The sequence below is a fragment of the Ambystoma mexicanum genome, chromosome 7p (assembly GCF_040938575.1).
Source record: "Ambystoma mexicanum isolate Mex_15411 chromosome 7p, UKY_AmexF1_1, whole genome shotgun sequence".
Classification (NCBI taxonomy): domain Eukaryota; kingdom Metazoa; phylum Chordata; class Amphibia; order Caudata; family Ambystomatidae; genus Ambystoma; species Ambystoma mexicanum.
The window spans coordinates 776,033,199-776,609,914 of NC_090939.1; the positions used below are offsets into that span (position 1 = coordinate 776,033,199).

The following is a 576,716-nucleotide window of genomic DNA, read 5'->3' on the forward strand; positions in this document are numbered from 1 at the left end:
GTAATACTGCACCTGTAATATCAGCAAAGTCCCCGTTCATGGAATGGGGACTAATGCTGCATACTGGAACTCATAATCTGGAAGACATTCCACCAGACTCAGTGCTGGTATCATTATTTCAGTTTGCCAGTATCCTGGCAGATTTCCCACCAGGATACCAGCAGACTTATAATGAGCCCCTATAACTCATTTTCTCCTCTTAAGTATTGTGGCACTCCTAGGAATGTTATCACGAGACTGGCAAGTGAGTGGTGTAAAGTCTTGTTAGACTTACTCAGTTCACATGAGGTGATACCCCATGGGTAAGTCCTTGTCCCAAATAGGATATACCCAATAGAAACCCCTATTGAGGCTCTTTAGTGCTCATAAGTTACATGGGCAGGTATGACAGTGATTACTTTACAATTCTATAAAGTCATGCCCTAACCTATGGGCTATCCAATAGCAATTTGAGTTGTTAATACATTTCGTAATCATTATTCATATATTTTGCAGGAAAACGTCCAATTTGTTGCCCATGTTCAGTTCATGAATAGTCGACCTGAGTTTGTGGATACATCTAGCTTCCAATTTCCTTAAGTTGCTTTCTCTGTTGTCGACCCTCAATGTGGGTTTCACTTGATCAATGGGCAGGAATCTCACGTTCTTCTTGTCATCCAATTGATGTGTCCTAATCCAGTGTTGGGCATGTGGAGCTATCGGATCGTTGCTGCTGATTGTAGCATGTTGCAGTGTACTCACTGCTCGTTGGGTTATGAATTGTTCTCTGTCCAAGTGAACAAAAAAGCCACATCCTTAACAGTTTTCTAAATGTTACTTGGTCTTCTTTTATCTGGATCTCTTTAGGGACAGAGTTCCACAATTTAGGTATGAGAGTGGAGATAGCTTCACATCCGAATGTTCTTTTCTCATAGTACCTGGATTCATAAAGTATGCATTGTATATTGCAGTTTTTAGTTTCCTTTACCATCCAGCAGTGACGGGTTCCCTGGCAACTTTCCAGAAACAGAATTCTGAGACAAAGGAATTCTGGCTGGTTGCAGGAGTGATTCCAAGAAAGACAAATGAAGATAGAGGAAGCAGTAGAATACTTCTGGGCGTCGTAACGTTGTAACCTATTTCTTGAAATAAATACTGTTGGAAATACAAAAAATCAGTAATCATGTTTTTTTGTCTTGAGCCTCAATAGTGGCGACGAGATGCCAGGACCCCCAGGCAGAGAGTGAAGTTGTGGAGATCATATTCGCGATCAATTTATGTTGAGTCAAAGGTCAAATCATTACAGAATAGATTTGGAGAAAGGGTAATGGAGGCAATACATACAGAACACATGATTATTTCGAAATGCCTTCAGCAACTGAGTTTAGAAAGGTCCAAAAGGTCCAGTTTCCTAGTGTGGGCTACATTGACCCACTGAACAAAATTTTGTCAAAACCAAGCTGCATTTGCGCAGAAACAGCAAAATGGTTGTGCTGGTTCCTGTGAGCACCATGGCCTTAAAACTGCATTTTGCATAAACAAAAAGATGCCTGCTCCATCTTGCAAGCATACATGGGGCAGGATGGAACAAGGGGACACACTGATGGAGTGTGCCAGAGTGTTCTGTCATATACCTATGGAATAAAGTGAAAAAGCAGCGTTGCTTTGCTGCAAGCCCAAAATCTTCATTATAAAGGAAACGTTTCACCTTTAAAAATACTGCTCTGATGCTATTTCCATCTTTTTTTCCTTAAACCACTGTGATTAATAAGGCTCTGCCATGCCCAGTATCTCTCATTGTGCTTCAGCAAAACCAGGCATGATTTCTGAATGGCAGGCCCGGTCAAATAAACTCTGAGAAAAATCAACAAAGAGCTTCACTTTTCCCGCACAGGAAAACGTGTTCATTTTCTTTACAATGTATCAACGCTCAATAGTTTAAAGAAACTTCAGCTCTCTGAACCATGTAAATTTCAATACAACTGTGATTCAAACAAAACTCTTGCATACAAGGAAACAACTAAAGCCGCAAGAGAGTTCGGGAATCCAGAGGAAGATGCAAAACTGAATTTATAAAAAAGAAATGCCAGCTTTTCACCACACATGAAAAATGGGCTTTGCAGACTCTAGGAGAGAAAGGCCTGTTTTAAAAGTAAATTGTTGAATGAAAGCCTGTCATTATCTAGCAATGTGAAGGGGTTTGTTGGTGGGGAAAATACACACATGGGTTATTTTATTCAACTGTCTTGTTTAATTCAGGACCAAATATAAGAAAGTAAAACTGTTAAACCATACTGGCTGGATTTTGCAAGTTCCAAAAGAAAAATAGGTTTCTGCGTGAGGGGGATGCTACCAAACAGGAGGGCCTCTCTCTGCAGATTTTAACACCCCAGTGATAATTATTGGGTTTGACAGAATCTAGCCTAGGCTGAACCCACTGACAATAGGATTTCTAGGACAAGGAAGTGTGAAGTGGGGGGGGGCAATAAACCTTCAATCCAGATGGGAAACCCCCACCTTACTCCGGAGGAAATTACAGTTGGTGGCAGCTGAAGAAAGAAAAAAATGGTCCAGTGGCAGACAAAGGACTGCCATTTGCTTGGAAAGAGTATTTATAAATACAAATATAAGTAAAGAATGTTATCTCTGCAGCAAGACTTTGTAACAATGTAAAAATCTTGTAGTTTAAAGGTGATTTTTTTGGGGCTTTCATTTAAGGCATGGTAGAATTCACTGACCCTTTGGGAATGGAAATGGCAAAGAATCAGGGATTACAAGGAAAGTATCCATGATGCCAATGCACATTTTTATACTTACATCCCTTATGTTAATCCACACGTGTGTATAAAGATTTGGAATTTTAGGCCAAAAGGTTCATACTCAAAATTATCAAAAAGTCTTAGAAGGGTGAAACAATGTCTCACGGATTGCAGAGTTGGAGTGCTATGCTCTACACAACATATGTAACCTATGTATACAATTTGCTAAGAGATTACAACTGCATAAATGTACCGTTTGTGGCAAAATTGGATTTTGGCTAAAATAATTGTGGGAGGTTTTTGAACATTGTAAACTCACACCATAAATCTGCCCTCCTGCTTTGAAATCCAACCAGTTGAGAGCGAGGCAGAGATTAGCACCCATGACCAATCCCGTCAGCTAGAGGTGTGCTTAGCTAAGCCTGCCCAGCCATATACTTGGATGATGTCACTGTGTATTATAAATAAGAGTCCCTGACAAGACAGACACACACACTCTTCCTGATTTTCATGCGCCGGCGTTCCGTTCCTGTTCTATCCATCCTGTTGAGTCCAGATTCCAACTACAAGGCCAAAGCATTGCTGACCCTACTCCAGGGCCCACTGCAAAACCCAAGCAGTGCTGATCCTATTCCAGGCAAGGCCATTGATCCAGAATCAACCAACTAATCTCCCATTAAAAAGGGGAAAGCTGTGGGATTCTTTGGGAAGCATCCTGAACCAGCATGGCTTGCTGCCCATTTACTGCTTGCCCAATAACTGCATCCAGAGGTACCTGTGCTATCCAGTGACCAGAATTACCACTCGGTGACCCGACCTGCCCAGCTGTCTTTTGCCCAGCTATCCTTTGCCAGTGGTGCAGCCGTGTGGTTACCAGAACCTGTTGATGGTCCAAAAATCCCAAAACTAAAAGTGGACTGTGAGTATAATCCCTACCCCATAGAAACCCATAACTCTTGTCTTGCCTGTGTCCTTATCCCACTCTCTAAGCCATCATATCCTTATCCTGATAACTTGTTAAAACTGTTAGAATTATCTGTGCACACTGCCCGTGACTTTCTAAAGTGCTAGTGCCATCTCTTTTCAATTTTGTCTTGTGTAATCCTAAACCATTAGCCTTATTTCGAGTGATCGGACTGGTTTCAGCCAGGGTTGGGTGCTGGGGTGACAGGGTTGAATTTGCAATTCAACCTTGGATCTTACTGTGTCCATCTTTGGTGGTCTAGTCTGAATGCTCTAGTTTAGAGTAGAACTGTTCTTGTCACAACTGATTTCCTTTCCTATTTCATGGCTTCATTTTGCTCAAAGCGCACCTTATTATATCTTGCATAACTCATCCAGTTTCATAGCAAGAGACCTATTTTCAACTCTAGAATGTCCCTGTGATATATATATATATCCCCCAGACAAATACAATATTTCAACTGTTTTTTTAAAGAAACCGTTTGTGTAAATTTACACGAAAATTGAAAGGAAATGCAACTTTTACACGTGTCATTTGGCTGCAACATGTTTTAAACTTTCCATTCATTTTCGAATTATATGCTCTTGGTAATACATTGCTTGTGATTATTAGTGTCTATGCATTGTTGCTTTAGTGAGAAATTGTATTTACTTTAGAGTTTTAACCGCACATTAATTAATTATTTGTCCATTTTAGAGTGTCATTTCCTAACATTGCAAAGGGTTTAAAATCCGTTTTCCACTCTTATTTGATGAGGGAAGGTCGGATTCGGATTCTGTTTTCTGCATCTTATTCCCGATTACCTTCAGTGTCTTTCTGTCCATTCAGAATTCAATTATTTGTGGGTTGAGGGAACATTTCAGGGGGAAATTCTAACTTGGGTGCTATCTTTCCTAAATCAAAAAGTGCTCCTATTCCCTGGTGTTTTGTATATGTTCCACTAGAAGGTTAAACCAAGTGCTGTCACACTCACCCGTGTCTCTGCGGGAGCAATGGAGTCTTGGCCTCTTTCCCCATATGTTCACTGCCCAACCTGGTACGGGAAGTCAGCCTGGTAATGAAAGGGTAAGAACAGTAAGATATAGGACTGATTCCACCACTAGACCCCCTTCCCACCTTTCCCTTTGAGTAGAGGAGGTTTGACTAAAGTTTTCCCTGGCTCACCTTGAGGATTAGTTGGGCGAGCTCTCCATCCTGCTATTGGCAGGGGCACAATTCTTCATAGACAGGTGGTCCGGTGGCCTTGTCTGTGGGTCTTTCTCTTGTGTTTGTTAATGAGTTTAGTTCTCGCGTTCCGTGTTGAGTTGCTGTTCCGTATTCTCAGCAGATTCCCCCGGAATGCTGCTGAGGTAATGCGTGGTGAACCAGTTACCTCACTGGTACTCCAGAACTGACTGGTTTAGCAGGTAAGTGTCTTTTGTTCCAGCTGGGTACGTTTTTAGAGTTCGGCAAATGCTGCTATTCCGGTAAGTGTCATTCAGGCTTTCGCTCAACGTTCAAGGATGCGGGGCGCTGCGCGGAGCGTGTTTAATTGTTGTTTGTATTTTACAGGAGAACTCAAGTTTGTGAAACAAAAAGAGCAGCGTGCGCGATTTGGCGGATTAGAGTTCAGGTGAGTATGCGCGGCGTTGGGCTGGCACAGGGATCTGCAAATACACGAGCGCTACCTGATTTTCTTGTCTTCTCTCTTCACAGGGGCTGCTGAGTGTCATGCGGTGATCCGGAGAGACGATCAAAAGACTGGAGATGATCCGATGACTGAAGCTGGATCGATGACTGGAGATGATCTGATGACTGAAGCTGGTTCGATGACTGGAGATGAGGACGCGCGTGTGAGTTGGAAATACTTCTAAAAGACAGGAGCGGAGTGAGCGTGTTGCTTGCTAAGCATACAGGAAACAACACGAAGCACTGAATAGTGTTGGGGCGTGGCTTATACAGCCAGCCATGCCCAACAACTAGAGCGCACAGATAGCTCAGTATATTTCCTCAATGGCCACAGGAAATGAACAGGAAGTGGGCAGGAAATAAGCAGGAAGTGGTTATACCCCAACAGACATGAAACAAGGAGGCATGATTACAAGGATGCTAGAGAAGAATGTCCTGGGCTTACGAGTGTATGTGCCTAACCTGCCAGGCCCTGATCCATCTTGCCCCAGCCAGGTAACCAGTATTCATGACAAGTGCATTGCTTACATTCTCATTGTAATGATCACCCCATTGGTGATTGCTCCCCCATATTAAAGATTGTATGATTTATTTTGAATTAAAAAAAAAAAGATTGCATTTTACCAACCAGCCTGGTTTATGGTCCATTGTGACCCGGAGTATATTTGCATACCCACAATACTTTGAAAACAAAGCATATTTAAAGCCTCACCATTCAATTATGGGGAGTGTAAGAACATTTCATGAATCCGCATATACACAAGTATTTTTCACTGCATAGGAGATGGTTTGTAACATCCCCCACCCTAATACTGTTGGGTAGGATCATACAAATGCTTAGTGAAACCATTTTTGTATAGCACAAAGTTAGCATATCATTTGTTAATGTCTATACCCAATGTAACACTGAAAACCTGGAAGGGATGCAAATTGTGTGAAAAGCATTGGAGCTGGCTGAACATATTTTGCCTTAATGCTATATACTAGTAATGCCAGGCATAGCGCATTCCCTTTATCCCTTGCAGGCCAAATAAATCATATTGCAATGTTGTTCTCTGCTTAGGGAAATGGTAGCAATGCTAAAGTAGGAGAGGTTCAGCATGGCATTTTCCGACTCAAAATTCTTAGAGGGCAAATTAATATTTGAGTTTAATAATGTGCTAACTTGCAAGGGTACTGCTTCAAAGTGGTTCTTGTGTAACAAATGTACAAAGAATAGGAAGCATGGGATGGGATTAGTCATCCAAGCAGCCACCTTACTAAAAGTTAGTATCCAGTATTTGCGATGACAGTTGGGTTACATAATGTGGGTAACGCTTTTGCTAAGGCACCATGAGGAACAGAAATTCTGGTGCTTGAATGGTTTTTCATATTACAACAAACATAAAATAAGTGGATGTAGGTGCAAGTCTGGTAACCTTTTGAGAGTCAAGTTTGTTAGGTGGAAGTTAGTGCATGAGAAATAAGTGTTGTAGAGTCAAGTATAGAAGTCATGGTTGGGGAGGAAATGGTATTTGGTTAATGTATGCAGGCCTATCTTAGATCTTCTGTTCACTCTGCCAATTTTTCATATTTGTTTTGAACCTTTTGAGGGTATATTCTGTTTTTAGTTTTTTTGTTTTTTAAGAGCACTCTTGAATAGTAGGGTACTGTAAATAGCCTAGCCCAGAATATCAAGGCTAGTTAGTATAATTTAGCATTCTTAAGAGAGAAAGCAAATGTCAGGTAACTGCTGTTGCTTGTGACTTATTCATTTGTGAGAAGGTGGGAATTGTCTGTGCGGGCTGCTAAAACTCCTCTTGCACCCAGAAGGAAGCTGGGCAAGTGCACATGTGCACAGCTTAGAGGGGACATTGATCTTAAGTGTGCCAGAAACAAGTAGCATTGGGGCAAGGTGAGCATGTGAGGATGCCTGGTGCGGTTCCCAAAGGAGCCAGAAGATGTTGGTGCCCGCAGAAAGTGATACTGGTCCTACGAGATTATGTAGTTATGATAAAAAATTGTAGTTATGGAGGTTGGTAGCGTCTAGAATAAGAGCAAAGTGGCCATAGCACGAAGGCTGATTGTGTCGTCGATTCTTCACAATAAAAGTGAAATTATGTTGATGGTCCCGTAAGGAAAGCTGAGATATTGCATGATGCATCTGATTGACCGTAAGTGGTAGAAGCATTTTCATACTATGGCATTGACTTGTGTTGAGGAGCGGGGGCGGTCTTCCCAGGCTCCCAAAGAGGTTTTGAATGATGCAGAGACCTTAGAGTATGTCATAGGTGCTTGGGTGGTTATACGGAGGAGTGGGCATCGACAGCAGCTGCATTATGGGCAGGTTATTATACGTTTGGGTGTAAATTGTGCACGGAGTGAACGCCATCTTAGAAAACAGCAACCATTTTTAAATTGAGGCCTAGCGTTGTGCTGCAGCCCAGGCAGTAGGCCCTGGACCAGAACCTACAGATACGTGTGTGCATGCAGGGTCGGGCTGCAGCCAGGGCAGCAGTGGGAAAGACCAAGCCTGCAGAGATTGATAAACCTCTCAATGTCTCATACTTTTAGCACTTGTATGCCAGAAGGAATACACCCTGCCAGGCCATGAGGGGGCCGATAGCTCCATAAGGAAAAGTTAATCCTACAAGGAGTTATCCCACGAGAAGGAGGGCACAAGCCTCCGATCTTCACCAATCCAAATCATAAATTATAGTGCCCAGATGGCTCCATCCCAAGACCCCAAAATTCCAGTGTACCAGCCATCCCTTGACCATCAACCATAAACTGTTAGATCACCAATTCATCAGGAAGATCACAGCAGAATATTCTGGGCCCCTGTGATTTGTGCTGAAAGGTGCCAGGGAGGGAACGTACAAAATTTAAGCCCGGGGTGGGAAGAATTGGAACGGCGCTGACGCGTCTGGGATCGAGCAGGGGTTTAGAGTTATCGTGACCTTGAAAGTAGCCTCTGCACCCATGTCTGCAGCACCAGGTGCACATTAGGCCACAGATAGGAGATGCACTGAATTGTGTTAATAATTGCCAATTAGGAGCTTTGTGCATCATGAGGAACAACAAAGACCCCAAGTGGAAGAAGACGGACAGGAGAAGCTGGGACCAATGACCTGGCATCCCATATGGTGCAGGCCGCCTATGTTTATGGTCAAACCAACCAGCTTCTTGGATTTGTAACCTATGTAATGTACGTCAGATGTGAAGCTTTTTATCTTAAAAACTATTGATCATGCTGATTTTGTCAGAGCACTCCATGGCAGCAGCGTACTTTGTTGGCATGCATTTGCATTTTTCTAAGATTAAATCTTGTTCTGTTTGCAAAAGGTGTGCTGGGCCTTTTTCCCTAGTGGGTTTTATTTTTTCTGGTGTGAGTGTTGAGGGGTCTCTCTGCACTTGTGGTTCTAGTGTGAGCCCACTATCGATGAGAATACCAATATTCTTTGTATGAATTTTAAGATTTCCATGTTTAATTCTTTTTTTAGCGACAAGGAACGCGTTATGCCTGGTCCTTTGTCGCTGTGTGGGGCAACCAGCATTTCTTTTTTTGTTCTGGTTTAGTTTTAAATTGTTCTTGGCCATCAAGACTTTAATCTTGCTAAGGCAGCTACTGATGGAGTTGGTTGAGTTTATATCAGTTTTCATCTTGAAAATAATTTGAGTGTCATCTGCATAGTTGTATATGCTGGTAGCAATCCTATTGCTGCTGGTAAAAGTACTACTACTACTAGTCATAACGCTACTACTTTTTGTACTCCTAGAATGTTTAGGACAGGATTAGCAGGTAAGTGTACCTATTGGTGTAAAGTAAAAGAAAATGCAACCTTTTTCATTTCATTCCATTGCTGCTACAGTGGATCTACAAATTGCACTTCCTCCCCTCCTCTGATTTAACTTTCTCTTTAAGGGCTCAAATGTCGCTCACAAAAGGGAGGACAACTATAGCAAGACATTTTTTTACAATAATCTTGAAAGTAAGTTAATTGAAATGTTTTCTCCATTAAAAAATAAGCAGAAGATAAAACATTAACAATTATTGTATTTTGGTAGGTGCTCGCACTGAAAACAGCCGCTGACTTCTGATCTCTGCGAGGAGGCTCTGGGAGTAGGAGACTGTATGCTGCATACACTCGATGTGCTAAAGATCTGACAACGGATCCTGGTGTTGTGAGATCCAGACTGACTCCCGTTGGTTTTTTGATTGGATCTGATGTCTGGCGGCCTGTTTAGCTGAAGTGCCAATGGGAGAGCGCAGCAGGCTTAGGCACGCTGCAGTAACCGTGGTGCACGGACCGCTGCTGGCAGCTTGCAGTCCCAGTGCAGCGGGAGTGCCGGTGAGGAAAGGAGGTGCTGGTTGTGGCAAGGGAGCACCGGCTGCTTGGAGCACTGTGATGAGGCCGGGTCACAGGAAGGTGTCGGTCCCTGGGGCCAGTTGTGCTGTACGACCATGACGGCAGCTGTGGCTCATGCGGCTGGGGTTGGGCCTTTGGATCTCAACCCAGTGCGATCTTGAGGTGCTTGCCTGGCCAGGAGCACAACGCTGAAGCTGATGTGCTCCCCTCTCTTCTGGCGCAGGTAAGGACTGGGTTGTCACCACCCGGGAGTAGGCAGGATAGGCTTGAAGTGTCCTGTGAAGGCCTATGTCTGGCCTGAGGCCTAAAAGTACTGAAGGTGGAGGCACCTGCTGAGCTTGTGGTGTGGCAGATCTGGCACTTTTGGTGTTGGCCCGCAGCAAATTGAAGGACACAGAACAATTCTAATCCTGCCAATCTTTTGAAAACAACTTGTGCAGTGGCTAAATATAAGCCATGAATAGGAATGTTGGCTTAGGTTCAGGTCACCACTCAGCATTGGCAGCCTTTTGTCCGTTTTCTTTCAGTGTTCTCTTTTGTTTATTCTGTTTAAAACTTCAAAGAAAAACCTATATTTGTATTCCTGTGTTTTCAACTATTAACCTTCTAACTAATAGACAAATGCATTTATATGTTTATCACATTGTTTTCTCTTTAGTTGTTCATGTATTATTCATATCTTTTTGTTAAATAAATATTTTCACTGTTTTTCAAATATGAGACTACCCTGATTGTTTTCTGAGTCTGTAACAGCCTACAATCTATTGGAGTGATACCATTGCGGTACACTCATTATAAATAACATTTTACTTGAACAAATTTCTAAATTGAATTTACAGCAGTACGGACCCTATTGGTTTAGTATGGCCAGCAGCAGAGAGCTGAGGGTTCATGATATATAGGGGCCTCGCCTCCATTGTGGAAAGCATCTGTGGTTCACTCAACATCCCTGCTTTAGTAAAGGTGCTGTATCTTCCCTGTGGTGCCAGAATAAGAGCAAGTAGACCTTCTACAGCTCTGCAAGCAGTATTGGGCAATAGGCTGTGCCCCCTTTATTAAGCCACAGTTACAGAGGGGGGCCTGGGACTTTCAAAGTAGTGGCCTGTTCCCATGATCCTTGGCCACAGCTCACTGGACCGCCTCGATTACTTCTAATTGATACCAGTGTATCGGGGCTTTTGAATTTACATGAGGTAGACCTGAGGTGTGAGGGAGCGAGTTACAAGACATTTTGTGGAAAGTCTGAGCCCAGCCTTGAATGCCAGTAGGCAGTGGGGGAGTTGAGGATAAAGTTTGCTGATCTATGCCAGTGGGAAGTTGCAGTGCTTGTGGAACTCCACACAGGTTCTGAAGCAAGAGGCATGCTTAACCTGGTACAGTCTTGGGGTGGTGATTACTAACTATTTGACTGGGTTGCACATACCCCGGTCCGAAGGGGCAGTGCAGCTGCTTCATGGCATGGACAAAAAAAGTATGGTCGCCTGCGATACACCCAGAGGGCGGGCGTGGCACTGAGTAAGGGCACTATGTTGTAGCCCTGACCTACGGTGACAGAGAAGGGGGCGCTGTCTGCGGTTGCCCTGAGCACGTTGACAGCTGCTATTGGCCTGGACCTGAAATTGAGCATAGTGCTGGCAGAGATGAAAAATGGCTTTGCCTCCATCAACACCAAGCTGCTGCTGCTTGGAAGAAGACGTGCCCCTCATCCGCAGAGCTTTGTGTAGCCTGGAAGCATGACCCGGTGTAGTGGAGCCGAGCGGCTCAAGAGAAGGGGAGAAGAAAAACACTGCAGGTCACACCACAGACACGCCAGGAGGCAGTGGAGAGCTCCTGGGCATGTGGCAACCATGAAAAGCAATGTTTAACCTACCGGGTCCTGAATCAAGACAGGCGTGCTGAGGCGAGGCTGAAGGAGACACCAGAGTGAGAGCAGTCAGAGGCAAAATCAGGCAGTATACATTTGCTGCTTCAGCACGAACGAGGTCAGGAACCATGGGCGTAATTATAAATGGGTAAGGGGGGGACAAGTCCCCCCAACTTTTGTGGCATGCCAAATTGTCCCTTCCATCTTTTGACTGGGGCAGAGGAGGGCCAGGGGACTACATTGCAGCCGTTACATCAATTAAATAATTGGACAGCACAAGCCTGGCTGTCCATTACATAAAGCGGGTCGGCAGGGATACCCAGCGCGGCTCAGTTCCTCACCCTGGTTGGTGGCCTGACTCAAAGTCAACAGCCACTGCCAGGGTGCTGGACTGGGTGGAATTCATGGTATTCATCGATAGCATTCATATGTTTGCACTTAGTGTGTTAAATACATTTCTTTTTTGGCGGGGGGAGAATTCCTTCGTCAAAAGATGCAAAAAGTTACCATTTCACATTATCTTTTGTTATGATTAAGTCTTAAAAGACAGCCTACAAGCCATTCTTTATAATTTTGTGGAATTGCATTCTGGTATTTGTAGTCTTCAAGATGGGATGAAAATAACGCAGTTGTACTCTTATTGTTTGACATATTTCAATAAGGATTCTTATATTGCTGGAGTACTTTAATTATGATGTGTGTACTTTTCAGGGCTGATTTAAAAACAGAGTATTGCTGAAAGCCAAACGTCATGGTGAGGAGGGGAAAGGATCAGAGGGCACATTTGTTGTGATGATTTACCAGGTCCATGGATGTTGGAAGAGAGGTTGCTGGACTGAAGATGTTCTCCCTGGTCCTGTGTTGATTTTCAGGGTACAAGTTGAGATTACATGTGGGTCGAATGCATCCGCTCACTTTTTTCCCAGTGCCTACTCCATCCCCCTTGGGTGTTTTTTGAGGCCAGAATGCAAAAAAGGTTGTTTTCCCAGGTTTTGGCCGACCAGGATTTGAACCCACAAAGCCACATGAAAGTGTCCCCAAAGCACGCATCTTGTGTTGGTATGTTGCTTTCCATAGAATATTTCAATATAGATTTTTGGGTTAAAAGGTGCAGACCTTTTACACTTTTCCAGCAGTGTACTAGGAAAATCTCCTCAATCTGTTTTTTTCTCGGGGTATTAATGATTCATTTTGTAAAAGACAATGTTCATTTCTATTTTGAATTTTCTTCCATTAGAAAAGGCCAGTTGAATTAAATTTGCATATTTCACTGTAGTATATGTTCAGTCCCTGTGCGTATGTTAATGAACCCCCACACTTTTTTCTGGACTTGACACTTATTGATGACATTTGAAGACCTGTGGAATTGCTTACTCCGACTGCCTTAGTACCTTTCGGGTAAATAGACTTTGTTGAGATTGCACTATCCTGCAGCAAAAGCACTTTGCCCTGTCTGGCCCAGGACCAATCCCTGCCCTTACATTCTTGGTACGTGCAGTCACCTTAGGTGTGTTTGGATTACTTACCGGTGATCTTCATTACCCTTTGCCCTGCTCTTCATCATCACAATATTTTCTTTTGAGGTCCCCATTTCTACAAATGATTCAACTCACTCGGTCGGCTACTCCAAATAAGCCTCACTCCTGATATTGCTAAAACTGTAATATTAACAGTTAAAACTCAGATATTGAGCATTAGTTTACCTGATCCCTACGGATATTAATGATCATTTTTTTACATCATTTCCTACAAGGGGACCCACACATCATTTGCCACCCAGGGCCTCGCAGATCCTAGGACTGGCCCTGACTGCGGGCTAACCCTGTAGTGAGGGGCTAACTTTTAGAGATTGTGGGAGTCACCGGGAGAGGGGCAAACTTTGTGGGTGCATTTGCATATTCTAATGAGAATATTCTAGTCAGCTTAACTGTTAAAAACTGTTGACTCTCTGTGTCAGAAACAAACACTTACTTTGAGAATGAGCTGCCTGCTGTCTCCCATGTCCTGCTCACTCCCCTGCCTGACATGCAAGCACCAAGTCACTCATCATGATTTCAATTGCCAAATAATGTATGCATACAAATTCAGGGGCTAACAATGAAATGCGCTAAATTATTACTTCTCCAGCATGGGGTCTGGCATGGATTCACATGCTCATGAATATTCCCCGTCGTCAGGCTGGAAATCCTCGGTACAGAAAAAATTCAGTATCAGTTTCGTTTCTGATCTGTCTTTCCTAGTATTAACCAATCACTGATCTCTGGGTCATACTGCCCACAGCCAATGACTGCCCTCTCCCTAAGCCCCGCCTCCGGCAGCCATCCTCAGATTTTTACCACACGTTCAAGTGTTGGGAGTCCTCGTGCTATAGCTCTCGAGCTTTTGCTGCATTTTTGCGGTTTTTCAAAGAGAATTTCTCATTTTCCGGTTAAATTGAGCCTCAAACTCCACCGTCTTTACATCCGATCAACGGGGACCCGTTTCGGAAGTCTCTACGCCCCTCAAGGGTGAATATTTTGTCGAACAACGCTTTTGGAGGATTCCATAAGTTTCTGAGGCCTACCCCGGACATGGCCCAGGAGAAAGGGAGCTCGACGCCCAGGAAGCTGTTCAGGGCGTGCCCTAGATGCCAGCTGCAGAACGTGTTCAAGGAAGACGAGCATTCCTTATGCCTCTACTGTCTTCACAAGGACAAAACGCACGTGGAGGAGGACTGTGCGTTTTGCAGGAACATGTCGCAGCGGACCATGAGGGACCGCCATCTTCGTCTCGCCAACTGGCTGGAGGGAAAGAACCCGTCAGGTGAGAAGAAAAAGAAGAAATCAGAGCGGTCTTCTAAGTCCTGTGAGGGCGCCCTGGTGACGGGGACCCAACAGAAAGCTAAGCACCGCGAGTCCGCGGGCACCGGGAGCACCGAACGGTCAGGCTCCTCGGCTGCCAGGCAGGGCGCATCCTCCCCGGCGCCATCGACCACGAGCCAACGCTCTGGCTCGGGTAAGAGGAAATCCGAGAACCCGGCCAAGCTTCTGGAGAGGCCCCGGTCGATCCCGAAGATTTCCGGCTGATGGGGAGCGAGGCGGGGAGCCCTCCCCCAAGGTGAAGGCCACAAGCATGCAGTCTGTGACTAAGGCCTTGATTCATCCAGCCAAGGCCTCTATCGAGGAGGTTGCGGCAACCCTGGCGCAGCCTGCAGAGGTTACACCTGTGGTAGCGGCCTCGGGGCCCTGAGTCTCCCTGCTATCTCGGAGGGAGGCATCTTTAAAGCCCATCGAAAGAACTCCTACGAAGCCCCCGGCGGAGAAAGAGGGGGGGGCCAGTGCCCGTCACGGATTCAGACACAACCTCCGAGGAGGAACTTGTCGAAGTCCCTGAGAGCCACGACGCGGGCATGGAGGAGGACCGGCCCGTCGAGAGGCATCCCAACGAGGGGGACGACGAAAGTGACAGCGGTGCCGATGGGACCCCAGACCAACCGTCGCGCCCGTCGCAGCCAGTGCCGCAGGACAACTCGGCGGCCATTTTGATGGCAATTCAATCCTTATGCTCTGAAATAAGGACTAGATTGCCTTTAGCCCCGACGGAGGAGCCGGAGCCAGGCCCGACGGAGGAGCCAGGGGCAGGCCCGTCGGGAAGTCCACCACCCAAGAGGAGAAGAACACATCCTCCTACACCCTTCCAGCCCTCGAGGCCTGCTCAACCCTCCTCCCCGTCCATGGTCCGCAGGGATGACACGGGCACGGACACGGCCACGATGGGCACAGACGGTGAGGGCGGCGATGGCGGGGTGGACCTCCCGTCGCACTCCCCTCCCCGGGCTTCCCCGCCCGATGAGATTGGATCCTTCCATGCGATGATCTCCAGGGCATCCGAGCTTTTCCAGCTATGCCCCGAAGAAAAGAATAAGGAGGGGTTCCTCTATCAACGTCGAGAGGCCAAGAGGAAGACGGTCCTCGCGGTACCTCTACTGGATGACATCTGGGACGAGGGGCTCTCCCTCCTCAAGAACCCGTCCACGACACCCGCAAAAAGGGACCGATACGAAAAGAAGTACCGGTCCCCGACGTGGCCCCTCTATGCCTTAGAGCACAGCCGACCCCGGATTCAGTCGTCTCAGCGGCGGCCAGGAAGAAGGCGGGGGGGCCTCGGTATCGACTTCACCGCCGGACGGCGAGGGAAAGAAGATCGACGTGATGGGACGACGAGTCACCACGTCGCCGCCGACGATGATTAAGGCGGCCAATGCCCTGGCTATCGTTGCCCGTTACGACAGGGAACTTTGGTATAAAATCACTCCCTTGTTGGACTTCCTGCCGGACGACAAGAGGGCAGAAGCCCTGGAAATCTTGCAAGAAGGCGAGGTGGCGTCGGACCACGCCATAAGGGTGGCGACGGACATTGTGGACACTGGTTTCCGCCAGTTGGGCAACAGTGTTTGCCTCAGACGGCGCGGATGGCTTAAGGTGACGGATTTCTGCCAGGACGTAAAAGCCAAAGTGTTGGACATGCCCTTCGACGCGAACAACCTGTTTGGGAAGATAGTCGATGAGTCCCTGCAAGCCATCAAAATGGACACGGAGACAGCCTGGGCCCTGGGAGTTCTCCAGCAACGACGGCTGTCCTTTCGGAACACCGGAGGCAAGCAAGGGGCCTCCAAAGGTTCCGGCAGCGGCTCCTCTACCTACCGTCAAGCGGCCCGTTCCTCGTCGCAGGAGGCCTATAGAGGACGGGGCAAGTCTGGAGGTTCCTGCCGTCGTCGCCAGGGAGATGAAGGCGGCAAGGCGGCCTCGAAACAGGACTGACCGACTATGGTGTCGGGCCCCCACCGAGGCGCCCCGGTGGGAGGTCGGCTGGCGAAGTTCGTCAGCGTGTGGGAGTCCATCTCCACCGACCGTTGGGTGCTGGAAACCCTGGCCCAGGGGCAGGCCCTCGAGTTTCTAAAGAAGTGCCCTCGCGTGCCACCCGTGGCCAGGAAGGAAAACCACGTACCCCAGCTGCTGCTGGAGGTAAGGGCCATGCTCAAGAAAGGTGCCATCAAGCTCGTCCCAAAGAGACTTCGGGGCTCCGGGGTCTACTCAAGATACTTTCTCGTAAAGAAGAAGACAGGAGGTTGGCGTCCCATCCTGGACCTGCGGCGACTGAACAAGTACATCAAGGCTCAGAAGTTCCGGATGGTCACCCTCCAGCACATGCTGGGACAGCTGGAGGAGGACGATTTCCTGTTGTCGTTGGACTTGGAGGATGCCTACTTCCACATCCCCATTCTGAAAGGACACCGGAAGTTCCTCAGGTTCGTGGTCCAAGGACGGCACTACCAGTTCAAGGACCTCCCGTTCGGATTAAAGTCGGCACCCAGGGTATTCACCAAGTGCCTAGCACGGTGGCGGCGTGGCTATGCCTGCAAGGGATCCACGTCTATCCCTACCTGGATGACTGGCTCATCCGAGCAAGGACAAGGGAGCTCGCCGTAGAACACACAGCGAAGACCGTCCAGCTACTCACGGATCTGGGGTTCTCCATCAACTTCCCCAAATCCCACCTGGTCCCTTCGCAGGTCACACTGTTTCTGGGAGCCAAGCTCGACACAGTGGCACGGCTGGCCTTGCCGTCCGATGAAAGGACGAAAGCCATCCTGGGCAAGGTGCAACGCCTGCTAGCCACAGACATAGCCAGGGTAAGATCCATCAAATCCCTTCTCGGGATGATGTCCTCCTGCATCTATCTGGTATGCCTGTGCAGACTTCGAATGCGTCCACTGCAAGAGTTCCTCAACGCACGCTGGATCCAGGCGAGGGGCAGCTTCGAGGACAGGATACCGCTCAATGAGACCTTCCGATGAGCGATCCGGTGGTAGGGCACCAGCACTCATCTGACGGTGGGCGCAGACTTTCAGACCCCAGCTCACCAGGTAACGGTGACGACGGATGCCTCCCTGGAAGGATGGGGAGCACCTACCGGAGTTCTCCACGCGAGAGGCCTTTGGCTTCCGGAGGAAAAACAGCTTCATATCAACATTCTGGAGCTCCGCGAAGTGTTTTGGGCCCTCAGGTCTTTTCTTCCATCTCTCAAGGGCAAGGTGGTGAGGATCTTCACGGACAACACCACCACGATGTTCTACATCAGGAAGCAGGGTGGAACCAGATCCCCAGCCCTGTCCAAGGAAGCCCAGGATCTGTGGCACTGGGCTGTCGACCAGGGGATGTTTCTGGTACCCTTTCATCTAGCAGGGATAAGGAACACAATCGCCGACTCACTCAGCAGGGAGCTGCGCTCGTGCCACGAGTGGGAGCTATGCCAGGATCAGGTGGATCGAGTCTTCATGCTGTGGGGCAGACCCCAGGTCGATCTCTTCGCGACGGTGACAAACTCCAAGTGCCAGAGATTCGCCAGCAGGTTCCCCCAACCGAGGAGCATGGGCGATGCTTTCTCGCTCCCCTGGGACAACCTGTTCCTTTATGCTTTCCCGCCGTTGCCACTGCTACTCCGGCTCGTCAACCAGCTCAAGAGGTCCCGGTGCAGGAAGATCCTCGTCACACCGGCGTGGCCGAGACAGATCTGGTTCCCAGACCTTCTGGACTTATCGGCGTCCCCACCAGTCAGACTGCCCATGGACGTGGATCTTCTCTCCAGAGAAGGAGGCGCCATTCTTCATCACGACCCGAAGTCGCTGAACTTGCAGGCCTGGCACCTGCAGCACTAGAGTTTCGGGGATACGATGTACCGGCCGACTGCAGAGAGGTTCTTGCAAAGGCCAGGGCGTCCTCAACTCTCAAGTGTTACGGACACAAATGGAAGAGGTTCTCTGTCTGGTGCCGGGCACAGAAGATTAACCCTCTACGGATTATGGCCCCTCAAGTACTGCCGTACCTACTGTCATTGGCCAAGGCTGGACTAGCTCACGCCTCCATCAAGATACATCTGGCTGCCATCTCCAGATACACCAGGACAACAGGACGGGTGTCCTTGTGGTCTCATCGCCTGGTGAAGGAATTTATGAAGGGACTATTCCGCTCGTTCCCGCCGGTGAAGGCCCCAGCCCCGGCATGGGAGCTCAACGTGGTGCTGACTAGGCTCATGGGGGCTCCTTTCGAGCCTATGCATACAGCACCATTGAAGTTCCTATCGTGGAAAACAGCTTTTCTTGTGGCCATCACCTCCGCACGGCACGTGGGAGAGATTCAGACCCTATCTTGCAAGCCCCCATACTTTTCACGACACGAGGGTGGGGCTCAGGACGCATCCCTCCTTCATGCCCCAGGTACCGTTGGACTTCCACCTCAACGAGCCCTTGGTGTTACCAGTTTTCTTCCCGTCGCCTTCGTCGCCGGCCGAGAGGACTTTGCACTCGCTGGATGTAGCTAGAGCGCTGAAGTTCTACGTGGACCGCACGAAGAGTTTTCTGAAGACGTCACAGCTTTTTGTGAACTTTGGGCCTGTGAATCAAGGGAAGGCTCTCTCAAAGGCTTCCATTTCCAGATGGCTCTCCGGCTGTATCATGCACTGTCACCGGTTGGCAAACCGACCGCTGCCCGGCCGTCCGAGAGCCCATTCGACCAGAGCGATTGCTGCTACCACGGCATTCTTGTCTGGTGTGCCCCTGCTGGACATCTGCAGGGCTGCTACGTGGAGGTCGACGCACACCTTCACGAAATTCTACTGTGTCGATCGGGATTCCAGGGAGAAGTCCAGGGTCGGCCAAGCAGTGCTGCGCAAAATGTTCGCCTCAAGGGCCTGGTGAGGAGATCAGAGTTGCTTAATGTTGAGTTTATGTATTGCTTAATGTTGAGCCTTTTGCCACCTCCCGTGGTTGTGCATGTATGCACTGCTATGTAATCTTATATTCATGAGCATGTGAATCCATGCCAGACCCCATGCTGGAGAAGGAACAAGTTACTTACCTGTAACTGTTGTTCTCCAGCATGGGTCTGGCATGGATTCACATGCGAACCCTCCCGCCTGCCCCTCTGCGGCTCTTCACTTGGTCATACTGCCACTTTACGTGCTACCAAATCTGAGGATGGCTGCCAGAGGCGGGGCTTAGGGAGAGGGCAGTCATTGGCTGTGGGCAGTATGAACCAGAGATCAGTGATTGGTTAATACTAGGAAAGACAGATCAGAAACGAAACTGATACTGAATTTTTTCAGTACCAAGGATTCCCAGCCGGACGACGGGGAATATTCATGAGCATGTGAATCCATGCCAGACACATGCTGGAGAACAACAGTTACAGGTAAGTAACTTGTTCCTAATTCCCTGGCCATTGTTAAAAGTGCACCCCTACCCCCAAGCACTGTTTGTCAGGTCCTGTCCTGTCCTGCTATGGCATTGTAATTCAGCCAGGCCAAGTCAACGTAGCCCAACCTTTCGGTTGTCAGGGCCACGGGGGGTGAAACAGGGTCTGCTCAATGGCTGTGCCCCATTGTTTGTATGTGTTATTGTGTATGTAATGTACATCTGAATGTTGTGGGCACACACTGCATTGCAATGCAATGCATTGCAATGGAGATGCTGGGTGAATGTGTGTGAGTAGGTGAGTGTGTACAAGCATAAGTGTGTTGACTTTTGTGTCTGAATGAAGGATAAATAATGCATGGTTTGTTTGATCTGGTGGAAAGACATTTTGTGAATGTTATGTTGTTGTGTCACTAGGTGGGTGGTAGGCAGGAATGAAGATTTTCAACAGGATGGTTGGGGGCCCCCTGCTTAGAGCAAAAACAGTCTGAGGCACCCGTGGGGTGCATACATTACAATTGTGACAAAGATAAGGTTAATAGCCGCCAATTATCCCGATGCGGCCAGCCAGCTAAATGCCCACTGAAGAGCTCTAAACCCTTCTTTGACAGGAAGTGGCTGATGTGGAGGAACCAGTGTTAAAAGGGAAACAGGTGATAACGTTTTGGTGTATCCTGTGTGGGAAGAGAAAACGCAGTTAGTAATGTGAGTACTGCAAAGTGCACATTTTAAGCCCCAGAACTAAAATAGAGAGAAATGAATATAATGCTGTGTTACAAGACCGCTGAGTGCTGACTGGCAACACGGGGGTAGGTGCTGTGGGTCACCCCTAAGGCTTGTGGCCTCTTTTATTTGAAAAGGTTGAAATGCCCTGATGCGTCCATGGTGAATGGGTATGAATTTTTGGTGTGTGTACATGTATATGTGTACGCGAGAGGTGCTTGGCAGCTGCAGCTCTTGTTTATGGGCATCGAGAAGGCAAATATGAAATATTACATGGCTAGACTGGGATTTTGGGGCAGCCCGTCTAACCCTTTTTTACTGTGACATGACTTTATTCTGGGAATCTTGATAAAGCAAGCATGGTATGTGTTATCAATTGGCTAGACTGGCATTTTTTACTGTTGTCAGTGCAGTGAATTGTAAAGACACACTGTGGTGTTATAACTTTCAGAAGACTGGCTTGTCTTTAGAATTTAATTTTAAAGGTTCAGCACCAGTATTTTGCAAGTTATAACAGAGCATTGGCAAGGTGTTGTGGTTTAGCGTAATACCTCAGAGCCACCATCCATCCACCCTTCTTCCACCTCGCCCCTTTCCTTCAGTTGTCATGTCCCCCGCCCAACATTTTCAGTAAAGTTACTCCACTGTCAGGAGTAAGAGCCAGTGAGTCAGCCCAAACAATGTGGGGACACCAGGGAGTTTCAGCAAATGTGCCAAATATGAAATGTAATAATTAAAGCTATAGAAGGACAGAAAGTAAACAGACTGAATAAGAAACAAGAAAGCATATTACAAGTAAGACCCCTAACCAGATATGATTGTATGGAATACAAATATGTGGGGAAGTCAAATCGGAATGAGAAACAAGAAAGAATATTGCAAATAAGGCCCATAACAAGTTATGATTGTATAAAATACAAACATGTGGGGAAGCCGAATCAAATGATGTATCGAAGAGATTTAATGTACCAAAGAGGGTATGCACATCTGTGGAAGTAAAAGAGGAACAACATGTGATGGTAAGAAGTCCTGTCAGCAGAGTAAACCAGGGAATTCGGTTGTGCCAAAACCTTAACTCTCGCCCTCACACTAATCAATTAGATATAAGCTGCAAACGGGTTGTCTTCTCAGCCAGTTCTTGACAAGCTTCTGTAAAGTTCCAAAACACAAAGTTCCAAAATGGTGCAAATATAAATGTCTCCCTTCTCTTGAGTCTCGCAGTGTTCACAAAGTTGCAAGAGAAACTGCTTACTTACCTTTGGTTCCTCTTTCACTCACTTAAGGCAATAAGAGATTATCCCCCTTCTCTCAGCTTTGTCACAATGTTCACAATCCCAGGGGTTGTCTCCCTTACCCAGGTTCTCTTCCTTTTACACAGCCAACCGGGTTCACTCTTCTCCCGGTACTGTGACTAAGAAGAGGAGCTACACCTGTTGTTCTTATATGGGTACGAGTCACAGACTCACCTGACAAACACAATTCTCATCCTAGGCAGACTTGGTGTATTCTCCTGCCAAGTACTACCCATTGCACAGTCAAACTGGTTCACCTTTCTCCCAGGTACTGTGACTATGAAGATGAGTAACTGATGTGTTTCTCCTTAGGGGTAGGCTTGATTTACTTTCCTGCCAAGCACTACGATATCCAGAATCCCAGACCCTTGGTTTGGGTATTCCTCCTCCTTCTTCACTGGCCACCACACCTCATCTATTTATCATGGTCCCAGACCCTAGGTTTGGGGTATTCATTTCGCCTTTCTGCTTGCCACCACTTCTGCTTATCAGGGTCCCAGACCCTAGGTTGGGGGTATTATTCCCTCTTTCTGCTTGCCACCACATCTTCTGCTTATCAGGGCCCAGACCCTATGTTTGGGGTATTCTTTCCCCTTTTCTGCTTGCCACCACTTCCTCAAGCTCCCACCCGTTGGCCGACCCTTTGCATAACATTTTGCTTGGTTTGCGAGGGTGTCCGCCTTCTATCAGCTACCTCTGTCAGCCATGAGACTTGTGGTGCTTGGAAAGGCTTCATCTGGTCTGTGGCAGTCCCGCAGCACCAAGCGTCCTTTAGGAAGCTGTTACGCTTCCAAAGCTTTGGGAGAGCCTATTGACTGCTTCTGCCAGCCTGCCCTCCCTTCCTGTGTCTCAGGACCGGCTCCAGGGCTCTCAGCTTCTTCCTAGGCATCCCAGCTTTCCTCCCACATCTGGCTGACAAACTGCCTTTCCTCGCGGCTCCTCCAGGGAGGGCTGGTCCTCGTCAAAAGTCTTTCTTTCCTCTTTATTTGTTCATCAGGTTTTTTTAATTTGAATAGGCTGGTCTGCTCACTGCAGTTCCAGGTGTGCTCTTCTGCACTCTGCGCATCTTCTTCATTGCAGTACTATTTGTCAGTTTGTCATGACTGCTCTTCTTCATCTCATTATGTTTGAAGGGAGGACAGACATCAATTTTGCTTGCATTCATAGAAGTATGGAGGATTCTAGAACCATGGAGAGGGTAAGAGGCTGAGGGATTTGGGATTGTGGTAGAAGTATACTGCGTTTCTCCTAGGGTGCCATACCTCAATTCATGAGAGTGTCCCCTCCCAATGAGATCCTCCCATGGTGCACCACCCTGAGGGGGATTATTGGACTATGGCTGCACTGCCCTGCCACATGAGAAGGGTTCTCCCCATCAAAGAAGGAACAGCATCCAATGATTTGTCACACTTCCTTCCCCTATTGTCAATGGTTTCTACTTCCTCCACAGGGAAATGAGATAGGAAGTCTACGTTTCCCTGTACCTTACCCCTTCTCTGTACAACACAGAAAAAATAAGGGCTGGAGATCCAGAAACCAGCACATTATCCTGTGATCTGTGTCCTTCCAGAGGCTCAACCATGTAAGGGGTGAATGGTCAGTAATAAGTTTAAACTTTCTACTAAGTAAATAATATTTAAGGTGTCATATGGCCCACTTAATGGCTAACATCTCTAATTTTACAGTTGCCTAATTGCTTTCTCAAGGGAAAAGTGTGCAGCTGATAAAAAGTAAGGGATGCTCCACTTCTTCATTTCTTGGGACAGGACGGCTCCCAAGCCTACCTTTAAGGTGTCCGTCTGGAGTAGGAACTCCTTATTAAAGTTTGGAGCCTTCAGCGCTGGTTGACTACAAAGGATTGTATTTAGTGTGTCGAAACAGGCCTGATCTTTCTTCTCCTACTGTTCTTCCTGTGGAGCCGCATTCTTTAGCTTGTCGGTTAATCCCACTGCCATGGTGGAATATTGGGGAATAAATCTCTGATAGCATCCAACCAATCCAAGAAAAGCTCTCAAGTCTCTTTTAGTTTTTGTCATGAATCACCGAATTCGCTCATTCTGGACTTCATGCTCCCTGATGCACCGCGGTGTAAACTCTGCGGTCCTACCAACATGGGTGGCGCTTCCGAAGCGCGGTGCACCAGCCTTTCCATGCAACGTTCGGCTTCCTAGAAAAAGGCCATGCCTCCGCGGCACCACGCGTCTCAACGCTACTGCTTGGTATAGTTGGACGTGCGTTTCCGAAGTTTGCTTTGTGCTCTCCTTGATATCTTATTTCCTTCCTGGTACTCATTCGTTCCCTTCCCCTTACTTTTCTTTCGTGGATACATTCCTGGAATTTCCTCGTACTCGTAGTCCGAGCCCGACTCCTTTCGAGCCGACTCGTCTCCTTCCTGGTTCCTCATCCGGATACTGAACACTTCCTAGTGGAAGGCTACAAACCTCACGCTGGACTCCGAAGACCCACGTCCAGGCTTATACAAGTCCAGGACAATAAGAAAGAAGGAAGCTATGTCCAAGAAAGTCACAAGAAAGGAGAAACAGGTGAGAAGGGGAGAAACTTGTGACAGTTTTTGGGACTGGAGTCTCATGCACAGCCCTAACCTTCTCCGACTGTGGTCTTATTAGTCCATACCCTACAAAAGAACCCAGGTAACTTATGGCTGATTGGACTAGGTGGCACTTCTAGGAATTTGCCATAAAACCGGACTGCTGTAAGGCTTTTGTGACTTTATAAAGATGTATCATGTGATCTTCCCAGGTCTCACTGTGAATATATCATCTATATAAGTTCAACAAAAGCTTGAGAATGGGCACAATACTATATCCATTAGTCTTTGGAATCTTGCAGGGGCTCCATGCAACCCCAATGGATAGGTAACTGGCGGAACCCAGTCTATCAATGAGGTCATCAATGCACAGCATTGGATAGTTGTCAAACTGTGAGATCTCATTGAGTTTTTTCGGAAGTCAATACAGAACCTCTACGATCGATCTGGCTTGGCCACCAACACTATGGGTGAAGACCAGAAACTTTAAGATGGTTCAATTATATCACTTTCCAACATCTTTTCTATTTCTTCTGCAATTATATTTTTTGCAGGATTCTGGAATCCTGTAAGGTCGTAGGTTCACTACCTTTCCGGGAGCACTGTGGATTTAGTGGACTACTCCCTTCGCTCTTCCTGGTTTTTCAGTAAATACATTTGAAAATTGATTCAATAAATCTTGTATGTCTTCTTTCTGGTTGAGGGGTAAGTCAGATAGAACTAAATGTATCACATATATTTCCTCAGTTAATAAACTAGCCATTACTACCAAAGAAGATTTGGCCAGATCTTTCCTCCATTCTTTTAATAAATTCACATGATATATCTGGGTCTTTACCCGCCTATTGGGTAGGGATAGCTGATAATTTGAGGGCCCATTTTGTTACAATATGTCATATGGACCGTACCAACAGGACAATAAAAAAATAGTCATAGGCGCCCCTCTGCAAGAACGAACACGGCTAAATGACCAGTTTTTTGGGAAGGTACCCACTCTAGAGTCCGCAGACACACTTAAGCTCACTGTACCTTTCACAGAAGGGAAATATCTATTTGCATATCAGTCTTTTTCTCGCCCATATGGGCAGTCCAGCACCAAAATGCTATGGCAATTCTCTTCTGAATAAGAGTAACAACAGTAACCCCAGACACGTGTTTCAGGCTTTTTGGACATCATCAGTGAGGTGGAGCTGTGCCTCTCTGAGCACAGTGAGCAAGGGGCCCAGGTCTGGATGACCCAAGGAAACTTAGGGTGACTAGACCTAAGTCCCTTAAACAATCAAAAAATAGTCATGCAAGAACGAACATGGCTAAATTACCTGTTCTTTGGGAAGGTACCCACTTCAGAGTCCGCAGCCACACTTTAGCTCACTGTATCTTTCACAAAAGGGAAAAATGAATTTGCATATCAGCCTTTGGCCCGTCCACATGGGTAGTCCAGTACCAAAATGCTATGGCAATTCTCTTCTGAACTAGAGTTCCAACAGTAACCCCAGACACGTGTTTGAGCAATGTTGGGCCTCATCACGAGGTGGAGCTGTGCCTCTCTGAGCACAGTAAGCAAGGGATCCACATTTGGGTGACCTTGGGAAACTTAGGGTGACTAGACCTAAGTCCTTTAAACAATCAAAAAATAGTCGTAGTAGCAGCATAGCATCTTATGCTCATATATTGGCAGTAACACTAGGACTTTTTGACCAATCGAGACCAGCCAACCAGCCTTCTTGTTGTGGTGTTCCTTTTGATAATCCTGTGTTTTCTCTACATGTTCTGAGACTATGGGCCTCATTATGAGTTTGGCATTCTGGAAATAAGGGTGCCAGTAGCAACGTACCGGCACCCTTTCCGTACTGCCAATCTAAGAGTTTGCCGGTAGGGGCATGGAGCTCCCAGCAGGCCTGACCTACCTGGAGATCAGTCCCCTACCGGCAGTGTTTACACTCATGTTTCAAAAAAGGTAGCAGGCGCTCCTCTCCAGGAAGAACATGGCATGATAACCTGTCCTAAGATGGTACTCTTGTTCAGATAGGAATTGCCATAGCATTTTGGTGCTGGACTGCCCATGTGGGCGGGACAAAGACTGATATGCAAATGGGTATTTCCCATCTGTGAAAGGTACAGTGAGCAAAAAGTGTGTGCTGCAAACTCTCAAAGTGGTTAATAACCACTGAACAGGTTATCATGCCATGTTCTTTTGAGAGAGGGGCACCTGCTACCTTTTTTGTATTTTTGCAAGGAACTTGGGGTTGGTCACCCTAAATTACCTGGGGGCAACCAGACGTGGATTCCCTGCTCACTGTGCTCAGAGAGGCACAGCTTCACCTCACTGATGAGGCCCAACAAGGCTGAAACACGTGTATGGGGCTCCTCTTGGTACTCTTGTTCAGACAGGAATTGCCATGGCATTTTGGTGCTGGACAGCCCATGTAGGCAGGACTAAGACTGATATGCAAATGGATATTTCCCATCTGTGAAAGGTACAGTGAGCAAAAAGCAGATGGCTGCGAACTCTCAAAGTGGTTAATAACGACTGAACAGGTTATCATGCCATGTTCTTTCGAGAGAGGGGCGCCTGCTACCTTTTTTTTTGTTTTCACTGATGCACCAGCACCGTTAGCAACAGTGCCAGTACTTCAGGGACCCCATTTATGTGGAGTCCTATGGAACTCCACGGGAATGGGTATTTACCGTTTCCGCCGCCTGCCTTAATATCCCAGTGGCACTGGGGAGTCAGGCAGTGGAAATGGTGTTATGGGGTAATGAGGCCCTTTATCTCTTATAATAGTGTTACGGGGTAATGAGGCCCTATATCTCTTAAAATACTCATGTGTTCTTTAATTCTCTGGGTCTTCTGGGAGAGGTGTAATGCTGCTGCATCCGTTTCCTCCCACATTTCGCATAGCATGTCTAGTACATTGTGTGGGTCTCTCCCATACAGGAGTTCAAAAGGGGAGAACTCGAGGGAAGATTGGTGCACCTTTCTCATGGCAAATAATGCCCAGGGAACCGTAAAATCCAAATGTTTGCCATCCACTGTGACTAGCTTCTTCAAGATGCTTTTTAGGGTGTTGATGAAGCGTTCAACTAGTCTGTTCATTTAGGGGTGGTAAACTGAGGTTCTCAGTATTTTAATTAGCAAAATTTGTTTCACCTCCCCACTCAGGAAATTCCTTCCCTGATCCATTAGGATCCCTTTTGTGAATCCTACCCTGGATTAAAATGGTGTGAGGTATTTGGGAATTTGTTGGGAAGAATTATTCTGCATGGCGAAGAGCTCTGGGTAGCGTGTGGCATAGTCTATAATTACAAGTATGTATCTGTTCCCGATTTTTGATGTATCCAAAGGTCCCACAATGTCCATCGCAAAGAGCGAGAAGGGGACGTCTTTCTATTATTGGGATGGGCTGTGAAGGGGCAAGTGGAATATTAGGAGTGGCTGTCTTCTGACACAATGCACATGTTGATATAAAGTTTCAGACATTTGCATGTACACCTGGCCAGTAAAAGCAACGTATTACTTGGCCCTAGGTTTTGGCTGTACCTAGATGACCTGAAGTGTGCATGTGCGATCTCTAATACCATTCTCCTATGGCTTCTAGGGATGACTATTTGTGATCTTAATTGTCCCCCATTCATAATGTCCTCTCGATACAGCAAGCCATTCTTAATGAAAAAGAAAGGTCCTCCTCCCGCTCTACCTTCTTGCTCAGGCACAATCTTTAAGAATGCTTTGACAAGGATAGGGTTGTTCCTTTGCACAAAGGCAAGGTTAGGGAATGTCTAAGGAATGTCATCTTCCTTATCTTTAGTGCAAACCTCACTAGTAGCCTCAACTTCTTCCTCAGCTTCACCAAACTCTCCGTGGTCTCACTTTCTTTTATTCCTTGGAGTCTGGGAAAGAGGGCGGTTTTAAATTTACCATGGACTACTTTTTTGCCTGCTTTTACTCGTTATGGTAGTTGGCCATTATTTTGTATTAGTATCTTCATGTCCCCTCTGTAGTCAGGGTCAATTACCCCAGCAAGACATCCATCTCATATTTCCAGGCTAATCCAGACTTAGATGCAAGTCTAATATAAGTCCCTTTTGGGGCTATTAAGTCGATGGTATTAGTTCCTCTTTCCTGGGTCTACGAGCATGTCTAGGCTACTGGATAGATCAAACCCTATTGACTTGTTTGTGGCTACTGAAGGGTTTGTGGCCCTTGCACGCAATCAAATAGATTCTAGGGTCCCCCAGTTTGTGTCAACTTGACCAAACACCACTTGTGAGGGTGCTGTAGTGAGCGATAGACACCGGTGGAATTCCTGTTGCTTCAAACATTTATTCAAAGGATGAATGGTGTTGGGGGAAGGCCACACTAGCCCTAACACTAAAAGTGATTTCCCTGCCTCTAATAGCTGTGCACGTATTATGGGTAGAGCAGCACTGCAGCAATGACTAGAGATATGATGTGGCAAGAACCACTCATAATGTGTTTGGCGGATAGAAGTTAAAAAGCCCATGAGGCTGTGACATTAGTCTCTGTCCGTGGCACATGCCACTTCACACACGAAGACATGGTATACTTGCCTGAAAACCATATCAGGGGTCACGTGGGGGCTAGTCATCTGACCGGGATCAGTTAAGTATGATGGAGATATCTGCTGCAGGCAGAGACTGTGTCAATCGGGTAGGTCAAGATGAATTGTACAGACCTAACATAGTGATGTTAAGTTATGTCTCTCAAGGTCAGAGGATGCTCTGTTAGGAAGTTCATTGTTAATGTGACCGACTAAATGTATAATACAGACTTTCTGTATGAACCTCATTGCGTAAAACCACATAAAACCGAGAATTCTGTGTTTGGAGGGCCTCTTTTCTAAGGCTGAAATCATCTGTTTGTTTCTCTATTCATTTCTGGCAATTTGGAAATAAATCTGACTCTGCTGTTTGGTTTCCCTAATTGAATTGATTGCCAGGTTTCTACACAACTTAGCCAATGTGAGGCAGACGTTGGGTCTGCTGGGCAAAGCTACCTTGGCTTAGTCATCGTCAGTGGTCGAAGTGTATGAAAAGAATCAATGGAACTATGTTCCATGCTGGCCTGCCCCGCTCCCCACAAACCCAATTGCCACACCCCACCCATGCACAATACAAACTCACAAACACATGCGCCTGCTGTTTAAGGGAAGGTTCAGTCTAGTGCACTGAAGCGCAGGTTTTAATTCTTCCTACACTTTTATTTGAAAACAAAACCATTCCGAAACGGTTTCTTTTTCAAATAAAAGTATAGGAACAGTAATACTAAATAAAAAAAAAGTAGAGGAGCATCGCTCCCACCCACTTCTACCATTGGTCATCGTTCTGGAGCAAAGTTCTCTTAAGCTATAGCTCGGCGTAGAGTATGTTAGCAGGTTTTGACATCGTCCAATCATAACAGTGGATTTTCCCAAGCACGAGTGCATTGAAATTGCTTCTGGTGATATCTGGAGCAGATTAAATCTGAAGAAGAATCCATGTTGTTGGATAGGCTTAATGATTCTTACTGTTCATCACTTTTGAGTTTGCAAAGGGTATCGCTGCAGATGCTGCTCCAAGGCATTGGTTTCAGAATATGTGTGTGTGTAACCTTTAGCAATAACTACTTTTGAGACTGGACAGTTAGCATGCAGAAGTTCATTGGCAATAACCAGGATAAGGTCATTGTATTAACCTACCCATGGATTCTCTTTACTGGGTATTGGATCGCCGCTCAGTCAGCCACCGGAGGTATGATTTTATTGGCTGAAATGTCAAACCTGTGAACCAGAAGCAGCTAACACCAATTGCAGTTGCTATTCTCTTCTGCTCCGCCCAGTAGTTCCTCCCTCCCCCAGTGCCCCAACTGCTAGTATTGGGATACCAGGAGCTTGCAGAAAGGTTTTCTGGCGGTGCTTCATATGTTTGGTTGAGTCAGCTTAGATAACCTCTGAAGCAAAGGAGCAGGTCAAGCAATGTAATAATAGAGACTTCTCCCTAGGGGATAATTTTGCGTGAGTAAGAAAATAAACTATACCCTTGGGCTTAGTGAGCCTGCACGTTGGTTGGAATATCACAGTTGGCCAGCTCTGGACATATAAAAGTAAAGCTCCTACCATAGCAACCTTTTGGTCTGTGATTTAGGGAACATGCTAACTCTTGGCCACTACAAGCAGTGTAAATTAAATTCCCAGGATGCCTTCTCGCCTCTCTGGAGGAGCTCTATCGTTTGTTTAAATGAAGAGGTCACTTTGGCTTATGTTACGGATATTTATTCAAATACCATGATTTAATGGTTTAGAAATTGGTGAAATTATACCCCTTTCTTAATGCTTTGTATGGCACGTGATCTATTACACAGAGACATTGGGCCTCATTACAAGTGTGCTGGTCCGGTTACAACAGTGCCGATAAACCTATCGGCACTGTTGTTACCGGACATGCACACTACAAATCTGCAGGCGGGTGTCGTCCTGCCCACCAGGGTCAGACCTGGTGGCAGAACAGCACTCGCCCGCCAACTTTCACAGAAGCACCGGCACCGTGTTAACGATGCCGGTGCTTCCGTTGTCCCCATTCCGATTGAGATCTTTGGGATCCAAATGGGAATGGTGATTTACAGGCGCCTGACTGACCGGAACGCCAGGGTCATAATCCCCTGGTGATTCTGGCAAGCCAGGCTCCGGTAAATATTGCAAGTCTGGCGGCAACCCGCCGGCAGCACCTGCAGGGTTACAGCTGGACTTGCAATGAGGCCCATTGTCTCCTAGATCTGCTTTGTTAAAATAGAATTCTCTATTATTCACTGTTAGTGTTGGTTTAACTTACGTCCTCAAACGTGAAATTGGTGAGAACATGAAAAGTGTATGATCTCACAAAGAACAAGCGACAGTCTGTAGACATGAAGACATCAAGCTTTAAAGCATACCTTATTCTGGCCCCTTGGTTAGGCCCAGCAAAGTAACCTAAGTAAGATTTGACCTTCTAGCAATTACAACAATGACACTGAAATGGACGGGCACAGATTTGATTAATTGCCATTGTCCATTTTGCCCGGATCCCATCAAAACTCTTGCACATTTCTTAACCCTTTGAAATACGATTGTGAAACCAAGATTGTGCCAAACTGTTACAAAATATAAAATCAAGAAATCTTTATCAATATCTTCCCACCTTGCTCCATCTTTTACTTTTACAAGATAGAGTGGTAGGATGGGCATTATATTTCCTCGAAAAGAAAAGCATGAGCTATGTGAAAATAATAAGAAAACGAAATAAGAGTTCCCAAACATAAGGGAACTCCCGTCCCCTGCACACTATCATAGGCCAAGGAAATGCAGCCAAACATTCAATGCATTACTTGTGTGTATATTCTTCAACAATTGTTCAATATGTTAATATATCAAGTCACAGTGTGGTATGACACATTTCAAATAAAGTATTAATCTCAACTGTAGAACATTGGTGATTAAGTATAAAAACTTTTTTTTATTAATATGACCCAACACGTTTTGAAAAAAAGGGCTAACCTCTCTAAAAAATAATCGTACAAAAAATTCCATAAGTATAAACTCATTACTTTCATAAGAATAATTTCACCACTTGATGATCATGCAAGAACATTTATCTTTTGACTCATACAAATTTAGAGATTGATGTCAAAATAAAAGAGTTTTACAGAATAGTAGGTATTCTACCAAATGAATATTTAAATAAGGTACTAATGTTGCTAAACCTTTCAAGCTGAACTCAAATGACAATGATCTAATGTTATGTTGGTAAATTATTGTAACATACTGCATACCTTAAATCCCAACAAATCTACAGCGAAAAATGTGCACCTTAACATTCCATAATACGACTTATGGGAATGTATAAATGTGGTCCATGCTAGCTGCTTCCTAGCTTTCTGGAAGATAAAGAATTCCTTATGTAACATATTGTGTTGTAAAGATATGGATGTTAAAAATCCAAAGAAAAAGCCATTCACCCTTTCAAAATAATATGAGCTCGTTGACGGCACTTTTTATAATGAAATATTAGTTATATACAATTTTACTTTCTGCTTTCCATTGGGAGATTTGAAGGCTGTTGCATGGTATTTATGTCACTGGTTATTTTTGAGATTTTATGAGGGAATTGTAGGCAATAATTAATTTTAAAAGGAATGTACCAATTTTTTTATTATTAATCTTCATTTTAACCGGTAGCACTTTTTTGCTTATTTGTTCAGTCATGCCTTATAACTGGGTCTACACGAATGTTACTTTTAGATATGTTTAGTTATTCAATAAGGATGCTGTGGAATACTGTTTTTTTATGGAATTGGTTTTGATTGGTTGTCATAATCAATTTGTTAATATCAGAAGGAACATTATTTGTATGTTGTGAGAAACCTAGGGGTATTCTCCCATGCAGAGCCAAAGAATCCTCTATTCAGGTGGCCAGCAGAAGGCCATCGCTTTTGGATCCCAGCCCTGGGGGTGGACAAGCGAGGGAGGATCACCTGGGTAGGGGAGGCCGGGGTTGCCCTCAGGAGAATACCCTAGAAGAGACGCAGTATTCTAATGGGACAATAGGTGAAGAGATCCCAGAAGCCTTTATGGGTTATGCAGGTCCCATTACCCGTAACCCCAGAGAGAGTACAAAGCGATTATCCTAGAACAACCCTTAGAAAGGGGGAAAACAAGGTAAGACAAAGACAAAATTTCAATTCCAATGCTTCTTTGTTTTTTCCCAGTTTAGATCATGGGAATGGTTATACTGGGCCAGGATCTCATGACCGGGTGGGTGGCAAAGGGAGTAAGTTAATACAAAGAGAATTACCTTTTGTCCACCAAACTAGGGACAGGGGGGTCTCCCCCTATACTTTACCAATCAAGTTATAACAAGACCACCTATCCTATAAATGTCAATTCCCATCTCACCACATCTCCCCTTCCCCATGTCCAACATATACCGACACGAGGAAGAGGCAACTAGGATCAGTAAAGATTACCCATAGGAATAACATGAGGGAAAGTAAGGGCAACCTACTATAGAAATAACTTGAGTTGCCCCACTAATAGAGTCAGGCAGGTAATAGTGACCAGTTACACCTGACTCCACTTAACTTTTTTTTTCACTATAAAAGGTGTGGTTTTACACAGGTGGATGAGCAAGCTGGGGAAACATTTTGGACCAGAGAAGCCACGAAGCTGGGAGCTGCAGGAAAGAGGATACAGAGGAGAGCGACATGCTGCAATGCTGGGCCGGTATGTGAGGAAGGCTGCAGCGTGGCTGGGGAGCAGTGTCTCCTGAGAGCCGGAGCGAGGCAGCTGGGACTCTGCTGGCAGAGTTTGTGCAATTGTTTGTTCCCTTGGACCTTGTGCCGGACTCAAGGGTGTCTGAGGGCCAAGTGGTGAGACCCTGACCTCAACCCAAAGCATCCCAGGAGAACGTTTGCCAGCACTACGCCACCTGGTGAGTTTCACATTACAGAGACAGAAAGTCAGGAGTGTGCAGGTGGCTGGAGTGGGAAAAGGAGGAAAAGCAAGAAGCAGAAAGTAGAAGGAGAGGAAGCAAGTAAAAGAAAGTAACAGAAGAGAAACGGTGCACGTGAGCAGCGCAGAAATAAGAGGACAGCAAGTAAATAGATTTGAAAGAAGGGGAAAACGGCCTGGATATAAAGTGAAAAGTGGACAGAGGCAAAGTAAGAGGAAAGTGCAAGGGCGCACAAGAAAGTTAATAAAGGGCAAGCGCTCCGAAAGGAAAGTAAGGAAAAGGTGCAAGTGAGCACAGAGAATGACAGTCGTAAAGGTGCCATAATGCACGGCAAAGGAAAAGAAGTGCAAGTGTGCCTGGCCGAATACAGAAGTGAGTGAAACAGAAGGGTGCAAGAAGCACAATAAAGCAGGAAGGTGCAAGAGGTACAAAAGAATTATAGAGTGAAAAAAATAGTGCAAGTGTGCACAGCAAAGTGAAAGGAATAAAAGACAATGCCAGTGTGCACAATAAACGCATGAGATTAATACTTTATTTAAAAGGTACCAAGGAAAGTGCAAGTAAGAAATACAGAGAAGGGCAGTGGATCAGAGTGGTTGCGCTAAGGAAAAGCAAAGAGCATGACATTTTTCGAAAGGTTTTGGATTCTACCCCATGGAAAGATTATATGTAAAAGAACTATAAATAAGGAAAAGGCATATCCTGACCAGCTGAATTTGTATTTGGAATTAGCAGGGCCTAAGCTTGGGGAAGGGCACCCTGAGAAACCTAACATGTGTGATTTATTTTGTTTTATGTTGAAAGTTGGAAGAGGCCTGAGCTTGGGGAAAGGAACCCTAAGAGGCCTATTTAAAGAAATCAAAGTGCATCCTGATAAAACTGTCTTTGTGTTTCAAAGCTGAAAGGGGCCTGTGCTTAGGAAAGGGAACCCTAAGCAGTCCGGCTAAGTTGGAGACTTACCTGTTGGCTTTAAAGTGTTGAAAGGACTAAAGTATGTGGAAGGGAACCCCGAGAAACTTAAAAAGAGAACTGTGATACATTTCTTTTGTGCTGCTTGAACCTTGAATAAGTTGAAGCTTGGGGGTGGTAACCTGAAGGAACTCAAAAGACACTGAAGGTAGTTCAACTCGATGCAAGGACCCTCTGGCAAAGGTCTTGCAAGCAGAGCGGTTTCTATTGAACTCATTTTGGTCAACTTAAAACCATGCCTGGCAAAAAAGCCACCGGAAACCAACCCTGGTTTTCTCTATTTTTCTGTTAAACCACTACTTTTCATTTTTGAAAAAAGGCCCCCTAACACATTTGTGTATAGAGTGAGGACAAGCAGAGGTTTGGACACAAACTTTTCATGTGGACTTTCAGAAATCCACAGCCCTTAAAAACATAATTTCAAAGAAACATCCCTTTTGAGTTAGGGCCAGTTAGGAAATACGCCAACCCAGAAACTTTAGATAAAGGTTCTGAAATCTTACTTTCTGAGTCTGTGTCTCTCTTGTCACCATGCCTGTCTCACAATGTGTATTATTTGTTTCTATGAGAAAAATTTCCAGAAGCGTCTTCTTCCTCTGATACTTATATTTAAGGATATTCAATTCTGGGTAAATCGCCTATGAAACATTGCCAATAGTTATGGTGTTTACTGAGGTTACTTGCATTATGCATTTATAGGCACCAGGGTGCAAAGAGGAGAGTGCAAAGTTTGAAAGGAGGATGTGATAAGGGGTACCGGTGTGCAATAGAATGAGATGGGAATAAAGCAACTGAGGAAGCCATCTTTAAGTGATTTATTAGATGGTCTGTCAGGTGAAATTGTGCACGAAGCCTAATATACTGAATCCTACCCTTCAGTCAAAGGAAGGCAGTATATAACAAAGTGGCTCAGGTTTGCCATTATTACCCAAGGGATTTCGTGGTTGGCCGTATGATAATGTAATCTTTTTATGGATATCGATACAGGGCACAGATTCTGTGCCTAGCACTGCCAGTTTACTCCTTCATCCTTCGAAGGTCAATTAATTGCAATATAGTTCACTCTGCCACTCGAATTACAACTCAGATTTACTGTGCCCTATGTGGGGAATCTGCCCGCAGAACAGATGCACTAGGTTACCGAGGGCACTCTACCTTCCACCCTGGGGTTACATCTGGCAACCCAATTAATCCCTCCGATTGTGTGAGGCTAAAAAGCAGCCACCAGCTGCACAATGATTAGGGGACTGCTCCACTTTTGTGTAGTGCGTGCACTCGCGTAAAATTACCCGAGAGTCGCATGCGCTGCAGCGAACTTTTAGAGCACTTCCTCTCGGCGCTATTCTGTAGCCCTCCCCGGGACTGTGATAAAGTGGTGGCGGGGCAGGAAAGGAGCTGGGCTATTGGATGACGTGCTGAAGATAACAGGGCTGCAGCTAGACACAAGGTCACATGATCATTTCAAAGGCAATGGGCCTCATTACGACCCTGGCGCTAAGGGATTACCGGTACCGGTAATGGTACCCGTACCGGTAATCCCTTAGCGCCTGATTACGAGGTCCCTTTGCGGGTTGGAGAATTTAACTCCTGCTTTTTACAGCCGTTAAAATCCAACCCGCAAAGGAACCTTGGTGCTAAGTACGGTGCCGCAATTTGCGGCACCGTACTTAGCGCCTTCCCCATTTCCATTGAGCCCTATGGGGCAAAAATGGGAATGGGGACGGGCCATGGCGGCATGGGGAATTACCGCCCCGCCAACCTCGGAATGGGATGGTAATTCCCCATTCCGCCATGGTGGAGTCGGTATGTTACCGGCATGGACCATGGTGCTGTTAGCACCATGGTCCAACGCCAGGGTCGTAATGAGGGCCAATGTGTAGGTGAAAGCAATGGAGCCTGATTCATGGAACGTTTTCCTATGGGATTGCGCCGTTATAAAACACTTCCATGAATCAGGCCCAATGTTCTATTTTTTTACAGTAAAGTTGCAACGTGTCAATGTCCCGCGCTGGAGTGTGAATCTAAACACACTGTACCAAACTGCATACTTTCTATGTAGAAGACGTTATTCTAACACGTGCATCAGTTCTATCTTGAGACAAGCATGCCTTCAGCACAGTGATGCAAACTTCTTAAGCACTGCGCTATGCATGTTTTGTATACGTGCTTCTCATTCATACAATGACGGCATTGCTCTAGGTAAGAATTCAGTTCGCAGCTCCCATGGAGAATATTTGTTATTCGCCCAGTCATGGAAAATTCCTCCATTCGTGCAAAAAAAAATATTTCACATGCAGCTGCTGTGATTGGCCAATACATCGGGATGCGTCTGCAGTGGTCGGCCATTGTGGAGCTGCCAACTTCCTATATCATCTGCCCAATCGCCAGCCACTCAGGGGCACCTGGGTGGAGTAAGGAAGGAAATCTAAACAGTAACAAGTGTATAAATACTAGGGTTGAGGCCCAGGTGGTGCAAATGTTTCAGCTGGAGGCTGGCTGCATTTAGAACATGAGGTCATTTGAACCTCAGACCAGGGGTGTTCTGGGAACCAAAAGCAGCCCTGGAAATAATTTTGAAAGTGGCCCCATATTATACATTTTCAGCAAGAGCAAACCTTTTCCTAGCGCAAAATCTCCAGAGTTCCCCATAGGCCAGTCCCCTGCCTCAGACGCATTCCCCGACTCTCTGCAGCCACAGTTTCTAAATATTGCCCAGGAGCCTTCGGAGATGAACATATCCTGTAAGAACTTTTTCCACCCGCAGAATATGCCGAGCCCCCAGAGGCCCTCGAACTTTGACCCCAGGGTCTATGGCGCAGCGCCCAACCCATACCTCTGGCTCAATGGGTCCTCCATCACACCGCAAAATGAATCATGCAGACTGAAACCTGAAAAAGGAAGGTATTCTGTGTAACATAATGTTTGTATACACCAGAATGACATGGTGCACAGAGTAAATCTTAAACTCATCAATGTACATGATGACAAACACATTGGGATATTCACCAAGTACCGCTAGGGCCTGCAAAGCTTATCTGGGGGGCCGTTAAACGCCATGTCCGCCTCTAGCTGGGGCATTTTAATTTTTTTTCCTTAATGGCAGATGAGCTCAGCGCAAGAGCATCTCCAGTCGGAATGAAAACATTTTTTTTTAAATGGCTGCTGCCATTAAAATAGAAAAGGGACTAGGTCCCTTTTCCGATGATGTCAGCCATGGAAAATAGGTTAAAAAACGACTGCCATCATTTGAAAAGGGACATTGTCCTTTTCCTATTTTTATGGTTGCAGCCATTTTTGTTGGCTTTTTTTTCACCGCAAGCGGTGAAAGCAGAATCGCACCCAGGAAAGGTGGATTGTGAATGGTCAATCTGCCTTTCCCGGGTGCAAAGTACTATATATGCCACATGTGCCTGTAAAGGCAGAATACCACTTTTTTTTTTAGATATTTTGCCCAGCTGGTCCGCCAATCTACTTTTATGCAGTCTTCCTTGATTTTTGACTCCCTTTTCCTTGCAACCAGGCTTAACCCAAAGCCTGGTTAAGAGTGTAGTTCTGTTCTTATGTGCTCTGGTTTAATAGTCCTTCTGACTTCTAGGGCAGGGGTACAGCTAAGGTACCCAGAGAAAGTGGTCCTCTCATGTAGCTTGGCTGGTGGTGACTTTTTCACATGTTTAATATGGTTCCACATGTGGAATCCATTTGACCTGGCTTGACCCCCTCCTCCATTTCACAAAATGGAAGTTGTCCGTCTTTACCGCAATCAATGGAGGAGTAACATGGGAATCCCTTGCCCCTCTGTGTGTGTCTGTAAGTAGGAGCCACATTAAGCCACTGGGTGCATATATTTAAAGAATGGGGTTGGTAGTCCGCCTGAAACATAGGCTGATGCCTGTCTGGATTACTGTGGATTCACATCTTTGTGTGAGAGCCTTTCCTAAGCAGAGGGTGTGTTTGGAGGAGTGGTCTGCCATTGGCTGAGCACCCTTCGGTTGTAATGATACTTGGTTTGATTGAGTGGTGTGTTCACTCACTTCCACCTGAGGGAGATAAAAACAGTTCCACTTACACACACTATGCTATGCCCAATGTTTGCACTAAGAACAAATCCTGGTGCACAGACATCCAACATGCCCTAGCTAATAAAATGAACACACTCCAGAATAAAATACAACAAAAAAAAAAGAAGGACTGAACCTACAGCACTCGACCAACACCCTCTTGCCTAATGTTTCACCACCGGCATACAATACTACCTTCCATTTTTCTAAAATGTCTATCTTTGAGGTAGAAAAAATTATCCTGTCACTGAAGCCTCCGAATTGCAAAGGCGATATTTGCCCAGCACAACTAATAAAAGATGCTGCAAGAGAACTATCCCCATTCATCACTAAACTGATAAATGCCTCATTTGCCACTGGCACCATATCTGCTAACCTCAAACAATCCTGGGTGCTCCCCCTCCTCAAGAAACAGACATTAGATCCTCTTATCCCCACTAATTACCGGCCCGTAACTGCGGTCCCATTTCTACTAAAAATATTGGATAAAGCCGCCTATATCCAAATTCAAAAACACCTTGAACTGCACAAACTCCTAGGTAACAGACAATCTGGTTTCCGTCCACTACACAGAACAGAGACAGCCTTAATTGACCTAAAGTCCCAAATAGACGAGCAAAGAGACAAAGGTAGGACAGTACTCCTGCTCCTACTTTATCTCTCTGCCGCATTTGACCTGGTCAATCACAAGGTCCTATGTGACACCTTGATTCTGTGACCCACTTCTCTACAGAAGCCATCAAATGGATTGAGTCCTTCCTGAGTGAGAGAACTATAATAGTCTTCTCCCCCTCTGCAGCCGCTGACCCAATACCCATCCTATGCTGTGTTCCCCAAGGGTCTTGCATCTCGCCAACCCTCTACAATATCTTCACTAAGCCACTGTTTGATGATCTGGACCATCTGGGTATCATCTACACCAATTACGCAGATGATACCCAGATTCTCTTCCCGCTTTCTGGGGATTACAGTACAGACACAGGTTTAGGGAACAAAGTTTACCTTATCATCCAATACAAATGGCTATCCACATCCAACAAAATACAACTAAAAACGCTTTCCTTGACCTACAAAGCCCTCAACAACGCAGCCCACAGCTACCTTATAGATAAACTCCAGAGAAGAACTTCTCTCAGACTGACCAGAACTGGGAATGTTAACTGTCTGACCATACCTAAATATAAGCTCACCACTATAGGGGGTAATAGCTTCACTGTAAATGCAACTAAATTCTGGAACTCACTGCCTCATGATCTGAGAGCCGACCAACCCTACCTACATTTCAGAAACAATGTAATAAAACACAATATTGCTAATGACCCCTAGTCTCCCAGTACCCGCTGTGGACTTGCCCACAACTGAAGAGACCCTCTTACCCTGCATTAATAGTGTACTACTGTGATAACATTTGAAGACCATGCGTAACCTAGTCTCCCTGGGAGCATAGTGATATACAAAGGGCTTTACTTTTGTCATACATATTTCTTGTACAGTGCTTATTGTTTATTTCTGTACTACATATGCCATTCTTAGTCTTTGCCCCCATTGTGTACACTGTGTATATCCTGTTATCATGTAAATACTGTATCCTGTTAACTTTTGAAGACTATGTGTAATCTAGTCTACCTGGGAGCCTAGTGATATATGAAGGGCTTCACTTTTGTCATACATATTTCTTGTACAGTGCTTATTGCTTATTTCTGTAACTACATAGGCCATTCTTAGTCTTTGCCCCCATTTTGTACATTGTGTATATTCTGTTATCATGTAAATACTGTATCCTGTGCATATTTCTCAACCTCTGTAAGCTTTGCATCTCCATACTGCTGCGCCCTTTTACATACGAGTCTGGTGTGCATAACAAATGAATAAACAAACAAACACACACCAGGTGTACTGCCGGAACTCTGTGCCTACACTCTGGAAGTCCTGATGCTCGAGGAAGCACAAAAGCACCGTGCCAGTATCTCTTAACTCTCCACCAAATCCTATGGTGAAGCTCTGCCTTTCCAGAAGGAAGCGACTGTGGCGTTCCTTCGTTCTGATCTGATCGGAACACCTGGATTACAACTCCTCCATGAAGTCCTCATCTATCTAAAGCTCCTGACTGTGCCTGCATCACCAGATCGAAATATGGGTACCACGCTTCTATGCCAGGACTCTGAAGACAATCTGTGCTGAACCATCCCAGGACATCAAGCAGGAAACCTGGTTCCATCTCCCGCCTTGGAAAGCTACAGGGACCAGTGATGCTCCTTGTTCTGCAACCACACAGCAGAACTCAGCTCATGGTCCTTCTCCCATGGCTGTCTCCTCTGTGACTTAACTTGCCATGCTTTTCTTCAATATTTGATCTTCCCCAAGGGCATCTCAAGCCAGATGGATGTGTTTACTTCTGCACTCACTATGATACATTGACTTTCTCACATTTACAGCTTCCTACCTCTACAAAATTCACTTAGTCATTACAGGGAAAGATGTCCTGTAACTTCCCTTCTAACCAATAGTCTTCCCCCTACCCACCCTTAACCCCAACCGTAACCATATCTCTTCCTTTAAGCTTTAAGCTTACCCTAACCCTATTTTTCCCCTAACCCTATGTTTCCCCTGCCCCTCTCTTAACCCCTCCCCTTAAATCTAACCCAAACTAAACACTTTTGCTACCTTTGCTTCTAACTCTATCCCTAATCTTAAATCTAATTTTAGATTAAACCTGTACTCTAACGCTGACCCTAAATCTAACCCTGATCCTAACACCCCTCTTTGTCTAAAATTACCTTAAAAAAATATAGGAGGAGACTCCCTGTACAATCCTTCCTTTCATACCCATATTTTCCCTCTACCCTTCACTCTTACCCTACCCAACCTTAAAATCGAACACTAAATGAAACCCTTACCTTAACCCTGATACTAATTCTAACCCTGATTCTACCCCTAAACCTTAGCTTGATGATGTGAAGATGCAGAAGAAAGAAGGGCATTCAAGACAAGTGCAGAAGTTGTTATATATTTATTTATTCAATAAATAAATAAACAAAGAAAATATCATTTACTAGGGGGGTCCCTCCCAACCCCCCTCACCAAACACCCCCCCTGCCACCCCACCCACCACCCTCTCACCCCCCATACTCAACACATTTTAATTATATATTTATTTATTTATTCAATAAATAAATAAACAAGGAAAATATAATTTACTAGGGGGGGTCCCCCCAGCCCCACTCACCAAACACCCCCCTGCCATCCCCCCACCACCCTCTCATCCCTCATATTCAACACATTTTAATTATTTATTTATTTTTTCTAAAAATTCGGAAAAATGTAGAAAAAATTCGACATTATTGCTTTTCTAATTTTTTTCGACATTTATTTTTCAACATTTTGACTGTCGACATTATTGGATTTGACATTATCACTGACCACCTTACAGGCATTAATGTACAGATGACATCATCACATTTCCCTTGGCTAATCTAGCCTTCTCGCTTTGTTTGGGGCTGATCATTTTACACATACACATTTGAGAAAGGGGGGTCAGTGGGAGTTCCAGCAGTCTGCAGCAGCGACCTATTTGAGCACTCGAACTTCCAATGTCCCACCTGCTTACAATAATGGCACTGAGTGTTACTGATCATGTATTCATTTTGTAATCCCTTTACACCTTGAGTATTGAGAGCACCACCAATCCATCCTTTACCCTTTCCTCTGCCGTGTCTGGCTTCTTGGAAATTCTCTGGTCCCCTCTGCCCCGCCATTCAAGATTATACATTTGAAGAGACATTAGTTTACATTCTGTAATTTCCTTTGTTTGTTCTTGACAAAACATATGATGCTCCACATGTTACAGGAGGGGCTTAGTTTGCCATCCCATGGAAAAAATGTCTGCTATTGCTGAAGTTTCAGCATTAAACCTTGGACAAAAGTTGCCCAACAACCACTTGAGCAGTTTGGGCTGGTTTATTTATGCCAGGATGTTGAGTGAACACAATGTTCAAATGACCTAGATAATCTTAAGGAGATTCAGCTTTCTTTTGTTTGCAATCATTCATATGTGCCCAAACAGTCTTTCTAGGCCACACTACTGCAGTTTTCTATACTAAATTATCCCTTGTTTGTACCAATTCCGTGCCAATTCCTAAATCTTCATTGGGGCAGCATTCTACTGGTATATCTCAGTAGGAATTATTACCCTCATGAGCTGATTCATATCAACCGAAAAAGGGTTGTAATACTGAATGACAGTCCCAATCTTGTCAATAAATACGTAACAGGACACACTGAGGTGACTAGCATCCTGTAACCCCTGGTCTGTGTTTCAGGCAAGTAAACCCTGCATCATGTTTGAAATGGCATGTGTCACTGGCATAGCTGAATCCAGGGCATAGACTAATGTAACAGCCAGACAACCTGAGGGGCTTGTTAACTTCTGTCAGCCAGTGCTTAATTTGTGGGGGTGGTTGCCAGTGCCCAACACCAGCACTCTTTTTTGGGCACCGGACCTAATCATAGGGGGGCCAGCGCACGTGCAATTGCTTTATTTGTTCTTCCACTTCATTTTGCTTCATTATAAATCATTGGGTTTGTTTGTCATTGTGATCTCTCGTGCTTGCAGGTGCAGGCCATGTCTGGCTGGGCCTGGGAGGGGCCAGCAATAGCAATGAACAACAAGTTACAAACAACAGCCAATGAAAACTGCCATTTTGTTGTTACTATGCAGTATTTGATACATTCTGTATAGTAACACAGAATGTGCAGTTTTCATTGGCTGTTCTTCTTACATGGTGATGCGTTGTTGTTACAGGAGGCAGCGCGGCCCCACCTTCATTTCACGAGTTACTGTGAAGTGAAGGTGTCTAGGCGTGGCGTTTGAGAGACTTCCTGCCCTGCTGCACTGGGTGGTGCAGGCTAGTTGCTTCCTGGGGCCCCCCTCTGCCTGCTTTTTCATTTGTGCCAGTGTGCGCCCCCCCAGCCTGAGGCCCCGAAAGGAGAGAAGACCAAGTCCCAGTCGGCAAAGCAGGTAAGTCTGGACCGTAAAACAACAGCCTGCCATGAGCCTGTCACAGTGATCAGGCAAGGAAGGCCCAGGTCGGAGCCCGGGGGGCAGCATGGCCCCCTGGTGGTGTCCTGACTGCCCAGGAGTCAGGACCCCACCAGGGGCCCGTCCGCACCCAGGCTTCTGTCTCTGTGACCTGTGTGCTGCTGACTGCAGAGCCAGGCCCAGGCCAATTTCTGTGACCACCGGGTAGGGCTGCCGCGAATGACTCTGCTGCGGCGCGGGCCTGTGGATTGTGCCCAAATTAGTACGTTTTTTACTTTTTTCTTTTAAAACCTGACCTTCCGTGTGGCCGGTGGCCGTAATCCTTGGACCAAGTGACGTGCGTTTAGCCCCCCTTCACAACGCGGTACACCACGAGCCCATGTGCAGGTTTTTACACTTGCATATTTCCTTTTCCATAATTTCGATCCTTCGGGGTCCCGTCCGCCCGTTTGACAACATTTTGATTGCAAGCAGGAGCAGCCATGGTCTTGTCACCTATGCCTCTCTCCACTGGAGTAACATACTGCACTGCTTCCTTCACCCCAAAACGCACACCTGGCAGAGTACCGGAAAGGATTCGGGCGATGCAGGGGCTGAGTGTTTCATTTTCATTGAAAAGATAGCACCGGCTCGGACTGGCCTATAGGGCAAAGATAGCATCCGGCTCGGACTGGTCTATAGGGCAATGCACAAACCAAAAACACAAAATGCTACTGTGGGCCAGCTTTTTTGGTCCATGTGGGCCACTTTTTTGTCCCATGTGGGCCAGTTTGATGAGTTACTTCACCATTCGGCTAGTAGTTTGGGCCAGTGTCACTGACAAAATACTCTTTAAAATGCACAATTTGCCTCACATTTTATCAAAAAGCCTCCCCCGTCTGTCACAGTCTGTCACAAAAGGAATGAATTGTCGCTGGCAACTTTGGCCACTTTTTCATTGGTGCCCGACTCGAGCGAATTGTATGCCCCAACAACACCATGTCATGTTTGAAGGAAGGGTGAGGGGGGGATGCATTTATGAGATGTGATGACTGATAAGGGCTTGAGAGTAAATTGATTACACAAAACACCTGAATGAGGTGACTGAAGAACAGGCCGAGTGGAGGGTGCACTTCCTGGAGGTAACCGATTAACAATACTTGGTGTACTTTAACAGACTGTCAGATGGGGCAGAAGGGGTAGAGACAAATATAGCAGTGAAAAGGGACCTTTTCTTGATGGGAGTACACAATGGATACCTACCTCAAACCCTGGAAAAGATGGCAAGAACAAGATCTGAAAAAAGAACGCTCTTGTATGCGCCAGTGAGGACTTTGCCTTCTTTGGCACACATAGCCAGAGAGCTAGAGCAATCAGTATAGAGCAAACCTAAGTGAGTTTATGACACAACTTATTTGATTGTGCATCTTAAAGCGATGAAATTAAAGTGGGAAACAATATTTTGCCTTTTGCATCTTATAGTTTTCCATCCAGGATGTGTATAATAAAGGTACACTGATATTATTTTGGCCCAACATGCTGCTATAAGGATTTACATGTTGTCATGAAGCTTTTATGCAATTTGTGTATTTTGCAAGTAAACTATAGGACAGTATTGTAGGTCTTGTTGACAACCAAAACTGAAATATTTGTTCCATGTAAAGCATGGAAGAAGGTGGCTGTTCTGTTCCCAAATTGGGTTAAAATCCAGCATAAGTGTGTGATCCCGGGCAAATAATGTAATCTCACCCTGACTTCAACTGCAAAGGGTGTCCCTCTACCCCCTTCTTCCCCTCTGCATTTTTGAAGGCAATTGAAAGTCAAACATATGTCTGCGGGTGCTGTGATGGAGGTCAGTAAAATATTGTGTAGTGTGTAACATCCTGTCATGTTAAGTCCACCTTGCATACATAGAAACTTTGCCCTGTTAGTAAAATGTCTCACTTGCAATGCCTACAGATTTGGCCCACTGTGTCCTAGGCTTTCTTTTTCCTACCCTCAAGTTTGAGTTTATACAAACCACTGAGTGGGGAGTGTAAGGGTGTGCAGCTCAGAGCAGAATAACCTGATGCTGTATTAGCAAGTAACAAGTAAGGAAGCACCTGTAAAATACCTCCTGATAATAAAGCAACTGCGGCCTGTACATCCACAACCGAGTCAGTGTATTATTTCTGGGGGGCTGTTGAAGGAGGTTATGGGAAAATGGAAATGTGTGGAGGGCCGCAGGTTAAACCAAGGTGAATTGTTAACCAGGTAAATCAAATGCAGGGCCCGTGGAAGGCCGGTGTGGGGTGTTGCGGCTAAGCAGGGGGATGCACCGAGTGCAAGGAGGAATGTAGCAGACACCATCATAGCCGCTACATGCAGCCGGACACACTCGGGCCCATGTTCCCCATCCCCCTCCAACACCAGGATGGGATGATCAGGGGTGGGGGGACCTCTTCAGACTGGATGGCACAAGGAAACAGGAGAAGGGAGGGAGCAAGGAGATGCAAAAGGGGCATTGGGGGAGCGGCTTAGACCATCCCCTATCTCAGGCTTAACGGCACAGGGAGGTGAGGGAAACAGCATCATTCTTCGACAACCAAGAAGTGTTTTCCAACTTTAAAGCATTATACTTTCTCAACCCATGTGTGCACTTCCCCATCCATCCCACTACTAGCCTGTGCCAGCAGTTGCTGCAGCACCAAACATGTGACATTGAGCAGAAGCAGTGTGATGGGCTGGTGGTGGGCCGATCTAGGTCTAGCACTGAACTGGCCCGGGCCGGGCAGCGCCCCGCGCAGCATTATGGAGCCAATATTTATTGGGCACTGGCACTCATTTTTTTACAAATTAAGCACTGCTGTCAGCCCATTACATCACAGAAACCACACTGATCTTTATCTGGGATGACCTCAAAGTCGCAGCAGACTGTAGTATCTGGGTTCATAGGTGGGTCAAGAAGGAGGCTGGAGCCATATGTATATCAAAAGGAAAGCTTCTTTATTGTTACAGGGTGAGGATATGAAAGGGAGGTAAGGAGCTAATCTGGTAACGTCCTTTCTTGTTCTCCCATACTGCCACAACTGGAACCTTGAGTGAACATAAGGTTCCAGCCCAAGCAACATTCCGTGGCTTGCATTGCTATGCCAATGCAAGCCCAATACTACACAGACTCAGAAGGATGTGCAGCACTTGTTCTTCTTGACCTCTCTGCAGAGTTTGACACCCTTAACCACATGATCCTCCTTGACAGACTGCACTCCCTACGAATACGAGATTCAGTGCTCACCTGGATCACCTCATTCCTCAATAATAGACAGCAAATCACACTTCTGCCACACTCCTCTCCACTGCATGCCCAGTTAACACTGTCTTACCCCAAGGCACCTGCCTCTCACACCTTCTCTTCAACCTTTACATGATCTCTCTGCCCAGGACCATCCGCTCAAACAACCTCACCTGTTATAACTATGTGATGACACACAAATGATCTTGAGAATTTCTAAATCGACCTCCAACACTCGCCCTGACCTAGCAGCATCTCTCACTTACATTGACCGCGGGATGATGAATAACTTTCTCCTTCTGAACCCAAGTAAAATGGAGATCATGGAATGCAACAAAACTGCTCTATTCCCCCAACCGACTCCCTGGCCACCCTCACTCGGCTCTCCCCCTACCACCACCACTGTCAAGAATCTCGGCTGCACAATGAGCTCGGACCTAACTCTGTCTCACCACATCAACAATGCATCCAATACCAGTAATTTCCACCTTAAGCTTCTGAAGTGCATCTTCACTTACCTCACCTATCTTAATAGACTGGCTACAATTACATCCATTGTCATGTCCAGACTTGATTATGTGAACTCCCTCTACCTGGGTGCCCCGGCCTACCAACTAAACAAACTCCAAAGAGTCCAAAACCTGGCTGCCAGACTGCTTCTAGCACTGGAATGAAAGGAGCACATCGCACCTGCTCTCCGCACCCTACAATGGCTCCCAATTGGACATAGGGCCACCTTCAAAATCATGTGTATTACTCAGCAAGCAGTGCACAAAACAGGCCCCAAATACTTACAAGAAAAGATTACACCTTACCACCCAATCCGCATCCTAAGGTCAAGCACAGCCCTCCACCTAGTGGTCCCAGCTTCCAATGCAGCCAGGATCAGAGGGTCCACCTACTCACCCTGCATTAGACATGGCCAAGATTCATGGCTTTCCGGAAGGCACTCAACACCTTGGCTCTTCCCCTAAAAGCACATAAGGGGACCACCCGGACCACTCGATGTACCACCACGTCTAAGAAATGGCTTGGTAACCCCTTTGATACGTGCCTGTCAATAGGCCCTCAGTACAGGAGATATCTACCTCCAACTATCCAGAGCCATTGTCCTAGTCTTGAAACCCAAATTGTGGTAGCACTTATGTACCTACGCCATGATGGAGTTGAATGATATCCTTCCCCCACCACGTATATACCACGCTCTGAGGCCATGAGATATATATCTCCAATTATCTGGATCTTTTGTGCTAAAATCGTAACCTAAGTACTAATAGCACTTATGTACCAACGCCATGACTGAGCCGGATCTTATCCCCCTCCAGATATGCACTGCGCTATCAGTCCAGGAGCTGACTATCCTGCTTTTCTTACCATCTGGAAATCTTTGAGCAGAACTACAAGCTGAGGGCCTACTAGCACTTATATCTTTCCTAATCCTACCTATCCGGGAATGTCTTTAGCAGAACTACCGAACGAGAGCCTTTTTAGCACCTACATTGAAACAATGTGATTTGGACCTGATCTGGTTTTCATTGTCCAATAGACAACACCAATAAACAATTGCAGACCCAATAAGACACAGGGAGGACCTTAGCCTAATAGAGCCCGGACCCCAAAGGGAGATACCATACCCTCGACAGGCACTGTAAGCACATCAGGGCCCCCCTCGAATCCAAACAGACACTCAAACACACCAATATGCTAAATCTCTCATCTGCACCAACAAAGAATAGAATGCAGATATACCCCTCGATTAATTCTGCCTAGCTATACTTCTGCCACATACGTATACACTTTCATGATCACCCAACAGTCTTTTAAGAATGCAACTATATCCCACGAAAATCGGCCTAGCTACACACATACTCCCATTCACATAGTCCACCGCCCCCAGAATGCAGCTAGCCAAGTCCAAATGGCCTCGCTGCACACACTCTACTGATCTAACAACCACTGCACCATGCCTAGCACTAGAGTGCAGCTACACACCACTTAATCTGCACTGGCTGCACACACGCTAAGTACACCCAAGAACTATTTTCTACACTACTCACTCCACTGACCTGGACTTCGCTTCCCAGAGGGCATTCAACCCACAGCGTTTTGGAATCAAACCAATGGTAAAAGGCGCTATACAAATGCCCAATAACATAACATGTGGGGTTCTTGCCATGTCATATCACCAATCATGGCTACAGCGCTGCCCTGCCATGATACATGCATGGCCATTGCTTATGGAAACCAGAAAATACTATCACTTCCAACAGTTCCATCACACCTTGTTTCATCCCAAAGTCAATTCCTCCTTTCATCTTTAAATGTTGAAACCCCCCAGTTAAGGGGTAACAGAGTAATGCACAGAATAAAAAAATGTTTAAAATACTCAAGCTAAAAGCAGAATCAATATTAACATTACACAAGGAAAGCCAAATGGAACAAAATGGATCTTGCATCTTGTTCAGAACAGAGACAGCAGGGGATGCAGCACTGTTGGTACAATGGGGCTCTCTTCCAATGACTTCCTGTTGCACGCAGCAACTCTCCAATACAACACTTGTGATTTTGATTCATTTGACCCACTCCCTGCATATCTTTAAAATGCCTTAATCGCCATCGTATAACGCACACAGAAGATTATGGGAAGCCACAGGAAATTATGCAGAATAGAGGTGACATATTCAAACCACAAAACATCTTACATTCCCATAGACCCAATCCCTCAAAACGAAGGTATAAACAAGAGATTCCTGGTCAGACAATAGGAAATTCCCCAAACCCCCGTCCATGCATGAGATGAGGATACCCTGCCCTAAGCTTTGTGGTCCCTTCTGCTTGCATGATAAGGATTTTTACGTTGCCTACCTGAGTGACAGCTATAGTGCAAACGCCATTAACAAATGGCCACTCACACTCAAACTACCCCAATTTCAGTCGCGTTTATGAACCAGCAATCATCATTTCCATGTTGTCTTCTGGCAAATGGCCTCCTTTCATGTGGCAGGTGACTTCCTTCAGGCAGCATTTGAGGGTTTGGAGCACCATCTCAGGGCATTCTTCAAGTTTGAAGAAAACTACGTCCACTAAAAATATTCCCCATCATTCTAAGATTGCTCCTAGGCGGCAGAAAAAAGATTATTAATGCAAAGCCATGCTTATTAAGAAGTGGCCGAACCAGAGCCTTTGTCAAAGGGGGCAGAACCACCTTTAAGAGATCGTTGTTGACTCCCTATCAGCCAATCAGTGTGTTTACAGTGCAATCAATAACTACTGGTCTTGACTGCATTTTGAACATTCTAGAGGCAGACAGGGATACAACAATGCAAATTCCAGGCAAGATTTAGTTTCGAAAATACACTTCTTTTCAGGGAGGACCATTTTTTCTGCAACATGCTATTTAACAGACGAAAGTGAAAATATTGGAAAATGCTGTCACTTTTTTTTTTATAGAGAAACCGTTTACATTTGCATGACATTGAATGCATGCTTAAGTTATTCCTGTTCCAGTTCAACCAAGTTTCAATTATGAAGACAATCATGTTATTCAAATAGTACAAAATAAAACCACAATTTCTGTATTTTCTTTACTCACTTTTAAAGCATCATTTTTAACTCCATCACGAAAACTCCAAGACGTGCATTGCTGCTGCCACCACAGTGCTAATAGCCTTATAGACCTCGAGAGGGTGTACGGGGGTGGGGGGAGGGGGTTTATCGCTTGGGATAATAGCCCTTCCCCAACTTGTGGCCCTCGGCTCTGCCTCAGGCCATAATTTGGTGACCGGTCATTATCCTACGTTTACGACCCCTCCATCAGTCTGTATGCTATGTTATGTGTACTCAATTGTTTGGTTCTATATTTAACACCTTTATAAGAAAGAAGGACTAAGTCGCCACCTGGATTCAGAACGTGTCATTTTATTGATGGTGGTGGTACCACCCCAATGTTCTTCTAAAGGGATATGTTCTTGAATGTAAAACGGATCAAAGTTACCTAGCTAATCTCTAGGTTCGAGAATGGACCAGGAGGACAGTTACCAGTTTAGGGGCCTCATTACGACCTGTGCGGTAACCATGGCGCTATTTGCGCCATGGTTGCCGCCGGTATTTTACCGATTCCGCCATTGTGAATGGCGGAATTACCGCCCCATTCCAAGGTGTGCGGGGGCGGTAATTTCCCATTCACCATGGCACTTCCCCATTCCCATTTTTGCACCCATAGGGCTCAATGGGAATGGGGAAGGCAGTAATTACGGTACCGCAAATTGCGGTACCGTAATAACCTTCAAAGTCCCTTTGCGGGTCCTGTACTTAACGGCTGGTAAAACCAGCCGTTATGGTAGGGACCCACAAAGGGACCTCGTAATAGGGCGATAAGGGATTACCGGTACCCTTACCGGTACCGGTAATCCCTTACCGCCTGGGTCGTAATGAGGCCCAAGGAAACCTTTGCTGTACTTAGCGGTTTGACAACAGTGAACCAGTCTCCTTGGTTCTGTATGGACAGTTCCATTCCCTACTGGGAGGCCCGCTCACTGGAGAGAGAGAGGTTACCCGACTTCACACAAGGAGATACAAAGCCGTCCAGGTTCCTGCCTCGTCACTTGGCAGGGCCAGGCTATCTGACCAGAATACACATAACCCTTCCACAACTGATCTGGGCTCATAGTGTACTGCTGACACATGTTTATCAAACTGATGTGGCTTGGAGAATTAGGAGAGATACTAGACACCATATCCTTAAACTCTGGTATGGCTTATAGTTAAACTTTACAACTGCCACCTGGATAATAACTGTCATAGTTATGTGGTTTGGAAACAGAGGTGCAAGCCTTATGTTATGTTATGTTATGTTATGTTATGTTATGTTAAGGGAACTTAGTAAAAGCGCATGTACACCCCAGGGCATCTTGGCGCTGCCGAGTGGTAGGAGGAACAAGTAACATAACCGCGTCAGAGAGCCATGCTAAAAGAGAGTAGTTTTCAGAAGTCTGCGGAAGGTGAAATGATCCTCAGTAGCACGAAGAGTGAAAGGAAGATCATTCCAAGATCTTGCAGCCACCACAGAAAATGCTCTTCCTCCATTACGCGACAGACGGTAGCGAGGGACTGCTCCAAGAAGTGCAGATTGAGATCTGAACAGCCGGGTCGGAACGTAGTGAACAAATTTGACCTGGAGATACTCAGCTCCCATGCCATAAAAGGCACGGTGCACCAGACACATAGATTGAAATAGGATCCAGCTGGCAACAGGGAGCCAGTGCAGTTTCCTCAACAGAGGAGACAGGTGGGATCCAAAAGGGGGGCTGAGTATAGAGTGAGCAGCTGCATTCTGTAATAGTTGAAGCCTGTTAATCAGATAGCGTGGTTGTGCCAAATAGAGGAAGTTGCAATAATCAAGGAAACTTAAGACCAGAGCTGCCACCACTGGTGCCTGACATTTGGCGGGAATAAAGGGCAGGACTTTCTGCAAAATGCAGAATTTAAAATGCCCGGCCCTGCATACGCTAGCCACCTGGTCATCAAGAGCAAGTGAGGCAGAGATTTTTACGCCCAGGTTTCTGGACCGATTAAATGGGAAGGGCGAGAGGGCCCAAACTTGACGGCCAGAATTCCGAGGTCCAAAATAGTTGGGGAGATGTAGTACCCACAACCAGGACCTCGATCTTAGTGCTGTTGAGCATCAGCCAGTTTCATATTATCCATCGCCCTCAGATCCTCCAGACAGTTCCTCAGCCGAGCCGCAGTGTCGGCTTGTGTGAGGTCGAGGCGAACAAGGATCTGTGTATCATCCACATAGGAGCGATAGCGGAACCCATGCGCCTGAATAAGAAACAAAAGGGGTCTGATATAGACATTGAATAAAATAGGGGAGAGTGTAGAGCCCTGGGGAACAGCACAAAGGAGTGTGATCAGAGCAGAATGAAAAGGAGGAAGAGGAATAGACTCGGACCTGCCAGACAAAAAAGAAGTGAACCAGTCGAGAACCCGGCCACAGAGGCCAGCATCCAGAGACGTGAGAGCAAGATGGAGTGATCGACTGTGTCGAAAGCAGCCGACAGATCTAAAAGAAGGACTGCTCCGACACCACCCTTGTCAACCAAACGCACCAAGTCATCCAGAACCGAGTTTAGGACGGATTCAGTGCCCCTGCCCAGCCTGAACCCAGTCTGGAATGAGTCAAAGAAGTGAGAAGACGCAAGAAAAGTGGACAAAAGGGGGGACACCAGTGCTTCCATCAACTTCATAAGGAAGGGAAGAAGTGAGATAGGACGGTAGTTGGACAATACATCGGGATCAAGAGAGGGCTCTTAAGAAGTGGAACTACCAGAGCATGCTTAAGAGAAGGGGGAATTACTCCACTACAGAAGGAGATATTGACAGCGGTGGTAATAGGTTCTATCAGATCTACAGAAGCTTCCTTTAAGAGGGTTAAGGGTATAGCATCATCAGGGGAGGCAGATTTCAATTTAGAAATAACCAGCAATACATCAGAATTTGAAAAGCGAGGAAAGGAGGACCAGGATGCGTTCCCCAGAGGGCAATGAGTGGCAACTGTCGCGGCAGTTAGCAGGGGCAGGTGTCACGGCTCGCTCCCTTCGCTCCCGTTCCCGCCACTTGGGGGCATGTTTTGGGGTTTCTTCCCTACTGGACATTTCCTCCGAACCTTATGCTACAGTGTCCTGATGAATTGGGAGCGCTAAAACCTTATTTCCCAAATTACTTCCCTTCCGGATCCATTCCAGGTTTTTGGCAGCCAGCATGCTACTGCTACTATAATCAAATGACTATGCTTCCCAGAATGCCTGGCTCACTGCCTCACCTCCTCCCTTGCAGGACAAGGCTGGGTGGAGGATAGGCAACACCTGTGGCTGCAGGTGCAGCAGGCAACACGCCTGAGGGGTGTGCTCGTTAAGCAGCTTTAAAAGCCTCAGTCTGCTTCAGTCCAGCGCTGGTCATTGTTGCAGCGTTCCTGTCGTGACTGGTCCCTTGTTCCTGGTTCCTAGTTTTTGTGCCCAGTTCTAGTTAGTGTTTCTTGTTCCTTGTCCTGGAATTCGTATTTGTATGCCTAATTGATTTCTGCCTTTTGGAAATCCCTTTCTCCCTTTCTCTGTCTGCAGGCAGCCTTCCTCTGAGCTTTCCTTTTGCTGTAGCCCAATTGCCTGTGTTCACTGTTTCCTAGAAATTGCCCTTTGCTACTGAAAGACTTGTTGCATTACTCTTTCCTTTACAGGTTTAGTTTCCTGCCTTTTCACCTTGGATGGGTGGGAAAGTTTCCCTTTTGAAATCGTTTTCACTGCTCCTGATCCTTGCCTTCTATTGGGATCCATGCCATGTTTTCCTTTACACTTTTACATTTATTTCCTATTTTATTATTAGGTATGGGAAGCTGTTGTAACTAGCCCCTGTGTGATTATCTTTTGTTTTCCACACTGTACTATTCCTTCTTGCCTCTTGACTTGGGTTTAGGTATTTAGTCATCCTCACTCTTTGCCTTTACTGCCTTCTGGGTTCTTGTTTGATTTACAGGGTTGTGGGTTAGTACTGACTTCTGAGTGGTCTTTCCGGTCCTCGTGAATACGGACATCCAAGTGGTCTTTCCGGTCTTCGTGAGTACTGGCATTCATGTGGTCATTCCGGTCCTTGTGAGTACTGTTTCCAAATTCCTTATCAAGTACCGTCTAGAGTGTCAGCTTACAGATTCTGTCCCTGCTTGCCCTCTACGTGGGCTTAGCGCTGTCAGTATCTGTAATAGCATAGTGGGTAAGGAGTTTGCCGACTTTCCTTTCAGTCATAAGGAGGTTCTAAGTGCTTACCCTACATTCCTTTTCTTATAGTGGTATACACGAGTCTTGGGTATTGAATGCACGTTGTTATATTCAAGGTGGTTTATTGTGTATTTTGTGCACATTTCCCCTGCCATATCCATCGCCTTCTTCCTTTCCTGACAGAATGACCAGCCGTTGTTCCCGTTCGAACATGGCCAGATTACGAAGGAAAGGCAGCAAGGCCTCTAACAAGTCTATACAGAAAGCTTCCCTTACAATTACCCGTGAAAATCGAATCTCTGCTCCTGACTTAAATGAACTCCTTGACACGAATGGGTATTTACGTGCAAAATATTTTTCCCACTGGGTGGCCCATCGTACATTGCCTGATCCTAGCTCTGTCTTTAATTCTGATCCAGAGTCTATGTCCGCACAAGCCTTAGCAGTGGAAAACAACACACTGCAAGAATTTATACACACAAGTACCTCTGTTATTGAACCCCATGACTTCGGTTGTGCTTTACCTCAGATTGAACAGTTTCATGATTCAAGCATGAAGAATGGAGGGGTTCCTTGCATATCTTCTGTTTTCTGCCCTCAGTCTACAACTTACTCCTCTGCACAGATTCTTACTGTGGTCACTAATGCCAAGGGGTCTGATGCCAATAGTCTGCTTAAAAGAAACACAGACCACGTCGGTAAGAGAGAGTATAGATCACAAGACCTGCAAGCAGTAGATGACAATATACAATCAATGCACTTCCAGATGGCTAGTGCTGGATCCAGCCCTGATGCCACCATGCCTTCCCCTGTGCCTACTGATAGGGATGTACAGTTAATGCGGGACATGCTAAAAACAGAATTTGAGGTGTTAAAACAAGAATACATTTCCTTAAAAGAGGAGAATAAGATGTTACAGTCTTTTCTGAATACACCTCCAACTTTATCCGTTGATGAAGTGAATACTGTTCAGTCCCTGAGTGCGGAGACTTTTGTAAATCATGATACTTGTCAATATGTAAGATCTATTGGGAGTGAAAGTCTTTTTTCAAGCACAGCGCTTATTCAGGGCACAGGTTCTGACAACTGTCCTACCGTTTGTCAGGAATTGCTGTTAGTTGAAGATTCACAAGCCACTCCTTTACCTGAAGCTTCCTGTGTAGCAGTTTGTCATAACTCTGAGCTTGAACACATACATGCTTCTGATTTCCAAACACAATCCACAATGGTGGCATACACAGAATCTGTCACAACTGTAGGCTTAGGTTCTGCCCTTGATCTAGCTGCTGAGACTGAAGTAGACATTCAAGCTGATGTGGAAAACGATGCTGGCTCTGTGTTCGCTCTTCCTTCTGCCAATTTCGGTCACTACGAGCAGTCAAAGACAGTGCAGAATTCATGTTTTGATGGACTCATTCCACAGATTACTGAACCAAAAACCCGGCAGGCGATCCCTGAACTGTTGATTGTTAATCAGCCACTTTCAGAAGCTAAGACAGAGGAATGGTCAATTGACGAAATCCTGATTAACAGAGACTTTACTATGGTGATTCCTCTGGTTGATTTTGACTTCTACAAAGGAAGAGACTCTGTGTCATCCACTAAGGAGAGGGACGGCAGGGGTACAGCTCAGACTTTGGTTACTGGTGCCAAGGGGTCAACTGCCTTAAAGGGGCTTTCCATTTCTGAACCACAAGTGTGTCTGCCGACTTCTGGGACTTCAGACTGTCCTCCTACTACCATTGACTCTTCAATAATCCTGTCCACAGCTCTGCAGTCATCGTTGGCACACGTATCTTCGATCAATAAAGGAGTGCTATGTCTGCCAGTCACCCAAGAGCCTTCACCATGTACGCAGTCAGAGCCAAAGACCTTGACAAGTTTGTCTTCAGCTAACAAGACGGCTCCAGCTTGCATGCCCTCAGCCTCGGAATTTCCTTTGGCATGTTTGTCTTCGGTTACAGTGACTCATCCAGCAGATTATCCTTCAGCCATGGAACCTCCGGTAGTACATTCTAGGTGCATGTCTTCGGTCCCAGAGCCTACTGCTAGTTTGGCTTCAGTTCATGAGAGACCTGTGTCCTGCTCAGCCTCGCTGCCAATATCGGAGGTGTACCTGTCTACACTGTCAGATCCTGCTGCATATTCCTCTGCTCCAGAGATTCCTCCTGAATCCCAACCATTTACTGATGAACGTTCATCTTGCCCTTCTTATGCTACAGGGGGATCACCAGAATGTCTGCCTTGTACACAAAACAATTCTCCCAACTACTTGACTGTAGCATCAGCGCCTCCCGAATATGCAACATCTGAGCCTGAGACTTCTGCCAGCTCTCTCTTCAGAAACATCAAGCCGGCTCACGACTCGGGAGGGCCTTACATGCGAGGCCGCTGGACTTGCCTGGAGTATTACGAGAGAGAAACGGATGCCATCCACCACGGCCCAGTCACCGAACGAGTAGCCGACCAGGATAGCGGGCTGGACGGTCCGCGTTTGGAGTCCGGTTTGGATCAACCGCTTGACAACCCTTTTGTTGCCGGATCCCACATGAGTCTGAGGGAAGGGACGGGCACGGCCCTCCAGCTGCAGCGCCAGTTGGGTACTAGTAGCCAAAGGAGGGGAATGTCTGCTGCAGTTCAAGATGTGCCTGTTTTTGCTCCCGCTGCTAGTATGCCTGATGTTCCGAGTACTGTGTCTAACACTCCTATCAGTATGCCAAACGTTCCTGCGGTTGTATCCCACGTGCAACAAGGTGGCTACTTGACTGGCTACATGACTGTCAATGGGAGTGCCAGCCTCGTACAACCCATTGGATCTCCAGACCTCCAAGGCAAGGAACTTATGCAGGCGAATCTTTGTCACTTTCAACCACAAACCTTTACCCAGATGGATGACAGAGTATCCGAACCTTTACCTCAGCCGCCACCTTCCTCTTCCGAACATAAACATTTCCTGAAACCTACTGTTTCCTCACCTCCTGTGTGTCCACTCTCGGCAGTGAGGCTAACAGAACTTCTACCATTGTCTAAGGCATGTAGCACCAGCCTGCCTCTCTCCTCAAGGATGTATGCATATCCTCTTCCAGTGACTAAGCTTCCTGGACCTTCCAACTCTGCTTCGGGTCCTGCAAGTCCTTCATGCCTTTCTTCGACCCATGAGTCTCTTCCTCACCGAAAACCCACCTATGGCTCTTATAGACTGCGGCCTGCTTCTATTCATTCCAGCCCTTCTGCTTCTGCCCGTGGGTCATCGTTTCCGTCAGTGCCACTTCTGAAGACAAAGCGCTCCTGTCATGGAAAGAAGATGTTTTGTGCGAGTAACGGCCGCCTGGAGTCGGCTGTGGAAGGGGGTATAGTGTCACGGCTCGCTCCCTTCGCTCCCGTTCCCGCCACTTGGGGGCATGTTTTGGGATTTCTTCCCTACTGGACATTTCCTCCGAACCTTATGCTACAGTGTCCTGATGAATTGGGAGCGCTAAAACCTTATTTCCCAAATTACTTCCCTTCCGGATCCATTCCAGGTTTTTGGCAGCCAGCATGCTACTGCTACTATAATCAAATGACTATGCTTCCCAGAATGCCTGGCTCACTGCCTCACCTCCTCCCTTGCAGGACAAGGCTGGGTGGAGGATAGGCAACACCTGTGGCTGCAGGTGCAGCAGGCGACACGCCTGAGGGGTGTGCTCGTTAAGCAGCTTTAAAAGCCTCAGTCTGCTTCAGTCCAGCGCTGGTCATTGTTGCAGCGTTCCTGTCGTGACTGGTCCCTTGTTCCTGGTTCCTAGTTTTTGTGCCCAGTTCTAGTTAGTGTTTCTTGTTCCTTGTCCTGGAATTCGTATTTGTATGCCTAATTGATTTCTGCCTTTTGGAAATCCCTTTCTCCCTTTCTCTGTCTGCAGGCAGCCTTCCTCTGAGCTTTCCTTTTGCTGTAGCCCAATTGCCTGTGTTCACTGTTTCCTAGAAATTGCCCTTTGCTACTGAAAGACTTGTTGCATTAATCTTTCCTTTACAGGTTTAGTTTCCTGCCTTTTCACCTTGGATGGGTGGGAAAGTTTCCCTTTTGAAATCGTTTTCACTGCTCCTGATCCTTGCCTTCTATTGGGATCCATGCCATGTTTTCCTTTACACTTTTACATTTATTTCCTATTTTATTATTAGGTATGGGAAGCTGTTGTAACTAGCCCCTGTGTGATTATCTTTTGTTTTCCACACTGTACTATTCCTTCTTGCCTCTTGACTTGGGTTTTAGTATTTAGTCATCCTCACTCTTTGCCTTTACTGCCTTCTGGGTTCTTGTTTGATTTACAGGGTTGTGGGTTAGTACTGACTTCTGAGTGGTCTTTCCGGTCCTCGTGAATACGGACATCCAAGTGGTCTTTCCGGTCTTCGTGAGTACTGGCATTCATGTGGTCATTCCGGTCCTTGTGAGTACTGTTTCCAAATTCCTTATCCAGTACCGTCTAGAGTGTCAGCTTACAGATTCTGTCCCTGCTTGCCCTCTACGTGGGCTTAGCGCTGTCAGTATCTGTAATAGCATAGTGGGTGAGTTTGCCGACTTTCCTTTCAGTCATAAGGAGGTTCTAAGTGCTTACCCTACATTCCTTTTCTTATAGTGGTATACACGAGTCTTGGGTATTGAATGCACGTTGTTATATTCAAGGTTGTTTACTGTGTATTTTGTGCACATTTCCCCTGCCATATCCATCGCCTTCTTCCTTTCCTGACAGCAGGCCGTCCTTTATGTAGTCGCAAATAAGCTAACTTCTTTCCACAAAGAATACTGAAGGAGAGTCACATAGACCCTGCGACAGAGGGACCAAAGCCCCACTGTTCTCAGGAGAAGAAAGTGATTGAACAAGATCGAAGAGGGCCTTAGGTTTGCTATGGGCTAACTGTACTTTAAGACTGTAATAAGATTTCTTAGCAGTAGTAAGAGCCTTATGATAGGCCATGAGAGAGCAGCAGAAGAGAGGTTTAGCTATGGTGCAGTAAACAAGGCGCCACTTTCTCTCCGCCTGCCTGCAGCAAATTTTAAGTGCTCTAAGCTCTTCCGAATATCAGGGTTCAGGGGTACGGTTTTTCTGCTTACAGAGTTTGACTGGTGCCAGCAGAACAGCAGTATCCAGGAAAGCGGCCTCCTGTACAGTAAAGAGCAGTCCCCAGAAGAACCACATGCCTTAGATACAGCCCCTGTGCAGCAGAGACTTGACTATCACTGCATCTGTCAAGAGGGCACCAGTGATGCCTGAACCTTCTCTGTGCCACTTGAGAACAGGTGCTGCAGATCAGGGTACTGATCCAGCAGTGCACAGGTGTACACTATGCTTTTAGCATTGTGCTTACAAAAGAGGGACCTGGTTGACCTGCATCATTTTATTAATTAACAAACATTTAGAACCGTCATGGCTTCCAAACCCTTGCCAGATGGCAATTCCTCACAGCAATTGCCATGCATGATGCAAAGAACATTTGCTCGCTGATAGCCATTCCCTATCCTCCGTAACACTTAGGTCCACACACCCACCACTACCCCACCCAACCTGAGGCTGGGTGATCTGCTGCCAGTTTCCACCCCTCGTTGCTTGTAGATCCCTTTCTGCCAAATGTTCTGCCGTCCCACTCCCCCATTGTTGGAGTCCTGCACTCTTGTATCTCTGCTTTCCTCACAGCGTCCTTCCCCCTCTGATTTGTTAGGCAGGCTGTGGCTTCTCAAAGCTAGGTCCACGCTCAATAAATGCCACCAATACCAATAGTCTGTGGAACCAGGGACTATCGCCCCCAAGTTCAATTTCTCAATTCTTGCAGTAACCTGGGAAACCCCCTTTCGTCAGCTCCATCTTCCAGATCCTAACCTAGAGGGTGGTTGTTCAGATCTCAATCTGCACTTCTTGGAGCAGTCCCTCGCTACCGTCTGTAGCGTAATGGAGGAAGAGCCTTTTCTGTGTCCACAAAGCTACAGGACAAACTAATCACCCTTATTGCCATGATGGCCCAACAAACCAAAAAAATCAGGAAAAGTGGTGGGCGGATGGATCTCCCTGTGTTACTGTGCACTACGCACAGCATCCCATAGTTAGATTTTAGTGTATGTGCTTTACTGCTTTATACACATTTTTTTTCTAGTTCTTCTTTTGTTCTTGACTTGATTATTGAAATGAAACCTTGTTTGGTTGTTTTTTGGATTTAATATTGTTTGGACTGCGTTATTGATAAATATCTTATTGTTTACATATTTAGTCTGGTCAGAGCGACTAAGGGCCCCCCACTTGAGTGATTCCCTTCATTCGCTTGGGGCACCACTCACGGCATGCCCAGATTAACTCTTAGGTTTCATGCGATTCATTGGTTTGCGACTTCTCGCAGCATTCACTATTTGAAACTAGCACTTTAAACAGTATGCACTTTTTTAGACTATTGCAAGATATATTTCTGTACATTGTACTTGAGCTCTAGACAATTTAATACTTTTTTAAGACTCTATTTGTAATAAATAAATACAATCTTGTAAACCAACTTTTTGTGTCACATATGATGATCTTTGGGGCAGCTACGGGGGTCCTTTTCCCCTGTCTTCATGGTTGAATGATGTCCCTTGAGTGAACTTCTTTTTTCTCTTCCGCTGGCTTGACTTCTATGTATTATTATTACTGTGCACTACATGCACAAGTATTTTTGCCTGATTTTAATTCTGACATTGCCTGGAGAAAGATCTCTGCCTCCCACTAGGCAACAGATTGTGCCATTTACCAAAAATAGAGGAGGAGGCTATCACGCCAAATTGTCAACTGAGCACCCATACTCATGATTCTATAAAGATCATGGGTAAGATCCTACTTTACTATATTCAATCCTGGAAAGAAAACAAGGACTTCTTGTTGGTAGTAGAAGAGGTGTGGGTACTGTGGAGCGATGCCTAAGATTTTATTAGTTGGCTAACAAACATGCAATACTTAAAAAGGGCTGCCTATTTCTAGCCTTCCTGGATTGCTATTGACCCTGTGCATATGGACATACTCTGAGCAGCACTGACAAAGGAGGGCATGGCTGCAAAAGGATCACACTTTTGAAACCCTTACATAAAGACTGTGTAAGAGTCTGTGAATGGCCCTGGGATTAGCTACCAATCACATTGCAGTTGAAGTGGAGTACGCCAGGGATGCATTATGGCTGGACCAGTCAATCTTCAGTTTGCTCATAAATGATATTGGCAAATATTTGGAGTGAGGTTGCGCAGACATGGCAAGGATGTGGAGCTACTCCATGTCTGTCCTCTGGTCTTCAGGGAAACAGAGGTGTTTTTCAGGTAATCTTTGCAGGCACTTGGAAGCATAGATCTCCTATTGCAGCACAAAACTGATCATTCATTCAGATAAAAAAAGGTCATGACTTCTTTGCCTACATGGGCATACGTTTGTGAACACATTAACGTGGAATCCACAGCTTGAGGTCAGGAGTAAGAAGCTTCAGCAAACCTATGATAGAGGTTTAGGGATTAGCTGCTGATTTGATATTTTATTGCTGCCCTTCTTGGATCCTATAACATTAAGTTAGTGTTGGCTTCAGGATTTAAAGAAGAGTTGGGGTGTATGCTTACTGGCAAACGTTGGATATCACCGAAAACTGCTTTCTTAGGTTGATTTTGCAGTTTGGTCAAGGGACTCCTATGGTCCCAATGACAAAGAAAACTAGGCTTGCAATCTAAATGCATTTGTTACACTAAGCTCTCTTACTGTTCTGAGCATTTATGTGGTCTAACTCCCACAGAGAGATGTTCCACACATATGTTAAACAAGATAGAGCCCTGAATAATGCGCAGAGCTTGTACTGGTTCAGTTATTTTGAAACCAAAAAAGTGATGGGTGGAAGGTTTTGAATGAATCTGAACCACTGGCATCACTCTGGGCAACCTTCGACACCACCGTTTTTTAGCCCGTCTGCGTCATTGCAAAAGCGATCCAGCCATATGCAAATCAGTCAGGTACTGCCACTAATGGCAGCAGGCCTGCCCAAACTGCTAGGCCAGGTCCCCTCTGCACGGAAACACAAGCAACCCCAGACATGTTTCGGATGTGAACTCCTTGCTCACTATTCGTAGAGAGGCACAGCTCCACCCTACTGCTGAGGTCCAACCAGACTGAAACACGTGTCTGGGGTTGCTTGTTGGTACTCTTGTTCAGAGGAGAATTTCCTTACATTTCGGTGCTGGGCTGCTCCAGGGCAGGACAAAGACTGTTATGTTTTGGATATTTCTCCTCTGTGAAAAATAGTGAGCTAAAGACTCTGAGTAAGTCTCTCGTAAACAGCACTAATGTCTGGCAGAGGGACTCCAGGATCCCCTTATTATTTGAATTAAGTTATTTTGAGACACAGTTAAGAGATCTTGATCTAGTTTATATGTAGAATGAACACCCAAAAATTGTTAAGAGAAAACATTTATTTTTAATTAATGCAATAATTGGCCCTATTGCACAAGCTAGGAGCCAAAACCCAGGGGACATTGGAAAGGCCAAGACAATGTAGCAGCTGAAAGCTTCCTTACGGGTTATGACCACTCACAGTTTGAGGGCAATAGACCTACAGTTTTGACAGGTGTCTTCCAACATAGAGCAGTGTCAGCCAATTGCGCTAAACACTCTGCACTATGGGTTCTCCTCACTGCGTGTGTGAGACCAACAGTTTCAGCAGACCCCAATCCATTCACTTTACTGCCCAGTTTACAGAGTTGTGTCTACCCTCGAACTGGAATCCAAGAAGAAATTGCCTACAGAAAGTATGGGGTGAAGCCCAAGTTGCTGGCTTTCAAATTTCTTGTAGGTGAAAAGTGACCAAAGCAGTCTTATCCTGAATAAGGTGGGCATTAGTCTTTTAAAAGAAGACACCTTGCTAATCGTATAGCCTTGTAGAATGCAAAACAAAATCCACCCTGCAATTGCTCTACACCACAAAAAGGTGCTTAGAAAAATGAAAATCCTTTGTGTACTGAAAGAAGAATTTCAGTGCTCTGCTTATGTCCAGATTGTGGAGAGACCTTTTAGCTTCAAATCAGGATTTGAAAAGAAGACCAGAATAGAAATTCCCTGGTTAATATGTAAATCGAATATAACCTTCTGAGTACCGCTTTGCCATTGAAGAACATTTTTTAATAAGGTACTGTTAACAGAGCACATGCTCACTGGTCCAACTGGTCTATTTAAAAGCAATTTTTCCCTGTCACCAATCCAAAGTCCACTGAGAGCATATTCTTAAAGGGTTTGTGTGTCAAAGCCGAAAATACTAAGTTGAAGCACCAAGAAGGCAGAGGCCTGTGCACGGGCAGAAAGAGGTGAAGGCCATCAAAATACCTATTGATGACGGGGTTTCACAGTTAAAACACTAGTGTGGGGTTGGGAGCTACAGAGGTACATCTGGCGAGAGATGAAATAAAAGACAAGACATCATCAAGGGAAGCCTTTAATGGGTAAACCTGCCTGTCCACATACCACTAGCAGGACCAAACCCACTTACTGGTATACTGAAACCTTGTGAACGGTTTCCTGGGCTCTCGAAAACATATCAATGATTCCAGATCCCCACAAATCAGAACCTAAGGGACCAGACTGCCAGGAACAGAAGCTGAGGGGAGGGGTGAAGCAGCTTGCCCCCTGTTGAGACAAGAGGTCCCTCTTCACCAGCTAGTTTTTCTACAGGGGTAACCCCCACGCTCTGGTGATATTCCCTCCTACTAAGTGAGGATAAATAATATGTATTTACACAAAAGGAAGGAACATATAACAAACTACATCAAACAGTATATACCCTCAGACAGCAATTTCTTGTAGCAACCACTAAACAAATATGGGTTGCATTATGTGTTCTCAATAATCATCAAAGGAAGTATTACCAAAAAAATATCATTTTTAATATATTAATCTCTCTTCAGCACAAGTAATACACTCATTTGTTTAAAATATGCACTACATATACACATAACATAGTCATATACATCTTAAAATCATGCCACCTCACAGTGTCAAAAATTAGATGCCAAACATTTCATTAGCACAACACAACAATGGCAACTCAATTTTTCTCATTTCCCACTGTGTGAACCAGCCCAACTTATATAAGTTTCTGTCCTTTGTGTTTCAAATAACCGGACATTCATCAGGGGCAGAAGTAATCCTGTGCTCCAGGTCGATTCTTCCTATATATTGCGATCTCTACGGGTAAAAAAGACAAAGACGTATCACTAACACGGGCATAATCAGTGTAATCAATCACCATAGCCAAACCCTAATCACCAATAGGGTATCTAGTAAACACTACATCATGTACTAGATCCAGGGTCAGAAGAAATATATGTCTTCAACCGTATAAGCCAAGTCAGTACTGGCTCTTCACTATTACAGCAGCAAGTGAAATTCGTAAGTGAGTACCTAGAGGAATTCTACCAATGGTAGTATTTTTATTCACATCCTAACCCAGAACACAAGGAGTTTAGGGAATATCCACCCACATTAGAGCCTAACAGAACAACAAAATCCGGCTCACCCTCGGGTGTTCAGGCTGTTCTTCAGTTGGATACAGTCAGATCTCAATAGCATTGTCATCCATTATATTCCTTTCTGACTTCCTAAACGGCCTACCAGTGCCTAAAATACAAAAAGTTAAGGGTGAGATGCCTAGCCCCAGACGTCAAGTAAGCATCCGCTCCTCTAGTTAGAAAGAGCCAAAAGGGTCTTACCTATCTAGGCGGTTCTAAATACTCCAATATGCACTACAGTAGATACCTGTAAAGATAGAGCCTCTTCCTTCTAAAGGGTCCACTCCTCTTGCTCTGAAAGAGTAAATCGCTAAGTGAATGCACAGCAGAGAGTAGGGGCATATTCTACAGAGTGATCAAATTTAAGTTACTTCAAAAGGCATGCACCCAGTTCTTACCTTATCTGTGCCAGCTATTATCCTGCAATGGGGCAGAGTACTGCATCTCAAGCCTGGGAAAATAGCGGATCAACACACTGCAACCACGGCCAACAGCCGTACTGAAATCCTTGTTCCGCGTCACTGCCGTGACGCAGTGATGTCATCACGCTACGCGTAACGTGGTGACACGATGACATCATCACGCTCCGTGCAACGCGCGTTAGGACGTCCAATCGTGTCAGGCAGGAATGCCCAGGTTGCCAAGCAACCATGGCCACTGGACCTCCGGTGGAAAAAAGAAAAGAAAGAAAGGGTGTAGCTCCCACAGCACCAAGCCAAAGGGCAACCACCTGACAAACCCCAGACGACCCCAAATGATCGAAAAAATGGCAAAGAATGCAAAACGGGGAAAAAAAACGTGTAAAACGTGTAAGGTAAAGGCGTGGGCCCTCTCCACCAGTACTAAAAAAGGCATTAACTGACCCAGGACCAAGGAAAAACCTGCTAACCCAGATCATGTCCAAAGTCTAAAAGAAAACACTGGCAGGATATCACTCACGGTGGAAATTCTCAAAATACAGAAACAACCACAGAGGCAACATCCCCCTGAGACAAATTGTTTATGGCCTGTATAACAACAAATTGCATAACTATCCATTTCCTAACATAGAAATAGATATTCTTCCTCAATGGGTACCAACACATAGTGCAACACTCCAGCCACCTCCAGAGTCCCATGGAGGAAACAAATAACTTTCTTATCTGATGTTATGCCACGCAATGTTCTCGTTCAATCCTGTGACATGACTGTTGGTAAGAAAGATAAGCTTTTGTTCCAGATTAATCAGTTTCCTATTAATTTCGTTTTGGGATCTGCCCTTGATCTTTTTTAAGATACACCATTCAAAATCAGAGAAAGTATGTCCTTTATCTTCGAAGTGTTTAACTAGAGGAGCTTTATCAATATGATTTTTTAAACAGCTCCTGTGCTCGATCATACGAGTCTTGCACTTTCTGTTGGTTTTGCCTATATAAATTAGGTCACACAGACATTTAATCATATAAATTACATTTTCCGTTTTGCAATTTGTGTGTTCATTCAACACCCATTCAGAAGTAAGACCCAGATTGACAGTGGTCGTTTTCTTGGAAAATGGACACATGACACATTCTCCACATGGATGGTGACCCTTCACTCGAGGCAGGCCCACAATGTACTTTGGACACCCTCTTGACTAACCACCTGGTGTATGTCATTCTTCATAACGAGATTGCGGATGTTGGTGCTCTTTTTGAAGGCTATCATAGGTAATGGGCTATTCATTGTCTTTTTCCAATTTTTACATATGATGTTCATGACTTTATAGGATAGATTACTAAAAGTGTTGACAAACACCAATGGAGTCTCATGGTTAGCAGTGTTTTTCTTATTCTTTACCAGCAGAGCTTTCCGGTTGTTATTAAAAGCTCGTTTGGCAGACTGTCTAACAACTTTGGTGGGATAGCCCCTAACGATCAATTTGTCCATAAGTAAATTGGCCCCTGCTTCGTAATCATGATTGGTACTGCTGTTACGTTTCAAACGTAAAAATTGCCCAAGGGGCAAATTATCCCAGACATGTTTCGCATGGTGGCTTCTATAGTGCAGTAATGCATTTCTGTCGGTGCTCTTGACAAACGGTTTCACCCATAGATGGTTATCCTGATTGTAAATAGTGAGATCTAAATAATTCACTTCTGAGGAACTCATTGTCGCTGTGAATTTCAGGTATCTATTCTGATTATTTAGCCATGCCAAAAAACTATTGGCTTCATCCATCGAGCCATGCCATAGCATAAATACATCATTGATGTATCTTAGCCATAGTGCATATTCAGAAATGTATGTATTTATGCTATGGCATGGCTCGATGGATGAAGCCAATAGTTTTTTGGCATGGCTAAATAATCAGAATAGATACCTAAAATTCACAGCGACAATGAGTTCCTCAGAAGTGAACTATTTAGATCTCACTATTTACCATCAGGATAACCATCTATGGGTGAAACCGTTTGTCAAGAGCACCGACAGAAATGCATTACTGCACTATAGAAGCCACCATGCGAAACATGTCCGGGATAATTTGCCCTTTGGGCAATTTTTACGTTTGAAACGTAACAGCAGTACCAACCATGATTACGAAGCAGGGGCCAATTTACTTATGGACAAATTGATCGATAGGGGCTATCCCACCAAAGTTGTTAGACAGTCTGCCAAACAAGCTTTTAATAACAACCGGGAAGCTCTACTGGTAAAGAATAAGAAACACACTGTTAACCATGAGACTCCATTGGTGTTTGTCAACACTTTTAGTAATCTATCCTATAAAGTCAAGAACATCATGTGTAAAAATTGTAAAAAGACAATGAATAGCCCATTACCTATGATAGCCTTCAAAAAGAGCACCAACATCCGCAATCTCGTTATGAAGAATGACATACACCAGGTGGTTAGTCAAGAGGGTGTCCAAAGTACATTGTGGGGCCTGCCTCGAGTGAAGGGTCACCATCCATGTGGAGAATGTGTCATGTGTCCATTTCCCAAGAAAACGACCACTGTCAATCTGGGTCTTACTTCTGAATGGGTGTTGAATGAACACACAAATTGCAAAACGGAAAATGTAATTTATATGATTAAATATCCGTGTGACCTAATTTATATAGGCAAAACCAACAGAAAGTGCAAGACTCGTATGATCGAGCACAGGAGCTGTTTAAAAAATCATATTGATAAAGCTCCTCTAGTTAAACACTTCGAAGATAAAGGACATACTTTCTCTGATTTTGAATGGTGTATCTTAAAAAAGATCAAGGGCAGATCCCAAGACAAAATTAATAGGAAACTGATTAATCTGGAACAAAAGCTTATCTTTCTTACCGACAGTCATGTCACAGGATTGAACGAGAACATTGAGTGGCATAACATCAGATAAGCAAGTTATTTGTTTCCTCCATGGGACTCTGGAGGTGGTTGGAGTGTTGCACTATTTGTTGGTACCCATTGAGGGAGAATATTTATTTCTATGTTAGGAAATGGATAGTTATGCAATTTGTTGTTATACAGGCCATAAACAATTTGTCTCAGGGGGATGTTGCCTCTGTGGTTGTTTCTGTATTTTGAGAATTTCCACCGTAAGTGATGTCCTGCAGTGTTTTTTTTTACTTTGGACATGATCTGGGTTAGCAGGTTTTTCCTTGGTCCTGGGTCAGTTAATGCCTTTTTTAGTACTGGTGGAGAGGGCCCACGCCTTTACCTTACACGTTTTACACGTTTTTTCCCCCGTTTTGCATTCTTTGCCATTTTTTCAATCATTTGGGGTTGTCTGGGGTTTGTCAGGTGGTTGCCCTTTGGCTTGGTACTGTGGGAGCTACACCCTTTCTTTCTTTTCTTTTTTCCACCGCAGGTCCAGTGGCCATGGTTGCTTGGCAACCCAGGCATTCCTGCCTGACCCGAGTGGACTTCCTAACGCGCGCTGCGCGGAGCATGATGACGTCTTCGCGTCACCGCGTTACGCATAGCGTGATGACGTCACCGCGTCACGGCAGTGACGCGGAACAAGGATTTCAGTACGGCTGTTGGCCGTGGTTGCAGTGTGTTGATCCGCTATTTTCCCAGGCTTGAGATGCAGTACTCTGCCCCATTGCAGGATAATAGCTGGCACAGATGAGGTAAGAACTGGGTGGATGCCTTTTGAAGTAACTTAAATTTGATCATTCTGTAGAATATGCCCCTACTCTCTGCTGTGCATTCACTTAGTGATTTACTCTTTCAGAGCAAGAGGAGTGGACCCTTTAGAAGGAAGAGGCTCTATCTTTACAGGTATCTACTGTAGTGCATATTGGAGTATTTAGAACCGCCTAGATAGGTAAGATCCTTTTGGCTCTTTCTAAGTAGAGGAGCGGATGCTTACTTGACGTCTGGGGCTAGGCATCCCACTCTTAACTTTTTGTATTTTAGGCACTGGTAGGCCGTTTAGGAAGTCAGAAAGGAACATAATGGATGACAATGCTATTGAGATCTGACTGTATCCAACTGAAGAACAGCCTGAACACCCGAGGGTGAGCCGGACTTTGTTGTTCTGTTAGGCTCTAATGTTGGTGGACATTCCCTAAACTCCTTGTGTTCTGGGTTAGGATGTGAATAACAATACTACCATTGGTAGAATTCCTCTAGGTACTCATTTACGAATTTCACTTGCTGCTGTAATAGTGAAAAGCCAGTACTGACTTTGCTTATACGGTCAAAGACATATATTTCTTCTGACCCTGGATCTAGTACATGATGTAGTGTTTACTAGATACCCTATTGGTGATTAGGGTTTGGCTATGGTGATTGATTACACTGATTATGCCCGTGTTAGTGATACGTGTTTGTCTTTTTTACCCATAGAGATAGCAACCTGGTGTATATATAGGAAGAATCGACCTGGAGCACAGGATTACTTCTGCCCCTGATGAATGTCCTGTTATTTGAAACACAAAGGACAGAAACTTATATAAATTGGGCTGGTTCACACAATGGGAAATGAGAAAAATTGAGTTGCCATTGTTGTGTTGTGCTAATGAAATTTTTGGCATATAATTTTTGACATTGTGAGGTGGCATGATTTTAAGATGTATATGACTGTTATGTGTATATGTTTTTTAAACAAATGAGTGTATTACTTGTGCTGAAGAGAGATTAATATATTAAAAATGATATTTTTTTGGTAATACTGCCTTTGATGATTATTGAGAACACATAATGCAGCCCATATTTGTTTAGTGGTTGCTACAAGAAATTACTGTCTGAGGGTATATACTGTTTGATGTAGTTTGTTATATGTTCCTTCCTTTTGTGTAAATACATACACCCTCTTCACCAGCAGCATCATGGGAGGAAGATTCAAACATTCCAACAGTTCCGAAAAGCATGTGCTCGTCATCCTATGAGGAGTTATCAGAAAAAGATGCTATCCCTCGATACCCTGAATTTGTGAAGGGCCTTCGCCTTCAAGGAAATAGGAAGAAAGGCATTCAGAGTCTGACCATCCCAAGGAAGGAGAAAGCCATCCTCTAGTGAATCAGGACTCTGCCCACTCCAGGAGGTGCACAACAAGCATTTCTTTTATCAAGTAGGCGATAAATAGTTTGATCAGAGTGCAGCACCACTGCTGGAATATCGGGGTCACACCAAAGGGAAAACATTTTCCCTCATTAGAAGCTTGGCTCAATCTGCTTAGAATGTCTACCTGTATATTAAGCTCCAAGCTGGGTGAACTGACAGGGGCAAAATGCACCAATTCCAGAAGTTTACTGCCAAACTTATCGTATTTCAGTGGACCGCCTGATCACCAAGGGCCTGCCACGCTTTCTCTTGCATACACAAACAAGCAGAGACTGTAGATGGGGTACAACACGTCTTTATTGCACGCCATACAAACTTGAACTAAACTACGTACTTCCCGCTGTTCACCCCTCCTCTCCCCACTGCCCCTTGTCCTTCTCCACGTGACATGAGTCAATGAAGACACCACCCATCTACCCCCGATACTAAACATGAAGTCCCGCTTTAGTTAATTTCTTCGATGAGCCGGTGCAGCTTTTCCCGGTTTCTTCGAGATCGCTGGTCTGCCTGTTCAGAGTGCTCTGGTGATCTCCAGGGTGGTGCCTCAGTGCTGGAATCTTCTCTGTCTCCTTCATAGGGTACATCCCATTCATGGAACAGGCCTGGCGAGATGGGGTCGGCAATTGGCACGATCCCGAGCATCCGCCTGAAATGTGAGGAGTTTCTTGTGATCTTTCTGTTACCCTCAGCGGTGATGAGGGATCCCTTCACCTCGACGACAGTGAGGGGTGCTTCGTTGAACGCAGCCATGTTCTTGCGGCCTTGGGGTTGTTTCACGATGACCACATCCCCTGGTTCCAGATCGTTTTCTTTGGCTTGCCTTTTCTCGTCTGCTGCTCTCTTCATGTCGGCTTTCTTTCGAGTATCTTGATCTCACATTTATTGATCACCCTTGTATCTGTCCTCTTCTGACGTTATGTGGGGGAGGCGGGTTGTTATGTTCCTTCCAAAGATTACTTCAGAAGGTGTCTTTCCTGTGGTGCAGTGCAGTTTGTTTCGGTAGTCTCGCATCAGTTGACACAGCAGCTTTTCCACAGGTTCCCCGGTGAGCGGGGCGATTTGAGTTGTGCGCTTGATGTTGCACATGAATCGTTCTACCGTGCCATTTACCTGGGGCCACAAGGGTGTTCTTTTTCGATAGTGAAATCTCATGTATTCTGAGAATGTTTTGAAGTCCTACCCCGTGAATGGGGGCCTGTTGTCAGTTTTCACAACTTTGGGGATACCATAAGTGGCAAACATTCTGTCTAGCGCATGAATGGCGTGATATGCCGATGTGGATGGTATGATCTGAATGTCCGGGAATCAAGAGTATTCATCAACCACTATCAATATGTGTTCACCTCCCTCGAGTGGTCCAAAATAGTCCACAGCGATTTCCTCCCACGCACCCTCTGGTAGCGTGGTCATGCATAGGGGCTCTGGTCTGGTGTCCGGGTTTATAAATGCACAGGTGGGGCTGTTTTCGAGCATTTCCTCCACATGAGTTATGCCCCTGTGCCCCTCGTGTGTGAGTTCTCAGACCTTTTGTCTTAGGCTGCAAGGAATCTCCAGGTTTGTGCCTTTTAGAAGTAGTCCTTCCTCTGACTTGCCGAGTTCTTCCTTGACAGCCAGCAGACACGTGATGTCTTCTTTGGCGTCTTCCCCCACGTTTCTTTGAGTTGCCTCTCTTGCCTCCAGTGCCCGGTCTCCAGGCATCTCAAGATGATCTGCAGTCCTTGATCTGCTTTTGACTCTCGAGCTATCTGGTGCGTGTCGAGGCCTTGTGGTGTGCTTCCCTGAATCACGTACCAAATGTACTGACCTGCTATTGATGTGTTTGCCTCACACTCATTGGTTGTGTCATGATGCCTATCCCTGGGCATCCAGACCAAGTCCATCAACCCCGGAAGCAGGCATCATGTTACCTGGAGCAAACCCAGCAACCCCTGTTAGGGGCCATCTGGGTACAGTCCTGGCGCCTATGGAGCCAGGCTCATATGGGACATCAGTCCTGGCGCCACAGGTGCCAGGCTCATATGTTAAAACGTACCTGATGCAGACCATGCTGCAAGAGATCCAAGCATCCAAGCCCATGTGAGGCTTGAAGGGACTATTTTATCTTAGGGACTATTTTGTTACTAGGCCGTGGCTGTGGAGGAATACTTACCTGGGACTAATTTGAAGGCTATTTAAACCACGCCCAAAGAGCAGCACATGCTTCGTGTTATTCTGCATCCAGCAGCCTAATGCTCACTGTGTCTGCAGTCAGCATCCAGCATCCTGCCACGCCCGCCTCGAGACCAGAGCGCCTAGAAAGAAGGCAAAGAAGAAGAAATGTTATAACAAGAACTTTACTGGGTTTCTTACCTGATTTCGGATTCAGCGCATCTTTGAACCAGAAACAGACTTCATTTTAAACGCGTCGCATCGCCAGCAGCAACGCCGCGCCATACTCACTGTTCCTCGCAGCATCTCTACGATCCGGTGCTGTCTCCATCACCTGGTTGCCGCATTCCAGCGCCTAAGGAGGACAAGAAAACAACAACGTGAGCCAAGGGAACAAACAAGGACAATCTCTTGCCACCATATTCTTACCTGATTTTACCGCAGGAGGTATTATCCACCAGCACGACAAATCTTCCTACGCTGCACCTGCAAGAAAAGAGAAAGCAGCGAGTTAAACCTTGGCATCATTTACCGGACAGTGTTACAAAACACAGACTCTTACCTGAATGCTTTCAGCTGCCACAAGACGATCATCTTTTGGGTTTAAGCTGCAAAAGAAACAAGGAATTGGACAAGAGTGATTAATCGGACATTTTGAACTCATTAGAACTATATACTTACAGCCTTTCGCCCGGAGGTTTGGAGCTAAGATTTGTCCAGAACTCTTCCAATATCCTCAAGCCACTGCAGTAACTGGCCATCAACATGCCCCTGCATTCTTCGCAGGATGGAGAGCACATTATACAAAACTATAAGGTGAGCTTTGTGAAAGGGAATGTCAGAAGTGATAAGTGGGGACGCAGTGAGGTGTTAATACTCAAATCCACGGGTGGCTAATTCCCTTTCCCCGTCTTTAGGAGACTACTTCTACGGGTCAAGCAGACGAAGCTAGGTGGGCCAGTCCAGTCAGTCATCTCTGCACTACGCATCACGTTGGTGGAGACCGTGGCTGTCCAGTTCCGCTCGACACTCCTGTGGGAGCCAGGTGAGCATAACAGAACGGGAAGCCTTCCTACAAATTCTCACCCGGGTGTCATGGAGACCTCAGAAACTGACCAACTGGCCCAATTATTAGGGGAATTTAGGGCTGAAGTACATGCCGCTAGCCAAGAAACTAATACACTCAGGAGAGAGTTGATTGTTTCTAAGGAACGCACTGATGATCTGACTCGACAATTACTGCAAAACCAAGCGGGGCAAACACCCCTACCGGGACTCGGGGGGATTCCAAACCCTGTTTCACCAAGCAACCCTATGCAAGTGATTTTACCAGGCAATATCCCTTTAGCCCCGCCAGAGCGCTTTGCGAGGGACCCGAAAAGATTTGCTGTGTTCATGAACCAATGCCGTTTGCACTTTATATGCAGACCTGGAGCCTTTCCAAACGATCAAGCCAAAGTAGCCTTTGTATTATCATATCTGAGCGGCAGTGCAGCGGATTGGTCAATCCCACTAGTCAATCAGGATGACCCTATTCTTCGGGATTTTCAGGGTTTTCAAATGAGCATGGAAGGACTATTTGCCCGGCACTCTCAAGGTCAGGCCCTGGATAACAAACTTTTGTCCCTGCAACAGGGTAACCAAGACCTTCTAACCTACATAGCAACCTTTAATAGGTTGGTGGTGGAAACTAGATGGCCTGAGGAAAAACGGATTACGTTGTTTCATCGGGGACTTCGAGGAGAACTCAAAGATGTTTTGGCTCAAGTTGTGAACCCACCTCAAGACTGTGCTGAATATATAGACTTAGTGGTCCAGTTAGATCACAGACTTCAGAATCGAAAGGCTGATCGAGCCAAGTTCGAGAACCGGGTGTTGGTGAAACCCAACGCTACCCCCAAAGGAACAGATGCCTCGGAACCCATGCAAATCGGAGGAGTTAAAGGACCTTTGACACAGAAGGAAAGAGAAAAAAGGTGGCAAATGCAATTATGTCTATACTGTGGAACTTCGGGACATGTTCTACGGGTTTGCCCTGTACAACCACCCAAGAAGGTGGTAGGAGCTGCTGATAAAAGCCATATGGAGCCTGACTCAGGAAACGACCACGCCCGACAAGCGTAGAGGTCCGCTTGCCGAGCTTGAAGAAGGATACTCAGACCTCGTATTTCATCATACCAATGGTCCTTATAGATCCAAGGCAGCCATCACGTTTGCACGCAGTTAGGGCATACATTGATAGCGGGGCCATAGGAAACTATGTGGACCACGAATTGGCTTCTAGGATGAATCTACCTCTATGCAGAAAGACCACTTCGGATGTCATCACCACAATCGATGGAACTGAAATTGCCTCTGGGCCTGTAACTCATTCCACCGCAGAGATGACATTATTGGGTCAGGATGGGCATCGAGAGACTATTGTGTTTGATTTAATCAAAGCCCCGCAGTTCCAAATAATACTGGGGATACCTTGGTTGGAAACACATAATCCTTGTATTGATTGGCGAGAGAAGAGAATAACCTTCCCGGATTGTGCACATACTTGTTACCCAATAAAAACCTTGAACAAGGACCTGGCCACAGTCGCTACTCCAGTTGTGCAGTTACCGCACGAATATCAAGAATTCCAGGATGTTTTCCAAAAAGAACAGGCAAACACATTACCACCTCACAGATCATACGATTGTCAAATTGATCTCATACCTGTAGTAGGATCTACGCACTTACGGAACCCGAGAACCTTCACCTACGACAATACTTGGACCAATACCTTGCCAATGGCTTCATTCGTCCATCCAAGTCCCCTGCATCTTCAGCTTTGTTCTTCGTGCCAAAAAAGGAAGGTGACCTCAGAACGTGCATAGACTACTGCGCCTTAAATCAGATCACGGTTAAGAACCGATACCCATTGCCTCTGATCCCAGAATTACTAGACCAAGTAAAGGACGCTTGCATCTACACTAAATTAGATCTCCGAGGGGCATACCATCTGGTACGTGTAAAGAAAGGCGACGACTGGAAGACTGCTTTTCGCACTAAGTACAGGTTATTCGAATACCAGGTGATGCCCTTTGGGTTGTGCAATGCACCAGCAGCCTTCCAGTATTTTATGAACGATGTCCTGCATGACCTCATTGACCTCATTGACGTCTGTGTTGTCGTATACATAGACGATATTCTAGTGTACTCCTCTTCAGAATCTGACCATGTGAAGCATGTTTGTGCAGCCCTTGAGAAACTACGCCAGCACAAGTTATATGCAAAATTGGAAATAGGCGTTTTCCATACTACAGAAGTTGAATTTCTTGGATTTATCCTGACTCCAAAAGGAGTTCGAATGGACTCTCGAAAGGTGGACGCAATTCTCAAATGGCCATCACCCAGTTCAGTTAAAGGAGTACAAAGCATGCTCGGATTTGCTCATTTCTATCGCAGATTCATTCCGGATTTCTTGCACATTGTACACCCTATCACAGCGCTCTTGCAAAAAACAAACGCTTCCTGTGGACTGAAGAAGCTGAGAATGCCTTCCAAGAACTGAAAGCGAAATTCACGTCTGCACCAGTATTAAAGCATCCTCATCCTGAACTCCCATACATAGTTGAAACCGACGCATCCAGTTTAGCCATGGGAGCTGTCCAGTCCCAGAAGGATCCTGAAACCGGTCAACTTCACCTAGTAGCATTTTGGTCCAGAAAGTTCTCGGCACCCGAGTTAAACTATGCGGTTACCGATAAGGAGCTATTAGCTATCAAATCCGCCTTCAAGGCTTGGCGGCATTATCTTCTCGGTGCCAGGCATACCATTACCGTAATCACTGATCACCAGAACTTGCAGTATTTAAAGACAGCCAAAGCCCAATCATCACGCCAACTTCGATGGGCATTGTTCTTTGCCGAGTTCGATTTCGTGATCACTTATCGACCAGGCTGTAAAAATGGCAAGGCAGATGCCTTATCCCGAATAGGAATGGAAGAAGCATATGCGAACCCGGAGACGGTGCCTATAATTTCAGAACAAAGAATTCTTGGCATAACTACTTTACAAACCCTAGAAGATATTCAGGTAAAAGTGCAACAACTCTTCGATTCAACAGCCCTGCAGGACTGGGTAAAGAAAGGCTCAGACTACTCTGTCATCAATGACCTACCTTATTATTAAGGGCATCTATTTCTACCACATAAGGAACTACAAGAACTAGTCATCTCCAATTATCATGACACCCTGATGGATGGGCACCCAGGTATCGCAAAAACTGAAGCTAAAATTAAGAGACAATTCTGGTGGCCCACCTGGCGAAAAGACGTAAAGTCATTTGTAATGTCCTGTGGCATTTGCGCCCAAAACAAAAGTCAGAAGAAAAAACCAGCTGGCCTTTTACAACCCTTGGATATTCCACCTACACCATGGCACACCTTATCGTTAGACTTTATTACAGACCTACCTCCATGTAATGGATTTAACACCATTCTCGTTATTGTGGATCTTTTTTCCAAAATGGCCCACTTTATTCCTTTAAAGGGATTACCTTCTGCTTCAATTCTGGCCAAGGAGTTTCTCGAAAACATTGTTCGAATACACGGATTTCCCTCCGTATTGGTCTCTGACAGAGGTAGTCAATTCATTTCACATTTTTGGAAGAGATGTTGTCAATGGGCGCAAATCGACGTGAGGATATCGACCAGTCACCATCCCCAGACCGATGGTCAAACGGAGAGGACCAACCAGACTCTTGAACAGTACCTGCGTTGTATGTTACACCAGACTGAAAGTAATTGGAAGGACATTCTATCGATCTCCGAATGTACATACAATAACTCTGTACATTCTGGAACTGGACAAAGCCCCTTTTATACCATATACGGGCACCACCCTCGAACCTCAGAACTTGACTCGACTCAACCCTTAGAAATGCCCGCAGTGAACCATCTGCACGCTACTATTACACAAGCCTTTAAGGAAGCAACTGAACATTTGAAACATGCGAAAGAAAAGTACAAGAAAAACACTGATCAGCATCGAAGTGATGCTCCACAATACCAAATTGGGGATCAAGTTTGGTTGGCCACAAAACACATACCTCTAAAAGGAAAGCTGACCTTTAACCCTAGATATTTGGGACCTTACCTTATTAAGGCCATTATCAACCCGGTGGCCGTCAAATTGGAATTACCTGCTAGTATGCGAACTCACCCCGTCTTCCATGTGTCACTTCTGAAGCCAGTACAACCTGGGACAAGACTAACCAAGCCACCTGACCCCGTCCTTATAGACGGGGAACCCGAATTTGAAGTGAAAAGTATCCTGGACTCCAAAATGGTTAAGTCAAGACCTTTTTATTTAATCGACTGGAAAGGTTACGGACCACAAGAACGGTCATGGGAACCTAGTGACCACGTTCATGCACCTAGGTTGGTGAGAAGATTCCACCAGAATTTCCAAGACAAACCAAGGGGAGGAACGACTTTAGGAGGGGCCTTGTGGGGGACTGCTGTCATGATGCCTACCCCCGGGCATCCAGACCAAGTCCATCAACCCTGGAAGCAGGCATCATGTTACCTGGAGCAAACCCAGCAACCCCTGTTAGGGGCTATCTGGGTACAGTCCTGGCACCTATGGCGCCAGGCTCATATGGGACATCAGTCCTGGTGCCATAGGCGCCAGGATCACATGTTAAAACTTACCTGATGCAGACCATGCTGCAAGGGATCCAAGCATCCAAGCCCATGTGAGGCTTGAAGGGACTATTTTATCTTAGGGACTATTTTGTTACTCGGGTGTGGCTGTGGAGGAATACTTACCTGGGACTACTTTGAAGGCTATTTAAACCACGCCAGAAGAGCAGCACATGCTTCGCGTTATTCTGCATCCAGCAGCGTAACGCTCATCGTGTCTGCAGTCAGCATCCAGCATCCTGCCACGCCTGCCTCGAGTCCAGAGCGCCTAGAAAGAAGGGAAAGACGAAGAAAGGTTAGAACAAGAACTTTACTGGATTTCTTACCTGATTTCGGATTCAGCGCATCTTCGAACCAGAAACAGACTTCATTTTAAACGCGCCGCATCGCCAGCAGCAGCGCCGCTCCATACTCACCGTTCCTCGCAGCATCTCTACGATCCGGTGCTGTCTCCATCACCTGGTTGCCGCATTCCAGTGCCTAAGGGGGACAAGAAAACAACAAGGTGAGCCAAGGGAACAAACAAGGACAATCTCTTGCCACCATATGCTTACCTGATTTTACCGCAGGAGGTATTATCCACCAGCACGCCAAATCTTCCTACGCTGCACCTGCAAGAAAAGAGAAAGCAGCGAGTTAAACCTTGGCATCATTTACCGGACAGTGTTACAAAACACAGACTCCTACATGAACGCTTTCAGCTGCCACAAGACGATCATCTTTTGGGTCTAAGCTGCAAAAGAAACAAGGAATTTAACAAGAGTGATTAATCAGACATTTTGAACTCATTAGAACTATATACTTACGGCCATTCGCCCGGAGGTTTGGAGCCAAGATTTGTCCAGAACTCTTCCAATATCCTCAAGCCAGTGAAGTAACTGGCCATCAACGCGCCCCTGCATTCTTCGCAGGATGGAGAGCTCATCATACAAGACTACAAGGTGAGCTTTGTGAAAGGGAATGTCAGAAGTGATAAGTGGGGACGCAGTGAGGTGTTAATACTCAAATCCACAGGTGGCTAATTCCCTTTCCCGTCTTTAGGAGATTACTTCTACGGGTCAAGCAGACGAAGCTAGGTGGGCCAGTCCAGTCAGTCATCTCTGCACTACGCATCACGTTGGTGGAGACCGTGGCTGTCCAGTTCCACTCGACACCCCTGTGGGAGCCAGGTGAGCGTAACAGGTTGGGTGTCGTGAAAGGAAATCCATGGGATTATGTTCCTTACCTGGCCTATGAATTATGTCAAATTGATAGTCCTGCAGCCTTAGCGCTCACCTTGCTATCCTCGGCGGCATCTTGGCCTGTGGGTTTCCATAAAGGAACAGTAACGCTTGCTGATCTGTAACGATTGTAAAAGGTTTTCCGTACAGGAATAATGAAAATGCTTGCAAGCCCAGACTACAGCAACAACCTCCTTCTCTGCATGCGAGTGTGCTTGCTCAGTCTTTACAAGCTTCTGCTTGCGTATGATACAATGTGTTTGGAGTGTCCATCTCTCTCGTCAAGTTGGGTTCAGATGGCTCCAAGGCCGACCGGACTTGCGTCAACAATGAGTTTTGTGGGTTTCCTGGGGTCAAAGTAAGCCATGTTCTTGGCATCAACTATGTCATCTTTTATGAGTTGAAACGCTTCTTGACATTTTCCGGACAATCTGAACTCCGAGTTGAGTTTGGTGAGTGCCCTGAGAGGTTCACTTACGGATGCAAAGTCCTTAATGTATCTGGTACAATAGCTCGCTAGTCCTAAGAAGGATCTGAGGTCGGATGTGGAGCTGGGTGGTTGTGCATCTGTGAGAGCACTGACTTTTTCAGGGTCTGGCATCATTCCTTTTTCAGAGAAAACGTGACCGAAGAATCAGTGTTTTTTTTCTAAATTCACATTTGTCTTTGTTTAAGGTGAGTTGAGCTTCCTCGAGAGCCATGCACACTCGCATGAGTGTGTTGTCGTGCTGTTCTTGCTATTTAATACTAAACTAGTATTTAGTGACAAATACTAAAATATCATCACTGTAGTTCAGACAGTTTGGCACATGCATGATCACATTGTGAATCTCTGATTGTAAAATTTCTGCCGCAGACCAGACTCCAAAACTAAGTTGTTTGTACCTTTATAAGCCCAGATGGGTGGCGAAAGTGGTGATGTATCTGGACTTTTTGCTGAGTTCTAGTTGATGGTACCCTTTGTTGAGATCCAGCTTTGAGAAGATTGTGGCCCCATTTAGGAGGTGTACCATGTCAGTTATGCGTGGGGCTTGGTGACGTTCTCTCATGATGGCTTCATTTGGCCGTCGCATGTCCACGCATATGCGAATGTCGGGCGAGTCTCTTTTGGGTATGGGCACTATGAGGGGCACCCATGGCGTGTGGCCTTCTGCAGGCTCAATGATGTCAGCTTCCAACAGTTTGATTCATTTGTTCTCCACCTGTTTCTGAATGTTTATGGGGATCTCTATGTACTGTTGTGCCACTGGAGTGATGCTGGTGTCGATATGTAGTTCAATTTGACAGCCTTTTAATTTGCCTAAACCCTTCAACAGGTCTGGAAATGCCTGTTCAATGTTCGCAGTGGGTTCTAGATATTTATGTACCATGAGTCTATAGAGGACATGGATGAGGCCGATTTCAATGGCCGCTTTGTAGCTCAAAATGCATCCGTTGTCTGTGGCAGCCTCCAAGACGTGCATGGGTATGTCCTTGGCTTGGCCTTTGTAGCTGCACGAAGAAACCTTTGCAGGCAAGAGGTGTTTTTGAGCTGTAGGGAAATAGGAGCGCTTTTGCATATTTCAGACGAGGAGCGTGGGGTGTGCTGGTGTATACCTCTTCACTGATTACATTGACGATGGCTCCTGTGTCCACCAGAAATTCTGCGGGCGTCTTGTTAATCTGGATGACTAGGGTCGGGATGTGCTCTTTCGCCGTCGGGTTGCCTAGCGCATACAGGTATCCCTTTTTCCGTGGTTCTGCCTTGGGTCTTTCACTTTTCTTGGTGTTGTCCTCCGATGATGCGCCTGATGCGCTGTCTGACTGTGATTGTTCGACTAGATACCTAACGGATCTTCGGGGTCTCCTCCTTGGTCTGGGTGTTACTGGTTTGTGCTCTCTCCAGTCAATCGAGGCTCTCTCCTTTCTTCTGTCTTGCTGGTCATCTCGGTATCTGCGGTGGGCAGTGTCGTGCGAGTAGCTTGTCATGCAGAGGTGTGCTTTGTTGCCTTTGATCTCTTTCCAATGTTGGTCGTCCACTTCCCCCAGCTCCACGCATTTTGCTGTAGAATATGAGACAGACTGCCTTGTAATGATTTTCTCCCCCACAAGCAGAACACTGTTGGCCCACGGCCGGGCACTGCCCTTCATGTGGGTATTTGTGACCGCACCTGTAGCAGAAGGGGTCAGTGTTGCTTTTTGAGGCTTCTTCAAGTTTGTTGAGACTTTCCTGTTTTCCATGTGTGATTTTGATGTTGTTGAGACCTTCTCCTTGCGATGCTAAAGCTGCGTCTGAGCAGGCCAGGCATAGGATTTCCTCCAGACTTCGTGGTTTTTGCAGTAGTCGTTTCCTAAAGTCTGCACTCTCGCACCCTACTAGTGCTTCCTCATTGGAATATTTGTTGAAGTCAAAGTGCTTCATTTTTAGTCTCAATCTCATTACAAACACGTCCATGTTCTCGCTGTAGGTCTGTTTGGTGGTGCAGAAAATGTGTCTCTCATAATCCACGTATGTGTGGGGCGTGAAATAGTCTGTGAGAGTTGTTTTCAAGTAAGTATACGTGTGTGTGTCACCTTCAGGGAGCTCATCCACGATGTCCCTTACATTTGATCCTATTGCACGAGTTAGTAAGCTATGTTTCTTCTCATCATCAATTGGGCCAACTGCTTTGAGGCAGACCTCGAAGTCTCTCATCCATCGCTTCCAATGTGATCCCAAACTACTGGTGTCACTGAGGTCAAAATGTGTGTGTAGTTGGGACAGCAGGCTGTCAGACATTCTTGATGGCAGTGCGCAGGCAGGTGTAATTTGTTCAGTCAGTGCAGTGATTCATCTTCTGACATTTTGTTGGGCTGATTGGCACGTGGTGTAAGTATTGCCTGTGGTTTGCTGGGTGGACCAGGCTATGCCATAAATGGGTAAGAGAGATTGGGCCTCATTACACGGTAGGCGGTAGGGGATTACCGGCACTGGTAAGGGCACCGGTGCCGGTAATCCCCTACCGTCTTACTACGAGGTCCCTCAGCGGGTCCTGTCCTTAAGGCCTGGTCTGACCAGGCGCTAAGGACGGGACCCGCTGAGGGACTTCAGAGCTAATAACGGTACCGCAAATTGCGGTAACGTTATTAGCTCCTTCCCCATTCCCATTGCGCCCTATGGGGGCTCAAATGGGAATGGGGAATGGTTTTTGGAATGGGGACTTACCGGGTCCTCCAGGGTCGGAATGACCCGGTAAGTCCCCATACCGTCAACCCGGACCCGGTACTCAGTAAGGGAGTAGCCATGCCGCTAATAGCGGCATGGTTACCACCTACCGTGTAATGAGGCCCATTGTCTCTGCACCACGGTTTGGTGCGTGCAGTGCAGGTCTTTGTGGGATCAACCTTAGCTCTGCACTCGAAGGGTGGGGCCTACTGTTTTGCCGTGATACGGCAAAGAGAACCTGTCCCTACCTTGAGGAACGTTGCAGTGAGGAGCTTCCCTGCTCCAGCCACTGATGAAGGCGTACTGCCGTTTGTGTGCAGCTTATTCTTTCTTTTTAACTTCTTTATTTGCCGCCAGACTGTGGCGGTGCAGCGGGGAGCTTTCGCGCTCTCACCCGTGGATGATGTGGGCATGGCCGTAGGTGGGAGAACACTCTCCGACCACCCGGACACTGATGTGGGATGACTGGGAGCATACGCACTCTTCACCTGTGGCTGCTGCCTTGAGCGGGAGACCTGTGCCTCCACCGCTTACAGTACGCTCCGGCAGGGCTCTGAGCTCGCCACACACTTGTTTGCTGGTGCCTGGAACGCGGTCACACACGCGGCTGAACCAGCATGAGGAAAGCTAGCATGTGGATTTGGAGACACGCCTCATCGCCAGTATCGTAGGTCAGTGGACCGCCTTATCACCAAAGGCCTGCCACACTTTCTCTTGCATACACAAACAAGCAGAGGCTGGAGATGGGGTACAACACGTCTTTATTGCACGCGATACAAACTGGAACTAACCTACGTACTTCCCGCTGTTCGCCCCTCCTCTTCCTGCTGCCCGTGTCCTTCCCAAATCTGTACAGAACAAGAAACTTAATGCTGCCCTGCTTCTTCAGACAGAATATGACAGTAGTGCTGTCCGTCCCCATCAACACCCTGCGCTCTCTACAGAAAGCAGAAACGCCTTCAAGTTCAAGAAAATCGCCTTCAGCACCAGAACCTTTTGTATAAAGGAATTATTTTTGTGAGAACTATTGTGAAGCTGGAAATGCCTCGGAGGGACAGGGCCTCCGAATCCTTTTCCTTTACTGCTTTTTATTGTGTGTTCTGTTGTGTTTTCCGGACAGGAGTTCATGTGAGACTCCTGGCGGTGCAGCTCTCACCTTTGGTTTTGGTGAACTGACCCCATGGGATACCCTTATGGCACCCATGGGTGGGGGGTGCAACCCTGTGCCCCTAGTGTATGTTTTTGGGCACCTGTGTGTGGCCCACAGAGCTGGGTAGGGGCTGGTGGCAGCTCTGTGCTGAATTGATTGGTGCCCTATACATCTTCCATTTTTGGATGCCCAGGCCCTGTCATTGGAATCGGTAGATTCCTGATGGAGACAAGAGGGCCCCCGTGGCCTCTTGCGTTCTATCGCCTGTTACCTTGATCTTCCCGAAGTCCCGGGAAGCCCTGACTCTGTCCCTTCCCCCTGACTGGCTGTTGGGTGGAAGTTCCATATATGGTAGTGTGGGGAAAAGCCTTACCAACGACCGTATGTTGTGGGTACGCCTGTGGGTGGGACCTGGGTAAAAGGAGTGTGTGAAGAATATGCATTCTGTGTTGTGGATGTCTAGTATCTGATGGTTGACACAATGACTGAGACAGCCCTGCCCGAAACTGGTGTGGATAGTGTTGAATGGCTGGGTACTTGTCCCAATACACATAACTTGTTGTGAGTGTCTGGAGAGAAGTGAATGGCCTGAATGCACTATGCCCCTGATTGGCTGCCAGCCTGCATGAATGCCCTTCACCGTGATTGGATGCTTGAGTATGACCCAGCGTAATGAATGGGAGATCAACAGTATATCTGGGGACCTCTCACTGCTAGGAATCGTGTTTAGAAGCTGAAGTCCACTACGACGAGTAACTGGAGTGAAACTGAAGCTTGACCTTGAAGCCCCGCTGGATGAGAAGAATTGCTGTTGCTCTCCTTCAACAATCTGAAAGCTGCTGTGTCTCCAAGGACTGACCCAGAGAGGACCTGGTAAGGCGCCCTCTTCCCGAGCTACGAGGGACCATCGTGGACGAGCTGATCTTTGCCAAAGCTCCCAGGTAGACAGACCTACGACAGGCTGCCCACCGGAGACGGAGACTGCCTCGGAATCCCAAAGAGAAGCGCCCGGACTGTTGTCCGCCACCGTCGACGACCGCCGTCGCCGACCAGAGCCGCCGTGCACCCGTTGCCTAAGAACTTCATTTGATCCATGGAGACTCTCGTCTGCATCATCGCCTGTCTTATCCCACTGGAGAAGGCCAGGCCGTCGACGCGCCGAGGATTATCCGCCGGTGGGTTTCCCGCCACTCAAGGACCACAGAGATGCCAAAGACTCGCCGCCCTTTTTGGGCCACAGTTCTTCAAACTCTTTGCGGTCCAGAACTATCGACATCGAGGTGCCCCGCATGCCTCTTCCTTGCAGGACGTTTACGCTTTCCCGTCAATGAGCACCGCGAGGAAAGAAGCTGCCACTTCACCGTCGTAGCTCACTCTGTTCTCTGTCGGACGTTCAACAACCCGTGACTCCTTCCTTAAAGGGAGGACACTCAAGAAGGACCGTCAATTCCCCGACAAGGAAAGCTACAACGCCAGGTACTTTGGGGTTGCAGAACTATTGGAAAGTCTCTTGTGAACTATATATGGACTGGGCTTGTGATATAGCTTTATTTTACAGGTTGCCCAGGTGGGGGGGGGGATCTCCACACAGAACTGTGTTTAACAGTAGTGACCAGTATTCTGCCAATTGTTCTAACCAAGTGCTTTCCTCTACAATATCTATTGTTGGTTTTCTTTACAAACTTATTTGTGTGACATTTAACCATACAGTTGATGCACTTTAAAGAGATCTGATAAAATTGTGGTACCACGTAGAACTGTATATTTGCCATTATAGATAACCGAGTATAAAGTGAGTTATCGTGATATTGTACATAACCTTAAATATTAATTATATAAAGACTGTGTTTTGACTAATACAGTGTGCAGACATTCCTTTGTGCGTGCTTGGGGACTACACTGTACTTAATAACCAGCCCGCATCACCTCCTGAGAGGCTAGGCCTTGATTGCTTGTCCATTGCTTCCTTATTGAGAATCTTGGCAGGGGTCCTCTGTGCCTCTCCTCTACCAAATAGAGAGCGGAAGTACAGACCCCCACTCCAGTCCCTCACACTGGCAGCAGCGGTGGAATGCTTAGGGTTTTAAGAATCAGTGTATAACCGTGCCACTTACAAGGATATTTGCACTTTGTTAAATTGAGGTTTAGTTGTGTACAAGATAACTGAATTACAAGCAATGGAATCTATTGCAAATGGTAAATTGACTCGGATGAGCTTAGAGGCTCTCCAGGATGCTTGTGAAGCCAGGGAGTTAGACTTTGTGGATAAGTCTAGGGCTGAGCTGATAGCTGCCCTGGTGGACCACCAGATTGATGGTGAAACTCTTGAAGGTGGGGGGATGCAACCAATGAGGACTCTGCCCCGAGGGTTGTCGCTGAATCTGTTTCTGGGAATGCCACCATTCCTGCTGCCTCTGTTCCAAACCCCAGCAATTCCTTGGAGCTTGCGTTATTAACGATGAAATTGGCCTTTGAATATCGCAAGTTGGAAATAGATGCTGAGCTTAAGAAAGAGGAGTTGGCACAGCAAGTGTAGCTCAAGAATAGGGATTTTGAATTCAAAGATAAAGACCTCAAACTCAAGAACCGGGAAACTGAATGTCAGCAAATCCAGTTAGAGAAAGCTAGAGTGGAGACTTCAGCTAAACCAGTTGAGAGTGTCAGGTCCCCAGCAACCAAGTTTATGAAAGATTTGGTTGGTTTGTAGGTGGAGGGTTCTGATATGCGCCAATGGATTGAAGCATTTGAGGTGGCTTGTGCAATTCATGATGTTGATAAAAGAGATTGGGCTAAGTGTTTGTTAGGCAGAGTGCCTCAGACTGGATATGACTGTATTCTGAAGCTGAGTGTGGAAGAAAGGGGTCAGTATGAGTGCATGAAGTCTGTTTTAATTGCCAAGTTTGGCAAGACACCTACCCAATACCTTAAAAGGTTAAGGGATTTTAAGAAACGAGAGAATGTGTCTTGGATTGACTGGTTGAGTGCTGCGCACATGAACATGATGGGGTGGATTGATGGTTACAAAGTGAAAACATTTGTTAAATTGTCCCTACTTTTGTTTTTGAGCATTTTTCGGAAGCCTGTTCACCAGAGCTGCGTCAGTATGTTGCTGACCAGACCATTTTGGACCCCTTAAGTGCCAAGGAGGAGATATCTCATCCTTGACATTGCATACGCAGTGCCAAGGACGAGATAGCTTGTCCTTATTGGCACTCTGTTTTCAGCGATCCCTGCAAAGCAGGGATCGCTCAAAACTGTAATCCAACCCCCGGGCTATGTGAGGAGGAGATCCCCCCTCACTGCCAGGGGGCTGGATTACCTTCAGTTTCACGTCGGCGTGCGTAAAGCACGTCGGCATGAAACTGAAAGTAAATTCACTGCAGCAGCCATTTCGGCCTGCTGCAGTGAAAATAGAAGGTGAGTGTTCACCTTTCTCCCCCTCGATCTCCGGCTGTATTTCAAGCTGGAGATCGAGGGAGGTGTCATTGGAAAGGGGAGATTCTCCCCTTTCCAACGACATCCTGTGTGACAGCATTGCTGCCTGCGGATCTGGCGCAGAGTGCTCTATGCGAGGGCAGCAATGCCCACTAGACACCCGGGAAACGTTCGTGATGTGGGGGCAAGGGGGCTGCTTACAGTAAGCAGCCCTCGCCCCCCCCAGTCCCCAAAGCATGGGGGCACATATATAATGACCCCTGGGGGCAGACAGGTGACCATCTGCCCCCAAGGGAGGGGGCATTAAAAAAAAACGTGATGGGAAGGGGGAGGGTGTTTGGGGGCCCTTGCCATCAGGGATTATTTTGGAAATTGTGTCATTGGAAAGGGGAGACTCTCCCCTTTCCAATGACGCCCTTTGTGACAGCATTGCTGCCTGTGGATTGGGCGCACGGCGCTCAATGCATGGGCAGCAATGCTCACTAGACACCAGGGATGTCTTTGAATGGGGGGGTGGAGATGGATGCTTACAGTAAGCAGCCCTCGCCCCCCCAGACCCCAAAGCATGGGGGCACATATGTGTACAAACCTGGGGGCAGATGGCAGATGGCTGATCATCTGCCCCCAGGGAAGGGCGCAAAAAATAATGAACGGGGTGAGGGGGGGAGAGGGCGCCCAAAAATGGTGGGACAGGCCCCCCAGTGGGTGGGGCAGTAAGGTTTGGGCACCTCGGGGCCAGATTGGCACATCAGTGTGCCTATCTGCACCAAGGGGAGTTGGGTTACCAAAGGAAAAAAAGTGAAAATGGTGAAACGCTTTTTAGGGGGGGCTGTGGGGTACCCCAAAGGGTCGGGGACATTTCTAATGGGATGGGGTGTTGACCCCCTCCCCCCCACCTGCAATGGAGTGGGTGCCATGTCATGCAGCCCTCCCTGGGACCAGATATCTGCTCATAGGGACGGACGCCTGAGCCCAGGGAGGAGTGCAGGACAGCCCCCCCTTATCTGCCCCTGGGGAGGGCTACATGAGATGGGCCGCCCCTCCAATTGGAGTGGGGGTGGAGAGGTGCACCCCCCTTCACATTAGAAAATTCCACAGTGGTGTAGGGGGCCCCTCAGCCTCCGCTAAAGGGCAGCCTGTCATTTTGAATAATTTTCTTTTTCTAGTAAACTTGCCTTGGCACAGAGGGCCACATTGGTGTGCCAATCCGACCCCGGGGTGCCCAAACCTTACTGCCCCACCCACTAGGGGGCCTGTCCCAACATTTATGGGGGCCCTCTCCCCGCCACCCCAAATGGAGGGGGGTGTACCTCACACAGCCGTTTGTAGGAGCCCCAGGGAGGCCTACATGAGGTGCCCCTGCCACCCATTTGGAGTGAGGGTGGAGAGGGCCCCCAAAAATTGTGGGACAGGCCCCCCAGTGGGTGGGGCGGTAAGGTTTGGGCACCCCAGGGCCAGATTGGCACACCAATGTGCCCCTCTGCGCCAAGGGGAGTTGAGTTACCAAAGGAAAAAAGGGAAAATGGTGGAACGCTTTTTCGGGGGGGCTGTGTGGCACCCCAAAGGGACAGGAACTTTTGTAATGGGATGGGGCGTTGACCCCCCTCACCCCCCACCCGCAATGGAGTGGGTGCCATGTCATGCAGCCCTCCCTGGGACCAGATATCTGCTTCTAGGAAGGGACGCCCCGAGGCCAGGGAGGAGTGCAGGACAGCCCCCCCCCTTATCTGCCCCCGGGGAGGGCTACATTTTGCTGTTGTGACCGTAACACATGTTTTTTGTTTTGGTTACAGCTTTTTCTATGTGAGAAGCTGCAACGTTATGTGAGTACTGTTTTTTATTATTCTATGGTTAGGGCCCACTGTCAGTGGGGTGGGTGAGACTGGGGCTGGATTGTTGGTGGTCTGGGTGGGAATGGGCCATCTGGGCAGATATGTTGGTGGGCTGGGACACAATTGCATGGGCAAGCCACAAATTGCCCCCAGAACATTGGTGTTTCCCTGGGAGCGGATCCTTCCCATGTGGGTTGTCCGTCTGCAAGCCCAGGCTCCAGCTCTGGCTGTGATACGTTACAGATGACACCTCCGGCGAGGAATGGGGATCCTGCTGGGGCTCCCTGGAGCTGCTGCTGTGCTTAGGGGATGGTACACCCACATGGTACAGGGATGTCCAAGGCCAGGGACATCACCTCCAACTGGCCTGGAGTTGCGGCTGGGCTGCATTACAGCTTTTCCCTTCCGGGAGGTATTGGCACACTGCCGAGACTCCTTGGTGGGGTGAAGCTGTAACACAGGGCAGCCAAGGCTCCAGCAAAGTTGGCGGTAATATCCCTGGCCTTGGGCACCCTTCTCCCTTGTGGGTCTTTGCCAGGGGTTCTGGGTAATAAATTATGGGCCAATTTGCGCAAGGCAGACCTCTGTGGATTCCCACGGGTGTCCTCCTTTGGGAAATGCATGGGGTTCCCTGTTTTCCTTGCTGGCTTCGACACCCTAGGCCCAAATCTGTAGGTTGCCCACATGAACAAAATGGGCAGTGGTGAAAGGCTTGGGGTTACCAGTGGGTTACCCTTTTCCTTTTGTGCCCCCGGTAGGTGCAGCCACACATGTGAGGTACCGTCTTCATCGGGACACGTGTGGGGACGCGGGAAGGTAGGCCATGTGTTGTTGGCAGTGTGGGAATCCTAGGTGGCGTCACGACCGCCTACATGTGGGGAAAAAAGGAGCCAAATTTGGCCAAGATATCGCATGTAACCAAAAAGTTACAAGCCATTGAATGGCCACATCACCAAAAATGGCCTTGGCACTGGGGGGAAATACCCATGGCACTTAAAGGGTTAAGCTGGCTAGGTTGGCTGACAAGTGGGTCTCCACCAGGTGTCCCTTAAGGACTCCAGTGGGAAGGACAAGGACAAAGAAAAGGGGACGTCTCAGAAAGTTGTGGAGTCACAGAAGCAATCACAGTCGGGTAAACCAAAACCTTCCTCTCCTAAAACCCAAAAACCTAGTGGGGATAAGTCTGTTGTGAGTGGGAGTAAGAGAAGTGGTCCGCTTGCTGCAAAGCAGGGTCCCAGTGACTCAGTACTGTACCCCACACTCCTGGCACTTGTTGGGATTGTGGGGCTCTGGATCACCGAAGGGGTGACCCCAAGTGTAAGGGTAAGGCACTTGGAGTCCAGGCTGTCAGCCTGACCTACCCCTACTCCGTATCTCAGGTGGAGGCCACTGTCCGCCTGTCCGCCCGTCCTCTACTGGGATCACCTTCAGTGCTCCCGTAGAGATTTCCTTAGTGTCCCTTGGACCCTGGGACCAGTACGCAGAGGTACTGGCGACTATCCCACAGAACACTCGTAGGTTTTTGAGAAGTGTCCTCTTGAATGGCCAGCTTTCTACTGGTTTCAGAGACACTGGGGAAAGCATGACAGTGGTGGACAGGAGTCTGCTCAAGCCAGAGGACTATGTACGTGCTCCTCTGAGAACCACCAGGTTAGCTGGTGGGCCTCCCAAATTATTGCCTGTAGCCTTAGTCAACATTACGATTGGAGACATTTTGTTAGGAAACGATTTGGTCGAGTTGGGGATGATCGCGGATGGTCTACCCATTGCTGCTGTGGCGGTCACACAGGATCCGGCTGCGAGCCCGGTATCCTTGCGGACGGGGAAACCCAAGGCACGAAGGAAATGGAAGAGTAAGAAGGCGACCTCCGTGGAGGGAGCCCCTGCTCTTCCTGCTGTTCCGACAGCACCCATTGGGATCCAGGCTCCGGACGGGCTGTGTCCAGTGGTGAATCCCGTCTCAACTCCTGTGGGAGAAGAGACAGAAGACTTTCCTGTGGGAGAGGTACTCAACGCAGAGGACCACCCCGACCTTCAATGCTTGTTAGCTGAAGGGGGACCCTCCCGGGCGGACTTTTGTAAGGGTCAGAGAGAGTGCCACTCTCTGGAGGGTCTGAGGAAAGAGGCCCTGTCCCAGGCACAAGGAGAAGTGCCTAGGACGTTCCGGATCTATTGGGAGGGTGAGCTCCTTGTTAGTGAGCCTACTAAGCCTGAACCTGGTGCCCTAAAGAGGTTGGTGGTACCCGAGGTTTACAGGCCCTTCCTGCTGCAGTTGGCACATGAGGTGCCCCTAGCTGGTCATCTTGGTACCAAGAAGACTAAGCAGAGGCTCTCTGCCCATTTCTACTGGCCTCGGATGGGAGTACAAGTGGAGTCCCACTGCAGGACCTGCCCAACTTGTCAGTTGTCTGGCAAGACTGGAGGCAGTGTTATTGCTCCACTGCAGCCGTTGCTAGTGGTTGGCACACCGTTTGAGAGGGTGGGCATCGACATTGTCGGTCCCCTTGACGTTCCCACTTCAGGTGGACATCGGTTCATCCTGGTCTTGTTGGTTGATCATGCCACCAGGTACCCTGAGGCTATACCCCTTCGGACTGTAACTGCCAAGGTGGTTGTCAGGGCTCTCCTGGGCATTTTCACCCGTGTTGGATTCCCTAAGGAGGTTGTCTCTGACAGAGGATCCAACTTCATGTCTAGTTACATGAAAACCATGTGGAAAGAGTGCAGGGTAACCTACAAGTTCTCCACCTCTTACCATCCCCGGACCAATTGTCTGGTTGAGAGATTTAATAAAACTCTCAAGGGCATGCTAGGCGCTTTAGAAGAGCCCCTAAGGAGGAAATGGGATCTTTTCCTGCCATGCCTGCTATTTGCTTACAGAGAGGTACCTCAAGAGGGTGTTGGTTTCAGCCCCTTTGTGTTAGTCTTTGGACATCCCGTGAGGGGGCCCCTTGCCTTGATCAGAGAAGGTTTAGAGGCCACCCCGCCAGGTCCCGCCAAGCAAGTGGGGGACTATGTATCAGGCCTCAGATGGAGGATGACACAGATCAGGCAACAGCAAATCTCAAGGCCAGCCAGGAACTGAGTAAGTACTGGCATGACCTTAAAGCATTGCAAGTGGATTGGACTCTGGGACAGGAGGTCCTCGTGATGGAGCCTACCAAGCCTCGAGCTTTGGCAGATAAATGGACTGGACCCTTCAGGATTATCGTCAAGATGGGCAAAATCAATTATCTGGTGAAGGCCAGGCTGTTGACGCGCCAAGGAGTATCCGCCAGTGGGTTTCCCGCCACTCGAAGACCACAGAGATGCCGACGACTCGACACCCTTGTTGGGCCACAGTTCATCAAACTCTTTGCGGTCCAGAACTATCGACATCGAGGTGCCCTGCACGCCTCTTCCTTGCAGGACGTTTACGGTTTCCCGTCAACTAGCACCGCTAGGAAAGAAGCTGCCACTTCACCGTCGTAGCTCACCCTGTTCTCTGCCGGACGTTTGACGACCAGTGACTCCTGCCTTAAAGGGAGGACACTCAAGAAGGGCCGTTTGTTCCCCAACGAGGAACGCTACAACGCCAGGTACTTTGGGGTTGCAGAACTACTGGAAAGTCTCTTGTGAACAATATATGGACTGGGCTTGTGATATAGCTTTATTTTACAGGTTGCCCAGGTGGGGGAGATCTCCACACAGAACTGTGTTTAACAGTAGTGACCAGTATTCTGCCAATTGTTCTAACCAACTGCTTTCCTCTTATAGCTATTGTTGGTTTCCTTTACAAACTGATTTGTGTGACATTTAACCGTACAGTTGATGTCTTTAAAGAGATCTAATAGTAATTGTGGTACCACATAGAACTGTATATTTGCCATTATAGATAACTGAGTACAAAGTGAGTTATCGTGATATTGCACATGACCTTGAATATTATTTATATGAAGACTGTGTTTTGACTAATACAGTGTGTTGACATTCCTTTGTGGCTGCTTGGGGACTGCACTGTACTTAAGAACCAGCCTGCATCACCTCCTGAGAAACTAGGCCTTGATTGCTCGTCCATTGCTACCTTATTGAGAATCTTGGAGGGGTCCTCTGTGCCTCTCCTCTACCAAATAGAGAGCGGAAGTACAGACCCCCCTCTGGTCCCTCACAACTACAGATTCCCAAATTCAGCCCTCACCTAGTGTGTGAGCATTTCAAAAAGATTTTAAGCTTCTCATTTATAGATCACATGCTCTAAGTATTTCGAGAAAGTACTTCCCTTCATCAGAAGCGAGTTCAGCATCTGTTAACAGCATAAAAGATAATACATTACTTACTAAACCAGGCATTGCATGCTCATTTCAGAACAACCTTTAAAGATGTTATTCTAATAACTCCTAATACACAAGCCTGGCAGAGGTATATACAGAAGTATAATTTCACAGCCAACATCATCAAAATAAATACTGTCATCTATTGGTAAACTGAATAGTATATAACATTGCATTATTTCAAAAAATAAAAGGTGCAAACTTGTGAAAACCATAGCGGTTCTTGCTATACATCTCTTAAAAATGTTCACCAAATATATTTATATATATATATATATATATATATATATATATATATATATATATATATATATATATATATATATATATATATTCAGTGAAAAAACTTTGTTAAAGGGACGTTATGGTTAAGTTGCGCTACTAAAAACCCATGAAATTCAGTGAAAAAACTTTGTTAAAGGGACGTTATGGTTCCAAGTAAAACCGAAAAACCCTTGAAATTCGCCAGTTATGGTAAGCTAAGCAACCATAACTCGCGCCACCACCGTGCACTGCTAAGACTAACACCCAGGACATCAAAGATGACATCACAAATGTCATTGATGACATCACTGATGGCATTACATATGTATGTACTTCTCATGAAATATGTGTAGAAGGGATTCTTATTATGTTGCGAAAAAAGTGTCAAGAATCATTGCAAGAAATATACCCTAATAAGTGCATTGAACGATGCATTGATATAAATAGCATCCTATTATGGGGTTCTATCTAGTATACTAAGCTATTCATAGAGAAACATAACATTGTGTGCAGCGTACAAGATGAAGGTATGATATTCGTAATGTTAATATGTTGAATAATGAAATGATAATTGTTTTCTTAATAGATTTTTGTGTACTGTGAAATATGTAATAAGTAGCTAATAAAACCCATGTGTTACATAATTGCATTACTATAGACAAAACACAAAGACACAAGAACACATACCAATATGGGTATATACAGGGAAAGTGAAGTTAGCAAAAAAGCACAAGTAGTAGCAGAAACAATTCATAACTTAACTGATTAGTTTCATGCAAATAAATGATTGCTCTGTTTCAAAGCTGCTATTTACCCTATGTATATGTATCACTTGATGTGATTGGACCCTAAGGAAAGTAGTGTGAGTACAATGTATACAAATATGACCATATACAGGGAAAGTACAGCCATAAAAAAAAACAACAGAACTATCAGAAAGTGCTCATAAGTCTAGTGATTATCTTTATGCACAAAAAGGATTGCTGTCTTTCAAGCTTGTGTTTTCCCATATGTATATGTTTCATATGATGTGACTGTACTCTAAGGGAATTACTGTAAGAACCTACTAGAAGGATACGTCTACAAATAAAATAAAATTCTTAGTTTCTGACTGTTACTGAAGAAAACCATGTGGCCTAGATATGTCAGCAAAAGAAAAAATAGTGAGCCAGACATGTGATGTCATCAGTGATGTCATCAATGACATTTGTGATGTCATCTTTGATGTCCTGGGTGTTAGTCTTAGCAGTGCACGGTGGTGGCGCGAATTATGGTTGCTTAGCTTACCATAACTGGCGAATTTCAAGGGTTTTTCGGTTTTACTTGGAACCATAACGTCCCTTTAACAAAGTTTTTTCACTGAATTTCATAGGTTTTTAGTAGCGCAACTTAACCATAACGTCCCTTTAACAAAGTTTTTTCACTGAATTTCATAGGTTTTTAGTAGCGCAACTTAACCATAACGTCCCTTTAACAAAGTTTTTTCACTGAATTTCATAGTTTTTTAGTAGCACAATTTAACAATAATGACTTTGACTTTATATACATGTCATATGGAACTGACTAGATCTCTTCTTATGAACTTGATGTCCGCGAACTTATTTAATGTTCGCGGACATGTTTGGAGAACAGTACCACTACCTAAAAACTGTGGGGGGGGTGGTGGGGGGGTATGTTTGATTGTTATATCATAATATAGGAACATTTAACAAATTCAAAAAGCAGCACACAAACACATTATATATAGTAATACATAAGAAATGTAACCCATATATGTAACACACTAACCATTCATTTAAATACAATATGTTCTGAAATGGAATATACCACACCAAGATAAATTGGCTTCCAACATAATTACCTCACAGACACAACAGAACTGAGAACAAGACCAGACCCACTGAATACATAGGGCTTATTTTACCAGAAATAGTAAGTGTACTTCATTTTACTCATATATTTTTTAAACTTTCTGTATTAGATTAAAAAATATATTATTTTTTTTTTCTCACAGAAATGTCTAGTACTCTGGAATGGCTAGAGGACAATTTCCCACATGAAGAAATGCCACAAGATAGTGAAACTAATGGTAAACACTTTATAATATAAACCATTTATTTATTATTTTTTTAATATACATTTAACATATATATTATTTTTTTTGTACAGAGCATACCAAAATAGAAAAAACTTCAGAAAACCCTGTTATGGATAACAGTCTTCACAATATAGAAGAAAAAATGGATGTATTGTTGGCTAATTTTAATAATTTAAAAACTTTTGTAGAAAATCATTTCAAACGAAAAACCTCGTACCATTGCCCGACATGTACTTGTCCCTCCTCACCATATCCCAATCAAATATCCCCAAACCCTCTCCATAATCCAAAACGTTTTGATGAGACTTCCATCCCTTCTTCACCTAATACCAATCATGTTGAAACCCCAAATTCTCCTGTTTTTGTTTCTGTTTCTGCCTCACCTTCTCTGTCATAAATTATTACTATATGTTAAATAAAGTTTAATTTTTATATTGTATTGTGAATAGTTTCCGTTTTTTTTTTTTAAAAAAACAATAAAAGTGTCCGCGGACAGTGCGAGTGTTCTGAAATGTTCGTACATAAACGAAAATGGAGGTGTCCTGAAGAACACCACACCTGTTCGTACTGTTCGCTATCAAGTTGAAACTGTTCTAAAAACACACGTGGTGTCCTGAAATGTTCGTAAAGAAACAAAAATTAAAGTGTTCTAAAGAACACTATATCTGTCCGTAATGTTCGCTATCAACTTAAAACTGTCCTAAGAACACAATTGGTGTCCTGAAATGTTCGTAAATAAATGAAAATGATCTGTCCTGAACAACAGTACAACTGTTCGTAGTGTTCGCTAGCAACATGAAACTGTACTAAGAACACACGCGGTGTCCTGAATTGTTCGTAAACAAACAAAAATTAAAGTGTCCTAAAGAACACTATACCTGTCCGGTACTGTTCGCTAGCAAGTTCAAACAGTTCTAAGAACGCTATTGGTGTCCTGAAATGTTCGTACGTAAACGAAAATGGAGGTGTCCTGAAGAACACTATACCTGTTCGTAGTGTTCGCTACCCAATTGAAACTGTTCTAAGAACACAATTGGTGTCCTGAAATGTTCGTACATAAACGAAATTACACGAGTCCTGGAGAACACTATATCTGTCCTTACTGTTCGCTAACAAGTTTAAACTGTTCTAAGAACACATGCAGTGTCCTGAAATGTTCGTTTCACGTGTGACGCACTTTTAATTACTTCAGAACCCGAACAGTGTCCGTAGGACATCAATGCGCATGCGCTAACCAATCTCCGTGCACTTGGTGTCCTGCGGACAGGCGCTTCCTTCGCGGACTAGTTCGCATACGGATCATATGACCGCGCCCACGCTCATCGTGTGACCTGAAATGCGGACACTGTTCGTGTCCCCGAACAATTTAAAAGTACATTTTCAGTTAATCCATAATATTCTTCAATAAAATCTCACCATGGCACAAGTCCCACATAGCAATCTTGAGTTTCTATATACCTTTTGAAACTTTCCGATCCTTTTTTGTGTTCGATCTGTCCGCGGACAGTGCGCATGTCCGCGAACCGCGCACAAGCAACCCTATAAAAGACCACGCCCAAGAGCTTATTCCCATTGTGTTTTTGGCTATTCTTCAGAACACAGTGATTTTTGCTGCCACCTGCAGACTACACCATCATTGAGATGGCATCCTTGGCTGCTGAACTGCCACTTGGTGCTGCACCTGCTTCAGCACCACCCCCACCCCCTCCACCACCACCACCTCCTCCCCAAGGGCCTGAAGAGGGGAACAGGAGTGAGGATGCGGAGGAGGAAGAAGAGGATGATGAGATTGAGGAAGAGGAAAACCCTACTACCCGCACTAGGCGTGAGTCTTGGGTGTGGCGGTTATTGACCATTCATGGTAATGTTCCTAAGGCTCGTGCGAACCGTGTTACCTGCAATGAGTGCAAAATGATACTCAGTCGCGGGAAGCAAGGTAAGTACAGCTTTGGGACCACTACTATGAAGCGACACCTGAGGTCATTTCACTCTGGGGCTATTCACAGGGTTGTACCTTGTGAAGAACGTAGCAGGTTGATTTCCTCTACTTCATCCTCTGTTTCTAATCCTGTCACCACAAGGACCACCTCTGTGGGACAGCGTCTTCCTCAAGCTGCCTCACAGGCCATACAGAATGCTGATGACCCTTACCTTTCGAGGGTCACAGTTGTATGTATGTACTGTGACACAGTACTCTGCAGGGGGGAGCGCATTCGGAGTGCTTTTGAGACTATCGTCTCAGAGCACGAGAAGACCTGCTCACTACCCAAATAAAACCCACTCTACATCTTCTTCTCTCAGCTCGCCCTTTCTTATCCCTTTGGTTGGTGTCCCCCCCTTTACCCTCCTTTCCTAGTGTGTCGTGTCTGAAAAACCAAAAAAAATACAAAATTACAAAAATCAAAAAAAATAAGGCTCTTTTCAGAGCCGCCTTTCCCAGTTAAAAAATAGAAGTGAAAATAAATGAAGCAGGGCTCTTTGTATTTTTTAGAAGTCCGCGGACAGTTTGCGAACATTAAAAAAATTGGGTTGCTATTCCATCACAAACATTGTAATTTTCTCTGGAAAGAAGTGGTGGCTCTGAAAAGAGCCTTTGGGTGGTGTTTGTAAGTCAAAAATTGTAAATGCTTAGCATCTACTTCAAAATCATTGTTGTAATTCCAAAAAAGGTTGCAATGCATTTTGTACATTTCTCAGAAAAATCTGATTGCCAGCATAAGTAAGATGGACTCCATCTCTGCGAAAAATGTATGTACTACAAAGCATAATATTTTCATTGTGAAAAGAAGACATGCCAAAATCTCTTAGAAAGGCACAAACAGCCTTATTAACATTGCGCCTTGCTTTTTCCATTTGTGGACCAAATGAAGAAGAACGAAGCCACATTTGTCTCTGCGCAATCCGTGAAAATATCACTTGAGAATTAGGAAACATGTCCATAACCTTCCTAAGTCCTTCTTTCATAGCAAATTGCAAAGAAATTCCAGTCACATGTCCTAAACTGTTCCCTCCACAATGAATTACAATTATGTCTGGATGTTGCTCTGTCTCCAAAGTAGCACAGAGAGGTAGCAAGTCCAACCACTTCATTCCACGTACTCCATGCCAGTGTACTTCCACATGTGGGAATCCAAGATCTACAGCTACTCCACAGCTTTCTGCATGCACCTTCAACCAATGTATCCACGAATCTCGTAAAATCCAAACAATCTGTTTTCTGAAACACACAGCCATAGCTATCTTTTGTTCTCTCAGCAAAAAGAGTATCTGAGAAAATCTCTCCTGGCACAACACACCCACCAAACTTTCCTGACCAATCCCTTTCAGTGCTTATTCTCATTTGCATGACTTCTGAACCCAAAAATCCCCGGATGTAACTCCCGATGTCCGCGAACTACCGCCATGTCCGCGGACATATCGTAACATGAACAGGCCTTCTACCATTTCCACTACACTCTCTCTGCCATTCCCTCATTGGATGTACCTCAAAAATCACATGACCATGCACCAATCACATTCAAGACCTCTACATCTAACTGCATCATCATAGATCAGCACTGCATGTACTCTGAATCTCTCTGAGTACAAGTGTCATATCATTGGCAAGCAGCATCTACCAGAAATACTGTACAAGTCTTCAAGATTTCTACTTGCAGCTCCATGCATATCCATATGCATGAACACAAACTTCAGGTATGCATATTTTCTGTATAGTAGATGAACACATTTTCAAACAGACTTTTACCTTGTAAAATCTGTAAAATGAATTTACTGTACTTTTTTCAATTTCCTAAAATCAACTATCCCTTATAAACCTTTATGCTATTTACTTTCTTTATACACACACACTCAAATCATGTTAAATTAACATTTTTTAAATGAAATATATAGACTACATATATTCAAACAAAATTGCATGCAAACACTATCTATGTTTAAACCTTTATAAAAATACTTATACAATTTCATATTTTTTGTTTTTATTTATTTATTTACTTAATTACCTTAAATTAGACATGACATTGAGGCGCTATTACCTAGAACAGTTTACTTACAGAAGTAGTGGTATTCACTAATATATTATAAATTTCACAAGACATAGTAAAGATATTTTTTTTTGCTACAGTTAGTCATTCAATACAATTTGTTCATTAAGAACATATCATATGTACTGAACTGATGCAATGTATCTTATGTAAATAAATTAGTTTAATGGTTTTACAGAAGGCACTGAGGATTTCAATTAAAAAAATCTATATCTAAATTAAAAACAGTGCTATATACAAACAAAGTTAGTAATTTGAAGCTTTTACAATTGCAGTGTAGACCAGTTTCCTGAAAAGAAGCAGCCGAATTCGAAGAAGAAAGAAAAACGAAGAAGTTACCTGTTAATTTTTAAAAAAAAGTAAGTAAAATATCACCATAATATTTGTATTATTAATCAAATATACTATAACATTAATACAAGCTATTTCGGTTTCTAAAAATAGAGATTTTGTACCATTTTGTCCAAAAATGTCCATGTCTTAAAGAGCGATTTACAGCCAGAATGGCCCAAAAATTTCTATTTCTGGACACACAAATTAGCCAACTGAACCACTACAATTTTCATATTATAGAACAAACAACTGTTTTAATTGTATACATTAGATTTACTATTTATACTTTTCCACACCACTAGCTTACTTTTTTTTTGTCATCTGAACCCCAGTTTAGTAACACATAAATTCAAGAATACCTATCCCTACTAGTTTTAGTTCCCAATGCACAATCACACACCATTACATACATCTTTATCATCTTACTCAAATACTCATGCACACAGCACACATACATTCCAGAACACCCCAACCCATATCTTCTTTATTTTTTTCAACAGACCCTAAAGAATGCCTACCAAAAGTCAAGTCCGTAGAAAGCAACGCAAAAGTAGAGCAAATGAAAATAAAGGTGTCCAACATAAGCATCCATCTCTAGCAGAATTTGTAAAAAAAGTTGAAACAAAACAGCTAATACAATCATTTAGTGAAACACAAGAAGTTTCAAGTACAACAACTTCGCTTCCTCTATCAAAATGTGAAACAAACCAAAAAACAATTAACAGAAAATCAGCTATCAGTACAGATAAAACTACTTCTTCAAATTTTAATATAGTGCATACCAAGAAAAGTATTTCAGCCAAAATATACCGTCACAAAGTCCTTCAAAATCTTATAAAAACAGGAGAGGAATCAGGTTCAAAGCTTAAAACCTATCGTAGGAAATTAATCTTAGAAGCATTGATGGACAGTGCAATTCTTCTCAAAAGAAATTTATTTATTTTACTGTTAAACAAAATGAAACCACTAACAAAACTAATAACTAAATTACAAAAAAGACTTCTCAATAAGCGAAATGTCAACAGAAAGAACTTCTTAAGTATCTGCGGAGGTGAATGGAATCACACTACGAGCACAGAACCATATTCTAATGAAGAAGCGTACAAACAAAAGCAAACAAATACAATTGCCATAAATAGCAGTGGTCGAGGTTATGAAAAAGTGAATAATACCATAATGGAACAAGAAGTACTCCTTACAAAAATATGCCCTGAAAACTTAGAATTACCCCTCCATTCAACTGAATCAGAACGTCTAGTGTACAAATGGCCATGCACGTCAATGTGTAACATTCCCAAACAATGTTTCAAATCTTTACGCCAATTCCTCAATAAATATGTAAAAAGCAAAGACAAAATCAAAATGAAATTACTGCAAAATATAGATACCTGTCCAGTGCGCAAGTACACAGGACTACAAGGACATTCATTGGCCTGCATTACAGGACCTACTTGTAAAACCACTTTCCATGATATCAAAAGGATATCAACACATCATTCAACTATAAAAAATCTAGTCTATAAACTGTACTATGCTAAAAGTCCTGCTTTAGCACTAGCAAAGTTAAATAACATCCTTATACATGGTATACAAAAGACCTACTTGAAGAAATTCACTATATCCAGAAAAAAATATTTTGGAAGTGAAAGCCATTTACAGAATGAAATAGTTTTAAACCAATTAAGCAACCATTCTACACATGGCAACCTTTTGCTAAACACATACAAAAAAGAAATACTAAAATTTAAAAGTACATCAGCTGAAGTACCAAACCATGTATGTGTATGTCGCCGTAGAATTTTTTATAAAAGTAACACAAAAACTGTGGACCTATCATACAAAATAGAAGACAATGAAGATTCTAAATGGTTTGAATTAGCTCTCTACCTTGTAGCAGAAAACAAATATGAAATATCTGAGCCCTTAATACTTTGCAGTTATTGCACTACAAAACTTGACAACAACCAAACTCCTTCACGTTCTATCACAAATAATTTGGAATTATACCCAGTACCAAAACCTCTACAACAACTTAATTTATATGAGAGCATCATAATTCAAACAGTACACCCATTTCAAGCAATAATACGCCTTCAACCAAAAACAGCAAAATTACCTCCCTCTGAATTGGTAAAAGGCATTTGTGGAGAAGTAGTTTATTTACCATTAAATCTAAAAGAAAATGTCCATACTCTAGGAGTGCAACGTCCAATGCAGCAATCTTTAATTATATTAGTAAATGGAGTACCTACAAAAGACAAAAAAATATGGCAAGAGCTGGTAGATTTATATAAAGTTAGACAAGCCTTCCAATATCTTAAAGAGAATAATGAATATTACAAAGAAATTAATATTGAAGAAAACTTGAAAGATACAACTGAAATAATTCAAGAAACACAAGAAGCTGGTCAATTTGAGCTACTAGATCCTGCTACAATATCAAATACTTTAGACCATTATACAGTTCATCCTTTGCACTGTAATGACACCGTACAAGATGTACTGGAAACTTACCAAATGCGTCAAACAAAAGGATCGCCAATCAGTATATGGGAAAAAAGTATAGAAGCACGTGCTTTTCCTCTACTCTTTCCTACTGGCAAAGGAGGAAGGTATGATGATAGACCTATTCAAATATCAGCTTCAGAATACCGCTCATTACGGATGTATTCTGAAGATCCCAGATTTAGACAAAATGTGGAATAAATATTCCACCTACTCTTTGAAAGTGAACTAGCAACTTTATGTTACAGAGTTGCACATATATTAAAATCAGGATCACACTTTCAAAATATGACAGCTACACAATTATTAGACAAAGTGCAACAAAAGGATGAGGTTTTACAATCAAATATTACAAATCTATTAGCAAATATGAGTGGTACTAAAGAGTACTGGTTTCGACGTCATGGAGATGTACGTTGTATGATCAGAAACCTTGGCCCACCCACTTGGTTTGTTACATTAAGTTGTGCAGAATATGCATGGGAAGATTTACATGATTTCCTACGCATATCAAATAAAAACAAAACAAACATAGATATTCTAACACCTGGAGAAATTTGTTCTTTGGATCCTGTTAATGTTTCAAGATATTTTCACCACCGCTTCATTGCTATGCTACATTTTATTTGTAATAAAACTGTTCCTCCCCTTGGAGAAGTGCAACACTTCTTTTGGAGAAAAGAATACCAAGCCAGAGGAGCACCACATATCCACATGCTTTTATGGATTAAAGATGCTCCTAAATTTGGTCAAGACAGTGATGCCACTGTTTTACAGTTTATTGAAAAATATGTCACTTGTGAAATTCCATCAGAAGCCACAAATAGTGATCTTCATGCACAAATTTTACAATTTCAAAGACACAAATGTGGAAAATATTGTCGTCGCAAATACAAAAACAAAGGCAAATACTACACCAAATGCCGATTTGGTTTCCCTAGACCAGTTACAAATACAGGTCAAGTAAACAACCTCATGTCTTCAGTTAGACATAGTGTTAAAGGTAAGTCACCTAAAATTACATATTACATAAAAAGAAAAGAAGAAGAAAAATATATCAATGATTATAATGCAATCATTGCCCACTTATGGAATGCAAACATAGATGTGCAGTACATTGCATACAATTCTACTGCAGTTGCACGATATGTCAAAGCATACTTAACTAAAGCAGAAAAGACAGAGCTCCAAGACCTCTGGAATGACCTGTCATCAGATAAAACAGTATCTCAGAAATTATACAGCTTGGGCATAAAAATGCTCACCCATAGAGAATGTGGATCTTATGAAGCAGCTGATCGTTTAACTGGTACTTCATTGTATGGTAAATCTGAAAATATAGTATGGCTAAGTCTTGGTCCAGCTAAATCTAGAAAAAGAGTTCTAAAATCATATGAAGATATAGAAACAATAGCCAAACATGATCCAAACAGCCAAGACATTTTAAAAAACAATTTATTGGACACATACTACCCAAACAGAAGTAATACTTTGGAAAACATGTGTCTATACCAAATAGCCCAAAACTACACATACAGAAATAATATGAAACCTGATGAAAAAAAAGGTAAATATAGAGTGACAGACTGTGAAGGCAGCTTAGTTAAACTCACTAAACCAAATTTAATTAATCATATCAAATTGTCATTGAAGACTCCTCAACATAAAGAAGTATATTACATGTCCCTGCTACAACTCTTCAAACCATGGAGAAAAGAAGAACAATTACTAGATAACAATGACTCATATGAGGATGCTTTCAAAGCAAATGAAAGCACTATAACTGATGTAAACTTTACAGAGTACAAAACAATGTTGCACAATGAACAGCAACATGAAGAAGAACTCCAAGCCCAACTAGATAAGGATACTCCTGACAGTAGTCAACCTTCTGTAACAGGAAGCCAAGAACCACTGGGAGAACCACTAATAACAAATGAGGCAGAATTAGCTATGATAGAAGTAGAAAACACCATGTGTCAGTATGAAGATAAGGAAGACTTAACTATACTACAATCAAAACTAAACAATGAGCAAAGTAGCATTTTTCAAGAAGTAACAAAACAAATTGCACATGGTGTAAAACATGAAAATAAAGAATGTTCCTGCCATAATTATAAACCTATACTACTGTACGTCAGTGGTGAAGCTGGTTCTGGCAAAACATTCCTAATCAAAATCATTAGTAAGTTCCTTCAACAATTGACAAACAACAAACTGTCAGCTGTTGTCACTGCCCCCACAGGTTTAGCTGCCTACAACATAGGTGGTGTTACATTACACAGATTACTACTATTACCAGTAGAACACCAGAACAAATTAGACTATTACAAACTTTCTGCAGAAGCTGCAATGGAATTACGCAGAGTATTGAAACAAGTGAAAATGCTACTAATAGATGAAGTGAGCATGGTCTCCAACCTGACGTTAGCTTTGATTCACCTCAGATTACAAGGAGTACTCAAAACAGACTATGAAGAGCTCTTTGCAGGAAAACACATTATTGTTTTTGGAGATCTGCTTCAATTAACACCAGTAAAAGGTGAACCTATTTTTAAAACATTAGGGCACAAACTGTGCCGTAAAACTGTTGGCATCATAGGAAATGTCAACCTTTGGCAACATTTCCAATACAGAGAATTAACAGAAAACATGCGCCAATCTGCAGATCTAACTTATGCCAACATTTTAAAAAGTTTGAGAGTTGGTATACTTTCTAAAGAAGCAGAAGCAACATTGAAAACCCGGCACATTAATGCACTTTATGGCGATAATGCATGTGCTACAGATGTTATGGAACAATTAGCCCACAAAAATGTCAATTGTATGGCCTTAATGCCAACTCTTGCAAGCTGTCTCAAATTCAATGAAATAATGTTAAGTAAAGAAATGCAACCAATAATGGAAATTAGCGCCACAGACAAACTAGATGTACATCGTATGACACTACCCATGTGTGACCAAGCCACAACAAGACTAAATAATTTAGAAAAATCAATCTCAAACACAGCAGGCTTAGAAAAGATGTTACAATTATCCTTACATTGCAGAGTAATGCTTAAACGTAACCTTGATGTGGACCAAGGACTAGTTAATGGAGCACTTGGTACAGTTGTTGGCTTTCAAACATACCCACGAGACAACAAAATTCAGTTTGTCAATATACTCTTTGACAAACTTTCAGAAGTAAAACGGATAGGACGCTCAACAGCTAGATTCCTTCTCTTCAAAGATATGTATGTACGCAGAGAACAATTTTCTCTAACTCTTGCATACGCAGTCACGATTCATAAATCACAAGGTCTTACCCTAGACAAAGCAATGATAGATATTGGTAGCACAGTCTTTAAAGAAGGCATGAGCTACGTAGCACTATCACGCTTACGTACACTTGACGGTCTATTTCTAATCAACTTTGATGCAAGTAAAGTAAACGCTGATATTCCTTGCATTTTAGAATATAATAGACTTCACTCACTATACACTCCCCATCTAAACACATATTCTGTTCCACAAAAACTAAAACGTTGTAAAAGAAAACTAAATCAAACAGAAATGCAACAGGACGTCACTGCAAATCCTCCAAAGAGAGTAAACGAAACTAATACTTCATCAAGTACCACAAACAAAAAAGAATCAATTAGAGAAAGTAAACCAGGTACTTTTTTAAAGAAGGAAGACCAACTCCAAAAAAAGCAGTTAGATACAGAACTACCTGGACCATTTCAATTCTCAAATATAGTTGGTGTAAGTTGCTATGCAAATGTAGCAATGAATATTCTATTTAAATTACCACCAATTGTTGACAACATTTACTTACACAGTACAGACCCATTGTGTTTGCAAATGTTAGTAGTTCACGGAAATGCAGCAAACAATCCTGACAACACATATATTGTTTTTGGAATAAGACGACAATTGGACTACTGTGCTGGAATGGTGAAATTCACTAAAAAACTCACAGGAAGATCCACAATAATTTCTAATGTACTTACTACAAGTACTGGAAAACAAAAACATACCTATAAATGAAATCTTTCAGATTTCATACATGTGGAAACATACATGCACTCTCTGCAACAATGTGACACAAGAAGAAATCCCCAATGAACGCTTTATATATATCAATACCAAATTGTGAATCCATTCCATTTCAGCAACTTGTACAAAATGCAAACCATGGTAGATTATGCTCTACCTGCAATTCAGATAATCGCTCCACGTTAGTAATACAAACACATAGTAAATACGTAATACTAATGCTTCTATGTTACAATGCAGATGGTACCAAAAACAACTGCAAGCTGACTGGATTCACACATGGTCAAATATCACTTGGTAAGAAAACCTTCACAACAATAGGTATAATCTACCACGCAGGAGCCACAACCAATTCAGGGCACTACACTGCATATATAAAAAAGAAATGTGGATGGTTTGAATGTAATGATAGTACCATTACTCTAAAGCAGAGATTACCAGCAAATCTTACAAACGCTTATTTGATGTTCTTAAAACCAAAATTTGATAAATAAACTGTATTTAAACCTTTAAGTAAATTTGGGTTAAAAAAATATAAACTGTTAGAATACTCCAAAAGCTGTCTAACTGCTCAAAGATTCTACAACAACTAATCAGATAAATGAATACCACTAAATTAGACCAAAAATACACAGTTAGAATACGCCAATTGGTATCTAACTGTCCCAAAATTTAACAATATCCAAATAGATAAATCAAAACCACTAAAATATATTAAAAAAAATAGACAGTTAGAATACGCCAATTGATATCTAACTGCTCCAAAATTTTATAATATCAAAACAAATGAAGAATCTGTTACTGCTCCAAAAAAAATACAACAAAGCAAAGTATAAAGCATTAGCCAGAAACAAAAAGTGAACATTGAAAACAAACAAACAAATAAACTGTAGCATAACAGAAAAAGGTTTTTTTTTTAATCCAACATGGATTTTTTGTTCTCCCACAGACCCAATGATTTTAGCAACAAATACAGAAACTGAGCAAATTGCACAGTACTCTGATTTGTACTCTACTAAATATGAGGGTCGAAAAAAAATAAAAGTATATTGCTTATACAATGTAATAAGTCATTACAAAATACTAATACTAACATGCTATTTTCTTTTATCACAGAAATGAAGAAGAAAAACATGGACTCCCATTACTAGACCAAACAGTAAGTATACAATAATAAGGACAACCATAGCAGCATATCACATCCATAGTATCTAATACCTTTCTTCCTTATACATTTGTTTTTCACCCAAAGTTATAAGCAAATATGAATGTGATATGCTGCGGTGGTTGTTGCCAGGGCATAGAGTCTTGGGTGCATGGCCAAATGGCCATGCACCCAAGACTCTATGCCCTGGCAACAACCACCGCAGCATATCACATCTATAGAGTCAAACATTTCAACTATGATCTATGGGAAACTTTTAATGTCCGCGAACAATGTGAGTGTTCTTAGAACACTTTGAACTTGCCAGCGAACAATACGGACACCGTTTTCAGGACACCCCCTACGAACATTTCAGAACAACGCGATAGTTCTTAGAACACTTTCAACTTAACAACGAACAATACGGACAGCGTCCTAAGGACACCCCCTACGAACATTCCAGGACACCGGGAGTGTTCTCAAAAACGTCTTCAGAACACCCCCATTTTGTTTATTTGCGAACATTTCAGGACACCGCGGGTGTTCTTAGAACACATTCAACTTGATAGAGAACAATACGGACAGCGTCCTCAGGACACCCCCTACGAACACTCCCCAGACACCGCGAGTGTTCTTAGAAGCGTCTTCAGAACACCACCATCTTGTTTATTTGCGAACATTTCAGGACACCGCGAGTGTTCTTAGGACACATTCAACTTGACAGAGAACAATACGGACAGTGTCCTCAGGACACCCCCTACGAACATTCCAGGACACCGGGAGTGTTCTTAGAAGCTTCTTCAGAACACCACTATCTTGTTTATTTGCAAACATTTCAGGACACCGTGAGTGTTCTTAGGACACATTCAACTTGACAGAGAACAATACGGACAGCGTCCTCAGGACACCCCCTACGAACACTCCCCGGACACCGCGAGTGTTCTTAGAAGCGTCTTCAGAACACCCCCATTTTGTTTATTTGCAAACATTTCAGGACACCGTGAGTGTTCTTAGGACACATTCAACTTGACAGAGAACAATACGGACAGCGTCCTCAGGACACCCCCTACGAACATTCCCCGGACACCGCGAGTGTTCTTAGAAGCTTCTTCAGAACACCACCATCTTGTTTATTTGCAAACATTTCAGGACACCGTGAGTGTTCTTAGGACACATTCAACTTGACAGAGAACAATACGGACAGCGTCCTCAGGACACCCCCTACGAACATTCCCCGGACACCGCGAGTGTTCTTAGAAGCGTCTTCAGAACACCACCATCTTGTTTATTTGCAAACATTTCAGGACACCGCGAGTGTTCTTAGGACACATTCAACTTGACAGAGAACAATACGGACAGCGTCCTCAGGACACCCCCTACGAACACTCCTCGGACACCGCGAGTGTTCTTAGAAGCGTCTTCAGAACACCCTCATTTTGTTTATTTGCGAACATTTCAGGACACCGCGGGTGTTCTTAGAACACATTCAACTTGACAGAGAACAATACGGACAGCGTCCTCAGGACACCCCCTACGAACATTCCAGGACACCGGGAGTGTTCTTAGAAGCGTCTTCAGAACACCACCATCTTGTTTATTTGCGAACATTTCAGGACACCGCGAGTGTTCTTAGGACACATTCAACTTGACAGAGAACAATACGGTCAGCGTCCTCAGGACAACCCCTACGAACACTCCCTGGACACCGCGAGTGTTCTTAGAAGCGTCTTCAGAACACCACCATCTTGTTTATTTGCAAACATTTCAGGACACCGCGAGTGTTCTTAGGACACATTCAACTTGACAGAGAACAATACGGACAGCGTCCTCAGGACACCCCCTACGAACACTCCTCGGACACCGCGAGTGTTCTTAGAAGCGTCTTCAGAACACCCCCATTTTGTTTATTTGCGAACATTTCAGGACACCGCGGGTGTTCTTAGAACACATTCAACTTGACAGAGAACAATACGGACAGCGTCCTCAGGACACCCCCTACGAACATTCCAGGACACCGGGAGTGTTCTTAGAAGCGTCTTCAGAACACCACCATCTTGTTTATTTGCGAACATTTCAGGACACCGCGAGTGTTCTTAGGACACATTCAACTTGACAGAGAACAATACGGTCAGCGTCCTCAGGACAACCCCTACGAACACTCCCTGGACACCGCAAGTGTTCTTAGAAGCGTCTTCCTTGAGTTATTGACTAGTGCGATACTATTGAGATAGCGAAATTACATCAAAATAAATAATATGATGCTCACTCAATTAGACTGAAAGGATAAACAAATGATCTTAACCATGTTTGCATGCAGTGAAATAACTTTGATAAAAATGAAAGGCTCCGGTCCCTTTTTGGTGTACATTGACACATATATCTCTGTTTTTATAGATACTGTGAGACAATCCACAACACGACTTGTGCTATTCTTGACTCTCCAATCAGAGGGTGGATGTGTCCTGAGGAAAGCCTTACATACACGACTAACCAGCATAAGAACAAGGAAAAGTCGGTTTGGCAAATAAACGTTGAGGCTGGAAACGGATTTACTCATGTTGACACAACTGCACTGGGGGCTTTAAATCAAAGCAAACATAAATGAGCTAGTCTAAAGTCACTCATGTGTTACTAACATCACCTATAATACAAATTATTATGTGAATGAATGCCAAGACAAAAACTGTTGACCAATTGTCTCTTTTTATTTGATCTTTTTATATGTTGTTCAGATTTGCAAATGTGACCAAATGGTCTGTTTTATGACCGAGTTGAACAAAATAAATATGAGATATTTATAATAAAATATTTCTTTAGAATAAATAGTGACTCAGCTAAGAATTCAAAATGAAATGTGGACAAAACAATCAAGAGCGAAATAAAGACCCAATATCAATGCCCAAGAAGTATAAAAGAGCTGGACAAGTCCAGTGAGAGAGAGAACCTAGAAGACCGAGATCTCCACCTCCATCTTCTTGCTACAAGGACGAGGAACCAGAAGGAAGGTATTAGTAACAGACGTCTGTCTAGAGGAAGGCAGAGAGAGCATGGAGAAAGCTAGAGGAAATCAGACTTGAAGCAGCATAAGGCTGGAGACCCTGCAAGAGAAGACAACCAGGATGTTAAACCAGCAGCTCCCCGTACTTGGAGGGGAATGGCCAAGCTCAGAAGGCATCCACCAGCAACCAAAGGTTAACAGGTGAGGACTATACCCATGGCAGGAGAGTACTAGAATATTGGAAGTGTGACAGAAACCCCCAATGTGTGGGAGTAGAAATAGGGATTGTCAAATATGTGAAACGTGAGAGAAGAAGAAATTACTTATCATTCAATAAAGTGTTTTGGGGGAGTAGTTCTTTCTCCCACAGATTCCTAATCTATGATATTCTCTTTCCAGCATTAGCTGTCTTTGGATATTTGTTCACCGCTGAGAGCACACCTTTGCTCCGCACAGATTCCTCCTAGCAACCACAAACACCTCTACAACAAAAAAGATTTTGGGAGCAGTTGCGCACCATGCACTTAGTTCTACCCTTTTTTTCCTTTCACTCAACAGCTGAGGAAACCACGGAACAGATAAGGTGTACAGACTATTTACCAAGAGGGGCATGTTGAGAGGGCAATCTGTGGAAGGGAAGACTAATCCATCATAAAAGACATTATTGAGAGGTAAATAATGTGTTCATCTAATGGATCCCTTCATCCAACAGATTCCTCATATTTGATTTACTCCCAAAGCAGTGCACAAATCTGGGGGAGGGAGTAGAGTGAGAAAATGCCACTTTCCTCAGAAAACTCTGGAGGACTGCTTAGAGAAAGGGAGCACCCTCGTTTGTTAGGGATTCCAGGCAGTAAGGTTAGGCAAACTTGTGCATTGAAGTCCATGTGGGCACTTGACAAATGTCTTCTGCAGAGCAGATGTGGCAGCTAGTCCCCTAGTGGAACAAGCCCCGAGACCTTTTAGGTACCTTCTTCCCAGCCAAATTCTATCATTGTGAGAAACAGAGGATGGTCCATCTGGAAAGGTTCTGCTTTGTCACAGACCTCCCTGCATAAGAATCAACCTAAAAGACAAAGAACTTGTCATATTTCCTGATGTCACTCACCCAAGAGACATAGAGGCTTACACGGTCCAGCCGCAGGAAACTCTCCACTGTCATGGATGGGTGGCGTAAAAATAAACAGAGGTAGTTGGATATTCTGAAAGATGAAAATTTGGTATGACCTTAAGCAGGTAGAATGGTATCACTCTCAAGGTCATCCGTGAACAACAAGTAGGGAGGCTTAACAGACAGAGTTTGGAGCTCACCCGTCTTGCGGAAGTGATGGCTAGCAGAAAACTCATCTTAAAAGTGAGCAGTCTTAGACCTCAACACAGTGGTTCAAACAGCTCCTACATAACTCAAGTCAAAATATAAATTCAAGCACACTGGAACAACAAACTGTCATGGAGGGAAACTGGTTATGCAAGCCAGGCAGACACTGCATAACTGGGGATTATGAAGAAAAAGCCTTGTTTAGGGGTTCTTCAAGAACTGAAATCACGGCTAAGTATTCCTCACAGTGGCAATCTGCATGCCCATTCGGGTAAGAAAAGAAGGAAATCCAGAACAGAGGAAATAGGACAGATGTAACGGTCGAGGCCTCTCTGCCAACACTAAGCTGGAAATTTGTTCCACCTGCCGGCATAAACTAACTTGGTGACCAGCTCCTGAGCAGAAAGGAGCACATCCAGGATGTTGTTTGTCAAATCTCACTCCTTATATCTCAGCATCTCAGCAGCAAACCATTCAAATGACAGACCACCCCCACCGAGAGGGAAAGCAGCTCCAGCCTCACTGAAAAGCCCTACAGTGGGCAGATGTGTTTTTCCAGAAGCTCCAGGTACCACGTTCTCCAAGAAGTTCACAGCGATCAAAATCAACATAAACCCATACTGCCATAGTCTGCTGAGAACTAGCAGGATGAAAGGTGTAACAGGAATGCAAAGGGGAGATCAAAGTGCCATTCGACAGTCAATGCACACCACATAGCTCCCACTGAGAAAATTCCCTGGAACAGAACAACTCGCATTTCCTGCTCCTACTGGAATTGAAGAGGTCAACTTGAACTGCACCCCAGAAGTCCAAGATCTCCTTTTGAACATCCTGGTGCAGATCCCACTCATGGGATGCCTAGGTCTGTCTGCTCTGCGGACGCATTGCAAAGTTCTCCATCCCAATGAGAACGAGCTGCCATCAGAGACATGTGATTCACTCAAGTCCCAAACTACAGTCTCATTGCTTTGCAGCACAGAGGTAACAAACCTACACCACCTGGTGTGTTTAGATTGTAAATGGCCACAGTGTTGTCTGTCAATGACTAGCAAACTCTTGCCTTTATAGAGGGAAGGCAATCTGGGCCAACCTGATCATCAACAGCTCCAGCAAATTGACGTATTCCCAAGCCTTTGTGAGAGACCAAAGTCCGCTCACCGTAAAATCTAAGAGTGAGCACCCCAGCCTATTAGTGATGCATCTATGACAACAGTCATTTAGGGCCAGGGTTGCCAAAGCAATGCCCCTATCAGCAAGTTGTTTTTCAGGGTCCACCACACAAGATCTTGATCCACATCAAAGATCTGCAACAGGTCTGACATGGTGCCCTGGAACTGAGACCACTAACTCCAAAGTAGCCACTGTTTACTGCATGTGCAACCTGGCCTCTAGCACCACAGGAGGCCATGAGCCCTAGGAGATGCAGAAAGTCAGAGTCTATTGCCAGCCTTCAGGAATGAAAAACATGCACTATCTGAATGATGCTTGCCAACCAATCCTCGAGAGAGAAAGCTTGGCCCAGGCTGGTGCCGAAGACCGCTCGGTTGAGTTGGAGGGACTAGGATGATGGAACATTCCACTTCTTGAAGTTCAGGGAGAAGCCCAAACAGCGCAAAAAGCTGTACGTGTGATACAAGTGTGTTGACCCATGGACTGGGGTGAGGATTCAGATGTGCCAATCGTTCAGGTAGGGAAAGACAGCACACTTTCCTGCCTGAAATGAGCCACAACCACCACCTGCAGTTTGGTGAAGACCCTAATAGCTGAGGAAAGACTGAACTGGTATAGCAGTTTCCAAACACAAACCATGGGTAAATCTGGGCTTGTTGTGGGTTGGCATATGGAAGTAGGCATCCTGGAGGTCCAGAAACACTAAGCAGATCTACAGTTCAAGGGCCTGGGCCAAGGTGACGATGTTGAACTTGCCCTTGTACATGTACAAGTTCAAGAGCATCGGATACATAATGGGACACAGGCCCCAGTCTTTCTTCAGGACCAGAATGTAAAGTGCATACCTGCCCTTCCCTCACTCTGACTGAGGCACCAACTCTATGTTGGCCGTTTTCAGAAGCTGATAGACTTCCTGCAACAGTAGGATCATCCGTAGGCAAAGGAGGCCTGGAAGGAGGGTAGTCTGGGGGTGCTGTAGGAATGGGGGGACAGTTACCCGAGTTAAGACCTGTAGGACCAAGGCATCTGTAGTGGTGAGATGCCATGTCCAGATGAACGGGAACAACCTACCACAAACTTTCATTAAATGGAAAAAGTCCAATTTACAGCAGTTAGCAAAACCTCCCCAGTGGGCTCCATGACCTCCATGCTGACGGGGTGGATGGCGCTGCTGCTTGCCAGAATGAGTGAACCTCTGCCCCAGTGGGCAAAAGAGAGAAGGGCAAAAAAATCACAAAATCTCAGAGCAGGCAGGGAAAACTGCTGAGCGGCTACACCTAAGGATTCAGCCATAGCTTTGGAGGCCTGAAACTTCTGCAAGGACTCATCAGCATTTGCCACCCTCCGACTCATCATCAGGAGCAAATCCAGAGGTCTTCATCCAAGAGTGCCTCCTCAGGACATGATACGTGACCATGGCACATGTCATACAATTGTCTGAGTCAATGCCCATTTGCAACATCTGGTGATCAGCGGCTCCCCAGCCTCCCATAATGGTGTTAAAACCCCTATCTTCTACATCCATAAGTTTGCACCAGAGACAAAACTCCATAGACCAAATGTGTACCAGGCCAGGGAGCAAGAAGCATTCACGGACCACAAAGCCATGCTGCTAGATGTGAAAACCTTGTGTTGCAACACATCCACATTCTTGCTCTCTCTGTCAGAGGGCATAGAAGGGTAAGACATGGTCTCCAAAGCCAATGATGCAGCCTTCACCACCAAGCTCTCAGATGACCAGTTAGAAAATCCTGATCCGGTGGAGCCAGGTGATGTTTCTTAGCAAGGTAATCAGCTACTGTAGGCCGGTTTCTCTGACTCCATCAACACAGGAGCAGCAACTGGATTAAAGAGCAGCCTTAGAGAACCCCCGTCCAAAATATCCCATGGCCATATTAGACCGTGGGCATAGTGGGGAGAAGGGAATCCAATGTATTCACCATCTTCACAATGACCTTCCGAAAGGAAGCACAGGGTCTGCTCTGTCAGCATATTCGGCACCAGAGATGTATGTGAGCAGCTGGCCCCATGCAAATTTGAAGTCAGATCTGCTATATTATGAATTCTTCAGGGTAGTTCTCAGCCACCCATGATTTCATGTTTGTTTGTTTGTTTATTTTGTTTGTTTGTTTATTTGGTAATGTGCACCAAACCCTTAGGTAGCTGGGCCAGCAGTTACAAGGATACTTAAGTTTAGTTACAGAATACAGATAAGTACATGAATCATAAACATTTATATTACATACTATTTTAGTAGGGTATACACAAAATCAGAGGGTTACATTGATGGAGAAAGGTGGAGGTAGACACATATAATCTTGCAGGTTTATACAAAAGGTCACAGGTCCAGGTGGTAAGCAATTTCTAGAAGTCGTTAGTTTGCAGCCAGCTCAACAAGTTCCATCTAAAGCTAGAGTATCGTTGTTCCACTCTGATGGAAGCGGGCAGGGCATTCCAGGAGAGAGCAGCTTATTTCATAGGGCCAAAACAAAGATGATGGCGTTCCCTTCCTCAGTGAAGACATTGGACATCTTCAACAGGTACTGGCCTCTGAGAAGAGGAGTATATTCCAGGAAAGTGCTGGTGTCGACTACCATCAAGGAGTGTGGAGCCAGCGTGGGGGCTCCAACGCTTGAAGGCAGAGTGGAGTCCACTGGAGGAGTCAGAACTGAGCCAGCAGATGTGTAGTTTGGGTCTACTGAGGCACCTGTCAGAGTCACTTAGTGAAGTGGGGCTACAGGGTACCACCAGCACCGAGACCTTTGCAAAGATATCCAACATCTGCTGCCTGGCTTTTCCCCCCATTCATCCAAAGTAGAGGATTGGATAGCAAACTATAAATGCCTATATGGGGAGTCCTCGCAGGTGTGTCCTGAGTGGGAGTGCAGTCTTCACTTTTTGGAGGAAGAAGGATGATGTTTAATTGTGAGAATGCTGAAATAGTTAATTGATGAGAAATACAATACTAAAGAAAGTGAATATTGTGTTCGCTTGCAGATGCTATGGGCATAATGATGCAGAGTATGTGAAATAATATGAGTACCCGGCAAGGGGGGTGTGGCGGCCTCCCAGCCAATTGGGAGGCACAGAACACGGGTGTTACCAGATGGGAATCCCGCCCCCCTGAACCTCCTCAGGGCTGTCGGCCGCCATCTTCCCTTGCCGGGGGTTAGCTAAGTCTTCTACCCCCCTCCCCCATTCCCCATATTTTTCTTCCTCCCCCCCCCCGCGCACTTACCTGCTTTTTGGGAGCGAACGAGCTGGAAACATTTCTGTCTCCAGCACATCCGCCCCAGATCTGTGACAGGCCGCCATGGAAAGGAAAAAGGGACTACATGTAGTCCCTTCTCTCCTTTCCATGGCTACCATTTTTCATGTCCTTTTTTTAATGGTCACCATGGAAAGGGAGAAGGAACTATGTGTAGTCCTTTCTCCCTTTCCATGGTGGCCATTTTGTTTGTTTACTTTTTTAAATTGTTTTCAATGGTCGCCACGGCAAGGGTAAATGGACTTGGTTTACCTTTCCCCAGCACCCATTTTTCTGTTCCAAGCGTTTCAGAACAGAAAAAAAAATGCTTTTAGTACCCCGGTCTTATGGGCCGTGGTACTAATAGCAATAAGCCCCGAGCAGGGGCGGGGAGCCATTACCTGAAGTGGTAATGCCCCCACTGCTCAGGGCTTATTGCTTAAATGTTGCCTACAACTTCCCACTGCATTAGATTAATGACAAGACACAGGGTTGTGCCCACTCGCCGGTAAACGCACAAACAAGTAAGCAGCATAATGAGGCTTGTAAACGAAATAACGCTGTAGTAGTGTAGTACCTAGAAATAGAACACGAAGAATGGGCTCGGGACTATAGCAAGCGTTAAATTGTATTTACGTGTAGATGCCACAGGCATAACAAAAGTGTATTAAAAGGAACGAAAACGCGTGCTAGCCGTGACAAATCCAGATGTTCTCAAATTATGAGAAATTACTTATCTAGAATGAGCAAGTACGAGTGCTCAAGTCATTGGGTGGCATTTAAAGCACTCCTGACTTAAGCCGAATTAATATGGGTAAAAATGTAACAAAAAACTGTATTTGTCTTTAGGTGGGAACATGCAAGGCATTTTTCCTCATGAATGCTGCTACGCAACCTTAATGATTGGTGTGGAGGTAAGCAGAGATATCACTCTTCCGATTCAAGAGTGAAGTGTTAATAAAAGTTTGGACAGCTTGTAATCAGGTGCTGTTAATCAGTCTACGGCTTTAGGAAATGCTGTAATGTAAATGAGACTCTTATGACTTTGTGATAATTGAGCTAAATAGCACAGTGGGAAGTGTAATTGTCCACAGAGCTGAAAAGTCAATCCACACAACTGAGATCAAATGCTCTTGAACAGAGATTGAGTTCATGTAAATCTCCTGAAGTCGTCTCCAATGAACAGTTGATTGTGAAGGATGGAACAAAACATGTTTGGTCTTTTTAGTTAACACACACACATTAACGTGGTTTTATTTAAGACAAGCTTTAGAAAGCTTAATCACAATTGAGTGCAGCTAAGAATCGAGCTGCTACTAGAAAAAAGATTGAAGTCATTATATGAACAATTGTAATGCTGATTGGTACTTGGATGTTACATTTGCACCAAGTCACTTTATGGGGTGCACTTTCAATGTTTTTAAATAAGATGAATGTATAAAGAAAATACAAAATTGTGTATATTTTATACCAATATGGAGGTATGGCAATGATTAATTCCGGTGGGTGCCTCCGCTCGTGTATATGTCAATAACTTTTCCTTCTTACATGGCGAGTTGAATAATCTGAACACGAGAGCTTTTCCGCCATAGACAGGATAGGAAGAGCTACTCTATAGTACGTGCATATTGGAAGAAGGATGATGCCTGAAAGTATCATTGGTGAGCAGGGCTGCTTCTTTTAATCTTTACATATTGGCTCCTTCACAGACTCCTCAGCCACGGGGAGCTGGGGAGTTCTTACTACTCTGTGGTAGAATCTGTGAGCCCAAAGAATCCATTAGCAAGTCAATTTTCAAGAAGGGCCTACTGTTAACGCTAAAACGATAAAGCCAAGTTCTCAGAGGGGCCTGTGATTTCTGAGAAACCCAAGTTGCAGAAGGGGCGGCTGTGAACTCCAAGAAAGCCAAGGTTCAAGCGGGACCTAACAAGGTGTTGGTAGTAAACCAAGGAGCATGTACAAATGCCCCATCTACAAATAAAAGTTGAGTAATACAAAGGCTGGAAGCCCAGCAGTAGCTGTGTTAAGGTACTGGGAAGCTGGAAAACAAGAGATCTGTGAAGCCCAGATCCTGGGAGAAGGCTGTGAGGCAAGGGTGAAAGCAGATGCCTGCAGGAGAGACCAGAGAGTGACTAATTGCCACAACGCCTTACAAGAGAAACCCTTCAATTTTGCTTGTATTAGAATAAGGTTGGGCCTCTGAAGAGTAGGTTTGGAACCCTTTGCTTTGGCCAATCCCAGGAACATATTGTTCTGTGGGTAGCCAGGAGGCCAAGGGCTTGTTAAAACTAGGTTATGAACTTTCTTTTTGACACATCACTTGGATATTCCTTTTTGGAATGGTGTGTCCCAAGTAAGGGTAAATACTTATAATAAAAGGTTTAGTACTTTATAAATTGTAATACTACATTTAACAAGATTTGGACCCTGAAAGAATCCCACCCTGTATTGATGCATTCCTATCACTGTTTATCTTAGCAATATCTATATTGGTTATAGATTCAACCCATGGGCACTGTAAGCATTTGGTCTAACTCCTTCCCTGAGTCACTATATAAATAAAAGCATTGCTGGAAACACCTTTATAAAGTTTCAAGCGTGTGGTTTCTCGACATTGTTGCAAAGGCTTTGCCAGCAATTAAGAGGTTATGGTCACTCAGAATTTATGTAGACCTCTGGGGCATCAATAGGGACTTCATTTGAAACAATGTTCCTATTTACAACATTTCCAAACTGTTCTGTCTCTTAACAGTGCCATGTGTTTTCAAAATTAGAGATGATTGAATATGACCAGGGAGCAGAGCAACTCCAAACGCCTGATGCCATTCATCCAATCCACTGGTTGGATTCTCAATATAAGGAACTCCCTTTTGGACGCCCTTTTTAGGCATCATTTTCCAAAAGAATAATGGCTATCGCGCTGAAGGCCATCGATTGAGGGTGTCAAATATAATCAAGATGACAGCCTAGTCCATGCCACATGGAGCGGGACCACAGCATTGTCTTAGGCAAAGTAAAAGTCAGTATGGGGAAATGTGGGCTATGACTTTGTAGAGAAAAGTTGAGTTTCAGACACAATCACCTGACTGAGTTAAGTTATACAATCTAGAAATGAGTAGAGCTTGTCAGAAGCATTTGTCAGAAGTATAGCAGAAGGCCCACAACCAGTTCACAGTAATAAGTTAAACTCACTCACAGGATTTCCTGAGCACTGTTGAACCACTGAGGATACTCTTACGAAAGGAAGCAAATTTCACATGTCGGAAGACAATAACAGAGCAGTCAACTATGTCAAAGACGGAATTGTGAACGCACTGTGCTTTTGTTTTTTTGACTCAAGATTGTAGGTGTAGGAGATTTGGGTGGCGCACATTGTCGAATGGCGCAAATTTCAACTAGGCCAGGAATCATAAGTCAGACTATGGAAGTAGGTCCATTGTTTGTGCAGGAAAATGGAAGGAAAACTTGTTCAACTAAGATTCTGGGCTTGCTGTGCTAAACTGCCATGTGTTAGTCTTCTGGAAATTTCTAGGAGGGCCTGGCAGCAGTGAGGAGGTGTCTGATTGACATGGGACATCACTGCAAGTGGCAGGAATATGGTATGCCTTCTGTAGGGTGATGTACTTTAGAAGGAGGAGTGCAGACAAAGTTTCAAAAGGTGCAATTAGAGAAAGGTCAGGGTGTTTGTTGCTGCCGAAAGGAGGGAGAAGAAAGTTGTCAGAAAGAGGAGACAAACCGCCAAGCTGCCCATGACAGAACCTCAAGGTCTGCTGCAATAGCAGAAGGAGGGTGTGCTCAGAGAGAGAGTGAATCAAGCATCCCAGAGCACAGAGGTATCTCTTGTTGGCGTTGCAAGTATAACGGCCCATTTCAAACATTAAGGTCCCAGATTAGGTTTGACACTGCCACAATGGGATGTGGCAATCAAGCGAGAGCAGGATATGCAGATAGGTTCATTGAAAATGAAATTCAACAAAGGAAACAATTCCAGCCACATGAAAGACAGAATGTGAACTACACACCTCGCCAATATAGTCAGTCCCCACCACAGGTTGACCATGGTCAAAGGATGGTCACCCCACGCTCCCCACCTCCTGTTTCACTGGAATTCAGGGGAAACACAAACAGAAATCAGTCTCCTGATCAGGGAGAATTGAACCACTACCGGCCTAGAGCACAGAGGGATGAATTTAGGGACATTGATAGGTTGCAGTAGTTGGCGATTCAGGTTAAAATGTTGTCTGAGCAAATAGGGATATTGTGTGCAGTACAGAAACATCAGTTAAATGAAGGTGCAGAATGTTACAGGAGTAATCTTGCACGTTGCGACAATAAGTGGCTAGTTAGTCATACCTGCCATGATAAGAACACAGATGACCATGATTTACCTTTGAAAGAACACACCGATTTGCTTAGATATTTGAAAGAAAGCAAATTAAAGTGAGGTAGGGAACAGTAACACACACACAATGGGAGTGTTGTTTAACTTAGATTTGAACCAGAACACTCAAGTGTGTGAAAACGAGGAACAGGAAAGGAAAATTTAACAAGAAAAACCAAAAGAGCAGAGGGTTAGAAGGCAATTTCAAAAGAACGGGCCACGTGAAAGTGATGAGATACATGCTGTTGAACAAATAATGGTCGTGAAAAAGTGGATAATTGCAGGGTTAATGGTGCACAGAATGTCTAAGCAATGGGAGATAAAAAGAAAGTAACAAGTGACTCTTTATCTGTACTTGATAGCCAAAATGCTGTTTCATGCCTCTACAGAAATGAAAATGCCCCATGAGACAGGTGCAGGTCAGTAACTTGAAGAATATTTTGAGCCCCAGTTTGTTCAAGAGACAGAAATGACAGGTACTGTACAAAATGTAGGTAAGTGCCACACACCAGAAACTGACATCTTGCCACATGACACTTGTGAAAATACAGAATCAATTGGTTCGAGAATGGAGGCAAGTGGAAAGGACTCAGGTAATGAGGGAAACGTAGTTAGGGAAAGGGTAATGAACACTGGTGGTCCCGGGACAGGGGGGCAGTCAGTGGCTGCACTGCAAACGGGTTCCAAGTCCAACAAAATATACAAAGAGATACAAAGAGAGATGAGCAAAAGGGGGGTTAAAATGACATTTTATATGCCCCTTTGCCTAGCAAGAAGCCAGGCCAGCCTAAGGAAAGTAAGCCCTGAAATCAGTAACAATTCACATTTCCTATGTGTACTTGAAGAATGCGAGGACATATGTTATGCCCCTGTTACTAGTGAAGAGAGGTGCAACACTTTTACAAGGATTGACACAGGTGCCCAGGCAACATTCATGTCCCAGAAAATAATGCAAAGCATAAATGAGAGAAAATCCCCACAGGACATGCTGATATTGAGGCAGAGTGAGGGCCTTGGGCATAATTATAATGGGGAAGAAATATCAGTGGAGGGTGTCACTGAAGTTGACATCGAGAAATTGAATGAGACAGAAGTGGTGGTCACACCTATCAATGAGATACCATTCCTTATAGGAACAAATTGCCTCAAGAGACGTTCACCTCTTATTGATGGGTTAAATGGAGGTATTGTGGTCCTTAGCCAAAGAAACCTGAAACCTAAAACGGTAATAAGCCAGTAACAGTGCAGAAGAATGTCACACCATTGCTAGATCAGAAAGTGCTGTGAAGCTTATCTTCACAATGGTGCTTGCGACTAATGTCACAGGGCCTCATTACACGGAAGGCGGTAATGGTTAACGGCCACCGTTAATGGTAACGGTGACCGTTAACCATTACCGCCTTACTACGAGGTCCCTTAGCGGGTTGGTGCTTTAACGCCTGCTTTTTGCAGGCGTTAAAAACCAACCCGCTAAGGGACCTCGGAGAGAATTACGGCACCGCAAAATTGCGGTGCCGTAATTAGCGCCTTCCCCATTCCCATAGAGCCCTACGGGACAGAAATGGGAATGGGGAAGGGCAAGGGCGGAAGGGGGATTTACCGCCCCACCAACCTTAGAATGGGGCGGTAAATCCCCTTTCCGCCCAGGCGGTGCCGGTATTTTACCGGCATGAGCCATGGCGCTATTAGCGCCATGGCTCACCGCCTTCCGTGTAATGAGGCCCACAGTCATCTTCATGTGCCAGGGTGAAATGCAAGGAGAAAAGGAAAGGCAATCTGTTGAGATTTTTCTGGAAGCCAAGAAAAATTGACAGATACAGATAGAGGAAAACACATTGCGTTTTTATTTAAATGCAGAGTCAGAACAGGAGAAATATATTTCAAGAATTGCAGAGATGCACATGGAAAAAGGGCAGGCCTGGATCCCGGTGCATGTGAATGGACATCCAGAAGTGATTGAGGCAATGCTGGCCCTAAAGCAGGAAGAAAAGAGTTTAATCAATGGAAATATGTTTAAAGAATGGCTTGGGAGAGAGGAGATACCACATTTTAAAATATAAAATCCAACACATTTTTGGGCTGGATGACCCTGAATTGGGGCAAAGAATTGTGGAAAGGTTTATGCTGAGAATCACGATTGGCTCCAAAAGTATTCACCACAATGTTTGGATTCTATTTGGAAAATGACATCATGCACAGAATGTGTATTGTTTTAGATTTATTGAATCAAAAGGTTTGGTCTTAGCTGGGAGGAGCGGCTCCTAAATTCAAAAATAAAAGGACAAGCTTACCATTGTGCCCAAATGATGCCATATGCAGTGGAGCTTCAGGTAAAGAAGGGTGTCACTATTCTTGCTTTCACCAGACAATTTGCAATAGCATTAAAGTATAGAAAGGGCCTGATGCATTTGGGTGCCTCAATGGTTCCATGAGACCACAAGGGTTAAAATGTTAATATACACCATTTGTAGAGATTGTGGATGGCCCCATTCAAATACTGGTTAATAATAAGGGAGGCCAAAACATTCAATTGCAGAAAATACAGCATTAGGAAAGGCAATACAGGAATCCCACTACATTGCTGATTTTAAACAACCCAGTGATCAGGCTCATCCCTGAAAGCTTTGTAACTTCCCAGGGTGAATTGCCCGAGTCATTGGAATCGGAGCCAAAGGGGATTTTCATGAACCAAAAGATGTAATTACATCCTGTTCAAAACAGATGAATCTGAAAGGGGATAAAAGCAAGGTAAAATGCACTAAGCTGAAATGGAAGCAAATGTGCCAAGATACTTGAGGGTGGTGGTGACTCTCCAAAGAGACACTGCCACACAGCTAGAGAAAAGTATAGATGTCCCTGCTATGGAAGACTTCCCGGGATTCTCTAAAATGTTAGAGGACACATTCAAGCTGCAGATGCTTGCACAAATGAAAGGGAAAAAGACCAATTGAGAAAAATCTTTACAGAGTTCAAGGAGGTTCTTGCGTGTGGCCACACTACGAGAAGGCTATGGTAGGGGGCCAGTATTTCTGCAACAATATAGGTTACACTTGGACTGTCTGGAATCCCTAGCAGAAATAATTAAACATTTGGAATCCAGAGGCATCATCAGGCCTATCCATAATACTTCAAACACTCCCACATTACGTGTGCTAAAGCCCAATGGCCAGTGGCGCTTGTGTGCAGACTTAAGGGAACTAAACAAGAGGGTACCTGTTTCAAGGTGGCCACTTCCATCAATTGATCAGTGCCTTGCACATGTTCAAAGGTCAAATATATTTAACACACTGGATCTTACAGTAGGGTACTGGTCTGTGCCACTTGCTGAAGGCATACGAAATATATTTGCCTTCTCCTTTAATCGATTACATGGGTTTGGAACTCCTTTGGCTATATCAATAGTGGGAGTGAGTTTGGGATATTCCTAAGTAAAGCGCTCCCAGATGCAGCAGAGAGAGGAACTGTGGTTTATGTGGATGATGTGCTAATCAAGAATGACGACTTACAAAGTCACTACAATGAATTAGACATGTGCTCGGTCAGTTACAAAAGGCTGGAGCAAATATATCCTTACAGAAAGCATAGTGGTGTAGAAAAAGGGTAAACTTTCTAGGGCATGAAAAAACATAGGTTAAATATACAAAAGAAAAAGGTGGAAGCTATTCAGAAATAAAAAGATCCCTGTGTTAGGGATGACTAGTTACAACAGGAAATTCATTGAAGATTATACAGAAAGCACAAAATCTTTAACTAAATTATTGAAGCAAGCAGTACCTTGGAACCTGGGAAACAAAACAGTGAAGCAGTGGCCAAATTAAAGGAATGCTAGACGAAAGCTCCATGTTTAGCTTATCCAATAAAGAATCAAGATTTCTTGATAGAGATAGGATTCACAGATCAGTGTATGTCAGCTGTCCTGTACCAAAAACATGATGCAAATAACAAAACCATTGCATTTGCCTGTAAAGCTTTATCACAGGAAGAAACTAAGTTCAGCGAATGTGAATAAGCACTTTGGACCACTTTCTGGACACTGCAACATTTCTACCCCATTATTCAAGGAGAGCGGGTGATTGTTGGAAGAAGTCATCAGCCTCTCCAATTTTTACAGAGCAAAAGGATCAGATCAGGGAATTTGGGCCAGTCAAGATTCACATCATAGACATTGACTTTGCAGTGATTCCCAGTGGAAGTGAGATATGGACAGAATAAAAAAAAGAGCCCAGTTGCTCAGGTATCGGCAGATTTACATGACTGTGCAGCTACCTGCGCATCTGATGACAGAGCACTAGAAACAAATTTAATCGAATTTGAACAATCTCCACATAAGGCATTCAATGAAGAAACATTCAGGGATCTTCCAACTGTCTACGTGGATGGATGTGCATACCAAGTGGGAGGTGATTCTGAATAATAATCGGTTGCAGGAATAGGAAATGCGTGGGTCAAGTGTAGTGGCACTCCAAGAGTAAGCATGAGTTTGGCCCCAAAAGAAGTCAAGTTGTAGAACTAGCTGCCATTTATAAAGCAATATCCACAGCGGTAGAAAGTACATTCAAGGAAATAGTTTCAGTCAATGATTCTGATTATGCCCGAAATAGTTAGTACTTACCTGGGTGGAATTTGAGAGGGATGGTCACTTATAACAAGAACCCACTTAAACATGGCAAAATGATACAAGCCATAGACATATTTGTTTCAGAAAATGACATGATCAGTCATTGGAGGAGAATTCAAGGCCATCTGAAAACACCAGGGGAAGATAAAGAAAGGAATGACAAGGCAGATCAGTTAGCCAAGATTTGGTCTGTGATGGGGGGGTTGTTTCCTATTAAACACCTACTTGGTGAAATCCAGGTGGATGCAATAACACACTCCACAACCCAGAGAATAGTTGACCAGCTGGTGATACAGTGGAGTTTTGATACCTGTGATCAGGACTTGGGTCAAGGCATAAAAGGAGGACGCCATTTTAGGCCTATCATACAACCATTTGCTAGGTGCAGAACAAAATCCTGCAAAGGAAAGGAAGAACTGACGGTGTTGCTAAAGAACAGAAATAGAATTTGATTACAGGATGGACTGATGATTCGAGAATCCATGTCAGGTCAAATTCAATGGGTGGTACCATTGTCATTTCAGGGACTGATGCTTCATCATGCCCATGATGCCATAACTTCAGTTCACAGAGGTTCCCAGAAAACATTAGAAATTATAAAAGAGTATGCTTATTGCCCACATGTCCCAAGATCTAGAATTATATACAAGAGGGTGTTCGGTGTGCACACAGTTTCAACCTACTTCCCAGACACACAGAGCCCCCTTAAAGAAAAGAGGTCTGACAAATTTACAAATCAATTTTGTACATCCCATGCAAAGGTCAGCATGGGGAAACAGGTATTTGTTGGTGGTCACTTGTTCAATGCCCAAGTGGCTGGAATGCATTCTGGCACCCGATTGCAGTGCGCAAACAGCAGCCACCTTGTTAGTCAATCATATCTTCTTGAGATTTGGTTTATCCCAAAGGATAGAATCGGACCGCAGGAGTCATTTCACCAGTGCAGTGATGTCAAGAATGGGGAAAATCTTGGGTGTAAAAAGGAAACTGCACATTTCACATTGGCCCTCTTCTTCTGGAGGTGTGGAACATTGCAACAGATCAATCATTGATATTTTAAAGAGGTTTACAACTGAGGCAGGACCCAGATGGGATTTGCGACTCCCTCTGGTTCTGATGGCTATTAGGTCAACACCGTCCAGATCCACAACCCTCAGTCCACACAAGATTCTGACAGGTAGGAAAATGGTTTTGCCACAACATTTGCTACAACAGACCAACAAGCAGGTTATGGTAAATGCAGCCACAATTCATGACTACGTGAGAAAGCACTTGCATCATGTATTTACATTTGCACAGCGAAATCTGGAAAAAGCTGCTGACAGCCTTGTTGGGCATCATCAGTGAGGTGAAGCTGCGCCTCTCTAAGAACAGTGAGCAAGGGGTCCACGTCTGGATCGCCCTGGTAACTTAGGGTTAGACCCAAAGTTAATGTATGCAAAAGAAGGGTGGTCTGGGAAACTCTCTACCAGCACAAACACAGCCCATTGACTTGTTCTTGGGTAGATGGCCCCTGGGAGAGTCTCAACCAAGTCTTTAGCTCACTGTTCTTTTCACAGAGAAGACATTTCCCCGCATATCAGTCTTTGTCCTGCTCAGGGGCAGTCCAGCACCGAAATGCTAGGCAATTCTCCTCTAAACAAGAGTACCACAGCAACCCCATACACATGTTTCAGCCTTGTTGGGCATCATCAGTGAGGTGAAGCTGTGCCTCTCTAAGAACAGTGAGCAAGGGGTCCACGTCTGGATCGCCCTGGTAACTTAGGGTTAGACCCAAAGTTAATGTATGCAAAAGAAGGGGGGTCTGGGAAACTCTCTACCAGCACAAACAAAGCCCATTGACTTGTTCTTGGGTGGATGGCCCCTGGGAGAGTCTCAACCAAGTCTTTAGCTTACTGTTCTTTTCACAGAGAAGAAATTTCCCCGCATATCAGTCTTTGTCCTGCCCAGGGGCAGTCCAGCAGCGAAATGTTAGGCAATTCTCCTCTGAACAAGAGTACCACAGCAACCCCATACACGTGTTTCAGCCTTGTTGGGCATCATCAGTGAGGTGAAGCTGCGCCTCTCTAAGAACATGAGATGTGAGAGTATGGATGTGAGGCCTGAAAATAAAGAAAAAAGAAAAAAGGAGAGGGGCATTAGTGAAAGCATCGGGAGATGGAGGAATGGCAGGAGATGGAGGAATGGCAATTTTAAAAAGTATGTTTACTTGGCATTTAATGTGCCTATTTCTCTTTTGATTTAGATATTGACAAATTAATTAATCAGCACCCCTGGAGCCGGGTGTCGATGGAGGAGACCCTTGGAGTCCGCTGAATGCACACGAGGCCCCGGGAGCAGAACCCTCTGGACCGAAAAGGGGGGAAAGGTGATGGTGTCCACAGGAGGCAGCCCATAGGAGAAACAAAAAAGAATGGGGAGGCTGCGGTCCACGCACTGCGGAAGAGGACAACATACTTTGTGGTTCATTTTAGTATCTGTGTTTATGACAAAAATATCATACAACATTTCAGTGGAAAGTCAAGTCTTGGTAGAACCGGGACCAGCCTATGGGATTGCAGTGGAGGAGGCTCTGGTCTTTATGCTAGGGAGCAGAAGACTTTTGTAGCAAAATATTTACACCAGTTTGAACCCAGAACTAATCATTGAAAAGTGCATTAATGTTTCAGCGATTAAATCTGTTCAAGTGAAAGAATGGGTGTGAACTGGCAAAGAAGGAGGTCAAAGAGCAGTAAAAGAGGTAATCTTACAGTTGGAAAAGACATTCATTAGTTCATCTAGCACAAAAAAAGGAGAAACAATGGCAGATTTCTTGGTTGCAACCATTGTAATTACCATAATTTGTGCAGTGGTGGGCACTACTATATCTAAATGTGCTATCTTTGAACACGCTAGATGGCAAGGCTCAGGAACTGGGGCAGGACTTGAGAATGATTCAACAGACCTTAGATGGACTTAAGGGTGAACAAAGCGAAGTGGTCCGGTATGTGAACCAGACTATTGGGACCCTTAAAGAAAAAGCTACGATATTGGAACCTAGCATCAGTGTTGTAGTAAAACACGACAAACTATTGGAGGATATTCTAAATGTGGTAAATCCAACAGAAGGCATCCTGACAAAGTGTCTACAGGAAGTTCAAAATGGGGTGTCAACTAATTCAGGGTTATATGCCTCTGCATTTTGTGTCTTCTGACATCATTCGGCAAATGATGGTACAGATCACAAAAAGAGAGGTGGAAATGATCCAAGAGAAAACTGCATTTGAAATGGGGAGTGTGATTCCCTTGTACATTGATGGTGATAGGTTTTTTGTTGTTGTGTATTCCATTTATTACTCCAGAATTGATTTATCAAACTAAATCAGTGCATAATGTAGGTTTTTGGCAGGGGGGCAAATATGTCAAAATTGTGACTCCTGAAATGGTGGCTTTTCAAGCCTGGGAACCCGACTTATATCTGATTCCGAAATTAGATGCCTGTGTGAGATTCAAAGAACAAAATGCATATGCCCTGGAAAGCCATTTGTTCCTGATGCAGCGAGTGCAATTTGCAGGTTGAGGGTAGATCATGGTGTCTCTGAAGGATGTGAAGTGTCTATAAGTAACCCAAAGCATGAAGAATTAGCCTATGTCAAATTAATCAAGCACAGGTGGTTAGTGAGTACTTCCATAACACATTACACAAACATTTCAATCATGGTTCATTTGTTATCAAACCATTACAGCATCACGTGTTTTACTTGTCTGTTCCTAAAGATACGGTGGTGATAGCTGGGGGGCTGACACTATTTCATGTGGATGGCAATCTATGGGAGGGAAAGGTGGAAAACATCGGTTTTCTTTTCCAGAAAAATAGGTTTCCCATTGACCCTGACAGAGTACCTACTAAAGAATAAAAGCGCCCATACAATCAAAATGAATTTAAATAAAATTACTATGAGTGACTTAAACTTGAAAGAGGGAGATACCTTTGCTTGGGGTGCCTGGACAGAAAGGGGTTTTGTGACTGTAGCGATTACCATAGTATCCATCTTGATCTGGCTAATAGTATTCACAGTCAGAATACACATGATGTTGTTCACATTATTGGCGGTTTAGAGAGGGAAGACTCAGATGAGTGGAGCACATGTATTTTAGACATACACTACTGGAGATTTTCCATGTGCACAAGATCAGAGGGTTGATGGAATGGTGTAGCCGGGATTTCTTTATTTTGTTTGTTCCTGCAGAGATCCTTAAGTCAGGGCTCTATAGAAACAAAAAAGGGGGATATGTAGAAGATTTGAGTGGGGCAAATCGTCAAATGGTGCAAATTACAACTAGGTCAGGAATCATAACTCGGACTCCTGCAGAAGAGATATGTTAATGGGGATGTGAGACACTGGTGTGAGATGCATACAAACCAGAGTGGAGGGGTATCTTGGGATTTTCCCCTCAATGGTTGTGCAAACTTTCAGAGAGTGTAGGGGCTAACACCTATGAGCTACTTATTACTAATTCTAACATGTAACATATTAATACAATTCGTTTTTAGAGCGGGACACCTGTGTCCATAGCACTTGGTGCAAATCAGTGGTGCAAATTCAGGGTGAACTGGTGTAAATGGGACTGCAAGCACGGGCTCTGAAATGTGGTTTAGCAGGAATTAAAGCTGCTTTTGTGAGTTAGTCTTCTGGAAGTTTCTAAGGGGGGGCCTGGCAGCTGAGTGGGGGTGTCTGAAATGTGACATCACTTCAAGAGGCAGGATTATGGTATGCCTTCTGTAGGGGGATATACCTTCGAAGGAGGAGTGCAGAAAGAGTTTAAAAAGGTGCAATTAGAGAAAGGTTGGGGTGTTCGTTACTGCCATAAGGGGGGAGGTGGAAGTTGGCAGAGAGAGGAGACAGACAGGCAAGCTGCCTGTGACAGAACCTCGAGGCCTGCTGCGATAGCAGAAGGAGGCTGTGCTTGGAGAGAGTGAGCCAAGCAGCCCAGAGCACAGAGAGGCATCTCTTGCTGGTGTTGCAAGCAAGTCCTTTTGGACATATTTTGGTAAACCTAACAGTACCAAGTGAGGACATTTCATCGTATTTGTATGCGATAGACTATAGCGGGGGTTGAGTTTTGCGTGTGGGAAAAGAAAAGCATATCAGGCATCAGAGAAAACTATTTGTTCACCATTTGCTGAAATGAAGTGCATTTTCTGTGCTAGATTGGTTGCCAAAAAAGAACAATTTAAAAAAAAAAAGTCACTGCTCTGAGAACTAAGAGCAATCAGTTATTCCTCAAGGTTGTTCGTACAGTGTCTCCTGCCATGTTTAGAGGAGCTGCACTAATTCTCTGGGCAGACAGAGGGACATTTCGCCTGGGGTGAGAGAAGCAGAAAGTTTTCTACAACTGTTACTGGTCTAAATGCACGGCATCATTTTGACAGCTTGTGAAACCAGCATGTGCCATAGATGACAGAATATTTCTTTGTGCTCCGTCAATTTCAATGTACAGTGATTGCATATAGTGTATTTCTGTGTGTGCTTCTATTCTGATCGGCAGAAAATCTAAAAAGAATCTAATGAAATAACGAAGGCTGTGCATGGTTGTTTACTGTGCGACACATTCTTTCTGTAAGGTGTAAAGAGCAGTACCTGGTAAGTCTATTCTGAGTAAATACACTAAAACCACCAATGCGATACAAATAAGATAGAGGAATTGTGCACTTAGTGCGACCACAAGTCCTTTTGGTTTCAGCAAAGTGTCACCAATGAGATTCTAGTCCTGTGTTTTGTGGTAAGTTAGATAACCGCACAAAATGGCCTACACATGCCATTGTGTCATTGAGGCAAGTGCATTTTGGTAATGCAGAGATGGGCAAACGACAAGGACACACGTATTCGCATCTAAGTCACTGAAATACTACTCAATCATAGAATTCAAAATGATAGCCTGCACATAGGCTGCAACCCATTTCCACATTTATTTTACCACTGGTTCAGGCACTTCTGCCATCAAATGGATCACACGTGACGCCACTAGTAAAGATTTTAGGACCAAACAATCTGGAAATCCAACACCCAGGCTTGCCCAGTGCTCAGTAAATTTCAAGATGGCAGAACAAACTGAGTGGTGGACACAGAGGCGTTGCTAGGGGGTCGCTAAGGGGGCTATAGCCCCTGGTCTTTTGGTTGTAGCCCCAGATAGAATCTCAGGGGCTGCAACCAAAAATGTAGCTAGCCCCCAGTCCCGACAGTTCTGACATTAGCGTAGCCCCTGGTCTTTTCCAGACCTAGCAACACCTTACCTCAAGCGAGAGAGCACTCTAGCCATTATATGTGAGGTGTACAAACAAAATGGAGGAATCCAAACACAAGATGCCTGAGAGGCATCTAAGAGAAGCAATAACATCTTAGCAGTTTTGGAACCATTGCGTAAAGGGTGGCCAGGTGAGAGTTAGAAATCGCTTATCTTGTGACAAAATGCCATAAGATCAGCGATTTCTAACTCAATGCGAGCGCAGCCAGGTGTGTGTTGGCACTAGGAAGCGGTAAACCCACAAGGTATTGCGACTAGAAAGCGACCGGGCCCATAAAGCACTGGGGGAAGATGAAGTACAGAGCGAATTCTAGCACGTGACCTGGTGGAGCAAGGATGTGTCCGCGGGAGAGGGTTCTTTCCAGTTAAGCAAAAAGTACAAGGTTGTGTGAATAGAAATCTTTCAGATGTAACAAACTGTGTTGCTTTAAAAAAAACAAAAAACAAGGAGACTTAAATGCCACAGCCACCCCTACTATAAGTCAGAACTCATTAACTAACATCACACCTTTTTGCTTCCTTACGTGGATGGAGGGCTGGAAAAATCACAAATGCAGACACGGGCTCGCAACAAAACAGACCCCTATTATCTAGGCTATGAGTAGATTAATGGTGAGGCACAAGAGCAATAGAGCGTGATGCTAAGTGAGAGACCAAGACAACAGGACAACAGACAAAGACACACTATCCAGGTAGGTCCCTCCGATTAGATTATGCTCACTAGGCCTCCATGACAACAAACCGAACATGTAAATGGAACGTGGATTAGTTTGTCTTGAAAACAAACGCCAATTGAATGAGGTAAACAAAGCAGAATACCCACTCAGGATCACTGGTTATAGAGACAATGAAGCAAAGCAGACACTTAAAGGTAATCTCACATCAACCTCTCCCCTTCTCATACCCTCACCCGCCGCCAGATCCACTAACTCATTACCCAAAATACTACTATGACTGGGGACCAACGCCAACTCCAAATCCATTCTCCCATGTACGCACCAATCAATCTTTTTCCTGATAGCCATAATCACATCCTTCCTATCACCATCCCCTGTGTGGATGAGGTGAAGGCGGTGGTGGTGAGATGGGTCATGGATGAGTGGCAGGAGAGGTGGGTGAGTGGAGCGAAGGGCAGGTGGATGTTTGGTCTTCGTGGGAAAGTGTCAGTGAAGGTGGATGTGGGGAGTTTGGAATGGAGGAGGGGGGAGGAGGTGATGCTGAATCGATTGAGGATAGGACATGTGGGGCTGAATGAATGTCTGTTTCGAGTGGGGAAACGAGAGTCGAGGGATTGTGCGGTGTGTGGGGTGCCTGAGACTGTGGGACATTTTCTACTTAGATGTGAGAAACATGTTGCAGAGAGAGAATTGATGAGGGTTCGGTTATCTGCGCTGGGCGTGGCTGAGTTGAGTGGGAAGGCTTTGTTGGGAGGTGATGGGGTGAGTGGCAGGAAGAAGAGCAGTGTGTTGTTGGATTTTGTGAGACAGACAGGGTGGTGGGAGGTACTGTGAGTTTATGTGAGCTAAATAATGATTGGTGGGTTAGGTGCACATAATCCTTTAGGATGGGGAAGCGCCTGCGTGGGTCCGCCCACGCTTTCGATAATTTAGAAGAAGAAGAAGCCAAGCAGAGAGCAAAAGATCCTCTTTAGTGAGGGCATAAACATAGACAGTCAGGCAGGAGAGCAAAGGCATAGCCAGGATGGTTTAACAAGTGGGGCCTGAAGCTAATGTAGTTGGGCCCACTGCAGTGACATTAACATCTGTAAATGCCCACACTGTGCTGCTGAGTGGGCATTTACAGATTTTAGGTGGGTGTTGCCTGCTCAGGGCCTGCCCTGTCTTCGCCTCTGCAGGAGAAGACGAAGTCCCACCAAAGAAAGGTGGATCAAGTGACAATGACAAGGAAGGAGAAAGGCCCAGGAGATCCAAGTGGGCAATGCTTCTCCCTGTGTGAGGCCTGAGCACAACGAGGACATCACCTCTTTCAGTACTTAAGAGAGCTTATATATGAGATAAACCTTCAGGTTTAAGAATGTCGCAATGACGCAGGATGAGATACAGAAAAATGGGGACGAGCAAGATGGGAGGGGATTTGGCATTCAAGAGGTAAGAGGAAGAGCATGTAACTCGCTGAGCTATCTTGTCAGCATTATCAGTCCAGCTACTGTGTTCTGCGCTGATTGAAATGTGATAGTGAACTATGGATATAATTATTCAGGTGACCCTAGCATCACCAGTGATGGAAGTATCTTAGTAGAATTAACTTCATTCCATACATCAAAATGAAAAATTAAACTTCTTTGGATGCGCATTATTATGCCCATAACATTCTATAATATTAATACAATTTCGGACAACAGTGTCCAAATGCAGAAAAGTGAAAATAAAATCGAGCTATCACTCAGTTTGGGAATCGGGCGCTGTGAGTGAAAGACAATTGCATCTTTCCATCGCTGAATAAAGGACAAGGCAACCGAATACAGAAGACAAAAAATTGAAATCAACAGAAAAAACTGAAAAAACCTGAAAAACACCCGTTTTTCGATTTCTAAAGAGACTAAAATACTCAGGACTCTCTCCTGATGAACCATGGGAACCACTGTGGGAAAGCACGTGTTGAGAGATGTACAATGAGAGTTGTATAATAAGGATATATCAAAACAATACAAAACAACTGTGAGATGTATAGCAGGAGTCTGTAAAGAAGAAAATTGTAAGACAATAATACAAACTTGTGGGGAAAAAAATTGTATGACAAAAAACACAATGCGGACAAATAAATTAAAAATTGTATGATTAAGAAATACAATACACACAAAGAAATCACCTGAAAAATACAAAATAAATAAGGTTCATATCAAACATAAGAAAATGTGTATGTGGTTATTGAAGACAAATCAAGTGTCAAAACAAACTAAGTGTCACAACAGTTAGCACACAGTCTAAAAGCACAACTCCAAGTTAAGCTACAGTTCTGGGTGGTATTGATGAGGCTATGTATTTGTACATTTTATAAAATGCCAAATTGCTTCGTACACAGGAACACTCTCTGTTGGTGAAGTCTCTGGAGTGGAGTAACGGGGAAGAGAATATTACAGTTGTTCACACCCTGATGGAAGAGCTTCACGGTTGTTCTATCCCATGACCGGCAGCTTCTCTGTTCTTAAGTGTTCTTCTGCCCAGTGTTGTTAAGCAGTGGCGAGGTAAAGAAAATCAGTACTTGGTAATAGGCTGTGTGAGACTACGACGTGCAGTATATTCTGCCACTTTCACCACATTGTGCAGTATCCATAGGTGTTTAACGTGGAGCAGCTGTTAAACTCTATCAAGCTGGGGGCATGTATTAGACTGTAAGGCCATAGGTTGGTAACAACTGCTTCAAGTACACATTGTTTTACTTTTTCTGCACTTACTCTTGCTAGCAACAAAAAATAATTTGCTACAACTTAGTGTTGCCATTTTACTTAACAGATGTGGGGAGGCTGCAGGATGGCATTGGCTATTTTTTGGTTTCTGCCATCTACCACCTAGATAACCAATCAGCTTGAAGTATAAAGCAGATAGTGATACCGAAGCCAAACTCTTCATTCTCCAATTAGAAGCAAAACAAGCAGATTGAATATGCTTTAGCCCAGTTATTGAATGGCAGAGTGGTGGGAAGAGAGTGGCAGAGATAAAGGATGGAGGCTTGCTACAGCCAACACCGCTGCTGTGGGACTATATCCTACTTACTCCTTTAACAGAGCACCACTCACAGGGAAATCAACAAACATTGGAAAAGCTAATGGTTTTGGATTTGCTAAATCAAACTCTTTCAGCGGTGCAAGCTGCATCCTAAGACTCAGGTGGAGAAACCACAGTGTGTGCATGCATGGCTACAGAAGCAATAGCACGAGAGAAGTGAAGCGTCCCAGCACTATCCCTTGTATCTATAACAATGTACCATGTTTCCCTCCTGTCTTGTCCCGAAATGCCACCCAGAAGCTAAAACGAGTGGTGGCGTTAATGCACCACCAACCGTAAGCCAAACCTATGCAGCCTCACTAGATGCTGCTAAAGCAGTACCATTTAGTCAGAAATAAAGTTTTTGCAAGCAAATCTCCAGGCATTAAAGTCAAAGAGAAAACATACTTGTTTCGGGTATTTCTCAGATATCCATGTACCGTTCTTGTTAATGAAGATCTAGAAATAACAAATAATAATTTGGCTATTAGTTACCCAGTAATTGTCTTACAATGGCTTGTATCTGCTTAGTATCACATGCTATGCATAGTCTGCCATCTAGTGGTTGGCTCAGAGACTTACAAGTCTTTTTCGACTTAGAAGAATAGGGGTTCACAGGGGCATTCCTGTTACACTATCCCTATCCTCTGTCTACAGGTACCCATGATCCACCATGCGTCCACGTTCACACATTGTTTCTTGCCATGCCGTCTGTATTGGTTGTGGAGGCAAGGATGTGACTGATTTTTAGTTTGGGATATTAGGTGCTGCATGTATAAAGCCCAAGCTATTGCATTAGAGTACAGATTCGTACAGATAGCGAGGATGGGCATAAAACGAGGGACACAGAGTATATAGGTGTTATTTGATTGAGCCGCCCCATTCCTTGTCCATGCTAATCCCTATGGGTATTCCCACCCATTCCTGCCTCACCCCGCCCACAACTCCTCCTCATTGGAAACCTTTGATCTCACTCGCTTTATTTTATATCTGTACTAGTCCATGCTGGCGGCCATGTTTTTTGTGTTGGTGGAGATGTATTGTGTATTCACGATCCAGCATAGTTATGATTTCAAAGGCTTTCTGTGCGATGTTTACTTGTGTCTATGTGATACTGTTCACCACAATGCTAGCACAAGTGCGTTGGGCTGCCAAGGCCAAGTTCACCCGTGATGCCTCCTGCTTTCATCCACAGTCCCAATGCATCACCCCCGCCCCAGGTCTGTATCACAGCTAAGAAATAGTGGAGAGCAATTCAGTCAGTCAGCAACACTGGCTTGCCAAATGTAACCCCTAATTATGTGGTTTTCTGCACAGGATCGGTTGCTTCTGTTTTGCCAGTAGCCCTGTGTGTGGAATGTCAACATCACTCTCAGGTGGCAGACTCTGGGTGTTACGCTGGGCCTGTCTCTTTAAGAGACACGGACTGTGTCACGTGGCCCTGACACGCGACGTGTGACGCCGGGGGGAGGGACGTTCAAGAGCAGTGTTGCCAACTTAGCGACTTTGTCGCTATATTTAGCGACAAAGTGCAGGTCCCTAGCGACTTTCTCCATAGAAAGCGACTAGCGACTAATCTAGCTACTTTCTCCCGAGTCCCATTGGTTTGAAGATGTACACTTTTTTCTATTGGTTTGGAGACTTGCACGTTTCCAAACCAATAGAAAAGGGTGTACGTCTCCAAAACAATAGGAGTACCTCCAATCAATGCCCCCGTCCTTGCAGCCAGGCTCCCACACAACAAGTGAAGTCGTGTCACTGAGGCCGCGTCCTGCGAGCGGCACGAGAATGCGGTGAGATTTGTCCCCAATGGAACGCTGTATTATCGGGCTAGGAAGTCAACACGATTTCAAAGATCATTCTGCAAAACTGTAGAGATAAACATTCATGTATGTAGTGTATGTGCTTCAAGCTGACGGTAGCAGCAGCAGCTATTTTATCATCAATTCATTTACGCATTTTGGGGTTTAAACAAATCATTATCAATGTCAGAAAAATGCATTTAGAATTGATACCTTCTATGTGAATTAATGATAGGTGCACGTAGGGTTGCCAGTGACTCCATACAGCAGCCAAGTTTCCCACTGCATGCTGGGAATTGTAGGCCCACATCATTGGTCCTCTCTCCTACGTCCATTGCACAGCTTGCAAAGGCAATTATGCAAATTAGGCAATGATGTCATTTAGCGACTTTTAGCTACTTTTAGGCCAGCCTCTAGCTACTTTCCGGACTGAGGAGTTGGCAACACTGTTCAAGAGTTAGTAAGAAGTTGTACAAGGGAAATAAAAGACGTGTTTCCCAACCCTTGGTGTGCCTGTCTTCATTGCGAGGGCCCATCCGGGCTTAACACTGGGGTTAAAAGGAAATGCCCTGGGGGTGTTCTGGGGGCATGACTGAGCTAGGTGTGTGAGATGATGCATTCATAGAAGTGGAGAACCATGCTCCTGTACATGAACATTATCCCCTCCGGGTCTGAGCAGATCGGCCACCCCATGGGGATAAGTACACGAACAGCCATGTGGCTGTGGCCCTATTCAACCAGGGGGAAGAAAACAAGATGGCGAGCCCGGTCTGCAGATGCAACGCAGGTGGTGCTACTCCTGACTGTTCAGAGCGCATCTCTTAACTGTCCATCACACGAAGAACTGAGCAATTCGTGTGTGTGGCCCAGTAGACTCAATTCCATTCAGGACCAAGCAGGCCTTTTAGAACGTTTACCAACGTTTAAATAGTTTGCAGAGAAGTCTAGGTTAGTATGTGTGTGTGATAGGGAGGGAGTGGGGTGTGTGTGTAAGTGAATACATGCGAAATGCGGGCTCTCTGTGGCGCGAAGTAACAAGCAGGGCTTTGTCTGAGAAGCTGCAACGCCACCTCTGAACCCGATATCCGTTCCCACCTTTCGCCACCTCTGCATAGGGCGCACAAGCGTCTAGCTGCACAGTGCCTGTGTTTCGGTCTTAAGGTGCTGTGCCTTTGGAGCAGCGAACAGAAGATTGTGTCAAAAATGTAAGCACAAATGTCACATTCTCTGCATATCTTTGAGCTGGTTTTGAACAGGAATAGTTCTATTGATTTGTTGTTCTGGAAACTGTGCTCTGTTTTATGCTGTAGGAAAGGGTTTATTTACGTGTGCATGCTGGTTCCTACCGCTGCAATGCTTTGTGATGGTGAGTGTGACAGGTTGGACCCGTGCCAGCGGCAGCACCTTTCCGCTCCCGGGCACCCTGAAAACATCTTTATCGGGTGCATTAGTCCAACTGCAGGTACACAGGACTACAACTCTCATAATGCACTGCCGTCTTGCATGAAGGATAAAACGCTAGTGGGAAACTGGTTACCCCTCCCTTTGCACTTAACACCTACGTGTGTACACACAAATACCCTCTAGTTTACCTAATTACTCAGTCACCATAAGCATGGAGTGACAATCATGTATGTAACAAATACTGTTGATTCCAAATACTCATATAAAAGACAACAATTACACAAAGACAGAAGACAAAAAAAAGGGAAACTTATACACTATACTTGTCAATGTGACTGGAGGTAGTAGGTGACTTGTACATCAATTATATGACATCACGCTGGTCTTATCTGTGCCCCGTATTTGTACTGGCCCTATTTCTCCCATTCTCCGGTCCCTGCACTGGCTTCCAGTTCTCCAGCGGGTTCGTTTTAAATCACTGGTGATACTTCACTGGGCTTTCTATGAATCTGCGTGGACTACCTCCAGGAAAAGTTCCATCCCTGTGTGCCTTCTCGCAAATTGCGATCTAAGGGCTCCTGTCTTCTTTCGATTCCTCGCTACAAGTTTGAGCGGGGTTTGGGGGCCGGTCTTTTTCTGTGGCGGCCGATAAATTGTGGAACTCCCTGCCTGTCTCATTAAGGGCTACTAAAAATCTCCTTCCCTTCCGTCGGTTGTTAAAAACTTATCTGTTCTTAATATTTTTTTCTGTGAGCTAGTTTTTAAAAATCCCTTTTTCATTTTAGCGCTAAGATGCTTCGGAGGGCGCTTTATTTGTATTTTGTATTTTATTTATTTATAATGCGCACCTAACCCAGGGGTAGCCAGGCGCAGAGGCAGCAAGAGGGTTGCAGAACTTTATAAAATCAATTAACATAACGTTTGGGTGTGGTGGTATTATAATCACCATTCAGGATCTATTCTGATACAGATGAAATAGTCACTCAACTTATAACAGTTCTTAATACTTGCAGATGGGGAAAGTCAAGACTTTCAATGCAGTCTTGTAAAAGTCGACACGTGTTTCGGCCCTTAGGGCACGATGCGCTATCTCCCTTGTGCTCGCGTCACTTGTTAATAGGGCCCCATCAGGAGGTAGACTTATTTTGCACAGGAAAACCCCAATATTGACTTCTAAGACACTAAAGACACAAACAGAAACCAAGAAAATTGTCATTTTTAATCACGGTCCACTATCATCATGTAAGCATGCAAACAGATAGGTGAAAGGTGTGCTGACCTGAATTATTAATCCTGGGCATGCAGGGACATAATTCCAACAGAAGATAGTTGCTACTCTAGAGGAGTCTTGGAACCACTTCACTCTACAAGGGCACCAGAACAGTTTGGATATTACTGTCTCTGTTCTTACTGGATAAATAATATTGGCTTCTTGGGCTTGTGTATCTTCTTATATACACTATGCATAGATTACCAAGAAGCAGGGAGAGTGGAAAAAAGATGTTTAAGTCCCACCTGCGAATCAGCCCTTGCTCGTGTATCAACATGATAGTGTTGTGTGAATGTATGCACTGAACTCCAAATTGCAGCCATACAAATCTTGTCTAAGGGCATATTAGCAATAAAAGCAAGAGTTGCTTTCTTTGCCAGTGAGTAACAAAGTAGTATACACTTGACTATCCACATAGGTAACCTTCTTTACCGGGACACCTTCTTGGCCCACTCCAAAAGAGACAAAGAACTGGCTTGTCTTCCTTAGTGACTTTGTTTTATCCATCTAAAGCATGACCGCTCTGCATAAATCTAGCGTGTATAGCACCCTCTTGATTTGTGGGTTTAGGAAAAAGAAAGTTCTATGGACTGGTTGATGTGTTCGTAGCATCACCCTGTGTTTGTGTATTGGAAGTAAAGGCTTGTTTACTAACAGGGTTTGTAACCCACTAACTCTTGTAATTGGTTTGACAGCCATTAGAAAAGCTACCTTGTATGAGAGATCCTTCATGGTGGCTTCTTTCATTTTACCATTAGTAGTATTATTGGGGTATTTATTGAGCACAACCCTATCTTCTGAAAGTAACGAGGAGCGTACAATCATGGGGAGAAGAACACAATGAAGGAAGTAGAGAAACAGGAAGTGGAAAGCTAACAACTGGGGAGGGCAGGCCATTTGGCAGCAAGGGATCTACAAGCACCCTGTCTCGGGTAGGGTGGGGAGCTGAGCATTATTTATTGTTCGCTTGTTAGACGCTTAAACAGGAAGTAAATACTGTTTCAAAGCGCCCACAGAGCAAGGGAGAAAACAAACGATGAGAAACAATTAAAATACATTAACAAATTAAATACAGTAGGGGGGGGATGAACCTACTATGCCTTGTGAGTATTCAGAACATGCAAGTGCAGAAGAGAGAGGGAATGAGATAGGTGCTGGGAGGCTCAAGGGTGAACAACAGGTGAAGTGCAATGTAAGGTAAGTGCAATCCTCCAGGCGTGGAGGGTGAGCCGAGGCAAGTGCTGAGCATAGACAGAAGCTGAGGAGATTTGGTGTGGGAGGTCAGGGCCCCGAGGTTGCATAAGGGCAATGGACACCAAACAAGCAACAGTGACATTAGCAGAGGAGAGAGGGAGGGAAGAATGTGGTAAAGTGGAAGGTCTTGAGAATCTTCCAGCATTTAAGAAAGTCCTGCTCAAGACGAAGGGGGGGCTGTTCCAAAGAGGGAGTCAGCTGAGGAAAGCGATCGACCTCCTGCCTTCTGTTTGGCGAAACGCTTTACACACAAACATTTGGTGCCAGAGGAGCGCAAAGGTCTAGAGGGGGAATATTTAGTAAGAGTGAGTTGCATATAGTGTGGTCCCCAGACAGCCTTGTGGATGATACAGAGGGATTTCAATTTAATCTGTGAAGCAAACGGGAGCCAGTGAAGACTTTCTAGGGCAAGAGAGATGCAGTCCCTGGGCTTGAGGCCAAGGAGAAGACTTGCTGGCCTATTCTGGATTAGCTGGAGAGGTCACAGAGTGGACGAAGGTAGATTGAGGAGGCTATTGCAATAGTCAAGCCTAGAGAGAACCGGGGCTCGGGTAACATTGAGCTTCTGGGTGAAGGTGAGAAAAGGTAGTATTCCTTTGAGAAGGAAGAGCTGAAAGTGGGATTTCTTGGCAATGCCCTGAGTGTGAAGGAGGAAGGAAAGAGTGCAGTCGAAGATGACTCAGAGGTTTTTGCCTTCAGAAGAGGGAACATGGGGAGAGCCCATGGAAGAAGGCCAGAGTGAAGGAAACAAGTCAGGTGCAGGGGGTCCCAATGGGAAGGATCTCCGTTTTGCTGACATTGAGGCGGAGATCATTGGAAGTGCACCAGGCCTGGATGGCAGAAAGGCAGTCGGGGATGATGGAAGGTGCAAGAGCGTCAGCCGGGAGTTTGAAAAAGAGTTGTGTGTCGTCAGCATAATACTGGAAGTTGGAGGAGGAGATGAGGAGTGCTAGCTGAGTAAGGTAGATGTAAAAGAGCAAAATCAAGAGAATAGAGCCCTGGGGACACCACAGGTGGAGAAGGAAGTAGGAGAAGAGAAGGAGCCTGGGATGACTTGGGAGAAGCAGTCCGTTTCCAAAGGAAGGAGGTGATAGATTTGGGGCGGTAGTTGGCTGGACAGGAAGAGTCTGCTGATGTTTTTTTAAGGAGGGGATGCACAAGGGAGTGCTTGAGGGAGGAGCGGAAAGAACCTGTAACAAAGAAGTTGTTACAGAGTTCAGCGAGTGCAGTGGTGAGAGAGACAACATTGTCCTTGATGGTTCTAGATGAACAAGGGGAAACCTCTTTGGAAGAGAACTTAATGGATCTGACAATTCTGGTGACTTAATCTGGTGAGACAAGGGCAAAGGAGGAGGAGGAGGGTGAGTGTCAAAGGTAGGCAAAGGGGTGAGGGATGGGAGAGCGAGTTACAAGGCTGTTCAGGATGTCCTGAGTTTTGGTGGTGAAGTGAGTGGCAATTGCAAAGGGCCTGAGAAGGAATAGACAATGAGGATACTGCAGAACGGATGGCAAGTTCCCTGCAAATTTTGAGAAGCTCAGCCGTGTTGTTGAAAGTGCCAGATACCCGTGCCTGAATATGGGCCTTTTCTTGGCACGGATAGAGAGTCTGTATTGCCTTTGGAACAGGCGGCAGTCCAGTTTGTGAGAGGATGAGCCTGAGGTTTGCCACTTCCGTTCTACAGCTGTGCACTTTCGTTTCAGATCTGCAAGTTCAGAGTCGTACCAAGTGTTGCACTTAGAGGCAGATTTCAAGCATATCCTCTCGACGAGGGAAACAATGTCAAGGGTGCTGTTGATGGACAGGTGGAAGTTGCTGAAAGCAGTGTCTGTGGTAAAGTCTGAGTTGGGAGGACAAGGGGGGGATACATGTGGAAGTGAAGGCAGCAGCTGACGCTCGTTTCATCGGGGCGGATGTTTCTTAACGCGGTTAGCAAGGTTTTTGGAGGAGTGGTCACAGAGCCATAGGGACCCAGGTGGGAGGAGAGAAGAGAGTGGTCAGACCAAGAGAGAGGGGTGACCAGGGGAGATGAGAGAGGGAGGTCAGAGTGGATGATGGCGTGCAGAGAGTGTAGTGTGCCCAGCAGAGTGGGTTGGACCAGAAGGGAGAATGGAGAGGTGTAACGGTCAATGAAAAGAGTAGATGTTGTGCCACGGCAGTCCAATTGGAAGTTAAAGTCACTGAGGAGCAGTCGATTGGGGGAGGTTGAGAGTAAGAGGAGCAGAAATCAGCCCATTCAGAGAGGAACATGGAGGCAGCGCCTGGAGTCCGGTAAATGGTAGCAATGGCCAGGGTGGAGGATAGAGAGATAACCAATTTGCATACCAGGCTACCACAGCAGGGGTAGTGTTGAGTGCATAAGATGGAAGAAGAAGCCCACTCAGGGAAGATTAAGGCAACCCCACCACCAGCACGATGAGGTTGAGTCTTGGAGATAATCTTAAAGCAGTCAGGTAGGAGGGAGTCAAAAGCAGCGACTGCGCTGACATTGAACCAGGTCTCATTGACTCAAAGGGTGCTCCCTTGAATCTTTGTGACACTGTATTCAGGTCCCACCCTAGGGGTAGGCGAACAATTGGTGGATGAATTATATTAACCCCTTCCATGAAGGTTTTAATGATAGAGACTTTTGAGGGAATTATAGTCTAATTCTGAGTCTAAAAGGCCAACTTGGCAACGATGTCTGGTGCTTAACAATCAATGGAGTGTGTGCCCCTTTGAATGCACTCTATTACACATCATTTCCATGTGTTGTAATAGTGTCTACTATTTGTTTTTCTGGCCTCCTTTAGTATTTCCATACATCTTGCTGACAGTTGCAAGTGTCTGAACTCCATCACTTCAGGAGCCGTGCTAAATTTGATTTCTGTGGACATGGATGGGTCAGCTCACCATGCTGCTGTGTTAGTATGTTGTACACTGGTTGTTGTTTTAAAAGAGGTTGAAAAACCATCCTTAAGAGGTGGGGATAACATGTTCTTGCCCACATTGGTGCAAACAGTATTAGTGTACGAAACTGTGTAGTAGGGGTGTTTGGCGGTTGGGGGGGCATAAGCAAATATCCCTGACCAACTCATCTATAGTGTGTTTCCTAGTGACCCTTACTATGGGTACCTGGATGCGCCATTTGGGCATGTAGTATTCTGGGCTTTTGCTAATAAATCCACTGTTGGCTGTCCCCATATCTTGAAAATCTGTTTCTGTGTAGATTTCCCACTCGTGATCTTGTTGGAGCACCTTGCTTAGGCTGTCTGCTAGAAGATTGCGATTGCCAGAGAGGTGTTGCGCTTGAATGTATTTACCATTTTGTATTCACCACTGTCATAGGACGTGAGCTAAGATTGACGTGTTATGCATGTGGTTCCTTTTTAAGTGCGCCATAGTTGTGGCATTGTCTGTATTGATCAGTATGCTGCTGTTGCATAGCCTTGTTTTGAACACTAGGAGCTCTAGCGTATTTATGTATTTCCATGCTTCTATTTGTGTCCATATACCCTTTGAGATGAGCCATTGGTAATGGGCCCCTGAACCTTGTCATTTGAAAGGTTTTCTCTTTTAAGATTTTTTTTGGACCATCAATGTAGACACATTACCACCTCTTCTGATACCACCACTATATCGTCCCTGACACTTGGGATTATTGACTTGAGAGCCACTGCTGGTTCCTTTTCATTTTCAGTCATGCGCGAGGGTCTAAAGCTAAGATCGCCTGAACTCTTTTCTGAGATGGGTATGCAATTGCCTGTGTCATGTACAGTTGGCAGAAGACTGGATTTTGTTTCGTTTATGGTAAACACTAGTCTGAAGAGAAGATTTACTATCTTTTAAATATTGACCAGGGAGCTTGCCTGTGTCTCCCGTTACAAGCCAGTCATCCAGGTAAGGGTAGATGGGAATGTATTTCTGGAGTAGCAGTGCCACTACAACAGCAAGCACTTTTGTGAACATACAAGATGCTGATGCTATTCCGAAAGGTAATAGCTTGAACTGGTAATGACATGTTCCCTATCTTGAATCGTAGGAACCTACGATGGGTTGGTAACATTGAAATATGAAAGTATGCATCTTTTATGTTCAAGGTGATCAAAAACACCCCCTTCGGGATGACCTCCTGTAGTGTGGTAATTCTGAACATTTGTAGTTTTGCATATTTGTTTACTGGTCTGAGGTCTAAAACTGGCCTCTTTGTTTTGTCTTTTTTGGGGACAAAGAAATAAAGGAAAGTAAATGCCCCTGTTTACCTGGTTTTGAGGCACTGCTTCCACAGTAATCTTTTGCTGAGTAGGGATGGATTGCGTAGCATTTGTGGCATCTCTAAGTAGTCCTGTACCCCTTTACTGCCTTGTTTAGCACCCACTGGGCGGATGTAATCCCCTTCTATGTCTGGGTGAATGAGGTCATGGGTCTCCATATGGGAATGACATGGGCAGGGACCTGAGCCTTTAAGTGGAGGAGGAAGATCTTCTGGAGCTCTGTCCTATTCCCCTGGGATTCTAGAGGGTGAAGAGTGGGACTGCTGATGTTGTGATCATGAGGACCAACGAGTGCTTGGTGCTTGTGAGCATTGGGCAGATGTCAGACGTGTTGCCCGAAAGGGCCGCCCATTAGCCAAAGTCCCTATTGTTTGAAAAGTTCTACCTAATATTTAACCCAGGGATTTAAGCGTGCCATGGTCTGTCTTAGCTCTTTCTAGAGTTTCATCTACGGCCTTCCCAAATAGAGAGGACGCCTCAATTGGTTTTCTCAGTAGGGTTGCCTGTGTTTCTGCCTTGAACCATGTTCCTCTGATCCAGGCATGGTGTTTGATGACAGCTGCCCCCGCCACCTGAAGCCCTTCTGTCTGAACTCTAGTGTGCTCTTGATCATGGTGTTTGCCGATTCTTTCCCCTCCTGATTGATCTTACAGAAGGTACTTTTGAACTCTGGCAAAGTGTTTTTCCAACTCCTCAAGGTGCTCTAATTATATCTGGACATTAGGGCAATAGTGTTCGCAAACCTGACACTGCATGCAGCCGAGGTTGCTGCCTTACGCCAAAGGAACAGACGCATCTACTTTCCTTGTCCAGTGACTATTTGGTTACTGACATTGGTGAATCTGCTCTTTTCCTGGCCATAGTGACTACTAAAGAATCAGGGCCCGGTTGACCCACGCTTTAGATGGGGGTGTGTATAGGATGGCGTGCAATTCTCTACCCTGGGGTTAACTACTTTGGGGCACACTGGTTTGTTTAATGAGGGTGTTATGCACCATTTAATAGATGTTAGGCAAAGGGATGCAATGGGAACTCTTTTATTCTCCTCCAGAATGTCCTGTATAAACTCTTTATCCTAATCAGTTCCTTCGGTGAGTATCCTAAAGCATTGTACTGCTCTTTTGAGTAAATTTGAAAATTGAAAGTTATCCTCAGTGGGAGATGAAGTAGTAACTGGAGGGTCGACCTCATCTGGGGAAAACATAATATAATCCTCAGGGATCAATGGAATCCGGACACACCTGATGGGAATCTGTGTCAAGTCTCTTCATATTCTTCATGGCCTGAAAATGGGCCAGAATGAAAATCCTCTTGGGTACCTGTTCTGGTCTTTTTAGGAGGCTCACTAAATGCTGTGTTCAACTTTCTCTTTGTTGGTGCTTCATGTTTTACCACGAAAGAACCCTTTTTTGTCATTGTTTCTCTGAAATCTTGCATAGACCATTTCTTTTGCCGTTGAGGTGTGACCTCTGACAGGGTTGAACTATGCTAAGGGGTTGCGTCCTGTGTTTTGGTCCAGACAAACAGTTTGAAGCGGTGTCACCCTGCTCCTCCCATTCATCCACAGAGTCTGAAATATCTACAAATGTTTTGTGTGGGGCTGAAGCAAGTGATATGCTACTTGTAGGATTGGCAATGAAGAGACAGATGTTGTGGAAGTACTGCTGTGTACCATAGGTCTTGATACCCACTCTCCAATCTGTTTTTGCTTTTGTGAAGCTTGAGCCCCAAGTTTTTCAGCCCGTTTGTCAGTAGATACTATGCTTGATGCCACTGGGGTTGTTTCTTTTCATCGGTGGTCATGCCTGACCCTTCGATGTTATGCTCACAACGCAACATAATGTTGTGTATTTTTGCAGCCTCACAAATGCCTGGGGACTTCTCCTGTAGAGGAGCAGTTACATGCCTCTGCAGGAAGTTCCGCCCCCCTTGCTCCTGTATGTGGGAAGCCTGAGATTGTGCCATGCTTGACACCAGCAGTTGTGACCATACCACGGCAAATATTTTAAAGAAGGTACCCATTGAGAAAACCCTACCAAATGTATCCCAGAACAAACAACAATCTGAGTGAGGAACTCCCCGACGGAATATGAAAAAGAGCAAAATAGGAGCTGGTGATGTCACGAAAGACGAGCATGACGCCCTGAGAATACTGGCTGAAGAAAATGCATGGACCTTATAGAAGCTGATGACGAAGTTAAGAATCAAGTAAACTTTCATATGCGAAAAGAAGATTGCATGTGCGTGACGAGCTGCAAAAAATGCAAGCCATTCAATAACTGTACAGATGCTGTAACGCAAGTAGACTAAGTGATCATAGAAGCTAGCTATCCCTAGTGAATAAACTGCAGGCGAAGCCGCCTTTTTATAGAAGCTGGACATCAGTGTCATGAATTTAGTAAGCCCGGACCCATGGAGACGAAAGGCCGAGAACTGTGTCGCAGCAAAGAATGAGCCGAGATCGTGGACACGAATGGTGGGACTGTCTGGCCTGGTATCATAATTGAAGCAGCAAAGCCCTGTTATCTATTCTTGAAGACGGTGAACGTGAGAAGCTGAATCATCCCTTGTTAAGGTGCAAAGAAAGAACACCAAGCGTGCCAAGTTTTATTCATTTAAGACATTTAAATGCTGCAAAATGGACCAAATTGTGGTCTCCTGTCACGTGAGCCAAGGATGGAAATAGAGTTCAGTGTGGAGTTCTAGAACGATAGTGCATGCTCGCACTCCCTTATATTTCCAGAGACGAGAATACTCTGCAAGGCCAAGTTCAAAGACAATCTTCATGGTAGAAGGCATAGGTGATGCCAGATGATGGGATAATTGGGTGAGTAGGTAAAGTTAAGTCCATCTCCTGGCACCTGGGCCTGAGCGTACGTGCTGCTAAGTGAACCGAATGTGACAGACATGGCACGAGCATGCCAACCATTTATAGAGGGCCATATAAAGAAGGAACATCTAATTTGAGAGCCAATGATTTACAGCGTGCTTAATAGTGTTGAAGATGACATGTTTTAGAGGTAGGAATACATTGTTCACCTGACAGTAGACATCCAATCACAATCCCACCCCTTATAGAAAGTATATTTAGATGTTCCCTTTGAACCTATCACAACCCCTCATAGGTTTTTCTTATTTGCCACATGGTACGATGTCACGTCTGATGTATTTTTATGAGACATGCACTGAGCACTCGAATGAACATCAGTTGATGTCCGTTGTAACTCCGTTTTAGTTTTTTATTACTAATTATTTTTAAACAGCAACCTTTGCCATCTTCCTGAATTGGTTAGATTATTTGGTGTCTGAGTTATTCTGCATCCCCATCCATTGCATGCTGTTAGGCAAAGTTTGTATGCAGTACCCTCTACGACCACTGCACACAACTAGGACTACAGGTGTAAGCAAAACCAACCTTTGGTATACGTCTGTACCGCATCGTTTTTGGTAGCGAGCTGAGCAGGCAGGCTTATCTCAAGAGGGAATGTGAGCTTGTAAGGGTGTTACACAAAGGTCTATAATTACAAGTATTCAGATAGACACTTACACTCAAGGTTTCTTGGTAAAACATGTATTACTTTATTACACAATCATCTATAAAGCATTCACTAGATGAGGCAACCAACATCAAACAAAACTTATACTACAGTACTGATTACTATGAAGTTGAGCTCCCTTGAAGTATGAGAAAAATAACATGGAAGTAGGAGCAAAAAGGCATAAATTAATAAAACAAATATTACAGTTAGTCTAAAAAAGTGCAAATAGTTTGAGTTCACCAGAGGATTTGATTCAATGCAATAGGCCAAAGTCAATGGGCTAGTGTCTTGTATAAGTAAAACGGTTCTGGTATTTAAAATGGAAATGTCTTTGCCACGGTTCTTAGAACTAGTTCACGGAAGAAAGGTTTCTATGTCGGGTCACAAGCTGACTAGGCCTGCAAGTTGCCAAAGTTGTACACACTTTTGCAGTGAGAGGCAAGTACTCTCGGTAGGGTTTTCACAGTACCTTATATTGAAGAAAAAGATGCAGCTGAAGACTTCTGTTCCTGGCAGTTCCTGCAGATCTCGCTGTTCCTGAACCTCAATCGTGGGGACAAGAGGGAGGACGTCGGGGGACTCCTGCACTGCATGGGGACTGGTCGCAAATCTGGAAAATAGGCAAATCTTCGATTGCAATTGCTGCTCTTCAAGCACGCAATCTGGTGTCCTTCCCACTGGTTTATCCTAACCGGCTCCAAAATAGTATCCAGGTGGCTTACAAGTTGTTTAGTCCTACCAACTCAAAGGAGAAGTCTTTGAAGGGCTTCTCTTTCGAGGTGAACTTGGCGATTCAGACCAGCAGCAGGGCTCCACTGGGCAAACGAACAGTCCAGTAGTTGCAGCAGCCGTCCTCTTCCAGCTCATCTTCAGTTCTTTCGTTCCAATGATAGACTCTGCTTTCCAGTCCAAGAGACTCGCCTTTTAAACAGTTTTCTCCCATTCATTCCAGCCTAACTGCCACTCACTCAGAAGGGTGACTGTCCTTGCCAGACAGTTAGCCAGCCAATCACGCCAGCGTGCATTTGGGTCTCCTAGGAGACTAAGCACAGGGAGTTTCGGGCACCTCACTCACTTCCTGCCCACCCCAGACACTCGGGTGCCAGAGCATGGGCGTAATTATAGGGGTGGGGGAGAGGGTTTTGTTCCCCCACCCCAACTTCTGTGGCATGCCGTTTTGTCCCCGCCCCAACTTTTGGAGGGAGGGCAGGGGAGTCCACAATCATCTATTATGTAATTGGACAGCGCAAGCCCGGCTGGGGTGCCCAGCAAGGCTTGCGCTGTCTCATTACATAATGCCGAGATGCCTGGCAGCCGCGCTGCAACACATTCAGGGCCAGGATGCCCTGCATGGCTCAGTCCCTCACCCTGGCTGGCCTGACTCAAAGTCAGCAGCCAGGGTGATGTACTGGGTGTTGCAGGGCCTGGCACCTGTGCTTCCACGCTAGCAGCAGCACTTCAAGGAACTGCGGCACAGAGAATCACTTTCCGGCTTTGTGTTCATGCAACACACAGACAGGAAGTAGGAAGTTCATTCAGCTTGCTGGTTTCTGTCTGGAGGTGCGTGAGTGCAAAGAGGTTAGGTCGATGTAACATGAGACCGGCATTTGAAAGCAGAGCAGAGGTACTTTTTTAAAATATAATTTTTAATTGTGTTTGTGTATGTTTGTTGGGGGGCTGGGATGCAGGCTGATGCTAGTGAGGGCGTGTGTCACATTTGAACACTGTGAGCAGAGCTCACAGTACACATAAAGACCCCAGGTATGAAGACACACTAACAAATTATGCTTTCTCTGTGGCAAGCCACAGCTCTGCCACGCCTCTAAAATTAGTCTTGCCACTTTTCAGATGCTACTAAAGCACCACCATCCTAATTTCAAAATGAAGTTCACGGAAAGTGCTCCCTCACAAGTAGAGTGGAAAGTGTTAAGCTGAGAAAACGTGTGACCCAAAACTGTTGTACTCTGCAAATTCTGTGAAATTCATTTGAGTGCGATATGCCTTCCAAATATGGTGAACTTTTGTTGAGCAGTTTTTGCTCTAGGTGAGCAGAAGGAACCGTATGGGATTTTGTGTTAAAAGCACACTTTTAGAAGTTCTGTTTAACTTTTCCCCCTGCCGCCTAAATCATTTTCACCAAACTGGCAATAAGTATTTCAGGTTTTGCAGACACTTTTTCAGGACGGTTTGGTGCAAATTAGTAAATGGGCGTCATGGTTCAGGTTACTTGCCACCAAAAACTGCTTCACTTACCAAACTAAGAAGGGGAGTATCCAGCATTGTAAAGGGGGGGGGGGCATTTGAAATGCACTGTGTGGAATTCCACAGTCTCATTGGTGCCCCCAAACCGCCCACCCGTGCCCCAATCTACTTTTTGAGTAACATTAGTGGAAGATGGCATTTTAACACACAACAAAAATAAAACTACAGGATCATTCCAGGTGCAGGAAACACATCTATTAGAGCTCTGACCAAGCCCTCTGAGGCAAAATACATGCAAACTTCCAAATTATTATATGGATTACACCAGCAGAAGTGACTTCACAGAAAAGCACATTGCAATGCGCATCATCAGTCCTTGATCCTTGTAATAGTAAACTAACCATACACTATATACATTGTCATAGAAATATTCTGAGCAATGGGAGTATGGCTTTAGTTTTACTCTCCCCATTCTGCATGCAAAGTCACAATAGCATTATTTAGCTTAATGTGAGCCTAACAAATCCCCCTTGGGTTTTAAAGCCATAGTCATTATTTCATAAAGCATTCACATTATGCACCCTTTTCACTTCTGCTCACTCCCTCCCATTCACATTTTTAAAGGGACAAAAATTCCTGCTAATAGTACCCCCCTCCCTCCCATCAGTGCCTAATCACTCACATTGTAATATTCTGTTGATACAGAGCTACGTGAGGACCCTCTGCCGTGTGGAGATCCTTGTGACATTGTCCTGGCAGCAGGACATCTCTACCATTCGAAACGGTTAAGGTGTCCTGCTGCCAGGACATTGAGCATGCTGATCAGGAATTGATAAGCACACATTGTCCTGCCAGCGGGACACCTCTGCCGTTGGGCGCCCTCTTTGATGTGCCGAACGGGAGAGGTGTCCCATTGACAAATGTCCCGGTCTGGCTCTTAAAAGAGCCACGGGGGGGCAGCTTGCCTAACCCCCTGCCTCTCCTGCTTGGTACACCACTGCTTGGAGCCATTTGAACTACTCAGGAAAACATACCTTAATTTTAGTATACCAGGAAATGAATCCAGGAATCAGCACCATCAATTACGGGTATATTTGGTTTTAATAATCAACCAGATATGTCATTTAAGCCCATGTACTGTAGATGACATGTGTTTCGGCTACCTTAAGCCTTTTTCAAATCTGGGCTGTTAAGCACCAATAGCATTTGTCACAGGTTTATGCAAATATATCATAGCACATTAAGCATATTGGCAAATGAGTTAATAAGAATAATGCAAATCAAAGATAATAAATAGAAAATGATATAAAGTGAATCAAAGAATGCGAAAACCACCAATTGTGCAGTTATTATATCAGCATACCGCAAAGGGCACAAACAACTTCGATTGAAAATCATTAATCATAGACAGACAAACAAGGATTGGTGAAGGGGAGGATTGACGTGGGTTAATAAAACAAAACATATGTCAACAGATATACACTGTGTATTGTAATTTGTGCTGCCAGCAGTGATTGATTTGCACAATTCATACTAATTTCTTTGTCTGTATTCTCTTTTTTCCCCCCTTTTTTCTTTACTGCATATCAATGTTGATATATGTTGTTTTCTTAACCCCAAGAGTAAAACACAAATCAAAATATATGAGAGAGTGGGAAAAAAGGCTCACACTCTCCCCAGGTTAAAAAAAAGTCCCCAAAATCCAGCAAAGTTGCTGGGGGGTCTCTAAGGTAAATGGAATCAGCACATTTATGAGAATTCTCCCTAAAACATGCAATTTATCTAAAGGGCCATATGCTCACGTGGTAGCAGTGTGGATGGTTTAAAGATCCACACTAATCTGTCCCCAGTTTTTCAGATGATCGAGTATCCTCCGTCATTAGCTGGAAGATCGCGGGGTTTCCTGTGGAGAGCAGCCGATAGAAATAAACTTGCAAGAAGAACTGAGATGTTGGGCAGGTCCCCCTTTGACGAAATCCCTGCCCGGTTTCCACAGGTGCTGTGCGGACGGAAGGTGAAGTGGTCGGTGTGGAGGTGTCGTACCGAAGGCCTCGAGTCGATTAACAAATGAATGGTGAGTAGACTAAAGCGAGTGGCAAATAAAGGGCATGGGATTCTAATCATTTTTGAGTAACGGGAAATAGTGTGTGAAGAGAAGATCGCGCCTAGAGTCCTAGCTCAAGGGAGCTCAGAAGGACACTTCTTAAACTCCAATGGGAGTAGTTGAAATATATAACATGGGAACAGGTTCACGTATGGTGACTTCTCAAACCCTGTGCAGGGTACAAAGAAAAGGCGAGAGAGAAAAATGTGATCCCAGTATTTATAAAGGTGTAAATTCAACTAGTCTGTATGTCGAGTAAAAATATCGAACATCAATAGAAGTTGTGAGGTAATTGGAAAAAGTTGAGGAACAATAGTGATTAAGCCTAATGAAGGGGTTGGTACCAATACAAAGGTAGAGATAGCTAATTGAGAAATTAGAGGGTTGAGTGGCGATTGATGGTGCATGCTCATATTTGTCGTTTTAAAGGCATTAAAAAAGTGGTGATTTAATTAAAAGTATAAAGGTTGTTTCATAAGTCTGGTAAGAATTGACAGTCAATTGAGACTTGTCATTATGGGAAATACTCCTCTGATGCACTTATGAAAGATACTACCAAAGCACATGTCCAAGCTCAAACAGTATAGTGTGGAATGGGTGAAAGGCACAGCAGATAAAATGTTCATGCCTTGGCCACAAGGGGGATCATTGTCAAAAGCGGTATTGGAACACATGACTACATACCTGACAAGCTGCGTACACAGGGAAGAAATTGAGAAAAGCTTAGTTATTTTAGAGCTCTGGAAAATGTACCCGGAAAAGAGGGAAGACCCTCCAACAGAGGTCTGGATGCTTAGTCAGCGTGAGGAGGAAGGTGTTGATCCCTCAGCTCCCCTTACATCGCCTGAAGTAAAAGGTGCTAGTACAGAAGAAATAGGGTTATATCCTTTAAAGGAAGTGAAAGCGGCGACGGGGTATAGTAAACCAATATACGAACCGCCCGCTTATAGTAGCGATGATAGTCCAGAGGAGAATAAGAGAAAAGAAGAGATTTGTAAGATCATACAAGACAAAGAAGAAAGAAGCAGTTGAATCAGTCAAAAAAAATAGAAGATAGATTATGAGATGGAAAGGAGAAAAGGATAAAGCTAACAAGATAGCGCTCGTGCAGAACGAGTGGATGGGAGGACAGACATTACTTAAAATTGATGGGAAAAGTATTGAGGAAGTTAGGCAAAGAGAAGATAAAGATGAACAGGAAAGAAGAGACAGAACAAGAGAAGAGATTGAAAAAAGACAAGCAGAAAAGGAAGAACAGGGAGCAATGAGAACAGATGTATCAGGAGGAGCAGGAGAAAAAAAGAAGAATGGGCAGAAGAACAAAGAAAGTATGACAATGGAGAGCGATAGAAGACAGGGATAGAAGAGAAAGGAAGGGAAGAGGAGGGAGCACAACTATTAATGGACAAAAGAATACAGAGACGAAGGGAGAAAGAGGGAAGGAGTAAGTAGAGAAGAATGAAGGCAAGAGGAAAAAAGAATTAAAAGGGATGAGAAAGCGAAGAGAGCTAGATGAAGAAATAGAACAAAGAAGACAACAGCGGGTTCTTGATACCAGTCATATTCTTAAGGAACTAGTACAGCCAAGGTCAGAAATACGATGGGACAGAATAGAAGAGTTCCTTCCGATAAAGGAAGCAGCGTCAGGGGCATCTAGAGTAGTATTGGAAGAAGAAAGCTTTGATGCAGAGAGCATCGGAGACAAGATTGATAAGGCCCATCAAGAAGTAAAGGAAGGTAGCAAATATGGAAGTCGAGGGAGGAGGGATCAATCCCAAGCATTTCAGTCACGAAGTGAAGAAGAAATTCCGTTCAGTTACGAACGTAGAGCATTGTCCATAAGCAGACTTAATTTAGACAAAGATGAGGCGATGATAGTCACACTAGTTGGGGACAAGACATGTCAGATGAGGAAAGAGAATCCAGTCTTGCAGTAGGAGGGAGTGCATGTGCCCCCGAAGGAAGCCTGCAAATAGATAAAGAAGTAAGATGGTCGGATCTGGAGCAACCGAAGGATAGGACACCAGATCCCATAGCATATCCAGAGCATCCCTGAGGACGATCGTATGGTGCAAAGGGAGAACCGCCGCCATATGTAAGCAGGTTAAGGTCGCTACCAACAAGATGGACAGGGACGATCATCCCTGCCATGGATAGACAAACGATGGGCGACAACTGTAGGTTGGGGTTTACATAGTTTCCCTTATTGGAAAAAGGAGGCGCAAGACCACAGTATATTACATGGCTGCAGATGGACAAGGATAATTTAAGGTGTAAGATACAGAGTTTGACTTTGGACATTCGAAAATGTATATAAGAATTAGAGAAAATGACAGGAGGAAACACACTGGCCATAGGGGACATAAAAGGTCTCCTGTCAGCTATTCCTGGGGAAAGAGCTGATGACAAATGGAGGAGAGCAGGATCTTCAAGTGTGACAGCACAAAACACAGTGTATGAAGGAGCACTGTCTAATAATTGTAGAGCAGACATTTGAAGGGCACTCAGGATACAGTATCCCGATACATCAGATATGGGTGCAATTATGACACGTAAGATGAAGGAAGATGAAGACCCTATTGTTTACACTCAGGATATTCAGGAGAAATGGCAACTTGAAACTTGCAAGCCATGGGAAAAAACAGTGGCATTATTTTACCACATTTTATGCCAAGGGTTGCCTGAGCCAGTGCAGAGGCAGATGAAGAAACAAGTGGGAATGGAAGCGAAACCGTGGGCTGAGATATAGCTGACGATAGTGCATCCCTGTCGGCTATTGCAAGAGAAAAAAAACGAGACTAGGAAAATTGAGGAAGCGAAGTAAGTTCAGAAAAATTGACAACATTTGCTATAGAAGGGGCGGTATTGACAAGAGAGAAGGATTGGGAATGCAGGAAGCAATGGGTGCATCGCAGGCGAGTAATCAGCGCCCGATGATCGTGGTGGATATGGGTTTGTGCCATGAGGCGTAGGTATGGGCTATAGAGGAAGAGGAGGAGGATTCCAAAATAATCAATGTGTGTTTCAGAATAAACAGAATGAGAATCCTAGTATCCAGGGTGTATATAACCCAGAGAAACTTGTCATGAATGTTCAAGGGTTCTCTGGAACAACAAGTCGAGTTTCATTTACTAATGAATTACCAGTCTCTATAGGAGAGTGTGACATGTCTGTTCCTTTGTTATACTCACGACAGACACAGGTTAACATTTTGGGAAGAGATTTGATGACAAAACTAAACATGACGATTTAATTTATTGATCAAGAGATAATGTGCTCCACTCCAGGAATACACTATTTAAACGTGGGCGAATGTATGCTGGTGTTTACAGGCCAAGTGGCTCTGTGAGGCGTTCCAGTAGATCCAGAGATTTTTCTGTATTGAGTGAGCATTCTATTGACATGGATACTTGGCTTAGTGGGAAAAATTGTGAGGAAACCCGACGAGTTTTTGTTCAGACTGCAAATACCTATGGACGAAGAGGGGGGACAGACAATTGTAAAGACTGGAGGGGGGTGTATGTACTTCTGCTCTTTATATAGCAGAGGAGAGGCACAGAGGACCCTAGCCAAGATTCTCTATAGGGTAGCGCTGGTCGAGTAATCAAGGCCTAGCTTCTCAGGAGGTGATGCAGGCTGGTTCTTAAGTACAGTGTAGTCCCCAAGCCCCCACAAAGGAATGTCCGCACACTGTATTAGTTAAAACACAGTCTTTATATAATTAAGTTCAAGGTTATGTATACTATCACAATAACTCACTTTGTGCTCAGAAAATCTACAATGGCAAATATGTACAGTTCTAAAGTGGTATGACAATTATTATCAGATCTCATTAAAGTGCATCAACTATACTCTGGTCAAATGTCACACAGATCACTTAATAAAGGAAACCAACAATAGACATAGGAGGGAAGCAGTTGGTTAGAACAATTGGCAGAATATTGGCCCCTATCAACTAGACAGTTCTGTGTGGAGATCCCGCCCCAAACTGGGCAACCTGTAAAGTAAAGATATATCACAAGCCCAGTCCATATATTGTTCTATAAGTCTTATTTCCTTCTATAATGTTTCTACCACCCCAATGTACCTGGAATAGCAGAGTTCGAGAAAGGGTCGTCGACGGATCCTTCTTGAGCGGCTCCCTTTAAAGCAGGAGCCACGGATCGTCGAGATCCCACGAAGAAAGTAAACACGGCGTCGAGGCAGCAGCTTCGGTCCCAGTGGTGCTCGTCGTCAATGAAGCAAAGGCGTCCTGCAAGGAAGAGGCGTGCGGGGCACCTCGATAATGATAGTTCAGGGTCGCAAAGAGTTTAAGAAGAACTGTGGCACAGCAAGGGTGTTGAGTCGTCCGGTGTCTCTACGGTCGTTGGGTGGCGGGAAACCCACCGGCGGATGCTCCTCGGCGTGTCGACGGCCTTGCCTTCTCCAGCGGGATAAGGCGGGCGGCGGTGCGGACGAGCATGTACGTGAATCAAAAGTCTTAGGCAAAGGAGCGTGCGGCTCCGGTCGTCGTCGGCACAGCATCAAGCAGTCCCCTCTTCTGGGCAACACGGCTTTGACGGGCCTCCGGTGCTTACAGCAGACTTGTGGACCCTGGTTGACGATGGTGGACGGAATGTCTGGTGCTGATCTTCGTTCTCCTTGGCGGTCCCAGTCTCCGGTTGGCAGCCTTTCGAGGGTCTGACTTCCAGGGTGCTTCGGCGAAGGTTGCCGGTGCTCGATGGTCCCTCGGAGCACGGGAAGAGGGCGCCTAACCAGGTCCTCTCTTGGATCAGTCTCAACGGCTTTCGGCAAAGGGAGACAGCAGTCAACCTTCTTCAGGCTCGGCTTCGAGATTACGCACCAGTTTCAACTTCAGCTTCTGAACAATTTCCATTGGTCAGAGGTCCCCAGATATACTATTCTGTCTCTCATCCACACTGCCGGGTCACACTCAGACATCCACAACAAGAGGTTCATATTGGCCACACACTTCATTCACCCAGGTCCCACCCACAGGGTGTAAGCCACAACATACAGTCACTGGGAAGGCTCCAGCCAGTCTGGCCTGGACTTCACAACAACACCATATATGGAACTTACACCCCACAGCCAGTCAGGGGGAAGGGACAGTCAGGACTTCCCATGACTTTGGGAAAACAAGGTAACAGGCAATAGAAAGCAAGAGGCCACAGGGGCCATCTTGTTTCCCATCGGGAATCAACTGATTCCAACGGCAGGGCCTGTGTATCCCAAAATGAAGGATACTCAGAGCACCTGTCAAATTCAGCATGGAGCTGCCACCAGCCCATACCCTGCTCTCTGGGCCACACACAGGTGCCCAAAAACATACACTAGGGGCACAGGGTTGTACTCCCACCCATGGGTGCCATAAGGTTATTACATGGGTCTGTACACCAAACCAAAAACAGGAAGAGCTGCACTGCCAGGAGTCCCACATGGACTCCTGGGCAGAAAACAATACAGAACACAAATGAAAAAGGACTACAGGACAAGGACAGGGAGGCTCTGACCCTCCAATGCATTTCCAGCATCACAGTCCCCTCCCTCCAGACTGAAATTAGGGTGCCTAATCTCCCAAGAGATAGACACCCTCATCCAGATGGTCAACATACCTTCTGGAAAGGCCATCTGCATTATCGTGACTCTTCCCTGGTCTATGCTTTATGGTGAAGTCTAGCCCTTGCAGGCTAATGGACCACCCAAGCAGTGTCGGGGTCTCACCCTTCATCTGCATAAGCCACTTTAGTGGCTTATGATCTGTTTGGACCTTGAAGGTAGACCCCGTAAGGTAGGGCCTAGAACGCCTAAGGCTCCAAACTATACTGAAACACTCCTTTTCAACAGTAGCCCACCTAAGTTCTCTACCCTTGGGTTGTCTACTGATGAATATGATCGGGTGTTCCCTCGCTTTGTCATCTAACTGGGAAAAGACAGCTCCAATTCCGGTGTCGCAGACATCCGTCTGGACGATAAAGAGTTTGCTGTAGTCAGGTGCACACAACACAGGCACCCTACTCAGACTTTCTTTCAAGCCATTAAAGGCCCTCTGACAGTCTTCAGTCCAATTAACCTTCCTAGGCTGTTAGGGTGAAGTCAGAGCTGTCAGTGCTGCAGCTATGGTTCCATAGTCCGCCATGAAATTGCGGTAATACCCAGTGAGGCCCAAAAAGGCTCATCTAGGTTTGAGTAGTGGGAGTCTCCCAGTCATGTACATCCTGTACTTTACTGGGGAGAGGTTGATTTGACCCCCTCCTACCTCATGACCAAGATTTGTGACTTTCCCCTGAGCTATCTGACACTTGGTGGCGTTGATAGTGAGGTTAGCCCTTTTCAAGGCCTGCAACACTTTATCCAGATGTGTCAAATGCTCTTCCCAGGTGGAACTTTAGACGGCAATGTCGTCTAAGTAGGCCACACAAAAGGCATCCAGCCCAGTGAGCGGATGATTGACCAATCTCTGGAAGGTGGCAGGGGCATTCTTCAACCCAAAAGGCATGACCTAAACTGGTAGAGTCCCTCGGTTGTTGAGAACGCAGTCTTTTCCTTCGGATGGTCCGTCAGAGCTATTTGCCAATAGCCTGAGGTAAAGGTCAAGGGTGCTCACAAATTTGGCAGCACCTATGGTGTCCATGAGCTCAACAGCCCTGGGCAGTGGGTGCGCGTCAGTTTTGGTGGCAGCATTGACTCCTCGGTAGTCCACACAGAACCTCCAATCCTTGGTACCTGCCTGGGAACTTGACTTGGGGACAAGGACCACTGGACTGGACCAGGGACTGGTTGAGGGTTCAATCACACCCAGATCCAACATCTTGGCAACCTCTGCCTGGATGTGGTTCTTAACGGTATCTGACAAACGGTAGCACCTGCTTTTGACAGGCACACTATCACCAGTGTCAATTTCGTGCCTACACCAAGGTATAAGGCCTAGTGTCAGTGAGAACAAAGAGGCATACTGCCAGAGCAAAGCCCTTCAAGGCCTTATATGCTGCTTTGTCGTCAGATCGGGAGAGAGGTGCACTCCCTCCACTGAGCCATCTTGAGGGTTGCTATGCAGCAAATCAGGAAGGGGCTCACTCTCATCCTCTTCATGCTCTAAAGCTAGCAAGAGACATGAGACTTCTGCTCGCCTGTGGAAAGGCTTAAGCCTGTTAACATGGAAAACCTGAGGGGCTACCCCAGGGACTCCCATGTCAACCAGATAATTGACTTTGCCCATCTTGGAGATGATCCTCAAGGGTCCAGTCCACTTGTCTGCCAAAGCTCTAGGCTTGGTAGGCTCCATCACAAGGATTTCCTGTCCCAGAGTCCAATCACCTTGCAGGGCTTTAAAGTCATGCCAGTATTTAATTCAGTTCCTGGCTGGCCTTGAGATTCGCTGTTGCTTGACCCATCATCCGTGTCATCGTCCATCTGTGGCCTAACACATAGTCCCCCACTTGCTGGGCCGGATCTGGAGGGGTTGCCTCCAAACCTTCTCAGATCAAGGCAAGGGGCCCCCTCACGGGATGTCCAAAGAGTAACTCAAAGGGGCTGAAACCAACACCCTCCTGAGGTACCTCTCTGTATGTAAACAGCAGGCATGGCAGGAGGGGATCCCATTTCCCCCTTAGGGGCTCTTCCAAAGCGCCTAGCATGCCTTTGAGAGTTTTATTAAACCTCTCAACCAGACCATTGGTCTGGGGATGTAAGAGGTGGAGAACTTGTAGTTTAACCCGCACTCTTTCCACATGGTTTTCATGTAGCTAGACATGAAGTTGGATCCTCTGTCGGAGACAACCTCCTTAGGGAATCCAACACGGGTAAAAATGCCCAGGAGAGCCCTGGCAACCACCTTGGCAGTAACAGTCCGAAGGGGTATAGCCTCAGGGTACCTGGTGGCATGATCAACGAAGACCAGGATGAACCGATGTCCACCTGAAGTGGGAGGGTCAAGGGGACCAACAATGTCGATGCCCACCCTCTCAAACGGAGTGCCAACCACTGGCAAGGGTTGCAGTGGGGCAATGACACTGCCTCCAGTCTTGCCAGACAACTGACAAGTTGGGCAGGTCCTGCAGTGGGACTCTACTTCTACTCCCATCCGAGGCCAGTAGAAATGGGCAGAGAGCCTCTGCTTAGTCTTCTTGGTACCAAGATGACCAGCTAAGGGCACCTCATTCGCCAACTGCAGCAGGAAGGCCCTGTAAACCTGGGATACCACCAACCTCTTGAGGGCACCAGGTTCAGGCTTAGTGGACTCACTAACAAGGAGCTCACCCTCCCAATAGATTCAGAATGTTCTAGGTACTTGTGCTTGTGCCTGGGACAGGGCCCGTTTCCTCAGATCCTTGAGAGAGTGGCACTCTCTCTGTCCCTTATAGAAGTCTGCCCGGGAGGGTCCCCCTTCAGCCAACAGGCATTGAAGGTTGGGGTGGTCCTCCGGGTTGAGAACCTCTCCCACAGGAGAGCCTTCTGCCTCTTCTCCCTCAGGAGTTGAGTTTGGGTTTTCCACTGGACCCAGCACGTCCGGAGCATGGATCCCAATGGGTGCTGTAGGAACAGCAGGAAGAGAAGGAGCCCCCTTCCCAGAGGTGGCCTTCTTGGTCTTCCGTCTTCTTGCCTTAGGCCTCACCTTTGGCTCGGGTACCCGACTCACAGCCAGACCCTGTGTCACCTGTGACCTAGTGACTGCAGCAGCCATGGGGAGACAATCCGAGATCAAGCCCAACTCCACTAGATCATTTCCTAAAAGAGTGTTAGCAGGGACATTGTCCTGAACCAGGACAGGAAGCTTTGCTGTCTTGTCTCCAATCAGGAGTGTGACTAAGGCTACAGGCGATAATTTAGGAGGCCCACCAGCTAACCTGGTGGTTCTCAGAGGAGCACCTACATAGTCCTCTGGCTTGAGCAGGGTCCTGACCACCACTGTCATGCTTGCCCCAATGTCTGTCAAGCCAGTAGAAGGCTGGGCATTCAAGAGGACACTTCTCAAAAACCTACGGGTGTTCTGTGGGATAGTTGCCAGTACTTCTGCGTACTTCCAGCCAAACTTTGGAACTCACTCCCCAATGACCTTAGAGCAGAACCTTCCTTCCTGAAATTCAAATACCTTACCAAAGCTTGGCTATCCGCCCAAGACTGCTAACACCAGCTTACTGCCCTACTTGCACTTTGACCTACTCTGCATCCCTTATTAACTATCCTGTAAATCACTGCCTTATCGATATTCGTTTGAATGTATATTTTGTAAATTTTGTAAATCTTCCTGTAATAATCCTGTAATACTCTGTCACATTGCCTTGTCATGCTTTCATCTTGTTGTAACTAAGTTAAGCGCCCGGTTGCCCCTGGGCCTGGTGCGCTATAGAAATAAATAAAATACTAAAAATACTAAATACTGGTCCCAGGCCCCAAGGGACACTAAGGAAATCTCTACAGGAGCACCAAAGGTGATCCCTGTAGAGGAGGGGAGGACAGTGGCCTCCACCTCAGACATGGGGTAAGGGTAGCTCAGGCTGGCAGCCTGTACTCCAAGTGCCTTATCTTTACACTTGGAGGCAACCTTCTTGTGATCTAGAGCCCCACATTCCCAACAGGTGCCAGGAATGCAGGGTACGGTACTGGAACCACTGGGAGCCTGCTTTTCAGCAGGTGGACCTCTACTTTTATCCCTACTCACAGATGACTTATCCCTACTAGATTTTTGGGTCTTAGGAGCAGAAGGTTTTTGTTTACTCGACTGTTATTGCTTCTGGGACTTCTCAACTTTCTGAGAGGTCCCCTTTTCTTTGTCCTTGTCCTTCCCACTGGAGTCAGCAGGAGACCCACTTGTCAGCTAGCCTTGCCAGCTTAAAGGGATCCAAAATGTTCTGGTCAGCAACATACTGACGCACCTCTGGTGAACAGGCTTCAGAAAAATGCTCAAAAAACAACAGGTGAGACAATTCAACAAACATTTTCACTCACTTTGTAACCATCAATCCACCCCATCATGTTCATGTGAACAGCACTCACCCAGTCAACCCAAGAACAATTCTCTTTTTTCTTAAAATCCCTGAACCTTTTCAGGTATGTGTCTTGCCAAACTTGGCAATCAAAGCAGACCTCATGCACTCATACCAACCCCTTTCTTCCACACTCAGTTTCAGAATACAGTCATATCGAGTCTGAGGCACTCTGCTTAACAAACACTTAGCCCAATCTCTCTTACCACATCATGAATTGCACAAGCCATTTCAAATGCTTCAATCCATTGGAGGATATCAGAACCCTCCACAAACACACAAACCAAATCTTTCATAAACTTGGTGGCTGGGGACCTGCGACTCTCAACTGGTTTAGCTGAAGTCTCCACTCTAGCTTTCTCTAGCTGAATTCTCTGGTGCTCAGTGTCCTATCTTCGAGTATCACTTGCTGTGCCAACTCCTCTTTCTTCAACTTGGCTTCTGTTGCCAACTTTTTGTATTGAAAGGCTAACTGTTCCCGGTGTAGCTCCAATTTTAAAAGTTCAATCTTCAGGGCTTCCCCCTGAAGAGCAGTGCTGGGGTTTGGAACAGAGGCAGCAGGAATGGTGGCATTCCCAGAATCAGATTCAGCAACAACCCCAGGGGCAGAGTCCTCATTGGTTGCACCCCCCCCCTTCAAGAGTTTCACCATCAGTCTGGTAGTCCATCAGGGAAGCTATCAGCTCAGCCTGTCATGATTCCTGCCCCTCATGTCCCCAGCCCTCCAAGATGTCAGGCTAGAGCCAGGCCACGATCACCTACATGCCCCTCTTCATCCCTCCAAAGACCCACTTGGAGTCAGACTTGGCACTTGTGGCACCAGACTCATTCACTCCCATAGGATAACATTGGGGATTGGACTTGTAGTGCATTGATGGGGACAAGATGGATGCCCCCACATATTTCGGTTCCCAGAACTGCATGGGCGGTCTAGTCTTTTGGGTGTGGTTCAGCCCAGAGACACCTGGGATACCCAGAGACTATTTAAGCCACACCCAGGCTGAGAAACATGCTTTGTGTTTTCTGCACCTGCAGCGTGACACTCGCCGTGTTCAGATGGGTCTCCAGTAGGCCTGCATCTTTCTTCTGCGCTCAGCTCCTGCAAGAACACTGTTAGGAACAGCCTTACCTTGCAGCACTTCTGCCCATCATTCATCGCTCCTTCTGTTCTGCGGGCATCTTCGGCGGTGTCATTCCCATCCCGGCACGCCGCTTCCTAAGGAAAAGGGAAAAGAACAGAAAAAAGGCATTAGTAAGCATTCTGCAAATCTTTGCTTATTTTTAAATACTGTACGAGCTTCAAACGCTTACCTGAATCTCAGCCTCTCTGGGGTAACTCTGTCTCCGGAACTTCTCATCCATCTGCAAGAGAGAAAAGACACTCCAGGTTAGCGTGGAAACATCTAGAGGCGCCGCATACCATGCTTACCCACCGCATTTGTTCTTCATAACCGGCATCCATGCTGAAAACGTTGCGGCACCTAAAAGACACAGAAAAAGAACTCAGTTCAATGCAAATACGAAAGGGGTGCATCGGGTTCTCACTCACCTTCAGCGCTACTCATCTCAGCAGCACGCCGCCATCCCCAGACGCTGGCCATCATCTAAGGAAGGAAAGGAATGAAGTTAGACAACTATTCAAAAGACTCATTATACTTACCTGTCGGACTCTTGCCAGTGAAGTAACTAGGCAGCAACGAGCCCGCATCAATCAACGTGCCCCTGCGCTGAAAGCAGGACGGAGAGCACACTATCCAAGAAAACAAGGTGAGCTGTGGATCAAAGGTAAGGGTTGGACCCCCGGAGAAGAAGGGGTTGAAGCACACAGAGACAAATGGGGGTTAAACTCTACCAATCCTGTGTTTCAGGCCCAGTCTCCAGTCGAATAGCCTCCAGGGAAGGGTTCAAGGTCGTAAGAGGTCAGAACAGGCTGAGTGACGTCCCCGTGGATACCAGGTGAGTGTTACACAGCCCTAGACTTACCCACAAATTCTAACTCACTGGCTTCACAAGCACTCTGGAGAACCTCTAAGCTCATCCTTGTGAATTTACCATTTGCAATAGACTCCATTGCTTGTAATGCAGTTATCTTGTACACAACTAAACCTCAATTTAACAAAGTGCAGATATTTTGTAAGTGGCATGGTTATACACTGATTCTTAAAACCATAAGCATCCCACCGTAAAGACTGGAGGGGGTGTCTGTACTTCTGCTCTCACAGATTGACTGACATAAGTGATGACGAAATGTTCAGGGAAGACCAAACAGACGAAGTGGTGTTATTTTTGAGCATCACATACTGGATAAGAATAGAGAAGAGGGAAGTCCCACAACGAATGGCGATAATGCAGCAGCATCCAGCATTTTTTCAGGAAGACTTGGAGAAGGTTCCAAGTGTCTTTTGGACCACAGGCCCTTATGACGTAGGTCTATTAAAGGGAATAGGGGAAGTTAAAATAAAGTTGAAACAAGGAGCAATTTTACCTCAAGTAAAACAGTACCCCATGTCTCAAGAGGCTGATGAAGGTATATTTCAGACTATCTCAGCACTGATGAAACAAGGTATTCTGGTGCCATCAGAATCTGGGTAATACTACAGTGTATCTGATCAAAAAATCTAAAGGAGGGTCGTGGAAATTTATACAAGACGTGAGACCGATTAACCAGATTGTAGATGTAGTTTTTCCTCAAGTTTCTATCCCGACGACGATACTATGCAGTATCCAGGTGGAAGCTCGATATTTCACAGTGATTAATTTGAAATATGCGTTTTTCTCGATCCCTTTTGCACAAAGACTCACAAGACTGGACTTCCTTTGCGTTCCGCCAAACTCGACTGAAACATACTCATTTGCCCCAGGGGTACTGTGAGTCCCCATCGATTATTAACCCTACAGATGGATTTAGGCAATATTGATCTTAAGAGTGTGGCGATACAGTATGTAAAGGACACTTTAATTGGTAGCACCACAGAAGATGATTGCAGACAAGATTCTATTAAGTTGATGACTATTCTAGCAGACAAGGGATATAAGGTAGACAAGGCAAAGTTACAATATTGTCAAGAAGAGGTGTTATACATAGGGCAACTGATTTCGCATGAAGGAAAGAAGGTGACACCTGAAAGAGCTGAGGTGATTATGAAAACCTCAAAGCCAAATACAGTGAAGCAGATGCAACAGTTTTTAGGGCTATGCAACTATGTTAGAGCCTTTGTGCTCAATTACAGTACATACACAAGACCCCTTTTTCAAGCTTTAAAGAAAGCACAAGTGGATAAAGTAAAAAATAGAATGGACTGAGGAAATGGAGGCAGGGTTTGATGAGCTGAAAAAAGCAATTTGTACAGCCTCTGTTTTAGGAATTCCCAATTATGCGGAGGAATTTTATATGTTTTCACACATGAATGGGACAGTCATGACAGCAGTGCTTACACAGAGAACTACCTTGGGGTACAAGCCTTTAGGGTATTAAAGTGGGGTTTTAGACCCACTTATGAGAGGACACTTTCCTTGCAAACAGTCATTGGCAGCTGCCGCATTCACAATTGAGAGGTCTACATGCATTGCCATGGGTTGCTCTATTACTCTGTTTGTGGAGTATACTGTTTGCCATTTTAGAGAAACCCAAAGGCACATTGACGTCCCAAAGAGCTTCAGCTTATGAGGTAATGATTTCGAATCCAACGATTAAGACCGTAAGATGTAAAATAGAGAATCCTGCCACGTTTATAGCTGAGCCAATAGCAGAAGGCGATCATGTGCATGAATGTGCACATTATGTTGAATTGAATGATATACCCCGTGTGAAGGACAATGCTTTAGCAGGAAGGGAAATTCTCTTTATTGACAGCCCTTCAAAAATCTATCAGACTAATGGAGAAAGTTATTCAGGCGCGGTGGTAGTGAGACACATATTAAATGGAGAATCTGAAGTTGTAGCAAGTGTGAGACTACGTCTCACTTTTCAGCGCAAGCAGCAGAATTAGTAGCACTTATTGTTGCACTCGAAAAACATGAAGGGCAGTAAATGACAGTGACTCCACCTATGTGACGTCAACCGTACACACAGGATTAGGACATTGGAAAGGAGGGGCTACCTCCATGCGGACGGCACTCAGTGTAGCACGCATCCTTATTGGACATAATTGTTAAGGCACTACAAAGACTCCCAGTGGCCATAGCTGTCGTTAAATGCACAGGGCACACTAAGCGAACCAATCTTATCTCTTGTGGGAAAGAACCTGCCGACATAAAAGCCAAAAGGGTTGCATATTCCCCTGATATTTCGAGTTTTTATACTGAGAGAATTAAAGAAAAAGCAGTTACAGCCATGTTAGTGCAAGAAGGGTTTAATAAATTATCGATAACCCAACTAATAGAGATTCGAGAGAGTGCACCACAGCAGGAGCAGTCATTATGGAAGCAAAGGGGGTGTTCTTTATCCCCCACAGAAGCATTATGGCGACAAGACAGCACTGGAAAGCCGGTGATGCCAGTAGCGTTATTAAAAGGAAGCACTTGAACAGCTGCATTACCGCTCACATGTAACTAGGGAAAGTCTTGCTACAACGATTGCGGATGATGGTTCATTCTGAATATGTGGGAACATGTTGCACTCTTTATGGTAAACTGCATTGTGTGTCAAAGGTTTACTGCTGGGCATACACTGAGATTAGTTAGAGGGGTAATACCTCGACAGAATGGTCCATTTCAGCATTTACATATTGACTATATCGATATGTTGCATGTGTGTGATGGATATAGTTATCTACCAGTGGTGGTGTGTCCCTTCTCTAGGTCAATCGAGGCAGGTCCATGTACACACCCTGATGCCACTTGCACAGCAACGTTCTTAGTGCGCAAAGTCTTTCCGAGATGGGGTATGTGTGTGAAGTGTGGAGATCTGAATATGGGCCACATTTTGTTAATGAGCTATTTCAACAAATAGGGCTTCTATTGAACATTAAACATTCTGCTTACTACCTGCAAGCAAACATGATATGTGAGAGACTCAACTGCCTCCTTAAAGAATGGGATTGCCAAGATTAAATTGGCTTTGGAGGAAGTGATGGCTATATTGCCTACCCTTAGCTTTATATGCCCTTCAGAATCAGCCAGGATCAGACCTTCACCTCACCCATCACAAACTAGTGACAGGGCGGCACATGAGAACACCTCTTACACCTCCATCCAGGAGTAGAAGTGATGCCCAGAGTGTAGCTAAACGGTAGGTGATGAATTGCATGACTATTTGAAATAAATGACCTCTAGCATCTCATTTCAGATCAAGTCAAGCGCAAGGGGGGCTGGTCTCAGAACACAGAGGACAATTCAACAACCAACCAAAATCAATTATCAGCACCTAAGTTATATGTTGGAGACCTAATGCTTATCAAAAACTTTACTAGAAAGTGGCATGAGCCACATTTTAATGGGCCATGTTGCATTGAAGCTATAACCCCTTCAGCTGTGAAGGTCCAAGGGAGATGAGCTTGGCTTCACTTAGGAGATGTAAAAGCTTATAAAGGCGAGACCCCGCCCTCCCACCGTTGGAGATTCAGAAGCAAGGCAAGGATAAGAATTTCAGCGTGTGCAGACTCGATTAATGATGGACGATAAGTCAACGACCAGTGGATGAGGCAGATTTAGCTTGGACTAAAATTCGGAGGACACTCCTTATAGATACTTTAGCAGGAGTGCAAAGACTTGCTGAGAATTTTAGTAGGCTAAAAATGAACTTTAGAAAGACATTGACGTATGCCTAAACGTCAGTTCTTGATCAGAAATTGGTATCGAGATCAGTATCCAGATTCATTTCGTGGTGCATACCTGTTCTAAGAAGTTAAACATATGGTACTTACTGACAGTGATGTTCATCGGTTTGTGCTTGCTGTTTTTAGATTTATACTTCAAGCTTATCCTGCTCTTGTCAGAAGAGACGTTGCTATTCACACTTTTTTACAGGATCCTAAAAATGGCCCTATGATTAGACTCATCATTGCAATAATTGAGGAAATGTTACAGTTGCAAGTATAAAGTCATTTGATGATTGTATTAAAAATGAGAAATGAAGAAGCTGGCATGGTTCTAGAGAATGAACCAGTGCAACAAGTGCCATGATGGCGTGAAAGGTGGATGCCGATGTATATGTGGATAATACATGCCTGTACGATTACTCTCTTTGTCTTTCTGTTCCTCATTTTCCAGAGTCTCTATCATGTTAGTACTAGTGCTTCCACTGAGGCAGAGGCCCCTTTGGTTCTCCCCACTATGAGAACTAATTTTGATTTGCTTCATGATCATTGCACAAACTTTGCACATGGGAGATAAGAGAAATACAGAGGAAGATAATAAGGGGATAAATAACTATGTAGACAATGCAGCACACATGGGTAATAACATGTGATATCAGCACATGAGCAAGGTCGGAGAGATAACATCTAAGGAGAGTTGCTACGTCTGCACTCTCATACCCTATGCCATGAATACAGTGCACATTTTCATCTCCAGAGAAGTACCAGGACATGATGGCAGGTGACTCGTTCATTTTGCAGCATGTAGGACCAGTGGACAATTCCATTGAGGTTGGGCTACTTTGCAATGGAGATCGAAATGGTTGTTTCCGTTCCAGGATGATATCAAGACTTAGATGGAAAAGGAATCTGGATGGGAGAGCAAGATGCTTGTGTATCCTGCAGAAGGACAGGAAAGGAAAAGGTGGTTATGAAAGATATGAAGAGAATGGAATGCCCTAATACAACAGAAATAGCTGTATTGCCTGGATGTTGGGAACAAACTCAAGTTTTAATCTATGGACGAGTGAAGTCCAAGAAGGGATGGGAAGTACCACTGATGTTCTGTGCAGCTCATCTACTGAAGTCAGACTATGTGCAAGAGGTACAGAGATTAAACAATGTGTGTTGGAAGTTATGCACTAAGCATGCCAAACTACTGACATGGGTAGAAGATGAATCGGGTCCAGTGGTTGTGATTCCATTGACAAATGCAACACTGTGCTTCAGAAGAGAAGGAAAGAAGCATGTGGGAGATAATATAGGCTGCAAAACTACAGTTGACTTTTCCAGAATTGGAGCCTAACAGCCGTCCCGATGGATCGATATTGGGCTTGTGGGCCTAGGGCCTACATGAAGCTGCCCAAGGATTGGGGAGGAACATTCTCCTTGGTACTCATTCATCTTACAGCATTAGTGATTCCTCAGAGTGACCTGAACGTTGGAGAATTTCCAAAAGTAGATGCTCATTTCAGATGGAGAAGATAGCTTGAATTTCTCAACCCGACCACGAGAAAGAATTACTTCTCAGCTAAATCAATAGAAGCATATGATGACATTCCTTATGAGCACAGGTTGTTCAGCAAGACTACTCAATATTTAAGACTAACTTCATGCCTGGGATCCAGATGATGGTCAATGCCAAATGATTGCAGATTACAAGATGGGAGCTCCTGCAGACAATGAATATCGCCATAAAGGGATTGAATGCTATAAAAGAAGAGCTGAGGGCCATACGACTAATGACCCTGCAGAACAGATATGTCCTTGACATGATCACAACGATGGAAGGAGTAGTTTGTGCCAAAATTGGGACATCATGTTGCACATTCATACCTTCTCACGACGAGAATGGGACCTTGACAGAGACCATAATGTTGCTGACGAACCTGCATAACAACATGGAAGACAAGGCAGAGGACATTATAGACGACAGTTGGTTTGCTTCCATATTCTCATGGATTCCGCAGTGGATGGCAAAAATCTTCAAGTTTCTTGGAGCAATGTTGGTGATGTTTGGATTCTGTCTGATCAGGATAATTCTCGCACAATGCAAGAAGACAGCAAAGAAGGCAGTAGGAATGAAGATCATGATCGATGTCAAATCAGGGTTTGGACCTAGGGAATTGATGTCGGAAAATACACAAAGACCAGCATCGTTGCAACTGAAGGAACGAAGTTCCTGTATCCAAAGAATCATAAGAAGTACATAAGACAGTGGGTTTATTGTAATCCGAATGGACAGTGCAACTACATGACCTGGAGTGTGAATGAACATGTTAAATAAGCGGACACCCTGAGGGGCGTGATGAAGATCTGGACTCCGAAGAAGCACTTCTTCAAACGAAATTATCAAGATGTGGAGACCATTGAAGAGGTGGTCGATGACTCGACCAGAGGGGGAATGTAGAGGAGCAGTTGCAGCCTCTGCAGGAAGTCCTGCCCCCTACCTCCTGTATGTTGGAAGCCTGAGATTGTGCCATGCTTGACACCAGCAGTTGTGACCATACCACAGCGAATATTTGAAATGTACCCATTGGGAAAACCCTACCGAAGGTATCTCAGAAGCGACGACAATCTGAGGGAGCAATTTACCGAAGGAATATGAAAAAGAGCGAAGGAGGAGCTGGTGATGCCACAAAAGACGAGCGTGACGCCCTGAGAATACTGGTGGAAGAAAATGCATTGATCTTATAGAAACTGATGTCGAAGATAAGAATAAAGTAAACTTTCATATGCGAAAAGATTGCACGTGTGTGACACACTGCAGATAATGCAAGTCGTTCAATAAATGTACAGATGCTGTAACGCAAGTAGACAAAGTGATCATAGAAGCTGGCTATATGTAGTGAATAGACTGCAGGCGAAGCCGCCATTGTATAGAAGCTGGACATCAGTGTCATGAATTTAGTAAGCCCGGATCCATGGAGGGGAAAGGCTGAGAACTGTGTTGCAGCAAAGAATGAGCTGAGATTGTGGACACGAATGGCGAGGCTGTCTGGCCTGGTACCAAAGCCAAGGCCGGTTATCTATTCTTGAAGGCGGTGAACGTGATAAGCTGAATCATCCTTTGTTACAGTACAAAGAAAGAACACCAAGTGTGCAAAGTTTTATTAATTTAAGACATTTAAATGCTGCAAAATGGACCAAATCGTGGTTTCCTGTCACGTGAGCCAAGGATGGAAATAGAGTTGAGTGTGGAGTTCTAAAACAACGATGAGTGCTTATATTCCCAGATACAAGAATACCCTGCCATACAAAGTTCAAAGACAATCTTCATGGCAGAAGGCATGAGTGATGAGAGATGATGGGCTAATTGGGTGGGGAGGTAAAGTCAAGTCCACCTCCTGGCACATGGGTCTGAGTTTAGGTGCTGCTAAGTGAACCGAATGTTCCAGACACGGCACAAGCATGCCAATTATAGAGGGGCGTATAACGAAGGGACTTATAGTTTGAGAGCCAATGAGATACCATGTACGTAATAGTGTTGAAGATTACATGTTTTAGAAGTAGGCATATGTTGTTCACCTGACAGTAGCCATCCAATCACAATCCCACCTCTTATAGAAAGTATATTTAGATGTTCCCCCTTGAACCTATCACAACCCTTCGTAGGTTTTTCTCATTTGCCACGTATTAGGACGTCACATCTGATGTATTTTTTGTATAAAAGGATGTTTATATGAGACATGCGCTGAGAGCTCGAGCCAACTTCTGTTGATGTCCGTTGCAACTCCATGTTTTAGATAATTGTTAATAAAACAGCAATATTTGCCATCTTCTTGAGTCGGTTTATTCTGCATCCCCATCCATTGCATGTACGTTATCCCCATCCATTGCATGTACGTTATCCCCATCCATTGCATGTACGTTATGCAAAGGGCCATATGCTCACTCCCTAACTTGCGGTTGAGTGTCTGAGCGGAGGATCGGCTTCAAGGCTTTGCAGGTAGGTCTCTCCTTTGTTGGCTATTAGGTGTCAGTTCCCACCGCACCATCTGAAACCCCGGCCTTGAGTTCCGACGTGCAAACATTGGACTCGGCTGCTGCCGAATCCGCCTGCATGCCGTATGCTGGCCTAAGCTAACAATGCCCCCGAAGAGCTCTAATGTAGGGCACATCTAGCAATGATCTGTGTGGTCCCAGGGAAGGCAACTATTACAAGCCTTGTAAGTGCCCCTCCAGGAAATGTACAATTGCATCAGTGACAAAATGTAAACAGTGTATTTTACATTTGGGCCTCAGGGCAGCAACGCTGCTGAAGAGTACCGTATGTGAAGGGGTAAAGAAATTCTCAAGGCCTGTAATGGTGAAAAATGACTGCATGGAACCTCTACTCTCACTACTGTGCACCTTGTAGCTGCTGTGGTCGACTTCCCTCCTTCATTAATGCTTCAGCCTAGATGTCAGGCGACCACACGTCCAAAGACATCAAAACCTCTATCTCCACTGTGGAATAGCTTCCAACAGATAGCAGGAAAATAAACAATCTGCCATGTGAGGGATCATGGGTAGCTGTACATGTAGGATAGGGATAGTGTGACGGGAACATCCCTGTCGACGCATGATTTTTTAGAATTTGAAAAAGACATGTAAAACTCCAAGCCAACCACTAAATGGCGAGCTATGCATAGCATGTGAGTCTAAAGAGATTCACAATCTGCAGAAACATGGTTTCAATACCAGTCATCCTTAAATAGATGAGCGCCAAGTTGAAACTATTATCAAGCAGGGTAAACTTTACAGGTGAATACACAATACTAGAGATTGATGTTAAGCTAAAAATACTTAGGGGGGCATGTTAGATAACTTAACGAAATGAAAAGGGGGTAGGGATGGACTGTGTTTTTCTCTCTGAACAATTTGGTCAATTTTAAAGATTCAAAACAGAAAAATGTCTGGTGCTGCAGACAAGGCTCTGGCTACAGAGACGTTTAAACTAAAAGCAAAAGGTTTCTTCGAGACTGGAAGAAATGTCTAGGCATGCCTATGGGGATACACACCCAGAAAGGATAAGCAGTCATAAAGTTCAATGATTCGTTACAATGTGTTTATTATCGCAGAATAAGGAACAAGTAATTTACCTGTAACTGTTTTTCTCCAGCATGGGTCTGGCATGGATTCACATGCTCCTGAATATTCCCCGTCGTCAGGCTGGGAATCCTCGGTAAAGAAAAAATCAGTTTCAGTTTCATTTCTGGACTGTCTTTCTCCTAATGACCAATCACTGGGCTCTGGGTCACACTGCCTCCAGCCAATGACTGCCCTCTACGTAAGCCCCTCCTCTGGCAGCCATCTTCAGATTTGGTAGCATGTAAAGTGGCAGTAGGATCAAGAGAAGAGCCACAGAGGGGTATGCGGGAGAGTTCGCATGTGAATCCATGACAGACCCATCCTGGATAACAACAGTTATGGGTAAGTAACTTGTTCCTTCTCCAGCATGGGGAATAAAGAATACATAGCAGTAAACACATGCACAGCCACAGGAAGTGGCAAGGCTCAACATAAGCATCTCTACCTCCTCACCATGCTCACCTTCAAGCGAACAGGTTGCGCAGCACTGCTTGGCTGACTCTGGACTCCTTCCTGGAATCCCTGTCGACGCAGTAGAATTTCGTGAAGGTGTGCGTCAACCTGCACGTAGCAGCCCTGCATATGTCCAGCAGGGGCACCCCAGACAGGAACGCCCTTATAGCAGCGATCACTCTGGTGAAATGGGCTCTCAGACGGCCAGGCAGCGGTCGGTTTGCCAACCAGTGACAGTGGGCGATAGAGCCGGAGAGCCCCCTGGAAATGGAAGCCTTGGAGAGGGCCTTCCCATGGTTCACAGGGCCAAAGTTCACAAAATGTTGAGAGGTTTTCTGGAAACTCTTCATGCAGGCCACATAAAACTTCAGCGCTCTAGCCACATCCAGAGAGATCTTTCAGCTGGCGACAAAGGTGTCGGGAAAAAACACTGGCAACACTATGGGCTTGATAGATGAAAGTCTGATGGCACCTTGGGCATGAAGGGGGGTGCATCCGCAGCACCACCCTTGTCTCGTGGATAGTCAAGTAAGGTGGTTTACAGGAGAGTGCTTGGATCTCTCCCACTCGTCGTGCAGAGGTGATGACCACGGGAAAAGCAGTTTTCTACGACAAAAACTTGAGTGGTGCAGAATTCATAGGCTGAAACAGAGGTCTCATGAGCCTAGTAAGCACCACACTGAGCTCCCACGCCGGGGCCGTAGCCTTCACTGGCAGGAACGAGCAGAATAGTCCCTTGACGAATTCCTTGAACAAGTGGTGCGACCACAAGGATGGTCGTCCTGGGGATCTGGGTGTAGCAGGAGATAGCCGCCAGATGAACCTTGATGTAAGCGTGGGCCAGCCCCGACTTGGCCAACAACAGCAAATATGGAAGCACATGAGGAGCCTTGATCCTCAGCAGGTCGATCTTCTGGGAACGACACCAAACAGTAAACCTCTTCCACTTAAGTCTGTAGCATTTCAAAGTAGACGATGCTCTAGCCTTGGCGAGAACTTCCTTGCAGTCCGCCAGGAGATCGTAGCCACCGAATTCTAACGCTGCAGGAGCCAGGCCTTCAGGTTCAGCGACCTTGGATCGTGGTGAAGAACGGTGCCACCTTCCCAGGCGAAAAGATCCGCAACCACTGGCAGCTTGACTGGAGGGGACGCTGACATGCTGAGAAGGTCCGGGTACCAGATCTGCCTCAGCCACGCTGTTGTGACGAGGATCATTCGGCACCGGCACCGCTTGAGTTGACTGATTGACTCGAGGCAACAACGGCAACAGAGGGAACGCATACAGAAAGAGGCCTTCCCAAGGGAATGAGAATGCGTTCCCCATGCTCCCCTGCTGGGGAAACCTGCTGGCAAACCTCAGGCACTTGGTGCTCATCGCCATCGCAAACAAGTCTATCTGGGGATTGCCCCATTTGAGGAACAGATTCTCCACTAGGTCCACTCGTGGCAAGAGCGAAGCTCCCTGCTTAGGGAGTCGCGACTGTGTTCTTTACTCCTGCCAGATGAAACGGGATAAGGAACATCCCCTGGGCGATGGCCCAGTGCCATAAATCCTGTGCCTCTTTGAGAGCGCCGGGGACCTGGTGCCCCCCTGTTTCCGGATCTAAAACATTGTGGTGGTATTGTCTGTGAAGACCCGCACCACCTTGCCCTAAAGGGAGGGCAGGAACGATTTGTGGGCCCAAAACACTGCCAGTAGCTCCAGAACGTTGATGTGCAACGTCTTCTCCTCTGGCAGCCACAGGCCTCTGGCGTGAAGACTTCCGGTGTGGGCTCCCCATCCTTCCAGGGAGGCCCTCCGTCGTTACCATCTCCCGATGTGGTGGAGCCTGGAAATCCGTGCCTCCGGTAAGATGAGAGTGCACGCCCCACCATCTTATCGCCCAACGGAACCCCTCGTCGAGCACGATCTTGTCCTGGAAGCTTCCGGACACTTGAATCCAACAGGTGTCGAGGAACTCTTGCAGGGGCCGCATCCGTAGCCTGCAGAGTCGGAGGCGATAAATGCATGACATCATGCCGAGCAGAGACTTGATGGTCCTCACTGTGGCAATCTTCAAAGAGAGTAGTCATTGCACCTTGTCCAGGATGGCCGCCACTCTCTCCTCTGACGGAGACACCAGGCATGACACTGCGTTGAGCCGGGATCCCAGGAACAGCGCGTCCTGCGATGGAGTCAAGCAGGACTTTGCATAGTTCACTGAGAACCACAGATGCGTCAGTAGGTGGACGGTCCTCGCCGTGTGGTCGACGGCAATGTTTTTTGAGCTGGCCCGGATGAGCCAGTAGTCCAAGTAAGGGTAGAAGTGGATCCCTTGTAGTCGTAGATGCAACGTCACCAGGCACTTGGTGAAAACCCTTGGCGCCAACTTCAATCCGAAGGGAAGGGCCTTGAATTGGTAATGCTGCCCTTTGCACAGAGAAGCGTAGAGACTTTGAGTGTCCCTTGTGAATTGGAATGTAGAAGTACACATCCTCAAGTCCAGCGACGACAGAAAGTCTCCCTCTTCGAGCTGTCCGAGCACGTGCTGAAGGGTGACCATCCAGAACTTTTGAGACTTGATGTATTTGATTAGTCGTCGGAGGTCGAGGATGGGCCTCCAGCCCCTGGTCTTCTTTTTCAGGAGGAAGTACCTTGAGTACACTCCAGTGCCGCCTTGGGACGAGCTCTATCACTTCTTTCTGTAACATGGCCCGCACCTCCACCAGCAGCTGGGGGGGACATGGTTTTCCTGCCGGGCCACTGGTGGTTTTCGGGGGCACTTCTGTTGAAATTCCATGGTGTATCCGTAGGCGAGAGCGTCCAACACCCAACGGTCGGTGGAGATGGTCTTCCACACGCTGATAAAGTTCGCCAGCCAGCCTCCCACCGGGGGGCACGGGTGAGGGCCCGACATCACAGCCGGTTCAATCCTGCTTGAACGTCTAAGAGCCGCCTTGGGGTCACTGGCAACAACGTCCTCCTCCGAAAGCCTTGGAATGGCCCATGTTGGTTTCCTGGGGCGAGGAGCGGGAGGGCTGGCGGTAAGAAGAGGAGCCCCCACTGAAACCTTTGGAAGATCCTTGGGACTTAGCTCACGAGGGCCGAAAGGACGGCCGCCGCTGTTGAAGGGTGCCCAAGGCACGTGCCATCTCAGTGTCTGTCTTGATGGCCTGCAGAGACTCATCTATAGCCTTCCCGAAGAGATTGTCTCTGTCAAAGGGCATGTCCAAGACCCTCATCTGAACGTCCTGATGAAAGTTGGTGGCCTTGAGCCAGCTACGACGATGAACACAAATACCGTTGCCCATCTGGTGGAACCCTGCGATGCCTAGTAGATAACCCGTCGCTCCATGGCATCTAATTTCTTCCCCTCACTGTCTGGAGGGGTGGACACTGCCGAGGAAGAAGAGCCTGACTACTCCTTCTTGGCCACTGCCGATACCACAGAGTCCGGTGACAGTTGGGCCGGCAAGCACTTGGGCGCAGAGTTGGGCACCCTGTACTTCTTCTCAAGGCGATCCCTCTTCGCCAGGGCTGAGGAGGCGACGGGAGGTCCCCTATCCCACCGTCAACATCTGTGCCTGTCGTCGCCGTGTCGGGGTCCGTCTCATCCTTCGGGGGGGAAGAGGGAGGCGAGGTGTGGTAAGGAGGCAGAGGGTCGGCCGTTGTCGGTGCCTCTGGCAGGACCGCAGGCACGATAGGCATCCTTGTCTGTATCTCAGAGACCAGAGTATGCAGTGCAGAGAGAATATCCACCAAGAGATCTCTAGGCAGCAGCCGAGGCAGTGGTGCAGCTGAGGCGGAATAGGCAGCTGGGGCGCAGGCAGGGCACCCAGACCCTCATCGCCTTGCTGCTCTTCCTATACGGTATCCTCGCCGCCGCCTTCATCGTCGACACGCTCGTCGTAGGGCCTGTTCCCGATGTTTTCCTCCTCCTGGATGGTTTGAAGGTAGATGAGCTCCTCCTCTGAGGAGATATCCGTGCCCTGGAGGACCTCCGTGCCACACCCTTCTTCCCATCCAGAGGGGACGGTCTCAGGGAGATGACCGCCATCTTCTTCTCCGGGGTCTTCTCTGTGGGCCAGAACGCAGCCTCCCTCCTGGGATGAAGGAACACCCTTGCCTTCAGGGTTGTGCCCTGCGGATCCACCTCTGCGCCCTTCGTGAGAGATGCCACTACCCCCTCGATGGAAGGCTGGGCCTTCGTCGGGTGTACCTGGGCCTTCACGGTCAGGACCGGTCCCTTGTCCTGTTTGGCCTTGGGCGTCTCGGACGCCTTGTCCCGTTTGGCCTTCTCCTTAGGGGGAAGGTCAGCGCCCCGATCCCCCTTGGCCTTCTCCGGCAGGTCGGTCTTGGGCTTCTCCTTGAGTTTGCCCGAATGGTCCGACTTCCTCTTGGACGATGATCCTGAGCGCTGACTGGTGACTTAAGTCGCTGGAGATGTCGGGCGCGCCCTGGCCGCTGGGGAGCCTTGCCGCAACGGCGCTCCCGGGGGGAGTGGACTTGCGGTGCTGATCCTTCTGTTGGATCCCCGTGGGAGGGCCACCCTCAAAGGTCTTAGAAGCCCACTCAGCTTTCTCGGAACCGGGAGAGGCATGCTCCTGGGACCCACCCAGAGCAGGGGCCTTGCCTGTAGGCACTCTTTCAGCCGCCTATGCCGATCCTTCAGCTTGCGAGCGGTCATCTCCTGGCAAAAAGCACAATCTTCCTCCTTGTGCGCCGGGTACAGGCAGTAAAGGCACTGGGAATGTTTGTCGTCCGAGGAGACATTCCGTAAGACGCAGAGCAAAGCTTGAAAAGAGGGGTTGAATCCTTCTTCTCCTCCGACATGGTCCACGTGGTTCAGGCTTGAAGACTCTTCTGGAAGCCTCCACGGAGAAACTTGACGAAATTCGTTCTTGAGGGGCGCTGAAGAATCCGAAATATCGGGTCCCCATTAATCAGAAGGTCGATCGATAGAGCACAAAACTCGATTAACCGAAAAATAGAGTACAACTCTTCCACAAAGTGAACAAAAGTGTAAAAGTTTGAGAGCTAAACACGAGAACTCCCAACACTTGAACGTGCGGTAAAAATCTGAAGATGGCTGCCAGAGGAGGGGCTTACGTAGAGGGCAGTCATTGGCTGGGGGCAGTATGACCCAGAACTCAGTGATCGGTTGTTAGGAGAAAGACAGTTCAGAAATGAAACAAACAGATTTTTTCTTTACCGAGGATTCCCAGCCTGACAGGGAATATTCATGAGCATGTGAGACCCCATGCTGGAGAAGTAATACATGATAAAACCCATATTGTATACACTTGAAATGCATCAGAATGAACCTCCGTTGTGAATTACACAGGGGAGATGTGTTCCCAGGGTTTTGGTCAGAGAACACATTTGGCAGATTTATTTTGGATAAGCTCAAGATTCTGTAATTTGAGATCTAGCTGCGGGAAGCTGTATTAGTCCAGGCACCACTGAACCATGACTATTGATTGTATTTTAGGTTATGAAACAATTGTCCTAAGCTTGTGTTATTGGTAAAGAGATTTTTGGTAGAGTATTAATTTGGAATAAATCACCCCACAGCTCTGGTCCTATTCGGAGGGACAGTGTGTTTGTTGCATTAGGGTTGGGCCCTTTGAAAGAGAGTCAGCCTCATCACGAGTTGGGCGGTAACCCTTAAATGCAGCGCTAATGCTATTGCCGCTGCATTTAAGGGTCCGTCCAATCACGAGTCTTGCAACATTTACCCCAGATCAGAGCTCGGGGTAAACGCGCCGGGTAAATTCCCATTTTCTGGTGCAATTAGTGTTGCGCTATTAGCGTCAAAATACCCCATTGGGTCCAATGGAGAATTACATTTACTGCCAAATCCTTGAACCAGCGCTAATAGCGCCGGACCGGTTGCCGATAACGCTATTAGCGCAAGCTGTATCCCGGCGGGAATACCGCCCAACTCGTGATAAGGCCAGTCTGGAGAGTAGCAGTTAAAAAAAATTATATATATGATTATATGGCCCAATGCTCAATGTTTTGGACGAAGACTGATGGTATGCTGGTTGTTCCCCACCATGCAGACCCAGGATCAGAGGGACCTGTGATTCATCTGTGTAGAGTTGCACTGCGTGCATTAAAGTCTATTGAATCAGCTAAAGTTTTCAAATGTACATTGAATAGCCATGAAAAAAGGATGGACCCTGGAGTTACCCCAGATGGAACGGGAGACCGGGGGGGATTTAAATCCCCAACATCAACCCATTTAACCCAAATGGTCTAATTTGTTGACCCCAGACTTCTATTTGTGTCTTTTGTCTGATCCCTCAAGCACTTTTAATTAGACTGCAATATAATGTTGCATCGTTTCAATGTTTAGTGACAATAGGCACCAACATAAAAACAAACTTATCAGTTAACAAAAACAAATACAAGTTTCAGATTCCTTCCACTCCCTCCCCCGGATGGAGCAGTAAATCCCTTTTTGAGAAAAATGTATGTTCGGTAAGGGATTTTATTTTTTTGCTGATGCCGATTGATGCAGTAATCAAATAGTTATATGGATCAGACCAAACCGCATCTGTTACAGGTTTACAAGACTTAAGCCTAGCCTTTGGTATGGGATCGGCTAACAAAGAATCAGAAGTCCAAGTGAAGAGAAATAGTGCCACATAAAAGAGGACATTGGCAAAGTGCATTGCCCATTGCATTACAATAGAGGACATTTTACAAGAGGATGCAGAAAGATAAGAATAATAATAATTGGAAATAATTTGGAAAAACAATTAAGAAGTCCCTGCTTGAAATAGTGATTACGTTTTCATGTCCAAATTGCCATCTATGTAGATTGAAAAGCGAAAACAAAATGTTTTATTGCAACATCCTTTATTTTCTTACCAGGAAGATATTTTCTGGGCGCAAAAATTGTTCATTCCAGCGTTGACAATATTAGAAATTAAAATGTGTACAATTATTTATTTTTCAAAGTAATGTGTCCGCTAGGAAACTTCCTTTGCAAGCTCACAGTTGTGGTTTCTTTATTCCAAATAAAAACTGTGCCCATCAGAATATCGATGTGAAATGGACAATCATTGGGACCACTAAGTATCATGAATGATAAAGAAATATAAATACTTTAAAGGGTTTCAATTTAGAGCAGTTTTAAACACCTGTAAAACTTTTCACTGACCTTAACATATATTCGAACAGAGTTTAAAGTGAAAACATAAAAGTGGGGTAGAAGGGTATCAAACGTCAACAGATGTGCTTTCACTTACTACGGTCATAAAATGTCAACATTAAACAGCGCTTATAAAATATCCCCGAGTTTAACCTGACCGAGGCTTGTGTAGCGTGATGCACTCGGAGTAGTTTTCTATAGAAACAAAACGCTCTTAATAAATGTTTTTTGAGAACTCAATAATATAGAACAGCGCCTGATCACTTGCCTTGCCACAAGAACATGGAAAAAGAAAAAACAGACTGTTGTGCTCACATTAGTGATGACTCTAGAATCGAAGTCAACATGTCAGACTGCGACTGAGCCCTTCTACATGCTGCATAGTAGGAGATGCTGCTTTATTTACCTTAGCCTTGAAAAAGAAATGGAAAAGAAAGCAAGATGGACACCTCTTGTGAGTGGGTAAGGTTACAAGACATCACTGTTATGCATGATCAAATGAGAAAATGTTGTACTCTGTTACGCATAAAGAAAGGCCAAGAAAAATGAAGAGAAACAACTGCTCCAATACTAGAAGTCTTAACATGTTCCTGGACATGTTTGACCCTCAACAGTACCATGAATAACATAAAATCTTCAAAAAGGATCCACCGGGGGACACTAAAATCTAGTATTCCTTTCAGTCTGCGTACATAGTTTCTAGAATAAACCTTATAAAACATTGTTATATCATATTTAAAAAAAAGTACTGACATGAGTTATGGACAAGTGCTTTTGCACAAAATTCCTGTACAAGGTTACCAGCAAATGAATGTATTGGCTTTTCTAGAAATGTACTTGTGCTCGTTTTCCAAAATCACATTAAATGTCAAGTAGCATTTTCTTCAATGTCATTTTCAGTGTTTTGCATCAGGCAGACGAGCCTGGCTTTAATTTTGAACTTGCTGGTTGCCAACGTCCTTGGACAGAAATGTCATTCATTCTTTCATTCTTGAACACTCAGTCACTTCATGACTGCAACTTATAATCTTTAAAAACTTAAATAGGGGCAGGGATACAAATCATTTTATAAATAAACATTATGCTGTGCAATACGCCAGACATTCACTTTTCTTCAGCAAATACTTTTTGATTGAAGCAAATACAAATATAGTGTGACTTTTGCCTTCCCAGTCTGTTGTGTTATTGTCAATTAAGTGTCAAATCAGAGACAGATACACATTAAATACATCTTTGTTTAAGTCCAAACCAGCACAGGTAAGAGTTCAAAGCACAAACTTAATGGCACATTTTATTTTCAATTACCAAAATGTGTATGTCTCAGAATCCAATATTTCCTCCTCTACAAAACGTACCAATAATCACGTCCCTAATTGGGGTCATATTAGAAGGATTCTACTCAAATCTAATTTTCTTTTGCTACAATCCTACTGAAAGAGTGTAAGAGGTCCTATTACAATATTTTAATGTGTGTATTCTTCACAAAGAGATAGAGACAAGGTCACAGCAGAGTACAATGCAAAGAGTGCCTCTAGATTCTAGTAACTTTGGTAAAATACAATGTACTCGGTAAGCAACAAAGCTACATGAATTCACGATTCATAGGACTATTAGATTTCACTTGAGAAGTCACAGCTTCAATACACTTGTGCACGTATCTAAACGAACAATCTGTCAGTGTGCTCTTGCTGAGAAAATTAACACTGTTTAGAATGTAAGCCTCTAGCTCTGTACTTCAGCTAACTAGTAGATGAGGTGTACGTAAACTTGCAGCGAAGCGTGGGCTTCATTCCAAGGCATTAAAGCAGCTCAAAGAACATTGCCGTAAGTGAGCTCTTACACCAGAGGGACATGGTTGAATGACAAACAAAAGGCAAAATACCTGAAAATAATGGACAAGAATAATGCACTGAAAAAGTGTTTTCTTAAAAAGAGCCGTCGTCTCCCAAGGCCTTTTTTCGTTCACACTGAATAAGGCTCTGCTAAATGAGGTTCTTTATCCGAGGCTTGTAGTTTTGAGAGACCTAGTCCATCTTCAATGTCACTGCAGCGGTTTAACAAGGTATAATTTTTCACCATGCTCGCTGGTGAAAATGGGAGCCTTTTTGTAGTGTTCCACCAATTCATCCATGCTGTTAAATCGCCGCTGCCCAATACAATAAACACTGTCCGCAAACTGCACCTTGAAGTGTTTGTTCTTCCCCATCGCCTTTAGAGAGACAGAGAAGTCGCTAGGCTGTAAACAAAAAATGATAGAACAAAGTCAATATTAGCACATAAGAAGTAGACTTCTTGCTGAATATATTATTTTTAATAAAGTGTTGGACTCTTGTACTAACGACTTTATATCAGCTAACAATGTTAAAAAAAAAGTTTTCAAATTAAAGATACAAATCAAGTAACTTGAATTTAGGCATCTCAACAGTGAAAAAACACAGTGGAAACAGTTCTACTAACAACTGGAGACATGCAGCAATGGCAGAAGGCACATATGACAGGTCTATGCGCCTGCTCAATGGATGGGTCCACTTGCATCATTAAAAACACACATTCCCTGAATTGTTTGTTTTTAGAGAGGAACTCATTCTTAGAGAAAGCATGGCATAGGATTTTATCAATAATTTACATGAAAAACTCATCTCCCTCAAAAATCAATACTCAATTTGCCGGATTTCAATAAAACAGATCCTTCTACCTTGTTATTCACCTTCGGTCATCCAGAGTTCACGCAGTAACAACAAAATAGATAGTTATCAGATCCAGCCCTATATATAGGGAGTCGTCATTCTTCCTGGGAGCAGGTGGTTGCTCAACAATGCCTGAAAAACAGGTTGCATGCTTGCCACAACCTGTTTATTCAAACAACTACGTTGCTATCAGCACCCCAGTATATCAACCCTTGGTGATAATAGCAATAATCAATCGTTTCGCTCATGCCGATGAATTGGGGCATGGGCCGTTACTGGCTGATTAAGACCACTTGGGGGTGGGGTGCGAGGACAGCAGGGAATTATTGCTATCATAAATGTACCTCCACTTGCAGCAGATATTCCATAATACGGCGACTATAGAAGATTGAAAAATAACTGAACTAAGCCAAAGTTAATGCCATTCACACCGATGACAAATAGAACTGGAGTAGATTTGGTGTTTAAATGGAGTCAAATTATTGTCTTAGTGCCCATTATGTGGTACTATCTTGTTCATTAATATAAAAACAGTCCTGACAGGAAACTACTTTAGATCTCTGGAAATACTGGAAAGAAAAGCCGAGAGCTGGATTAAACACCCCATCTTTATGAATTTGCGTATCTCACTCATTTAAAATATAATAGTAAATTGCTTTGAATACATTATGTCACCTGTATGTGATGGGAGCACTGGCAGTGCCCAACATGGTGCAATAAGATTATGTAGTTCAAGCAGCACAATATGTTTTTTGGCAGTGTAAAGAGTGACAGAAATACTTCAATGAACATATGGAAAAAGCAACTGGCTTTCGTCATGGCTAGCCTTATTTAAAATGATCAAGTAAAAAGCAGTCAGCAATATATTTATCGACTAATCCATAAAGGGTATTCCGATAACTTTTAATAAAATAAATTAGGGCACAATTCAAAAAGGTGGTCGTCGGAATGCAGATTTTGTTTGTGAAGGAGAGTGCACCATAAGCTACACAAGTGTGTGGAGGTAAATTGACTAATTATCCGCCTTTTCCATACTAGACTACCACTCGGACTACTTTACAGGATTCTGAAGCGAGCCACCCGAGTCCCGATTCTAAAATATATTGCAATCCTAAACACTACACACCTAGCTTCTATGTTATACAAGGTAGACATCTCCTAAAACTAACCAATTGGTGTGGGACACATAGAAGGAAAGTCTAGTAATACAGCAGCGCGATTATGAATGGTAAAAAGCATGCGTGCAGACTGGACTACTGTCTCTCAACTACTGTTACAAACTAATTCACTGTAAGTTTGTGCATCAGACATATCCCGATCCAAAACCTTGGCATTCTTATGTATCAGAAGCAGCCCTCTAGATAAGGTGCATATCGTGCCTTTTTACGCATCTAATTGTAGCCAACACAGATTATTTCATTTACTACTGCGTACCATGTACGCTGTATTTATTCATTTAAAAAACATACTTTCCACCATCAGATGGCACTGTAGCGTTTCTTTTGTCATAGCCTTTCTTATGCATGATAATTTCCAACTGAAAGACCACGAGTCCCCTTCCACGTCTGACAGTTAAAGAGCAACACAATAAAGCATGCACCCTTTTCAAATGTGTTCATACCATAACGTCAATTAGCTTCATATGCTAAAAAGTAAAGTTTAAATCGATGTCTTTAGTTGAATGTTTTTTAACCATACATAACACGGTGGAGGTTTGTGACGAATCGCCAAACCTAAGTGAGTTTATGGAAGAACTTATTTTTTTGTATGTTTTTAAAGCGCTGAAAATAAAGTGGGTAAATCATGATGTTTTGCCTTTTGCATCTTATCGTTTTCCATTCAGGATGTGGAAAATAAAGGTACAGTGATAATATTTCGGCCCAGCATGCTGCTATAAGGATTTACATGTTGTCATGATGCTTTACTATGCAGTTTATTTATAGGACAGTATTACTGTAGGTCTTGACACCCAAAACTCATTTTTGTTCCAAGTAAAATGCAGAAGAAGGTGGCTGTTCCAAATTGAAAGAGTGGGTTAAAATCAAAGCTTTGCTGTTTAGCGTAACTGTGTGATCCTGGGCAAATAATGTAATCTCAACCTGACTTCAATTACAAAAATTGGAGTGCTTATAAATGATAAAGTTTACACCCATACAATAGGACCGTTTTACTAAGTGTAGGGATACATTGGTGTATCCTGGTGCTCTTCTGCTAGTGGCTCCAATACTGCTGCATAGAATTGCATTATTGCTGCACTAGCCCTCCCCCCAGTCTTTTAACACTGTATTTGACAGGCCGACAGTCGCACCAGCCAGTCAGTGCACCAGAGATTCTACTATAGCGGACTGTGGTAGAACCAACATTACATTTTCTCCCCGGTTGCTCCCAGCCACTGAAGTTGCTTGGGCCGTACTGTCCCACACTCTGCAATGTCCTGTTTTGCTATGATATTGAGTCTTTCATTGCACACCATCTGCCATTTTCACACTTTCTAGGACCTTAAGGATCTGCAAGAAGTGGGTGTTTCAGACTCAAAGGAGAGAGCAGTTAACTGATTGTAACATTGAAGCTGCACTAGAATAGTCTTATTACAACGGTTAATTAAGGTAAATGCCCCTACACAAGTAAGTTTGCCACTCCTCCACAGTCTCTGAAGTTAGTGCCTCTCCCAACATTTGAAGGGTTAGTCCAACCCTACATTTCAGCTTAGGTGCACTCCTGGATGGGTGCACTTGCATTTTGTTAGGCAGAGAGGTGAGCCTTTCCCCGAAACTGGCAGCGTTAAAGTTTTACTGTGTTTGTTCATAAAAATGTACTTGAACAAACGCTGTAAAACTTTAAAGCTGTTACTTTCAAGAAAGTCCTCCATCACCTCTCTGCATATTGCTCTTTAAAATATACTAATCGATAGTTGGTCCCCACACCAGACCATGGGGGCAGGTGGGTAGAACAGTGGGGACAGAACCTCCAATTTTGCTCTGCCTATTTTAGTGGCCCCTCCCATCACAACTTAATTCCCCCCCCCAGAAATGTAGGTTTTGTTGCGCCCCTACATGGCAGGGAGGTCAGGTAGGTCGGTTCACTCTCACAAGCCACCAGCCACCCCCACCGCTCCCCTCACAGTGCTGAAATAAAGGGGCGGGAGCCAACACATCTGCAATAATTCCTTTACTTGCTGCACCATGGCCCGTTGCAAACCTGCTCTGTAATGTATAATTTATAAAGTTATGCTGGCTGTAGTAAGACGTGCGCTTACTGGTGGGCTATACCACGAGGGATGGGCCATTACCCCATGCAGGGATGAACGGTTCCATTACCCTGCACCAGAGTTGCGGGGCAGCCCGGGAACTGAATATATTTGCCATTAGCACATGCAGGGAGGCCATGTGCCACTGGCACATGCAGAAAGCAGATGCTCAGTTACCATGTGCAGAGAGGAGATGTGCTGCTGCATGTGTACAGAGGCTATGCCAATAACATGTGGAAAGGGAGTATGTGTTCTTACATAGCGCTTTTAGCAACATTCCTTCAGCTTTTAAGCACTGTGGCAACAGTTTTATTATCCCAGTTCGAATTTTATTACAGTAAAACCAAGCAGAATGCAAGGGGAGCACTGTTGGGCATTGTGGTGGGGGCTGGTGAGGACGTGTTAGAGTCGGGCTGAATAAGGAAAGGGGAGGGGGGAAATCGGGTACATTTGGGACCAGTACATTTTGTCCATTTCCAGCACCGATAGTAACTTATGTGAATGGTTATTCTTCATTATTGCATGTCTTGTAAGAAAGAAGCGACTCCTCTGCAGTCTTCCCTCTGTGCCACACCCATCAAGGCTGCGTCAGCCCTCCACGTAATTGGAACTTGGGAAGTGCAGGCCGCCCTCCTGCCCGGTAGCTTTCCAGCCTTTCTTTTGATGCAAACTTAGCATGTGCTTTGCCAACATTAGCCTGTGCAGAAGGGAGCCCTGCCATTAAGACTGGCAGAGAGGAGATGTGCCATTATATCATGGGCAGAGGAGATGCTACGTTAGCACTCGCAGAGAAGAAATGTCCCCTAGTACATACTTAGTAAAGATGTGTCATTTGTATGTGCCAAGAAGAGATGTGCCATTAGTATGGAACAGAAGTGCAATTGGCATGCAGAGCCAAGATGTGTCGTTAGCATGTGCAGAGACAGGATGTGGAGTTAGCACATGCTAAATGCACATCCCGGCGCTGCACAGGATGTGCAGTTAGTACTTGCAGGGATGGGATGTGCAGTTAGCATGTGCAGAGAGGGTATGTCCCATTAGCATATGCATAGAGAAGGCGTGTCGTTAGCATGCACATCTCCTCTGTGCACATGCACGCAATTAGCATGCATGTATAGAGAGCTGTCCCACTAGTATGTGCGGAGAGAAGATGCACCATTAGCAGATGAGAAGAGATGTGCCAATAGCATGCGCAGAGAAGACATTTCAGGTCACTGTGGGTAGAGATATGTCCTGTCAACGTGTGCAAATATCAGGCTTGCTAAACAGAACGTGTTCTATCAATACGTGAAAACAATGTCTGCCATTAGCATATGCATAGAGATGTGCTTGTTAGCATGCACATGGTGTAAAGGTGCAATTTACACATGCAAATGACACAAATTTGCTCTTCAAATGCTAACAGCACATCTCCGAAAATGCTGAAAGGAGATGTTCCTTTACCATGTGCACAGAGTACCTGTCATACTCGTTAGTATGTGTCAAGAGGAGAAGTGTAGCTAGCATGTTTAGGGAGGATGTATGCCATTATCAAGTGGAGTGATGTGCTGTTACTATGTGCTCAGATGGGATGTGCCATTTGCATGTGACGTGAAGGGCTCTGCACAAGCCAGACAACTTTGATCTACAACTCTTTTGGTCTATGGGTCTGATTTTATATATGCATTGGGTATATGTGTTGGATACGTTTACTCTCTTGCAGAGGAGAAAACTCCTTTTTACTCCCTTGTTTTTGCATTTACTCTCTAATTTGAAAAATCATGCATAAAATACTTCCACCTCAAAATCTTATCTGGAGCACTGATCAGAAGTGAATGTGATAAAACAAACTTTACACAGCTGTATTCGGTTTGTCCATGAATATAAACATTTTGGGCATGGGTGAAAGGATTAGTGGACGGTATTGCTCAAGTAGATATTCCACTATCCCCACAAACATGACTTCATTTTTTTTGTTTTTTTTTTACTGTTAGGTCTCGAGTGAAACTGACGTTTCTGACGAGTGTTTCCATACTAGCGAGATGCAGAACAGCTATGAACAATGGAAAAGGCCCTGGCTGAAGTAATGACAAACTGTTAACAGATCTGATACGTTCACAGATTTGATACGTTTTAATATGCAAGCTTGCATATGTGGAAGGATTTACAGATATACCATAGAAGTGCAGACTAGGAACATGATGCTGATCCCACAAATGAGAATATGTGGTAGATTACCAGATTATACAGTTATGATATTACTGAAAGGAAAGATTATATGATATGAATGTAAGGGTTAGGTTGACAAGGCTCTTATGATTCAAAATAATACAACTACAATTGCTGCAACACCTTCTCTGCAATTGCTGTATAATCGCTTTCTGCCCAATATGTACATTTGTATGTTTTTTTAATGCAATGTAATAGTTCATTGTTCTGATGAAACTTATAAATACAAGTTTTAAAAAGGGAAATTGATTGCATGTTTCAGTGTACTGTAGTCCTTTAGAAATATGCAGTAGGTTATTAAAGCAAATGCAATTTGTTAGGAACCATTATTGAGAAAACAGTAATGCTACTAAATCTGGGAATGATTTGGGGTGGCATGCAGCCTTTGCAGAAAGTGCTCATCTTGGACACATCAGCATGCACAATATTAGTAAGGTTTGTTTTTTCAATTAACAGTGACCAGTCTTTTCATTTGTTCCATCTCTGGTGTGGCTCCTCACTAGTGTCTTTATTTCAATTAATCTCAAAGCTGATGTAAAGCAAAACAAAGCTAGAGAACAGGGCGTAAGAAAAGGGGTAGGTGAAGTGGAAAAGGGGGCAAAAAAGAAAGACAATGCAAGAACATCTGAAGAAATGATGCAGAGCCAATGGTCAGTTAATCAAAAGCCACCAATCGATTATGAACAATTGCCTAATACCCTCAAGCCCACCTTGGCCCCTGTTGCAATGTAATTCTTAAGAGGGCAGTGTTGCCATTGTGATGCTGGAAATGCACTGGAGGGACAGGGCCTCTGTATCCTTGTCCTTTACTGCTTTTTATCGTGTGTTCTGTCGAGTTTTCCGCACAGGAGTTCATGTGGGACTCCTGGCGGTGCAGCTCTCTCTCTTGGTTTGGTGAACACACCCAGGGGATACCCTTATGGCACCCATGGGTAGGGGTGCAACCCTCTGCCCCTAGTGTATGTTTTTGGGCACCTATATGTGACCCACAGAGCAGGGTACGGGCTGGTGGCAGCTACATTCTGGATTGACTGGTGCCCTGAGCGTCCACCATTTTGGGATGCTCAGGCCGTGTCATTGGAATCGGTAGATTCCTGATGGAGACAAAATGACCCCCAGGGCCTCTTGCCCTCCATCACCTGTTACTTTGATCTTCCCAAAGTCCCAGGAGGCCCTGACTCGGTCCCTTCCCCCTGACTGGCTGTTGGGTGGAAGTTACATATATGGTAGTGTGGGGAAGTGCTGACCAGACTGGCTGGAGCCTTTCCAACGACCGTATATTGTGGGTACGCCTGTGGGTGGGACCTGGGTGAATGGAGTGTGCGACAAATACGCATTCTATGTTGTGGGTGTCTAGTATCTGGTGGTTGACACAATGACTGAGACAGCCCTGCCCGAAACCGGTATGAATGCAGTGTGGAGTGTTGAATGGCTGGGTACTTGTCCCAATACACAACTTGTTGTGAGTGTCTGGAGAGAAGTGAATGGCCTGAATGCATTGTGTGCCCGATTGGCTGGCTGCCTGCCGCATGAATGCCCTTAGTAGTGATTGGATACTTGAGTATGACCCCGCGGAATGAATGGGAGATCAACAGTATATCTGGGGACCTCTAACAGCTAGGAATTGTGTTCAGAAGCTCAAGTCCACTACGACGAGTAACTGGAGTAACTGAAGCTTGACCTTAAAGACCTGCTGGAAGAGAAGAATTGATGTTGCTCTCCTTCACAATCTGAAAGCTGCTGTATCTCCAAGGACTGACCCAGAGAGGACCTGGTAAGGCGCCCTCTTCCCGAGCTACGAGGGACCATCGTGCACCTGCTGATCTTTGCCAAAGCTCCCTGGTAGACAGACCTTCGAAAGGCTGCCGACCCGAGACGGGGACCGCCGCGGAATCACAAAGAGAAGAGCCTGGACTGTTGTCTGCCACTGTCGGCGACTGCCGTCGCTGTCTGGAGCCGCTGTGCTCCCGTTTGCCTAAGAACTTTCGAATCCAAGGACGCTCTTGTCTGCTTCGTCGCCGCTGTATCCTGCTGGAGAAGGCCTAACCGTCGACGCACCGAGGAGCATCTGCCGGTGGGTTTCCCGCCACCCAAAGACCACAGAGACTATTCGATGCCCTTGCTGGGCCGCAGTTCTTCAAACTCTTTGCAGTCCAGAACTATCGACACCGAGGTGCCCCGAACGCCTCTTCCTTGCAGGACGTTTACGCTTCCCTGTCAACGAGCACCACTAGGAACGAAGCTGCCACTTCATCGTCGAAGCTCACCCTGTTCTCCATCGGACGTTCAATGACCCGTGACTCCTGCCTTAAAGGGAGGGCACTCGAGAAGGGCTGTCGATTCCCCGACGAGGAACGCTACAACGCCAGGTACTTTGGGGTTGCAGAACTATTGGGAAGTCTTGTGTGAACAATATATGGACTGGGCTTGTATCTTTATTCCACAGGTTGCCCAGGTGGGGGGGGGGGGATCTCCACATAGAACTGTGTCTAGGTAGCGGGACCAGTATTTTGCCAATTGTTCCAACCAACTGCTTTCCTCCTATCTTCTATTGCTGGTTTCCTTATTAATTTGATCTGTGTGACATTTAACCTGAGTAAAGTTGATGCACTTTAATGAGATCTGCTAATAATTGTGGTACCACTTAGAACTGTATATATTTACCATTGTTGATTTTTGGAGCACAAAGTGAGTTATTGTGATAGTGTACATAACCTTGAATATTAATTATATAAAGACTGTTTTAACCAATACAGTGTGTGGACATTCTTTTGTGGGGGCTTGGTGACTACACTGTACTTAAGAACCAGCCTGCATCACCTCCTGAGAAGCTAGGCCTTGATTGCTCAACCACGTACCAATAATAGAGAATCTTGGCTGGGGTCCTCTGTGCCTCTTCTCTACCATATAGAGAGCGTAAGTACAGACACCCCCTCCAGTCTTTACAGCCATGTGCTGCTATTCCAAAATATCATAATCTCGGCCAGACAGTGTGTCTACTTCTCATTGGTAAAACATGTACAACCTAAACTGACTCTGCCTCCTTTTGGGCCATAAGCAGTTCCATGACTACCAACGAATTGGAAAGACTCCAAAAAAAATAAAGCACCCAGCACAACGCATTTAAACACAAGGCCAGATTGTTCTCAAAACTGCATTTTATTGACAAGAGTAACAAAGATGAACCATTGCATGAAACTAGCACTTACCACACTGAACAGGTACACATAACTCAAGCTGCTAGATCTCAAAATAAGCTCCTGGAACAACAAGCACAATTGTATTTTTCAGAGTTCCTGTTCTGTGTGCATAATCATGCGGAGGCAGATAATTTTTACACTTCTAATTTAATTTACACTCCAATTATAAAAACAGTGTGTAAAATGATGACTATGCACCATCTGGTTTACATCCATTCAACCTTGCAGTTAATGGGGTACATTACTATAAATGGTCAGTGGCAGCAGAGTCTTTGCTCAAGGGTGAGTGATTGTCAATACACCAATCACAGGTGTTCTAGCCTCTCAGATCTTCAAGACTACAATTAAAACATCCAAAGCCTGACTCTCCAGGAAGTGCAAGCGCTGTTCAAAAACTAACAAATGCGAGTTACATTTGTAATTGAAATAAACACTCAGCAAAACCTGTCCATGTGATAATCCAGATAGGTATTTAACTTTATGTAGAGCTTCATACATGGTTCGTCCAACATCTAGGCACTATGATTATTATACATCAGTCGATACTCAGTTAACCAATCTCTGAAGGATGTTAGCCAATAAGATAGCTCAGCCGGTTAAGCACTTGTTGCTGCAATCTGTGCATGATCTGTAGGTTGCAGGTACGAATCCCGGAAAGGCCAACTCAGCCTTTCATCTTTTCGAGGTCGATAAAGGAGTACCGACTTCGGTTTGGTGATAAGTGTGATAAATATGTTCTATGTACAGCGCTTTGCCAAAAGCGCTATATAAATAATCATTTGACCAGGAGATTAGACTTAGAATTTAGCATGGCGTATTTGCCTCCCTACACTGTTGTATCATAACTGTGGCATACCTTTAGCTAGTAATAGCTCCAGGAAATGAGGACTTTCATTAAACATCAAAAGACAATTCTGCTATCGAACCTCAAAACAATTAATGTTTGCTTTACCATGTAATTGACTAGGTTTTTGTGTTTTCAACATTATACAGGAGAGATCAAATGGCCAGACCGTACAGAAATAATTAAAGGTGTATTCTGTCACAATGCAGAAAGCTGCCGCCTAATAATGATTTCTATACAGTTCTTGCACACATTGGCTGGATGTCGCATACATTTTACTCTCTTGCAAAGCAGAAAAGTAATTTTTTACTCTCTTAAAATCACATTTACTCTCCAAGTTTAAAAATAGGGAGTAAAATACTACAGCCTCAAAATCTTATCTCGAACACTGACAGTAACATATCTATTTTTAGCAGTAGTCTATCAACCCTAAATGCTTTACTCCCTGCAAGGACTCTCTTACTCCTGTAGCAAACCCTACCGAGGGATACAACAGGACCAAGTCCAGGACCTGTCCTTATTAGGTGCAAAATTAACATTAACAACAGCCACAAGAACAGAGTCTGTACCGCTTGGCTTGGCGAAAGTCAGCCTGCTCTGAATCAAGATGTTTAGATTATTCAATAAATATGTGTAGCTCGTGAGGGACAAAACGTTCTTTCACGCGTGGAATGGTCACAGGTGATGACGTAAGGTCAGCAGTTATTTTGGGCCCAGATTGGGCTTTTTAAATGCGTGCAATCCTTTTTAGGTGCCGAGCGCTCAGACCCTGTGCCAGATAGGAAATTTGAGGGGGGCCCAGAATCAGACAACTTTCTTGACATTATAGAATGTCTGCCTTGGAGGGTAGTTGTGCCTGGTAGTTGATTCCTGAGGCAGACAGAGCATCTCTAGACCCAATAAGTGGAAAGTTCCGGGGTCATATGGGGGCTGTCAGGTACCACTCAAAAGAACAGTACACTATTTGGTCCTGCATTTGGAACTGCACTTTCCGCAGGACATTAAACACTTGACATAACACAGCCAAACTAGAATTAAACCCCTTGCAGCAAAACTGGGTACAGAGACTGGGGGTAGCCTAAAATAAGCTCAAACCAAATGGAAGCAGGCTCAGGCTTTCATTGCACCACCATCCTAAAGATAGGCATCAGTCCTTTATGGCATCTTAGTAGAGAGACTTGATTTTAGTAGCGAGGACACCTGTGAGCACTCCCCGTAGGATTGTTGGGAAACAAGTCTCCTGGCTAGTGGTACAGGGATACTCCCTTTCATTAAATCCTGAAACTGAAATGATGCCCAGATCCCTAAGATACCCACATACCTGTGAACCCATCCCAGCAAATCCCTGAAATGGAACAAGCAATTTACCTGCAACACCTGTTCTCCAGCATGGATCTTACATGGATTAAAATGCTCATGAATAGTTCCCGTCATCCTCAGTAACATTAAAGCAGTTTCACTTTAAAGTTAAAACGTCTTGTCGCTTCTATAGCCAACTGCTGTCACTTTGGGTCATACGGCCACAGCCAATGACATTCGTCCTCCTAAGCTCCACCCCTTGTAGTCATCTTCAGATTTGGTTGCGCACGTAAAGTGGCCATAGGAGCCAAGAAGAGCCAGAGAGGAGAAGGAGGGAGGGTTTGCATGTGAATCCATGTAAGACCCATGCTGGAGAAGAACAAGTTACTTACCAACTGGTAACATTCTTTCGACTGGATGTTCCTCCAACGTATTTCTCATCTTTAATATTCTCGTCCAGCTTCGGCTGCATCGGAAAAAAATATTCTCGCCAGAGGGCACCTTGCGTCGATGGCATCGAGTCGGTGTCCCTCGAAGGCCTCCAGCGAGGGTGACATCATCGGGTGTACAAGTAGCATGCGCGGCGCCTGTTGGCCTCAGTTCTGTTTTTCCCTCCTGTTTGTGTTGGATGTTAGTGTAGGCAGACGCTGGCCAGCCCTGCGAGAGCTGAAGTAGCAACAACATAGGAAATTCTACAGAGGGGTAGGATGGGAGGGCGATGAGGAATACGTTGGAGGAACATCCAGTCGAAAGAACGTTACCAGTTGGTAAGTAACTTGTTCTTCGAATGGATTGTGTACTCCAACATATTCCTCATCTTTGATAGACTCCCAAAGCAGTATAAGGAATTTGGTGGAGGGAGTAGAATCTTGAGATTGATGTTGTTATCTTACAAAGATGAATATAGTACCGACTTAACAAAGGCGACTTCCTGAGAGTGGGAAGCGACTAAACTATAATACTTTGTGAAAGTATGCATTGAAGACCAAGTTGCTGCATCACAAATTGATTTAATAGGGACGCTTCTTCGAAAGGCAGCCGAAGAGGCTATAACCCTAGTCGAGTGGGCTCTCAAGCCTTACGGCGGGCCCTTGACAAGGTCTGCTTTGAAAACGATTGACCCAATTTCCATCCGGTAAACCCAATAACGCTTGGAGAGCCTAGAAATATAAGCTTAAAGCCCTTCTAGGGTACAGCCTGTGGAGTCTTTCCTCCTCTTTACCGGGATGCGGCGGAGGATAGAACGCTGGCAGAATGATTTTCTGATTCAAATGGAAATCAAGACACGACTTTAGGTAAGAAGGAGGTTTTTCACCCTCAACACAACCCTATCTTTGTGGAACACAGTATAGGGTGGCCTGGACGATAGTGCCTGCAACTCGCTCATCTCAGATGTTAAATGTGACCAATAAAATGGTCTTGAAGGTTAGCAACCTCAATGGGCATGTGTGCAAAGGTTCAAATGGGGCACACATCAAAAACTTTAGAACCAGATTAAGGTCCCAAATTGGAACTTGAAAAGAAGAAGATGGGAACACATTAGTGAGCCCTTTTGAGAATTGAATCACCAAGGGAATTTTAAAGTAGGAACACTGTTTCAAAAAGCGCTTGAAGATGGAAAGCGCTGCTAGGTAACCTTTTATGGTCCCGACATTGAGACCTTTGTGTGCCAATGATAAGAGGAAAGATAACACCTCTGGAATTGAACATAGAAAAGGATCAACATTATTTTCCCTGCACCAGTCGCAAACCTTGTTCCAACGGCAACGGTACAGAGATTTTGTTGCTGGCCTTCATGAAGTCATCCGGGAGGTCCCAATCCTTGCATCTCAGCCTTTCAGAAACCAAGCATGAAGGTTGAGAGTGTTGACCTCTGGATGGAGAACCTGTACCTCCCTTTGTGAGAGAAGATTCTCTCTGCGGTAGACGAATTGGAGGACAGATGGACATGTCAGAAGGCTGTGGACCACGTTCTCCTGGCCCAATCCGGGGCAATTAGGATCATATGGTTTCCGAACCGTATCAACCTCCTGATTACTTGGGGAATGATAGGGATTGGAGGTAACGTGTATAGTAGTGGGAAATCCCAATGCACCACAAATGCGTCTCCTAGAGATACTCTCTTTTGAAATTCCCCCAAGCAATACCTTTCGCACTTCCAGTTGATCCCGGTCACAAACAGGTCTACTTGAGGGGTTCCCCAAAGGGCGAAGATCTCTTGAAGGACTTCCTGAGCTAGTTCCCACTTGTGGGACACTGCACTCTGCCTGCTCAGAGCGTCCACCGTCATGTTTTCCTCCCCGGCCAGGTGAACTGCTGATAAGGAGATTCCTTCTTGAATTGCCCAGTACCAGAGCTGCATTGCCTCTCTGCACAGTGGTAGTGACCCTACACCTCCTTTTGTTGACGTAATGCATGGCCACTGTGTTGTCCGTCATTATCAGGACATTCTTTCCCCGTATAGAGGGAAGGAAGGCTTTCAACGCTAGTCTGATTGCCCTCAGCTCCAAAAGGTTGATGTATAGTTTGGACTCCAATGGTGACCAACAACCACTGATTTCCAGACCATTGGCACAGGCTCCCCACCCCATGAGTGAGGCATCCGTTACTACTGTAATCTCCGGCCATGGCTGCCAAAAATGTTCTCCCTTCAGAATGTTGTCCTTGAAGGTCCACCACAGAAGATCCTGCGAGACCCTGCTTGGAACCTGAAGTAGGTCCATCATCTTTCCTGAGAACTGGGACCATTGCGTTTTTAGAGCCCAATGAAGGGATCTCATCCTCAGGCGGGCCTGTGGCACCAGAAAAATGCAGGATGCCGAGCAACCTCAAGAAATTGTAGGCCGAAAGATTCTGGGCATTCTAAAATTTGGAGACCATCTGAAGAATGTCTTGTGCCCTCATCTTGGGTGGCGAGCTCTTTCCCAAGGATGTGTCTAATACAGCTCTGATGTACTGGAGCTGCTGGGAAGGTGGCATCTGTGACTTCTTGAAATTGAGGGAGACGCCCAGTCCGAAGGGAGTGGCAGGTGACTTTCAGGTGATCCAGGGCTTGCTCGGGAGAATGCGCCCTGATCAGCCAATCGTCCAGGTAGGGGTAGACATGAATTCCCCCTCTCCTGGGATACGCTGCCACAACCACCATCAGTTTGGTGAAGACCCTCAGGGCGGAGGTCAACCTGAATGGCAGGACTCGAAACTGATAGTGCGAGCCGCCAACAGCGAACCTTCTGTGCTTTAGATGCATAGGTACATTAAAATAAACATCCTGAAGGTTCAATGACACCAACCAATCCTGAAGTTGAAGGTCCTGAAGGATCTGAGAAAGAGTGACCATCTTGAAATTGTCCTTCCTGAGGAACTTCTTCAATTATCTCAAGTGCAAGATGGGTCTTAATCCTCTGACCTTTTTTGGGATCAAAGGATATTGGGAATAGCAACTCTTGTTCCTCGCCGCTACAGGCACCGGTTCTATAGCGCCTTTCTCTAGCAGGGTTAAAATTTCCTGCACAGGGAGCAGATCTGGAATCAAAGAATGTTTCCCTGGTGGATTGTTGTGAGGCTGCGTTAAGAAAGGAAGGCAGTAACCTTGGGCTATTGTTTCCAGAGCCCAGGCATCTGAAGTAATATCTCGCCATTCTTGCAGATGCTGATACAGTCTGCCTCCAACTGATGTTACACGATGCAAGCTCTCAAAGCAGTTTTGTGGCAGATGTTGCAGCTGCTAATGGCAAGGAAGCTGCAGATGGAGCCGATTTAGCACTCTTACCTCGTCCACCCCAAGCGATTTTTCTTTGGCCTCTTTGACTGGCCATTCCTCTCGCCTTTCCAAATGAGGAGCAGCAACGATAGGATCGTCCCTTCCAAGACTGTCCAGATGAACGAAAAGGCTGAGGTTGCCTAACAGCAGCGCCTAAAGATTTGACAGCCGCTTTTGAGGTCTGCAACCTCTTAAGGCTCTCGTCAGCCTTGCTGCCAAAAAGGTGAGACCTGTCAAATGGCATGTTCAGGAGACGGGACTGCACATATGGTGCGAAACCAGACTTCCGCAACCACGCAACCCTGTGCATAACTGTGCTTGCAGCCATGGACCTGCTGACGATGTCTGCAGTATCCAAACCAGACTAAAGGGATTCACGCATGGCCTCCTTGCCATCTCTAATGATAGCTAGGAATCCCTCCCTTTCCTCCCCTTCTGGTATGTGCTCAGCTGCCATGGAGATGCACTCCCGCAGAGTGTACGAAAGTTTGGCTAAGGCACATGTGGAGTTCGCCGATTTGAGGGCCATACTCCCCGCAGAAAATACCTTGCGTGCCCATCCATCCAAACGCTTGTCATCCCTATCCGGGGGGATGGTAGGGTACGCCACTTTGTTAGCTGTGGCTGCTTGGAACACCAAACTCTCAGGAGTGGGGTGTTTGGACAGATAGCCGGGGTCGCTACTGGAAGGGCGGTATTTTTTAGTAAGGGACTTATCAACAGCTGGGATAGAATCCGGGGACTCCCAATTCTTGGCCACCCTATTTTGCATGGCCAAATGGAAGGGTAAAATTGGGTCAGTAGGCGGACCTTGACCTAGAATGTCTGTCAGATCATCCTGAATAAATTGAGCTGGTGGTCTAGCCCATCCCAAATAGTCTACTATCTTTGACATCAGCTGCCGGTAAGAGGAATCGGCATGTTCTCCCGGCTCTGGTTTGCCAAATGCAGTCTCTGGCGATGTATCTACACCACTAGCATTATGTAGTGTGTCAATGAGGTCCCTCATTTTACTCTCTTCAGAGATCCAACACTCTGGCACATTAGGAGTACCAAACTCCAGACCAAAAGGAACCTCCTCATCCTTAGATCTTTCCTCTTCTTCAAAAATTGAAGATAGATATTTAAAGAATTCCTTTCTGGGCAAAGGAGTGAAAGATCTTTCAGGAGGAGTTGGTTTTGTGGAAGGTTTTGTTTTAGCAGCTTTTTCTTTTGCTGCAACATGCTCAGAGGACTGAGTTGGAACCGTAGGAATCTTTGGCGCCAATGGCTTCGGTGTCGATGTTGACAAAGGCGTTGATGAAAATGGCGCTGAAGGTGGAAATGGCGTAGACGTTGAGGTTTCGATGACGACCTCCAAGGATGTTGCCTTAAGAGTGAGCAGAGCTTTGGACAGCGAAGATCTCGAGCGCGCGTCCCCACTCGAATGACTCTTTATCGGACTCCTCGAGGGCTCACCATCGGTTCTCCTTCAATCAACCGGGCTTGAGGGCGCATGAGTGTCGGTACAGGAACGCTCTCGGCCGGCTTCTGCGGAAGGCGCAGGGCAAGGCTTGGCCTTCCCATACACTTGCACCATTTTTATACAAAATGCTTCCCCCCTCTTCAAAAGAAGAATGTTTAGTGAGGCATCTAAACTTACTTGGGGATTCGTCCGACGACGAAGATGGTGAACGGTGGCGTTGTTTCTTCAATCTTTTTGTCGACGACGAGTGGCAGGAGCCACTTTGGGATCTCAACCTTTCTTCCTTCCGCGTGGAGGGGAATGAACTCGCGCCTCGATGGTCGAGGATCGGTCAGATTTAGATTTACGACCCACCTGCAATATCCCCTTCCTCTCCCGCAGGGCTTTACCCGTCATCGCCTGACACTTCGAGCAGGCCTCAGGGTCGAATTCTTCTCCCGGCACCACAGGCACGATCGATGCGGGTCTGTGATCGATGACTTAGAACTGCACTCCTTGAACTTCTTGAAACCCGAAAGAGGGGTAGTTGGGGTTGATAAAGAGGACATCACTGATGATTTTTCTGAAGAATGGAATGGCGTTAGAGAAAATAGCAACGAGGCACGTCGAGTCTCCGAAGCAACACATTCTGCGAAAAAACTGAACTGAGGCCAACGGGCCCTACGCATGCTACTTATACACCCGATGAAGTCACCCTCAACGGAGACCTTCAAGGGACGTTGACACAATGCCATCGACGCATGGCCCCCTCCGCCAAGAAAATCTTTTCTGATGCAGCCGAAGCTGGACGAGAATATCAAAGATGAGGAATAAGTTGGAGGACACAATCCATTTGAAAAGTAGTTACAGGTAAGTAATTTGTTCCTTCTGCAGCATGGGGTCTTGCATGGATTCACATGCCCATGAATAAGATTACACAACAGCACATATACACAACCACACGAGGTGCCAAGGCTCAGAGAACCAACATAGTTACCCCTGGAACAGACTCGCCTCATGCAAACAGGTTGCCAAGGACTGCTTGGCCGACTCAGGACTCTTCCCTGGAATCCCTGTCGACACAGTAGAATTTTGTGAAGATGTGGGTAGACCTGCACGTAGCAGCCCTGCAGAGGTCGAGCAGGGGAACACCAGAGAGAAACGCTGCAGTCGCTGCAATGGCTCAGGTGGAATGGGCTCTCGGCCGGCCTAGTAGCAGTCTATTGGTTACATGATGGCAATGTGTGATACAGCCGGAAAGCCACCTGGAGATGGAAACCTTAGACCGGGCTTTCCCATGTCACACAGGTCCCAAATTGAGTAAAAGCTGATAAGACTTTTGAAAGTCCTATGTGCGTGCAACATAGATCTTCAAGGCACGCACAACGTCCAGTGAATGCAATGATCTTTCAGCAGGTGAAGAAGGGTTTGCGAAGAAAACTGGTAGAACCAAAGGTTCGTTTAGATGAAAGTCCGACGGGACCTTTGCATGAAGGAAGGATGAGTTCACAGACCTAGCTTGGCCGAATTGACAACAGATATAGAGGCTTACAGGAGAGTGCCTGCATTTCCCTAACCTGTATGGCCCAGGTGATCGGGCGGTCATCTAGGACAGAAATTTCAAGCAGGCCCGATGCATACGTGCAAACAGACACCCCATCAGTTCCGACATTACCACATCCAGCTCCCACGCAGCGGCAGGAGCCTTCACTGAAAGTAATGTTCTGAAGAGGCCCTTTACGAAGTCCTTAACGAGCATGGGCAACCACAGGGAGAGCTCACCCGGAGCCCGGGTGTATCGGGATTTATCGGCCATGTGGACCTTGATAGATGCATGGATAAGGCCAGACTTGGCAAGCAAGAGCAGGTACGGAAGAAGCTGTGGCGCTGTCACGCAGAGCAGAGAAATCTTCGGTGGTGGTCATCAAACTGTAAAGTGTTCTACTCGAGTTTGTAGCAAGCAAGCGAAGAGCGGGCCCTGGCTTTGGCTAGAATGTTTCTGCATTCCAAAGGCAGTGAGTAGTGTCCAAATTCTAGGGCTGCAGGAGCCAGGTTGTGAGGCTCAGACACATGGGGTCATGGTGCAGGATTGACCCTCCTTCTCACCAGAGCAGGCCTGCAAGTGGAGGTAGTTTGAGTGGTGGAACCACTGACAGATGAAGGTCTGAGCCCCAGATCTGCCTGGGCCAAGCCGGTGCAATGTGGATCCTCTTGCAGTGGCAATGTCTGAGCGGTGTTGATCACTTGTAGAAATAGAGGAACCAGTGTAAATGCGTACAGAAAAAGGCACTCCCAAGGGAATAAGAAAGGCGCCCCCCCAGACTCCTTGGCTAAGGATACCAGCTGGCAAACTTCTGACACTTGGCGTTGGTAGCTGTTGCAAAGAGGTCAATTTGAGGGAGACCCCACTTTTTGAAGAGATGAGGCACTTACGCTCGTTGGAGCTCCCATTTGTGGCAAGACCGCAGCTCCCTTTGGAGAGAGTCCGATGGTGTTCTGAATGCCTGCCAGGTGAAATGGGCCGAGAAACATCCATCGAGCAATGGCCCAGTTCCACAGATTCTGCACCTCCAGAGAGAGCGGGGAAGCACGTTCCTACCTATTTACTGATATAAAACATGGTGGAGGTGTTGTCTGTGAAGACGCACACCAACTAGCCGTGGAGCTGAGGCTGAAAAGACTTGAGCCCAGAAAACTGTCTGCAGTTCCAGTATGTTGATATATAACTCCTTCTCTTCTGGGAACCAGAAGCCTCTGGTGTAAGTATGTCCTGTGTGGGCTCCCTAATCCTCCAAAGGCGCGTTGGTCGTGACTGTCGCCTGATACGCTGGGGTCTGAAAAGGAGCAGCCTGCAAGAGATGCAGGCAAATTGACCACCATTGAAGGGCCTACGGAAAACTCGATTGAGGGCAATCTTGTTGTTCCATGCGCCGGTGACTTGCTGCCATCTGGCATCCAGAAACACATGTAGGGCTCTCATGTGTAGTCTGTAAAAGGGAACCAGATGGATGCAGGAGGACATCATCCCCAGCAAGGACATGAAGGATCGGACCGTTGCAACGAAAGAGGTCAATAGCCGTTGGACCTTTCCCAGGATAGTCATCTCACTCTCTTCCGAAGGAGCCACTAAACACAAGGGTGTGTTGAGACGGGAACCCAGGAATGGCTCATTCTGAGATGGAGCTACGCCAGACTTCTGATCATTTATCGAGAGTCCCAGAAAAATAAGGGTCTGGATGGTCTCTGTGGTCTGCAAGATTGCAAGCACGTGAGAGCGGGATCGGATCAGCCCATCATTCAGGTAAAGAAAGAGATGGATGTTTTGCGACACAGGTGTGCTGCCACCAGTGCCAAGCATTTGGTGAACACCCTTGGGCTGAATTATGGCAGGGCCTTGAACTGGTAATTTCTTTCCTGAATGCCAACACGCAGGAACATCCGCGATGAATGGGGATGTGGAATTAAGAATCCTGCAAGTCGAGGGTCGCCACGATATCTCCTTCCTCCAGTTGGTTGAGCACGTGCTGCAACGCGACCATCCTGAACTTTTGGGATTTGAGGAATTTGTGGAGGCGTTGCAAGTCCAGAATGCGACTCCGGAGCCCCAGAGGGACTGAGGAACTGACTCGATTACTGCTTTGTTTAGTAAGGCTTCAATTGCCTTTAGCAGCGGTGCCACGTGCCGTTCTTGTCTTGGAACGGGAGGAATGTGTGGGCATTTGTCCTGGAATTCCTAAGAGTGACCCTGTTGAAGGAAATTGAGCACTCATTTGTCTGGGGAGATCTTGCGCCACTGGTCGACAAACTGTGACAACCGGCCTCCCACTGGGGTGCAGAAGCTGGGGTGCGGTCCCTGGGCCAGTTAGGCCTGCTCCGGCGTCTGCGCCATGGATGGAGATGGACGGCGACGCTGGTTGCCACTTCCGTAGGGCCTGGGAGTGGCCCCATCTGCCTCCTGGGTGGTTGAACTGTAAGGCTGGCGATAGGGCGAGGTGAAGCCTTTGGGGGACCTCAAGACTTTCCCTGTAAAGGAGCAAAAGGATGGCCTCCTCCGCTGGAGAGTACTGAAAGAACGTGCCCTCTCGGTGTCCGTCTTTATGGCCTGCAGAGTGTCGTCGACTGGCTTCCCAAAGAGGTTGTCACCATTGAATGGCATGTCCACTACCCTTGTTTGCACATCCGTGCAGAAGTTAGTGGCCTTGAGCTAACCCTGTCGGTGGAGGGCCAATCCATTGCCCATCTGCCAAAAACCCTAATGGGCGCTGTCTAGTCGACGGGAATCGCAAGGTCGGAGGCTAACTCCTCCTTGCGGAACACCACCAGGGCCTCAGTTGTATCCCAGCTTGTACCAAAGCTCTCTATTATACCTCGAGAGAATGGCTAGTGCATTGGCGGCCTTGATAGTAGATGCCGATACAATCATAACGATGTGCATCAAAGACGCATTTAGCTTCTTAGACTCCTGGTCAGGAGGAACCACAGAAGAGAAAGATAGATTGGAGGACCTCTTCCTAGCCGAGACCACCAAGTCGGCGTTGGTTGGGATCTAAGGCACTTTGGAGCACAGTCCAGACCAGGCACATCTCCAAACTGTCCCTTTTCGCCAGAGTTGTGCTAGGGGTCTCCATGATCAACAGGCCATCCTCCCAAATATCATCCAAAAGGGGAACTGAAACAATAGGCTTATCCAGCCCCAACGATAGCTGCGCCACAGAACTACAAAACATCGGAATATTCAATGTTTTGGGTGAACGGAGACGTGCAAGTAGGCATCTTCCAGATCGAGAGTTGTCATGAAATCACCTTTCTCCAGTTGGCCTAGCACTTGCTGCAACATGGCCATCCTGAACCTTTGGGATTTTAAGTATTTCTTTAGGCGTCGTTAAGTCAAGGATCAGGCGCTCTTCCCCCACCCCCCCCCATGACTTTTTTCTAACCAGAAAGTATTGCAGTGGGATGGGTTCTACTGCACCTTTTGCATCCCCTGGAACAGCTGGGCCTTATGTTTTCCCTTTCTTGTTACAGTTGTAATACGAGGGCCCCTGCGTTCCAACTCCAGCATGTGTCCTTGATGCAGAATGTCCAGCAAGGACATTGGCCCGTGGTGATGTTTTTCCAGGCATCAACATAATTTGATAGCACCCACTGCGGTGCGGAAGTGGGGGCCCGGGGCCAAGTCATGCCTGCTTAGTCATTTGTGTTTTCCCCTGCGGGTGCTGACTGTGCTGCAAGCCTCCTCCGAAGGCATGGGATCAACCTCTATACGATTCCTGCGCCATGGAGCTGGAAGGCCGACAGTAGAAAGTGGAGGCATATCCTTTGGAAGATCTTCCGAATGTATTGCTAGAGGATCGAAAGGAAGAAGAGCTGCGCTGTTTCAGTGTTCCTATGGGCCTTGCCTTCTCTGTGTCCGTTTTGATGGCTTGTAGCATCTCATCCACTGCCTTTCCAAAAAGATTATCCACGTCGAAAGGCATATCCACCACCTTCGCTTGAACGTTGGGTCTAAAATGGGTGGCTTTTAGCCAGCCTTGGTGACCTGAGCGCTACGCCATGCCCCATTTGGCAGAAGCCGGAATCTGCGACATCTATTGCCACTGTAATGGCATGATCGGAGGCCACTTCCCCCTCCTGAAACACAGCGAGAACTTCCATCCTCTTGTCATCCGGCAAGAACTCCAGGAGCGGGCCCAGCCTGAACCATAACTCCCTATCATACTGGGCAAAGATGGCTGGGGCGTTGGCAGCCTTGATGGTAGATGCTGCGGTATATATGATGCACTTCCCAAATGCATCCAGTTTCTTCCAGATTTGGTCCGGCGGGACCATTGTTTGGAGGATGGGTTTGCAGACAATGTGCTTGCTGCAGCAGACACCACTGAATCACGAGATGGCTGTGAACGGAGACATTTGGGCTCCGAGTCTGGCACACTATTATTTCTCCAGCCTGTTCTGCTTCGCTGGTGCAGAACTTGGGGACTTCATCAAGACGAGGCCCTGTTACCATACCTTGTCCAGTAACGGGACAGACATCTTCCTGGCTGAAGCTCGTCTTCGGTAGAGGAAGCCTCCTTTCTTCTCCTCTGGCACCAGATTTAAGAGGGTCGATACCCTCTCCATCATGGAGTGGAATGACCCGACTTCATCTGGATGTGAATCTCTGGGGGTATATCTGCACCTACTGGTTCCCCATCGGCTGGGATGGATTCCTCAAAGTCATCCGTGTCCATTGTGCCAGTATCCGTGTTTGTAGCAGTATCAGTCTGTCAGTGGTGACTGTGGTCACCTCGGGGTAGCCGAGCAATGCTTGTGTGGAGGCCTTGGAGGGCTGTGCCTGAGAGTGCTCCCTGACAGGCCCGCTATTGGTGGTAGCCACTGCTGTATCTCAGAGACCAGAGAACTGAGCACTGAAGATGTATTGGGACATATCCCTTGAGGCTTGAGGAGGACTGGAGCGCCGCACTGGGCTTGTGTGCCTTGGTGAACCCATGCCTACAGGGCTGTTGCCACCTGTGTCTAGGCATTCCTGTAGGGTCTCATCCTCGAAACTACTGTAAATGACCAAAGGACCACTGGAGCTCTCTCTGTGACCTACCACCCGTTTTGAAGGGACATCAGCCGGTTGCAACAAGTCTGTTGGTCTAGCTGCTTCCCTTAGGGCTGAAGATACAACCAGTGCCTTCACCGACTGGGTAGTGGTGGTCGACGTAGTAGTAGTCGTGGTAGGAGCGGTCTTGGGCCTTGGAGGCAGCAAAACCCTCGCTGCAGGCTTGGACTTAGATTTTCCTTTGTTCGTAGATGGGGTGGCCATCGACGGGATCATTGATGAAAGGACCGTTAACAAAGATGGACCCACTGCAGCTGATGATGGAGCAACCGTCGACGGGTGTCTAGTTGACGAAGTCGTGGTTGGCAGAGCAGTAGACAACAGCTATACAGTTGCCGACACAGCTGTGGATGAGAGCGTCGACTAGGGCTTTGATGAGTATTCCTTTCAGGAATGCTTCTGAGGTTTATCCCGTGACGAAAACCATGTTTCGAGGACCTTATCGATGACACGCTGGCCATTGGTAAGCTCACCGTAGACGGGCAAGGAGATGGGGAGCGGGTGTGCCGTGCATTAAGACCTGCATCCGTGGCGTCCTTAGCTGGATCAACAGCCTCCTCAGCCGATCTCGACCTTTTACCCAAGGGAGAACATTCCAGAGTGCGGCCTGATCTAGGCTCTGCGTGAGCGTGCGCACCCGGAGGCCACACCAGGGGCCCAGTGCTCTTCATGATCGGGACGCAGACAGTAGAGACATCTTGTGTGATTGTCCTCCATGTAGATGTCCCAGTGCTCTTCATGATCGGGACGCAGACAGTAGAGACATCTTGTGTGATTGTCCTCCATGTAGATGTTCCTCAAGCTACACCAGCAGCAGAGCCTTAATAGACTTCTCCTGCCTCCTTCCGACATGGTGAGGCACAAAGTAGGTCTCACTAAGCCTCCCCCAGCTGACACGAAGTGTAGACGTCAGACTTCACTGACAACGGAGCCCTGTTACCGGAACTGATTAGGTGTCAGCGGGTTTACAAAGTGTTCTCAAAATTTAGATATTTCTCGTCGAAAAAAACAACAAATGTCGGGAGAAAAAACTCAGAGCAAAACTCGAGGACTCCCTGCACCAAAATGTGCAATAAAAATCTGCAGATGGCCGCCACAGGCAGGACTCGGTAAGACGATCATCATTGGATGGGTGCAGAATGATCCAGTCTACAGTGATTGGATAACAAGACTAAAGGCAGTATTCAAGCTTTTAAAGCAATACCACTTTTGTTTCTTACCGAGGATTCCCAGCTTGACGACGGGGAATATGCGTGAGCATCTGAATCCATGCCAGGCCCCATGCTGGAGAAATAGATCATCAATTTCCTGCTGCTGCCCTTGATCTCCCGCACTGGAGCCATTCTTTGAGATTGAGGAGGTGCACACTGCGCAATGTATTCACTCCAACAGAGAAACAACATTGAGATCCAGTGGAACAATCCGATGCACTTGATGATTCATCATTCTGCTGATTGTTAGCAAAGTCCAAGCCCTGTTGCTTTACATTAGGTAGGTCTGAATAGGAGTAAGCTTTCTATGACCAAGCCTAAGAATGGGCTTCTTTCACTCCAGGAAATGTCTAACCAGAACGAAAAATAAAACAGGATGCTGTGGCAGTACTAGTACAGCAATCTTCAAAAATCCCGGAGAAAGTAGTTATGCTTTTTCAAATCGATGAACTTGCATCTTCACTTACCACATCTTTTGGTCAGAGATTGTATGGCTAGATATTCCTAGGATAAACATACAAAATGTAATACTCCCAACTTTAGAATTAGTCATTATTAAATGTTTGGCTCATAAGTGTGAAACCATTAGGAAAACTAACCAAAAGGGCAGCCCAATAGTGTTGGGCTGGGGAGATATTAGTAAGGTGAAAGGGGCACCAAATCTAATCTCTGCAACTTTTTACAGACCCCAGAGCAATACATAAAAGCAAAACTGGATGTCCGTTTCCAGCCCTGGTGACTTGTGGAAGCTAGAACTTTAACTGGAACCTATTCATTTTTAAACTGGCAAAATAAGATTTACAAATCGCAAATAGCCAATTGCCAGCCTGGAATTCGAGCCTTGTGAGCAGAACTTGCGAAGGACTTCGGGCATTATTGCATGGGGAGATGCAAAGCAGTGATAGTAGAGTACATTCTGAGTCTATCGAATGTAATGGCAAACTGGAAAGCCAGATATTACACAGACACTAGCAAAAGGACACTGGATGAGAAGATTTACAATCGACTGCCACAGCATTGGGATCTTCTCCATAGGGACCTCTTTGCAACTCTTCTAAATGATCAGCTTCCCAACTCTTCAGCTCGAAGACAGACCTGTTGGCCGCAGAGTCTAATGCATTCCTTCAGGCATGGAGTCCCTGAACAGATTACGCTTTCCCTTCTTTGTGAGAATTGCTCCGAAATCAGCCAAAAGGCAGTGCTTGTATTTGTGGACCCACTTTGGAAAGCACAAGCTTTTACCACAGTTCTCCTTCAACTTCTAGAGATTTCACAATCTGACTTCCCCATAGTCCCAATGGTCTGAGGATAAAATGGGCAAGCCTCATCCCTTGGGGTTCCAGAGCATGCTGAGGTTGACATTCTGGAAGATTTCAGGACAGAGTGCACCATCACTGCCCTTTTCAGTAAAGCTAGAGTTCATCAAAGTGGGCTGGGCACCATCAAACTGAAAAAGTAAGGGGGTGCTGTTGAGCAGCCTAGAAAATGGCTGCTTAAGCTTCTAGCTCCGTACCTGCCCGCCAAGATCCGACGAATATCGGCGTTCATCCTCCATACCCCACAACAATATTGCCACGATTTGTTACCCAACACTCTTTCTGCGGGGCCGAAGATTTGAGGAAAAACGGAGTCGGGAGGCCGCGCTTTGGTCGCTTGGGGCCGTGGCGGTCGCGCCCCTGGTTCCGGGCCTTCCTGTCGCTGTCTCGCGACTGCCCGCGACGCCCCCCTGGCTGGAGGCGCCGCCTCGCTTGCTCTCCAGGTGCCGCCGTTCCCTAATGCCCTGAAGCGCTCCCTCGCTGCACTGACCTGTTTCCCCGCTGGTGCCTGTGGAACTGTGCTCCTGTGCCCTCCACCGCCCGTGAACGCTCTGTGACCCCGGCCGCTCTGCTCACGCTGCTGCGGATCGGGCTAACCCCTCTTGCTCCACTTCACAGAGGCGGCGACCTGGATGTGAGGGGACCGGGTCCTGCAACGTGGCGCTGAACCATACGATCCTACGGCGTCCCTGGGAGCCAACTGACACTGTGCAGCGGAGGCTGCTCTCTCCTCGCTCTGTAATCCCTGACACCGGAGTTGCCGAGTCTACGGCCGCGGGGCGTGGGCGGTGGCCCCTGGAGGCACAGTTCTACGCGGGCGGATATACGGGTCTGGCCACCCTAAAGGCCATGAGGTGGGTGCTGAAGGCCCGGCTTTGACGCCCGGCTATCTCCTGGCGGTGCCCTTCCCACCTCACTGCTAGCAGCTAGCCCAATATACCTGGACACGATCAAGTAACATTGCCTACATAGCGCCCCCTTGCTCCCCCGTTGATCTCGCTACTTGCTTGGAGTGTGGCCGCCATGGACCGCCTGCAGGATCCCTCCAGTATATAGCCCCCTTGGCCACCTTTGTGGCGGCGACCCTCGTGGCCTCCTTCTGGGGTCCCGGGTGGGCATTTCCCGCGCCCCCCTCGCCTCTGTGAGCCCTGCATGTCCGTGGGCTGGGAGAATCCATTGAGGCTTCGGATCTCACTGAAGGTGAAATCAACATATTCTACCACTGTGCACGGCTGAGATTAGTGTCAACCCAGCAGGTCATTGACGGCTCCATACCCAACGAGCCCAAGCGTACACTAAGTGAAACTCTAGCCATACTGGACGCACCCAACATCTCCCAGATCGCTCCGCCCTGGGTCCACAGCTTCCTTGATATTAGTGCCCGCTCACGGGCTGCTCATTCCCAATCAGTCGGGGCGAACATTTGTACAATTGAGCTCATTTTACTGCACGCCATACACACGAACCAACGGCCGGCCTCGCCCTGGGCCTCCTAATTCACGAACCGCCACGCACCGGACAATCTGAGGACTGCTCCTTACCACGATAATGGCCAACAAGGTGCGGGGTACCAGCAAAGTCGGTGCCATGGACAGGTTCACCAAGACTGCGCCCAGAGCGGACCAAGCATCCTCCTCCACACTGCAAGACGATGGGGATACCCTACCAGATCCCCCCCCAGCCTGACTTGGCTACAATGATGGAATCCATGGCCAAAAACTTTACAACTTTCATTGAAAAGTTGGACGATATTAATGCAAATGTTGCCTCCTTAAGAGCCAAACTCGACCAACATGGGGCCAGGATCAGCGAGACGGAGCAAAGAATAGGGACACATGAGGACAACGTCCACACCCTGCAAAACAGAGTCACAGAGCTCGTCCGCGACATGAAGCAGGTCAAGGCCAAGTGCGAAGAAATAACATTCGCATTGTAGGAGTACCTGAATCGGCGTTGAAGGGGCGGATGGAACTCGCAGTCGAACAACTCCTCAAAGACCTCCTAGACAATCCTGAACTGTCACCTTTTTTCACGGTAGAAAGAGCGCATCGCTCCCTAGCGCCCCGCCCTAAGCCTGGAGATTTCCCCAGGCCAATCATTGCAAAATTGTTAGGCTACAAAGACAGAGATCTCATACTTCGCCTGGCCAGAGAGAAAGGGGAACTGAGGCTAGGCTCACAAATCATTAGGATTTTCCCCGACTTCTCAGTAGGGGTGCAGACGGAGCGACGCCAGTTTGGAGGTGTGAAAAAAATGCTAAGAGACAGAAAAATTGAGTATGCCATGCTTTTCCCTGCCAGCCTCAAATTCACTTACCGTAACAAACTACTTTTTCACGGTCCCGGAAGAGGCAGTTAAATTCATCGAGGCACAAATCCCACTGGCGGACCCCCCAGAAGAACCAATGGACGATGATTAGGATCTGGGACCCCGGGCCTTGACGGTGGCCTTTGCAGGTTGTGGCCAAATCACAGACTGCTCTCCGATGGTTCAGCTTTGTCCCCCTCCATGCGCGATCCTGGGCTTAATACAGCCCCTGCATCAACATCTTACGATCGCTGCTTGCGGATGGGATACATCCCCATTTGGCCTGTTGACAACATTATCTGGGCCTGAATTTTGAAAAATTAGCCTCACGGTTCGAAGCCGGTTTACGGCACTATTTGTTTTGATATTGCTACCTACTAATATGTTTGCTTCATTGTAACCTAAGTTTCATCAAGCCGCTATGAAGATTTATCATTATGAAATGCATTAATGTGGTGGGTCAGATGGCAGCGGCAGCCCCCACTGCAGATGCAATGCCTCTTAAGGCGGAATGTTTATGTTTGAGCCCCTGTGGGGCTCTGGGTCTTGCGTGCTCAAGTTGGGGAGGGCACATGGTTGGTCATTTTCAGGGCGGGTACTGTCACACTGCTAGTTTGGAATGGGCGTTGAGGGTGGGGGTGGTGAAGTTGGGGAATGTTTCACGAAAATCAGCAGAAAGGTTACGACTAGACTTGAAGAGAGGCGCGTGTATGCCTCCTCTATACGTTTGATTCCTGTCAGAGACGGGTTCTTTGCTTGGGATGTTCCATAAAGTGTCACCATGGCCATTAAATGATGACATGGAATGTGCGGGGTCTAACCAACTTCACGAAGTCTCGTAGGATTACGGCATATGCACAAAGACATGGAATCAAGGTACTCCTATTGCAGGAAACTCCAAACCTGGCGCAGATCTGGGGCCCTAACAGATTCCATACTCAATATTCTACTCAGTCCAGGGGAGTCTTGACTCTTATCCACAAATCGGTTAAATTCATGCTCCACACAGCTCACATCGACACAAATGGTAGATATGTGATCCTTCATTGCACTCTGGATAATGAGGAATGCCCGATAGCCAACTCATATGGTCCCAATACGGATTCCCCCAAATTCATAGATGCAGTAACTGATATCCTGGCGAGATATGTAGAAGTTCCTATTATATTGTGGGGGGATATGAATCTTATAACTTGACAATGTCCTGGATAGAGCGACTACCTCACGCAGGGTTACCTCCCGTGATGCCAGACAACTCCGAACACACATGGATATCCTAAACCTACACGATGTATGGAAAACGTTCCATCCTCAGGAAAGAGACTACACTTTCCATTCAACGGTACACAATAGTTCTTCAAGAATTGATATGTTTCTATTGTCGGGGTGCCAGGTGGGTAAGGTGACGAATATTGAGATTCCATCACGCACGCTCTCAGATCACTCTCCTGTATTGTTACATATTCAGCTGGGTAGGACCCTCTCCGCTCGACACCCTTGGCGCTTTAAATCTAATGCACTGACATTGTGTTTAAAGCTGAGATCCTCTCTGATATAAACGCTTTTTTTCAAAATAACAATACACCGGACACCACCGAGGGGACCCGCTGGGAGGCATTTAAGGTGTATATCAGGGGGATGTGTATCTCTAGGGAGGCCGGGGTTCTTAAATCCATAAGGCAGGCCCTAAATAATTCTGATACGAAGCTTAAAGCACTGGAAAGGGAACATGCTTCTGCGCCGGCCCCAGCAACCCTTGCAAAAATCAGAGCGGAACTAGAGGTCTTCGAATCTCATGCCCTGAGCGAGGTGCGGTACTTTGTTCGCCCTGTAGCGGCCCGAAGGTATGGTGAGGGAGACAGGCCGGGGAGGACCCTGGCCAAGCTAGTACGGGCAGAAAGGGGTAGAACCCGGACAGATAGTATTCTTGATGAGCAGGGCTCACGACACTGGTCTGACCAAACAATCATTGACACCTTTGCGAGCTTTTATGCTACTCTATATGGCCCTCAGCCGGAGCACTCTGCCCAAGATCTGGACGACTTATTAGAAAGCATCCCTATGACGCTTATCTCCCAGAACACTAGGGAACAACTAGAGGCTCCATTCACCCTAGATGAGATAGTGCAAGTAATCTCTGACCTCCCCGAGAACAAGGCCCCCGGTGCAGACGGACTCACATCCGAGTTTTACCAGGAGCATGTCGCTATTCTGGCTCCCGTACTTTACGGGGTATGGGCTGAATCACTACGCCTAACCACCCTCCCTCCCTCCCTCCTTGAGAGAAGCCCTGATCACCGTCCTTCCCAAACCGGACAAGCCCCCTGACGAATGCGGATCCTATAGGCCCTTACGCTTATTAATACAGATACGAAGATCTTTGCTAAAATAATAGCGAACAGGTTCCTTCTATTCATGCCCCACCTAGTCTATGCAGATCAAAACGGATTTGTTCCCGGCCGCTCTACAGCACTTAATATCCGCCGCATATTCAATGTGATGGCCAGAATTGACCCAGACGCGGACGCAGTTGCAGTCACACTGGACGCCCAGAAGGTGTTTGACATGGTCTCATGGCAGTACCTGTGGGCCGTGCTGGAGAAAATGGGTGTCGGACCACATATGATCGCCTACATAAAACTCCTGTATACAGGACCTATGGCGAGGGTGTTGGTCAACTCCAATGTCTCCTCCCCCTTTGCGCTACATAGGGGAACCCACCAGGGATGTCCGTTCTCCCCTATCCTGTTTGCGCTCGCAATTGAGGCCATGGCGGACCATGTTAGGAACAGGCACACCCGTAAAGGTATTCGTCTACAGGACACACCGGAAATCATCTCATTGTACGCTGATGATGTGCTTCTATATGTTAGAGACCCCTCCACACATCTAGACCTCATCATCCGAGACATAACTAAAATTGGCACATACTCCGGTTTCACCATTAACTACTCTAAATCAGAAATTTTCCCTCTCACTGCGGCAACCCCACAGCCATCATGTGAATTCCCCCTGCGCTGGTCCCTGGGGGTATCAGATACCTCGGCGTGCAAGTATCACTAACCAAAGCCTCTTTACTGGCAGAGAACTATGAAACTGCGGCACGGCTCATTGAGTCCAGAATGCTCAAATGGCGTAATCTTCCGCTGTCCCTTGCGGGCAGGCTATCCTTAATTAAAATGATTAAGGTTCCCAAACTCCTCTACATCTTCGCTAATGTCCCAGTGTGGCCCAGGAGGTACTATTTCAAGAGACTCCACTCGGCGTGTGCCCAATTTCTTTGGCATTCTGGGGCCGTCCGCAAGAAGTGGCAATATATGACCTTACCCTATGAAAAAGGTGGTTTCGCAGCCCCTGAACTTACACTGCACTGGATTGCGGCACAGGCCCAACATGCCACACACTGGTACGCACACCTCAATCCGCCCCCACATGTCAAATTAGAGAAACTGGCGGGTGAAGGTAATAACATCATGACCTTAGTATTGCACCGTTCGTACCAGACCCACGCCCCAGAGCATGGAATAGCATTCTGGGCTCAAAACAAGAGCATCACCTGAATTACAAATGGCTTCCCATATGGCAATTCCCTGGGCTCTCCCCCACACATGACCAGCACTTTGTCCAACACTGGGTGAACCTGGGCTACTGTGCACTAACTGACCTATATCCCCACGGTAAATTCATTACTCCTCTAACATGGTGGCCTGAACACTCCAACTCACCGCTGGAGTTGCTACAATACTTCCGGCTAAGAGCGGCAGTCCGTGAAATGTGGCCTTCTTACCCAGATGAACCGCCAGACTCACCTGAGTTACATTACATTTCTAATTCCGCAGGAGGTAGAGGAATTATATCCTCCCTGTACAAAATGCAGCTGGGGAAACTTGAGGACGTATCCCCTAAGTCACGGGGGGCTTGGGCTGGAGAGCTAGAAAGGGAAATCACTGATGAGATGTGGAACAAAATGTGTACACAGACTTGCAGGTTCTCTCTGAACGCTAGATTCCGCGGCATACAATACAAACTCCTTAACAGACTATTACACACCGCTCAGAAACGCAAAATTTTCTCGCACACCGACCCACACATGCCCAAAATGTGCATCCGAGGAAGCAGATCACATACGTATGTTTTGGTCCTGCGCTGCACTGGGTACGTTCTGGCTGGATGTGACGAAAGCGCTCTCAGAAAGAGTTGGGTCCCCTGTGGACCTTGACCCATTGGCTTTGTCGTTTGGGGTTTGGGCTGGGGACAGTGCAACAATAAAATGGCAAAATTCTTAAATGTGAGCCCTATTGTTGCCAAAAGATGTATATTGCAATGCTGGAAGCGGCGACCCCCCCCACGACTCTGAAAATGTGGCTGAAAGCCCTTGCGTGGGTACAAACATGTGAAGAAGAGTATATTGGCTCGCTACCCATTCCATCTCGCCCCAAAAATGTGTGGTCTGAATTCTGTAGCTATTTAAACAGCAGAGCCGAGGTGGAATGGCACTCCGCCCCCCTGCCAGAGCCGCCCGACTCACTGTGAGGACTGAACACTTCGTGATCCCCTATGCCATGGTGCTCCCCCCCCCCCCCTATGTAGTGCTGTCTGTAAGTGATTATGATGTAATGCCTAAATGTAGTTGATGATTCCGGTCTCTTTCTTTGTAAAACGTACTGTACCTGTCCTAACCTTCTGCCAATAAACAAAAGTTTCAACAAAAAAAAAAAAACTGAAAGAGTAAACAGTGATCATGGATTGTGTGATATAGCTGGTATTTGATGCAACACAGAAATCCTGTTTCAGTGCCTCCAACAGACATCTTACTTTACTTACACTCTCGGGTGGAGGAGGGCAAGGCTTAATGTACAACGAATGCCTTCAGATCTGCCATTATTGTGGGGCATGACATGGTGCATGGTGTACCTGTGGGGTAACAACCATTGGTATGTAGGATGCTTAAGGGCATGAGGGTGGGGACACCCCAGACTTCCGGGTATTCAGTCGCCTAGGACATCAATAATGTGGTGTGGCTGGTCCAATACTGAACTAGCAATGAGAATTCATCTAAAATAGATCCATCCTACAAATATTGTTCATGATAGTTTTCATTAATAAACACTGCCCTCATTTGCCACTGGTGTTTTGCATCTTTCATAGACTGAGGTTAAAAACCTTGTGAGTAGCAGAGTGATTTATGGGTTGGTTCACTTTTGAAAGGAGCAGTGTTAATAGCCGGCTGGTTGTCCATAGTTCATTGGTTCTTCATTTCAAATGTTAAGGTTCTCACTGTCCTGTGCAGGAAAGGAAAGAGGAAGTGCTGGTGCCGAGAGTTAAGGACAGGAGAAGGAATGAGAGTGGTAGCAGAGATCATATTACTTGTTTTCTTTAAAGTACAATGTTTTCCTTTGGTTTCGAGATGGTGTTTAAACTTTTAAAATCCTGCTGCTCGAGTAGAAAATTCAAGAAATGAGAAGCAGAATGCTGGTCTCAGGCCTTTAATAGAACCTTATCTTTCCTTTTCAATAGTTCAGAAATTCTCAATTATCCACTAGCGTAGAGGTTAGTTGCTCAAAACCGTGTAAAGAGAAAATTATTATGGCACATCGTGCAGGTGTTCTGGGGGGGAAAGATATTTGAGCACAATCACACCATTCGGTCAAGTAGAAGAACTGGGATCTGAATTAGTATTTTAATTTCACCAAAATCATTGAGGAGCAACACGTAAATTTTGACCCCCTCAATGACATTGCACAGTGACATCTAATGATTATTACCCCAATGATTGTTTAATGTATGCTTTATAATCAGGGCCCGATTCTCATCTTGGCGCAGTGAGCATGCCAAATAGCACGACTCGCTGCACCATTCCTTGGCGCACAGGCACCACTGCTATTCTCATGTGGGCCTGGGCGTCTTCACAAAGCACGATAGTGCTTTTGCTGTAATCCGCCCGTTTCTAATGGAAACAAGCGGATTGCAGAATCTCGGCAGCATTTTCATTAAATAACGAGGGAATCGTTATTTAACGAAAATGTTGCCGAGATGAAAACAAAAATGCACGTGCTTTTTGGGTGTGCAGATGCTGACAGGTGGGTCCAGCACTGCATTTTTTAATCTTTTTTTTCAGAAGAGTGCATACTGCCATCCATATGGATGGCAGTATGCACTCTTCTGAAACTAAAGATAAACACTGGAGAGATCTCATTCTCAGACAGGACTGAGGCACCAAAAAGATGCAGGATGCCATCAGGCCGAGCAACCTCAGAAAATCGAAGGGCGGAAGATATTGGGCATTTTGGAATTTCTGACCATCTGCAAAATGTTTTGAGCCCTCTCCTCTGGTGACGAGGCTTTTCCCAGGGATGTGTCCAGGACTGCTCCAATAAACTGGAGTTTTTGTGATGGTGTATGGGAGCGGGGGGTCCTCAGGCCCTCTCGCGTCGTACGCTCCTCAGTACAAGGCTCCGGTAGTGGTATTGCTTCTTGCCCTTATGTAAAGTTAACCACGGTTGACTGCTGCATAGATGGGACTACTGAGCAGGACACGGGGCATCCATCTTTTCTGTCCCCTTTCGACTCCATCTTGGGTAAACAGGCCTCACTGCGATAGTACAGCAATGCTCAGCTCCCCTTTCCACCGCAGCAGCCAAGGACAGAGACACACACACACACAAGGCGTGCAGGCAGCTGGCTGGCCCCCACCCTTGCACTCCCCCTGCGAAGGAAAGCTCTGCGCTTCCATTCTCACGCTGAAGCTGGAGAAAGTTGCAACAATCAATATGCTACAGTTTTCTTCCTCTGAGATCACTGTTTGCCTGAAAACCGGCATGTGAACCAGGATGAGCTAAGCACTTTCTGCTCGAATTCGTCCTCATAAACGTGCAAGCCACCCACCCCCATTAGAACAATGTATTGCCATCCTGACCCTGCACCCCCTGTAAGGTATTTCTTTCAAGTGCCAGACCCTCGCCTGTGCTGCGAAACCCACCCAACACACCCACTACTAACCTTAAGCATTTTTATTATTATATATGCTTTTACTTGCACTAATGAATATGAAACCTAGAAAGAGATGCGAAACATAGCCCGATTCTTTTACATGCACAATAAAGGTCAGGGCCTTCAATTAAAGCCACGAATGACCCCATTGTACTGACAATAATCACTGTGTGTAACTTATGTAGAAATGTGACAAGTAGCATAAAATGTTTTAAATAATTTGCCATTTAGTATGTAACAATACTAGCTTAGGTAGTGACCACAGTGACCGGACCCTGACCTGCATGGAGCGCAAGATGTTTGACGTCCGTCAGCTACTCAGCCAACCAGGAGGAAGAGATGCTACCCACACCTACAGCACCACACCATCTGGCCAATCGGGTCCATTTAGTATTTTCTGTTACAGTTACTTTAACTAATATAAATGTTGGCACTGATGTAAACGTGGGAGTTTTTTTTGGATTATTTCCTAGCTGGAGAAATAAACCATCCATTGAACTCTTGCAGCCGGGTCTCAGTGCCTCTTTCCCCGACAAGGGGTTTTGCCTGCTATTTTTTTTTCTTCTCTCACACGTAGTAAGACAGGGAAAGGCACCTACATTTTTGGTGACCCCCGCAACGTGATTTAGAGAGGTGCCTTGAGGCCTGCGCCGCCCAGCAGCGAGATCCAGGGCGCCCCCCAGCAGAACCATCGCCTCCGCGGTTGACCAGACTGTGCACACCAAGAAGAAAGGGTCAAGGGTTCCCGGTTGACGAATACCCGATCGAAAAAAGCTGCTCGCCAAGGCAGGCCACGGCTTGGTTGGGGGACGGACCTGAGCGAGGTCCGGCCGTGAGCGGCGACCCTCGGAGTACCTGACTGAACACGTGGAGTCCCGGTTGCAAAGACCCCAAAGGAAGGTAAGGGGAAAATACGGGAAGAAGGGAATTGGCAACAAAGGGAAGGTAGCCAAGAATAGGGTCTGTGTGAGTGACGGTGAGGCTTTTCTGATCTATCCTTTATATGGCCATTAGGTGTTGTAGGAAGTGAGAAGAAGAAGAAGAGAAGTAGTATCCTAGCCCGTAGGGGGTAGAAGGCGGCGCCGAGTAGCATTTGTCCCGACCAAGTGCAGAATAGAGATAAAGAGAAAAATAGTAGGGGTCTCGTGTAGGCTCGGAGTAGTTTTTAGAATATTCTTTTTCCGTGGAAGTAAGAAATCTTGAGACATAATAAAGGTGAAAGAGGTGGGGAGTGAATGCGAAATAGTGGGTAGTATAGGGAAGAAGAAAAAACAGGCACAGTAACGGGAATAGGGAAAGAACAAACGCACGCAGGTAGTGCATGTGTAAGTTGCATGATTATATGTTTGTTGGTCTGCTTTTATTTATGTGTCTTGTTGAACACGCTAAAGTATTTTAACACAAGTAATTTGTGATTGATATAAGATAAAGCAGAAGAAATAAACTGTGAGGGGTGATCAGGTAACACCTCTCAGAAAGCTAATGTGACATATGGTAATTGTGAGCATTGGTAAAGAACGTATTATTTCTACATATTGTAACTGATATACCAAGTAAGAGGTGGGAAGAGATTCAAAAGGTACTAGAATACACAAGAAAGGAAAAGAAACATTGCCATGGGGGGAGTAACACCACTGGCACATATTTGCCAGCACCTTCCACTTTATAGCGACAGGATACAGAAGTATCACGATCAGTGGATCACTGAGATAAAGGGAGACAGGGTTACACCAATTTGGCCAGAAGGAGGATCATTTGACAAAAGAGTGTTGGACCTAGTATCAACACATTTGCTAGCGCGATACAAAGGGAAACAGTTACAGAACCGGAGAGAAGAACAAGTTACTTTCTTACCTGGTAACGTTCTTTCGATGGGATGGTCCGACGACGTATTCCATATCTATGACATGTAATCACCACAGCTGTGCTGCTTCGGAAACTTTTTTCGGCGTCTGCGTCCTGCGTCGATGACGTCGATGCGCCGTCGTCGAGGACCTCCTCGGACGTCCGACGTCATCCGATGTGATAAGTAGGACGCACGACGCCCATAGCCTCAGTTGTAGTTTTTCCCCCAGAACGTGTGACATTAGTCAACTGCCAGTCAGACACCAAGCCTTGCGGAACATAAGCTGCAATCGCAAAAGAAATTCTGCAGCGGGGAAGGCAGAGAGGGAGCGATATGGAATACGTCGTCGGACCATCCCTTCGAAAGAACGTTACCAGGTAAGAAAGTAACTTGTTCTTCGAGGGGATTGGGTCCCCCGACGTATTCCATATCTATGACAGACTCCCAAAGCAGTACCAGAGCAAGGAGGAGGGAAAGAATTTAGAATCAAAATTTAGAATTGCCAATCAAATAGCAGAGCAAAGGACCGCCTTGCCAAAGGCCAGATCCTGTCCTCGGATGGAATCGAGGGAATAGTGACGTACAAATGTATGTACTGAAGCCCAGGTGGCTGCATCACAGATGTTGCGAATAGGAACCCCCCTCTGCAGGGCAGTAGATGCAGCCATACCCCTGGTAGAATGGGCCCGCAAGCCAGCCGGTGGGTCCTTACCCGCCAAGCGGTAACACTCCGAGATGGCCAAAATAATCCAGCGAGACAAAGTCTGTTTCGTCACAGCTTGTCCCAAACGCTTTCCAGCGTAACCAATAAAGAGTTGATCGTCCACTCTGACCCGGGACATGCGTGAAACATAAAAGCTTAAAGCTCTCCTAGGATCAAGCCTATGGAGCCTCTCCTCTTACTTACCAGGATGCGGAGGAGAATAGAATGCCGGAAGAACAACCTTCTGGGCCAAATAAAATTCCGTCACTACCTTCGGAAGAAAAGAAGGACGCACTCTAAGGACAACCCTTTCCTTGTGAAATACAGTGAAGGGTGGCTTAACTGAAAGTGCCTGTAACTCACTCACTCTGCGAGCGGATGTAACCGCAACTAAAAACACAGTTTTCAGAGTTAACAGCCTCAAAGGACAAGAATGTAAAGGCTCAAACGGAGCACCCATAAGAAACTTAAGAACAAGGTTTAAATCCCAACCGGGCACCAGGAAAGGTGACGGAGGGAACACATTAGTGAGCCCTTTCAGAAACTGTGAAATTAAAGGGATTTTAAAGTAAGAACACTCTTTAGACGAGCGCCAAAAGATGGACAGCGCCGCCAGGTAACCTTTAATGGTACCCACTTGCAAGCCCCTGTGGGCCAAAGAAAGTAAAAAGGACAGAACCATGGGGATGTCACATGCAAAAGGATCCACATTCTGAACTCTGCACCAGTCGCAGAACTTACGGCAACGGCAACGGTACAGAGACTTTGTTGCTGGCCTTCGGGCCGAAAGCAACACCTCCATCACGTCTTCAGGGAGGTCCCAATCCTTATACCTCAACCTTTCAGAAGCCAAGCGTGACGGTTGAGGGATCTGACCTCTGGATGGAGAACCTGACCCCCCTCCCGTGAGAGCAGATCGTCTCGGTAGGGAAGACGACGTGGAGGGCAGATGGACAAGTCGAGAAGGTCCGGGTACCACGTCCTCCGAGCCCACGCCGGAGCAATGAGGATCATCCGGGAACCGAACTTCCGTAACCTCCGCAGCACTTGCGGGATGACGGGGACTGGAGGAAACGCGTACAGCAGCGGGAATGACCACTCCACCACGAACGCGTCTCCTAAGGCTCCTTTTGGAGGAAATTCCCGTGGGCAAAACCTTTCGCACTTCCGGTTGACACTGGAGGCGAAGAGATCAACTTGAGGGGTCCCCCAAAGGGCGAAGATCTCCAGGAGAATCTCCTGAGCCAACTCTCACTCGTGAGAGATCATGCTCTGCCTGCTCAGAGCATCCGCCGTCACGTTTTCGTCTCCGGCCAGATGAACTGCCGAGATCGAAACTTCCTGCTGGATGGCCCAGAACTCGAGCTGCATCGCCTCCCTGCACAGAGGAAGTGACCGTTCCCCCCCCCCCCCCTTTTTGTTGAGGTAGAGCATGGCCACTGTGTTGTCCGTCAGGATCAGGACACTCTTTCCTCACACAGTCGGCAGAAAAGCCTTCAGGGCTAGCCTGACGGCCCTCAGCTCCAACAGATTGATATGGAGTCTGGACTCCAACGGAGACCAACGACCGCTGACTGTCAGCCCGTTGGCATGAGCTCCTCATCCCGTGAGGGATGCATCCGTCACGATCGTCACCTCCGGCCAGGGAAGCCAAAATGGAGCCCCCTTCATCAAGTTGCCTTCGACGGCCCACCAAAGAAGGTCCCGGGCGACCGAGGGCGGCACCTGAACCGGGTCCGACATCCTGCCAGAGGACTGCGACCATTGCGTCTTGAGTGCCCACTGCAAAGCTCTCATCCGCAGGCGAGCCTCTGGCACCAGAAGAATGCAGGATGCCATGAGGCCGAGCAACCTCAAGAACTCGAACGCTGGGAGCATCTCGGCATGCTGAAACTTGTGCACCATCTGCTGAATGTGAAGAGCCCTCACCTGGGGAGGAAAACACTGCCCCAGGGAAGTGTCGAGCACTGGCACCAGAAGAATGCAGGATGCCATGAGGCCGAGCAACCTCAAGAACTCGAACGCTGGGAGCATCTCGGCATGCTGAAACTTGTGCACCATCTGCTGAATGTGAAGAGCCCTCACCTGGGGAGGAAAACACTGCCCCAGGGAAGTGTCGAGCACTGCTCCGATGTACTGGAGCCGCTGTGTTGGCGTCAAATGGGACTTCTTTAAATTGAGGGAGAAGCCCAGCCTGTGAAGGGAGTGGCAGGTGACGGACAGATGATCCAGGACTTGCTCGGGAGAGCTCCCCCTGATCAACCAATCGTCCAGGTAGGGGTAGACGTGAATCCCCACTTGCCTGAGATGCGCTGCCACCACCACCATGAGCTTGGTGAAAACCCTCGGGCGGAGGTCAATCCGAACGGCAGGACCCGAAACTGAAAGTGCGAGTCGCCAACCGCGAACCTCAGGTACTTCTTGTGCTTGGGATGGATCGGCACATGGAAGTAAGCATCCTTGAGGTCGAGTGACACCAACCAGTCCTGAAGCTGAAGGGCCTGGAGGACTTGAGAGAGAGTAACCATCTTGAACTTGTCCTTCCTGAGGAGTTTGTTCAAACCGCGCAAGTCCATGATGGGTCTCAATCACCCGTCTTTCTTCGAAATCAAATAATAAGGGGAATACCATCCCATGTTCCTCTCCGCTACAGGCACCAGTTCTATGGCGCCTTTCTCCAGCAGGGCTTGAATTTCCTGCGCAAGGAGCGGATCCAGACTCTGCAAAGAGAGGTTCCCCGGTGGATTGTCGCGAGGCCTGTGCCGAAAAGGAAGACAGTAGCCGTGGGTTATGATCTCCAGAACCCACACATCTGAAGTAATGGCTCGCCACTCTACAAGATGCTGCGCCAACCTTCCCCCAACCGGCGAACCATGGGACATGGCCTCATGACTGAGTGGGAGCGGCTGCGGCGTTACCTGAGAGCAAAGAGGCAACTGCCCGAGCGGCCTTGGCACCACGGGTACCCTGTCGTCCACCTCTGGTACCCCTGCGTTGGCCTCTTTGACTGCCAGCTCCTCTCGCTTTACTGAAGGACGAGTAATAGCGAAAGGAACCACCCCTCCACTGCTGTCCCCTAGGACGAAAAGGCGGAGGTTGGCGAACTGCAGCGCCCAACGACTTCGCTGCAGCTTTTGAGGTCTGCAACCTCTCAAGGCTCTCGTCAGCCTTGCTGCCAAAAAGGTGTTCACCGTCAAAGGGCATGTTGAGGAGCCGGGACTGCACATCAGGAGCAAACCCCGACTTCTGCAACCACGCAAACCTGCGTATCATGGTGCTCGCCGCCATGGACCTACTGACGCATTCAGCTAAGTCCAAACCCGACTGAACGGACTCTCACATGGCATCCTTACCATCCTGGACCATAGCAAGGAAACCATCCGTTCGTCCCCTTCGGGAATATGTTCAGCCGCTAACGCAACACAGTTCCACAGAGTGTGTGTGAAACGAGACAAGGCACAAATGGAGTTGGCCGCCTGAAGCGCCATACCACCAGAAGAAAACACTTTCTTCGCCCAGCCATCAAAACGTTTGTCGTCCCCATCAGGAGGGATGGTAGGGTACGACGCCTGCTTTGCCGGGGCCGTGGCCACCTGCACCACCAAACTCTCCGGAGTGGGGTGCCTGGTCAAGTAGCAGGGGTCGCTACTGGCTGGACGGTATTTTCGCGACAAGGATCTGCCCACCGCCGGGAGACTCTCCGGAGCAGTCCAAGCCGCCACCACCCTTCTCTGTAAAGCCATATGGAACGGCAGTACCGGGTCAGTTGGGGGACCAACATCAAGGATGTCCGTTAGATCATCCTGCACAAACTCTCCTGGGGGAGCAGACCATCCCAAGTACTCAGAAACCCTAGCCATAAGGCGCCAGTCCGAGGCATGAGAGCCAGGCTCAGGCCTACAAAACTCCACCTCCGGAGAGGTGTCCAGTCCACTGGCATCATGCAGTGACTGCCTCAAATCGTCAAACTGACTATGACCCGAGGCAATTTCATCTGGAACCTGACTAGGAACCAGGCCATCAGAATCCTCATCCGCCTCTGAAATATATTCCAGGTGGCGAAAAGGCGGCACCCGAGAGTGCTTGCTCTTAACCAGAGTCTTCCTAGGGGGTTCCCCCGTGCCACGGGGTACCTCCGACACGAAAGGCGTCGATGGCGTCGAGCGAATCGGCGCCGGCGTCGAGAGAACAGGCGCCGGCGTCGAGAGAACAGGCATCGGCGCCGAGAGGATCGGCGTCGACGAAATCGGCGTCGACGTCAGATGCAGCGCCGCCAGCATCGGCGACGTCAACACAGCCCTCGAAGCCGGAGCCCCGAGCGTGTCCTTCGACAACCTGAGCGTCGACGGCTTCCTCGAAGCCGGAGCCTCGAGAAAGCCTGTCGACGCCCTCGACGCCTCAGGCGTCAATGTCTTCCTCGAAGACCTCAAAGGTGCACACGGTCTCGAACGCGTCGAGGACCGGGACCTGGAACGGGTACGTCGAGAACAAGTCTCCTTGTCGGAACGGGACCTCTCCCGTGACTCGTGCCGACCACTCTTGCGATCGGTGTCTCTCGACCTCTCACAACCGACCCCACGGCTTAGTACCCTGCGACTCGAGAATCGCCAGCATTTTCTTCCTGAAGGAAGCCCATTCCTCCGGCGTCGCACAGCTGGTGGGGTAAGAGACGTGCCGGGCAGAGTCCTCCGAAGAGGACCTGGAAGACGACCGGTGTCGGCGCTTCCGAGAATGCCTCGAAGAGGCTGAGGAGTGGCGAGACCGACTCCTAGAAGGAGACCCACGAGACTTCCGATGATGACGCGGAGTCACCTCTCGAATCATCTGTCGAAAGCCCCGCAGACTTCGACTTCCGGGGCTTGGACACCCGACCTACCGACAACTTCTTCTTACGTTCGCGTAAGGCTTTGGACGTGAGCGACTGGCAGTCGATACAGTCATCCGTGTCGTGGGCCTCCCCGAGGCACCAGAGGCAGGCGTCGTGCGAGTCCGTCACCGACATCTTGGACCCACACTCCCCGCACTTCTTGAAGCCCGGACGCGGGGTCGAAGACTAAGTAGAAGACATCTTCACACGAAGGATTTTCACAAAAACGAACAGGTTCGAAGAACCGAGAAGAACAGAACTCCAAAGAGTCGAGGCGTTAACCGAGATTCACGAAGCAACACGTTCGCGGAAAAAACGGAACTGAGGCTACGGGCGTCGTGCATGCTACTTATCACATCGGATGACGTTGGATGTCAGAGGAGGTCCTCGACGACGGCGCATCGACGTAATCGACGCAGACAAAGGTTTCCGAAGCAGCACAGCTGTGGTGATTACATGTCATAGATATGGAATACGTCGGAGGACCCAATCCCCTCGAAGTGTTAGATTTATGGCGAATGTTTGAGGAAGTTTCCCCCATGGCAGAGGTAGGTACAAGCCGAATGACAGAAAAGCAGAAAAACCCTGAAGAAGTGGGTGGGACACCAAAAGGGGAATGCTCAACAACTACAACCGAAAACGAAGTAACACAAATCTATCCCTTAATGACTAGGCCAGCGGTAGGATTTAGTGAACCCCTGTATATACCACCCACAGCCACTGCCCAGAGCGGGGCAACAGCCCCCAAACCTCCACCATATGACAAAGGAGGCCTGTATGGCCCCACAAGTGCGCCTCCTGTGGATATAGCACGTTTAACAGGTGATTTGAACCGTCAGCTAGCACACGCACAAATGGAAATAACACGGTTAAGAGCTTTATGTGACAAAGGGTAGATGCTGCCAGGAGGAGGGGAGGTACCCCCCTGTCATTGGCAGATCTCACACCTCCGATCGGGGCAGCAAGCAATGCAACCCCAGCAGCCTCGGTATCAGGGCAGTCTATAGTATCGCAAGGGACGTCATCGCAGCAGAGGCAAGAACAAGAGTGGCAGTCAGGACAGTTCCTGTTCCAATTGAATAACAAGCCAGTGAGAATTATACGCCCAGATACACCAGAGAGTCAACCAAGTGGAGACCAGAGTGGAAGACAAGGAAGTGAACCCAAGGAAAACTGGGAGGATAATAATGAGCTAGAGTCAGAAATAGAAGAAATATGGGACGATTTAGATGAATACGAAGAGGCAGCTGCCGCGGAGGGTTCCCCACTGCCAAACCACCGTTACCCAGACACACTATCGCCACCATTATGGCAAGGTAGATTAAGACAACGAACAGGGAGGATAGGAAACGTATTGGTCAGTAAAGCGAAAAAAGGGAAGACAAGCAGAAGGGGAAAGAAACAAAAACTACAACTGCCACCGATACATAAAGGAGCAGGTAGGCAAAATTACATACCGTGGGCCCAAATGGACAAAACCAACCTGTTAAAACTCCTCCCCCCGCTGACGGGAGGGGCAGGTAAGTGGATACATGTATTTGAGAAGAACACGGTAGGCGTGCCGTTAGCTATAGTTGATGTAGAAAGTCTATAAGTTTCAGCAATCGGGGACCAAGCAGACATAATCTGGGAAAGGGCAGGGTTCCCGGGAGTAACGATGAGCTGTGACCGACACGATGGATCACCATTTAACAATGTTCGAGCACAAGTGTGTGATGCATTGCGGCGTGCATTTCCAGACGTTCCAGATTTACATGCAGTGTACGATGGAGGAGAACGAGGATCCTGCGCAATTCATTTTGCGAGTGCAAGATTTATGGAGAAGCGAAACTGGTACGGCATGGAATCAATCAACAGCTTTATTCTATTTTATCATTAAAAAGGGGTTGCCAAAAGAGGTGCAGAAGGCCTTGGACAAAATAGCTGGGATCGAAGCCAAAGGGTGGCCTGAAATTCAGAGCATAATTGTACACCACTGGAGGAGGATCAAAGAGAAGGAAAAGGAGGTCACGCAAAAGAGGCTGGCTGACGAAGCAAAATTAGCACAGACGAAATTAGTGAAGGTCGCCGCCATTACTGCCAGTGCAACAGCAGATAGAGGAAACGAAGGAGAGGAAAACGCGGGAGGAAGGCCCGTCGGGATAGCAGCGCAGTGGGTTGGAGAGGACCAAGGACAGTGGAACGGAGAGGAACAGCCATGCAAAGGATCGCAGTGGCAGAACAGGCCGGCCCAAGGAAGAGGTGGGTACCGCGGGCAAAGGTGAGGATACGGAGGAATGGGAAACAGAGGGTAGGGTGGGCAAGGACCAAGGGGAGGACAACAGGGGTCGTGTTGGAATTGTGGAAGATGGGGACATTATTCACGAGATTGTAGAATGCGACCATCAGGGTATTTTCAACAGCAGCAACAACAGCCCATGAACAATGAACAGGGGTGGGGCTGCCCACACCCAGGTAGCCCTTGTGGAGCTCCAATGGGGAGGGGGGGGGGGGGGGACAACAGGATCAATACTGCTATAACCCCCAAATGCAACAGAGACAGCTAGCCCCACAACAGCAGCAACAGCAGCAGCCACAACAGCAAAACGCACTACAGCCCCTGGCGAGACAAAACCCAGTAGGGAACATAAACAGTAACCCTTTTGCAGCGGCCGCAAACGGTGCCCCTGCACCATACCGCGGCGTAACGGTCGTGGGTGACAACGTTTTGTCAATGCCAGGTCAGCAAAGATACCAAGACTAGGACAGCCCACAGGGAGCACTTGCGTGTCCAGTCCTATCCACCACACAAAGTGCAAATGAGGAACCACTAGTGGAGGCAGAGATAGGAAACAAGCAGTTTATCTTTATGGTAGACTCTGGAGAAGAAAAATCATGCCTCACAGAAGGGCGGTTTCAGCTCTCGGGAAGAAATTTGGAGACAAAGGGGTTCTCTGGGGCTATTTTAAAAGTTCCTTATACAAAAGATCTTGATGTAACAGTGGGGGGAAAAAAGTGCGTGCACCCTTATTGTATTACGAAGACGCGCCAATCAATTTGATGGGACGAGACCTACTCAGTAAGTTAAACAGGACCATAGCCTTTACTGAAAGAGGGATAGTGTGCTCAACGCCAGGGGTATGCCCCGTACGGGCACTCTTGCTAATAAGTACGATTACAAAGGAAGTTGCAGTAAGAGGGATTCCCATTGACATGGACATGTTCGTCTATGGAATACAGGTATTAGCCCGAGTAGTGCCTGAAATAACACAAAAAGAGTGGAGAATACCATCCGATTTCATATTCCGCCCAATCACACCAACAGATGTAGTGCCAGGCACAATTATGTCTATAGACATTGAGGCAGTTCAAGTTTCCAACAAACGCATTGTGGTCATAGGCCTGGACACGCAAGGACGCGAGTGGAGAAGTGTGCTATGCATAGAGCCAAACATAATGCTAAAAGATATTACTGATGAAGAATTGTTTACTGACTACGAAGGGGATGGAGAAATAATCATGGAAATAAGCATACCATGTGAAATTATGATTCAATACAGAGAAATACACAACCCACTCATGGCTAACATAAAGGCCCCACAGACAATATTTGAAGAAGACATGGCCAGGGTAGCACCGGAAATTTGGACTACGGGACCACACAATGTAGGATTGTTGCATGAGTTAACTCCCATAAAAATAACACTGACACCAGGTGCCCTCCCACCCAGAGTGAAACAATACCCAATATCCAAAGAAGCAGAGGAAGGTATTAGAGAAACAGTGAATGCACTACTAAGTCAAGGTATCTTAGTGCCATCAACTTCCCCATGCAACACAGCGATTTTTTCGATTAAGAAAGCAAAAGGAGGGGCGTGGAGAATGGTCCAGGACCTCCGCCCACTCAATGATGTCATCCAAAAAGAGTTCCCTTTAGTGCCTAACCCGTCATCAATATTGTGCAGTATACCAAAAGAGGCAACTTGCTTCACTGTCATTGATCTGAAAAATGCCCTTTTCTCTGTGCTACTCGCACCAGAGTCGCAGTACCTTATAGCTTTTACATTAGGAAACAACAGATATGAACATCGCAGACTTCCACAGGGGTATTGCGAAAGCCAGAGCATTTTTAACAGAGTACTATGAGAAGACATTGGAAACATAGATGTAGGGAGCACCATTATACAGTACGTAGACGATTTACTCGTCTGCAGCAAAACAGAAGAAGAGTGTAGAGAAGACTCGATAACACTGCTTAACGTATTGGCTGCCAAAGGATACAAGGTGGACAACGGAAAGTTACAATACTGCCTTGCTGACGTTGTGTATCTTGGCCAGCATATATCTAAAGATGGAAAAAGAATATTACCAGACAGAGCAGCAGCCATTCGACACATTATCATACCAAAAACAGTGAAGGACATGCAGACATTTCTTGGCATATGTAACTATTGCCGAGCGTGGATCCTCGATTACGCAGCATACACACGGCCAATGCTACAAGCACTAAAAGAAGCACAAAAGAACAGAGCTCCAATAAAATGGACACAGGAGACAATTGCTCAATTCTCTCGATTAAAATACCTTATTTCAGACACCCCAGTCCTTGCAAATCCAGATTATGAAAGGGAATTTTTCCTGTTTTCACACAGCAATGGAACATTAATGACAGCAATATTGACACAAAAGACATCACTAGGCCACAAACCATTAGCGTACTACAGTGGAATATTAGACCCAGTAATGCAGGGATATTTCGCTTGCGAACAGGCCCTCGCTGCAGCGGCCTTCGCCATTGAGAAAAGTGCCACGATCGTAATGGGATGTTCAGTGACGCTATATGCGGAACATTCGTTATTTGCTATCTTGGAAAGATCAAAATCTACCCTCACAACACAGAGAGCCTCTGCTTATGAAATAATAATATCAAGTCCAAAGGTACATGTGGTCAGATGCAAGACAGTGAACCCAGCTACCTTCATTACAGAGCCATGCACAACTGAGGATTTACAGGAACACGATTGTAGCACATACGAGGGAGAGGGCGATGACATTTCCAAAGCAAGCGAAAACGCCCTTACAGAAGGTGAAATATATTTCATAGATGGGTCAGCATCCATAAATTCAGAGACAGGAGGGAAACATGTGGGGATGGCGGTAGTGCGCATGGAAGAAGACACATACAAAATGATTGTGCAAAAACGGCTCCCCTCACATTACTCTGCACAAGCAGCCGAACTGACTGCACTAATTAACGCGTTACACACAGCCAAAGATTGTGGCGTGAACATATATTCAGATTCAGCTTATGTCACCACCACAGTTCACTCAGGGCTATCACGTTGGCGAAGGAGAGGGTTCAGAAGAGCAGACGGGTCCCCTGTACAACATGCCATGTTGCTAAATGAACGAATAGAAGCTTTAGCAGAACCATCGGTAGTATCGGTGGTTAAATGCCAAGCCCATAGCGATAACACAGACGCTGTCTCATTGGGGAACGCGGCAGCGAAAGAAGCCTTGTACTTCAATAAGACACCAACATCAGAGTACATTGTAAAAACAACCACAGCAGAACAACCAGCAGATGCATACAATAACACGCCCATAGCATAATTGATAGAACTTCAGAGAAGGGCCCCACCGGAAGAGCAGGAGTTGTGGGGTAAACGAGGGTGTAAGCAATCAGCCACAGATCTCATTTGGAGACAGGAAACGACAGGCAAGGTAGTATTGCCCGTAGAATTATTAGAAGTAGCGTTCCAACAACTGCTTTTTACAGCTCACGTTGCAAAACACCACATTGCCTCAAATATTCAAGAGGATTGGTTTGTTCCTAATCTACACGAATACTTGACTAAATTTGTGATTGAATGTACTACATGCCAAACTTACAATTCAGGAATGACATTGCGAACTCTGCGTGGCACTTTGCCATGCCCTACAGGTCCATTTAGAGAACTACATATCGATTACGCCGATATGGGAGAAAGATGTAACGGAGCAAGATACTTGATTGTGGTGGTATGCCCTTTCTCACGGTGGGTGGAAGCGGGCCCCTGTCCCCATCCTGATGCAAAATGTGCTGCCAAGTTCCTTGTGCGAGAAGTATTCTCACGGTGGGGAATCTGTGACGTGATCCGCTCAGACAACGGCACGCACTTTGTAAATGACCTCTTCAAAGAAGTGACCTCCCTTCTGGGGGTGAAACACAAATTATGTTCGATTTATCATCCAATGGCCAATGGAGTTGTGGAGAGGATCAACGGGCTGCTCAAAAGCAATTTATCGAAATTATGCAGCACGTTGAAAAAAAATTGGGTATATTGTCTGCCCCTAGCACTGTTCCAACTCAGAAACCACCATGCAAGGCTCATCATTTAAGCCCGCACGAAATCGTGACGGGAAGGAGAATGCAAACACTGCTCTCCCCTGTTAGGAGGGCGTCTGATGCGCACAGGGCTGCCACAGTGCTGGGAGAAGAATTTAAGGAATACCTAACACCGCTAACGCGCGCAGTACGCAGCATAGCAAAACAAATTGTTTTACCATTTACTGAAGATGTAGCAGCAGACAGCCCGGAGTGGCCTTTAATGCCAGGGGAGAAAATTCTTGTCAGAAACTTTGTAAGGCGGTGGAATTCACCAAGATTTCATGGTCCATACACAGTGGTGTACAGCACCCCAACTGCAGTTAAGGTCACAGGGTTAAAGTACTGGGTGCACCTCTCAGACGTAAGAAGGGCACACAGTGTTACACCTCCCCAAAATGAAACTGACTGTGTGAATGCCACCACTGGCACAGGTTGACATGATGACAATTGCAACTTAGACAGGGAAAAGCAAAGGTTTTTATGTTTTTGTCTCTCTTTCTCTCTCTCTCTTTCTTTTCTTTTCATATAAATCGTGTTGTTTTTTCTTTTTTTTCCTAATTTATTCCATGATGAAATGAAAAGGAATTGTTACATGCCTAACTGAGTAAAGATATAAAAAAAAAAATTAAAAAAATGAATTGCAATTATTTTTCTTCCATGTGACTTAACGAATTTGTCTCGCCCACATAGGTTCAACATGATCCAATGCGTCGAAATGGCTGAGCAAGCTGAAATGTTAGATAGAAATAGGGATGCCACTAGGGCCAGTAGATTAAATAATTTGGAATGTGTTATAAAATATGCTGCCATATTATTTGCAATAATGTTTTATCTTATTTGGTATAATGTTGTTTTATATGTGGCAAATGAAATGAAAAAAGGGGGGAGCGGAACTGATATGACAAAACCACGGTCTAAACTAATATGGACTGAAGCAATGGCTATTTTGAAGGACACTAATAACATTGAATTGAATGATAAAAATATAACATTGCCCCTTGTACAATTGAACGTAAACGAAACTGCTATTCCATTGTTGAATAATACTGGAGCCAAGGAAATAGAGCTTGGATGGAATGTAAATGATGATTACTATTGGTTAACTGATTCCAGAAATACAAGCATGCGTACACACACTGCACCAGAAACCACTACTGAATACACACGTCACAATGAACAACATAGATGAAGCATGGTCTAGAATATTCCTGCTGCAATATCCACTAGTTGGTACCCAATTAAAAAACAGAAGGAGGAGAAAAAGGGGGGTGGGAAAAAACAGATACAATATTTATCATAACTTGGGGTTAGATGAAATAGAAGACCCCCGATACCCTGACCAGTCAAACAAATGGTATTCAGACATGAGCACCGCAGCAAAGCAAGCAAGTAACGAAAGTTATGTGTGCTCACTTATTCCCCACGCAACTGGAACCCCAAAAATGTTAATCCCACAGGAAGTACCCTTGTCTGAGGCCCAATGTTTGATTCATCTGATGCTGTGTAGAATAAAAAAGACATTTCAAGCACACACAATCACTATGGAAAAATTGGAAAACGAACAAACTTGCACCAGCAGACGACAAGGAGTGATCTGCCTCCAGGAGCCATTTTTCGTTATAAAAGGCAGAAGATATGCAGATGACAAGTGGCATGATGAAACGATTGAATGCAGAGCTGAGGGGCTTCGAGGGCTGCCAGATGAAACATACGAATGGGCAAAAGAAACGTGCATCCCCATCTGAACACAGCATACAATCAAGCTGACATGGATCACACCCCTGGAGAGACCCATAAAGATTCAAAAGGAAATACCGCACAAACTTTGCTTCCATGGAGAAGGGAAGGTGAACATGGGAACGGTGCAGCAGTGCAATAAGACTTTAATAATGCCAGTCATGAAAAAAGGCACTGCTGCATTAATGGACATATACTGGATCTGTGGCAAACGAGTTTACCTGCATCTCCCAGCATCCTGGAGGGGCATTTGTGCCCTAGCCACACTTCACTCAGCACTAATGCTGATACCAGAGAGCCACGTCCAGTTTACAGCGAGGTCTTCGGCTGACACATCGACAGCAGGCCAATCGACTGACCCACCAGCAGCAGGGCAATCGGCTGAACCATCGACAGCGTCCAATGAGATAATCACAGAGCCCCCAGCATATGAACTATTGTCAGAAGAAACTTTGAAAACCAAGTTGTCACGCAGCAAAAGATCCAATTATATTTCGTCCAAATCGTCAGAACTCCTTGCTAAAATCCCACAACAGTATAAGCTTTTCTCATCTGCAGATACATTCTTTGCATCGTTCCTAGCACCAGGCGTTCAAGCAAGGGCAAACGCGAAATGGCTGCAGATAACACGCTGGGAGCTCATCCAGCTGGCCAACCACACTGAAGAAGGATTCAACATCATAAAAATAGAGCTCCGAGCACTGCGCCTGATGACGATGCAAAACAGATCTGTCTTAGATCTTATCACAGCGATGGACGGTGGTGTTTGCAAAAAAATTGGGGGGGGGCGTGTTGCACGTTCGTACCAACTTCCGATGCTGATAACGGGACACTGTCACATGTGATAACAGCAGTGCATAATTTAGGAGAAAGAATGAGAGCAGAAGGCGGAGTAGACAACAACACGTGGTTCGACGATCTGTTCAGCTGGATACCATCGTGGGTGAACATCGCAGCAAAGATACTCATTCCCATCATAGTCTTTCTTCTCTTAATATTCTGTGTGCGCCAACTGGGACTAAGATGCTGTGAAAATAATATGCCTAATTCAGCAATGATGATGGTAACAGTGGGCCGAAAGACAACGGTGGCTACCATGATAGATGCCCAAGTACAAACCGGAGAATACACCACACCACAGTTAGCCATCTATAGACAGTATGGGGACGTGGTCGATAATCTACATTACACTACCATTAGAGAACCAAAAAACTTGCTGTGTTATAACGAGGTATGGATAGATTTAGATGGGGATGGTGGGATATACTTAATGGTCACCCAGAAGAATATGCAAGAAGGGGTAACAGCTTAAGAAGTGTGTGTAAAGCATGGATGCCAATAAAGGGAACACCTGCTTGGGATGAGGCTGTGGCTGAAGCTGAGCGCTACCGAAGGGAGAACGGAAAAAATGAGAAAGTATTTCGTTACTTTAGATGTAACGAAAGGGGGGAATGTATGGGAGCGAGGGGTCCTCGGGCCCCCTCGTGTCGTACGCTCCTCAGTACAAGACTTGGACCGCGTGCCTCCGGTAGTGGTATTGCCCCTTGCCCTTATGTAAAGTTAACCACGGTTGACTGCTGCATAGATGGGACTACTGAGCAGGACACGGGGCATCCATCTTTTTTGCCCCCTTTCGACTCCATCTTGGGTAAACAGGCCTCACTGCGATAGTACAGCAATGCTCAGCTCCCCTTTCCACCTCAGCAGCCAAGGACAGAGACACACACACACACACAAGGCGCGCAGGCAGCTGGCTGGCCCCCACCCTTGCACTCCCCCTGCGAAGGAAAGCTCTGCGCTTCCATTCTCACGCTGAAGCTGGAGAAAGTTGCAACAATCAATATGCTACAGTTTTCTTCCTCTGAGATCACGGTTTGCCTGAAAACCGGCATGTGAACCAGGATGAGCTAAGCACTTTCTGCTCGAATTCGTGCTCATAAACGTGCAAGCCACCCACCCCCATTAGAACAATTTATTGCCATCCTGACCCTGCACCCCCTGTAAGGTATTTCTTTCAAGTGCCAGACCCTCGCCTGTGCTGCGAAACCCACCCAACACACCCACTACTAACCTTAAGCATTTTTATTATTATATATGCTTGTACTTGCACTAATGAATTTGAAACCTAGAAAGAGAAGCGAAACATAGCCTGATTCTTTTACATGCACAATAAAGGTCAGGGCCTTCAATTAAAGCCACAAATGACCCCATTGTACTGACAATAATCACTGTGTGTAACTTATGTAGAAATGTGACAAGTAGCATAAAATGTTTTAAATAATTTGCCATTTAGTATGTAACAATACTAGCTTAGGTAGTGACCACAGTGACCGGACCCTGACCTGCATGGAGCGCAAGATGTTTGACGTCCGTCAGCTACTCAGCCAACCAGGAGGAAGAGATGCTACCCACACCTACAGCACCACACCATCTGCCCAATCGGGTCCATTTAGTATTTTTTGTTAGAGTTACTTTAACTAATATATTTGTTGGCACTAATGTAAATGTGGGAGAGTTTTGTTGGGGGTTATTTCCTAGCTGGAGAAATAAAACATCCTTTGAACTCTTGCAGCCGGGTCTCAGTGCCTCTTTCCCCGACAAGGGGTTTTGCCTGCTATTTTTTTTTCTCTCACACGTAGTAAGACGGGGAAAGGCTCCTACAATGGTATCATGTGGGATTTGTTGAAGTTGAGGGAGAAGCCCAGCTTGTTGAGGGAGTGGCAAACATAGTTTAGATGATCATGAGCTTGTTCCGGGGAACCCACCCTGATCAACCAATCATCTAGGTTGCGGTAGATGTGAATCCCCCCTCTCCCAAGACTCGCTGCCACAACAGCATTAGCTTGGTGAAAACCCTCGGGCGGAGGTCAGCCCAAAAGGCAGAACCCGAAACCGATAGTGAGAGTTGCCAATGGCGTACCTCAGGTACTTTCTGTACTTGAGATGTATTGGCACATGAAAGTAAGCATCCTGAAGGTCTAGAGATACCAACCAATCCTGAAGTTGGAGGGCCTGACGGATTTGAGAAAGTGTAACCATCTTGAACTAGTCTTTCCTGAGGAACTTGTTCAATTATCGCAAGTCCAAGATGGGTCTCATTCCTCCGTACTTTTTCGGAATTAGAAAATATGGGGAGTACCAACCGTTGTTCCTCTCCGCTGCAGGTACCGCTTCTATAGCACCTTTCTATAGCAGGTTTAGAATGTCCTGTATTAGGAGCAGGTCAAGAAACATCCAAGACTAGTATGTTGACATTGATCATTTGCTTATGCTTAGGATTTCATGGTTTAAGGTTGGTGTTCAGTGCGATAGATTGGAAAAAAAGGGTACAACTTTAGGAAGACAGGGAATTACAAAATGTGTTACAGCCCTTTAAACTAAGCACTCACTAATGGTTTTGAAAAAGTTGCAAATTTAAAACCAACTTTATATTACAGTCAGGGATAATTTGAGGTTAGGGTATTGATTTGAGAGCCTGCTTGGTTTATGTTAACAACAGATAGTGAGGCGCTACAAGTGTGAAGGAAAACAGCTTTAAAGTGCAAAGACAATTATTGGCGGCATTATGCAAATATCTAGAGCTGGGAGAAGCTTATTTGATATGGATGGTATAACTGATGATAGGTGGAAAGGTGGAGTATAAGGTGAGTGGGGTCATACCATTAAATGTTGATTTAAGGAAGGCCAAGAATTTGTAGATTTTGAGCTAAAATGTAAGTAAAAGAGTACAAAAAAATTACACTTTTGTTTGAAAGGGGATACTTTGATGGGAAATGGGGGGAAAGTCTAGGATATTAGAAATATTAAGTTAGGAAGAGAAATGATGAATAACGTGTTTTTATGGGCACAGGATTACTGGCGAGTATAGTTCAGGATACAGTGTTAATTGTATATATGGCGGCTCATTTTAGGTCTGGTGGTTACCAGACTTTATGGGATGAAAAACATTTATGGTTTCTAAATGTTTGTTTATGTGTATGTCTTTGTATGTGTATTTTCCTTCGTTTTCTTGTCCTTTTTCATGCCTCAAACTCGGTATTGGAAAATGGATCAGTCTGGTAGATGATAGCTGGAACGCATATTCAGGCAATGTTAAGATAAGTTAGATCAGAGCATTGAGGTATGGATCCATTAAATTTTATTTTGTGGAATTTGAAAGGCATTGGCTGTATTATCAAACGGCGGAAGGTTATGGCACGGATCTGGAGGAGTAGAGGGAATGTGGTCTTTCTTCAGGAGACGCATTTGAGTGAACAGATTGGATGCTATTTATCTAGTCATAAATATCTGCAGGTAATTTCGAATTACGAGGACTCTAAATCTAAATCTAGAGGAGTAAGTATAATGTTCAGCGTGCCGCTGTAGGAAGGACAATCCTTTTCCAAGATGGCCACCATGGAAAGAGAAGGCAGGCTCCTTACAGAGCCCCTCTTCCCCTTCTATGGCAGCCTGCAGAACCCCATAAGGAACAAGTTACTTACCTGTAACTGTTGTTCTCCAGCATGGGTCTGGCATGGATTCACATGCTCATGAATATTCCCCGTCGTCAGGCTGGGAATCCTCGGTAAAGAAAAAACCAGTATCAGTTTCGTTTCTGATCTGTCTTTCGTAGTAATAACCAATCACTGGTCTCTGCGTCATACTGACCACAGCCAATGACTGCCCTCTACCTAAGCACCGCCTCTGGCAGCCATCTTCAGATTTGGAAGCACGTGAAGTGGCAGTATGACCAAGTGAAGAGCCGCAGAGGGGTAGGCGGGAGGGTTCGCATGTGAATCCATGCCAGACCCATGCTGGAGAACAACAGTTACAGGTAAGTAACTTGTTCCTTCTCCAGCATGGGGTCTGGCATGGATTCACATGCTCATGAATAAAGAATACATAGCAGTACACACATGCACAACCACGGGAGGTGGCAAAGGCTCAACATTAAGCATCACATCAACTCAACATTAAGCATCTTACCTCCTCACCAGGCTCACCTCAGGCGAACAGGTTGCGCAGCACTGCTTGGCCGACCCTGGACTCCTCCCTGGAATCCCGGTCGACGCAGTAGAATTTCGTGAAGGTGTGCGTCGACCTCCACGTAGCAGCCCTGCATATGTCCAGCAGGGGCACACCAGATAGGAACGCCGTGGTAGCTGCGATCGCTCTGGTGGAATGGGCTCTCGGACGGCCAGGCAGCGGTCGGTTTGCCAACCGGTGACAGTACATGATACAGCCGGAGAGCCATCTGGAGATGGAAGCCTTCGAGAGAGCCTTCCCCTGATTGACAGGTCCAAAGTTCACAAAGAGTTGTGACGTCTTCCGAAAACCTTTCGTGCGGTCCACGTAGAACTTCAGCGCTCTAGCTACATCCAGCGAGTGCAAAGTCCTCTCAGCCGGCGACGAAGGCGACGGGAAGAACACAGGTAACACCAAGGGTTCGTTGAGATGAAAGTCCGACGGTACCTTGGGCATGAAGGAGGGGTGCGTCCTGAGCACTACCCTCGTGTCGTGGAAAGTCAAGTACGGGGCCTTGCAGGAAAGGGCCTGGATCTCTCCCACTCGTCGTGCGGAGGTGATGGCCACGAGAAAAGCTGTTTTCCACGATAGAAACTTCAACGGGGCCGAGTGTAGAGGCTCGAACGGAGGTCCCATGAGTTTGGTCAGCACCACGTTGAGCTCCCACGCCGGGGCCGGAGCCTTCACCGGCGGGAACGATCTGAACAGTCCCTTCATGAACTCTTTCACCAGACGATGAGACCACAAGGACGTCCGGCCCGTGGTTCTGGTGTATCGGGAGATCGCAGCAAGATGAATCTTGATGGACGCGTGTGCCAGTCCAGCTTTGGCCAGCGTCAGCAGGTACGGCAGCACTTGGGGAGCCGTAATCCGTAGAGGGTTAATCTTCTGTGCGTGGCACCAGACAGAAAACCTCTTCCATTTGTGTCCGTAGCATTTAAGAGTCGAGGACGCCCTGGCCTTTGCAAGAACCTCTCTGCAATCGGCCGGTATGTCGTATCCTCCAAACTCTAGCGCTGCAGGAGCCAGGCCTGCAAGTTCAGCGACTTCGGGTCGTGGTGGAGGATGGCGCCTCCTTCCCTGGAGAGTAGATCCGCGTCCGCCGGCAGCTTGATTGGCGGGGACGCCGACAAGTCCAGAAGGTCCGGGAACCATATCTGCCTCGGCCACGCAGGTGCGACGAGGATCATCCTGCACCGTGACCTCTTGAGCTGGTTGACGAGCCGGATTAGCAGAGGCAAGGGAGGGAACGCGTAGAGGAACAGGCCCTCCCAGGGGAACGAGAAAGCATCGCCCATGCTCCTCGTCTGGGGAAACCTGCTGGCGAACCTCCGGCACTTGGTGTTCGTCGCCGTCGCGAACAGGTCGATCTGGGGTGTGCCCCACCGTCGGAAGAGGCGATCCACCAGATCCTGCCGTAGTTCCCACTCGTGGCACGAGCGCAGCTCCCTGCTGAGTGAGTCGGCGATGGTGTTTTTTATCCCTGCCAGGTGAAACGGCACCAGAAGAATCCCTTGGGCGACGGCCCAATGCCACAGGTCCTGCGCCTCCTTGGACAGCGCTGGGGACCTGGTTCCGCCCTGTTTCCTGATGTAAAACATGGTGGTGGTGTTGTCGGTGAAGATCCTCACCACCTTGCCCTTGAGGGACGGAAGGAAGGACCTGAGGGCCCAAAACACTGCACGGAGCTCCAGGACGTTGATATGCAGGGACTTCTCCGTCGGGAGCCAGAGTCCCCTTGCGTGCAGATTTTCGGTGTGCGCTCCCCACCCTTCTAGGGAGGCATCCGTGGTCACAGTCACCTGGTGGGCTGGGGTCTGGAAGTCCATGCCCGCCGTCAGATGCGCGCGGGTGCCCCACCACCGTATCGCTCGTCGGAAACTCTCGTCGAGCTTGATCCTTTCCTCGAAGCTGCCCGTCGTCTGGATCCAGCGCGCATCCAGGAACTCTTGCAACGGGCGCATCCGGAGCCTGCACATGGGAATGAGGTAGATGCAGGAAGACATCATCCCGAGGAGGGACTTGATGGACCTCACCTTGGCCGCGTCGGCCACCAACATCCGTTGCACCTTGCCCAGGATGGTCCTGGTCCTCTCCTCCGACGGGGAGGCCAGAAGGGACACTGTCGAGCCTCGCTCCCAGAAACAGTGCGACTTGCGCGGGCACCAGGTGGGATTTGGCGTAGTTCACGGAGAATCCCAGGTCCGTGAGGAGTTGGACGGTCCTTGCCGTGTGGACCACGGCGAGCTCCCTCGTCTTGGCGCGGATGAGCCAGTCGTCCAGGTAGGGGTAGACGTGAATCCCCTCGCGGCGCAGCTGCGCCGCCACCGGTGCGAGGCACTTGGTGAAAACCCTGGGTGCCGACCGCAGTCCGAAGGGAAGGGCTTTGAACTTGTTCAGGCGTCGCAGGTCCAGGATGGGGCGCCATCCTCCCGTCTTCTTCTTCACGAGGAAGTAACGCGAGTAGACTCCGGAGCCCCGAAGCCTCTTTGGGACGCGTTCGATGGCGCCCTTTCTGAGCATCGCCTTTACCTCCAGGAGAAGTTGAGGGACGTGAAGTTCTTTCCTGGCCACGGGGGGGACGCGCGGGCACCTTCTTTGAAACTCGAGCGCGTGGCCCCGGGCCAGGGCGTCCAGCACCCAACGGTCGGTGGAGATGGACTCCCACACGCTGACGAAGCCCGCCAGCCGGCCTCCCACCGGGGTGCTTCGGTGGGGGCCCGACCCCACGGCCGGTTCAATCCTGCTTGGACGCGGCCTTGCCGCCTTGGCCTCCTTGGCGACGACGGCGGGGTCCGCCAGACTTGCCTCGTCCTCTGTAGGCCTCTTGCGACGACGAGCGGGCCGCTTGACGGTAGGAAGCGAAACCGCCGCCGGAACCTTTGGAGGCGCCCTTGCCTCCGCCGCTCCGAAAGGGCGTCCGCCGTTGCTGCAGTACTCCAAGGGCCCGGGCCGTCTCAGTATCCGCCTTGATGGCCTGAAGGGAATCGTCCACTGTCTTCCCAAACAGGTTGTTCCCGTCGAAGGGCATGTCCAGGACCCTGGTCTGGACGTCCTGCCGAAAGTCCGTAGCCTTGAGCCATCCGCGACGTCGAAGGCAAACGCCGTTGCCCATCTGGCGGAACCCAGTGTCGGCGATGTCCGTCGCCACGGTGATGGCGTGGTCCGAGGCCACCTCACCTTCCTGCAGGATCTCAAGGGCCTCCGCCCTCTTGTCGTCCGGCAGAAAATCCAGCAGGGGAGCTATCTTGTACCAGAGTTCCCTGTCGTAGCGGGCCACGATAGCCAAGGCGTTGGCCGCTTTAATCGTCGTCGCCGCCGACGAGATGACTCTGCGTCCCATGGCATCCAATTTCTTTCCCTCGCCATCCGGCGGGGAAGTCGACGTGGAGGCCGCACCCCCCCCCGCTTTCTTCCTGGCTGCCGCGGAGACGACGGAGTCCGGGGTAGGCTGCGCCCGGAGGCATAGGGGGGCCGAGTCCGGGACCCGGTACTTTTTCTCGTACCGGTCTCTTCTCGCTGGCGTCGTGGAAGGGTTCTTGAGGAGGGAAAGGCCCTCATCCCAAATGTCGTCCAACAGAGGCACTGCGAGGACCGTCTTCCTCTTGGTCTCGCGCCGTTGGTAAAGGAAGCCTTCCTTTTTCTTCTCCTCAGGGCAGAGTTGGAAAAGCTCGGATGCCCTGGCGATCATTGAGTGGAACGATCCAATCTCGTCGGGCGGAGAAGCCCTGGTGGGAGGCGACGACGGAAAATCCTCGTCGTATGCCTCGTCGTCCGTACCCGTCGCTGCCGTGTCAGTCCCCGTATCATCCCCTCGGGTGGACGGGGAGGAGGGCTGGACGGGGCGCGACGGTTGAAAAGGAGGCGGTGGATGAATCCTTCTTTTCTTGGTAGGGGGAACACCAGAAGGTCCCGGTTCTGGATCCCCCGACGGGAGAGGTTCCTCCGTCGGTAACGGTAGTCTCGTCCTTATCTCGGAGCATAAGGACTGTATAGCCAACAAAATGGCCGCTGAGTTGTCTTGCGGCGCTGGCAGAGGGGAATCCGACGGGCGAGCAGGGGCCCCGTCGGTATCCTCGACGATGTCGTCGTCGTCACCTGCGTCGGGGCCCATTCCGACGGGCTGGTCTTGTTCCACGCCTAGGCCGTGGCTTAAGACCTCGATCAGTTCCTCTTCTGAGGTTGAGGCCGAATCTACGACGACGCCCTGCCCCCCCTTCTTCCCCACGGAGGGTTTCACGGGGGTCCTATCGATGGGCACGAAAGAAGACTCCCTCCGAGGAGGCAGGGAGATTCTGGGCCCCGAGGCCGCCACCACTGGTGCAGCCTCCACAGGCTGGGCCAGGGCCGCCGCGACCGTTTCGATAGAGGGCTTGGTCGAATGGATCAAGGCCTTCACCACCTTAGGTGCGCTCACCGCCTTATCCTTGAGGGAGGGGGCACTGCCACGCTCCTCCTCTGCCTTAGAGCTCGACCGGGGTCTCTCCAGGAGCTTCGCCGGGTGCTCGGCCTTCCTCTTACCCGACCCAGAGCGTTGGCTCGTGGTTGATGGTGCCGGGGAGGGTGCGCCCTGCCTGGCGCCCGTAGAGCCCGACCGTTCGGCGCTCCCGGTGCCAGCGGACTCGCGGTGCTTGGCCTTATGTTGGGCCCCCGTCGCCGGGGCGCCCTCAAAGGTCTTAGAAGACCGCTCAGATTTCTTCTTCTTCTCGCCAGACGGGCTCTTACCCTCCAGCCAGCTGGCGAGACGTTGATGGCGGTCCTTCATGGTCCGTTCCGACATGTTGCCGCAAAACGCACAGTCCTTCTCCACGTGCGTCTTGTCCCCATGAAGGCAGTAAAGGCAGAAAGAGTGTTCGTCCTCCTTGAAGACGTTCTGCAGCTGGCATCCAGGGCAGGCCCTGAACAGCTTTCCGGGCGTCGAGCTTCCCTTCTCCTGGGCCATCTCCGAGACCGGGCCTGAGAAGCTTCTGGAGTCCTCCGAAGTGTAGCTCGACGAAATCTTCACCCTTGAGGGGCACAGATGAATCCGACACGGGTCCCCGTTGATCGGATGTAGGATCGGTGGAGCTTGAGGCTCTTTTGACCGAAAGAATCGAAGTTTTTGTGAAAAAGCGCGAAAAATTAGCACTAACGCTCGAGAGCAATAGCACGAGGATCCCAACACATGAACGTGCGGTAAAAATCTGAAGATGGCTGCCAGAGGCGGTGCTTAGGTAGAGGGCAGTCATTGGCTGTGGTCAGTATGACGCAGAGACCAGTGATTGGTTATTACTACGAAAGACAGATCAGAAACGAAACTGATACTGGTTTTTTCTTTACCGAGGATTCCCAGCCTGACGACGGGGAATATTCATGAGCATGTGAATCCATGCCAGACCCCATGCTGGAGAACCATATTACCACAACCACATTTTTTTTCCCCTTTCAAACTTATACTACTTTCGAATAACTTTACCACAGAGCCAGTCCCAGGTGCAGATGGCCACTTTAACACCATTTTACGTCGCTCGCGGTCATGGCCAGTAGCCAGATTGTCCCCCACTTGACAAAATCCATTCAGTCTTTACACAAACATTGAAGGTTGGGTCTTTTGTCCACATTCGTCAAATAGCAACAAAGTAATTTTGGGATCCCCCTATAACTTTGCCCCACCCCCCTTAGCAAACCTCACCAAACTTTCAGAGTGGGCCATATACTTTTTTTTTTTTTGCAATGTTTGGTGAAGATTCCTGCAGAGGGACCGAAGTTATAAGCCGCCCAAAAAGTGCTCTTCCTATGGGTTTAGCAACTTAACCATAACTACGTGGCCGCTACCGCAGGCCATGTAATTAGTGGAGAAAGAAATTAAAATGCTAAGATTATTTTCTTCAAAACGTTTGCCTATAAACCTCGGAAATGCCATTATTAAGGTTTCACATACAATTGGACATGATACGATATGGCATTTGTACCGCGCCTATACACAAGTGTTTTAAGGCGCGAAGAGGCAAGGGAGGGGAACAAAGGGAGGACAGACAAAGATCCTACTAGGCCAGGTGTCATTCAGATCGCACAAGTGCGTGGGAAGGGGGCAGGGACATTGCAGTACATGGGAATAGATAAAACAATTAAGAATAGATAAACAAGTAAGTAACGGCCAGCATGTGCCAAGTGCATGGGTAAGGAACAAGTTACTTACCTGTAACTGTTGTTCTCCAGCATGGGTCTGGCATGGATTCACATGCTCATGAATATTCCCCGTCGTCAGGCTGGGAATCCTCGGTAAAGAAAAAATCAGTATCAGTTTCGTTTCTGATCGGTCTTTCTTAGTAGTAACCAATCACTGGTCTCTGGGTCATACTGCCCCCAGCCAATGACTGCTCTCTCCTTAAGCCCCTCCCCTGGCAGCCATTCTCAGATTTCGGAGCACATAAAGTGGCAGTAGGACCAAGTGAAGAGCCGCAGAGGGGAAGGAGGAAGGGTTTGCATGTGAATCCATGCCAGACCCATGCTGTAGAACAACAGTTACAGGTACGTAACTCGTTTCTTCTCCAGCATGGGGTCTGGCATGGATGCTCATGAATATAAGAATACATAGCAGTACACATACATAGCAGTACACACATGCACAACCACGGGACGTGGCAAGGCTCAACATTAAGCATTTCAACAACTCAACATTAAGCATCTCTTACCTCCTCACCAGGCCCACCTTCAGGCGAACAGGTTGCACAGCACTGCTTGGCTGACCCTGGACTCCTCCCTGAAAACCCGGTCGACATAGTAGAATATCGTGAAGGTGTGAGTCAACCTCCACGTAGCAGCCCTGCAGATGTCCAGCAGGGGCACACCAGATAGGAACGCCGTGGTAGCAGCGAACGGTCTGGTCGAATGGGCTCTCGGACGGCCGGGCAATGGTCGGTTTGCCAACCGGTGACAGAGCATGATGCAGCCGGAGAGCCATCTGGAAATGGAAGCCTTCGAGAGAGCCTTCCCTTGGTTCACAGGTCCAAAGTTCACAAACAGCTGTGATCTCTTCTGAAAACTCTTCGTGCGGTCCACGTGGAACTTCAGCGCTCTAGCTACATCCAGCGAGTGCAAAGTCCTCTCGGCCGGCGACGAAGGCGACATGAAGAAAACTGGTAACACCAAGGGCTCGTTGAGGTGGAAGTCCGACGGCACCTTGTTTGTTTGTTTGTTTATTATTTATAATGCGCATAATATCCTGGGGTAATAGGGCGCACTGGTTACAAGTATATGCGAAGCTTAGTTGCATCCAGTAAAATACAGAATACATTTAAATAGTACATATATACATAGTAATATACAGATTACATACCAATAGACATAGGTGTATATACATTATACCCTGGGGTGACAGGTCACGAAATAGACAGGTATATGCAACATTTGATTGCATACAGGTATATATAGGGTACATACAGGTAGGGATTGCACGTGTGGATGTAGATAAGGTGTTTATAGGCATAATGTACATCATGGGGAGGACGCTGGTAGTTCCCAAGGGGTATATGCGAGGTAGCGACAGTATGGTGCAATGATCAATACAGAGATGCTGTCTGTTTGTTTATTTGATATGGCGCACAAAACCCAGAGGTAACAGGGCGCAACAGAGAACAGGAAGATAAGATTACATAAAGGATTAGTTGCAGGTAAGGAACAGTTGAGTAGGGAGCAGAACATTACATTTCGTAGAATCTGTTGGAGGGCATATAAACAAATATACATACAGAATTTAACATTTCAGCAGGTCAGTTTATGTACATTTATACAGTTAGGTTGGCTAGGGTCTGCTAGTGTGCAGGGGTACTGCACTGTTCAGTCATGGGGATCGTTGGAGCGTAGCCAGGTCAGAGTGTTTCGCCTAAAGCTGTAGTAGGATTGGTCGGTTCTGATGTTGAGTGGGAGGGATTTCCAGTGTTGGGCTGCCATGACCGGGAAGCTGCTGCCGCCTGTTTTCTTTTGTCTGAATTTGGGTACCTGTAGGCAGTAAGAGTTGGTCATTCTGGTGGGTCGGGTGGAGGTTCTTTTTACTATTCTGGTTGCGAGGAATGGGGGGGCTGAGTTGTTTAAGCATTTGAAGGTGAGTGATGCTGTTTTAAGTGAGATGCGGTCACAGATTTTGAGCCATTTGTGTTCTCTTCTCTTGTTGGATATGTGTTCCTTGTATGGTAAGTTAAGAGCTGTTCTGAGTGCGTTGTTTTGCAGGGTTTGGGGTTTGTCTGTTATGTATTTGTTGGCTCCTAGGTGGCATCACAGTAGTCAAGTCTTGACAGTATTAGAGCATTGGCAATGGTGAGGCAGCTAGCTTGGGAGAGGAATGCTCTACTTGCCCTGATAAGCTTGCACGTGTAAGCGGTACAGGATGGTAGTGAGTCAACTTGTTTTTTTTAGTGATAAGGCTGAGTCAGGGTGAAAGCCTAGAGTTTTCACTGTTTTGGCAACTGTGATGGTGTTGCCATCAATGTTAAATGCCTTGTAGTCGGAGCAGAGTTTTTTTTTAGGTTGGCGTTGGAGCCGAGGAGCAGGATTTCGGTTTTCTCATCATTTAGGCATAGGCCGTGTGTGGCCATCCATGCGTGAATGATGAGGTATATTTTGTTTACCAAGGCCGTATCCGAGTCGAAGTTGCCCGAAAGGGGTATGAGGATCTGGGTGTCATCTGCATAGTTAGTGTATGAGACACCCAGTCTATCCAACTTGTCAAATAGGGGCTTGGTAAAGATGTTGTAAAGGGTAGGGGAGACTCAGGAGCCCTGGGGAACACTGCAGGTTATTTTGATGGGGTCTGCTGAGGCTAATGAGGAGAAGACTCATGGTTCGATTGTCCAGGAATTATTTTATCCAGGCTATGGCCTCTTGAGAAGTGGGCAGCCGAGGCCAGGTGTTCGCACAAGACTGTGTGATCTACCAGGTCTAAAGGCCGCCGACAGATCGAGGAGGAGAAGCATGGCGATGTTTCCTTTGTCGTTAATCTCATTGATCTAGGTTTCAAGATCGATTAAGGCAGTCTCTGTGCCCTGCTGCGGTCTGAATCCAGATTGGTGGGCACCTAGGAGTTTGTGAGTTTCCAGATATTGCTGGATTTGCAAGTATGCTACACTGTCTATTATCTTTAACAGGAACCATGGCACCATGGTGATGGGTCTGTAGTTAGTGGGGATAGCGGGGTCTAGGATTTGCTTCTTGAGGAGTGGCAAAACCCAGGATTCTTTGAAGTTGCTTGGTATGGTGCTAGAGGAGAAGGAAGCGTTGATCAGTTTCGTTATAAAGGGAGCTAAGTCCCTGGCAGCATCCTTTATTATCTGGGGTGGGCAGTTATCGCCTTTGCAGTTGGAGGGTTTGAGTGAAGCGATAACTCTTTCTGTTTCCGGAATGGAGATTTTAGCGAATTTGAAGAGATTCGGGCCTAGTGGGTTAGCTATTTTGGCATGATTGCTAGGGGGTGAGTCATTGGTAGCTAGAGAGGTTTTTTTCTTGCGCAATTTTAGTTTGGAGAGTTTTGATTTTGTTAGAGCGTTTTTGGACACTGGTGCACCATTGTTTGTCTTTAGTTATGTTGACTGGTGGGGATATGGGGGGATTCCAGTTCCCTTAGGATAGCAAATAGTTCCCTGGTATTGGAACTGGAGTTTTTGATTCTCTCATTGAAAAGGTTCTTTTTGGTGAGTAGGATTTCTTTTTTGTAGTTATTTGCAAAGAGTTTAAGTTGTAGTTTGTTCTTTTCTGTGGGGGTATCGCGCCATTGAGTTTCTAGTTTTCTTTTTTGCATTCTTAGTTCTTTCAGATGGGGGGGTGAATCAAACGTTAAGGTGAGCTTGTTGGTTGCTCTTTTGCAATTTTAGGGGGGCAATGGTGTCTAGTCCTTTCTTCATAGCATTGTTATAACTTTCTACTAGACACTCTGGGTAAAGGTTGTCGGGGAGAGCATTAAGGGTTGGTGGCAGTAATGGTAAGAGGTTGTCAGGAGTTATGCTTTTTTTTGCTCTAGTGGGCAGTGGTGGTGCCATGACTTTTTTTCCACTGACTTCTTTATTGAGTGATAAAGTGAAGTCAATGAGGTGGTGGTCTGTCCAGTGTTGAGGAGTAGTTTTGGTGATGGTGGTATCGCAGTTCAGTGTGGCGATCCAGTCGAGGATCCTACCTTTGTTGTGGGTAGGGGTGAGCACTTTTTGGATTAGGCTGTGTTCGGCCAGCACGTTGGCTATAGCTTGTGCTGGTTTGTCATCAGGGTCATTCAAACCAAGATTCAGGTCGCCTAGTAATAGTATTTGGGAGGTTTCTTTTGTATTGTTGGCTAGGAGGCTGGATAGGTCTGCCTTGAATGAGCCAATGGGGCCGGGTGGCCTATAAATCAGGCAGATGGTTAAGGTACGGCAGTTGGAGATAGGCAATTTGGCTGTAAGGAGTTCACAGGATTTGAGAGGTGGCTGGGTCGCTAGTCTTAGCTCAAGATCAGTTTTAGCTATGATGGCCAATCCGCCTCCTCTGTTATTGGGTCTGTCCATTCTGATTATTTGGTAGTTTTCAGGGATGGCTAATGAGAGTGCTGGGCCTGCTGCTTCATGCAGCCATGATTCGGTGATCGCCAGGAGGTCGAGGTTGTTGGTGGATAAGGTGTCTGCTATTTCTGTGGCGTGTGCCACTAGTGATCAAAGCGGTGAGCGAGTTCGGTAATGTGGTATCAACCAAAGCGAAAGCCAGTCACTTGCAGGATGGTAGTTATGAGTGTCACATGTTAGATTTCAGCCAGGTGATAGTGTTGGATCTAAATTTGTGGTAAATTTGGTCTATTCTTAAACTGGGAGGCAGCGTATTCCAGAGTTTGGCCACTTTTACCGGGAAACTATTACCTCCGATGGTGGATCGTTTCTATTTTGGTATGGAAAGTCGGTCTCTGTTGGCAGATCTTACAGGTCTTGTAGACGACTGCTTGTGAAATCTTTCTGCAAGGTAAATAGGTGCCGCATGGTTGAGGGATTTGCGAGTTAGCAATAGGGTTTTTAGTAGGACTTTGTCGAGGGTTGGGAGCCAATTATTCTAGCGACTAGTTTCCGAAATGTGGTCTCTTCTGGATATGCCAAAGGCCTCTCTAAGTGCATTATTTTGAAGAGTTTGGATTCTTTTGATGGTGGCTTTGAATGATCCTAGATAAAGGACATCACAGTAGTCAAGGCGTGATAGGATGAGGGCTCTAGCGAGGGTGATGCAGCTGCTGTAAGAGAAGAATGGCTTGCCAGTGCGTATCAATTTACACGTGTACCCAGTGGAGGTTGCAAGCGAATTGACCTGTTTAGTGAATGACAGATTCGAGTCAAGGTAAAAAGCCAAGAGTTTTTACCTGGTGTTCCACTTTTACGATGTTACCATCGATTGTGAATGAGGAGTATATGGAGCCCAATTTTTTGAAAAATTAGATGGGGTGCCCAGAATGATGTGTTCTGTTTTATCATCATTCAAGCATAGACCATGTGTGGCCATCCATGCCTGGATGATGCTCCACTCTGTTCAACAAGGCCAAATCCTTTTCATAATCCCCTGAAAGTGGGAGGAGGATCTGGGTATCATCTGCATAGTTAGTGTAGGTGATACTGAGATGATCCAGATCATCGAAGAGGGGCTTAGTAAAAATATTGTAGAGTGTAGGCGAGACGCATGAACCCTGGGGCACACCGCAGGTAATAGGTGTAGGGTCTGCAGATGCTAGAGTTGAGAAGACCCTCATTGTTCTACCGTTTAGGAATGATCTTATCCAAATAATAGCTTCATCAGAGAAGTGTACTGCTGTATTTAGATGGTTACAGAGGATATTGTGGTCAACTAGATCGAACGCAGCTGAGAGATCTAAGAGGAGGAGTAGTGCTGATTTGCCACTGTCTTTAAGCTCGTCGATTTGAGTCTTTAGATCAATAAGGGCGGTTTCTGTGCCATGCTGGGGACGGAAACCCGATTGTCTGGCTCCTAGCAGGTGATATTGTTCCAGGTGTTTTTGAATTTGAAGGTACGCTACCTTATCCAAAATTTTTAGAAGGAAGAGTGGTGATGGGTCTATAATTAGTTGGTGTCGCTGAGTCAAGAGTCGTTTTTTTAAAAAGATTGAGTACCCATGATTGTTTGAGGTTAGTGGGGATGGTGCAAGTAGCAAAGGACACATTGATTAGCTTGGTGATGAATGGGGATAAGTCACGGGCAGCATCCTTGATGAGCTGCGCCAGGCATAGGTCTCCCTGACAGTTCGAGGGTTTAAGGGACAGAATAATACGTTCCACTTCAATAGTAGAGAATTTGGTAAAGTAGAAACGCGTAGAATCATCTATGATGGTCTTGTGGGTAATGTTAAGAGACAGAGGGCTCATTTAAGGCTGTTTTTTTGCATGAGATTTTTTCTGTACGTGGCAATTTTGTTGGCTAAGGCGTTTTGGATGTTTTCGCACCATATTTTATCTTTCGTACAGGTATCAGATAGTGCTGTTGGAGTCTCTATTTCTTTGAGAATGGTGAAGAGTTCCTTTGTGTTGGATATGGCATTAGATATGCGTGTGTCAAATGATTTGCGTTTTGCTAGGCAAATTTCTTTTTTGTATAGGGAGGACAGTTTAGTAACTTTAAGCTTGTTGGCTTCAGAGGGGTGTTTAGCCCAGGTAGCCTCACAGTTTCTTTTTTGTAATCTTAAGTTTTTTATGAAAGGTGTAAACCATTATATAGATGAGTTTTCTGCTTGCTTGGTTTTAGTTTTGCTGGAGCAATCGGGCCCAAGGAGGTGGTCATAATTTTATTATATTCTTCAACCAAGCTCTCCGGGTCCATGTTGTTAGGAGTAGGAAGTAGTAACGGGATAAGCCTATCCACGGTAATACTCTTTATTTCTGGTTCGGGTGGGTGGGGCCCTAGGGCCAAGGCAGGGGGAGGTCTAATGGTGGAGGAGACAAGATGGTGGTCTGTCCAGGCTAGTGGAGAGTGTAAAGACCGGAGGGGGGGGGGTCTGTACTTCCGCTCTCTATATGGTAGAGGAGAGGCACCAAGGACCGACCCCTGCCAAGATTCTCTATTATTGGTATCGTGGTCGACCTAACATCACCTAGCTTCTCAGGAGGTGATGCGAGCTGGTTCTTAAGTACAGTGTAGTCCCCGAGCACCCACAAAGGAATATCCACACACTGTCTCGGTTAAAACACAGTTTTTATATAATTGATATTCAAGGTCATATACACGATCATGATAAATCACTTTGTACTCCGAAAATCAACAATGGTAAATATGTACAATTCTAAAGTGGTACCACTAACGTTATTAGATCTCATTAAAGTGCATACGGTCAGAATGACACACAGATCCAAATAAAGAGGAAACCAGCAGTAGAGAGACGAAGGAAAGCAAGATGGTTGCGCAATTGGCAGAATACTGGTCCCACTACCTAGACACAGTTCTGTGTGGATATCCCCCCCACCTTGGCAACCTGTAGAAGAAAGATACAAGCCCAGTCCATATATTGTTCACACTAGACTTTCCAATAGTTCTGCAACCCCAAAGTACCTGGTGTTTTAGAGTTCCTCATCAGGGAAATCGACAACCCTTCTTGAGTGCCCTCCCTTTAAGGCAGGAGTCACGGCTCGTCGAACCACCGGCGGAGAACAGGTCAAGCTATGACGGTGAAGTGGCAGCATCGTTCCTAGCGGTGCTCGTTGACGGGGAAGCGTAAACGTCCTGCAAGGAAGGGGCGTGCGGGGCACCTCGATGTCAATAGTTCTGGACCGCAAAGAGTTGAAGACCTGTGGCCCAGCAAGGACGTCGAGCCGTCGGCATCTCTGTGGTCTTTGGATGGCGGGAAACCCAGCAGTGGATGCTCCTCGGCGCGTCGACGTTCAGGCCTTCTCCGGCAGGATACAGCGGCGACGATGTGGACGAGAGCGTCCTTGGATCAATGAGGTTCTTAGGCAAACGGGAGCATGGCGGCTCCAGTCGGCGACAGTGGCGGACAACAGTCCGGGCGCTTCTCCTTGGAGTTCCGCAGCAATCCCCATATCGGGTCGGCAGCCTGTCGAAGGTCTGTCTACCAGGGAGCTTAGGCAAAGATCGGCTGTGCACAATGGTCCCTCATAGCTCGGGAAGAGGGTGCCTTACCAGGTCTTCTCTGGGTCAGTTCTTAAGGCACAGCAGCTTTCAGATTGCGAAGGAGAGCAACAGCGATTCTTCTCGTGCAGCAGGGCTCAAGGTTAAGTTTCAGTTACTCCAGTTACTCCAGTTACTCGTCGTAGTGGACTTCAGCTTCTGAACACGATTCCTAGCAGTGAGAGGTCCCCAGATATACTGTTGATCTCCCATTCATTCCGCTGGGTCACACTCAAGCATCCAATCACGACTACGGTCATTCATGCAGGCAGGCAGCCAATCAGGCACACGGGGCATTCAGGCCATTCACTTCTCTCCAGACACTCACAACAAGTTATGTGTATTGGGACAAGTACCGAGCCATTCAACACTCCAAGCTGCATTCAGACCGGTTTCGGGCAGGGCTGTCTCAACCATTGTGTCAACCACCAGATACTAGACAGCCACAACATAGAATGCATATTCGTCACACACTCCATTCACCCAGGTCCCACCCACAGGCGTACCCACAACATACGGTCATTGAGAAGGCTCCAGCCAGTCTGGCCAGCACTTCTCCACACTACCATATATGGAACTTCAACCCAACAGCCAGTCAGGGGGAAGGGACAGAGGCAGGGCTTCCCGGGACTTCGGAAGATTCTACAGATTCCAAATGACAGGGCCTGGGCATCCCAAAATGGAGGACACTCAGGGCACCAGGCATTTCAGCACAGAGCTGCCACCAGCCCGTACCCTGCTCTGTGGGTCACACAAGGGTGCCCAAAAACATACACTAGGGGCACAGGGTTGCACCTCTACCCAGGGGTGCCATAAGGGTATCCCATGTGTCTGTTCACCAAACCAAAAGAGAGGGAGCTGCACCGCCAGGAGTCCCACATGAACTCCTGCGTGGAAAACACGACAGAACACAGGATAAAAAGCAGTAAAACACAAGGATACGGAGGCCCGATCCCTCCGATGCATTTCCAGCATCACAGAGAGACAGATAGGATATTGGACTGGCAGTTGTAGTCTGCTACCCAGTCGAGTATTCTGCCTTTATTATGGGTAGCAGTGATACATCTTTGGGTAAATTAAAGTTCGGATAAGGTGTTAGCAGTGGTTGTGGCAAGTTGGTCTGATTGGTCATTGAAGCCCATTTTCATGTCTCCAAGTAGGAGTACTTGAAGAGGAACTTTTGAGGTTGTTGGTAAGGATAGAGTTCATGTCATCCACAAAGGTTCCAGGTGGGCCTGGGGGACGGTACACCAAATGGATATTCAGGGTTTGGCCGTTGGTTAACGGGACTTTGACTGAAAGTACTTTGCATGAATTTCTTTTTTTTTTAAATATTTTTTTATTATATTTTCAAAACCAAACAAACACACATTACAACAGTTTCAATACGCAAAGAAAACATCATTAGACCATCACATTGCCATTAGAACTCCCCAACTCCCCAACTCCCCCCCCCCCCTTGAACTAGAGCCAGTTCTCACATGTCGTCTACTGGAGCATTATCGTGTAGCACAATACTTAAGAGGTCATCATCCGAGTCCTCTGTTCCGTTGTTACCCTGGTGAGGATTTGCCATAGAGGCCACCAATTGCCGCCAGGCCAGAAGGGGCCCTACTTCCTCTTCGCCCCCCCTAGTGACCGCTTCAAACCAGACCACAGATTCAGCTTCCGCCCATTTTAAGAGGTCCGCCCCACCATAGCTCCACCCTAGGTCTGTGGGCCGCCTTCCAGCCCACGGCAATCCTGCGCTTGGCCAAAACATAAGCCAAATCCTTCATCTTGCTTATGTGCTTTGAATGTCGGGGTCTAGGAAAAAGCCCAAGCATGCATGACCAGGTCGATTCCACGTCCAACATCACTCCCCCACCAGCCAGTTTCGTTTTAACCTCATCCCAAAACCTGTGCACTTCTGGGCAAGACCAAAATATGTGTAGCAGCACCGCATCCACCTGCCCACACCTGGGGCATTGCTGCGTAGCCGGTCCCCCAAACTTTGCAATTTTCCCAGGAGTCAGATAAGCCCTATGGGTAACGTACAATTGAAGTTGTTGGAATCTCGCGTTCCGGGACACCTTTTTATGGTATCTCTGGGCCCACTCCAAGTACTTTGCATGAATGGATATCTATCTGTGTGGCTAGTCTCATGGAGAGGCCACTTTTGTATATAATAGCGATGCCTCCTCCTCTGGAGTTGGGTCTATCATGTCTCAGGATAGAAAAGCCTGCAGGGACTGCTAGCATGATCATGGGGCCTGCAGCAGGATGTAGCCACGTCTCGGTAATAGCGAGGAAGTCAAAGTCATTTTTCAGAATCGGGTCAGCTATTTCTGTAGCATGTGCTACCAGAGATCTGGAGTTCAATAAAGCTCCTTTTAACTGAGGGCTTGTTAAGGCTGTTAGGGCTTGTGAGTGTTGTCAGTGCGAGGGTTAGTTGAGGTTTAGGTTTACAATGCTTGGTTTGGCTTTTTTTTTTTTTTTTTTAAGGCTTGGTGCCGCAGAGAGAGGCTGAGGGCATGCTAGGAGTCCTAGATTGTGGGAGGATGTTCAACGATCTGGTGAGTGGCTCCAATATTTTGGCTAGTCTCGCTCTAAGGCGTAGGTTTCTATCCTTAGTTGGGCAGGGATTGCAAGGAAGGTAGTTTTGGGCATGAAGGAGGTGTGCGTCCTCAGCACTACCCTTGTCTCGTGGAAAGTCAAGTACGGAGGCTTGCAGGAGAGGGCCTGGATCTCTCCCAATCGTCGTGCGGATGTGATGGCCACAAGAAACACCATCTTCCACGATAAGTACTTCAACTGGGCCGAATGCAGAGGCTCGAATGGCGGCCCCATGGGCCTGCTCAGCACCACGTTGAGCTCCCACGCCTGGGCCGGAGTCTTCACCGGCGGGAATGAACGCAACAGTCCTTTCATAAACTCCTTCACCAGATGATAGGGCCACAGAGATGATCGCCCAGGAATTCTGGTGTAGCAGGAAATCGCTGCTAGATGTATCTTGATGGAGGCATGAGCTAGCCCCGCCTTGGCCAGCGATAGCAAGTATGGCAGCACTCTCGGGGCCGTAATCCATAGGGGGTTAATCTTCTGTGCGCGGCACCAGACAGAGAACCTCTTCCATTTGTGTCCGTAGCACTTGAGAGTTGAGGATGTCCTGGCCTTTGCAAGTACCTCCTTGCAGTCCGCCGGGATATCGTACCCTCCAAACTCTAGTGCTGCAGGAGCCAGGCCTGTAAGTTGAGCGACCCCGGGTCGTGATGGAGGATGGCGCCTCCTTCTCTGGAGAGAAGATCCGCGTCCGTCGACAGTTCGACTGGGGGGGGGGGGGGCGCTGACAAGTCCAGAAGGTCCGGGAACCAGATCTGCCTCGGCCACGCCGGTGCGACGAGGATCATCCTGCACCGGGACCTCTTTAGTTGGTTGATGAGTCGCAGCAGCAACGGCAACAGGGGGAACGCATACAGGAACAGGCCATCCCAGGGAAATGAGAAAGCATCGCCCATGCTCCCCGGCTGGGGAAACCTGCTGGCGAACCTCTGGCACTTGGAGTTTGTCGCCGTTGCGAACAGGTCGATCTGGGGTTTGCCCCACCGTTGGAAGAGTCGATACGCTTGATTCTGACCCAGCTCCCACTCGTGGCACGAGTGCAGCTCGCTGCTGAGTGAGTCGGCGATGGTGTTCTTTATTCTTGCCAGATGGAAGGGCACCAGAAACATCCCCTGGGCGACAGCCCAGTGCCACAGATCCTGGGCCTCCTTGGATAGGGCTGGGGATCTGGTGCCTCCCTGCTTGCGGATGTAGAACATCGTGGTAGTGTTGTCGGTGATGACCCTCACCACCTTGCCCTTGAGGGACGGAAGGAATGACCTGAGGGCCCAGAACATGGCTCGGAGCTCCAGGATGTTGATGTGGAGTGACCTCTCCTCCGGGAGCCAAAGACCTCTTGCATGGAGATCCCCGGTGTGCGCTCCCCATCCCTCCAGGGAGGCGTCTGTCGTCACTGTTTTCTGGTGTGCCGGAGTCTGAAAGTCCTAGCCTGCAGCGAGATGCGCACAGGTGCCCCACCATCGAATCGCTTGGCGGAAAGCCTCGTTGAGCGGGATCCGGTCTTCGAAGCTGCCTGTCGCTTGTATCCAACGGGCGTCGAGGAACTCTTGTAGAGGACGCATCCGTAGCCTGCACAGGTGCACCAGGTAGATACTTGATGGATCTCACCCTGGCCACGTCCGTGGCCAGCAGGCGCAGCACCTTGCCCAAGATGGCCTTCGTCCTCTCCTCCGACGGAGAAGCCAATCGCGCCACTGTATCGAGCTTGGCTACCAGAAACAGTGCGACCTGAGACGGAACCAGGCAGGATTTCGAGTAGTTGATGGAGAATCCCAGATCCGTGAGCAGCTGGACGGTCTTCGCTGTGTGTTCGACAGCGAGTTCTCTTGTTCTTGCACGGATGAGCCAATCGCCGCGCCGCCACTGGTGCTAGGCACTTGGTAAATACCCTGGGAGCCCCTGGGCGCCGACTTCAATCCGAATGGCAGGGCCTTGAATTGGTAGTGCCGCCCTTGGACTACGAATCTGAGAAACTTTCGGTTTCCTTTTAGAACGGGGATGTGGAAGTAAGCATCCTCCAAGTCCAGCGACGATAGGAAGTCGCCTTCCTCCAGCTGTCCCAGCATGTGCTGGAGGGTGACCATCCTGAACTTTTGGGCCTTGATGTATTCGTTTAACCGACCCAGGTCCAGGATGGGGCGCCAACCGCCTGTCTTCTTTCTGACGAGAAAGTACCTTGGAGTATACTCCGGTGCCCCAGAGCCTCTTCGGGACGAGCTCAATGGCACCTTTCTTGAGCATTACCCTTACTTCTAACAGCAGTTGAGGAACGTGATTTTCCTTCCTGGCCACGGGAGGAATGCAGGGGCACTTCTTTAGAAATTCGAGAGTGTGCCCGTGGGCCAGGGCATCCAGCACCCAACGGTCGGTGGAGATGGACTCCCACACGCTGACGAACTTCGCCAGCCGGCCTCCCACTGGGGTGCTCAGGTGGGGGCCCGACGCTACGGCCGGTTCAGTCCTGCTTGGCAGCGGCCTTGCCGCCTTGGCGACGACAACGAGATCCTCCTGACTTGCCGCGTCATCTGTAGGCCTCCTGCGACGAGGAGCGGGTCGCTTGGTGGTACGTCGAGGAGCCACCATCGGATCCCTTGAGGCAGACAGGGTGCCTCCGGCATTCCGAAAGGACGGCCGTCGTTGCTGCAAAACTCCCAAGGCCCGAGCCGTCTCCCTGTCGGTCTTGATGGCCTGAAGTGACTCATCCACTGCTTTTCCAAACAGGTTGATTCCGTCGAAGGGCATGTCCAAAACTCTGGTTTGCATGTCCTGGCGGAAATCCGTTGCCTTGAGCCATCCCCGCCGTCAAAGGCAAACACTGTTGCCCAACTGGCGGAACCCAGTGTCAGCGATGTCCGTGGCCACCGTTATGGAGTGGTCCTACACCACCTCACCTTCCTGCAGGATCTCCAGGGCCTCCGCCCTCTTGTCGTCCGGTAGGAAGTCCAGCAGGGGAGCGATCTTGATCCACAGGTCCCTGTCGTAGCGGGCCACAATCGCTAGGGCGTTGGCCGCCTTAATTGTCGTCGCCGCAGAGGAGATGACTCATCCCATGGCGTCCAGTTTCTTTCCCTCTCCGTCAGGTGGGGAGGTGGAGGTTGAAGTTGAAGCCGTCGCCCCCGCCGCTTTCTTCCTGGCCGCTGCTGAGACGACCGAATCGGGGGTTGGCAGTGTCCTAAGGCACAAAGGGGCTGAATCGGGGACCCAGTACTTCTTGTACCGATCCCTCTTTGCAGGCGTCGTGGACAGGTTCTTCAGGAGAGCAAGTCCCTCGTTCCAGATACGATCCCTGGCCTTGAAGCCAAGGACAAGTCTCGCAATCCTGTTCTGTATAAGTTGCAGAGTGCGGAGAGTAGAAGCAGGCAGATTTAGAAAGAAGCTGTTGCAATAGTCCAGCCTAGAGAGAACCCGAGCTCTGGAGACAGTGAGCTTCTGGGGGAAAGAGAGGAAAGGAAGAATACCTCTGAGGAGGTGCAGCTGGTAGTGTGACTTCTTAGAGACGTCAGAGATGTGAGGGGAGAAGAAGAGTGTGGAGTCGAAGATGACACAAAGGTTTTTTGCCTTGCAGGTGGGAGCAGGAAGAGGGCCAAGAGAGGCCGGCCAGAGAGCTACAGGAAAGGAGGAAGTGGGTGTGCCGATGAGGAGAATCTCAGTCTTGCTGGCATTAAGGCAGAGGTCATTGGCAGCACACCACTCCTGGATAGCAGACAGACAGTCAGAGATGAGGGAAGGAGAGGAGGAGGCCGAGGGTAGCCTGAAAATGAGCATAGCACTGAAAGTTGGGGCAGAGAGCGGCAATGCGGTGGGAAAGGAGTGCCAGGTATTGGTTGAACAGCCAGGGAGAGAGGTTAGTCCTCTGGGGGACACCACAGGTAGAGAAAAAGATAGCGGAGAGGAAGGACCCAAGTTGGACCTGGGAGGGTCAGTCAGAGAGGAAAGAAGTCAGCCACTCCAGAGCCTGACCAGTGAAACCCAGGTTATCACAGAGACGGTTGAGCAGGATGGCATGGTTGACAGTGTGAAAGGCAGAAGAGAGATCAAGCAGGATGAGGACGCAAGGGGTGTTAGCGTCAAGTTTGGAGAGCAGGTCTTCACGGATGTTCAGAAGAGCAGTTTCCGTGCTTCTGGCAGCTCTGAAGCCAGACTGATTGTCATAAAGACAACCAACAGATTCAGTGTGGAGATTAAGCTGGGAGATGGCCAGTTGCTCCAGGAGCTTGCCCAGGAAGGGAATGATGGAGATCGGGCGTTTAAGAAAAGGGTGCAGAAGGGAGTGCTTCAGTGGGGATGGGTAGACTCCAAATCAGCCAGGGCAGGAGCCAGGGAGTCGATGTGGTGGTCCTTGATAGTTTTGGAGGAACAGGGGTGAACCTGTTTTGACGCTTGGACACTAAGCATAACCTAAAATAAAACCAACTTGAACACTACTAGAACAAAGAACAAACTAAAAGGTTACAGAAACCTTAACACGCGCTCTTTTTGGGATTGTTGTACTATTAAAATGTGGATGTGTTCCTGTTTTGCATTTAATTTGACTATCAATAATAAATGTGTGTTTTTTTGTACTTGCCATGTTAATATTGGTTGTTGTTTGGTGTTAAATGTGGTATGAAAATAACGTGAGCTAGTGATGTTAGTAATTGTGAGTATTTGTTGAGGTTATTTAATATAAGGTTTGACTACAGGTGTATGTAGCCTTATGTATATTTTGTATCTCATATTCATAACTCCTTTATTGTATATCACTGTATGCCATGCTGTATATATGATGGAACTTGTAAGCATAGCGCCCAGATGCCCCTGGGCTTGGCGCGCTCAACAAATAAATTAAACATGGATTCACTTGCTGTGAATATACTACATAGCAGTAAGATAACCTGGAGGTGCATCACAGGCAAACAAGACCCATGCCCCAGGCAATAATAATAATAATAATGTGGCATTTTATATAGCGCTACGAACCCTCAGGTATCTGAGCGCTGCTTATTATTACCCACGGTGTGTGGTGATCATTTATCGACCTCGGAAGGATGAAAGGCTGAGTTTGGCCGCGCCGGGATTCGAACCTGCGTTAGCAGGATCTGCACGAATGTCAAAGCGAGCACTCTACTCGCTGTGCCACTTGACCGGCTTGAACGCAATCATGAACCACAATATAAAAACATGCATTTTCAGTTATTAAGACCGAAAGCAATAGTAAAAACCAACCCCCGGGAACTGCAGGGTTTCCCTTATTGGAACAGGCGGTGGAGGACAGCTCACCCCACCTGCACATTCTCTGCATGCTGTTGACCCAGACAGTAGTGTCATAAGGCAGAGGCCATTGGCGGCACACCAGTCCTGGATAGCAGAAAGACAGTCAGATATGAGGGAAGGAGAAGAGGAGGCCGAGGGTATCCTGAAAATGAGCTGGGTATCATCCGCATAGCACTGAAAGTAGGGGCAGAGAGCGGCGATGCGGTGGGCGAGAAGTGCCAGATACTGGTTGAAAAGCCAGGGGGAGAGGTTAGAACCCTGGGGCACACCACAGGTAGAGAAAAAGATGTCAGAAAGGAAAGACCCCAGTTGGACCTGGGAGGGTCGATTAGAGAGGAAAGAGGTCAGCCACGCCAGAGCCTGACCAGTGATTCCCAGGATATCACGGAGACGGTTGAGCAGGATGGTATGGTTGACAGTATCAAAGGCAGAAGAGAGATCAAGCAAAATGAGAACACAAGGAATGTTAGAATCAAGGTTCGAGAGCAGGTCCTCATGGATGTTCAGGAGAGTCGTTTCCGTGCTTCTGGCGGCTCTGAAGCCAGACTGATGGTCATGAAGACTGCCAACAGATTCAGCTTGGAGATTAAGCTGGGAGATGGCCAGTTTCTCCAGGAGCTTGCCCAGGAAGGGAGTGATGGGGATAGGGCAGTAGTTGGCTGGGCAGGAGGGGTCGGAAGAGGGTTTCTTAAGAAGGGGGTGCACAAGGGAGTACTTTAGAGGGGATGGGAAGACTCCAGAGGCGAAAGAGTGATTGCAGAAGTAGGCAAGGGCAGGGGCCAAGGAGTTGATGTGGTCCTTGATGGTTTTGGAGGAACAGGGGTGGACCTGTTTTGACGAGACTTTCATAGATCGGACTTGTCTCGAAACCTCGTCAGCAGAAAAAAGGGGAAAGGCAGAGGAGGGGTGGCTTCGGAAGGGCCAGAGGGAGAGCAGGGAATAGAGGGGGGGAGGGCATAGGAGGAGAGTGAGGACAGGATGTCGTTTTAGAGATGAAATGAGAGACCAGGGCCGTGCAGAGGGCCTGGGAGGGGACAGGAGAGGTAGAGACTGCGGCAGGGTTGGCCAGTTCCTTGCAGATTTTAAAGAGTTTGGCCGAATTGTTAGATGCCGCAGAGATGCGGGCTTGGATGAGGGCTCTCTTCTTGGAGAGAACGGAGAACCGGTATTGCCTTTGGAGCAGGTGACAGGCCAGTTTGTCAGAGGATGCACATGAAGCACGCCATTTCCTCTCTGCCACCCTGCACTTGCGTTTAAGGGTGACGAGATCCGAGTCATACCAGGAGTTACATTTGGCTTTGGGCTTCAGGCGGATTCTCATGACAGGGGCAAGGATATCAAGAGTATCAGATATAGCAGAGTGGAGAGTGGAGAGGGCTGTGTCAGGGTGGGAGTCAGCCGAAGGGAGACGAGGGGGTGAGAAGGTGGCAGCAAAAGCCTCAACTGACACGCGCTTCATGGGTTGGATGACCAAGAAGGAAGGTGGCAGTGATGAGGGTGGCTTTGCCTGTGGGGTAGGGTGAGGTGGGAGGATAGGAGAAAGTGGTCACTCCAGGAGAGAGGAGTGGAGAGAGGGAAAGGTCAGAGGAGATCAGAGCATCAAGAGTGTGCCCTGCAGAATGGGTCGGCCCAGAGGGGAGGATAGAGAGTGAGAGAGAGTCGCAGAGGTCACGGAAGAGTCCAGAGGGGGTGCAGGAGGCATCCAGGTGGATGTTGAAGTCTCCATGAAGGAGGAGTTGAGTGGTTGAGGATAGGAGTGAGGAGGAGAGGTCCGCCCACTCAGAGAGGAAGGAGGATATTTGACCAGGTGGCCGATAGATAGTAGCCACGGTAAGGGAATGGCTAGGAGAGAGAGAGAGTTGGCAGACAAGACATTCAAAAGAGGAGTAGATATGCGTGGGAGTAACAGTGGCAGGAATCCACTCAGGGAAGATGAGGGCCACAACACCCCCAGCACGGTTAGGCCTGGCCACAGAGAGGATCTTGTAGCCGTCTGGTAAGAGTGTGTCAAAGCTGGTGACAGAACTGGCCGTCAACCATGTCTCAGTGAGACCAAGCACATCAAGGTCCAGTTCCTCTAGAAGACGGCAGATATCAGAGGAATGTTTGACAGCAGAGCGAGAGTTGAGAGTGGCAATGTGGAGAAGGTTGCCATCTTTGAAGGACTTCCGGGGAGGGGTAGAGATCAGAGGTACGCCCTGCGGAGGTGAAGAGGGAAAGAGAGAGGGGGCAGGGAGGGAGGGTAGAGGCAAGGTAGCCGAGGATAGAGGAGGGGGGACAGCAGGGGAGGAAAGGAAGTTGATGAGGCGCGGGAAGCGTCTATCAAAGAGGTGAAGGTTGGCCTGAGGGCCTTGGACCAAGACGGTTCCATTAGCGTAGACATTAATGATGGCCTTAGAGGAGTGGAAGGAGGCCAGGAGGACATCCCAGCGGGTGCCACCATTAATGGGAGAAGAGGAGAGAGGAGAGAGCACAGAGACCATATGAAGGGTCCATAGGTCAGGTGAAGGCACGAAAAAGAGGATGTCAGTGAGAGTTTCCTTAGAGGCACTGGTGTAGGTGTCAGCGATAGGGAGACCAGGGTTGGAGACCAGGATGTCCTTTTAAAACTTTTTCCTACCAGATTTGGTGAGGAGAGCAGGATAGTCAATGGAGAAGCAGTTAGAAAAGATCGGTGAGATAGAGAGCACCATGGAATAGAAGAGAGAGGGGGGGGAGACAGGACAAGCGCAAGCGGACAGGGAGAAGGCGGCAAGCCCTAGTTTACCAAAGTTCAGAACACAGTGAGCACAGACAGTGGAGAGGCCACCTAAATTTGTAAAACCTGCGAGGGGAGAAAAACCCTAGTTTACCATAAGTTCAGAACACAGTGAGCACAGACAGTGGAGAGGCCACCCAAATTTGAAAAACCTGCGAGGGGAGAAAAACCCTAAGTTTACCATAAGTTCAGAACACAGTGAGCACAGACAGTGGAGAGGCCACCTAAATTTGAAAAACCTGCGAGGGGAGAAAAACCCTAGTTTACAATGGTTATGTAACACAGAGAGGCGAAGGCACCCAGTGAAGAAGTGAACAAATGTGGGGGGGTAGGGTGGGGTAGGTATGGATGGCAGGAGGAGCTCACAAGAAGGAGCGTCTGGCGGAAGCCGCCTGGCGTCCCCAGCGGACACCAGCAGACACAATGGGAGCTGCACCTGTAAGGAGCTGCCCTTTGCCTAAGGGGGCCCTTAGCAGAGGGGGCTGCCGGGCAGGGGGCTGCCCAGGGGGAAAAGTTATATGGCAGAGAAAGGGGAGGGGGGCGTGGGCGGGCAGAGGGAAGAGGACCAGGAAGTGGCTGGAGGGGGAGGCGGGAGCGGGCACACAATGCGCGCCGAGCGCGGAGGCAAACTTTACCTTTTAAAAGCCACAAATTACTCATATGAGGCCCGGAGGGCCTGGAAAGGGCTTGGCTGCCCTGAATCAGCGGCGGCTGCTCTCACCCGCTCTGCTGGACAAAGAAGCGAGTGGGGGGAGCAGCCGTTCGTGTAGTCCAGGAGGGACTATGGAGACAGCCAATCACAGGGGGGGTGGGCGGTCAGGGAGGCGGGCAGAGGGAAGAGGACCAGGAAGTGGCTGGAGGGGGAGAGGGAGAGGGAGGGGGGAGCGGGCACATAATGCGCGCCGAGCGCAGAGGCAAACTTTACTTTTTAAAAGCCACAAATTACTCACATGAGGCCCGGAGGGCCTGGAAAGGGCTTGACTGCCCTGAATCAGCGGCAGCTGCTCTCACCCGCATTGTTGGCATGAGCTCCCCATCCAGTGAGGGATGCGTCCGTCACGATTGTCACCTCCGGCCAGGGTAGCCAAAATGGAGCCCCCTTCATCAGATTGCCTTTGACAGCCACCACAGAAGATCCTGGGTGACCGAGGGCGGCACCTGAACGGGATCTGACATCCCGCCGGAGGACTGTGACCACTGCATCTAGAGAGCCCACTGCAGAGATCTCATCCGTAGCCTGGCCTCTGGCACCAGGAGAATGCAGGATGCCATGAGGTCGAGCAACCTCAAGAACTCGAACGCCGGGAGACTCTGGGCACGTTGAAACTTGTCCACCATCTGCAGAATGTGATGAGCCCTCACCTGGGGAGGCAAACGCTGCCCCAGAGATGTGTCGAGCACTGCTCCGATGTACTGGAGCCACTGGGTAGATGTCAAGTGGGACTTCAAGTTGAGGGAGAAGCCCAGCCTGTGAAGGGAGTGGCAGGTGACTGACAGATGATCCAGGACTTGCTCGGGAGAGCGCGCCCTGATCAACCAATCGTCCAGGTAGGGGTAGACGTGGATTCCCCCTTTCCTGAGATACGCTGCCACCACCACCACAAGCTTGGTGAAGACCCTCGGGCGGAGGTCAATCCGAACGGCAGGACCCGAAACTGAAAGTGCGAGTCACCAAACGCAAACCTCAGGTACTTCTTGTGCTTGGGATGAATCGGCACATGAAAGTAAGCGTCCTTGAGGTCCAGAGACACCAACCAATCCTGAAGTTGAAGGTCCTGGAGGACTTGAGAAAGAGTAACCATCTTGAACTTGTCATTCCTGAGAAGTTTGTTCAACCAACGCAAGTCCATGATGGGTCTCAATCCCTAGTCTTTCTTTGGGATCAAAAAATAAGGGGAAGACCATCCCTTGTTCCTCTCCGCTACAGGCACCAGTTCTATAGCTCCTTTCTCCAGCAGGGTCAAGATTTTCTGCGCAAGGTGCAGAACTGGAAGCTTCAAAGAGAGTTTCCCCCGGTGGATTGTTGTGAGGACTCTGAAGGAAGGGAAGGCAATAGCTGTGGGCTATGGTATCCAGAAGCCATGCATCTGAAGTAATGGCTCACCATTCTTCGAGATACTGAGACAGTCTTCCCCCAACCGTCGAACCATGGGACATGGCCTCATAACCGTTTGGAAGCGGCTGCGGCAGTGCCTGAAGGCAAAGCGGCAGCTGCCGGAGCGGCTTTGGCGCCTCGATTTCCCCGACCACCACAGGTTATTTTTCGTGGGCCCCTTAGACTGGCGGCCCCTCTCGTTCTACCAAAGGAGGAGTAGTAACAAAAAGAACCTCCCCTCCACTGCTGTCCCAGAGGATGAAAAGGCAGAGGTTTACGCACAGCTGCACTTAAACATTTAGCCGCAGCTTTCGAGGTCTATAACCTCTCAAGGCTCTCGTCAGCCTTGCTGCCAAAAAAATGTGTGCCATCAAAGGGCATGTTCAGAAGACGGGCCTGCACATACGGAGCAAAACCAGACTTCCGCAACCACGCAAATCTGTGTAGAACGGTGCCCACAGCCATGGATCGGCTAACACTGTCGGCCGTATCCAAACCCGACTGAAGGGATTTGCACATGGCATCCTTGCCATCTTGCACGGGAGCAAGGAACCCATCCCTTTCTTCCCCCGTCGGTAACATGCTCAGCTGCTAAACAAACACAGTTCCACAGAGTGTGTGAGAACCATGCCAAGGCACAACTGGAGTTGGCCGATTTCAATGCCATGCTCTCTGCAGAAAATACCTTCTGAGCCCACCCGTCGAAGCGCTTGTCGTACCTATCAGGAGGGATGGTAGGGTACGCTGCCTGCTTCGAGGTGGCCGTAGCCGTCTGAACCACCAAACTCTCTGGAGTGGGGTGAGTGGATAAATAGCTGGGGTCGCCAACAGAAGGGTGGTACTTTTCTGTCAAATATTTATTAACAGCCGGAAGAGATTCCGGAGACTGCCAAGCAGCTACCACCCTTTTCTGTAAGGTGAGATGAAACAGTAACACCGGGTCAGAGGATGGACCTTGATCTAAGATGTCTGTTAGATCATCTTGTACAAAGTTTTCAGGAGGACTGGACCGGCCCAGATACAGAGACCCTAGCCATGAGCCTCCTGTAGCAAGACTCAGCATGAGTCTCAGGCTCAGACCTACCAAATTCCACTTCCGGAGAAGTGTCCAACCCACTGGCATCATGAAAGGTTTGCCTCAACTCCTCCAGAAAAACCTGGAGCCACATCAAGTTCACCAGGGCCCTCAAAATCAGACCATTCTTCCTCTTCATAAATGTCATCCAGAGGGAGTTGAAACCCAGGCCTGGGGACAGAAGAGGGCCTGGAGTCCAATACTGGCCTCACAGACTTCACAGAAGCCTTCCTAGGAGGATCCACGAGATCCAGGTACTCCAAAGGCAAAAATACCCGAAGACGTCAAGGGCGCCAACGGCTTCAACATCGAGAGCGTCGACAACCTTGGCGTTGTGAGCGCCGAAGGCTTCGGCATCGACGTCGACACTGGTGCCGATGGCGGCGTGGGTGGATAAGACGGAAAAGCGTCAACGTCCGAGTCAGATGGACACTGCGCCGACCTACTCAACGCCGGCTTCGAGTCCTTAGCAGGTTGCAGCGGTCTCACTGGAGACTAGGACTGAGACCTGGAGGCACGTCTTTTGCGACTTTCCTGAGCCTTGTCCTACCGATACCTCGAAGGTTCCCAGTTTGAGTCACGTCACGGACCCGAAGGCATGCAAGCCGCAGTACGAGACCGTTAGCTTTGTTAGAAGGTGCGACTGGAACCGTGCCCCGCGATTGAAATATCGCTAACATCTGCTTCTTAAAGGCAGCCCATTCCTCCGGAGTCGAGGACTTCGTCTGGCATGCCACTTTCCTCGAGGCACCATCCTCCGAAGAGAATGTGGAAGGCGACTGGTGACGGCGCCTCCTAGAGTGCCGGGATGAGGAAGAAGAATGGCGGGAACCACTCCGGGACCGAAATCCCCAGGCCTCCTCCTGACGCGGAGAGTCGCCCCTCAAGACGTCGGTCGAAACCCCCTTGGACGATTTAGATTTTTCGGGACTTACTAGGCTTAGAGCCTCTACCTACCTGGAGCTTCCCCTTACACTCCCACAAGGCCTTGGCAGTCAGCGACTGGCCTTTTGAACAGTAGTCTGTGTCGTGAGACTCGCCCAAGCATCACAAACAAATGCGATGCTGGTCGGTAATTGTCATTGTCGGCTTGCAGTCCCGGCAACTCTTGAAGCCAGACTGCAGAGTCGGAGGGGTCGAAGAAAAAGACATCTCAACGATGAAACACACGAGGCACGCCGAGTTTCACGAGGCAACACATTTGCGGGATAAACGGAACTGAGGCTACGGGCGCCGTGCATCCTATTTATAACATCCGGTGACGTCGCCCTCGACGGAGGCCTTCGAGGGACATCGACCCGACGTCATCAACACAGGAGGCTCTCTGCTGAAAAAGTTTCTGAAGTGCACAGCTGTGGATATTACATATCAAAGATGTGGAATATATTGGAGGACACAATCTATTCGAAATGGATATATAGACTTGACTCGGTGAATAAAGGCCTTAATACATCGATTGAGTGGACTCTTTTTCTACATTGAATATGGCACTACATTGTTGAATAATATGATGCACTCGAAAGTAGAAACAACACTGTAGGTGCTCGAGTTCCTTTATTACCGTCCCTACCTCTAATATATGCTTGAAAATGCATGGGATTAAATTTGTTGGGCCATTAACAGAGGGAGTTTTTCTTTTCCACCGCTGCAGTGGGAGGGGCCTAATGAGTAATGATAAAAAAGGGTTGCCAGCAAGAGTTAAATGGGTTGGCATTACACTTTTAATAAATTCAAATAAGAGGGGACATGGCACCATCAAGCCAAACATTTTGCATTCAGAGTTTCTAAAGGAATGCAGCAGTAACACAACCCGTTCGGAGCAATGCTGTGTCCCAATTCAAGATGGAGACCGATATTATTACGTGCTGAGGACGTAACTTAATCAAAATAAGGAAGTCTGTGCGGTCCTGCAATTACTCGCAAGCAGGACGCAGCGAGCCAAGATGTTGGAGTGTATCCACCAGTGCCCACTGAGTTTGTAGAAGAAATAGTATGTATCACAATGGTTTTTAGGCATGCCCGCGACATACAGAATGAACCCCCTAAGGAAGAGATTACTGGAATGAAACCGCATGTAAAAGCTGACACTGAACAGCCTCATTTAGAAGCACAACCCCCATAGGGGATATGTGCTGAGGTGCTGCAAATTTGGACCTGGCACCTCATTTAATGGAATGAGTGGATGCCGGCATTAGGAAAAATTGAGTTTGTCTCCTTAATTAAAGGACTGAATCACATGCTAGGATCAGACAATTATAATGACTGCTATATGATTCATTTTATACAGATGCTCAAGTCACTGTTGCGTATGAGACAACACATACATGGTACAAATACGGAGAATAACAGGATCTATTGCCGGTTGTAAAGAACCTGCATAGTAGTTGGTCTTGCTACTGGATATAATCAATAGCAAGGTAATTTTCAGCAGTCATACAATGATGCTGGTTTAGTAACAATCACATCATTAAGAGAGTAACCTCTTCTTTCATTTCATAAAGAAACGACTGAATAGACTAGATTGAGGTCATGTTAAGAAGTGATTTGCCCAAGACACGTAGAAGAAATAGAAGGTTGGTGGCTAGCTATGGTTATGGACGTGGGTTTTAAATACATTTTAACCTCCTAGGGTCAGGGCTTTAAAACAATGGGTTATGTTTATGTTTCAGTTACTAACTGGAAGTGTTCTTCAAAAGTGGGGAACCCTATCTACATCGATTTAGAGTTGGGTGTCTCGAGGAAGGCTTTTTGGGATCAATACATTTGTGAGCTGATGAAAGACACAGCCCGCCCTCTAGTCAGAAACACAACGTGTCGACATTGATGGTGGAATTTGTGTCACTTATACTAACTTCACTTAGCTATAGGAATCATGTGCAGTAATTGGTATGCTCATGTAATAGGTTTAGGTTTTAGCATGGCCGTCTCCAGCGGCTGTTCATGCACAGATATTGATTGATGTTCATGTCTTTTTGTGATGAATTATGAATACATGTTTTGATAGTATGAACATTTTGTATTAATAAACTGTTTTGATCTTTCGGACCATGTGTGCTGATAAGTGGTAAATATCAGTATTTTCCGTAGCTTGACCCCACCTACTGACATGAGGAAGGGCAGGGCAACCGGTCTTCACTGTATATTGTTGGATTATTTTTTCCCTTATGAGACAATACACTCCCCAGTAGCAAAAACGTGGAAAGTACCCACATTATTCTTCACTCGCATCTTTTCCATCCTGAATTCAGTGCAAAAGAACCATCTCTCTCCTCTCCTTCTGGTATATGGTCTGCTGCTAGGGCAGCTACTCCCCAAACTGTGTGTGTGTGTATACTTCACCAGGGCACTCGTGGAATTGGCAGATTTCAGCGCCAAACTGCCTATGCTGAACATTCTCTTCGCTATAGCATCAACCTTCCTATAATCAGCAGGAGTGGGCGCATAAGCTGATGACTTATAAAATGCTGTCATAGCCTGAACCACTAGGATTTCTGGTGTTGGATGCCTGTTGAGGAAGGGAGGATCTATAGAAGCTGTTCTATATATTTTTTTTTTGTCAGCAGCTTGTTAACTGGAGGGACCGAATCTGGCATACACCGATTCTCCATCACTCTCAAAGCAGTGTGAAATGGTAATACCGCTTCTATTACTGGACCACTTCAGGAGATGTCTCCCAACTGCTGGTTTCTCTCAGTGTCTCAAAAAGATTTTGCATTCCTGACTCTTGTGAAATAAGCTCCTCTGGCACATTGGGTGTTCCAAATGCATACCCAAATGGAGCTTGGTCCTCCTCCTCAAAGATAGACTCCATAGATCTAAAGAAATCTGGTTTAGCCAAAGGTTTATATGGCTTTGTCAAGTGAGAGGAGGTCTCCAATGACTACCCCCAATGGCGTTGAGGGCACCCAGGGCCTCAACGACTTTGAAATGGTCGGTGAATGCCTCAACAGCTTCAACTTAATTACATGCCTCGACGGTTCGGGTGAACTACTCTACGGGGTCAACACCTTTGGAGAAAGGCTCGAGACCAGAGTTGAACACTTTTCCATTGAGGAGGAAGACAATGGCTTTGTCTTATGAGTCAATGAAGACTCCTTCAACTTGTGTCGAGGAGCCTCTCTTCCCGGGCTCTTAGGCACGCAGGCAGGAAACACATTCGACTACCTGCTTGTCTTCTTAGACGCGGAGGGTTAACTTGACTTCTTTGACTGGAGCCTGCCTCTCAAATACATTGAGCATTTTTAGGGGGAAATCTTCTCATTCCGCAGGAGTCGAAGATTTTTTCGGAAAAGACACGCCATCAGGAGAGGAGAAAGAAGTCGACAAAGATCTGTGGCATCGCTTCTTACTCTTTTTGTGAGAGGATCACGATGAGCATCGTGACCCCGATCTCTAGTGTCTCCGGTGTTTGAAATGCTTTTTCTCAGGGGACACATCCCTAGAGTCAGGGGAAGATTTTCTCGTGGAGGGGGATTTTGAAGGCTTTACCTGCTTAAAGTTTCCCCTTCCTTTCCTGCAAGGCCTTGACCATCATGGACTGCCCCGAGCCACAGTCGTCAACTTTGTGGCCTATCCCCAGACACCACAGACATACTTGATGCGGGTATGTAGTGGACATTTTTCCGCCCACAGTGAGCACACCGCTTAAACCCAGTCCTCAGTGTCAAGGACATGTCAAGTCGATGTTGAATCAACTTCGTTTTGAAGTGAAACGTAATCAAGATTTTGCTGAGGCGATCACTCCGAAGCACGCTAGCATGCAAAAAAAACAGAACTAAGGCAACACCAGCGTCGATGTCACGGCCGAGGACCCTAAGGTGGCCGGTGAGGGCCATGATTCGACGCCGTGTGACGTTCGGTCCTATGAAAAATACATTCCGAAGCAAGCTGCAAGTGACTTGGATATATCAAAGATGAGGAATACGTGGAACGACACAATCCTTTAAAATATCAATGTGCCCATTTTTATTTTTTACTTGTCATATTTGAGGGTGAGTTAAGGTTTCAACAGTGTCGAATTAATCATATGTTAAGTTTATCCTCTAACTGCATGAAAAACCTTAACGGGGGCATTCCCAACATTTATTTACTTTTTGTAGATAGTAAACTTCACTTTTTTTTAAATAAGTACTAAACTGGTTTCCTCACTTTTAGAAGGGTAAGATGTGGTTTATTTTTTTTAAATACATACTTTTACACATACACAGTCTTACCTATTGTGATTTAACCACAGTAAGTTGATTTGCTGTGGATTTTTTATGCCACTTTATGGTGTTTACTGAGTGTAGTAGTGCAAATTGTACATATGGTTATGACAACTGATACAATAGGTTCCACTATGCAAGACTGCTAGGTTTCGTTCTTCTTCCCTCGTCTTGAGTCTTAGTATACCACTCAAAATGGTTTCCCTGCCACTAGCATGTGAGTTAACAATTCTTCCATGCCAAATTCTTTGTATTACTTTACCATCAGTATGATATTTCAATGCATATACATTTTTATTCTTCCACTGCAAGAATTTATTTAAGCATGCAGGTTGTCAAGATTGTAACAGTTTGTCCAGCGCGCGATTTTAAGAGGCTAACATTCATTATTTGCTATTTGTAGTAACGTATATTACAATCATTTATGTAAAGTTACTACTAGTGTAAAGTTATTTGACAGTTTCGTTGTGCCAAGTTTGTGGATTTGAATGCAAGGTAATAGGCTATGTGTTCATTTTTTAACTAAAAGTATGTTTGTTTACATATTTAATGGATTTACTGAGATCTATGTTAGTGGGAGTCTTTATTTGGAGCCCACAGTATTTTTTTAATGTGGCCACAGCTTCAGCAGAGTCAGGGATCTTTTTGGTTCCTGGTTTGCAACAGAAGGAGGGAGGACTTGTGGGGTGTGCTTAGAGTTTGTTGTAAAATCATGACTCTTTATGTTTCCATGTTTTCAAAAGATGCGCTTGTGTTTGGATATTTCTGAAAGTTTGTTAAAGTGTGCTGAAATGCTACATGGCCTATATGTGGTACATTTTATTTGTGTGTTGCACCTGCATGATAAAGGCATATATGTCTGTATGTGTGGTTTTTCCACATAATGGTTGTTTTGGTGATGGTGTGTATGGTCTCTATCAGATTACTTTTTGTAGCATTCATTTCGGTTGTGGATGGCTTTGTTTTTCATTGTGCAGATTGCCAAATATGACACACATCAGGGTTCAAATTTAAGATTTGATAAGCAGGAACTAAAACCAGCTCCTGGGTGTCAGTCATCACTAAGCAGGCAGGAGCAAGTACTGTAAGGAAGGCATGGAACCAGAGGTATGACGGACACAATAAGTACAGTTCAAGGGTGTTTATTGAATTTTACATGGGTTTGAAAAACGCCTATCTAACCCTAACAAGCTACATCCATCAAATAAAATATAACACTGTCCTGGTTGTGTTGTGTCAAAACAAAGATGGCCTATACTAACAAAAACCTATTTCCATACCATACTCTAAAGAACAAAAGGGTGTAGGATGATGGCGCGTATAAACAAACAGTGGGCAACAAATGAAGTCCACAGGGCTTGGTAGTTTTTTTTCTTTTTTTTTTAAACAATTTTTATTAATTTTATTTCAACAAACACCACACACCAAACTTGCAGTGCATATAATAACATTCTGAATTTGCAACATTCCATCCGTGTCCACTGCTCTCCCACTCCCACCCCCCCGTTTGAGCCTACTCTGCTTCATATTCTATTTCTTCCTCTTCCAGTAGGGATTCCTCTCCTGTGGTCTCTGCTGGGTCCCAATCAATCGACCGGTCTTGCGTGGGCCCAAATAACGTGACTATCAGATGTTTCCAGGCTATCAAGGTTTCAGCCTCCTCTTCCCCTCCAGAACTACTAGCTTCCTGACATACTGTGGTTTCAGCTTCTGCCCATTTCTGTAGGTCTTTCCATCATACTTCTATCCTTGGTCTATGGCATGTCTTCCATCCCATAGCGATTCTATGCTTTGCAAGTATGTATGCCAAGTCTTTTAGTTTACTCACATGCTTGAGTTTACATGGTCTGGGAAACCCCCCTATCAGGCATGCCCATGCTGTTTCTACCACTATCTTAATCCCTTTTTCTTCCAGCCTATGTGCTACTTCTCCCCAGAATCTCTCAATTACTGGACATGTCGAAAACATGTGCACCATTCCGGCGTTTTCTTCGTCACATTTGGGGCATGATTGTCGTCCTGTATTTCTAAATTTGGCTATCCTCTGGGGTGTCATATAAGCCCTGTGTGTTATATATAATTGTATCTGTTGCAACCTCGCATTCCTTGACACTTTATGGTACCCTTGGGCTCACTTCCACATGCCATCATTCACTGGGGCACCCACTTCCTCTTCCCAGTCCTCTCTCAGCTGTACCACTTTTTTCCCCACCTTGGACATCAGCTCATATATTCTAGATATCTCGTGTCCTCCTTTTGCTATGTCATATATTGTATCTATGGTGGCGTCTGGTTGATCTTCTAGTACTATTTCGGACCATGTCTCTTTGATTCGCCACACCACCCTATGGTATGTAATATATTGTCCCGTGTGTAACCCAGTTTCCTCCTACAACATCTCAAAGTCTTTTATCCTCCCCTCTTGCCATACGACTCCCATAGTTACTATCCCTACCGGTTCCCTGTGCTTTCTGATCATCATCCTTGGTTGCTTTTCTTTTCCTGCCAGTGCAACTAGTGGCACTTGAGGGGAACACGGGAATGGGTTATCCATTGCCTGACAGGCCCTACGCCTTATCTCCCACCCTAGTATCAACATCTTTGGGCGCCCTTCCATATCCGATCTGGTCAACCACATCATTTCTTTTAAGAAGAATGGGGCACAGTCCAGTTGAAACAGCCTGGATTTCCGAGGTTGGTTCTTCAGAGAAACATTTTGCTACATATTGTAGTTGGCTTGCTATATAGTAGATTTCGTAGTTTGAAATGTTTTACCCCCTCTCTCGTGTGAGTTTTGTAGCTTCCAAAGGGCAACTCTGTTCCTCGTCCCATGCCAAAGGAATTCACTGCATATGCCATGTATCCTAGCGAAGAATCGCCTTGGTATCAAGTATGTGATGTTCCCAAAATAATGCAGTAGTCTTGGCAGGACCACCATTTTCAGCATTGCCCCTCGTCCCATCATCGCCAAGGGAAGCTTTACCCAGAACTTCATACTATTTTCAATGCTCCTGATCGCTTTTTCAGTGTTGTGTTGGTGCTCTGCTTCCACCGTATGGTAGATGTCTATCCCAAGATATCGGAACGTATTGACCTCCCATGGTATCGGTAAAACAGGTAATTGATCTAACGGGATCCCTTTGTATCTGCCCAGTGGAAATATACTGGATTTTTTGGGATTCACTGCTATGCCAGACAGCCCTGCAAACCGTCCATCACTTCCAGAACATATTGGAGGTTTTCTTCAGGGTACCATAGATACAACAGCATATCGACTGCATACAATGAGATTAGGTGCGGTTCCCCTTTTATGGTGATGCCCATTGTCATACTGCTGCCTCAGGTATATCGCCAGGGGCTCTAGGGCTAAGATATACAGCATAGGGGACCACGGGCATCCTTGTCTAGTGCCTCTGCCGAGTTGCCACGTCTCTGATATTACTGTTCCCGTTTTTACCCTGGCCAGCGGCGCGCTGTATAATAGTTTGACCCATTTGAGATACCCAGGTCCTATTCCACAATTGGTCAGGGCCGCAATCAGCCAGGGCCATTTGACTGAGTCAAAGGCCTTTATTGCGTCTAGCGATACAATTGCCATTTCGCCCACATCCCCATTCGCGTGTTCAATAACTCGGTGGAGTCGTCGAAGGTTGTTGGATATATTCCTATTCGGGACATAACGGTCTGGTCGCGGTGTATTAATTTATTAATGATCCTCCTCATTCTGTTTGCCAGGACCGGTGTTAGCATCTTGCTGTCCTGTTCAGCATTGACAGCGGTCTATATGAGCCGCAATCATTGTCAGGCTTATTGGGTTTAGGGAGCGGTATGATAATCGCCTCTCTTAGGGACTCTGGTAGCCTTCCCACTTCGTATGCCTCATTTAACATCGGCAAGAGCGGAGGGAGCACCTAATTTCTGTACATTTTATAAAATTCACTAGGGAGTCCATCATCCCCCGGAGTGTTGCTGGTGGGTAGTTGCACCACTACCTCTTCTAGTTCCTCCAGAATGATCGTAGCATCCAGCTCCTCTCGCTCCTCTGCTAATTTGCGGCAACCCAAGGTCTTCCAGTGTTTCTCTTATTTTCCTACAATTACTTCCCTCTTCATCTCCGTACAGTAGTCGGTAATAAGTCTACAAATTCCTGATAACGCCTTCTTGGGTGTCCACTATGCGCCCATCCTCAGTTATTGTTCTGATTGTGGGTCTAGGGGCCTCGCTTTTATATAACCATGCCAGGGCCCTCCCTGGTTTATCCCCTCCTGCATGCTGTTTCTCCATTTACTTTTTATAGTTAAGATTACACAACCTCTCCCAGTGCCCAGCACATTTCTGTTGCAGCCTGAGTATTGCTTCGTTATCTTCCTTGGTATTACCTCCCCCTCTTAGCGCTGCTTCTAATTCTTCTTCTGCGTCTTGTAGTGCAGCCAATATCCCAGTTTGTAGTCCCTTGAACTTGGCTATCCCCCTCACTACCACTTTGAAGGCTTCCCAGAGCATACCCGCCGTCTCAACACTGCCAGTATTGATCTCAAAATAGCTTATGATTTCCTCTCTCAAATCCTCCCTAAAGATTGTATCTTTCAACGCCTATGCTCTGAGGCGTTGGTATCCTTGCTCTCTGGGGTCGATATTGCATACCAGTACCAGTGGTGAGTGGTCTGATAGGACCCTCGCTTTATATTCTGTCTGCGCTATTTCTGCCATTAGCTCCTGCGTGGCAAGCATGTAGCCCAACCTGGTGTGTACATTTTGTGGGGCTGAATAATGCGAATATTGTCCATCCCGCAGATGTCACACCCTCCATACATCCTCATACCCGAAATACGTTAATAGTGACTGCAACGCTCTGGCGGCTGGGGTGGGACTATCTATTTTACCATCTGATCCATCTATTTTCGGGTTTAGTGCACAGTTGAAGTCTCCTCCCCAGATCACCGCCCCCCAAGCACATGCTAAGTTTGTTGTATAGGGTCCTAAAGTATACCGACTTGTCCTGATTCGGGGTATATGAGCTTATAATGCTTATTTCATTGTTTTCCACCAGCCCTCTTGTTATAACCATCCTCCCGTCTGCTTCAACTGCTGATTGCAGTAGCTGGAATGGGACATGCAGCACTACCCAGGTAATCACCCCTCTAGCATAGGCCGAATATGATGCGCCTAGTACGGTCCCCCTCCACTTCTTCCAGATCACCTCCAACCTTTCCTGTGTGAGGTGAGTCTCCTGTATCAGGGTTATGTCTATTTTCTGTCTACGCAGATACATCATAACCTTATTCCTCTTTAGATAGCTATTGAGCCTTCTAACATTCCAAGTAATTACCTTAAGGTCCCCATAATTTATTAGGATACCGCTCCTCCCTTCGCAAGTACAGTCCGTATCTAAGTTTCCTCCCCATTTCGTGTATGCTCGTTCCCCAACATAAACTTCCCCTAACTATAAACACATCAACTTCACCAACCTCCCTCCCTCCAACCTCCCATCCCAACCCCAACACACTTCCCGAATCCCAACATTCCCCCTTCCCTGCCCACTCCTCTTCCCGGTCCCCCTTTTCCCCCCTGCCTGAACTTACACTTCAACCACCTCTTATCTCTAACCCCTCCCCACCTGTTGCCCAGCTCCATCGCTGGATCTCAGGCACCCCTGCATCTAGCCCCTTTCCAGCAATTGCTGTACTCGCGGCTCAGCAGGGAGATATCGCCCTAGTGGCGGTCCTGCTACTCTAATTCCCGGGGGTAGGCTGTCTCCATCTTGTGACTCCTATTATGCTCATCAAACTAAGCGCGCTTAACGTTGCCCATTTTGCTTTTTACACAATTTCCCATTACTATCTTTTCTAGCCGTGCCATTGTTATCAGTTCTGCAGTCCCTGCCCCCGGCTCTCCCACCCGCCTTTTATCATGCATAGCTTTTTATTCACTTATCGTGTTCCTCTCGGCCTTGTTCCTCATCTCGTTCCGGGCAGCCATGTGAGTCCAACCATATCGCCACATCCTCCGGGGTGTCAAAAAAGTGTGCTTTGCCTTTGTGCAAAATTTTGAGCTTTGCGGGATACAAGAGCATGTATATGAATCCGGCTGTGCGCAGCCTTCTCTTGCTCACCACATAGCTATAGTGCTGTCTTTGCACCAGCCTGGTGTAATCAGGGTATGCAGTGATGTTTACAGACGCCCTTCTTATCGTCCCTCCTTTCCGAAAGAATTCCAAAATCTTCTCTCTGTCCCTGTAGTTCAGGATCTTCGCTATAATTGCTTGAGGAGAGGCTCTGGGTTGCGATTTCCTCATCAGGGCCCTGTGCACGCGTTCGATTGTAAACCCTTGGGAGAGCTTGCTAGCTCATATTTCCTGTATAATCATGTTCTCCACATAGTCTGGGAGGTCTTGGCCTTCCTCCGCCTCCGGCAGGCCGACCATGCGTATGTTATTGTGTCTTACTCTTCCCTCGGCCTCCTCTGCTCGGATCTCATTGTTGGCTACCTGTTTCAGTATGTGGACTTCCTTAGCATTGTTTGTGCTGGTATCCATGTTGGTTTTCACCGCGCTCTCTAGGCCACTCGTTCTTTCCGCAAGCGCTCTCACATCTTGTCTCAGCAGGTTGACCTCTATCCCCAATGCATCTATTTTGGTTTCCAGTGAGGTTCTCAGGTCTGCCATTGCTATTCCCCACAAGGTTTTCAATTCCGTAATGGCTGTTAAGATCAAGTGGTCCTCTCTCGGTAAAGCCGCGTCTGCGGGTGAGGCAGCCATACCTTGTGGTGGGAGGCTGCTGCGACTTAGCGAAGATGCCCATTGTGGGCTGCTTGCCCTTGGTTTTACCTCCCTTCACAGACATTGTTCCACCCTGTCTTTACTCTAGGATCCGCACCTGTAGTGTGCAGGTCTTTTGCCTCCCCGCAGCTTTTTCTCTGTGGTTGCAGGCCTACTATAGCGCTTTCCGTCTTGCGCTTGCTTGCGTACTATTCCAGTCCCCCTCGCCGGGGGATTTGCAGCTCTCACTTCCTGTATGCCTCGTGCAGGCTGGCCAATATCAGGATTATCTTGGGACACTTATTCTCTGGGCGACTCCTTCCTTATTCCTACGCGCAGATCTCCCGCCTTCATTCAATTGTTGTGGGAATCCGTGCCCCTTAGTGATCACTATTCGTGCAATCCGTTGGTTCTGGTGCTCTGCTGGCCTTGTACCCGACCAGGTGTGCCTCTCTGTGCTTTGCAGTCGTGCCCGGGGTATGGACCTCCGTAGCGCACTCTTCCATGTGGTGTCTTCAACAATGAGGCACTCCGCTTATGATCTGCTAGTATTGCATCTTCAATAGCCATCCCTTATGCTGTCCGACTCACTCTCTGTGCGTCTCCGCTTCATGCACCGGGGCTCGCCCCTTCCTTTTTTTCAATGCGCAACTGCTTCCTCGCTGTTTCGCCATCTGCTACTCGCACCCATGTTTTCCATTGAGGTCCATGTGTTGGGTGTGCAGCTTTTATAGGAGGTTCCCAGCCGTTTGCCAGCAGGTTCACTGCTGTCTGTGCTTAACTTATTTCCCTCTGTACGTTGTGAAGTGCTAGCCAGGCACTCAGCATATCCCCATATAGCGTTGGATCAGGTAGCGGGTGCTCACACTGTCATTTTACAGTCCATCCGAGCACCGCCGTCTCCTCCGAGTGTGTGACACGCTTGCGTTCACACACTGCCGGTCGTGTGTATCTGCAACTTTTGTGGTGCCTCCCCAGTGTCCCGCTGCTTATTTTTGCGTGAGGCCTCCTGTTGCGCCTTGGTTTAGTACGGGCTGTGCGCTCCTCCTCCTCGTTGCAGGGAGGGAGAAGGGGGCCTGGGCGCCGCGACACTGGCGTCTCTGCTCCCCCACCGAGGTGCGCGTCACAGACCGCAACACCCCTAGGGGGGGGGGGTCACCATAACCTCCCTCCCGCATGTGCTCCGGCACCCAATCCTCTGCTCTTCCTGCACACACGCTGGCTTCACCAGTCACCGCGCCTCGCTCCTCTCCTTCAGGTCTACCCTCACAGCCTGGGGCTCCTTTGCCTCGGGGACGCCGCCATCTTGATTTCAGCCCTGCAACGCTCTACACTCACTTTCGGAGTCTGTAACTTCTGGCTCGCGCTGACAATCTTCCCAGTTCTCCGCTCATTGCATACCGCTTACTTTCCTATTGTTGTAATCTTCATTTCTCCCTTATTTTCATGGTCTGAAGGCGTGCGCCTATGTGGATCAGTGAAAGGATCCAGGAGCACACACAAACTGCAGCCTATTCCATGGCTGCCAAGCCACGCCCCATAGGGCTTGGTAGTTCAAGGCTGCTGAACTGTAACTTCTCCTTTCCCACGTTTCAGCACGGGACAAGGTGGAACAAAGTAGCACCAGGATTACACTCTGACTTCTTATAAGGAGGCAGTCTCTAAGACACCCCAGGATTTCTCAGCATAGTGTCCTTTCACATCTCATTAAGTCTCTTGGTATTTCAATGTCTTATTCCATCCACAACAATATATTGATTCAACATTCTTTTCTCTAGGTCTCCCTCAGACAGGCTCGTAACTTTTCCTCTTTTTATTTCATATCGGGATCTCCCTATGTCATGCTCGGATTCCCCTTTCTTCAGAACAGACAAGTGATCTCCCCCAGCCAGGCTCAGATTCTCAGAATCAGAAACTTACCTCAGACAAGTCTGTTTAGAACATGTCACTGGGTCTGAGCGGGTTGTAAAACCAAGGTGTTCTCACCTTCCTCCAAGAAACAAGGTCTTTGAAGGCCAATGGAACTGCACTGTTGACGACCTCCACAAAAATGTGACGAGTGTTCTTCAGGGTCCTAACTGAAAGGAGTCACAGAGGCATGGGCAGTGATGAGAGAATTGCACAGGCCAGGCCAGACCAGCATAGTTCATGGCAAGCTTGTTGGGGAATTAACAATTAAAGGAGGACCTGCGCAAAGCCAGTGGAAAGGCAGGGATAATGACATTCCTGTTACCAACCACGCAAGAAGAATTTGATTGTGTTGCTTATTGAAGTAGTGCAACTCATTAAGAAACATCCACTATAGTCCAGTGGGGAGAGGGATGGAAGCCAGTGTACAGCATAGCGGATGTGGAAACAGGCCTACACATAGGCATCCACTGATTCTTTGCAAGAAGTGCTCTGATCTGAAATATAACACTGATATCTTTTAATTTCCTGCATTTTACAATTCATGGTTGAAGATTAATACTGAAAATCCTGACTAGGTGCTACAAAAAGGATGTTTGTTCTCTGCATCAGAAATACTGGATTCTTTTGTCACGATGACTGCCCTTAGCCTGGTGAAAAGATATGACACGTTTATAAACTTCCAGTGGCAGATCAACTGTGCATCCAACAGCTTGCAGAAGAACAAGTTACTTCTTACCTTGTAACGTTCTTTCGATGGGATGTTCCTCCGACATATTCCTTATCTTTGATAATTCGTCTCCAACTTGCTGGCCTCGGAAATTTTTTCTCCGTAGAGGGCGCTGCGCGTCGACGTCCGCCGAGTCAATGTCCCTTGACAGCCACCGTATCAGCACCGACGTCACCATGCCCATAAATAGCCACGCGCGGCGTCCGTTGCTCAGTTCCGTTTTGTAGCACAAGATAAGTCATGCCTGAATTGGTTATTGACCTTGAAGGAGCGTAAGCTGCAACCACAAGGGAAGTATTACTGCAGGGATGGATGGGAGGGGCGATAAGGAATACGTCGGAGGAACATCCCATCGAAAGAACGTTACAAGGTAAGAAGTAACTTGTTCTTCGAAGGGATTGTGTCCTCCGATGTATTCCTTATCTTTGATAGACTACCATAGCAGTTGCATGTAATTGGAGGTGGGAGTAATAATGTCATGTATCCCTTAGGAATGAACCGAATGTAATACGGCTTTGCCAAATCTGGTCTCTTGACTGGTGGAGGAATCCAGGTTGTAAAATTTTGTGAATGTATGTGCGGACGACCATGTGGCAGCCGCACATATGTCTCGGACCAGTACCCCTCTTTGGAGGGCCGAAGAGGCTGCGATACCCCTGGTTGAATGAGCCCTAAAATTTTGGGCTTTCTCTTTCCCTGCCAGTTTGTAACATTCCAGAATGGCCAAAATAATCCACCTGGAAATGGTCTGTTTTGTTATGGGTAGTCCCAACTTGTGACCTGAGTATCCTACAAACAGTTGGTCTGCTTGCCTAATCCTAGCCAGTCTGCTGATGTAAAAGCTCAGAGCTCGCCTTGGGTCTAGCCTATGTAGCCTTTCTTCCTCTTTCCCCGGATGGGGAGGAGGGTAGAACGAAGTTAAGGTTATTTTCTGAGTGATATGAAATTCAGAAACCACCTTTGGGAGGAAATTAGGCTTCACCTGTAGGACAACTTTGTCCTTATGGAAAATTGTATGGGGGGGTTTACAAGAGAGCTTGTAACTCGCTCACCCTCCTAGCAGATGTTAGTGCTACCAATAGGACAGTTTTAAGTGTGAGAAATCTCAGCGAACAAGAGTGGAGTGGTTCGAATGGAGTAACCATTAGGAAGTTTAAGACTAAATTCAAGTCCCATAAGGGAACTTTGAATGGTCTTGGAGGATAAACATTAGTTAATCCCTTGAGAAATTGTATTACTAGAGGTAGTTTGAAATAAGATGGTTCCTCCGCAGTGCGCTTGAAGATTGAAAGTGCTGCGAGATAGCCTTTTACAGTGCCAACTTGAAGGCCTGAGTTTGCCAAGCAGAGTAGAAACGATAACACCTTTGGTGTACCACATGAAAAAGGGTCGATATTCCCTACTCTACACCAGCTGCAAAATTTGTTCCAACGGCAGCGGTATAAAGATTTTGTTGCTGGCCTTCTGGCCGAAAGCAACACCTCCATGACGTCATCAGGGAGGTCCCAATCCTTGTACCTCACCCTTTCAGAAGCCAAGCGTGAAGGTTGAGGGTTCTGATGTCTGGATGGAGAACCTGACCTCCCTTCTGTGAGAGAAGATTCTCTTTGAGTGGAAGACGTATTGGAGGACAGATGGACATATCTAGAAGGTCCGGGTACCACGTTCTCCTGTCCCAGTCCGGGGCAATTGGGATCATGGTTTTCCGGAATCTTCTTAACCTCCTGATCATTTGAGGAATAACAGGGACTGGTGGAAACGCATAAAGGAGTGGGAACTCCCAGTCCACTAGGAACGCGTCCCTTAGAGCTCCTCTTGGGGGAAATTCCCTTGAACAGAACAGATCGCACTTCCTGTTGGTGCTGGTGGCGAACAGATCCACCTGAGGGGTTCCCCAAAGGGCGAAGATCTCTTGAAGGACTTCCTGAGTTAGCTCCCACTCGTGGGAGACTGTGCTCTGCCTGCTCAGAGCGTCCGCTGTCAAGTTCTTCTCTCCGGCTAGGTGGACTGCCGATAGAGAGATTCCTTCCTGAATTGCCCAAAACCAGAGCTGCATTGTCTCTCTGCACAGTGGCAGTGACCCTACGCCTCCTCTTTTGTTGAGGTAGTGCATGGCCACCGTGTTGTCCGTCAGTATCAGGACATTTCTCCCCTGTACTGATGGCAAGAAAGCTTTCAGCGCTAGTCTGATCACTCTCAGCTCTAATAGGTTGATGTGTAGTCTGGACTCCGATGGAGACCAACGACCGCTGATGGTGAAGTCGTTGGCATGGGCTCCCCACCCCGTGAGTGAGGCGTCTGACTACTGTTATCTCCGGCCATGGTTGCCAAAACAGTTCTCCTTTCAAGATGTTCTCTGGATAGGCCCACCATAGAAGGTTGCGGGCTACCTTGTCTGGAATCCAGAGGAGATCTGTCATTCTCCCTGAGAATTGCGACCACTGAGTTCTCAGTGCCCACTGAAGAGAGCTCATTCTCAGGCGAGCCTCTGGCACAAGGAAGATGCAGGATGCCATGAGGCCTAGCAACCTCAAAAAGTCGAAGGCTGGGAGACGTTGGGCATTTTGAAACTTGTTGACCATTTGCAGAATATCTTGAGCCCTCACCTCTGGTGCCGAGGCTTTTCCCAGGGAAGTGTCCAGGACCGCTCCAATGAACTGGAGTCTCTGTGATGGTATCATCTGTGACTTCTTTAAATTGAGGGAGAAGCCCAGTTTGTGAAGGAAGTGGCAGACATAATCTAGCTGGATCTGAGCTTGTTCCGAAGATACAGCCCTGATCAGCCAATCGTCCAGGTAGGTGTAGACGTGGATCCCTTCCCTCCTTAGACTAGCAGCCACTACCGACATTAGCTTGGTGAAGACCCTCGGGCGGAGGTCAGCCCAAATGGCAGAACTCGAAATTGATAATGAGAGTCGCCAATTGCTAACCTCAGGTATTTCCTGTGTTTGAGATGGATTGGCACATGGAAATAAGCATCCTGAAGGTCCAGAGATACCAGCCAGTCCTGGAGCTGGAGGGCCTGAAGGATCTGAGAGATAGTTACCATCTTGAACTTGTCCTTCCTGAGGAACTTGTTCAATTCTCGTAAGTCCAGGATGGGTCTCAGTCCTCCGCCCTTGTTCCTGTCCGCTACAGGTACCTGTTCTATGGCACCTTTCTCTAGCAGGTCTAGAATTTCCTGCAAGAGGAGCAGATCTGGAACTTTTAGAGAGCTGTGCCCCGGTGGATGACTGAGGGATGTGTAGAAAGGGTAGGCAGTAACCCTGGGCAACTGTCTCCAATGCCCAAGCATCTGATGTTATAGCCTGCCATTCCGTCAGATGGTGAGTTAACCTGCCCCCTACAGGTGTTTTGTGTGGAAAGACCTCAGAGTGGTTTGGGGGTGGCTGATGCAGATGCTGAGGGTAAAGAGGCACCTGCTGCCGCTGCGGCTTTAGTACTTTTGACCCGTCCACCTCGAGTGGATCTCCTTTGGCCTCTTTGAGCTGGCTGTCCTCTGCCTTTCCCGAATGCGGAATAATAGCGAAAGGACTTTCCTCTCCCAGAGGTTCCTGAGGGGCGAAAAGGAGTTTGGCGGATTGCAACTCCTAAAGATTTTGCTGCTGCTTTAGATGTCTGCAACTTTTCCAGACTGCCATCAGCCTTTTTACCGAAAGAAGAGCCGTCAAAGGGCATATTCAAAAGTCTGGCCTGTACATCTGGAGCAAAGCCAGACTTTCGCACCCACGCATGCCTGCGGATTGTCGTACTTGCTGCCATGGCCCTGCTGATACTGTCAGCGGAATCGATGCAAGTTTGAAGTGATTCGCACATGGCATCTTTGCCATCTTTAATAATGTTAAGGAAGGCTTCCCTTTCCTCTCCTTCGGGTATGCAGTCAGCCGCTGATGAAGCACACTCCCGCAGTGTGTGACTGAACCTGGCGAGTGTGTGACTGAACCTGGCGAGCGTACAGGTGGCGTTGATGGACTTCAACGCCATACTACAAGCAGAAAATACTTTTTTTGCCATAGAATCGTACCATAGGCTCAGAGGAGCTTGAGAAACTCGGAAAGAAAAACCGCAGCGTTTTCAAACACAGCGTTGTATTTATGTTTGCGGTCGCTTCAAAAGCGACCGCAAACATAAATACAACGTTTTTAAAGCTGCGGTTTTATTTCTAAGTTTTCCGGGCTCCTCCAGCCCGGAAAACTTAGAAAAAAAAACGCAGCTAGTGCTTATTTTTTTTTGTTTAAATAAATAGCACTTACCGAGATTCAGCTGCAGCTTTCCTGCTCTGGTCTCCGGTCTGCGTCCTCCGAGTCCCGGCACCAATGAAGGAAAAGCCACCCAGCGGTAGCTTTTGTTTACTACAGCTGGCTGGCTTTTCTTTCATTAGTGCCGCAAAAGCCAGCACAGGCGGGCATCCATTTCACAAAATGGATGCGCCCATGTGCTTGCTTTTGCGAATTTTGAGCTTGAATAGCTCAAAATTTTCCATAGGAAGTTTAAAAAAAATAGTGCTAGTATTATTTTTTTTATATTGCCTATCTATTTTTTAAATAACATTTTTGGACTATCCCTTTAAAAATCTGTAAGGTTGCAACATAAAAGCCTTCAGAGTGTATTGCTTTCGGACATATGAGCATTGGTCTTAGTTAAGATATGATTGTTTAGATCTTCTAACGGTTAGGGGTCCAGCAGAATAGATTTCTGCCTCCGGCTAAGGTGAGGTTGCCATTGTAACAGTGTGATTTTGCTGGAGTCCGGGGCAAGTGTAAGCTCCAGATTAATGAAAGGAGCTTGTGATCGCTGTACTTCTGGCGTTTTATATGAAAGCCTTCAGCAATTGCAAACAGGTCTCTATCAGAGTATATATAGTCAATGATGGCTTCTTGTTGGAGTCTTCTCCAAGTGCTATTTTGAGGTATGTCGTCTGGAAAGGCTCCATTTAACACAACTAGCTGTCTGTTGGCCATTAGGGAGGGCCAGTGTCGTACAAGGGTAGATTCTGCAGCAGTTGTTTTAGAGATACAGTGTATGTTCAAATCAGGATTGTATGTGTTATGGATGTATCAATTATAATGAGATCTAAAGTATCTTCCAAGCCTTGGAAGAATGTGTCCTTCTTTATGCCAGAATGGGTCCAAAAGATATTGATCAGCGCTATTGTTTTAGATAGAAGCTTGCCAGCTGGATATACATGTTAGGCGCGGCCCATTGTTCCAATTGTAGGCCTGAGGCTACTTTAGTCGTAATTAATAACCCAGACATCGGTCTTCCTTTAGCAGAAGTTTTGGCAGATAGCAATAAGATATTATAGCCATCCCAGATGGGTGCTTCAGATAGCCATATTTCTTGTAAGGCTACGATATCATAACTATTCAGATCGTTTGAAGACATGTTCATGGTGTCTGAAACCTCAAGTGTTCCAAATGGCTAATCTATAGCATTGAGAATGATCCATCTTGGATTGTTATTTCTGGATCAAGGATCGTAGCTTTGAGTAGTTCTGATCTCTCGTGATTGGCTCGATTTGTCACAAGGAGTGGGGGAGTACTTGCGTGAATGTGCTTTTCAAAGATGGAAGCGATGGAGTTATTCTCTTGGGACAGGCAGTCATCAAGTGACTTGGATTCGATTAATTTGTCAAATGGGTGCTCTTGGTTAAGGAGGAGACCAAGTCACACAATGGAGCCCTAGCTTACCATATGGTATTGAGGACAATGCCAGATTGTGTCCAGGGTCTTGCTATGGATAGGTCTGTGTCCCTCAGAAATTCTACTTGGTGTGTGTCAGAGAATGACACGTCTTCTAGGCTTGGAATGTCACTGAATATATTCAGAATACTAGTTCTGTTTAGGTCATAGGCTGAATAGGGGCTAGCTCTGCATTGGATTGTCAGGTGTAGATAATGCGTTTGCTGCCCGATAATCTTGTTTGGATGAAAGAGTGACTTTTTTAGCATTTAATCGATTGTTGAATGTTAAGTTTGAGGTTGAGTTTGACTGCATATCTTGCGCTGTGAGAAAATGAGGCATTGATCTTTCGTTAGGATTGTTGTATCCATCCTGTAATGAATTAATATATATTGCAACTGATTTAGCAATTTCTATTCGTCTCTGTTCCAGCGTTAGGAAACTGTTTCCACAATCAAGGGAGGCTTTGCAGGAGATATTACTGGAGTAAGAGATGGAGTTAATTGGACCGGTGGCACATGCAAGGGGATTTTCTTCTTCTGGTGCGAGTTTGTTTAGAGGCTCATATTACAGGTCATCCGAGGTGCCCTTTTTATTCATAACTTTTTTGTTTTGAGCTATAGTCGCATACTTTTTGGTGATGGCGGATTTCGCTATTTCTAACTTCTTCCTCGGCAGAGGTAAGAAATGAATGAAATGTCTCGAACTGGAACGTGTTTGGGATGCGCTAACTTTGATGTTTATTTTTTTGGGGTGGTCTGTGAGGGCTTTACAGATTTGTTCTTCGATTTTGTAAATATGGTGAAAGCTGGCTTATCTGAAATCTGTATCAAGGAAAAATGTTCTATTGCTGGAGTCTCCAGGGGTGTGTTAATCGATTGAGAATGTGTTGGAATGTCAACAGTATTATCTTTCTCGCATGCGGATCGCAGTGCAGTAACTTTGTTTGAGCGCAAGTCAGACGATATCCTTCAAGACTGGAAGATCTGTGGGTAATAAGTTCACCTTGCAGAAGTTGTAAAATAAAAGAGGTTTATTGTCCATACTCTCAAATAGCTTTGTTAGTCATAAAAGGGCAGTATTCATGGTAGTTAGTGTCAAATGAACAAAAGGGGCTATGATGGTCCGAGGAAAATAGATTGCTGCAACCGTTGGGAGGTTGTTTGCTTTCATGGGGTGGGATTCGCAAAGGAATTCGAGAGTGCGGATGAATTATGAGAAGAATGCGCAAACATGATCAGTGATTGGGAAAGGTTTGTGGCGTATGAGAGTGAGGGGGAAGGCATAGACGATCGAATAGTTGTAACTATGGGCAATGATGACACTGGGGGGTCAGAAGTTTCATATGATATGGGCAATATGCTTGTTGCATCACAGTAGAGCCCAGTATCCGATTATGGCATGATGTTGGAAGTATTGTTTATGGCATTTGCAGCATTCACAGTAGGATTAGGCTCATAAGGTTTGCTGTGAATTTGCGCTGCAGTAAAAGTTTCAGCATGTCTGCCAGCCTTGTTGATTTCGTGTTCAGATTCAATTAGATATGAGGCTGTGAGGGAAGGATCGGAGGCTATGGGTTGAGCCATGTCGGACAGCGTGTTTGTGAAGCCTACTGCCATTAATGAGTCAGGCGGCATGGAGAGGTTATTTAGGAATGAGTCAGTGTTCAGGGATTTGGTGGTGGAAGGAGCCAAAGGGGCTGTTACGAGGCAGCTTTTGATCAGGACGGATTGTGCAGGGATAGTCGATTCAGGGGAGCAAAAGCTCTAAATGTCGGAAGATAGCGATTGCGTCCGGGTTCGCGCAGTAACGTATTAGTCTTACCGATACTTAATGTGTGGAACGCACTTAGCGGAGTCCGTTTCGGTTGGATTACCAGTTTACTAATCTCTTTGGGCTGTGGCATTGTAGATTTCAAATTATATATGCCCGTCGGCATTATGGTGTGGAGTTGATTGAATTATTCAGATTCAACTTCTATTGGTTCGTCCTCAGAATGAGAAGAGGCAATGTCAAACTGCTGCTAGTCAGAGTAACAGCAACTACTTGGAATATAGGATCGCTAAACAGCAAAACAGCACTTCAGAAGCACTTACACGAATGCGTGCGCACTCTGTTTGAATTGGGCTTCTGTGTAAAGTGAGCGAAGTTAAGGTGTTCTCCACTAATATGCTCCAAATAATTAGCAATATGATACCTAGGAGTTAAAGGAAAACAATAACCAGTTAGATTACTGAAGGCAATTATCAATGGGACAGTCCATAAGCGTTGGAGGGTGATATAATCACAGTCTATCAGGCGTACCAGTTTGTTTCCTTTTGTAGAGGGCTAGAGCCTAGACAGCGAAACAGCACTTCAGAAGCAATTAACAGTGACTACTGTCCAGTGTTCTGCGATTATAATAAAAGGGTACTAGGTAGTGATTCAAACAAGATGGTACAATGCTTGGAAGCCTGGTTTAGAACCCAGTCTATTAGACATATTCGCCCCTATAAACCACTAATACCTTAAAATGACAATAGAACTTCTTGCCATGATGGTGGTACATTTCAGCTGCTGAAACAATGTTGGTTTTCTTTAGGCTACTATTGAACACTGCAAAATGGTTCTGTGACACCAGTGTTACATAAGGCTAGCAATCCCATGGCTTGGAGACCTGCTTCCTTTTTTAGCTAACATGGTAAAGTTGACGGTCATGATCAGTCTTAAAGTTAAGGAGGATGCGTCTTGGTGGACCCACCTGGTGTCTGAAGTCAAAATCTCCGATGTTTTTAGCTGCATTAGATTTTTGGGGGGTTAGCCCTCCTTCCCCGCCCCGTTATCTGTATTCTGAAAATGCAACATTTGCAACTTTGAGTGAAGATTCTGGTGAGTTTTTTGTGCATTTAGACTACTTTATTCCGGGATGTATATTCGGTTTAAACAGAAAGTCGACCCCGGCGATTGTTTTCTCACATTCTCCAATCCATAATTGCTCTAACTGCCTTTCAGCACAAATCCCCTGTTCAAACATTACTTGACTCATGGTGCATCTATGCTCCTGGTAGGGCAAAAGGTTTGCCCCCACCATACAAATGATATGATTTGAACTGAATTGTGTCTTCAACATGTCTGCCAAGTACACATACTGCCTAATGCCTTTCCTAGCCTTTAAATCACATGCTAGGTCAAGTGAATTGCTCAATCGACAACAAGGGGATTGCAAAGATTCTCTGGGGTCAGCCTGCTTCACTTTGCACCCTGTACTTTGTGATCTGCAGCTTGGTTCTTCATGGCGTCAGGGCAAGCACGCACGCACACCTGGACATGACATCCTGTGCAGCGCCCAAAAAACGTGCCTGTGCTGTTACAAACATCTTGCGCTATTCGTCTGTTCTAGCAGATAGACCGTCACCATATTCGACCGTCACCATATTCGTGTTTTTTTTTTTTAATCGTGTACATCTAATCGCTCAATCCGTCTAATGAGTGAGTTGTTGTTTACGATGAACTCGTATCAGACGCGTCCTGTGTCCATGAACACAATGGTAAGGCCCTATACAAACCTCAAACATGTATTACTCTTTAGGCACAGACGTCCGACAACCGCTATTTTGTTTTAGCAGCTTTTAGCTAAGATCATTTCCAAATACCACCGACAAATTGATATGGTTTCTTTGACTGATTTGACATCTGTGTATGATTATTTGCATGAGAATTCATTACATTAATTGTGCGTTTGGTTCTGCAAGAAAAGTGTAGCAGAGCCCACAACTGTAGACCGTTATTCCTGGGGTGTATTTACTGATTTTCGATCAGCTCCCTTTCCACCATGTATGCACTGAGACCCATAGAATACTAAGTCCCACATAAAATTCGGTCCAGCTGTCACATAGCCCCTGTCATCGTAAAACAAGCAAACATTGCCTATACACACTTCTATCTATGGCTTACAGAATCTCTCTATACTAGACATATTTGCCAATATTTGAACTATTGCATACATTATATTAGTGATCTGCATGCTATGTGATGATCCACTGTTCAGACTACAGTCTGCCTGAGGGCAATTGAACCCACTGGGCTTCAAAGCCATGCTACGTGGCAGCTTGCGCTATGCAAATAGCATAGAACATAACGCATTGAGGATTTCACAGTCAGGGACGTCATTTCACCAAAATGCCAGGGGTAGCGGAAGTGACATCACCTGACCCTTGAACTCTGATGACACCACAGGAAGTGATGTAATTTGACCCCACCCTGAAGTGATATCCAGGAAGCAATGGAACACGTCCGTTCACCCCTTGATAAAACAGGAAGTGGCATCACATAGCGTTGTCCCTAAGAAGACTACGAAAAATATGGTTACGATATCACTATAATGCGATATACATTTCATACAAGAATGGATTGCCATATGTATCGTTAAAATCAGTGTGTATAGGCCATATTACCAAAAGTATTGTGAATGCAAGCAGACGTCCATGGCCAAATGATAATGATGTGTTATTATATAGCACTTACGCTTAAGCGCTTTACATAGAAAAAATATACATACAATATCACCCAACCTGTGTGGCTACTCATTTATCGACCACTGACAGATGAAAGGCTGAGTTGAGGTGTTTAAGAACAGACTAATTCAGTGACTCATCCCCTGAAGTGTGCCTGAAATAAACCCTTAATGAATCTAGAAATGATTGTATAGAATTCCAGAAAGTCACATTATATAGTATTCCTATTTTTTCTTATTTAACCTCAGTGCTGAAAGTGTTAGACTTGTGGAACCCCATTTTATTTTAAGAGGCCTGAACAAGAAAGCCAGCTACTCCAGAAGCAAAGAGCAACGTGGTGCTGGCCACAGCCCAGGAGCTTACATTTAAAAAAAAAAAAAAAAAAAAAGATGTTCAAGGAAGTAAAAAGTGAGTCCTCACCTTTGTGCTGCCCTCCGATAGCACCCAAGAGAAGGCTGCTGAGGGAGGAACAATGAGTGGGAGCGTCTGAAAGTAAAGAAGGCACTCACTAGAGCCCACTCTTTACTTTGGGGTTCTCGCTGCCTCTGTGACTAGGGTTCAAAGAGGCAGTGGCAGAGGTTGCAGGAGTGTCTCCTGGGATAGCAGCTTCTACCTCTGCCGACCCACAAATGATGTCCTTGCAAACAAACTCCACAAGGCTCCTGGTATGGATGCAATTCTTGGAGGCACACCTATCAAGGGAAAACTAAGCATGCAGTCTTGGATGTGTCCATTATTGCTAATGGCACATGAGGCAACAGGCAAAGTACCTGCCTGGTCTTGAAGGTGGCAGAAATTAGAGCAGATCGAATAAGAGACTAAACCAGAAATGAACACCTGACACTTCAACCATCAATTTATGTGAGCAGAGAACACGTGCTCTTTTACAGGTAGGCTTTAGAGAAGTAAATAGTATAGTATATAAGTGTCTTATATTATTGCAGATAAACGTCAACGTGCAATTATTTTCTTTACATCTTAAGGATTGCTGTTGAAAGTACTGAGCTCAGTGCTTGTTCTGTGTTGGCTCACAGACGTTTTCCCCCACAAATCCTAATCCAAGGCTTTGCTGAAGATTATGCCTGCTGGCAGACTCTACACATAGGTGTGTCCAAAACATACCCTGTGCTTTGGTGGCAAATATGATGCATATTACGCAGGCATTTGCAAGTAAATAATTAGACAACAGTACATGTTCCTTTGCACAAAGTTCCCAAGTAGTTCCCTTTCATTAGGAACTATCAAGGAGTTCCACAACTGAACATGAATTCCTTTGTGTGAAAGGATAAAGATATGTCCATATGCGAGACTGAATCCACAACCTTTGTGTATGCCCAAGAATTGTACATGTCGCGACACCAATTATTGGGGGACAGGGGCACAAATGTTATTAGCACTTGGAAACCGTTATTGGCCTCCTCACAGTCAATCAGAATGCATTTAATAACTACTGGTATTGACTGTGGTCGTCAAAAGCTAAAGAGAGAATCAACTATGAAATTCCAAGGCAAGATTTCTTTCAAGAAGCCAGTCTCAGATGACTTTTTTTGTTTGTTGCTGCAACATCCTATTTAACACACGAAAGAGAAAGCTAAAACATGTGAACATGTTTTTACTTTATTATTGTAGTTGTCATTTATAAAGCGTCTTTTACCATTACTATAGTCTCAATGCGCTAGTGGTGGAAACGCCCTCGGGGATCAAAGAGAATCAGTTTACTTTTACAGTACATCAAATGCATGCTCAAGTTATAATAGCTTCAGTTCAACCAAGTGTGCAATTAAACTTTTTACTTTAGGACGAGAAAAATGTTCTTACAGTACTACAAAATAAAACCACATGCAATTTACTAACAGTTGACTATTGTTAGGAAAGATTTCTAAATTGTAGGTAATTTTCCTTCCATGTGGCAACCCCTAAACTTTTTGCTGTTTTAGACCCTGATCTAGACTTTGCCAGAGAAGCGCAGCACTCCTCTGGGCTTTCGCTCCATTCTTACGGGGAAACTGACATGCCCTTAAGACAGTCAGTACCGGGAAACGTTGTTTTCCGTAGTTCTTTTCTCATGTTGCAGCTTTCGCGCAACATGGCACAAGAGGGCACTGTAAGCTATGTTACTGCTCTCTTGGGTCTCTAGTCACTCTACAGGCCCTAGACACTCTCTTTGGATTGTTAACGAACGGTGCAAGTGAATCATGGATGGGAATGGTTGCAGCGATCGTTTCTTTGTGTTTTGAGCTCCTTTTGGCTGTTTAAGCGCGTTTCTCGCGCTTAGCCCAAAATGATGGCTTGGCATCCAAAATGTCCAGGCCACGAGGCTCTTTGTCCTGCCCGCTGACCGTCTTGCCCCCCTTCACCTTCACAAGATCGAGCCGACCCGGGGCCTTCCTTATTTGGGCATGCACTTTCCCGCAAAACACAGATGCTTTCGCGGGCTTCTACAGGCCTTGTGTGTGCCTCCAGGATGTGGGCTGGGATGTCTGGTCCCAATACACATCCTGGGTGCCAGAGAGTCTAGTGTGTCTTGAATGCCTGGGTCCACGTATGGTGTGAGTGTTTTGTGAGCAGATCTCCCATTGGGTCCTCTCCGTTTTGGCGCAAAGGGAACTCTGGATAAGAGGAGGCTGGAAACACCACTACCATGTCGATCTCCTGAGTTCTCACGAACGACGGATACAGGAGCCAAGTATCCTGCAACTAAGAGGTTGAACCGAGGAATCGCTGTGACCCGCTGAAGGACTGCTCCTCTGCACTGCTGTCGCCCTGTGATACCATTCTGCCTCTGATCGAACGAGAAGGCCTGTACTGGTACTTCGACCCTTTGGAATAGTGGGAACAACTATTCTCGGCATCTTCATCATCTCCTGCACGTAAGCCTTCGGAAGCGTCCCTGGGCCATCCAGTGTACTGACAAGCCTACCCAGGAGCCTAGCTCTGTCACCGCCGTCAGGTTGCTGCTGTATTCTGAGTCCTTAGCACTATCACACGATTCGTACACTTGGTATTCCCAGGTCTGAAGTGTGAAGTTTGCATTGGGCTGAAATACACACGGCTGCTGCGTTGCCCTGCTGTGGTAACAGTCTGTGAGGGTTCACTGCGTTTGGGGCATCCTCAACTCTCACTTCTGCTGCCGCGGAATCTACACGACGCCGAGAGGTCCCCTGCTCATATCTGAACCTGCCAGCACTGAAACTGACGCGGAGAAGCCTGGGTCTGCCTCCATCGGGGACCGGTGAGTAGCAACGCTAGGAACCGGTCGCCGTCCTGCAGTAGCCTGTAGCGTTTCCTCGCTGTGTTAAACAGCACGCCTTTTTCGCACTCGCACTCTGCTTCTGCCCGCAAGTGGAGGTCGCGCTTGAGTAGCAGAGATCTGTTCGCCCTCCTTTGTTCACCGCTCTGAACTGCCCGATTTCCTTGAAGAGACTCCCCTTGGCCCGTTGGCACCAGCGTGTGCAGGTACTTTTGAGCACAAGGCTCCACTCTTGGTAGGGCTCGGACTTCCTTCTAGTTAGGTGGCCTCTGAAGGCGAACTGGGTCTAACGATTACTTGCACTGCCTGTTTTCCTCCCCATCTAGGTGGTCGGCATATTTCGTGCTTCTAACTCTTTAGACCCTTCAGTAATTGTATATATATTGTATTCGATTGTGATGTGTTGGTTTATTTGAGTTTTACCATGATGCTTTACTATGGTCAATGTTACAGAGGCCTTGTAATAAATGTGTCTATATTTTTAATATAACACCTGCTTGGAGTGATTTGTAAGTGTCCTTGCTTTGTGTGCTCATTGCAGGCTTTCAGTCACCCTCACCCCTCTTGAGACCTAGTCTTGAACGCCACCATCGCTACCCTGATTGGTCTGGCTTGTTCAGAGGTTACCCTGTTCCAAGAAACTAGGCTGGCCTTCTGAACCTTTGCCCCTCCAGGACAGAGTTCAGAAATCCACCTTAACAACTATTTACTTCAACAACCTAACAACCTAACTCCAAAACATGTACTGATACTACCACAATGTGCTAATAGCCTTATTGACCTTGGATGGGGGAATTATAGCTTGGGATAATGACCCATCACCAACTTATGTCCCTCGGCTATGCCTCGGGCCAGAAGTTGATGGCGGGTCATTATCCCGCAAGATCAACTCCTTCCTCGGTCTAGAAGGCTATAGAAAGGTTGCACAATTACGACTGGGAATTGAGTTCCTACTCGGTCTCCAGCATTACTACACGACTGGGGACTCCGTACATAAACGTTTGGCAAGACCAAATGGCAGCAATCCCAGCCTTTGACCCAGTGCGACCACCACTGTTATAAGCTTCCAAGACCTCTCTGTTACCAGAAGAGGTTCTGCGGGGCAATAATAAAGAGGTGAGAGCCCCTGGCTCCAAGAGACCATACCTCTCCAGCTCTCAGAACCCTAACACTGGCTCCTAGTTGGACAAAGGGCCACTTTCAAGACCCTGTGCATCACACATCGTGCAGTGCACAAGACCGGACCTCTTTACCTGCAGGATAAGCTAAAACCTTACCACCCAGCCCACACCTTAAGATCAAACTCTGCCCTCCTTTTAGTGATCCCAACCACTAACTCAGTCAGGATCGAAGGATCCTCTTTCTCAGCATGGGCCCGACTCTGTGGAACTTGCTTCCACATCGCATCTGATACACCCAAGACTATATGACATTCTGCAAATTACTAAAAACATGGCTCTTTTCTTAACACCAACGACAACCCAAAGATATGCCCGAACTCCCAATGACCAAACATACAATAAGACTCTCCACCATGTGTTCAATGACTTCTGATACTACCCACGGGTTAGGAAGGATGGATTGGAAAGGATAAAGGGAACGGATCAAGTAAATAGATGGATGGAATGATGGAGCAAATAGACCGACGAAATAGATGGATGGAATGGAATTAATGTGGTAGATGCATGTATGGACTGACGGACAGAGCAAATGGATGGAGAGGATGGAATAAATGGAACAGATAGACACATGTGAAATTAAGGGATTGAATATACAGCACAGATGCATGTGGAATGAATGGAAGGTATGTATATAGAGTGGATAGAATGGATGAAGGTATTGAATGTATGATACAAATACATCCAAATTAAATTTAAGGTATGTATTTAGAGTCATTAGAATGGATAAACTAGACGAAATCAATAGAACTGATCTACGTAGTTGATGGGTGGATGGAATTGAACGATGAATGGAGGGGATCGATGGAATGGATATTGGATGGAATGGATGAACGCAACAGATAAAAAGACGGACCGATAGAAGAGATAGATGACATGGATGGAGTGGATGGATGCATGTAGGGCAAGTGCATGGATTGAATGAGGTGGATGCATGAACTGGAGAGAATAGACGAAATCAATAGAATGGATGGACGCAATAGATCAAGACGGACGGATAGAAGGGATATATGACATGGATGGAGTGGATGGATGTGGGGCAAGTGGATGGAATCTATGACGTGGATGCATGCGGAATGCTTGGAAGATATGTACAGAGAATTGACAGAGGATGGAGTGGCGGAGCGGGTGGAATGGAGTGTATGGAATGGATGAGGGTAGTAAAATGGATGGAATAAATGAAGGATGGAGTATTTCGAATGGACGGAGTGGATGAACTGGGTGGAGTAGATGAAATGGATGAGATAGAATGGATGGTGTGGATGTGCGCATAGAATGGTTGGAATAAATAAAATGGATGGAGCGGATGAAGCGGGTGGAGTAAATGGAGTGGATGAGTGGAACGGATGAAGCGTATGGAATGGATGAAATGAATAGAGTGGATGAAATGGATAGAGTGGATGGAATGGAGGAAATTAATAGAGTCGATGGAGTAGATGTAACGGACAGAGTGGATGGAACGGATGGAGCGGATGGAACGCAAATGTAAATGTTAACAAGCCCACACGTGTATCACTGTGTGCCCTACTTTCCGGTTCCCCATGCTGTTGCTATATATCTGTATCCCCCCTCCCATCGCTATAAGCCCAGCCCCCGTCTCTGTATCCGTGTGTCGCAATGGTCCTTGCCATCCTGTTCACGTGCCTGGTCTCTGGCATTTTAAAGATAGCCATCATATCACACCACCAAGCCTACTCTCTACTATGCACCATCATTCAACTAGAACACAGCTATACCCCTGATTAATTCGGCCTAGATGTTCACATACGAACACGACTGCATGAACACACCATCACCCTATAAAATGCAGCTAGCCAAGCACATTCCGGCTAATTGCTCACATATGCGTCTTTCAGGCCAGATGCAGCCAGAACCCAGTCTGGGTGTCCACCCACCAGACTGCACATATCCAACTGATATGTTCAGCACCACACCTAATGCTAGGATGCAGCTACCATCCGGCAATAACATCAGCTGCACACATATCTGGTGCACCCACGCACCCTACAACACTATCTCTCTCTACTGACCAGAACTACGGTTCCCGAGGGTGTTCAAGCTACCAGTGCTTTGAGGTCATACCAATGATATATAGAGCGCTATATAAATGACAACATAACATAACATTACCCGTATGAGTAAAAGCCCCAGCAGGCCCATGAAGCGCAGCACTTGAGCAAGTTAATGAGGTTGAAGACGGGCCACAGCCCGACAATCAACAAACTAAGGAAGGTGAAATGAATTCATAGGGTTTTCATATCTCAGGCTACCCTTTCTCTGTACCATATGTCCATTCATGCCTCTCATTACAACTATGTTGTGGTAATGAGGAGAGCCTCCTGACTGCCCCTTCCACTCATCATATTTTTGTTGCAAGCAGTGTACAGTATACCCAGGAATGAAAGAAAGAGCAAGAGAGAAAGGAAAACGAGAGAGGAAGGAAAGTGAAAGAGAAAGACAAGAATAGAAAGAGAGAGAAGAGAGTGAGAGAAATAAAGGGTTTGGGTAGTGGCTAAGTGAAAAAGTGAAATGGGAGCCAGTGATGGGAGTGCAGGGATATATCCAAGTCTTTTTTGCCTTGCTAGACCCTTTTCACGTTTTGTTACACCTTTCGTGTCTTGTCATGCAAAGCTAGGATTAGCTAAAGGATTGCCTGGCTTCCCTTACCAACTTGCCCACTGAAATATCCATTACTGCACTAACTCAAATGATCTCCTGTCCCAACAGACATTAAACAGAGGACTAAACCTGTACTACCAATGTGCACAGCCACATTCTTGGCCACTGTGCCCTAGCACCATGGGAAATCGAAGCTCCACTTTCAACACAAATGTCCCTTAAGCTCTTGACACAACACCTAGAAACGGAGACGCACACAGAACTAAAAGAACTTCCAGTTTGCACTCATCAACACAAGAGTAAAGCGATCTTGAATGTTCCCTCTGTACACACCTAGCCTAATTCACCCACTCTCTTTCAGATCCGTCAGATGGAGGCCATGCAAATGACAGCAGAGACAGTATAATTCCCAGTAACTTCGAATTCAAGCTCCCAGCTCCATATGCAGTGGGTAATTTATTTGTTATAGTGCACAGCACTACAAACAAAATGATATTGTAGGGGAGCAATGGCCACGAGGCCCTCCTCACCTACAGCTTCCTCCCCAGGTGAGGACCATGACTCGGTGGGCGCCCCCTCATGCCACCCGGGCCCAGGTGGAGGAGGATTCACCCGCCGACGACATTGCCCACACGTACCCTGTCCTTGCATTTACCAAAAATTAAGTTAGGCCTAGACGCCATCTTGCATAGCAAACATGGTGTGAGTTCAGCACACTGTAACGAGGCCCCCACCTTTGGAGGGCCTTTCATGCATCTCTGCCGCCTCAGCAGCCCTGGCAGATCCGCTGCGAGCGCGTTCCCATGAGAAAGTCGGAGATGAGCTAAACCCGAGATGCCAACACGGCAACATTATATTAGTAACAATGTGATATTGCACCCCGTATGACCCGGACCGCAAGGCCGGGGTAGCGAGGAAAAAAAAAAACTGAAGCATCACTATCTGAAGAAGGTAGAAAATAATTCAAGTATTGGTATTAATGAACTACCTCTGTTTAAAATGTGAATAAACCATAAAAATGTAACGTTATATGATATCCCTCCAGGTCTGGACTAATGCTGCTATAACCACGGAGAAAGATGTTGACCAAACGTGTAACCTCTATCTGTAAAAGTGTTTTTCAATAGTATGTAGAAACTTGAACTCATATATGTTTTTGAATCACCCAAAGCGGCGAGCATCAATCTCTGTAGGCCATAACCTAGATATCCCTCGTATAACGTCTAATGTACATACAATACGCACACAATGTAGTGAATATAATGTTAGGTAATGAAAAGGTACTGGAACCGACTGTATTAAAGAAATGTGTAACGAAATTGAAATATATATGTGTGTCTAAATAACGTCAAAATAAGGCAGAACAGTATAGAACTTCTGCATTCACTGATCAGCAACGCACGAGGAAAATACCTTTGTGGATATATGCAAGGCCATTCCCTCTCCCACCCCACCAAGCCTGCCAGATAAAAAAGCTAAGACTTGTGCCGCGCTCCCTCACCTCCCCCAACCAAGCTGGCGTTACTTCAGAGAGTCAGAGGCCCCGGCGCCGCAACCAAGGCCACAGCCCGCCACCTATGTTATTTACAGCACGGTAATAAACCCACGGTTGAACCCACTGATCTACCAGCACCCTCTCATAAATCCCACGAACCCCCCAAGAATCTTGACCCCGTGCAAGGACGACCCCCATCATTGGGACAAGACACAGAGACCCATCTATATAATAACTTCTAACGCAGCAGACAGACATGTATCATTCGGCCCAGGCCCCAGAGCCCCGTCCCGCGACCTAAAATACCGGTCAATAGAACACAGGTAAATCTCACCCCAACCGACAACCACCAGACCTCTCACGAGGTGCATTCCTCATGTGTTGTGTTTATTTTATAAGATAAGCTGCTGAAGCGATTTATTAATGAACTTAAATGTCGTTTTCTGAATAACTGCAGTGTGCATGGCCTAGGGCAAATGAGACAGGAAAGGTATTCGTCATTGTCACAGGCTGCCCCAGCACATCAACACCGCGCAGATGACCTCAAGCCGGCCTGCCAGGCCCAACCCAACCCACGAGGCTGACCAGTGACGTCGTCACGCCAAGACCAACCCCGCTGCAGCAACACCTATAGTTAGTCGACGCCACCCAATCCCAATTAACTTGTGCCCCCTATAGTGTTTAGGTGTTGATGACGTTTTTTGTATTAGAAATACGCCTGTCTTTGCTATTGTCGGACAGAGCGCTCTCGTAGGTTGCAGAGTTCTTTGCATGCCTTATTTTTGGATAAACTCCCACTTACGCTCACCCGCACTCTGTCTTGGCCTTATTCCCACTACGGGAGAGTCCCTTATTGTCTCTTATTGCGGGGAGGATCGTGCTGAATTGGGGGCGCTTCCTTTCAGTGGTGACCCCGATAGCGTGATATCTCCAAACTATTTTTCCTAACTCCTTCTTAACGACCCCCTTGTGGCACGAGAATCTCCGGTCGAGAAGGGATACGCACGGTGAGCCGTCTCCGGGAGGCCGCCCGCCAACGGCGACCGGCACAATAAGAAGTGCGCACTCAATGAGAAAGGGTACGGGATCCCGATTGGAAAAAAATCCCCTTTGAGTGCCGCTCGCCGGAGCCAGGGGCTGACCGTTGAGTTACCGGTGACGCCGCCTGGACGGACCCAGTTTCGGAGAGTATCGGTTCAAGACGGGCACGTGAGTACCGAGTGCGAGTGATCGTCAAGGGGAGAAGAAGGGGAATTGGGAATAAAAGAACGGGGAAAGGTAGAGGGGGAGAATTGCGGAGGTCTACTAAAGACGGGTCTTGAAACTTTCTTTATTCTTTCTTTGCATATGGCCATTAGGAGTAAGAAATAAGTGACGTGGTAGAAGTGACGGAAACCTAGCTCCGAAAGGGGGTGGAAGGCGGCGCCGCATAGTGCTATCTAGACTAGTACTGGGAATATATGAAGAAGTGAGAAATAAGTTATTGGTGTCTAGCAAAAGGAGACACCGGGAATATTTTTAGTGATTGTGCTCTCTCTCTCTATTTCTTTTTTTTTTCCATTTCTACGGGGTAGGGGGTGAAAATGAGAAGGGTATAAAGTAGTTAGAACACCTTAAAAAGTGGGGACTCAGTAGTGGCACGTACAGACGTGAACACAGTAACCTTAGCAGGAAAACAGGGACAGCTGGCTAGGGAGGAAAGGGAGGAAAAAGACAAAAGTGTGAGTGGAAAGTATTGTGAAGGGTGCGCGCACCGTACGAGTGTTGGAGACGAACGGGTGGCCGCGAGGTGGTGCCAGAGAGTGTGGCCATAACCAGTACTTGATCAATTGCAAGTGAGATCACATAAGAGTGCCTGGGAATGGGAAGGAGATGAGATATGGTGAGTGATAAGAGATTTGCGCAGTGAATAACAGTGGGTGATAATATTGAGAGGTCCGCTCTTGTCTGTGCCATAAAGGTATACATACGCATATCTACACCTAATCAAAAGTAACGAAGGCGAACGCGGTAGCGCTAGCGATTTAGAGGATGGGGGCTGAAACTCCCTTGTCACACATTTGTAAGAGCTTGCCGGGATATGCTGAACGCATAAATAAATATCATGATCAATGGTTAACAGAATTGAAAGGGGAGGGGTTGCCCCAGATTTGGCCAGAAGGAGGGTCTTTTGACAAAAGCGTTCTTGATATGGTATGTACATGTATTCGCCTCAAGTATAAGGGGAAACAATGGCAGAATAGGAAGGAGATATTAGATCTTTGGAGATTGTTTGAGGAAGTACCCCCACCCAAAGCTCCAGCCCCAAATATTGATTTACCTTCCACCACAGATAATCCACTAATGATCCCGCGAGAGGAAAAGGAACAGTTAAGTACAGAACAACCTGCGGAAGTGGTTATGTTGTACCCAATATTACCTAAACCAGCCCCTGCAGCAGGATATAGCGACCCGATTTATGTGCCTCCCCCTTCGACCAGCACGCCACAAAGACCAACTGCACCCCCACCATACGAAAACACCAGAGAGCGCGCCCAGGGAGGCACACAGAGGGTGGATATAGAGAAGTTAACGAGTGACTTAGAGTCGAGGCTTATAGTGGCAAGAGATGAACTCTCAAGAATAAAAGACATATGTGAACGCACAGCATGCGCCCCCACACAATCTGGACGCACGTCTAGAGCGTCGAGCGAAAATAGACAAATTGAGGAGGGATGGAAAAAGGGGGAAATACTGTTCAGAATTGAGGAAGAACCGACCAGAATAATAGAAGTGGGGACAGCAGAAGGAAGCATTGGTGACGTCTCACGGGAGAGAGGGATCAGAGAGGATTTGTTATGTGATGTCAGAGGAGGAGGGGATGAGAGTGATAGATTGAGCATGGCAGTAGGAGGAGAAGGCGAGGAGCTAGATGGTGCATGTTCACTGGGGACTATAGAAGATGAATGGATGGGACGACTAAGAAATAGGGTGGGGAAGATGGCGTCATTGGAGTCAGCAGTGACTAAGGAAAAGGAAGCTGCAACGGCAAAAGGGAAATTACAACTCCCATTACTCCACAGGGGGGGCGGGAGGCCAAACTATATACCGTGGGCTCAGATGGACAAGGCTAATTTAATGAAGTTACTACCCCAGCTGTCAGGAGGGGCAAGCAAGTGGATATATGCATTTGAGAAACATACCGCTGGTATACCGCTGGCAGTAGGCGATGTGAAGAGCCTACTAGTGTCCGCAGTAGGGGATCAGGCAGACAGAGTATGGGCTAAAGCGGGTTTTCCAGCTGTAACTTTAGAGTGTGATCGCCATGATGGGGCTTCTTTTAACACCGTGCGAGCAAGGGTGTGGGACGCACTGCGGGAAACCTTCCCAGATACCCCTGATTTGCAGTCAGTAATGCAATGTACCATGAATGACGGGGAGGACGCTATGGATTACATTCTCCGGGTGCAGGAGATGTGGAGAGCGGAAACGGGTACGCCCTGGCACCAATCCACATCTCTATTTTATTTCATCATTAAGAGAGGGCTCCCAAAGGAAGTGCAAAAGGCACTAGATAAAATAGCAGGCGTTGAGGCAAAAGGCTGGCCGGAGATCCAAAGCATAATAGTACACCATTGTAAACGGATCAAAGAAAGAGAGAGGGAAGTAGCACAGAAAAGGTTGGCGGATGAGGCGAAGTTGGTGCAATCAAAATTGGTGAAGGTCGCAGCCGCGGTAGCGGGACTCCCACTCATACGGGAGGGAGAGGAAGGAGAGGAGGGGCAAATAGCAATACAAGGGAGAATAGCAGCGAATTGGGCAGGACAAGGGCAACGACAGTGGACAGAGCAGGAGCAGAACGGAGGTCCAACGTGGCAAGAGTGGGCCCCAAGAGGAGGAAGAGGTGGGTACAGGGGTCGAAGAGGAGGACAAGGGTATGGAGGAATGGGAGGAAATGGGTGGCAGGGTCCCAGAGGTCCACAGGGGAGCTGTTGGAATTGTGGGAGATGGGGGCATTACTCAAGAGAATGCAGGAGCAGACAAAACAACGGTTTCCAAGAGATAGAACAGTATGGACACCCCCATCCAGGAAGCCCTTACGGCCTCCCCATGGGACAATACCAGCAACCAGACAATGTAGTACAAAGGAGTAACGCACAACTACACGGACATCAGTACCGAACACAAACCAGCCCACAGAATAATGACAATGTGCACTACACGCCTGGTAACACTTTCGCCACAGTAGCTAATGGGGCACCCGCCCCCGCACCTTACAGTGGAGTGTCAGTAGTTTCGGGGAACATTTTCGATCAAGGGGGGGCAATGAGACACCCCGCATAGGACAGCCCACAGAGAGCACTTGCGTGTCCAGTACTGTCTACGACCCACAATGCATCAGAGGAACCATTGATAGGAGCGCAGATAGGAGACAAGCAATTCATATTCATGGTGGATTCGGGAGCGGAGAAATCATGCATTAGAGAGGGCCGGTTCCCGTTATCTAATAGAACGTTAGAGACGCAGGGGTTCTCTGGGGCTGTAATTGAAGTTCCTTACACAGAGGTATTGGATGTGACAGTAGGGGGTAAAACAGTGAAAGCACCCTTACTATACTATGAAAACTCTCCCATCAACTTACTAGGGAGAGATCTCTTGAGCAAACTAAATATGACAATATCATTCACAGGGAGCGGCATCGTATGTTCAACGCCAGGCATATGCCCCCTCCGTCTATTAGCAGTAATACACGGCCACACAATCATGAAAGAGATCAGAGGGGTACCAAGAAATGAGGAGATGTTTGTTGAAGGTATGAGAACATTGGCTCTCATAGTACCAGAACTAAAAAGGGTGGAGTGGAGGATCCCAGCAGAATTCCTTTTTCGTCCCATAGCAAGCCCTGACACTGCTCTTGGGGCAGTACTATCGTTGGATTTGCATGCAATACATGTATCAACAAACAGAATATGTGTGATTGGTATTGACATGGAAGGATGTGAGTGGAGGACAGTATTGTGTACAAATGCAAATATCCCGCTGAGAGAGCTCTCGGACGAGGAGCTATTTTCTGACACTGAGGGAGATGGTGAAATAGTGATGGAACTGGCAATGCCCTGCGACATTGTAGTTACAGCCAGACAAACTAAGGTTGAACTAATGGCGGTAGTAGGAGCACCGCACACATTTTTTGATGAAGACATGAGTTCAGTACCCACTAACTTATGGACTAATGGCCCCCACGATGTAGGGTTGCTGCATGAAGTTCAGCCTGTGGTGATAAAATTAAAACAGGGAGCAATACTACCCCGGGTGAAACAATATCCACTGTCACGAGAAGCAGAAGAAGGGATCAGAGAAACAATAGATGCACTGCTAGCACAGGGCATAATAGTGCCCTCAAACTCCCCATGCAACACATGCATTTACCCAATCAAAAAAGCGAAGGGGGGTTCATGGAGGATGATACAAGATTTACGCCCACTGAACGATGTGGTAATGAAGGAGTTCCCTTTAGTCCCGAACCCGGCGACAATACTGTGCAACATTCCAAAAGTAGCATCACACTTCACAGTAATTGACTTAAAAAATGCATTTTTTTCGATTCCCTTAGCAGAAGAGAGCAGGTACTTGACAGCATTTACATTGGGAGGAAGGAGGTTCGAACACTGCAGATTACCACAAGGATATTGCGAGAGCCCAAGCATATTTAACAGGGTACTACATGAAGATCTGGGGAATTTGTCTGTAGAAAGCACAGTGATTCAGTACGTTGATGATTTATTGGTTTGTGCACAGGCTGAGGAAGAGTGCAGACAGGACTCGATAACACTCTTGACATTATTGGCCAATAAAGGGTACAAGGTGGACAAGGGGAAGTTACAATACTGTCTGACAGAGGTCCTATACTTGGGTCAGCTGATATCAAAGGATGGCAAGCGAATTATACCAGACAGGGCACAGGCGATTAGAACAATTGGGGAGCCCAAAACAGTAAAAGAGATGCAGAAATTTCTGGGTATGTGTAACTATTGCCGAGCATGGATATTGGACTATGCGGCGTACACAAGGCCCTTGTTACAGGCACTGAAAGAAGCACAACAAGAACACAAACACATAGAATGGACAGAGGAGATGAACACAGCATTTAACTCACTAAAAGAGCTGATATCAAGCGCTCCAGTACTAGCAAATCCAGATTATGGGCGCGAATTCTTTTTATTTTCACACTGCAGAGGAACACTGATGACAGCAGTACTGACACAGAAAACATCTTTAGGGCACAAACCACTTGCTTACTATAGCGGCACCCTAGACGCAGTAATGCAAGGTCATTTCGCGTGCGAGCAATCCCTAGCTGCAGCCGCGTTCGCAATTGAAAAAAGTGCCACGATAGTGATGGGCTGCCCGGTGACACTGTTTGTGGAACACTCACTTTTTGCAATATTAGAGCGAACAAAGAGCACATTGACAACACAACGCGCCACAGCATATGAGATAATACTGTCCAGCGCTAACATCCATATAGTAAGATGTAAAACAGTGAACCCAGCCACATTTATCACAGAGGCATGCACCGTAGAGGACATGCAAAACCACAACTGCGCCACGTACACAGGTGACGAAAGTAAGGATCAAGTGATTTTTGAAAATGCCCTGACCGAGGGTGAGGTGTATTTTGTGGACGGGTCAGCATCAATAGACATGGAGACAGGAGAAAAGCATGTGGGTATGGCAGTGGTACGATTAGAGGAAGATGAATATGAGATACTAGTACAACACCGCCTCCCATCACACTATTCAGCGCAAGCAGCAGAACTAATAGCGCTAATAGAAGCATTGCATGCCGCCAAGGGGTGCGCAGTGACCATATATACAGACTCAGCATACATGACAACAACAGTTCACGGTGGGTTGGCCCGGTGGGGGCGGAGAGGGTTTCGGCGAGCAGACGGAACGCCAGTCCAGCATGCAGAATTATTGAAAGAACTGATTGAGGCCCTGCAAGACCCCACGGCAGTGGCCATCGTAAAATGTCAAGCTCATACCACAAATACAGATTTTATATCTTTGGGGATCGCGGCAGCAGACGCCGCTGCCAAAGCAGCTTCATATTTACAAAAAGGTGAAATAGGAGAGTACATGTTGCACCACACAGCAAGCCAAGAGGTCCCCACAGGATACAACATGATGTCCACACAGGAGATAATAGAGCTGCAAGAGGGAGCTAGTGCAGAGGAAAAATTGCTGTGGACTAAGAGAGGATGCAGCAAATCACCGACTGATTTATTGTGGCGACAAGAGAGTTCAGGAAAAGTGATAATGCCAATTACGCTGCTAGAAACAGCATTTCAACAACTACACTTTCCCGCACACAACACAAAGAAACACATAATGGCAGAGATACAAGAAGATTGGTTTGCACCTTGCCTCCAGGAACACGTCACAAGGTTAGCTCTAGAATGCACGACATGTCAAATTTACAACTCAGGTATGACATTGCGTACACTAAGGGGTACGATACCAAAACCAAGTGGCCCATTCAGAGAGCTCCACATTGATTATGTAGACATGGGAGAAAGGTGTAACGGGGCTCGATACATGATTGTGGTTGTATGTCCATTTTCGAGGTGGGTGGAGGCAGGTCCATGTGCCCGCCCTGACGCGAAGGGCGCCGCGAAGTTCCTAGTGCGGGAAGTGTTTCCGCGCTGGGGAATTTGCGACGTTATTCGCTCAGATAACGGGACGCATTTTGTTAATGAATTATTTAAAGAAGTGACTACATTATTGGGAATAAAGCACAAACTATGTTCGATTTATCATCCTCAAAGTAATGGCGTCGTGGAAAAGATAAATGGCCTGTTAAAAAGCAGATTATCTAAACTTTGTTTTTCCCTTAAAAAGACTTGGATGTACTGCCTGCCTTTGGCCTTGTTTGAACTACGAAACCAGCCAAGTAAGGACCACCATTTGTCCCCGCACGAGATCGTCACGGGAAGAAGAATGCACACAGCGCATTCGCCTCTCCGTGAGCGTTCTGATGCACACAGAAGCGCAGCTATATTGGGGGAGGAGTTCACAGAATACCTGCGAAAACTGACAAGGGCAGCGCGCGTAATTGCAAAGCAACTAGCCCCCCCCTCGACAAGAGAGGAGGGGAACGCGACTGAACCAAACAGGTTGCCTGAAAAACCACTACAGCTAATGCCTGGTGACCTTTTATATGTCAGAAGTTTTGTGCGGAGGTGGAATGCACCACGTTTCCATGGCCCCTATGAGGTAGTGTTTTGCACGCCCACAGCAGTAAAGGTGAAGGGCCTGCGATATTGGGTGCATTTGACAGACGTACGTAAAGCTTACAGCGCTGCGGAGAGTGAGGTACAGGACGAGGCACAGGCAACAGCGGACGATGAAGTTGTGCGGAATGAATGATTGGAATTTTGTGTGCATTATGAGATGAACAGTGAACACAATTAGCGCGCAACAAATGTCCTGGACTAAAACATGTACATATGTATATGCAAATTTTCTTTTTATTACAATTTTTGAAAGTTTTGCGTGGGGTTCTTTTTTCCTCTCCTGTGCTCTTTAAGATGTTTTTTTTTTATTATTGTTGTTTTTAAACTGTCATGTTTTTTATTATTTATATATATATATATAAAGTAAGGTACGAATAATGATGATTGAAAGGCTACCTTGTCTGTCAACACACCCCCTCCCTCACCCAACCCTATATTTTATCACCGAAACGTTACAACGTGGAAATGTTTACATGTTTGTATTTAATGAACTCTTGTGTCTCAAACAGGATTTATCATGGCATCGAATGGGCAGCCTGCAACTAATAGATATGTTAGATTTAGAGAGATGTTAGTGGCTAGATTAACATATTCATTTGAATGTGGTTTATCAGTGTGTGCTATCGTGTTCTTCATCTCAATGTTTTGTATGGTATTACACTGGGTTATAGCGTTCATCTCTACCGAGATGAACGAGGGGGGAGGGGGGAACAACACCACCCTTGCCCCTGGAACGAAAACAATTCCAACTGTAGGTATCAAAGAAGGTGATTTTTTGATCTGGGATGGATCACACTTTGTGTGGGGATACTATACTACACCACCCACTGCTGTCCTGTCACAATCAAGAACCAAAAATGTAAATAATGACACAATGTCCCAACCTGGAACATACAACAACCGCACGATCCCTCCCGCCCCAACTTCAAACAACGATCTCTTGTTTATTAAGGAGGATGGAAAAGTGATTATGATGACAGAACACAAGTCCCTATATGAAGAATTAGAAAAGGGGGGTGGGAAGGAGGAAGGGGGGCCTGGTTCTTCACCTACTATAACGAAAAGGTACAGAAGAAGGGAGAAAATTAGACGGAGAAGAGAGACTGGTGGACAGGGGTATGATGAGTATTATGGGCTAGGGTTAGACAAAATGGAAGACCCACGACACCCTCACCAAGCAAATAAATGGTATGCAGATATGAGCACAACAGCCAAACAGACAACCAATGAGAGCTGCTATGTCTGCTCGCTTATCCCCCATGCATCAGGCACACCTAAAGTATTGTTGCCACGAGAATTGCCCATTGTGGATGCCCAATGTCTCCTTCATCTCACGCTGTGTAGAATAAAGAACACTTTTCAAGCACACGATGTCTCTTTCAGAATGCTACAGAACAACAAAACGTGCTATTCACAAGCGTCTGGAGTGATCTGTCTTAAAGAACCTTTCTTTGCAATACAAGGGACACTGTTTTCCGAAAACAAATGGAAAGACGAAGAAGTGCTGTGCAAGGCTGAAGCACTGAAAGGTGTCCAACCGGACAAGTTGCGGTGGATGGAAAGAACGTGCTTGCCAATATGGAAAGAACACATCCCTAAACTAACATGGGTAACAGCGATGGAGAAACCCTTCAAGCTACAAAGTGAAATACAAAACGAACTATGTTTCAAGGGAGAAGGAAAAATGGCAATGGGAACGAACCAGAACTGTAACAAAACTCTCACCATCCCAGATATGAAAAAAGGAACAGCAGCACTAATGGACACATACTGGGTATGCGGAAACAAGGCGTACCTGCACCTTCCCCAATCATGGAGTGGTAGCTGCTCAATGGCCACTTTGCATTCAACACTAATGGTGATTCCAGAAAGCCACATTGACAGAAGTAACATGATGAAAGGAGGCTTGAACCAGGATGTAGCTTCTCCAACTACACAAGCGCACCTTTATGTCCTGTCCTCCGGTGGGAAAGGAGAAGAGCTCTCAAGGAACAAGCGAGCCTCGAACTACATATCACAAGCATCATCTGATTTATTGGCACAGATCCCAGACAGGTATCGCCTGTTCAGCTCCGTGGAAACATTCTTTGCCTCGCTGGTATCAAGTGTCCAAGCACGAGCAAATGCAAAATGGCTCCAGATCACACGGTGGGAACTGATCCAGTTGGCCAATGACACTGAAGAAGGGTTCAACATAATAAAGGTGGAACTACGAGCTCTGCGACTAATGACCATGCAGAACAGGTATGTTCTAGACCTGTTAACAGCAATCGATGGAGGTGTTTGCCGAAAAATAGGAAGTGCGTGCTGCACGTTCGTACCTTCCGAAGACGCAGAAAATGGGTCCCTGTCCCACGTTATTGAAGCAGTACATAACCTGGGCGAGAAGATGAAAATGGAAGGTGGAGCTGAGGATAGCTCGTGGTTCGACAATATCTTCTCTTGGGTTCCCTCATGGCTTGGAGTGACAATGAAGTTCCTGATACCAATAGTGGTGATCATCCTTGTGATGTTCTGCCTGTGCCAGGTGGGCCTCCGATGTTGTGCTAACGCAGTTCCTAACGGTGCAATGATGATGGTGACAATGGGCAACTCCGGTGGTACAATTAAAGCAACACAAGAAGTACATGTGCAGACAGGAGCAGATAACACCCCCAGGTACCAGTTAGTGCCTATGTGCCGTGATAAGTACATAGTAGATAAACTATGGCACACCACTATCAAAGAACCACGAGACGTAGAACTGGAATGGTATGAGGAGGTCTGGGTAGATCTGGAAGAAACTGGCGACTGTATATATTTAACATGTACACCAGACGAGTATGCTAGGAGAGGTGAGAGTTTAAGGGGGGTGTGCAGAGCATGGATGCCTATAAAAGGAACCCCTGCATGGGATGACGCAGTGATAGAGGAACAAGAATGTAGAAGATTGGAAGAGCTAAAGAATTCGTTACTTTAAGTAACGAAAGGGGGGAAATGTAGGGGAGCAATGGCCACGAGGCCCTCCTCACCTACAGCTTCCTCCCCAGGTGAGGACCATGACTCGGTGGGCGCCCCCTCATGCCACCCGGGCCCAGGTGGAGGAGGATTCACCCGCCGACGACATTGCCCACACGTACCCTGTCCTTGCATTTACCAAAAATTAAGTTAGGCCTAGACGCCATCTTGCATAGCAAACATGGTGTGAGTTCAGCACACTGTAACGAGGCCCCCACCTTTGGAGGGCCTTTCATGCATCTCTGCCGCCTCAGCAGCCCTGGCAGATCCGCTGCGAGCGCGTTCCCATGAGAAAGTCGGAGATGAGCTAAACCCGAGATGCCAACACGGCAACATTATATTAGTAACAATGTGATATTGCACCCCGTATGACCCGGACCGCAAGGCCGGGGTAGCGAGGAAAAAAAAAAACTGAAGCATCACTATCTGAAGAAGGTAGAAAATAATTCAAGTATTGGTATTAATGAACTACCTCTGTTTAAAATGTGAATAAACCATAAAAATGTAACGTTATATGATATCCCTCCAGGTCTGGACTAATGCTGCTATAACCACGGAGAAAGATGTTGACCAAACGTGTAACCTCTATCTGTAAAAGTGTTTTTCAATAGTATGTAGAAACTTGAACTCATATATGTTTTTGAATCACCCAAAGCGGCGAGCATCAATCTCTGTAGGCCATAACCTAGATATCCCTCGTATAACGTCTAATGTACATACAATACGCACACAATGTAGTGAATATAATGTTAGGTAATGAAAAGGTACTGGAACCGACTGTATTAAAGAAATGTGTAACGAAATTGAAATATATATGTGTGTCTAAATAACGTCAAAATAAGGCAGAACAGTATAGAACTTCTGCATTCACTGATCAGCAACGCACGAGGAAAATACCTTTGTGGATATATGCAAGGCCATTCCCTCTCCCACCCCACCAAGCCTGCCAGATAAAAAAGCTAAGACTTGTGCCGCGCTCCCTCACCTCCCCCAACCAAGCTGGCGTTACTTCAGAGAGTCAGAGGCCCCGGCGCCGCAACCAAGGCCACAGCCCGCCACCTATGTTATTTACAGCACGGTAATAAACCCACGGTTGAACCCACTGATCTACCAGCACCCTCTCATAAATCCCACGAACCCCCCAAGAATCCTGACCCCGTGCAAGGACGACCCCCATCATTGGGACAAGACACAGAGACCCATCTATATAATAACTTCTAACGCAGCAGACAGACATGTATCATTCGGCCCAGGCCCCAGAGCCCCGTCCCGCGACCTAAAATACCGGTCAATAGAACACAGGTAAATCTCACCCCAACCGACAACCACCAGACCTCTCACGAGGTGCATTCCTCATGTGTTGTGTTTATTTTATAAGATAAGCTGCTGAAGCGATTTATTAATGAACTTAAATGTCGTTTTCTGAATAACTGCAGTGTGCATGGCCTAGGGCAAATGAGACAGGAAAGGTATTCGTCATTGTCACAGGCTGCCCCAGCACATCAACACCGCGCAGATGACCTCAAGCCGGCCTGCCAGGCCCAACCCAACCCACGAGGCTGACCAGTGACGTCGTCACGCCAAGACCAACCCCGCTGCAGCAACACCTATAGTTAGTCGACGCCACCCAATCCCAATTAACTTGTGCCCCCTATAGTGTTTAGGTGTTGATGACGTTTTTTGTATTAGAAATACGCCTGTCTTTGCTATTGTCGGACAGAGCGCTCTCGTAGGTTGCAGAGTTCTTTGCATGCCTTATTTTTGGATAAACTCCCACTTACGCTCACCCGCACTCTGTCTTGGCCTTATTCCCACTACGGGAGAGTCCCTTATTGTCTCTCATTGCGGGGAGGATCGTGCTGAATTGGGGGCGCTTCCTTTCAATATTCAGTGAAAAAACCTTACCGTTAAAGGGACTTTACAGTTGCATAGCAAAAGAAGAACAATCTACATATTTACTGCTATTTGTGGTTCATGCATTGTTCATGAACTGTTTTTAGTGATCACCCATACAAACACAACTCTCCACACACAAACATTCGCCATTAACAAGTGGGTAGATTTACAGCATTTGCAGTGGTATGGTATAAACATGTTAAACGATTTCATTCACTAACAGCAGTGTAGATTAGTGTTTAGATAGTCTTACATAACTGCAATATTAACTACTAACTGTATTGGGCATGGTTTGGAGATAACGGACTTGTGTGCCAGGTGCAATATATGGTCTTGCTCTTATAGTGATATTTTGCTACCTCTTACGTCATGGTGTCACTGGAATCAAAGGTATGGTTCCGTAGCAGGTATTGCTTTTTATACCCCTTGTGTGTGAAGCCACCAGACTACTAGGTGAGCTATCTAGGAGCATGCAACGACCACAGAGCACAATGTCCTTCAGTTTATTTCTATGTATGGCGAGTGTCTACAAGCAAGGCTCTAGCACCATAACAAAGATGCCATTTGTAACAGTCCATTTGTTAATGCATATATTTCGCTAATGTTTTTTTTTTTTAATGGTCAAGGAAAGCAAGAACCCAGCATGATGTTCACAATTAACACGGGAATGCTTACATGGTGAAGGGAAAATGTTAAGACTAATCTCAACAGAACAAGGGCCATGCCATCATACCAAAATGGAATTACACTACATGGTAAACAATAATATTACTTACCGAAGACTCACTATCTCGTATGAGAAAATCACCCTCCATTCCTCTTTCATTTAGAGCACATTCTGCTTGATGTCTTGTGACATCACCATAATACCAAGGCTTTCCTGCAAATCGTCCTGCAATAGATGGTCCAGTGTAACTTATTTGAGGTATGTAAGAAGTATTACTTGTAGGACCATCGCTTAAAACAACAACATAATTCTTAGGAACAAGACCTATTTGCCCTCGTGAAGTTTTACATTTCCACCATTCAGGGTCATTTTCTGGTTTTTCAATCACTTCCATGGTTTCTCCCTTTTCAAAGTTCAGTTCTTCCTCTGTGACAGAGCTAAATGGATATAGAGTCTGTACAACGTGCAAGACTTTAGTGCTCTGGCCATTACTCATCGAGGTTCCTTTTCGTAGACTGTGGACATTTGGAGAATCTACTGTTGCCTCTTCTGACTCCTCCATAACATAGTTTGAAGGAAACCAACCAACTTGTCCATTGTAACTTCCTCGCCACCAACCATCACTGCATTTTTCCATAACAATAACACGGGATCCTTTTACAAGGGATAGCTCATCTTCCCTTTCTGCTACATAAGCAAACTTGACAAAAGCTGGGATGTTAAGATCATAAATGCGATCTCCACTGCTTCCATTCGACGGATATTCTGCATCTGTACTTGGGGTTGGAGAGGAATCCCGAGCGCTTGTCTTCCTTCTCGTTTTACCTAAACCTGGAGAACAAATGAAAAAAAAGGGAGAACACATATCTAAATGCAGACTTAAAAATCGACCAACAATGCAATAATGTTCAAAGCACCCAAAACTACAACAGGCTGATTCAATTCACTGTCTGGCTAAGTAATAGTGTTTGTAAAGGATAAACATTTGCTTTTAAAAAGCTCTGGGTTTTCGGTATCTGTCTCCATCGAAGCGACTATGTGATTTTATGTAGTCTACCATTGTAAAATCAATTCCAGAGAAACATATATGACTTAAATGTGCCAAGCCAAGATCTTTTTTTGTGGGCAGGAGGAGAAGGGGGAGGACAAATATGGAGCAACAGAATATTGAGAAAAGCCAGAATTATTTATCTGTTGAGGCTTGTGTTCGGGAGATGTGCCTTAGACTCCATTTCTCAGGTGCAGATTTATCAACCTACTTGGTGTACAGACTGTTTCCCCAACTCTAAGTGGTAGAACTGCCATTTCCATACTGGGTCGATTTGCTGCATAGTTCAGTGTGTCCATCAGATCGGAGTCTGGTGTCTATATGGCAATATCGTAGACAATGTGTGGCATGAGGGCAAAGGCCCACCCCCATTGCCCCATGGCCCAACCTGCCGTTCTGGCAGTGGGTCAGCTGTGTTGAGAAGTTCCTGACAGCTGATGTGGGTTAATACTTGCTACTTTACTGATGAGCAAAAACATGTTTAACTTTTTTGTAGAGCTGCAAATGTAATGCATGTTATAAAACCAAGCTGCATGTCTGTCAATAAACGACCACATTTTGTGACCATCACAAAAGCTGTTCTGGAGTGAAAGTATTGTAAGTGCTACCATGCATTGGGAAGGTTCTCAAGTTGGCCTACATCGAGCATGCAGTGTGGTGCTTGCCTGGGCTTTGGTGGAGATGTGCTCTGTACAGAACGCAGCTTTATTTTTAGATGTTTGCACCAGAGACGTGCAAGGTGACTAGGTTGGAAGGGAGCTCACTATTATCGAAGAATACTGTGGCTTGCAGAAAGCAAGCCAGTTATCAGATTATCGGGATGCAAAAGGAATAGCAACCAAAGAATTTAGCTTGCACCATCCTATTTCCCATGGCAGTACCCCGACAAGGAGCCGTCACGGGGGTACCTCACTGGTCTACACTGGCGACTTTTCTTGATCATTAGGACAGCCATGTCACTGATCAGTCTGTGTTGATCCCTTACATCAGCCGTGAACCTTGCTCTCAGAATATGATACAGTTGGTTTGTGATGAGGCAAGAGAAAGTTCGGCTGCTGGTGAAAGAAGGGAACACAATTTAAGTTTCATGAGGAGGTAGAAGAGGGATGCTGGTGAGAAGGAGGAGTCTGATGTGTTCTGATTTTTGTTCCTTTGTCATACAGAGATGGCTTCTCAGATTCCAGGCTGAGAATTCCAGCCTGTCCTACGCACAGAGGTCACATCCACTAGAAATGACCCAAGCCACGGTTCTTAAGCCAACAGAAGCCACTGGTTCAAACAGCGTGTACATTAGCAAAGAGAACTATATTCAGATCGGAGGATGCATAACAGCACATTCAAATGTTGCTTAACTACTGGGTTTGAGAAGGAAAACAACAGTGCCATCTAAGTTCATATAAGCTCCAATGGTCTACAGATATCTTGGGACAGGCAGCCCTAGGTGTACAGCCACTTTTACTCTCTAAAAATAAGCAAATACTACCGAAAAATAAAAATGGGGAGTAAAAATGCTCCCAACAAAAAATGGGAAACTGATCTAGTGCCCTGCTTTTATCCACACAGCACCATGGATATGTTTGGACAAGTAATGCGTGTAGTCCACAGAAGGAAACTGCTGTTATAACGGTCAAAAAATAGCCCATAGGTGTCAGTCCAGAAAAACCAAACACCCCTTGAGGGTCCGGAAATTAATAATTGTTTGGCCGAAGACCAACCGCCTCATTTATAGTGTTAAGAATATCTATTCATTAGTTATTACGTAGCTATTAGTTCAACTAGCGTGAGGCCATTTTAAGATGACCAGAATCGCCATTTTGTTTTCTCTCTCTGCTCTCTCTAACGTTGCCACTTTGCCTCATGTAAAACTGCTTTGCTGTAGATATTATTTCGCTTCAATGGTCCAAGGCTAAGAAACATGTTGAAACATTACACTGGAGAGCCAGACAGAAATGCCCTCACATATCCTTGAAGACAGGGAGCAAGGCATTTAATCAGTACAAGAATGCCAGCGAGTCTCCTGAAAGAATAGCAATGTACGAAACTAGCATTTAAAGAGTTGAATTGTGCTCTTCTTTACAGCCCCCCTTTCTGAGCCCAGTGAGGCCACGGAGAGCGGGCTGACCTCTAGAGCGAGAATCGAAACTAAGATAGTGAGGTCTGGTATGTGCCAGTCTCCTACGCGCAGCTTGCCCATGAAAAACAGAAACGCTGTGTTCTCGCAAATAAAGAATGGTGTCTGTAAAATTGAAGATTGCAAACCGTTACTTAATATGGGGGTCTAAGGTGTCATATTTATCACACTTGTCAATCATCGCCTCTAATTCAAAGGGAAATGAATTGGGGGCGGCATCAAATGTGTTATACTGTGTCATTGCTGATTGTAAGGTGCTCGGTTTGTATATATGTAACTGATGAACGTTTCCTTCCCTCATGCATCCCCCGAGGTCTTTTAGACACACGTTGCGGGGCGTGGGACCATTTGGCCAACTGGGACTTCTTTGTATTGCAATAAACCCTAGATTTTTGGAACGGAACCTCGTGTCTGGCGTATCTATTCGAGTGTAGTGACTGTGCCTTGTTTCCACATCCGAGGGTCCCTCAGGGGCCCCTTCAAGATGGCGCCGGAATAGGGACCCTTCCCCACTTGTTCCATCGTGTATGTTGCAAAATAAGGAAGGCGGTAAGAACGGCGAGGACGGGAGCGATCAAGCCGGGATCAAGAGATGTACGGGGCGCCCCTGCGAAAAGCGATGAGACTCCTTTGCAGATCTGCAGACCGCTTATCCCTGATCGACTTCCCTGGCCAGCGAACAAGGAGGTGAAGGTCCCGAAGCGAGGCAGAGCCGAGATACGCAGACACAACGTTATTGGTTGCGTTAGTATACGATTGAATTGTGAGTCGTGCCCCGATTCGTAAGTGATCCTGATATTGGTTGAGAGTTGATTTTGCAAAATCAAACACCCAGGGTAAGTTTGATTAGCCAAGGGAAAGGTTAAAACATGCCTGGGGAATTGTCCACCTTAGCAGGATTTTTCCGCTGCGGCAAACAATTTTTGGAAACTGGCCACGAAGCACCACCGGGAGGAACGCCGGCTTATGATATGTACATAAAGTATGGTAAGGGAGCGATAATGTTTTGTGAAACTTGGCATAAGCAAACCAGAAAACAGAAAATCTTCAGTGGCCGAGAAATGGGAGTTTTGAGATGGAACGTATAGATAACCTGGAAAAGGTGTTGATAAGTAAGAGAGCACGCCCTGGGGCACTTGAAATCCTTAGGGACTGGAGGAGGGAAGCAATGCTCCGATTTAGAAGTAGAGAGAAACATGCGCGCAGGCATAAGTCAAAGGCGGAGAAAGCTGAGGAGAAGGAGGAGGAGGAGTGGAGTAATAGCTTGAGAAAGACAAGACGGCGCGATGAATTAAACATTGAAAAAATATACCCACAAAGAGAGCTACACTCATCGGACTAATTAATAAACAAGATTTTAACTGAAACAAAACAGGGCCCGAGGAGTGAAACTAAACAGACTACGTCAGTAGCTGTCGCTCAACCCCCTCCCGTTGCTCAGCCCCTCCCAATGCCAGCACAGCCACAGGTTGCATCAGATACTGCACTGCCCACTAGCCAGCCAGCCCCGAGTGTTTCGCAATTACCACAGCCCCAGCAGACGTATCCCACTCTCACTGCCCCCTCTGCACCTCCCGATCAAGAGGGTGCCAATGTTCCGACCGCCCCTCCCATGAGGGGAATTGAGCAGAATGAATGTACGAGAGTAACTCGCAGCGCGATCAGTAAGGAGAGAAAGCGTGAGCTGCAAGAACAGGCGGAAATGTATATAGACGAGAATGATGAGGCATCCACGCTAGCGTCCCTATATGACTTCAGAAGGAACAACGAAAGACAGGTATTGTTGGAATGCATGGGGGAATATTTGTCGGGACAATGGAAAAAGTTAATTGGGAAGTTACCACTGCAACGATTGTTGGATTTGAATGCATTAGCCCGTTGTAGAGGGAGACATGAAGAAATAGAAGAGCAAGTGAAGCGACGGTTTGAAATAAAGAATTAATTGGATGAAGAGTATTCTGAAGTACTCGCCACACCGGGGAATAGGAGAAAGAATATTGAGAAGGGTAAACAGCAGCGATTTTCGTCACCAGCAGCACAAATTAGTGCGGAGATAAAAGTATGGATGCGGGAGGCACAAAAATGGATTTCAGATCCCAGTATTCCCACAATGGAAATACACGGAATATTTGATGAATACACGTTAGCAATGAAAAGGAGAGAGTTACAAACAATGGTTGAATATTTGATAAAGATATACGCGAGGAAAAGGTGAGCCCTCCTGAATCGTTGGCAGTATATAAGACAGCGATGGAACGAGGAACAGGAGAGACAGCCTTATCCCTCGACTTGGGAATATTGTTGCATATGAGGGAGGGGGTAGGAATAGTGAGTATGGCTTTCCCCATGAGAAAAGTGCCTCCTACTTTTGTACCGAAGGTAGAGACTCCCGCAGTAGGCAGTGCGCCACCTGTGGTAATCCCAGCACATTATACAGCCCAATAGGTGCATGTTCCCTTCTCTAGACAGGAAGTGACTAATATAAAAGAGACAATCCCTGACATACGAAAAAATCCATCTGGTTTTTATAAAGACGTAGTCTCTTTATTGCAATCCTCAGTGTTCACTATGGGTGATATAGACTTAATATTCCCCATAATTTTGCCAGCGGACATATGGAAATGAATAAGAAAGGTAGATGATGAGACAGCCTATGGTGCCACGTGGGCAAATTTAATACTGGAAGATAAGAATAAAGTAGTGGGTGCACAGCCAGGGGCGAATATGTTAGCATTACCGGAACGAATAATACAGAAGTTAAAACAATTGGTCCCAAAGAAAAGAATTCAATGGGACAAGATGACGGCGTGTGTTCAAGGTAAAGATAAGTTGTCCACAGATTATTTCAACAGATTCGAAGAAGTATTTACAGATTTCAGTGGACAGGATGTGAGTACGGAAGCAGGAAAAAGGTTATTTGTGGATAAATATGTGAGGGGATTAATACTTCCGATTCAAAATTTGATAATGACTTCAGAAAGTGCATGGCAAGCAAAAACGCTAGGAGAAGTATTACACATGGCCCAATATTATGAGAACCGGGTAAATACCGAGAAGGAAAGAGAAGCAAAGGATAGAACAAACTTGAAAACACGAGTGTTACTCCAGCAGGTAGCAGGACACAACAGGGGAAGGGGAAATGCACAGAGTAGGGGAAATTCGAATATGCATGGAGGGCCCTTGGGATTAAATCAATGTGCATACTGCAGAGAGGAAGGACAGTGGCGGGCACAATGTCCGCATTTGCAAAATAGAGGTGGATATAGTCAGAGAAGGCCTCACACAGAGGGCACAAATGGTCACAACAGAAATCATATGTAGCAGCACCAAAATAATTATGGGAATGGTGCACAGAATCAAGGCCAGGCTCCGAATCAAACTACTCAAAGTCAAAATCAGCAGGGTGTACAAACGGGAAGTAGAGGGAGAGGGAGGGAACATTTTTGATAATCAGACAGGTGCATACTATAATAACAGTGGAGACTACACATCGGATGATGGGTTGTTACCCCAATAGGACAGCCCAGGACAGGGGTCGGAACCAGTGTCAATTCCCGTGAATCAGAAAGGACCCTACATAGAGATGAAAATCGGGAATGAAGAGCATAGATTCCTCGTAGACCCGGGGGCACAAAAGTGCTCGATAGATCACTTGGTTCCAGACATACCTCTGTCAGGGCGACAGAATATTTCAGTAGGGTTCGCAGGTACCCCAGTAATAAACCCCGAGTCCAAATCAGTAGCAATGACAATAGGGCCTTTTACTGAACATTGTCCATTTCTTTTAACAGCATTGTGGGGAAAATCTTTTAGGATTGAATCTACTGAAAAAACTAAGCGCAGTTATTCATTGTACACCAGATGGGGTATTTTTGACTATTTCTCCCCAGACTATGCCGACTTCTGAATTTGTGACGGAACCTTTATCAGGGGAATTGAGTAAGGTACCAGCTTGCATTTGGGCCGTGAATGACAATGATGTGGGATGCTTGAGAATAGAGCCAGTAAAAATTACATTAAAAGAAGGAATAACGCTACCGCGTATTCCGCAATATAAAATTTCAGCAGAATGAGAAAAAGGATTGAAAAGCATTGTTTCCGATTTGGTGAAATTGGGAGTGATTTAAGAGATTACAGGTAGTGTATGTAACAGTCCTATTCTTCCTGTGTACAAGAAAGGGGGTAATGAGGTACCGTACCGTTTCATAATTGATCTCCGTGCACTGAACAAAGTGGTAGACCCCCAATTCCCGTTAGTGCCAGATGTCACTACGATTTTGACAATGATCCCTGCGTCAGCAGAATACTTTAGTGTTATCGATTTAAAAAACACTTTCTTCAGCATTCCAGTACAAAAAGAAAGCAGGTATTTATTCGCTTTCACTCTAGGAGGACGATCATTCACATTTACACGCATTCCATAAGGCTATACTGAAAGTCAGAGTATATACAGTAAAGCATTGAAAGAACAGCTAGACATGTTGGAATTACCAGCAGACTGTGTGTTGCTACAATACATTAACGATTTACTAATCGCTGCTGACACAGAGGGGATTTGTAAAGAAGGTACTGTTCTATTATTAACTCATCTAGCTACACATGGCCATAAAGCGAGCTTAAAGAAATTCCAGTACTGTCAGAAAGAAGTATCTTATTTGGGTTACCTACTTTCAAAGGAAGGGAGAAGATTAACGCCAGAGAGAATAAAGAGTATTTCTGATATGCCTATTCCAACAACACAGAAAGGTGTGAGCGTGATAATAGGGATGGCTTCTTATTGCAGTCAATGCATTATAAACTTCGCTTTAATTGTGAAACCAATGGTGGAATTGACAAAAAAGGATGCTGTGATGCCTTTGCAGTGGAATGAAGAATGTTAGAAAGCATTTTGCTAAAAACCATTTTGAGTTCTGCTCCAGTTTTGGGCACACCGAATTATGAAAAGGTTTTTAGGCTATTTGTGCATGAGAAAGAAGGAATGCGCGTTGTCTGTCTTAACACAGGAACAAGGTGGAAGAAATAGGCGGTGCGGCTATTTTTCTTCTGCGCTGGACCCTGTAGCACGCGCACTACCACGATGTTTGCGAGCTGTTGCAGCGGCTGCTGCATCAGTGAAACAAACAGAAGGGATGGTTTTGGGGCACACCTTTATTTTGATGGTGCCACATGCCATAGATGTTCTACTCAATAGAACGCAGGCGCAACACCTCACCTCTGCTAGATTGACTAGATATGAAATTGTATTGTTCGCGCCCCACATCCAAATTATGAGGTGTAGTGCTTTGAATCCAGCAGAATGAATGCCAATGCCTGGGGAAAACAGTGGTGGGACTGAATTGCCTCCCCATGATTGCCTAATGGTTACTGAGGAAGAAACAAAAGGGAGAATTGATCTAAGTGACACACACTAAAAGAACCAGAAGGGGAACTGTTTTGTGACGACTCCTGTTTTAAACTACCTGATGGCACATCAACTGCCGCACATGCTGTCACGACATTAAAAAGCGTTGTGGAGAGTAAAAGAATTCCTTATAACTCTGCCCAGGCAGCAGAGATAATTGCCTTAACAAGAGCTTGTGAATTTTCAGAGAACTTGAGCGTAAATATCTATACTGATAGCCAGTACGCCTTTGGCATAGTCCATAACTTTGGCCGATTATGGGCCGAGAGAGGTTTCTTAACATCCCAGGGGACTAGAATTCAACATGGCCCTCTGATTGTGCGATTACTGTCTGCACTTACGTGTCCAAAGCACCTGGCAATAGTGAAATGCGAGGCGCATAAAAAGGTGACATGTAAAGTGGGAGAAGGAAACGCATTTGCAGACAAGATTGTGAAACAGACTGCCACTGATTTGAATACAAAAATGTTGACAGTACAATCGGAGGAAGTGCCCTTCATGATAGAAAATGGAATTGTGACTGTTAAAGAAATGCAGGCGGAAGCTACCGCCGACGAAATACAGGGATGGGCCAAGGGCTCTGCAGAATTGGATTTGGAGGGTTGTTGGGTGGACAAGAAAAGCAGGAATTGGATGCTGCCAAATGCTTATGTAAATGCAATGGTTACAATGGCTCACAGTCCCACACACATTTGTGCGTAGTCAAGCATTTAGCCACAGTCTGGGAAAATCCACTCATAAAAAAGAATGCCGAAAGGCTGGTACAAAATTGCATTACATGCCTACAGCACAATGTGGGAAAGGGAACGGTGTCTCCAACAGGAGGTTTTGGTCCTCCCTCTATGCCATTCGAAGTGCTTCACTTTGTCTTCATAGAAATGGAGAGATGCCAAAATCTGAAGTATGTTTTGGTGATCATATGTGCATTCAGCAAATGGGTGGAAGCATATCCATTGAAAGACTGCACAGCCATGAGCATGGCGAAAGTAATGCTAAAAGAGTATTTCTCTCGCTTTGGTCTGCCCCGTGTCACATGGTCGGACAATGGTCTGCACTTTATAGGTGCAGTGATACTGCAGATGTGTGCAGGATTGCAGATCGATAAAAGATTCCATTGTTCGAGACATCCGAGTTCGCCGGTCTTATTGAACGGCATAACGGAATCTTGAAGTCCAAAATCAGTAAGATCTGTGCAGGCAGCAAACTAAGTTGGGTAGATGCATTACCAATAGCGTTACTGTGTATGCGAACGTCAGTGCAGGCCAGAACTGGGCTCTCCCCCTATGAAATCATAATGGGGAGACCGGCGAATGTGTGGTGCGCACCCCAGCCTAGGAGAATGAGAGAGGTAGAATACACTGTACTCAGCATTTACTGTAATCTGTTAGTAAAAAAAACTGCTTTTGATTCCTCAGCAGGTGCAGGAGGCATTACCATGCGGTATACTGGCCCAGGACATGCATTGGAGCCAGGAACCTGGGTACTAGTCAGAAACTACGAACGGAAAACATCACTGGCACCCAGGTGGCATGGGCCGTATCAAATAGTCCTGACCACGCAGACAGCGATACGCGTGGATGTACGCAAGGCGTGGATTCATGCCACGCATGCCAAGAAAGTCCCATCGCCATTCGACATGTCAACTGATCGGGACAAAGACCAGAAGGAGACAGCAGCGGTTCCAGAAACGAAAAAGGTCGTTGCCAGTCCTTTGCCACAGAAGTTGCCTGATCGTGAAACAGAGCCTGATGAGATTGCCATAAAAACGGAAGAGCAAAGAGTGCCTCAACGTTTTCCAGCAGATTCTGCATCTCTGCTGCCCGACATCAAGCGCATACCTCTGTGGCGCCCACCATCTTCTGTTGCGCCACAGCCTGCATTGTCGCCTGGGCACCCATCATCATCTGCCATTGTGCCCCAGGCTGGCTCCAAGCTCGAGACTGGAAGTGCACCCGCACTATTTGTTGATCACGCGGTACCAGGAGCAAATTGGTACAACCTGCGGAGCAGAAAGGAGGAGTGATCACATTTTCATCTCTTGGTGAATTTCTCGCCTCTGTTTCCTATTTTCGGATGAAGTGGGAACCGGAGGCCTAGAGGAGGGTGGCGTAAGAGTTGTGCAAGTTAGACAGCTCACGAAACGCAACTCCTCTGTGCTAAATCCATGCGTCAGGAACCAGAGTGAACAAGAGGGGTGCACATGGTACAAAAGGCAGCTGCTCTGAAACTCTAGGGCAATGTGAAAATGCACGAAGGCCTTGCCCAATGAAAAAGCAATCCAGGCGGATAGCAAACAGGCATGAAAATATTGTAGACATTGATTGAACTCTGTCAACATCCTAGGAAGCACATGAACAAGAGATATTCACGACAAGCACAGCAGAAGAAGGAAGAGAAGAATGTTGGAACCAGCAAATGCCCTCTCCTGCACCAATGCTGATGGAGAATTAAACATAGTACATAGAAAGGCAGAAAAAGGACATGGTAAAAAGAATTGTAGGATGGGTCTAACCATAGTAATGTGCATAATGAGTATATTAGCCCCAATGCTGACCATATCAGTATCGTGGTACCTAGAGGAAATGCACCCTCTTGAAGTACTCTTGCCCATTATGAAAATTTCCACAACAGAAAGCCCAGTCCATGTGATTTCCTATACCTTGTTCCCAATGGAAGAAAAACATAGGGAAGGAAATGGGAACAACGCATTGCTATTAATAATGAATATCACACACTCAATCCTAAGAAAAAACAATTGCTGGGTTTGTGCCCATTTGCCTCAACATGGTGGCAAAGGAATAGGATGGTATGTACAGCCCCTGCCATTGACTTCCGCATGTTATGCCTCTCTGAGTGCCCTATATTATGGGAAATGGAACGAAAGTGAAACTGGTCAACTAGATAAAACAAATATGAATGAATTCGTGGAAGCGATTATGAAACCGGTGGGTTGCTCCATGTTCCATAAAAGACGATGAATTACACCAGCAATAATGCCACAGGATAGATTGTCTGTACCTTATAATACGTCTGTGATCACGTTCCACATGAACCCACAGGGGAATAAGGATGTGGAACCCCCTTCATATACAGTGAATTATAACCCTCATTCTGTCCCATTCTGTTTAAAGAAAAAGGGTTCTTTCTAGGTAGGAACATTTACCAGATGCAGGAACATAGCATTCCTTGATAAAGAAGTGGAACCAATATATGTGGGAGATCCTGTGTACTTTGTATGTGGAGAAAAAGCATATCCTTGGTTACCTAGAAACTGGGGAGGCACGTGTTATTTGGGATTTCTCTTTCCTGGGGTGTTCCTTTCAAAAACAGTGGATATAGCCAAGCTGACCAGGTCACGACCTCGCCGGAATAGTGGGGACGGGTTGATTGCAGAAGACATAGCGAAATCATTTGTACCATTTTGGGGCAAGGCGATAAACTCTTATAACATAAGACGACTGTCTAGGATATTAGAACAAACAATAAATGGAACAACTGACATATTATATAATATGACTCTCAAGGAAAAATGAATTAGATTACTGTCGCTGCAAAATAGAATGGCCCTTGATATAATCTTAGTTGATCGCAGCAGTGGTTGCAAAATCGTGGGATCAGCGTGTTGCGTATTTGTAAGTGACTCCTCCCCCACGATTTCTGAGGCGATAAGAAAATTGCATGTGTTAAGCTCTGATCTCCACCCCCCTGAAGGTGGCTGGGAATTGAACATAAGCTCCTGGTTCTGGGAAGTGTTGCGGTCCTGGGGGATGGAAGCTATTTGCAATCCTAGTAGCAATCCTAGGAATATTCGTGACATGTTGTTGCATACATTGTCTCCTCATAGTATGTACTGAAATTAGCGAAGAGTGTGTACAAATGTTGAAACGAAAAAACATTACTAAATAGTAACGAATCTGAAACCATTAAAGAATTCATGGCAATTGATATTGATAATAACGAGGAGACAACAAGTGTACATGAGTCAGAATTTGAACCAGATTCCGAATCTAATCCAAATACTTGGTCGGAGGAGGAGGATGCAATGTATGGATGAGACGTTTGGCATACGGCCAAGAGGAGGGTTTGTCAGTCCAGAAAAACCAAACACCCCTTGAGGGTCCGGAAATTAATGATAATTGGTTGGCCGAAGACCAACCGCCTCATTTACAGTGTTAAGAATATCTATTCATTAGTTATTACGTAGCTATTAGTTCAACTAGCGTGAGGCCATTTTAAGATGACCAGAATCGCCATTTTGTTTTCTCTCTCTGCTCTCTCTAACGTTGCCACTTTGCCTCATGTAAAACTGCTTTGCTGTAGATATTATTTCGCTTCAATGGTCCAAGGCTAAGAAACATGTTGAAACATTACACTGGAGAGCCAGACAGAAATGCCCAATTCCCTCCCTCACATATCCTTGAAGACAGGGAGCAAGGCATTTAATCAGTACACGAATGCCAGCGAGTCTCCTGAAAGAATAGCAATGTATGAAACTAGCATTTAAAGAGTTGAATTATGCGGGCTGACCTCTAGAGTGAGAATCGAAACTAAGAGATAGTGAGGTCTGGTATGTGCCAGTCTCCTACGCGCAGCTTGCCCATGAAAAACAGAAACGCTGTGTTCTCGCAAATAAAGAATGGTGTCTGTAAAATTGAAGATTGCAAACCGTTACTAAATATGGTGGTCCAAGGTGTCATATTTATCACACTGGTCAATCATCGCCTCTAATTCATAGGGAAGGGGCGGCATCAAATGTGTCATACTGTGTCATTGCTGTTTGTAAGGTGCTCGGTTTGTATATATGTAACTGATGTACGTTTCATTCCCTCTTGCGTCCCCCGAGGTCTGTTAGACACACGGTGCGGGGCGTGGGACCATTTGGCCAACTGGGACTTCTTTGTATTGCAATAAACCCTAGATTTTGGGAACGGAACCTCGTGTCTGGCGTTTCTATTCGAGTGTGGTGACTGTGCCTTGTTTCCACATCCGAGGGTCCCTCAGGGGCCCCTTCACAGGCGCCCCTCTGCAAGAACGAACACGACCCATTGACCTGTTCTCTGGGAAGGCACCCACTCGAGAGTCTCAGCCACACTTTAGCTCATTGTACCTTTCACAGATGCGAAATATCCATTTGCATATCAGTCTTTTTCCCGCCCACATGGGCACTCCAGCACCGAAATGCTACGGCAATTCCCTTCTGAACAAGAGTACGAACAGCAACCCCATACACGTGTTTCAGCCTTGTTGGTCCTCATTAATAAGGTGGAGCTGTGCCTCTCGGAGCACAGTGAGCAAGGGGTCCACGGCTGGATGACCCTAGGAAACTTATGGTGACTAAAACTAAGTCCCTTAAACAATCTACTGTTATAACTGCCTGATCAGAAAAAGAAAACCAGTATTTTTAATGTGCATGAATAACTAGGTGCAAATAAATAATTCTTACAAAATGTTCAATTTTCTAGTTAAACATATTGTTTCCCACTTATAAAATGCTCTAATTTTGGGTATTCAAATTACAGTTTTTACTCCCTAAAAAATAATTTTACTCCCAAATTTAAAAAATAGGGAGTAAAATACTTCCACTTCCAAATCTTATGTGGAGCACTGGGGATAGGAGTCAAATTTGCTGCCTAAAGAGGCTAAAGCAACTGTGAAATGAACAACATGTGGGGCACTCATCAGCAGATTAATGTCCCAAGATAGGCACCAGTCACAAAACCAACTCCACTTGCTTGCATATTGTTTCCAGGTGGACTGTTTCCCTTGCCACTTTTAGGGCCTCCATTTGGTCTCTCAAATCCAGACAGACATCTGTCAAGTTTTCAATGGAAAAGAAGCTAAGGAAAACTATGGTGGAAGGGTTGAAAAATGAAACAGCCTGCTTGATCATATAATACTGGAGGAATTAAATAACATATTTGAAAAGTTGTTAGAAAGGCTTGAGGCCGTTTTGAGGTATGCCCGTACAAATAAGGTTAAGACATGTGCTGCTTGAGTCTCGGAACCTCTGTGGGTTGGATTAATGCTTTATATTCACATTAAAGGTATTCACTACTCGACTGAATAGTGCAAGGACAATAATTTAAATATCCAAATCTTTGGTCTGCATGTCAGAACATAATTCTGAAACCTAGTCAATAGCACCTTGTAGACTACCACTATAAGTGTCTCATGATGTCCAATCCACCATGATGATAGTGCCCACACATCATTATCTTGACCCAGTGCACTTAGGAAAGGACACCTAAAGTATGGTTGGAAAAAAAGATGAGAAATCAAAATTCTATATAGAAGTAGTTCAAGGGCTGCCTGGGAGTTAAGATGTGTGGTGTAGATGGTCTACTAGAAGCAGAGCACCACATAACACTGTGCTAGCCACTTTAACTCCTAACAAAAGAGTAAATTTACTCCCAAAACAAAAAAATAGAAAACAAAAGACATATAGGACCCTGCCCTCTGCTTTCACCCACACATCAGTGGTATCAGAACAGCAGTGCCAGAGCAAGGCTCTCTAATATTAATAACGACTGATCTGAAGAGGAACTTTAAGGTTAAAGCAAAGAAGTATGCACCACAAAAATATATCTGTTTTAAAGAAAAAAAAAACATTTTTATTTCCCCAAAAAATACCCATATTGGGAATAGGAATTGTGTTTTTCCTCCCAAAATATGATTTTAGTCTTTGGGTGCTGAATAAATACTTTATGATTTTCATAAAATAAGAGATGCACAACCTTATGGGTTGTTTCCAACCATGATAATTGTTGTTGATCTAAAGTCAATGACTGGCTCAAAAATAACACAGAGCATAAGGCCGTGTGGCTGATATGCAAGACCCTGATCAGCGAGAAGCTATGCCCAGAGTAGGCATAGCAAATACTAAGAGCCAACATTAGGCTAAGCATTGTGCTAAAAGCAGCAAGGATGCAATCGACCTGAAGTAAAGGGATTATGTCATGTGGTTAGGATAGGTGAAGATGTGCAAACACAAGATGCAACTCCATCAGTGTTGTGCTCAATGTTAAAGGATGTTCGTTAGTTACAGTTGAACATCATGCTCTTTATTATACTAATGTATGATCCTCATTGACTAAAACTGTACCAAAAACCTCTAATGAATAAACGTGTAGACGTGCTATTTTTTTAGGACAGGGATACTCCCTTCCTAGTTTTCTACAACTGTAAATGAATAAATTGACTGTCACACACTGCTATCAAGAACAAACTTTGGATGTTATTGCTTTCAGATGTCTAAAATGTATAAGTAACGCTGTAAACGTGTTACAAATCTCAACCAAACATCTTTTACTATCCCAATTCAAAGCCTTCCAAAATGCTGCAATATTTTGCGATTCCCTTAACGAACATTTATTATCCCAGCCGTACCTAGTGTGTCTTTGAGATTCTTCACAAGGGATCCTTTCTTCAAGCTGTTCTTTCGTTCTACATAATTCGATGGCACATATCCAGTTTTGTTGCCGGTATTTCGTACTCTCCACCATGTTTTTGAATCATCCAGAAGCCACAAGCGCTCATTCTTTTTTATGTCAAGCTCTTGGTCCTGTTGTGCAGTGTAATCCCACTTAGCAATAACAATGACCTCTTCTGTCATCTTTCATTGAGTCCTTCTGTAATTGAAAAACATAGAAAATATTAATTTAGACAAAACACAATATACACCCCGCACATCGTTTGGACTTCATCTTTTTATCAACAGCTTTAAGTCTACAAATTCAATTCTAAAATAATAAAGGGTATATTTAACATTCATTCCTAAAAAGAAATCGTAGGCATCCACTTACTAACCTGACAATTCAGAGCAACACCAAGACTGGATTTTTTTCTGTTTAGTAAACAGATTTTGTGATTTAGGTGTGAATAAGGAGGTGGAAACTGTGATGGGTCAGAAATGGGAAGCGGGCTGTTGTGCGCCGTACAAGATGGCCGCTTAATCTGCAAGCTCCGTGGCTGGCAGAATCCTTAAACGAAAATCCTGCGTTGGTGCATTATTCCAGGAAATCCAACCAAAGCGATTTTGTAGCAGAGGACTCAGGGACCGCCCGGTCCAAATCTGGAGCAGAAACGTCGCTGAGAAACTGTAGAACGAAACCACACATAGCCGCGGCCCTCCACCAACGGCCGGAGAGCTGCGCGGCAAAAACAACAGACCCTGCAGTACAACAAAGCGCCGGGCGTAGGAGGAAGAAAGCCGACCCGGGCCGCGACTGGAGAAGCAGCCCATTAATCCTGAGAAGACCCGACGACGGACAAACGGTCAAGCATTCGTAGCTGTACAGCCCAGAAGCGGGGCCCCCGGAGAAGAGGGTACGAAAGCCAGAGAGCCGGAGATCCGAACTGCGGATAAGAAGCGGTGCAGCCAGCGAGGACACACAGCCCGTGACGGGCCGGGCCCCCCGCGACCGAGACCAGCATCCACCCGAGGTGACAGGAGGAGCCCTCCCCCACACGAACGTCCATTGAGAAAACACACGCAAACAGAATCGAGGTGGGGCCCCTTCGTCCCCCCCTCAGCGAGACTTCAACACCCAGGGTCAAGACGCGGCGCAATAACAAAGTGCCGCGCTCCCCTGGCAAGGAAAGACAGAAGCATACTGAACCCGGCAACTAAAATGTACGTGGGGAGCAGATATTTCACCCCCCCATTAATCAGCGCATTAATCAACGCAAGACCACATTGTCAATTACGAATCTGTAAGTGCCCTACAGGGAAAACACCACAGACGCTCCTCAGGGGGGGAGGGGAATAATAATTTTAAAAAAAAAGAATCCTTAAAGAAATGCTACACTGCGCTCCATACCGCCCCACATCATTGGGTAACAAGAAAAACCCAGGACTAATACAGAAGATAGATGAGAGGCACAAAAAAAAAAGCGAGGCCCCATGGATGCGTTTGCAAACACCTCCGCAGCAGCGCCGGAATCTGCCCAGGCGCCCACCCAGAGGGACCCAGCTACAGACCCATATGAACAAAACATGACCCCGAATATAACAAAACAATAGAACAAATCCAGAAACATATCAAAACCATCCAAAATAAGTGTGAAGATTCAGAATCCCGCTCACTCCGAAATAATATAAGGGTGGTTGGAGCGGCAGAACACAAACTCAACACTCCCATGGAACACTTTCTCGAAGACATGCTGCACTCTTTGTTCCCTGAAGCACAATTTCCAAATCAGTTCTTAGTCGAAAGAGCGCACAGAACCCTTGCACCTCCGCCCAAACCAGGCGCACCACCACAAACAATAATAGCAAGAATTCTAAATTACCGGGACCGAGATCTCATACTAAGAATGGCACGTGAACAAGCACCCCTGTCCTACAACTCCAATATTATCCACATTTACCCAGATTTCACATCAGGGGTTCAGGCCTCGAGGCGCTCCTTTGACTCAATAAAAAAAGCACTCAGAGAGAGGAAGGTAGTTTATGCAATGCTGTACCCGGCTAAACTACGAATACAATATAATGGCAAAACACAATTCTTTGAGACACCAGAGGATGCCAGGACATATATGGAACGGCACATCCCGGCAGCCCAGAACGGTACCTGAAAGTCCAAACTTAGATGTCCAGATACAGAAACAAACTTTGAAAGCTAACCGCACCAACAAACTAAGCAAGCACCAGCCGCAACTCCAGAGTAGAAAGTGGGACATGCAGCCCCCCACACTTTGAAATGTTGCAACCGGTTCATAGGGATACACCACCCGATTGGGGGGATGGTGAGGTGGGGAAAAGTTACAGGCCTCTTGCCCAGTTAAAGCTGGTCCTATATTGCAACGCATACACTTACCAAGATACTCAATCACAGGATCCAGCACGGAAGTTGGGGTCATAGTTATAATTGTTTGTTACAAAATAAAAAAAACGAGTCTACTTCAAGCAAACTATAAGAACCTGAAAAATCTAAACCTGGAAGTCCTATATCCGTACAACGCAGACGAGGAGCATATCCCGAAGTCCAGAATAAATGGCTACTCAAGATAAAATGAGGAACACAAGGTTCATGTCCTGGAACATTAGAGGCCTATCCAATCCCATCAAAATCAGGAAAATCAGGGCCTACGCCGCTAGACTGAGTGACTGTAAGGCTCAATCCCTAAAGTTCCCATTAGAACAGTGAACATCTGTTTAGAATAGGGAACGTTAGGAAGCCCCTTTTGGTGGTATGGTAGCCAGCATTTAGGAGGGGTGGGGAGAGAGGAAGAGAGAGAAAGAGGGAAAGAGAGAGGGAAAGAGAGAGAGAGAGGAAGAGAGAGAGGAAGAGAGAGAGGAAGAGAGAGAGGAAGAGAGAGAGGAAGAGAGAGAGGAAGAGAGAGAGGAAGAGAGAGAGGAAGAGAGAGAGGAAGAGAGAGAGGAAGAGAGAGAGGAAGAGAGAGAGGAAGAGAGAGAGGAAGAGAGAGAGAGGAAGAGAGAGAGAGGAAGAGAGAGGGAGCGAGAGAGAGAGAGAGAGAGAGAGAGAGAGAGAGAGAGAGAGAGAGAGAGAGAGAGAGAGAGAGAGAGAGAGAGAGAGAGATTAAAGACTTGTAGTAACAAAAAAGGTTGGAAAAAGGGCTCGCTGACCCTGCTCTAAGAGGAAGTGCAGGTGTATGTGCTTTCTTCTGCAGTCTGCTAATGAACGCTGTGGAGAGAAGGGGATTACCAAATTGCTGGACTCCTACCTACATTACTGAATAAAGATTGATCTCCTGTCAAACTTATATGCTCTGATTACTCACCAGATGCTACTCTCTGCCAAGATGTATTACCAGTACAATCCCCCCTCGCCCACCCTAAGCCTCTAAGGTCCCGACGTCATCGACTTCAGGTTCCGTCGCAGTCACCCCTCGGGAAACAACATTTAATCCTGGCAATGGGTCAGGCTCGGTCGGAAGTGTGTGTTTGAATTCGACTTTGATGGTGAAAGATTTCGGCGCATCTATCAACGGTACGGCAACATCTTCCGATGACAGGCATAAGGTTGATGTGATTAAAACTCCTCTGTTGTAGATTCTGACATTATTGCATCCCCTCTGTGAGGAGTCAGAAATGAAAGTCAGACACAAAGTTGCCATGTTTTTAGTTAAAGACTTTTATTAACCTTTTAACTGCCATATCTCCCCCACCCTCCCAGTGCCAAGGCCTTTTTTTGTGATGTTGGTATTTCTGTTTCATTAACCCCTTAAGTGCCAAGGACGAGGTATATCATCCTTGACAACAGGGAGGTAATCCCAAGGACGGGATAACCCCTTAAGTGCCAAGGGTGAGGTAACACAAACAGGTTGGGAAAGGGACCCTCTGACCGTACTCTAAGAGGAATTTCCATACCTAAAACCAAAAACTAAGGATCTGTCTGTGTCCGGATGTCAAAATCAAAACGGTCCTTATGTCTAAACATTCTATCCTGACCCTCACACTACAAATCAAACTATAAGGTGAAAAGGGAAATGTCTTTAAGTTGGTGACTGCAAAAAGAGTTGATAAAGGAAAAATAGAACTACTCCAAAATAAAAGTTCTCCAAGGTAAAATAACCTTGGTTCCAGAGAGGAGTCCCTTCCGCTTGATTCTTCCTTAATGCCAGCGACTCTTGGTTCAAGAGTTCTTTGTAGTCTTTCTTGGTCCACAACAATCCTGTTGGCTACAAAGCTACTTAGCCTTGTAGTTCCTTCTTTCAAAAGTTCCTCCTTGTTTAGCAAACACAGTTTATGTCCTTGCTTGGGACTTCTTGTAGATTTGCAACTTCCTGGTATACTGTCCTGCTAGGACTTCTTATATTCACAGTAATAGTTCCTCTTTTACTACCACAATTACATACATCTTCTTGAGTATTGTACATCTGGTTTATTCAACATTTGGTCTGGCTTCCCCCCACCCATATTTGCATTCCATGTACTCATATGGCTGGGGTGGTTATTTTCAACATGCCTCCTTGATTTGCAGTCTCTTTAACATCTGTGCTTCTGCAGCTTTAATGTTTACCATTTGTTTATGGCATAGCTGCCAAAAACGCCCTGGGGTCCCCACTTTGCTTGGGTTGACTCACCAGCTCTGTGTGGTGTCTTTGTTTCAGTTCGAGCTTCCGCTGCAAGGCTTTGCCACCTGTTTTCCACTCTGGACTGATTTCACGTCATTCTGGTTTCTCTTACGGCTTCACTTCAGCATGCCTGTCTTGCTTCAGGTCCCGGTAGATTAAATCTGCTTTCTCCGGTTGCCAAAAGCCCAGGAATCTTACCTTGGCTCCTGGCGTGTCTGTGGCACGTCCTGCTCACTGCCACCTTGCTGGCAAGCCCCTCCTAGTTCCACAAGCCTCGCTGAGGTGTGCAATGACTTCCCCTAAACAGCAGCCTCTTGGCGTTTGTTTTCATTCTTTAAATGTCCTGCGCACAGGTACATTTTGACAACTAGAACGCTCATTGACCTTGAGGCTCCTTCTGCTCTGCATCATTCCCTTCCTCCTTCTCATCTATTTTAACTGATGCGGATTACTTGGGAAATCACTTTCAAATGGTTTCAAATGATGAGCCAGTTCTATATGGAGAATAATTAGAACTGGATGATGTAGGCTTGGAGCTTTTACCTTTTAGATCAGGGATGGAAGTTTGGCCTAAATAGTTTTGGAAAAAGGTTTTTATATTTTCCCTAAAGGTGGGTGTAGATGCATGCCAATGGGCCATTAGGGTATGGGGTATCAAGGTGTCTTCTTCATGGGCAAATGGGGGATGCCATGTCTCATCCAATGAACCCATGATATCTCCCCGGAGGCTGTCTCCTCCCATGTGATCCTCCCTCATATCTGCCCCCAGGGTCAGGATCAGGTAGCGGCTGCAGTCACCTGGGCACATGGGAGGAGGTTACTGCCGGGGAATCTGTGATGACTCCATTGGATTAATCGCAACCATCTACAAGGCTTGGTGTGTTTCTGTGACAAAACTTAAGTAAACCGTGCTTACTTCTTTTCCCTATTGTGGGACTCCTAACACTCACTCCCAAAGCACACATTACAGCAACAATTTCTGTTATTTTGCCTGTTACTGAGTTGCCTCCCAAACAATTACTGTTGGGTGCAAAGCTTAAAAGACTGTTGCAAATGTGCACCGAATGGTGGCATGTAGAGCACTGGGCAACCATCTTGTATTTCCTTACCATAACATTTTGAAGAGGTTAGGTCAGTATTCTCCATTTTCCCGGTTTATCAAGGATGATTGGGTGCATTTCACCTTCCACCAGGGTCAACATAAAATAAATAATATCTTTTTCATTTGTATTAGTGACTAGATGGAGGAGCTAACATACAACAACCTTCCTACTGATAAAAGGAAATCTCCATTTGTGGCAAATTGACACAATTAACTTTTTCTGTACCCTCTCTAGCAGATAACCTTCATGTCCCGGGATTCATATTGGGTTAGCTGAATCCACAATAACCTCCTTACTTGAGGATTTCCTGCCACCTGCTTCTATTTGCTGAACACATGCTCTACAGGTGGGCAATAGACGTCTTAACATTATTTTTCCAATTAAAAACACAGCAAGCAAGCTTGTTGTAGATGTAAACATTATTTATTCCAAAGAAGAGGCATACTAACCTCTGCTAAATTTTATAACATGTGTCAGATTACCTGAACCATGTGCAAATTAGAAAAAGATCTCTCAAACCAGGACACTGGCACTTTTGTCGCCAGTAAAACCTCATCCGATTAGATCAGACTGCATGCCTGTACTTGATCACTGATGATCAGCGTTCAGAAACATGCCAGATTATTGTCAACAGACCCAGGTAATCTGTGCAACTGTAATCAACAACTAAAAACAGACCGAGTATATTTTCTGCCCACAAGTTATATTGCCCTTAGACTCTTAAGTGGCAAATGAGCTAGACAATACCAGCCACAGACCATTCCTGAACACTCCTAGCACTATGCTTTCAGACTCTGGATGGGAAATCAAGTCTTGTGCTTTGTCATTAGAGCCCCAGAACTTCTGGCAGCCCTCACGTTGAAACAATAATTCAAAGAAAGAATAACCCATGAAGGGGATTTGTCTTAAGACGTCTTCCATAGGAGTTGTGTGTAAAAATGGCATCAAGTGAAAAGAGGTTAGCACCAGTGCACCCATAGTTTTTAGGATGGGAACACAAAACACTTCTTCCACACCCAGCACGTCAAGGCCATGACATAAAGGAGATTTTTAGCAGCTACTCCTCTTCAAAACACAAGTCATTAAAATAAAAATAGTGCCATCACTAAACATACATTGGTCCTTAGGAATGGATAGCAACGATGACCTAGAGTGGGGTTTCTAAAAGTTCAGGACCCAGAATAGGTTTAGAAAGCTTTACATACAATAATAAGAAAAGTGAATTAGGTAGATTTAGTTCACTGAAACCCTTTTTTGGGCATAAGTAGGGATCCTGGGCAAACCTATTGGGCAACATTCAGAATCTCCCAAAAAATTCTGCATTTCGGTAGAATGGAGTTTCTTCAAACTTTAACCAGAGTCATGGTTCAATTTCAGGATCCGTGTTGAAAGCCCAGGCAGGTGGTTCCAAGAACAGTTGAGGAACAAGGCTTAAATTGGAAAAGAGGTGCAAAAATAATAGTAGAGTGGAGGGAGAGGGAGAACAATACAATAGGATTTAGTTGAGGGAGAAGCAGAACATTGAAACAGTATAGACCATCTTTTGTACCCACTAGTAACTTTTACTAGAAGAAGAGGGAACCCCAGTGAACACATTGCATGGTATAACATTTCTTGTCAGTGAGTCCTCAAAATGTGTACTAACCACTAGCCATTGGCTATTGATAATTGACTCTTGCTGAGTAAGATACAGTGCGCTGTGTAGAGAACGGAGGGGGCGAGTGACTTTTATGCCTAGCTAGTAGTGTGCAACTTTAAATGTTGCCGGTGACTAGGAAGAGAGGAGAACATCCCAGAACCATTTATAGGCAGCAGAGTACATTCAGTGGCTGTAGCAGAGTGTGTTAAATACATGGCCAGGGCATAAAATAAGCAGTCCCGCATAGCAATATGCTATGCAGTTCTGCAGGTTTGCTAATTAAATTGACACTTGTGTAGCACAGCTGGCTATTTAAATTACACGTTCAGGACTTCCAGATGGCTGCTGGCATGGAGTAGAAGTTCCCACCACCCTGTTAGCGAGCCAAAAGATGGAGCAGTACAGAGCAATAATACATTGAAGCACCCGAGAGAGGGAACCGGCAACAAGGAGCAGATGGAAGAGCTGTATCATCACAGAAAGAAGAGGAGGCAGAGGGAGGAGTGTGACGGGCCCCAGTGGAGTGGTTGCAGGGTCGGGAGCTGGACTGTATGGGACGGCACCAAGTGAGGGGCAGCTGGCTGAAGGAGCATGCGAGGCGCTGTGCTGTGACACCCAGACCAGTGAGGAGAGGAGCGGACCAACGAGGGACCCATGGACCAGAAGCAGCAAGGAGCTGGAGTGGACCTTGCCTAAAGAACAGAGTAGCTGTCGGAGCCTCCACGGAAGTGGGAAGACCAGGCCAGGTACCCGGCAATCACAGCAACAAGCAAGGACAAGGCGGTGAGTCCGGAGGGCCCCCAAAACACTGGGTGGGGGGGGGCGGGACAGTGCAGCAACACCACAAGCGAAGGAGGCAGGAAGTTTGGGACACTCCGGCACTGCCGTTAGCTGCCCCCCCCCCCCCACAGGAAAGCGCAGTAGCAAGACTAATTAAGTGGGAAACAACGGGGAGAAATACACCTGTAACACGCAGGGAACCAAAGCATACTTAGCCGGCAGGCGCAATCCGACCTGCAGAGTGCTGGGGATCAGACATGGCAAAACCCTTCAAATAAGACACAGCAGGTGGCAACTGCCCACCTAACGCCCAGCAAACGAGGGGACTAATCTAATAAAACAAAAAAGGAGCAACAAGGACACGCCTAGAGGGGCACAACAGGAGGGGGAAGTTACAGCTACACCCTGTTCAGAACAAGGGGGTGGAGAAGTGAAAGAGGAGAAGAGGACCAGAGTACAGGTGTAAACTGGAGGAAAATCCCCAGGGAAGACAGAGAAAAAGTGGGGCCAGAGACTGGCAGGCCTACAATAAAGAAGAGGCACTGGGAGGGGAAGGGGAGCGAGCGGAAGCCAACGACTAACTCCGGTGGGGGCTACTTAGGGGATAAGCGCTATCTGGCCAAGTAGCCCTTGAGGAAACAGCACGCAGGATAGCAGGTGGGGAGAGAACCAGGCCGGTGCAGAGAGGGGGACCATCCCTGAGGTACAGAAGGGAAGGCACACAGGTTTAGAGGCCTGGGCGGGGAGGCACAGCACAGGCCCTAATAGACAGCTTGAGGAAGGCGCAGGCCCTCAAGGCCCCACGGGAATCATGACAACGAAGGATAAAAACAGCGCTATAAAGACAGGACCGATACCGGGGTGCTCAGCAAGAACCCTCCCAACGGTGTGGCCGACTCAGGAAATCAAAGATGCACCCACAGGGAGTCAGGAGGGTGCAACGGCACGCAGCACCCCCGATGATTCGGAACCAATGACTACTATGTTGCGGCAGGACTTCCGAGGGGAAATGCTCACCCTGCAGGCCACTCTAGCTAAAACATTCCAGGAGCAGTTTCAACTCATGAGGTCGGATCTCAACTCCGCCTTAGTGGAAATACGACATGAAATGGGGCAATTGGGTGAAATAACGGATGTGTTGCAAAAGGGGCTACAGGAAGTGGACAGCGAATAACAAGGCCATAGAGAGACTGGTTGTGGCTACGCAAAACCTAGAGCTCAAAATGGAAGATATGAAGAACAGATCCCGGAGAGTCAACATCGGACTGAAACTGCTGCCGGTGATGGACAGAGAATTAAAAGGAGTGGCTGAGGGAATCTTTGTGGAGCTCCTGGGGGAATCGGTCCCAGATATTATCGAGCTGGTCCGGATCCACAGATTTGGAGGAATGAACAAAAGCCAAACACAAGACCAAGAGAAGTCCTGACAGCATTTAACAGGTATGCCCAAAAGGAAGCAGGTTTTATGTTAAAGGATATTTGTACCGCGCGCTATCACCACCAGAGTGGTCCCCTGGTACTCTGAAAAAAGGTACGGGGGGGTAAGTTAGTGGTTATAAGCTGGAAAAGTACATGAGAGCAGTTATGTGCTGTTGGTAGCCTCAGCCCGGTGGGTCCATTGGCTGGGCTTGGGGTGTTTTGCCCGGTGGGTCCATTGGCTGGGCTTGGGGTGTTTTACAGTCGGTAGTCGTGTGCTGTTGTGCAAGTCAATGTGTGGTTTGTTTTGTTGTTGCAGTGTAGTGAAGTTTGTGCAGATTGTTGTGTTGTAGGCTTGTGGTTGTGTTTGGTTAGAGTTTGAGAGGTGTATGCAGAGGGGTGAAATTGTTAGTGGATCTGTTAATTGGCGTTGCTGGCCTTGCAATTATGTCTAGGAGTGATACTTGCTATCATTCACTATTCCATATGAATGTGGCACTTGCTAATCTTCAATATCCTATCTAGTTGTGAGGCAGGCTAGTGATCACGATTCCATCCAAGTGTGGCATTTGGTAACATTCACAGTTTCATTTAAGTGTGGCGCATACTAACATTCACATTTCTATCTAGGTGCGATGCAGGCTAAAGTTACGCATTCCATCTAAGTCCATCTAAGTGTGGCACATGCTAACCTTCACAATCTTATCTAGGTGTGACGCAGGCTAAAGTTAAGCATTCCATTTAAGTCCATCTAAGTCCATCTAAGTGTGGTGCATGCTAACATTCACGTTTCTATCCAGATGCGACACAGGCCAATCTTCACAGTTCTCTCTAGGTGTGCCACTAGTTAACATTGGCAAGTAAGTTAGTGTGTAATACAATGCAACATTTACAGTCCAGTAATAATAATAATAATAATAATAATAATTTGGCATTTATATAGAGCTACGAACCCTCAGGTATCTGAGCGCTGCTTATTATTACCCACGGTGTGTGGTGCTCATTTATCGACCTCGAAAGGATGAAAGGCTGAGTTTGGCCCTGCCGGGATTCGAACCTGGGTTAGCAGGCTCTGCACGGATGTCAAAGCGAGCGCTCTACTCGCTGTGCCACTTGACCAGTCATGAATAGATTTAGGCTGGTGGTCACAAATCTCTGCATGGTGTAAGTCTATGGCAGTCTACGTTATAGAAAGATAAGGTAGAGTGGTGGGGGCTTTCTGGAGTAGAGTAATTGCTCTACACCCCACCCATGCCACACTTAGTTTTTGTTGGGGTCTGTTGACTGCTGGCTTAATTGGCATCCCCTGCAGACACCTGCAGACACCTGCAGACACGTCTTGGAGCTGCCAATGTAGGAGCTACCCTTTTCCTTGGGTCCCTTAGCCACAGGGAAGGTCAGTTATGACCAGGTGGACGTACCAATCAGGGAAGCTGGGTGGGTTGGAGGGCAGGAGGGGGAGAGTGGGACAGACTACACCCCACGGACTGCACCCTCTGGATGCAGCCCAGCACAAAAAAACAGGCTCAGAAGACACAAAAACACTACACAAACACACCAGATTAGAACACAGTGCTCACCAAGAAAAAAATTATATATTTATATATATATATATATATATATATATATATATATATATATATATATATTTTACAAAGAGAAAAAACACACACCACTCCAATAGAGTACATAAAGCAGGCCAAAAACAGATTACAATCCTTGTGAAACTACTTACTCAGCATCAACCAGCCCCTAAAGATGCTTCCAAACTGGTTTCCCTGCCACATCCTTCCACATGGCAGTCCACAAAGCAGCCAGACAACAGGAACCGGTTATGTATAAGGGACAACAAATTGCACTATATCAGGATTTAGCCAGCAGTATACTAATTAAGCGATGCCAAATGGGCCCAATACTTAAAGTGCTCAACGAACGGGAGATCAGGTATAAGTGGATCTTCCCCTTTGGACTTTGAATGGGCAGGAGTGAAAAAACACAGTTTCACTGCAAGAAGGGGTGGACATATTGCACATGGATCTGGGTCCAGACCAACAGGATGATAGATCACCGGTGACAGAGAACAGAGCGAGACCCAGACCATGGGTCTCAAAGTGGGGGAAAGACCACAGCGGGGGAAAGACAGAGAAGGAGATCGACACAAACAGGTCCACCGCATAAGGAGAGAGAGGAGAAGACAACAGAGAGAGCCGAAGCAGGGGAGGGGGAGCAATGAAGAACCCAAAGCAGCAAATATAATAGGGCTGGTGGACTCATAGGGGATGAACAAGGGACAGCAGGTGCAGGGGGTAACATCTTGGAGTTAGAAAGGGCAGATAAGCCCGTGAGGGGAGATCGGAGGATAAGAGAGGGAGAGGGTGTCCTCTGAAGAATGGGGGGGGGGTGCACCAAGAGGGAGGAAAAAGGGAAGGGACCATGGGTGGAGGTACGGAGACAGGCAAGGACAAATGGGTGAAGGGAAAACCCCAGTGGAGGGGAATAGGGAATGACATGAGGAAGAACAGAAGAGGGGGGCAGAGCGCAAGGGGGAAGCAGGCAGAGGGGTGGGGGACACTAATAGGCACACTACATACAAGCCACACATTCAGATGGCTGGCCCATAATGTACGGGGGCTCAATAGTTCCCTTAAAAGGAAAAGGCTAGAGGGATTTGCCAGGAAAGAGGGACCAGATGGGCTGGGTTTACAGGAGACGCAACTCCTAAAAAAGGATCATGGGCAGCTAAAAAATACGAGGATTTGATCAGATAGTTCAAGCATCTGGCACAACAAAGACTTGGGGAGTGGCCCTGGCTATCAAAAATACATTGGACTTTAGGGTGGCAGAAACTATCAGGGATAAGGGGGGCAGGTATATAAAATTGTAAGAGGGGTAAATATGTAGGCAACCTCTACATGCACCCAACTCGGGCCAAGAACCGTTCTAGAGGGGGTTCATATGGGTACTGGAGGAATTTGCAAGGGGGCAGATAATAGTAATGGGCGACTTTAACATGGCATGGCATAGGGGAAAGGACAGATCGGGAGGGTGTTGGATGGGGGGCGAGTGGTGGCATCGGCTGACTTACGCGATAGGATGGGCAGGGCGGGACTGAGGGCTGCGTGAAGGGGGCTGAAATGAAGAGGGATACACCTTCCTCTCTAATGTGCACGGCAAATTGGCGAGAATGTATTATATATGTGGGTGTCAGCGTCTTTGTTGGGTAAGGGGGGGGGATAGCAGACCATATGATAGTCTCCATGAGGATGGGCCTGCACGGACAGAGGTAGGAGATCTGGGGATGGAAATACCCGGGGGGCCTGCTAAGGGACTCCGTGATAATAAGAATTGGAAGGGAAGGTAAAGGATTTCGTCAAAATCAACAATATCAGCGATACGGGAGAAGAGTATTAGATGGGACACATTCAAAGCTACAATGACGGGGGAGCTTATAGCAGCAAAAGCCCAACGGGAGAAGCAATTGAAAGCACTGGAAGCACAGCTGGAGGCAGAGGTCGAGGTAGCAAGGAAAATAGCAGAAGAAACCCCCTCGAGGACCACCCTTAGAACGTACAGGCGGGCAGTTGGGGAACCTGCGGTTCTCAGAACAAAGAAAGCAGAAGGGGTTTTACTCTTCATTAGGAAAAGATATCACGTAAAGGCCAATAAGGACTACTGGGGGAAGCAGGGGCAAGAAATGGGATTACAGCATTAAAAGATGGGAAGGGAGGACGTCTCACCCATACCGAGGACATACAAGAATGTCTAGCTAGGTTTTACGAGGAATTATACACATCACAAAACCCCCAGCTCAGACAACAAGGGAACTTCCTTATTACTCTGCCTATGTTAAGTGGGGACACCCAAGAAATATTGAACCGGACAATAACGAAAGACGAGGTGAGGAGGGTCATCGTGAAACTACCCTTGAACAAGGCACCGGGGCCAGATGGCTCCACGGCAGCCTTCTATAAAATATTTGTGACATTACTCGTCCCACACCTAACGCAGCTATTTAACACTTTCAAAACCACAGGACAAAATCACTCCAACCATGGAAGAGGCTAAAGTGACCCTAATCCCTAAACCCAATAAAGACCCCATGGAATGCACCTCATACAGGCCCATTGCACTTATAAACGTGGATGCAAAAATGTATACTAAAATACTGGCAAATAGATTGGAGGGGCTCCTGCCCGAGCTGATACACCCGGATCAGGCGGGATTTGTAAGGGGAAGGCAGACATCAACAGGAGGGTGGCACACCTATTGGAAAAGGCACAGAAAATGTGTATTCAGCGATATTATCATTAGATGCGAGAAGGCATTTGATCGGGTGGAATTGTACTTTCTGTTCCAGGTTATGGAGAAAATGGGCCTGAGACGAGATGATCTTAAAATGGTGCAAGCAAATTATCACGCCCCACAGACACGTCTGGTGATCAACAGGACTTTGTTGCGCCCCATCCATTTAGGCAGGGGGACAAAGCAAGGGTGCCCACTCTCCCAGTTGCTTTACGCAATATACCGGGAGCCATTACTTCAAGCAATACAGGAGTTGGAGGGGATACAAAGAAATACCCTTTGGTGGGCAGCAACACAAGGTTGCAGCTTTTGCCGATTACATGTTGCTGGCACCGACCAGTCCCCGGGAATCTATCCAAGCAGGGATGGAGCTACTAGAGAGATTTGGGGAGGTATCGGGCCTAAACATCAACATCGGGGAAATCGGAACTGCTGGGCCTTATGTAGGGAAAGGGAGACCGGGAGGCATTCAAGTTATCAACGCCTTTTGTGTGGAGCCCAAGGGGGATCAGAAACCTAGGAGTCCAAATTACGCCGTCTTTGAGAGGGTGGTACGTGGCCAACTACCAGCCTTTACAGAAGGAAATAAGGAAGAACTTCTAAAAGTGGAAGAATCTCAGAATATTCTCGGTAGGAAGGCTGGCAGAGGTGTAAATAGTCGCATTGCCCCGCATTCTTTACCTATTCCAAGCGATCGCCCTAGCACTTCGAGCATGTTTCTTCCGCAAGATGAGGAAACAAACAAGTTTATTTGGGAAGGCAAGCAAGCTAGAATCAACAGGCACCTGCTCATGGCCCCTAGGAGGGAGGGGGGGATGGCCCTCCGGGACATATATTATGGGGCAACACGGTTGAGGGTGATCAGGGAATGGTTCCAGAAGGGGGAGGAGAGAACAATGGGTCTCTATGGATCGGACAGTGGTACAACACGATTTGAGGGAGGTGCTGTAACTGCCAAAGCAGCTCAGACCGAAGCATATGTATGAGGGTACCATTACAAAGCTAGAGGTGGAAATTTGGGATAAGGTAGTGAGGACGCGGGGGATCACAACCTTCCCATCACCCTTTACACCTATCTTGAAGAATGGGGACTTCTCACCACGGATAGAAAGCAGTGGCAAGAGGGAGGATATAGGATAATATGGGACATGTTTCAGGGAAAGGACATCCTTTCCTTTACAGAATGCAAACAGAAGTTCACAGTGGGGGAGGGAGTGTTTTTCATGTTGTAAAATCAATAAAGAGAAGTAAAAAAAAAAAAAAAAAATCACACGTTCAATGAAAGCACAGCTCAACTTGCATTCCGCTCTTGCCCTCAGGGCTCCATCCACCCTCTTTTCTCTGTTGACTGCAAGTTCAAAGGGCTTAACGGAGCGAGCGCACAAGTAATCCACTCCTCCACTCTTATAAGAGTCTAAGGCCTGCATGGGAGTGCTAGGCAAGGAAAGTTCTTTCTTTTTCAAAGAATTGCAAAACAGAAGTAAATCGGGATGATATTTTCATAAAGGGAACTATATCCTGTTTGGCAGTCCTGAAATTCCATTGCTAAAAATTTAAGTTGATACCTAATGCTTAATTACAGTATTCATAATGTAAAACACTGCAAGGTCTATGTTTTTCAATAAAGTTTAGGTTAGTGTAGCTAGGATCTCATACTGTCTACTATATATCATTTTGTTGGGGGAAGGTGCGTCATCTTGAAGAGTGAACACTTTTGAAAATGTACATTATCACACTGCCAAAAGCTTTTGATGGCAAACCTAATTCTGTGACCTGCCGGCTGCATTCATCTGTGCAACAGGTGCTCAACCCATGAGCTGACCCAAACTCCTTGACATTCTATCTTATCGCCCATTGCTTTATACCAACTACACTGAAAGTGAGATGCCGCAAACCACAATATTCCACCTTGCTTGCCCAGGTCTCTCCTTGCTACGCCATCCACTGCTTAGTCCCTTACTTTCTTTCCTCTTACATAATGAATGTACAGAGCTAACTAGATGATTAGTTCCATCACGCTTACCTCTGGTGCCCTGCAAGAGTGCCTGGTCCGGACTGTACTGCAGAGTGGCCCCCGTACTGGTCCCCTTCACCCGGTCGTATGTCCCAGCCACTCCTTCCCTCACCTGTCGCCTGGAGGAAAAACCTCCGGGGGCCGTGAAGTTGGGAGGGGCGTGGATGTGTTCGGGTCATTGGTGTTCTGGGCGGGTGTTGTGGAAACCTAAAGGGCAAACGGAGGGTAAGTCTATTGTGGAAAAATAATTGCAATGTTCCCCCTCTCCCCTCTCCTTCCTCTAATCCCTTTAAAAGGCGAGGCTGGCTGGAGCGCATGGATTCGGCTCACCTGTGTTTCTGTGTCTGCAAGCACGGCTCCGTAGATGGGTCCCGAAGACGAAGCTGAAGCGGATGAGAGTCTCTCTCTCTCCCAGGTATGGTGTCTCTGCTAATTGTCTTTTGTTCTTTCTCTCCCCCCAGGTGTTAGAACTTTGCCCCCGAACCGGTAGCAGAGCCCTGACGGTGGATCACTCCTTCCTGGATACAGGTAAGTTCTCGAGTTCTTAGACCGGGGGGGCGGGGAGGTGGTTCTGATGGGAGGAGAACAGAAGGTGGATGCTAACCCTGTTGCTTGCTTTTGTACAGGGCAGGAGCTGGAGGGCCTGAAAGACCCAGGGCAGGAGCAAATCCGGGCAGGATGCAAGGATGACAGAGTCCGCCGCGGAGCGGCGTTGAACAGGATGCTGAAGGCCGCAAGTCAAGACTGAAGACCAGGATACTGAAGGATGCCGAAGAACCGAAGGATGCTGAAGGAGTCCCAACTGGATGCCAAAGAATACTCTCGACCAAGGAGCTCAACGCAGGAAGATGCTTGAGCGCAGGAGCGGTAAGCGAAACACTACTCTTGTCAGGAGCAGAAGAAACGCCAAGCACAGGGTGCGGTCCGGGGCGCGGCTTTATAGTCCTGTGCCAGACCCTGCCGGAGCTAGATGCGTAAGGGCGTTGGCTTCGTACACGAGCCAGGTAAAATTGCTGCTCGCACGTGCTCAGTGCTTCTTGGCTTGTGATGGGCGGTGCCCTTGCCTTCAGCTCTTTCCTGCAGGCTGTAATTAGGTCACGCCGATCCACGCACTTGCGCCAGCCAGCCACCATATCCCTGTCCACCTTTTCCCTATTGTCTGGGAGGGGGGCTCCCTCCCCCCGTTAGCCCGCCACCCCTGTGCCTATAACGGGATTGTGACAATTCCATCCAGTCTGTACAGATCTACTGCAATACCGTGCACTGTAGTTAGACTCCAGAGCTCGCTTTGCTCTATGATTACTTTATATGTTGCCACCTGCAGGGGAAGCCAGGAACGCAAGCAGAATCTGCAAATACCCATCGCATTTCATGCCAGACCTCTGCTTCTCTATCCAGCCTTTACCCTGACCTTGGAGGTGGTGTCCCAGGACAAGTTTCCACTGGAGTGCCACACCTTGACCCCTACCCTTGCCCACTCACCCGGGCTCCTCCTGTCTCACATCCAGGTCCTGGAAATAGTTATTTCTAATCAAGGACATATGTGTAATTTCAGAAGCATGAATTGTGCAAAGCCTGGTTCCCTTGAAAGAAAAAAAAAGAAAAAGTATCAGCGCCCCAGGTGGAGCTCTGAGTGCCAATAGCTATTAATACCGCTTTCATGGATGCTCATGGTTGGAATGCTGCACTTGGGGCCTACCTAGCTCGGGTTTGAGGACCTTTGGAGGCCCTGCCCTCTCAGGATAATGGTACTTAATGCTATATAAAAAAATAGTTGATATCAATGACAGGCCAGGGCATTCAAAATATCAATTCAAAATTGCTAATCAAAAACATTTATTTGCTTATCAACAAAATCTTAATTAGCAAACTCTGCTAATCAATTTTTGAAAACTAATTCATGCTTTACATGCCATCATCTAGTGGCACTGGATACTAGTACTGGGGAGAAGAAAATACTGGTAACTGCCTTTTGTGACAAACAAGTTACATTTCTTATTAGTGGCAATAGAAAGAATTATTTTTAGGCAAGATTGTATGCAGTACCCTTTGGGTGCACTACAGCAACCCTGACCTCCTGGCAACAGGAACCAAACCTTTGGTATAAGTCTGTACTACACAGTTTGGTAGCGTGTTGAGCAGCCAGGTTTATCTCGAGAGGAGTTACACAGAGATTCACAGAGACAAGTACTCAAATAAATTCTTACACACAAGGTTTCTTGATTAAACCATTATTAATTTATTTAACAGTCAGTTTGAGTAAGCCTTCTTCAGAAGGGGCAATATAATAGTAACACACAAATACACTCCAAAATACACACTGAGTTTCCCTAAATCAGTAAACACCCATTTGGGATGGCACACAGACACTCCCTACACCCTCAGGTGACTTCAATAGCTAGGATACTGTGGACATGAATATATATCTGTTGCATTTAGGGCAATACCGTATGTCAAAGAAACGGATTATTAGAATAAAACAGAGATCTCACAAATATTCTGAAGCAGGTAAGTACTTTTGTTAACCCCCATTGCAAAGTAAGTTAACCCCTTCCTGGAAGGAGGGTTAAACACAGAGTCAGAGGGAAGAAGAGTTATTCAGGGAGCCAGGCCAGGCCAAAGTCAATTGGACAAAAGTCGAGGTGAGCTGAAGCAATTCTTGCAGGTAGGTAAAGGTCTTGCACAATGTTTTAGAAGTATTTGTAGAAAAGAAGAAATCAAAGTAGGCCCACAAGCTGATTAGGCTTGTCAGGTAAAGAAGCCGTTAGCAACGCTACAGAAGCAACCAAAACAAGTCTCCATTGAGAACAAGTGAGGTTACACCACAAGAGGTAAGTTCTCTTAGACTTTACAGTACCTTTGGTTAGAAGAAAAGGGCTCAAGCTGGCTTCTATTCCGGGCAGCTCTCCAGATCCTGTGTTCCTGGGCCTCAGTTGTGTGGACAAGAGGGAGGACGTCTGGAGGACTCCTCACTGCAACGGGACAGTCGGCGACAGAAAAGGACGAACTTCTATTCAGTGTCACTTCACGGTTTCAGCTTCTCGCGTCTCAGCAAATAGCACCACTGCGGACTCTTGGCTGTTGAGATGGCTGTTCCTTGCATCTGGGGTCCAGCACTCTGTTGAGGTGGCTCAGGCTCGGTCAGTCCTGCTTCCTGGGAGTCCTGAGGATCTTCCTGGAGCTTTTGGACAACTTAAAAGCAACGCACATGAACTGGTGTTCCTCTCCCTGACTCTTCGGTTTCCAGCAGCAACTGTAGTGGAAATGCAACTAGCTTCGAGAGGATGTCCAGGTGGCTTACTTTGGAGTTGATTGGTCCCACCAACTCAAGAGTAGAAGTAATCCTTACAGGGCTTCTCTAGTCAAAACGAATTTGGAGCTTCAGCACAGCAGCAGGACCTCACCGGGCAAAAATGTTCCAGGAGTTGCAGCAGGCATCGCTTCCAAGTTCTTCTTCGGATTGCTTCATCCAGTGGTCGACTCTGCCTTCCAAGCCAAAAAGCCTTGCCTTTTATGCAGGTTTCCACCATTAATTCCAGCCTAGCTGTCAGTCACCCGGACAGCCAGCCGGCCAATCCCATAAGAGTGCATTTCTGTCTCCTAGGAGACCAAGCACAGGGAGTATGGGGCACCTCCCTCGCTTCCTGACCCCGCTAGACACGCTGGACCCAGAGGCGGCTTCACTCGTGAATCCTGCCAAACACAAAACAAACAAAGGGAGCAAACCTGGTTTGGCACGCAGAGTAAATCTCAAGGACCTTTCCACAAAGAAACAGCAAAAAAAGAAGACCTGGGCCATTATGACAAAAATGGCACCCTTGGATGCTTTATTGCCGCTGCGAACGCAGTCTCTGGTAAAAGCACACCACTGTAGTTAAAAGTAAACCACTGCCACCAGCCATTCATCGAGGAAAGGGTAACATAAAAATGTTACATGACAAACTAGACAAAGGGGATACTAAGTAACCCCTCCACCACCCCATTGTAAGATAGTGTGTGCTGGGTCTACAAAGTTACAAGTGTGAGTAAAGGCAATTTCTCTTTACTGCTCTTGGAAACCTTTTATCCAAGAAAAGGTATTTAAACCTTTGGGAAATCTGAAAGACTCCCCTGTGCCACTGCACTGAAGGTGCTGTGTGACACAATGTAAAATATGATGCCTATGGAGTTTGTCAGACAACAAAAAGCAACAGGGTTGAAATCACACTAAAAATACGAGAGTGGGGAAAAAGGGTCTCACTTCTCTCCAGATTAAAAATTCAAGTCCTCAAAATCCAGCAGATTTGCTGGGGGTAGGTTAGAGAGGAAATAGCACATTTCTGAGAATTCTCCCTAACAACTATATTGAGTGAAACAATGCCTGGAGTGCCTTACTTGTTCTGGGTGACTTATTTTCATTTTTATTTATTTTTTACAAAGCCACAGCAAATTATATGTGAAGTGGGAAGGCCAGGACTGTGCCCAGTACATTGAAGGCATCAATGTTGCATTCAGCTGCACCTTCTCCAGAAAGGTACAGGAGTAAATGTTGAGCTCTTGCAGTAGCAGAAGGTTCAGTCCTCCTGGGAAGACAGGCGTTAGGTGCAGATTAAAAGGTACAGATGACACAGGAGAAGCAAACAAAACATGAATAACCCTTGAGTTCAAGCAGGAGAAAACCATTGATGCCACAGTTTCATAGATGGGAGTGAAAGACAAAGCTACTCTCCCTCCACCACTGTATATCATCTTTCAAAAGCAAGTGTTAAGAGGTGAACATGCACAATATCAATGAAGCTCCAATTTATTTACTTGTTAATAGCGTGCCGAAGGCCTGCGGGCATCAGGGAACGACAATTACACAATCAGACGAACATAGAGAACAGGACAATCAAGATCTTAGTGGGCCCAGCGGAAAGAGTTTGGGCGATCCATGACTTGAAGATTAGGGATGTCAATACTCTACAGAATGCCATTGTGTTTTCTTTCAGCCTAAGGGCCCGTTGGAGTGCATTCTACAAATTGGCAGCGCCAACTGGAAACAATCTGCTTAGTCCATTTGATCGTTATATCCAAGGCAGTTGATCTGTCCTAAGTTGGAGGAGCACAATGATCTGCTTGGAGTGTAGCAATAGATTAGGGGCTTTAGGTAGGGGGAGCAGTCCCAAAAAGACAACGGTGTACAAGAGTGCCCACTTTAAAGTTGATGCATTGCCACACCGGTACCCAATGGAGATCGCTCCTATGATTGGAGATATGATCTCATCTTGGGATTCTCTTAAGGCACACAGCATTGTTCCGTATAATTTGGCGCACTCGTGAAGTACGAGGAAGTACTGTTAACTGTTTGCACATCATTCTTTGTCTGCTGTGTGCTTCGTGGCAAGTTTCTACAAACTGAAAACCCGAAGCGATTTCGCCAAGAGGAAGTCTTTTGGTGCAACACGGAAGTTGCCTGACCTGGACTTGAAACTCCTGTGGGATTTGCCTAGATTCCCAAGACCCTCCTTTAACTCCGCCCCCTTGTGTCTACAAATACTGAGTGTCCTGCACGCACGCGTGCAGTACGAGGAAGTACTGTTAACTGTTGTCTGTGGGCGGTGCGCGGTGAGCGTCTTAGCTTGTCCTTTGTATTTTAGGAACTCCTTTTATTCTGCCCCTGGCATTGCACTTGCTTATAGAATTAGTGAGTCTCCTTTGAACAGTGCTGCATTTGTGGGGCATATATTGTGGTGACTGTTTGAAGTGCTAATTATTCTAGCCTTGAAGTGTTAACTGTTCGACCCTCACTCAGTCAAGTCAATGGCTAAAGTGTATTTGTTAAAGTATAATATGCCTAATATTGAGTCCCTTGTGGACAAACCTTATGATTTCCAAACTACCCCAAAACGCATTGTGAATGGCTCTTACCCCCGCATCGTTGTGCGGGGTCGTTCTTTATCCCATACTAGCGACATCAGGAAGTTTTGTGCGGATGGCCTTGCTGGTCAAGCCAACCCTAATGTATGCGAGCAAGATATGAACTGCAAAAATAATCACAAAAGTGTATTCGGAGTCCCTATCTGCAGTGAAAAGCTAAGCGAAAATGCTGCTGTGGTAGATTTGTGCATACCTACTTCTACCCCGGCTATATGTGTAGAGGGAACCGATTGCGAAAATAGTAACAAGGGGGTACCTGAAGCTCTTGCAAGTGACGAAAAAATTAAAGAAAATGCTGAAGCAATAGATCTGTGTACGCCCTCTGATTCCCTTTTAGCTGCGTTTTCAGAAGAAAATCTGCTGGGGGTTTTTGCTTTGTCAGCCAATAAAAAGCCCACTGCTGATATTCTTGTACACTCTATTCACATTCCTCCCATGGATGTCAAATCCCCTGAAAGTATTACGCCAGAGGTAACTGTAGAGACTGTCGAAGCGCCTATAGCGACAGTTGTTTCTTCATCTGACGATGTCATAGCTCAACCGTGTGTTGAAGATGATGTTGATCATTTGTCTCAATCCCCTGTGATGTTTCCAGAATGTTCTCAAGAATCCTCTATTTTATCAATTTCCTTCACGCAACACTCCCCTCGGCGTGCTATCTCTTCTAAGGCAGATTCCCAAAACCTGCAAAAATCCCTTCTCGCCTCTACCAATGAAATTGCGTTACAGGCGATGAATACGGCTTTGTTTACTTTAGCTAAGCTATATGAAACCTTAGATGCGAGGCTATTAGATCAAAACTTTCTATTAAAAGAGCTGCTAGAAAGCAAAAATGCGGTCATCTTGCCTGTCGTCTGTCCTTTAAATGAAAATACAAACATTATTTCTAGATCTGTTAACGCGCCAAAAAGTGTGGCGGAAGAAGTATCAAGAATGCCTGAGCCAATGCCTTTGCTCCAAGAAGTCAGTGTGAGCAAGAGAAATAAGAATGTAAGCTCTAACTGTGTGGGTCAGGACATGAGTGTAATTGAGACAATTGACCTCAGAGTGGGGAAGGATGAGGAAATAAAACTAGCAGGTAAAATGGCAGGTGTTAAAATCGATAAACCTGCGTTTTGTCCCGCTACAGACACAGAGACCTACAACATATTCAGTGTTACCAAAAAAGGGAAAAAACATAAACAATCCTGTATCTGACCTAAAAAAAACAAAGAATCAAAAGATCACAAAGACGCAAAAGAATAATAATTCTCAGCAGTTTATTAAGCACATTTCTTTACCTGATAAAAGTTGTCAAGAAAAAAAGTGCAGCAATTGTTCGGAAGTATACTGCCATCAAGAGGAATAAAGTTACTCAACCTCCCATTAAGTTATCAGCGGCAGGCTTTCGTAATTCTAATAACACTGTTCCGATACATGAGCCCCTTGATAATCTAGTGTCCGAAATTACCAAACAGGAATCGAGGGAGGTTTCTCCAAATTCTTTCACTATGGGGCAGCTGCCTCTGATGAAGGAGCAGAGGAGTTTTCCAGATAACCAATTGCAAAAACACTCTTTTCTAACCTTAGTTGAGAGACGTGAAGAGATCATGAAGTCGATGGGAATTTTCTTCTCCCGTCCCTCTGACCTTTCAAGGGCTCCAATAGATAGATCTTTTGAAGCTGCTTTTAATCAGACTGGTAGGCAGAACCCGTCAGAGCAGGGAACGACTTCTCTCCAGAGAAATAGCTATGATAAGTCAAGCATACAAACACCAAATGTGAACACGATGCCTGTACAGAAACAAAAGACCACAAAAGTGATACCGAGGAACAGACATGATAAATGCAATGATCACACTCATGTAAGCTTAATCTTACAATGCAGAGGTGGGGAGTATGGTCTTTATGATTTAAATCGATCATCTGTGCTTAACATCCTGCGTTCTATCCCAATTTTACAAGGAATTAAATCTGAGGATATGGCTCAAATAGAATTCATAAATGACCAAGACAGAGCAGTTGTGAAAATATGGATGACCTCAGACATAGTCAAACACACGATCTGGCAGGCAAGGGATGATATTCTCCATCTAGGGTTTCTATTGCACAATCCTTCGGCTACGCCGGCAGTGATAAATACTTTCCCCGCAAATGTAGCCAATATATTCCCTTCAAGTTCTATTAATGGTATAAATGGAAATATATGACTTAGTGGCAAATCAGCTGACCCTCTAATGATAAAATGTTTTACAACAGGTGAAAATCAATCACGAATGTTAATGACTACTGCTTTGAATAAAAGGCTAAATGAATGCTAGCTGTCTTGTAATGGGACTAGAATGAATGTTCAATTGGCCTCTTGGAATACAAGAGGTCATGCGCACCTCAGTTCGTCCTCAGCATCTATTTTTGGTATGTATGACATTGTCATGCTTCAGGAGGTTTGGTTAACTTCCTCCCCAGCTTGGGAGAACAATCAGGTGATTTTGGAACCAGCAATTAAACTTCCTAGAGGTCGTCCCAAGGTGGGCCTTCTTACAGCCATAAAATTAGATCATGGCTGGAAGATTGAAGCATGGGCCTCCCCTAACAGCTATACCCAGATGGTCCGAATTTCCAATAAGGATCATATTATTGCCTGTATTAACCTGTATTGGAATCATTTAGAGATCTCTGACAACCGTTTTTTCAAGGACTTGAATAACTGCCTGAATATGATTGACAGAGATCCTCTGGTGAAATTTATAATTATTGCAGGTGACTTGAATATGGATTGTGTGTGCTTGAAGGGGGGAAAATTACGAGAAACTAAAGAAAAATGGAAATCACTGATGAAAGAAAGCGGTTTTAACATGATAAATGGTTCTGTTGAGGGCGATGTACCGCCAAAAGCCACATGGCAGCAAGATAAGGTTACATCAACCATTGATTATATATATACCAACTGTGAACTTTTTTCCATGGTTACCTCTTTTGAAGTGCTGTACCAAACTAAAAGTGATCATAATTTGCTACATCTGTCATGGTGCTTACCAGTTAGGAATATTCTAGAATCTGGTTTGAAATATATGCCAAATCTAGAAGTCTCTACCAATGGCAACTGCTTTAAGTGGACTTTGTCAAATCTTAGTAAATTACTGCAGGCGGTTTTATATCCGAAAGATATTATAAACCCCGACTTGCAGTATATACAAGGGGATTATGTGAGTATGCTTCAGAATTTCAAAAAATCTGCTCGATGTAATACCAATGCTCAGAAATCCTACACGCATGCATATGATGAGGAAATAAGGTCAAGGAAAACAGCCGTTAGAAGAGAGATACGATATATTAATCAGCAAAATGCTACAAATAAGGTTCTTATGATATCCAAATGCAAAAATAGATATAGGAACTGGATCAAACAGCGGAAAGCAAAGATGATTTTGCAGGATGCACATACCATGTTGCATTCCATAGCATCAAAGAACTCTGCATTAATATGGGGACTGATTAAAACCTCCTATGGGGATACACAATCCATAAGACAAATTAATCCTGTTCCTGAAGAAGTTTGGGTTCAATATTATACCTCCCTGTATGCTGAAACGCATATCCCTGCCCGGTTGTATCAGCTGGATTATATTGGGAAAGACGACCTCGAGTACGACAACATAGATATTGAAATATATATTTAAAAACTGAATAAGTCTAGGGCCCCTGGTCCTGATGGTCTTTCCAATATTATGCTAAAGGGAAATCCAGAGGCGTGGGCTGCCATTTTGGGTGCGATCTTTGATCAAGTAATTACTAGCAGAAGAATTCCTGCCTCTTGGCAAAAATCTATTTTTGTTCCCATTTATAAAAAGGGAGATAGGCTTAACCCCAAGAATTATAGACCGATTGCTCTCCTTGATGCACCTGGAAAAATGTTTGCCCGCTTGATATTGAGGGACTTTAACAAATGGTCTCAGCAGGAGGGAATAAAAGATCCGTTCCAGACGGGGTTTATAGCTGGCCTTGGCACTTCTGTAAACCTAAAAGTGCTAGATGCCATTAAACAGCACGAACTTCAGCTTAATCAAGCGGTCTTTATGGCCTTTATTGATTTTGAAACTGCTTTCGACTCTGTTTCAAGAAAATTGCTATTTAACAAGTTAGTCAATAATGCATGCCCTGAATATTTAATTCATTGGATAATCCAACTTCATTCATAAACCTCAGTACAAATTCGCCTGAATATGGATGGCTCTCTGTCGAGAGCAATCAGCACGCACAAGGGATTAAAACAGGGATGTCTTTTAGCTTCAACCTTGTTTAATTTCTTTATAGCAGATGTGGTGCAGGATTTTAGAAAGGTTTTGTCAGATGCTCCGCGGCTAGGGAAATGTGCTGTTCCTTGGATGTTTTATGCAGATGACCTGGTTCTACTCTCCAAAACATCCTGTGGGTTACAAAAGTTACTCGAACAATTGGGAGAATATGTTAAACGAAATTACCTGGTCATAAATGTGTCAAAAATTAAAACTTTGAAAAATGTACCCAATAGAACATCCAAAGCTGCGCGTTTTTCGTGGTCGTTAATGGCGGAGCCGTTAGAAAATGTGACGCAGTATAAATATCTAGGGTTAAATGTTAATACATGCAAGGCTGATTGCCCCTACTGGGAGGAACTGAAAAATAAAAGTTAATACGTCAATCTCCCAGGTTCCATTATAAAATACAAATATTGTTCTTTCTCCATGAAACCTATCATCTTGTTTTATTGTCAGAAAGTAGTACCAACAATTCTTTACGGTGCTGAAACTAGATCGTGGAGAAATGAACTGGCCTGGTCAAAAATGGAAGGCCAATTTTGGAAAAAGATCTTGAATGTTCCCAAATCATTGCAGATATGCCTGTTGAGATATGAACTGGGATTATCATCTCTTTACTGCATGTACATGTGGAAACTATATAGTCTATATCGTAAATGTTTAATGACTCATCAAGATAATTCTCTTTTGCATATCCTGTCTGTTTATATGGAAAAAAGCGATCACAAAGTAATGGCCAAATGGCGTCTGCAAGTTGAGCAATTTTTATTAATAACTGAGGTCTCTAAGGAAATGTTGACATCTAACCCATGCAGAGCGAAACAGAAGATCATGATGTGGGACTGGATTAATACTTATGAACAATGCCAAAAGACCAAACATGCGTTTACTCATAGGATAATTGTTAAAAAAATCCGAACAGCTGAGAGTTATTTGTTGAAGTTCCCTGATGCTAAAGCTAGACTTTCCTTTTTAAGATTCAGAATGAATTGCTGGCATACAAGGAATATTTTGGCCAAACGGAACCTCATATCTAAGGAAGAGGACGTTTGTCGGTTTTTCAAAATTCCTAATGTATCTGAAACCTTATTTCACTTAGTCGCTGAGTGCCCCTCGTTACTGTACATGAGAATTGAACACTTTAGGAAACACTTTTGTACCTATACATCTTTATCTACTGAACTCTTTTGGTATAGAATTTTCAATACTCAGCTAACTACTGTGAGAATAGCAATTCTAAATTACATGAAGGCTTTGAAGTTGAAGGAAAATATCTGTGAATCTGAGCTGAATTGAGTATACGATACTAAAAGATATTGTTTCATTTTATCTTTCGTTTATTGCAATTATCATGTTTTAGTATTTTTAGTGTTTATATATATTTTTTGGGCTATTGTCTTAAATGTGCTAAAACAAAATTGTGATACTTTTATAGATATGAAAATGCTGTTAACCTTGTGTTTTATATTTTATATTTTTTTTCCTGTATATAAGTTATTGAAAAGTTGATTTTTTCAACTGTGTCAATTAAAAAAAAATAATAATAATAATTTGGCATTTCTTCAAGCAAAGGTTGTTGGCACCAATTACCAGGACATTACAATAGTCCAGTCTTGAGAGAATGGTTCCCGAGCGATGGTGGCACAATTATATTCAATGACAAAAGGTTGGATGTTGTTAAGTAGGCGGAGATAGTAGTGACAGCTTCTGTTGACATAGGTTTCCGTATTCATGGACGTTTCCAGCAGGATGCCGAAGGCGTTTACCGTACACTGTACTAGAATAGTGCAGTTCCCGATAGTAAAAAACTTTTAGTCAGGGCTAAACTTAAAGCGGGCCTGCTGGGAGCCTAAGATAAGGAGTTCCGTTTTGCTGCCATTCAGGCACATCCAGTTTCTAGTCATCCAAGACTTGATTAGATCGTAAGTGCCTAGGAGATTGATGGAGTCGCATGCATGATCACTGCTGACCTTCAGGACCATCTGTGTATCATCTGCGTAATTCGAAAAGAATACAGCTGAGTCCTCGAGGAGTGAGCAGAGTGGTCTCAGATCGAAGTTTAACAGTACTGGGGACAAACAGGCTCCCTGAGGCACGCCACAATTGATGGGTGCTGAAGAGGAGAAAGCATCACTACAGTAGACTCTGGATACCCGATTGGAAAAGCAAAATGGATCCATTTGATGGCCTTCATTGAGCAATTTTCTAGGTGTTCAAATGAAAGGAGGCGGGGGTCATGGTCAAGCACACCAGCTCTTTCACTGTACATGATGTTCAACATGTGGGTTTGTAAATCGACAAGTGCCTTCTCCATGCTGTGTGCTGGCCTAAAACCCGATTGTTGCTTGTGAAGAACGCCATTTGATTCCACAAATATTTGGAGTTGCGAAGTGCCAAACTTATCAAGAATTTTTAAGGAGGAAATTGCAGTTCGTAAATAGGCCTGAGGATAGTTAGCTCTTTGGGGTCCAGTCCAGGCTTCTTAAGCAGGGAGGGTTACCGTAACTACCTTGATTGAATTGGGAACAGAGTTGTCCCGGAAGGATGAGATAATCGGGCTGGTGAGGAATGCTATGAAGAGCTCTTAATACAAATTTAGGATTTTCGTGTGTTAAGGTTGCGACAGCCACAGGATCTATAAATCAGGGAAGGCGAGGCCAGTGTTTTTTTGATTTTATCCCTGGCCTTTATTACTTTTGCTTTGAAAGCAGCCCGCACTTCTGCGCAGTCCAAAACTGTGGGCTGGACTGATATAGACAGGGCCTTGGGTTTCCCAAAAAATTTTAGAATGTGAAAGAGTTTGCCAGTACTGTTTGAGGCCTCATTAATTTGGGCGTCTAAAGGTTTTTCTTGGTTTCCACAATGTTAGTTTTATAACGTTTTTCCATGGCTTTACATGAATTCTTATTTTTTGCCGCAGGGCAGATTAGCCACTGGTTCCAGTTTTCTTTTTTCCTTTTTTTGAGCTCTAAGCGGAGGCAAAAACCATTTTTGGTGCCCGATGTTAACCCTGATCGACTTCGACCCGAGCGGGGCTATCCTATCTAGCATGTCCAGAAAGGTGGTGGAGAAAGATTTCACCAGGGCAGGGTCTGAAATTCCCAGGCGCTGGGTGCTAAATGGCTCCTGGTTCGAGTGATTTGGCACCTGTTAAAAGGTGCATGCTTCAAAAACTGATTGTGCAGTAATTGACTACTACCACCACTAGATGGGAGCAGAGCATAACAGGGGAAGCAGGATGTCAGGAAACTGGAAATGCAATGACAGATACATTTGTTTCCATGTTTGTAGTGCTCCGCCGAGACAGGCCCATTCAAACTTTTAAAGATGCGTTAGATTTCCTCAGTTTCACAGGGACATCTAATTTATCCATTGACTTTACCAGGACTTCTTTATTGGTTTTACTGTTACTTTCAATATATGACATCAGCATCTACTTTGTTCTGTCCAATGTATTTACTTAGGGTAACACTTGCTTCAGCTCTCCCTCACACTGACATTTCATGCATATGTAATTGTTCAAATTTCTTTGCTGCACTTTTTGTTGTTGGTAGTCAAATCATCTTCCTTTTAAACATTGATTTAACATTAGGTTTTGCCTGTGTTTAAAATCGCCTTGGGAGTACTGTCCAAAAGATCAATCTCACATGATTCATTCACTTGCTTGCGAGTGTGTCGGTACGCCCCGTGGTCCCCAATGGCTCTGGGCCGACTCACTGGTAGTTTGTGGCATCTCCGATTTATGGTGTGCGTTTTCTGTAAAGCCCCCTCCCTGGATTTCCTTCTTACGCGAGGTGGGCGTCCCTTCAGCGTCTCCTGCAGCTCTGCGCTAACTCTGTGGCCTGGACCGGAGAACGCGGCTTCCTAACTCCACCGTACCTCCAGATGCTTCACTACACTGGTGCTCCCGGGGTCCTTCAGGTATGCCTGCTGTGCTTCTGCTTCCTTCCCGCCATGCCAGTGTCTGCAACTCGTGTTTGCGAGCACCGCATGAATGTGCCTGTCTTCTCCTCTGAGATTCTCTCCCGTAATGCCTCGCTGGATACTGCGGTTGCCATTTTTAAATGTCCCAGGCAATTTCATGTGAATGAAACTAGTCTGCACATTAGTCTTTGGACTTTGCCTAGTTTGCATTAACACTTCCCTCTTCCCCGTCTCAGTACTAGAGGCTTTATGGAAGCTAGAGTCTGTAGATGCAATTAGATTTCCAAAATGTGATGTTCAAAACTGTCAGATAAAGGAATATCATAAAAAGAAGATGTTTCATGTGTGTTGTGAATGTTGAGGTAAACATGGAGTTTTGTCTAGTGTGGCATAAAGAAATGTGTTTCTGATTTTCACAATAAGAGGAAATTATTGGGTGTCAACAAGCCATCAAAATCTTGGGTATTATAGGGTCTTCCTCAGGGAAAGGAGGGAAATAATGAGTCTCATCCAATGGAATCGTCCCCTCTCCCTCAGAGTTGTCATCTCCCTTGTGATCCTCCCACATAGAACCACCCCCGGGGTCAGGGTCAGGTAGCGGCCGCAATCCCCATGCCACATGAAAGGTCACTGCCTGGGAATCAGTGATGAGTCCATCAGATTCATCACAGCCCACATACAGGACAAGCAATAACAGGATCAGTGAGGGAATACCCTTGATGGTTTTGTATACTTTAAGACAATACTCGCTAGGACGAGAAATGCCAGATGGAATGTCAGGCTATAACAGCAAAGGCAGGACAACTTAATATATTGATATTTTATTTCTATCGCGCTCATACACAAGTATTTCAGAGTGTAACAAGGCAGGGGAGGGTAAAAGGGGAGAACAAAACAACGATTTTACTAGGCCCAGTGACATTGAGAACGCGCTAGTGCATGGGAGACGGGGGATGGGGGAGTGCATGGAAGGGGGAAAGTGCGGAGCAAAGGAGAAACAGATACATAATAAATAATAATAATGGCAACAAACAGTGGTAGTGAAGTCAGCAAGTGGCAAGTGCTGGATTTAAGACAGCAGACAGGGTAGGTCTGATAAGTGCAGGAAGAAAAGGGGGAGCTGTATGGGTCCAGATACAGACCCCAATGCAAGGGGTGGCCCTGAGGCAGTGCAGGATGAGCAGGTACCTGGGCCCAGAGGACAGAGGGTGGCCAGGTGCACGGTGCCAAGAGAGAAAGAGGATGTTGCAATAGTCCAACCTTGAGAGAACCAGAGCTTGGGAGATCATGAGCTTCTGGTGGAAAGAGAGGAAAGGCAGAGTAACTCTGAGGAGGTGCAGTAGGAAGGTTGACTTTTTAGAAACAGAGATTTGGGCGGAGAAGGAAAGTGTGGAGTCAAAGATGACCCTGAGGTTCTTAACCTCGCAGGTGGGGGTAGGAGGAGGGCCAAGGGAGACCGTCCAGAGAGTGAGGGAAAAGGATGGTAAAAGTGTACCGATGAGGAGGATCTCAGTCTTGCTGGCATTCAGACAAAGATCATTGGCGGCACGCCAATCTTGAATGGCAGTTAGGCAATCAGAGATGGGAGAGGAGGTGGCTGAGGGCAGCCTGAAAATGAGTTGTCATATCAGTGTAGCACTGGAAATATGAGCAGAAAAAGGCAATGCAGTGGCCGAGAGTTGCCAGGTATTGGTTGAAAAGCCATGGCGAGAGGTTAGACCCCTGGGGAACACCACAGGTAGAGAGGAAGATAGATGATAGGAAGGACCCAAGTTGGACCTGGGAGAGTCAAATAGAGAGGAAAGAGGTCAGCCAGGCCAGTGCCCGATTAGTGATACCCAGGTTATCACAGAGATGGTTGAGCAGGATGGTATGGTTGACCGTGTCGAAGGCAGAAGAGAGATCGAGTAGGATGAGGACTGAGGGAATGTTAGAGTCAAGATTGGAAAGCAGATCTTCACGGATGTTCGGGAGAGCCGTTTCCGTGCTTCTGGCAGCTCTGAAGCCAGACCGGTGGTCATGGAGACAGCCAACAGAATTAGAATGGAGGTTAAGCTGAGAGATGGCCAGCTTTTCCAGGGGTTTGCCCAGAAAGGGAGTAATGGAAATTGGGCGATAGTTAGCCAGACAAAAAGGATCAGCTGTGGGTTTCTTGAGAAGAGGATGCACAAGGGAGTGCTACAGATGGGAGGGGAAGGATCCTGAGGCAAAGGAGTAGTTGCACAAATCGGCAAGGGCCAGAGCGAGGGTGTCAATGTGGTCCTTGATGGTTTTAGAGGAACAGGGGTGAACCTGTTTTGACGAGGCTTTCATAGATCAGACTTGTCTAGCGACCTCATCAGGGGAGAAAAGAGGAAAGGACGAGAAGGAGGGTGGGGGGGTGGCTGAAGAAGGGTCAGCAAGCACAGATGGAGAGGGGAGAGGAGGGACAAGGGTGGACAGGATGTCCTGGGTTTTTGAGATAAAGGGTTGAGGCAAGGGCATTGCAAAGAGCCTGGGAGGCAACAGGAGGGGGAGAGACTACAGCAGGGTTGGCCAGCTCCTTGCAGATTTTAAAGAGTTTGGCCAAGTTGTTAGATGCCGCAGAGACACAAGCTTGAATGTGGACTCTGTTCCTGATGAGGACAGAGTCGGTATTGCCTTTGGAGCAGGCGACAGGCCAGTTTGTCAGAGGATGAACAAGAAGCCCTCCATTTCCTCTCAGCCGCCCTACACTTAGGTTTAAGTGTAGCTAGGTCGGAGTCATACCAGGAATTCGACTTGACTTTGGACTTCAAAACGGAGCCTCACAACAGGGGCAAGAGCATCAAAAGTATCAGAAATTGAAGAGTAGAGTAGAGGCAGGGCTGTGTCAGGATGTGAGACAGACAGTGGTGTAGGGAGAGGGGGCGGGGTGGCGGCGAAAGCCTCAACTGTAACACGCTTCATGGGCCGGATGTCCGGGAAGGTAGGTGGCAGCGTTGGGGTAGGCTTGGTTTGGGGGGGAAGAGAGGGAGAGATGAGAGGAGAGGAGGGAATGATCGCTCCAGGAGAGAGGAGTGGTCAGAGGGATGGAGAGGGGGGGTCAAAGGAGATCAGGACATCGAGTGTGTGCCCTGCAGAGCGAGTCTGGCCAGAGGGGAGGATGGACAGGGAGAGGGAGTCGCAGAGGTCACAAAAGAGTACAGAGGAAGAACAAGAAGAGTCTAAATGGATATTGTGGTCACCAAGGAGGAGGAGTTGAGTGGTAGAGGCCAGGAGGGAGGAGAAGAGGTCCGCCCACTCAGAGAGAAATTAGCTGATTTGACCAGGAGGTCCTGACAAGGGGCAAGTAAGAATTGTGCTCACAGAACAGTGAGGAAAACATAGGCATTCACATAGGAGCTGGCTAACACATCACACCACACCTAGCAATCAATAGGGAACAAAGAGAAGTGCAAGGGAAAACCAGGAACAGACTCCAAGAGAAAGTAAAGGAGCAGGGGGAGGGAAATCAATAACAACTGCAAAGCCTACCCTGCCACCACAAGGAAAGGAAAAGAGTACAAAATAGGAAATATCACAATGAGGTGTGCCTACAGGATCAAGATTACACTGGTTACACTGCGGAACAGTGCAAGGTCAAAGGAAAAAAACCACAGAAACTGGGCTGTACAGGAAAAGGAAAGCACTGAAACGTTCTGACTGAAAAACAGAGGAAGACAAAAAGGAAAACCAGGGAGAAGAAAATTCTAATAAAGCAAACTAAATTCAAAATCCAGGAACAAGAAATAAGAAACTAGGAACTAGACACTGAGCATGGGAACAAGGGGCCAGTAACAAACAGGAATACTGCAATAAAGGCCATCACTGGACTGAAGCAAACAGAGGATTTTAAAGCTGACCACCAAGCACACCCCTCAGGTGTGCGGTTTGCTAGCACCTGCCAGATAGGTGCTCCTTTACTTCAACCCACACTTTTCCTGCAAGGGTGGAGATGAAGCAGTGGGCCAGGCATTCTGGGAAGCATAGTCTTATAATTAAAGCAACATATTGGCTGCCAAAAACCCGGAAGGGAAGTGGAAAATATGGATGTAGAACTCCCAAATCACCACAGCACTATCTAGTAAGGTTCAGCAGGAAATTAAAGTCCAATAGGGAATAAACCCCAAATCAGGTCCCCAAGTGGCTGGAACGAGAGCGAAGGGGTAGCGAATCATGATCGATGCGGATTAACCTGCATCACCAGATGTCCTGACAGATGCTGCCTCTGCACCACTCAAGGAGGGTACCATGGTGCTGGGAGGTGGGGGGAATGCCACATGAATCTTAAACATCTCTTGATGCCAACGCCAAATGTTCTACCGCACTGAGATTGTGCCCAACGCAGTCTTCTTGTAGTGCTTGAATACAATTGTACACCACCACTCCTCATTCTTATCTTGCTGCTCGTCCACTTTGTGTACCGCCGCTGCCTTGCATCTACTACTCTTTGTCCCACCGGCCCCTCACATTCCACCTGCTGCGCCACATCTGTCTTCTCACGCCTTTATCATTCCCCAAGCAAGGTTCAAAATTGTTGTGACCTCTTTGGCTCCTGGGAAGGGGCTAGAAGAGCCGGATTATCTTGATACCAACATCTACCAAGAGCTACTTTTGGCTCCCCAGGCCATCTCATGCCATACAAATATACTTATCTGACAATAACTATATGTCTGGGAATCGTCAGAAAAGCTGCAATACTAAACCTCTAGAAGACATGCAAAGCATGTTTGTTCATATGGACTGAATGTAATACTGTAAGTTACATATTTTGCATACTAATTTAGAAGCGCCACATTGTGCAGCAGGAAGAAAGTGAGCAAGGTTGCATCACAGAAAAAGGAGGCAACCAAAGGACAGTAACAGATATTAATGCAGTGAAAAATGTGGCAGAGGTACAAAGTCGCTGCGCAGTCAGGTAAAGATTAAATAAGAGGTAGAAGCAAGACGGAAAAACTGACAGAAAAGAAAAGTAATATAAATAAATGGGAAATGAATTTAAAGAGAAGGTACAAAGTGAAGACAGGTAAAGCAACAAGGCAAGACACAAAGCAATACAGGAATAGAAAGCGGTTCAAGGAATGTGAATGTTTTGGCGCACGCCAGAGCAGAAAAGATCACATTTCACCATCTTTCAGGCACTCCATCCATGGGGCTGGACTGTAATACTCATGAATCACAAAGAGTAACTCAAGGTCAGAGAGAAGTCTCGACACCCAGGAGCCAATTCCAGCTCCTGCTTCATGAATACCATTTTCAACCCCTTTCAAAAGCTTCCAAATCTATGTCCCAAGAGGAGTCACCAAATATCTATGAGTTACTTCTCTTCTTGAGTTATGATCCCAAATATATGATTTACTTGTTCCTGTTCATTATTTATGCTAACATTTGTTGGCGGACAGCAGAGAAAGGTGTACATACATAAGGTTTCTGCAAAACGTTTCACAGTGGGTTTCTTTTTCACTTTTTTGGGGGAAAGGAGAAAAGGGCTTAGGAAAAAAGCAAACTATCACAAAGAACCTGTTCAAGGGGAAATCGAGACTTAAGAACTCCAAAAAAGAAACAATCCCAACACAAAGTAAAATTACACTAACATGGAATGGGATGTGAAAAAGGAAAGAAATTCTCCCATTGGCATATGTTCTCCTGCTATCTCCAAGTGTGAATCAACTGTTCGCCGCTGCCCCTTCCACCTGAAACCCTCCAAATCCCAAAAGCCAAGAAAAACCCAGAGCACCAGACAGCAAGAGCCTTTTTTCAGTCTGCAAAATCTCTGCACAGAAATCCCAGAGCGCCGAAAATGCAGTGAAGTTAGGGGGTTCAGACAGGTAGGGCCGATCCACTGAATCTGCATTGCTAGTTTGTGTGAATTTGGTCCGTTGGGTAGATTTCTGCAAGACTTCAGCTCCTCCTGAGGGGTCATCCAGTGGGAGCTTACATGGTGTTGGAGATGGTTTCATAACGCAGGTCCAAACGTAATAGGATGACAAATGGCATGGCAATGATGTTCAAGACACTATGATCTATAGAAGTTGGGACAAGACTAGAAGATGGAGCTAGCCAGTCACATAATGCCACAATATTTAGTTAGAAAAACATTTTTTACCTTGTAAGTGAAAAATGAAGGTGTACATTCAACTAAATTAACACAATTTAACCGAGTTCATACCTGGTGTTGTACCTCGATTCCCCTCTCTCATAAATCACTGCATTCCATATCATTTTGGGATTTAATCATTTCCATTTACTGAACATGTGTAGTCCTATATATGACTTTTTAGTAAAAAATAAAAACAAATATTTTTGTTCACATAATCAAAATAATTGTGCGAGCTGAAACAGACAACTTCTGTTAAAACAGTTGTCAACTTTCTTTGAAATAGCTTACCCTTTTTTATTAGTGAGATTAAAGCTGCCTGTGTATGTATTTACTGTAGATGGTTAGTTTTGTTTGTGTGTTGTCCCATATTTATTCTATAATGATAAAAAGAGGGTTGTTAGCGTAATTATGTATACCTTTCAAATCAAGGTTTTGAGCTTTAACAAGAATATTTCCTTCATTATCATTGATCTTGTACATGTATATATACTTCTCTGAGGACTGTCTGTTAAAAATAAGGGGCTGTTAACCAAGTGTGAAATGAGAATGGCTATTGGAAGGTTATAATATACAGGTACCTTTCTGGAATTAGGTCATTGATTTTGGGAAAGAAAATGAGAAAGGAAAATGGAAAGTAGCGTGCCTCGCTTACCCAAGGATCTTGCGAGTACCTTCTCCTTCTTAGCCGCCCTGTAAACCTTGAAGCGAATGCCCTTTGACATTCGCGTGTCTCCGGCATTTTGTTAAGATACACTGCAGTGGTCTATGCTGGTCCAAATATTTGAGTGAAGCTTGTTCTGCTGTTATCTGTGCTTTATGAGATGCAAGACGAAAGCATCCACTGCCGAGTTATGTGCGTTATCCATCATGTGGAAAGAAAGCATGCACGATGCTGCCTTTGCTAAACCACTTGTGTTGGGTGAGCAAACTTTGCACTGTTGGTAGCTATGGTGGGCTTGTCCTGATAATTAAGGAGGATTGTACTGCTGCTGCCTGTGCTTTTGTACCTCTTTAGCTAGAGTGCACACTGCCGCAGTCTGTGATTTAACTGATCAGTGAATGGAAGAGACGTTGGAAACTGATGTGCCAATTTCCTGGGGTTAACCTGTAACGCTGAATATGGGCCTGCAAATCAATTTCTAATATATGAATGTTTATTATTGTATATTGGGCTGCACTAGCTGTGCACGTCAATTTGCACCAAGGCATATTAAAATGGTGTAAGAGGTAGGTATGCAGGTATGTTCGGCTCAACGTGGGAATATGAAAAGTTTCTGATGGTATATGAGCTTAGAAAGATCAGGGCAAATTAGGGTTAAGCCAGGTGTTATGCTGCCGAGCAGGGCACATGAGGGTGAATTTAGGCTTTAGTGTTCCTGGCACAGGACTGCGCACAGGAATATGCAAAGCGGCATTTAGACATTGGAAGTTATTCACGACTGTAACAGCTGTACATTAGACCGTTAGGCTTCACCTGTGCATGCATAAGAAGGTGTTCTGGAATACGCTAACTGGGCATTGCAAGGCTCCACCTGGGCATTGGAAGCGGACTCTGGCGTAGATGTGAATGTGGGGCATTAGTAAATGGCAGTACTTTATGACATGACCAGCTGATGTTTGTGTACACTCCAAAATGTCATTGTTTGATCACTCACTTGTCGTAAATTGTCATTTTAGCCCTACTCAGAAATTGAAGGTTGGCACTCATGCACAACATGTATGTTCATTCACTCACTTGGAAAAAAGTTTCCCTCTTTACTGATCGTTACCATTAACAGTTCTATGTACAATTTTCTTGCTGTAATCTTCATTTGATGAAATATACGCATATCTACAATTGTTCTTTCTGACTTGTACCAAAAATAGAAAACAAAGACACATTGTTCCGTTTCTCAGTGTGCCGTAGGCAACTATGTCCTTTATTACCGAAAAAACAAATAAGATCAACAAGCTACAACGTTATCAAACCTATTAGATACTTGTGCCTGCCTCAAAATATCCCAAGGTGCAAGTCAGTTCGTGAAAAGCCCTCTGTGTAAGAAATTAATTTCTGGTAAAAGTGTGGTTCATGCAAAGGTCAGTTTAGATATTACAGTGCTGGCTCAGACCATCTGATCACACAGTATTAAGAGAAAAGTAAAGTATTTGGGCAGCACTTGAATCATAAATACAGGGCCAACCTCAGAATTAAGGACTGGAAATGGATAGCTTTATTTCATAAAAAAGGTTATCTGTACACTGGCCTTCCAAAAGCGGTCTCAAAATAAAGGTTAACTACATAGATATTTATTTGTATTTTGTTTAAAGTGCAGAGCAAGCTAGAGAGCAGCGTGTTGCTGTACAGTGTTTTGCGCTATCGTCTTTTACAGTAGCACAATACTGTGAGGTGTAGTCTGTTCGTTGGGCCTGTGCATCCATTGGGAGTAGCCCTTGGTCAAGTGTTGTTGAAAGCCACGTTTTGATAGATTTGCAGACGTGGCGAATTGTGGGGGCATTCCAAGCCAATGCCAGCATCAAATTCCAGAGGGTGAGTGTGTGACAATAGAAGGATTGTTTGCGAGTTTTTTCTTTGTGGTTGAGTTGAGATTCAAGCTAGTTGGTCGATTTACTGCACAAGGCGCATTTCCCACCAGATATGTGGCGCTTATCTTCGATTAATATAATGAACCAAGAAGTACATGACAAAACACAGTAGCTGGATCAATGCAAGGAAGCTTAAGTTTGACCACAATTGATTTCTACTGATGTCCTGCCACGTCCTAATATCATTCGACATAGCCCTGTGTTTAATATTGCTAAAATGGGCCTTTAACAGAATGGCCACTGTTCATCACCATGCTTCAAACAAAGCTCACCTTCTTGGTTCATGAGATCCCGAAACACACAAAGCAAACAAGGACTCTGCTCCCGGCCTTTCAAGGAGAGGCCCATACTACATTAAGAGTTAATTCAGAGGTATACATGTATTCAACACGTGGTATCCTACTTAAAAAGTAACCGTTGTTCCTTATTATGCATAATTAAATGCGTGAACCTTTTTAATTTTGTTTTTAAAAAGTGGGTAATTGTGTTTGGGGTGTACATACCAGAATGATGAAACACACTTCTGGCACGGCAGAAGTGTTAAACACATCAATAATCTAAAGAAACGATAGGCACGGCAGCTTGTACTGAAACGGAATTGATTGGGGTGAAGATTCCCAGTTCCAATAAATGTGTGAATATAAACATTAAGATATCCGAGTATCCAAGTATGACAAAAATCAAGTGATCTCCCGCAGACGCTGCAAGAATAAATTGAATGATTTATGTCAACTTTCAAGTACAGACACATAGTATTTATTTTAATAAAAGCATTCAAGTACGAAAACACACACACGAGGTGGCGATCTGCCTTTCTATCTCATTTCACCTTCACAATCATTAAATCACAGCCATAAGTAATCAAAAGATGTTACCTGCTCTACAACGCGCTATATACGTGACCTTACCACCATTAATGTCCGATACCAACCTTTGCACAGCACTGTAAACTGGTTTACTAATTTTTGTAGCGCCATAGTGGTTAAGAGAAGGGCTGTGCGGAAAGGACTATGCTTATGACACCAAAGCCCGTAAGGGACAGGGAAGGCTACCACGCTGCACGCGGGGGCAGGGGGATAACTCACAAGATTTTCTGGGCAGACCAAGGCCCCAGGAGGGTCACGGGCTCACAAGCTCACCTGGTTAAAGAATGTTCGTATCTTCAAACCAATGTTCCAGTCGATACAAAAATAAGTTGGCATATATTGCCCGCATTTGTCCAATTAATGAAACTGGGGTATAATTTGCTGGATTTAATGTATTGGCCTTTGTAAAGTTTGGGACTATTTCTACTTTCCTCCAAGTCTCTGGGACCTTGCCAGCAAGATGAAATGCCTTGGCAGTGTCGAAAATATGGGACCCAGAGATTTATATTTCATAAAAAGATCACGAGGTTTCTTGGCGGGACCTGGAGCTTTCGCTTTGGGTTGAGACTGGCGTACCATAATTACTTGTTTGAGGGAAAATGCCAAGCTCTTTAATGCGTCAATGTTTGTTATAGGTTTAGAGATCGTGTTCACCTGTGAGTTTACATAACTACAAAAAGATCAGCCATTGATTTTCAGGTATATAGCTCTCCTGTGACATTGTTGCTTGGACTGATCTAGCCGCTTCTATAAGCCAGAATCTTTTATTACCCTGGTGTTTAACAGCCGTTTTCAGTGTTTCCTACTTATTTCCATACATTTTTCATTTTCCCTATTCTTTAAATTCCTTAGATTCATATCTCAGCTTTACTACTAGGGGGTAAACTATCTGTCCCCTGGCTTTGTTTTTGCAGTTCTGCACTCCCGCACTCCTCAACTAAAACACACACAACGCACGGTGCACAACACACGACACATAGGAGCTTGTGCCCCTACTTTCACCCAAACAGATCAATGGATGTGTTTGGACCAGTAGTTCATGTAGTAGGAAGAGACGACTATAATTATGGAAGAGGTGAAAAGTATCTTTCAATGTGCATGAATAACTTGGTGCAAGGAAGTATTTCTCCCAAAAATAATTCTATTTTACAGTTGGGACATATTTTATCCCCCCATTTATAAAATGCTCCCATTGGGAACATGACTATGTTTTTACTCCCAATTTTAAAAACTAGGGAGTAAAGTACTCTCACTTCAAAATCTTATCTGCAGGGAGAGATATATGTATATTCACTGACAAAAAACGTTTTTAAAAAGGGACGTTATGGTTAAGTTGCACTACTAAAACACCTACAAAAAGCAATGGTAAAACATTGTGATGTCATCTTTGATGTCATGGGTGTTAGTTAGTCCTTGCAGTGCACAATGGTAGCGTGAGTTATGGTTGCTTAGCTTACCATAACTGGCGAATTTCTGGGGTTTTTCTGTTTTACCTGTAACCACGTTTTTCCATTGAATTTCATAGGTTTTTCTAGTAGGGCAATTTAACCATAACGTCCCTTTAATAATGTTTTTTTCACTGAAATCCATACGTTTTTAACAGGTTACTCTTAATTTGTATAGATGTACTGTACAGCATACTGAAGCCGGTGGCTCTATAGTAATACCCACAGTGGTTGCAAACAGTGCGTCTGTTCGCAGACATCGGTTGAAGTCCAACCTGCCGAGAAAGGGGGGGTGGTCATACAAAGTGGTACCATGCAGCAAAGACAAGAAACGCAGCAAAGACAAGAAACATATGCAAACAGCAGCAAGTGCGTGAAAGGGAAGGGACAATTCAGTAGTTGTACAAAGTCTGTACTTTCGAAACAAACAGCACAAAGCCATACGGTATGCAGCATAATGGAATGCACCAACAAGAGAAGTAACATTTGCCTTCATAAATCTTACCACACACCTGCTTTACATTCCAACAAAGGACCAAGAGGCAGGGTTAGGGATGCCAACTACTGAGAGCAGAAAGTGACTGCAACCTGGTAAGTATAATAAAGTTTATGTTATTATTGCACAATAGTAGGAAAGGAAAGCATGATGTTTTCTGTTTGTACGCAGCAATGGCAAACACCCTAAAGTGGCTGTAAGAGACTTTTCCGCATGAATAAATGAGTGAGGACGATAGCCCCATTGGTACCCGCCACAGTGTGAAAAGGGAAAGGGTTAATGCAAGGGAAAGCACCGCAGAATGGCTGGAGGAGAATTTCCTGCATGCCGAAATACCATAGTAACCCCATAGGTACGGAACACAGTGTGGAAAGTAACACAATTACAATATATTGCTTCATATTTACTAAACACGTTTGTTTTTGTTTGAGAACATACAGGAATACAAAAGGTGTACACCAGAAGTAGCACCTTTTGCATCGCAACATAATGGCACAGAAACCGAAGGAAATGCTGTAAATATGAAAGTAGACCGCCTGGACGGCAAAACGGATGAATTGCTGAACAATTGTGCCACCTTGAACATTTTTGTAGAAGAACATATTATGGAGAAAATAAGATACCACTGCTCCACCTGCACATGCCCTCTTCCCCATTTCCCAGCCTGAGACCTCAATCCCTTCTTCCCCTCAACACCAACTTGTAGAAATGCCGAAATCTCCAGTAGATGTATCTGCTTCTGGTCCCCCTTCCCTTTCCGAATAGTGGCTATGAAGGTGTGCTAATAAAGATTGACATGTAAATTGTTACTGAATTTATATGTGCCTTTTCCTTTGTTTTAAGAAGCCCATTTTAACTGTGAAGGGCACAGCACTGGTGGAGATGATTGCAAGCGAGGGAAACGGAGGAGTCGTACGACTGCCGCACCTGGCTGCCGTATGCGCAATCACAATGGAATCATCCGTAGGACGCCACTACGGGCTGCATGTTTGAATGCACAGAAAGACCTGTAAGTAGTTGTCGCACAACTTCGCACATGCATATCTCGTCCTGTGACGCCTGGTAACACTGCCCCTGGCCAAGTTAAGAGAAGAAACGTCTGATGTACATTTAGTAGGTGGAAGCGCTCACACACATCCTGCGAGTACCTTTGCACTTAAACATTCCACCTTCTGTATCGTGCACACGCAAAGGTTATGTAGAAATGTTGAGTGCACGTGTGCCGTAAATTTAAGTTGTCCTGGGATGCCAAGGGTATCCGTAGGAGACCTATGCACGTTAGCCACAAAGCATTACGGCCAATATGCGCCCCGAAGACAGGCGTCCAAATGGAGAACAATAGCGACGTCACCATGGTAATGGAACCACGATGCACGTGGGCCCTTATTTGGCAGACACGATCCGGATCCATGCCCATCGAAAAAAGTACTATTATACTGCAATGTATGGAGTGTTACAGTCAGAATGCATGCTAACAGAGGTCCTACACTCTTCCTTCTGCATGTAGTTATTGTAGGGAAAGATTTAGGACCAGTTTTCGGTTGCACGTGCTCCACAACAGTCCTATAAAAGGGCACACCCCACAACTGCGCTGCAATCCATGTTTGGCTTTCCAGAGAAGAGCAGCGGTGCACATTGGTTTGTGCAGAAATTGCTTTCTGACCAATTCTGTACTTAGAAAGTACCTCTCCGAGTAATGGCCACCAGGGCTTCTGCTACAACCTTTGACTCAGGAGCACCCACACCCTTACCAGCAACACCTCCTTCTGAAGGTCCCGAGCAAGGGCACAGGAGTCATAATGTGGAGAAACATCAAAAAATAAATGAGGATAAAGTAGAGGGAATCCCCATTGCCTGTGGCCAGCGTGGGTCATGGGTGTGGAAACTATTTACGACCGTTGGGGATGTGCCAAAATCTCATGCAAACCAGATACAATGCACTGAGTGCTCAGTCGCGAAAAACCTGGCTTGTACAGCTACGGCACCACCTCGAAGCGGCGACACCTGAAATGAAACCACAAGGCAGCTGTTCAGAGGTTTGTCCCCTTCCAAGAAGGCAGTAGGTTATTTTCCTCTACAGCATCCACTGCATCTGCTCCTGCCACCATTAGGGACGGTCCAGAGGGCCCGCATGTCCCGCAACAAGCCTTGCAGGCCATACGCACCGCAACAGTCCCGTACCTTTCAAAGGTCTCGGTACTGTGCATGTACTGCGACGCGGTACTGTGAAGAGGGGAACAATTTCGAAGTGCTTTTGAGGCTTCGGTCCGGGACCATGACAAAGAGTGCCCCCTACCCAAGTGAGGTCCACCCCACATCTTCTGCTATGCACGTGCAATTTCTTATCCCTATGGTTGGTGCCCTTTGCCAAACCTCCCTTCCATTCCTGTCCTTCTGTGGCGTGTCATTGGCGTGTCATAACAGGAAAAATGCTATACAACCAGAAGGGGGTCGGGGGGCGCAATGGTGTGGGGAACAAAAAGGTTCTTTTCAGAGCCACCTTACACTGTTCAAAAATAGAATTTGAATGAAAGCATGCAGGCGGTGGCGCAGCCTATAAGCACCGCGTACAGGGTTGTCAACAATGGGTGGCAGGACTCCGTCAAAAACAATGTACTCTGAAAAGAGCCTTTTTGTGCCATTTGTGTTTGCAACGTTCGAAGTGGTGAAAAATGCTTGCTAAACTTGCAGGAAGCGCTGCATTGCATTTTGGATATTACGCAGAAACAGCTCATTGCCAGCATCAGTAAAATGGACTCCATCTAAACGAAAAATGTTGCTACCACGAAACGTAATGTTTTCATTGTGGAAGGAGAACATGCCAACGTCTTGCAAAAAAAGCGCACACAGCCTTGTTCACATTGCACTACGCGAACGCCATTTGTGGCCCACGTGAGGAAGAACGCAGCCACATCTGTCTCTGGGAAATGAGAGAAAAAATGATGTGCGACTTTGAAATATTTCCAATGAGTTGCCCAAATGTCTCCGTCATCGCACACTGCAGTGAGATGCCGCTAGCATGTCCTAAACTGTTACCTCCACAATGAACAATAATAATGTCTGGATGAGCGAGCGTCACCAAACTGGTACAAAGAGGACCCACATGGAGCCACTTCATCCCGCGTATTCCGTACCAGTGGACATCGACATTATGGAACTCAAGGCGTGCTGCCACTGCACAGCGTTCTGCGTAAACCTGTACCCAATGTATCCAGGAGTCGCCCAAAAGCCATTTAGTCCACCTACTGAATGGCACAACTATATGCATAGCCTTCTCCACTCCTATTTGCAATCAGACGTTCTGGCACAGTCTGTTGCTACACACCACACCCAGGAAATCGTATTGACCAATCCAAACTCCTACACAGTCCCATTTCACATTTCAGACACCCTGAAAAGAGCCTGATGTAGCACGTGCGCACCTCGAAATGGCGCAGCTTCCGCTAACATTTTGGACTGTGGGGGGGGCTGCGCAAACACATTTGAAACATTATAGAGAATGGCCGCTTTGTTGGTAGTTGTGAAAAGATTTTTTTTTTGTAAAGCGATGTGTAAAGAAGAACAAGTTACTTACCAACTGTAACGTTCTTTCGATTGGATGTTCCTCCACGTATTCCTCATCTTAGATATAGGTATCTTCCAGCTTTGCAAAAATGTTTTCACCAGAGGGCGCTGTGCTCGAGGTCGCGGCGGCAATGTCCCCCGAAGGGCTGCCGTCGAGCCTCGACGTCACGCGCAGTATAAAGGGCTCGATCCGCGCCCATTGGCTTCAGTACTGTTTTTACGATATGACGAACTGCATCAGTAGTTGACCAGGCATTCATTGACCTCCAGCTCTTAAGGAATTAGAGAGCAATTGGCGTGTAGGCTGGGAGGGTCGATGAGGAATACTTGCGAGAAACATCCAAATCAAAAGAACGTTACAGTTGGTAAGTAACTTGTTCTTCGAATGGATTGTTTCCTCCCACATATTCCTCATCTAAGATAGGCTCCCAAAGCAGTATGAATTCGGAGGAGGGAGAACCAGAAAAGTTAATCATGAACCGTGTGAAGGACAGCTTTTGAAAAAAGGCCACCTTGATTGATGTGGAGGAGGCCAAGTAATAGTGCATCACAAAGGTGTGCATTGACGACCAGGTGGCCACTGCACAAATTATCTTGCACCGGGACACCCCTCTGACGAGCCGTTGAAGTCACCATGCCTCTAGATGAATGGGCCCTTAGCCCCTCTGGAGGCTCTTTCCCAGCCAATTTATAGCATTCAGTAATTGCCAAAATTATCCATCTGGACAGAATCTGTTTTGATACCGCTAGACCTGAGAAAGAGTTGGTCAATTTGCAGAAATTTAGCCAATCTGGAGATATATAAACTGAGAGCCCTTTTCGGGTCCAGTCTGTGTAGCCTTTCTTCCTCCTTACTTGCATGCGGAGGAGGATAGAAAGAAGGTAAAGTAATTTTCTGTGACAGGTGGAAGTCAGAGACTACTTTAGGTTAAAAAAAAAAAGGGTTTGGCCCTAAGAGTAACTTTATCCCTATGGAAAATGGTGTGAGGAGGCTTACAAGACAGCGCCTAAAACTCACTCACCCTGCGGGCTGATTTAATTGCCATTAGCAGAATTGTTTTCAAAGTGAGGAGCCTTAACGGGCAAGAATGTAATTGCTCAAAAGGGGTACATGTGAGAAATTTTAGAACTAAATTTAAATCCCAGATGGGTACCTGAAAGGGTGTTGGAGGGTACACATTTGTGAGCCCTTTCAGAAATTGAATAACTAAGGGCATTTTAAAATAAGACACCTCTTCTGAGGTACGCTTGAAAATAGAAAGCACGTCCAAGTATTCCATTATGGTGCCAACTTTGAGCCCCAAATTGGCCAAGTGTAACAGGAAAGAGAGTACCATATGACTTATATAGGAATCGGTCCACATTATTTTCTGAACTTGTTCCAACGACACCGGTACAAGGACTTTGTTGCTGGCCTTCTGGCCAAAAGCAAAATCTCCATCACGTCATCCGGAAGGTCCCAATCGTTATACCTCAACCTCTCAGAAGCCATGCGTGAAGGTTGAGCGTTTTGAACTCGGGATGGAGAACCCGACCTTCCTCTTGCGAGATGAGATCCTCTCTTTGTTGAAGACGTACTGCAAGGCAGGTGGACATGCCCAGGAGGTCCGGGTACCACGTTCACCTGGCCCAATCTGGGCCAATCAGAATCATGGTTTTCCTGAACGTTCTCAACCTCCAGATTACGTGAAGAATGACAGGGACTGGAGGAAACGCGTGCAGGAATGGAACTTCCCAGTCCACTATGAACGCGTCCCCTAGAGCTCCTCTCGGAGGAAATTCCCTTGAGCAGTACTGTTCGCACTTCCGATTCACCTCGGTCGCGAACAGATCCACTTGAGGGGTTCCCCAAAGGGTGAAGATCTCTTGAAGGACTTCCTGAGCTAATTCCCGCTGCTCAGAGCGTCCGCCGTCGTGTTCTTCTCTCCGGCTAGGTGAACTGCTGATAGAGAGATTTCTTCTTGTATTGCCCAGAACCAGAGCTCCATTGCCTCTCTGCACAGTGGTAGTGACCCTATAGCTCCTCTTTTGTTGAGGTAGTACATTGTCACTGTGTTGTCCATCATTATCAGGACATTCCTTCCCCGTACAGATGGCAGGAAGGCCTTCGGCGCTCGTCTGATTGCCCTCAGCTCCAAAAGGTTGTTGTGTAGTTTGGACTCCACTGACTGTTGATTTTTAGATCATTGTTGGGGGCTCCCCACCCTGCGAGTGAGGCATCCGTCACTACAGTCATCTCCGGCCATGGTTGCCAAAAAGATTCTCCTCTGAGGATAGTGTCTCTGCAAGCCCATCATAGAAGATCCTGAGCCACTGTGGTCGGGACTTGTAAAAAGTCTGACATATCCCCTGAAAACTGGGACCATTGAGTCCTGAGGGCCCATTGAAGGGTTCTCATCCTCAATCTGGCCTCCGGCACCAGAAAAATGCAGGATGCCATGAGGCCGAGCAACCTCAGAAAATCAGAAGCCGGCAGATGTTGGGCATTCTGAAACTTTGTTACCATCTGCAGAATGTGGTGAGCTCTCTACTCGGGAGGTGAGGCTTTGCCCGAGGAAGTATCCAGCACTGCTCCGATGAATTGGAGCTTTTGGAGTGGAATAATTTGTGACTTCTTGTAACTGAGGGAGAAGCCCAGTCTGTGCAAGAAGTGGCAGCTCATGGTCAGATGTTCCTGAGCTCGTTCGGATGAATTTGCCCTGATTAACCAATCATCTAGGTAAGGGTAGACGTGAATCCCCCCTCTCCTGAGACTCGCTGCCACCACAGCCATCAGCTTGGTGAAAACCCTCGGGGTGGAGGTCAGCCCAAATGGCAGAACTCAAAACTGATCATGAGAACCGCCAATCACGAACCTCAGGTACTTTCTGTGCTTGAGATGGATCGGCACTTGAAAGTAAGCATCCTGAAGGTCCAATGAAACCAACCAGTCTTGGAGTTGGAGAGCCTGAAGGATTTGAGAAAGGGTCACCATCTTGAACTTATTCTTCCTGAGGAATTTGTTCAAACTTCTTAAGTCCAAGATGGGTCTCAATCCTCCGTCCTTCTTGGGAATGAGAAAATAAGGGGAGTACCAACCCTTGTTCCACTCCGCTACAGGAACATGTTCTATTGCACCTTTCTCTAGCAGGGATACAATCTCCTGCACAAGGAGCGGATCTGGAATTTTGATAGAGTTGGCTCCCGGTGGATGGTCCTGAGGCCTTTGTCGAAACAGAAGACAGTAACCATCGGTCACCGTTTCTAGTGCTAGGCATCTAAAGTAATGCCCCACCATTCGTTCAGATACCGAGTGATCCTGCCTCCCACCGGGGTCTTGTGGGTCAAGGCCTCAGAGTGGCTTTGCAGCAGCAGCTGAGATGACAGTTGTTGCTGCTGGGGCTGATCTAGCACTCTTTCATCTTCCACCACAAGGACATTTTCTCTGTGGTCCTTTTTGACTGGCCTGTCCTTTCCCTCTCCCAAATGAGGAGTAGAATCGAAAAGGACGGCTGCTCCAGGAAGAGGACCCTGAGTAGGAGTGTTGTTGAGGCTGTCTTATAGAGGCGCTAAGAGATTTAGCCGCCGCCTTCAAGGTCTGCAGCTTTTCTAAACTTTCGTCCGCCTTGCTGCCAAACAACCTCAAGCCATGAAAAGGCATATTGAGCAATTTGGATTGCACATCGGGTGCAAAACCAGACTTCCTTAGCCATGCAAATCTGCGCAAGACTGTGCTAGATGCCATGGACCTGCTTATGCTGTCAGCAGTGTCCAGCCCTGATTGGAGGCATTCCCCCATAGCCTCCTTTCCATCTTTGACAATTGCAAGGAAACATTCCCGTTCCTCGCCCTCAGGAGTGTGTTCAGGCGCTGCCGTCAAACAATCCCACAGGGTGTATGTGAACCTTGCAAGGGTGCAAGTCACATTCGTAAATTTTAAGCCCATCCTGCCCGAAGAAAAAACATGCCGGGCCCATGCATCAATCCTTTTGTCGTCCCTATCCGGGGGAATCGAAGAGTAAGCCGAATGCCTAGTAGTTGTGGCCGCCTGAACCACTAAACTGAGGCGAGGGATGGTTGGATAGGTATTCTGGGTCAAATGAGGAAGGCCTGTACTTCCCGACACATTTTTTATTTATAGCTGTGCCAGAATCTGGGGTTTCCCAAGAGGCCATGACCCTTTTTTAAATGCTTTATGAAAGGGGAGGACAGGGTCTTTTTGTGGGCCTTCATTAAGGATGTCAGTCATGTCGTCTTGATCAAAATTAGGGGAATTAAGTGCTCCATCCCATAAACTCAATGAGTCTATTCATGAAATTTCTGTACCCGGACTCTGCATGGACTGCAGGGTTGCAGGGTTGGGTCTACCAAAATCTACTTCAGGATAAATATCCAGGCCACTGGCTGTTTGTAGGCATTCATACAGATCTGCCATCTTGGAAGTAGAGTCTATTAATTCTTCAGGGACATCTCTAGTCCCAAATATCACTCCAGTTGGAGTAATGTCCTCTTCAGAGGATTGCTCCTCATAAATGGATGACAGACTGAAAAAGTGTTGTCTAGATTGAGGCTGATATATTTTTCCGGGTGACTTAATAGACATCGATCTCGGCTTCGACAAGGGTGTCGATTTCGGCGCCGGAATTAAAGTTGGCCTCGACAATGGCGTTGAAGGCTTCTATGTCATCGCCGCTGGCTTCGATAACGTCAAAGGAGCCTTCGATGCAGTCGAGGAAGGCGTCAACACCATCTTCGAAGTCGGCTTCGAGTGCGCCTTCGATAGCTGCATCGAAGTATCCTTCAACATCGACTTTGATGGCAGTTGGATTCCTGGCGCCATCTTGTCAGCCATCACCTTCCATTTATGCAGCGGTAGGTTTGATTTTCTTTACAAGGTGTCAGGGAAATTTCTTCCGATGACACCCTCGACGACTTGTCGGCGGATTTCACACGTCTGGTCTTAGACCTCCCACTGTCACTTCTGGAGTGAGATAGGCATGGCCTCTAAGCGGCTTTTTTCAAAGGGGTCTGGGGCGCGTTCTCGAAAATGTTCATCATCGAAGCCCTGAAGGCGTCCCATCTTTTTAGGGAATCATATTTTGAAGGGTATGGGATGAACCTTGCGTCAGCCGACGAGGAAGAGGACGACGGAGATCGGTGTCATCGTTTCTATGATTTTTTAGACGAAGAAGAGGAAGATTTCCTCGAACGACTTCTGGATCTCGATTTCCTCAAGCTCTGCCGGGATTTCTCACTCGATTCTCTCGATTCTGTCTGTTTTCTGGAAGAAGACTTTGAGGATTCCTCCCCCACCGCCAGTTTACCTCTACATTCCTTAAGAGCTTTGTTGGTCATAGCCTGACAGGAACCACACTCATCGACCCGATGGTCAGGGCCCAAACACCAGAGGCAAATTCGATGGGGGTCGGTGATCGACATCATCTTCCTGCACTTGACATTTCTTAAAGCCAGTTTTGGGCATGGAAGGATTTGACAAGGAAGACATTTACTGAAGCGCCGTTTTCGTGACACGAAGCAGAGCTTTCAGGAAAAACGGAACTAAAGACAACGGGCACGGCTCGAGCCCTTTATACTGCAGATAACGTTGACGCTCGACTGCAGCCCTCGAGGGACATCGACGTTGTGACTTCGAGCACAGTGCTATCTGGTGAAAAAAAAATTCCAGAGCAGGAAAGCTGGAAGATACATATATTCAAGATGAGGAATACGTGGGAGGACACAATCCATTCGAAACACCTTTTTGTGTGGTAGTTGTTGGGGATTGCTCTCTGCTTTTCCTCCTTACATTATTACACAAGTGTCTGCAACCTACATTTTACATTGTGGAGAAGAAGACTAATTTGAATAGTGGGAACAAATATCAGCTCCACTGACAAATTTCACACTAGAAGCACTAAGGTTCTCATGGGCACAGAAGAACATCCTAGCATGGAACAGAAAAGCAGACATACAGCTGATTCGATAATCTGTGGTCCCATTTCCATGCCAAGCACATTATGAAGGACAGCATGTAGCATGTGCGCTTTCACCAACTACTGCGAGGGCCGCGCCACAGTAAAGCAGGGCCAGTCCTCCTTCTCTTTCCAGTAGTCTTTTCCCCGCACTTCCTCATTGGCTACCGTTAAACGGTCACTTACGCATCCACCAATTACATCCAAGAATTGTGCATCTAATGCTATCACCTCTGTTGAACAGTCCATACCAACCGTTAAACACGCAGAGGTCAAGTGTCCTGTAAATCAAAAGCACCTGCATGTGAAAGTACTGTAAAACGATCTAAGAGTTCTGCATCCATATACATCGCCATCGCTACCCATAACCATGCCTTGTAGGTATTACTATTTTTTGTACAGTACATTTGCAACTGTGATATAAGTTCATAGCAACAGGGTACCTAACACTGAATCTCCATAACGTAGTAAAAGTTCCTACTGTTATTTCTCCCATCACCTACCATGAAATGGCTTCTACAGTGGTAGATGGTGGCAAAGTTGCCATTTGCCCATAGCAGCCATTGGTATATGCAAACGGTTACTCTGTTCTTTCATTCCGTCAATTTTACGCTATTACCCAAATTGTTTGTTTACAATTGTTCGAATGAACAATTGACCGAATTTAAAGTGTCACAATTGACCTTTTCACAATTGACCGAATTGTGAAGGTCAATTGTAACATATATGTGGGGGAAACCCCCCACAACCCCCCCCCCCCCCCCCCAACACCCCTATATATATATATATATAGGGGTTTTGGGGGGTTTGGCATTGGGGGGTTGTGGGGGGTTTCCCCCACATATATGTTACAATTGACCTTCACAATTCGGTCAATTGTAATTCGAACAGTTGTAAAACGAAACATTCGTATACAACCAATTTTACGATGCTTTCCCCCATTAACACACCTCCTATCAAATTTGTAAATATCGCACACAAAAGGATCAGTCAGCGTATCCCACCAAACTAAGCCAAGTGCATACATTGCATGCATATCAACTGTTTCCTGCAATTTACCTTTCACACTTCATAGATTACAACAGTAGTTAACAAATAAAAAAAAAATGTATGTGTGCATTGACACAAGTAACATTCATAAATGCGCATAAGGAAATTAAAGCCCGGAAGCAATTGCTCCACTCATGTAGCAAGCATGTATATGCAGAGAAGGGTTACCAGTCAATTGGTCGAAAACATTTTGTCGACGGGACAACTGGTCGACACCATTTGGTCGAATGCGAAATGGTCGACATCCCATTAAGACAATGTGGACGGGTCATTAGGTCGATTCAAACTGGTCGAAAGTCAAATGGTCGACACTCCCTTAAATAATGTACACGGGGCGAGAGTACGATTGACATAAAAGAAGGTCGCAGGAGATAAAGTGACGAGTAAAGCACCTTGTACGATACCTATGATTACAGATGACAGTTATAAACAAACTGTCATTCCGTCAGAAAAGTGACAGACAGAGCAGCTGAACAAAACACGCAAGTGAAAGAGATATACGTGACTAGAAATAAACGGTGAGTGAAAACCAGTAAATACGCAAATTAAAGCGTGGTTCTCACAATTTTGTACTTTCCATATGAGGAGATAATCCGTGAACCGGCCATTTTCTTTTTTTTTAGAATATTTTTCGATATAGAAATGCGCACCGTCCCGTAAATAGAATTAGAAACCGATTATTTTTTAACGAGTTATATATTCCATTGTGCATTTTTGAGAAACAGACATTAAATTACACGCTGATATAAGCGAACATAATAACGAAACGGGTAGATTAATTTCATAAATTTGCTTTTTCAGATACTGCTTCATACAAAAAAATGGAATTCATAACATCACAAAGAGGCGCAGCACAATTGACGTATGAGGGATATATATACAATAAGGAGTGCACAAGACAGGAAAAAAGCTATTGGAAGTGTAAGGAGTACAAGGCAAATACGTGCAAAGGACGAGCAATAACGGAAGGCGAAAATATACGTTTGACTAGCGAACATAACCATATGCCGGACACTACGGCAGTCATCATAAAGAAAACGCTTAACGAATTGAAGGAAAATGTAGAGAAGAATATAAGTGAAGCATCGACTTCACAAGTAGCAAAAACATATGGGAGTTTACCGCTTCATATAACGGCACAGATGCCAAATACGAAAACAGTAACACGGAATGTAAATAGACAGAAACAACAAAAGGAAAACTTTCCCATAGCACCACAAAATTATGACAATATGTATATACCCGATGTATTACAACTAACAGAAAAAGGAGATCAGTTTCTATGGAAAACTATAGACATAAAAAAGGAGAAAATGTTAATTTTCAGCACTTTTCAGAACATAAAGCACTTGGGAAATTCAACCACTTGGCATGGGGACGCAACGTTTAAAACCTGTCCAACACCTTTTCATCAATTTTATAGCATTCATGGAACAATAAATGACACTGTTATACCTCTGATTTTCGTGTTAATGCCTGGAAAAACAGAAGAACAATACAGCTGTATATACAAATTAATTCATGAATCACTGCCAGATAAAAACCCAGAAAGAATAATCATGGACTATGAACAGGGACAAATGAACGCTTTTTCAAAAATGTATCCGGACACTCGTATTCAAGGTTGTTTTTTTCATTTTACCCAATCATTGTGGCGACGAATTCAAAAATTAGGATTAAGGACATTGTACATAGAAGATACGGAATTTCAGCACCAAATAAAGAGATTATACGCTTTGGAATTTGTAAAAGAGGACATGGTTACTAAATATTATGATACTTTAATTGGATCTAATTACTATACTAATCATGAAGAACAATTGTGTAACTTACTTGACTACATGGAAAACACATGGATTGGCCAACTTACGAGACAAGGAACGAGACGAAAGGGAAAATATAGCATTAACATATGGAATTGCTATACATCTGTAATACAAAAAAAACCCAAAACAAACAACGTACAAGAAGGTTGGCACAGCAAGATAAATAAGGAATTTAATTCTAATAACCCGACACTATGGCACTTCCTCAAAAGTCTTAAAACTGAACAAAATAGACAAGAAATAAAACTATCCCAGACACTATCATTAGAAAACCAACCAGTAATCAAAAAGAAATACAGAGACCATGAGGATAGAATTGCAAGCATAGTACACAATTTTACAAATACAGAACCTTTACAGTTCCTGGAAGCAGTGGCGTACAATTTGAAATGTTAAAAATAAAAAAATAAAACTCACCAGACTGCATAAAACCAGCTCCAGGCACGAAAACGATCCACAGACTACAGGAAACCGACTCCAAAAATGGGCTCGCAACTAAATCCATCACTGGCAAAAAAACCCGAAGAGCACAAAAAAAAACACGAACCCCTGAAAAACCATAAAAAGCAGAACTCCTCACGTTGCAAAGTGTAAACATAAGCAAAATCCATGAAAAAAAAACACATCTTATGATATGATATGATATGATATGATATTTGTAACGCGCCTATACACAAGTGTTTCAAGGCGCGACGAGGCAGGGAGGGAGGGAAACAAGGGGAAGACAGACAAACGATCCTACTAGGCCAGGTGTCATTCAGATCGCGCAAGTGCAGAGGTAAGGGGAAAAGGAGAAAGTGCAGGGGGAGGAGGTGGGGGGGAAGTGCGGTACAAGGTAAGTAGCGTAAAATAAATAAATAATAAATAATAAATAAAAGGGCCAGCTGGTGGCAAGTGCGAGGTAAGTGCAGAGCAAGTGCTGGGAAGGGGGCTGTAGGGATGCAGTGACAGTCCCACAGTGCAGGGGGAGCCAGGGAGGCAGTGCAAGTGGAGAGTGGCTGGGACCTGGACCGAGGTCGCTGAGAGTGGCTCAGATGCAGGTTTAGTGCAGAATTCAGTGGGGAGTTAAGCAGGTTTAGCAGGGGAGAGGGAGAGAGAAGGCAGAAGCGAAGAGGAAGGTTTTGAGGTGCTTCCGGAACCGGAGATGGTTCTCCTCAAGTTTCAGGGAGGCAGGAAGGCTGTTCCAGAGGGAGGCCCCTGCTGCGGAGAGAGATCTACCCCCAGCTCGTTGCTTCGAGAAGCGGCTGACCATGAGGGAGTTGGAGAAGGATGAGCGAAGGGCTCGTGAAGGAAGATATTTAGGAAGAGAGAGTTGAAGGTATTTAGGCCCCAGGCCCCAGAAGGCCTTGTGGACAATGCAGAGGGTTTTGAACTTAATCCTCGCAGCCACTGGGAGCCAGTGAAGAGATTTCAGTCCTGGAGAGATACGGTCCCTGGGCTTGAGGCCAAGGACAAGTCTCGCAGTTCTGTTCTGGATAAGTTGCAGAGGGCGGAGAGTGGAGGCAGGCAGATTAAGATAGAGGCTGTTACAGTAGTCCAGCCTTGAGAGAACCAGGGCTCGGGAGACAGTGAGCTTCTGGGGGAAGGAGAGGAAGGGAAGAATACCTCTGAGGAGGTGCAGCTGGTAGTGTGACTTCTTAGAGACGTCAGATATATGAGGAGAGAAGGAGAGTGTGGAGTCGAAGATGACCCCAAGGTTTTTAGCCTTGCAGGTAGGGGCAGGAAGGGGGCCAAGGGAGGCCGGCCAGAGAGCTGCAGGGAAGGAGGGAGTGGGTGTGCCGATGAGTAGAATCTCAGTCTTACTGGCGTTAAGGCAGAGGTCATTGGCGGCACACCATTCCTGGATAGCAGACAGACAGTCGGAGATGAGGGAAGGAGAGGAGGAGGCCGAGGGTAGCCTGAAAATGAGCTGGGTATCGTCCGCATAGCACTGGAAGTAGGGGCAGAGAGCGGCGATGCGGTGGGCAAGGAGTGCCAGATACTGGTTGAAAAGCCAGGGAGAGAGGTTGGATCCCTGGGGGACACCACAGGTGGAGAAAAAGATGTCAGAGAGGAAGGAGCCCATTTGGACCTGGGAGGGTCGACCGGAAAGGAAAGAGGTCAGCCATGCCAGAGCCTGACCAGTGATACCCAGGTTATCACGGAGACGGTTGAGCAGGATGGCATGGTTGACAGTGTCAAAGGCAGAGGAGAGATCGAGCAGAATGAGAACACAGGGAGTGTTGGAATCGAGGTTCAGGAGCAGGTCCTCACGGATGTTCAGGAGAGCAGTTTCCGTGCTTCGGGCCGCTCTGAAGCCGGATTGATGGTCATGAAGATTACCAACAGATTCAGCATGGAGGTTAAGCTGGGAGATGGCCAGTTTCTCCAGGAGCTTGCCCAGGAAGGGAGTGATGGAGATTGGGCGATAGTTGGCCGGGCAGGAGGGGTCGGAGGAGGGTTTCTTGAGGAGGGGGTGCACAAGGGAGTGCTTGAGGGGGGATGGGAAGACTCCAGAGGCGAATGAGTGGTTGCAAAAGGCAGCCAAGGCAGGAGCCAGGGAGTCGATGTGGTCCTTGATGGTTTTGGAGGAACAGGGGTGAACCTGTTTAGACGAGGCTTTCATAGATCGGACTTGTCTGGAAACCTCATCAGCAGAAAAAGGTGGAAAAGCAGAGAAGGAGGGCGGAGGGGAGGCTGCAAGAGAGCAAGAGGAAGGGCCGGGAAGAGAGGGAGGGAGGAGAGAGGAGGAGAGCGAGGACAGGATGTCCTGAGTTTTTGAGATGAAGTGCGAGGCCAGTGCGGTGCAGAGGGCCTGGGAGGGGACAGGAGAGGTAGAGACTGCAGCAGGGTTGGCCAGCTCCTTGCAGATTTTAAAGAGTTCGGCCGAGTTGTTAGATGCCTCAGAGATGCGGGCTTGGATAAGGGCTCTCTTCTTGGTGAGAACGGAGAGCCGGTATTGCCTTTGGAGCAGGCGGCAGGCCAGTTTGTCAGAGGATGAGCATGAAGCACGCCATTTCCTCTCTGCCACCCTGCACTTGCGTTTTAGGGTGACGAGATCCGAGTCATACCAGGAGTTACATTTGGCTTTGGGCTTCAGGCGGATTCTCATGACGGGGGCAAGGATATCGAGAGTATCAGATATAGAGGAATAGAGGATGGAGAGGGCTGTGTCAGGGTGGGAGTCAGCCGAGGGGGGAGGAGGGGGCGAGAAGGTAGCAGCGAAAGCCTCAACTGACACGCGCTTCATGGGTCGGATGACCGAGAAGGTGGGTGGCAATGACGAGGGTGGCTTTGCCTGTGGGGTAGGGAGGGAGAGGTGGGAGGATAGGAGAAAGTGATCACTCCAGGAGAGAGGAGTGGAGAGAGGCAGGGAGAGGGGAAGGTCAGAAGAGATCAGAGCATCAAGAGTGTGCCCTGCAGAGTGAGTAGGCCCAGAGGGGAGGATAGAGAGTGAGAGAGAGTTGCAGAGTTCGCGAAAGAGACCAGTGGGGGGACAGGAGGCATCGAGGTGGATGTTGAAGTCACCGAGAAAGAGGAGTTGGGTGGTTGAGGACAGGAGTGAGGAGGAGAGGTCAGCCCACTCAGAGAGGAAGGATGAAATTTGACCAGGTGGCCGATAGATAGTAGCCACGGTAAGGGAATGGCTAGGAGAGAGAGAGAGTCGGCAGACAAGACATTCAAAAGAGGAGTAGGTCTGCGTAGGAGTGACAGTGGCAGGAATCCACTCAGGGAAGATAAGGGCAACACCACCCCCTGAGCGGTTTGGCCTAGGCATGGAGAGGATCTTGTAGCCGTCAGGTAGGAGTGTGTCGAAGCTGGTGGCAGAGCTGGCAGTGAACCATGTCTCAGTGAGACCGAGGACGTCGAGGTCCAGTTCCTCAAGAAGGCGACAGATATCAGAGGAGTGCTTGATGGCAGAGCGAGAATTTAACAGAATCCAGTGAAAAAAAGGTCCAGACAATTAAAATCCATAAGAAAAACCATCGATGAATCCAAGAATGAATAATCCATAAGAAATTCCATTAAAATCCATGAAAAAGAGGAAGCTGGTCTTTGCGAAAAAAATACATCCGTTGCGGTGAACATCTCCGACTCCTTGAAAAACTCGTTCCAAAACACGATCCATGTGAAGAGAAACATCCGATGGCGACAAATCCAGGAAACGCATCCAAAAAAATCCCAAAAATAAAATCAATCCATCAGAAAATCCAGGAGCGCGCGCAACAGGTCTGGAACCACGAACACGGAACTTCCAAAATGGCGTCTACGTCGTAAACGTAACACGTCACAAGTGTTAATATTTACAAAATATATTGTAAATATGCTATGCAAATCTAATACAATAGCGCCACCAAGTGTTAGAAAAGAAATACACATTTACATGTAATTTTTAAAAAAGCTGTTGGTATATTTAATTATTTATAACATATATATATATATATATATATATTATAAAAGTTACATTAGACATTTTAATACGTTTAAAATGCATTAATTAAAAAGATGGTTATACAATACAGTAGATATTTCATTATAAAAAAGTATTATAAATAAAATACAGTAGATATTTCATTATAAAGCGTGTATGTTTAATTTCATTTCGACCATTTCATTTCATTTCGACCAAAATTAAATAATTTCGACCAAATTGGATGTAGACCAAAATGTAATTCGACCAAATTCAGTCGACCAATTGTCTGTCGACCAAATCACTGTCGAGCATTTGACTGGACACCGCAGAGAAGTACATGCAAATGCACACAGAAAAACATTCTGCTTTGCACTCTGTACATCTTTCCACACCTTTTTGTCATCCTTCCACAATGTGAGGTACTCCATTTTGAAAGTAAATAGTGCTACAGTAATACACACACGTGTTCAATAAGACGTCACACAATACACTCCCAAATAATCCATCCACCTAACCCCTTAACAAACAGGCATGCTTATGCTCCCAAGTCCCATTTCATATCCTAAGCCTTCCATTTATACACACACTTTCTCTTCCTGCCAAGACATCCCCCTATAGTTTTAAAGAACGTATTGTACAAATGTAAGCACTATGCCATTAGCCAACATATTTTCTTACCATCTTCTTATAAAGGTGCAGTACCCACTTCTCTCCGGAAAGGTACTGGTGTGTGCACTTCAAAATACAACCTGCAATAAAGCTACTCTCACCAAACAACAAAGTAATTATAATACCATCATAGTGTTGTACGTCTCACTAGAAGAGTGCACTATTGTTGCATTGTAGCATATTAGATTTGCAGTCCACCAGTATGTACTTCATGGTTACTCATGAAACCTCTAGGAGGTGCTTAGTGTTTGTTATGTCGCCACCATTAGACTAATCCCCACATAGTAAGATACTGTCCCCAACCAAAAGTTAAGAGGCCATTGCACACTGACACAATTCCATTTATATGTCTACCCTCCCATTGACCCACTCATGCACATTGCACATATACATTTGAAAATATGCACACCCACACTTCGTTTCTTCGCCAACATCTACTACACAATGCCTACCAAACTGCAACTCCATAAGAAAGCAATGCAGAAATGGAGCCACGCAACCTAAAAACATAAAAGTAGCCACCCACTGCAAGCAGAACTTCTACAGAAAGTTGAACGAGAAGAGCTAATCCAGTCATTAAGGAAAACGGATCCATCTACCAGTGAAGACAGTATAGTTCATCTGTCAAAATTTGAAAATGAAAAGAAAAGCAAACAGTGCAACGCGCACTACTGCCCACAGAGCATGTACAAATGGTAATGTAACCACAAGCAAGCATTCCAAAAAATTACTTTTACAAAAAATGTTCCACCGCACAGTCCTTCAGAATCTTATAGAGGGCAGAAATCACACTCAACCCTCAAAACCTACAGCAGAAAAGTCATCCTGGAAGCTCTTGTAGACCGTCCAATGATCGTAAAACGGAAATTGTTTATAGTAATTTTGAACAGAATGAAACCACTAACAAAATTAATTGGTAAATTGCAAGCACTACTTCGAACAAACGCAATATCAGCATTGCTACGTTTGGCCACATCTGTATAGGTGAGTGGAGTCACACCACCAACACAGAGACATATTCCCATGAAGAATCATACAAACAAGAACAAAAACCAAAAACCAAACCAAATTGCCTTACATCGGAGTGGACGAGGGTATGAAAAGATACACAATACCATAATGGAAGAGGGGACACTGCTTTCAGAAATATCCCCATCAACCTTAGATGTCACTATCCATTCCACCAAACCAACACGCCTCACCTACAAATGGCCTTGCACATCAATGTGTAACGTTCGCCAATCCTTAATCAAATCTTTGCAGCAATTCCTCAATCAGTATGTCAAAGGCAACGACAAAAGAAAAAGAAAAAAAAAAATACTACAAACCATGGACTCCTGTCCAGTGCGCAACTACACAGGAATACAAGGACATTCCTCAGCCTGTATTTCTGGACCTGCTTGCAAAAGCACCTTCTATCATATCAAAATGTTTGCAACCCACCATTCAACAGTTAGAAATCTAGATTACAAACTGTACTATGCAAAAAGTCCAGCTTTAGCACTGAAACATTTCAATGATATTCTCCTACAAGGTACAGCCAAACAAGTGCTCGAAGAAATGGAGCACATCCCAAGGAAATATTGTGGAACTGAAGAGCACTTACAAACTCCAGCATTTTCAGACAACAGTACTGACAACATTGCAGTTATCAACTTTTTATATCACACATACAGAAAAGAAATACAAAAGTTCAAAAGCACATCTGCTGAAATGCCAAACCAAGTATGTGTGTGTTGTCGTGGAACTTTCTATAGAAAGAGCACCAAAACACATTATATATATATATATATAAAAATAAGATGCAGAAAATAGAAGGCAATGAGGAATCCCAATTGTCTCCATTAGCTCTGTACCTTATAGCTGAAAGCAAATACGAAATTATGAACACCTCCATACTGTGCACATACTGCACTGCACTGCAAAACTTCAAAGGCCTTCACGGGCAATCAGTAATAATTTGGAAGTATTTCCACTGACAAATGCACTGCAGCAGCTTAATTTGTTGAGGGCAATATACTCCAAACAGTGCACCCATTTCAAGCGATAATACTACTTCAACCGAAAACTACAAAATTGCCTCCCACCGAATTACTGAGAGGCATTTGTGGGAAAGTGGTTTATTTACCATTAGATCTCCAAGAAATGTAGACACTCTAAAAGTGCAAAGGCCAATAGAAGAGTCTTTGATTATCCAGGTAAATGGTGTACCTACAAAAGACAAAAAGAATTGGCAGCAACTGGTGGATTTAAGCAAAGTTAGGGAAGCCTAAAAGAAAACAATGAATACTACAAGGAAATAAACATTGAAGAAAACCTGAGAGAAACAACCGAAATAATTTAGGACTCCTCAACAACTGGCCAATTTGAACATCTAGATCCTAGTGCAGCCTCCAATATTTTAGACCACTATACAATTCCCCCACTGCACTCCAAAGACACCATAGACGATGCACTAGAAACATATCAAATGCGGCAAGCCAAAAGAGCGCCAATAAGTTTATGGGAAAAAAGTGTAGAAGCCCGAGCCTTTCCTCTACTCTTCCCGACTGGAAAAGTAGAAGATATGATGAAAGATGCACACAAATAACAGCATCAGAATACCGTTGTTTACAAATGTATTTTGAAGACCCTAGATTTAGACAGAACGTGGAGTACATATTCCTCCTCCTCTTTGAAAGTGAACTGGCAACCCTATGTTATGGAGTTGCCCACATATTGAAACAGGTTCCTATTTTTAAAACATGTCTGCTACATAGCTACTTCAAAAGGTGCAAGAGTAGACCAAAGTTTTACAGTCAAGTATTACAAATCTCTTAGCAAACATGCCTGGTACGAAAGAGTACTGGTTCAGACGGCACGCAGATGTATGGTGTATGCTACGCAACCGTGGCCCAACCACATGGTTTATCACTTTAAGTTGTGCAGAGTATGCATGGGAAAACTTGCACACTTTCCTACAAAAACAAATCAGGTGTAGACATGAAAACACCAGGAGACCTTTGCTCTCTTTATCCAGTAAATGTTTCACAGTACTTCCACCATCGCTTCCTTGCCATGCTGCACTTCATTTGCAATAAAGCACTTTCTCCCCTCGGAGAAGTGGAGCACTTCTTTTGGAGAAAAGAATATCAAGCCAGAGGAGCACCACACATCCACGTGCTTTTGTGGATTAAAAATGCTCCTAAATTTGGTGAGGAGAGTGATGAAACTGTTTTGCAGTTCATTCACAAATATGTCACTTGCAAAATCCCTTCGGAAAGTACACATAGTGACCTACATGCACACATTTTGCAGTTCCAAAGACACAAGTGTGGCAAGTATTGTCAGCGCAACTATAAAAACAGAGGCAAATGGTACACCAAATGCTGCTTTGGTTTCCCTAGACCAGTTTCAACAATAGGGCAAGTAAACAGCGTCATGTCTTTAGTTAGACACAGTGTGAAAGGCAAGTCTCCTAAGAACACGTACTGCATAAAAAGGAGTGAAGCATCAAAGTACATCAATGATTACAATGCAATAATTGCCCTCCTATGGAATGCTAATGTTGATGTACAGTAACATTGCAGAGAATTCCAATGCGGTTGCACAATATGTCACAGCCTACTTAACCAAAGCAGAGAAAACACAGCTCAAAGACCTCTGGGATGACATATAATCTGAGAAAACACTGGCACAAAAATGGTACAGTTTTGGCATAAAAATGCTGTCCCATAAAGAATTTAGCTCCTACGAAGCCGCAGACCGGTTAACCGGCAAAGCCTTATATATGAAATCTGAAAACATAGCGTGGCTAAGCCTTGGTCCTGCTGCATCCAGAAAGAGAGTACTAAAATTGTACGAAGACATACAAACAATAGCCAAAAACAATCCCAACAGCCAGGACATTTTGAAGAACAACTTATTGGACACATAATACCCGAACAGGAGCATTACTTTAGAAGCCTTGTGCCTATACCAGATAGCCCAAAACCTTGCATACAAAAATAACATTAAACCAGATGAGAAAAAAAGGTAGATACAGAGTGGAAGGTTGTGAAGGCATCTTGGTGAAACTTACCAAACGCAGCCGAATTAATCATATGAAATTGGCATTAAAAACTACTCAACACAAAGAACTGTACTACATGGCTCTAATGCAACTTTTCTAAACATGGAGAAAGGAAGAATTAATAGCCACCCACGCCTCTTATGAAGATGCTTTGAATGCAAGTTAAAGTACAATTACAAATGAAAACTTTACACGGTACAAAACTATATTGGACAATGAACGCCAACAAGAAGAACTTGAAGCACAACTAAATGTAGACAATTCTGAGAGCAGAGAACCTTCTGTAACAGGCAGCCAAGAACCACCTGAACAGCCACTCATAGCAAATGAGGCAGAATTAGCCATGACAGAAGTAACCATCACGTTTCAGTATGAGCAGACAGAAGTAACCACCACCATGTTTCAGTATGAGCAGTCAGCAGAAGAGTTGGCAGTACTGAAATCCCAACTAAACAATGAGCAGCGTACCATTTTTCTAGAAGCGAAAAAATTGAACATGGCATACAGCACGAAAGTAAAACTTGCACCCGTGACAAGTACAAACCTATACTGCTGTATGAAAGTGGTGAAGCTGGGTCAGGGAAAACATCCTTATTAAAAGTGATCAGTAAATACCTAAACAATTAACAAACAACCTTTCAGCTGGTGTAACCGCCCCTACAGGTTTGGATGCCTACAACATAGGTGGAATCACTCTACACCGATTGCTAATCCTTCCAGTAGAACACCAAAACAAATTAGAGTGCTATAAACTTTCAGCAGAATCTGCTATGGAGCTACGCAGAGTTTTGAAGCAAATGAAAATGCTCCTAATAAATGAGGTGAGCATGGTCGCCAACCTAATGTTGGCTTTGATTCACCTCGGATTGCAAGAGGTCCTCAAAACATACTACAAAGAACTCTTTGTAGGAAAACATGTCATTGTTTTCAGAGATCTCCTTCAATTAACACCAGTGAAAGGTGAACCTATCTTCAAAACCTGGGGACACAAAGGCCCCAAATCATACAATCCAGCGCACAAGTAGCACAAGCGCCACGCGCAGAGAAAGAGCATGCGCCACGTGTGGGCCAGCCGTGGCGCAAAGCAGCAATTGCATGAAACACGTATGTATGGATTTTCCGAAGAATCAGTAGCCATGGCCCAATGATTCAGAGGCATCAGTAGCTGTGGCGCAATGAACATCAAGCAGTGCTAGTAACACCCCCAACACGCCTCAGTGCGCAGGAAAAAACCAGTGAAATGCCCAATATTGCGCAAGGCCCCACGTGATCCGTGGCCCAGCTAGTGTGAAAATCTGCGCGTACCCAGTTCGCACCAGCGTAATCGCGTGGAAAGGCCCACGCGTACCCCTTACCGCACCCCAGCCAAATCGCGTGCAAGGGCCAGCACGTACCCCGTACCGCACCCCAGCCATATCGCATGGAAAGGCCGGCGCATCCCCGTTCACACCAGCATAATCGCGTAGAAGAGCCCACGCGAAACCTGTACCGCACCCCAGCAAAATCACATGGAAGGGCCCACGCGTAACCCGTACCGCACCCCAACCAAATCGTGTGAAAGGGCCCGCGCGTACCCCGTAATGCACCCCAACCAAATCGCGTGAAAGGGCCTGTGCGGACCCTGAAATACATGCACAAATCCCCTAGAGGCAGACGCCTCCTGACGGGACAGCCACACCCCAGCAGCCATCACCCGTAACCATACCCCGCAGGAAGCCCACACCACATGGGTACCCCCCCTCACCTGTGACCATGCCCCACAGGCAGCCCACACCACATGGGTAACCCCCCCCCCCCATCACCTGTGACCATACCCCACACCACATGGGACACCCCCCCCCCCCGTGACCCTACCCTGCAGCCAGCTCACACCACATGGGACCACCCCCCCAATCACCCGTGACCATACGTTGCAGGCAGCCCACACCACATGGGACCCTCCCAATCACCTGTGACCGACCCTGCAGGCAGTCCACACCGCATGGGACACCCCCATCCCCTGTGACCCTACCCCACAGGCAGCCCACACCACATGGGACCTCCCCCACCCCCTTGGCCCACTCCACAGGCAGCACACACCACATGGGACCCCCCCTCAATCACCTGTGACCCACCCCGCAGGCAGCCCACACGACATGGGACCCCCCCAATCACCCGTGACACACCCCGCAGGCAGCCCACACCACATGGGATTTCCCCCCCCCCCCCCCATCACCCGTGACCCACCCCGCAGGCAGCCCAAACCACATGGGACACCCCCATCACCCATGACCATACCCCGCAGGCAGCCCACAGCACATGGCACCCCTCCAATCACCCGTGACCATGCCCCGCAGGCTGGCCCTGCCTCATGTCCCCACCCCCCACCTGTGACAGCAACCTGCAGGCAGGCCCCGCATCATGTCCCCAACCCCCACCTGTGACAGCAACCTGCAGGCAGGCCCCGCATCATGTCCCCAACCCCCACCTGTGACGGCAACCTGCAGGATGGCCCTGCCTCATGTCCCCAACCCCCACCTGTGACGGCAACCTGCAGGATGGCCCTGCCTCATGTCCCCACTCCACACCTGTGACGGCAACCTGCAGGCAAGCCCTGCCCCATGTCCCCGCCCTCCACCTGTGACAGCAACCTGCAAGCAGGCCCTGCCCACCTCATGTCCCCACCCCCCACCTGTGACGGCAACCTGTAGGCAGGCCCCACCTCATGTCCCCACACCCCGCCCCGCCCCCAACACACTGTGGACTAATAGACATGAATGCATCAGATGTCAAATGAAATGCCACCAGACGCTGCACACTCCAAGTGCACCTCAACACCCATCTATTGGTCACACATACCCCAAAATGCCACATGCCATTGGAAGTCAAAGATGACACATGCATGCATGTGTGGACACACATGCACAACGGCCAGCATCATGGACATAGAACACAGTAAGCAAGAGTGAAACTTGCCCTAAACCATCAAGACCAGAAACCACTTGGATTCGGAATTCGAAAATATGTATTGGTAACAGTCTGTAACTCATATACAAAAAAAATGAAATCAGTATATAAAGAGCAACTAAATAAAAGTTAGTAAAATAATCCAAAAAATTGTACGTCAAACAAACGAAGATGAAATCAAAGATGCGGTCCTTGTCCATTAAGTAGTCCCAAATGAAAAACACAAATAAAAAGAAAACCATTGCTCCATGGTGAAATAAATGATCCACTGAAAACAGAACTATGTACAAAAATAAAGGGTCCATTGTCCCTAACCATGTCCAAAAAAGAACTATATACAAAGGGTGGAGGAAAGTCCAAAAACTATAAAGAAAGAAAAAACAAAAAGGATACTTACACCTAAAGAACTATGTACAATGACAGCGTTCTAGTCTTCTGACTCACCATTCCCCCTCAATGTTTTGGCCAGGGCATCATCGAACTCTGCATCAATTTCCCCTTGGCGGGCCGGTGCTCTCCCCTCGAGGGCTTGCAGGGACTCCAGCATGCTCCTCTCAAACTCCCTGCAAGACTCCTCAAGGAACTCGGCCCGCCTCTCTGCACGAAGCAAGGTGTTCTCCGCCCTGGCAATAATGAGTCGTGCCCCCTGTGCTTGCTGTCGCTCTGCTCCGATCTGCTGGCCAATTCGCCTCAACACGGAAGACATCCTTGTAGCAAGGTCCACGTGTCCCTCCAGCCCGATGGCTGATACCTGCCCCTTTGATGTTGAACACCCCGAGTCCTGTAGTGCCTCCTACCAGGAGCCTGCTGCTGCCAAAATTCCTGGTGCAAGTGCAACAAGGACAGCCTCTGGGATGATGACACCACACAGGGCTGTCGTACATGTGCCCTGCTGCTTGTTGCCTGCTCTTCCTCCATTGCCATAGCTCCTGTTGCTGCGGTGACCACATCTGCCGACTCCACCTCGACTTCCGACTCTGGCCAGACTGGCTGACAGGCATGGGACAGATGCACAGGGTGCCCTGGTGGTATCCGGGCTGGAAGACGGCAGGGAGGGTGACTGGCGCACAGAGGAGGCAGACGAAGAGGGGGTCACATTAGTGGCCAGCCCATGGACCCATTGCGAGACCAGGAAATGTGCTAGCCAGTTCAAAAGACACCAGACAACATTGTGATGACATGCAAGCCCCCGATTGGAAGCCTGCACCTCATCACGGATGATGCCTGTACGCCTGCATACACTGGCTACCACAGGTTCCACCCTGTCCCGAATGGCGACATCCGCAGGTATTGGTGTTTCCGTTTGCATGGAAACATTTGCCACCTGCGGATGGGTCCGGCCTGAGGCATGGCTGCAGGTGCATACTGATGCATCCCCAGGGGCAGGGATCAGTACAGGCACCCCCACGGTGACCTGCCCTTCCTCCGGCCTTTGAGTCTGGTCTGCACCAGTCACACCTGTGTCATCACCCCCGCCGGGCCCCATGGGCTGGGCTGATGTGGCCTCCTCCTCTTCCTCCTCTTCCTGTACCACCTCCACCTCCTCCGTCAACCTGGATGCCTCCCCACCATCTTCCGCAGGGTCTTACCCCTGTGTGGGCTCATCTGTCCTTCCCACTGTTGAGCAGTCCTCCACCACCTTTGCCCTCTTGGACCTCCCCTCAGCAGCTGCGGCAGTCGACTCTGACGCAGCACCAGCCTCCTCGCTACAGGAAGATGACAGATCCTGGGAGGACACCTGGGCCTTGCGTCTGTGCCTGATGGAGGCATCCCTGCTGCCGTGCTCCACAGCGCCTACTCCGTCCTCTTCCTCCGTCGTCGCTGTGGATAGGGAGACATTGAACACAAGCATCAGTGTACCGAACAAATGTCTGTTTGATACAAAGCAAATGCACATGAGTGGCACTTTCAAATGTCACAACCATCATCACCCTCCCCAACACACAGGTCAGTGCAAGCAACACACATGCACAAACATGCATGCCCTGTGCAACAAAAATTCACATCCATGTACAAGGCACCGCGAGCACATCAGAAGAGGGGCTCAACCTCACATGCATCATGGGACATGCACTTCACATTCACACACATGACCTGACAGTCATACATCAGGCCATTGAGCTCACGTCAGGGTGCACTTGGGGACAACAAGCTGCATGAGTCAATCACGGATTGAGATGCTCATGTGTCATGCATCCAAGGTGTTGGCCAGTCACACACACACCACTCAGACACATGCACATGTACGCCATGCATGTCCATGATGCAGAAATAAGCACCCATATGTCACACTTCTCGCATGCCCCAGTCCAGACACAGGGATGCAAACATGTGCACATTGTTACATGCCGCTGCGCATCATGCATTGCAACACAGACACCATTGATGTTGCACATGATGGACTCACATGCAGCAGTGTCAGGGACATGCACACAGACATCTGTACATGAGGCAAGCCGGACATATGGCCAAGGTGCATACTCCAGCCACACGTCAACATGCACATGCACTATGCTGCACCAGAACACATGGACACTTACCAGTCGACTCCAGACGGAGCACTAACTCCAGGACCTGGGCATGCAGCACTGTGTAGAAGCGCTCCAGGGCCTGCATCTCATCGGTGGTCAACCAGCCCCGAAGAGGCGCCGGGCCTTGTTGAGGGTCCTGGATTTGAAGTCTTCCCAGTGCTTGTGAACATGATGGTAGTCGCAGGGTGCCACCCCCTCTGCGTTGATGGCACTCACGATGTCCGCCCAGATCTTCCTCAGTCCTGCATTGCTGACTTGCGATGGTCCATGGAAGAGGGAATCATGATGCACCAGGACTTGCTCCACCAGGATGCCAACTTTCCTGGCTGAGAAGCTGGCAGCCCTCTGCCTCGCTGCCGGGGGGATGCCACTTGCCTCAGATGTAAAAGGGTCAGATATGGCAACCCCCGAGGCAGGTGTGGGTGGGCAAGGTGCTCCTTGTGCTCGGCTGTGGAGCGCTGGTATGGCATTCGGGAGTCTCTGCGATCAGCAGATGCGGTCACAGTCACAGGAGCACTGGCAATGGCCGATGAGCAGGCACCAAACTGCAGGACACGTGGGCAGCAGGCACACAGAGTGGGCTGGCAGCAGCAGGTTCACAGGAGGCAGCTCGGGGCACTTGGAGGCAGGTGAATTTGCTGGTATGCAAATTCAATTGCAAATTTTTTTGAGGAGGTGAACGGGAGTTGCGTACGCATGCGACATACTGTGGGTGCCCCTGTGAATCGCGTACCCCCATTGTAGACATCACTGTACCCTATGTGCCATTGGCGCATGCGTTCTTTGTGTTGCGGGCGCCACAGGGTACTGCGTAACGTTTTATGTGACAGGTGGCATACAGAGGGGTTGCGTACACGGTTTTATTTTCATTTTTTGGGGTGCCTGCACTTTGCGCGGCCCGTTAATTTTTCACCCAGGGTCACACTGAGCCTTGCTGGAGCACGCTGGTACGTTTAACATCACGTACGCTGCCGCCTCACTCAAATTGCCCAGGTCAATTGTCAGCTGCACCTTCAATTGCACCATTACATCTGTGCCATGACTGGGAGGGCAAAAAGTGGGAAGGGAGGCAAAGGTGGCCAAGGGGGCCGAGGTGCTGGAGCTGGCAAAGGTGACCAAGGGGGCCGAGGTGCTGGAGATGCAGCAGCTGCCACCCCGGCTCAGGGTCCCCGTGCCATGTCTATGGTGGTCCCGCCCCAGCCAAGGGAGACCAAGGGACACATGTCCAGGTCCCATTCATTGCCCAAATCTCGCACTCATCGAGTAGCATTTTCCTGCCATCAGCTGTTCTTCATCAGGCGTGGATTGCCTGAACAATGCGCTCCGCGTGCAGCATTTTCTTGGATCAGCCGTTTTCCCAAACTTGCGGCAATCATCGGCAGCCGCATTTACTTCTTGAAGGTAATACCTCGTGGCCCCACCACTGCCACTGGCCTTTCTACATCTAGCTAAATGAGGTTAGCAAGCTCTTTCAGGTTTTCTTTTCTCACAATTTGGCATAAATAATGTTTTTGCACCGCCTTATTCACTGGCGTATTGGTTGTGTGTAACACGTTTCCTGAACCACGTGTTTTGAAATTACTTCCTTCCCAACGGCACATAAGCAGCAAAGTTATCTATGAGACTTGGTGCATGTTGAGGTCACCCTCATCCCCTTCTAAGATGGCCGCCTGCTTTTGAGGCTGCCTACATATCGTTACATGCTCCTCCCCCCTCCATTGGCTACCTTTGCCTTAACTAGCCTATTGGTGGGACCGGGAGGCGGGAGCCGGCCCACTTCTAAGGCCCCTTTCTGCTCCCAGAACGCTACATGAATCTACTTCCACAACCTGACACTCCCTGGTGCATTCAGCTATGAAACTGGACTACCAAGACTCTCTTACTTCCCACACCATGGGTTAGATCCCTCCATCTGTTTACCCTTTCTTTTCCCTTCTTGGACCTTCACTCTCCCCTCTGTCTATTCCAACTGATCTCCCGATTATGCTCTCATTTCAGCACTCACCTCTAACGCTTACCTCATTTCTTTTCCCTACAGTTTCTTAGTATTTATCACTGAAAGTCAAATTTGGGTGCGTTTTGTAAAGTCAAATTTGGGTGCGTTTTGTAAAGTCAAATTTGGGTGCGTTTTGTAAAGTCAAATTTGGGTGTGTTTTGTTGGGTGTGTTTTTCATTTAACTTTGGCCCACAATTGTAACCTGCCAGCCCAGTCACTGCCCCATATCATTGTTCTTTTCTCCCACTGCATCCTCTTTCTAACTGCCCATGGCGTTATCTGTTTCTCCTATCTACTCCGCTTCTCCATCAACTATTCTTCCCTTCTCACCAAGCCTGGTAAGAAGAATTTTAAAAAGGATAACCTGGCCTCAAACCCAGGTCTCCCCATTGCTGAAACCTATTTGAGCGCCTCTGCCAGACAAACCCTCACTGATATCCTCTTGTCGTTCCTTCGCCAGATCTCTGGACCCCTTATATGAGCTCTGTGCACCATCCTGTCTCCTCCTCTACCCTTAATGGTGGCACCCAGTGGGAAGATCTTATGGATTCCTTCGACTCCTCCAGAGTCATCATTAATGTCTACCTTAATGACACCGTCATGGTGCAAGGCCCTCAGGCCAATCTCCTCCTCTTTGATAGGTGCTTCCCTCGCCTCATCAACTTCCTTTCATCTCCAGCTGTCCCCTACTCTCCTCCCTTTGCTACCTTGCCCTCTTTTCCTTCCCCCTCTGCCCCACCTCTAGCACCCTCTAAACCTCTGCAGGGTGTACCTCTGATCTGTATCCCTCTCCGGAAGGTCCTTAAGGCTGGCAATCTTCTTCGCCTTGCCACTCTAAACTCGCGCTCTGCTGTCAATCAGTTCTCTAACATCTGCCACCTCCTAGAAGAACTTGACCTTGATGTCCTCAGTCTTTCCGAGGCATGGTTCACAGCCAGCTCTGTCATGAGCTTTGACACCCTCCTCCCTGATGGCCACAAGATCCTCTCTGCCCCCAGATCCACCAGGCCCGGAGATGGTGTAGCCCTGATCTTCCCTGAGTGGCTTCCTGCCTCTATCATCCCAACTCAGACTTACTCTTTTATCGAATGCCTTGTCTGCAGGCTCTCTCTCCCTCTCGTAGCCATTCTCCAACTGTTGCTACTCTCTACCAGCCCCCTGGTAAAATCACCTCTTTTCAGACCTCTCCTCCTCAACCACTCAACTCCTCCTCCTTGGTGATCTCAAAATCCATCATGATTCTCCCTGTCCCTCTTCTGTGCTCTTTTGTGACCTCTGCGATTCACTCTCCCTCTCTATCCTTCCCTCTGGCCCGACTCACTCTGCTGGTCACACACTTGATGTCTTTAGCTCCTCCGGCCTCCCCCTCTCTATTCGTCTCATCCCTCCTCTCTCCTGGAGTGATCATTGCCTCCTCTCCTCTCATCTCTCCATCTCCTCCCCTCAAGCCAAGCCTACCCCAAAATTGCCACCCATCTTCTCAGACATCGGGCCCATGAAGCGTGCATCAGTCGAGGCTCTCGCTGCCACCTTCTCCCCTCCCCCCCCCCCACGTACACCTCGTGCTGACTCACATCCTGACACAAGGCCTTGTTCTACTCTACTGCTCTATTTCGGCTACTCTTGATGCTCTTGCCCCCGTTATGAGGATCTGTTTGAAGTCCAAAGCCAAGTGCAATTCTAGGTATGACTCTGACCTAGGTACACTTAAACGTAAGTGTAGGGCGGCTGAGAGGAAATGGAGGGCTTCTTGTTCATCCTCTGACAAACTGGCCTGCTCCAAAGGCAATACCAACTCTCGGTCCGCACCAAGAAGAGAACCCACATCCAAGCCCGTGTCTCTGTGGCATCTGACAACTCGGCCGAAGTCTTTCACATCTGTAAGGAGCTGGCCAACCCTGCTGCAGCCTCCGCCCCTCCTCTCGCCTCCCCGGCTCTCTGCAATGCCCTTGCCTCTCACTTTATCTCTAAAACCCAGGACATCTTGTTCACGCTCTCCTCCGCTCCCCATCCTCTCTGTCGTGGCTTGCTGACCCTCCTTCAGCTACCCCCCTCCCTCTTTGTCCTCCTTTCCTCCTGTGATGTGGTCGCTAGACAAGTCCGATCTATGAAAGCCTCATCAAAACAGGTCCATCCCTGTTCCTCTAAAACCATTAAGGACCACATTGGGGGGCGTGGCTTGAGCCCATGGAGTGAAGCAGCCTTTGGACGAGGCTCCCGTCGAGATCCTGCTACAAATCCTGCCAAGAAGCGGTTTAACCGAGTACTTTGCTGATATAGACACCTCCAAGTGTGTGAAGTGGCACTGCTACCCTTGAGAGCAATAACGGCGAAAATCGGAGCGATCCGAGGACAGAAAAGAAGGATGATAGCAACTAGTCCGGCTGGGTAAAGATGGCGGACAACGTTGCGGCTTGCTCCTGAAGAGGGGGAGGGGATCCGGTCGACAGGTCTGCCCTCGAGCCAACGACTGCGGAACGCACCTAGTGGTTGCACCTGGGTGGACAGTGCCTCCCCGAATTACAGGGAGTAGAGGAACTGTGCAGCGGTGGACCGCGACTGGAGACAACGGACTCCGACGTGTGGTCTCTGTGAGTGGGAGGTGCCAGGGATATTTGACTCCGGGACAGTGCACAGGCACGGCAGCAAGCTGGGTGAAGCAGACTGACAAATCGAGTCTGCAGAGGTGTGGACGGATCGCTACCCATGCAGGGAAGAATGCACTGGGAGGCTGCATTGTGGCACTGTGAGAGCAGCTGCGCGATCGGACTCACAGTCAAAGCTGACTACTGTGGGCAGTGCGGAAAAATCCACGGCACTCTGAATACCGGTGCACTCATGGAGTGCAACTCCCGGGAGACAAGTAGGAACATACCTTGAAAGGTGCGTGGTTACAGGCCAGCTGCTACAGTTGTGCACACATGGCTGAAGAGGGCTGGAGTCACCAGAACCTTAAGGTTAGCACCTCGGAACAAGTGGAGCAGGGGCGCTAGATTCCTGACGAATGAATGGCGCAACAGGTGCTCTGGAAGACAAACGTCCTGACCTGAGCAGCTCACAAAGGGTTATAAACATAGCTGCATACAACTAGAGAGGGTTGGAGTGAAGAAAGTATGCTACAGAAGGCAGTGCTGTGGGACTGTGCACAGTGATGTGTACCTGGGAATTGATTATTTCCGGGAATTGGATTGAGCAGCACAGACAGAGGCTCCACTGTGTGTCATAGTGGGCAGACGAGAGCGGCCTACATAAGCAGCAAGGGGCTCTCGCCCTCCTAATTGACTAAGATCTGAGCTGGATGAGAGGTCAAATACACACATATTGAAGACGACTGATTCCCAAGTGGGAAACAGGACAGGGGGCTGCCCATGGGGTCGCGTTAAGATATACTGCGCTTTTGGTACTGTGGAGCTACGCGAGACTGATAGAGGCGTGCAGAGGGTCGGAACCATTGTCCGTTTGCACCTACGCCTGGGCTTTGCAGTGAGAAGTTAAGATTCGGTTGCTCGTCCATTCTACCATATATAGAATCTTGGCTGGGGTGCTCTGTGCTTCTACTCTGCCATATACAGGGGAGGAGTACCGATACCCCCCCTCCAGTATTTACAAAAGCACAGGCTGTCCAATCAAGATTCTATCAAAAAAGATATACTTTAATCAGACACGCCATGTACAATAGTAACTAACTAGAAAGCACTGTAAAAACCCACCCCTGTAGATGAAACACAGAATATGCACAGATAAAATAGATGCAGCACTCTGGGTGATGAGAAAAGGGGAGAAAGGCATTCAAAAGACCACAAAGAATATTTTGCAGCTTAACCCCTATTAAAATTGCATTCTTTACTTAAGACCCCATTAAACTAATTTGTTCATTCTGAATGACATTTTCGCAATAGTAACTGTGGCTCTCTTGTGAGGTCACTCAATGCAAATGATCCATCAGGATTGGAACACATTTCCCTAGTAGCTCAACAAGGCCTAGGAAAATTCCATTGTTTGGAGTAAGTAACTTGCATGAAGAGCCACGAAATGCCGAATTATTTTTGGACAGAAAGACAACAACTGACATAGTTCTTTCAAGCACAGACCGCCAGCTATTGGTCTCTGCCTGCATTTGATCTTGCATGAGAGAATCAATACCAACATGTCCTGTGAGGCACCTTTCAGCATCCACCCACTTGCCATAGGATTTGGCATGTTTAGGAGACCCTTTGTGCATTTTCAAATAGTTACTAATATGCTTCCAGTTATTAATGTCATCACTACCAAGTTTTGCTTCTGGCATAGGATCAAAAAGTCTACAGCAAAAAACAGTAGACTATCAGTCAAAATAGAATATTGCAGCCATGGCCTGGAGACCGTTTCTTTGTTAGGTAATACCATGAGCCCATATGAAGAAGAAAAGTGCCTATTGCTGTCATCCTATGGGTATGAGTAACTAGGAGGTGGCATAGCCTGTGGCTCTCCCATTACAATTTGATCATGCACACGTCCAGGCATTGATTTAGGCCATTGATTTAGGCCATAAAGAAATGTGTTCAAACCAACACGTTTTAGTGCCCTGTTCCTATTGGTCATCATTGCCCTCTAGTGCTTGGGTTCTTGGTGCCTCATCTCTTGAAACGTGTGGCTTGACTACAGGCAGTACGATTTTCTCTGGAATGCCCGTTGCCTGGCCTTGGGTAGGGCGCTTATCTACTTCTTTTGAAGAATGAAGACAGTACTTTGGCATTTTTTATACCTTGCGCCACTTTTTTGTTTTTTTCTCTGTCGGTTCTGTGCTTCAGAAGGTCTTTTGGTTTTGACATTGCCAGTACGTTCAAACGCCTGAAGTAAAAGAAATAGCCAGAAAGTATGGCCCAATTATAACATGTTGCAATATTCTTGCTAGGCATAATCCAAACTCCCCAAAAACGTTTTTTTAAAGTCTTCTGTTTAAATGATGCATTGATTGCGAGGCAAAGTACCAGTAAGGAGGCTCATTCTAAAGGTGCTGAGTTGAAAGCGGGGCAAATTTGGAGAGGCTACATCATGGCCATACCTATTTGAACAAAACTTTTCTAGCATTTGGACGAATACAATGTATGCCAATTCCTACCACAGGCTGACAGGTTTCAGTTCACCATCTCACATTGCAAGTCTCAATCCCTCTCTCAACTCAATATGCTGTTACCCAACTACAACAAAACAAGGCTCTGAATTGGCAGATGGGGCAAAGGGGTAGTCTGGAAACTCCACTCATTACCATAAACTGCACTTTAAGGTTTGTGAGGGGCAATAACATTTGGTTTAGAAAAAGGGCTGCTTGAATTGGGACCATATGGCACATTGTTTACAGGGTTTCCTTTCAATTACATCTCACCAATGACCTAAAACAGGTAAAATCAGGTCAGATTGTTGAACAGTTTTTGGAGTGCCATTTGTCATTTGAAAGTCTCTTTTAATGTGATGGCGCTTTCAGATAATTCTATTTGTGCAGAAGGAAAGGGCAGAAGCTCTCGATCACAGCCTACAACTCATTTCACATAGCCATACAGTGGAAACATCCTATTTACTTACAGTACAGATGCCAGCCTCCAGGTCAAATAGGCAGGCAGCATCTGACCAGTAACTCAATCGATCTAATACAATATTCCTTAACTGAACAGTCTTTTGTTTTAACCATTAAGAAAGCAAAAACTGAAATGGAACAATACAGAGGTGAGGATCCAGAACACCACAGCACCACCAGCGAGCTTCGTTACGAGGCCATAGTGAAGCAAGGGGCACGAAGGGAAATAAAAAGCAGGGTGTGGCCTGAGGGTAAGAACATCCCTAGGACCAACTTCCCACATAGGCTGCAGGTCACCACAGCCTGGACTACTGGCACATCTATGAGCATTCACTTTTCAGTACCCGGAGAATGCTCTGTGCCAAAGGAAAGTACTAGTCAGCAAACAACTCTTCTGACGAAACATCAAAAGGAGGCATTCAACTGATGTGAACATGGAGGGCTGGACTCCACTTCACAGAATCCTCCTGCAGCCCTGGAGCTTAGCCAGTTTGCACATTTTGATGTGCATTTCACAGCAAATGTGATAAAGCAGTCTCTACCGAGTCTGGTCACAGTGCTCTCTCCCAGTTAATTTCAACTCCTTCTCCTCCTCCTGCGAGTCACATCTACCACTACCCCCAGCTTGCCTCCATCTCACTCTTGCCCTTTAACTGCCCATTGCCGCCATTTCCCACGTGCAATCTCTACCCCCCATTTTGCTTCTCGTATAGGGCCTATATTTTACTCTCTTTCGTTCCACCTTTCTTAATCTCACTTTCCTCACCTTTTCCTTGAATATCTCGTTTTCTATCCCACTTTAGTCTCTTTCACTCTGTCTCCATGGCCGTCCTTATTTGAGCCTTACACCCGCTGGGCATAATCTCCTACAGTGAAAGACACCTTACATTTGGTCACTTATTAAATGGCAGAAACCCTTTTAAATACAAGTGGAACCCATTCATTATAAGTGTAGAACCTTTCAAAGTAATTCAACCCACAGGACAGGCTCTCAAGTAGTCCAATTTCTGGACTGAAATAATAAACCTCATATCAGATTGCATTCTGGTACTTGTAGGCCTGTTTATATAACCTTTACATGAATGCAAAATGAAACGCATGAAGATGGCAGCACCCTGTAAACGTGGATTAGAGAGTGCATCTTCTTCCCATTTTATAGAAACAAGAGTGTGAAAAAAAGCATGTGACAAAAAGTAGGCATTGGTCCCACTGCATTACTAGTGGTCACATATTCACACTTCAGAGTTATTTTGTATGCAGATTACTGTTGTTCAGCAGAAAACATTTACATCTGTCCATACCAGGGGCTCACCCCATAGGGCCAGTTACACATGCATGTAAACCTCCAGAGATCTTTGCACTGCCTGCGTTTTTCGAATTCTGGACATAACCTTTTGAAAGGAGTACCATTTTGCTGTTCTAAACAATAAAATAAAGATATACCATCAAAGCTCAAACTCGGATCTTGAACGCGGGACTGAGCAAAAGCAAACAAGCCGTCTCATCAAATATAAAATCCCCTTGGTTTATGGGGAACTTTATCATAGGCCCATGTGTGCACAGCGCAGGTCCACCCTGTCGAGAAATACTAGCTGCACCACTACAGCCAACTCAGTACAAGAAAGGACTCCCGCCAGGACGAAGAACAATTTCCATGGGGATAAAACTTCAATGGAACCAAGTGTAATTAATTCCATATGTTCCTGTCCCGAATCCTAACTCTAAACAAATGGAGCGCTCCGAACTGCAGAAAACAGCACCAAGTTTCCAATCTGTCCAATTAAAACCAACAAAGAAGAACGGTTGCGGCTGTAAGTGCCCAGAACAGCAGCAACTTCCAATATACGCTTTCAACTCTGAGAAATGTTTCTGCCATTTAGACTTTTTTGGGGACAGAACAGAGTGAAGCTACCTTCTGCCATTTACCCTTTAAGACGCGGGGCACATTCTAAAGGGGAACCACGACACAGCAAAGCGATTGCAATGCACGCACTCGATCCAACCGAGGCAGACGTCTACACGTTGGAAAAAACTCTGGCCTAGGAAAGTGTACAACAAAATATTCCCATTTACCCGTTCTTGTTATGCTACTGGGCATTTATATAGCGCTCTACATATCATTTGTATGCCTCAAAGCGCTGGTAGGTGGACCGCCCTCGGGAACCGTAGTTCTGGTCAGTAGAGAGAGATAGTGTTGTAGGGTGTGTGGGTGCACCAGATGTGTGTGCAGCTGATATAATTGCCGGATGGTAGCTGCATCCTAGCGTTAGGTGTGGCACTGAAGAGATCAGTTGGATGTGTGCAGTCTGGTGGGTGGACACCCAGACTGGGCTCTGGCTGCGTTAGGCATGTGAGCGACTAGACCAGAATGTGCTCGGCTAGCTGCGTTTTATTAGGGTGATGAGGTGTTCATGGGGTCGTATTCTTATGTGAACAGTTAGGCTGAATTAATCAGGGGTATAGCTGTGTTCTAGTTGAATTATGGTGTATAGTAGAGAGCGAGCGTAGTGATGTGATGGTTATCTTTAAAGCGCCCGAGACCAGGCACATGAACAGGATGGCAGGGAACAGAGCCACACATAGATACAGGGGGCTGGGCTTACAGCGACAGGAGGGGGGATACGGATATATAGCAACAGCATGGGGAACAGGGAAGCAGAATACACAGTGATACACCTGTGGGGCATGTTAACATTTGCATTTCTATCCAGATGTGATTCAGGCTAAAGTTCACAGCTCCACCCAAGTGTGGGTCATGCCAACATTGGCATTTCTGTCTAGAAGGGACTCAGGCTAACGTTCACAATCCTGTCAGGGCCTGGCGCAGGCCAATGTTCACAAGTCTACTAAGTGGGGCATTGCTAACATTCACCATCCTATCACGAAGTGATGCATGTTACTGTTGACAAGTTTAACTAGGTGAGGCATTGCTAGCATTCACAATCTAGTAGCGGTGTGGGGCAGGCTAATGTTCAGAATTCTAATTAAGTGCGGCGTTGTTAACATTCATAATCCTGTAAGGGTCTGGCGCAGGCTAATGTTCGCAACTCCACCAAAGTGTGCCATTGCTAACAATCACAATCCTATCTAGATGCGACACAGGCTAATGTTTGTGATTCTAACCAAGTGCGGCATTGCTAACAATCACAATCCTGTCTGGGTCTGGCATAGGCTAATGTTCACAATTCTAAGTGTGTCATTGCTAACAATCACAATCGTATCTAGATGCGATGCAGGCTACTGTTTACAAATCTAACTAAGTGTGCTAACATTCATAATCCTGTCTAGGGGTGACCCGGGCTAATATTCACAGTTCTAACTAGGTGTGGCATTGCTAACAATCACAATCCTATCTGGATGCGACGCAGGCCAATGGTCAGGGTTCCGTTTAGTATTTATTTAGTATTTAGTATTTTATTTATTTCTATAGCGCACCAGGCCCAGGGGCAACCGGGCGCTTAACTTAGTTACAACAAGATGAAAGCATGACAAGGCAATGTGACAGAGTAATACAAGATTATTACAGGAAGATTTACAAAATTTACAAAATAGTGGGATACATGCTACCATTCACCATGCTTCCATTCTGGTGCACCAATCACAATTCTGTCTAAGTGTGGGATATGTTGACAATTGTATTTCTATCTAGATGCAACAGGCTAATGTTCACAATTTCGTGCTACCGTTCACAATTCTATCTACGAGTGGCACATGTTGACATTTACAATTCCATCTAAGTGTGGGGCATGCTACCATTCACAGTTGCACGAAAGTGGGGGGCATGCTGACAGTTGCATTTCTATCTAGATACGACTCGGGCTATTGTTCATGATATCTCTAGGTGTGGCACATGCTAATATTTACAGTTTTACCTAAGTGTGGGACATGCTAGTATTCAGGCTAATGTTAACAATTCTAACCAAGTGTGGCATTGCTAACATTCACAATCCTATCTATGGGTGACGCAAGCTAATATTCACAGTTCTAATTAGGTGTGGCATTGGTAACCATTTGAGCCTTAGAACATTATTCTGTTCAAATAATTTCCTGTTTTTCACCTAATACAATAAAATATACAGTGTGACACAGGGGTTGTTTTACAACACCCTCGACTGGGTGCAGATTTGGGAATTGAATCTTTTAAACTTTTCCAATTTTATTTCATTTTCAATGTGTGTATATTCTTTGTTCTGTATGCAGATTCATGTTTCTGTCGTAATGTACTAAGATTAATTTTGTTCATTGCAGTGTTTGTGTATTTTGTTTTTTGCAAGATGATATTGTGAAGTTAAACATTCTTCATTAATGTGAATTAAACAGCACATATTACAAATGTTCCCTCTCTAACACCTTCAATTATCTTTCGACATTCTGAAACAATTAATTTGGATGATTGAAGTTACATAAGCGTCACCCTTGAAGTAACAATCGGGTGTTTTTTGGATCTAATTTTTCGTCTTCATGGGTAGGATACATTTATATTTATATATTTTGGCATTGATAACAATCACAGTCCTATTTAGATGCGACGCATGCTAATGTTCACAATTTCATCTCTAAGCGTGGCACATGCTATCATTCACAATTCTATCTAAGTGTTGGGCATGCTACCAGTCACAGTTGCATGAAAGTGTTGGGCATGCCGATAGTTGCATTTCTATCTAGATGTGACTCAGGCTTGTTCATGATTTCATCTCTAAGTGCGTCACATGCAAATATTTACAGTTCTACCCAAGTGTGGGACATGCTAGTATTCAGGCTAACGTTAACAATTCTAACCAAGTGTGGCATTGCTAACATTCACAATCCTGTCTGGCATAGGCTAATGTTCACAGTTCTAACCAAGTGTGGCATTGCTAACAATCACAATCCTATCTAGATGCGACGCAGGCTAATAGTCATGGTTCGGTTTAAGTGGGGTACATGCTACCACACTCACCATGCTACCATTCTTGTCCAGAACGCACTATGAACTATGCAAACTACTGTTTGAGCACCAGCCGAACGCTATGTACACAGTTTAAACGAACATTTTCTAAAATGTGAACAGAAGCATTGGGATGTACCTACCTTCTTTCTGAGTAGTTCTGCACACAAGCAAGCCAGGGAGGCAATGCAGTGTTCTTTCTTTGCCCACGGGTCTGGGTAGAAAGCAATTGCTAAATATTTTATTCAAATCAAATATCCGGGTAGAGAGCAATTGGAGTGTCAGGGCGGGAAGCCGGGAACGCTCAAAGACAGCGGTCTTTTTTCCTCCATAGTGTGTTGTTCCTGCTTGATTACAAAGGCGGGCGGCCACCAGGAAAGGCACCGTTTTATGCCCCCACCCTAAGTGGCGCGTAAGTTCAGAGAGCCTCTGACTTCTGTAACATTACGCAAGTACTATTCGACTGCCAGTCAGCAGCTGCCGCTCCTATGCTGCAGCTACTCTCACCACGGCAATCGCACCCCACAGCCAGAAATGTTGCCCTCAAGGGACCAGGGCAATTGCACACCCTGGGGCAATTGTGCCCCGGGCAGCGCCCACTTCGCCAGGGTCAAGAAACAGGCCTGATTTTTATATATGTAGTCACTTACACCAGAGCATGGTCTGTGTAGTAGCTGCACAGCAGTTACTGCGTCTGCGAGCATTCCAGAGTCTGAACCTTACCGTAAATGAGCTTCGGAACAGCCACTGCGTCTACAATAGCAACAACAAAAGGCTGCCCTGGGTAATTTAAAAACCAGATGTTTAGAAAGTCACGTACTGGCAATGTTTAATTCAACATGCGATAAGTACAATACAACGAATTACAGCTTCACCGTGCATTTCCAGAGGTTGCAAAAGGGATCCTCTTAACAATATAACAAAGGCGTGAGAACGTCTAAGTGAATGGAAGCTAAAAGAAATGCATATAAAATTCACAACAAGAGCTGGATCGCATGCACTCACTTGATGCTGCCTGGAATCAGGACATGACGTTCAGTGTTGATCAGTGACGTTCAGTGTTCTCGAATTGTAGCTAGACGCTACCCATACAAACGTCATTCGTAAAGGGTAGCGTCTAGTTCCTATTAGAGAACCGGACCCTAGCGGCGCACCGCCTACGTCATCACGTGCTCTGCATCACGTGCTCTGCAACGTTCACTTCGTCATCTTTTTTTTTTTTTTTTTTTTTTTTGCAAGAGCGGGTACGCAAGGTACCTAGGCATTGCAGCACAAGCGGAGCGCAGAGGCAAGGCAGGCGTTGCAGCCAGGACTCAGCGGCAGAGATTCCAACGTTACAAAGCCCATTTCATGCTTGAGTTTGGTTTATGCCAAGTCTTAAAGTTATCTCATCTTGATTGTTACTTTAATGCAGAGTGGGGGAAAGGGGTATTTCTATGTATTTTCTGGGGTTTGTAATTTGCTTCAGGGGTGAGGCAATATTGGGGAAGGGGCAGTGGCAGATTTAAGGCAAAGGGCCCCGTGGGCAAAAATTACAGAGGGCCCCAAAGTGGGCGGGTCCTGGAGGCAGGTCCCCAAAGTGGGCGGAGTTGTGCAACCCCAAAGTGGGCGGAGTTGTGCAAAGATGAACTTTAGGGACACATGTTTCATTTTATTTAAGTTGTGATTTTTACGGCCCGAGCGCAGACATCCAGCCGTGAACTAATATTACAACAAGCAGAATTCAGGTCTGCTTTAATCTGCATTATTTCTTAACTATAATACATTAAACACTTGCTAGAGCAGAGGAGCGTGCATTTCTGGAGAGGGGATACAGCGAGAAGTAAACTGCCCAGTCAGAGCACACTGGACTGGGCTGCAGTGGACAACTGGGAAGTGATTAACACAGAGCAATAGTGGGCATTGTGCACCGCGCAGCAGGCGTTTAAAGCCTATTAATAGATTCATTACCTTGATTACAGTGCGCTGTGACCATCTGCTGAATTTCGGGTCTGACTGCAAAGAGTGTCTCAGAGAGAGACTGGGAAGGGGTGGGGCAGGGCACAGGGGCACGCTCGCCATTTGTCTGTCTGCCGACCGTTAAGTCCACCACTGGGAAGGGGTATTTCTGTGTATTTTGGGGGTTTGTAATGTGCATCAGGGGTGAGGCAATATTGGGGAAGGGGTATTTCTGTGTTTTTTGAGGGGGTTGTAAGGTGCAACAGAGGTGAGATTTACAAAATTGCAGGTGGATCGTTCTTTTTTGAGTTTTTTCATGCAGATGGAAGATTTTCCTGGGGGAAATGTGTTTTATGGAGTAGGGCAACACGTTCCTCCCTTCCCAATGGTATCTCCAGTGAACAGTACAGCGAATAGTTAGTTATCCTACCCACTGGAGAGGGGAGGGGCGGTTGGAGGCTTGATGTGCAGCAGATGGGGATGTGTGTTTTATGCAGACAGACCCATCTAGGTACGAATGTCCAGCATAACTTCAGTTATTTTTTCTCCTGCATGGATGGGGGGGTGGAGGCGATTTGGCATTCCCCGGGGAGGCGGTTGTTCATTTGCCCCTTTGTAATGTGTGGCAGGGAAGGTTAGAGTGGCCTTGTATTGCTTTCATTACCAGTCACACATGTAAAGTCCTGTTGTAAAGCCTCTCTATAGTCATCAGCACCCAGCACTCGTACACAGACCTGCTGTGGAGTCTTAGATTGGTCCAGGTAAGGCTTTATTATACAGTATGTACATATTTCAGTTACTCTTGTAGTATTTACAGTCGCGTATGCACAGGACAGGAACATGGATGGGTATTAACAGTACTAACAGAGGAGTAGACCCACCGGCCATCCTATCATCCCAGCTCAGGCCCCCAACTGACACTCTCAGAACATTCACACACAGATCCACCCAACATTCTCCTGAGCTGCATTCAAGCATCAACATTCTATTAGCAAGCACTCCTGACCAGCGACAAGACCTATAATATAACACGTCCCTATGAGACCTGATAGCATGGTGCGTTTGTTTAAAAGTTTGCCAGTACTTTCTAAAATGCCTTTACGGCATCATGACGTCTTTCATGTATTTCTGTTAAGTAGTCGGGACGTTTTCACGTAGGACGTCTATGTGTGCGTAGGAAGAGAATCATCTTTATCTGCGCAAGACAGCTTTCACTGTTCAAACAACAATGCACTCAGCTAGTTGGAAATTAAGCCCCGTGTCGGTCCCATTTTTACCATAGCTGCATGCTTGCTTCTTTTTATGCACTGCTGCACCGGCTCACGCAGGCTTGGATGCCTCTATGGCTGTTGAGCCCTCCTGCGCTTGGGATGATGTTTTTGCCGCCACTGACTGGGTGATGAGTGTGGCAGCATCCCGGGGCTCTGGATGAAGAGCAGCAGGTGGGGCTGAAGTTCCCATGGCATTTTTTCTGTAACTTTACTGCTTTTACGAGGTGAGGCGTTCTGATTTGAACATGGCAGGGTATGTGTCTAACTTTACCGCTCAGTGCTGCCTGTGATTTGAGCAGTACTGGCCAGAGTCTGTCTGTACCACAAGATGTCTTTCTGGATTTCCACCAGCCCCTCCCCCACCCAGGGCATTTCTTCTGCCGTCTGTCTGTATAGGATAGAGTTCGTTGTCTTACTGACTAGGTGCCTGCTTGTTCATGTATACAGTGAAAATGCAGACTCCTATGTAGTTTTACCAGCAAGATAACAATTGGGTATTTCACCTTAAAAAAGCCACACTGGGGCATGTGATCCAGGATGGCGAGAAAAGAGAAAATACTTTTAGTTTGCCTCACTTAACTGTGCATGGCAAGCCACTGGCCCCCCATGCCCAGTCAGTGCGACAGGGCCACGAAACAGGAAATAAACGCAGCCTGGATGTGCGCTTTCCTGCATTTGTATGGCATGTTCACGCTGTTTTGTTGCTTCCTGCTGGTGCTGCCAGTGTCTTCTTGCCTGGTAAGGGATGCTGCTTCTCGGCTCAGCCCCGACACCAAATTTGGAGGGGGTGCCAGTTTAACGTCAGAAAATGCTTATCGTCAGAAAATGCAATCACTAGCAAAATCTGACAGCACATGTAACGTCAGATTTTGCTACCCGTCAGAAAATACTTCTGATAGCATTTTTGACAGTGTGCTTTTCGTAGCCAACTCTGTTGTACGGGGCAGTGCATCATTTACCCTATGTTAGCAATTTTAACTCTATTATCCGTAGCGATAGCAAAATCTGACGGCACGTAGAAGTCATTTTTTTGCTGCCCTGCAAATCCGTCTGTGAGGAATTTTACTAATTTAACCCTATGGTGGCTTGGTGCCGTCCTTCCCTGGCAACCGGAGCTATGCCTCAGCAATTTGGGAAATTAAACTGGGTTTGTGGATTTGCCCAACCTATCCCTTGGCCAAACGGCGCTTCCTTTTTTATAAGTAACTAGCTGTCCCTGGCCACGCGTTGCTGTGGCTCAGTCTGGTTAAATGGAAAAGAAAGAAAAGAGAAAGTGCACATTTCTAATAGGTTTAATTTCACAGTGCTTGTGAGTATACAATATTTGTTGTTCCATTGTCTCTGCAGATGTGCCGACTGTAGAACACGCAACATATAATTGTCCATGTGAGAAGCAATCCGTGTCTAGATCTTAACCGCACAATTCTAACATTTGGCCTTGAGCTTTGTTGCTGGTAATTGCAAACGCTAGTTAACGTCATTTGGAAGCATGAGTTGTAGTTCTTGATGTTCGGCAGGAAATGCTTTGATTCAGCGGTATATCCAGCAAGCAAAGTTTTTAATGGCTCTGGCGGTTCTCCAAGTTGAGGCAGTTTCATTTTCCCGGCGGCGCAACACATTCCCTTCGTTTCTCCATTAAATTTCAGAGCCTTGCAATAAGTACACACTTAAGTCATGGTCCCAATGAGAACATGCCGACTCAAACTATAATCAGCAGCTGGGTTGTACCGGCATGCAAGGCGATTGTAATCGCGTGATTGCTGAGCACAGGCGTGTTTGACGCTGAGGTGCAATTTCTCATTGACGTCTTTCAGCCACTCTCAGCCTGTCACGTTCATTCTGTTGAGAACAAAGCAGATCTGAAGCTGCTTTTACGTCCAACAGATGGCGCTGTTTTTCAGGAAAAGCATGTTTTTACCTGTCACAGGTGTGACATCTATGTAAAGTAGGTATATAAAACACGTGCCTATTGAATGCAACGTTGTGTCAAAATTTCAAAGCAAACGGTGAAGAACTTTCGGAGATTTAAGATTTTGAACAAACGAACATTCACATTTTTATTTATATAGATTGCAAAAAAGTCATCTAACAAGTTTTGCATATATTTCTTATTATTTTGGTTAAATTCAACCTTAAACACATTAAAAGATACAATATATCAATACACATAATTATGCACCTAATTATATTTTCCATATATAATGTCTCAGCAGAAGTCTGTCAACCTGCTGAGCTACCCCAGTAGCCATCTACTATAGAGGGAGTCTATGCATCCCTTGTTGTACTAAAATCACTGCATTAGTGTTAGGGAGAATTCTCATAAATGTGCTAATTCCCTTCACCTTAGAAACCCCCAGCAACTTTGCTGGATTTTGAGGACTTGATTTTTTACCTGGAAAGGGTGTGAGCCTTCTTTCCCACTCTTTCATGTATTTTGATGTGTGTTTTACATTTGTGTTCTTTGATGTTTTAGATAACTCCATAGGAATCATCTTTTAATGTGTGTTACACAGCACCCTCAGTGCAGTGACACAAATATGTCTTTTAGACTTACCAAAGGTTTAAATACCTTCCCTGGGATAAACTACTGTTTCCCAGAGAATGTAAAGTGAAATTGACTTTACTAGTCTTTCCAAATTCCTAGACCCAGCACACACCATCTTACAATGGAGTGCTGGAGGGGTTACATAGTATTGCCCTGTGTCTAAATACTCATGTACCAGTCAAATGCTACCCTTTCCTATTGAAAAGGCTGGTGGCAGTGATTTTACAACAAACTATCATGATTTTTTTCCGACCGCGAACACCGGTAGCAAAAATCACAGGAGCCGTGTTTTTCCAAGATGGTGCCTTAAGCCCCTTTGTTTAACCAGGTCCCGGTGTTCTTTTTTTCGCCGTTTCGTTTTGGAAAGGCCCTACTAGAGTTTGTCTCTGCACACCAAACCAGGTTTGGTCCCTTTGTTCGTATGCCTTTGGCGGGCTTAAGAACTGAAGACCGCCTCTGGTGTCTGGGGTGGGCAGGAAGTGAGGGAGGTGCCCAAACTCCCTGTGCTTAGTCCCCTAAGAGACCCAAATGCACTCTGACATGATTGGTTGGCTGACTGTCCGGCAAGGACAGCCAACCTGCTGGGTGAGTGACAGCTAGGCTGGAATGAAAGGGAGAGAACAGTTTAAAAGGCAAGTCTCTTGGACTGTAAAGCAGTCAACCACTGGAACAAAAGAACCGAAGAGCTGGAAGAGGACGGCTGCTGCAACTCCTGGACCATTGGTTTACCCGGTGAAGCCCTGCTGCAGGTCCGAATTGCCAAGTTCATCTCGACAGAGAAGCCCCTTCAAGGACGACTTCTTCCTTTGAGTTGGTGGGACCAATCAACTTGTAAGCCACCTGGATACCATTCTCAAGGCTGGTTAGGATTAACCAGGGAGTAGGAAACCAGCTTGTGTGCTTGAATCTACAGCTACTGGAACTGAAGTGACTCTGATCTTGTTTACTTTTTCGACGATCCCGTGCAGTGCAGGGGTCCCCCGGCGTCCTCCATCTTGTCCCCATGACTGAGGCTCAGGAACAGTAATCTTCAGGAACTGGCAGGAATCAACGACAGCTGCATTTGTTTCTTCATTCTAAGGTACTGTGCGAACCCGATTGAGAGAACGCCACTCTCGCGGTGAAAGTTTGTGAAACTTTCCCAACTTGCAGGACCAATCAGCTTGTGACCCACATATGATTCTTTTTCGCCTAACCTGCTTCTGAGAACTTTTGCAAAGACTTTACCGTTTGATACCAGAACTGCTCTTTCCTATCCAGAACACTAGCCCATTAACTTTGGCCTGGCCTATTGATTTGAATTGAACTCTTCTGGTGAACTGAAACTATTTGCACTGTCTAACAAGTATATGTGATGTATTCTACTTACCCTTGTCCCCTTTGCTCACTTATAAGTAACTGAACTGCCATTTGGCTCCCATTTCAGGGGAGCTCAAACTGTCTAAAAATCTTATTTTTGTATTGAAGTGTATTGCTATACAATATTAAATTGCCTCTTCTAGTGAAATGTTTTCTAAATGATTGTGTAATAAATTTAATAAGTGTTTTACCAAGAAACCTTGAGTGTAAGTGCCTACTTGAACCACTGTGATTGAAAGTCCTCTGTGTAATTGCTTGTACTGCTCACATTCAGATAAGCATGGCTGCTCAGCTTGCTACCAAAAACTGTATGGTACAGACTTATACCAAAGGTTGGTTTGGCTAACACCTGTAGGCCTAATTGTGTCTAGCGGCCCCAGAGGGTACTACTGCATGCAGTTCTGCCTTACAATTACCACCTGTACTTTGGGTGCACAGCTGCCATGGAAGTGATTTTAAAGTGGAATTCATGTATATCGTCCTGCTGTGGGTGACGGGCCTTAGCCTGCATGGGGCACCATATGTTGCAGTGAAGCCAAGGGCCCTCGTGTCTGGCATGGCAGTCACAGCGGTGTGCTGCTACGTTAGCGCTGTCACCGATCTGCAGTAAAAGCTACCTGGCTATTACTCGATGTTTCCGAAAGTTAGCTCAGTGAGTTAAGAACTACCGTGTTGGATTCTATGTAAGATGTAGATGACTGATTGGAATGCCAGCAGGCTGGACTTCTCAACTGTTCTAGGCAGGGAATAGAAATGCTCTTTCTCTTGCTCTATTATTTTTTTATCTCTGTGACTGAGCATGAGTCACATTTTCAGGTATGTGCTCAGACTGCTCTGTTCTCTCTGCCAGCTGGGGTGGACTGGCCGATAGGGAACTTTGGAGATATCCAGGTAGGACCCTGCATCCCAGGTCCCTTTTGTGTGCGGGGGAGGATGTGTGCCGATTGGCAAGTGTAGTGCTCAAATATTGGTACAGTCAATCTGGCACGTCTATAATATTTTTTTTATTGTACTTTTTCAATTGCAGGAACACAAATTGGCTCTATCATCCCATCTTGGACAGCAAAGTCCCCAGCAGCAATGGCACCATGAAAAATCCAGACATGTGTGGTAGGATTTGCCGATGGTAAGAGTGCCTTTAAAAAAAAAAAAAAAAACGACTGCATTTTGCTGTGGGTGATGGTGGGGCAATTTTAAAGGTATAGTTGGAAGTCAGTCAGGGATTTCAAGACTATTTTTGAGGCTGTTCCTTTCTCATGTCCAGTTTGGGGCAGTACTGAAAGTTCACGTCTCATGTGGGAGTTGCATTTACAGTGCACTGTGTGCACTCTCCTGGTTTCCCTTCGGTATGTCCTGCTTATTAGCTGATGCCTAACACCCAAGAGCTGATTTTTACCCCTGCTCATCTAATCTTAATTTGAAGTCTCAGGTAGACCCATGTATCCTTGGCTAACTGTTTGTTTTCATGGCAGCAGCATCGCTCCAATCGTTGGTGTGTCAACCTAACCACCTGTTTCCCAGCAACAAAAATCCAGTGAAGCACTTGACCCAGTCACGCAGGCAGGTAAGGATTTCTTTTCCCTATGTACCATTGGTTGAGTAGAAGTGCTGAAGGTGTATATCTGGCATGTGCAATATGGGCCTAGTCCAGAACCACACTTCAAAAAAAAATTAGAGCTAGAACTTCAGGATCTGAACAGGGAGTCTTCTGAGACTTGTATCAATGTGTTTTTTTTTTTTTTTAATCCAACTAGTATTTATGATCCTGTTTGTTTAGCTGAGTTTATTTCCCCCAAGCTGTTCACATGGTTTCTTTTGGCGACTTAAAAAAAAAAATGAAATGTACCCAGCCTTTTTACGTGGTTCGTTTTAAAACTTTGCATGTGGTGTTTGCCATTTTAAATCTTTTGAAGCATTTAAACATTTTCAAAACTTGTAATGCTTTTTAAAAACTAACGTGGCTTAAAGTAGGGGTTTGCAATGTTTTCACAGATTGAGGCTCCTTTTTTAGATGTATCATTGGTACTAAATGAAAATATCTTTTTCACTGTACCGGGGGCGGGGGGTATCGTTTTAGAAAGACTGCTCCGTGACCGCAGAGAGCGGTCTTTCTAAATCGAACTATCATGCTTGTCAAACACCTGCCGCACACGAGTGCGCGCAGGGGCTGACAGGCGCTGTAAGCCCCAGCGGGGTTGTTGCAGTAGGTAGAGGTGAATTTTGGAGAGTGTATGTGGGTAGGGTGTTGGTGTTGGTGGGCAAATTGGGGTTTTGGGGGTAAACCTCTCCCCTATTAACGAGTTAATGAGCAGGTGGGGATGGAGTGGAGGGCAGTATGTGATTTTGTTGTTTTTTTCCCCGCATTTTAAAGCCAATACAAAAACAGCTGAAGAAATTGGTCTTTTTTTGTGTTTGGGCTTCAAAATGCAGAAATATCACATAGAACTGGCTCGTTTACTAGTACCCAAAGATGGTAGGAATCTCAAACAAAAGGCAGAAGGAGAGGTGGAAACAGACGAAAGAAATGCAAAACACAGAAATATGGCCCTTATTTGGACTTTGGGTTCACATGGATCACAGTTGCCGGACAAGTTGAGCTGCAGTGTGTAGTTAGTGGCTTTACATTAGCAAGCCTGAAGCCAACACAATTAAGGCAGCATTTGGAAACAAAACATGCCAATTTAGTAACAAAGACCTGGCTTCTGTTGTAAAATTGTACATTTTATTAAGATGCACCGCACAAGAGCCCGTCTTTGCCACATTATGTGCAGAAATGGTAACTGAACATGATGCTTTGTTGTTTCACACAGAGGACCGGTGGCTCTCCAGAGGGAAAGGTTTTAATTCGCTTTTAGGAACTCGGGAACAAAGTGAGACACTTTCTCCTGGGTTTAGACCAGACGAAAGAAGAGCCTTTGTGATTCACACTGGTTTGTACTGGTAGCTTACTATGGCGATCTCTTTGAAAAGCTACATTTTCTAAGCCTCTCCCTGCAAGGCACACAAGAAACAGCATCATTGACTATGAATGCAAAAATATCCTTTAAGAAGAAGCTGGAGCTTTGGAGGAGGAGGGTTGATGTCTGCATTCCGATGCGTTTCCATTAGTAGCAGATGCTCTTGAGGAGACGGAGTATGATCTTTCATGTGTTGCTGAGCTAATAGGAAACCATCTCAGAACTGGTCTCAAAGTACTTTCCAGAGGACGATTGTAGCATCAATAGTGGTTCGGCTTTTCCTAGCAGACAGGGGCCCACCTCCCAATACACCTCCTTGAGGAACTAATGGAGCTGAGAGCCAATTCAAAAATTGTCTTTGGGTGGATTTTGGCAAAGTACAGAGTTTCCAACTTTATCCAAATGTACTATTACCTTTCAGCACCTAGTACCTTTTGCGAGATTGGATTCTCAGCACCAAAGACTAAATATGTCAAAGCTGGAAGAGAACATGTGGTTGGCTATTGCAAAAATTGAACCCAATAGTGACATTCTGGCTGCTGAAAGACAGGCCATCTCTTCACAATAGTTCTCCGGTATGCCACTGTTCAACTTGCAAGTGACTGCATTGATAGTTATCAAATTGTTGTACTTAAACAATTGTTACATGTCAAACATTACTGTAAGAAATAAATATCCAGCACTGCTTCTAGTCAAGTCCTCTGTAACAAAAAATTCTGAATGCTGTGTTTACAAATATTTGCCCTCTAATCTATCGCAAGCAATGATTTTTGAGAGAATCTGGTGTTTGGCCCCCACACTTCTATTTGGAGTACCATTCCACACCAGTGGACGATAACCATTCGCAACCTATAAACATTTTGGAGTCCATATGTATAGGGGGGCCCAAGCCAGGTACCTTTCTTTTCCTAAGGGGTGCTCGGGGTAAAAAAAATGTGTGTTTAAAAGGCAAAAAACCTAATTGCTATCTTGCTGGCACCACTACATGTTAACATATATTTTGATTGCTAGTTTGGAAGAGCATTTAGACCCTTGATTGCTAGTTTGGAAGAGCATTTAGACCCTCCCCGGTCCCTAGGGGACAGTGCACGTGTGGGCCTGAATTGCAGAAGCTTAATGTACCAAACAAACCTTTGCAATATCCCTGGTTGCTTTTTAAAGTATCCCTGGTTGCTTTTTAAAGTGTTCCATTATCCACGTGCTTGCTATGCCCTTGTGTGCGACGTTGCTATGTGTACTTTACGGTGCATATACAACTCATACACATGACCACACCTTCAGTGGGTACAAGCAAAATCACTCCAGTGCTTTACTGTGAAGGAAAGAGGTGCATGGGCCCATCGATACTCAAGGTTTGACTCAATCGTCTTGTCGCATAGCCCCTGTGAGAATGACTATTGTATATAAAGGGCACAGAGCTATAAGTTGCCCAGACAGCTGCATGCCGCTGGCATAGATTTCCCTTGTGTGGGGATTATTAATGTGTAGGTCGTGGGTTGCATGTGTTACTTTCACAGCATCTTTAATATTGCTTAATTCTGAAGCAGTGTGCCAAGTGGCAAAGTTTTGTTTGGCTGGCATGAAGGATGGCTTAGTTAGTGTGTGGCAGACTGACTGAGCCGCTGTGTGGTACGAGGTGTGCTGCAAACTCCACCAGTTGTAGTCTTGGGCTTGGGATGGTTCAAATGCCCTGATGAATGCCTTCTTTGATTCCTGCATTCCTGCTTCTGGGCACAGGATGCTTTGGGCTTTACTTTACAAAAGCTCCAATTAGATTTGCTGTTGTGATTCTGCGCACAGAGAATGGTTGCAGATATTGGCCATCCAAGCTCCCATTACTAAGGCAGAGAAAAGGGCTCCTCTAACCAACAGCGGACAGATCCCCACCCCACCCCTATCTATTTATTTCTCTTAACAATGCTTGCAACCTGATGATTGCTTTCGCTTAAGCCATTGAACACCAGCCAACAAAAAAAAGTGGCATCTATTAATTAACCAGCAACTGAAGTTGCATTAAAGGAGAGACCCGGAGCCTCCACCTCCCTCATCGCCCCCCCAAACCCCCAGGGAGTTTTCTGACCTGGGCGTGAAAGGAGTGCTGTTAATTGCTTTGCTATTTGAAAGTGGGAGGTCACTTTATTCCCTTAAGGCAGTGGTCTTCAAGCCTTTTTATGCTGAGCCCAACCCCCTGAGTAAAATATAGTTTCTGCCCCCAACCACATATGCTTATATTTTCTATTCAAAACAGTCACCATAATTCTTCAAGCCCCCCTCCACGGGGCATCCATCAGTCCCACCAGTTTGAAGGCCACTGCCTTAAGGCACACTAGCTGCTCAGCATACAGAGGCCCCCTTTTCGTGGGTGGGGTGACTCCTTTCCAATTCCACACAATGACTGTTTTACTGATCAGGCTGATCGCTTTCATTCTCCTACTGGCTGCCCCCGTTGGCTTTAATGCTGTCGCTGCTCCAATGCCCCCACAATGTTGCACACAAATGGGTCCATGCCTTCCTCGGATATGTGCACCCGACTCTAAGATTTATCAGGCCATGGCACATGTGTGAGAAACCATGCCTCTGCAAAATGTACCCATGGCTTGGTTTAGTTTTTTGCAGGATTTATCCACTGCTATGAGCTCTGCACTAGTTCAGCTGTAATGCATAATTTATGGCACAGTAGACATGCTTATGGGGGTGGGGGGAGATTTCTGACCCTTCTGGAGGTTAGTGCCTGGCTCATATTAGCAAAGGCCTTCCTGCTAAGTGTAATATTTACTTATTGTTCCCCCCAGTAAAGATCGCTTTGGTCATGGGTTCTGTCCCTGCATACCTTTTTTTTTCTGGTCCCTATCATTTCCTGTACATGTTGCTGTGTGCAAGCTGGGACTCTCTATGGTTGATAGTTACATTTGAGAAACTGAAACAGGTGCTTGTCTTTTAAAGGGCGCACACAACATGATTGCAGCATATTAGGTACAAGAGCTCTGCAGTTACGTATTGCCTCTCCAGAACACCCACCTCTATTTATATTTTATTTTATTACATTTGTTATACGCCCAGACCCTGAGGTATCACGGCGTAGTTACAGACAGTTCAAAAGTATACATTCTTCACAATTGTGGGCATGAGGCGAAATCCCCACTTAGTTACAGGCATTTCAAAATTACATTCTAGACAGATGTGGGCAAGATGCGCCAGGAGGTAGGTATGAGCCAGAAGATAGAGGAGAATGCGGCTGTAAAGACCTATGGAATTTGGGTGTTTGGAATTGGTTGAATAACCAGGTTTTCAGCGATTTATTTATTTTTTAAAGTTGATGAGATTCTTCTTGTTTGATGTTTGTTGCGCGAGCATTCCAGTGTTTTGGGGCTAGTACTTTGAAGCTGCTGCCCCCAGCTCTAGTGCTTTTGAATCTGGGTATAGCAAGGAGGTGGCTGTTGCAGGATCTGAGGTGTCTGGAGGGAGCTTTGTGTGTAATAGTGTTGTTGAGATATTTAGGAGATTTATTGGCAATGCATTTGTGTGTGATACATAAGGTTTTGAAAATAATTCTTGCCTTGATGGGAAGCCAATGATTATTTTTCCTGATGCTCGAGATGTGCTCATTCTTTTTTTATTCCCAGTGCTGCTCGGAGAGCTTTATTCTGCATGAGTTGGATTTTTGTCAGATTAGCATTGGATGTGCCTAGTAGGAGTATGTTACAATAGTCCAACTTAGAGAGTACAAGGGCTCTAGCAAGTGTGATGTAGTTTTTAGGTGTGAAGAATTTACAGCTTAGTTAGATGAGCTTGGTGGTGTATGAGGTGGCTGAAGAGAGGGCATTGAGTTGTTTGGTCATGGATAAGTTAGCATCTAGGTAAACGCCTAGCTTTTGACCTATTTGAGAACTGGGATTGTAGTGCCGTCGATGGTGAAGGAGGCATAAGTGGGCTGAAGGGATTTTATTCTAGGGGCGGAACCAATTATGAGTAGCTCCGTTTTGTCGTCGTTTAGACAGAGAATATTGTGGGCCATCCAGTTTTGGATGAGCGCATATCTTTGGTTGATAAGTAAGGTGTCCTTTTCATAGTTGCCTGATAAGGGGACAAGGATCTGGGTGTCATCAGCGAAGTTGGTATAGAAGACATCCATTGCATCCAAGGCTGCGAATAGTAACTTGGTATAAGCATTGTAGATGGTGGGGGAGAGGCAGGATCCTTGGGGGACACCTATGGGGACTGGTATAGGGTCATCCGAAGCTTTGCCAATGGAAACTCTTGAGGTCTTGTCTGCTAGGAAGGATTTGACCCAGCTAGTGGCGTCCTTGGAAAAGTTGAAGTTATTAGCGAGAGTGGCACAGAGCTTGTCATGGTCGACCAGGTCGAACGCGACAGAGAGGTCTAAGAGACAGAGTTTGCCTGCGTCTCTATTAGCACCCATTTGTATTTTCAAGTCTAGGAGGGCTGTTTCATTGCTGTGATTGGGTCGAAAGACTGATTGTCGGTCGCCCAGTAATTGATTTTGTTCGAGGTGGTTTTGGATTTGGGTGTATGCTATTTTGTCTGTTATCTTCAGAAGGGAGGGGACCGTTGTTATGGAGCAGTAGTTGGTGGGGATGGCGGGGTCTAGTGTTGTTTTTTTTTTAGTAGAGGGGGTTACCCAGGCCCTTTTGATGCTGATAGGGACTGTGTTGGCATTGAAGGAGGCATAGACGAAGTTGGTGATGAGGGGCGTTAAACTGGGTGCGCAAAGTTTAACTAACTGTGGGGGGGAAGTGGTCATCTTTGCAGTTGGAGGCTTTTAGTTTGGTTATAGTTTCTTATACCTCTTTTTGGGTAACGGGGGTGAAGTGGAAGGGAGTGGTAGGCTTGGTGGATGGAGCGTCCTCAAGGGTGGTGTTTTTTCTTTTGCCTCCTAGACATTGTTTTTTGGCCACAATTTTGTTTTGCAGTAAAGGTATTTTGGAGGCTTGTGCATCTTGGATAGTGGTGCACCAGGTTTTGTTGGCGGGGAGTGTGGCTTGACATGGGTTCTCTAGTTCTGAGTATAGAAAATAATTCCTTTGAATTGGAGGAGGCATTGTGATTCTGAGGTTGAGGGCATTTGCTTTGTTGGTTATTATGGCTGTTCTGTAAGTTTTATTTGCGTTGTTAAATGCCTTGGCTGAATCGGGGGTGTTATATATATATATATATATATATATTTTTTTTTTTTTTTGTGGGCATGTTCAAGCGCTCTTTTGGTGCGTCTCAAGGAAACTAGTTCCTCGTTGAACCAGGAGCTGGTACGTTTGTCTGTTCTACGGGTTTTGGTGATGACTGGAGCTAGCGAGTCATTGGTGTTTGCGAGGCAATTTTTGTAGCACTCTGCCAGGTCGGCAAGATCATTGCTGTCTGGGTTAGTGGCTGCTAACGATGCTTGTAAGGCGGGGGAGCGGAGTTCAGCTGTGAGTTTTTTGATATTTCTGGCTTCGTAGGTTTCGGGTTTGTTCATTGCTGAGGGGTCAGGGGTACTATTGTCCAGGACGAAGGTTACAATGTGGTGATCGGACCAGTCTATGGGTGAGACCGAGACCAGAGTTATTTGCGAATAGAGTGAGAGGATCCAATCCAATATTCTACCTTTATCGTGGGTAGAGGTGTTGACTAGTTGGACAAAGCTCATGTCTTGCATGGCTGAATAGGACGAGGCTGAGTGATCCAGAGGGTCGTTGAAGCCAAGGTTTAGATCACTGAGTATGATGCATTTGGTGTTGGGCTTGATGAAGGGGGCGAGTAGAAGGGATGTCTACATCTGGGCGTGTGTTTTTGTTTGGGGCTCTGTAAACAACCAGAAAATTGGTAGTGGTTTTAGGGTTGGAGGTGTATTTGGCTAGAAGGAATTTGTAGCCTTGCATAGTTTCGATAGGGCATACTCTGATTTGAAGTGTAGATTTGGCTTTTAGGGTGACTCCGCCTGCTTGGGCGTGGGTCCTATCGGCTCTGAGAATGTTGAAACCGGGGGGGGTGGCGAGTGCTAGCAGTGGGCCTGCAGCAGGGTGGAGCCAGGTTTCCGTGACCACTAGAATGTCGAGCTGTTGGTCGATGATGAGGACGTGGATTTCAATGGCGTGGGCTCCAAGTGAGCGGGCATTGATGAGTGCGCAGTTGAGATTAAGCAGGGGGACAGGTCAGGAGATAACCGGGCTGGGAGAAGTTGGGGTGGTTGTGGAGGCTTGGGGTTGTTTAGGAGGGGCTCTAGTGAGGCGTTTGTGTTGGTGGCAGATAGCTGTGTTGTGTGTTGAGGTGGGTGGGAGGTTGGTTGGGGGAGGAGTTTTGGTAGGGTGTATAGGGTAGGTTCGGGATCCAAGTCTGTTTCTTCTGGTAAGACCTAATATGGGTTTGGTTTTTGTAAAAAGTCTCTTTGGTGGGGGAAGTAGAGGAGGTAATCTGAGCGTATGCGGGCTCAGGGTTGGTGATGCCCATGTTGGGTGATGTGAGGACTTGTTGAGGTGGGTGAGGAAATGCGGGTATGGGAGGTAGAAAACGGGTGGGGCAAGGGTGGTAGCGTTGGTAGGCTGGTCTAACTAAGCCATTGTAGAATTTGAGGAAGGTACCTCCAGTGCAGGGGATGATGTTGGGCATAATGCAAAATGGGAACATGATTACTAGCAGGAGGCTTAGCATAATAGAAGGTTGAGGGTAGAGCAGCTAAAAAGCTCAATTAAGCGGAGTTATAAGCAAGTGGTGCTAACAGGTAGCATGGGCAAGCAGGCTTAAGAGGCTAATACAGTGTGACTGGCGCAGGTAATAGTAAAAACAATGGCGCTAACACTCAAACCAGGCTAGCGTGCACAAGGAGCTAATACAGTGCGACTTGCGCAGGTGAGCAATAGTACATGCAGGTAGGTATTGCCTTTATCGTTTGGGCGGGGGCATGGTGAGTTAGTAGAGGTAAGTACAGCAGTACTAGCAGCAGCATTGGAATGTCAGTAAACAGTAGGGTATATCGTCATTGGACTAGTAGATGTAAAGGGTGGTCTCGACTGACGTGAGCCTCATACCTTGTGGTGGTGTCCATGAGACTGGATGTGCCGATTCTGTGGCTGGTGGTCTGATGTGATGAGGGCAGCGTTCATGGCCCTAGCCCCGGACAGTCCTGGCCAGGCACGGACAGGCTCCAGCCTTTTGTGTTGGGCCTTTGGTGGGTGGGCTACTCGGCTAGCGCCTTCCGGTGAAGCAGGATGGGCGAAGTAATCCTCCTGCACCAATCGGATGGAAGGTAGCTTCAGCTGATATGATTGCTTAGCAACCAATAAACAATAACTAATAATAAATAATTTTTATTAGCGAGTAGATTCAACTAGTTAAAGCCACAATGGGTGAAGTCTTACCAAGCACCAAAAGACGCTTGACTTACAAATCAGGACACATCAGGCAAGAACATCCATAGCAATCCCACTATAAATTGATGGTTTTGGGTACAGACCTGGTTCACAAATACTTGGAGCATACTAAATTTACTTTTTATTTCTTCTTTTAGGCAATAACTGAAATCATGGCACTCTCGTGTGCTGTTCTTTGATTCCGACAATTCTCTGTATTTGAAAGGATGGGGAATTTGAGCCTATGGCAATTCCCGGTGAATTTGATTGTAAATGGCTGATAGAGGGTCTTGAAGTAGAAAAGAAATAGGTGAGGAAATGGATTTCAAGGCAGTCATGCTTTTCTAGTCAGGTAAGCAATGTATTTTATTTTGTGTTCATCTATTTGATGTTTGGGGGAGGAGGTCACATCTGAGGTCCGTACGCGGAGGCATTCCCTTTTTTTCACACATACAGATGAATGAGGCACAATGCCCACCACTCCTTTTACAGCATCTCTTTCCTCTAGAGTAACTCTCTAAAGTATAGATGGTAAACTGATTCCTCTTATGTTATTGGCAAAGCGCTATGGGTTGAACTCCCTCACAGACCGTAGTCCAGGTCAGAGTATGTGTGCAGCTAGAGTGAGTTGTGGGTAGCTGCTTGGGGAGGGAGGTAAAGCGCCAAGGAGAGCAAGAATAAGCAAAGATCCAAGGGGACAGATAGGATCTCGCTTAAGGGGATTCACTTACCCCAGTGTACAGCTCAAGCAAAATGTTTGTTTCATTGGCAGTCACGTTATGAAGTTTCAACTTGCCTTTTTCATACCGGCCACCAAGAAACCATATTAAGAGACAGAAAACATTTGAAGAAATATTGAAAACCTATTGTGATGCAGAGGGACTAATTGATGCTTTAAAAAGAAAGTGAGGCGTAAAGGCAGCTACTGGTGAAATCTGGAGTGAACTATAAGAACATGCAGTGAAAAAACAAAGAAAATTATATTGTAAAAGCTGATGGGTGGGAGCTGACTATTCCAAAACTTATTAATGGCTGTTCACAAAAGCTGGAAAACCTAAATATTTTGGCAGGGATGGCTAGTGTTCTTCATTCCTTCCTCAGAACCCGTCTCTTCACCTGAACAATTGAAAGACTAAATCGGCAGATGTCTCGGTGTAATGTTACAGTTCCCAAAGATGTAGTTGTGCAACAACTACAAAATATTGGCCTGTAAAGTAACAGTCAATTGTCTGCTACAAATGTTTTGTTGCACATATCTAATTTGACAAGCTCAACTCTTATCACCATGTCTTCTCAACAGTGCTGTCACACTTCGCAGTGCGCACAAGCGCTTGCAGGACTCCTCCATGTCAGGTATCTTGCGCATCCGAATACCCCGTGGTGCAAGGCGTAAGGTCCTCGCCCTTCCTTGTGGTGTACGGCACTTTATGGCACTGTTCTTTGCACAATGGAAACTGCAGCATAGAGCAAAGCAGCATATATTGTGAAAGGGACTACATTTCCCATGCTGCCTGGTTGGTTGTCATGTGACCATTTCACACTCTTCCTAATTGCGTCTGCCTTCATAAACAGTTGTGGGTTATTCCTCACTGCTTCTGTTTGAAGTTGCTACGTGAAATTCCGTCTTCATCTGGTATTTCGGATTCTTCTTGTTAATGTACGCTCCGCCTACCTGTGTACTAGGACTCTTGGTTTGTCATACGGACTGCTCTGCTCATAGTTTATGCCCGGAACTCTGCCCGCCTTTGTACCAGGATTTTTGCTTGTCAATTGGATTGCTTTGCCCTTCGTCTTGCTGTTGACTTTGCTCGCCCGTGTACCAGAAACCTTGCCCGCTTAATCGGATTGCTCTGCCCTTCATCTTGCTGCTGACTTTGCTTGCCCGTGTACCAGAAACCTTGCCTGCTTAATCGGATTGCTCTGCCCTTCATCTTGCTGCTGACTTTGCTCGCCCGTGTACCAGAAACCTTGTTTGCTTCTGGATTGCTGTGCCATTTGATTGTGTTTCCTTCATCAACTCACGAGTACCAGGACTTCTGTATCCGTCCTTCCGCACACATTTGCTGCTTACCTGCTCGACAGCCAGCACAGCTTTGTTCTCATTCACCGCACAGCGCTGCTGCACCCGCTGTTTGGACGGTGAGTCAATCCACTTCTCCCTGCTTGGAAAGTGTTTATCATATATTCCTGTATAACCTAAAGTACTTCACGCACCCGTGCCTTTCCATCACTTGCAGTTGGAATCACCAAGACTTCCTCCTATACCGTAACCTAAGTACTGGAACTCCTACACTCCTACGTGCATAAAGGAAGCTACGCTGAGGTTGCGCCAACCAGGAACTAGAGCGCTCCTCGTGCCGCCCGGGATAGTACCCTTACTAACCTTCCTCTTTCTTATTTTATACCTGTCATTGTCTCCTTTAGGGAAAAGCCAGTGCTTCTTGTGGTAAGACCCAACTATTTTCTTTTGTAACATGCCCTAGTTATTACAGTACTATTATTCTACTTAGTTTTGGTAGGAGGACAGTAGGTGTCTTTTGTAGCCAGTCTGGGGGAAGACATATCGGGTATACTCTGTGAATCTCTGGGTCACATCTATATACCTAATTACCTTTTACTTATGATCTGTACTTTTCTTTGCAGCTGGTTCCGTGGCAGTGTGTTCTCCCTGCTAGTGATCGAGACCCTTTTTTACTGTTCCTACAGTAGAGGCCATATAATTGAAAAGAGTTTACTACTCTCATAGAGAGGAGGCTCGGGTAGGAGGCTCCAACCCGAGCTCTACAATCAATTCCCAAAACTTCACTGACGTGGTCTTCAATCTCAGGCTTTCACCATTCAGTGAGTAACAAGGGTGTGTTTGTTACAGTATGACACCTACATGGTCTCACACCTGCACAATCATTCAGATTATGGTCTTAAAAGAAAACAATGGAGTTGTAACATCCCCACAACTGAGTTTGTTTGCTACGTCAGCCCCTGCTACTAATCGACAACGTAATTGTAACTCACATGCTGCTCTGTGAAACTGAAGATGCAAGTGCTCTTGTGTGTAGACCTATATAGTTGATCTGGTTAATTTGTAGGTTGGTGCCAAACTTGTTTTTGTGCTATTGATTTCTGTTGGGGGGTGGGGGGTTCAGCTAGTGATTTCTTGGGTGTTGTGAATGGTGGAACTAATTGCTAGCTGTTAATAGTGATATTGGGTGAAGTGATCGGCCGTCTGTCATGCAGGTAGACCTATAATGGCTTCTGTTTGCACTAGTGTGTATTTTAGTGCAGTGATTTGTAATTGCGGGAGTTTATTGAATGTGAGGCCATATTAGCTGGAGGTGAGAATTGAAATGAAGGAGGTTACAGGTTGGTTCGTCACATTGTAGGCTGGATTTGTAGTTTTGTATACTAAATCAGTGAATCTTAGTTAATGTCATTTCGGTGCTCTAGCAAAGATGGAAAGTAATGGCTGTAAATTCCCCTGAGGTTTTCCAGTACACTATCCATAAGTCTAACCCTATAGTAATACCACCCGTCTTGCACACAAGGAATAAAAACACTTTTCCTAAATCATTTGGAAGCAACATGAAATGACTCCTCCTGAAGTTGTCTGCACTAATTGTTCAGTTTCAAACCCATCCTAAAGTTATCATGGGGTCATCCTGGTGTAATCCCCCACCCATCCTGAAGTTGTCATGGGGGTATACAAGATCATCACTGAAGTAATCGGAACTCATCCTGGAATAGTTTCTGTGATAACTCTAGAGTCATCTCATTTAAATATTTCGGCCTATACACATACTTCGGGATGGTTTCGGATGATCTCCTTAAACTAGCCATGGATGACTCCAGAATGATTCCAGGAAGATCTTCCTTTTTGACTTGGGCACTGACAATATTTATAAGTGCCAGATTACTATGTTTTTCCAAAAATAATTCCAATATCACTAGAGAGAATGGATCCACCCCACCCCCTAAGCCTCCTCTGCTGCCCATTGAAATCAGGCAAATTCAACACAATCACTTGGGCACACATCAACTACAGTTAAAGTAACGCAACTAGACGTATATTTTAGGTGCCCCCGAAGAGCTGTACATGACATTAAACGTTTTTGATAACGGAGCTGCGGCCCGTGCCTGTCCTGAAGGTAGTGTCTAGTTCCCATCCGAGAAAACGGTCCAGTGATGCCAGGTCGGAAGAAAAAAATAAGCTGAATGCCCTGTCAAAACAAATCCAAAACAAGCAGACTCCCATGCAAATAGGTTGAAAAAAACAAGCACCACCAAAACTCCAGCTGTAACCTCAAACAAGTAAAACACAAATCACAAATTAATGAAGATTCTCTGTGATCCTATACATTATAATGTACAAATACTAATCTCCAGTACTTACCATCTTTCTTCTTTTCGCTCTTCAAGCTTTTTTACTTTCTGCAGGACTTCAATTATGTTGACATACCATTTTTCAGTATGCTCATTCATGCATCAAACCATAACAAGTGAAATTATGCACCAGAACATATGTACAAATTACATATACATATTGGTACTACAATATCTCTTTTCCGATCCTTTTGTTTAAACGTAAAGGAACATGCCTTCTTTGTCATTTTAAAATGGCGGGCACAATAACGAGACTAAGGGCATTAGTCTGTTTTTTGTTGTAAGTGAAACACAGCAACTCTCATGTTTTGTTTCAGCCTCCGCGACACAGCAGTGAGGGAGCAGGAGAATCTGTGCATTTATTGGGTGGCTAGCTGTCATTCGGTGCTGACAGAAGCAGGTGGCCAATCATTGATCTGAGACGGCAGCCGGGTGGGCAGAAGCTCAACAGTAACCATCTTTGACAGGTATAATAAGACTGACAACGGATCTGTGAGATTTTATGTGACTTTGGCCAAAAGAGCCCGAAGTCACTTTATTTGTTTCAAATGCACATGGTCTGTATCAAACCTTGTACGAATATAATACAATGTTATCTTATTACAGCTAGTCAAAACATTACAAAATCATAGCCATGTACACATAACTTACTACAGGCTGAGGTGGATTTGACAGTCGGTTGATCCTGATTATATTGTGTCGTGTCTTACGTCTTGTTGGTTCCGTGTGAATGTTCAGATGAATGTTGTGTGAGTGAATGTTGGAATGTGGAGTGTGGGGTACTTGAGATTGTGAGAGAGTTTGAGAAATGCGGTTGAGAGGTGGAGGTCAGAGGAAGCGGGAGGGCCGTTTGTCGAAAAATAAAGACCTTATATCCACTTACCACTGTTTGCTGTGTTCTTCGGAGTAGATGTGACAATTGACGACAAGGATACCAACAGCCAGCATGGACCCGCGTAGCAGGCAGGCTGTATTATCGAGTCAGAGCTTTCTCCAGGTTGGCTCAATCGCTGGTGACGGGAGCCGGTGCATAAAAAAAAAAACAGTATGTCGCAAGTCATATGCAGCTAGTCACATCTGCATACATGCCTACATTCCGAGGCACCTGGGAGGGAGATTTCATCAGAGAAATTGGGAGACAACAATTTTCCCATAGGAATGCATTAGAGAAGGAATTATTTTAGGCGGGAGAATGTGAAAAATAGCAATATTTTTCACTGAAAAATCTGGAGTATTCTGCCTAAATCGGGAGAGTTAGCATGTATGCATCTGTTTTCTGGCAACCTAACTGAGGCCCCAGCTCGAGCTTGCAAGAGACAATGTTATTGTAAGGTTTAGAGGAAGGCACCCTTGAATGTCAGATAATGCTGCCATTTTGGAGAGGGTTCAGTGAATCGGGGCCTGGACGGTAATCTGCATTCTCCCTGAAGAGCCTCTTCTTCACAGTTAAACCATTTGAAACTAATCTTTCACATTTTAATGGGAACTCGAGTGAAGAAAGCACACCTTAGAATACACTTTGTCACAAGTATGTTTTAGTCGATGAATAACTATTGAGACCACAGCACAATATGCAAGACATCGCAGTACATCCACCGGAGAGGTTTCTGCTGAACCATAGACAGCCAAATGTGTTGTGGCCAGAATGGAGAGATTATTGGAAAAATTGCATTGTCTGGAACAAACCGGTTTATCTCCACAAAATAAGAAATTGCTTTTATTACATACTTTGGGGCTCGACGGTCATTGCACATACAGGGAATTACAGGAGTTCACTGGTGATGAAGCTGGTGATATTGATTAATCCAAACGGGCGTTAAGGCAAAGTCTACATACCAAAGAAAGGAGTAAACGTTCTTGGTTGGAGAGATCAGGCAGCGCTGAAAATAAGATTAGATTCACATGAGGAGGAGCCTGTGCTATTAGTGAAGAGCAATAACCCTGGCACAGAGAAGGTTTTGAACAAAAAGGATGATGTGTGCCATCAGGAGTTGGGGCTGTTAAAGAATTATGCTCACAAGATAACTTTGAGACCATGCGTGATTCCAGTGGCGCATACTAAAACGATACAATTGAAGGCTATGGGGTTCGATAAGGAGTATATTCAAATGGTAATGGCAAATAATTTCCCCAACAATTCGGATAGCAGTTAATGGGACATATATTTAGAACCCTTGCTGACCAGGGTCCGGGAAGCTGTTCTGGTAAGTGGGATAGCTATGGCGGGAGAAGAGCATAAGCCACTTTCCTGGCTACTCTTCCTCCATGTACCTGTCTTGGCGCGCTCAGTGCACATCACACCCCTTTCATCAGTTTTTCTCAATCAGTCGTTCATTGCCTGAATCTTGCACTCCGCAAGGAGCATTTTCCTGCCATCAGCTGTTCTACATCAGGCATGCATTGCCTGAACCACGTGCTCCGCGTGCAGCATTTTCTTGAATCCGCTGTTTTCCCAAACTCTCGGCAATCATCGGCAGCCGCGCTTACTTCTTGAAGGTAATACCTTGTGGCCCCACCATTGCCACTGGCCTTTCTAAATCTAGCCAAATGAGGTTAGCAAGCTTTCAGGTTTTCTTTTCTCACAATTTGGCATAAATAATGTTTTTGTACTGTCTTATTCACAGGTGTATTGGTTGTGTAAAACACATTTCCTGAAACAACGGGTTTTGAAATAATTTTGCTGCTGATGTGCCGTATGGAAGGAAGTAATCTATGAGACTTGGTGCATGTTGAGGTCACCCTCACCCCCTTCTAAGATGGCCGCCTGCTTTTGAGGCTGCCTACATAGCCTTACATGGTCCTCCGACCCCCCCCCCCCCTCCATTGGCTACCTTTGCCTTAATTAGCCTATTGGTGGGACCGGGGGGTGGGAGCCGCCCCACTGGACAAAGGCTCACTTCTAAGGCCCTGCTCCCAGAACGCTACATGAATCTACTTCCACAACCTGACACTCCCTGGGGCTGCCTGCACATTCAGCTATGAAACTGGACTACCAAGACTCTTACTTCCCACACCATGGGTTAGATCGCCTCATCTGTTTACCCTTACTTTTCCTCCTTCGACCTTCACTCGTCCCTTTGTCTATTCCAACTAATCTCCCTGTTATGCTCTCATTTCAGCACTCGCCTCTCACGCGTACCTCAGTTCTTTTACCTACGGTGCTTTAGTATTTGCCACTGAAAGTCTAATTTGGGTGTGTTTTTCATTTTAACTATGGTCCACAATTGTTACCTGCCAGCCCAATGACTGCCCCATATCGTTTTTCTTGCATATTTTCTCTGACTGCCTACTCTTTCTAACTGCTCATGGTGTTATCTGTTTCTCCTATCTACTCCAACTGCTTCTCCATCAACTATCGTTCCCTTCTCACCAAGCCTGGTAAGAAGAATTTTAAAAAGGATATCCTGGCCTCCAACCGAGGTCTCCCCATTGCTGAAACTTATTCCAGTGCCTCTGCCAGACAAACCCTCACTGATATCCTCTTTGTCGTTCCTTCGCCAGATCTCTGGACCCCTCATATGATCTCTGTGCTCTGTCCTGCCTCCTCCTCTCCCATTAATGGTGGCACCCGGTGGGAAGTCCTCATGGATTCCTTCGACTCCTCCAGAGTCATCATTAATGTCTACCTTAATGGCAGTGTCGTGGTTCAAGGCCCACAGGCCAATCTCCTCTTTGATAGGTGGTTCCCTCTCCTCATCAACTTCCTTTCATCTCCAGCTGTCCCTACTCTCCTCCCTTGGCTACCTTGCCCTCTTTTCCTTCCCCTTCTGCCCCACCTCTAGCGCCCTCTACACCTCTGCAGGGTGTACCTCCGATCTGTACCCATCCCCGGAAGGTCCTTAAGGCTGGCAACCTTCTTCACCTTGTCTCTTTAAACTCTCGCTCTGCTGTCAAACACTCCTTGTTAGGAAGAATTCTCTGTTTAGGCTGAATTTCCTAACCTAGTGAGTCCCCCAGCAGCTTTGCTGGATTTTTGGGGTTTATTTTTTTCTCCTGCCAAGAGTGAGACTCTTTTACCCTCACTCTTGGACATGATTTGAGTGTGTTTCTTTGAATCTAGATGTGTTTAATGGGCTATGGGGTCTTTTACTCCATAGGGTTTCGTGTGTTTTTGTGATGTATGTTACACAACACCCTCCGTGCAGTAACACAGGGGTGTCATAGTGACCCCCCATATAGACTCCATACCCTGGGACTGACTACTGTCTCCCAGGGCATGTAAAGTCACCATTGACTTTACTAGTCTTAAATTCTGAACAGAACCAGTACAAACCATCATATTGCGGACGTACTGGCTGGGGCAATTCGATTGCCCCAGGGTCTGTTAGTCGAGGGGGCACGTCTCCGTCCCCCCTGATCGAGTTTTGGCTGGTGGCAGTGGATACTACTTTTTATATTCAACCGCAAATATTTTCCTATGGGATTTCCCATTGTTCTAGGCTACTATCTTTATTTAATTATTTAAGGTAGCCTCGAACATACCGCCGGTTTATTTAATTAATATTAATTCTCTGGTTGGTATTTTTTGCCAAAACTTGATTCTAAAATGGCGTTTGTGTCCTCTTCTGTGACTCCAACCCAAGTCGAGCCCTTTGTTCCACTTTTTGGCGGGCTTCTCCACAGAAGCCCTCCAAAGTGGTGCCACTATGTCTGGGGTACTTGGGAGGGGAATTTAGGCACCCTGGACTAAGTTGCCTAGGCAACTCAAGTCGCACTCCATCCTGATTGGCCCACCACTTAGCATGTTTGAGTGACAGCTAGGCTGAGTGAATGGGGGTTTGCTGCATAAAAGCAGGGCTTTGGGGACTGGAACTTCAGAAGTCGCCACAGGACCTAAGAATCCGACGAGGGAGAAGCTGAGCCGACCTGCCACGACACCACGACCGGTGGAGCCCTGCTGGACCGTCTCACCACTTTTCCCAACGACAGAGGAGATCTCCCGCCGGAGAGTCTTCTTCCTTTGACTGGTGGGGATAACCAGTTTCACCGTCTTTTCGCTTTCCCGACGTATCTCGTGGCCGCCTTGCCCGTGCTAAGCACCCCATCAACCGGGATACCACGTTTTACCACGACCGCAAGATAAAGGTACCACCTTTTGCCGGAAAACTCTGCGGCTGGTTTCTGCCCTGGTAGTGCAACGATCTGCATCTTTCCTCCACGTCGAGATCTTCTCTTCCCCTGGACGATGCCGCAACTTGCAACCACTACCAGGAACAACTGCCACCGCTGGAGGATCCTTCCCACTTAAGGTACCGTGTCCCGCCTGCTTCCCTTGCAACCCACTGTACGGGGTAGATTTAGCCCCCGGCTTTCGAACCTGGGTTAGCTTGGGACACCCGGGCTAAACTTTTCTAAGCCTCTCTAAACTCTTTTCTGAACCCTCTACAAGACTTTCTAAGCCTAGTGTAACTGTGTGATCTTGGGTGCATTTGTGCTCTGCTCTCTCTAAGAGTGGGCCCAGCCTTTGGACTTTGGCTCACCAGTGACTTTTTGCTCTCTGCCTTGCTAATAGTGTTCCTGAATCGTAGAGTGGTATAATCCTGCATATTCTGTCTTTTTCCCCTCCCTTTTTCACAACCTTAGTAGAGTGCAATCTAGTTAAGCGCTCACCTCTGTATGAAAATAAGTGGTGTCTTACTGTGATTTTCTAATAAGGAAAAAAGTGGTGTATATATCATAATAGTAACTGTGTTTAGAATATTTTACAATAAGAGTGCTGGAGTGTTTCAACTGTGTTTATAAATAAATAATTATATCCTTTGATACCAAAGCTCTGGTCAGTGTTTGCTTGTATTATTGTATCTGAGTGCCTATTGAGTATACTTTGCATACTGCCTAACTCTTCTTGAGGGAAGTCTGACTGCTCAGCCACAGCTACCAGGTAAATCTGGGTGGTACAGACTGCTACCAAGTGGGTTTACTGCTAACACCTGTAGTCTTAAATCTTTTGCAGTGGTCCCTAAGGGAACTGCAAAATGTGTGATAGGCAATTCTTCTACCCCCATTTTGAATGCTATTGTGCCAAATGTGATCCTACCTGTGTCCACCACCACTGAAAATGTGCTCCCCAGTGCAAAATGTGTGATAGGCAATTCTTCTACCCCCATTTTGAATGCTATTGTGCCAAATGTGATCCTACCTGTGTCCACCACCACTGAAAATGTGCTCCCCAGTGCAAAATGTGTGATAGGCAATTACTCTACCGCCCCCCACCACACCACCCAAGCCCCCTGCTCTACACCACCCTTGCCCACCACCTCACCCACCCCTCCAACGGTTCCCACCCTATCCGCCTCAGAACCCCACCTTAAATGCGCCATGATCAACGCTAGATCCATCAATGCCCACGCTCTGGACATCCATGACCTCATAACCACCCATGACCTAGACCTGCTCATATCATCAGAAACCTGGCTACATGAGGCCTCCGGCCCTGCACTCTCCCTTGCACTGCCCCCTGGCTATTCCATCACCAGACAAGATCGCCCCTCTAAAGGTGGAGGTGTAGCAATCATCGCCAAAGACTGCCTCACCATTAGAAAGGTAGAAAAATCCCTACACAACAACAACGACTACCTCCAAGTCAAAATCAACCTCTCCCCCCGCTGTACCATTGCTGTTCATATTGTCTATCGCCCTCCAGGCCCAACAGGAGACTTCCACGCCTCCCTCATCCACCTCCTATCTGACAACCTCAAAAAACAATTGAAAGCCATTCTCCTTGGGGATGTCAACCTAGGCCTCCTGGACAGGAAAGACACAGCAGCCAAATCCCTTGACTCAGCCCTCAAAACACTAGGCTACAAGAACACCATCTTTAGCCCAACTCACACCCAGGGCAGAACACTCGACTGGATCGCTCAGCACAACTGCCCACTCATCATCACTGGAAACACTCCCACCTCATGGTCTGACCACCATATCATCACCTTTAGCATCCTCACCACCAGCTCCTCAACTCTGCCACCCCAACCCCTACCACCCTGCTTCGCAAGAAGCTCCCGTCAGCTCACTAAGGAAAGGCTACTGCCCTTCCTCCAAGGCCCAACCTTCAGACCGCCTTTCTCCTCCGACCCAGAAACTCTTGCATCAACCTATGATGTTGCCATCAAAGCAGCTATCAATTCCATTGCCCCACTTAAACCTCGTAAATCCAAACCCACAACCCACTCTAACTCCTGGTTCACCCCAGACTTGCTCACACTCCGGAATGAAAAAAAGGCAGCTCTTACACAGTGGCAAACATCCCACACTGACAAAGACAAGTTGATCTTTAAAGCCCGCTCTACGGTTTACAAAAAAGCTATCACCCAAGCAAAAGCCAAATCTTTTGAATCCAGAATCTCGGAAGCTCAATCTAGCACAAAAGAAATCTTTGCCATTTTCAGGGAGCTAGAGACTCCCATGCCCACCCCCCAGAACTTCACCAAAGACAAAGCCTGGTGTGACGAAATTCAAACAGCCATGCAAACCAAACTGAGCCGCCTCCAAAGCAAAATACTAGCTACTAAACAAGCCCTGCCTAATACGCATATCCCTGCCCCACCACCTACCTCGGACCCCCCTCAACCCTTCTCATTCAAACCCATACAGGAAAAAGACATCATTAATATAATGAGGAATATCAAACCCTCTAACTGTAAAGGTGATGCTTGCCCAGCCACTCTCATCAAGGACTGCACAGAAGCGCTTGCCCCCTTGCTGACAGCCTTTGTCAATGCCTCCTTTGCAACAGGGAAAGTCCCCGCCTCCCTTAAGGAAGCATGGGTCCGCCCCCTCTTAAAAAAACCAACTCTCGATCCCACCTCCCCCAACAACTATAGACCCATCACCACTGTCCCTTTCCTCCTCGAAATACTGGACAAAGCAGCCTACCTGCAGGTTCAGCACTTCATCGAAGAGAACAAACTCCTGGGACTCCGCCAATCTGGCTTCCGCCCCAGACATGGGACGGAAACCGCCCTACTTGATCTGAAAAACCAGATGGACGATGCTAGAGACATGGGCAAACCAGCACTTCTCCTACTTCTTGACTTATCTGCTGGGTTTGATCTCGTTGATCATGACGTCCTATGCCACCACCTCTCCTGCACTGCCAAGTTCTCCCCTGACGCCACAGCATGGATCACCTCCTTCCTACAAGACAGAACCATGCAAGTATTCTCTGACTTAGCTTCTGCCTCACCCACCATCATACTATGTGGTGTGCCCCAAGGCTCATGCCTCTCCCCCACCCTCTACAACATCTTCACACGACCCCTCTTCCTCATCCTCGACGCTATGGGTATCTCTTACACTAACTACGCGGACGATACCCAGATCCTCCTCACCGGCAACTATGACACTGACTCCTTGACCCTTAACAATCTCTACAACAACATCCAAGCCTGGATGGCAGACAATGGACTATGCCTCAACTCTGACAAGACTGAACTCCTACTGGTAGGTTCCCCCGACACGCTAAAAAATCTTGACTCCCAATTCAGTCACTTCACCATCGACACCATCAAAATACCTGTCTCAGACTCAGTCAAAACTCTTGGAGTTTATTTGGACTCCAACCTATCCATGGACAGACAAGTCAACGCAATTGCCTCCTCAGCTGCATATCACGCTAAACTTACCAACGCAGTCAGGCCTTTTCTCTCCAGAGAGAACTGCACAAACATAGCCAGAGCAATCACCGGCTCCAGGCTAGACTATTGCAATGTACTATTTCTAGGAACATCAAAAAAAAACCTTGAGAGGCTACAAGTCATCCAGAATAGTGCTCTCCGTGCAGCCCAAGGCATTGCTAAAAGAGACCACATCTCGGATGCCAGAAAACTGGCCCACTGGCTCCCAATAAAAGAGAGAATCGTGTTCAAAGCGCTGACACTGACACACAAGTGCATCCATCTCACTGCTCCCGACTACCTCTCACAAAGAATCCACCCCGTCGCCTCTACAAGACCAACCAGATCACCCTATACCAACATGCTCTGTGTGCCACGAGTAAAAAGAGCTAGAGCGGGTGGATCCAGCTTCCCATATCTCGCACCTACTCACTGGAATGCCTTACCTCCCACCATCTGAAGTGAGGCCTCCCTCCTCGCTTTCCGCAAAGCAATGAAAACCATCCTCTTCTCATAAGGTCCTTCGTAGCGGCATGAATACCAACCATAGGACCCACTGCTTAATCTGTATTGACCAATCAAATAAGATGTAATGATACCTATGCCTGTGTTTGTATGCAATGTGCCATTTACTGCTACCACGTCTGTACCCCTGTAACTAAGCTCATGCAAGTAACAGCGCCTCAATGCCCTTGGGCTGCTTGCGCGCTATATAAATATAAATAAATAAATAAATAAAACGGCACACCTCCTAGAACTTAACCTTGATATCCTCGATCTTACCGAGACATGGTTCACAGCCAGCTCTGTCATGAGCTTCGACACCCTCCTCCCTGATGACTACAAGATGCTCTCTGCCCTCAGATCTAGCAGGCCCAGAGGTGGTGTAGCCCTGATCTTCCCTGAGTGGATTCCTGCCTCGATCATCCCAACTCAGACGTACTCTTATCTCTCTCCTAGCCATTCTCTTACTGTTGCTACTCTTTACCGGCCCCCTGGTAAAATCACCTCTTTTCTCTCTCGGAGTGGGCAGACCTCTCCTCCTCCTCCCTCCTGTCCTCAACCACTCAACTCCTCCTCCTTGGTGATCTCAACATCCATCACGATTCTCCCTGTCCCTCTTCTGTGCTCTTTCGTGACCTCTGCAATTCACTCTCCCTCTCTATCCTCCCCTCTGGCCCGACTCACTCTACTGGTCATGCACTTGATGTCTTGATCTTCTCCGGCCTCCCTCTCTTACTCGCCTCATCACTCCTCTCTCCTGGAGTGATCATTGCCTCCTCTCCTCTCATCTCTCCATCTCCTAAATAATATTGAAGGATGCCTGGCTATGCCCTGATATGCCCAGCGGGGTAACTTGTAGAGTATATCCAAAAAAATCAGGGTGGGAGATCAAAAAGCAAGGTCTAGATTGATGTATTTAATATCAAAACAAACAATTGCATAACTGTATATTTTTACTTTTGACAAATCAACATCAAACGGACAGGTTTTTCACTCTAACAGTTGGGGGTACTGCCAGGTACCATCCTCTTCATTATTGAGGAAATGTCCTCACATTTATGCACATTCTCTATCATACATAATACATTTATTGTGAAAGAACGAGTAGATGCTGCCCAGGACAACTTGTGGTCCGTGTTTTTTTTAAAAAACATAACACACAAAAGCATGTGAAACAGAAAGGTGGGACAAGACGTTGTGTAAAAAATACTCTGTAGTGTTTCGGCTAACTAAAGCTGTTGATTGGAGCTAGTTGTTCGGGTGGCCTTCTTCAGGATGAGGGCAAAGGATTACTCTGTCAGTGTGGTATTGTCAAAACAAAGTGGTGGTAAGTCTTCAAGGACTAGTCTTGCAGCTTCTTGTGGCGGTGACTAGTCAAGCGGTGTAGTGAATACACTGCTTATAAGTGCAGAAGTGACTAATATCACTTTGATGGTCCTGGACACAATCTGGTGGCCAGGATGTGGCAGTGCCCAAAGATGGCGGATTGAAGCCACAGGTGTGTGTTCAATTTCACTGTTTTCATCCATACTAAAACAAGTACTGTGTTACAGGGTGATCCTGGTACTTCGACTACATTTACATCATCCTTTGGAGCTGATCCAGAGCCTGAGGTATGCGTACAGGCAGTTCCCTTGAATGAAAAAGTATATCCTACATCTGATACTATTATACAGTGACATTATTATAAACAAGCTTCTTTTGCAAAATGCTTGAGTGCAACATTACAATCAGTGGGTTTCGCACGGTGCTCACTGATCGAGTACACTAGCCATCTATCAGGTGAAATTTGAAATTTGTATTTTGACTAAATGGCGTACACAGTGTACGAGGGTATCTATGTAAGCCATGTGTGCGAGGAAAGAATTTGATTTCAAATACGATTTACTTTTTTTTAATGAATATTCTATTCAAGGGATGTATACAAGATCGAGAAATGGAAGAGGAGGCACATGGATCCGAGGTGGCGGACCAGCTTGCTGGTGCATTCACAGTGAAGAACACGGTTTCAAAAGAAAATCAAGAAAGCAAGGGTAACTAAAAAACAATTTCCATTACAAAAAGTGTTTTGTGCTGATGTCTTCATAACATGAATTTTGTAAAAATCTAAAGTGCTATATACTGTATGTTGGATTTACCTTGAACATGTTTTTACAACCCATCTCCCAGAGGCCCAGAAGTAAACGAACTATGAAGACACAGACAGCTAATGAAACCAGAGATGCTGCCTGCCAAACTGATTTCACCATGGAGCCAACGATCATTTGAGGCTCAGCGTGTTCAAATCAATAAGCAGACTCTAGATGCTTATGCCCAATGGCCAGAAAATTAATTGATTGTGACCGCCGAAGCCAGCAAGGTGTTTTTGGACCATTGCTACAATGTGAGAACTCCATAAGAGGAAGATGAAACTGAACATAATGAAGATGCTTTTGAATTACTCGCTGACCACTTGACACAATCTACACCCTCAAAAAAAGGGCCACCCAACAAACAATCGACATTGATGGTTTCTCCAATTTGTGTTCAAATAACACAAGCTGAAATAGCAGAGACTGAAGCCTCAACGCAATTGACCAAGGAACTAGCCAAAGATCTCGACTACAGTTTGTCCTGTTCAGCTGATATGTCCACCACAGTTGAGTCACAAACCACATTCATGCAGGACGATAGTATCATAAAGGAGCCCAAATATATTGTATTCAACAGCTGCCTGGTAGAGATTATACTGATGCTGAAATGTGTCCATCCAGTGAGGCAGGAAGTACGCGGGAAGCCATTGTTGAATGTGACTTGTTTACCACAAGGCACTAACCTGAAAATACAAGCCACCTGTGATCTGCTCCATGCTAAATTTTCATGGTCCACTCAACCGATGCTGGGGAAAGTGCCAGCCAGAAATCTACTGTGTGAAGCAGCTTTACTTTTCAGTGGCTCTACTTTTAGTAAATTGTCCAGTTTCTGTCAATTTGTGGGACTCCTATTCCTTTCTAAAACGCAATACTACAAATAACAACGTGAATATTTATTCTCTGCTATTAGTGAAGCTTGGAAAATTGAACAAAGGTCAATTGAAAGGACATTCTCTGACAAACGGTTCAGGCTAGCTGGCGATGGACAGTGTGTCAACCCCAGATTTTCAGCAAAGTACTGTACATACCACTTTCAGGACATGGAAACAAAAAAAATTGAGTTTGGTGGTCGAGCAGGTGTCGGAATGTAAATCCTCAGTGGCCATGGAGAAACATGGTTTTATCAAATCCCTGGAAGATCTCAAATCGAGGGGAATGCAAATAGACCTTATACCCACCGACAGACATGTTTCAATAGCCAAGACCATGAGAGGGCACTTTCCAAATATTCACCATCAATTTTATGTATGGCATGTTGCCAAATTAATCCATACAAAAAAAAAGGTTCTGAAAATATTTTACAGTGGTCCCAGTCTTTCGGCAACCATCTTTGGTGGTGCTCCGAAAAATGTGGTGGGTCTGGAAATATTACTTGAAAAATGGTGCTCACTAATGCATCACTGTTCCAACGTTCACTCTTGGACAGAAAACCTACATTTTCACCAATGTGCACATGGACCTTTGTCGGAGAAGCAGGGAAGCAAGAAGAAGTGGTTGAATCCATCTTCACCTCCACACAAGGCTCTTGAGAAGATCATGTTTGAGAAAACTCTCTCGAGATCTGAAGAGACTCGCAGAATTCTTTCACACGGGAGATTTGGAGGTGTTCCACAATATGTGCCTAAAGTACAGGCCCAAGAGATTGCATTTCGGCATAGACAGGATGCAAAATAGGACATTACTATCGGTCTTAGCACATAGCGAGAACGTAGGGAATGAACAATCGAGGACTGCGGGAAACTTTGGGATGCTTCTTTACACAATGGCCTTTACTAAAAGAAGCAAAAGAATGGGTAGTCAAGCCAATATACCAGGAAATGGAATTCGATTTTGTGAAAGATCTCATTTTGACTGTGTTGGACATACATACTCATGGAATTGCGCATGATTTTGTTCCGAGGACACATACATTGCCACAAAACATTGCAAACGTGCCCCGTCCACCAAAAGCAGACCTTGTGGAACAGTTCACTTCCTGGTTCAAATGATTAGCAGCTATTTATTTGTTCAACAATGTTTATATAAAGTGTCCAAATTGTCTTTTGAAATGTATCCTCTTTGTCAATTTTTTTAGAAAGAAGTGCCTTCTGGTGGATGCCATAGTGTAACACTGTGCTTTCACACTTCCCGGTTTCGTCGAGCTCTTGCTGGTCCTTCACTGATCGGGAAAGGGTCAGATGGATAACAGCATGAAAGCAACTTTGAGGGTCTGCAGTTGCCTTACCGAACACTTGCCCAAATAGCTGAATAAATACGAGTGCCAAAAAAGAAATGAGACCTAGGCTAGATAAGATCCTTGGCATGCAAGATCTACTGACTGTAAGCAAAACAGTGCATCAAAGGGGGTTGTTGGTGATAAATAGGTGCATTCTGACCTATATTTTTATGGGGGCATGTGTTAGGGGTTGTTGCTATCGGATGCCTTATCACAGGGGCCGATCTTTGATTTGCAGCCCTCAGAGTCTTATGATTTCAAGCGCAGTTGGGGTAGGTGTCGGCGTTACCAGACTTAATGACCAATCCAAAATAGGTATATGGGAGGTGAGGTTGAGGTAGTACGGGGTTAGGATCTGGCGAACAGATGCGTTCAAAGGGAACTGGGGTCATGGGTTCAGGGGACCGCAACCTGGCAGGAGGGGGTTCCAGCAGGGCTTGCTCTGACATTCTCGTACAAGCACATTTTGTCAGGGCTCGAGACTCGCTCCTTGCGAAAAACATTTACGTGATTTGCTGTGCGAACCAGAGAAGGGCTGAGCTGAAAGGTGGTGTGGGTTGGCTGTGGGAGTCGCTGGGAGAGTGTGAAGTTCTCCAGAGGGACATTATAAATAAGGCATTTGGAAGTAAACTTAGAGAATGGAAATGCTGAATATTATGTAAGTGTTACTGTAGACGATTTTATAGACGAACGAGTCAAGGTTTCATTTTCTGACCGTTATTGCTGCCTTACATTGTACATTGTTGTGGCATATGGAAGCAGGCATCAAGTTATCCCAAGCAAGCCCAACAACCCCTGCTAGGGGCTATTTGGGTGCAGTCCTGGCGCCATAGGCACCAGACTCAGATTAAAACTTACCTGATGCAGACCATGCTGCAAATTTACCTGATGCAGACCATGCTGCAAGAGCTCCAAGCCAAAAGAGGCTTGGAAGGGACTACTTTACCTAGGGACTATTTGTTTTTTTATTTATTTATTTATTTTTTTAACTTTGGTGGGGCTGGAGAGGAATACTTATCTGGGACTAATTTGGAGGCTATTTAAACCACGCCCGAAGAGCAGCACACGCTTCGCGTTATTCTGCATCCAGCAGCGTAACGCTCACCGTGCCTGCAAGTCTGCATCTAGCCTTCTGCCACGCCCGCCACGAGTTTGGAGCTCCTAGAAAAAGGGAGAAAGAAGGAGAAAAGGTTAGAACAAGAGCAATACCTTTGATCCTTACCTGAATTCCCGATCCATCGCGCCTTCGAGCTGGAAGAAAGGAGTTATTTTATGCGCGTCACCTCGCCTGCTGCAGCGCCGCGCTGAACTCACTGGCCTTCGCAGCATGTTCACATTTCACTGCATCCTCCTGCATGTTCCCGCCACACTCCGGCACCTAAGGAGAAGACAAGAACAGCAAGGTGAGCCAAGGGAATACACAGAGGAATATTAGTTACCCCCCATAGACTTACCTGATTTTACCACCGGGGGCACTATTCCTCTTCACGGGTCGGTGAGGCTTCCACTGCATCTTTGCCGAACCCCGGCCCCTAAGGGGAAACAAAGGACAGCAAGGTGAAACAAAGGGACTAACAAGGGGAATCCTCCTCACCACAATAGACTTACCTGATTTTACCGCCGGAGGTATTATTCCCCGAGACTTCATACTTTCTCTCAGCGCCTGAATAAGGGAGAAAGCAACAGGTTACATATTGACATTATTTTATCGAACTGTGTTGGATAATACAAATCCTTACCAGAATATTACCGGTTGCCACGAGGAACTCTTCACTAGAGTCAAGCTGCAACCTGCAAGGAATCGGACAAGAGTGAAAGTCAGGCATTTGAACTCTTACGAACTACATACTTACGGCGTCTTGCCGGGAATCTCGGAGTCAATATTGTTCTGGAACTCACCAATTCCTTCGAGCCAGTGAAGCAACTGGTTATCTATGCGCCCCTGCGCTCAATGCAGGATGGAGAGCTCATCTTTTCAAACCATCAGGTGAGACTATAAGAGGGGACATCAAAGGTGATCAGTGGGGAGAACAGCGTGGGTGGAGGGATTTACGCTCCACTCCACGGGTGGTTAATTCCCTTTCTCCATTTGCAGAAGAATATTCCTACGGGCCAAGCAAACGAAGTTAGGTGGGCCAGTCCAGTCTGTCATCTCGGCCCTATGCGTCACATTGGTGGGGACCGCAGCTGTCCAGTTCAGATCAACGCCTCTGTGGGAGCCAGGTGAGCGTAACAGAACGCGAAGCCTACCTACAAATTCCCACGCGGGCGTTGTGGATACCTCAGAACCTGACCAATTGGCCCAATTACTAGGGGAACTGAGGGCTGAAGTGCATTCCGTCCGCCAAGAAACCAATGCTCTTAGGAGAGAACAGATTTTGTCAAAGGAGTGAACTGATGACCTTGCTAGGCAACTATTGCAAAGCCAGGCTGGACAAGCACCCCTACCTGGTTCCGGGGGAAATCCAGCTCCTGTGTTATCAAGTAACCCTATGCAAATAAACCTACCAGGAAATATTCCATTAGCTCCACCCGAATGCTTTGCCGAAGATCCCAAAAGGTTCGCCGTGTTTATGAACCAATGCTGCTTGCACTTTTTATGCAGACCTGGAGCCTTCCCAAACGATCAAGCCAAGGTAGCCTTTGTATCGTCATATCTCAGCGGCAGTGCAGCTGATTGGTCAATTCCACTTGTTACTCAGGATGACCCAATTCTTTGGGATTTTCAGGGCTTTCAAACGAGCATGGAAAGACTATTTGCCCGGCACTCCCAAGGACAGGCCCTGGATAACCAACTTTTGTCCCTACGACAGGGTAACCAGGACCTTCTATCCCACATCGCGACCTTCAATAGGTTGATAGTGGAAACTGGATGGCCTGAGGTAAAACGAATCACGTTATTTCATCGATGGCTTCGAGGAGAACTCAAGGATGTCTTGGCTCAAGTCGTGAACCCACCTCAAGACTGCGCTGAATATATAGACTTAGTGGTGCAGTTAGATCACAGACTTCAGAACAGAAAGGCTGATTGAGCCAAGTTTGAGGGGTGTTGGTCAAAACCCACGCTAACCCCAAAGGAGCAGATGCTTCAGAACCTATGCAAATTGGAGGGGTTAAAGGACCCTTAACCCAGAAGGAAAGAGAAAGAAGACGGCAAATGCAATTGTGGCTATATTGTGGAACTTCTGGGCATTTTCTACGGGGTTGCCCTGTAAAACCACCCAAGAACGTGGTAGGAGCTGCTGATAAAAGCCATATGGAGTCAGACTCGGGAAACGACCACGCCCGACAAGCGTAGAGGTCCGCTTGCCGAGCTTGAAGAAGGATACTCAGACCTCACATTTCATCATACCAATGGTCCTCGTAGATCCAGGACAGCCATCGCGTATGCACGCAGTAAGGGCATACATTGATAGCGGGGCCATAGGAAACTATGTGGACTACGAATTGGCTTCCAGGATGCATCTAGCTCTCTGCTGAAAAACCACCTGAGATGTCATCACCACAGTCGATGGAACTGAAATTGCCTCTGGGCCTGTAACTCATTCCACCGCAGAGATGACACTATTGGGTCAGAATGGGCATCGAGAGACTATTGTGTTTGATCTAATCAAAGCCCCACAGTTCCAAATAATACTGGGGATACCTTGGATGGAAACACATAATCCTTGAATTGATTGGCGAGAGAAGAGAATAACCTTCCCGGATTGTGCTCAAACCTGTTACCCAAAGAAAAATCTGAACGCAGGCCTGGCCACAGTAACCACAGCAGTCATGCAACTACCTCCTGAATACCAAGAATTCCAGGATGTCTTCCAAAAAGAACAGGCAAACACCTTACCTCCTCACAGATCGTACGATTGTCAAATCAATCTCATACCCGGTGCACAACCCCCTTGTAGCAGGATCTATGCCCTTACGGAACCAGAGAACCTTCACCTACGACAATACTTAGACCAGTACCTTGCCAATGGCTTTATTCGCCCATCCAAGTCCCCTGCATCTTCAGCTTTGTTCTTCGCGCCCAAAAAGGAAGGTGACCTCAGAACGTGCATAGACTACCGCGCATTGAACTAGATAACTGTTAAGAATCGATACCCATTGCCTCTGATCCCTGAACTACTAGACCAAGTGAAGGACGCTTGCATATACACTAAATTAGATATCCGGGGGGCATACCATCTGGTACGTGTAAAAGAGGGCGACGAATGGAAGACTGCTTTCCGCACTAAGTATGGGTTATTCGAATACCAGGTGATGCCTTTCGGGTTGTGCAATGCACCAGCAGCCTTCCAATACTTCATGAACGATGTCCTTTGTGAAATCATTGACGTTTGTGTTGTTGTATATATCGATGATATTCTAGTATAATCCTCTTCAGAATCTGACCATGTGAAGCACGTCCGAGCAGTCCTTGAGAAATTGCGCCAGCACAAACTATATGCAAAGCTGGAAAAATGCGTTTTTCATGCCACAGAAGTTGAATTCCTTGGGTTTATTCTGACCCCAAAGGGAGTCCCGAATGGACTCACGAAAGGTGGACGCAATCCTTAAATGGCCATCACCAAGTTCACTTAAAGGAGTACAAAGCATGCTCGGCTTTGCCAATTTCTACCGCAGATTCATCCCGGATTTTTCACATGTTGTACATCCCATCAGAGCACTCTTGCGAAAAAATAAACGCTTTATGTGGACTGAAGAAGCTGAAAATGCCTTTCAAGAGCTGAAAGCGAAATTCACGTCTGCACCTGTATTAAAGCACCCGCGCCCTGAACTTCCATACATAGTGGAAATTGATGCATCCAGTCTAGCCATGGGAGCTGTCCTGTCTCAAAAGGACCCTGAAACTGGCCAGCTTCACCCAGTAGCATTTTGGTCCAGACTCAAGACGGTCCCGGATTGCCACGTCTGCAGGGAGAGGAAGGCCAGTTGTTGTGTGGCTATCCCCTCCCTAAAAACGGGTCTGGACGAAGGCATCCCTGCTGGTGCCAGATGATGCAGTCACAGGATCGGGAACAGGATTATACACGGGCACCTCCGCGGTGGCCTGTGCTGCCTCCTGTCCCTGCCCCTGGACTGCACCAGTGGAATTCCCCCCTTCCAGGCCCCATCTTTGTGACTTCCATGGTCTCCTCCTCAACCAAACCCCCCCACCAACCTGGATGACTCTGTGCCATCATCCTCCGTAAGACCCTGTGGGGTCTCAGTTGCCCCTTCTGCTGCCGAGGAGTCCACCTCTGCCTCTTGGACCTACCCCCGGCAGCTGCGGCCGCAGAGGTGGCACCAGACTCCTCACTCCCTGACGACATGGCAACCTGGGAGGGGAGCTGGGCCTTGCCTCTCCGGCTGGCGGTGGGATCCCTGCCTGTGTGCTCCACAGCACTGTCTCAGCCCTCTTCATCAGTTGACACTGCAGACAGGGAGAGACAGAACACAGGCATCAGTGCACTGTACAATGGTCTGATACACACAAGACAGTTGCAGATGAGTGGCAGTCTCAAACTTCACACATAGCATCACACTCCCCAACACACATCATTTCTAGCGACACAAGCGCAAATGTACAGGAATGTTGCAGCAGCCAGCACCATCCATACACATACAACACCATGACCATCCGAAGGTTAGCCTGACATCACATGCAACACAGGGATTGGCAAACACATGCACACACGCCACCAGACGTACATGCATCTGTACATATACACCACCTGTTGCAGTGAAATCCTCGTCATCGATGTCACATCTGCCAATCCACCTCCTACATGTCAGTGTCACATGAATCCATGGTGTATCACAGTGGCACACATGCCAAATACCCTCACACACACATGTACACCATGCACGTACATGAAGGTGGAACCCGCATCCATGTGTCACACCCCAACCATGCCATGGTACATACACAGATATATAAACATGTGTGCACCCCAACATGCATTTGGCCATAATGCTTTTGTACACATACACCGTTGATGTGCCTCACACATGACTGGACTATCATGCGGCAGGCTCATGTCCCTGTACATACACATCCATACATGGGCCTTCCAAGACATATGTGCAACCTGCACAAACCTGCCACACCTCAACATGCACAGCATCCAATCAGTACGCATGCACACTTACCGCTCGACTCCGGACGGGTCTGCCTCCCAAGGACCTGGAGGTGGAGCGCTGGGTGTATGCGTTCCAGGACCCTCATCTGCATGTTGGTAAGGTGTACTCGGTGCCCCTTTGCATGCTTTGCCTTCAGGAGACGCCGGGCCTTGCTGAGGTTCCTGGACCTGAAGTCCTCCCAGCGCTTCCGGGCGTGTTGCAAGTCGCGGGCTGCCACCTCCTCCACGTTGATGGCAGCCACAATGTCCGTCCAGATCCTCTTCCGTCCTTCATTGTCGGCGCGTGAACTTCCAAAGAGGGCATCATAATGCTCCAGGGCTTGCTCCACCAGGATACCAACTTCTGCAGCACTCAAGCTGGTAGCCCTCTGCCTCTCTGGCTGGGGGTTGCCAGTGGTGCCATATGGTGTTGTGTCTGACATGGCAACCCCCGAGGCAGGTGTGGGTGGGTAACTGGGTCCTGGGGCTGGGCTGTGGAGCAAGATGGTACTCCAGTCGGGAGTCTTCTGTTCTAGCAGGGGTGGTCACAGCAACTGGACCCCTGCAGATGGCTGACTTGCAGGCACCAAATAGCAGGGTACGTGGTAGGTAGGCAGGCAGCAGCAGATGGCAGGTGGGAGCGTGCTCGGGGCTCTGGGGGGCATAATTCGGCCTTCTGGGCAGGAGCGTGGTCTTCTGTGTGTTGTTGCATGGCCAGTTTGATACGGAGTGATTTGGTACGTGAAAAAACAGCACGTTAGCGTGTAATTCGAGGAAAGGCCCTTCGCGCGTAAGCACGCCTGTGACGTTACACGCACGGGCGTTTCCCACAACACGGGTGCATGTTTATTGTACATGTGAAAAAACTGCACGTTCGGGTGTCACTGCATGTGATTGGAGGAAAGGCCTTTAGCGCGTAGGCGCCTAAGTGACGTTGCACGTGTGGGCTGGCTTAAAAGGTATGTGTAGGACGCCATTTTCTTGTACATGCTTTTTGTGGAGAGCGAGCGGGTGATTCTTGTACTTCTTGTTGGTTCACACGCGATTACTTCACAACGGTTCCAGTTCGTACTCAGTTTCCTCAGACTGCGTTCATTTCTTCTTTTGATGGGGGTGCCAACGCGCACACACGCGTCTTTTTCACGTTCTTTTTCCAGGCAGACGGTGAGTCGCGCACGTATTTACCAACTGTGGTTGCCCCCGTGTGTCGCGTACCCCTTCAGAGGTCGTGTAACACGCGCACGCTTATTCTTGTGTTTCTGGGTGCCACAGCGTAGTGCGGGTTCATTTTTCCATGCACATGGTCTACCAGGGGTTGTGTGCACGTTCACTTTTGTTTTTGGGGTGCCTGTGCATTGCGTGACCAGTCATCTTCCCCCAGGGGTCACAGACAGCCTTGCTAGAGCACTAGGGTACGAATTCCATCTAGTACCCTACCCCTTTCACCCCAATTGCCCAGGACAATTGTTTACTGCAACTCCCATACGCACAACAACATCAGTGCTATGGTTGGGAGGCGACCAAGCAGTAAGGGAGGGAAAGGTGGCCGACCTCCAAAAGGTGGGTGCGGTAGGGGACGTGGCAAGGATGTGCAGGGTGCCCGCCCCAAGAGGCCAGTGTGTGGAGGACCAATCGTGCCACCTATGCCCTGCACGCCCCCCCAATAGTTGTGGGAAATTTAGCTGACACCATCCCAGCTCAGCCCTTCTTAAACCCACCCATATTGTCAACTGAACCGGCACAGGATGACTCCCAGGCTGACTTCCAGGTCACCAAGTCTAAGCCACGTGTGGCGGTGAAAGTTGCTGTCGCCAGGCCACGTGGATCTGGGGCAGCAATGTCATCTGCTGCCCCAAGTAGCCAGGGTGAGGAGGCTTCAGCTCAATCCACCCCAATTCCGAGTCTCCCAGCCGGGGCAGTGTTGGTCCGAGTCCATCACACCGACGTTGGTCCTGCCAACATCACCCTGCAGCCAATGCCTGCACCGGGACCTTTGGTCATTGTGCCTTTTGGAAACTTCCAGTACCCAGTCCACCTGTTCTTCTACCCCTACCAACCAGAGCGGCGTAAGCCACTCGGGTTCCGCACCGCCTTCCAAGAAGAAGGGTGCTCTTGCACTACAGGCTGGGACCCCAGACACGGCTACACACTCCGGCACGTCAAGGAAGCCTAGCTTCAATGACGCCAAACTGGATGCACTTGTGGCCTATGTGTTGGCACATAGCTGCAAAATGGTGGTGACTGCAGAGTGCAAGACTACGCCTGCTCAACGTAGGGCCCACTGGCAGACCATTGCGGACCACATTAGTGCCCTTGGATTTGTGAGGCGCACAGCTGATGATTGCTACAAGCGGTGGAATGACCTGAAACGCAGAGCAAAGCACAAGCTGGCTTCCAATCATGCCTCTACTCTGGTGACTGGCGGTGGGTCTCCACCAGAGGACGACCAACTCACTGAACACGAGTCTGTCGCTGGAACATTCGTCACAGAGGAACAGATCCGAGGCGTGGGAGACCTACCAGATCTTGAAGCATTGTCTGGTGAGTGGCCATGCATGTGTGTGTAATCCATGTGTATGTTGCTTTGGTAATGTGTTCTCATTGAGTGCCAGGTGAGGGTGTGTAGTCATGACTGGTATGGGTCACCCATGTTACTCCAAACCATTCCCCGGCCTTGGTTTTGGGTTTGACAGTATCCCTTCTAACCACAGTAGCCAATTTGCACCAGATTACTGCAGTTGCCCATCAACGGTCATCTTGCAACAACATTGTTAAAAATGTTTTCCTGTTCATTCAGCCTGATTGTTTCAATCCTTGCCATTTTTACGACCCTACTGCCACATATGTGACATGCTTCTGTCATAGATTACACCCCACAAATGCCCACATTTATTACCTTGTTATGGGAATGATTTAACCATTCAGGCTGATTGAGTAATGGCCTGCACACAATCATTTTTGGGCCCTGTTTGAATGTAGAACATGACTGTTGTCTTCTGTCATGTTGAAGTGACCAACCATTGGTGTATCCATCTGCCTGCCATCACTGTGTAATTGAACACTGGATGTGTTGCAGCGTGTGGCACATGCGTATTTTGTCACACTATTTTGCATGTTTCATCTCATCATCTCCATCTCACATGGATGGGTGACAGTACTCATTCAGTACCATATGGCTGTAGTTGTCAAATGTACCATGGCAATACTACGTGACATCTGTGTGATGGCATGTGTCATGTATGTGTATTGGACATGCCACTCACAGGCTAATGTGTGCTGCCAGTGCGATCCAACATGCTGCACATGTGTTGCTTTTCCATCTTGAAGTCCTCAGTGTATGCTTTTTGCCTCCCCTTCCAACTCATTGGCAGTGCATGCATGCCAGAGTTATATTCATGTGGGACATGTGCAATTTATGTACTGGATCTCTGTCTCGTCAGGCCTATGTGTGTGCTATGGTGCGCATGCCTGTTTCCATTTGTAGTCTTTCATGTTTTTGCAGGTGATGAGGCACTTGATGCTGTTGAGGAGGAGGAGATGGTGCACACCCAGGAGGGATCTCCGCCACAACCGGGCACCAGTGGAGGACGTGGGGTGGTGGTGGGTGAAAACCCAATCCTCCTGCAGACCATACTGTCCATGGGTTTCTCTGGGTACACCTCTGGAGACCTCTATGAATCGGGTGCTGAATCGGACAGTGAGACATATGTGCCATCGCAAGTGAGTGTTTCTGGCAGGGATGCTGTTCTGTCCAACCCACCTGCACCGGGGGTCGACCCCTCTGTGGGGATGTCTGTGTTGGAAAGTCCGCCTGTGGCGGTTACGGATGCAGGGTCACACTCCACAATATTTGCTCGTGTTCCTGGGGCAGCAGATCAAAGGAGGAATGCAGTCCTGCAGCCTCAGGCAGTGCCAGCCAAGCAAGGTGCAGATCGCTTTGCCCCACAGGTGTGATGCCCGTCAAGGCGGAGGCTGTGCGCCACCAGGCAATACTGTGTGGGAGAACTCCATCTACAGTATTGCAGCACAACACGGAGCATTGTGTGAAATGATGGCTCAGGCAATGGATAGGGTGACCACTTCCATTCTCCCCCTGAAAGGCAGGTGGAGCTCCAGCAGCAGGCAACAGACTCCATTTGCCACTCACACAGTGAGGACATGTTGGCGTTCAACAGGGACCGACGGGCTGGACTGGAGGCTCTGCGCGAGGCCATATCTGTAGAGTCACAGGCCCACAGGGAAGCCCTGAGGTTAGAACACGGGTTCCTCAGAGATACTCTGGGTGAACTTGAGGCTTCCCAGAATTTTAGGTGAGAACATCAGCTGGAGCAGCTCACACGTTCACTCTCAGCTGAGCTCCAGGCAACCCGTGCGGAGATCCGGGCATCAAGCGAGGCCATGCAAGCAGAAATGCAGGCAACCCGTGAGGTGCTGCATGGGGATCTCCGTACCATCATCCTGCAGAACCAAACCACCTTCCAGACCCGCATGCTTGCTGCCATGGAGGACCATACCAGGGCTTTGCGTGGACTGCCTCCCATATCACAGCCACCTCCTGATGTAGCAGCAGAAGGTGAAGAGATTGACGGCAGTTCTCCCACTGTAGCGTAGCCGTGCAGGCCATGAGCCCATAGAGGTATTTTTTTTTCCAGCATCCACACATGTGGGTGTTGGGATGTACCATGTACCTCGTGCCTCCTGGGTGGCCTCCCCCACCCCACCCCCGGTCCACACATGGCCATTTTATTTTTATTTTATTTCTTATTACAGTGTGTTGCCTTGTGTGGCTCCTGTGGGCATCCACTGTGTATTCCAGCTGGGCACATGCAGGCTTGTCCTGTCTTTGGGTTAGATGCTTGGTTTCTTGACACACACCCCTCCTGCTTCCCCTTTCCATGGGCTTGCAAAGGGTGTGCCCAAGTGACAGTAACTTACACAGTGACATTGGGCTCCCATGAGTTGTATGGGCAGTCTGTAGTCAAAACTGTGTGTACATCTCTAGTGGGGATTGTTGTTGGATTCTACAATGCATGGTGTATTGATATGTGCTTGTGCATCCATGTCTTTCTCCTTATATACATGTAGGTTCTTCATGTCTTCAGAAGGCCGTCTCCTTTGCAGATGCAGTTCATGTTGTATGCAGTACACTGACACATTTGCCTGACAGCGACACTCTGCAGTTGGAAGGGGTCCATGTGCTGCCTTGGTCAGGTTTTGAGACTTGCACTACTCTAATTTTTTCCTGTCTTATATTGCCAGGCTTTCTTCCTGTACTGATGTTTTGTGTTGCTGGTAAGTATGTGTTCATGTGTGGTGTTTCTTATTGATTGCTGAGAGCATATAGTCTGTGGACTGTTTACATTAGGAACATTGCACTTTGTGACACTTGTGTCATGTGTTGTACATTCATTTAGTTGCTTTCACATTGCATGCCATGCCATGGTGTGTTGGGTAGCTGAGATGGGGAGGGGTTGGATGACATGGCACTATTTTGATGTGGTATTTTGCAAGGGGGTAATCTTTCCTGCTGCATGAATGTGTATCTTTTTGTGACACAGCATTGGGTGTCTTTGAGTAGGTAGGGATGCACACAATGTAACACTTCCAGGTGAACACTCTCAGGCTGGTATGGTTGTGACAGTTGACTGTCCCTTTTGCCATCATCATTGATTGTCAGCTGGCATGTACCAGGGCTATGTGCACTCCGCAGGGGTGTGATTTTAGGTGAAGTAATTTGCCACAAGCTGGGTACGGGCTACCTCACCACGTGCCCCTTCACCTCCCATGGGCAGCGGCCGTGCATGTGGTTGGGGATGCGGGGGCACCACCATGTCCACCAGCATGCACCGGCGTGTTGCAACGTTGTGCAGGACACATGCTGCCACTATGATCCTGCACACTACTGGGGGCGCGTATAGCGGCTGCCCACCAGAGCGGTCAAGGGAGCAAAAGCGTGACTCGAGCACTCTGCATGTGCGCTCCACTATGCCCCGGGTTGCAATATGGGCTGTGTTGTATCTTACCTCCGGTGGTGTGGTGGGGTTCCAAATTGGCATCATCATGTAGGTGCTTAGAGGGTAGGCACTGTCCCCTGGGGAGGTGATAATGGTTTTCATTAGTGGGGTTTTCCCATTTCTCCGTTTCTGATATGCATGCATGTGCAGAGGCATTTATACTCACCAATTAGCCATGTGTCTCCATGCCGCCCAGCTTACAGCTCCCGGTTTAGGGGTGACCTTCTGAAAATGAAACTATCATGGCTTGACCCTGGATAGTTGGCATATACTGAAGTGATTATTCCCTTGGCATCATATACAACCTGCACGTTGATTGAATGCCAGTGCTTGCGGTTTCGATATATGTGCTCAGTGGCCCTGGGAGGACGTAGAGCCACATGGGTGCAATCAATGGCAGTGTGCCACCCTGTAAAAGTCCTGGACCATGGCCTGCCTTTCTGGGCATGTATATGTGCCTGCGCACTGGGGAGCGTGTAGTCATGATGGCAAACACCTGGTGTAGGCAGCGTGACTGCGTGGCCTGTGAGACACCCCCCACTATGGCACTTGTCTGCTGAAATGACCCAGTAGCCAAGAAGTGCAGTACATTGAGCACCTTTTCCAAGGGGCTCAGTGCTTGGGAGCACAGGGTGGGTGATGTGAGGTCATCCTCCCACTCCCAGACCAGTTCTAGGATTATGTGTGGTGGAAACCTGTACCTCCCATACACCTTGTCATCAGGCATCCCAAAAAAGGCTGGTCCTGGGTAAAAAAATGTGGGGCCTGGCTATCCTCCTCCTGCGGTGTCCCACGACCACTGCAGCGAGGAATGTTATATTCATCGTAGCGTCTGAGCTTGTTTGTTGTTTGTGCGCACTTTTATGCTGCGCGGTGCCGCTTACGCCTACTTCCTGCTGGCGTATGTGTTTCCGGATTAGCGCGTCTTTTTTGGCACACGCCTTTCCCCCATTCGATTCCATGAATACGTGTTGTTGGTTAGCGTGTGGGCGTTGCGAGAATTTACCTCCTGTACTTACCTGTGACGCCCACATTTTCTAGTGTTGTTCCCCATTCTGCATGTTACGCCCCGTGTTCCGCCCACTTTTGTTGTATGCGCTGCACTATGTGTGCTTTCCCTGTGCGCATAGCGCACGCTGTTTAATGACGTGTGCCCGCGTGCACCAATCACGATTTTAATGCACGTCCCAGGATTTACACGCGCACTGAATTCCATTAATCAATGTACGCGGCTTTGGCACGTGTGTGCTGCGATTTTCCCGCTTGCGCTCCCTTTTTCGGCACACATTTATTCCATGAATCAGCTTGTTAATGTGAAAGTGGAGTGAACCTAGATTCCTTGACCCATTCGAAGAGACTTGCACCACACCGACTGCTGTGAAGGTTGCTGGTCGTAAGGCATGGATTCATTTGTCTGATGTCAGGAAAGACAAAGGCAACACCCCCCTTCCAGGAGAAGGAAAGGGGGAGAAAGAAGAGGAGTATCTGCCACCTAACTGTAACTTTTTTTAACCTGTGGTCATCTTTTTGGACGGCAGACTCTCCCTTTTTAGCTCCATGACAGAGGAGTTCCAGAGGAGTAACTACACATCATGGGATCCTGAATATTCTCATGCCGGCAACGTCATCACTGTTGTGTGAAGAATTGTAGTCCAGGGGCACCATGCATCAAGTGCAAACTCAGTGGATACACACCATATATGGGCTGCCCTACACCCATGCCTATGTGACAGATGGGGACTCCACCGTTGTTCAGTATTCCCTGGAAGATTTTGTAGGAACACGCCATGTGAAATGCCAGGACATTTCTAAGATTAGCTCATGTGAGAAGAATGTACACTCCACCACATGTATGTGAAGTGTCATTCAAGTGGAAAGTTTTAGTAGCAAAGCTCTGATACTATCTAATGGATCCTATGGCATGCAGTTTAATGCTTCATGCTGTGAGTGCCTGTGGGAGTTGCCAGTCTGATTACTGTCTCAAAGGTGGTAACATATTGCAACATCAGCCTTCATCCACTGGTGCAGACTGAACTACTGCTATTAAATTGGCCTGATGTGAAGCCAATGCCTCTGCATTTCCTGCAATTATCGTTGAAACTGGCACATCTCCTGAACATGAAGATACACATCACCAGCACCACAGAAGCCTTTGTAGAAGCATCAGAGTGCTGCAAATGGCCAGAGACCTGCTGTAGAAGACATCAGATTGGCCAAAAGAGATTCAAGCCTGTCTGGAAAACTCTACTACATCAAATGGGAACTCCATCCTGGGATCCATTACGGGCTGGCTGATTAATTTAGTTTTTTCTTTCAATCCGTTGACCTCCATATTGAACTTCTTTGAGAAGATAGGCTCAGGGATTACACCTGTGTTCTAGATCCTATCAGCTGGGTTAATCCTGATCCTTAGCTGGATGGATGCCTTGCGTTCCGCTACAACGAAATCAAACCAAGGCACTGTAAGTACATGCATTAGCCATTGTAAGTCCGAAGTAAGATTCCAATATGTCAATTTGATCTGTGCTCCTCTTGTCCCTTTAGATGTGGAATTTGTCTGCAAGATGAACATTCCGAGCCCTGCAACCATGGCAACCAGAACAAACACTAACCGACATGAAGTCGGGTAAGCTGAGCACATGAGTGCTCTATTCTTAATTAAGCATTTTAGGAACATTTTAGGTAGTGTCGAACTGGAGCACTCAGTGAGGTTTGTTTTTTGATTTTTTTGATCTTTAGATATGCACAAGGTGAAAGACCAGAGAGACCTGGAGGTGGGTAAATATAACGGTTTTGTTAACATATGAGTGTATATTACATGGAAGATACAGCACAAGATATTCTGAGACTCATTATCTTTTCATTATAGATGGAAATATGCAATTTGAACATCACATCAGTTTAGCCCTGTAAGAAGCATAATTCAGAATATCCAAAACGCGTCGGCAATGGTTTTTGTTGTGAAAATAACCACTGATGTGAAAATTGGTTAATATTACAGAATTACTAAATAAGTAGTCTGTTCTTTAAACTTTGAATTTCAAACTTGGTATTTTGAATTGGTAATGATGTTACATGTGAAATGTGTACAAACAAATTGAGTGATTTCAATTGGAGATTTATGTTTTGCTCCCCTCTTACTTGAATTTGGAGAAAAAGGAGAGATCATTTAAAAAAGTTAATATTCAAATTTTATTTTTAGGGTTAACTACTCCATTTGGAGTGCACAAGGATTACCTGTTGGCAACAATGGTTTTTATTTGGTGGAGGTTTGTGTAAAAGCACTCAAGGCAGAGAGTCCTATCCCGGTGCACCAGAAATCATTTGGAAATATCTTGAAACAACACAGACGCACAAGTCTTAGGCAAACAACATGGACTACAGCGGTTCCGGGCAAGGCCGGAAATGAGGGAGAACAGGTGAATGTAGGCTAAAGGTTTAGACAACCTGCTGTTGACCTTGTGTTTGTGATACTTAAGCCACGCGCTAAGTTGATGATATAGCAACTCTCTACGCTGATAATATGGAGGAGGGGAGGATTCAGCTTGTGGCTTAAGTAAAACAAATCTCCAATACTAAAAAGACTATGTTCACAGAGGGCTCTCGGAAGGAGATGGACTGAAGGAGCAGGAGGAGGCATACAGAAGCTGAAGAACCACCCAGAAGCAGACTGGACTCCCACTCTTCATCCAAACCCTATGGAAGGGGGAAATCCCTCCTTTTTTTTGGCCTGATTTCTGAAGCCTCTGAAATTGGATTATTTGGCTTCCGAGTCTCAAAAGGTCTTTCTCTTTGCTATTGAGAAGAACTACTATATTTGATGCAGCTGTATGGCGAGTATCCATACCATGGCAATCAGCTCATCACCTATGGACAGATCTTATTATTTTTTTTAAAAACATTTGTTTATTGATTTTAAAATAGCAAAATCCCAGCAAACCAAGCGTCCAAAACACAGCAACCTACCATAATCATCAAACATAACTTGAAGGCATTATAAAATCAATGAGAGGAAGTGAGCATTCAATTATAACTTAGTCATTGAGCAGTAAGCAAATATTGTGCATGTGGCACCCATACCTATGGTGGATGGGCATGCAAGGGAATGGTTTGGGTGAAAGCAGTTTCCACATTGAGACAGTACGCAACATCTTCCAGACAAGTTTACATGTTGGGTGGAGGGCCCTTCCACCATGACATAACCACCTATCACAATTATGCCTGACGATAAGTACTGAATGAAACCCAATCAGAACTGAACTTGGAAATGCAGCAGTGGTTTTCAGTTAGTGAGTAGCCACCCTCCAATCCCCTGTCCTCCTTGCCACCTGGTACCCCGAAAGAATGTCTTTAACACAGCCCAAAGCATTCCAAGAAGCGTCAGTTTCCACAATGAATCCCCTGTTTTGATCCAGAGTCTGCAACATGGGTGCTGAAGAAAATAAGGGCTTGAGAGTCTCTAAGGCCTGTTGAGTTGATTCCATCGAGACAAACTTCACCCCCTTTTGAGTAGAGCTGTGAGAGGAAATACAGTACATGAAAGGTTTGCTATTAATTTCCTATAAAAATTGGCAAAGCCCAGGAATCATTGTAGTTCTTTCACTGAGGTAGGGGTTCCCAACCCAGAATGGCAGATACCTTGTTCGGTGCCATAGAAATCCCCTAAGCGGATAACACATACCTGAGTTAAGTGACCGCAGATTGATGAAATTCACACTTCTCCAATTTACAAAATAAATGATGGTCCTGTAAGCGCTGTAGAACAGTCTGGACATGAAGAACGTGGTCAGCCTGGTTATGCAAAAAGACCAATATGTCATCAAGATATACGATAACAGAATGCAACAAGAGATCAGAGATTACATTATCCATGAAATGCTGGAATACTGCTGGCGCATTGGATAATCTGAATGGCATTACTCTATATTTGAAATGCCCAAAAGGGGTACAGAAAGTAGTCTTCCATTCGTCCCCCTTATTGATATGGATGAGATGATATGCTCCCCTCAGATCGAGTTTGGTATATATTGAGGCCCCTTTGACTGCCTCTAGTATATCAGGGATTAGTACCCGGCGAGAGTCAAGCAGAATGCAACACGCATTCTGATTGGCTCTCGCCGGGTCGTTCCCTGGCCGAGAATCCTTCGATTCTCGGCCGGGATTCCAGCCGCCTTGTCCTCGGCAGGGACGTACCCCTCAGCCTTCGCCCCCTGCCTGGGACTCTGGTAAGGCTTTGTTTAATTATTTTTTTTTTTTTGTTCCCTTTCCTCCTTCCTCCCTGCTCTCTAAATTTGAGGTCCCCTTGACTGCCTCTAGTGACGACGTAGGATACCTGTCTGGGATGATGATTCTATCCAGTCCCCAAAAATCGATACAAGGACGGAGATCCTCTGTGTTCTTCTTAGGAATAAAGAACAAGGAGGCTCCGACTGGAGAAGTGGACATGTTAATTAACCCATTCTTCAGATTGGTCTGAAGGTATTCCTTCAGGGCCTTCTTTGACAGGATATACATCTGCCCAAATGGGACAGCCTGTTGTGGGAGTAAATTAATTGCACAGTTGTAACAGCAGTGAGGCGGTAGAAGAGCGTATTGACTGACTGAAAACACCTCATGGTATTCGAGATACTGCTTGGGTATGCCCTGAAGGGGGTCAGTCCTGTCACGGTGTGTTGCAACCACTGAAGAAGTGGGGGGCAGGGCGAATCCCAACCGAGCCTTCTGAAAGACAATGGGAGATACAATGTTTGAAACCCAAAAATATAGTCCCTTTTGTCCAATTGGCATATGGGTTATGCAATCTTAACCATGGTAGTCCCAAAATAATGGGGTAATGTGCTGCCTTTATGATGTTGAAGGTAATTTGTTCCTGATGAGATGCGACATTCAGACACAAGAGAGAGATTTGTTCATTTATGGGACCTGAACTTAAGGGACTCCCTTCAACCCCTTGGACAGGCACAGAAACACCCTTGGAAATACAAGGAATCCCCTTGTTTCTTGCCCAATGATCATCAATAAAGTTCCCTGCAGCCCTGCAATCCATCAGGGCTGGTACATTAAGGAGTTTGAAACCAGGGAAGGACAAAGTGACCTTTAAGACTACCATAGGAAGAAACAAGTCAGATATTGATGGAGAAACAGAAATGCTCTCGAGGGAAACCGATTGCTCATCCCTCACTGGATTCCCCTCTATGGTACGGATGTGGCATTTCCTGACTTCCTTGGAGGGCCAATAGGACAGTCTCATGCTAAATGGCCTTTGGAAGTGCTATACATACAGAGGCCCATCGTCTCATGTCAGGTACGCTCCTCTGCTGACAAAGGACCCTATACCAGTCCTAAATGCATCGGTTCCTCTGACTCCTGCGATTTACTTAACATGCAAGAGCTAACAGGGAGATTTCTCACAGGTCTCCCCTTTTTCTTTTCCGCCTATCTTTCCTGCAGATGATAGTTCAATTGCATCATCAATGCAATCTCTGCCAGATTTCCTGGATGAGGGACCCTAGAAATCTCGTCTTGGAAGTCTTCAGATAAACCTCTTCTGAACAATGTGATTAAAGCATCGTCAGGCCATGCAGTGTCAGAAGCCATTGTTTTAAACTTTGTAATGTACGTGAGCATGTCGTGGGATCCTTGTCTAAAATCCAGTTACTGTTTCTAAGAAGAAACAGGAACCTCCTCACACCCGAGCATGGCCTTCAGATTGTTCACAAAGGCTGGGTAGGCGTTAAGAATAGGGTTGTTGGTAGTGACGAGAGGGATGGCCCCTGCCAGAGCCGCCCCTGTGAACTGAGAGAGCATGTGTCCTACTCTGTCCCTATTGGTAGGGAAGAATCCAGCTTTGAATGCGAATTGGACTGTACAAGAGTCCAGGAACTCCTTGAGCTTGTGTGGGTTCCCGTCATATTTGCCGCCTGGTAAAGGAACTGGGGGCAACTCAGGTTGTGCAGCAAGCCAAAATAACTGTTGCGTAAGCATTGCATTTTCCTGCTTTAAGGTCTGAACATCTGTTATGGACTGCATTGCTGCAACTAACTGCTGCATCTGATCCATGGCCACCAGTAGCGCTCTTGGGCGTCGCTTACTATCACAGTTACGCCTTACAATAAGTGCTGAATGAAACACAGTCAGAAATGACCTTGGAAATGCAGCAGTGGTTTGAAGTTAGTGAGTAATGCCCCCCTTTTCCCCCCCCCTGGTCCTCCTTGCCACCTGGTTCCTGTAAGAATGTCCAGGATCCCCGGTGGCTTGAAGCCCAGGGAAACCTTTTGGGCAATAAAACCTTGTCAGCGTTTGCAGTGGAAGCATGAATCTTTTCTTCAACCCCCTCAGTTGCTTAGCTGCTCTGGAACTGTTCTCCCACAGGCTCTAGTGCTTGGCTGGGCTTCCCGTTCCAGTGTGCTGATAGAATATGAAGAAAGAGAACACCCGGTAAGTAGAAATCATGTAGGCTTGCTTAGAGCGGAAGGAGGGAGCTACTGAAAAGCCATACCGAAGCGGAGCAGGTAGTCTGACTAAATTGCGGGTGCTAGCCGGAAGGCTTAATGCTGCTAAGTGGTTTGAAATATTTTGAAAGGAAAGGAAAGTATTAGAAAACATTTGCTTGCAGAGGTGAAACAGAAAGGGTTACAGAGGGAGCACGAATTTACAGAGCATTTTGCTTGGAAGAAGTGACCCAATGTTTTCCTGGCAACGACTGCTACTAGTGCCGCCTGGGAAGCCGAGATGGGTGGAGCGTGCAATGACTAAACCATTATGTGGCACATTCAGCGTCATCTTGGGGGATAACAATAGAGCAAGCCCATATTCCTCCAATGAAGCCAAAGAGAATGCCGGTGATAACAGCCCATGACACCACCCTTCTTCGGGCCAACACCAAGAGAAGGCCAGTCATTCTTTGGACTGCCCGGGATAGGTGTCTCGTGCAACCCTATAAAGCAAGCAGGTGGTCCAGATCAAGTCGTTCACCGACAAAAAGTGAGTGCAAGAAATCAGCTGGGCTAAAGCCACATTTGGTACAACTATATGGGCTGCACGGTAAGTGTTTATGGAGTCTTGCCGGGGTATGGTATGCTTGTTGCACAAAATTCAAATGAATCAGCTTAAACCTAGAGTTCAGAACTTTTGGGTTTGAAGCATCACATAGTTCCAATCATCACATGGGCATATATTATTCTTAATTGAATGTTGCTGGCCCCATTGCCAATCCCAATTGACACTGAATGTTTTTGAAGCATTTTTTCCTATTTTGGCTTCTTGTGCCATAAGAGACCATGGTGGTTTTGATAGGTGGTTTTTCTAATTGGATTTGATATTTTTGGGATATTTTGGATTGTGCAGACCGCAAGCCTCCAGGCATCCAGCCCCCAGCTCTCATCTCCCTACCTTCTAAGGATAGTAGTGAGTATGAGAACCTATTTTACTCATTATAAATATCAAGCTAAAACCTTATCACCCTCCACGTACTCTAAGATCAAGCTCAGCCGGGCTCCTAGTCATACCTAAAACAACCTCAGTCAGATTAGGCGGATCATCATTCTCAGCCTTGGCCCCCACGCTGTGGAACGCACTCCCACCCCACCTCACTTCAGATCTAATGTCATTCCGCAAACTACTGAAAACTTGGCTCTTCCCCTAAAACCAACCCGTACGCAAACTAACCCAATCTGAATAACGGTATCCCAATGACACCAACCCAACAAACTAATGGATCTTGAATAACAATAAGACAATAACAGTGCAACATCAAGATCCATGAGACAAATCAACAACTAATAACCGCTAATGTAAACTAAAAGGACAAACAGAATAGAACAAGTAAAGTAGATCAATGCAGTGAAGTGGAAGAGTGCGTAGAGCAGAAGTGTGTGTAGTACAGACTAGTGGGTAGAGCAAACAAGTGTATGGAGCAGACAAGTGCGTAAGAGCGAATGAGTGCATAAGAGCGGAGGGGTGCGTAGAGCGGGTGAGTCCTTAGAGCTGGTGAGCCCATAGAACGAGTAAATGCGTAGAGCGTGAGAGGGCATAAAGCAGACGAATGCCTAAAGCGGAGGGGTGCGTGAGAGCATAGGGCGGGTGAGTGCGTAGGGCCGTTGAGTGCGTAGTGTGGGTGAGTGCATAGAACGAGTCAATGCGTAGAGTGTGAGAGGGCATAAAGCGGACGAATGCCAGGGGGAGGGGTGCGTAGGGCGGGTCAGTGCGTAGGGCGGGTCAGTACGTATGGCGTGAGAGGGCATAAAGCGGACGAATGCTTAGAGCGGAGGGGTGCGTGAGAGCGCGTAGGGCGGATGAGCGCGTAGAGCGGACGGAATGGGTGACGAATGCGGATTAAAAGGGTGACGAATGCGGATTGAACGGGTGATGAATGCGGAAGGTACTGGTGTAATATGTGAAAGGTACTGGAAAGTATGTGGATGATACGTGTGAAATACATGGATGGAGTGCATTAAACAACTTAGAAATACACGAACCGGAGTACATGGAATAGTTTCAAATACATGGAACAGGCTCAAGTGCGTGGAGCGGGCTGGAGTGCATGGAGCGGACTGGAGTGCATGGAATTGTGCGACTTACATGGAATGGTTTGGAATGCATGGAACGTTTGAAAGAGCATGTAACCCATCATAGCACATCACCACGCTTACTCTCTTCCTTACACCACCATTCAACTAGAACACAGAGATACTATGGCACCATTCGGTATAGATGTCCTCATACTAACATCTGCCTCATACTCCCCATCACTCTAACTAAGCACTGTTGGTTACCCCCCCCCCCCCCCGGCCAGGCGTTCTCCTCAGGCCTAACGCAGCCACAATCGATCTGGATAAATCCTGCCAGAACAAACACATACTCTTGATTTCTCAACCACCACACCTACCGCTAGGAAGCAGCTATTACACGAATGCCACACCAGCTGCACACATATCCAGTGCTCACACGCACTTTTGACTCTCTCTACTGACTTGTACTTCGGTTCCCAATGGCGTTCAACCTACCAGCGCCTTCAGACCATACCAATGGTACATAAGGCGCTATATAAATGCAAAGTAACATAACATAACATTGGAAAAGAGGAGAACTCTAGTAAGATCTATTGAGGTAGTTCATTTCTTCTATAGTGACTTTTATGCTTCTGAAATGATTGATTGGTCTTGAGTACACATAGAGGCAATGACAATGATAGCTGCATATTCATTAATAACCTTTATCATATTAAGTGTGTTATGTGTAGTGCCAATAATTGTATCAGTGTTTCTTTATCATGTATTTCCTGTAATTAAAAGCACACAGGAGAGTGGAAAAGCATTCATTGAGTATTTATTATTGACAATCTTGTCAGAAGCATGAGCATTAAGTGTGGGGCATCTATTTGAAGTACTGCATATTCATATGATATTTATGGTGCATGTTTTAATACAAACAGGGTTGCTGGAACATTTCAGTAGTAGACCATGTGAAGGCACCATGAAGCAAGACACAGACAGCAAATTCCGAATTCAAAACCAACTTAAATTTCAGGATGGAAAAAGGCCTTACTTGCCCTGTGCTAAGATGGGATTTCCCTACCTAAATGAAACCAAGGAAAGTCTGAGTCCAAGAGTTCAAACTAAGAATCTCTCTGTGTCCAAAACCTATACTTGTCCTCACAACTAATCTATACAAGGTCTAGGGATGTCAGCAACCAATAGAAACAGTGTCCACATAAAGTTCTGAGCTTCTTCCAGCTTGCAGCTTCTTTTCAGCTTCTGTCATGCCTGTGCCATGGGCGCATACATTGGCGATCAATATGGACAAGTTGTCACTCATTTATCTGCAGAAAACTCTTGGATCAACCGCTATTCTCTTGGACCTTATTTCCCATTTCCGAGACTTTGGTGCTTTTCTATTTTTTCCAACAAACTACACTTACCACAATGCACTTGGCTATAACTATCTATTCCTGGCTATTCCTATTTTTCATCATCGAAACTACAATCCCCAGAAGCCCTAGGGATCAGCTCTGCTTCAACCAGCTCAGGAACAGAAAGGGAGGAGGCCGATTGTATGCAGGTGTGCTGATCCAGGTGCGAGCAATTAGCCTGCCTCTGTGCTGGGCTGGGCGGTATAAAAGCTGCTGCCTGCAGGAGCTCAGTCTCTTGCATTAAGAATCCTTCCAGCACCTTTTTGCTTCGAGGTACGAATTTTTGTATGCTGTTCCTGCTTACACCTGCTTTTGATCCAGTGCCCTGCCGGGCTTTCTGCATTGCAGCCGATCACGCTCTGCTGCCTTCTGCCTTCCGGGCTCCCTGCCTCAGCCCTGCTCCTCTGGGCGTCCTGCCTTGCAGCCTGCTACACCCTGCTGCCTACAGCCCTAGCCTTTTGGGCTCCCTGCCTCAGCCCTGCTCCTCTGGGCGTCCTGCCTTGCAGCCTGCTACACCCTGCTGCCTACAGCCCTAGTCTTTTGAGCTCCCTGCCTTGCAGTCTGCATCGCTCTGCTGCTTACAGCCCTTGTCCTCTGGAACCCCTGTCTTGCAGCTTGCTACACCCCTCTGCCTTCAGCCCTTGTCTTTTGGGCTCCTTGCCTACAGCCCTTGGCCTTTGGGCTCCTTGCCTTGCAGCCTGCTTCACTCCGCTGTCTACAGCCCTTTTCCTCTGGGCTCCCTTTCTTACAGCCCTACTCCTTTGGGCTTGCTCCTTGCTGTCCTGCTCCTCTGAGCGCTCTACCTTGCACCCTACGGTCCTCTGCAATCCACAACAGTTTACCTGCATTTATTACTTTCAGTTATTGCAGCCCCCTGTTTCCTGACTTCTGCTCCTTTGCTTTCTTCCTGGTTTTCAACCCTTAGTTCTTTATCCCTGTCCAATTCAGTTCTACTGCTATCCTTTCATTTCCTTCTGCTAGTTTGCTCATCGACTTCCCTTTTCCTGGATTTGTCTGTTATTGTCTTCTCTTGTATTGTTTGTAGACCCCTTTGTACAGGGCTTGTCTGTTGGTTTCCGGCAGGCAACCTCTGCCCCTTCCCTTGTCTAGTTTCTGTGTTACAGACACCCACAGCTGTTGTTCCCAGCCATGAGCAAACAGCGTGGGCCTCTGTTATAGCAAACTGTGCAGAGGCTAGAGTTTTTCCTAAGGTCCGTGGAACACTCTTCCCCATATCTGCATACACCCCAAGAGGGAATCCATTCGGTTGTACCTTATTTCCTTGCTACACTTGCCTACTCTTTGTTCTCTTTTACTTTCAGCTGTGTGTGTACTTATCTGTCCACCTTACTTCAGTACAACCACCCAAACCCTACCTGGGTGCCCTGTGCCACTCTTAACAGAGTGCCATCCGTGACAGAATGCAAGAGCCAAAAATGTCTTGTTCCATAGGCAGGAAAGGCACACACAGAACAAGGATGCTTTCCTTTCGGGTTAAAAAACCTTTGAAAAAATCTATAGTTTCCCTAAAGACAGCAAACAAGAACCTTAGTCTAAAGAACAGTCTCGCCTTAGTAAACAAAGATTTACAAGCACGGTACTACACTCACTGGCTTGCTGACCCTTCTTCCATGTATAACTATTATGACATTTGCGACTATGATCCGCAGTCCTTATCTGTTGAAGAGCTACAGCAAGATAATGAATTCTTACAGATCTTGTTAGCCCAAACAGTAAAAAACACTCCTGCGTCTTCTGACAATTCCTCTAACACTGCTACACCCAAGGATATAGCACTCATTGTGGGAGACTCTAAACCAGAGTACGCTGTTGCCAGAGTGATATGCTCAAGATCAGCTTGGCAAGCTCCCCAGACTGCTGGAAACCCTCATTTGACAGAACAAGGCATTAAGTATCCTGAGGTTAGTCCACCTGGTCCTGGGTACAAAAGACCAATACTGACCATCGGTTGTCTTAATACTTCCCCAGTATCTACTAACCATAATAACCTTAAGGTCATTCTTCCTATTGCTACAACCAAATTTTCTGCTACACCAGATTCTGAAGCTTTAGATCAGGCTAATGGAACATACCTGCTTCAAGAACGACTCCTATGCCTTAAAAGACAGTCCGAAGATCTCTAAAATGACTTTGTTTATTTACATAGTAAAAGTTAAATGAAGGGGCACAATATTCCAGACCTTCTGACACTATGTCCTACACCCGACATTCTGTCTTTAGAGATCTCGACATGATAAGGCCTTGAATTGTCACGCAGCAAAGGATACAGACTTATACCAAGCAGATGGAAGACCTAAATTTAGCATATGCATCCCTTCTAAAGTCTGACACAGCTCTTTCACTTTCCAGCCACAGTAACTCAGGTTGTTGTACAGACAGTAAAGAATCAACTCCTTCGGTGGGCCAAATCACTCACACTGCCATTACACCACAAGTCAAGTGTAATCTTCTGATTAGAGATCCTTCTGAGTCAAAGGATTGTTCCGCTCTTACCCTTGACTACAGTCCTTTACTCACATTTACAGCCTCTTCTGAAGTGATCAAATCAGAAATGTACTCTGCTTCTAGGGGTTTTTGTACACCAGACCACAAATTAGATTCTGAACAATAACCAGTACCTGTCTGGAATCCAGCCTTTCCATCAGTCAATACCCCATACCCACCTAGCAATCTGAGTACATCAGACTTTGAAGACCAGCCTTCAGAACGCCTACCCTATCCTGACCCCACATCTGTCATACTACCTGTTACTGTATCTGCTAGCCCAACCTCTGCAGCTCCTCCTGCTAATACTTCTAAATCTGCTACTGTTGCAGCATCTCATGGCACTCTTTCTGCAGTAGAAGCACCCCCTTCCTCTCTGCCTGCAAGGACAGTACCTGTTGCTAAGCCAGTTAACAGCTCTTCTTTTAAGACTACAGCTCCGGTTGTTCCTGCTGGTGCCTCTGCAGCACTTAAACTACCAGACTCTACTCTACCAGTCTCAGGTGCGTCCCTGCCCGCTGGTTCTCCTATGGCACCCACACATCCAGTTGCTACAGCGTCGGAACTATCTACAGCCATTCATGATCTCCCTTCTACTGTGGCTTCTGAACTGCCTACAAATCATGGAGAACCTACCGCTGTGACTCCTGAATTCTCTGCGGCTAATCTTGACTTTGCCATTGCTGCTTCTGACACCTTGGAAAACCTTTCTAGAGCAACCAACTCAGCTGTATCTCTGGCTCCACCTTTCAACAATACGCTGTTGCCGACTCTTAGGAAGACCACTTCTTTCAAGACAAAATTTGCCATGGAGCTATCAGCAGACATTCACAGTTCCTCTGTTCGTGAACACACTGTTGGGTTTTGTGCTCCAAAGACTTTCTTTTCTAAATTCTACCTCAAAGGATCAGAACATTGGTACTGTCTCCGTCCTTCAAGACTCTCACCTTGCAACCTTAAACAGTCTTTGGTGCTTCATGATGTGCCTTTTTGGTATGAGACTCTTTCACGGTGTGACAGACATTCTTCTTGTTGGTCGGTCTTCAGGGAGCATGGAGAGGGGCATACTGTCATGCCTGCACCATGGGCGCATAAATTGGCGATCAATATGGACAAGTTGTTATTCATTTATCTGCAGAAAACTCTTGGATCAACCGCTATTCTCTTCTTGGACCTTATTTCCCATTTCCGAGACTTTGGTGCTTTTCTATTTTTTCCAACAAACTACACTTACCACAATGCACTTGGCTATAACTATCTATTCCTTGCTATTCCTATTTTTCATCATCGGAACTACAATCCCCAGAAGCCCTAGGGATCAGCTCTGCTTCCACCAGCTCAGGAACAGAAAGGGAGGAGGCCGATTGAATGCAGGTGTGCTGATCCAGGTGCGAGTAATTAGCCTGCCTCTGGGCTGGGCTGGGCGGTATAAAAGCTGCTGCCTGCAGGAGCTCAGTCTCTTGCATTAAGAGTCCTTCCAGCACCTTTTTGCTTCGAGCTACGAATTTTTGTATGCTGTTCCTGCTTACACCTGCTTTTGATCCAGTGCCCTGCCGGGCTTTCTGCATTGCAGCTGATCACGCTCTGCTGCCTTCCGCCCTGGCCCTTCCGGGCTCCAGCCTTGCTGCCGATCACGCTCTGCTGTCTTCTACTTTCCGCCCTGGCCCTTCTGGGCTCCCTGCCTCAGCCCTGCTCCTCTGAGCATCCTGCCTTGCAGCCTGCTACACCCTGCTGCCTACAGCCCTAGCCTTTTGGGCTCCCTGCCTCAGCCCTGCTCCTCTGGGCGTCCTGCCTTGCAGCCTGCTACACCCTGCTGCCTACAGCCCTAGTCTTTTGAGCTCCTTGCCTACAGCCCTTGTCCTTTGGGCTCCTTGCCTTGCAGTCTGCATCTCTCCGCTGCTTACAGCCCTTGTCCTCTGGAACCCCTGCCTTGCAGCTTGCTACACCCCTCTGCCTTCAGCCCTTGTCTTTTGGGCTCCTTGCCTACAGCCCTTGTCCTTTGGGCTCCTTGCCTTGCAGCCTGCTTCACTCCGCTGCCTACAGCCCTTTTCCTCTGGGCTCCCTTTCTTACAGCCCTGCTCCTTTGGGCTTGCTCCTTGCTGTCCTGCTCCTCTGAGCTCTCTACCTTGCACCCTACAGTCCTCTGCAATCCACAACAGTTTACCTGCATTTATTACTTTGTTATTGCAGCCCCCTGTTTCCTGACTGCTGCTCCTTTGCTTTCTTCCTCGTTTTAACCCTTAGTTCTTTATCCCTGTCCAATTCAGTTCTACTGCTATCCTTTCATTTCCTTCTGCTAGTTTGCTCATCGACTTCCCTTTTCCTGGATTTGTCTGTTATTGTCTTCTCTTGTATCGTTTGTAGACCCCTTTGTACAGGGCTTGTCTGTTGGTTTCCGGCAGGCAACCTCTGCTCCTTCCCTTGTCTAGTTTCTGTGTTAGACACCCACAGCTGTTGTTCCCAGCCATGAGCAAACAGTGTGGGCCTCTGGTATAGCAAACTGTGCAGAGGCTAGGGTTTTTCCTAAGGTCCGTGGAACACTCTTCCCCATATCTGCATACACCCCAAGAGGGAATCCATTCTGTTGTACCTTATTTCCTTGCTACACTTGCCTACTCTTTGTTCTCTTTTACTTTCAGCTGTGTGTGTACTTATCTGTCCACCTTACTTCGGCACAACCACCCAAACCCTACCTGGGTGCCCTGTGCCACTCTTAACAGAGTGCCATCTGTGACAGCTTCCTTCCCCAAGTATAAAATTGTTCCAACAAAAAGTCTTAACATTACCTTTCTTAAGTTCATGGTGACACAATTTTAACCAACACTTGGGGTTCCCTTCCCCAAGTTCAAAGTAACACATGTGAAAAACCTGAAGCTGTCTCCCGAGCTGGTCCTCAGGGATCTGTCATCCAGGTGGCCAGGACTCCGCCATTGCTATTGGATCCAGTTTCAATCCAGTACACACCAGAGAACGTACTAACACCAGAGCCATTTACTTGACATGTCCCAAAACAAGGGTCAGGCAAAGTCAGGCAATTGATGAGAATCACACACACCTGACGGCCCTTTCCCTTCCCCACAGGGATAAAAGGTGGAGCAAGAGAGCGCAGTACGACAAGGCAGACCGCACAATGAGACATCTATCGAGACCCAGCAGTTCAAGAGGAGGAGAAAGGCAGCGAATATCAGGAGGCTGACAAGGACAGACACGACCTTACCCTTTTCAGCGCAGACAAGCGAAACCTCTGCAGAGGGAACCATAGGAACGAGGATAATAGCCCAAGTGTACCACAACAGATGTCAAAGGTACACGGAGCATGTCGACGCTGATAACCGGGAGCAAGGGAAACTCCTGCTACCGTGGTACCGACCTTGACTTCAGCTACAAAGAAAACCAAGCGGTTCATGACAGCCGGTGAGTCGAGGGGAGAGCTAATAAGAGCCAGTATGTGATGAATGAAAGTCGCAAAGTGGAAAGTTGAACCAAGTTTAAATAACTGTAAAAGTGTTAAGGGAAAACCAGCTGCAGAGGGAACCGGCACTGCATGGGTGCTAACTCTAGAGACTGTGGGCGATCCCTGTCTGAATGAAACGACAGAAACTAGAAGCCCGTAGAAGAGCCGCCAAGATAGGTCAAAGTGGTCGTACAGGAGGTCAAGCAAAATCCCTGTACAGCTTAAAGCCTTTGACCTAAGAACTATAAAGAAAGTAAGGGTAGTGAATTCCACCACATGAGAAAATAAGGGAAGTGAATCCCGCAAATAATTGAAAGCAAAGCGAATATGAAGTTGGCAAACGTGAACCCAGAATAGGGATGCTAACTAAGAAGGGGCAAACTTTAAAGTCCCAAAACACAGTATGTTGACAAAGGTGAACCCGGCCGAGGGATGTCCACTGGAACTGTTTAAAAAGACATTAAGATTTGTTGATAGCTTTAGTGAACCCAGAGGAGGGAGGCTGAAAGTAAAGAGGGTCAGCGACCGGAAGAGGGGAACCCAGAGGTAAAACCAAGAAACAAACTTTAATTTTGTTGAAGGAACTTTTTGTTTTGCAATTGGAAACCTCAGGTCCTCAAAGGCAAGAGACTTTCAAGTGAAACAAGACTTGACCCTCGACGGCCCTGATAGCTGCCAGTGGAACTGTCGTCCTGTGCTGGGGAAAACTCGAGAGTGTATTGTGCTCCAAGATTCCACTTTTGCCCATGCTCAAAACATGGGAAAAGGAGTTCCAAACTACCGCATCCTGACATATTATTTGTGAACACTTCTTTCTTTTCTTGAAAACCACCCCACACCCTTTTTGTATTAGTTGTAAGGTTTTGCAATAGGTCTCTTAGTATAGGTCCTTTTTATTTGACACAACGCCACTAGGATTGCCTTAGTTTCATTTGATGGTCAACACATGCTCCCATCTTAGATTTAAGTTTATATTAGGTGCTTTTCCAACCTGCATACAGTTTAAATAAACATCCTTGAACTATGATCACTTGTGTCTGTCTTTACTGTTGCCACCATGAGTGCCTTACATACAGTTACAAGTACAAAAGCACCTTGAGGCTCCGTCCTCAAATCAGTAAATATTTCATATCTCAGTGTTCCCTTCCCCAAGACTCATTTCAGAATCACAAAATTATTCTTGATCCTTAGGGTGCTTTGTCACATTTACGCTGTATGTTATCATTGTTTTTCATGTAAAATATTTTGACTGTGTTGAATTAAGTTTCAAGGTTTCAATAAATTCTGGTTTCAAAGGATATTTCTCTTGTATGTAGTTTCCACACACTTTAGTATTCAATCTGGCCTTCTTTGGTTCAAAGTTGAAGTTGCAATGCTTTTCAAATGCAGTATAAAATTATTTCACTTGTAGTTAAAGTTTCAGTGTTAAAGATCCCATGATTTCAAAGTTAATTGATTTCTTTAGGATTCAGCACACAATTCTTTTTTCACTTTGAAGTTCAACATATACGGGATGATTTGTGGAATAAATGCGCCGAAAACGGGGTGTCCTGGGCAATTGGAGTGAGGGGCAAGGGTATGTGATGGAAAACATACCACTGTGCTCTAGCAAGGCTGTATGTGACCCTGAGGAAAAAATTATGGAATGCTCAGGTACCCTAAAAACAAAAACAAACGTGCACGCGACCCCTCAGCAGCCCACATGCAATGAAAAAACATCCCGCAGGACGCTGTGGCACCCAGGAACACAAAAAATGCATACGCGTGGAACACGTAGGCTACTATGACCTCAGAAATGGTGTAGGCGACTATTTCTGAGAAACTTCCTGTCGGTGGTAGCTTTTCATTTATATAGCTGGACTCCCTGCCCAGATTATCTTGTCTATATACCTTGTAGGTTGAGGATCATATACAGACCATCTTTGTTTATTTTAGAACTACAATCGGCGGCACTCTACCATAGCCCAGCCTGTTGGTACTTCTACCAGAAGACTGGGTAAGTGGAGCGATAGATTAGATCTATGTCTTAAGTCTGCTGTATTTATTTTGGGGACTGTGGGAATTTTTTGGTCTTGAGTCCTGACACACCCCCCCCCCCCTCTTCATTTCATTCCTGTATTACCTTTTAGGTTCCTCACTGGACCCCCGTACTGCTTTCGTTTTCAGCAAGGTTAGTGGATTTTCTTGAACTATGCATTATTTGCTAATAGATTTGAATATAGTAACTCAGAGTCTTTATTAAAATACACTACTTAATTAGGTTTCTGTCTCCATTACCCTATAGGCTTTGTTACACGAACACTACTCTGAATAGGAACAGTGCAGTCCATACCCTGAAGATGGTTCTATGAACCGAAACGCGTCGGTTATCTTTTGATATTCAAAAGGGAATTTTGCCTGGAAATTTATGTTGTTTAGATTAATTGATGCATGAAGTGACAAAACTTGTTGAGATCTGTTAATGATTTGCATAATGCCTATGGTTGTAAGGCATCTCTTGTGTTCAAAATGCCCTGTGCCTTGTATATAACATTGACTAAGCATGCTCTATATGTGAATAGAGGACACTTTGCAAAACTGATTTCCTCACTTCAAATAACTGTGGGTCTTGAATGATTAATAAATTCAAGAGTCAGTTCTATGACCTAAGTTTTGGTTTATTTGCCTATTTAATATTGATATGTGACGTTTTTCATGTTGAATCTGAGTTTAATTTTGAATGTTGTGTCTTTAACAGTCATTTTAGTTGCAAATACGTTTGAGCTCAAATATCCACCAGTTTGTCAAAAACATTTATGAAAAACACTTACTTTTGAATAAGGACAATAGTCCTTCTGGAGTGTATTTGGGCTTGCTGGGTAGAAATACACAGCTCTGGTTCTGTTTGACACACAGGGGCAACCACAGTGGGAAAAATGTGTGCACAACTGACCGTCTGCCTCAAAAATAAGAAGAAAAACAAACACGTGTGCATGTAGGCAACTCCCCCGCCAAAACGAGAAGTACCTACTGCCACAGTAGTGAACAAATCACGTGTGAACCCACAAAAATATGAATCTCACGCGTCAGTCACCACGAAAAGCACGTACATTGCACTGTTGTTCTACGCAGACCTTTAACCCGTACTGAACGGCAACGCCCAACGTCCAGCACGCGTCAAGTAATTTACACGCTTAGGGCCTTTCCTCTGATTACATGCTAACGTGCTGTTTCCGCACGTGCAGAGTCACTCTGTTTCCGGCAGGCCACGCAAAAGAACACGGAAGACCCATGCTCCTGCCCACAAGGCCATTTACCTGCCTCCAACTGCCCCTACTGCTGCCAGCCCAATCTGTGTGCCTGCTGCCCACGTGCCCTGCATTTTGGTGCCTGCTCTGATGCCATTGCCAATGATCCTGTTGCTGTGACCACCTCTACTGATCCTGAAGACTCCCGACTGCCATTCCATCGCTCCACAGCCCCAGGACCATCTGCCCACCCACAACTGCCTCAGGGGTTGCCATGTCTGACCCATCTCCATCTGAGGCAAGTGGCAACCCCCCGGCAGAGAGGCAGAGGGGTGTCAGCTTCTCTTCCACAGAAGTTGGCATCCTGGTGGAGCAAGTCCTGGGGCATTATGATGCCCTCTTCCCTGGACCATCGCGACTCGACAAGGAAGGATGGAGTAAGATCTGGGCGGACATCGTGGGTGCCATCAACGCAGAGGGGCTGGCACCCCGCGACTACTGACATGTCCGTAAGCGCTGGGAAGACTTCAGGTCCAAGACCCTCAACAAGGCCCGCCGCCTTCTCAAGGCCGGTGATGATGGAGCGAGGCGCCGGGGCCGATTATCCAACGATGAGATGCAGGTCCTGGAGCGCATCGACCCAGCGCTATATGCCCAGGTCAAGGATTTGGAGCTCCATCTGGTGTCGACTGGTAAGTGTTCATGTCTTCTTGTCCACCATAGTGCATGTGTACGTTGACGCCTGGCTGGAGTGTGCACCGTGGCCTCATGTCTGGCATGCCTCCTTTACAGATGTCTGTGTGCATGTCCCTGACAGTGCTGCATGTGAGTCCATTCAAGTGTCACCTACATCAATGGTGTCTGTGTTGCAATGCATGATGCGCACCGACATGTAACGAGGTGCACATGTTTGCATACCTGTGTCTGCACTGGGCCATGTGAGAGGTGTGACACATGGGTGCTTATGTCACCATAATGGACATGCATGGTGTACATGTGCGTGTGTCTGAGTAGTGAGTGTGTGACTGGCCAACCCCATGAATGCATGACACATGAGCATCTCAATGCGTGATTGACTCATGTGGCCCAGTTGGCCCCAAGTGCACTCTGACGGAAGGTCTACATGGCCTGATGCATGACTGTCAGGTGATGTGTGTGCATGTGATGTGCATGTACCATGATGCATGTGAGGTTCAGCCCCTCTTCTGATGTGGCCACAGTGCCTTGTACATGGATGTGAATGTTTGTTGCACATGGCATGCATGTTTGTGCATGTGTGTTGCTTGCACTGACCACGTGTGTGTTGGGGAGGGTGATGATGGTTGTGACGTTTGACAGTGCCACGCATGTGCATTTGCTTTGTGTCAAGCAGACATTTGTTTGGTACACTGATGCTTGTGTTCAATGTCTATCCACAGCGACGACGGAGGAAGAGGGCAGAGTTTGCGCTGTGGAGCACTGCAGCAGGGAGGCCTCCACCAACTGAGATGCAGGGCCCAGTTATCCGCCTACGTACCAACATCCTCCGGGAGTGAGGAGACTGGTGCTGCGTCCGCAACAACGGCTGTAGCTTCTGAGGTAAGGCCCAGGAGGGTGAAGTCGGTCTTGGGCTCCTCAGCAGCGGGAGGGACAAGTGAGACCATACAGGGGCAATCAGATGCGAAAGACAGTGGGGAATCATCCACGTTGGTGGTGGACGAGGAGGAGGCCACATCAGCCCAGCACATGGGGCCCGGCGGGGGTGATGAGGTAGGTGTGACTGGTGCAGTCCAAGATCAGGGGCCGGAGGCAGTACAGGTCACTGTGGAGGGGCCTGTTACTGACCTTGTCCCTGACTCTGCGACTGCATCAGTATGCACCTGCGGGCATGCCTCAGGCCGGACCCGTCCGTAGGTAGCGGATGCATCCACGGTAACGGATCTTCCACTACCTGCGAATGAAGCAATTCGTGACAGGGTTGAGCCGATGCTAGCCGGTATTGCGAGGCGTACAGGCACCATTCGTGTTGATGTGCAAGCTTTCAATCGGGAGCTTGCACATCATCACAGTGAGGTCTGTCGCCTCATGAATTGGCTAGCACAGCTCATAGCCACAAATATCTTACGTGTGCTGTCCACTAATGTGACCCCCCTCCTCCACTGTGCGTCAGTCGTCCTCCCTGCCGTCTTCCGACCCAGATACCACCAGGTGTAACGCTCACCTGATTCCCGTAGAGGCGCCGGTCTTGACTGGGCGTATACCGTATCTTCAAAGGTGATGTGTAACACACGGCTGGCTCTTTGGGCTGGACCTCTGTGCACTGTATGTCTGACTCGAAGGGTAAGATGTCTGCAGATAGAAAATATGGGTTTAAGGAACTGGGTTATTGAATGTCTCTCTCTTCTTCCCTTTCTCTTCTCCTGTAGAACCCCAAAGGTTAACACTCTCACCTTAGGTAAGTGAACGCTGTGCTCTCCATCTGCCTCGGGGCAGGGTGCTGTAACCAGTTTCTTCACTGGATAAGGGGAGCAGGCCTCTTGACTTCAGAGGACTGCTGTCCGTCGTTTACTGCACGAACGGTAAGTTTCGAGTAATTCTAATGTCTTTAAAGTCTTTAGTAATGATGTCTCTTGTTTTTGCAGGGTTCCGGCGATGGCGGATGACGGGCTGAAGTGAGTTGAAGATGGAGCCCGTGTGATGAATAGAAGCGCCTGGAAGCACGTAAGTAAGCGCTTGTTGCCTGCTTCACGATGCGCTCTAACTGTCTTTTTATTTTGCAGGTACAAGTTCGGAGCGGCTGCAGGGTGCCGGAATACCCACTGGGTTAGATGTGGAAAGGAGTAATGCCACGTGAGTATTAAAGTTCCCCAATGTCTTTAAACGCACCTTGTTTTGTCTTTCAGATGCGGGATGCAGCGCCGAAGGCCTCCGGAGCGTGCGAAGAGTTGGTAAGCTTTTGTCTTTCAGATGCCGGAATGCAGCGCGAGGCGTTGGTGACAGCCGATGGACCAGGTAAGTGAAGAGCTGTCACTGAAGACCGTAATGCTAACCTGTTCTTTCTTGTCTTTATAGGTGTTGCTGAAGACTGGATTCAGGATGGTAAGCCTTTTTCCTTAGGCCCAGGATCAGATGCAGAAGACACGGTGAGCGTTCTGCTGCAGAGGATGCAGAATAACGCAAAGCAAGATTCATCCATCGGGTGTGGTTTAAATAGCCTCCTGTAGTGCTTAGGTGTCTCCTTCCACAGCCATGCCTAGGTAAGAAAAGAGCTCCTGCTTTCCAGAAGAGTTCCAGTGTTCTGAATCTAGGGAGTGGCTCCTGCCCCACCCAACAGGAAAAGTAGTTCCAAACAGAAGAGGATCAGAGGCTCAACTGGCAGGCAAGTAAGCAGCATGGTCTGCTGCAGGTAAGTCCACCCAAGCATTATGAGCCCGGCGCTTCCAGCGCTGGGACTGGGCATATTTATGAGCCTGGTGCCACTGGGGCCAGGACTGGGTCCAAAAGGTCCCAATTGGGACTGGTTGGCACTCGGAACCTGGGTTATGGATCTGCTTCCCAGGGAGTTGGGAAAACCCTGACCTTTTGGAAGCAGAGATCATGACACCAGGGCCCCCTGTGTACCTTTCCCGACCACGCCGGCCAGTCTGGTGGAGACCACATCCCTGCCACAGTCGGGAGTTGAAGGAGGATCATCAGAGATGGTCACTGCAGCAACAGGACCAATAGCAATGGAGGTAGTGCAGGCACCAAGCAGCAAGGCACGTGCACGACACCCCCAGGGGTTGTCATCATCCCAGAGGCGTAGCCACCAGGCCTTTCGATAGCGGCAGCAGGCTCGATGTGGGAGGCGACAGGACTCAACATCAGGGGGCAGGTATCGGGCAGGAGGGAAATGTGGACCTTGACACAAGGATGTCTTCCGTGTTGCAGCGAATAGGCCAGCTAATCGGAGCAGAGCGGCAGCGGGCACAGGGGGCACGACTCACCATCGCCAGGGCAGAGAGGCAGGCTGAGTTCCTCAAGGAGTCTTACAGGGAGTTTGAGAGGAGCACGTTGGAGTGGCTGCGGGCCCTCGAGGGGAGAGCAGAGGCCCGCCTCAGGGAAATAGACGCAGAGTTCAATGATGCCCTGGCCAAAACTCTTGGGGGAAATGGTGAGTCTTAGGACTAGCCCGCTGCCTTTGTAAATAGTTCATTAGGGTTAGGATTCCTTTTTTTTTGTTTTAATTTGGAATTCATGGACTTTGCTGCGCATCTTGTAAATAGTTATTTCTTCATGTGTTTTTTTCAGATTTGGATTTATGTTTTGGGATCATGGACCCTGTAGCTTTGTATATAGTTGGACCAAAACATTTTTTTTGATGTTTTTATTCACCATGGAGAAATTTCAGTTTGCAATTTGAGAGGCATCATTGGACGTGGACCACTTTTTTTGTTCTACATTTTTTTCCATCACATGTTTTTTTTTCCATTTCATTTTCATTTGGATTACATTCATGTTGATTTTACTGGTTGTCTTTTACGTTAATACATTTTTATACCTTGCCATCAAAGTGGTGTCTCCTCTCAATGGCTTGGTGCATGTCTCACTCCTCCTTGGCTCAGTTACGTGTCCCTGCTCTTGAGCTATGTTGTTCATGTGTGTGCAAACATGCATGTGTGAATTTGTGATTGCCATGCCATGGGGCATGTACTGGGGAGTACAAACAACGGATGGGTGTTGTGGTGCACTGTGGAGGGGGGGCAGCGTGTGGTGGCATTTAAGTGGACAATATGCTACATGATTGCATGTTGGGCCAATGTGTTTGAGGGGTGGGGGGACATGAGCCGGGGCCTGCCTGCAGGTTGCCGTCACTGGTGGGGGTTGGGGGGGACATGAGTCAGGGCCTGCCTCCCAGTTGCCGTCACTGGTGGAGGGTGGGGGACATGAGTCGGGGCCTGCCTGCAGGTTGCCGTCACTGATGGGGGTACATGGGGTCGGGGGTATGGTCACAGGTGTTGGGGGATCCCTTATGGTGTGGGCTGCCTGCGGGGTCTGGCCACGGGTGATGAGGGTCCCTTGTGATGTGGGCTGCCTGCAGGGTATGGTCACGGGTGGTGGGGGTCCTTTGTGGTGTGGGCTGCCTGCAGGGTATGGCCACGGGTGATGGGAGGTGTCCCTTGTGGTGTGGGCTGCCTGTGGGGTATGGTCACAGATGATGGGGAGGTCCCTTGTGGAATGGGCTGCCTGCAGGGTATGGTCACGAGTGGGCTGCCTGTGGTGTATGGTCACGGGTGGTGGGGGTGTCCCTTGTGGTGTGGGCTGCCTGCGGGGTATGGTCACGGGTGGGCTACCTGCGGGGTATGGTCGCGGGTGGTGGGGGGGGTCCCTTGTGGTGTGGCCTGCCTGCAGGGTATGGTCACGAGGGGGCTGCCTGTGGTGTATGGTCACGGGTGGTGGGGGGGGTCCCTTGTGGTGTGGGCTGCCTGTAGGGTATGGTCACGTGTGGGCTGCCTACAGGGTATGGTTATGGGTGGTGGGAGGGTCCCTTGTGGTGTGGCCTGCCTGCGGCGTATGGTCACGGGTGATGGGGGGGGGGGGTCCCCTGTGGTGTGGGCTGCCTGTGGGGTATGGCCATGGGTGATGGGGGGGGGTCCCTTGTGGTGTGGACTGCTTGCGGGGTGTGTTCTCGGCTGATGGCAGCACGTGCTGCTCTTTCCACTCGATTTGGCTGGCGCGAGCGGGGTACGCGATTTTGCGGGCTACGGTACAGCCTTTCCAACGCGATTTGGCTGGCACGAGCAGGATGTGTGATTTTGCAGGGATACGTGCAGCCCGTTCCACGCGTTTTGGTTGGCGTGAGCAGGGTTCACGATTTTGCGGGGGTACACGCAGCACTTTACACGCGATTTGGCTAGCGTGAGCGGGGTACGCGATGTCGCGGTGGTACACGCAGACTGTTACATGTGATTTGGCTGACAGGAGCGGGGTATGTGATTTTGTGGGGTACGCACAGCCCTTTTCACGCGATTTGGCTGGCATGGGGGTACATGATTTTGCAGCGGTACGCATGGCCCTTTCAACGCGATTTGGCTGGTGCGAGCGGGATGCGCTCCAAATTTTTCACACGATTACGATGGAGGGTGGCTGTATGCTGGCCCATGGATGGTGCGGGGCCTTGTGCCGTATTGGCCATTTCACTGTTTTTTTCCTGCGCACAGGGCGGTGTTGGGGCGTTACTGGCGCTGCTTGTTGTTCATTGCGCCACGGCTACCGATGCGTCGGGAAATCCATGAATGCGCATGCCGCGTAATTGCTGGTTTGCGCCACGGCTGGCGCACGAGTGACGCACGCTCCTTCTCAGCGCACGGCGCTTGCACTGCTTCTGCGCTGGGTTCTATGAATCGGGCCCATAGTGGTTTTATAGTTTCATTCATTTCCAAACTCAAAAATATAACAGTTCTGTTTTCATTCAGTTCGGTATTCAATAAAGGTAGGTTGCATTCATAACACACTTGCAATGCAACCTGTTTGTTTCCATTTGTTCGCTCCCTGATCCTTCCCTCTTCCACTTTAAAACTAGACTCCACTGATCCCACCGGAGTCATGATAATGGCATGGGGTAGACTCTGGAAGCTGGTAGACACCCACCGCCCATTTCATGATGATCTCCCCCAGTGGAACTGCCTCCCCAGAACCGGCTTTGTGGACGGTGCAACGGTCCGCCTTTGGATGGGAGCAGACGTTAGCGCTATTCGAGATGTTTTCGCTATGGGATCCTTTACGGAATGGCAGGACCTACCGAAGCCCTTAAGGGGACACCCCTTTCGATGGTTGCAATGCGCTGGTCTGCATCGGGTATTCACGGGTAGATGGCTTGAGTTCACCTCGAATCCCTCGGATGATCTGTTACTTGCTGAGATTATGAGCAGTACCGCAGTGAGTGGGATGGTCTCTAGACTATATAGGCTTCTCCAGGACAGAGCGTACTGCCCATTGAATAGGCTTCATGGGGCCTGGAGCACAGATTTAACCGACCAGCTATGGGAATTCATGTGCACCCGTACCCGGGAAATCTTTTAAACTCCAGGTTCAAACTGATCCAATTGAAAATACTTCACAGAGACCACTATACCCCAGCCAGGTTACATTGTATGGCAGGAGATCGGTCAGCCGATTGCCCGAGATGCAAAACAGAAAAGACTGATTATATACACATGCTTTGGGCTTGCCCAAAAATCACTTCATTCTGGAAAGAGGTTTGCGAAGTTGTATTCATAATGCTAGACTGAACTATTACACCAACCTCGATGATCTGTTTGTTTCATGAGTTCCCACGCGCCGGCCGAGACCTCACGAAGCTGGCAGGTCTCTGTATGTTGCTTGCAGTCCGTTGTCTACTGTTGCTCTGGTTACGCCCTAAGTCCCCCACAGTCTACCAATGACTTCAGGCTGCCACTTGGGCTTCTGAAGTAGAGGAACGCTGGTCAGCCATGCAGCTGGCTGCTAGTAAACACAGGAACATCTGGGCCCCCTTTCATTCCTATCTTTATTCCCTGACCACAGAAGATGATGGTGACACTGTCGGCTCAATATCCCTGCAAATTAATATTTACAACTGTTTCAGATAATTACTGATGTGTGTTGCTTAGACCCTGCGTGGTCACTTTGCTCAACTCTAATTTATTGTCAGATGTGGATTGATTATGCATTGCTTGTTGTTCCCTCTTGTAACGTCAAGCAAGTTAAATTAAGTTTAAAAAAAATAATAATAATGCTTCCATTTGCCTTAATTGTAAAGTCTAGCCCTCAGAGACTTTCAAAAACATGGTTTACTTCAACACGCGACCACTCCTATACAAAGTATGCCATTAGAATGAAAGAGTTCAAATGTTTGCGCTCCAGGTGTTTTGTTAGAAACTCACGGGTCGCGCTCACAGCCTGTGCTGGACTTCTTTTATACACCTACAGCCCCTTGACAGGCTGCACGTGTAGATGATCAATCAGCCCAGACTGACTACAATTAAAGGGACATGCCTGACCTTCACTTCGCTTAACAGGCATCTTCCTCATCCCTGTACCAGAGTGGTGCAAGACCATAGTCTTCATTGCACTTAGTTCTCTCTTCTTCTTCCCAGTACTGTCAAGTGTCAATTGTGGAGAAATGAGGGGAAAGGGCTTATAACAGCCCAGGAAGGTTGGGATGGTTGTCAATAGGCAAAGGGGATACCATATCTCACCCAAGGGCACCTCACCCCAGCCCCCTCCACCCAGGTGATCCTCCCTCGCTTCTCTGCCCAAAAGTAGGATCCAATAGCGATGTCCTTTACCTGGCCACCTGCAGAGGATCCAAAGGGGTTAGGAGTGATAATACCTTCATATTTATCGCATACCCTTTCCCAATGTGGGTTGGACCGGGGTGCTTCACATGGAAACTGGGAGAGGAAGTTTACCTCATCTTGTTCTTGGTCCTTCTGGGGTTTCACTGTGGAGAAACAAGGTTGACGGTCCAAGAAACCCTGTATATCCTTTAAGTTAGATCCTCTTTGTTGGAATATTGGGTTTACCTTCAATTAAATTCTTTCCCAAAATGGTAATAGGGATTTGGGTTAACGGGTATCTTTTCGTATTGCCATATATACAGGTTACCTTCTCTTTTCCAACTTCCTTCCACCCCTGATGAAGTAACCCTGTTCTTATGGCACTGTCCTTACTTCCGGTATCCAATTCTGCCCAAACATTTTTCCTCTAAGGTAACAGGGATTTTGTATGAGGTTTTCCCCTCCAGTACATAAAAAGCCCTGAGGTTTTCTTTGGTCTGTCATGGTCAGTACCCATGATACCCATTTGCACCTCTGCCCCTGACCCACAGTGAGAACATTGTGCCAACAAGTAACCAAAAGGGGCCCCACACAAATGAGGAGGACTACCTGGTCTCAGTCCTGGCGCCTTTGGAACCAGGCTCATCATTTCGGTTAATAGAAGTCTGCACCAAACATGGAGAACAGGAAGTCGGGGTCCTATGATCCAATTGGACCATGCAGTCTAGTTTATTGGTTGTGGTGGAGCACGTGGGCAAGGCTGGCTATATAAGCCACGGCCAAACCTGAATCGGTGCTTTGTGTTGCTCTGCATCCAGCAGCGTAACGCTCCCCGTGTCCAGCTCCAGTGCTCCACAAACTCCAATTTTGATCCGGCCGCCGACCTGCAGGGAAGACGAAAGCAAGACAACGTTAACATTTCTGCTTACCTGAGAATCCTGTGGAAGTCCTGAACATCGCCTGGATTCCTTGATTATCCACTGTTCGCGAGCCACGCTCTGCAACACAAAACAACAGGTTAGCAACATCGAAACCTACAACATAGCACCAGCGCTTTGCGCACCTGAACTTACCTGTCCTCTTCATCAGTGCCATTCAACCGCACCGCAGAGTTGAACCGCAAGCCTTCAGCGTTCCGCCGACTGCGATCCAACCTGCAAAGGCAAGAGGAAAATACCATCTAAGTCGGCACGCATGGTTAAGAAGCATGAAAGAATGCAAATGGACACGCATAGAAAGAATGAATAGAGAAAAGAGGAGCAAGAGAACAAGTGTAAAAGAATACAAAGGGACACACATAGAAAGAACAGAGAGAGAAAAAAGGAGCAAGAGAACAAGTGTGAGACTACAAGAATACAAAACACTCACAAAAGAAGAACGGAGAGAGAAAAGAAGTAAGAGAACAAGTGTGAAACACACATACAAAGGAGTAGAGGAAAGAACAGTCGCAACGCAGAAAAGCAGAAGTAAGGACAGTTTAAAGCAGTGAAGTGAGGACCACAAGGTTAGACCTACCATCTCCTCAAGGACCAGTGAAGTAACTCGGCCCTTCAAACTTCGCCAGCAACTGCGCTCCTGCATAGACAAGCAGGACGGAGAGTCCACCAAGTTCGCACTCAAGGTGAGAGTCACTCTAGAGGGAAAAGACAGTGAATTCCGGAGGTAAGAGAGGGTCATACCCCAGAAGGACAAACACCCTAATTCCTTTCACTTGTCGTAGGAGCTGCCTCCTTTCAGTCCAAAGCTGACCGTCAGAGCGACCAGAAGCATACTCAGCAGATAACCACGCCCAGCTGCGTCAGGCGCCCCCGCAGAGACCAGGTGAACGTAACAGGTTCTGATCATTGTTTTCCTTCCTCCCAGACATGCTTTGTTTTTTTCCCCTTCTAACATCATTTCTTGAGCTTGGGTGTACAGTATGTTACTATATGATGACTCAACTCTTTCTTACTGGTTCTCTGTACTTTGCCCAAGTTTTCTTACTGATGGTGGGTTGTGGAGGTTGATTTTGTTCAATGAACAATTTCTTGCAATATGTGCAAATCCCCTAAAAGAGAAACATTTCTGATCTTGGATAGAAGAAAGAAGTAAGGAAGACGGAAGGTTTCCATCCCCAGTTCCTATCATGAGATTGTTGGAATCCGATCGCTCTGATGTCCCCAACCCTTGATAACTAGGAGGTATTTGTCCCTTTTTGGGTTGCCAAGGAGATGTTACATCCGGAGAGGTGGTATACATAATGTTTGCAAAGGAGGACCCAAGGTTTGGTTGGTCTTTCTGCTCAAATTTCTGTTCAGATAGAAGGTAAAGTCTTCCTGTTTATTGGATGGACAGCATTTTGTAGTGTGTCCCAGCCTTCCACAGAAAAAGCACTCTTGTTTTGGGGTCCGGTAGCGTGTGGGGAATTCAAATTCCTCCCATGAGGGATATGGTTCATCTTCACTTTGGTCTTCTGATATGATAGTCTCTGTTTCTATATCTTTATCATGGGAGTCTTTGGGATTCTCTAGGGTCTGGGTGTCAATGTCCTGTACCCCTTCAGGAATACCTTGCGTGCCAAGGTCTAGGGACCCAACTTCCCCACTCAATACACCACTCTCCTCACCTGAGGAATCGGAGACTGTCTCCTCAATGCCTTGTCGGTGGGCCAGGTAGTCCTTCTTCTTCAAAGCCAGTGACCTGACACAAGGAGAAGCCGTGGTGGATCCTGAACTGGACCACTCCACAACTCCAGCCCCGAATGCAGGATACAGGGGGGAAAAAGCCCTTTGGCAGAAAAAAAACCCAGGGTGTTCCGGATGTTGCTGGCCAAGGTTGAACAGGCTATACGTGGCTGGCCAAGGCAGAACCAGCTGTGTGTGGCAGGCCGAGGTAGGACAGGCTGTGTGTGGCTGACCGAGGTAGAATGCAGGCTGTACGAACAACAACAGTCCGATGGTAAGTACTTAAGCAGAATCAGTACCGTATAAACGTAGGCACCAACAGAAGTACAAAATAAACGAACACCGTACAAGGGAAAGGATGGCGAAGGTAAACAGAGGAGAGGGATAGAAAAAACGAAACGGAGGAGTGGCCCCGCAGGGAGGAACACAAAAACGGGGAAGGCAAGGAGCCGAAGAGAAAGATGTAAAGGAATGGAGGTAGAGAGAGAGCAAGAGCGAAAAGACAAGCAAGGTGGAATAGAGGAGAGGGTAGCAGGGAGAGGAGGCAGAGAGGGAAAGCAAGGCTTCGGTGTGAAGCTGAAAGGGAAAAAATACTAGCTTTTCACTTCAAAGCGAGGAAAGCTGGCTGGACGGTTGCAACGTTCTGACCGCGGGGAATACTGAGAGGAAGTACTCCCGGCAGCGGCGGACTTGGAGAAAAACTAGAATGTTTCAACCGTTCGTAACAAAACGTAATGGAACAATTCATTGGCGGCGAAGCCGTATCCGCGGCAGCCACCACCATCCGAATTGGGTCATGACACTGGGGCTCACAAGGAGGTCTTAACAGGACTGAGATATCTCTACAGCCTTCTACTGAGGAGGTGGTTTTGACCTCCAGAGGAGATGGGGGCTCAAAGAATGGCATCTCTTCCTTTCCTTGTCTTCTTCTGGGATTATCCGCATCTGGGTTTTTATTGAGGGATGCTGTGGGGTGTCCTAAGTCTTGGGGCCTTATTAGGGTGGGAAATTCCTCAATTTCCTCTTGTTATACCTTGAACCCAAGGTGGTGTATAGGTCTCTCGGGGGAGGATATGGAGGATTCCAGGATAACTAGACAGATGAGTTTTCCGCCCTTAGGTTCTACAGCCAGGTGATGCGAAGTAGGCTGAATTTCCCCTTTTGACTCTTGGGACGTTACGTTTTTGGGGTAGGTGATTACATATTCATTTCCTACGCTAAGGGGAGTGGACTTTCCCTTTGGTGTTAAGGAATTGTGAAAGCTATTGCTTCCCCTAAATGGATCCCTCATTCCTTTCACTTTTGGGACTTTACATAATTTTTCTAGGATTTCCTGGTGAAGATGTTTCCTTATAGCTTCGTAGACCAGGCATTCCATCAAGTCACCCCTTTGGATTTCAATTGGATTGGAGGAAAAATTCTATACTATCAAATCTAGTCTATTTTCACACGAGAGGAGAGACAATGGGGGTAATTACAAGTTTGGCGGTAAGGGATACCGGGCACCGGTAAGGATACCAGTGCCGGTAATCCCTTACCGCCCAATTCCGAGGTCCCTTAGCAGGAACTGCAAGGGACGTGTGGTCCGACCACACGTCCTTTACAGGTCCTGTTAGGGGACCAGGGCGGTAATTACGGGCCTGCTATTAGCAGGCCCGTAATTAGCGCATTCCCACTGAGCCCTATGGGGGCTCAAATGGGAATGGGGAATGGTTGGTTCAATGGGGACTTACCGGTCCCTCCAGGGTCGGAATGCACCAGTAAGTCCCCATTGAACCATACCGGTGCCGGACCCGGTATTGGAGGCAGCCATGGCGCAAATAACGCCATGGCTACCTCCAATCTCGGAATGAGGCCCAATATCTTAAAATCTTTTCCTCTTCCTGGCATAACATACATAATCATGTTACAGAGGAGGTTTACCCAGACATTTAAGGAAATGATCTTCTCTCTAGCTTGGACTACCCCTTCCTGGGGACAGAATAGATGGTAAATGTTCCCTTCCACTGTTTCCCCGTATAGGAAGAATGGCCTGGGCTACCAAAGGATGAAAGGTTATTCTCATCCTTGGACTAAGAAGGATTCGGGCCCCACACTTTTCTGACCTTCCCGAGTCTGGTGCTGTTGATTCAACTGAGGGGAAATGCTTGGCCTCCAACCTTTGGGCAAAAGACTGGCTGGGAACAAATGTAAGATTGGCTGCCTCAACTCTCCTAGAGGTATTCTCAGGGTTAGAGACTCCACTATCTAATTCCCCTGATTGGGTCAATTCCTCCCAGTTGTTACCTGGGTTTATTTTAATGGGTAGTGGATTGGGGGATTGAGTTAATTTAGCAGTATTAAGGGCTCCCCAACTTGTATCGGTTTAACCGCATCCCATTTGTGAAGGCGTCACGAAGCAAGACACAGACATTAGCTTCCAAATTCAAAACAAACACTTTTATTCACCTCAGGATGGAAAAAGGCCTAAATGGCACTATGCTAAGGTGGGATTTCTCCTACCTAAATGAAACCAACTAAAGTCTGTCTGAGTCCAAGAGTTCAATTTAAGAATCTGTCTGTGTCCAAAACCTATACTTGCCCTCACACCTAATCTATATAATGTGTAGGGATGTCAGCAACCAATAGAAACAGTGCCCAACATAAAGTTCTGAGCTTGCAGCTTCTTTTCAGCTCCATTCCCCAAATTTAAAATAGTTCCAACAAAGTCTTAAAGTTACCTTTCTTAAGATCAGTTTTTACCAACACTTGTGGGTTCCCTTCCCCAAGTTCTAAGTAACACAGTTCCAAGTACAAAAGCACCTTGAGGCTCCATCCTCAAGTCAGTAAATACTTCCAATCTCAGGGTTCCCTTCCCCAAGACTCGTTTCAGTATCACAAAATTATCCTTGATCTTTAGGGTCCTTTGTCACACTTTTGCTCTCTTGTATTATTGTTTTTCATGTAACACATCATGACTGTTGAATTAAGTTTCAATAAATTCTACTTACAAAGGATATTTCTCTTATATGTAGTTTCCACACACTTTACCAGAGGTGTTGATAGTCGGGGGCTGAAGGGGCTATAACCCCGGGTCTTTTGGTTGTAGCCCCGGATAGAAGCTCGGAAGCTACAACCAAAAGGATAGCTAGCCCCGAGTCCAGAAAGTCCCGACATTAGCACAGCCGCAGATCTTTTCCAGACCTAGCAACACCCATGCACTTTAGTATTCAATAAAGGTAACTTTATTATTGCATTATAGAAAGCATATTTTATCTTGCAGCGCTTTAGGAAGTATTTGTAATTTATTTGGTTCTACCGCTTTTGACATCCGACATTTGTGTGCCAATTCATTTGTACTGGGCTATGTATCTCCCAATTTTGATTTCCTTGTGATCGTGTTTGCAGAGAGAAAAAGCACTCTCAAGGGAACTACAGAGCCACGCTCCGAGCAGGAACTACATTTCCCACAAACCATGCAGTCGCATATCAGGAAACGTGAGGCGCATCAGCGCCGGCACTTCTGCGACTAGCCATCTTCGCCGGTCATCGACGCTCCTCGACGTCCCTGTGGTTACTATCTCCCCATCGCAGGTCAGTTTCTGCATCCCACATACCTTCCTTTAATAATAGATAATAACACCTACTCATAAACTCTAGTGCCATGGGGTACCTAACTGGCAAATCAATATCTATGGCCACACAGAGCAAATCGTATCGCTACTGTGAATAGATTAAAACGTACATTGAACAGGACTTCCCAAGATGGCCAATCGCACACGGGTGGTGAAAGCGTTGCTCCCAGCCATTGCTATGGCAGGGGCTATGAGAGCGTTGCCTGTACGGTGGCCATGACACCCTTCTATACTAAACTCTAGGAGGTACAACCGCGTCCAGATCTGCCTACGGCAATCGGACGAACATGGACACTTGCATCAACAGCAATTCCACTTTTGGAGGTAAGAATAGACGGGTTCACCCATCGTCCAACTTTTATACGCACATTTACCATAGGGATAAATCATCCCCCCCACGTATGTTGACACACTAGCTCACTTCCAGCATTGAAATCACTAGATCACCCGGGAGCGGGCACTTTCTTGGTCGAAGTCGCACCACCCGGGCACCCTAATTGCAGTAGATGCATTGACCCCTGCGTACGTTCTCACACAGCTCACTTGAAATCTCTAGATCACCAAGGAGCGGGCACTTTCTTTGTTGCAGCCGCAGCCCCAGGCACCATAATTGCAGTAGATGCATTGGGCAACTGTAGACTAACTCTAGAACAGTTTGGGGCAAGTATCGATGCTCTCACATGTCGTTTTTTAGACGAAACAGCCCATGTGGCAAAACTGGGAACACGCATGAATACCCCCCACTGGGGTAACTGGCCGGACCCATACAGAATCTTGCTGGCCTCAGACCGCTTCCCAGTGGGGTAAGTGCCATATCTTGTTCCCACTACTCTGTGTGAATTTATGATTACTACATAGGGGGGAACGCACTGAACAAAGTCCCTTTTTGTTAATTCTTTGTAGTTCTCCCAGATGGATCGCAGGGGGATCGTCCCGCCCATGGCGTATTTGAATCATTGAACCCACATGCTTAAGCATTAAGGCACGGTAAGCGTGCCCTTTCGAGGGCCTTTAACTTGCTACTTTTGAGCAATTTTAAAGAAATTTCCCATACAAAGACCCACACTCATCCACATTACATTTGTTTTCTATGATTACCAACCTGTGACCAAACATCAATTCCCTGTCCTGATGAAAGCCCACTAATTCTCAGCCCACAGAATAGGCTCTAGGCCGAAACACAGTTGTGTCAACTTTTAAACTGCACAGTACCCATCATAGAAAGCGGGCACTCATTGTTTTGGTGTTAAAAACCTGTATGAAATCTCCTTCTCATATTAACCTCTCAGGGTAGTTGAATTATTTATCAAAAACTCTTTTATGTACCAAGTGTTAGTATCATTATTAAATACAGTGTATGTTAAATGTTGTGAATGTGTCGGTACCTGCTGAACTGTGGACCTCTTTGAAGTGTGTAAATTATGTAATGTTTTGTAATTGTGAAAATCCTCATTAAATAATTTGTTGGGCCATTATGGTTACGGAGTTGCCCTGATCATTTGTTGTTTGAAGTATACAGTACCTGGGAGGATCAGGGAATAGCCAGGCGCCCCCTCTTTTGTACAAGATTTGGTCTGACCACTACATCATCGGTTTTCATATCCATCTTCCCAAAGGTTATGTCAAACAACCTAATCCAGTTAAATTAGTTACTACATGCAACTACAAAAAGGTAGATCCCAAGGATCTCTCCTCCTGTCTCGAACTCATTACGGATGAAACATCTGACATGGACTCCGCTGAACACACAGAGTCCACCTATATGAAAAAAAGATTACCTCACTGCTGAATATATCTGCCACACTGAAATCTAGACTGATAACTCCGGCCATTCAAAATAGTTCAGTCCAGACTTAGACATCATGAAAAGGGACAAAACTGAAATTGGAATCCATCTGGTTAATACGTAAAAACTAAAGAAAACTAAAGAAAACAAAGAGGCATGGAAAAAGGCAGACTCTATCTATAAAAGCAAAATCTTAGACAATAAGGACTTCTACTATCTCAAAATAAAACAAGCGGACAACGGCTCTAAAACACTATTTGACATACTCAGACAGCTAAACCCAGAGCCCTACAAATTCCTTTTATGCCAACCATCCACGACACCATAGCCGTACAGGCCGCCTTTGAGATAGAAATACTCAATACTAGGGCGAAAATTAAAGAAAAAGGACCATCTATGCTAGTCATAAATCAGACCTCTCTGCCAATAGACCGCAACTCTTCCAATCAACCTCACTTTTCTTTTTCCGCAGTGACAACAACTGAATTGGAAAAAATTGTAACAACCATGAGACCTACTGCATGTTCAGAAAAAATACTTACTCCCAAAATCATTCAAGACCACAAGAAGCTTTTTGTTCCGTTCCTTACCAGATTCGTGAATGCCTCCTTCAGAGACTGTACAGTGCCTAAGTCCATTAAAACTGTCTGTTACCCCACTGCCAAAAAACCAAATCCCACTCAACCTTTAAGACCCAAACAATCTCAGACCAATAACCAACTGTAATTTTCTTCTGAAGATATTGGATAAAGCTGCATATATATCTATAGCACCGAGATGGTCCTAGTGGACCCCCAATCACACATGTTCTAAATCACTGATGAAGGGAAATCAGGGCCCCTGGTCATATTGGGCATGTCGGTGGCCGTCGACCTTCTGGATCACGGCCTTCTCCAACAAGCTCTTTGCCAGCTTGGATGATGATCGGAGGAAGCAGCCGCCTGGTCCCTTTCCTTTTTGTGAGGACGGGAGTCCAGAATTCAATGGGGCCAAGTATGTTCACCCACAGCTCCCATCTAGTGTGGTGTCCCACAGGGGGCCAGTTTGTCACATATATTGTTTAATCTCTACATTAAGCCCATCTGCTCTCTTCTAGACAACTTGGGAGTGTTTTTCACAAACTACGTAGACGATACGCAGTTAGTCATAGCAGCTACCAGGGACCACACGCTTGACTCTGCTACCCTATATAACATCTACCAACATATTGAAGCCTGGATATCATCTAACTGGCTGTGGCTTAACGGAAATAAGACAGAGATACTCATCTTTGGGCCAAAACCAGCCGGGAAACACTAAGCTATGATTATGCAAGTTTCCAAATAGGAGCTAACATCGTCAAAGTTAAAAGTAAGGTTAAAACCTTGGGGGTTATGCTGGAGGACTCCCTGAATGCAGACACCCATGTTAATCAGCTGACAAAAAACTGTAGTTACCCCTCCGTCTTTTGAAAAATATCAGCCCACACACCATCTTATCAAGACTGGACTATTGCAATTCCTTACTGGTTGGGGCCTCGACTACCAACATAAGAACATTTTAGGTACTACAGAAGAATGCTCTATGCATTGTCAATAAACTAACCAGGCGGGAACATGTCACAACCCATTGACAAAACCTACATTGGTTGCCTATACAGGAACGCATTGACTTTGAAGTTAGCACCCTGGTCCACAAATGTGTGAGTGGAACCGCCCCAGAGTATCTAAAATCACTACTCCCACAGTAACGGCCTTCAAGAACGCTGCAGTCTGCAAACAGGAAACAGATCACATGCCAAAAATACAAGCATGCTAATGGCCTGGGAATGTCTCTCCCGGTCAAATCGGCAAAACTTTGGAACTCACTCCCCACCATTGTGTCGGAGGAACCAGAACCAAGAACTTGTAGGAAATCCTTAAAAACCCTGTTATTCAAATAAGCCTGCCTCCCCCTCTGCACTTAGTAGTCTCGTCTACTTGATGTTTTATTCTCATTGTGTTTACATGCTCCTTGCGGCCTGATGCCTATGGGCTTACAGCTTGCTATAAATAAATAAATGTCTTTCTTTGGTTCAAGGTTAAAGTTTTAATGCGTTTCAAATGCAGCATACAATGATTTCACTTGTAGTTAAAGTTTCAATTAGTTTCATTGTTAAAGTTCCCATGTTCTCAAAGTTCTTTAATTTCTTTAGGATTCAGCACAGTTGTTTTTCACTTTGAAGTTCAACATATAGTGGTTTTAAAGTTTCATTCATTTCTGAACTCAAAATATAACAGTTCTGCTAATTGGTAGAGTTTTCATTGAGTTCGGTATGCAAAAAAGGTGGGTTGCGTTCATAACGCACTGTCCATGCAACCCGTTGTTTAATTAAGCAATATGCCCCGAGCGGCGGGGCCATTACCGACTCAGGTAATGCCCCGGGGCCCATAGTTATACGAAGTCACCAGGGCATTACCAGAGTCGGTAATGCCCCCGCAGCGAGGGGCATATAGCTATTAGTACCCCTGCCTGCAAGATCTGCTTGACCGGGGCACTAACAGCATTTTTTTTGGGCCAAAACGCTGCTGCGTTTTGGGACAGAAAAAAAAAAAGACTGAGAAAATGGCCGTCGGTGTCCGTTTTCCCTTTCCAGAACAGAACTGTTCCCAGCGCATCCATTCCCGAAAGGCGACAGAGAAGAAGGTAAGTGGGGAGGGAGGGAAAAAAAGGGAGAAAAAAAACTTACCTGGATCCCCAGTGGAGGACGATAAAAGCTCGGAGTGGGTATGCCCCGCTTCGGCTCTCCAGATGGCTGGAGGCTGCCATCGTCCCCCAGCCGGGACAAATCAGGCAGAAGGTAAGTGGGGGGTGGGAGGACAAAAAAAAAACATACCTGAATCTCCAGCGGGGGATGAAGGCGGCCTCCAGCCATGTGGAGGCTTTGAGCAGGGATGGCACTGCTTTGAGCCTCCACATTGGCTGAGGGGCTGCCACGGCCCCCGCCGGGGACAAAGGCGTGGAATCCAGGGATTCCCAGCCGGGTAATGCCCCCAATGGTGCTTTCATTCTGATTCGCCCTCGCCGGGTACTAATAATGCTTCTGTTTGCCATAATTGTAAAGCCCAGCCCTCTGAGACTTTCGTAAAACATGTTTCCTTCAAAATGTGAACACTCTGATATAAAGTATTCTGTTAGAATAAAAGAGTTCAAATGTTCATGCACCGGGTTTCTTACATGTTAGAAATTCACTGGTCGCGTTCACAGCCTTCCAAGCAGGCTGGATCACACAGCCTTCGGTGTATGATGTCAGGGGTCCAGCTCTTGCCCCACAGGCACTCCTGTGGCAACCTCTTGACACAGGGGAATGACCATCTTGGCCACAAGGAAAAGGGACAGCCTGTCCACACGGCTCTCTTCAAAATGTTCAGTCTATTCCACGGAGCCATGCCACGCTTCCATAGACCGCCTCTCTCTGCCGACCGCAGCGTCTCTGTTTTTTCTCCCAACAAAGTTCCTTGCTGCTTGCACCTGCTTTTCTGCTGCTTCTCCTATTTCTCCCCCAGTCATATAATCATAATTGGTTATTTATACCCAGAGGTTTCTAAGCTTGGACCCGGGGATCAAACCTGTGTTGTTCCGCGTCATCTTGCTTCCAAGGCAAGCACGTTGCCTCTGAGCTATCCTCCCAAGACCACTCTGTTTGCTACTGGACTGGTCTCCTTTCAAAAACCTGCAGCTCCTTGACATGTTGCAGGTGTGTATGTTCAATCAGTCCTGCCTGATCACAATTAAAGGTACATGCCTGACCTTCACTGCTCTCTTAACAGGTATCTTCCTCGTCCCAGTACCAGAGTGGTAAAAGAGCATAGTCTTCATTGCTCTTAGTTGCCTCTTCTTCGTCCCAGTACTGTCAAGTGTTAATTGTGGAGATATGAGGGGAAGTGACTAACAACAGCCCAGGAAGGTTGGGGAAATGTTGGGTTGGTTGGCAATCGAGAAAGGGGGATACCATGTCTCGTCCAAGAGCACCTCACTCCCAGTCACCAAGGACCCTCCACCCAGGTGATCCTCCCTCGATTCTCTGCGCCCAGGGTCAGGATCCAATAGCAATGGCCTTTCCCTGGCCACCTGCGCAGAGGATCCAAGGGGGTTAGGAGTGAGAATACCTTCAGGTTTCTCAAACCATCAATAAAATATATGTGACATTAGCAAACCACTCCTGTGTGAAAGACTGAGAATAGCCGCCCACTGCACAGGGTTGTTGCCTACTCTCTTTACTGATGCGCAGTGATAGGTATATGCTTTTCTCTATCTCTGCTCCCACAACAGTCCCTACTGCGGGGCCTCGGATATTCCCCTAAGGGCAGAGGAAAGGCTCTTTGAGATGGAGATGAAAAGAATCACGTCAACAGCAACAACGAAACTTAAATGCAAGCAGACTCAGAACCACAGCTTTGAACTTTTGGTCTCACAGCATATATATGTCCCCAAAATCTCTTGTCAGCTGAGTGCTGAGTAAATCCAAACCACACATAAAGGCGTACGATTAGTGGTATTTGTGGGGGTGCTTGGCCCTGTATGAGGTCTGCATCCAGTGAATTGAGTTGAACAGTCAGTAATATTTCCAGTATGCATTTGCAGTCGGCCCTTTACACTCTTGAGTAAGGGATGCTTGGTCAGTTGTAGCAAACCATATTCAGATCAGTAATCAATTACGGGAGGTTTGTGAAACACCTTGGAAGTTGCATGTTTCTGGAAATCTGGGCCTATGTCAGTTTGTGCTCATTACATCTCTCTGGACTCAGGAGTGACACGGTGGCTGTCAACGAAGAGGCTCCTTGGTGGGTGAAATAACTGTCACAGATGCCCGATCTAATAACTTGCAGAGTCTCCAAGTATAGTCAAGGATTTTTTTAATTAACCCTTTAAGTGCCATGGGTATTTCCCCCCAGTGCCAGGGCCTTTTTGGGTGATTTCGGTATGTGGCCATTCAAAGCCTTGTAACTTTTTGGTTACATGAGATATCTCGGCCAAATTGGTAACGCCACACAGGAATCCTAGGTTGCTATAGGGGGGTGAGAGAAAATAAGCAAAAAGGGCAAGTTTTGGGTTTTTTCAAAAAAATGCCAATAAAATGATGTACAAAGAAGCCTGTGGTTTTTTTCCTTGTAAGAGCTAGGAACAAATGGTTTGCTGTGCTGAATTCCCCAATTTCCTGGCTTTCAAGAACAGGTTGAGTGGAAAGGATTTTTTTTTAATTTTTATCTGGTTATCAACTGTTTTGTGAGAGGTAAGCGATTTTGGCCATTTTTGCCAATTGGACATGCATGGACGGAATGGAAGAAAAGGGTAGGAAAGCCGAATTGGAGGACAGAAAGGCATACATTTCTGAAAAGTAGACAAAATTCCAAGTTTAGGAAGGGGTGATTTGCGTAGGTCAGGCAACAACTAGGTAGGGGAAAATGCCATAGATTGGGGGAAAAGCGGGAAAATGACGAAAAAAAGGTGTGTTGGACATGGTTGGCTTGGTATGGCAATGGCTTCTATGAATTTTGAGAAAAGCAATGCTCCACTACATTCCCCCGACTCTTGCAGTTAGAAAAGCACATATTTTTTGTAGTGTTTTACAAAACAAGCAATACCACAAGCCAAACACTGAGCCATGGCACACAGGAGTTTTACGCTCACGGCCTGAACAGACGCACTTAGCATGTGTAAATTGGGAAAACCAATGTGGTGAGGAACGGCAAGCATACATTGTTTGAAAGAGCACAGGCAGACCTTTTCAAGGGTAGGTGACTTGTGCAGGTTACAAAAGTGTATGGTGCCTAAAGCAGCGACTAAATGTAGGTCACATTTGGGAAACAAATGGGTTGTGTGACAAAGGGCACCAGCAAATGGGTCAAAACGTTATGAAAACCACACAAACACAACAAATGTTATACCTTCCCGCGTTCCCACAGGTGTTCCGATGAAAACGGTACCTCACATGTGTGGGTGCACCTATCTGGGCGCCAAGGGGAAAGCCTAAAACACAAGTAACCCCAAGTCTGTTTTGACACCTGAATTTCAAACTCTCTGCCGACTGGCACACCATCCAGACATGGGCCTCGGGTGTCCAAACCACAAAGGAAAACAGGGAACCCCATGCATTTCCGAAAAGAGGACACCCATGGGAATCCGCAGAGTTATAATTTGCGCAAATCGACCCAGAATTTATTACCCAGACACCCCCGCAAAGTCCAAAGTGTGGGGGGGGAGCATTTTCCGCACATTTCGCTCGGCTCACCCATCGAAACACGCCCCCCACCAACACATGGCCTACTGTCCCGCGTTCCCACAGGTGTGCTGATGAAAACGGTACCTCACATGTGTGGGTGCACCTACCTGGGCGCCAAGGGGAAAGCCTAAAACACAAGTAACCCCAAGTCTGTTTTGACACCTGAATTTCAGACTCTCTGCCGACAGGCACACCATACAGATATGGGCCTCGGGTGTCCAAGTCACCAAGGAAAACAGGGAACCCCATGCATTTCCGAAAAGAGGACACCCGGGGGAATCCGCAGAGGTATGATTTGCGCAAATCTGCCCAGAATTTATTACCCAGACACCCCTGCAAAGTCCGAAATGTGGGAAAAAAACGCATTTACCGAACATTTCGCTCAGCTCACCCATCGAAACACGCCCCAACAACACATGGCCTACTGTCCCGCATTCCCACAGGTGTCCTGATGAAAACGGTACCTCACATGTGTGGGTGTACCTACCTGGGCGCCAAGGGGAAAGCCTAAAACACAAGTAACCCCAAGTCTGTTTTGACACCTGAATTTCAGACTCTCTGCCGACCGGCACACCATACATATATGGGCCTCGGGTGTCCAAGCCACCAAGGAAAAGAGGGAACCCCATGCATTTCTGAAAAGAGGACACCTGTGGGAATCCGCAGAGGTATGATTTGCGCAAATCAGCCCAGAATTTATTATCCAGACACCCCCACAAAGTCCGAAATGTGGTGAAGTGGGAAAATGGGAGAACACACTTCCCCCATTCTCATCCCGACCATGGCCTAGAGGATCACGGCCCAAGCACCCCCGCGAGAGCAGTTTCACCCGCTCACCTCGTTACCAAACGACAAGGTACCATGTGTTTGTGGCCCACATGCACGAGGAGCATGCCCACTATCATGCCCTGGCCAAGCCGACGCCTGAGACATGGACCAGAACGACTAAAACAACAGCCACAAAGCATCAACATCATTAGAGATGCCATGACGACATAGCCAACAGACAAGAACACATGTGCCACCATGCACACTGGTCGGTCACACACACCAACCCACAACAAGAACATACTCAGTGCTATGACGTAGCGGACTAACGCACTCACGGACATGCATCGTTGTTATTTTTCTTATAGGCCTCCTACAGCACCGCAGAAATGCAAGATGCCTGAAGAGCTTGCGTATACGCTTGCAGACGCTTCATGCTACCCTACCCCCATAGAGATGTCACATATATATATATATATATATATATATATATATATATATATATATATTTATACTACTTGTGACACTCTGTCACCCTGCGGCACCTATGTTAGTAATTATACATCGCCTCTCAGGAAAACTAGGCCCGAGTAGGCTGCAAGCAAGAGTCCACAGGCTGGTGCCTCTAAAACGAAAACCTTCTCGAGACGAAAAGCAATCCGCTGACCATGCAGATCGAGTCCCAAGAGCCCACCACCAAGGCCACAATGTTGCAACCCACGTGCCAAGCTCTCATTACCAAGGTTACACCTGTCGCTGCCAGCACCACTCTGGGCCGAGAAATCAAATTAAATGCTCATAATTATGCTCCAGCTACGGTCTCTACACACGTGACCGAGCTGAACTGACAAGATGCCAAGCTTACGAGACAGAAAGTCGCCGGGGTCCCACGTCTGGGATGCAGGTTGCAACAACGAAGCGACAAGTTGGACACCTACACCGATGGGAAAGGCGTGATCATCAACCACTAGCAAGACCTGTCCATTGTCCGCCACTAACACATAGTTGCACAATGTTGCCAACACCAGGTACCTCGCGGGCTGGCAACAGCGTTGGTCCCAGGCTTGGGGGCTCACGAGGGAACCAATCAGAGTACGAGGGGCTCCTCTCTGACACCATTTCGGGTAGCCAATCACCAGGGGTCCCCATGTAACCACTTTATTGTAGCAAGTACTAGGGACAACCCAAGTGTGCCACCTGACCTCTCCTTATCCACTAACATTTCTCCATATATGTATCTATACTAACCCTACCACTCGGGGAGCCAACCCAAAGTGGCGATAGGTTTTGTGACGGTTTTTCCCAGGTGACGCGAGTAGCGCGTCATACTATGGTAAAAAGGGCCTGCAAGCCCCACTAAGAACGAGAGCGTCTCCCCGGATGCATACGAACGGAGAACGATCCCTGCCGTTATTATAATGAACAGCAGTAATTACTTTGCTCTTGGGTGTGCCTCATACTCCTTTTGGGACACAGGAGGAGTTGGGGCCTCCCCAGCCCCGGAGGTCCGCGGACGGCTCTGCCGGCCCCCGGGTGATCCCCCCAACAAGTTGGAGGCACTGCTGAGATCTGCTTGAGATCTACCTAACCTACCCTAAGAGCATAACTACCAGGCTTCCTGCAGCGAGACAACCCCGCAGCACGGCCTCCTCTGCCGTTGCCCCCTTTAGAGGACTACAGGACCATCGCAGAACTGCGAGAAGACCGAACAGCGCAATCCGGACATTTGCCCTCGGGAGCCGACTTGAAAAGTATCCCACCCGCGGTTGGCGAGTGCCAGAGGTGGTCCAGAAGAGGGGCGGTGGCGAGCCGCTTTGGAGGGGTGCCTGCGGTCGAGCGGCCCCGACTCATGAGAACCTGGGTGAGTATGGCACACCCAACCAGCAACGTAATGTTGTGCAGGAGGGGGGAGGAGTTGTAAAGAGGGAGGGGGAGGTTGTAACAGTGTGTGGAAATTGATTTTAACTGTTCCGTGGCAGTAGAGGTGTGAGGTGTAACGGGACATCCGCGAGGACCGTCCCCTACAGCGTCACGAAGTGGATTGGGTGGGGCCTCAGGTGCCCACATGTGACTGTTAGAGAGTGCGGATTGGTTAGAGATTGCAGACACCTGTGTAAGGGGGGGTGTGGCTTTCCTATGAGTTGACGTTGTAGATCAATGAATAGATGAGGTTCCCTACTAATTGAGTGTTGAAGCTCGTTAAGTAGATGACGTTTTCCCGCAGGGGCTAGATAGGTTGTTTACCGAGTGCGGAAGATAATTGGCTGGTTAAGCTCCTCTGGAGAGGGGGCGTATCACACACGAGGCATTGCAGCGTGCGCAGACCGATTATATTAAGTGAATTGATTGTGGATTACCTTGCTCCAGACGAGGCGAGAAGACAGCTGTGGGGTTAATGGGGGATAATTGTGTGAAAACAAGCGCGCATTTCTGAAGTTTTGAAATTTGTGCGTACTTACAGTGTATTGTAGAAGTTGGTGATGTCACCCTTAGGGTTTGTATAGGACACTGCGATACACCTCGCGTCCATCCAGGGGTGGCCGCGGACGGAGGGTGAGGGAAGGAAGGGGCAAAGGCGGCCATGCACGGAGAACACCAGCCGCGCTCAGACGGGGAAGGGTCACGGGGGAGAGGCGGCCGCGCATGCAGAAGGCCAGCTGCGCTCAGACAGGGAAGGGCATGGGGGGAGAGGCGGCTGTGCACTGAGAATGCTGGCAGCGCTCGATGAAGGGTTTGTGGAAGTAGAGGGTGTGGTTTGAGGAGAGAGAGAGAGAGAGAAGGGGAGGAGGAGAAGTAACGTTGAAGGTGTGACAAATACAGAAGGAAGAGGAAGGTGGGGCAGCCGAGAGGCACGCCGCACAGGGCACATCGCCGCAGGGGGCGTTGTGTACCACGGTCGAAGGGGGCAGTAGTTATAAGTAATAATTGTGTAATAAAAACATTGCCTTCCTTTTCAGCGGGCAGTCGAAGTCCCCAACTTACGGGGCCAGTTAAAAGGTTGATATTTGGAAAAGTAAAATTGTAACATGGCCCTGTACTATGAATCAGGGGCAGGAGCAGGATGGAGGAACATGGGGAACGCATTAACAACTCCACTTCAGCACATATGTACGACATTGACACCACACAGGGAAAAATAATTAAGTATAGCATTGAGTGCACACAAGGAATGGACAACAAAGTAAGAGTACTGTGGCTGCCCAACGGCAGCTTCGATACATATACACAACACAGTTTGTTGATATACATTCACAATACCTACAAGGGGAAGAAATTAGCAAATCACTTAGAAGTTTTTGACCTCTGTAAGATGTTTCAGGGAACTAGACCTGGGGATACAGGTATGTACACAGTGCAGGGGGTAAAAGAGAAGAAGGGGATAAGGAAGGGAAATGTGGAAAAGGAAGAGAAAAGGAAAGGAGGGGGTGGGGACAAGAAGAACAAAAGTGAGCCCAGCACTGAAGAAAGTGAAGAAGAGGCAGAAGATCATTTGCACTAGCAGAGGCAAAGGTCAAACAAGAAGGGGCAGAAGGAGCGCAAGTGGCTAAGATAGTGAAGAAGGAAGAAGGGGGGTTGTACCCACTAACAGAACTTAGAGAAGCGGCTAGGCAGCAACTAACGGCTGCTGAAGGATACTCCAACCCTGCATACAGCCCCCCGCCATACGCGTCCCGGATGATTGTAAAATGAGGATGGGGAGGTAGGTACGGTAGATTCAACAACTACGCAGGTGAGGAAGGGGGATGACAGCAGGTACTTGGGGAGGTTTGCAGACGTAGGACCAGAGGAGTGGGCAGCAGTGCAGGTGCTTCTGAAACTCCGAGGAAAATTAACTAAGGAAGAGGAGGATACAGTTAAAAATGCAAATAAGGAAGAGAAGAAAAACTCACAGACAGGGTTGAAGGTAAGTGAATAAAGAGAAGGGCGACTATCACAAGAGGAGGAAGAGATATTGGAGGAAAGGTTGGCGGAATTGAGGAACGTGCGAAGCGTATTGCTCAAGCAGTTCGAGGAAGAGACACAGAGAAGGCAGAATGAAAAGAAAGCACATAAGGAAGAGTTGGCGAGAATGAAGTTGAAGGAGGAAGAATGGAAAAAGGAAGGAGAGCGCATTAGGGCAGTAGCGGAGAGAATGGTGTGCGCAGAGCAAAGGGAGATGAGAAGGAAGGAGGAGGAGAGAGAAGAGAACGATAGGGAAATGGTAATGTGGAAAAAGAGGATTATAGCTGAAAGTGCACGGAGGTATGAAAAGGGAAGGTTATAGAAAGTATATTAAGAAGGGAAGGGGGAATGAAGGGGAGAAAAGAGGACGAGGAAAGGATATTAGCAAAGGTAAGTGAAGAAATATTGGAAGAAATAAAAAGAAAAAGAGAGGAGATAGGTGGTGAAGTAGTGGAAAAGAAGGAAGGAGAGGGAAGAGATAGGAGGATGGAAAATGGAGCAAGGAAATACACACGCCATGATAAGGAAATGGCATCAACATCAGCACAGGCAGCTGAGGATAGAGGAGGTGAGTACATGGATGCAGATTTAATAGATTTTAAAACGGTGACAGTAGGGGGAAAACGCACAGAGTGGGGGTTGACATTAACTGATGGGTTTCGCAGCGAAGCAGAGGAAGGTTCGAGCATCAATGGAAGTGGGGAGAGTTTAGACAAACTGTACATAACGCGCACTAATTGCGAGTCACCATGGGCATGCGAGAGAAGGAGAGGACCAAATGCAGGAGAGCAAAAGAGCAGGGACACGATGGGGAAAATGCAGCGCCCACTAACACCCGCACAAACACCAAGCCCATCACCACGCCCACTGACACCAACACCAGTACACACCCCATATGTTGGCAGACTTAGGGATCTCCCAGGACGCAGGCAGGAAGAAAGGGGAAGCACTCCAATGGTAGGACCAGAAGGACACAAAAAGGGGAGGAAAGATATAGGAAGTGAAAGGGCAAACACCTGTAACATTGATAGCATTGAAGAACTACCAGACATGGAGGAAAATGAATATAATGACATAACTGCACATTGGAGGGTGAAGGAAGAGGAGAGGGGGTACAATTTAATGCCACTACTGGAGAGGGGAGGAACAAGACCACAATACATCCCCTGGAAACATGCAGACAAGGAAAATATAAAATGCAGACTCCCATCGTTGAGTGCAGGAGCTGGGAAATGGATATACGAGATGGAAAAACACACTGCAGGGCAAACATTAGTGGTGGGAGATGTGAAGGGCCTCCTAATTTCCATATTGGGGGATGCTGCTGATGACATATGGAAGAGGGCGGGATTCCCCGGGGTGACAATCATGACACAGCACATGATGGAGCACCATTTGCCAATTGCAGACATGCACTTTGGCAATCATTGAGGGTACTATTTCCAGACACTTCAGACATAGGAGCAATTACATCACAAAAGATGCGTGAGAATGAAGATCCTGTTGAATACATACAGGAGATTCAGGAGAAGTGGCGCTTGGAAACACGGGAACCGTGGGACAAAACACTAGCAATTCTTTACCACATACTAGTACAAGGGCTCCCGGAGCAAGTACAGAGACAGTTAAAGAAGTTAGTGGGGATATAAGCTAAAGGATGCCCAGAAATACAACTGACAATAGTACACTACTGCAGGATGTGGCAGGAAAAGATGAAACAAAAGGAGGAGGATAGGAAGGCCGAAGAAGCAAAATTGGTTCAGAAGAAGCTATCGAAATATGCCATGGAGGGAGCACTGATAACAGCCCCCGCACAACGACAGACAATGGTGACACAAGACACAACACAACTACAGGGAGCACTACCACAGCAAGCACAAGTAGTGATACAGCAAATGCTTCCTCCCCCGACACGCATACAACAAATGGGGGGAGGTTATATGCAAATGGGAAACAGGTAGTCAAACGACTACAGAGGGAGGGGCGGGCAAATGAGAGGGAGAGGATATAGCCCACCCATCAATCAGCAAGGGGGAGGGTTCTGAGGTTACAATCAATAGGGCCAGCAGAGGTATCAGGACTACATGGGGAGACTTCAATGGCAAGCACGGGAACCACTGACATGTTGGATATGTGGAATAGTAGGACATATGCTGCTCACATGTTGGATGAGACCAGCACAAGGGGCCTGGGGGGAGCAGGGACATCAAGGGCCTATGGGGGAACAACAGGTTTACCAACAGCAGGGAATACAACAACTATCACCACAACAAACACAAATGCCCCAACAGCAACAACAACAGACATTGCAACCACAACAGCAACAACAATCAAACATAAAAGCACACGCACAACTGCAGCAACAGCCAAGTATACAGCAGCAACAGCAGGTCCAAACTGGCCAACAATTAGCACAAATACAAGACAGCGCGATAACATATACTGACGCACCTGTAGCCCAGACACAGCTTGGGAAGGTGACAATATTGGGTCACAACCCATACACAGGAAATGGACAGTCACTATACCCACAATAGGACAGCCCACAGACGTTCTTGATGTGTCCCATCCTATCAATAACACCTAATCCTGCAGAGGAACCACGCATACAGGTGACAAGAAATGTTCCTTCTTAGTTGACACAGGGGCCACTAGGTCATGCATAAGAGAGGGTAAGTTTCAACTGTCAGGCGAAGCTATGAACACTCAAGGATTCTCTGGGGTTCGAGGGTTGGTTCCTTTCACAGATAACATCTCCCTATCTGTAGGTGATCATGATATGTCACTGCCACTGCTATACTCAAAAAAGTCACCAGTAAACATACTAGGTAGAGATATCATGAGCAGATTGAACATGAATATCTCCTTCACTGACAAAGGGATAATTTGCTCTACACCAGGCATAAGCATGCTCACAGCACGACAAATATTACAGGCTTATTGTGGCAAAACAGTAGCAAGAGCAGAACCAATAGATGGAGAACTATTCCAATATGGGACAGATATGGCAATAGCATGGCTGCCAGGAATTGAAGGGAAGGTTTGTAGGAGGCCTACAACTTACCTTTTCCGACCAGAAACACCAACCAGTGAGAGGGAAGGGATGAGGATGTCACTGAACATTGAGAGCATTGTGGCAACGCAGGAGTACATCGCGGTGCATGCCCAAGACAGGGAAGGAAGGGCATGGAGGGCAGTTATAGCTCTAGCAGAAGGGTGCTGACTAACACAAGTATCTGAGGAGGAGCTCTTCTCATATGATAATGGTGAGAGGGAAGATGGTGTTTCAAATGAGCGTCCACATCTGGGCGACGGTAACATACAGAGATGTAGCACAAAAGAATGCACTGGTGCTAGAAGCACCAGCCGCCACAGTTGTGCCATTTTATGAGGAGGATATGGCAAAAGTACCTGCATCTCTATGGACCACCAGTCCATATGACGTGGGCTGCATCAAAAGCATTCGAGGTGTTAAAAGAGAAGTTTAAAAAGGGGGCCATACTGCCGAGAGTGAAGCAAAACCCACTATCAAAAGAGGGTTACGTTCACCTGGTATCCACGGGGACGCCACCCAGCTGTGGGGACTCTGGTATCCTTTTCAGTCTTTTGCGGTAGGTCTTATTACTGGTGTACTTGTATGCCTTTCTTTGGTTTAAGTAAAGTCTTTTCTCTTTCCTTAGGTGCGCGGAAGTTCGCTGTGGAACGTTGGCTGAGTTGGGATTCGCCGGTAGGTGATGGTGCTTCAAGAGCGCCTTGATGCGGTAAGTAGGCACTATGCGCAGCACTGTGATGCCTTGCGTTTGCTAACCTGTTGTCTTTTGTTCCGTAGGTTGCGGTGCTCACCCGGAGCAAGAAGCCCCAAGGCGATGCTGGTCGATGGGCGACTCGTAAGGTAAACTGCCGGCACGAGTGTAAAATGTCTAATGTCCTTTTCTCTCCTTTTTGCAGATCCGTCGGTCCGGGAGGCTCGCTGTTCCTTGGATGCTGTTTGCAGGAGCGGAGGGCAGCTAGCGATGGAATCACAGGTAAGCTGCTGCTATGTCATGATCTCTGCTTCCAAAAGGTCAGGGTTTTCCCAACTCCCTTGGAAGCAGATCCATAACCCAGGTTCCGAGTGCCAACCAGTCCCAATTGGGACCTTTTGGACCCAGTCCTGGTGCCAGTGGCACCAGGCTCATAAATATGCCCAGTCCCAGCGCTGGAAGCGCCGGGCTCATAATGCTTGGGTGGACTTACCTGCAGCAGACCATGCTGCTTACTTGCCTGCCAGTTGAGCCTCTGATCCTCTTCTGTTTGGAACTACTTTTCCTGTTGGGTGGGGCAGGAGCCACTCCCTAGATTCAGAACACTGGAACTCTTCTGGAAAGCAGGAACTCTTTTCTTACCTAGGCGTGGCTGTGGAAGGAGACACCTAAGCACTACAGGAGGCTATTTAAACCACACCCGATGGATGAATCTTGCTTTGCGTTATTCTGCATCCTCTGCAGCAGAACGCTCATCGTGTCTTCTGCATCTGATCCTGGGCCTAAGGAAAAAGGCTTACCATCCTGAATCCAGTCTTCAGCAACACCTATAAAGACAAGAAAGAACAGGTTAGCATTACGGTCTTCAGTGACAGCTCTTCACTTACCTGGTCCATCGGCTGTCACCAACGCCTCGAGCTGCATTCCGGCATCTGAAAGACAAAGGCTTACCTACTCTTCGTGTGCTCCGGAGGTCTTCACACTGCATTCCGGCATCTGAAAGACAAAAGCTTACCAACTCTTCGCACGCTCCGGAGGCCTTCGGCGCTGCATACCGCATCTGAAAGACAAAACAAGGTGCGTTTAAAGACATTGGGGAACTTTAATACTCACGTGCCATTACTCCTTTCCACATCTAACCCAGTGGGTATTCCGGCACCCTGCAGCCGCTCCGAACTTGTACCTGCAAAATAAAAAGACAGTTGGAGCGCATCGTGAAGCAGGCAACAAGCGCTTACTTACGTGCTTCCAGGCGCTTCTATTCATCGCACGGGCTCCATCTTCAACTCACTTCAGCCCGTCATCCGCCATCGCCGGAACCCTGCAAAACAAGAGACATCATTACTAAAGACTTTAAAGACATTAGAATTACTCGAAACTTACCGTTCGTGCAGTAAACGACGGACAGCAGTCCTCTGAAGTCAAGAGGCCTGCTCCCCTTATCCAGTGAAGAAACTGGTTACAGCACCCTGCCCCGAGGCAGATGGAGAGCACAGCGTTCACTTACCTAAGGTGAGAGCGTTAACCTTTGGGGTTCTACAGGAGAAGAGAAAGGGAAGAAGAGAGAGACATTCAATAACCCAGTTCCTTAATCCCATATTTTCTATCTGCAGACATCTTACCCTTCGAGTCAGACATACAGCGCACAGAGGTCCAGCCCAAAAAGCCAGCCGTGTGTTACACATCACCTTTGAAGATACGGTATACGCCCAGACAAGACCGGCGCCTCTACGGGAATCAGGTGAGCGTTACATGCTATTAACAATGTCCTTTTGTTTTTCAGATGCTGTTCTTCCGAGGTTTGCAGGTGCAGCTGAACACGATGAGCGCCACATTGCAGGATTGCAAAGTAACGCCAAGCGTGTCCTTCAAGTCGGGTGTGGTTTAAATAGCTTCAGGAAAGTAGTCCAGGTAAAGTAGTTCCTAGGCTACCACACCCAAAACACTATACCGCATAGCTTGGTTCCAAGGGAACCAAGCTATGTGGGTGCCTCCATGTTGACTGGCACTGGAAATAAAGTAGTCCCAAAACACAAGGCCTCACGAAGTATGGACTGGCCCCAAGAGGGCTTCAGCAAAGGATGCCTGAGTTTGTTTGAGACCCGATCCAAGGCTCCTCTTGGCCCATGGGGTGGCCAGGGTTTTTTTTTATATGGGTCGTGACAGCACTCCCCCCCAAGGCCCCTCTCAAGGTGTTCCTTGTGTCCGGCCCAGGCTTAGCTGGGAAGTTTTGATGGTATTTTTTGATCAGACGTGGTGCATGAATGTTCCCACAAGGTTCACAGGACCTATCTTGGGGTCCAAATCCTTTCCAATCCACTAGATAGTAAAGCTTGCCCCTAGAGTACTTGGAGTCCAAGATGCTTCTGACTTCGAATTCTGGTTCTCCATCAATAAGTATGGGTTTTGGTGGTGTCCCAATCCGTGTACCAGGCTGCATCGGTTCTAGAAGGGACATGTGGAATGCCGGATGGATTTGTAGGTTAGCTGGTAAATCCACTTTGACGGCCGCCGGATTAATAATTGCTTTGATGGTGTAAGGTCCTAAGTACCTGGGTTGAAAGGTCCGGGTTCCTCTAATGGGTACAAATTTGGCGGCCAGCCAGACCTTGTCTCCTATCTGATAGTCAGGGGCCTTTTTCCGGTGTTGGTCGGCAAATTGCTTTTATTTTTCTTTGGCGTGAGTAAGATGTTCTTTGGCCCTTATGAATGCTTGAGTGATGTTGGTGGGAAGAGTTTTTACTGCTGGCATTTCCAAACTGGTTGGGAGATCCAGTTCTGAGGTACGTGGATGTCTACCAGAAAGGGTATAAAAGGGTGTTTGTCCAGTACTTGAATGCAAGGAATTATTATATGCGTACTCGGCTATCCAAAGTAAATCTTTCCAGTCTCTTAGTTCCTGATGCAACATGCACCGTAGGTATTGTTCGAGAGTCTGGTTGGTCCTCTCGGTTTGACCGTCTGTTTGAGGGTGATGGCTAGTTGATAGCCGGATGTCAATTTGTGCCATTGCGCAACATTTTCTCCAGAAGTTGGATACGAACTGACTACCTCGGTCGGAGATCAGGACTGATGGAAAGCCATGTAGTTTGACAATACCATCCAGGAACACTTTGGCTAGCGTAGATGTGTCTGTACGGGAGAGTGCGTCAGCTTTTCCATTCTTGACCCCTGGTCGAAAAGTGATGACATAGTCGTATTCGGTGAAGAAAAGGGCCCACCGCAATTGGCGTGAAGACTGGGCTTTAGGTGTTTTAAGGTATTGCCTGTTTCGGTGGTCTGTGATAACTGTAATGGTGTGTCTCGCCCTCAGAAGGTAGTGCCACCAGGCCTTAAAGGTGGATTTGATCGCCAAGAGTTCTTTGTCTGTGATGGCATAATTCATCTCAGGGGAATGTTTTTACCAAAAGGCCACTGGATGTAGCTGGCCTGTTTCTGGATCTCTTTGTGAGAGAACAGCTCCCATCTCTATACTGGAAGCGTCTGTTTCCACGATATAAGGAAGATCTGGGCGAGGATGTTGCAGGATTGGCGCGGAGGTGAACCTTTTCTTGAGTTCCTGAAAAGCTTTCTCTGCTTCTTCGGTCCAGGCAAATATTTTGTTATTTTTTCGTAGCAATATGGTGATCGGGTGTACGACCTGCGAGAAGTCTGGTATGAACCGGCGATAGATGTTTGCAAAGCCCAACATGCTCTGTACCCCTTTTACTGACGTTGGTGATGGCCATTTCAAAACAGCGTCCACTTTATGCAGGTCCATTCTGATGCCTCCTGGAGTAAGAATAAAACCCAAAAACTCAACTTCGGTGACGTGAAAGAAGCACTTCTCCAGCTTTGCATATAAACAATGTTCCCGGAGCTTGGAGAAGGCTGAACGGACGTGCTTGATATGATCCTGTTTTGAAGTTGAGTACACTAAGATATCATCTATGTACACTAGGGCGCAGATATCAATTAACTTTCTCGAAACGTCATTCATGAAATACTGAAATGCTGCCGGAGCGTTGCATAACCCAAAGGGCATGACTTGATATTCGTACAAACCATATTTGGTGCATAAAGCAGTTTTCCATTTGTCACCGCTTCTAACCCGCACCAGGTGGTATGCTCCTCGAAGGTCCAGTTTGGTGTAAATTTGGGCATCTTTGACCTGGTCCAGCATTTCAGGGATGAGTGGCAAGGGGTAACGGTTCTTCACAGTGATCTGGTTTAATGCGCGGTAGTCAATACAGGTTCTTAAATCCCCTTCTTTTTTCGGTACGAAGAACAAAGGACTAGCTGCAGGGGACCTAGATGGACGGATGAATCCATTTGCGAGGTACTGGTCTAAATAAACCTTCAGATGAAGGTTTTCAGGTTCCGTGAGAGCATAGATTCTGACGCAAGGGACTTGAGCACCGGGAACAAGGTCGATCTGGCAGTCATAGGGCCTGTGCAGCGGCAGCATGTTTTCTTGGTCCTTCTGGAATACATCCTGGAAGTCGTGGTATTCCTCAGGCAAAGTATTAGTCACTCCCAGAGCTGCCACTTCAGGAGTCGTAGAGATACTGAAAGCAGGTTTCTGTTCTTGGTAATAACAGGCTGGGGAGCAGTCGCTGGGGAAGGTTAATTTTCTTGCCCGCCAGTCAATCGAAGGGTTGTGAGCGACTAACCATGGCATCCCTAGTATGAGCCGGAATTGAGGTGCCTTGATGAGATCGAACGAAATGAGTTCCCGATGTCCGTCCTGGCACAGCAAGGTTATCTCGGCTGTGCGCTGAGTTACAGGTCTGGAAGAGATTTCTGTCCCATCCACCATGGTTACCTTGTCTGTTGTCGGCCTGGAACACAGGGGAAGTCCCATCTCTGCAGCCAGGTCCTGATCTATATAATTCCCAACTGCTCCGCTGTCGATGTATGCTTCAATGGCATGCATTCTTGACGATCGTTGGTTATTAATTAAGATCACCGGTATTGCAAAGTGTGAGGTTGGTGGCTCTTTTCCCTCACTCGACAAACTGACCTCTACGTTTGCCGAGCTGGGTAGTTTCCCGACTGACACTCCTTCTCTTCATCTTTTTCTGTGACTCCAACGCTCTTCCTCGGAGGTTTCACTGGGCAGTCCTTCCGGAAATGCCCTGACATTCCGCAATACAGACATAGTTGTTGTTGTCTCCTTTTATCTCTCTCTTGTTTTGTTAGCGTGGGTTGTACCCCTCTGATTTGCATGAGCTCCACAGTATTTTCTTGCACTCGAGTTACACTGTCTCTATGTCGAATGTACACTGGCCAAGGGTCCATTTTAGAACGGTCTGCTTTTCGGTCTTGCAACCGGTGGTCCAGTTGCACAACCAAGTCTATGAATTCAGAACAATCTCTGGGAGGATTAACCACTTGAGCTAGAATGTCTTTTAATCCGCCTCGTAAGCCCCAATAAAACAACGTGGTTCTTTTGTTTTCAGGCCACCTAGCTTCAGCAATCAATCGGTTGAAAGTAGCGATGTACGTTAGCAAATCCTGATTCCCCTGTCAGAGGGAAAGGAGTTTGTTGTCCACAGCTTGTTCTCGGGTGTGGCGAGCAAAGATTTTTCCTTTTCCCTCTGAAATTCCCCAAAGTCATGTAATAAAGGATCATCATGGGACGCCAATGGTAGGTATGATAAAACAAAGGCTACCCGGGCGTGGTCATTTGGGAATGCTCCCGGCCTGCAAAGAAAATGAAGGCGACGCTGATTCATGAAAGCTGTGTATTTTCGTGGATCACCAGCAAATTTCTCCGGTGGTGCCAAATGGACTGTACCTGGTAACACAACTTGTACCAGAGTTTAGACAGTGGATGACATGGTAGGGTTTTGCATCGGTGGGTTGTTCCCCGGTAGAGGCGTCTGACCAACTTGTGATTGCAAGACTTGCCTGCTGATATCTTCGGTACGCTCTTTAGTCACCAATAAGTCTCTCCGGAGAGCGTTAGTCTCCTGTCTGGCAGAGTGAACCTCGGCACGAAGTTCTCCTAACAATTGGGCCAATTGGTCTAATTCTGATGTTTCCATGGCGCCCAGGTGGATTGGTTTGGCAGGCTTCGCGTTCTGTTACGCTCACCTGGTATCCACGGGGACGCCACCCAGCTGTGGGGACTCTGGTATCCTTCTCAGCCGCTCCCAGGTATGATCAGCGGAGAAGTTCTGCCTGGAAGACAGGTGGGCAATGTTCAAGACTGGGCAACTGGGGGAAGAGCCTCCCAACACCCTGTATGCCCACAGCCCCTCCTCGGACCTTTCCTCACCTTGTTATGGTTTTTTGCGTGCTCTCAGTCCTGCCTTCAATGGCAGGGGTGCGTTGTCCTTGGTGGGCGAGTGCGATCTAGTTACTTCACTGATGCAGGCCCTTTTGAGTCTTTCAGGTAGGTCTTATTACTGTTATACTTGTATGCCTTTCTTTGGTTTAAGTAAAGTCTTTTCTCTTTCCTTAGGTGCACGGAAGTTCGCTGTGGAACGTTGGCTGAGTTGGGACTCGCCGGTAGGTGATGGTGCTTCGAGAGCACCTTGATGCAGTAAGTAGGTGCTATGAGCAGCGCTGTGATGCCTTGCCTTTGCTAACCTGTTGTCTTTGTTCCGTAGGTTGCAGTGCTCACCCGGAGCAAGAAGCCCCAAGGCGATGCTGGTCGATGGGCGACTTGTAAGGTAAGCTGCCGGCACGAGTGTAAAATGTCTAATGTCCTTTTTCTCTCCTTTTTGCAGATCCGTCGGTCCGGGAGGCTTGCTGTTCCTTGGATGCTGTTTGCAGGAGCGGAGGGGAGCTAGCGATGGAATCACAGGTAAGCTGCTGCTATTAATGATGTCCTTTTGTTTTTTAGATGCTGTTCTTCCGAGGTTCGCAGGTGCAGCTGAACACGATGAGCGTCACATTGCAGGATTGCAAAGTAACGCAAAGCGTGTCCTTCAAGTCGGGTGTGGTTTAAATAGCTTCAGAAAAGTAGTCCAGGTAAAGTAGTTCCTAGGCTACCATACCCAAAACACTATACCGCATAGCTTGGTTCCAAAGGAACCAAGCTATGTGGGTGCCTCCATGTTGACTGGCACTGGAAATAAAGTAGTCCCAAAACACAAGTCCTCACCAAGTATGAGCCTGGCACCAACGGCACCAGGACTGGCCCCAAGAGGGCTTCAGCAAAGGATGCCTGAGTTTGTTTGAGACCCGTTCCAAGGCCCCTCTTGGCCCATGGGGTGGCCAGGGTTTTTTTTTTTATATGGGTCGTGACAAAGAGGCAGATGAAGGAATATATGAAACAATAACATCACTAATAGAGAGAGGCATACTTGTACCATCAGAGTCTCCAAGCAACACCACTGTGTATCTGTGCGCAAGGCCAAGGGAGGGTCTTGGCGTTTCATACAGGATCTAAGACCCCTGAACCACATTGTAGAGGCAGAATACCCTATAGCGGCTAACCCAGCCACTATACTATGTGGAATACCAACAAGAGGCATCACGATTCACTGTGATTGACCTCAAAAATGCATTCTTCTCAATACCACTACACCCTGACTCACAAGATTTGACAAGCTTCACATACCGCAACACAAAATGGAAACACACGAGGTTGCCCCAAGGGTATTGTGAATCCCCATCTATATTTAACAGGGAGATACAAATGGACTTGGGAAACATTGAGATGGAGAGCACAGTGCTACAATATGTACATGACATAATCATCTGCAGCACAACAGAAGAGAAGTGCAGGAGAGACTCTGTCAAGATGCTCACTGTGCTAGCAGAAAAAGGGTACAAGATAGACAAGGAAAAACTACAGTACTGCCAAGAACAAGTGCTCTACATAGGCCAGCTCATTTCACAAAATGGAAGACACATTGCACCTCAACGGGCACAGGCCATAACAAACACACCGCTGCCACAGACTGTGAGAGAACTACAGCAGTTCTTGGGCCTATGCAATTATTGCAGGGCTTGGGTTTTTGATTACAGCTCATACACAGGACCACTGCTTGAGGCACTAAAAGAAGCACAGAGAGGGGAAAAGAAGTTGAGATGGACCACAGAAATGACAGAAGCATTTCAGGAACTAAAACATGCTATATCCACAGCACCAGTACTAGCCACGCCAAATTATGAAGAACAATTTTTTATCTTTTCACATTTCTGCTCAGCAGTGATGAGAGCAGTACTGACACAAAAAACTAGGATGGGGCACAAACCAGTAGCATTTTACAGTGGGCACCTGGACCCTGTAATGTTAGGACACTTCCTGTGCGAGCAGAGCCTGGCTGCCGCAGCTTTTGCGGTGGAAAAATCATCTTCAATATCAATGGGTTGCCCGACTACACTGTATGTGGAACATGCCCTTTTTGCCATCTTGAATAAACCAAAATCAACACTGACCACTCAAAGGGCATCAGGGTACGAAGTTATCTTGTCCAGGCCTGAGTTAACAATTGTAAGGTGCAGCAACGTGAACCCGACAAGATTCATAGCAGAGGTAGTAGAAGATGGCAACTATGCTCATGACTGCACACAAGCTATCGACACATATTCCAGCTCAAGGAAAGTTGAGGAAAACGCCCTAGAGGGGGGAGAGATAATGTACATTGATTAGTCCTCAACAATTAACCAAAGTGATGGGGTCCGCAGAACAGGTGCAGCAGTGGTAAGATTGACAGAGGATTGGACATATGTTCCAGTAAAATGTGTCCAGCTACCACAACACTACTCTGCCCAGGCAGCAGAGTTAGTGGCCCTAATTTAAGCACTAAAAGAAAGCAAGGACAAAAGAGTAACTATATATTCCGACAGTGCATATGTCACATCAACTGTACACTCTGGGTTAATTAAGTGGCAGCGCAGAGGTTTCAGGAGGGCAGATGGCACCCCAGTGCAACATGCTCTACTACTTGCTGAATTAATTGAAGTAATTGAAGACCCCAAAGAAGTGGCCCTGGTGAAGTGTCTGGCCCATACAAACGGGGATGATCACATTTCCAAAGGTAATGAAACAGCGGACGCACATGCTAAATATGCTGCGTACTACGGGGAGATATGGATCTCCCCAGAAAAAGGAAAAGATAAGGGGAGAGTGGGGCCAAGACAGATGCTGATGAAGGATGGGTATAATCATATCCCTGAGAATGAAATAATGGAAATACAGGCAGCAGCACCCATGACAGAGAAAGAACTGTGGGTCAAAAGGGGATGCACAATGTCCCCCACAGACGCGTTATGCTGACAAAACAATACAGGCAAAATAGTCATGCCCCTGGCCTTATTGAAAACAGCACTGGCCCAACTACACCAACCCGCACACACAGGGAAAGAGGTGATTGCAGCACGAATTAAGGAAGGGTGGTTCTGTCCCGAATTAAATTCACACATTGCAAATTTCATTAGTAATTGTCTCACGTGCCAACAGTTTACGGCCGGTCACACGCTGCAAGCGATCAAAGGTTTTATACCCCGGCTGGAAGGACCCTTCCTACACCTCCACATTGACTACGGTGACATGATAAACGTATGTCAGGGGTACAGATACATGATTGTGGTAGTATGCCCATTTTCAAGGTGGATCGAAGCCGGTCATGCTCCCATGCAGATGCCTTTAGAGCAGCAAAGTTCCTACTGAGGGAGGTCTTCTGGGGGGTGTGCGAGGTATTGCGGTCAGACAATGGCCCACACTTCGCAACAAAATGTTTCAGCACATAACTGCGCTCCTTGGCATCAAGCACAAGTTTGCATGTGCTTACCACCCACAGGCGAATGGAATGTGTGAACACCTCAACGGCCTCCTAAAAGAAGAGATAGCAAAGATCCAGCAGTCAACCAAAAAGAGCTGGCTCTACTGTCTCCCCTTAGCACTATTTGAATTAAGAAACAGGGCAGGGTCGGATCACCACCTCACACCCCATGAGGTGGTGACCGAGCGCCAGATGCACCATCCACTGTACCCACCATCAAGGGCCATAACAGACTGCCACTCTGTACAAACTGTTTTTGGTGATGAAATGTTCGAATATATAAATTCCTTGATTATTAGTGTCACCTTTATCTCTCAACAGCTCGAGAAGACGCGGGGTGGATCGAAGACCACCCAACAAGAAGATAATACAATTGAAGGACAGGAACAAGCAGCACTATGGACAGTAAGGGAAGGAGATCACGTTCTCCTTCGCAATTTTAACAGAAAGTGGAATAGCCCGAGATTCACCGGGCCCCACCAGGTCGAGAAGGTAACTGCTAGAGCAGTAAAGTTGAGAGATAAAGAGGTCTGGACTCACCTACATGACATCAAGCCCTACAAAGATAAGACCCGCCCTTGCGTCGACGACAGGGCCAATGCAGCAGCAACAGCAACGGAAGACAACGCAGCAGCAACAACAACAAAAGACAACAGCGACACAGCCCCTGTCCCCTCCCAATCCCCAGACACCCATAAGGACTCAAATGGACAATTGCCCACAGCCCACCCCATGGTCACGAGGTCCCAGAGCAAACAAAACCCTGCCCCGGCCAACCCCTCCTATGCCACTACCCAAATAAAGGGCATTATATAACAAACTGTCGTATTACACCACACTTGTAGACACGTGCATGTTCTCTTTCTCTTTTTTGTCTCGCACATGCAGGTACCGCGTACAACTGTTTATGTATAAAGATAAGTGAAGTAACTAACATTGCGTTTTGCCCAGGGGTAAATGCTGCCCACGACACACCCGAAGCACTGTCACACCAATTTATATATGTTATAAAAAGACCAAAATATTTAAAGAAGAGAAAAATACGTGTGTACTGCAACACGTTGCTTCTGGCCATAGAGCAATCATTTCCACATCTCCACGAACATCTACCAGCCCTAAGAGATAGGTTGCTAAGATACGCGTGGGAGCAGCTTTTCGCTTGTGCATTAAACGATTATTTGATAGGGAGAGCTTGACTAAACAAAAATAACAAAATTAATGCTTTTTTTTAGAAATTTTCAGGCGGGCAAATATATCGTCGAGAAATAACAAGCCGCAGGACCGCAGCAAAGGTAAGAGGAAAATGCCAGTGATATTAGCTATTGTATTAAAAATTATAGGATTGTTGTTTATCACTGGTCTACTTGCTGCCACTGTCTGGCAAGCACACTATGCTTCTCATGTACTGGCTGCACCCCCCACCAATGAACCCCCTACCACGGCAGGTACGGTGTCAGGTGGTACGAGCAGAACAAGACTAGGGAGGGGGAGGATTAAATGTAGCACATATGTTGACCATAATGGGATTGACACATATTTTACAGATTCCGCACACGTCTCAAACAACATGTGGTATCAGCACATGTCCAAAATTGGTAAGGGGACAACTAAGGACAACTGCCACGTGTGCTCACTGATCCCAAAAGCCATGAGCGCCTCTAGAACATTTGTGGCTACTGAAGTATTGGTGTGCATTTGTGAAAGTGCATTTGTTTAAGTGGATTTGTGCCTGCTGTCTCACTGGAGGACGCTGCCCTTTTCACTCGATTTTTCTTTGTTGCCACAGATTTGGCCCACGTGACTGCTGTGGCTGCGGTGACCAGACCAATAGGCTGCAAGTGGTACGGACTGTTGCATTTTGAAATCTGGGACAATTGAAACTCCAATAGGAGTTTTCATTGAGGATAACTTAGCACCTACCATCATTGTCTTAGTTTTTTTTCTTGTGATCTGCAGCTTTGGTCCTACCTGGTTTCCCAGAAAACCTACATAAGAAAAACGCATGCGCATTTGTGAATGTGCATTTGTTTGAGTGGATTTGTGCCTGCTGTCGCGCTGGAGGACGCTGCCCTTTTCACTCGATTTTTCTGTGTTGCTGCGGATTTGGCCCACGTGACTGCTGTGGCTGCTGTGACCAGACCAATAGGCTGTAAGTGGTACGGACTGTTGCATTTTGAAATCTGGGACAATTGAAACTCCAATAGGAGTTTTCATTGAGGATAACTTTGCACCTACCATCATTGTGTTAGTTTTTTTTCTTGTGATCTGCAGCTTTGGTCCTGCCTGGTTTCCCAGAAAATCTACATAAGAAAAACGCACGCGCATTTGCGCACGCGCATTTGTGAAAGTGCATTTGTTTAAGTGGATTTGTGTCTGCTGTCTAGCGGGATAGTCGGGAGTGGTGGGGCCTTTTTCCTTTTTTATTATTTAGTTGTTGCTGTATAATTTTTCAACCTTCTGTTGACCTACTTTCATCTACTTGGTTATAAATCACGCAAAGAAGGTAACAATTGTTGCCATATATAGATAGAAAAGAAACAACAATTGTATTGAGTCCCAGTGATTGAAGTTTGTATATATGCTGGGGTGTTCCTATTAACAAGTGGATAACTATTAACAGTTTACCTCTGCATAATAAGGCTGAAGATAAGTTCAGATTGCACATTGTACTGTACATCAAAGAATTGACACAGTGGTGAGATTAACTGCTGGTGTCACCTTGGTAACGGTTACATCTATATAAGTGATTTATCCAACAGAGTTCTTAGTTTTTTGGCTAATAGATAAGTGCACATTGCACATTGCGGTGCCAATTGATCACCATTGATTATATTGTCCGTTAAAAAAACGAGAGAAAGGAAAAAATGCTATTTACTCTGAAAACAGGAATGCCTGCTGTAAATGTGGCTTTATTTAAAGAAGGAGTAAATATGACTCCAACAAATTTGGCACCTAATTCTGACACGCCAATAAAAAATCAAAAGAAAAATGTATTGATTTGCCTTGGAGATAAGAAAATGGCAAACAAAATTAGAAATCATTTGATAACTAAAGGATGCGATATTCGCCAATATTACAATTTGGGGGCTGTCATGGGGAAGGGAAAAAGCAAAATCGATTTGAACAAAGCCAGTCATGATAAACATGATAATCTTCATGAATTAAACACACGTCTTGATTTAGAAGTGGCGGCTATTAAAAATAACGTGCAGACCTTAGGGAGTGTGAAATGTGGTAGTATGATATCAGACACAACGATAGAAAATGAGAGTAAACGTTGTGATGATAACATACCAGTAATGTGCAAAACACTTGAAATGATCAATGAGAGTCTGCCAAAACTATGTTCTGTGGAAGCTCAATATAGATTAAGGGAAGCTTATCACAAAATGCGTATCACAGGACAAGTATCACAGGACAAGTGGATGAGGAAGCCCTCAATTTTATGGACTTGAGTGGGGCGTCAGCCAGTGAGGAAGAAGTTGTATTTGTCCACTCTAATACGGGTGACCTTATGCAGATTGATGACTTGTCTCCAATTCGAATGCAAAATTTAAGTAACCAGATCTTGCCAGAGGAAGTAAATGAGACTAGTGATCCTCAAACCCTAGAAAATAAAGAATCTAAAACAACTCCTAATTCATCAGCAACTTCTGACAAAGAAGCTTCTCTAAGCTCCCTGTCGTTTGTTCTTCCAATCCCAAGACAGGTGAAGATACCTTCGGAGGGACACCGGTCATCAGGGTCTGATAATAATCACATGGAAGAAACTTTAGCGCAGGGAGACATGAGTACAACCCTACTGTCAATGAATACAGCTTTGCTATCCTTGGCTAAACTATATGAAGCCATGGATCAAAAAATTAACTATCAGACGATATTGTTGACAAAGCTAACAAATAAAATTAACGAAGGGGGAACTGTGGGGGAATCCAGAGTGTGTGACCCTCAGTTTGAAATCTTCAGGCATTGTAGTGTAAGAGACTCTGAGTCGCAAACAGAATTTGTGCAAGGTAATGGAATTAAAGAGCTGCCCCAGTTTAAACAATTTATTTTTGGTGGTGTTAAAGAATCCAAAGATGGGGGTAAAGAGCTAAAGCCCAAAATCCAGATTGATCTAACTAGTGAGAGTTCTGGGGAACTGTTGACTCGTCCCGATATAGTGAGAAATGAGGATGATATAAGCAAAGAGAGATGCCAACATGAAATGATCCATGTACCAGTAAAATAGAATCTAGGAAAGAATACCATCAATAAAGAAGCGGTAGCCCCTAAAAAGAAAATGGCGAAGAAAGCACGGGCAAAGCCTAGATGCTATCTAAAAATAACAAATGCTACAAAAGATCATGTTGGTAAAAAACATGAGAATACTGGCTGCAGGGGGCTACCGAATCAACAACTGGTGAAGAATAAGGGAAAAGCCACCTTTGAATTGTATTACAAGCCTTTGGATGATGTGGTGGCTGTAAGTGAGGCTGTGATTGAGAAAGAAAGAGTACAACAGCAGGAATCCTCTGGTGACTCTCCTCCTGCCGTACAATCAGAGGCAGATGTGGGTGGTCGGATTGATGCGCAAATGAGAGAGGAAATAAACAAGACAATAGAACAGTATATTGTGGAAAGGCAAAAGGAGAAATCCAAAAGGGAAAATGATCAGGTGGTCCAAAACAACTGGAAGCCTAATCTCGGCCCTCTCACCACTTTGCCCTCCTCGGTTAATTCTGTGGGGAATTTGACAGACACAGGAAAAGTGGTGCAAGGTGAACAGTGGAAACCAAATACAAGTTCAGGCAGAGATTATATTCCTAAAGCGAGAGCAATGGGGCAAAAATAATTATCACTGCTTTATTCTGGAATGTAGAGAACACCCGTCTGCCCAATATGATCTTAATCGATCCAGTGTCCTCAACATTTGTAAGGAAATACCTGAGTTGAGAAACTTAACATCATCTGATATCGATAGGGTTGAGTTTTTGAGTGACAAAGATTTATCAAGATCCAGGATTAATTTTCGATCAACTGTTCTGGCTGACATTGTGTGGGAGGCAAGGAACTCCTTTCTGCTCATGGGTTTTAACATTTACAAGGAGGAGATCCAAGAAACAGGAGGCGACCGGTTGGGAGTCAATAAATGGGTGCCTCGCATATATGGCTCTAGTAGCAAGGGACAAAACAATTGTGAAAAGGGAAGGTTTGACTACGCATAACAATCCATAATAAAGGAAAAAACCAACCTGTTATGCTGGAATACCCGTGGCTTTACACATTTTAGCAACACTCAAAGCACAGAGTTAAATGATTTCGACATTGTAGTATTGCAGGAAACTTGGTTGGTGGAAGCTCCGATTTGGAATGGTTATGAAATAGTCATAGAACCCGCCATCTCCTTGTCTAGGGGAGACGTATGGCTGGTCTTCTTATAGCTATAAGAAAATCAAAAGGGTTTAGAGTTAGAATTTTTGACTCTGGTACACCCTTTATCCAATTCATTAAATTGACAAGTGAAGATTACTCTATTATAATAGTTAACATCTATTGGGGAAAAGCTCACTTGTCAACAGACTGTTTTTTTTTCTCATCTGGAGAAAACTTGTAATAGAATTGCATTGGAAAAGCACATTAATTATGTGCTAATTATGGGTGATATCAATCTTCACCTTGTGTCCAAAAGTAAAAGGAAATTAACAGTTGAAGGACAAAGGTGGAATCAATTTATGGAAAACATGCAATTGGTTATGGTTAATGGTTCGGTGGAAGGTGACACGCCGGTTGCAAGCACATGGCATAATGGCCTATTTAAAGCCACCATTGATTATATTTTTGTGAGTAAAGCTATGATGAATATGATCCAGTCCCTGAATATAAGACCTAATAGCAAAAGTGACCATCACCAACTTTGCCTAGTGTGGGAGTTGGAGAATAAACAACCGCCAAAAAGCTGGGAGAAATTTAAAGGCAACATAATTGCAAATAATGCGAGAAATCGCTTAAAATGGTCGAACTTCTCACTGATGAATTTTGATAATCAATTGTCTTGCAATTCGGGGAGGGATTATGTGTCAGCCATGCAGAAATATGTGTCAGTAAATGAATCTACTCAAGGCTATAGCTACAAGCACACGCATATATTCGATATGGAGGTAAAAAATAAAGAATCTGCACTAAGACAGCAAATACGTATGACAAAATATCTTCCAATTGAAGAAAGGGTGTTGAAAGCCAAATATCTTCGTATGAGGTATAAAAACTGGCAAAAAGGCCATAAGGCACTGTGTTTTCAGAGGGATAGTGAGCATATGTTAAGGAAAATGTATTCCAAATCATCTGCTGAAATCTCTGGTGTGTTAAATGAGGCAACATATAAAGATCAAAACACGGTACAGATAAACTCTATTTCGGCTGAAACCTGGTGCGCATACTTCCTTCAAATATATCAAACTCCTATGGTAGATAGCCAGTTTACTATCAGGAGTGAAAATTGGGACCATCAAATTTCATTTGATCAGGATGACATATTGTTTTATATATCAAAACTCAGCAGCTCGCAGGCTGCCGGTCCCGATGGGCTCAACAAGCAAATGCTTAAAGACTAATTAATATATTTGGGGAGGTGATGCGCTCTGGGAATTTGCCTGATTCCTGCAGAAAGTCTATACTTATTCCTTTATATAAGAAAGGTAACAGACTAGATCCTGCATCCTATAGACCCATTGCACTCCTAGATTGTCCGGGGAAGATCTTTGCCCATATAGTGCTCCAAGAGTTCAATTGCTGGCTTGACAGTAAAAACCTAAGAGATCCATGGCAGACGGGATTCTTGAAAGGTCTAGGTACAGGGATCAACCTGTTATGTATAAATGCGGTCATTGCTAAGCAAGCTAGGTTGAAATTACCCCTATATGTCGCATTCACCGATTTTAAAACCGCATTAGACTCCATTCCAGGGGAACTCCTTGTCATGAAGTTCATGAAAAATGACTGCCCGTGGAACATTCTCAAGTGGATCATCGATCTCCACAAACAAAACATCCTTGCAAATAAGACTGAACAATGAGGTAATGTTATCAGACCCTATTTGTAGCTCTAGGGGTCTTAAACAAGGGTGTATACTTGCGTTATCAGTCTGTAACTTCTTTATCCTCGACCTGGGCAAGGAATTTGACAATATTGTGACTGACTCGCCAAGGTTGGGGTCAAAAGAGGTTAAATGGCTGTTGTATGCTGATGACCTTCTTTTGGTATCTAAAACCACCATGAGCCTACGCAATATGTTACATGCGCTAGAGAATTATGCAAGCCGTAACAAAATGACTATAAATATATATTTTTTAAAACAGGTTGTCCAATTTGGTAACTGCAAACAACGCAATAAGAAGTATGGATGGCAGTTAAATGGCAAGGAAGTGGAATCGGCTTGCGAATATACATATCTGGGAATAAACATCAGCAATGAACCCAATGATACTCCATATAAGTCTAGTCTAATGTTGAAATGGAAGAGTTTGATATCCCAGTCAAGAATCATCAGTGGCAAATACTGCAAATTCACTATTGCTCCTTTATTTAATTTATTACAAACAGAAAGCCCTACCAATACTATTATATGGTGCAGAAACAAAACCAATCAAGCCCAGTAATTTCTGGAACAAAAAAGAAGGGCACTTTTGAAGAACATTGTTAAATCTTCCCTCATCCACACCTATAGCCCTGATAAGGCATGAGTTAGGGCTAACTTCTATACATGCTACATACAAATGGAAGGTTTGCATGCTCTACAGAAAATGTATTCTGGAAGAGCACTGGAATGGCCTAGTTACACAACTGGCAAATTATGTAAAAACATCTAAGGATGTTTTAATTGTGCAATGTAAACTACAGGTGCAGAGGTTTATGCAAGAAGCAGACATTTCAGACAACTAGCTTCTACAAAATCCAGACAAGGCTAAGTGTGAAATGTGGGAAATGGATTGGATAGGGACCAGGGAATTGTGCTACAATTACCAAAATTTCAAACAAAATCCCTATGGTCTGAAAGCGTATGGTACTCCAGAGGCTTATCTTTTGAAATCTCCCAGTGTCATGCATCGTGCAGGACTTCTGCGCCAAAGTTTGAATTTTTGGAATACCAGAGAAGTAACAGCAAAGTGGGCTAAGGACATTAATGCTACTAACATGTGTCGTTTCTGTAATACTGAAAAAGAATCTCTGGAGCACATTATTACGGAATGCGTTAAACTAGAGAGATTGAGAAGTAAATATTTTAAAACTTTATTTGAGTACATGATACACATGGGGGCGAAAGTCTTAAGGAAATATATATTTCATGTGTACTCAAGAACAGTCTGCTATGCAACAATGAACTTCATGAATGAATTGAAACTTGACAAGGATATACCTAATACAAGAACTGCTATTGGCAATATGAATTTGTTGGAACCGGCTTAGAACTGAAGAATTGTATTCTAATGTACAGCTTTTGATAGTTTTGTTTTAAAGTTTCGAGCATGTTGTGGTTCATTTTCTTTTCTTTCTTTCTTTTTTAATTTGCCCATGATGTAGATTTTAGTTAGGAAAAAGAAAAACATTAGAATAGTTGATTTAATTTGAATTGATTTTGTAAATATTTAAATGAGAATTGTAAATGTATTTATGTTGTTTTATATGGAAAGGTTGAGTTTCTCAACCAAACCAATAAATAATAATAATAATAATAATAATAAAGTGGCAGACGAGAGACACATACCCGTATGAGAATAACTTCATAAAGACACTCCATATGTACAATAACTACTGGCAGCTAACAGAAGGGCTCCAGTACGCAACGGATGGCCCAGACATAGGAGAAACGAAGGAAGTGACGTTGAACTACTGTCATTTGAATGGCGCGCAAGTGAAGTTGCTGGAGTAATGGGGCCCTGGGAAAGACAATTGCTGCTAATATATGGGAAAGTATACACGAAGGAAGGATGGACAGAAGGGGTTGTGGAGAGTGAAATGGTAACACCAACAAAACCAAATATAGCGAAAATAGACGAAGAAAACAACAAGTGTTTTAACGGATGGATTAAGACAGCCGGACTGGTGACTTGGTTAGAGAAGGACGAAGACCCGGTATCAATACTTCCACTAACTGCACCGACACTATGTTATCAACACAACAGAGACGTACATGTCGGAAGGAACAGTAACTGCAAAAGGATAGTGACAATAACAAAGGGGGGTGCCGGTACAGCGGTTTTAATGGACCACTATTGGGCCTGCGCAGACAAGGCATACCACAGCTTACCGCCATCCTGGAATGGACTATGCAAAATGGTACACATAAACGTACCATCTCTAGTGGTACCACAGAAAGATGTAAACTTGGCGAACTTCCCTAAAATGGATGAAGGAAATAAAAGGAGGAAGAGATCTGTGACGATTGAAGAAGGAAAAGAAAATGACAGCACAAATATATTGTCAAGAGTTAAAAGACAAGGAGAGCCACTGATGGGAAATTATCTGTGGGGAAGATCGGAAACAGCTCTCAGTGACATTCCACCAGGACACAGACTGTTTAGCAGAGCGGAAATGTTCTTCTCATCAATAATACATCCAGGGCTGCAGGCATATGCAAATGCAAAATGGCTCCAAATAACAAGATGGGAGCTAATGATGACAATAAACTCCACAGTAAACAGATTTAATGCAATAAAAGAGGAATTGAGAGCAGTACGAATGGTAGCACTACAGAATAGGTATGTGCTGGATCTTCTTACTGCAATGGAAGGAGGAGTTTGTGCAAAAATTGGAAAATCATGCTGCACATTTATATCTGCTAATGACGCAGACAACAGCACGCTCACAGAGGCAGTATCACAACTTGCCAAGATGGAAGAAGAAGCGAAGGGAGTGAAAAAAGATGGCAGCTGGTTTACCTACTTGTGGTCATGGATGCCATCATGGTTGTCAGACGGCCTTAAAATAATAGCTGGGTGCATTATATTGGGTATGGCTGCCCTTTTAGGATTAAGGTTGTGGAGAGCTCGGACAGCACGAACGACAGATGAAATGATGGAAATGATCGGTATGCACACCTTAATGCCAGCAGAAGACGACAGACACACAGATATAATAATAAAGGAAAGGGAGAGATTGTGCAAGCGAATATTAGAAAATGATTTGCACCCACCGTCTGTGAAGGTGGAAAACCCAAGGAAACCGAAGAGCTATGTTGGGAAGTGGGTCTACTGCAAACCAGGTGGTGGAAGTGTATATATGTACTGGTCATTTGAAGATCATGTGAACCAGTATGGACACTTAGGAGGAATAACAAAATTATGGAGACCACGTGGAGACAAGAGAGCGGATAATTTTATGGTCGACAAGTCAACCAGAGAGAGGACTGAAGTGGGAAAATAGGAAAACACACTTCCCCCATTCTCATCCTGACCATGGCCTAGAGGACCATGGCCCAAGCACCCCCCTACGAGAGGAGTTTGACCCGCTCACCTCCTTACCAGATGACAAGGTACCATGTGTTTGTGGCCCACATGCACGAGGAGCATGCCCACTACCATGCCCTGGCCAAGCCGACGCCTGCGACATGCAACAGATCGACTAAAACAACAGCCGCAAAGCCTCAACATCGTTACAGATGCCATGACATAGCCAACAGACAAGAACACACATGCCACCATGCACACTGGTCACTCACACACCAACCCACACGAAGAACATACTCAGTGCTATGACGTAGCGGACTGACACACTCACAGGCATGCATCGTTGTTATTTTTCACATAGGCCTCCTACAGCACCGCAGTAAGGCAAGATGCCTGAAGAGCTTGTGTATACATTTGCAGACGCTTCATGCTACCCTACCCCCATAGAGATGTCATCATATATATATATATCTACTACTACTTGTGACACGCTGTCACCCTGCGGCACCTATGTTAGTAATTATACATCACCTCCCAGGAAAACTAGGCCCGAGTAGGCCGCAAGCAAGAGTCCACAGGCCAGAGCCTCTAAGACGAAAACCTTCTCGAGATGAAAAGCAATGCGCTGACTGTGATGCTGGAAATACATCGGAGGGACAGGGCCTCTGTATCCTGTCCTTTACTGCTTTTTATCGTGTGTTCTGTCATGTTTTCCACGCAGGAGTTCATGTGGGACTCCTGGCGGTGTAGCTCTCTCTCTTTTGGTTTGGTGAACTGACCCGTGGGATACCCTTATGGCACCCATGGGTAGGGGTACAACCCTGTGCCCCTAGTGTATGTTTTTGGGCACCTGTGTGTGACCCACAGAGCAGGGTAAGGGCTGGTGGCAGCTCTGTGCTGAAATGACTGGCGCCCTGAGCGTCCTCCATTTTGGAATATGCCCAGGCCCTGTCATTGGAATCGGTAGATTCCTGATGGAGACAAAATGGACCCCATGGCCTCTTGCCTTCCATCACCTGTTACCTTGATCTTCCCGAAGTCCTGGGAAGCCCTGCTTCTGTCCCTTCCCCCTAACTGGCTGTTGAGTGGAAGTTCCATATATGGTAGTGTGGGGAAGTGCCGACCAGACTGGCTTCTCAACGACCGTATGTTGTGGGTACGCCCCTGGGTGGGACCTGGGAGAATGGAGTGTGTGACGAATATACATTCTATGTTGTGGCTGTCTAGTATCTGGTGGTTGACACAATGGTTGAGACAGCCCTGCCCGAAACCGGTATTAATGCAGCTTGGAGTGTTGAATGGCTCGTACTTGTCCCAATACACAAAACTTGTTGTGAGTGTCTGGAGAGAAGTAAATGGCCTGAATACCTTGTGTGCCTGATTGGCTGCCTGCCCGCATGAATGCCCGTAGTCGTGATTGGATGCTTGAGTGTGACCCAGCGGAATGAATGGGAGATCAACAGTATATCTGGGGACCTCTCACTGCTAGGATTCGTGTTCAGAAGCTGAAGTCCACTATGACGAGTAACTGGAGTAACTGAAGCTTGATCCTGAAGCCCTGCTGGACGAGAAGAATTGCTGTTGCTCTCCTTCACAATCTGAAAGCGGCTGTGCTTCAATAACTGACCCAGAGAGGACCTGGTAAGGCACCCTCTTCCCGAGCTACGAGGTACCATCGTGCACAGCTGATCTTTGCCTAAGATCCCTAGTAGACAGACCTTCGACAGGCTGCCGACCCGATACGGGGACTGCTGCGGAACTCCAAGGAGAAACGCCCGGACTGTTGTCCGTCACTGTCGCCGACCGCCGTCGCCGACTGAAGCCGCCGTGCTCCCGTTGCCTAAGAACTTCATTGACCCAAGAACGCTCTTGTCCGCATCGTCGCCGCCGTATCCTGCTGGAGAAGACCTGACCGCTAACGCGCTGAGGAGCATCTACCAGTGGGTTTCCCGCCACCCAAAGACCACAGAGATGCCGACGACTCGATGCCCTTGCTGGGCCACAGTTCTTCAACTCTTTGCGGTCCAGAACTATCGACACCGAGGTGCCCCGCACGCCTCTTCCTGGCAGGATGTTTACGCTTCCCCGTCAACGAGCACCGCTAGGAACGACGCGGCCACTTCACCGTCGTAGTTCGACCTGTTCTCCGTCGGACCTTCGACGACCCGTGACTCCTGCCTGAAAGGGAGGACACTCAAGAAAGGTTGTCGATTTCCCCGACGAGGAACGCTACAACGCCAGGTACTTTGGGGTTGCAGAACTATTGGAAAGTCTAGTGTGAACAATATATGGACTGGGCTTGTATCCTTCTTCTACAGGTTGCCCAGGTGGGGGGATCTCCACACAGAGCTGTGTTTAACGGTAGTCAACAGTATTCTGCCTATTGCTCAACCATCTTGCTTTCCTTCCTCTCTCTACGGCTGGTTTACTCTTTATTTTGATCTATGTGTCATTCTGACCGTATGCACTTTTATAAGATCGAGTAACGTTAGTGGTACCACTTTAGAATTGTACATATTTACCATTGTTGGAGTACAAAGTGAGTTATCATGATATTGTATATACCTTTGAACATTAATCATATAAAGACTGTGTTGTAACTGATACAGTGTGTGGACATTCTTTTGTGGGTGCTTGGGGACTACACTGTACTTAAGAACCAGCTTGCATCACCTCCCGAGAAGCTAGGTCTTGATTGCTCGTCCATTGCTACCATAATAGAGATTCTTGGCAGGGGTCTCAGTGCCTCACCTCTACCATATAGAGAGCAGAAATGCAGACCCCCCCCTCTGATATTACAGCTGGTGGCAGCGGTGGGATGCTTATTGTTTTAAGACTCAGTGTATAACTGTGCTATTTACAAAGGATATCTGCACTTTATTAAATTGAGGTTTAGTCGTGTACAAGATAACTGCATTACAAGCAATGGAAAATTGACTCGGATGAGCTTAGAGGCTCTCCAGAGTGCTTGTGAAGCCAGGGAATTAGACTTTGTGGATAAGTCTAGGGCTGAGCTGATAGCTGCCCTGGTGGACTACCAGATCAATTGTGAAACTCTTGAAGGGGGGATAAAACCAATGAGGACTCTACCCCGGGGGTTGTCACCGAAACCGATTCTGGAAAGGCCACCATTCCTGCTGCCTCTGTTACGAACACCAGCAATTTTTTAGAGCTTGAGTTATTGAGGATGAAGTTAGCCTTTGAATATCGCAAGTTGGAACTAGATGCTGAGCTTAAGAAAGAGGAGTTGGCACAGCAAGAACCGGGATTTTAAGCTAAAAGATAGGGATCTTGAACTCAAGAACCGGGACACTGAATGTCAGCGAATCCAGCTAGAGAAAGCTCGAGTGGAGACCTCAGCGAAACCAGAGTGTCAAGTCCCCAGCAACCAAGTTTATGAAAGATTTTGTTGGTGTGTATGTGGAGGGTTCCGATATCCTCCAATGGATTGAAGCATTTGAAATGGCTTGTGCAAGTCACAATGTTGATAAGAGAGATTGGGCTAAGTGTTTGTTAAGCAGAGTGCCTCAAACTGGCTATGACTATATTCTGAAACTGAGTTTGGAAGAAAGGGGTCAGTATGAGTGCATGAAGTCTGCCTTAATCACCAAGTTTGGCAAAATGCCTACCCAATATCTTAAACGGTTCAGGGATTTTAGGAAACGAGAGAATGTGTCTTGGGTTGACTGGGTGACTGCTGCGCACATGAACATGATGGGGTGGATTGATGGTTACAAAGTGAAAACGTTTGTTGAATTGTCTCACCTCTTGTTTTTTGAGCATTTTTCGGAAGCCTGTTCACCAGAGCTGCGTCAGTATGTTGCTGACCAGAACATTTTGGACCCCTTTAAGCTGGCTAGGTTGGCTGACAAGTGGGTCTCCCACCGGGTGTCCCCTAAGCACTCCAGTGGGAAGGACAAGGACAAAGTAAAGGGGGCCTATCAGAAAGCTGAGGAGTCCCAAAAGCAGTCACAGTCAGGTAAACCAAAACCTTCCTCTCCGAAGACCCAAAAACCTAGTGGGGATAAGTCTGTTGTGGGTGGGAGTAAGAGTAGTGGTCCAGCCTGCTGCAAAGCAGGTCCCAGTGGTTCCAGTACCGTACCCCGCACGCCTGGCACATGTTGGGATTGTGGGGCTCTGGGTCACCTAAGGGGTGACCCCAAGTGTAAGGGTAAGGCACTTGGAGTCCAAGCTGTCAGCCTGACCTATCTCTACTCCGTACCCGAGGTGGAGGCCACCGTCCTCCCCTCCTCTATTGGGATCACCTTCGGTGCTCCCGTAGAGATTTCCTTAGTGTCCCTTGGGGCCTGGGACCAGTACGCAGAAGTACTGGCGACTATCCCACAAAACACTTGTGGGTTTTTGAGAAGTGTCCTCTTGAATGGCCAGCCTTCTACTGTTTTGAGAGACACTGGGGCAAGCATGACAGTGGTGGACAGGATCCTGCTCAAGCCAGAGGACTATGTGGGTGCTCCTCTGAGAAACACCAGGTTAGCTGGTGGGCCTCCCAAATAATCGCCTGTAGCCTTAGTCAACGTTACGATACGAGACAAGACAGCAAAGCTTCCGGTCCTGGTTCAGGACAACATGCCTGCGAACATTTTGTTGGGAAACGATTTGGTCGAGTTGGGGATGATCACGGATGGTCTACCCATGGCTGCTGTGGCAGTCACCCAATCCCAGGTCACACAGAGTCCGGCTGTGAGTCGGTACCCTTGCCGACGGGGAAACCCAACGCATGAGAGAAACGGAGGAGTAAGAAGGCCGCCCCTGTGGAGGGAGCCCCTGCTCTTCCTGCTGTTTCGACAGCATCCATTGGGATCCATGCTCCGGACGGGCTGGGTCCAGTGGTAAATCCTGTCTCAACTCCTGTGGGAGATGAGCCAGAAGACTTTCCTGTGGGAGAGGCTCTTAACCCAGAGGATCACCCTGACCTTCAATGCTTGTTGGCTGAAGGGGGACCCTCCCGGGCGGACTTCGGTAAGGGACAAAGAGAGTGCCACTCTCTCAAGGGTCCGAGGACACAGGCCCTGTCCCAGGCACAAGGAGAAGTGCCTAGGACATTTAGGATTTATTGGGAGGGTGAGCTCCTTGTTAGTGAGCCCACTAAGCCTGAACCTGGTGCCGTCAAGAGGTTGGTGGTACCCCAGGTTTACAGGCCCTTCCTGCTGCAGTTGGCACATGAGGGGCCCTTGGCTGGTCATCTTGGTACCAAGAAGACTAAACAGAGGCTCTCTGCCCATTTCTACTGGCCACGGATGGGAGTAGAAGTGGAGTCCCACTGCAGGACCTGCCCAACTTGTCAGTTGTCTGGCAAGACTGGAGGCAGAATCATCGCCCCACTGCAACTGTTGCCAGTGGTGGGCACACCGTTTGAGAGGGTGGGCATCGACATCGTTGGTCCCCTTGACCCTCCCACGTCGGGTGGGCATCGGTTCATCCAAGTCTTGGTAGATCATGCCACCAGGTACCCTGAGGCTATACCCCTTCGGACGGTTACGGCCAAGGTGGTTGCCAGGGCTCTCCTGGGCATTTTCACCCGTGTTGGATTCCCTAAGGAGGTTGTCTCTGATAGAGGATCCAACTTCATGTCGAGTTACATGAAAACCATGTGGAAAGAGTGCTCCACCTCTTACCACCCCAGACCAATGGTCTGGTTGAAAGATTTAATAAAACTCTCAAAGGCATGCTAGGTGCTTTGGAAGAGCCCCTCAGGCAGAAGTGGGATCTTCTCCTGCCATGCCTGCTGTTTGCTTACCGAGAGGTACCTCAAGAGGGTGTTGGTTTCAGCCCCTTTGAGTTACTCTTTGGGCATCCCGTGAGGGGGCCCCTCGCCTTGATCCGAGAAGGTTGGAAGGCCACCCCTCAGGTCCCGTCAAGCAAGTGGGGGACTATGTGTTAGGCCTCAGACGGACGATGACACAGATGATGGGTCAAGCAACAGCGAATCTTAAGGCCAGCCAAGAATTGAATAAGTACTGGCATGACCTTAAAGCATCGCAAGTGGATTGGACTCCGGGACAAGAGGTCCTCGTGATGGAGCCTACCAAGCCTCGGGCTCTGGCAGATAAGTGGACTGGACCCTTCAGGATAATCTCCAAGATGGGCAAGGTCAATTATCTGGTTGACATGGGAGTCTCTGGGATAGCCCCTAAGATATTCCATGTTAACAGGCTCAAGCCTTTCCACAGGCGGGCCAAAGTCTCATGTCTCTTGCTAGCTTCGGGGCAAGAAGAGGATGAGAGTGAGCCCCTTCCTGATTTGCTGCATAGCAACCCTCAGGATGGCTCAGTGGAGGGAGTATATCTCTCTCCCGATCTGACGACAGAGCAGCAGAAGGCCTGAAGGACTTTGCTCTGGCAGTACGCCTCTCTGTTCTCACTGGCACCAGGCCTTACACCTTGGTGTAGGCACGAGATTGACACTGGTGACAGTGTGCCTGTCAAAAGCAGGTGCTACCGTATGTCAGATACCGTCAAGAACCACATCCAGGCTGAGGTCGCCAAGACGTTGGATCTAGGTGTTATTGAACCCTCAACCAGTCCCTGGTCTAGTCCCGTGGTCCTTGTCCCCAAGGGAAGTTCCCAGGCAGGTACCAAGGATTGGAGGTTCTGTGTGGACTACCGAGGAGTCAATGCCATCACCAAGACTGACGCGCACCCGTTGCCCCGGGCTGATGAGCTAGTGGACACCATAGGTGCTGCCAAATTTGTGAGCACCTTCGACCTTACCTCAGGCTATTGGCAAATAGCTCTGACGGACCATGCCAAGGAAAAGACAGCGTTCTCAACACCATAAGGACTCTACCAGTTTAGAGTCATGCCTTTCGGGCTGAAGAACGCCCCTGCCACTTTCCAGAGATTATTCAACCATGCGCTCAGTGGGCTGGAAGCCTTTTGTGTGGCTTACTTAGACGACATTGCCATCTACAGTTCCACCTGGGAAGAGCATTTGACTCATCTGGATAAAGTGTTGCAGGCGTTAAAAAGGGCTAACCTCACTATCAAGGCCACCAAGTGCCAGAATGCTCAGGGGAAAGTCACCTATCTTGGTTATGAGGTAGGAGGGGGTCAAGTCCAACCTCTCCCCAGTAAAGTACAGGATGTACATGACTGGGAGACTCTCACTACTCAAACCCAGGTGAGAGTCTTTCTTGGCCTCACTGGGTATTATCGTAATTTCATGGCAGACTATGGAACCATAGCTGCACCCCTGACAGCGTTGACTTCGCCCAAACAACCTAGGAAGGTTAATTGGACTGAAGACTGTCAAAGGGCCTTTGATGGCTTGAAAGGAAGTTTGTGTCGGGCACCCGTGCTGTGTGCGCCTGATTACAGCAAGCCCTTTATCGTTCAAACTGACGCCTGCGACACCGGAATTGGAGCTGTCTTGTCCCAGTTAGATGACAAAGGAAGAGAACATCCGTTCATATTCATCAGTAGACAACTTAAGGGTAGGGAATTTAGGTGGGCTACTGTTGAAAAGGAAGCTTTAGTATTGTTTGGAGCCTTAGGCGTTTTAGACCCTACCTTACCGGGTTTACCTTCAAGGTCAAAACCGATCATAAGCCCCTGAAGTGACTTATGCAGATGAAGGGTGAAAACCCGAAACTGCTCAGGTGGTCCATTAGTCTGCAAGGACTAGACTTTACCATTGAGCACAGACCAGGGAAGAGTCACGATAATGCAGATGGCCTTTCCAGAAGGTATGTTGACCGTCTGGATGAGGGTGTCTATCCTGTGGGAGATTAGGCACCCTCCACCTCAGTCTGGGGGTGGCGACTGTGATGCTGGAAATACATCGGAGGGACAGGGCCTCCATATCCTTGTTCTTTACTGCTTTTTATCATGTGTTCTGTTGTGTTTTCTGCGCAGGAGTTCATGTGGGACTTCTGGCGGTGCAGCTCTCTCTCTTTTGGTTTGGTGAACCAACCCGTGGGATACCTTTGTGGCACCCATGGGTAGGGGTACAAGCCTGTGCCCCTAGTGTATGTTTTTGGGCACCTGTGTATGACCCACAGAGCAGGGTACGGGCTGGTGGCAGCTCCGTGCTGAAATGACTGGTGCCTTGAGCGTCCTCCATTTTGGGATGCCCAGGCCCTGTCATTGGAATCAGTAGATTCCTGATGGAGACAAAATGGCCCCCATCACCTGTTACCTTGATCTTCCTGAAGTCCCGGGAAGCCCTGCCTCTGTCCCTTCTCCCTGACTAGCTGTTGGGGGGAAGTTCGATATATGGTAGCGTGGGGAAGTGCCAACCAGACCGTATGTTGTGGGTACGCCTCTGGGTGGGACCTGGGTGAATGGAGTGTGTGACGAATATACTTTCTATGTTGTGGCTGTCTAGTATCTGGTGGTTGACACAGTGGTTGAGACAGCCCTGCCCAAAACCGGTATGAATGCAGCTTGGAGTGTTGAATGGCTCGGTACTTGTCCCAATACACATACCTTGTTGTGAGTGTCTGGAGAGAAGTGAATGGCCTGAATACCTCGTGTGCCTGATTGGCTGCCTGCCCGAATGAGTGCCCGTAGTCGTGATTGGATGCTTGAGTGTGACCCAGCGGAATTAATGGGGGATCAACAGTATATCTGGGGACCTCTCACTGCTAGGAATCGTGTTCAGAAGCTGAAGTCCACTACGACGATTAACTGGAGTAACTGAAGCTTGATCCTGAAGCCCTGCTGGACGAGAAGAATTGCTGATGCTCGCCTTCACAATCTGAAAGCGGCTGTGCTTCAAGAACTGACCCAGAGAGGACCTGGTAAGGCACCCTCTTCACGAGCTACGAGGGACCATCATGCACAGCTGATCTTTGCCTAAGCTCCCTGGTAGACAGACCTTCGACAGGCTGCCGACGCGATACGGGGACTGCTGCGGAACTCCAAGGAGAAGCGCCTGGACTTTTGTCCGCCACTGTCACCGACCGCTGTCGCCGACTGGAGCCACTGTGCTGCCGTTGCCTAAGAACTTCATTGGCCCAAGGACGCTCTCGTCTGCATCGTAGCCGCCATATCCTGCTGGAGAAGGCCTGACCGCCGACACGCCGAGAAGCATCCAACGGTGGGTTTCCCGCCACCCAAAGACCACAGAGACGCCAACAACTCAACGCCCTTGCTGGGCCACAGTTCTTCAACTCTTTGCGGTCAAGAACTATCGACGCCGAGGTGCCCCGCACGCCTCTTCCTGGCAGGACGTTTACGCTTCCTCATCAACGGGCACCGCTAGGAACGACGCGGCCACTTCACCATCATAGTTCGACCTGTTCTCCGTCGGACGTTCGACGACCCGTGACTGCTGCCTGAACGGGAGGACACTCAAGAAGGGTTGTCGATTTCCCCGGCGAGGAACGCTACAACGCCAGGTACTTTGGGGTTGCAGAAGTACTGGAAAGTCTAGTGTGAACAATATATGGACTGAGCTTGTATCTTTCTTCTACAGGTTGCCCAGGTGGGGGGATCTCCACACAGAGCTGTGTTTAACGGTAGTTACCAGTATTCTGCCTATTGCTCAACCATCTTCCTTTCCTTCCTCTCTCTACGGCTGGTTTCCTCTTTATTTTGATCTATGTGTCATTCTGACCGTATGCACTTTAATCAGATCGAGTAACGTTAGTGGTATCACTTTAGAATTGTACATATTTAACATTGTTGATTTTCGAAGTACAAAGTGAGTTATTGTCACGTCTCCCGTTGCTCGCCCTATCAGAAATCACACGATCACATGCCCCACACCACACCTACCCACAAGAGCAGTACCTGCACACAGAGAGAACCAGCAGTTCGCCCGGCGTAGGAGGACACCAGCCTGTAGCCCCGGCGTCTACCGTCCTTCGTTTCGCTGGCAGTTGCCATGGAAGCGCACTCACGGCTGGCCACGCCCACGGAGACTCCCACAGCAACCCCGATCATCCGGCATCTCGTGAGCACGTGATCACGTCACGTCTCGCACGTCCGTGGGACACATCACGGGACACATCACGTGACTGCTTAACGAGTTTAAAAACATCTTGACAACGCGGGTACAGCGCTTCACAGCTGATCTCTTGAGGATTGTTTAGCGCTTCTGGTTTACCTTTTTTTTATCACAGACTTTGCGACCTCGGACTGTTCAACGGACTTGTCTTGCCTGCTCCTTGGATTTCTGCCTCTTGGATTCCGCCTTGTTACCCCGGCTCCTCGACCTTGGAACTCTCTCTTGGACTGCCTTTGGATCATCCCCTCTGAACCTTGAATCTTGGAACTTGGTTTCGACCTTTCTTTGCCTTGCTGGTCCATCCACATCAGACCCAGGTGTGAATCACCCACGAGCCGTGTAGAACGCCTCTTCTACCACCATCAGCAGACTGTGGCGCACGCCAAGCTTAGGGCCCTACCTACAGCACTCTTGGGTAAGCCTTGTTACTACTGATTGTTACCTGTACCATTTGCACTGCTCCTATTTAACCCTCACCCATTGCCTTACAGTGGTCAGAGGGTCCTTTCCGGCGTTCCTGCTACCTGATTGACGGCTAAACTCACCTGTGGCCTCAAAGATTGCACAGGCAGTGTATCATTTCTGTCTGTGCGGTACTTGGGGACGGAGGTACAATAATCTGCACGACCATCAAGATCAGAACAGTTATCGTGATATTGTATATACCTTTGAACATTAATTATATAAAGACTGTGTTGTAACCGATACAGTGTGTGGACATTGCTTTGTGGGTGCTTGGGGACTACACTGTACTTAAGAACCAGCTCGCATCTCCTCCTGAGAAGCTAGGCCTTGATTGCTTGTCCATTGCTACCGTAATAGAGAATCTTGGCAGGGGTCTCTGTGCCTCCCATCTACCATATAGAGAGCGGAAGTGCAGACCCCCCCCTCTGGTCTTTACATTGACCATGCAGAACGAGTCCCAGCGAGAGCCCACCGACAAGGCCACAATGTTGCAACCCAAATGCCGAGCTCTCAGAACCAAGGTTACACCTGCCGCAGCCAGCACCCCTCTGGACCGAAAAAGCAAATTAAATGCTCATAATTATGCTCCAGCTACAGTCTCTACACACGTGACTGAGCCGAACTGACAAGATGCCAAGCTTCCGAGACAGAAAGTCACCGGGGTCCCACGTCTGGGACGCAGTTGCAATAACGAAGCGACAAGTTGGACACCTACACCGATGGGAAAGGCGTGATCATCAGCCACTAGCAAGACCTGTCCATTGTCCACCACTAACACATAGTGTTTGTGTTTGACAATGGCGAAACGCTTGGTGTTACCAGTGGGTTACCCTTTTCCTTTTGCGCTCCGTGTAGGTGCACCCACACATGTGAGGTACCGTTTTCATCGGGACACGTGTGGGGACATGGGAAGGTAGGCCATGTGTTGGTGCCGGTGTGTTTGGGTGGGTGGCCAGAGCGAAATGTCTGAGAATTGTCTTCATTTCCAGACAATTTCAGAGACATTTCCCAGTGTTCACTCACAGAAACACGTCGCCAACAACAGATGTCATACCTTCTTGCGTTCCCACAGGTGTCCCGACAAAAAAGGTACCTCACATGTGTGGGTGCACCTACTGGGGGCGCAAAAGGAAAAGGGTAACCCACTGGTAACCCCAAGCCTTTCGCCACTGACCATTTTGTTCATGTGGGCAACGTACAGATTTGGGCCTAAGGTATTGAAGCCAGCAAGGAAAACAGGGAACCCCATGCATTTCCCAAATGAGGACACCTGTGGGAATCCACAGAGGTCTGACTTATGCAAATCGGCCCAGAATTTATTACCCAGAACCCCCAGCAAAGACCCACATGGGAGAAGGGTGCCCAAGGCCAGGGATATTACCGCCAACTTTGTTGGAGCCCTGGCTGCCCTGCGTTACAGCTTCTCCCCACCAAGGAGTCTCGGGCGTGTGCCAATACCTCCCCAAAGGGAAAAGCTGTAATGCAGCCCAGCCGCAACTCCAGGAGTTGGAGGTGATCTGCCCAGATGGGCCATTCCCACCCACACCACCAACAATCCAGCCCCAGTCTCACCCACCCCACTGACAGTGGACCCTAACTATAGAATAATAAAAAACAGTACTCACATAACGTTGCAGCTGCTCGGGTAGAAAAAGCTGTAAACAAAACAAAAAACATGTTACCTACAGTCACACCAGCAAAATGTTGCCCTCCCCGGGGGCATATAAGGGGGTGGCTGTCCTGCACTCCTCCCTGGGGTCAGGCGTCCCTTCCTAGGAGCAGATATCTGGTCCCAGGGAGGGCTGCATGACATGGCACCCACTCCATTGCGAGTGGGGGGAAGGGGGTCAACGCCCCATCCCATTAGAAAATTCCCTGACCCTTTGGGGTCCCCTACTGCCCCTCTAAAAAGCGTTCCATCATTTTCACTTTTTTCCTTTGGTAACTGAACTCCCCTTGGTGTAGAGAGGCAGGCACATTGATGTGCCAATCTGGCCCCGAGGTGCCCAAACCTTACTACCCCACCCACTGGGGGACTGTCCCACCATTTTTGGGGGCCCTTTCCCTCCTCACCCCAAAAGGCTGGCGGGGGCACCTCATGCAGGCCTCCCTGGGCCTCCTGCAAATGGCTGCGTGAGTGGACACAGGGAAATGTCACTGAAATTGGCTGGAAATGAAGACAATTCTCAGACATTGCGCTCTGGCCACCCACCGAAACACACCGGCAAAAGCACATGGCCTACCTTCCTGCATCCCCACACGTGTCCCGATGAAAACGGTACCTCACATGTGTGGGTGCACCTACCGGGGGGCACAAAAGGAAAAGGGTAATCCACTGGTAACCCCAAGCCTTTCGCCACTGACCATTTTTTTCATGTGGGCAACCTACAGATTTGGGCCTAGGGTGTCGAAGCCAGCAAGAAAAACAGGGAACCCCATGCATTTCCATAAAGAGGACACCCGTGGGAATCCACAGAGGTCTACCTTGCGCAAATTGCACCAGTTTTTATTAGCCACAATCTCTGACAAAGTGGAATATTTGGTGGGAAAAAAAACACAATGCTCACTTTGTCTGGGGTTCTGGGTAATAAATTCTGTTCTGCTTCGCGCAAGTCCATCCTCTGTGCATTCCCACGGGTGTCCTCTTTTGGGAAATGCATGGGGTTCCCTGTTTTCCTTGCTGGATTCGACACCCTAGGCCCAAATATGTAGGTTGCCCACATGAACAAATTGTGCTGTGGCGAAAAGCTTGGGGTTACCAGCGGGTTACCCTTTTGCACCCCAGTAGGTGCACCCACACATGTGAGGTACCTTTTTTGTTGGGACACCTGTGGGAACGCAAGAAGGTATGACATCTGTTGTTGGCGACGTGTTTCGGTGAGTGGACATAGGGAAATATCTCTGAAATTGGCTGGAAATAAAGACAATTCTCAGACATTTCGCTCTGTCCACCCACCGAAACACACTGCCAACAACACATGGCCTACCTTCCCACGTCCCCACACGTGTCCCGATGAAAACAGTACCTCACATGTGTGGGTGCATCTACCAGGGGTGCAAAAGGAAAAGGGTACCCCATTGGTAACCCCAAGCCTTTTGCCACCGACCATTTTGTTCATGTGGGCAACCTACAGATTTGGGCCTAGGGTGTCGAAGCCAGCAAGGAAAACAGGGAACCCCATGCATTTCCCAAAAGAGGACACCTGTGGAAATCCATAGAGGTCTGACTTACGCAAATCGGCCCAGAATTTATTACCCAGAACCCCCAGCAAAGACCCACATGGGAGAAGGGTGCCCAAGGCCAGGGATATTACTGCCGACTTTGTTGGAGCCCTGGCTGCCCTGCGTTACAGCTTTTCCCCACCAAGGAGTCTCGGGCGTGTGCCAATACCTCCCCAAAGGGAAAAGCTGTAATGCATCCCAGCCGCAACTCCAGGACAGTTGGAGGTGATCTGCCCAGACGGGCCATTCCCACCCACACCACCAACAATGCAGCCCGTCTCACCCACCTCACTGACAGTGGGCCCTAACCATAGAATAATAAAAAACAGTACTCACATAACGTTGCAGCTGCTCGGGTAGAAAAAGCTGTAAACAAAAAAAAAAAACATGTGTTATCTACGGTCACACTAGCAAAATGTAGCCCTCCACGGGGGCATATAAGGGGGTGGCTGTCCTGCACTCCTCCCTGGGGTCAGGCGTCCCTTCCTAGGAGCAGATATCTGGTCCCAGGGAGGGCTGCATGACATGGCACCCACTCCATTGCGGGTGGGGGGAAGGGGGTCAACGCCCCATCCCATTAAAAAATTCCCTGACCCTTTGGGGTGCCCTACTGCCCCCCTAAAAAGCGTTCCACCATTTTCACTTTTTTCCTTTGGTAACCGAACTCCCCTTGGTGTAGACAGGCAGGCACATTGATGTGCCAATCTGGCCCCGAGGTGCCCAAACCTTACTACCCCACCCACTGGGGGGCCTGTCCCACCATTTTTGGGGGCCCTTTCCCTCCTCACCCCAAAAGGCTGGCGGGGGTACCTCATGCAGGCCTCCCTGGGCCTCCTGCAAATGGCTGCGTGAGTGGACACAGGGAAATGTCTCTGAAATTGGCTGGAAATGAAGACAATTCTCAGACATTGCGCTCTGGCCACCCACCGAAACACACCGGCAAAAGCACATGGCCTATCTTCCCGCATCCCCACACGTGTCCTGATGAAAACGGTACCTCACATGTGTGGGTGCACCTACCGGGGGCGCAAAAGGAAAAGGGTAATCCACTGTCAACCCCAAGCCTTTCGCTACTGACTATTTTGTTCATGTGGGCAACCTACAGATTTGGGCCTAGGGTGTCGAAGCCAGCAAGAAAAACAGGGAACCCCATGCATTTCCCAAATGTGTGGGTGCACCTAACGGGGGCGCAAAAGGAAAAGGGTAATCCACTGGTAACCCCAAGCCTTTCGCCACTGACCATTTTGTTCATGTGAGCAACCTACAGATTTGGGCCTAGGATGTCGAAGCCAGCAAGGAAAACAGGGAACCCCATGCATTTCCCAAAAGAGGAAATAATTCAAAATGGCACGCTGCCCTTTAGCGGGGGCTAAGGGGCCCCCTACACCGCTGTGGAATTTTCTAATGTGAAGGGGGGTGCACCTCTCCAGCCCCACCCCAATTGGAGGGGCGGCCCATCTCATGTAGCCCTCTGCAGGAGCAGATGAGGGGAAGATGTCCTGCACTCCTCCCTGGGCTCAGGCGTCCGTTCTTAGGAGCAGATATATGGTCCCAGGGAGGGCTGCATGACATGGCACCCACTCCATTGCGGGTGGGGGGGGGTCAATGCCTCATCCCATTAGAAAATTCCTCGACCCTTTGGGGTGCCCCACAGCCCCCCCTAAAAAGCGTTCCACCATTTTCACTTTTTCCTTTCGTAACCCAACTCCCCTTGGTGCAGAGAGGCACATTGATGTGCCAATCTGGCCCGGGGTGCCCAAACCTTACTGCCCCACCTACTGGGGCACCTGTCCCCCCATTTTTGGGGGCCCTCTCCCCCTCACCCCAAATGGGTGGCTGGGGCACCTCATGCAGGCCTCCCTGGCCCTCCTACAAATGGGTGCGTGAGGTACACCCCCCTCCATTTGGGGAGGTGGGGGAGAGGGCCCCCAGAAATGGTGGGAGAGGCCCCCAGTGGGTGGGGTAGTAAGGTTTGGGCACCCCGGCTCCAGATTGGCACACCAATGTACCCCTCTGCGCCAAGGCAATTTTCGTAAACGAAGAAAAAAATGGCAAAGGTACACTACACTGTAGGGCGGGCTGAGGGGCACCCTAAACTGCCAGGTAATTTTCTAATGTACTGGGGGTGACCCTCTACCCCTCCACACCAGATACATGGGGGGCATCTCATTCAGCCCTCCCTGGGGGCAGATAAGAGGGGGGGCATCTCATGCAGCCCCGCTGGGGTCAGATCCCTTCCTAGGAGCAGATATCTGCCCCCAGGGAGGGCTACAAGGGGTGCCCCCATTTCCCCTTGGGGTGAGGATGAGAGGGCCACCCCCCATTTTTGTAAAATATATGCCTGGTGGCTAGTGGCCCCCCAATCCCACCCAAAATTCCCTTTTCTTATTTTCATTTTTTTTGTGTTGCCCCCTTCCCTGGGGGCAGATGATCAGCCATCTGACCCCAGGGGGGCCTAACCTGCAGGTTCCATCCTTTGGGGGGCCTGCACACTAATTCCTGCTGGCCCTGCCCGCCACCCCCCAATTGGATGGGGGGCCACCTCATGTACTCCTGCCTGGGGCCATAAATCTGCCCCCAGGGAGGGCTACAAGGGGTGGTCCCCCATTTCCACTTGGTGTGGGAGGGAGTGGGCCACCACCATTTCATGGGGGCAAAAGAATCCCAGGCTCCCCACCCCAGTTCTATTTTTTTTTGCCCCCTTCCATGGGGGCAGATGATCAGCCATCTGCCCACAGGGTTGTGCACATATGTGCCCCCATGCTTTGAGGGCCAGGGGGGGAGAGAGCTGCTTACTGTAAGCAGTCCCCCTCCCCCACCACTTCACAAACGGATCCCTGGTGGTCCAGTGGGTTGCTGGTCACAGATCGAGCACTATGCGCGATCCGTGACCAGCAATGCCTCATATATATGGTGACGTTGTAAAGGGGAGAATCTCCCCTTTCCAAGGACACCACGTTTTCCTATATCTGTGGTGGTCTAGTGGGCCCCAGGGCCCCAAACCCCTTCCCACCTCCCCCCTTCCCTCGACTTTTCTATTTTTTTTCTTTTTCTTTTTCACCCCTGGGGGCAGTGATCATCTGCCCCCAGGGGTCTCCAGCGCTGTGGCCCCATGCTTTGGGGCCACGGAGGAAGGGGGCTGCTTACCTAGTAAGCAGCCCTCCCTCCCCCCGCGTCACAAATGGATCTCTATTGATCCGTGAGCAGCAATGCCACACAATGGGTATCACTGGAAAGGCGAGAATCTCCCCTTTCCAACGATACCCGCCGCGATCTCCAGCTTGAAATACAGCCGGAGATCGAGGCTGACAAAGAAAGGTACTCACCTTCTTTCTTCACCGCACCAGCCGAAAATCGCTGATGCAGTGATTTTACTTTCAGTTTCACGCCGACGTGCTTTACGCACGCCGACGTGAAACTGAAGGTAATTCAGCCCCCTGGCAGTGAGGGAGGACCTCCCCCTCACATAGCCCGGGGGTTGGATTACAGTTTTGAGCGATCCCCGCTTTGCAGGGATCCCTCAAAACAAGGTGCCAAAAAGGGCGAGCTATCTCGTCCTTGGCACTGCACATGCACTTCCAAGGACGAGATATCTCGTCATTGGCACTTAAGGGGTTAAAATATGTTGATTTGATTTTAACACATAAACAATAACAAGAGCAAAGCCCCCAACATGAGAAAGCCCAATATGCATTGAACCACCCAGAACACAGTAACTTCACGATTAGCTGTTGGATATCCTCTGATAGTCCACTTTAAATGATGGAGGTTGGGAGGATCGGGCGGCAAGTTGTTCCGCTAGAACACAATCTACTCCAGGTTCTGATGACTCAAACTAATTGGAGGGAACACTTTGGTGCCAAATGACACCTACTAACTCCACCCCACATTCTCATCTTCTGTACTCATTGTGCCATACCTAGCTCCTCCGTGTGATTATCTCCCGTAGGCCACCCCAGACTACCAAGACAACCTGACCTCCCACTCCCACAAGCCGAACACATACAATTCTGATTAACAGGCAAGCCCCCTAACCTCTTCTCCTAAAGCTTGATTCCTTGAATACCGTTCTTAGATACTGTGAAGGCATCATGAAGTATGACACAGCCAAGAGATTATATATTCAAAACAAAGTAATTTATTAACTCAAAGGATGGTAGAAGGCCTAACTTGTCCTATGCTAAGGTGGCATTTCCCTACCTGAACAAAACTAAGGAAAGTCTCAGTTAAAGAGTTCAATTTAAAAGTCTGTCCGTGTCCAAAACCTATGCTTGCCATCACAACTAAACTAAACAAAGTGTAGGGACGTTAACAATCAAGGATATAGTGATCAACATAAAGTCCTGAGCTGCGTCCAGTTCACAGCTTCCTTTTCAGCTCCCCTTCCCTAAGTTCAAGAAAGTTCCGTAAACAGTCTGAGGTTTACCTTTCTCAATACAGTTCCATATATGCCTTGGGGTTCCCTTCCCCAAGTTCAAGGCAGCACGGTTCATACAAAAAGGAGTCTTGCGCACCATCCTTGACAGAACTTGTAGTTCCTCAAATCTCAGGGTTCCCTTCCCCAAGACTTCAACGCAACATTTTCACCGATCTCAGTCTTTGAATGTTCAACACAAAAATGGGTCCACTTGACCCTCCCTAAGGCTTGTTTCACCAGTTCACTCACAGCACTCCTTGGTTTATTAAAAAAAAAAAAAAATTATGTTCACCATTAGGGCTCACTGGTTTAAGCACAATTGTTAGACAATGCAGTCCACCCCTCACAGGTCGCGCAACCAGGAACCCCAGCCTATCCAGCCCACACAGGATCTTCGGCCTTTGCCCCTGTGTCCAGATGCACTTTTCCTTGTTTTCACTTTATGAATCTTGTGGCATTGTGTGCAACCCAACATTTTCTGGTTTCTCTTGGTTAGCCTCTTAGCTCTGTCACCACGTGTCACACACTTCTTGCCATTTTATATTTCTACTGTGTTTGAAAGTTGCAATCAGTTTGACATTCAAAAAGTAGTTCAGCTTTGAAAAGTATTTCAGCTTTGGTTGTAAAGGCTTTCCCACAACTTTCTGAGATTCCCCAGAGTTCTATTGGCTTGAGAAATACATATATTCAGCTTCTTCCTCCCTCTATGTTTATTCACGCTTTATAAACAACAACAAAACGATTCAGTCATTTTACAAGGAGAAAGTTCACCCGCGATCTGCCCCTCTCGTGCTGTACCTTCAGTTTCACTTAAACAATGCCTTGCCACTTTGTTTCTGCTTGTGGAGGGCTTTTTCATCATACGTTGAATTTAACAATGCTTTCTCTTCATTGGTAACAGTATCCCAAGGTTTTCGCATTCACGTGTAAAGCAACACAGCGTTTCCCTTCTCGCAGAGACTCACTGGTGTTCCAGCGTGCTTCTGCCAATCACACATTCTTCTTGGTTGTCTCGCTGCGCAGGTAATCCACTCCTTTTGACTTCCTCTGCTTAAAGGGAGTTTTTGGCTGCCTCTCAGGCCCTCCGGTGTCAATGCCACATCTGGAGGTAACGAGCACTCAATTACGAACTTAGTAGAACGGCCCCACTCGGCACCGCAGTCTGCTGGTCGACCTCTGCGGAAGGCAACAGCAGTTGCTTTGCCACTCATAAGACCTGTCTCCAGCCTCACAGGGACTCTGGCCGTGGCGTCCTCTGCCTCGTAATTCGGTGGTTCACAGTCTCCCTCAACAGCACGTCTAGTGCCTCTCTCCTGATCCGATGGCTTCCTCCTCTCTTGCATGTAGCCCAACTTCTTATGCTCCCTTTGAGTTCTAAGGGTCCACAGTTGTGGGTCAATACATTCAATTTCCTGACCTTCATGCAGCCTATTTGTGGGACATGCCTGACTCTTACAGCTCTTAGTAGGCATCTTCCTTGTCCCAGTACTAAAGTGGTGAAGGGGTGTACTGTTCACTACTCTTAGTCGCCTCTTCCCTGTCCCACTATTGTCAAGTGTCACATGTGGAAATGAGGGGAACAGCTTTCTAGTAACCCAAAAAGGTCAGGGAAGGGTTAGGTTGGTCCTCAACAGGAAAAGGGGGATACCATGTCTCTACTGTGGGTGCCCCACTCCCAATCCCCAACGACCCTCCACCCAGGTGATCCTCCATCACTTCTCCACCCCCAGAGTCAGGATCTAAGAGCAATGGGCTTTCCCTGGCCACCTGCGCAGAGGATCCAAGGGGAGTAGGAGTAAGAATACCCTCAGGTTTCTCAAAGTTCAACCCCTCTGAACAAGAGTAGTCCCATTTGTGAAGGCATCATGAAGCAAGACACATACAACAGATTCAAAGTTAAAAAATAATTGCTTTATTAACCCAAATGTCAGGATGGATGAAGACTTAACTTGATATCCCTGAACTCAAGCATCCCTTTAACCTAGACCCCACCTCTCTCGCCAACATCTATAACAATACCTTCGCCCTAGCCATTGATTCAATTGCCCCGCTGGAAGGTAAAAAAGGGAATAAATCCATGCACTCTAACTCCTGGTTCACAGAAGAACTATCTGCCCTGCGCACCAAGAAACGTAAAGCTGGTAATCCAACTGGTAATCTACGCCTAACCAGTCCTCTCTTAACGAGTTCAAAGAAATCTCACGGACCTACAAAAATGCCATTTTTAAAGCCAAATCCAAATCATATAACCAGAGGATTACCAAAGCCAACTACAAATCCAGAGAAATATTCGCTATATTCAAAGAACTCACTACTACCGAGTCCAGCCCTGACAAAATCATCAAGGATGAAGCATGGTACACAGGCATTCAGACAGTCCTCCTTAACAAAGTCAAAATGCCCCAAGACAAAATAGCATCCCAAAGTAAAGCACTTAACACCCTCCCCTTGCCCCCTCACTCCACCCTCACAACCCGCAAATACCCCTCTTTGTTTTTAGAGAAGTCACAGAGTTAGAAGTCACCGCCCTACTCAAAAATATGAAACCCTCCACTTGCAAAGGGGATATATGCCCCCCCACCATCATCAAAGAGTGTTCAGAAGCTCTCACCCCTATCATCACAGCTTTCAGCAATGCATCCTTCTCTTCCGGAACTGTACCGCAATGCCTAAAAGAAGCCTGGGTACTCCCGCTCCTAAAAAAAACACTTTGGATCCCACCTCCCCTAGCAACTACCGTCTGTTAGGGAGAATTCTCTCTTTTGGCTGAATTTTCTAACCTAGTGAGTCCCCCAGCAGCTTTGCTGGATTTCTGGAGTTTGTTTTTTTCCTCCTGACTCTTTTTCTCCCACTCTTGGACATGATTTATGGTGTTCCTTTGACTGTTAATGTGTTTTATGGGCTATGGGGTCCTTTACTCCATAGGGTCTCATGTGTTTTTATTATGTGTGTTACACAGCACCCTCCGTGCAGTAACACAGGGGTGTCATAGTGACCCCCCACCATAGACTCCATACCCTGGGACTGACTACTGTCTCCCAGGGCATGTAAAGCCACCATTGGCTTTACTAGTCCCAAATTATTAACAGAAACCAGTACAACCCATCATATTGTGGACGTACTGGTCGGGACAATTTGATTGCCCCCCGGGTCTGTTAGTCGAGGGGGCACGTCTCCGTCCCCCGTGATCGAGTTTTGGCTGGTGGCAGTGGAAACTACTTTTTATATTCGACCGCGAATAATTTCCTATGGGATTTTCCCATTGTTCGAGGCTACCAACTTTCATTATTTAATTCTCATAGCCTCGAACATACCGCCGGTTTATTTATTTAATATTAATTCGCCGGTTGGTATTTTTTTCCAGGACTCGATTCTAAAATGGCATTTGTGTTTTCTTCTGTGACTCCAACCCAAGTCGAGCCCTTTGTTCCACTTTTTGGCGGGCTTCTCCACAGAAGCCTCCAAAAGTGGTGCCACTCTGTCTGGGTGCCACAGGGGGTGCGGAAGGGGGTTTAGGCACCCTGGACTGAGTTACCTTGGTAACACAAGTCGCACTCTTGTGTGATTGGCCCAAGTGGTGAGCCGGCCGGCTCACCACTTAGCATGTTTGATTGACAGCTAGGCTCAGTGAATGGGGGTATGCTGCATAAAAGCAGGGCTTTGGGGACTGGAACTTCAGAAGTCGCCACAGGATTTGAGAATCCGACGAGGGAGAAGCTGAGCCGACCTACCACGACGACACCACCGGTGGAGCCCTGCGGAACCGACTCACCACTTCCCGACGACAGAGAAGATCTCCCGGCTGGAGAGGCTTCTTCCCCTGACTGGTGGGCACAACCAGTTTTTACCTTCCTTCTTCACACCTCAGACCGGTTTGTGGTCGAACTGCCCGTGCCAAGCACCCCGGCGGCCGAATAGCCACTCACCACTGAACTGCGAATCAACGGACCACTCCTTGTACCTGAGAAACTCCGCGGCTGGTTTCTTCCCTGGCAGTGCAACAGACTCCTGTCTTCCTCCACGACGAGATCCTCTCTTCCCCCGGACGAAGCACCGACTTGCATTAGCTGCCAGGAACAACTGCCCCCGCTGAAGTCTTCTCACCACTTTAAGGTACCGTGTCTGCCAGGCCTCCCTTTCTAAAGATTGTTACAAGGTAATAATAACTCCTTAACCTTCTGGACTGGGCTGGCCGCCTTGACCCTCTAACTGGCCCCTTTCTTTGGTCCAACTCCTTTTTGAACCATTACAAGACTTTTGTGCACTGCAACCGTGTGACCTTGGACACATTTCGTTTTGATCCTCTGAAAGTGGATCCGGCCTATTGAAATCTAACTTCACGGTTTTCCTTTGCCTTCCTCTCTTGTTATGTTCTTGTAAAAGTGTTGGGATCTGTTTCAACTTGTTCTCTGCTTTTTCTCTCCCTTTTAAAAACGAACTATTAGAGTGCCATCTACCTTAAGCGCGCACCGCTGTCTGAAAATAAGTGGGGCTTTACTTAAGACTTGTCTAATATTCTTTTAAGGGAGTGTATATCTTTTAGTGACCGTGTTTTTGAATTGCTTACGATTAGTGTCTGTGTGTTTTTCTAGATGTGGTTTTTAAATAAATAATTATATCTCTTTTACACCAAGCCCTGGTCAGTGTTTACTTGTTCCATTGTGTTCTCTTGACGTATTGTGAATACTCTGTATACTGCCTAACTCTTCTTGAGGGAAGTCTGACTGCTCAGCCACAGCTACCAAGTGAATCTGTGTGGTACAGACTGCTACCAAGTGGGTTTACTGCCAAACACCTGTAGTCGCAAATCTTTTGCAGTGGTCCCAGAAGGAACTGCACAGGTTTCTGCCTAACACTGGTGTACAGTGGTGGGATTTGTATTGAGTATACACTTTAGAGTGCTTGTTGAACACTTTAGGACAACTAACCACAGAGCTTAGCACTAAGAAGCTGATTTTCTAACTATGTCTGCTATGGAGAGTTATACCCTAGAATCATTGTCTGCCAAAACTGCTGATTGCTTAAAAGTATCGTGTAGACATAAGAATCTCTCTGAGAAGGGCAAGAAAATGGAACTTATAGAAAGATTGTTAGAAAACCAAAGTCTGGGTGGTACAGAGGAATCTACCCCCCAGCAAATGTAGAAAACAGTGATGGTATTGATCTGAATCAAAGTCTTGATAATGAGTCAGAAGAGGAAAGTGAACCTAATGAAGTTAGCCACTCTGAGCCTCTGTCTGCCTTACCTACTGTACCTACTGGGCCTATACCAGGTCCTACATGTAACCCTGCTTATTTTGAACTTGAAAAAATGAAGCTTGAATTAGAGTACAAACGTTTTACTGCCAAACACCTGTAGTCTTAGATCTTTTGCAGTGGTCCCAGAGGGAACTGCACAGGTTTCTGCCTAACATCATCCCATCACCACCACCCCTTCCTCCTCAAAATCCTAGATAAGGCCGCCAATAACCAAATCCAGCAATACCTCGAAACCCATGCCATTCTCGGCAGAAGACAATCAGGCTTCCACAAAGGCCATGGGACAGAAACTGCATTATTAGATTTAAAGAATCAAATCACCAAAATAATGGACACAGGCAAACCTGCTCTCCTCCTGCTACTCGACCTCTCTGCAGCATTTGACCTAGTGGACCATAGCATCCTCACTTCTCACCTTTTCAATGCAGCCCACTTCTCTCACAAAGCAACCTCTTGGATCACCTCCTTCTTAGAAGGCAGAGTCATGAAGGTGTACTCTGACCAGGCCAATGCTCCACCAACTACCATAAACTGTGGTGTCCCACAAGGGTCATGCACTGCACTGACTCTCTACAACCTCTTCACTAAACCCCTCTTTGACCTACTGGACTCCCTTGGCATAGCCCACACTAACTATGCCGATGACACGCAAGTCCTCCTCCCCCTCACTGGAGACTAAGCCCGAGACACAGAAGCCCTCCTTAACATCTACTCCATGATCCAAACCTGGATGGCTATCAATGGTCTCTGTCTTAACGGAGACAAAACAGAGATCATGATCCTGGCCTCCAGTGAAATTCTACCAAGCTCAGCCAAGACTACTCACACATAACCATTGACAACACCAACATACCTGTCTCCACCTCCTTAAAGAATCTAGGAGTCTACCTAGACGCTACACTCTCCATGACTAGACAAGTCAGCGCCATCTCCTCCTCTTCCGCACTGACCACCAAACTCATCTATGCCATAAATCCCTACCTTACCACTCCCAATTGCCTCTCCATCGCTAGAGCCACCATAGGAGCCAGATTAGATTATTGCAACGCCCTCCTAGCTGGCACATCAGCCAAAAATCTTAACAAGGTCCAAATAGTGTAAAACAACGCGCTCCGTGCTGCTCTGCACATCCCCAAATGTGACCATGTATCCCAGGCCCGAAGAAATGCTCACTGGCTCCCAGTCAAGGAAAGAATCAACTTCAAAATACTCACCCTCACACACAAATGCATCAAACACATTGCTCCTTCCTACTTATCAGAAACCTTAACCAGGAAATCCTCCCTTCGTCCTAAAAGAAGCCACCATGACAACCACTCCAAGTACCCACCATAAGAAGACCTAAAGCTGGAGGCATTGGCTTCCCTCACATAGCACCCAAGCTCTGGAATAACCTCCCCAATTCTCTCAGAGCCGAACCCTCTTTGTTCTCCTTCCAGAGGTCCCTCAAAACCACGCTCTTTACATAATCTACCCCCCCTGACATGATCTCTGACATGAACTACACCTTAACGCACTGATGTCTGTACTGCCAACGTATGTAACTAAATAATTGCTACTGTAAATCAAAAATTGCATTGTAATCTTAACTACCTTCCTTCTTGTAACCAGCCAAATGTTCTATATGTAACAGCTCCACGATGCCCACGGGCTGATCGCACGCTTTAAAAATACGAATAAATAAATTGCCCTATACCAAGGTGGGATTTCCCTACCTTAAAGAAACCAAGGAACGTCTGAGTAAGAAAGTTCAACTTAAAGGTCTGTCTGTGTCCAAAACCTATCCTTGCACAACTAAAGCTAAACAATGTGTAGGGATATCAGCAATACAAGAAATAGTGATCGAAATAAAGTTCTCATCTTCTTGCAGCTCCTAGCTTACTTTTCAGCTCCCCTTGCCCAAGTTCAAGAAAGTTCAACAAAAGTCTCGGGATTACCTTTCCCAATTTCAATACAGTTCCACAAATCCTTAGGGTTCCCGTCCCCAAGTTCAAGACAGTTCCACAAATCCTCGGGGTTCCCTTCCCTAAGTTTAAGACAGTTAATGTGCACTTATTCTCAATCTTTCAATGTTCAAAACAACTCCCGGTCAACTTTACACTCCTTCTGGATTTGATTAACAGTTCAATCAGATGACTTCTTCTTAGTTCACTCCAGCAAGGTCTTTAGCTCTCACAATTGAGGGTTCCCTGGTCTAGGCGTAGTTGTCAGACCAAATGGTCCACCCATTAAAGGTCACACAACCAGGAACCCCAGGATCTCTAGCCAACCCAGGTTCTTCTGTATCTGCCCCTGTGTGAATGTTTCCACTCATTTGGCTTCTCCTTGTCAGCCTCTTGGCTTTGCCACAATCTGTCACATATCCTTTACAAGTCTTTGGCCTTGCCACACTGTATTCATGCGTATAGTTTACTTCATGGTGTTTCTGTTCCTTCACCACCTTGCTGTCATGCTCTCTCGCAATCTTCCATACTTGCTTTTTTGTTTCGTGCTTTGCTTTCAATTGGGCAATATCTGGATTTCACATTCATTTGTCATCACGTTGTAGCTTTGCCAAAAAGTTCTCATTCAGTTTGATATTCAATATTTGTGATTGTTTACTTTGCTGCTTACGTGTTTTATTGTCCTTAATTTGCTCCCAACTTTTTTCATAGTGTGCATACTGTTTTATTCATTCAGCATTCACTTCGCTTCCACACAGTCCTCAGGAGCCCCAGTCTCGAGTGATTTTCCCTCTTCACTCACCGGTCCCTGGCATTCTCTCCGGGCAGCTGTACTTTTGCTTTCGGCTCTGCCTGCTGGCTTTCCCTCACCCGCGAGCGCCGCTCGCACTTCGGTGTATCTCCTGTTCTCACCGGCAGCTCTGTTTCCTCTCTGTGAGCTCTGTCGGTCACTTTATTTTTCTTTGCCCGCCGCTCTGGCTGCGTATTTATGACAATGGAGCCTCCCACACCTGCGATCTTCACACGTCCCACCTGGCTGTGTGCTCCACAGTTACTTGGGGCGTCTGCCGGGTCCTGGCTCTCCTGCAGGACCTACCATGGCTGCCTGCTCGCATACAGAATTCCCTGTTGGTCTCTCTGCTGTTGGTCGCCTCCCTTTCTATACACCTGCAACCCCTTGACAGGTTGTAGCTGTGAGTTCCAAATTGTAATTGCCTGGTTGCAATTAGAGGAGAACTTGGAACATACCTGACCTTTACAACACTCTGCAGGCCTCTTCGGGCTCTCACTACTAGAGTGGTGAAATGACTTATTAATGACTTATTAGTGTTTACTACCCCTAATCACTTCTTCCTTGTCCCATTACTATAGTAGGTTGAATGAGGGGAGATGCTTTGCAATAGCCCATAAAGGCCGGGGGAAGGGTTAGTTTGGTTCTCATAAGTGAAAGGGGAATAACATGTCTCGCCTGTGGATAAACTCTTTCCAATCCCCAAGGACCCTCCACCCATGTGATCTTCCCTCGCTTCTCCACCCCCAGGCTCAGGATCCAAAAGCGATGGCCTTTCCCTGGCCACCTGAGAGGAGGATGCAGGGGGAGTAGGCATGAGGATACCCTAGGGTTTCTCACACCACATGGTTAGCCCTTGTCCTCATCCACATCTGCCACAACAGAGATCGATTTCAAGAACTCCTCCGCTCCATCTGCATCCCAGAAGATGTAGTCTTTGCCCTTCCAGGTAACTCAAAACTTGGCTGGCTGCAATAACCCTGCCTTCACCCACAATGAAGGAAAGATTTCTTAAGTGAGTTCAAGATCCTCACCCTCTTTTCAGTTGCCAGTGCCAGAACATGGAAGAGGAGGAACTTGTGATGCTGTTAAACGAGGGAACCCTTTATGTTTACGGCCTTCCGAATTCTTTTTTTTATCACTGGCATCAGAGACTTAAATTAGTAGAGTTTGTCCCACCTGTGGATGTCGCATTTTATCTCTGGTGCCACTTTTGATCCTATAGCACTTTTCTATATAGATTGGGTTATCCTCAATCTCCAGGGTCAGCATATCCAAAGCTAATCTCTGGCAAAGAAAATTGGGTCATCACCGTTCGTGCCAACTGGGAGACCAATAACCCTGATTTGCTTAGCTCGGGCCACATTCTCCAAGTACTCAAGCCGACGTTCCATGGTCAAATGGCCTTTGACAAATGCTTCCACCTCTTTTGTCAGGCGATCCATATTCGGGATTATTCTAGTGCACTGTTGATCTAACTCTGTGGTTCGTTGTTCTAAGGTGGAAGTCCTGAATTCCAACTGTGTCACTTTCTCATTTAGCTTGTCAAACCTCCGCTCTATGCGAGACATTGTTTTCTCAATACGACCCAAAGCCGCCATCACTGTATCCCTCGGGCAATGAGCGTTTGGGCACCTCCTGGGCAGATGAATCCTGGCGTCACGTGGGGTGCGAAAAAAGTCAACATCCACGACTTTATCATTCATCTTAGATGGCCAGGTAGCAATGTTGTATGTTACCAGAGCACTGCATGGGAAAGAGCTTACTAGTTGTGCATCAGTAGGGTAACTCAATAGACCAACTGACACTATGGGCCTCATTACGACTCAGGCGGTAAGGGGTTTACGGCGGCGTAAACAGCGCCGACCCTTACCGCCTGATTCCGAGGTCCCTTAGCGCCATGGAGGTTTTAACACCTGCTTTTAGCAGGTGTTAAAATCTCCATGGCGCTAAGGGACCTTGATGTTAATTACGCCACCGTAATTTACGGTGGCGTAATTAACGCCTTCCCCACTCCCATTATGCCCTATGGGGCAAAAATGGGAATGGGGAAGGGTAAATGGGGATTGGGGACTTACCGCCCCGCCAACCTCGGAATGGGGCGGTAAGTCCGCCAACCACCATGGCGTAAACGTAGTTTACGCCATGGTGGTAAAGGTACGACCCAGGCGGTAACTTACCGCCTGGGTCGTAATGAGGCCCTATATCACAGGAACAGACACTCTGTCAGTCACCTGGGGATAACCTCTGGGCTGTATTTGGAGGTGGAGACCCAGCAAATGTAAAATTTCTGCTGCTACTGTCCATGCATGCTTTAAAATGCTGAGTTTTAAACCAAGACTTTCCTGCACTCCACGCTTACCACTCCAGGAATTCTAGTTTGCGCCCCTCTCTGGTATGCAGATAATCAGTCGTAAATAGCGTGGATCAGTTGCAAACCCAATGCCTGTGCCTAAGATTGCTGCCTCGGGCCTGCAGTGACATGTTTCCAACCAATCACTTCCCTTTGCTGAGGTAGCTTTCACAGAAGGATACTACAGTTTTACTAGGAGACATACTCCCTGGCTTTTCTTATCGCTCCATTTGTGAGAAATGTTACTAGTTTTAGAAGGGTTAGCCCAAGTAGCCGTTGCTGATAATAGGCCTCATTACGAGGTCGGCGGTAAAACCCGCCAGTATGCAGCAGGCTACTGCCGACCCGTAACTCTGTTTCCGCCGCCTGATATCCCAAGTTGACCAGGATATCATGCGCGGCGGTGGCGCGCACAGAGGAGTGCCTGGAGAGTACTGTTTGGGCTGGAAGCTCTTTGCTGCTTCCGCCACATCTCGGATTTCTGACTACACGCTCGTTACAGAAACAAAAGTTGTCCGTTTTTTTGGGACTTCAACCTTGCTTAAACCTTAACTCCGCCCGCCCGTCCGCCTCTAACCCATATATTTGACATGCATGCGCACCAGCGCGTGAGCAACGAGGAATGCCTGGAGAGTGCTATTTGGGCTGGGAGCTCTCTGCGTCGGAATTCTGACTACATGCGGCGTTACAGAAACAAAAGGTATTAAGCATACCAAAGACTTGACAAGCTGGTCTTCTACCTGTGCACCCTTGGACATTCTACTTCAGTGGCGTCGCTAGGGGGTGGCCTGGGGGGGCCGCCCCCCCTGTGAAACCCTGTGCCCCCCCTTGTGCCCCCTACCTAAGACGACCAGTGACCATGTTCGCCCCCTACTTTTGTCTTTGGCCCCCTCTGTGCCCCTCCTAACTTTAATTCCTGGCGACACCACTGTTCTACTTACATGTGCTCACTTCACTTTCTCTTTAGTTGTCCAGTGTTTTTGGACTTCTACCTTGCTTAAACCTTAACTCTGACCTCCCACCCACCTCCAACCTATATATTGGACGTGCGTGCGCACCGAGGAGTGACTGGAGAGTGCTGTTTGGGCTGTTTGGCAGCTTGGGGGTGAGGTGGGTGGTGGTGGCAAAAAATATATTTTCCTCACCTACCTATATCTACTCAACCATGAGGAAGAAAGTCAATGCTTGCCCAACATCCTCACTGCCCCTCTTGTCTTTTCTTCCAGATGTAACAGCATGGCCCTCGCAGTGGCTTTGCTGTTACTTCCTTCACCAATCCGGCTCCCGCTACCATTGAATAACATATATACAACTGAGGTTGAAGACATACCAGCAGGGCGCTCTGAAGTAGGCCCAGTTCTGGCCATTGAGGGGGATTTGGGGGTGTGCTCTAAAGTTGCTTCAACAGATGCTTTGTCACCCAAATCTATATCTGCGCCTGGTGATTGTATTCCAACTCAAGTTCATCACCTAAGTGGCTTGTATTTGAATACACCAATATTTAGTACTGGTGAGGTTTCACTACTAGCAATGCATATGGTCAAGTGTGATGCCAATTCTACTTGACTGCTTCTGCATTTCAACAATTTGTGAGCTTGTCTGCTTTAATTAATGATGATTGTAATCCAGTGGTGGTAGCTATTAAGCACTTACAAGCTAGCATTGATGTGTATGGAATCTACTACCCAAACAAGGCACATGTTCGACATCAGTAATAACCTGTCTTCGATATTAGATCTTTTGAAGACTAATATCCCTCGACTTTTAATGGAACCGATTAGGCAGGAAGAACCTGGGCCCTCCAGTGAAAATAAGGGCCCACTTCCAACCAGTGTGCCAGAAATAACTGGGAAAGGGGCAACAGGAGTTCCTGACATAGACGTTCAATCCCTCAGTGATATTATGGGAAAAAATCAAAAAAGTCAAACAAAATAAAAATAAACAAAATGATAAGACTACCCGTGACAAGAGTGCTCTAAATAAATCCTCTAGAAAATGTATGAGGAAACTGGGATGGTCTGATTGTCGAGACAATGTAGAGCCGCATGATTCCTCTTTGGAGGAGGTGGATTTGGCATGTGTGATGGATGACAACTTTGATTAGGGTACGGCACCTGCCCGTGTAAAAAGCCCATTTCAGGATGTCCCTATGATGAATAGAAAGGGTGGATCCTATTGCCGGGCAAATGGTAGACTCACGGAGGTCCTGAAAAACAAAAATAAACACCTACCCACTAATAGGCATTCCTCTGAAACTGCGAAAGATCATTTTAAAATGTTCAATCAGAAAGCGCCCATAACTTGGGGGTACCTTCAGTTGAGGGAGTTATTGAGGAAGAAGGACCCAATCTGTCTGTGTATCATCCTGGTTTTCCACTTAGGTCCAACATAGAGATAACAACTGTTAAAAATTCGGCTATTGAGGTTTCTGGCACCGCTCCCCCAGAAACTACTCTAACAGAATTTACCATCAGAAATTTGATAAAGCAGATTATTTTGGAGGGTAAAGACAACATATTAGCTATTAACTCCTCAGATAAATCCCATCCTATGCCTGCAACTGAGGAGCTTTCTTCGCAGGCGATTGGCCTGGCTGACAACCGTATGTTAGGCGACTCTATTGTAGGTCCGGTAGGCTCAGGACGGGCCACCATAAACAATAGGCCAGCGCATGTTAACGCATACTGTGGGCTGGATGGTCGGACGGTTGCCTCCATACAGAAGGAAGATGTCTACTCTGTATGGAATAGGCCTCCCCCCAAGGTATATTTAAACAACCTCCCCCCAAAAAATGAGATAGATCTTCTTTTTAAGGATCCCACTTTCCAGGAGTACCCGAGTGAAACACTGAATTAAATGTTCGATGCTGGGGGCCTGAGCTATCTAAATAGATGTACCATATTAGCACAATCAAATGAAATTCCTTCTTTAAGATTATTGACATCTAAAGATATCATGCTTGTGGATTTCATTCATCTGAAGCGCCATGACTATATTGGTAACACCCTCCCAAATGGTCCATGAAATACTCCTAAATGAATCAGAAAACCTACATTTGGGTTACAATCTAAGGTCATTTTTGACTAAAGTCATACCCATTGGTAGAAATAAGGGAACGGGAAGGACTCTTTCTTCCAATATAGTAGCTCCAGCTGACAGGCCGGGAAATGTGAATGATGAATTTAAAGCTGGGAATGACAGTGATAGTTGAAGGTGGCTTGCTATGTCCCTTAGAGATTCTATATCGCAGTAGAAGGATTTGAATGTGAAGCTTTAGAAAAAGGAAGCATTTGACCCTGCTCTTGTGAAATGACAGGGATTTTCCTCATTATATACCAACAGATCTCTGTGTAAATATCTGCATACACATTCCCTTCTTTGCCTCCAGAAAACATGGATCACGGGTCTCCCCATACTTGAAGGATATGAAATCGTTTTGTGGAACTTGCTCTACAGGGTGCAAGGGGTTGTCCAACTGGGTGTCTTTTAATTGCTGTTCAACAGGGGATGGGTTTATCCATCATAGATTATGCAATTCTATGTAAAGGTATTTTGTCAGCCTAAATCAAAATCGAAGGACTTCCCAACGTTAAGGACATTATTTTCCTCAACATTTATTGGGGCCTTGAGGGGAAGTTTTCCTCAACTCTTTTGAAGATTAACCAAAAAATTGAAAAATGGCATTTGATCTATTCTGGGGGGCAGGTGATAGCCACAGGGTACTTTAATGCAGACTGCTCTGGTCCGCCTTCCACCAATGATGATAATATATGACAAGATATCCCTCTTCAACTATGTTTATTGGGGGGGATGAAGTTAGTGGGCTACAGAATAATGGGTCAAACTGTAAACTAATTCAAGGCTTTATGTGGCACACTAATTTGGAGGGATGGGGCTTTACCCCATTAGCACCAAATGAAAGGAGGGACAGAGGTGAGCAGGATAGATTTTGGTGCAAAGTCCTCGACCGGTATTGATTATATTTTTGTAACTAAAACTTTATTCAATATGATGAGTTCTTTTAAGGTGACACGCACTGACCTCAGTGATCACGCAATGCTAACTGCAGACTTTCTCTGTGACAAATGTCATTATAAATCAGTTTATAATGATTCGCAGATTAGATTAAGCCAACAAGGCAATCGCCTAAGGTGGAATGACAAAAAGATCACTTCTTTTAATATGACGATTTTGAATGATTTTGATAACTCCACATTAGAGACGAAGAATTCAACATACATAGCTTTGGCTTAGTGGGTTGCTGCCAAAGGAAGGTAAAAAAATGGCGACTAGATAGACTGGCCAAGTACACCTTCATAGATTTGACCCCATTGTCCAACACAAGAAAAGGCAAGCAAGAAAAGAAATTAAGTTAGTGAAAACACTGGGGTGGATTGGCCCGTTACACATGCAGAGTAAAATCAGGGGCATAAAGCAGAGACTGAGGAATTGGACAAAGATGCCCAGAGCCAAATTGTTACAAGCTGACAGTGAGACCATATCTTCCGCTTTAAATAAAAACAATTCACGCCCCTTTTGGGCCCTGATCAATGACATAGAAAGAACCCAAACCCCATTGTTAGCCAATCCTGTTAGGGAGGAGTTGTGGGTTGACCATTTTAGTGTACTATATAAAGCAAGATCCCTTTCGACTCCCGTGGCATATGAAGTGAGTGACAAAACATGGGCAGTACAATTGACCTTGGGCGATGTTGTGAATAGTATTTTGAGGGCCAGTCTATCAAGAGCGGAGGGTCCAAACTCCCTTACCTATACGATATCTAAGCAAAATATTGATCTCTGTTCTAGAATTCTATATTCCTTGTTTACAGACATTACACAGTGCTAGATAATTGCAACATCCTGGAAAACTTCATATGTTTGTCAAATATTTAAGAGGTGGGATAGGTCATCCCCAGAGAACTACAGACCAATATCCATAATGGATGCAGATTCAAAAATATATGCCTCTGTTATTCGGAAACATATAGAAGATTGGATTAGGGATATGAATATTTTTTATATAGTTTACCGTTGGGTTTTCGGAAAGGTATGGGTACCGACTGTGACGGACTGTTACTGACCAGTCTCCAACAAAATATGGTCAATACGAAAGTGCCCACTGCCATTTACATCAATAGATTTGTCGAAGGCATTTGCTCTAGTGGACTTTAGGAAGTTATGGCACAAATTATTTATGTTGCGCATGCCCATCAGCCTTTTTAATATTCTGATTAACCTCCATAATGAATCCTCTGTGGGGGTTAAAATGAATCTGCATGGCCGTATGACTCAAGCTATCTATCCCCACCTATAATGGATTAAGACAAGGGTGTCTGTCTGCCCCGAAACTGTTTAACTTTTACGTATCAGATGTCGGACGATATCTAAATAACGCTTTAAGGATCCCTCCCAAAATTGGCAATTTACCGATCTCATGGGCTGCTTATGCTGATGGTTTTATATTAATGGATGTCACCTCTATCGGTCTTCAGGGACTACTAAACAGCTTTGTGGAATACAAGGATACAAATAATCTGATTATTAACCCTACAAAAATTATTGTATTAAAGCTTTGTAGAATTCCAAAGAAATGCTCCTTTATCTGGTCTATAAATAAGACCAAGATTAAAGCCATGAGTTATATGGTCTTCTTGGGTTACCCCATTCTGGCACACCCTAGCAGAGGGTTTTATAGGAATTATCTCAAAAACAAAGCCTTACTATTAGCCACTCAAATGGGTAAGGTGGATAATAAATATGGTAAATTTTCACTTGTCCCTGCGTTGAAGTTTTATGTTGCTAAAGTTATTCCTAGACTAACTTATGGGGCCTCATTACAAGGAAGGCGATAGGGGGTTAACAGGGCTGGTAGAGCTGCCGGCCCCGTTAACCCCCTAAAGCCTCATTACTACGTCCACTCGCGGGACCCGCTAAGGACGCCTGGTTTTATCAGACGTCCTCAGCGGGTCCCGCGAGCGGTCCAGCATGCTAACAACGGGCCCGTCATTAACAGGCCCGTTGTTAGCATGCTCCCCATTCCCTTTGAGCCCTATGGGGGCTCAAATTGGAATGGGGATGGACCAGGACCGGGTTCCATGATTGGGGAAATACCGGGCCTTCCAAGGTCGGAATGGCCCGGTATTTCCCCATTCAGGGAACCCGGTACCCGGAATGGGGGTAGCCATGCCGCAAAAAAGCGGCATGGTTACCTCTTTCCTCGTAGTGAGGCCCATGGTCTTGGAACTCTTTTCGGATTGTATTTTGGATGAACTTGAATGTTATGAGGCCTTAATATGGAGGAAGGTCCTATTCCATCTATTTACTTGCATCATTTTTTCGGCTCTAAGATATCACTTGGGTATTCAGTCACTTACCAGTTTGGTTGAGTGGAAGAAGTTGATGCTTATGAAGAAACTATGGTCTGAACCCACATCTAACTTGTATGGGCTTTTGGGAACCAAAGTTAGGGAGGGAAGAGGTAATAATGGCCTCATACAAGAGCTGTGTGCAAAATGCTTATCAATTTTGGAAATGATTTGGAGCTCAAAGACTATTCTATTAAATAACACAAATTTTGTAAAAAAAAGAAAAATCGGTTATATGACTGGTATAAAATGATAAATGTAACTACTAGTTCTAAACTCTATTGCCATATAATTTTCTTTAAAAAGGAAATTGGCACCCCAGAATCGTACCTGATACAATTCCCAGGAAAACGGGTCAGAAACAACTTTATGAGCATTTGTTTCAATGTTTTGCCAACTAATGAAATGCTAAATATTAGATCTGCCAATATTATGTATGATTCTGGTTGTTGTAGGTATTCCCATAATAACCGTTCTCTTGAAACCTTGAGACATGCTTTGATCTATTGCCCTGCATTAAGATTGCAGAGATTGATATTTTTGGGGAAATATGTCTCTAACCCCCAATCTGTGCCACCGGACTGTTTATGGCGAAATATGCTACATGGGAAAAAAATTCTTTGAAAATAAGTGTTGTAAGATTTGTAAATGAGGTGTTGAAAATGTTCAATTAGTAATGCACATCATGATATGCTTTAGTTTTTTATTATTAGCTTTTAGTATTTTCCTTGTTTAATCAGCATTGTAAATTGACTGTTTAGTAGGGTACTTCTTTTTCTTCCCCCTTTCTTCTTTTTCTTTTTTTCTTTGTTTAGTTTCAATGTATTTTCTCCTGTTGCTGAATATTATGATTGGGTATGAGTTAATGTTGTGTTGCTATTTATAATGGGAATTCATTTTGCTTTTGCTTTTAATTTTATTGACTATTAAGACTATGGGGTTCATCACGAGTTTGGCGGTAACCCTTAAATGTGGCGGTAATGATATTACCGCCGCATTGAATGGCCCTCCAAATCATGGGTTTGGCAGGATTTACCACCAGCTCTGAGCGGGGGGAAAATCTGCTGCGATTTCGACGATTTTTGGCGCTATTACCAAGTGCTAATACCTCCGGTGGTAGTAGCACTGAAAATTCCCCATTGGGCCCAATGGGGAATGAGGAATTCCTGAATGGGCCCAATGGGGAATGGAGACTTACCGTTCCTCCAAACCCGTGATCCAGCGGTAATAACACCGGGGATACCGCCCAACCCGTGATGAGGCCCTATGTATGGAATCATTTTGTTTGTTATATGGGATGGAAATTATTTTTTTAGTCCTGTTTTGTATCTCTTTTCTAAAAAAAATGTTGTAAAGGATTTTTTTTAAAACCATAAACAAATAAATTAATAAATAAAATCCCCATTCCCGTGGAGTCCTATAGTTAATGGTACCGATGCTTCAGTGAAAACTATGCCGGTAAGGGCCTGAACTCCCGTCAGGTCAGGCCTTCCAGGATTTCTGTGGCTCCTACCAGCAGACTCATAGTTTGTCGGTCCGGAAAGGGGGCCGGTACGTTGCTACCAGCACCCTTATTTCCGGACCGCCATACTTGTAATGAGGCCCAATGGTTGTGTAAAGGCCATAAACAGAGATCCAGCTGCCAGACAGCAAGCAACTTGAAGCACCAGAGCCACATGCATGCCACACTGGAGCAGAAGATAACTACTGCAGGTTTTGTAATGACTACCCACCAGGGCCTCAGTGGTGTTGATTGTATATTGTTCCTGTACTGGGATCGGGACCGCAGCTGATCGATGTGTCTTGGGATCGTTGTTTGTAGTCATGCAATGTAATGTTCAGGATCGGAAGGGAGAGCACTCCAAATATGTGCAGATATTCAATGCTCTGGAGGCATCCCACATTCGGGATATCACTATGGCACTATCGCCTCACGAATTCACCCAAAGGGCCACTGTGCGCCTCCCCTCTCCAAATGATGTTGCAGTGTAGCTTCAACTGTTTGATTCAGCTTGAATCCAACACAGGCGTGGTAAGGCCCCCACTCTGTTCACCAGGAGGTGCCCCCCCCAAATGCCACAGTGTAGCACCATGCTGCGCACAGCTGCTGCAAGTGGGAGTCCTCACAGTTCCATCATCCGCACTCCTACCTTTGCAGACCGCGTTGTTGCTGCTCGCTGTTAGGCAGAATCCAGGGCAGTTCCCTTAGGGAGCACTACCCCAGATTAGGACTACAGGTGAGAGCAATACATCCCCTTTGGTATCAGTCTGTACCACAAAGATTTAGTTGGTAGCTGTGGCTGAGCAGTCAGACATATCTCAAGAGGGAGATGAGCAGTATTCAGGGTTGACACAATAGGTGGTACAGTACTATGGAGCAAGGAAACACTGACCAAGTTTTGTATTAAAAAGAGAATATATATTTATTTTATACACTTCTAAGTCAACACATAGATCACAGTTACTAAAGTAAGTTAAGTTTAGTCAAAAGAAAAGCATATACAACTCCCTGTTCAATTGTAGACAAGTTTGCGGTATAGTGAAAACTGAGCAAAACGGCACAGTGAAAACCTACTACAAATGGCACTCTAACAATTCAACGAAAGGGAGGGAAAGTACAAGTTAAACCGAAATATCTTCAGACACCCCCTAGCAACACTTCCCTGAAGTTTTGTGAACAAGTAATGCACAGTAACACTTTAACCAAAAGACAAGTGAATGAAAACTGAGCAAAATGGCACTCCACAAGTTAAAACAGTATGAAGGAAGAGGGGTTTAGAAGATTTAGGTGCATCAACACATTTCTCATTGAAAACTAATCTAGTGAGAGCAGATCTAACAAATCAGCCAGAGTCTACAGCCCTGAGTCAGAGTCAGGGGTACAGGACCAAGATCTTAGGAGCAAAAATGTTCTTGTAGCTGCAGTCAAGTCTTTAGTAGAAAACTTTTGAAGAGGTAGATGCAAGGTGAAAGACAATGTTAAGAGAGAGGGCGGCCGACCCCACAAGTAAGGATTTAAAACACTGTTAGGGCTACCACGGAGAAAGGGCGGCCTGGCAGAACAATGTACCTTAAACGTGGAGAAGTAACTCCTACGGTGGCGGTTGTTCCTGGTAGTTCCTGCAGATCGAGGGGTCCAACAGAGGAAGAGAAGCTCTTGTCGTGGAGGAAGGTTCGAGTCGCTGCACTACACAGGGATGAAACCAGCCGCAGTGCTGCCAAACGAAGTTTAAAAGGTACGCGCCTCTTAATCGCGGTCTGGGTCGATAGCTGCCTGGCTATCCGGTCTTCAAGTGCGGGGCACTGTCGAGTCGACTAAGGCAGGTCTGAGGATGCGATAGGTGAACTGGTTGACCCCACCAGCTCAAGGGAAGGTGGCTCCTCCGCTGAAGATCTCCTCTCGTCGTGTGGAAGAAAAGTGGTGAGACGATCCGGCAGGGCTTCACCGGTGGTGTAGATGCTGAAGATGTCTCTGGCATCTCTTCCCTTCGGTTCCGTAGTTCCAGTGGCAACGTCTTGCTCTTCCAGTCCTCAGGACCCTGCTTTTATGCAGAAAGAGACCCATTCATACAGCCTAGCTGTCACTCACATAGTGGAGTGGTCTTCTTGGCGGGAGACCCTCCTGCCTATCAGGTTAGACTGCGACCTGAGTTGCTGTGGCAACTCTGTCCGGGGGTTCTACTCCCCCTCCCAAACAACAGACCCCCCCCCTGACTCAGTGACGCCGAAAGGAGGGCTTCTTGGCAGAAGCCCGCCAAAAGGACGATCAAAGGATCCCCGACCTGGGTTAGGAAAATGGAGTAAGACTCGAGAAATAAGTTTTAACAAAGTTCTGGCAAATAAAACCTACAGGAGTAAAGTTAATAATAAAATAAACCAGCGTTATGTTAGAGGCTGTCAGTTAAAGTGGTAGCCTCAAACAATGGGACAATCCCATAGAGAAATATTTGCGGTCGAATATAAAAGGTAGTAACCACTGCCGCCAGCCAGAAACTTTGTTGAGGGGGACTTTAAGGTATCCTCTCAAAAATGAACATAGGGGAACAACTATTAACCGCTTCCAGTACTTCCATATTAAGATGGGGTGTACTGGTTAAGTTCATAAAAATCGACTAGTAAAGTCAATGGGGACTCTACATGCCCTGGGAGACAGTAGTCAGTCCCAGGGGATGGAGTCTATGTTTGGGGGTCGCTACGACACCCCTGTGTCACGGCACGGAGGGTGCTGTGTGACACATGTGCATAAAGATGGTTCCTATGGGTGAGAGAAAAGATCCCATAGGCATTAAACACAAAAATAGCCTAGAACACACATAGCAAAAATGCCTAAGAGTGGGAAAAAGAGTCTCACTCTTAGCAGGTAAAAAGAAATAAACCCTTCAAATCCAGCAAAGCTGATGGGGGAGTCTATAGGTAAGGGAAATTAGCCATAAAATGAGAATTCTCCCTAACAATCGCCCCCCCCCCCCCCCAGACTAAGGGAAAGGAGGATCTAATCCACTCCTGGATGAGTCTCATACCTCTAGTCGGTTAAAAACATCCTAGAGAGACCATCAGCATTTTGGTGGTGACATCCTGACCTGTGCTCAAGGGTAAAATCAAACCCTTGGAAGCAGATTGACCATTTTAGCAGTTTTGGGTTTTCCCCTTTCATTTGCATCAACCATCTCAAGGGTTGGTGGTCTGTTTGAATGGTGAAAGTAGATCCATAGATGTATGGTCTAAACTTCTTCAAAGCCCACACAATGGCAAAGCATTCTCTCTCAATAGTTGCCCACCTTGTTTCAGGTTCCTTCAGTTTCCTACTGATGAAGCAAACGGGATGTTCCCTACCTTTCTCATCCAGTTGACTGAGTATTGCACCTATACCTATATTGGAAGCATCTGTCTGTACAATGAAGGGTTGGTAGTAGTCAGGAGCTCTGAGAACTGGAGCTTGACAAAAGGCTTTCTTTAGGCTTTCAAAGGCCTGATTGCACTTCTCATTCCATTTGACCTTTTTAGGAAATTTAGGAGAAGAGATTACATTCAGTGGAGAAACTATGGATCCATAGTTCTCAATGTAATACCCAATGAGGCCTAGGAAGGCTCTCACCTGAGTTTGAGTAGAAGGGGTTGTCCAATTTTGCACAGCTTCAATCTTGCTGAGCAAAGGCCTTATTTCACCACCTCTTACCTCATGCCCAAGGTAGACCACTTTACTCTGACCAATTTGACATTTGCTTGCCTTTATGGTCAGATGGGCCTGTTGCAGAGCCTGCAAGACATATCCTAGGTGGTCAGCATGTTCTTTCCAAGTAGGGCTGAACACTGCAATGTCATCCAAGTATGCCATGCAGAAGTCCTTCATCCCATTCAGAACCTGATTAACCATCCTTTGGAATGTAGCAGGTGCATTCTTTAATCCAAAAGGCATAACCTTAAACTGGTATAAGCCAACTGGGGTGGAGAATGAAGTTTTTTCCTTGGCATGGTCACTCAGGTTTATTTGCCAATAGCCTGACGTGAGATCAAATGTGCTGAGGAACTTGGCTGAACCAAGTCTATCCACCAGCTCATCTGTCCTTGGCAAAGGATGGGCATCAGCCTTAGTGACTGCATTTAGAGTTCTATAGTCCACACAGAATCTCAACTCTTTAGATCCTACCTTTGGTACTAACACAACTGGGCTAGACCATGGACTAGTAGAGGGCTCTATTACCCCGAGATCAAGCATCTTGTTGACCTATCCTTTGATGTGGGTTCTTACATTTTCTGAAATCCTGTAGCCCCTGCTTTTGACAGGTAGACAGTCACCAGTTTGGATATCATGTTGGCCCCAACGGGTCAAACCTGGTGTCAGTGAGAACAGAGGGGAACATTGATTTAACAAAAGTTTGCACTCCTCCTGTTGCTCAGGTGTCAGATTAGAAGAGAGATTGACTCCTTCAATTTTCTCATCTAAAGGTTTGCCTCTGAGAAGGTCAGGCAGAGGTTCACTCTCCCCCTCCTCTTGAGCTGAAGCTAAAAGCAAAGCTCCCAGTTCTGGTCTCGAGAGATAAGCTTTTAGACGGTTGATGTGAAAGACTCTAGGAGCCTCCTTAGGATTGCCTAAGTCCACCAGATAGTTCACCTCTCCAAGTTTTCCCACACCCTTGAAGGGTCCCATCCATTTGTCCTGCAGGGCTCTCTGCCTTGTTGGTACCATAACAAGAACTAGCTGGTCTTGAGCGAACTCAACCATGTTGGCCTTCTGGTCATGCCAATGCTTGACCAGAGCCTGACCTGCTTTCAAGTTATCACTTGCTTCAGCCATCATGTGTGACATTCTACTCCGGAGTCCTATCACATAGTCAGTGACTCTGACTGGTGTGGGGAAAGGCACACTCTCCAACCCCTCCTTGATCAGGGCCAATGGACCTCTTACCGGATGGCCATAGAGAAGTTCAAGGGACTGTAACCCACTCCCTCCTGAGGGACTTCTCTATATGCAAAGAGAAGGCATGGCAGTAGAATATCCCACTTTTTCTTAAGGGGGTCTTCTAAAGCTCCTATCATGCTCTTCATGGTTCTATTAAACCTTTCGACCAATCCATTTGTCTGAGGGTAGTATGCTGTTGAGAACTTATAGGTAACTCCACCGTTTTTCCACATGGCCTTCATGTAGTGGGACATAAAATGTGCCCCCCTGTCGGATATTACCTCCTTAGGAAACCCAACCCTGGTAAAAATACCAAGGAGGGCCTTAGCTACAGCCGGAGCTGTAACAGCCCTCATAGGAATTGCTTCAGGGAACCTAGTAGCATGGTCTATTACAACAAGTATAACCCTGTTGCCTGAAGAAGTTGGAGGATCAAGGGGACCAACAACGTTGATTCCTACCCTCTCAAATGGTACTCCCACCACAGGGAGAGGCACTAGAGGTGCCATGTTCTTGGAGCCACTTTTACCCGAGGTTTGGCAAGTGTGTCAACTCTTGCAATACTTATCTACCTCAGCCCCCATTTTAGGCCAATAAACGTAGAGAGAGAGCCTTTCCTTGGTATTCTTAAAGCTCAAGTGACCAGCCAAAGGTATCTCATGGGCTAGTTGCAAGAATTGGAGTCTGTTTGCGTGGGGCACTACAAGTCTCTTGTAGCCCCCAGGAGTTGACTCTGTTGGTTCACTATAGAAGAGGCCATCTTCCCAGTGTAACCTATACTTCCCAGGCTCTTGCCCTTCAAGCTGAGAAGCTGCCTGGTGGCGAAGACCTTCCAGAGTTGGACATTCTCTTTGTCCCTTACTGAAGTCTGCCCTTTGGGGTCCACCTTCTGCCAGTAACCACTTCAGCTCAGGATGGTCCACAGGGTCAAGATCTCCAATGAGCTCCTGGCCTCCTACTAGATCTGAGTCCTCAGGCTCTAGTTCAACCACACAGGGTTGTACCTCACTCTCAGCCTCAGCTGGAGGAGGAATCACAGGTGTGATTTTTGCTAACCTATTAGATTTCCTGGTTGGCAGCACTGGAGTGCTTTCTGCTGGTTTCATTTTGGAAGTCTTGGGTCTCCCCTTTGCTTCTGTTTGTTTAGAGATAGCAGTCAGTAACTCCAGACTTTGTTTCTCTAACAGTCTATCAATCATTTCTTGTCTCTTGCCTTTGACATGAAGACCTTTCTGTATACACAGATCCCTTAAATAATCAGCATCCGTAAGGAGTGTCTCCTGGCTATAACTTTCCATAATTTTGACTTTTGTTAAAATAACTTTTTGTGATTGTTAACCTTGTGGTTAGTTGCACCAAGGCACCAGTAACACACAAAAATGTCAATCCAATACTTTTATCCTCACCCCTGTACACCAGTGTTAGGCAGAATCCAGGGTAGTGCTCCCTAAGGGAACTGCCCTGGATTCTGCCTAACACTCGCAGAGCTAGACCACTGGTAGCTGGACAAGGAAGTTGTAGCTGTCACAGAGGCCTCAATGTCTGTCGGCATATCTCTTTCAGGGCAGGTTATCACATTACCAGAATTGGCCAAGATGTATACAGGTGAATTCAGAACAGGAAGCCCTTATGAAGAGTGACCGGGTGATGCCCCAAACATAAGGATCCCAGTAGGATATGTTGTGCTGGTTCTGGAGCTCTAACTACAGGCAGCCATCTTGTCTGCCACGCAATAACAACCCCACCCCACCTCCCCAGCCAAGGTTATTTTTTTTTTAAACAGCTTAGGAGGGCATACAAAATGCTGGTGAGTGTTAGGAGAGTGTACACGGACCGGTGCGCTCCGATGGGACCTCAGGTGAATAACGGTCTGTGTTTTGAAGCTAACATGCACACATTGAATACCGAAATAAATGGAAATCTAACTTTGAAGCCAATATATGCAAATTAAATACTAAACTAAATGGAAACCTAGCTCTGAAGCCAATATATGCATATTGAATACTGAACTAAATGGAAACTTAACTTTTCAGCAATTAAGTGCATATTAAATATCGAACTGAATTTTATCTTACAATTGAGCAACATAAGTGCACATGGGACACTGAATTAAAAGTAAACAAGATAAAATGTGTGTTACATCGTGATTTATCTTGAAATTAAGCATATCAAAGGCTAAAGAGAGCCACAAAGTGAACTTTGTTGTATCTTGTATCATGGGCGTGTGGAATTTTGTTCCGTGTTCATGGATCAACATTCCACATGGGCCAGTTTGTTTGCCTTTTCGGTGCCTGGTGGCGTCTTACCTGCTCTGTGTCCGGAATAAAGTTGTAAACTACTTTACCGTGCCTCAGTTTACTTCACTGGCGACGGTGGAAGTCTGGACCCTCTCTTTCCCACGCGTGCAAAGCTGTTGGTGGTCTTCATGAGTCGGGAGAGCAGGAGCCGCGGGGTGCACCGGCGCCGGGCCTGATGTGGCCCTTCAATGTTTAGCGGCGCTGCAGTCCGGTTCGACTGGAGCCGTTGGCCTGGGTTGCCGAGGCGGACTGCGGCCTTCCGCCAGGCTTTAGTGGTGGAAGCTGCGCCCAGGCGGGGGCGGCCATGCGCGGGGCCACTGCTTCGGTGTCCATTTCAGTAGACACAGGACATACGGAGGCAGGCCCTTCAACGTTTGGCAGCGCTGCAGTCTGGGTCGACTGGAGCCATTGGCGTGGTTCGCTGAGGCGGACTGCGGCCTCCTGCCAGGCTTCGGCGGTGGAAGCTGCTCCCAGGCGGGGGCGGCCGTGCGTGGGGCCGCTGCTGCGGTGCCAATTACAGTAGGCACAAGACATACGGAGGCGCAGCTGGTGGAGATTGCCGGGGGAGGGGAGACTGCGACTGCCTCCCAGGTGAAGTCGGGTGGCGCTGTGAGCAGTTTGTCTCCCTGGCGCTCCGTAGGTGTTGAATCCGGAGGCGTAGCTCCAGTCGGCGAATGGGTACGGGCGTACGTACGCTCCGCAGGCAGCCCGGAAGGCGGGGCTAGAGCGGGCGCCCCTGGGACAAGTGTGCAAACGCTTGCTTCCGCTCTAGCCCCCACTTGACTCACGTTGGCGGCAGAGCAGGCGGAGAGGCGTTTCTTGCTCTGCCCTGCACACAGTTTTCTCCTTGATTGGGGTGCTGGGTGGACACCCATTCGGGTGTGAGACAAGCACCCAGGTTAACTGGTATTAATCATCATCGTTGGCACATCAGGTGAGGTGACACTTTCTGTGCAGTAAAACTGTTGTTGGGAGCTGCCTGGGGGACGTCACTTGTTGGCTCGCTCGTTGGAGATTCTGTCACAGGGGCGGGCAACGTGCCTTACAAATCTAATTGCTGTTCAACTAGTCTTTTTCCTGTTCATAAGACATGTCGCACACTGCTGCCAGACCCCCTGTAGCATTTTTGCCTACTCCTGGTGAGCCAGCAGCGCCATGGGACTAGTGTCTTGACTCCTTCAAGGTATATTTGAGGGCAGCTGGGGGTGCAAAATTTGATGATGATGAAAAAGAGGCAGCACTTTCGAACTGTATTGGTACTAAGGGTTTACAAGTCTTTCACCATTTGCCAGGGGAGGAAGTGACAGTGCCTGGTAATGGTGAAGGGGAAAGAGTGGTGAGCGCATATGAGACTGCGTTGAAGAAGCTGGAGGATCGCTTTGGCAGGAGGATAAATGTAGTGCTGGAGCGTTACAAGCTCTTTTCTAGAGCACAATGGTCGGGTGAATCCATAGATGCTTATGTGACTGCATTGCGGGCTTTAATGGCCACCTGCACATTTTCGGGGATTCTTGATGAGTACATTAGAGACCAGATAATGATGAAGACGAGTAATCAGAAGGTTAGGGAATGGCTTTGGATCGAAAGTGACCTGCCATTGCAGAAGGTGGTGGAGATTGCCAGGGCCATTGAAACTTCTAGGGCAAGCCTACAAATTGTCACCGAGAGGGAGGGTTCCAGAGATGTCGTTCAGGCTGTTTTACCTCGCAATAAAGGTGGCAGTAGGGACAATAAAAAGAAATTTGACAAAAGTGACAACCAAGGCAGAAGGTTGCCCAGAGTCAAGGAGCCTTGCAGGAAATGTGGCTGGTTGAGCCATCTGACTCGTTCGAAAGGATGTCCTGCTGCTAACGTTGAGTGTCGAAAATGTAGATGTAGGGGACATTACGCCCGTGTGTGCAAGCTCAATAGGGTGGTTGGTGTGGTGTCGGATGGTTGTGTTTCGGATCTGGATGGTGGGTCGCTTGTTAAGGCTGAGCAAGGTGTGATACTACATGTGGAGGGGGGCTTCACGGAAAGGTCCATGGGTTTCGTTGTTGGTGGATGTCCATCCTGTAGACATGTCAGTAGATTCGGGCTCGCCCTATACCATAGTGTCTCCCGAGATTTATATGGGGAAATTGGGGAAAGAGATCTCAGCTTTGTTTGCATCTGATATCGGTCCCAGTGCTTACGGGCAGAATCCCATTAGTGTGTTAGGTTATGATCAGTCCTGTATTGAATTCAAGGGTTGACAAACCATGGGCATAAATTCGAGTATTTAGGTCGATCGCCATCCTTTGCCAAACATTAATGAATTATTGCTTACTCTGGGTAGGGCAAAATGTTTTTCTACATTTGACCTGTCCGCTGCATATCACCAAATTGATTTGCACGTGGATTCCAGACCTCTCACCTCTTTTGTGACTCCCTTTGGAGCCTATCGCTTTTGCCACATGCCTTTGGCCTCGCGTCGGCATCAGCTGTTTTCCAACGTTTGATGCATGAATTGTTTGGTGGCTTGTCTGGAGTGTGTTACTTCCTGGACGACATTTTTGGTGTGGGGTGGTTGTAGGGAGGAGCATGACATCACGGTACGCGAGGCTATGAAAGCGCTGAAGG

The 576,716-nt window shown here is 46.5% G+C and overlaps 1 protein-coding gene and 1 long non-coding RNA gene across 7 annotated transcripts; one reads left to right on the plus strand and one right to left on the minus strand.

Moving 5' to 3' along the window:
* Positions 1 to 182,081: 182,081 nt before the first annotated feature.
* NCK2 (NCK adaptor protein 2) lies at positions 182,082 to 413,126 on the minus strand. 6 transcript variants are annotated; one of them, XM_069636905.1, is made up of 6 exons: positions 412,990 to 413,126; positions 372,543 to 372,618; positions 354,400 to 354,564; positions 331,031 to 331,272; positions 315,174 to 315,895; positions 182,082 to 184,629 (listed from the first exon to the last, which is right to left on the minus strand). In XM_069636905.1, the coding sequence occupies exons 4-6, from the start codon at positions 331,254 to 331,256 to the stop codon at positions 184,435 to 184,437; spliced, it is 1,143 nt and encodes a 380-aa protein (XP_069493006.1). In that variant the 5' UTR covers positions 331,257 to 331,272; positions 354,400 to 354,564; positions 372,543 to 372,618; positions 412,990 to 413,126; the 3' UTR covers positions 182,082 to 184,434. The 6 variants fall into 6 exon arrangements, with proteins under 6 accessions (XP_069493006.1, XP_069493004.1, XP_069493008.1 ...); XM_069636903.1 differs by lacking the exon at positions 354,400 to 354,564; XM_069636907.1 differs by lacking the exon at positions 354,400 to 354,564 and having other exon boundaries at positions 372,536 to 372,618.
* Positions 413,127 to 413,232: 106 nt separating this feature from the next.
* On the plus strand, positions 413,233 to 422,745 carry LOC138526313 (uncharacterized). Its single transcript, XR_011283551.1, has 2 exons — positions 413,233 to 420,661; positions 421,908 to 422,745. It is a non-coding gene; the product is annotated as an uncharacterized lncRNA (long non-coding RNA).
* Positions 422,746 to 576,716: the final 153,971 nt, after the last annotated feature.

Coding starts and splice junctions, on each gene's coding strand:
- NCK2 (XM_069636904.1), bottom strand. CDS start 331,256: ATGACAGAAGAGGTCATTGTTATTGCTAAGTGGGATTACACTGCACAA. Junction 315,896..331,030: donor GAATCTCAAAGACACACTAG/GTACGGCTGGGA, acceptor TTTGTTCTCCAG/GTTTAGGTAAAACGAGAAGG. Junction 184,630..315,173: donor TACGAGATAGTGAGTCTTCG/GTAAGTAATATT, acceptor TTTTGTTTACAG/CCTAGCGACTTCTCTGTCTC.